General features: G+C 45.2%; 15 protein-coding genes and 1 long non-coding RNA gene across 23 annotated transcripts; 9 read left to right on the top strand and 7 right to left on the bottom strand.

The window, feature by feature from the left end:
* Positions 1–17,498: 17,498 nt before the first annotated feature.
* Positions 17,499–19,082, bottom strand: SIX6 (SIX homeobox 6). Its single transcript, XM_072338598.1, has 2 exons — positions 18,417–19,082; positions 17,499–17,667 (listed from the first exon to the last, which is right to left on the bottom strand). Exons 1-2 carry the CDS (start codon positions 18,986–18,988, stop codon positions 17,499–17,501), a joined length of 741 nt encoding a protein of 246 aa, XP_072194699.1. The 5' UTR covers positions 18,989–19,082.
* A 6,291-nt stretch (positions 19,083–25,373) lies between these two features.
* Positions 25,374–50,940, top strand: C5H14orf39 (chromosome 5 C14orf39 homolog). Its single transcript, XM_072338947.1, has 19 exons — positions 25,374–25,456; positions 26,386–26,424; positions 27,347–27,406; positions 27,696–27,752; positions 30,177–30,303; positions 32,936–33,025; positions 36,380–36,567; positions 37,047–37,089; positions 37,485–37,605; positions 38,280–38,374; positions 42,212–42,351; positions 42,796–42,875; positions 44,902–44,987; positions 45,080–45,144; positions 46,269–46,339; positions 47,426–47,583; positions 48,025–48,160; positions 49,619–49,676; positions 50,373–50,940. The coding sequence occupies exons 3-19, from the start codon at positions 27,355–27,357 to the stop codon at positions 50,573–50,575; spliced, it is 1,770 nt and encodes a 589-aa protein (XP_072195048.1). The 5' UTR covers positions 25,374–25,456; positions 26,386–26,424; positions 27,347–27,354; the 3' UTR covers positions 50,576–50,940.
* Positions 50,941–100,466: 49,526 nt separating this feature from the next.
* PPM1A (protein phosphatase, Mg2+/Mn2+ dependent 1A) lies at positions 100,467–127,085 on the bottom strand. Its single transcript, XM_072336951.1, has 6 exons — positions 126,948–127,085; positions 113,381–114,232; positions 111,583–111,700; positions 106,545–106,653; positions 104,439–104,496; positions 100,467–102,494 (listed from the first exon to the last, which is right to left on the bottom strand). The coding sequence occupies exons 2-6, from the start codon at positions 114,212–114,214 to the stop codon at positions 102,465–102,467; spliced, it is 1,149 nt and encodes a 382-aa protein (XP_072193052.1). The 5' UTR covers positions 114,215–114,232; positions 126,948–127,085; the 3' UTR covers positions 100,467–102,464.
* Positions 127,086–138,727: 11,642 nt separating this feature from the next.
* LOC140253407 (inositol 1,4,5-trisphosphate receptor-interacting protein-like 1) lies at positions 138,728–140,197 on the top strand. The gene has a single exon (XM_072338949.1). It carries the CDS (start codon positions 138,728–138,730, stop codon positions 140,195–140,197), a length of 1,470 nt encoding a protein of 489 aa, XP_072195050.1.
* Positions 140,198–141,980: 1,783 nt separating this feature from the next.
* DHRS7 (dehydrogenase/reductase 7) lies at positions 141,981–157,857 on the top strand. Its single transcript, XM_072338359.1, has 7 exons — positions 141,981–142,243; positions 145,208–145,360; positions 150,104–150,210; positions 150,996–151,235; positions 155,178–155,300; positions 156,729–156,944; positions 157,642–157,857. The coding sequence occupies exons 1-7, from the start codon at positions 142,108–142,110 to the stop codon at positions 157,675–157,677; spliced, it is 1,011 nt and encodes a 336-aa protein (XP_072194460.1). The 5' UTR covers positions 141,981–142,107; the 3' UTR covers positions 157,678–157,857.
* A 1,913-nt stretch (positions 157,858–159,770) lies between these two features.
* On the bottom strand, positions 159,771–174,151 carry PCNX4 (pecanex 4). Its single transcript, XM_072337354.1, has 11 exons — positions 173,979–174,151; positions 170,435–171,161; positions 169,376–169,555; positions 168,770–169,284; positions 167,883–167,983; positions 167,617–167,739; positions 166,995–167,358; positions 164,246–164,349; positions 162,782–163,818; positions 162,100–162,286; positions 159,771–161,680 (listed from the first exon to the last, which is right to left on the bottom strand). Exons 2-11 carry the CDS (start codon positions 171,121–171,123, stop codon positions 161,429–161,431), a joined length of 3,552 nt encoding a protein of 1,183 aa, XP_072193455.1. The 5' UTR covers positions 171,124–171,161; positions 173,979–174,151; the 3' UTR covers positions 159,771–161,428.
* Positions 174,152–174,163: 12 nt separating this feature from the next.
* On the top strand, positions 174,164–227,829 carry LOC140252523 (uncharacterized). The gene is made up of 5 exons (XR_011903665.1): positions 174,164–174,274; positions 180,970–181,107; positions 200,684–200,952; positions 205,430–205,509; positions 227,719–227,829. It is a non-coding gene; the product is annotated as an uncharacterized lncRNA (long non-coding RNA).
* On the bottom strand, positions 195,544–231,669 carry LRRC9 (leucine rich repeat containing 9). Its single transcript, XM_072337355.1, has 31 exons — positions 231,592–231,669; positions 229,945–230,163; positions 229,235–229,375; positions 227,875–227,938; positions 227,247–227,317; positions 226,574–226,756; positions 225,519–225,674; positions 223,771–223,967; positions 222,356–222,487; positions 220,802–220,978; positions 218,361–218,478; positions 216,117–216,252; positions 215,115–215,261; positions 214,239–214,375; positions 213,397–213,603; positions 212,366–212,485; positions 211,123–211,314; positions 209,505–209,630; positions 208,432–208,566; positions 205,949–206,126; positions 205,314–205,534; positions 204,476–204,598; positions 203,836–203,966; positions 203,244–203,352; positions 202,769–202,908; positions 201,023–201,159; positions 200,597–200,814; positions 200,344–200,412; positions 198,688–198,780; positions 196,385–196,562; positions 195,544–195,913 (listed from the first exon to the last, which is right to left on the bottom strand). The coding sequence occupies exons 1-31, from the start codon at positions 231,643–231,645 to the stop codon at positions 195,738–195,740; spliced, it is 4,485 nt and encodes a 1,494-aa protein (XP_072193456.1). The 5' UTR covers positions 231,646–231,669; the 3' UTR covers positions 195,544–195,737.
* A 17,910-nt stretch (positions 231,670–249,579) lies between these two features.
* RTN1 (reticulon 1) lies at positions 249,580–342,038 on the top strand. 2 transcript variants are annotated; one of them, XM_072337352.1, is made up of 9 exons: positions 249,580–249,910; positions 300,961–301,704; positions 303,665–304,447; positions 337,868–338,075; positions 339,082–339,220; positions 340,065–340,134; positions 340,515–340,561; positions 340,645–340,703; positions 341,219–342,038. In XM_072337352.1, exons 1-9 carry the CDS (start codon positions 249,721–249,723, stop codon positions 341,259–341,261), a joined length of 2,283 nt encoding a protein of 760 aa, XP_072193453.1. In that variant the 5' UTR covers positions 249,580–249,720; the 3' UTR covers positions 341,262–342,038. The 2 variants fall into 2 exon arrangements, with proteins under 2 accessions (XP_072193453.1, XP_072193454.1); XM_072337353.1 differs by lacking the exons at positions 249,580–249,910; positions 300,961–301,704; positions 303,665–304,447 and adding an exon at positions 327,432–328,370.
* An 8,087-nt stretch (positions 342,039–350,125) lies between these two features.
* On the top strand, positions 350,126–369,668 carry CCDC175 (coiled-coil domain containing 175). The gene is made up of 20 exons (XM_072337405.1): positions 350,126–350,256; positions 350,860–350,945; positions 352,756–352,867; positions 354,522–354,657; positions 355,636–355,864; positions 356,919–357,041; positions 357,470–357,579; positions 359,341–359,422; positions 361,003–361,139; positions 361,263–361,373; positions 363,256–363,327; positions 364,431–364,560; positions 365,005–365,136; positions 366,227–366,365; positions 366,651–366,730; positions 367,205–367,357; positions 368,272–368,374; positions 368,478–368,521; positions 368,819–368,981; positions 369,566–369,668. Exons 1-20 carry the CDS (start codon positions 350,238–350,240, stop codon positions 369,589–369,591), a joined length of 2,187 nt encoding a protein of 728 aa, XP_072193506.1. The 5' UTR covers positions 350,126–350,237; the 3' UTR covers positions 369,592–369,668.
* Positions 369,634–373,541, bottom strand: JKAMP (JNK1/MAPK8 associated membrane protein). Its single transcript, XM_072338906.1, has 7 exons — positions 373,451–373,541; positions 373,278–373,369; positions 372,741–372,895; positions 371,802–372,008; positions 371,192–371,373; positions 370,464–370,540; positions 369,634–370,187 (listed from the first exon to the last, which is right to left on the bottom strand). The coding sequence occupies exons 1-7, from the start codon at positions 373,461–373,463 to the stop codon at positions 369,969–369,971; spliced, it is 945 nt and encodes a 314-aa protein (XP_072195007.1). The 5' UTR covers positions 373,464–373,541; the 3' UTR covers positions 369,634–369,968.
* Positions 373,542–373,625: 84 nt separating this feature from the next.
* Positions 373,626–375,636, top strand: L3HYPDH (trans-L-3-hydroxyproline dehydratase). The gene is made up of 5 exons (XM_072338398.1): positions 373,626–374,186; positions 374,374–374,543; positions 374,683–374,805; positions 374,948–375,085; positions 375,242–375,636. The coding sequence occupies exons 1-5, from the start codon at positions 373,649–373,651 to the stop codon at positions 375,365–375,367; spliced, it is 1,095 nt and encodes a 364-aa protein (XP_072194499.1). The 5' UTR covers positions 373,626–373,648; the 3' UTR covers positions 375,368–375,636.
* Positions 375,637–376,327: 691 nt separating this feature from the next.
* On the top strand, positions 376,328–377,893 carry GPR135 (G protein-coupled receptor 135). Its single transcript, XM_072338479.1, has one exon. The coding sequence runs from the start codon at positions 376,334–376,336 to the stop codon at positions 377,588–377,590; it is 1,257 nt and encodes a 418-aa protein (XP_072194580.1). The 5' UTR covers positions 376,328–376,333; the 3' UTR covers positions 377,591–377,893.
* A 4,025-nt stretch (positions 377,894–381,918) lies between these two features.
* Positions 381,919–459,450, bottom strand: DAAM1 (dishevelled associated activator of morphogenesis 1). Of its 6 annotated transcripts, XM_072337789.1 has the most exons (28): positions 459,331–459,450; positions 447,626–447,725; positions 438,573–438,659; positions 429,364–429,587; positions 416,148–416,237; positions 407,476–407,547; positions 406,637–406,731; positions 404,790–405,123; positions 404,179–404,289; positions 403,964–404,067; positions 403,404–403,470; positions 402,976–403,093; positions 402,716–402,854; positions 402,181–402,239; positions 401,657–401,844; positions 401,046–401,354; positions 400,847–400,954; positions 396,800–396,829; positions 395,486–395,589; positions 393,108–393,192; positions 392,286–392,392; positions 390,515–390,603; positions 390,216–390,384; positions 389,515–389,622; positions 387,434–387,494; positions 386,684–386,815; positions 384,155–384,325; positions 381,919–383,697 (listed from the first exon to the last, which is right to left on the bottom strand). In XM_072337789.1, the coding sequence occupies exons 4-28, from the start codon at positions 429,544–429,546 to the stop codon at positions 383,488–383,490; spliced, it is 3,243 nt and encodes a 1,080-aa protein (XP_072193890.1). In that variant the 5' UTR covers positions 429,547–429,587; positions 438,573–438,659; positions 447,626–447,725; positions 459,331–459,450; the 3' UTR covers positions 381,919–383,487. The 6 variants fall into 6 exon arrangements, with proteins under 6 accessions (XP_072193890.1, XP_072193889.1, XP_072193892.1 ...); XM_072337788.1 differs by lacking the exon at positions 438,573–438,659; XM_072337791.1 differs by lacking the exon at positions 447,626–447,725 and having other exon boundaries at positions 459,331–459,406.
* Positions 459,451–481,647: 22,197 nt separating this feature from the next.
* LOC140253525 (inositol 1,4,5-trisphosphate receptor-interacting protein-like 1) lies at positions 481,648–483,102 on the bottom strand. The gene has a single exon (XM_072339170.1). The coding sequence runs from the start codon at positions 483,100–483,102 to the stop codon at positions 481,648–481,650; it is 1,455 nt and encodes a 484-aa protein (XP_072195271.1).
* Positions 483,103–488,100: 4,998 nt separating this feature from the next.
* LOC140253200 (potassium channel, subfamily K, member 16-like) lies at positions 488,101–500,763 on the top strand. 2 transcript variants are annotated; one of them, XM_072338666.1, is made up of 5 exons: positions 488,101–488,312; positions 490,334–490,454; positions 491,969–492,135; positions 493,171–493,339; positions 498,640–500,763. In XM_072338666.1, exons 1-5 carry the CDS (start codon positions 488,118–488,120, stop codon positions 498,963–498,965), a joined length of 978 nt encoding a protein of 325 aa, XP_072194767.1. In that variant the 5' UTR covers positions 488,101–488,117; the 3' UTR covers positions 498,966–500,763. The 2 variants fall into 2 exon arrangements, with proteins under 2 accessions (XP_072194767.1, XP_072194768.1); XM_072338667.1 differs by having other exon boundaries at positions 488,106–488,312; positions 493,174–493,339; positions 498,640–500,377.
* The last annotated feature ends 9,871 nt before the right edge of the window (positions 500,764–510,634 follow it).

Here is a 510,634-nt window from a genome sequence, read left to right as displayed (position 1 = left end):
ATAAGAAGAGAGGAACAGAGAGGCTGCTGGGGGGGAAGGAGCAAATGGTGCCGTCACTTTGGGTTCCAGCCCCCAGAGAGGGGGTGAGCTGTGCCAGTGAGGCGACAGCTGCCACCTGCCATGGGAAAATGGTCCCCAAAGCAGGCTGTTTTTTTAGGGAACTACCCAAACTTGTCTGATTTTCATTGTAAACCTTTTATTTTAGGGCTGGTGTGCAGGGTGCGGGAATTGTGTGGGGGATGTTGGAAGCGGCCATCACCGATGGGACACGGGGTGCTTTGAGAGTTACTTGGGTGGAACAGTGCATGATTAAGGTCTGCGCTGGGCAGGAGATGGAGTAGATAAAAATGTCACACCAAGCTATGTCGATGCGTAGAGATAGAGCTGGAAGGACCCATCACGTAAGGCATTCTCATGGGGGAGAAGAGCAGGATTAGGATGAAGTAACATTGTGGGTTTGTGCCTATTGTGGTGCAGAAGGCAGCTGCAGGACATGTGTCTGGGCACAGGGATGGGCAGCTCCCTCTGCTCTGCACATCCATCTGGGCTCCTCTGGAAACAAAAAGCTGGAAAAAGTGGATATTTGGGGGAACTCCCAACAAGGGTCAGGTGATGCTGGAGGAGGAGTCTCCTTCTGTGGAGGTGGCACTCAAAGCACCATTTGTGTCTGCCTGGTGTGCTGAGCTCTGTGCACCATGGGGCTGTGTGGGCACGCAGAGCCCCCTGGGGGAGGCTGGGGGGCACAGGGTGGGGGTCCCAGCCCATACCAGACCCCTAAACCAGGACACAGCCCAGTGAGTGACAGTGAGTTGTAGGCAAGAAGGAGCTCAGCCAGGCTCCAATGGCCCACGGGGACGTGGTGGTGTCACCTCAACAGCTTGGCTTCACTGGGAACAAAGACATCCCTGGGCACGCAGACCCCGAGCACCCAACATGCACACAGAGTCGCTGGGGTGACTGTGACGAGTGACAAATCCTTCTGGCCCTGCCCACGGCCAACGCAGCTCTCAGCAGCCCTTCCTTCTCCAGGGCCTCGGTGCTTCTGGCAAAGCTGAGGCGGAATGAGAACGCCTGTAATTTTCTGCAATTCCTTAATCCTGCTCATTTTCTCCCTTTCCCCGGGAGATCAGCAGCCGCAGTGGTCTCCCCGAGCCCACCCACTAATTACAAGACATGAGCTCAGCCAACTGCTGGCCAGAAACAACATCACGGGGCCACGCAGCTCAGCAGCACCGCTCGTGTCTCTGACTCTGTGCCGCAGCTGCTGGAAGGCGAATCACAACGAGTCCTGCAACGCTCCAGCGGCCGAAGCGAAGGGAGGAAGGCAGAAAACAGCCTTGTCTTCTCCCTCCTGCAGCCGTCCTGGCTTCCCATGTGAGACTGACCCTCAAATGTCTGCATGGCTCCCTTAGGTCTTTCTCTTTCCCTTTTGGCTGCCACTTTTCTCCAAACTTGGATCTATGGGTTGGTGGTTGGACTAGATTGTCCTATTTGTCTGTCCAACCCTAATGATTGCACAAGCACAGAATGGCCTGGGTTGGAAGGGACCTCAAGGATCATGATGAAGCTCCAACCCCCCACCATAGACAGGGCCACCAACCACATTTAATACCACATTGAATACCAGCCCAGGCTGCCCAGGGCCCCATCCAACCTGGCCTTGAACACCTCCAGGGATGGACGGGGCATCCACAGCCTCTCTGGGCAGCTGTTCCAGCACCTCTCCACTCTCATAGTAAAGAACTTCCCCCTGACATCCAACCTAAATCTTCCCTCCCTCAACTTCAAACCATTCCCCCTTGCCCTGCTGATATCTACCCTTTCAAAGAGTTGACTCCCCTCCTAAACGTTTTGTGATCATCCTTCACATCTGCCCCATAAGTCCCCACACTGGGGCAGTGCTGGGAGAATGGGAGCTGGTGGCAGGAAGGTGGCATTGAGCAGAAAGTCTCCTCTCCAGAGGTTATAGGATCACACAGAGCCCCGAGGAAGATGGGCTATAAATAAAAGCTGAGCTCATGGAGAGCTCTGCAATGGTGGTACGTCCCTCAGAGCGTGCTCAGCAGACACAGCTGGAAGCGCTGGTGGGCAGGTCTCTGGCCAGCATAAAGCTGTGCAGTGCATGGAAGGGCGTTTTGGTTTGGTTTAATTCTATGTTCACATTCAGGGATTTACAGTAACTCAGGTTCCTTCCCTGAACTGCCCTGCATTGTGGTGCTGGGTGGCTGCACTCTGCCTGGGCTGCCTTCCTATTGCTATCTGAAAGGGAAAATCCTTAGTGGGGTCAACTGTGATAGGGCAAGGGGAAGTCGTTTCAAACTACAGCAGGGAGATTTAGAATGGATATAAGGATATTTTTACACTGAGGTTGGTGAGGCGATGGCACAGGTTGCCCAGAGAGGTGGTGCCGCTCCATCCCTGCAGACACCCACGGTCAGGCTTGGTGGGCTCTGAGCGCTGTTGGAGCTGTGGGTGCTTCTGCCCACTGCAGAGCGCTGGACCAGATGGCTCCTAAACGTCCCTTTCAGCTCCAACCATCCTACGATTCTACCTCGATTTCCTGAACGCGGCGGTGTTCGCGGGGCTGCAGTGCCACCTGCTGTCACCGCGGCCCTTTGCTGGGGGCCACGCCGGTTCCTCGGCCTCGCAACCCGGACTTGGCCCCTTCCTCGGCTCCGGAATGGGTTTGTCCGCTAGAAAATAGAACGGTTGAAAGGCAGTGGGAAAAGCCGACGTTGGGTCGAAGGGATGGAGAGCAACCCATGGGATGGCCCCACACTGTCACGGCAGCCCGGGACACTGCAGGTATTGGGATGTCGTTTCCTTCTGGACATCCTTCATGGCACAGCTACCCAGGGACACCGTGCCTGGTGGTGTTCCAGAGCCATGGAGATGTGGCACTGAGGGATGTGGGCAGTGGGCATGGTGGGGGTCAGACCAGGTGATCTTAGTGTTCTTTTCCAACCTTATTGACCCTATGATCCCCGTGCCTAAGTGGGTCCTGCAGGGGTTTCAGCTGGTGTTACCATGGTTCTCTCTGCTCCTCGATGCAGGAGCAATCTGGGTTTTGCACCATGTGTATGTGCTGACATACACTGAGCAGGTGACCCACATCCACTTTTCTTCCCCAGGCTATTTTCTGCCTAAAAAGCCCCATATCCTCTCCTGGATCACCCACTGCTGCCGTCAGCCTCTTGTCTAGGAGAGAGCTGCTCTGCCCAAGGGGAATGGGGAGTTCAAGGCCAGTGTTCTCTGCTGGTTCTTCCATTTATGCTGAAAAAAGAATGGAAACCTAAAGGAAAAAAGGAGAGAGAAAAAGAAAACACCACAAACCCAAACCCAAGCCCAGTGGGTAGGGAGGTTATAGCACTGAAAAATAAACATTCAGGGTAAAAGAAATGCAAATGGGAGCCAGCTCCAGGCTGGAGGGGCAGCATGTAGAAACAATAGAAAGCTTGGAGGAAATCTCACCTTGAAAATGAGTGTGATACTCACCATGAGAGTGTGGGACTTGTACTTGAGTGAATGTTGCCATAAAAAAATCATATCCGTGCAGCCCTGTGGCATGAGCTGCCCTGATGCCATGCAGATGGGCACATAATAGCCGGGGGGTGAGCAGGACTGGGGGCTGCCCTCTACCTGAGTGTGTTATTGCATGAATTGTGTTCATATTGGCACGAAAGAGTCTCGGGGAGCTGAGAGCTGCCCACAGAGCAACCCAACCCTTGTTTCCCCAGAGGAGATGTGCAGCATTGGCAGGTCTCCACCGTTTGGCATTTGGGGAATGGTGTTTCCTTACAGCTCGGGTGAGGCTGGTGGGGTTGAACACCCCTCACTGGGCTCAGCCAAAACGAAACAGGGAAAGGGAAACTAAGGGGAAACTTGGCATCGGCTGCTCCTCTTGCTGGGCTGTAAGGAAGCGGCCCATGGAAAAGCAGGCACATTCCCAATCTGTAGCACTGTGTCCTGGAGAGCTGGGGCAATGGGCCAGGGGAGATGGAGCCTGGGATGGGTCATGTGCTGGGAGCTGGGAGTGGGAGAACAACGCGTGGCCCCATCCCTCCTCCTCCTCACCGTCCCTCCAAAGACATAAGTGCCTCTCCATCGTACCCCTCTCCACCGCTGCGTCTCCGCAGGCCAAGCATTCACTGAGTGCCAAGCAGGCAGGCGGCTCACTTTCCTGGCACGTGTCCCCCTTGGCTCCCTGCTCAGACCCACATCTTCCATTATTTGGTTGTTTATTTATTAATTTTCCCCTTCTCTTTAAAATTTGTCGTCTGTTCTGGTCAGTTGGCTGCAGGCTTTGCAGTCCTGGTGCCCATCCAAGAGCAGAAAGCGAAGGTCTGAGCACTGGCACCTGGCATGGGGCAGCCAAAATCACCTCCCCTCCACCCAGAAATGGGCCTCAGAGATATTAAAAGTGTTCTATTTCATAGAACACCTCTGGGTCACCCAACTGCATCTCCATGGAGTGAACCTCCTGAGGTCTCGCTATGGAAATGCCACCTTGGGGGGAGCAGGAGGGGGCAGGATGTGGGGAGCCCCCACTGGGGAATCCCAATACAAGGGAGAATGGGTAGAGAGGGCTGAGCCCCAAACCAGCAGAGCTGAGTCCCCACAGCCCCAGGAGCCCCAGAACCTCCCCCTCCCTCTGCCCCAATGTTGTTCTTTCATTTTATTTTTAGACCCGCTGCTCCCGTTAGCTCTTTTCTATTTGTTTTTGGTTCTTATTATTCCTGGCTTCTCCCACTGTTTTGCTTTCCTTCCTTAGCCCTCGCCCGGATGTTTATTCTCCCCGCTTGTTTTTGGACGTTCCCAAGGTGCCTCCTGGCTGGGAGATGGGGAGGGCTGTCAGCATCACCCCGGAGCTGCAGTGCTGTTCTCCCTGGGGGTCAATGGGGATAAGCTCTCAACCTCTGGGCCCCATTTTGTTCTGGGTTCCCCTGTTAAATTCTTAATTCCAGCACGAGGGCACAGAGTTCCCTTTATTTTCTTCTTTCGGGGTTCATCTGCATTCCTCTTCCCCTGAAATTTGTGTTCGGGACTTTAAAGGGCTGCAGGGAGCTCTGTGTTTCTATATGGGGATTTTTATTGCTCGACTTCAAAGCCATGCAATAACAGAGCGGGCGCTCAGGTAGGGAAAGGCTCTTTCTTCTCTCCATCTGTGGAGGTGTGCCACGGGACACCACAGCATCCCCACACACACACACACAGCGTTATGGGGCCCGGGGGGTGGGGTGGGGGGGTTGAAAACAGAATGGGCTGAGAGCTTTGCATCAAAATATTGTTGGTTTTGGATGGGAAAAGAACAGCATACACAGCCCAAAGGCATTGTCCTTTAGGCTTAGAGGGGAGAAAAATCAGAAGGAAAAGCATTTGGGATGTAAGCATGGTGCATTTGCTGTCCCCCCTGCGTTTGGTTGAGCAGAAAAGAGTAGGAGAGCTCGGCTTTGTGTGAAGCAGGGCATAGCCCTCCCAGCCAAGAGCTTGGCAATAAAGAGTGTAACTGCTGTGCCATCTCCCCCATCCTCTGCCTTCATTAGAAAGAGGAACATGTGGGATTTTTCATAGGATCATAGAGCCATTAAGGTTGGAAAAGACCTCTAAGATCATCCAGTCCAACCCCAACCCACCCCCACCATGCCCACTGCCCTCGTCCCTCAGTGCCACAGCTCCATGGTTCTTGAACACCTCCATGGACACTGACCCCACCGCTCCATGGGCAGCTGTGCCACTGCATCCCCACTCCTTCTGAGAAGAAATGTTTCCCAATATCCAACCTGAACCCTCCTTGGTGCAACTTAAGGCCATTACTTCTCATCCTGTGTCCTCGTGGACCAATATAAAGAGCACTACCTGGAAGGGGAAAGCTGTGGGCAAGATGGGGACACAGTATCTCCATCACAGCAAAATCAATACCCTGGGGTCCCTCCATAGACCCAATCCCCATGTGCCTGCTGGCTCCACTGCTCCCTTAGGGCTTCTCTTAGGGCTGCCAGTGGGTGTGGGATGCTCTGCTCCTCCCTGGGCCACCCTTTACGAAGGAGAAGCACTGTGACTGCACCCCGTGGGGACGTGGTTACACACTGGGATGCTGAGGGCATTCTCCCAAAGAAGCTGGGGGTGTCTCATCCTTGGAGGTGCCCAAAGCCACGGATGGGGCCCTGGGTGGATAGAGCTGGTTCGGGGCAGCCATCCCACGGCAGGGGTGGGGCTGGAGAGGCTGTGAGGTCTCTTCTAACCCAAATTATTCTCTGATTCCACAGTTCTATGATCCCTTGCTCTCACAGTGAGTTCCCAGCTCTGCTCAGATCACCTTCCCCATAGAATCATAGGATCACCAAGGTTGGAAAAGACCTAAAAGATCATCCAGTCCAACCGTTCACCTATTACTAATAGCTCCCAAAGCGTAGCTGAGCCCTGACGGGACACCGGCCCCCTTCCCAGAGCATCCCCTCCCGTCAGCCCCCATCCTGCCGCTCCGTTCTCTCCCCACACGGGGGCGCTGTTGCCCCATTTCTCAGCGTCCGCCCCTCCGAGCGCCTCCCTCCCCCGGCCCCGCCTCTCCCGGCGCTGCCCGGTGCGCTCCCGGCGTGCGGCTCCGTTGGGCGCCGTGCGATGCCGGTTATCCTCTGCGCTGCGTCGTGCTTAATCGATCCGAGCTCCTGGAGCGGGCCCGGAGGAGGCCACGAAGATGCTTAGAGGATGGGGCACCTCTCCTAATAGAGACAGGCTGGGAGCAGGGGGTGCGCGGCATGGAGAAGGAAGGATCCGGGGGATCTCACTGCAGCCTTCCTGGACTCAAAGAGAACTTCTGAACAGGGGGTGGACTGACTTTGTATGCGGTCTGATAGTGATGGGACAAGGGGGAGTGGCTTTAAACTAAAAGAGGGGGGGGCTGAGGTTAGATGCTAGGCAGAAATCCTTTGCTCAGAGGGCGGTGAGGTGCTGGCAGTGCTGCCCAGAGCTGTGGGTGCCCCATCCCTGGAGGTGCCCAAGGCCACGGATGGGGCCCTGGGGAGCCTGAGCTGGAGGGACACTCAGCCCACGGCAGGGAGTGGAGCTGGATGGGCTGTAAGATCCCTTCCAAGCGTTCAGTGATTCTGTGGTTCCGTGATTAATAGTGCACAGTGATGTTCATTGAGAGCAAAGCAACACAACCCTACTGTTCTCCATAGGAAAACCTCACATCATCCCATGCCAAACCTCAATGTTTCCAGCCCTCAATGTTATGTATCCGGACACAGAGCTGCTTTCCAAAGGCCATCCTGCTTGGGACATCAAACACACAGCAAGGAGTCCTGGTGGGCCTGCAGAACCTGAGAGTTCTCACATGTCTTCCATGTTTAGATCATAGAATCACAGAATGGCCTGGGTTGAAAAGGACCACAATGCTCATCCAGTTCCAACCCCCTGCTGTGTTCCAATCCCTGCCTGCAGGGATGGGGCATCCACAACCTCCTTGGGCAACCTGTTCCAGTGTGTCACTGTTCATACCATGCAGAAGATGCTTTTTAGGCTGATTTTCAAGATATCGTCAGTTCATACAGGGAAAACTTGATCATTATTTGCTCCATCCATCAAACTCACCCTCGGCTCTCTGTCCCAATGCAATCCCTTGGTGTTTCCTGGCAAAGCCCCCAGAGAGGAGCTGTGGGATGATGCTGAGCCCAAGCACAGAAGTTTGCACACGTCAGCAGCTTCAGTTCACTACAAGGAGAGCTCTCACCCATGGGGCTGCAGCCAGTGGGTCTTGTATTCAGCCTCCCCTCCCCTTGGGCTTCCAGGTGTGATGCTTCCTGCCAACAGCCCGGGGATTTTCACACCTGCTGGGAAGCAGGAAGGAGAAGAAAAAAACCACAAATTCTCACTGGCAACTCCATATGTTTTCATCGATCCCATCTGCAGCACTGGTCCCTGGGGGCTGGCTCCATGTCTGGGCTGGAAAGCAACTTCAGGTCCCCCAAACCTGTATGGCCAACACTCAGCTCCTGGTGGGGCAGGGGCTGTTTTCCTCCTGCAGGCACCCTTGGGCCCTGGCAGTAATCTTGAAGCATCTGCTCCAAATCATCCAGGATTACAGGAATTAAAGAAAAAACCAATTAGAGACCCGGGGTCCTACAAGCACAAATCCGTTTAACCTTAATCTCATGGGGAACAGAGCTGCTGCCCCTTCCCAAAAGGCAAAGGGACAGTCCCCCCTCCGAATGTTTTTTTGTGTGTCCTCTGGTACCACCCCCTCTCAGCCTAAATATACTCATTGTAACCTATGCAGACTAATGGAGAAAGGGCACACAAGGCTTTGGGGTCTGTCCCGCCCTCTGTCCCACCATGACCACCCTCACAGGCTTTAGTGGCAACTCAATGTAGAAAGGACCCTAGCATCCATTGGGAGGATCTCTCCCTATTTCTTGCAGTGCCGTAGGGTCTCCTCCAGCAGTTGGTTACATCTTTCACTGCTGCATTGCAAGGCATTGTCCATGGAGTGTGTCCATGGAAAACATGCTGTGATCAGCACTGAGGCCCTCCCATGTGTGCTGACCTTTGTATTTGCTTGCATATCTCTCATCAAGAAGATATCAAGGCCGTGATGCCACCAGGCAGCCCGTGTGCCCAGGGACTTCCCATGTGCACTCCCCAAACAGTCACCAGGCTGAGGAAGGGCCGTGAGAAACCTCATAGGAGTGTATGGAGAAGACTGAAGGAAAACTGCAGTTTCAGCCCAGTTCTCATGAGGTGGCAGAACTGGTGTTGGCTGCTGGGAGAGAAGCAGAGCTTTTCATGTAGGGAGCTGGAACCATGTGCAGGATGTGCTGCCCAGTGGGATGTTCAGCTCGGATGCTTTACAGTAATGAACATGAGAGGCAGAATTGAAGAAGTAGCACAGATGCCATCCCATGAGATGCTGAGCTCTTTCGGACGCCAGCTGGACACCATCAGCCCTGCCTTGTGTCAGCGGTGCTCAGTGAAGGATTCTCCTCATGAACGGCCATTTGCAGGGCAACAAATCCCAACAGTGCCCTTTCCAGTTTGGAAATTTCTCTATGTGATAAATAAGGGAAGGGATGTGACCCCTCAGCACCCCCAGGTGGTTCTTCCATCTGCTTCCATCACTCAGAGGTAAGATGGCAGTGGAGAACATTCTCAAACTCCTGCATGACAGCCAGATTTCATTTGGTCTATATACCACGTGGGCTGGGAATTCTGGGCTTGGCATCATTTATGGAGGCAGCTAACAGCCTATCTGCTTGGTGTCCATCAGGACACAACCTCCCTCTGTCTCCCATGGAAAAGCTGCTGCCCACCTCACCCATCTCTGGGGCAGTGAGGGTTCTCTTAGGGATCCTTGGGTTGTCCTGATGCCTGTCAGCACTGCTTTTCTTCTGTCTTTGCAATGGAGATTCACAAGCATGGGCAGAAATGTCTCTCAGGGTCTGTGTATTTTGGTACAAAGTTGTGGGGGTTATTTTTTGTGGGTTGTTTTTTTTTCATGTCTGGCTGATTCATCCCCTGAAAATGGCGATTTCATGTTGTTCTATTAGGATCCGGCTGAACGGCCGCTGCAGTCAGCTGGAACCACTCTGTTCATCATCAGAGTTTGGATCCAGTGTGAAATGATAGCAAGAAGTGACGTAGAGCTCAGCAGCCCTCAGTGCTGGGGGAAAGATCATTTATTTATGCTACAAATAAGCATTACGCTCCTATGAAATAAATAAATGAAGCCATTAATCACACCCACTTTGCAGCGCTACCGAAGAGTCTTTCTGCTCCACAGCAGATTTCTTCTCTAGAAGGTGGCACAGCTGCCCAGGGGGTGGTGGGGTCACCACACCAAGGAGGCGATGAGGGATGAGGGCGGTGGGCATGGTGGGGTGGGTTGATGGTTGGACAAGATGACCTTGGAGGTCTTTTCCCTTCTGATCCTTTGCTGTGGCTCCAAAGGCATTGTGTGGCTGCTCTGAGCCATGCCCCAATGGCTTTGTTGAAGATAAAAGATGCAAATGGGGATGGGTAATGCTGGGCTGAGACACTGGGAGCTCCCTGAGCTCTCAGATGTGTGCACTTGGAAGGTGAAACCCAGACACCTTGTGCTTGCTGAGCCAGGCTCATAATGCAAACAAAACCAAGCAGAGAGACTGTGCATCTGTGTATGTACAGTGACACATAGAGGTGACATGTGAGCAGCAAGTTCCAATGCCTGGAAGGCCAGGAGAGCCTCAGCAAGGTGACTTACCCCTAACAAAGCACGGGGAATGGTTCAGAGTAATAAAGAAAACAGCTGCAAACCACAGTGCAGAGTGGCTAGAACAGCCCTTCAGCTGTCACCCTGCCTCACGTGCTGTGGCTGTGACTGCGCAGCCCCCCCATGACATGGGCAGCCCCCCGAGTCCTTCAGGAGCACAGGGATGCTGAGGAATGCTGCTCGTGGAGGTTACACATTGCAGGATCAGCTCAGTGCCGCTTCTGCAGTGTGAGGGAGCAGCAAAGAAATGGCATTTCTGATGAAACAGCTGAAGCAGCAGGGATTTACTAAAGCAGTGTTACACTGCCCATGCAGCTTGCTCGCTTGGCTGTTGCAAGCAGTTCAGATATTGTCCGAGCTGTCCTGCTCATCAGAGCATGAACTCAGCAAACACTTAGCCACTACCAGCTCTGTGCATTATTTCAGCTGGAAGAACCAGGGTAGGTAAAGTAACGATGATGGATCTAAATGATAATAAAGTCTCCCTGTTGAAAATTTAAAGTGCTACACAACTATTTTTAGTGACCTCTCCAGCTGAGATAATGCGGGAAGCTGACTAGATGTGAACACCCATCTTAGGTGAGCTGATTCTTCGCAAACCAAGGTGGACTGTAGGAGGTTAATGTTCATGCTCCAATACAAGAGACATCAGCCATATAAAGAGACATGTTGTGTGCGTGTAAAGAAATAACGTATTCAGTATCGGATGTGGATGTGATGCTTTCTTCCTTTGTGCACATTTGTTTCTGCAATGGACATTTCTTTCCATCCAAACACTAAGAGCTCCCTCCCTCCTCTCCTCCCCCCACTTCTCCCTACGTGTGTAACTGTGCCTGATGTGTGCTGACTCTTCAGGAAAGCAAAGGCTTCTTGGTTGGGGCGAGAGAAAGGATTTCAATGGGGTGTTCCAAAAGAAAACACACGTTCTAAAATACAATTTTTCCCTCTTTAAAAAACACCCCCAGTCTGAGTCCCCAGGTCCAAGTTATCAGATTCAGAACCTCACACGGAAGCAACAACGTCCAGATTTTGTAGCTTCAGAACTACAAGGGCTGAGCACCCGCAGAGAGACACAGCACGCCGGGTGTCTGTGCAACACTGCAGCACTCTGCAGCAAACTCCTCACTTCCCACAGCTCAGTGGTGTCGGAAAGGCTCCGTGTGCCCTCCCCTCCCAGCCCTCAGATGGCAATTAGCGACATCAATAAGTAAGAGGACAAATACTTGTCTCTACAAAACAAGCCACAGACAGAGCAGCAGCTCTCTCACTTTCCTCTTGGGCTGAGTTACAAACCTTAATGTTTTATATTTCATCTGTTTAAAGCCCCCTGCCTACGCACACTTCGTTTGGAGATGATGCCCTTAAAACCAACGGGCGGTGAAGTCTTGGAGTGGGTGAGACCTGAGGCTGCTGTGTCCATTGAGCCCAATGCACACAAAGGAGGACACCAGCAGGGAGATTTTCAGCTCTGGGGTTCTTGGGGCTCCATTTAGCAAAGAGCTCTTGGAATGAAGAAATGACTCTGTTGAACTCTTGGCTCCTGGAGGCAGTGAGTGTCCAGCAGAAGCTAAGCCAGGAGAAAAGGGCAGAGTGCAGCTAAAACACTTCAGTAGGAACATGTAGGAGCGTTTGCATGGTAATATGTTGAAATACTACTGGGAAAATCAGCTGGAAGGAGATGAGCAGATCTGTGAAGAGCCATGAACTGTGTGCTGACAAGTACCAGCCAGCATTGCTCCGGTATTGCTTCCAGAGCTGCTCCCCATGCAGACACCCCACTGCTGGAGCCCAGGAGTACTTCTGACCCCTGGGTGACCCGCCCAGCAAAGCTGCTGGGAAATACTCCAGTGCCTTAAGTTGGTTAGCATTGCTCCTCCAACACTTGGGATGCCAAAGGATAAAAAGGAGCACGGGATGAGAGGGAACAATACTCACAGAAGCTCAACTTTGGCCTCGGGAGTCTCATCTAGCTCTGCAGTCAATAGGCAGGTAGGAGCTCTCGCAGACGGGGAGCTTGATTAGAGAGCTGATCTCGGTTAACAGTGCTTGTATCTTCTTGCTGGGAAGGATGGAGGGGGAGGAGGTGGAAGCGTCTCTCGGGGCAACAGAGCTGGATTGGCAGGGCTGGATTAGTGCCGTGTGGGATTAGGGGCTGTGCGTCACCCACCCGGGGTGGTCCCTCTCTCACTGCCTGCAATGAGGACCTCAGCCTGGGAGCATCTGTCCCTGGTGGCTGCTGGCTGTGCTGGGAAGCAAAGGGCAACGAGTGCAGGAGAAAGTGCCCAGGAGCCCAGGTGATGTTGTACAATGGCCCTCAGAGCCTTACAGTGGATTTAAAGAACCACTCGGCCTGAAGAGGTGGTTCCGATGTAAATGCTGTTCTCTTGAAGTGTCTGAAAACCCCAGACCTGTGTGTCCCCATGTGTGGCTGGTTTCACTGTTCTTAATGGGAGGTTATTCTCCAGTGTAAGGTTCCAGAAGAAGAGCCATCATTTTGGTCTCACGACTCTTCAGTATTGCAACTGTGCTATGAAAGCACTTCAAGAACTGCTTCTGCAGAAGCACGTGTATTTCAGTAGGTAACCCAGCCAAGTGAAACTGCTAGAAATAGAATCACAGAACCATTAAGGTTGGAAAAGACCTCTAGGATCACCCAGCCCACCCCCACCATGCCCACTGCCCACGTCCCTCAGTGCCACATCTCCATGGTTCTTGAGCACCTTCACAGTGACCCCAGCACTCCCTGGGCAGTTGTGCCATTGCATCACCACCCAGTGGGTCATGGAAAAGAGCAGGGGATGGCAGAACAAAGCTCTGGTGAAGCCTCCAGTAACGTGTCATTGTGGGTTGCTGTGGAGTTACTGAAGAAATGCAGAGGAGCTCGTTCTGCTGATCAGTGTGTCCGTGTGCAGGTATGCAGAGATCAGCTCAGGATGTGCATCTCCTGCAGGAACCCCTCAGAAATCTGCATTCAGACCATGGGAAGTATCTGAAGGGCTGAGCTTCAGAGAAGTATTGGGAGGAACAGCTTTAAGTGGAAATACAGAGCTGCACCTAAACCCTTTAAGTGATTTGGAATATCTCGAGTGGTTTAGTACAGCTGTATGTGTGCTCAGATATTAAAACACATGAGAGATTCATCATTTAACCCATTCAAATAGCAGGAGAGCCCCTGACTCAGGTGGCATCATCCTGCTGTGACAGCAGTGAGCTGAAACTGCTGCAGATGTTTTCCCAGAGGAGCCTGTGTTGGAGGAAGGTGTGTTTGGGCAGAGCCCACCTGAAGGTCAAGAAGGGGCTGTGAGGTGACAGTGCATTGGCACTGCTTTTAGAGCTGAGGTGTCAGTGTGCCTCCAGGGAGGGCTGGAGGGAAAAAATGCATGAGCCCACTTTGCTTTTATAATGTTTCAAGTTGGAAACTGACATCCAGACTGGATTTCTTATGGGGTCTGCGTCACAGATCAGAAAATAGCGGGGTTAAAATGGGCTTCCCAGGGAATTTCTGCATTTTGGAGGGGACTTGGACTTAAAATGTTGAAGAGAGAAGAGCCATTTCTAGGATTCCTACAGGCTGTCCTGAAACAGAAAGGAACAAAAATCCGAGGGCTTTCTCCATCACGCCCATGCTGAGAATGAAGGCAGATTGCAAAGTGCTCCATCCCTCTGGGGACCGAACACTGCCTGTTCCTTCCCTTAATTCCCAGCCAGGTCTCGTCCCTTCCAAGGGAGGCACAGCAAGATCAGCCCAAGGTTCAGGATCCCCTGTGTGTGCCTTGGGGAGGGAAATGGGGAGAGGAGGGGGTCAGGTTTGGCACAGGCGCTCTGTGGCCTCTCACACCTCCATCCTCTGTTTGGATTTCCTGGAAGAGAAATAAATAAGAGTATACAGAAGCCGATGCATTCCTGGGGGGGAGGTATGAGCGTCACTGGAGGTATTATGCTCTCTCATGGTATTACCCCTGCTTCAGCTGGGGGTAACTGGATGTGAGACGCACTCTGATCCTCCCAAGCCTTTAATTGGATGCATTGGAAAAGTCCAAAATGCGAGTGGCTCCCGTGCTTCCCCCGGCTGTGAGACACGCCAGCTCCGTGCCACACAAGGCGTTTGCCAACTAGCCGAGCTGGGGGGAAGCTGGGGGAATACCTCGCACGGCTCCAGACGCCCACCCTTATTTCGTCCTGAAAAACGAATAATGCAGTTGGGCGAGCGGCGAGCAGCGGCGGCGGGGCAGCGAGGGATGCAGCAGGGCAGCACCGTGGTTTCCCGAGACCCCCGCACCCCCCGGCCTCCCTGCTGCCTGCTCTGTAGGGCCGGCGCTGGAACAATGCGTCCCGGCTAAGTGGAGCCTTCTGTCCCCAGCTGCACCGGGGCCGGGCTCGCCCCAACCTGCAAGCCTTTTGCTTTCCTCCTTTTTTTACTCTCGCAAAATCAATTTGCGGACAGCTCCCTCATTTTTTCCCCTTGCGAACTTATTAGCTATTCAGCCCCGGCGAGCTCTCGTAAGCATCCTTTGTCCCAGGGAGGGCCGGAGCTCCCTTCATTAGCAGTGATTACCCTGAGCGGTCTGACAGCCTCCCAGCCCGCTTACAAGACTTTCCCATTCAGCCCCGCTCGGGGCTGCCCCGCTTCTCAAAAGAAACGGAAATATTCCACCATTTCTCCCCCCGCCCTCCCCCCCCTCCCCGGCTGAATAGAGGAAAAGCTGCTCCTCTCCTCCGCCCTCCCCGTTCGCTTCACTTTTGATACAACATTTTCCTTCTTTGTTAAACCGGAGAGAGAAGGGTCAAGGCAGACTTTTAGCGACCCTTTTCTGAGAGCCGTGTTTAATGTCAATACCTCTCCCTCCTTCCTTCCCCCGGTTATTATTATTATTATTATTATTGTCATTTTTTCAAACAGCGGAAACCTCGGGAGGGACGAAGCAAAAAGGAGGAAAAAATAAATAAATAGGAGAAAATGCGCAAATGGAAAGGCGTTGCCTTTCGGTGCGGGGAGGGAAAAGGCAAAGGGGAAAAACATGGATGGTTTTCCTCCGGGGGTCGTAGAGGCGAAGTCGGGCTCCGGAGGGGAAAACCGGGTCCGGGGAGGGGGGAGAATAAACGGTCCCCCCGTGCTCCCATCCGTGGGTTCGGACATCTGAGGGGACCCTCGGAGCGCAGCGTGCAGCTCTGGTGGCATTTCAACCCACTGTAGGAAAATATCTTACAGCCGCCGCTGCCCGGCCCCTAAATCTCGGCTTGTGTAGTTAGGAAGGAGTTGTAACCCAGAGAGGCAGGCTGGGTGGGTTCATCCAATTATCTCCTTCTTTATATGTCTTTTCCAAAGGGTTCATTCCTCGCAACGAGAAGCTACAACCGCTATGCCCGCAGAAGCCAAAGGAGAAACCACAACACGCTGCGCCTATTCCTTCGGAAAAGCATTGACTTTATAGATACATTATAATGAATGAACGGCGCTGTGCTTCAGCCGATTCCATTCTCGGGGTGAAATCAGGATTTTTTTCGCTCTCCCCCAAACTCCCGGCTAAGAAGCCCATCGGTGGCCGCTCCGTTTGGCTCCTATCGGCCAAAAAGAATAAATCCCGAGGAAGGCAAAACGCGATGCCCGGCTCTGGGCACGGCAGGGAGGAACCGAGAACAGCCCCGTGGGCTGCAAGGAGATCCCTACGAGCTTTGGGCCCGCTCACCGAACCGGGATGCGCCGCTCCCGACGCCGCCAATGTCACCCCGCGGGGAAAAAGGGGCTCGGGAAGGGATTTGAAAGCAGCTCGGCAATGCCTGGAGCCTGCCCCGTCCTTGGGAAAAGAGGCTCTCAGGCACGGAGCCGAACGAAGGCGGCTGCGGGGACACGGCGGCACTGCGGTGCGGGCAGCGCGGGCGGAGGGGGAAAGAAACATCGCCTCGAAACGGAGCCGTGAAACGGCGGTGCCCCCCGGGCGGTGCCGGGCTCGGGCTGCGGAAGGCGGCGAGCAATCAGCTTAGCGAGCGGGCGGCTCGGCGAGGACACGGCAGCGAAGGCGACGAGAACGAGCGGACAAAAAAAGCACAGCTCAGGCGATTTAAAGATCAATGTCAAATTGTATAATATAAAATCCTTCTGCTGAGGGTGAAAGCTTTGCCCGCTCCTCGGAGCCGCCGTTTGCTTTCCTGCCGAAAAAAAACAGCCTTCAAACAGAAGGTGGGGACCACACGGCGCTGGGATTTGGGGTCGCTTCGCCCCGATCCGACCCTGCCCGGGCACGGGGCTGCTCATTTCCAGCCTCTTAACACTCACCGAGGAGGAAGCCCGGCGTCCCCGCCTTGGCGCAATTCACCCTTCTTTCTCTCCTCATTTTTCCCTCTCCTTTTCCCCATCCCATTAATTCCCCCGAAATCTCTAACCCGAGAGACAGCAGCGCTGCTTCCTCCCTCCTTTCTCCACGCACCGCATCCTCCTACGGATATTCTCCTCGCCCCTTCCCGACCCGCCCGACCCCTGGACCCCCCCAATACGGACACTTCACCCCGTGCCGGGACGCGGCTCTTTGGTTCCGAAGTGCCCGCGGCTGCCGGAGCTGCGCGTACCGCCGGGCCGTGCGCTGCCATTTGAAAGCAGATCCGAAGGGTCGTTCACCAAATATTTTATTACGGTTTTTAGGCTGCTTCATACAGTTTTCGTCCTGCACATGCTCTACAAGTCACCTGTGCACATAGAGAACAAGCCAAAAGAAAAGAAAAAAAAAAAAAAATAAAAAAATTAATAATAATAATAATAGAAAAAAATCTACTATCGCCATCCCTTAAATAAGTAAATAAACATTATATATATATATAAAAAAACCCCTTTAAAGTAAAGAGAAACCCAGCCACGAGAACTGCGCCTGTTCCTCTCCCTCCCTCCCCCCCCCCCCCTCCGGATAAGGGCGTTCGGGCGTTTTTCAGTTGGCATTTTGTTCTTTTTCTTTTCTATTTTAAAACACTTTCTGTATTTTTCCATTTTTTTTTCCTTTTTTTCCCCTCTTTTTTTTCTTTTTTTTTTTCTTTTTTTCTTTTTATTATTATTTTTTTTTAATTATTTTTTCCAGGCATGAATTCTGCGAATCCTGGGCAATAAAGGCGACAAGGATTTTTGTTGTGTTGTTTTTTGTTTTGTTTTCTCACGGGTTTTAATGCAGTCCTCTGCGGGGCCGGCGGCTCGGGGGGGGCTCCGTACCCCGGCTCCTGGGGTAGCGGTAGGCACTGGGGAGCCCCCCCCGCTTCGTCATGGCGCTCGGTGTCAGATGTCACATTCACTGTCGCTGGATGTGATGGAGATGGCGGAGGTGGCCGCTTTGCTGGAGAGGCTGACGGCTGGGCTGGAGGCCGCCCCCCCCGCCTCCCCGCCGCTCTCCTCCTCCGCTTGCAGCGAGCGCCCCGAGCCCTGCGCTAGGACCTGCTGCTGTAGCCTGCAAGGAAGCGGCACACCGAGCGTCACCGGGGGGCACACGGAGCACCCCCGCCACCCTGCAGCCCCTTCCCCGATGGGCAGCGGCTCCTCCCAGCCCGGCTGCCCCTGCCCGGCCCTACTGCTGAGCCCACTCGGAGGCTTTCGGGCTTTCTTCCCTGGTTTGGGGGTGCTGATAACGCCCCTCTCGTCCCCGGGCTCCTGGAGCATTGAGTACCGGGGGGAGCCTCTCGCTTCACCTCTTGCCTGATTGTGTCAGGTTAAAAAGGTGGGGGGAGAAAAAAGTGAGAAAGAAGGAAAAAGAAACAAACAAACAAACAAACCCAAAAGTGACCCGAGGAACGCTGGTGGGTGGCTCAAAGAATTAGCGCACAGTGGGGATATGGGGCCGGAACGCCGCATCGCTGGCCCTGCTCCGGACAGACAGACGTGAACGAGGTGTCCGTGTGTCCGGACACGGTTCCGGATGAGCTCTGCCCGCCCCGGCGGAGCGCACGGCCCTGCTCGGTGCGGGTCTCTCCGAGCCGCAGAGCACATGGGGGCTGCCGGAGCCGGGATAAAAATAGAAATGAAATAAAGAACGATAATAATCGAATTAAAAAGGAATGGCGATGATGGCGATAATAAAAGAAACGAAGCTGTCGGGTTTCCCCTCGCTGCTTTTCCCCGGCAGGACCGCCCCGAGGCTCTGTAGGGCCGAACCCCTCCCGGCTCCGCGGCCGTCAGCCCTGCGGGGCGGGCAGCACCTACCTGTTCTTGGCGGCCGCCGCCCTGTCCCTTTGCCTGCGGTTTTTGAACCAGTTGCCCACCTGCGTGGGGGTAAGTCCCGTGGCCTGAGCCAGTTCCCTCTTTTTGCTGGGGTTGGGGTAAGGGTCCTGCAGGTACCACTCCCGCAGCAAATGCCTCGTCCGCTCCTTGAAGCAATGCGTCTTCTGCTCGCCGTCCCAGATGGTGCGCGGCAGAGGGAACTTCTTCCTCACCCGGTATTTGTCCACCGGCCCCAAGGGTCGGCCCCGCAGCTTCTCCGCCTCCTGGTAGTGCGCTTCCAGCCAGAGGGCTTGCAGCTTGCCGTGGGACTCCTTGGTGAACTTGTGGTTCTCCAGGATGTGGTAGAGCTCTCTGTAGTTCCCCGTGTGGAAGGCCACGATGGCCCGGGCTCTCAGCACCGACTCGTTCTTGTTGAGCGCTTCGCAAGCCGCCGGGGCCACGGGCAGGGACCAGAGGAAGCGCCCCAGGCGCTCAATGTCCCCGCTTTCCTCCAGGGTCTCGCATACCCCGGCCACCTGCTGCGGGCTGAAATTGAGGATGGGCAGCTGGAACATGGAGGCGGCTCCGGTGCCCCCCGCCGCCGGCTCGCACAGCCCCGCGGCGGGGAAGCGGGCAGCGGCCTCGGCGGCCGCCCCGAGCCCCGCTTCTGCCTCGCCCGGAGCCGGCGGAGAGAGGGAGCTGCGGAGGGAGGGCGGCGCGGGGCGGAGAGGCGATGGGGAGCGCTCGGCGGCGACTGGGGGCGGTGGGTAGGGGCGAGGAGGAGGAGGATGGAGGAAGGGGGGGAGGGCGGGCGTGGGGGGAGGGAGGGAAGGGAAAGGGGAAAAAAAAAAAAGAAAAAAGAAAAACGGGAAAAAAAATAAAAAGGGAAAAAAGAAAAGGCACAACCCCGGCTCCACGCCGCCGTGCTGCTGCGGGAGAGGCTGATTCGCTGCCGGGCTCGGCAGATTGGCTCCGGGTTTCCATGGCGGGGCTGCCACTCACTGTCAGCCGCTGCCAATCACGGCGACAGGCAGCGCTGCTGAGCCCGGGGCACCTCCCCGGCAGCCACAGCTCCCGCTGCCCCGCGCCGGATCCCCGCCCCGCTCCTAGGGGTCCCCATCCTGATCCCGAGGGGTCCCCGACTCTCTCCTGGGGGTCCCCGACCCGTTCCATGGGGTCCCCGTCCAGCCCCGAGGATCCCCGATCAACTCCGGGGATATCCGGCTCGCTCTCGGCGGTCCCAGCGTCACCCTGGGGGGTCCCTATCCCGCCCCTGGGGGTTCCCGTTCAGCTCCCGGGGTCCCCGGCTCGCTCCTGTGCTCTCTGTCTCTGTCCCAGAGGTCTCGGCCCCGCTGCCGGGCCTCCTCTTCCTGCTCCCAGGGGTCCCTGTGCCACTCCCGTGCGTTCTTGTCCAGTGCCGGGAGTCCCTGTCCTTTTCCGAGAGCCCCCATCAAATTCCGGGGGTCCCCATCCCTCTCGCTGGGGTCGCACGGGCAGAGTGGGAAAGAGCTGGGGGGAGAACGGGACCCCGGTGCTGATGGAAAGCCGGAGGGAGGGGGGCACAGGAGGGCGGCACGGGGACCCCTGGCCCGGCGCGGGGCTGCACACCCGGAGCTTGGGGCTCTGCGGGATGAATCAAGGCGGAGGGGTCGCAGAGATCGGCCTCTGCGTTGTAGCAGTGCTGCCGGGAGCGCCGCCGACAATGGATGCAGACAGAGCAGCGTAGGAAGGGCTGAGATTTAGGGAAAAGCTGCCCCTCGTCTCCCCTTATCAATGAGTTCCCGTCTCTGTTACTACGAGGAAATATCTGCAGAGGGCTCAGCGCCCATCTCTGCCCTATTAAAGCTTTATCATTTCCCCTTCCATCCCCGCAACATTTAAAACCGTATTGTTTTCGGCTGAGTGGCCCTGCACAGAAGCAGAGAACAGCGGCGGGGAGTGAGAAGTCATCGCTAGGTCAGGACGGCGACTCGGAGCAGATTTCAGGAATCTTTTGCAATATTGATCACCCCGAGGTAGCCCTTCCCTGCGGCTTCCTCCTCCCCGAGCCCCGACGCGGGGCCGCGCTGCGAGCGGAGCGGGGCCGGCAATAGCGCGGAGCGCGGCTCCGAGCGGAGGCACCAAATCACGGGGCCGCGCTCTTTATTCCGCATCTCGCGGCTCAGCGGCGATGTCTTCCCGGGAACGTGAGGGGCCACGCTCGGAAAGGCAGCATCAATTCGGAAATAAGCTCAATATGTTCTTTGCGAGGCTTTTTTCTTTTTCTTTTTTCTTTCTTTTTTTTTCTTTCTTCCTGGAACACTCGCCAAATGAACGCTTCCATGATTTGATATCTCGTTGACTTTCCTCTCTCCCTTTCCTTTCTATTTTTTTCCCCCCCTTTAATTTAATATTTTATTATTATCACTGTGATGTTTCTCTTTCTCTCCTCCTTTGCCGGTTTGCCCGAAATGAAGCAGATTCCCGTTTCCCCCCATCATCCATGTCCCCTCAGAACGGAGCCGCACCGGGCTCGCCTCCTTTCCTTTAGTATCAAGTACAATTTGTCTTTTGCTCGTGAAGATTTGGTAAATCAGAAGGCAGATAGATAGCGCAGATGGTCGGAGGTGTCGGGTCAGATTATGGTACGCCTCAGTACAGTGCTAAGCTCATTCTGACGGAAAACCCTGATATTATTTTCACAGATCTACACAGTTCACTTGAAAAAAAACCCTCGGAGCCATTTACATCATTTATGTGAGGCTCACAGCTAGCGGGATGGAGCAGCTTTCAATACTGCTCATTTTCATAGAACCCGACAGAGCCGGGGAGACAGAAAAGCACACGCAGAACTCTCGGGTTCAGAGACGCTCCGCAGAAACTTAAAGAATAAACGAGGGAAGCTGAGGCTTCGCTTTGAGGAGCCGGGTTGGGTGTACCGACCCTCCCGGGAAAAGGAAGGGAAAAAACGGGAGAAAGGGAAAATAACATCTGTAAACATTGCTGAGGTTCAAACACTGATGTTTGACTCATCCACGTCAGAGAGAATGGGGGAAAGCTTCGACTGAACAGCTCAGGGAGGGATCCCACATTACCCCGTCGGGAAGGATAAAAAGCCCCGAAGCTGCTCGGGGTGAGAACCGGGCTTCCTTGGAGCATCCCCGGACACGGCTGGTGGGAACAGCCCTGAGTCGTTCTCAGAGATGGCAATGCTGTGCGGATGGGGAGCACATTCAGATCGGCAATATGATGATTAATAATATACCGCAGCTAATTCATTCATTAATTATTTTTTTTTCAGCGTGTGCACGATCTGGTGAAGGAATAATCGGGCTGAATCCTAATGATCGTGGACAGAGTGAGACGGGCTCCGCAATGAAAGCCGGCACTGTAGGCTTAAAGAAATGAATCCTCATTAGGAACAGCGAGAGCCGCTCGCGGGGCTGGGGGCTGCCCCCCAGGTCCCGGCTTTTGTTCCCCACCACGTCTGGGAGGCTGTGGGATTCTGCTGGGGGTGGGAAGAGCAGCCAACACCGGGCAGCACGCAGCTGCCCCACGTTAACCTCTAAGGGGTGACCACCGCCGCAAGCCTTGTGGCACGTCCGGGTCCAGGTCCCGTGTTGGGAACCGAGGGCTTCGGAAGCGTTTTCCCAACTCAAATTATAACTATTACAAGCTTTGCTCGTGCCATTAACAGCCGGCAATGACGGCCACTTTCAGCCGGGCCACGGCTCTGCCCCTCACTACAGGTAGCGTGTAGAATTAGCCCTTCAGGGATGAACCCACTGGAAAAGAAGGAATAAAATTGCACTAAAGAAATAATAAATTGGCAAAAACACTGCCTGCCGTGAGGGCCGTGCCCTGGGGCCCGCGGCCAGAGGAGCCCTCCAGCATCGGCTCCAGCAGCCACCCCGTGCCCGCTCAGCCCCTCCGGCTCCCAGCACCGTCCTCCCCCCGGGATCGTTTATGCAGAAGCAGTTTGGTACTCAGCAGAGGTGCGAATACATTTTTTTTTTTTTAAGCCTTTGATTGGCGTTAAGTATTACATTAACAAATCTCTTCCCGGGAAGGTGAAACCCCATTTTAGAGGTCTCGATAGGATTGAAGGAGATGTTAGAAGTTCATTAAGCGATGCTAAGCGGCGTTGCCTGAGTGCAGGCAGTCCCTGGGGAGGGTCCCTGGGGTGGGTCCCTGGGGTGGGTACCAGCGGAGCTAGCCTGGATTTGGGGGCTCGGACTCGGTGCTGATGCTCCGGGAAGGGAGAATTAGCTGTGGGGGGAGCGGGGATGCTCAGCCCCAGGGCTGGGCGGTGTGAGGGGTGCTGCGGTCGGTAGCTTTCTAATGCTTGTCTTTATACCTATTCCTATTCCTGTTTCTATTCCGACTCCTATCCCTATCGCTACCTCTATCCCCACCCCTATCCCTATCCCGACTTTATGTCCCTGAAACATCGCTTACCACTCTTCCCGTTTCTTCCCCCAAAAGAGCTGTGCTTTAAAGCTGTCATCTGCTCAGCATTAAGCGAGAGAGCTCAGGCTGAGTGCTCACTTAAAGCACCCATAACCACCAGAAGGACCCAAAGGTCCCTAAAAACAAGGTGGGTTTTGGGGCTGTGTGTGGGGGGGAGTCTCGCTGTACGCCTCTGCTCTCCTTCAGCTCTCTGGTTCCCATCGGGGTTTTCTCTGAGAATTCGAGCAAAAGGAAACAAAGCGTTCAAGTAAATACGGGAGTTTCTGCTGGCTCTTGTTCTTTTCTCTCTGCAAAGTTCCTCTTTCACACCTTTTTTTCCCTTAGGAAACGCGAATAGGAGCTCCCTTCCCGAGGGAGGTGGGAACCGAGAGGTGCCGTAGGAAAAACGCATTTCGTGGCTTCGGATGCGCACAAAACAATCCTTCAAATATTACTGATCGTCCCAGGATGGGGAAGAGAGCTCCTTCCAAACCGCTTATTGAACGTAAAGCAGCAACGAGGGGAATTGATGCGTTGGGGTGAAGCAGCGGGATGGGAAGCCCTGAGGAGGTTTAGTGTCTGAGGTGAAAGTGCGGGGCTGGGAGAGCAGCGGGATCAGGGCTGCAATGGGAGCAATGGGAGCGGAGCCGCTCTATCCTTGCGATGAACGTGGCCGGGGTGGCTCTGGAAACGTCCCCCTACTCGTTTCATCGCACGCCGGGAGACGTGGGACATCGATGTGAGCAGAACCCCCGGGGCCGCGCGGCTCTGCCCGCCAGGTGGAGCATCCTCATCGCGTTTCAGCCGCTCCCGAAGCGCCCGGAGAGGCGGTCGGTCTCCCAGCTCCGGCCGCGGGGTTGCTGCGGGGCGAACCGCGCTGAGGGGAGGAGGCGGCGCCCCGCCATTTTCTCGCCTCGCAGCGCAGGGTGCGCGTGTCGCTGTGAAGGAGCCGGTCAAAGAGCCCGAGGAGCTGGGAAGGGCCTTTAGCTGAGTGCGGGGCTCCTCCTGGGGTAGGTGCCGTAGGTCGTCCCTTTTTCCCTTGGGGACGGTGGAAAAGAAGCTGGAGGAGCGTGGCTGTGCCCACACCTCGGCTCCACTCCGCCTAATAGTATCTGTAGCCCTGAACGGCTGTGGTGATTCCCCTCGCCTTTCCCCTTCTGTCAGCGCTTATAACGGGGCAGGGCCGCCTTGCAGGAGCTGGTGTCCCACAGCATGCAGCCCCTCTCACACCCTCACACGGTGAGCGGCCATTTTGTGGTGCTCTGCTGCGGCCCCCGAGGTGTTCCCCGAGGAAGTGTTTACCCCTATGTTGTCAAAATGTCATTGATTGATTGGTTTATATCCAGGAATTTAAGGAGTAATCCACAGCAATATATTTTAACTTGATTTGTCCAACTAAAGAAAGCGTTGCAGTCGAGGGGATATTTAACTTCCTGAAGACTTGACGTTGGGTAACGAAGACCTCCTCACACAGCAATGTGCTTTAAATCCAGTTAGAAACTGGGAATTCAGAAGTGAAGAGCCCTACAGCTCTCAGTTACAGTCACTAGACTTGTGGTTTGTTACCAGTCAGGAGAGGGCTTCCGTGGTGTGGCAAGAAGTGACAACAGCAGCGCTTCTCACTCTGGGGGGGTTCACGTACTTAAATGATGGAGCAGAGGGGTAACAGCACAAAGAGAGATCAACAGAGATGTGTGCCTTGCTTTTAGCAGAGAAATGTGAACTCAGCTGAATTCCAGGAGCTAGGTAACTAGTCCTTTAGGGTGAGTCCTTTAGGATAGCGACTATCACAGGTGAGAGTTCACCATCAGAAGAGCTTTGCTGGAATTAAAATGGTTTCTACGAAGCCAACAGAAATGGATAGCTTTGTGCAGCAGCGTGTAGAGTTGAGTATTATGACATAATTTTAAGGAATAAGAGTCACGTAAATAAAAATAATACACGACCGGTTGTTTTAGGAAGCTATTTGGAGAGGATGCCCGCGTGGTTTGAATTCCATGCAAGTGGTTTTAAGTGTGGAATTTTTCTCTTAGTGTATGGGTATTTATCACCTTGCCAGACTGGATATGAAACCACAGCTGTAAATCTGCAATGAGGAACTGCATTAATGTCAGTGTTGTGAGAGCAGGCAGACGCTCAGCATACGACCAGGCAGTATTTTTCTGGTTTCTGGACTCAGTGCTGTCCTGTGATTCATGAAATTGAGTCCTAAACAGATGAGTTTATTAAGGTGGTATGAATGGGTGAGATGTGTAATTATATATATTTTAGCAGAGTTCCAAATAGCATAGAAAGCATCAAGCTGAGAGGTCCATTAGAAATCACCTGTTACTGTTTGAAGCTGTTTTACTCACTGCTGTGTATTACGTATTTCTCACACGTTAGCATTAAAATACAGAAAAAATGTCGTGAATTGTTACCAAAGCTGTCAGTTTTATTGCATCACCTGTTAAAGGTTGTGATCTATGATTTCTTTTTGAAAAGGACCCTAAAAATGCCTTTTTTTTTTAATTTTATTTTTTTATTTTAGTAGCAGAAGTTGGTGGATTCTGCTCTGTAGTGCTTCTTTCGGACCAGAAAAATAATAGCCCCACGTGAGAACATCTGAATCCCAGGTTGGCAAATGGTTTAATGCTACTTTTCTCTGGTAAAACCAAGGATCAGTCTTTAGTGCAGCCGTACCCTGAACATCTTTTGTTACAGGCTGTTTTTAAATCTACAGCCATCTAACAGATGACCAATGCAGTGAAATCTCAGCCCTTTCTACCAGTGACACACGTCCTTTGAATTTACAAACAGAAATTTGCAGTTTCGTTACTTAATTTAAGCAATATCTAGAACAGCAAATATTTTTATGCATACATGCTTGCATTTTCTGCAATTCTACTCTTGTAAACAACTATGCAAGGAAACAACTCCACTTTTAGTTCAGTTCTTTTTTTACATTAGAATGAACAAAATTCATTATAACTATTTTAAAGGATTAAACGATATGTATCATCTTAATAATAAGCTGTTGTGATCTATATAACGAGAAGCAACTCTTTGCTGTTTTGTGTTCAAAGTAGTGTTTGTGCTCTGTTTTTTCTCCCCTTTTTGTACCTTATTTGTATGCCCCATTTTTGCAGTTTTAATAGGAGCTGTCAGGGATGTAGCTAACAAGCACCATTAAGCTGTTTTCTAGAGAAAGAGTAAACAAACATCAACGTTTTCCACCCGGTGCTTTGCTGTTTGACTCCCATTTAGTTACAATACAGATTTCCAGAGATTCATGTGCCTCCCTTGGGTAGTTAACAACCAGTGTCTGCTTAACTACATGTTAGGGTCAGATAGGCATCATTCAGCATTGAGATGGTCCCATCTCGCAGCCTGCACACGAGGCAGATCTTCAATATCCGCTCCCAACTAATTTTTAGTTCTTAATAAATTACTTGCCATTTTCTTTTATTTGTTGCAAAAGCAGAAATTTTTTGTTTTGGCTTGAATTATTTCTGACATTTTTTTTCCTTTATATTTTCCTGAAAACATTTTTTGCTGTTTCCAGGCACCAGTGACTCGGGTACTGATCTTGTACATACGTATGGTAAATCTGTTCTCTCTTTCTTGGAGCTTTTATCACTGCCTGTTCTAATCTGGTCTCTTGGATTAGTAGCTCTGATCCTCACGTAACTATTAGGCAAATTCATTTCTGTCAAACATCCAGCATTTTAAATGCTTCCCCCCTTCTCCCTCCCTTCTGTTTTCACGGTCTCAGTGCTACACTATGCAATCTTAATGCCACTTTAGTCCAATTCTGAAGTTGTTTTCTATTCCACTTTATCCTGGATTAGGAACTCATCCCCATCACCAATTGGTTGTGGCTTTACTTTTTACACAGCTGAGAGAAGTGTTCATTCACCCATGGGAAAGCCATGGTGGGACGGTCATGTTTCAGTGTGTTTGAGCTAACTGCTGGTGTTCTGGATGTTCTGATTAGGTACTGGTTGCATCCTTTTAAGAAGATGACATGACTACAAGCTGTTTAGAAAAAAAGAGAACTGAATTTCTGCACGTAGCAGCACTATACAAACAGAAGAATCAATTTGCAATAATCTGCTTTCCATTGCATTTTAGTTCTGTCTTTAATCCCACTTATGCATATACTTTCTGATTCAAATGTACTTTGCAATTATTTCTGGAGGGCTGTACAGAATGGATAAGAAGCTTTTCCATTACTGTCTTTGCAGCAGATAGGCTTAGTAAACCAGCTGGAGTAGAGTCTTTGCTTTTTGTATGTGAGCATTTCTTGCTGCATTCTTCCCACCTTCTCAAGTTCTCCAAGACAGAACTTCTGCAGGAACACTTTGCTAAGTTGTGTGCTTCCTTTTTCCCCAGCTTAGACCTCCAGTAAATCCATTACTACAATGGACGAAAAATTTGGTTCCGTTAGAATGGAATTTTGACTTTATTGTATCAATAAAGCTTTGGATTGTTTTTGTAACTCTGTAAAATGCATTTTTCTCCAGAGGTTTACATGATGAGTGACAGACTCTTAAGCAACCTGGATAAACTCCTGCTTGAGTTTGGTAGGTCATTATATCGTATATTTTTAAAGTGAAAAGTACCATTGCACTGCATATAGTGATATTTTTTAACTTTATACAGTTACATTAACTTTAAATAAACATTTAAATATTAAGGTTTTGATGATGTTATGGAGCAGGGTTCTACAAATTACTTAATAGCAAAATTGCTTGTCTGAAGGGGTATTTTTAGATGTCTTGTTAAAATCTTTGCTAATTGATGTGCAATTAATGTTGCACAGTATTTGTTTAATAGTTCATTGTAGATAAATGTCTTCATTTTTCTTTTCAGTTTTCCAGCTAAAACAAACTTCTTATGCAAAGGAACATGTAAATCAACAGATAAACTGTGAGTAGTGATGAGTTATCGTTTTATTAGCTGTTGAATACTCTGTTTCATTAGTCCTGATACATGTCTGAGTTTCAGAGGCGGAAGCAAGCTTAATAATGAAAGCTGTCCAGTGTCCTGCTCTCACCCTATCTCATCTTTTGCCATCAATGCTCGCTCATTCTCCCTATCAGACTTTGCTTTTGCCTTCGACTTTTAGCTAATGCTGCTCAGCTGTCTCATGGACAGCCAGTTTCATGCTGCGCCATTTCCTGCTCTTACTCTGTAGCTCCTCACAGTTGCTGGCAGTTCTTTGGTTCAGCTGTGCTTACTCAATACATCTGCCACTTGTCTGCCCTTCTCTCTTCATGTTTTTTGTTCTTCCCAAATTTGGATCTCTGCCTCATTGCTTCTTCTCTCTTTCTGTCTTCCTACAATAATGAAAGTTCTCTCAGTTGCTGCAACCTACTCAAGCCTGGTTCTTCTTTTCTGTGGTTAAGCAGCTGTTAATTTTATTTGAAATCCCAAACAGTAACATCAATGGGAAAGCCTTGCTCCACATGAAATTCTTTCTTCCTAGGACTAACAGTATAATACTACGGACTTAGATCTTGTCTGATTTATTTATTTTTTAACTACCCTGCCTGTTGTATCACTGAGTTACAGGGATGGATATAGAGAAACTATTCTTTAGACAACCTAAAGAAACCCGTGCTCATCTTTGGCACCTCATAGGTAGAAGCCAAAGTTCAAGTCCTTCAGGAATAAGAGGGTCCCTGGGGGTGTTCAAGGCCTGGTTGGATGGGACCCTGGGCAGCCTGGTCTGGTGTTAAATGTGGAGGTTGGTGGCCCTCTGTGGCAGGGGGTTGGAGTTTCATGATCCTTGAGGTCCCATCCAACCTGGGCCATTCTATGATTTTGCGATTAAGTGATATGTCTAAGGAAGTACTTACACACTGAGAGGGTTATCAATATTAGATTGAAGTATTTTGAACATTAAAGTATGTATTACAAAAGATCTGATACCCATAGAGTTTTGTAATAATCCTTTGGTCTCAGTCTGTAAATTTAGAGCTATTTGTGTCTTAAAATTTGTTGGAGCTTACTGCAAGTTAGCACATTTTAGGTGAAATCCATTGGCTATGTAGAAACATACAACAGTTGTTTGTGTGTTCAGTTGAGAGTGTAAGTGAACTCAAAAGAAACATTTAGACTTCAGGTATTCAAGGTATTAAGATGTTGTACATACTCTGGATTACTGAAGATATTAAAATACATTAGGATTCTGTTGTTTTTTGCTGGCTTAAGTGTATCTCTGACAGGCATTCTTCTCCTGTATCAGCCCAGATGGAACTGCAAGTGAATATGTAGCAAATACTGCAAAAACTGACCCAAACTTCAGGATGATCTAAAGCTATAGAGCAGTAATTCACACAACTCAGGATTTATCTCAACTAAGATGGCCTCCCTAAACAAATGCAGAGGGGCAGAATGTCTGTGATTGAGTGACTTCAGTGGCACCATCTTTGTTGTCAGGGCAGCAGTGCTGACAAGGGAGATTTGGCACAAGTATTTCTGAACCTCTATAGGGAAGAATAAGAAATAAAAATCGCAGGGAAGAAAAACACGCACTTAGTTATGCTCATTGCACTGCAGTGTGAATATGCATGGTAGCTCTCACAACCTGTACCTGTAAAACAGAATGTCAGTAATATCCGTGTTCTTGGGGGTTTGTCATTACAATAGATGCTCCTCATTAACTGGCATCTGTTTCCTGCTCAATCTATTAATCCATCATACAATACAGTTCTCCAACTTGTGTAAATTTATTTTTTATTTGTATTTATTTGTTCCTGATTCCAGCAATCATTTGTGTATATGCTGTTAGAGATGTTTTTAGTTCTCCTTTCTTGAATTCAGCTTTCCTATTCAAAACATTCTTTGTTTGGACTTCTGTAAAAGAAAAGGTATTTAAAGAGACTTTTATCTCAAGCAACTCTTGTGCTCCGATCAGTCTCCCTCCCCACTTGCAAGCATTACCAAAAGAAAAGTGGCTTACACTGTTTTCCTGTATACTACCTCCAGTGTCTGCAGACACTTGTCCTTCTGTGAACTCTGGAGAAGAGAGTTGGCATTAACTATTTATAAGCATTTTAATTTCTACCACTATTAATAGCTTCACTTTTATACAGACTGGGATGCAGAAACAGTACTGATGTTTTCTTCCAAAGCCAATTTCATAATATTAAATGAAAATCAGTGTTCTCACCACACAGCTCTTTTTTTTTCATTCATTTTGTCATTGCTTTGCTTAACTGCAGGCTGTTTGCTCTTCTGCTATTACTGAGACTAAGCACTTGGGAAGAAATGTTGACTCCTTCTGAATGCAGACTTCTTATTTCATGGATATGTTGCAAATACTGAAACATATTTTTACATTTTCAGTGTATTCTTCAAAAATCACGGAAAAAAGGAACGAAATTGCTAGATTGCAGGAAAATATAAATAACTGCAATGATGCAATTGCTGACTTACGCAAGCAAAATGAGAATAGTAAGGACAGCTGTAATGCGTAAGTATAATGTGAACTTAACTTTTAGATAGAATTGGCATTAAGAAAGTCAGTGAGGAAGTAGCATAAGAATCACAGAATCATAGAATCACAGAATGGCTTGGGTTGGAAGGGACCTCAAGGATCGTGAATCTCCAAAGCCCTGCTGCATACAGGGCCACTGTTCTTTACATTTAATGCTAGACCAGGCTGTCCAGGGTCCCACCCAGCCTGGCCTTGAACACCTCCAGGGATGGGGCACCCACTGCCTCTTTGGGCAGCTGTTCCAGCACCTCACCTCACCACTCTCATGGTAAAGAACTTAGCAGTCAGGAAAAGATATGAGCTTAACAATAAAATTTCAGTTTATTTATACTCTATTTTTTGCCTCTAATGCAATATAAAATGAACAGTTTTTTTTACTTGAAACCATTTCATACTGATTCCTTTTTTTTAAAAAAAAAAAAAAAAAAAAAAAAAAGTTGTAAATCAGCTACTATGGAATGCAAACAAGGAAATAAGAAATTAAGGGTAGAATTGAAGATCTGCCCAAATTTCCAACCATTAAATTCAAGGGGCATTGGCTGAGGTCCTAAAAAGAACAATCAGTAGCATTAATGTAAGGTGACTGAAAATAAGAAATGACTCAGTAATGGATACATGTATTCATAGAGACTATGCTTGCAGAAGGATGAGATTTTGTCTTAAATTATTGAAAGTATCATTTACCAACATACTGAAAACTGCACTAAACAAGTCCTAGCTGTGAGATCAGACAAAGAAAGTACTAGAATCATCTCAAACTTCTAATATTTATCCTAGTTGATACTCCTGATACTCTGGACAAGTTTCTAACATTGATCTTGTAAATTCAGATTCTGTATTTGACTGACAATCCTCCTCATAGTTGATTGATTCAGAGATGAGTATCATTACATTTAGTTGCCAGGAACAGTCAATAGAGCTCTTAAAGAAACTGCTTGTTGTCTGGATTGCTAGACATCATATTGAGGCACATTCAAAGACTTTGAACAAAATACTGAATTCTTACATGCAACAAGTCTACCGAAAATACAATACATGAGATGTGTATCAGGATACTATTGGGATTTCTAAAAAAGTCCATAATAGTCTGTTTAACAAGGAACTGAAGAATACATTGATGAGGCAGAAATACATATTCTTAGAAACATAATGACATTTCTCTAATATTTAGTTGCTTGAATGTCTCAGACATGAAATGTTGATCCAAGAACAAGAAGTGGTGAAATACTGTTGGTGATTTCAAATGTTATTATTCCTCTTACAGTGTTTTAATTTGTGTTCATGATGGTGGGGTACCACGGAAATAAAACCAGAAAGCCAGATGAACACAGAATGCTTTTAAGTTAGGAAGTGAACTGCTGTCTTGTCCAGCTGGCTGAAGCACAGGGAATTTATAGTGCTTTCAGATATGTGTGGATAGAGATTTTTCAATACCCTTGCTGATGAAAGGAGGAACAAACAGATATGATAGTTATCAAGAACGTCCAGAAAGACGTGGGGTTTTCTGGAAGAAGATCACAGTGTTTGTGTGCCTGTGCACTTATATATGCACTGTTAGTTTCTGCCTTTTCAAAATCTAACCCCTTAAAGTTGTTGCTTTCTGTTGAATTTTCAGGTGTGGTGAAGAAGCATTTCTTAATGACATTTTTAATCATTAGCAGTGTTAACCAGTTTGTACCAAAGAATGCTAAGTTTCCTGAATGGATGCTGAACTTCCTTACTGAGCTTTTTTTCAGTGACAATCTTAATGCTGTTATAAATGTTGATAATATGTGTGTTTTATCACCTGGAGTGCATCGTTTCTTTGCTCAAGGTTATTGGATTTTAGCAAATTATTTGTCAGATTTTTGTTCTATCTTTATTTCCACAAAGAAAACAGCTTTTACTGCAGCCTCAGTTTTACACCACCTTTGGAGTGCTCGTCCAGATACACATTCATACTTTCAGTGTTTGCATGCTACAAACTCCAGTTTTGAACCATAGGTCATACTCACATCACCAGATGCCCTTTACGTGCCCAACTCATGAATATACAGTGTAAAATGGATCACATGTCCTCAGGGACTTTTACCATTACAGTAGAAAATTGTTTCTTTGCTCAGTTGTGACCTTATTCTGTATTCTCTCCTCATTGATAATTTCCATCCTTTTACAAGTAACTTCTTTTTTTGTAACCTGTCCCAAATTTATGTGGAAGTGCTTGGTTTCAGGTGCTTTTAGGTTTTCTACTTCTGCATCTTTGGTGCTTGATGGGATCTGTGCAAGTGCTCCTAAAGCTGGGATTTGTTTGCATGTCTCCTAGGTCTGATTGTTCCACCCAAAATTCATTCATTATAGGAATTTATGTTGCCCCAGAGTAGCTGTGTTCTGGATGATGCCATAGAGGCAAAAAAGAACATATCTTGGCAGCAATTGAAGTTCAGTTCTCATCTGCTATTAACTTATTTTTAACTGGAGCTTTCTACACTAGAAAAATACGTGTTCGACTTTCAGAATATTGACTTGCTCTAGTTAGCTAGCTGAAGTCAGTTGTTTATGTCTTCTTTTTTAATTGCCTTTTTATTAGGAAGGACCATTTACACACTTATTTTTTGTACTTTCTCTGCAGCTGGAAGCCCACATATGCAATTCTTAGCAAGCATGAAGAATATCTGAAGAATGAACTTGAAGTTTTACAAGAAGCCACAGAAAATGAGAGGTATCAATGATCATATGAGATAAGATTTCTAGAAGCAGTGCTTATTAAAGGCAGTGCTGTCTCAACTGATCAGCAAAGTTATGCAGTTTGCATCAGAAAGTTTTGATAAACATTTCAGTGTGATAAAAGAATATTCACTTTCCATTATTAGGAGTTCATCTGTGACTTTGTAGCTACTAGTGAAATGGGATAAGATATGGCTTTTTCAGATTCAGTTACTTCTCAAATTCCTATTACAGTGTTCAATTAAACACTGTTTAATCACCCACAGTTTCAAGGGAAGTCCTCTGGTGTTTCAGCTTTGACAGAAATACAAGATATCAGAGACATACATGCAGAAACATGTTCTATCTACAGATGTGTTTTTTTAACCATTATCATGACGTCTCTTCACACGTATTGTAGTATCAGTAGTTTCAGATATTCAGATTTGGAAGACTTTTTGGAAAATAAGGAAGTTCTATGTTTGTTAGAAGCATCACATAAATGAACCTGAGCTTTTACTTTCACATATACACTGAATAAGATAACATGCCTTATAATGCACAAATAAGATACATTCAAATAATTTGTGTTTTTCTTTATTTGTGAATAATTCTTCAAAATAACTACAAAGCATGCAAATTCAATATTAGATCATGAAACATAGGGCTAGAAGGATATATCTGCCAGCACTGAATGGGACCTGACAATTTTCACTTACATTTTCAAGGTGGGATGTGACAAGTTAATGCTGTGGAATATTGTTTAACATTCAGGAAAGAAAAAAAAAGGTCTTTAATTTAGAGAGGTTGCTCACCTCTGATCTGCTTGGGAAGAGGAAGAGATTAGTTAGCCATGTGTTAAAAAAATCATGGCAGATCCATCTAGGCATCTAGATAGCAATGCAGGGCTGTTACTGTAGGTAACTGCAATTTAAAATGTTGGCTGTGTTCTTATGCTAGTGTTCTTCTTTCAAGTAGTTCAAGACAGCAGAAGTAGAATGTCTGACAGCCTTTAATTGACTCTGTTTGTAGCTTATCTGTCTTCCTGTTTAGAGCTCTGCATTTGGTGAAAAATAAGGCTAAATTGGCTTTCTATGAGTATATGAGCCATTTTGGCCTTCACTAATTTGAGCTGACAAGCCAAAGAAGCATTACTTTTAAATTGCTTCTTTAGATAACTAGTCTCAATTCCAACATGAGTGTTTGCTTTTTTTTTTCTTTTCTTTTTTTCCCCCTTTTTCCTGAGCTTTTAATTGTAAAACATCATGACTGCAAACCATGGAATAAATTTAATGTATGTATTTTACAAAACTTGTCTTCAGAGAGTTGTTTCAAATACAGTCCCTCTGAACTAAAGCACTGGCTGGTACACTGAAATCAGCAAGGCATGCAGTCAACAAATTCCAAATAGATAAATGAGGAAGAAAAATAAGTGCATTTAAAATGTTATGCGCTGAATGCCCTTCTTAGGCTGATGTTTGTAGGCATTCAGGACATGCTGCTTTACGTGCAAAGATGTTTTGAAAAGATGACTTTAATGTGAGCAGTGCTGAATTCTAAACAGCTGATGTTCAACTACATGAACAGACGAATACGAATTACTTATGAAAAATACTGAAAATAGAGTCAACTCCTCAAGACTTCTATGCTATACTTTATACAGCCATAAATATTTATCTGTGGAAAACAAGTTTTGGGGAAAAAGTGTATTCAGAGTTTGAGGATGACATTCAGAAGTCTGAAATGTGCCATGTGTATGCTTGTGTTGCCCAGTCTAACCGGCCAGAAGTCTGAAGTGTCTGTTTTTCAGTAAATCAGTAACAGCAGTTTGACATATAGTTATTCTTTAAAGAAGAATGCTGTGATTTGGATACAGTGAGAGCTGTTCCTTATTGCAGGCAAATAGGTGTGCATGTGCCTTTAGTTGGTGTTATACATAATAATTTGTTTCACAGAGGAATTTCTGATTAATCAGCAGGTGTACTAATAACAAAATATTTTCACCTTTGGTTCTGTTATTAAGCTCTTACTTTCAAATGTGGAGAGAAATATACCAGGTCTTGGTTGTTATTATTGATAATGTTAAAAACTGTTGATAATTAGCTCTTACTTTCCTGCAGGTTACCTGTGTGTGACATTAACAATTAGAACCTGTTCCTTTGTTAATTACTCAGTGTTAACCACTGTGCTTTCCCTGCAGATACTACCTTTGCATTAGAAATGACCTCTAATGCACGTTAGACTTAGCAGCACTACTGGAGTAATAAGAAATGTTTCCCAGTCACATAGTTGAATATTTGATCTGTTGTTTGCAAGCTGTGCTGCAAATTCCTAGTTTGAATGAGAAGACAGACTAAAGAGTCTTTTCCAGCATAGTCATTGTCATTGATTTAACACAAGACAATTTCTGTGCAATAGTACTTCTTTTTCTCTTCTTTCCAAGGATAACACTGATTAATTTTCAGCTTTATGTGATGAATTACATCTAATTGCTTATCATGGCATTTGTTTTTATAACAGTATTTCAAAAGCTCGTTTAAACTTTAACGATGTCATGAAGATTTATTTAATGGGACCTCTTAATTGATGCTACCAACTTTAATAATCTGTAGCTATGTTCTCAACCAATGTCAGTGAAATTATATCAGTGTGAGATTAATTTAGAGGGCAGTCTTACAAGAAGCTGAGCTCTGGCTATTTTCCAGTTAAGCATTTAAATGTTTGCTTAACCTTAAGTTTGGTAGTCTTGTTATTTTAGTGTGACTGATGTGTGTGTTTAAGGCTTCCCTGAATGAGATTGCTCAGCATTTCTTACTCCAGTACTGCATCAGGCTGTTCTAAATCACAGAATCATAGAATGGCTTGGGTTGGAAGGAACCTCAAGGATCATCAAGCTCCAAACCCCTTGCCACAGGCAGGGCTACCAACCTCCACATTTGATACTAGATATATATGTAAATACTATATGTATATAAATACTGGATGCTAGGCCAAATGATCCTTTACTGTAAGTTTGATAGAGCTCCACTGATACAGGTGGAGATGTGCCAGTAAGCACACGCGCAGAATTTGGTTTGGTGTGAGTTTCATGATAATTACACAAGGAAGAGCCATTTGTCATCTGTCAAGCCACCTTTTGTCATGGTATGGTCTAGATTCCTTTCAGAATAATGACTTACATCATGAATATATTCTTTGCTATGTACAGCATATTTTTTTATGAAAACAAATGGAAGGAAAAAAAAGGAAGTTGAGTGAAAACATACTAAAAAAGTAATCTGACCTTTTCCAGAACAACAGCAAGTCTAACTGAGATAGTTCCATAAAGTAATAGCTTTGTAAATTGTATCTAAATTATATTTTTTTATAGGAAAATGTATCAAGATTACATAATCCAGTATAAAGAGACTCTGAAGCAACACCGTGAAAAATATGCAGAAACTGCCCTTGCACAGGAATACTACAAAAAAAAGAAAGAGCTTGAGGAAATCCGGAACAGAATTCAGAAACGGTCTGAGCAATATAAATTGAAAGAAGATGCTGACTTGGACATTCTTGGTACTATTATTATCAGTGCTTATGCAGTAGTGCCTGGTGCTAGTAGACCGCATATTACAATGCTGTACAGAAATCCCCTTATTGATTTATCAAAGTTTCTCTTAAGCTGATAAAAAAAATCTTAATTTTATTGTACTATTGTTAGGAAAAAAACTGCAGCAAAGTGAGAACAAGAATTTAGTTAGAGTATACAGGCTAATATTCTTTCCTCCAAGCTGTGAGTGTAATGGGGAGAGGTTTGCCACTGGGCTTCTTTGGGTAAGAAATCAACCCAAAATTAGTTTAGAATTAGCTTCTCAAACATTTATTTACTTATTTATTTACTGTGCTATTTTGAATGTCATTACTTTCTGTATTACTGCTGTTTCTTTTAGAAGGACTAAACAATGATAAGTTTTTCATGAACCATTAATTTAAATTGTAATTTGTTGAGAAAATGAGACTTGTTAATGTTCTGAAACAAACTTTTATTTTTACAGAGCCTGCTCCTTTTAAATCCATTAATGACTGGGCTATATATATGTATCCTTGAAGTGTAATGTTAATGTAGTTTACAGGAAGGAAAGTTTATATTTAACTTTCACAGATTTTTATTTATAAACATAATAATTATGTTCAGAGTGGCAGCATAACCATTTCCCCGTGGGCTAATTGTAGGTCAAATAATAGTTTTCAGTTATAATTTACTGGAACATTTTAAGGAAGATAAAAGTATTTCACCTAATGACCTGTAAATCGTGAAGCTTCATTAAAGGGAAGACTAAAGTTGGATTTGGAGACTTGCCTAAGACATGTAGAATTGTCAGGACTTTCTGTAACTCTTGCACTTGCACTTACAGCATAGAACTGTGAGGGACCTGATAATATCTCCTTCTTGAATAAAATAATGTTGCCATGCATATTCCTTAACTTGGAAGTGCTTCTTTGAGGCAAAAAACACAGGAAATGTTAAAGCTTGCTGAAACTGCTACACGAGAATCAGCTGAACTAAAAAAAGAAGCAGACGAATTAGAAATGAAAATTAATTATTTAAAAAAAGTAAGTGTTTTTTTTTAATATATATAGGTATTTATACAAGTGATTTGCTGAAACAAAATAGTAATATATTTTCAAGCACATGAACCAACAGGATGACAGTAGAATTAATAATTATTTGTCTCTATAATATTACCTATGCTTTTTTGGAGAATGAATGCTCAGACTCTTACGGCTTGCTTTCTGTTGACCTCTGTTTACACCATAATTTCCTCAACTCAGTATATCATGATGACTTCTGTGCTAGCTCAGCAGAGTCAGAGCATAGTCATGGACTCATTAGTGTTGGGTTGATGGTTGTACTTGTTGACACTGAAGGTCTTTTCCCACCTCAGTAATTCTGCAGTTCTGTAACCTGGATGTATGTGCCTCTGGACTAGATGATCATTACTGTTCTGTCAGCCTTGTTCACTTCAGCCAGCCTTATGTTGATAGAAGCACAGTGTGCACAGGTGGTAGTTTTTTTCCTATATTTTGTGGTATTGTTTGACATCAGACTGAAGTTCACAATGAACCTTGTTCTCCTTATTTCTGTAGATCATTTTGGCTATAAAAAATAAAAATGCTGCTTGTGCAGATTTATCAGGATGAGAAGCCCTTGGCAGCATGTAGCTGTATCGTTTTCACATTTTCTTTTTAATTAAACTGTGCTGTTTATTTGCTCTTTTTCTTTTAAGACATTTGAGGAGACCACGGAAGAACAAAATAATTCAGGAATGATTGAAGGAAAAGATCTGAAAAGTTTGGAGAAACCGAAGGAATTTAAAGAAAGGTGCGTTTAAAAATGATTTCCTTCTCCTTGCTGTCATCCAGAAAACTATCTCAATATTCAAGCAAAGGCAGCAACAAAACAAATTGTTGCTACGTAGTGATTGGCAAGGTTCTCCAACCCAAGACATGTGATTCAATTACATAACATTAAAGGAGTCGTATTTCTTGGTGTTTAGTGGTGGCAAATTTGTACTGTTGGAAAATAAGTGTTATCTGGAAATAACTATTCAAAAGTATTTTGTATAAAACTTTGCTCCTTGAAGCTTCTGCTAATGGATCTGTGTGGATAATTTTATGGCTTTTAATTACAGTTACAGTGACTGTACAGTCAATAATAGAATACACTAAGTATACTGAACAAATATTTGGTGAAAAGTTCAGGGTTACAGATGTCATTGCCTTCAGCTCTGAACTACTCTTAGAAATTTAACACTTAATTTGGTTCTTAAAAACAAGTGTGAGTGAAAGTTTCATTGACAGGATTAATGGCTTAGTAAATTAGCCAGTGGTCATTTACAACTGGGACTCGCTTTAATTTGAGCTCAATTACTGTGACTGAAGTCACTATCAGGATCATCTTGCACTCATCGGGATTTCTTGTGAGTATTAAGCCATGAAACTTAGAACTGATTTTATTGGACAAAAATCTAGAAGACTTAATCCACGAGATTTTACATCATGGTGTGCTTGATAAGGGTGCTCTTCAGAGTTCTGAACTAGGATTTAATAGGCTATATGTACAGAAAGGTGTCCTTTTAGCTGTCTCCTTCCCACAGGGATACTTGATGTTTTTAATATCTTTTCATAGAACCCTATATTATCCAAATAATGTTTTTTTTATGGTTAAAGGTCTTAAACTAGTCCTACCTTCTTATCTAAGTTTGGTATAATTGGCAAGATCTCAGGAACACAGAGAAACAAGAAATCCATGTAGTTGTAACACTAGGTGAAGAAGATTGGAAACACTCCCTTAGAATTCTAAAGGGCTCCAAGTATGTTCAGTTTGCAGAAAATGCCAATTAAAAAGATACTATAGGAGGAGGAGGAGGAGATCTCTGTATTGGACACAGAGGAGCAGGAAGTACTTGGTGAAGACACTTTTGGAAAGGAATTTGTAGGGTGTCTAGCTAAACTTGATTACCTCTTTCATAAAGTTTTCAGGTGCTTGAACCCTTCACCAGAAACTGTGTCTTGATTGTGCACAAGTAGATCCTTCTGATGCTCTACTGAAGTTCCATGGCTTACATCATGGTTATAAGATCCTGTAAACATTTTAAACTATTCTAACTCACATTGCTCTTTAACCTCCGTATACGTATGTACAACATAAAGGCCTATAGAAAATGGTGTAAAAGTTGTTTTAAAACATCTCTATTTAGTGTATTAAAAGAGAAAGGAAGCACAGAAGTATCTGAGTAACTACTGATGTTAAAAATTGGAATATTATTAATCTGTGATTGTAATAATTGTGGGAAGAAACAGAAAATGTACTAAGACGATGATTCATATGAACTAAAACCTTTGTAGACTCAAGGCAATATAGAAAAACACAATAAAGTAAGGGTACCAAAGGCAGGAGCTGTTTTGCAGTTGCTACAGGGCAATTCCTGAGCAAAGAGATCTTTGTAAAGAAGCAGAAGATATCTTCATCTTCTGCCACAAAGGAAGAACAAAAAAGGAGTTGTCATGACAGTCCATAAACTGATGTAGAACAGCATGGAACCAGCAAATGTCAAACAGAACAATGAAAGCATTGAGCAGAATAATGTACAAATTAATACCCATGAAATACTTTAGAGGAATACAAGACAAGAAACCAACATGAAAGTAAACTAATAGCTGCTGGTATGTATGTTCTTTGGGCAGGAGTATGGCAGTGTAGTCACTTTGTCAGAAGGATTCGAACAGCTGCAAAACATATTAGTCTTCTGATACAACCTATTTTCTTTGAGTAGTGGACATCTGTAGTACTCCAGTTACATGTTTGTTTGTTTGTTTTATTGTAATTATGCATTAATTCCACCTCTGAAAACCAAAAATACCTTGCGCTCCAAATGAGAGGTTTTTGCTAAAACTTCTAGAGGTTATTCTGTAGAGTATGATTTCATTTTTTTTCTGTCTTTGCATTACAAGTGATAAGACTTCAGTGATCAAATAAAAGACTTTGCTATATAATTATTGGAAAAGTACCTTTATGTTTGGTGAGTCCACCACCTCTCTGGGCAGCCCATTCCAGTGCTTGACCACTCTGATGGAAAAGAATTAACCCTGTAATGACCACAACCACAATTACTGCTAAGGAAATAAAATTTTATTTTGTTTTAAGAATATCTTTTTTCTTCTTTGCACTTCAATAAAAACTGAAAATATTACATAATTTGCAACATGGATTGAGATAAAGATCTTTTATTTGTGGGAATACAAGAAGGACTGTACGGAGCAGCAGCTGAGGAGCAAGATAAACAACATTTATCTACTCAGATGTCTACTTACAGTGAAGTAGATAAAGGAAGACAAATGATCTTTCTTGTTACTGCAGTTCAGACTATTTGGACTTTCAGATGCAGTTTGATTTTTTCCCAGGAGTTATGAATGTCAGAGAAGACTTTTTTTTAAATAATCTCTTTGGGGGGGGAGGGCAGCAGATATATTGTATGTTTCAAAGTTTAACCGCAGGCCCTTTTGGAAGTTTTTGTTACTTAAAAAATCAATATCTCAAGAGTTTCTGACTCCTGTTTGCAACTCTACCATCAATCTGTTCTTCTGAACAGAGTCGTATTGTAAAAGGTTTATTTCCTCTATGGCGTTTTTTTAGAAATAAAGGGAGTTGTCTGCTAGACTTTACAAAAGCACACAGAAACTGACTCCAGGAACTTCTAAAAACACAATTTGGTATCTGAAGTAAGTTCTGTAAGAAAATAAATTGGTTATTGGCAATCTAAATCATGACCATCAGCAGCTGCCTTGTCCAGCTCATTTCGTTTTTGAATGACTGTGATAAAGTGGCCAGATAAGCTGTTCTGAACAAGGAAAAGCCATTTCAGCCTGGGTTCTGTGCCTAGCTCTGCTTTAACCATTCCTCGGTCTAAAGTTCTCCACATCTGATCTTAAAGATACTCCGTCATATAAACATCTTATTTCTTGCAGTATGCATTCTTTACTCAAGTAATGCCTGCAGTTGCTGTAAATGAAAAATAAAGATGCTTTTAAATGATTTCTGTTTGATACATATTTTTGTTTGTCTTAGTAGGTGGTGCACTGTTTCCATAATTTGTTAGATCCAAAACCCTAACCAGTGCTTCTAGTTTGGTATGCTTTAGCCAGTAGTATTGCTTATTGTACTCCATGCTACCTTACAAAGTTCATCTTACTTTCTGGCATTCTTGCCTGCCCTCCTTTTTCTCAGGATGCACTGCTTCTGGGCTGGAGGGGACAGTCCTTGAATACTGATCAGCTTTCTTGGGCTCCTCTTCCCTCCAGGGCTTTCTCACGTGTCACTGAAGAGTTCAAAGTCTGCTCTCCTAAAGTCCAGAGTAGCAAGCTTGCTGTGCACCCTCCTTAATGCACTAAGGATCTTGAACTCCATCATTTCCCGGTCATCTTCTTTGGTAGTGACAAAATTCAAGTCAGCAATATTATTATGATCACTTTGGTATTGTTGCATGTCCTCTGCTTTCAGTGATATTCCATGTCTGGTGTTCTTTCAGGAAAAATTAAAGTCTGATTGATAGCTGGAGCTGCAAAGAGTTAGAATCCCCCTGGAAGCATGCATTTCCCTTAAGAACTCCACTTATTTGAAGCTGTTGGGTTTTATGATTTCCAATCTTATTTTTTTTAGGGTATTTGAAGAGAGTGAACATCCTTCTTTGTTACATGAGAAACATCAACTGTACAAACCATTACAGCTCCCATGCATTCCTCGGAAATCACTCCAGTCTTTACAGACTACTAGATTCTCTATGCAGCGAACAGAAACAGGTGCAGTGTGATTCTAACCATCTCTTTATTCATTTATTTATTTATTTTTGTGAGGGTTATTTTTGTGTAAATAAATGGAAACCATGGCAATGGATATACTCAGCTGTTTGTCCTGTGATGGATATAGCTAGGCTTTCAGCAGAAGTTGGGTGCATACCTGTCTTTGTGTTCTGACAACCTGATTTCTCTCTCAACTGTGCATTTAGTAGAGTGACATGGTAGATATACCGAACACATTGCATCAGAAAAAAACCGTGTAGCATACTCCTAGGAATATTTGTAAATATATGGTAAATGTAACTATTATCTGTAGTAATATGCTTGGTGCTTTCATGTTTTAGCTCTTCATTAACAGGAAAATTTGTATTTTTTGTTGACAAGTTCAGTTTAACAATGCAGTGCTTTGGATACTTAATCCTGTTTATATAATGTTTGTTAATTTAGGGAGAGAAGAAAAAGAAAATCCTATGGAACAATCCGTCTCTACTAGCAGTTCTTCCAGCCATGCAGAAAATCCATCACAGGTATGTGTACTTCCACTGGTAAAATGTGAGACTCTTTAATCTGTTTTGTGTGGTTACTTAAGTACAAAATACTTCAAATATACCCACAGCTATTTTATCTTACATAAAACTTTTTAATGTTAGATTCAAGATGCTGAAGACTTCTTAATCATAAAAATCTTTTTTTGGTGCCATTTCTAACTCAACTGAAATTGCTTAAGCATTAAACATTCTAATATTGGTTCCTTGTAGGGAGCCTGCTTTAGCTTGGGGGATGGACTCGGTGACCTCTTGAGGTCCCTTCCAGCCCCTGCGATTCTGTGATTCTGTGTGATTCCTTTTCAAACTTGAAGTGAACTCTGTGTCCAAATAATTTCTGTAAGAGTTTTAAACACATAGAATTTAACTGTGTGCAGCAAAGTTTTGGAATTCAAGAAAGAATATAATCTTCTATTACTGATTAATCATCAGTCGTCTACTCTGTGAGAAGGGATTTCATTAAGGACTAAGGATGTAGGATACTCTGTGGGACTGTCTTCGGTTTAACCAGAAGGAAAAAGGGGCTTAGAGGAGTAAAACCTCATTAGCATTTATTTGTGCACTTAAGAAGTCCATAACTGTTTCCTTCTCTATCCCATAAGCAAATAACTCCAGTGACATTTTTTTTTTAAAGGGGAAGTGTATTGCAGCTAAATATCTTAAAGACACAAACACAGTTAAACAACACAAAAACAAGCTGGAGGAATAACCCGCACAGTCGTGAAACAAAACAAAACATAACCCCTACACTAATAAAATCACATTAGGTGAAAGAAAATTAACAGGGCTGATTGACTGTTGAAGTATAAAAGAAGTACTACAAAAGGTGACATCATCAGAGACAAACAGTTTGCAACTATTTTTGCTGTGCAGCAATTTGGGGAAGCATCCATACTGAAGTTTTCCTTTACAAGGTACATGTCACTGGGCCTATTTCAAACCAAATGTCAGTGAAAATTGCCAAGTAAAAAAGTTAACAGGTGTGATTTTCTTATAACTTTCCAAGGAAATCAAGGTTATTGTGAGTGCAACATTAAATGCTTTAGGATGGAGCCTCTGGGAACAAATTAACTAAATAAGACATTATGAAATGGAAGAGCTAGACTGAATGAAGCAAGACCAAAGTAAACTTCAGGTAGCTGTGATTTGTGATAGGCCTAGAGAGTTGAACGTGATGAAGATGATGGAAGGGTTGTTGCCAGGGTAATCCAGATGCGGATGGTAATCTGGGGTGTAGAATTGCTCTTAAATAGCAGTGGGAAGCAGGAAGTCAAAGTTAAGGAAACTTTCAGAAAGGGTGATGGCAATGGGGAGAAGATGGAGTCAGAAGGAAAATAAAAAGATTGGAGGAAAGGAGGTCTTCATGCTTCTGGAAGCGAGTGTTGTAAACTGAAGGAGATGAGTGGTGGACAGATTCTACATGTCCAGTTCTTTTGTCCCCCCACGCTGATTCAAATTAAAACCAAATAAAAACTAGCAGCTCCCTGTAAAATAAGATGTTATCTCATGCTGAGGCATAGACTCCTATAGTGCCACTCTGTCCTTAGGGAACAAATACATGCTACATATTTGAGTCAGACCTTCTGATCTGGCAAACGTCTGTGAGGGGAGTGTTTCCGTCTTACCCTCAGTTGTTCAGTCAACCTGGCAGGCTTCTGTGCATTCTCACTTTGGCCTTAGGAGATAGATGCCTGGCTGCAGTAGTAGTAATCCTGAATAAAGTTTGTAAATTGTGTCATGTTATTTGTATGACAGACAAGTTAATTATTCACCTCTAGTTGTCAGTGCTGTGAATGCAACTTTATTGGAAAGAACAGATGTGGGTTTGAGTATCATGTACAAAAAATGTTAAACTGTAGGTAAAGATGACAGGAAAAAAAAAAAATTTCGTGATCCCTAAAAAGAGCTTAACTGGCTGGATTTATGCAATCTGAGGACAAACTGGAATGATACTGTCAAAGTCACAATTTCATATGCTGCCTCTTTTGAATTTTTCTTGATGTTTTAGATGGTTAGTGGCGCTGCTGTGACTACTAATCTACAAGTTGCCCAAGTTCCATCAATAGCAAGTTTTCAAAGCCAAACACAGTTCAGGTAACTTTTCTCTAATGAAATAGCTTTCATTTTTGTGATTAAAGTTTATGGAAATAATCCATATTCAAACAAGGGTAATTTCTGTCTTTTAGACTGCTACGGCCTCCAAAGCAAGTGACCACTAATCAACAGTTTGAGAGTGAAAAAAGTGTAATAGGTGAAGTATCAATGCTGTCCTTTGATCAGCTGTTTTGTTATTGTATGATGACCACATAATGATAAAACAGTATTCTAGAAGCCACACTGTCACTCTCATATGAAGTGGACCAACATTTGTTTCCTTCTCCACTTTATTTAGTTTTAACTTGTGAGTACAGCACGGAGTCTTAAGTTTAAATGGAGACTGAAGTTGCCATAATGTGAGATGCATTCTTCATTGACCACTGCTAATAAAGGGAACCCTCCAGAATTTCTAGTAAATCCATGCTCTTAGTTTGGGTAAAGTGAAAACCTGCATGCAAATCTACTGAGAAGGCATGAGAAAATGCAAAGAAAAGGGCTATAAGCAAAAAGATTTAGGAATCTTGAAGCATCAGATTAAGATTATTAAGAATGAAAACTGATATAAGAAATACACGCAGAATGCTTACAGAAACAAAACAGAGAATCTACGAATGCACCTGTAGTTTTGAAAATCCAGGGTGCTGAGGTTTAGTTTAGTTTAAATGCACTTTTCTTACACTGTCCATTTAGTTCCATTTTAAAAATTATAGTCCTATTTTTTTTTTTATTTTTATTATTATTTTTTTTTAATAGGTAGAATCCTAATTATGTGTCTTAAAACACACGATCTTAACTTGCAGTGTGTGAAATATTGCACGGTATGAAGCTTGGAGCAGAAATTTGAGTAACATTCTTCTCATTTCTTATCCTAGCTTTTGCTCAGGTCTTTTAAGATACACTTCATCAGTCTCATGGACATGCTTTGTATATTGTTTCCATGCGGTTCCTGTTGACTGGTACGAGCATTCTCAGAGTGCAACAGAAGGATTAGGCAAAGATAGCACTCTCAGGAATCAACAGCTAAATCTGAAGAACTTACCAGACAATATGAAGCAGCCTTAGTATAGCTTTGACAATAATAAGTGGCAGAATAAGAGGAGACTATTATGAAAGTTGCCACAGAGTGGGTTATTATGAAAACTACAGTCAGAACACCTCCTTATCAATAGCAATGCCAAGATAGTAAATCTTCTTCAAGGATTCTTCCTCACAAAGTAATTTTTATTTATCCATTTAAAATGCTGTTATAATATAAGGAATGCTGTCTTCTTTGCACAGAAGACCAAGAGGCCAAATGTGATGATAAAGAAGCAGGAGATGAGCCTAAGGATTCTTCTTACATACCTCAAGTAAGCAGAGCATTTTAATGTCATAAGTAGTTATTTTATTTACAACAGTCAATCTGACTTGATGTATTTGAATCTTTTGTCAAGAGCTAATTGTAATTATAAGGAATTGGCAAAATGACTCATTATAAGGCAACCAACATTTGAAGCTGTTTCTTGTCTTCTGATTGCTAACAGAGTGATCTTGAGCATATAAGTGTTGTGTTTTTTAAATGCTACCTTGACAATGGGACATTGAGGACAACTGTTCTATGCACATTATGATTTTTAGATACAACTATTGTGTGGTGTTTTTATCTGTGTAAGCTAAGGTGCATTTGAACATTTTTTGCATTTTTGCATTTGAAACTCACTTCTCCCACAGAAGTACAGTATAGAAAATAGGCTCTGTGCTGGCCACAGATTCTGAATGGCTTCATTTACACTGCTTTTATTAGGTGTACTTGAATGGGAGTTTAGGCTCACCATTCCATATTATTGAAGCCAGTTCTGTGTACAGCTTGCATATACAGGTGATACTGAGATCAAATTTGAGACACTAAGCATCCTCTAGCTGGCTTACTACAGGCTGACACCCACAGGCAACTGGTGGAGAACAGTGTCTTTAAAATGATATTGAGTTTGGTGAAAACTGTTCCACAGAATCCAAGTGTAGATTCTCAGTTAACATTTCCTGAGAAAGAGAAAATATTCTTAGTGAGATAATGTATATTCTGATGACTGTGTCCCTTTAATTTGCTAGGGAGTATCAAGAGGATTCCAGTGTGACTTAAAGCATTAGCTAAGAGATACTTTAGAAAGACCAAGGCTTTGTTTTCAACCAACTCAAATGTTTCTTTTGTTTGAATGAAAACTTTCATATATAGTTTCAATTGGAAAAAGTCAATTTTTAATTAGTTAAATTGAGGTTGCAGTTGTAACTATGGTGAATATACAACTGGGAGCGTTTGATTAAATTCTCTTTATTTTTCATGAAAAGAAAAATAACTAACCTTAAAACATACAATGAACATGCTTATAGAAATGGACTAACATTATTTTGAGAAATTATATGTGCCATAAACACTACTGTATATTTCTTTTTAACAGGACATACGTACGTATTTTAAGCCAAACGAGAATAATCCTGACACAGCAGCAGAAGGTGCAGAACATTTTCTGCGAGCACCGAAAACAATGGAGTTTGCTGGAACACCTGACTCAAAGGGGAAGAAAACCCAGTTTCCTAAAACACCTCCATTTGACTTGTACGAATACAGCTTTTCTTTAGGTTTCGTGAGCAAAGTTGTAATGATGCTTTTTGTTTCAGTATTTCCAGAATTTTTGAGAGATGCCATAGAAAGACTTGCATAGAAAGTTCTTCCACAAATAAAGACAACATTTTTCTAAGTTAGATTTTGTTCTTGCAATAGCAGTTCTACTTGAATTGTAGATTGCTTTTCCTTGAACTGTTTTTTTTTAAAAAGCATTTTTTTCTTGGAGCATGAGAGTGAAAGGAAGGGAAATAGTTAAGAGCATCACCTCACTCTGATTTAAAGGGTTGTATCACCTGTTAGCTCTTGCAGGAAGCAATTATTGATGGAAGCTATAGAAAGGTAGGAAAGTTAGAAAGAATAAAAGCCACCTGTGCTCCTTTTTAAAAACCACTGATGCAGTTTCTACCGTTCTGTCTCTTTCTGTCTTTATAGCATTCACAATGTGGGTTGTGAAGAAGCAACATCAAAATCTCCTGCTTTCTTTTCTCTTTTGGGCATCTCCCAGAAGTCACCTGGCTTTAATTTGTTTGATTCTTCTGTATTTGGAGCAGAAAATTCATCTGATGAGGTGAAAATTAGTACTTAAAAATATTAAATTTCCACAAGCCAAAACATGCTGAGGAAGTAGTAATAACTGTGAATATTTTTGTTTGTTTGTTTTCTAAACGAAACTGCTTTTTGGCAAGTGTATTTTAAGAGCTTGCTTAAATTTACACTGGATTTCCTTTGAAAATGCTTATCTCCTTATCTGCTAATACCCATGTGATGACCTTTGATCAAGTGTGGATCTTTCCCATATGGATATGCAGATGCACAGATAACTAGATTTACAAAAAGGTTTTCTGACTCAGCATCGCAATGCGAAACTTTAGATACTACTCATGTGAATATCCTGTATGGCTTTATTTGGCTGTAGCAGTGAATCAGTTACTTAGGTTTTTATCCTCTGTGTTTCACACAGTGTGGAATACTAAGGGAAGGAAGAAAAGTGCATTTACTAGAAATGTTAAAACATAAATATGTACTAGCAGCTATCTATAAATAAAGGCAATAGATAGATAGCTAATTGGAACAGGGCCAGGAATCCTGGTTACGCTTCTTATCCTTTGCCTAATTACAGTGCACTAGAGTTATTTTTTTTCCTTTCTAGGCTAGTAATATGTAATTGGATAATTGAGATAGGTGTATATCAGTGTATAGTGCAGAGGTTATGTACCATTCACTGGTTGTGCATATTCAGTCCTCATTGAGCAAATAAGGGAATGGAATCCAGGTATCTCATATTTCAATGTGTGTGATAAGTCTTGCAATCACTAGGTAAAAGCTGAAGGAGGAAAAACACATTTCTTTTGTCTTCTGTTTGGTGAAGAATGTGTTGTGATACTACCTGGCATCAACAGTGTGTAGGAGAGAATAGGCTGGTGGGTAGTTTCTGAATGGTTTAGGACTGAGATGTGTGTAGATAAAGCAAGGAAAGCGCACAGGTAAGTCACATAATGCTCTCAGAACCCATGTTATATTGTGACAGCTCAGGAATTTAGCAGTGTCTAGCAGTCACTTTAATCTGTGGTTAGATGGGAGTTTTGACCTTATTTATCCATTGTAAATAAAGCTTCAAAGCTCTTCTGAAGTGTAGTAAGTGTTCGTTTTGTCATTCTTTCTGGCAACATCAAGTCCTACTAGGAGGCTGAAACTCTTCTGTTGCTCAGAGGTCTTCTAAAATTTTGCAGAATTAAATAATTTTGAATCTCTTCAGGTTAAAAAACAGCAGAAAATCAGATCAGGTTTTGGCCTGTTTACATTCTGATGTTTTGCTCCAGAAAGACTGAAGGCATGCATTTGTAGATGCAAACAAAACAGGACTCTTATCAAAGAACTTACCTTGTAACTTCAGGGTTTGACATATAAAGTTAAATTTAGGAACTAATACTTGCTGGGAAATATATTTTTCACTTATTATGTATCAAAATTAGAACTTATGTTTTGTCTTCCTCATTTATTAAATAAAATGATTGTTACATTTCAGATAGATGAAAATTATTCTGTGGGAAACTTGAACCCCATGTCACCACATAAAGATTTTGGTAAGTCTAATGGTGGAAAGTATTAGAAAGTGTTTGTGTGTATCAGCTGTGTTTTATTTATGTGGCAGGTGAGCTCACAGTTTTGCTTAACAAGGCGCCTTTGGTTGTCTAAACATATTCATTTCTTATATATTGATCTGTGATAACCCTGCTTAGTGACTTGTTAAGTCAATTTGTATTTTGACTAGTTTAGTTTTATTCTCTAAATACCTGTCCTATGGAATTTGAATATCTGAGATATCCTGAAAGAATAGAGTGCTTCAAACACACCTGATACAATCCCTGGCTCTTCTGAGATGAACAGCAAGAGGAGAGAACAGATTTTAAGTGTCAAAGTTCTATAAGCTTTTTCACTCCTAAAAAGAACTCTGTTCTGTAGATGTAAAAGTTATAGTACTTGGTAAATGCAGTTTTTTAACTTAAAGCTACCAGCTCAGTGTTGAAAGAACAAATCTATCATTTCCCTCTCCCCATGACTGGAATCCAAATAGTTTCCAAATGATGAAAGAAACCTAGATTGTAAGTTAAATCATTGGAGGTGCACGATACAAAAATAGCACAAGGGAGGCAGGAGAATCAGACATCATAAACCATGTTTTCCTCTGACACTCAGCAAGTGTTGGGAGTAAAATATTATTTAAAAACTGTATGCTGAATGCAGTAAAAATCTAACAATAGATTATGTATTCCACATAGGAAGCTTATTTGGGAAATCAGAAGGTGAGGATACATTTGCCTTCCCCTTTCCTTTGGAGTCAACTTCTCATGCTTTTGGAGATGGCAAAGATGACTTCAGTTTTCCATTTGCGTTTGGACAAGATCAGAGATCATCGCAGTCTCCTTCTGTGAAAGGTTTTCATTCTTCCTTGCAAAATGCGAAGCCATCTACATTCTTTTGAATACATTTAACTTCCTTTTAAATTCTTTTCCTACTTAGCCTTGACAGATGTTTCCATTTTCATAAGTTAAAGTACAAAGCATTTCACCTTCTTTCGTTTCACTTAAGAACACATTACTGCAATTGCTGCAAGAGCACGTGTGCATTCATCAAGTGCATGCTTTGAGATGCAGCTTTTATTTTTCTTATTTATTTTCTAAATGTGTTGTTTTCATAAAATGTTATGATATGTTCTACCTAAGCTGTCTCTGAGAAGCAGAAGAAATGCCATTTTAAGACAGCATGAGGAGTAATTATTTCATTATCTGTGAGAGCATCCAAACTTCTAGATTAGTGCTTATAATTTCTGATTTAAGCTTTAGTAAATGTAACGGTTTATTGTTCTGGATGAAGCTGAATATGAATTACTGTTCTTATATTGGTTATCTGTTACAAAGTTCTTGAAATAAACATTAATTTTATGTAAAACCACAGTTCTACATCTTGCTGAATGATTACTTAGAGAAATTGGATAAGCTGGTTGATCATAAGAAAGAGAAAACTACTTCATAAAGGGCAACAGCTCAGTATTTGGGATACTTCTCAGATATTTACAAGTGTTAATGGCTTTTAAACATGCACTGGGATTTTTCATTGTTGTCTGTCAAGTTTTGCCTGAAGATGGTGCCTTGATATCATGCCCATCAAATCAATAGTGGTTATGTTGCTGGATTGTTGAGACTCACATGCTGACTAATTTTGTTTTTTTTTCTGTCCCCTCTGTGAACATGTGATTACACCCATCTCTCACCAAAAGGTGTAGACAGAGATCCTCTTGTAAACGTAGCAAGGGTGATTTGAGGACAAGTGCTTTTTCCTCATTACCGATTGTAATTTGCTATTACTGTCCCTGTTGTGTAGATGAAGTTGAAGGACTGTGTGCCTGTTCCTCATTCCTCAAGGCAGAGTTGGTAGATTTGATGCATATCACTGCTGAAAGTGTGGGAAGCTAACTTAGTTGTTTCTCAATTCCAGTAGATGAGGAACACATGAGTGCAGCTGAGCTAGAGGCCAGTAGGCTCCAGCAGTGGGATAGCAGTGGCAGCTAGGGGGCTGAGATTTCTTAAAGGCAGTGCAGTTTCTCCATAGCAGTAACATGGTCATACTGTGTGCTTGTACTGTGTGCACTTGGAAAAATACTGTCCTGTTCTGCCCTTGTATGGTACCTAATAAAACAGGATTTAGGTTCCTAACTGAGCCCTAAGGCAATAATGATATGAAAACTCACCATCTCTTAAATAAGCAGAGCAGGGCTTTTGACTTTTAATCTTGTACATGTGTTGTAGTCAGAAGGCAAATATTTTGTTGAGTAGTTGTTGTTGTTTTTGTTTTTTTTACCATCTCAGAGAAGTTTATAGTTACATTTTTTGTCAGAAGGCTGTTTCACTTGAAAATTCCTCATAAAAGCTAGCATACCACCCAGCATTAGAAAAGACCTGATCTGAGCACCCAATCAAGCTGTAGGTGTCCCTGTTTGTTGTAAAGGAGTTGCTGAGCTGGAGAAACTGCACTGAAACAAGTGGCACAAAACTGAATTACCACTTGTTTATTGAGTAGAGAACATTAAATGTAAGTAACAGCTCCATGTTTAGCTACCTGTTAAGACTAACTGTAGGATGCAAAAAATATCACCTGGAAATCTAAATAGCAAGAAATTAATTCAAACTGTTTGCAACTCTTTACTGTCCAAATTGCAGCCTTTCCATACAGTTCAATAAGGTCACTGCATTGAACACCAGTGAAATTGTTTTAATGCTTGCCTGCCACATTTGGGGCCTACCTTAAGGAAGAATATTCTATTTTGCTTTTTATTTCAAGACTATGAACACAATTAAGACAATGCTGGATGTCAAGAGGCATCCCTGCATATATACAGGTAAAAACAAACTTTAGGGGCAGTGGTAAAAGAATCATTGCACTGTAAGAAAACAATCTTATACGATAGCATTAATATGCTTAAGCATGTCAAGGAAATAAGCTTTAAGTGCTACTTATTGTAACAGATTGGAATGTGTAGACTTACAGTATTAGATGGTAGTAATCTCCCCAGCGCGAGGCTGATTGCGTGGGCAGCAAGAGTTGGCTAATCCTTTTCGGTCAGTGCCATAAAACAAGGATTAGTTTTTCATTTGCTGCAACTGAGTGGGTCATTAGGATCCAAAGACACTAATGAGCCTGAACGGGCAATTGGATTCTGCTTTCAAAGTTGTGAGCTAGTCTAAAAGGAGATGATTGTGTCTTTTAATGATTTAAAACAGGATGTTTCATTGACTTTCTTCCTGAAAAATAAAAATAAAAAATGAATGAAAGATATATAACCATGGAATGCAAACCTGGAATGTTGACTTTTTGTCTTGGAACTCAAGTTGTTGCCAGATTCATTGCCTTAGAGGCTGAATGGCTCATTTAGGAATGTATCTGTTGCCTTGTTTTTATGTTCTGCTCTTGATGTCTCCAGAGTTGACACAAGTCACATGCAATCAAGTCTGTATCCCTGGTGGACAGGCACTGTCCTAATGTTCTCTGACTCACACCCAGGTTGTTTGCAGCTCAGCAGTTCTGCTTCCAGACACATCACTTTGTGTTCTGATGCTAACATCTTGCTGAGAAATTGCCTCTTGGCACGCTGTTTCTTGAATCCTCTACCTTGCTTGATTTGATGTGAAGATGATGCTCTTTTTAGCACTTGCAACATGTCACCTTTGAAAAGGTAAGTTTCTCCCCCTTACTTTGCTATGTTCCAGATTTTTTTTCTGCTCAATAACTGTGTTCCACAATAATATGTTGTCTAGGTTTGATTTCATTCAAATAACAGATGCTGCCAAAAGGATGTCAAAGAAAACACCAATAGGTGGATATTTCAGTGTTAAGAGAATGTTTAAGTATATACAAAAAGCAAATGTGTTGATCAGCATAACTCCTTAGAGGAAACAAGGTCAAATGTTCAAACAACATGATTTTCAATTGCATACCATCGTTCACAAAGCAGCCACAGAATTATTTCATAGCTCATCTTATTCCATAGTCCACTGAGAACTGGGTTGGGGAAAATCTGGGAAAGAAGAACTGCAGGGTTAAGTACAAAGTTCTTGCTGGTAGGGAACCAGCTGCTATAGCTGGTGGGAAGCGTGGTAGCTGACAGTCCATTCTGAACCTCAGTCTGGAGCTTGCAGTTGTAGCTCACTCCCCCCTGCTGGAGCAGGACCGCCTTTGGCTAAATGTGGGTTCCTGCTGCTTTTTTTCCCTTCTCTTGAGGCATGTTTGGCTAGTTCTATAAAACGCACAGTACCGTGAGCAGTGATATTGCTCATTGCTACAGATAGAAAAGGCTTATGTCCAGAAGCTATGGGTATCAGAAGTTATTAAAAACATTTCTTAACCATTACCTACAAATCCCTTGTAAGCATTGCTTTGCAGGGAGTTGCTGAGTCTTTGGAGCCTTTTTGCCATCACCCAAATGGGAAAGGTGTGCAATTTAAAATAATTTTTGCCTTGAGAATCTCATCCTGGTGCTTTTGGCTCATCGTGTTTCTCACTGCCGCATGTATTGAAGGAGTTATCATGTCTGTTTCTCCATCATAGTTGGTAGAGGTTCTCAAAAATATGCCAACTCATTGCTGGTGTGACCTTAGGGGTGAGATGTTAAACCAAGGCCATGGCCACCAATTCTCACTGCTAAGCCCATTGCTAGTTGCTGCTGTTATTCTGTTAGAAGAAGAGCGGTGCAGAGCACAGCTTAGATTTTTTTCCCCATCTTGAAACAATTCATGTGAATCATCATCAGAGGCCAAGGAGGAGTGAGCGGTGTTTTGATTAAAAAAAGAATGTAAATCACAGAGTATGTGGAAAACCAGTGCTAAGTTTCACAGGTACATTTAAACCCAAACTGGCCATCCATCCAGAGCACTTAAAAGAAATTGGTTCTGAGAAGTAGGTATTGCTTCATGTAAAACTGCCACTTAACCTTGGATTGTGCTCTTGCAGGATTCAAAAAATAGATAGCTCGTTGCTAGCACAGGGGAAGCGTTCTGATTGCAGAAATGGTGCAGGAATAGTTGAGTAGATTTTTCCTCCTTTAGCTGAACTTCATAGGCCTGGGAGCTCTGAAAGGGGCTTTGCACTGAGGGGACTGGGGGGTTGCCACTGTCACTGCATTTGCTTGGTTTGTCAAATAGAAATATGGTGTAGCAGAGACTGAGGTCTGCAGAGACCTGGTGCTACAGGTGGTAAGAATGCAGTGCTATCTCTTGTGCAGAGTTGTATCGAAACAGCTGGTTCATGAGACTTCCTGAAGAGTCATTAAGAAAGCCAGTAATTGGATGCACATAAGAGATCGATTGTTCAAGCTGCTCATTTAAATACTCCTGAGATATTCTTGGTGGTTAGCAATAGGACACTTGGATTACTGTATTGTGTTACACTGGATCTGCCCATCATCACAGGCGGTGAGCATCCCACAGTCCCCAGTAACATATAGAGGAGCTACTTTTGGGGTTGGAACGTTAACACTGAATTGTTGCAGGCTTCCCTCACATCTACAAGGGGATCACAAGCAGGAATATTAGGTCAGAGCTTCTGAATCTGTTGCTACAGTCTGAACAATCTATGGGTATGGAAAGAACATTTATCCCCATGGCTGTCAATATTAACTTTCCCAAGGGTTACACATCTACATAAAGGATTTGGAAACAACGATACAGAACTGTGAAGGTTGAAAAAGGCCTCTATGACCATCAAGTCCAACCACCAACCCATCAGCACCATGGCAGGTGAGAGGTTTATGTGCCAGCATCCAGGGAACATATGAGTTTCTTTTCTGAGAAATCAGAAACGCTGCTTCCAAATGATGAGATGAGGATCAGCTCCCTTTGTATGTGAAGCATCTGTGGGTTTGCCCTAAGCTCGTGGCACTTTGTGCCTTCACAGTAAGCATGGATATGGAAGACCTGCACAGCCTTCAGCTTCAGTCCCTGTGCTGGTTTTGGTTAAGAGGAATTATGGAATCATGGAAAGGAAGATGCAAATGATACAAACCAGAATACATGCACTGCCAAAATCACACCAGCGTTACTGTGAGCATCTCTGAAATACAGAGCAAAAGCAAAACGTTGAGGGTAAGACTTTTCCAGTACGTAAATGAAACATTCAGAGCAGTGTGGGGCTGGCAGCAGCGTGCTGCACTTTGTGTGCTGGTGGCAGCTCACTCGCGTGCTGTGGTGTCAATATTTCAGTGCAGAGTGTTTTACATCACAAAAAGAAAAACAAGATGCTCCAGTGGGTAACGTGTGCATTTCAGTTCCCTGCATTGAGCCTCATCCGAGCTGACACTGTTGGAATAAAGTAGATTGTCAGAGGCTGGGCAGAGCGCTTCTATCATTTGCAAGTATTGGCATAAAGTAAAATAATGATTTGAATTTCTGCTTTCTGTCTTTTGTGGCTTACTTTGTCAGTTATGGTGATGTTTTTGACAAGGGAGTGCTGCTGGGTCAGTGATTTCTTCCAGAGCTTCAGCAATAGTTAAGTTATCTGTTATTAACATCGTATCAAGACTGACAGTTGATGGTCACTGCTTAGATATTGTCTTTGTAAATTAGAAAATGTAATTAGGAGCAGCAAATGCATCCACTTCTATAAGGTTAATTCCATGACATCATTAATCATGCACTTATATACAGGTATGGCCAAATTCTGGATACTTTAAGTTGTATGAAACAACTGCAGTAGTAAAGAAGATAAAAATGCTGAGCACGTCTTTGGAAAACTGGTTTGGGAAGTATTTGTGTCTCTGCAAATTCCTGCACGGAAGAAGGTTTTATAACCATGTTCTTATTTAAACACATGTGCTTCTCCTGTGTTACAGTACAATATAGCTAGCTGAGCACATGGGTAACACTGGACTATACCTCAAGTTTCCGTAGCTGGAGCGCTTGTCTTTCTAGTTAGAAAGTTCTGTTGTTGAGTTATAATATGAATGCAGTTTATGAATATGCCATGATTCAAAGAGTGAGAGAAAGGCAGAGATCAAACTTCGAAGTCATACAGTTAGCTCTTTACTCGTCTGACTGACCATGAATATCCAGACATACGCCTGTTGTGCTGTACTTGCTATTCAGATATGTGGAGTTACAAAGTCTGAGTCGGTGTTGGCCAAAGAAGGCGATGATCTCTGCTACGTCATTCTGATGCTATGGTTGATGTGTCAGGAACTGGATAATACTGGACCCAAACTTACCTGTTTGCAGTCAGCTACTCCTAAAGGAAAAGGTAGCTTGACTTTAGTATTCACTGCATGTGAGAACTGGATATGCTTTGCTGCTGTTATGTGTCAAAAGACTGATTTGGGAGCAATCCTTCCTATCGTCCCTTCATCAGCAAAGGCAAGCGTGTGAATTAATTTGTATTTATAGCTGGGAGGCTTGCATAGCAGTTATCAATATTACAGGAGTACCCAGAGGGCACAGCTTCACTAAGGGCTGCTTGCTGAGAGTCCAGGCTTTGAATGCTTCACAGTTTAAAAGGGCTGAGCAGACAGTGGTGGGCTGCATCATAAATGCTGAGTGCTTCCAACCAGTGCTGAGCACTCTGGTTTCCTCTGGAGCCAATGTGGGTTAAGGCTGTTTAGGATCCCAGTACTGGTCACACTGCTCCACTGAGCCTGTAGGGCTCACTAAAAAGAAAATATCAGTGGAAAAAAAAAACAAAGTTTTTTCTTTTCTCCCCTCTGCTTGTTTCATAGCATTTACAGAGGGGGGAAATCCTCAGAAGAAATACCAAGCATTTGGAATGAAGGTTGTAGGAAATAAATCAGAGTTCCTCTCTCTGGCTGGGTTTTGTATGGTTGTCTCAGGAAGGCATCACTCACCACATTCGAACTGGGCCATTTCCACTAGATCAGCGTTACTGACAAGCCTCGCTCTGAGCAGAGTTGTCATCGAGGACTTCAGCTGGGAGAAATTTATAAAACCTGAAAAACAGCAGCTTTCAAAGTGCCGAATGTCCTTTCCAGTGTATGTCAGTCGAGAAAGATGATGAAAGAGCAAATCTGGTGAGGGGAAGGGAAGCAAACAGCAAGTCACGGAATCATAGAAGTCATGATGTAATCTTTGATATCAGAGAAAGACTGACAATGAGTGTCATGGGTACCATGCATTAATTCCTTCTCACCCCCAGACTGTGTGTAGGGCTGTATGGAATATGAATCAACGTCTCCAAGCCCCAGAGCCCCAAATCTGGGTTTGGGAGGAGCAGGTGAGCTCTATGACACAGCTGCAAAGGGCACAGCAGAATGCAGGCTGGCATCCAGCGTGGCTCATTATATCCCTGCACTGCAGTGTGTGTGTGCAAGCCATCAAGGCATAGCAGCCAACAGCATTTGGCCAGGTGAGTGGCCTGAGAAAGCTGGTCTTATTTTTCCTGTAGTAAATACCCTCTCTTCTGGGCTTTTGTTGTCACTACTGGAATCAGCGTTGCAGCTTCTGGCAGCTGTTGTGGGAGGCAAAAAGAAGGTCGTCCGTGTGGTTGTGTGTGTCATACCCGAAGCACGCTGCATTTGGGAGGATTCTTGCAGATGTCAGTGGTGGGTCATTTAAGGGCTGATTCTGTTTCAGCAAAGTCTGTGGGGATTGTGGCATTTATTAGTGGGAGCAGAAACAAAACCTTAATCCCTGTCAATTCTATTGGCATTACATTATAAGCAGGGTGACACAGATGTGCACAGCATGTATGAAAAATACAGGATCGTGTGCTGCCATCACCTGTTCTCTAAACAACAGCCTCTTTGGTCAGCCTCTTCCTTCCCAAAGCAGTGTGGTGTCAGTGCAGACTCTCATTGAGCTGCTGAAACCATTAGCATTCTTGTATATCAATGCAATGAACATGAAATTAGCCATAAACACAGCGTCACCACTGCTGGGCTTGCCCTGTTCTATTTAGGTCAATGGCCAAGCTGTAAATGCGTTTGTTTCAATACACCTTCAGAAGCAGACCCCTCCACATCCTCCCACCTTGCCCAGCCTGCCTCCTGGCTTTGCCTCTTTCGACTCCCGCTCCCTCTTTCCATGTATTGGCAGCTTCTCCCATTCCATCATGATGGAAGAACCTGCCTTCTGCAAAATTCATCCCTGTGCCCAGCACCCTTTGCCATCAGTCCTTTCTATAGACTACGTACATCAACCTGCCAACACTGTGTCATAGATCAGCTCACCCCTACACGTACAAAGCGAATCAGAGAATCATAGAACCATAGAATGGCCTGGGTTGAAAAGGACCACAATGATCATGTAGTTCCAACCCCCTGCTGTGTGCAGGGTCACCAACCACCAGCCCAGGCTGCCCAGAGCCACATCCAGCCTGGCCTTGATCACGTCCAGGGATGGGGCATCCACAGCCTCCTTGGGCAACCTGTTCCAGTGCATCACCACCTTCTACAAACAAAGCAGACTTGGACCAGCTTTCATGATGTCCCATGAGTGCGCACGTGATGAAATCTAAATGAGCTTATCCTACTCAAAAAGAAGAAAAAACGTTCCTAGCACAGTTTAGGTAAACCAAGCAATTATTCTGTTACAAAGTGTAATTAATGCCTAATGACTTGCTTTGATTAATGGGACAATCAGCATCTGTTCCTACTAATAGGATTAGTAACCCAAGCCATCTCATATATTAGGAGGCAGGGGGATATTCCGTATTAAAATCTATTTTTCCACATTCATCCCAAAGCAGAACAGAGCAGACCTGTGCTATGTCCTAAAAGAAGAAGAAAGGGGAGGTGATCTGTTTCTGAGCAAAGGTGGGAGAAGCTTTAGAATGTCCTCAAGAATTTGTATTACTTAGTGGGGAAAATCCATTATTCTCCATCCTTTGTGAAATCTGAGCTAATTCCCTAAAAACCTTTATAGACAAATGACCAAACCCTTTAAAATCTGCATCTCCTGGGCTGTAGAGGCACCTCCTGGAATAGAAGGTTGAACTGAGCTAGAATCTGCGCTTGGTGTTTCTTAAACATCCCCCTGGTTTGGGAAACAGAGGAATGGCATTTCAGCAATAATCGGTATTGTTTTTCCAGTCTCCCCATTCCTTTTTTATTTCATTACTCTATGGCTGAAGGGTTACAGCACCCAGAGAAGCTACAAGGCTAATCATTCTTTGCCATCTTCTGTTGATCCTAAAGCTAGAGCTGGAGTGCAGTTAGACACAAACACTAATCCGGTCGTATAACAGGCAGCCCCATATGGTTCATCACCGGCTTTGCCATAAGCCAATCAATAATCACTTTGATGAAGAAAAATAAATGTAGCCCTTTTCTTTTTTTGACCAAAAGACCATTTGTGCTCAATGCTGCAACTGCCAAATGGCAGCGAGGCGTCACAGTCTTCTCAGTCACTTCAGTGTCCACTCAAACAGCTCCTGCAACTGATGGTAGATGGCTAAGGAAAGGATTCTCATTTCTGGGATTACAGCAGAGCCAAGAACAGAACTAACTTGAGCCACACACCTCGCTGCTAAAAGCCTTTAGAAGAGACTCAAATGAGCAGCTCTTCCATTGTAATGGAAACAAAACATGGTCCTGTAGAAATGAAGTCAGTATGAAGCACTGGACATTGGAGGCTCCTGATGGAGGCTCAGCTGGAAGCTTTGATTCTTCGCTCCATGGCTGAGCATTGCAAGACTAGAGAGTGAATCCATTGTGAGAACCTGGTAAGTACTCAGTTTATGCTGTTGGTGGAAGCATTCACAGAAATACAGTCATAGAAGTGGCCCTACTTGAGCTCTTCTCTGAGTTTGTTTGGCTGAGGGCTAACTTGTGTTTGGTCACTGGTTGTGTATTTGCCCTCTGTGCCAGGTCTCCTGTGCTCACACAAACTATTTCAATATCTCTTTAACAAGGGACTTGTGCTACAATTGCAGAAGGAGTCCAGACGGGTTTTATTCTGCTTCTGGAATCAAAGCTCCCTTGTCTTCTTTTGTCCTTATGGAGTCCAAGAGACATGGAATGATCTGCCAGTGGATAATGACAAGGAAACAAAGAATGCTCAGAGTGCCTGATGACACATCAGCATTTATAGGTACCTTCCCCCAGCAGGTCTTTAAAATAGGGAATCTCCACACTAGCAGGTACCAAGCACTCCAGATGCCAAAATGTATCGGTTTATTTTTAAGACAGGATGAATGCTGTGTGCGGAGTAGGACCTCAGCAGAAATAACCTGCCTTAAAAGATGCTCAAAATCCAGCCCATGGACGTCTTTCTCAGCACATGCTCTCAAGCTGGAAGATGAGGACCAGGTTGGTCTATGTTCTCTGTTAGGCCCTACATTCCTTGTTGCAAGGTGGTGCATCTTTTTGCCTCTGCTTGTAATTACAGCTGCTTTTTGATTGGTCCTGACAGCAGCTTGAAGTGGTCTTTTTGTTCAGAAATGTGCCCTGGAAGTATATTAATAAAGAGATGCTAAAGGTATTAAAAGCTACAGCATCCCAAGTTACAATGGAGTTATATCTCGTGTATATTCCAGTACAGTCTTTGCAGTATAAAAGCAGAGACAAGACATCTGTGTTTCTTTCCTCCCTTGAATTCCATCTTTCATCACCTCATTCCCTTTGCAGATTGGTGAGCGACAGTTGCTAAATATATGCATAATAATGAAAACCACTACATAATACACTGCATTGAAAAAGAGTCCTGTCAGGCTTCTAGGTCAAGGGAAGGAATATCTCTTTCTTTCCTAGTCAGCTCATCTTCCCATTTGTCTCCTTTCTCTTTATGAAAGAGCTGATGGGAAAGGTCTCCAGTTGAAGGAGCTATTCAGAAAAAGGCCTGACATTTTGAATCAAAATTCAGACTGCCTCCAAACATCCTGTCCCCAGTGCTATTAAACAATAATTGAGCTACAATGAAATTCATATTCGCCCTGAAAACAAAACACATACAGGTACCGGACTTAAGAAAACACAGAAAATTGTCTTATAAAAGAAATAAATGGCAAGTGAGTGCAAAACAGATAATTTAGGTGGGGTGTGAAAAGAGTAATGCCTGAATCCATGGGATGAAGAGATGAGACTGAACAGTGGGCAGAAATGTGCGTGTCCACCTTTGGCAGGAATGATGGAAAAAGTCCTTTCAGACTCTTGAAAATGGTCAGAATTAGCTCTAAAGAGCAGTCAAACGAAGAAGCAGTTTGGCTTTTGGAGCTTAGCACTGACTCTAAATGTTGAAGACCTAAGATGAGAACTGCCCACTGCTGGCATATTCTTGCTCATCTCAAGCTCCAGGTGGTGTAGGAGATGAGTAAAGAAGAGTGAGGACATGGGTACTCAGGTAAGGATGCTCCTTTAGTGGCTTCTGTACTTACAGGTGGAACAGTTTTGCATGATGTGCCAATTTCATCAGCTCCATCAGAAATCCCATAGTCCAGGCCTGGACTCCACTGCAATGAAAACTGTCACCATCCAAAGGCTGTACTCTGCTCTCGAAGACATGTGGCATGGTTTGCATTAATAGCATAAACTTATTGCCTAAAACCAGGACATCCCAGGGTGGTTGAGCACCACAGGAAGCAGCACAATCTTCAGAGGATGGATGAGAAATGCTATGGACCCAAAGAATCACCGAATGGTTTGAGTTGGAAGGGAGCCTTAAAGACCGTCTGGTCCAACTCTCTGCAATGAACAGGGACACTCACAGCCTCACCAGGTGCTCAGAGCCCCATCCAGCCTGACCAGGCTGGAAACAGAGAAGACATCAGCTTTGTTAGAAGGATCCATTGTGCTTCACATTGTACTGAGCTCCATCAGTTCTCACTCCTGCCCTGCCTCCTGCTATAGGAATTAAAATAAAACAACATATGTATCTGAAAAGCCTCCAGGGGCAAAGATTGCCTCTGCAGCCTTCATTGCATCTCTTGAACTCATATTCACAAATACAGAATTCATTGTATTATCCACATCCATTCAGCGCAAAGATCATTCTTTGACATCAGAGGAAAAGATAATGTATGAAGAAACAAAAGAATATGTAATGGAGATTTCCCCAGAGCAGAAAGGAGTGGAGAAATCTGCCATCACGTATCAGGCAGCTCACTAACAGATACATATTCATGATGCTTAAATGTATTCTGGTAGTTCTGAAGTCTTCCTTGTAGCTCCTAACAATTATATCTGATCTCTTTGTTAGGGACAGAAAATGGAGACTTAATAAGATGTCAACAGACAAGGAGTATAAAGTAATTGCCCGTTACACTATAAATGTGTTATAATCATTTGCCAGAGGGAAAAGGAGTCTAATTGAATGAAAACTCTTGATGGTTTCATTATGCTTCTATTAAGAGGCAGTCAGCCCTCTTGATCCAAATAAAGAGCTTGATGCTTCTTGCATTTACATCCACAGAAAATTTGGGGTAACTGAAGTGTTGCCAGTGGGTTTGCAGCAATGCAGGACCAGAGTGAGTGTCAGTCCGGAGCACTTCTGAGCCGGGATGGAATGAAAACATTCATCGTGAATGTCAATGAGGAAGAAAAATTCAATACAAATGAAAGCAAAGCTAATAAAATGCCAGGGCTCTTTCCAGGAACCACGAACAGTATTTGCGTTAGAATGACAAGTCAGAGCTCTATTTCTGCCTTCCAGATGGCACTGCTAAAAATCCAGGGTAATTTTTTGCTTGTTTGTAATGTAATAAAACTTCCTTTTCTGCATCCTCCCCTCCGCCCAGGCAGAACAGGGCTGTAAATCCATCTCTGCTTTTGCCAAGACCAACCCAGCCTTTGTCAATCCCTCACTGACTCCCCCTTCCTCTGCATCTTGTTTCAGCTCCTCGTCCTTGCCTCTGTGCCCTGCATCGCTCCAGCTCTCCCCACTTTGCCTGCTTCCCCCCGCACACCCTCCTTGCCCTACATACCAACTCCAGTATCTGCTTCACGAGAACCTCTTGGCATTTCCCCTGCTGCCACTACTCATCGCCTTCCCAAGGCGCTGCGCAAAGTCAGCCCCTCACCTTCTCTCAATACTTTCTGAAGAACCTTTTCTTCCATGACCTTAAATAAACACAACTCCTGGTGGCTCCATCCACTCGACTACATGACTGCACATGACTGCAGGAACTGTCGCTCCTCCTCTGCATCAGCCTCACTGGATACGCAGCTTCAGCACTGCTGAGCGTTCCCGTGCTTTCTCAGCCCATCCATCCCGTGGCTGCTGTAAAGAAAAAGAAGATTTCCATCTTAGTCCATCTTCTTTTAATTCCTACACATCTATTTTCTTTTCTTGCACTAGGAATAAGCACCATTGCCTTTAGCCTATGACAAAAGGCTGATTTTCCTTAATGCTTTTCACATGCATAATTACATGGGGACCTGCAAGTCAGAGGTGGGCAACTACCGCTTACCTGTTTGCTTCCACTGAGCAGGGAAGTTGTGTGGATTCAAACCATCCCTGATATTTTCTTAAAAGATCATGTTTAAGGCTCAGCAAGATATAAAAACCTGAGTTGCTTACGCAAAAGAAGTCCTGGTTAGATATACCCTACCATGAACCCCATGGTTAGGTTCTACCTATCTTGTCCTATCCCTCTCTGTTAGTTTGTTAAGGAAAACATCCCACCTCTTCACTCAGCTTGGATGGGAGGAGATCATGGTGTGTCTCTCAGCTTCTGATCTCACTATTAAGCCCCAGCACCACTATAGGGAGAAGTCTGGGGAAGAACACTTGGATTCATTGCAGATGAGACCATCCTGCTGCATCCCATACTACTACTGCGGCACTGCATGGCACGCTATCTTGTCTTCATTCATTTGGTTTGTGCACTTTGATGAAAAAGCCATCTCAAAATTCTTGAATCATGAACATTTCACTTGATTTCCTGCCTCTTTTTGGCTCTGTTTGGCTATTTTTACATTCTTCTTCAGCCTCTTGGGAGAAGCTTGCTGTTGAATGCAGCCAATGGGCTCTGCAAGCTGTCCCAGTTGCTCTTTGGAAAGAATCGTAGAATCACATTAACACCGAGGTTGGAAAAGACCTCCATGATCCCCCAGGCCAACCCCAGCCCACCCCCACCATGCCCAGCAACCAGGTCCCTCAGTGCCACATCTCCATGGTCCTGGAACATCTGGGGATGGTGACCCCACCACTCCCTGGCCAGCTGTGCCTCTCCATCCCCATTCTCTCTGAGAATAATTTTTCCCTAGTATCCAACCTGCAAGCTGCTTGCTCATGTTTGCAAAGGTATCTGGTACTCTCGTAGAGATTTATATTCACTGATGCCAATATCCTGAGCTCAAAGAAGATGTTCTTAGCCAATTCAGATTCTATAGGGAAGTCATATGTGGAACTCCATCTGCAGCTGGGAACATACATGCCCGGACAGAGCCTGATCCAAAGCTACCTGGAGTTAATGGATTTCTTTCCCTAAAGCTTCCAAATGTGGATTACACCTAATTGCAATGAACTGGTTTATAAACAGGGGAATTTTCTCTATTTATTGGCCAACTTTCCAGAGCAGATGAGTGGTACTGGGAAAGGACTTATAGTTTCTTGTGCTTCGTTTTACATGAAATATTTGGGATGTAATTGGGATGGATTGAGGTGATAAACAAAAAAGGGATTTTATGTAAAAGAACCTGTGATCACTAATCCCATATGTGGTTTAAGATCAAATAGCAATGCTCTCTGCAACATCACAAACCCAATTGAGTTCAGAAGTGCCCAAATTATTTTATCACTCTTAGCCTATAACTAAAAACCAGCACTTTAAACAATTCATTTTAGTGTAACACAGTTCAAAGCAAGGGACATAAAGGTGTAATAAACAAGAAGTCCTTCTGCTGAAATCTTTAGCCAAAAAAATTGGACATGGAAAAGTAGGATTTTCCTTTGATAAAAATAAATTTCCAGTACAAAATGAACCCTCATTTTTCCTGTTCTTGCAATCATAAAACCATTAAGGTTGGAAAAGACCAGTGGTATCATCGAGTCCAACCACCCAAATCCCTTCCAAGTGAATAGTTGGTTCTGATCTCAAAAACATCCTGTATTTTAGGCGTGCTTCTCTGGCTACCTTTGCAGTGCAGCTTGACTTTTTGACCAATGGGATTGTATTGGTATAAACAACAGCAAAGCATAAAGATCTTCTCCAACATAGACAATCCAAGTCCCACAGAAGCTGCCAAGGATTACCATAAGGCAATAATTAATGGCTGCTGCTGCTGGCGCTCTGACTGATGCAGGGAGAATATTGATATAATCCTATTAGCGCGTTGCTCTCATTAATGTATTTACATCAATTAGCTGAGCATTTTAGCAGAAAGGTGAATTTCTAATTTATTTATTTATTTTTTTTATATCCGACATAGATTTCCAGTGCAAAAAAAATCAATTTTGAACAACCACGAAAGATCAGGGCCCATAAATGAATCTTATCTGACACTAATGTTGTCTAATTACATTAAAATGTCACAACTAATTTCATGGCATCGGGGCTCCCCGCTCCAGAAATAAACACAAGTTTGGTTACATTTCCGAAGATTTTCATTTTCAAACAGGAAAATAAAATAAAATAAAATAAAATAAAATAAAATAAAATAAAATAAAATAAAATAAAATAAAATAAAATAAAATAAAATAAAATAAAATAAAATAAAATAAAATAAAATAAAATAAAATAAAATAAAAAAGGTGGCTGGAAATTTCAGCACTGCTCATTTTCCACATTTTGGTCATCATAATTAATAAGAGTAAGAAAATCCTGGGCTCAACAGAACGCTCAACCAGAACCTCACCTGCAAAACAACAGGGCACTCTGCGGATGCATTTGAATGGCATGGGTTGCAGGGGAGCTTAAAGATCACCGAGTACCAACCCCTGCCATGGGCTGTCCCCCCCCCCCTCCGCCAGCTCAGGCTGCAAAGGGTCCCATCCATGGCCTTGGGCATCTCCAGGGATGGGGCACCCACAGTCTGGGCAGCACTGCTACATGGCTCACCTTTTCTGGTGCTCTTTATCTGTCAGGGCAGTGAATCTCACTGTAATTGGGATGAAAATAGTGGGACTGGGGACTGTGGTGAAGATGCAGCAGGAGTTTTAAGTACTCCACACTCTTGAGCCTTGAAAATGGGTTAAAATAGAACCTGAACCAGCAACTGTACAAATGACTGATAACAAGCAGAGAGAGAAGACTTTAATCCAATTCCCACCGTGTGTTTTTCTTCAACAGAATGAGACAGCAGGCTCTTTCACAGTTGCTGAAGCCTTGGTAAGAGATTATGAGACACGTCGCCAGTAACCAAGTTCAGATACAAAAGCTGTTCTGATTGGTTTCCCACAAGACAAAATTCTGTTACAAAACCTGCAGCTTATTTTCCATTGAAGGAGTAATTTGGGGAGCTGTCTTTCTTTGTGTTCTAAGTAGGCAGCAGATGGTTCCAGACAAGTTTTGCTTGGTTGTATTGATTTCACTGAAAGGATTTAATTTTATTTCTCAGCTGAAGCACAGAAGGACAGAATGGTTGAAGCTCGAAGGGACGTCTGGAGGTCATTGGGTCCAACCTACTCAGATGGGCACAGTTAGATATGTTGCCCAGGTCCATGTCTGGACAGCTTCTGGAAGCAGATTAAAGCATAAAGAGATGCATCATAGGCTTCTGAAGTGGCAGAAACCGGAGCTATAGTGTCTCTCCTGCTGTTGGCCAAGCGGTCACCAAGAGGATCTCTTTGCCCTTTGATAGCTTGGGCCATCCACTTCCTCTTGCAGCAGCAAGTTGTGCCCAGGGAATATCCTTGGCAGAGCCCGTGTGACACACAGACAACACGCAGACAAAGGACAAATGAGTGTCTGTGTGGGAGAGACGCTGTGCAATGTGATTTTTCTTTTACAGCCTGTCCCCAGCGTGGGCTTAATAAATAATTAAACCCCGTTATTTCCCAGCTCGGATCCATTTTCACACAAATGCGCTTTCAACTGCGGTGATAAAAAAAAAGAAAAGGGAGATGCTTTTTTTTGTTGGTTTTTCTTCAGCGAAGCCCTGAAGCAATAAACCAAATTGACTGCTAAATTTAGACACAAACACAGTCTGGCCAAGTCATCTTAGAATCCATAAATTTATTAATAAGAGAGATCAAGACGCGTCAGGAAAGAATCCCTGAGATGCGGAGCTCCTTCCCCTTTTAGTGGGTCAAGGGTAGTCTGGGATTTGAAACATGTTTTGTAAGCTCACATTTCCAGGTCTAAGTCCAGGTTTCTTCTCCTAGCTATGAAAAATACCTTCACCAAGGAGATGGACAGTCCTGCCCAGGACATCCCCGTGCTGAGGGGCTACTGTTCCAGCCCACAGTTTCCACACTGCTTCCTCTGCCTTCCCCTGGCCCCCTGGCTCCCTCATTTTTCCTATCTGCTAATCCTTGTTGAACTCCTTCCCAAACTGGAAGCCATCACCTCTTGTTGTCACCCTGTCTTTTGATCTGTGGAGGTCTTCCCTGCTCACACCATGGTTGGCATCTATTTAGAAGAGAGACTTTGGCAAAGGAACACCCAGCACATATATGTGACAAGGTCAAGGTCTCACAGTGAAAATAAAGGTCCCTTTCAGCCTAAGCCATTCTGTGAGTCTATGATTCTGTGGATGAGCAGAGTAAGAGCTCTTTTATAAGCAGTATTTCCTATGTCTTACCTAGCAAAGGAATCCCTGAGAATCTACCCGAAGCCCAAGCAGCTGTCTGCACATTTTCTGCAAGGTAGCCTCACACAGAAATTAACCTTTAATGCTGGATGTTTTGTGGAGGTGTGAAGGCATTTCCCAGCTTCTTCCAGATAAGAAAACAAATCCATAGCAATAATAAACAGTCTGGTTGCTGTGCTGCACAAACAAGAACACAGCCAAGTAAACGACCCTTTGCACGGCAAGGTAGGAAACAAAACAACATCTTCTTTCATCTTCCAAGGACATGTGGGAGAAAAGGGATCAGATGAGAATGGACACTCGTGATTCAGCAGGAAGTCTCCACTTTTCCTGCTTTGCCTTAACACTGGTGCGCCCATCACCCTTATAAGTCAGGGAGAGAAAGGACAAGAATCGCTCCTGTGTATGCAGCATGAGCCTGAGGCTGGGAGACTGCGGTGGGCTTGACCCTGTCACTGACAGTTCATAAATTAATCATCAAGTTTGCAGTATCAGTCAATGTCTGTGAGAAGTACAACTCAAACTAATGGTTGGAAGCCTAGTCAGTCCTCCAAGTAGAAGAGTCAACCCAACTCACCTTTTCCAGGTGGCTTCAAAGAGACTATTTACCATCATATGAAGAGTGGAACATGATCTATAGCATCACACAAAAGAAGCAATTTTGCTTTACATGGTCAAAATCAGCACAAATGTGGGTAAAATACTGCTGTGAAGAAATTAGGACGTGCTGAAGATCAGTGCAACAAAACCATGTCCCCACAACACACAATTACAAGGATATAATGACACCCTACTTACTAGACCCTATATCTCATCCCGGCCTGCTCTAGACCATAGAATAAAATCATAGAACACCTTGTGTTGGAAGGAGCCCTAAAGATGGCATCTAGTTCCAACTGTTCTGCCGTTGGGTTGTTGCCCCCCACAGGATCAGGCTACTCAGGGCACCATCCAACTCGCCCTTGTGCACCTCCAGGGATGGGGCACCCACAGCTTTGCCAGATCCATATGCCAGATCTATATGCACACAAGAGACTTGTACAAAACGTAAAGAGCAAACTGTTCTCACAGCTGAAGAGCATAAGGCAAAATTGCTTTGTTCAGCACCAACACTGACTTTTGTCTGCACAAGAGAAGGATCTACTGCTGTAAAATACGGCCTTTATCTCTTTTGCTGGCTCCCAGAAAGCTGAGAAGAAAGTAGATAAGATGGACACACCTTGTTTGGGTTGGAAAGCCTTGGGTTCAACTAATTTGAGTCTGTCATTAATTGGTTCTTCATGCTTCTGGACCAGCCACCACAGAATTTTCCATCTCTGATGGAATAAGAAGTTCCTCCAGGCAGGTCCTTGTTCTTTGCTAGCAGAGGAAGGAGAAACACAACACAGCACAATTATGGATGGAAATGTCTCTGCTACTCAGTTTTGGGGATTTCTTTCTTTAAATTCCCCAAGTTCAGCATTTTTGGACCATCCACTTCCCCTTGCAGCAGCAAGTTGTGCCCAGGGAATATCCTTGGCAGTTGATAGTCCCCTAGAAGCACCAACTGCTGCCTGTTTTCACCAGCAGCACTTCTCACGTCTATCTGGCTATTCTTCTTAAATGGCCATCTAATTTTCAGTACCAACACTGTCTCAGGTAGATGCTTTTCCACGACTGCAGCCTTGTCACAAACCCTCAAGAAAAAACAAGAGCTTTCATTGCTACTTTTTAAGTTGATGTGTATTTTCTTGTTGTTTTCTAACTAAAAACAACCAGCAAATGGCCATGGTTGTATTCCTGCAGTGAGTACATCTGCTAATCCCAAGCATTTTGCATAACCTCTTGGAATGCAGGGACTTGCAACCTGATGATCTTTAAGGCCCCTTCCAACCTGAGCCATCCTACGATTCTATGAATGAAAACTGAAATTAAACACGTTTCCAGAGAGATGGATGGAAGGAAACCATTGATGCGATTCTTCACAGCAGATCCATCCTCAGAACAACGCCAAGCTTCATGCTTTGGTCTGATAATAACAGCAAAAATGAGCAGGGAGAACACTGTCGCTTAATTGACTTCTGCCACTACAAATCTCAGCCAGATGCAGCCCTGGGTTTCCAGTCACTTAAGAAAGAACCTCATACAAAGAAAATCTATTTTGCAAAATGCACAAGTGTAAGAGCTTGGAAGGTCACCAAGCCTAAACAGTTAAAAACAATCGCGTTTCAATGAAGTTGAACTGAAACAAACAGGCTTTAGAGGGAATGGTAAACACAGAGATGTTTCAGTGAGCATTGAGATTAGCAAAGGCCATATCTTCTGAAATGTCTTTTAAGAGCCGTCTCATCACAGTGCAGACATGAGACATTGCACCGCACAAACCCCCAACTTCCCCACGCCAAGCCAAGCACAAAAATTAAATAGTTTTCCCTCCGTTCGAGATGAAATAATGGCAATAGAGCCATCCAAAGCACGGTAAAAGGGAAACAAATGGATCCGCAGTATTAAGAGAGTTAATTATAGATGCAGATTAAAAGGCAAGACTGAGGAGTGGAAGAAAAGGAAAGAGTAACCTCCGGCACAGAGATACTGACATGCAGCAGTTGTCAGTCACCTAGCAACAAGTTTCCTATCCCTGCTGTGCTCTTTAATTCAGCAAATCTGCTCAGGATGTTGGGCTGTTCTCCTGACAAAACGCATTATGTAGTAGACTAAAGGATACAAAAATCCACTGTACACAACACTCTGCTCCCTATTGACCACTGATCCTTTCTCTCAACCCACAAAAGAGGCTTGCATAATGCTCTGAAAAGAGAAAAGTCTCAACAGAGAAAACATTTGCTTGTAATTGAGATTGACTACATAATGAAAATGATGTTCTTTTTTAAATTCAGCTTGTTGAGGCCATGCTTTTTGTCTCCTGGCTCTCAAAACCCATCCCTGCTGGGAAAAGGGGCAAACATTGTACAAACTCGAACCTGTGGGTTTTTTCCCTTCTTTTCACTCGCTGGAAACACACACACGCACGCACACATTTTGTAACTAAATGGCCAAGGCTGGCTCCTACAGACTTAACCAAGTTTGAAAAAAGAGAAGGCAAATAGGAAATATGTGGTGCGTTTCTGCATTGGAGGGAAGCTGCCTTACTTCTGAGGGCAAAATGAGGTGTGGGGGACTGAATACGTCCTACAAATGTTGTGACAAACGGGGGCCACTGTCTGAGAAGAAGAGCTGTTTTTTTTTCACAAGTCCATGCAGTAAATTCTAAGCAATCTGCGCACCCACATGAAGTCAGGATTGTGCTTTGAGATAACGGTTAACTAAATACAAAGGATAAAGAGTATACCTAATTCCTGACCCAGCAGACGCCACTCCAGTCCGTGGCAGAAGTCTGGGTGAGTGCTTCTCAAACACAGAGCAGTGCCACTGCTGCCACCACCAGGAGAGCTGGTGACAGCTGGGGTCTTGGCCAATGTCTTAACTCTTGGTTGATCTCTTCTTCAGTGCAGAATCATAGCATCATTAAGGCTGGAAATGACCACCAAGATCATCTCATCCAACCATCCACCCAACCCCACCACACCCACTAAACAAGATAGATGCAAAAGAACAAAAGGAAATGGGAGAGGAATTTCAGCTCCAACCGTCTCACCTCAGTGCCTACAACAAATTCAGGAGAAAAAAAACCCTCTGCAGGTTCAGAGCTTTTACTCTACCTGGAGGTTCATAGAATCATAGCATCACCAGTGTTGGAAAAGACCTCCAAGATCATCTCGTTCAACCATCCACATACCATTCATATTTTCCACTAAACCATCTCTGTTAGTATAACATCTAAAAGTTTCTTGAACACCTCCTGGGACAATAACTCAACCACTTTCCTGGACAGCCTGTGCCAGTGCCTGACCAAGAGTTGATATGACCAAGAGCTGGGACGGAAATGATTCATTTGTTGTCTTCATTTGGTACTCAGGGATATGATTTAGCAGAGGTTTTTTTAGAGATGGGGTACTGGTTAGGCTGCGGTTGGACTTGATGATCTTCAAGGTCTTTTCCAACCTGGGTAATTCTATGATTCTATGATTGGTTTCAGCTGACAAATGTGAACCTAAGGAATAGCTTCACAAGGCTGAGAACAATCTGGTGATAACGAGCAATAGGAGAATCATTGAGTCATTAAATTTGAAGAAGACCTCCAAGGTCCTCAGGCCCAACCCCAGCCCATCCCCAGCCCCATCACTGAGCAACGTCCTCAGAGCCACATCTCCATGGGATTTTAACACCAAAAAAAAAAAAAAAAAAAAAAAAAAAAAAAAAAAAAGTAGAAAAGTGGATTATGTGAAAACTCTGAAGAGATGCTAAAAATGTGAAATAGTAGCAGGTTTATAGGAGTGTAATGGGGGAAAAAAGAAAAAAGAAAGAGCAGAAGACATGAATAATTTTGTTAGGGGAGAAATGCATCTTGGTGTCTCCAGAAGGAGCGCGGTGTTGTTTGTGGTAGAACTTAAGCCCCCCGTCAGTCAGAGAGTGCTGACAGATTCCATAGGGCTTACAAAGAAAATCCCCTGTGAAGGAGTTGGGTCAGTCATGGAATACGTGGGAGTCCAGACTGCTCCAAAAAAAAGAAGGAAAAAAATAGCCATATATTAAGGAGAAAATTAACTCCTGGTACAACAGAATGAAGAGAACACATGAATGTATCTACACCCATTTCTGGAGCTTTGCTAATACGTTTGATAGGGACATCTGTCTGAAATCTACCTACAGTAACAACCTGTGTAAAGCCTGGCCGTGCTTAAACCTTTGCAGCTCCTTTCCTGCGAGCTGTGCACGTTGGCTGTGGAAAGGACCTTGTGTTCAACAGGCAGAATTTCTGCCAGGCGAGATATTAATTTTCAGGCGTAACTTTTGGGGAAGTTTTCTCTTGGAAAAGATAAATTGAAGTGGACGTTGGGGTCAGAGCAGAATGGTTGGATCGGGTCCCACCGCAAATAGGGACGGCGAGGGATTCTCTCGTTGATATTTTAAACTTTTGTTCATGGAAGTTTTAATCAATTAAAATGCATTATCCACCCTCTTAACTTTCTCAGAGAGGATTATCTGACATTTACTATTCACCAGTTTTTGCTGAAAAGGTTAATAGTTCACGGGGCTGAAGTTAGAAGTAAACAGAATTGATCATTCCTAATGCTTTGGCTGCAGTGGAGGGGCTTTGTGTTGACAGGCCAGGAGATGTAATGAGCCTCTAGTACATTCTTAAGGCTTGTTTCATTTGCTCCGTGAATGGGGAAAGTAAAATTATAGTCTATAGGTGTTTTCCATGGTTCTTTCACAAGCGGGCCTCCTGACACCAATTAAAGAGATTATGTCATCAACTGAAAAGAAAGCTATAACCTTGTATGTTAATGCCGTGATTACTTAAGACAGGGTCACTGAACCCAATAGAACAGTGAGTGACCTTGGTGAAATTAACTTCGGAGCTCAATTCCTAATTAACTGTTTTCAATGAAAGAATGTGTGATTTCAGGCTATTGGTCAAAATATTCACTTTTTTCTGTACAAGGACTTTGCCACCAGAAGTTGGTCTCCAATGGCATAAAAAAGCACGGATGAGATTAGGAAATGGCAAACAGCGTGGCCAGAGCTTTATGAAAGCAGATATTGTACCCGGGATATTTTGCTTGAAAAACCTTATTCTCTTGGGACTTCTTTACCCACAGTGTAAAAACTCATAATCCCTGGGAGGAAATGGCACCTTTGAGCACGCATCCAGGACAGCTGAAACTGAAAAAGAACTGGTACCAAAGTACTAATAAACAGCAACATGGAGAAATATGTGAATATACAACTATAAACATTAAAAAATGTACCATTTCTTCTTAACAGAACTGCAGCACATGCAAACATCTGAGCAGGGAGTTTGTATTTTCTAGTGCTGGAGGAGTGGAGAAAGGAGACAGGGAGGTGTTTTTGACCCACTGCTCTCCTGTCTCTGGGCTAAGAGCAGTGGATGCTCCAAAACCAGAGCTCCCTTTGATTTTGCCCTGTGTTGCTGGCAGAGCTCTATCAGAGATGCACGCACAGCCCCAGTGCTGTAGTATTGTCTGGGTCTGTGTTCCCCCTAAGCCCACTGTTCAGCAGTACACCCATCTTGGACCTCTGTGTTAGTCACACTTGTACACTCTTCCCTTTATAAGGGAGCAACGTGTGTCAGAAAACATGTTCAGCACTCACAACCATCTTACCTGGCTGTAAAGTCAGTTAAACTTGTCAGACTTCTTCTGTTTTCCTAAATAGCTCTATTGAAGTGTGGTCCAAGTTGCATTCAGACTGAGTGTCAGTCTTGAAGATGTTGCTAATCTAACATTTAGACAAAGAGCAGATATCCTTCAAAATGATTATAAAGCCAAAGGCACCTTGCTTTGCCCATAACAGGTCTTCTGACCTGAGCTGCTCATGTGAACACATCCTATTAACATGGGGCTGAACTCAGAGGATCAGATGTGATGTTTAGAGCTTCCTGAGGGCTTCATTAAATTAAGAGGTTGTAAAGGAAAGTGGTTAGAGGTTATAATACAAGGTCAGAGGTTGTCTTATAGGGTTTATAGGGTTTATATAGGGATATAAAACCAGGCTTTTTTGTGCTTTTGTAGCTATCCTGCTTCCTTTCTTCAGTCTGCATGGAGGAGTGTGCACATGAGGACATGGGCTGCAGGAGACTGGCTGGTGGCCCCTATTACAGCAGTGCCCAGTGCTACCATAGAATCATAGAATGGCTTGAGTTGAAAGGGATCCCATGGATCATCAAGTTCCCCCTTGCCCTAAGCACTGTCTACCCCGTAAAAAGTTGATTTCCCTCCTATTTATAATCCCCTTTTAAATACTGGAAGGCTGCAATGAGGTCACCCCATGGCCTTCTCTTCTCCATGCTGAACAAGCCTAGCTCCCTCAGCCTGTCTTTTGTCCTCTGATCATCTTTGTGGCCCTCCTCTGGACCCTCTCCAACAGCTCCACATCTTTCCCATACTGGGCGCCCCAGACCTGGATGCAGTCCTGCAGATGGAGCCTCATGAGGGCAGAACAGAGAGGGGAAATCACCCCCCTGTCCCTGTTGGCCACCCCACTTCTGATGGATCCCACATTATCATTGGCCTTCTGAGCTGCAAGAGCACACTGCTGGCTTGTGTTCAGTTTATCATCCACCAGGAGCCCCAGGTCCTTCTCTGCAGGGCTGCTCTCAAGGACTTCTTCTCCCAGTATCTGTATCTGGGACCCAAGTCCAAAACCCTGCACTTTGCTATGTTGAAGACTGAGGCAAAAAACTCATTTTGTACTTCAAAAAACTCAATTGGTACCTGACTGTTGCATGGAGTGACACGGATCTAGAGTGGTCAGAGGTGGGCACTGATGGTTGGATATGATGATTTTTGTGCTCTTTCCAACCTCAATGATTTTATGATTCTGGCTGCTGTGATGGGGTGGGGAATATAAACAATGAAGCAGCTGAAGAAGGGGAGGCAGGGACAACTGCCATCTGCCCACACCCACTTCTACAAGTAGCAGTGAGCAGACTACACATCCCAAAGAAAGCCCCGAGTCCCTGGTGCTCAGAGATAGTGGAGTCCCCATGCACTATGTGCAAAACCCACGGGGAGTCTGCAGCCAAGGCAAGGCGTGAGCCAGCTTTCTGAGCCTCCATCCATCCCTGTTACCAGATCACAGCTGTGCCAGTCACACAGCATCACTAGTTGGCCACTGGGCCATGTGAGAGGAAAATCTGCCTGTGCTGGGACACACACACAGGCATTCACTGTTCATGGGAACACTCTGATAGATCGGAGCGTGCAGAAGCGTTTTCCCACGGTCACCAGGTTATAAAAGAGGGTTTTTAAATGGGAACCCACATCTGGCTCTGGGGGACAGATAGGGAGGCCGAAGGAGGTTCATTGGCAACCAAACTGGTGAAGCTGGGTCACACTGCTGTGTCCTGTCTGGAGCTACGGACGTGGATGGGGAGACACTGATATATTGATCAAACTTTAACTTCAGTGAAACTTATCACTACTTATGGGCAACACACAGCACTCTATGATACAGTGACTCTACGAATCCAGTTTGAATCCAAGCAAATAGGGGCAGCTGCTTTCCCTAAGAGAGAACCCAGAAGACCAAATCTCTGTAGCTTTCTGGCTTTAATTTTAATGTGGGTCACAAATGTTTTGCTTAGGCTGGGCATGGTGCAATCAAACACGCCGAGGGCTGGATATCACCAACCTCACAGTGAGTCCAGCCTCACAAAGCACACTTCAGATCACCACCTTTCACACTTTGGCCCCTGGCTAATAAATGGCAATGGAACAGTTGGTAAATTCGTTGAAAGGTGCAATTAAAAGTGATAGGGACATTCTGCCTGCTGAAAGCAATGTATTCTTTGCTGCTTGTTTGCTGGGGTTGGAAAAGAAAAGGAAAGGCAAAGATTTCTCCCATCCCTGCGGACCACCCATGAAACTTTTTGTCTCTTAATTCTGGCACCATGAAGAAAAGAGGTACTTGTCGCTTAAAGCGATGCCTGGAGCCCTCGTGTGCATCTCTCTCCCCATCCAGTAAGGCTTTGGGAAGCTAATTGCATTAATGTGTTGTCAGAGTAAAGGCAGGTGTTGCAACACCTGCATTTTCTAAAGCTGAATTTCATTAGGGATCTTTGCATTTCAGGAGGGTCAGGCTGTGGGCTTTATAGGAAGGTGATATTTAAGGGGCTGGAGCTGCACAGAACAACCAAACTGGAGAAGTTAATAACTTGTACCACAGAACCCTGCAGACTGTGGGCTATCAGAGCTATACCCTAAGATAGCACCAGGGTGCCCAGAGGAATTCAGCATGGGTGTGACTTTCAGAGAAGTCAGTTTGCAGGATTAACCTTTAGCTTTTGCTGAGACCCAGTTACAGAGCTCAGCAAGCTGCTAAGCACATCCAGGCCCTCCTTTCAGAGATATGACCGCTCCTTCCTTACAAACAATGTATGCTCAAGTCCTGAGAAAACAGCCTGCCTCGTGCCAGCACTGCTTCGTACACTGATCCATGAGGGGAGAACACATCTTGGGTGAGATCCTGCATGCTGTAACGGGCCCTACACCGCTCATCCAAGTTTGGCAGCAGGAAGAAGTTTGCAAAGCTCTGTTGAAGGCAGAGATGAGAAATGGTTCTTGCAGGGGAGACAGTGATGGGCAGCGCAATATCCGCCTTCCAAGGACAAATCCTGGTGCTGAGGGTGTGCAGGACGGAGACCTTCATGAGGCAAACCACTGAGCAGAGCCCAAGCTGACAGGGGATCACTACTGCTGTGAGCTTCAGAGGGGGGCCAGCTCTCACCCTGTGTACCACAGCCAGATGTCATGCAATGCTTCAAATTAATGCCCATCTCTGTTTTCTATTCTCATCACTACTATTACTCACAGGAGCCTGATCACACTGTCACATTTAAGCACAGAGTACCGTGTGGTTTCATCCCAGCTCCCTCCAGCTCTCAGTCGTGCTGCCCATCCCTGGGCTCGGGGACGAGTGCTGACTGCAGCACACAGCGTTGTCCTGCCCGGTTCGGAGCTGTGAGAGGAGGAAAGGAAGAGCGAACGAGGCTGCGGATTGCAGCAGCTGAAGCAAGCAGGGTGAACTCCTCCTGACCTCCCCCTAAGGCCGGCGTCGGAGCACAAAACCTCAGGCTTTCACGCACAACGTGTTTGCATTCATTTTTACAGCTCCATTCCTGCTGTGCTTGTTCCAGGTTCTTCAGTTCCCATCTCCCCCGGGGACCTGCGGGCCAGGCGCACACAGACACCTTCAGCCGGCACCGACTCGCTGCTCTTTGTCACCGCGCTCCAGCGCTGCACCGCAGCGAAGCTGCTGCTCTCAGCCTCACTGCGCTCTTTACAGCAGCCGGGATTTGTCCTGCCGAATGGAACTGGAGCCCTCTTGTGTCGGGTTTTGAAGCGTGCAAAAAATCTCTCCGGAAGAGCAGAGGGACGGCGGGGTTCAGCCTTCCCGGCTTCTGAGAAAGAGCTGCTGTAAAAACCTGCTGGAAGGCTTTCCGTTGTTTCTACTGCTGGCGCATTTCAGGCACATCCCCCCGGAATTGTTGCAGCTGGGCTATAGATCCTACAGACTGCTTCTGGCTGCCTGCAGACAGCCATCCTAGCTCTCTGTCTTCCTCTCGGGGTCATTCTGTTGGAAGCTGTTTGTATTGTTTTATCACTAGGAAAGAAGTAGGTGGGAATGTTGTGCATCTCGCTGCTTCCATTGCACTTGCCCTTCCCTCCTGCTTCTGAGTCCAATTCAAGTCAGTGCATTTCCTATGTGAAAGAAATAACCTAAGCTGCAAATCAAGATCCTCCACAGAGAGCAGAGATTTCTGAGTTCCCAGTTGTAAGACAACAGGAGGATGTTGCCCTTTATGAGCTACTGAGACACCCTCTGAAAAGGCAGGCCTTTGAAAGATGTCCTCGGTTAGAATCACAGAATCATTAAGGCTGGAAAAGACCTCTGAGCTCATCTCGTCCAACCATTCCCCTACCACCTGTACAGCCTGCTGACCACGTACATGGTTTGTTGTTCTGTTGTTCTATTGCAAGAAGAAGTAAGTGTTAGTGAAAACACCCAGCAGCGTGAAGTCACTAAAATCAACCTGCCTACATCTGGTTTGCTGTGTAGATAGATTAAGGTAAAGGTCATGTTTGGTCTGTCTCCATTCTGCTTCCTGGTTCTCACCATATGTCAATGATGGTGATTAGAATCTGACAAGAAGTGCATTCAGCGAGTGCTGTGCTTCCTCTACGTGTGGTTAAACACAACACCTACAGCAAAAAAAAATGTATCTAACGCTTCAAGATCACAGCTGGAAGAGATAACACGTAGGTATTTCTGCTTTACTGCCTGGACCGCACAGCACATGAGAGATTGAAAACCGTAGTGCAGTTGTTGACTTTAACCACAGCACAGTTGAGATGGAAATAACTGCTGCCCACAGCACCTTGCACGGAGACAGGGGTCCCAATACCTGATGCAAACAGCAGCTATGCATCTGAGGGATGAAGAAGTATGAGCATGACAGCAGACATTAAAGTAATGTGCTGTAATGGGACTTGCTGATGTGAGTAAAGTAGCATGTTAAACACTCCACGGTCTCTTTACTGTTTGCCATGGCCCTATTTACAACTCTATACTTTAGATATTTGCGCTTAATACAATTTGAGACAAGCCAACACACCCAAATTACTGTATTTTTCTATTTCAATCTTCTAAATATTTCAAAAAGGGATAGATGGAAGCTTTGTCCCTTGGTGGAACAGGCTTTGGGGCAGCATTACCATTATTCACCTCTTAGATATCAGGTTGGATATTAGGAGAAACAACTCCAAAAGAGCAATAGTGCATTGGAACAGGCTGCCCAGGGGGGTGGTGGGGGTGTTCAAGTGTGTAGATGGGACATAGTCTAGTGGGCAGCACCGGCGGTTGGTGGGTGGTTGGAATAAATGGTTCTAGGGGTCTTTTCCAACCCTAAGGATTCTACGATTCTGTGATTCTATGAAAAACTGGTGTGATGATAATGCATACCACTCATGATCATAGTCGACTACTCCCTTGACCTCTGCAGCACCTCAGGCATGGGTTGGTTTTTAATAGATACCTCACAGACCTGTGGTGGGGGACATTCTGCCACCAGAATGGGATTGGGGGTGTGTGGTTCCTTCTCCATCGCAGAAGGATGTGATTCTTCCCACCATGCCATGAACTGGTCGGCTCAGCGTGGGTGAGATTCTGAAGTCAGCAGCACGACACAGGCAAAGATGAAGAAATAATATGATTAGCAGAAAATATAATGTTGAATGCAATGAGTTATTGCTCTGATTTGGCAGGGCTGGTATCAGATGGGACCGTTAGTGTGATTTCCCAGATATGAACTCCTAGGAACAGTGTTACCGTGAGGATAACCCAACAGAAGAGGCACCAAGATGGAAGGGACCACGATAAGCTGAGGTGGCAGACTGTGTTTATAAACACAATCGCATTCAGTTTAAGCTGTCTTGTTATTTATAAACAGTTTATTGCTGCCTCCATGTCGGTCTGACAGCTTAAGCCCCCCCTGAGGGGTACTTTGCAGTCAGTGCAAAGCAATTGCTGGAGTCGCAGACCTGCTGCCTCCATCCTCTGCTCTGAGGTTACAGCGAGTCCCTCTACTCACAGGGCTTTACTTTTGAGCTGCAGAGGCACCACTGCTTTATCATTTATCACCACATTCTTTGGGTGAGCGGAGGAATCTCATGTCTTGAAAAACTCAGATTGCAACTGAAATGCTGAGGTTTTCTGCTTTGATTCCCCTTGCTCCTATTCCCCCCCACCTCCCCTGAAAAAATAGTCTCTAATAAATCAAATGCATCACCTGCAGACCCACGTTTCACACGTACTTCTCACTGAGTCTTCAGTTTAAGTTGAAACGCCAACTTTTTGCTTACCATCTAATTTCAACCCCCTGCCTTCTTCCTGTCCATCACTCCCTCTGAAGTATCTCAGGTCCAGGCTGAAATCAGTGTGTCTGTGTGTTTCCAGACTACACTATGCTGCTTTATGTGTGGTGAAAAGTCAATTGCTTCACCTGAATGTCATGGTTGAGAGCAATCTCTGGTGCCTCCAAATCAGGAGCTCCTGGCTTAAGGAGATGACAGAAGTGCTGGTGGTGAAACCAACTGGACACGGTGAATGGAGCAGTGTACCACCCAATGTGACCTGAAGCTGCCAGCACTTCAACATCTTGTGGCTTCATGCAGCCACGAGATAGGGCAGGACTGCAGGATCATAACACAGCCTGTGGTGCAGCAGGCCTCAGGCAGCTCACGGCTTTCCTGCTGTGCAAGGAGCCCTCTGCAATGTGCATCAGAGGACAGGGCAGCCAGCAGCATCTGACACGGGGCTTGGGGGCAGCCTGGAAGTCAGAGAGAGCTGTGACACTGCACTGCAATGTCATGAGCTGCTCCTGCTCGTAGGGCTGCAGAGAATACATGAGAACTGACAGTGAGGTCAGGGAGGTAATATGAAGGAGCTAAAGCCGCTGGAAACCTGGAGAGGAAATGACAAGTTCTTTTGCACTTTTTGAAGCTGAATCTTATTTACTTCTGGGGACAGATGATCTGAAGAGCTGATATTATCTAGTGGGTGCATTAGGGATTCCAGGACACTAGGAGAACATCACCCTAGATCCATGTGGGGAATACTTAAAAGAGCATAATTTGGGGTCTAAAATCTGGGAAGAAATTTCCCAATGGAATTTCCTGTTTTGTGTAGGTATATCTGCACAAAATAACTGGACGGTGATAAAAAAAAGGAGACTACATGATCAAATGTATCCATGCTTGACTAGATCTGAATCGTAATGATGTGATGGTCATCGTATTGTTTTTTAGCGTAGACAGGGGGAGGAGGGAGTCAGAAGTCAGCCAGCTAATAGCTCCTAACAAACCACGTCATAGAATCACAATAGAACCACAGCATCGTCATGGTTGGAAGGGACCTCTGGAAATCATCGAGTCCAACCCCTGCTGAAGCCCTTCCCTGCAGCAGGTTGAGCAGGAAAGCATCAAAACACCCCAAGCTGAAGCTCACCATGCTGAGCTCTGCAAATACAAGCTGCCAAACTGGCCGATAAACTTTGGTGAGTCGGACCAGGCATCATGACTGATTTATCAAACCGTTCTAAATACATCATGTAAAATAATGGAAATAATAAAAAATAAGTTATGTAATTCCTCCTTGCCTGAGCTTGGGCCTTGTTTGTAATGGCTGAAACATGAACTGAGTTAGAGCGTGTAAAAAGACAACCAAGAAAAAGCCTTTGTTTATCATCTCCTATGCATCACTTGCATGTCCCAGATAAATGTATTCTAGACCACACTTTTGCTGTCCACAGAAAATTCCTCCATCTATTTATACTTTCAGATCTCTGATCTCATACGTTAATAAATAGTAATGAAGTCCTGAAGTAAATACCAACGTTACGGTTTCACCGGAGATCTTGCTGACATTCGTAAATATCCACAGCTTTCATGGTTCAGGACGCTGGCAAAGCTTGCAGATTCTGTTCGAATATATCACAGTCATGTATTTGTACACGTGGTCTCTCTTTTAAAAGTATAATGCGTGGATTTAATGGAATATTTCTGCTAGGAAGCACTGCCTGTGTTTGCTTTATCAAAAGCCAAGTTTCCGTGGGTGTATCTCAGCTGACCTATAAACCCACCATTTTCCATCTCTGCTTTAACCAGCAAACACACATAGCCTGGACTTCCCCAGACTAGAAATATTGCTGCTTTGTAGTCATTCCCTGCTCTGAATTAGTAATCCTTTTCTATATCTGCCCATCTAACAAGTCCAATGGCCATCTCACTGCTTGTCGAGGCCTACGTCTATCACAGAATCATAGGATGATTTGGGTTGGAAGGGTCCTCAAGGTTCATCAGGTTCCAACCCCTTTACTACAGGCAGGGTCTACCTACAGGATTCCAGATGTGGTTCCCTGTAGTAGGAAGCTGAGCTCAGCAATGCAAGAGCTACCTTCCAGTCAAACAGTATCGCTGCCCTGCTCCAAAAGGTAAGAGAGACACCTTCCACAACACAGCTTGGAACTGAAGTGGGCTTGGGACTGCCCTGGACCAATGATGTTGATGCTGGGGGCCAAGCTGAGGAGATGAAAAACATCAGAGAGAGTTGGTTTGTTTCTGGCTTCTCTCAGAAAAGTTTAAGGGACCAAGAGCAAAAGATGTGGGGAGGAAATTCCTGTCAGCCTGAGATTCACTGTGGTAAAGTGACCTCTGAGCCAGTTTCGTGCTGAAAGCTCCTAATTGTGCAAAAAGACAAATGCCATAACATACATTCCTTCAATAGGCTGAGTCCTAAGTGCTGTTTCTTGCATGTATACCAAAAATGAGGAAGTAGTCGAAGTATTTCTTTGCTCCTCACACCACTGCTTTCCCTTGTTCTCCCATCCAAGCAGGAATCAAACAGTTCAAATGGAATGCATGGAGGACCTTTAGACTCTCTTCCCTGCATGTTTCCAGAGATGTATTTATACTGGCCTAAAATAAATGTAACATAGAGGAAGGGAGAAAGGCTTGCTGCATATGCCACAGTACAGATCAAGTCAAGCGAAAAAGCCAGTGTTGGTGGCACATGAAAAATTAGTTCCCTGGAGCAAAGTAGGCAACAACTTATTTATGCTGACTGGAAAAACTGCTTGTGTTACACACTTGTTCTACTCCTACCTATAGCTCTTCCCATGTAAGATCAGCTCGCCCGGTGGTTTTGCATATCAGATCTTTTTATTAGACATTATAATGTCTACAGATGCTGACTAACGTAATGCATGTGAGTTAAAGGACTTGGCAGAGAATCGTGGGTTTAGACATGTAACTTCATCCCCATTTATCATCATTCTGATGAAGGGAGGAAAAGCCGCGATGAAAGAATCATGTACCTAAAAAAAGGTTGTAAGGTCATGTTCTGATCCATATCTGGCAGTGCTAAATTGCAAAGCAGCACAACAAATCCTGCTTGCTTTCAACAGAAAACTGGAGAAAAGTGCTCGCACCCCAGGAACCTGGGAGGGGTTCTGTACAAGAAACTAAAAACTCATTTTTGGTGTCTGTATCAACAGCAAGAGAGGGCTCAGCAGTGATTTGGGACTAACCTTAAAACAACCGAACTGCTTTCAGCATATACAGTGAATCTGGCTGGGATCTCTGCCACAATCTCTGCTTTACCTTCTCCGTGGCTGAAAATTCATACAACATATGGGTGTGTTGTGCACGAGCCCCCCTGAATGCTTCATGGCACTGTGGTGCAGAGCTCCCATTCCAGACCCAATGTCTGCTCGGAGGCAGAGCTGCAAAGAGCAAACCATAGATTGGTTGGGTTGGAAGGGATCATTGAGCTTCAACCCCCCTGCCTTAGGCTGGGTACCCCCCACCAGTTCAGGCTGCCCAGGGCCCATTCATGGCCTTGAGCACCTCCAGGGATGGGGCACCCACAGCTCTCTTGGCAGCCTGTTAATGGTCAGCTCTAAACCAGCAGAAGAGCAGCACTGGGTAACAGAAGCAGGAGGCAAGGTCAAGGGCAGCCACAAGAGGAGTGCAGTTGGACACGCTGCATGAAAAGGAAGCTAACAGAATGCTGCTAAAAATCACAGAGGGAAAAATGTACTTTGAATGCCTTTATGTGAACTCATCAAATTAGCACGCCGCTTGTTTTGTTGTTTGCAGCATCTAACAACCAAACCATTTCCTGAGCTGTTTTCTTGCTAATGTGTATAATTACTGCCAGCTCGGATCAGACTGAAGGTAACAAAATCATATCCTTACCACGATTTTATTTTGTTTTGCATCTCAAAGGATGAGGTCTTTTAAAGGTCATGTCTTGATAGAATCCCATTTTACCCCCCCCCCCCCCCCCCCCCGTTGCGCTAAAATAGATCAGCATTATTGACCTTGACAACAATGCCTGAAAGGTTTAATGACAATCCATTCTGTATCAATGAGCACATAAAACTACTTCTATGGGCTGGGGCTCTCTCATTGCCTTTGATAGCAGGAAGATCGACTCTTCTTGGCATGGAGTGAAAAGATTTAATGCATCCATCTCAATGTGAACTGGATCGTACCCTCCTGCCATGAGATCCCCAGCCCCAGGGTGAGCCACGCTCAGCGCTGTGTTGCCTCATTAGTGGCTCAGAAGGGCAACACTAAGAAACAGAGCATGACAAGAGCAAAGTCATGTAGTGAGTGGGGAACTGCCCAGGTTTCACCAGCTGCTCTGCTTTCCCGGGTTCTGGCCCAAATGAAGGCAAGATAAATGTGCCAGTAGTGTCAGTGGGGGCAAGACTTCACTTGTTAATTAGGAACAGGTTATGCCAGAATCCTCTTTTCCCTCGAGTTACAGTGATTTCTGGGGGAGAGGGCAGGGGGAGGGAGAGGGAGGAGCTACGACAGATAAATGGGTGAATGAAAATCACGCAGTGGGAATCTGTCCGATGACATTTGCTGTTCTGTTGTTTAATACTGAAACCTGGAAAAACGAAGCGCGTGAAGGAAAAGAGACAAGATGGAAATTGAGAGTTTGGCTTCAGAATTTACATTTCTCTTGTCTAAGGAGCTATAAATAATCCTTGCTGATGGGCTGAGTTACCTCCCATCATTAGTCTTATCATCTCCACAATGCCTGTTCTGTCATGTTGCTCATTTCAGGGTCAAAAATTCAGCTGGAAGAGCAGCAATGCACTGCGGGTTTCCCCACACCGGAGCACAGATGCCTGTACCATCACCTTCACCACTCCACCACTGCACAGTGAGCCGCAGCCTCATGCATTGGCCTCTGGGAGCTCCCTCCTCCTACACTACTGCGCCTGGAAGAGTCGTGGAAGCATCATAGCAGCTCTTTGAGATCTGGAGATGCAGGGTTGCAAGCTGGGCTGGAGTTGTTCAAGGACCAACACTCCCAAGAAAACACATTTCTGTATTTCATATTTTACCCACATCAGCTTTACGGAAGGCACTGGAAATAACCACAAAGAGAAATTACGTTGCAGCAAGCTCAGCTGCTTTCCACATCTCTACGCAAGGACCAGCACCACAACTTAAAACATCCATTGACCACATCATAGTTGCTGCACGTCTAGGAAATTCATTGCAGAGGGCTGGTAAAACCAATTCACCAGTGCTCGGGTTCCTTTCTCAATCATCTAAGGGGCAGTTTGTAGATCAAAGAGGTGCTGGAAGAAACAAAGACCCAGGTGATCTGAAATGCCATCGTGGTTGGAATGTGCCACAGTGGAGTTCCTCTCCTAAGACAGCCCCTGCCTCCAGGTGTTGCTCTGGGAACGAGAACAAAAAGGAGAAGTGGTGGAGGATGAACAAAACCCTAAAAGGAAGGGAAAGAATGAGGAAGAAAAGAGTAATATCTCGCTATCACCACCAGACTCCAGAGCAGGGCATTAGTCCTTCCTTTGCCATCCCAAACAATCACCTAGCATTTAGCTTGCATTCAGCCCTTTCCCCCTGTTGCAAGCATGTAATTATTTACACCAGGTGCATTGCTTCAACCTGTCTCTTATAACAACCCCATTCACAAGGAAAAGATTGTAATTTGCCAGCCTTCACCCAAGTTTCTTTGTCAAAATCCCCTACCCTTGGTGTAACGTTACGTTGACAAGCAGCGTGGCACAATGGAAAGGGAAATAGAATTTACACGGTGAACAAAGGGCAGGAGCGCTCCCTGCCTCAGCCCCAGGATGCTGCACGGAGTGGGCTGCAGGGTTTCTGCTGACACAAGGCCTGGGTCATAGGAAAGCTGTGAGCATGGCAGCACAGCTGGGGGACAGATACACCTGCAGCAGCCCACATAAGCACGGCGCTTTGTGCACTAAATGCTGCTGTGGCTATTTAAAGTTGGAATTAATGAAAGATTTTAGCTGTCAGGGCCCTCAGAGCTGACGTGGGGTGTTCAGCTCGAGTAGTGCTCACCCTCTCCCTTCGCAGACCTTGAACAGAGGATTGCCCCGTTGCTGCTTGACTCAGACTGCACAGCCTGCTTGGAGCTGCCATTGACTTTGCTGATGGCTGCCTACAGGATCAGGTGTGATAAGAGAAGTGTTGTGAAAACTCAGGTCTCGTGGCAGCTGTGACACTGGATTTTGTTTCATTGAAGCTCCTGGAATTTGCCTGTTGCAAGTATGTGGGGCCAGACCTGTGTCCTGGCAGATGCCCCTGGGCACAGCTGTAAAACAAACCAACAGTGACAACAGTAATGAGGGAAAAGTGAGAAACTGGATCATTTCTGTCTGCAGCTCTTGCCCTTTCATTTGATGTTATAGCACATCCAAGCACGGATGAACAGGGTGATGATGGAGTCTAAGTGCTACCTCCTTAGCATAGCTAAATCCCATGTCTGAGAGGAACACCAGCACAGGCTTGGGGGCAACCAGCTGGAAATCAACTTTGTAGAGAAGTACTTGCAGGCCCCAGTAGACACCAGGTTAACCATAAGGTAAGAAGGTGCCTCAATGACACGTAAAGCCAACAGTCTCCTGAGGTACGAGGCAGAGAATGGCCAGCATGTCAGGGGAGATGGTTCTCCTTCTCTCTTCACTTGGGAAGCACATCTGGAGTGCTGTGTCCAGTCCTGGGCTTCCCAGAGCAAGAGGGACATGGATGCACTGGGTTGAGCCCAGTAACAGCCATAAAGATGTAACTGGAGCATCCCTGTGATGAGGGAAGGCTGAGGGAAATGGGACTCTTCAGCCTGAAGATAAAAAGGGTTCTGGAGGAAACTTATCAGTGTTTACCTACCTGGTGGGAAGGAGTAGAAGAGACAGACTCTTCTTAGTGGTGCCCAGTGAAAAGAGTAACAGGCACAAACCAAACTACAGGGAACCTGATGCATAGAAACTAAAGAAAAAGCTCACGTATGGCAAAAGGGATGAAAAACTGGCACACTCTGCTCAGGAAGCTGTGGACATTTCTTCCTCCAGATGTGCCTTCCAGCCTCAGTCACTGTGCTTCTGCCTCATCACCATCCTGTGTTTTCCCTGTTGCCACAGCCTTTCTCTACTCCCACCTTTCAATCAGTGCACACCTCTGCTGCCATCCTCCCCTGGCATTAGGCTTACAGCCTCACCCTGACTGACAAAGCAGCCTTTGCAGCCCTGCCTTGATTCAGCTGGGAGCTGTGTGCTCCCTGCATCACTGTGTGCTCCTGGGACAACACGAGCCCAGGGCAATCTATGCACTCACTGAGACCAGCATCAGTCAGTGAATCCAGGAGCGCTGCCATTTCTCTGGGGCACACACAGGAACTCAAAAGCTTTTCAGAAAGCAGTTTTCTTGAAGGACACTTCTCTTGTAGGGCGTTTGAAATAACAATCTCATTCTTGCTGTTTGAAGCAGCGGATAACTCTTGTATGAACAAGCTCTTTGAAAATGAATAGCGATAGAAAAATGAATCCTACCCATCTCTGAGTTGGTCTGGAACTCAAGTGCTGTATGAAACTGGCCCACCAGTGAAACAAGGGTTTGTGCAGTACTTTAGCCACCACCAGGCTTTTGCTTGCCTGTTTCCCCATGTTTTTCCCAGGTTCCAGAGATCTCCTTTACCTCCAGCTGCTCCAAGGTTAAGAGCCTGTGGGTACAGAGCTGTGCCGCCGTACTTTTGCACTCTGTGGGGTCACTGGAAACTGTGATGTGGACCCCAGACACAAGAACAGCACAGCTGTGCCACCACATCTCCTCCTGTAACCACCTCTCATTGTCTGACTTTTCCAGAAGACAAATTGCTGTTCAACAGACAAATAGCAGCATCCTGCCCTTGGGAAGGCTTTGACATCCCTACATGAAGTTTCCTCCTCAGTAAGAAGCATCATTGTGGGGCACTGGTGTAGGTTTACTGTATTGCAACGTCCATATTTCTGAAGCACACTGCAAATGCAAGTTTCTTATCAGGGAATTGAAACATGGATCAGTAGGAGACCGCTGGCTTCTAGTTTTCTACTGACTTCTCTGGTTCCTCTGCTGCTTTTTTTCACTCACTCCTCCTTACAATCAGTTGAAAAGAACTGACAGTTCTGGCCTCTTCTCATTTATTACATGCGATTGTTTTCCTTTTTTCTAGCTTGCTTTGATCTTTGCTGTGCAAGAGAGGGCAAGTGCGGCATTTTAACTCCCAATTTTTCACCCAAATTTCTACTAGCAGCTCAGAGAAGGGGCAGTGCTGGTGCTGAGATGTCCAGGCCGTGTTTTCACCTCAGCTGAATTCTCTATGGCTCAGTCTGGCAGCAGCCAGGCTTGGTGGCAGCAACCCAGACCCAGCAGCATTCACCACCAACCAGGAGAAAGAGGCCACCCTATTCTAGGACATCACCCTGAGAACAGGCAGACAATTATTTAGAGCATAAGAGGGAAGAGGGTGAGAATGCTTCACTAGCAACAGGCTCTTTTACGAACGTTTACAAGTCTCGCTTATAAGAAAATCACTGCAGGAAAATCCAGTGTTCACAGCTGGATGGAAAACCCCCCTGAAATACAGTTTCCTGTGATTCCATCCTGCAACAGTTGGGACTCTGTCTGAAATTCAAATTAACTTTCATACCCTGCCTACAATTCCATTTTGTGCCCCGAAGCAAAATTTCCTGCATAATTGCGTGTATTTAGGTCAGTTCTCCATTGTTAGCTTCTGCAAAAGAAAACGGATGATTTGCTAGTGGAGAAATTTCCTAGTGCAGTTTTTCAAAGGCGTTTTTGCAATTAGAGACCGTGCTCCTAAATGAGGCTGGAACACAGGCCTGTGTTAACTTGGGTGCTGCCTTGAGACTGTCTGTGAGCCTCTTCTTGAGGGCAGGGTGACTCCATCTGAGCACCGACCACGTCCTACACCCATACAGGAATAAGCCGCTCTGCCAAACTGCATTTTAAGGAGTAGTTGTCCCATTTTTGCACTCCTATCAAACATGAACTTACACGACGCAGTGTGTACAAGTATTAATCTATCCAGCTGATGTTAAATCCAAAGAAACAGCAGACTCATCTTTTCCCATTCTAGGCTTCTTTTCCCGGAAAATTCTCCCTGCACTTGTGTGAAATCTCTTTGTTTCTGCATTTCTGAGGTGAGAAGTCCAGTGTCAGTATCTTCTGTTTATGTTTGACAGCCAAGCACCAGCCACACGCAGGGACAGACCCACATCTTAAAGACCCTCGTCCTGGTCTCATGGCTTCAGACATATTTTCCTGAAGGCACTGCCAGAACAGGTCCAAACAGTTTGAACACACCACGCCAAGGCCTCATCAAGGCAGCAATACCGAAGCTCGGGCAGAGAAAAGACAGCAGCAATTCTACATGTAAATTTCTAGGCATTAATTAAAAAATCAAATCAAATCTCTGCTCCCTCCCTCCCCCCCTCTGATGCTTGTGAGGGACAACAAAGCATCGCAAATCTACCTCGGGATATTGGGAGAGAGGGGAGAAAAGAATCAGGTCAAAGCACACAATATACAAATCCTTGCGTTGCCTCAGGGCACAGAATGCAACGACCTCAGACGGTTCTGAAAATCGATTACAGAAGGCCTTCAGCTGCATGGAGTCAATGACCCTATCCATGCATATCAAGAGGGAAACAGCTAAATCTTCGCTGAGCTAATACTCATAAGGGCTTCTGGTCCAAGATGTGTGTGGAGGCTGGCAGGAGGGGAGCTACAGAAAGTCTCCCAGCTGATCTTACTCAGCCCATGTGAGGAAAACATGGGTTTATGTTCACAAAGATCTGATTTCCATCAGATCAGAATAGATGATCCCTGGTCTTCCCTACAGAAACATCACCAGCTACGCTAGGGGTCACAACGCAACAGACAGAGAACGTGTGTAATTCAGGAACTATAACTGCCTCATGGAATACATGTCAAAAGAGACAGCTGGCCTCAAGGCTTGGGACTGCCCAGTGTCTTTGTCTTCAGGTTTCCTCTGCTGGAAGTGCAGGGGAATTAGGAATGGTGGAAAGGAGGGAGCTTTATCTGGACCCAACGTTTCCTTTTCCTGTAGGTATGTTTGCACCCATCAGGATTTGTAAATGCTTCTCAAGTAAAACTTTTCTGTTTTGATGCAAGAAATCACAACCAGAGCATGAAAATGAAGGGTTTTGTTCCCACTGAGCAGAGCATTCAAACACAACATTGGTTGTGATTTGGATAGCAAATGAATGGCAGTCTTAAGACTTACAATGCCCAAGTAGACACAGCAAAGAGATTCTGGTGAGAGACCGTTTCCAGCTGTTTCAGTTATCTTCAGCAGAGAGGAGCTTCTGAAGTTGTTGGTATGCAGACAAGCATTGAGTTTGCTCTCTCCAACAGTGCTTTAAACACAAATAAGAAGTTCCATTGATCATATACAAACATTTATAAAGAGGTAAAGGTGAAAGAATTGGGAGTGAGGTTGGAGAACATTACTTTCTAAGAACGTGTGAAGTCGGGGCACAGGGATTACATTTCTCAAAGGAATACATTCGTACAACGTGGAGAACACAATACATCAGCATTGGTTCTCTAAGCATGTTCCAGGCAACACTGCAAAGGCTTGAAGTCAAGCAACACTTTAGATTTAATTTAAAAAATAATTACAAATAGGGTAAAAGAGAAGTAGCTCCATTAATTTTCCTTGCCCTCGCTAACGTAGGCTGCACAGTTGTGTTTTTCTTTGTCTCTCTTTCATCTGTAAAAAAAAACCCATAGCAACAGTGGAGGAAATGAACTGCGGGTTCAGCGCCACAAAAACATCTGACTGCGCTTGCTTCTAAGCACGCCAGCATCTCGCCAGCTTCAGCTGGGGTGGAATGTTCAGCAGATGCGGCAGGATGCAGTCAACACAGCCAGCTGCATGCAAAAGGACAAGGGTCCAAGCTTCAGGCTAAAATGAGGTAGTTCTGGAACGCAAACCAGAGGGATGAGGTGTGTGTGAATGTACTTCACTGCACACAAAGCAAGAACCGAGCACAGAGCAAGACCCAAACAGTTTGAGTATGTAGGAGATATCAAAATTAACCTACAGGCTGCAGTCTACCAAGAAGCATGATGATAAACTGGGTATGGACCCTCATCAAAGACACAGGATCATAACTGGAAATCACCTGGCCCAAGCAAACCCAGTCCAAATTCTAATATCAAAGCTTGTTATTTGCTATTGAACAAGAAAAGCTGGGCTGTGGCCTGGAGCAGCTTTCTTCCAGTTGAACTCATGCCCACATCACGGCTTTCAGATGCAGGAAAAGTGAGATCTTCACCCTCACTGTAACATCTGAAATTAGTGCAAGACTCAGCCCTAATTAGGCTGGTCACCTATTAGCGTTTGCTAACAGGAAAACAGCATTCTTATATGGAACTCCTGTAAGTTTCAGAAGCATAAAATCGTTCAGCTAACATGCATCTAAGTTCTGACATTATCTTTATTCATTCTGTATGTTTAATTACTTATATTTTCACTTAAAGTCTTCTAAAGTCAGGACTTTCTTTTCTTTGCTGAAACTGACTTCTGAAATCATGGCGACCTCCAGTTCATTACTGGGAATGAACAACGGTGGACTGGAAGGTGACTGGGGAGACTACGAAATTGGAATAGGCAAGTAAGGTAACTGAAGGTGAGCATTAAAATGCCCCAAATAAACAAAACATTGCAATGACATAAAAAAAAAGTATATCCGAAGGGTCTGCTTCAGACTGATTACAATACGAAGTGAAAAATACTAGAAGTGGGATTATACTGACTGCATTGCTTTATGTTCTTTAAGTAATAGACTCCCTCTCTACCCATGGTAGTGGTGGGTGCTACCAAAGCAACCCCTTACTCGACTGAAGGGGGACTGAGAGGCTTCTGGCCTTTAGAAAGTAGAAAACACAGACAAACAGCACAGCTATGAAAGAGCTGGAGACGAGCCATGTCCAAATATCCTGCTCCTCCTGTTTAGATCATAGCTTAGGGATACCACAGGTTATTTTAAAGACAGACCAAAAAAGATTTAGTTTCCTTAAGTGTCATCATTATCTTTTTTTTTTGCACGCTGGTGACATACTTTGAATAATTTTGTTGAAGCGAATGATACGGAGCTGTTTCATCCTGTACCTTATTATAGTTTATGGGACAGGATTCAAGTTTCAGAGGAAGGTGACTGTTCCCACCAAGTCATACTTGGTATGCATCAGCCAGCAGCAAACTGCCACACTGGTTCAGAGGAAAGGAGAAGAGTCACGATGTAGGTTGGCAAGATGATACTTCCTAAAGAGAAGCAGCGGGATGCCAGGCACTGTCACAGACACTTCTACTGTTAAAGAAAACACACAGAGCAATTTGGATTGAATTCGTATCTGCTCTACCCCACAAACAAGCTTACTGCTTTAAATGTGTGTTCAGAGCTTTTAATTCAGGGCAGGCCTATGTGTTAGGAGATGGCAAGGTCTGCAGTCCTGCCTAACAGGATGAGAAACCCGGCCAGCAAACCTTCTCATAAAGCAGGGGCTGAACACCAGAAAGTTGCTAATGTGGAGAAGAACTTCTTCTCACAAGAACAATAGCTTATAAGCAGGATCTCTGGAAGGATGAGGCTAATTTTAAGTCGCCCCACTTTGACTAATAATGTTGCAAAGTTTCCAATGAAATGCAAGAGAAAATAGTTCAACATATGAATCCCATTTATGCCGATGAACTTCAAGTCCTGCAAGCTCACAAATATGAGCCATGCACCCAACTCACCCAACCCCCACTCTCCAGTGCATGCATATTTGCGGGGTAAATCACCATTATTTCAAACAACTCCAACTGATTTGATTTGCCCCTCCTTGCCAAACTCACCTTCGTTCCTTCAGAATTTCACTGCATTAGAATGGACTCTTGTACTCTTTAAGCCTAAAAAATGCACAGTTAAATGATTTATCTGCACTTCAATGCTTCACCTTTGCAAAATTAGCCCATGTAAATGCTCTCTGATCAAACTCAACCACAACACACAACCAAGGCAGACGAATACGTCTCTCCAAACATCACTAGTGACATTCAAGGCTATGATTATATGCCAGGCATTAAAAAAGCACTTACATGAACCAACAATGTTAGTCAGGGGTGAATTATTCCTTTCGTTTGAGGAAAAATTAAACTAAAACACCCAATTTGATGGGATGAAGCATTTTCCATAAGCTTTCAAGTAGAAAACAAAGGGATGCACTTTGTCTCCCACGTTTGCTTGATTTGTGTGAACCAAAGCTAATCCTCAGTTGTATCACAGCGATTTTAGTTATTAAACACACAGAGAACATCCCCAAATTTTTCTGGACAAGTAGCAAAACCAGTAGGTTTGATTTTTAGTCCTCAGAGAGTTGGAGCTGAACCTTGAGAAAAGACAACCTTGCTCCAGCTCGCAGGTAGAGCAGAATGCCCACCCGTCCCTTCCCTACTGTGACTCATACAGCTCTTCTCAGAACCCCACCAGCTCTCTGCTCAGAGAAAAGACTTCCAAGGAGACAACGTATAAGGCCATTCTCTCTCCAAATCACACAGGCTAAAAACAGTGGATTTATCTTTTCATAGAATGGCCTGGGTTGAAAAGGACCACAATGATCATTTAGTTCCAACCCCCCTGCTATGTGCAGGGTCTCCTACCACCAGACCAGGCTGCCCAGAGCTACATCCAGCCTTTTCCTGTAGCATCCTTATATTCTCCAAATTATAGCAGTCTGCTATTCTATGGTACTGACAGAAGGCTCAAATATATCTTGCTCCAGTGTGAGTCGGTCTTCCAGATGTTGGGCATCCTGATCATCCCCAGCTCTCCTGATGACCCCAGATGAGGTGACATCTGAGGCAGACCAGGTCTGGAGCTGTGCACTGCTTGGTCTTGGAATTTAACATGGAAGAGGGGGGTTGTTACTTCCATAATTAACAAGTGGTGAGAATAAGCACTTCATCTTCTATTTGAAACAGGAAACAGAATGAGGCCTGATAGCCAGCTTGTAATTTAGTGGCAATAAAGCAGACGTGAACATGGTTTAGAGCATACCAAATACACACACACAATGTCATTGCCTGTTTTATTTAGTGGAATCACTTTCGTAGATTAGAAATATTTCCAATTCCCATTCACTCCAAAGCAAGCCTCCACCCTCAACAGGCGTAACGCAGTTCGTTCAACTGATTCCAAACCAAAGGAGGAAAAAAAAAGGTACAATCTCAAAAGTTAAGTTAGAAACTAAGTTCACACATTTTCTTTGGGACCAGGAATCTGTACATAGTACAAAATAGACATTTATTGAACTTTCTGTAAACACACAGTTTGAATTGTGTAAAACTGTAAATATCGGTGAACTACGTGGAGAATAAATTATTATATATTGTTATACATTCTACTTAAGGAAAATAGTTATGCTCTGGTATATTACTCTGTTAAATTTATAAATTCCATAACCAAGCTGTGTATTCCGCAAACATGCTTTTCAAGCTTAAATCTCTCCATTTGTAACACACATTTATACAAGTCATCAATGAAAAAGTTACACTTTCCACAAAATAGATATAAAGAGGTGATGAACTTTCTAAAAAGACAGGCACAGCATGTCACTGCGGACGAGACTTTCATGGTACGACGTGGAGTTAACGCTGTGAGGAGACAGGTGAAAACTCTCTAATTCAGCATGTTGGTACATAGTCTTAGTAACAAGACAGATGCTAAGAACCAAAATCTTTGCTTTGAAACATGAATGAAGCAGCCAGTTCTGGAAATGCTATCGACTCGCACTTCTCAAATACCCAAATCCCCTGGCCAGGAGAACCTAGGCTCGTGTCTCCTATTAACCTCTTGTCATCAGTGGTTCAGTTATCTGAGCACTGAACTGCCTGGCACGATGAGCTACCAACACCTGCAGAACTCAGCACTCGCTCTACAAACTTGATTCCTGGCACCAAAAAGTTAGATCTGGTTAATAAACACAACTTAACTCTTGGTACTTGTGGTCATTGTGAATCACAACACCAGCAACGGACTGTAGGAAATCCCAGTGTCCAGCATCAAGCTGTTCCTATGGCAGCAAGCAACTGAAGGCATGGGAATGGCTCCTCCAGCACCTTGCAGACTGGGGGCCATCGCATAACACCCAGCTTCCCATTTACATGTCTGAAAGTTTCACACTCAGCAGACTTGAGAGTCCAGCATCAAACACTCTGCAAGAACAAAAGCTCCCTAAAATGCCAGCACTGATCTTTTCAGTAGTTCCATTAATGGACATGGAAACGATGCTCTGCATATTCAGCACATTTGTTCCTAGGGGTTTAGGGCCTCTTCGCATTCCCATCTCAGCTAATTCATTCTGGGTTCCATCCTTCTATTCTTAAAGCCAAAAGCAGTACATGAAAGACTGGAACCTCTTAAATTTTGTCCTTCTGATGTTTCAAAAGGAAAAAAAAAATCAAAAATCACAACAAAACCTGCCGACTTGCATACTCAAAGAATTAAGACGTTATTAATTCTAATTAATCTACGGCTCTGCTTTAGGACTGCCACCTTCTTCCCCTTCGGCTTTGAAATCTTTTACAAAACCCAATCCAAGCAATGATTACATTTAGCTCCAACAAAAGTGGGACAGCTTTGGCTGCAACGATACTTGTGCAAGCTCTACGTGCTGGGAGTGACTCTCCACCAGCATCAGCAGGCTGTTGTTAACTTCCACTTTCCTAAGATCACTTAAGATCTATTTTCCCTTGCAGTGGAAACTAACAAGTTGCGCTGCAGCCTGAAAACCCAACAGTGAAAATGAAATTGGCAACCAGTATTCCCATTGCTCAAACCGAGTTGAATTCAGTGATACAAATAAAATCAAACTCCGAAGACCTCAGTCTACAGGCATCAAGAGAAGTTAAAATATGTAACATTTTCTGACCTGCAAGTCTGTTTTCTCATTTTAATTCACAAAGATGCTTCCCAAGAGAAATCACAATGGCAGCTCCTTTGTGTTGGAGGCTCACTCACAATGCATGTCAAGAGTCCTGCCTACTTCAGCCATCAAGAACACAGGTTCCATCAGCTGTTCAGAGCCATACAGTTAATGGAAGCACACGTGAATTGCAGTTTTGGCTCAGTGCTATTGAGCTGAGAAGTGTGGATGCAGTGCTCTTAGGGAAAAATGCAACTGTCTGACACAGCACTCATCCTTGCAAACTGGTTATACAGCAGTAAGGAGCATAGGTTTCCTCCCTCTCATTATTATTATTATTATTGTGTTTTTTTCTTTTTATTTCAACATAAAAGGTATTTTAAAAAGCATTCAGACAGGAACCAGTACCAGTTGAGCACACTAATTTGGTTAGCCATAGAAGCATACATAATCCTGAAGTCTGACCTATCATCCCATCTCACTGAAGTTTGGATATTTCCAGAGTCGACCAGCATCACTAATGCTACAGAAGGCATTCTTTACATGAAGCCCACTTCTCCAAATTCTATGATTGCAAAGGCTCCCTCCTCAGAAGCCCTTTTCCTAAGACACCACGACCACTCCTGGACTCTTAGCTGAGAAGCAAAGATCTCTATTGTAACAGTGCCTACAGGATAAGGAAAAAAAACTGTTTTACTGCTACCCAAAAGGAAAATGAAAAGGATAGCTCCATAGGAAAGCTCCTATGACCAAATGCCACGGCCCAGGTGACTGCTACCTCATTCACAAAGCAACACCAGTATGGAAACAAAACAAGGGTACAAAAAGCTTCCAAAGGCGATGTCTGAGCTGCAGACTGTGCAAGCACTGCAGAGCTCACCAGAAGGCTGCATCCTCTGATCAACACTGCTCTATTCCAAAATACTCAGCCCAGATTGCCACCTGCAAATTTCACTCTATTTTTATGTATTTTAATGGCTCACTCTATGTACTGCATTCATTTTATGCACTATAACATGTGGAACCTCTTCTTGCCACTTAAGGAGTTAAAAATCTATCCAGCCTAGTAGGGACTTTGCACCCTGTAATGTCATATGAAGGTTTGGGTCTTCACCATCTCAAATGGACACAGCTGCAGGAACAAGGAGTGATACCAGTTATCCTGAAGACATTTTTACACCTCCAGAAGCTTGGCACGGAGTAACAATTCCAATTCCTAAGGAAATAGAGCTGTAAAGCACAGCTCCCCAGCTCTACCCAGTTCTGCTGCTTCTTAATCTAAGCCAGGCACGTCAGGTTTTTCTTAAAATCTTGTATTTGCCCAACGATGAGGAAAAAGGGCAACATTTGACTAAAGGTTCACCCGCTGCTGGAATGGCCAAGCTTAAATATGAAGATACTTAAATGTACCAAGTTATTTGGCCATACAGCAGTTCAAGAATGCACGTGTAGAAATTGAAGCAAACATCTTAACATGATGAAATCCTGCTGTACACTGAAATAAGGTCGACTCTAAGAGCCTTTTAATTAACCTAATTGTGACAGCCATGCTACCTCCCTCTTGGGACAGAACTGAATATAAATAGAGACAGTTAACAAAAAGTACATTTGTCAGCATGGAGCTCCCGTACAAGACATTAAACTCAAAGCTTCGTGATTCCAGTTTCAAGAAAAAGAATGCTGACCAGGGTAAAATATACGTCTTAAGCACAGTGTGGAGAAAGATCTGCAAAGGCTTTGATATTTTCCTATGTAGGTCCATCACGTATTTGCACTGGGGCTCTGATTTCCCCAGCTGTGGCAAAAGGAGTGCTGCATCCATTCCTTTGCTCACAGCCCTGCCTTCCCAGCACCAGGTACTTGGAACATCCATTTAGCCAAGCTAAAGGGCACAGGTTTTCTCTTCCTCTTATAACTATTTTGCTGACACAAAGTAGGCAGTAGAAGGAGACTTACAGCAGCAGCTCAGTCTTGATATTAGTTGACCATGAAACCATATCCTTAGTTGATAATTATTAAAAAGCCATAATGCAATAGGAAGCCTCTATTATCCCAGTGTAACAAGTCAAAATGAGGTTCTTATTGGGGTATCAACTACAGAGCAAACTACTCCCCAGTTTTACTAAATCACCCCAAAGTTTCCAATTCTTGAACTAAGCAGAATGGCTCAGATTTTAACCTATACAGCTGAGAGAGCATCAGTTTCATAGTAAACAATTTCATTGTCATTCAAGTCAGTGTCCTAAGCACGCGTTAAGATGAACAACTGGCACGTGCATGAACCACCAAGGTCAGCGCTACAGTTCCTCACCTGCTGCTTAATATTCTGCAGGCATCTTGCTAGCATGAGACAACCTCCACAATTCAGCATAGGTTAATAACTTCCCATCTCCCATTCTGACTTCTGTTGGAGATTGAACTGAGTGCTGGCCATGCAACAGGGGTTCTGCAGAGCTGCTTACAGACTACAGAAGTGCAGGCCAGCTGAAAGGCTGCTGCTTGCTCAGGACCTACTGACCTGTGCCCACTGCGGGTACCAGGATACAACTGATACAACGGATTTACAAAGCCTTGCAAGTCAGGGGCCCTGCATAACATAATCACACTTAGTTAATCCAACACTGGTTTTAAAATACATTTTAGAAGCAGCTTCTGTCTTGAACATATTTCAATGCTGAATTAGTGAGAATTATTTGAAAGAGTTGTCTATAAAACAGTACAGGTATTTTCCCAGAAGGACCAGTGAAACATTGAATCTGACTGTAACAAAACTCACAGAAAACTGAAGCCAGTGAAGCTGTTAAATGTAGGAGAACAAAGTAGCACGAAGCAAAGTAGCTTTACAAATATAATTTCCAAGTTTTTGATTCTGTTTAAAACAGACTACAAGAAAAAAAAAAACAAACAAAACCCCAAGCAAACTGGGACCATCCTATTTGCACATGTATTTAAAAATACATCTTTTAAGCATCACACAGTTTTCATTTTTGTCACACAGGAATCTTTTTCCACGAGGGAAATAAATAGCACACAATACTTCCCAAACAAATTGCTGCCTTGCCCCTGAGGTGCTAACATTTTTAGCATTAAAGAAAAGTTTCTGGTGCAAGAAGGAGATGCACGAACGTGCCAAAGTGCCTTTTACTTTTCAGAGCAGTGAAAAGTACAGCTTGCCTCTTTTCTAGGATGCTTGACATCGTTAGTGTGTTTTGTAATCAAAATCTGTATCTAAAACGGCAGTGTTTGTGCACACATAATAGATTCAGTGCTCTGACCTCCTCAAAACGCTGAACTTAGGCGGGAGGGAGAAAGGCCTGAAACGGGCTTTCTGCCACTGCCCTCAAACCCAGTTACAGCACCTGTCACAACAGCAGAGGTACGTTCTTCCTAACCTTCAGGAGGCCTCACAGGAAGAGGCTTCAACTGTACAAGTCTGTCACTGAGACAGTTTAAACGACTACAAAGTATGGCTTTACACACCACAGTTTTGCTTCCGATTTTTACAAGTTCGAAACTGAAATGGTTTCCACAGTCCAGTTCAAGGTTTTGCAGTTTCCAAAGCTAAGCTTCACTCTATATGAAAAAGGACAGAACCATATCTGCCTAGTCCTAAATTGCGCTTAGCTTTCTGCACTAACACGCCACGTATCATTAAATACGTCTGTTAATTAGGTGCCTGTGAAGCTATCACTTAACGTTATTATAGTTTTGCACTCTACAACAAAATTAGACATTTTAAGCATTTATTCATAGGTTGTTAAGGAACTGGTTCGTTAAGCAAAAATTGCTAGAAATTTATAAATACAAATAGTGCTTATGTTTTCTTCATTCATGCTCCAACAGATTACAAACTGAATACAATGAAGTTACGTTTTAAGCACCCCACACAGACAAGAGGGATAAAAAGAAAACTTTGCTGGTATATACTATACTTAGTTCCAAGACACTATAAGTTACTTTTTCACTGTTCAGTGTTCCCTAACTCTGCATTAGTTTTAAGGCTATATATACAAATATGTATATTTCAAAGTTAGGGAAAGACACATAGCAAAATGCATTGTACTACGTTTTCCTATCGAAATAATTATACACCACGTTTTGATTCTGTTTCACTGCAGTAAATGTTACAGTCTACTTGCTTTACTGATTTTTCCTTTTGGGGAATCTGCCTACTAAATGAGTAAACTACATATTAAACACAATACTCTCAACCAAAAGGACAATACAAGGTGCACAAAACAGCAGTTTTGCAAACACGACTGACTTTAGAACTTAATTTTGCATGTTCAATGGGAGAAAGCTAACCTTAAATCAACGTAGCTGATTCTCTTATAAAACTTTAAATTAGAATTTGCAACAACAAACAGTTAGATATTATCAACATGCTACATCTCTACTCACAAGTACTGTTTAACCACTAGTCTCTCATTGTAAGTAAGTGGGTCAATTAAAAAAAACACACGCCATAAAATGTTAAAGATTGTCAGGCTCTGACAAATGTATTTTTATCAAACAGTAGGCAAATTCAAACCAACTCACATCTTCAGTGGGGAGAAAAGAAGAAGCCTGAAAAAAATCCATACTCGTTAAAAAACAGGGTCACATTAATCCCACTTCATCCTCTAGCATATGGCTATTTCTTGGGCAATCATCAAAACTCTTCCCATCTCAAAAATGGGCTACCAATTAATAAAAATATTCTTCCACGTGTAAAAGATCATTTACAATGGCACTGACATTTTAAAAGGCAGGAAAAAAAAAAGGAATTACACATCTATGGATAAACTTCTTGTTTGTTAAACCAAGCTTTATTGATAAAATGGAATTCAAAGTATTTCACTTGGAACAGCAGCAGATCCAGCCAATTAAGATTGTAAAAATGCTGCAGGCTCCTACGGTATGTAGAAAGCTGCCTGTTTGTGCTCAGTGATTCGTACTTCCAGGTAAGGGTTAATGAAAAGAGGTGCAGAGAATCGAGGCATTCTAATCTCGAGGTTCATATGCTTATGAACGCATGATACTATTAATAGGGCATGATTTAACTCCCACCAAAGCCGAAATCAGAACTCCCTTCAACTCAATGTGAGAGCAGGAGTACCTCTGAGAAAACAAGATCCGCCTGTTGAAGAACGTGCACTACTCTCTTGTTTTCCCATTGCCAAGCAAATTCACTACTGTGATTTTGGGAAAGTCACCCACAAGATCCGCTTTCATAGAAGACAAAACGTAATCTTTACAGTTTTGTGCACCTCTTGAGCACCTAGCTGGCTAGGCTGCTGCTCCTTGCAATCCAAAACCACAACATGAATTTAAAGGGATATATATTGTTGCATCACACAAGTCAAACATTTCTACTAACCTTTGTAGTGATTTAAAGCAGTTCATAATTAAATATGAGCATTTTGTACAAAGACAATTGCACTTTACAAAAAAAAAACAAACAAAAAAACAAACAAAATCATACAACATAAATTGCTGGAGTCTGATTTACAACATGGATTATGGTTTGAAATCACGTTTACAGAAGTCTGCTTTACAAAATAAAAAGATCAGTTCCTGGGCTAGATGTCGTACTGCTGTAGTTTTCTGCTGCAGTCACTCTCACCAACACATGGTACTCCCTTCTTTAATTAGTATTGAGGATGGATGTTAAGAAGGGTCACTGAGGTTGGGCTGCACTTTCATTTGAAGAATGAAACGTGAACTCCACAGCTAGATGAGCAGTTTTACCACATATCATCAGTTGAGGCAGAATCCTTAAAGAAAAAAGAAGGAGCCCTTTAAAGTCTGGAGTGCCCATATTTACAGCAGTTTCTGGATAATCCAGACTGAAAAGGGAAAAAGCTTGAATCATTTTAGGAGCCTGTTTTCTCTCTCCTTTCAGAAATAGCAGAAACAACATTCAAGAGGCATCTAGAAAACATACACAATTAATGAAACACTATGTAGCAAACATTTCAGAATCTCATCAAGTTTTTTCTCAACTGCTTACTGACAATAATATCCTGGGAATAATACTTACAAGCATTCCCAGAACAGTTAGAAGTAATACAAATGCGTATCTTTTCTACACTGGCACATTAAAAGGACAGGATGTGCCTTGTGCTATTATTATTATTTGATATTTCAGTCCTTTTTCACTGCATAGGAAGACAGTCATTAACCAATACCATATTGTTACTCGGATCAATTTTACCTCTTATAATTTAAGGTTAAATAGGGAAGTGTAGTTTCAGTAAGTAATGCTAGAAATCTTAATGTTGAATTGCAATAAGTCTGCAAGGAGAAAAAGAATTCCATAATATAGAATTGGAATCAAAGACATAGTCGGCTCTAAATCATAACATCATGGCCATGCTGCACATCATTACATCCATGCATCCAATATCTGAGTAACCCTTAAATTAGGTCCATTTAGGCCCCCAGACTACAGAGGGTTTTGTATAGCTGAGAAATGGAACCACTCTGAAAAAAAATGTTTAATTAATTCCTGCTATCAGTTAAAAGAAAACACATCTTAACACAAACCAAATGGTGAACTTCTAGTGGTATTTAATCATTTTACTTTGTAACTGTTTCCTCTCCCCTCACTTTGTTTGTTCTACATTTGGCTTAATCTAACTGCCTCATCTGTTCCACTAGGTTGGGTATATATGTTAACATGACTAAGCATGGCCACAGCTTGCTAGCTGAACCAACAGTTAAATCAGTAGCACAGCCAGCAGAGCAAACTGCTTACGTACAGTGGCAATTTGGGGTTGTTTCAGCATTAAGTACTATTTTCCACTCAATAGCAAAGTGACATGATGGGCTTGGACAATGGTCTCAGCTGGTACTTCTACAGCTGCACATCCCTATTGTTACTGAGACTGCAGGAGATAGAAGTATTACTCTTATTTCAAAGTACTGTCTTACTGATTCTTTTGAGAGGGAAGAGGCTAATTAAGTCTTTAGCAATGCCACATACGACAACTTCTTAGCATTCAGTTTCTGTACCCTTCATTCAAACCTGCACACAGAATTCATTACAAACCAAAAGGAAGAACAGTTGGCACGGAGGTGTAGTACAAAAGCCAAGATCACTAAAATTACTCTTTGCAAGAGAACCACCCCCAGATTTTTCTTCAAAACCAGAAGGAGCAAAGGAGAGCCATTATATGAAAGACTAAAATGGTTATGCTATTCCAAGTGTAAGGATGCAGAATAAAAGCAGTAATGAGTAAAAATGCAGGAGCTGCATGCCAACTATTCAGTATGCAGATTCCTGTATCCTAGTTGCCAACATCATCATCATAAAATGAAGACGTTTGACATTGATTTGTGGAACAGTAACTTAAACAGAATGCTTTACATTCAAAATACATCCTTTTTCAGACAGCATTAAGGCACTGTTAGGCTAAAGGTACTGAGAGAGAACTGCCAAACAGTAGCACTCAGTTTCAAAGCCAATGCACAGCTTTATGTTTGAAGGCATTTCACTTCTATGCCAGATTTGCAAGACACAAATCAGGGAATTCCAACACCAACAAGTAAACCACGCTGGAGTTCTACGATCAGCAGAAGGTATCCAAAAACAACCACAAAGGCACAAAATGGCTCTTACTTTTTTTTTGGGAAAGAAGAACTGGAAATACATTTCTTTACAAAATAAGTACAGTGACTGAGGTGGGAGGGAAGAATGCCATAGAAGAGATACTTACAGTATCATCATTCCTGTAGGGGTTCAGTCTGTTATACACAGCTTCAATTACACTCCGTCTAGATCAAAAAGAAAACAAAAAACAAAAAGACAAATACAATGTTTTAAGTCAAACTCCTTGGGTAAAAATGTAACTTAAAAAGCAAGCTTACATCTGCAGAACCAAGTTTACTGCAAGTTAGTCCTAAATGCCATTACACACTGACCATAGTTATTCTAATCCTTTAAAACCCTCAAGTTCAAGAAAAAGAAAGCTAAATAAGCACTTTGCGTTCAAGAGAAGAGAAGCACAATCAAACATTCAGAGGAGGAAAAAAAAGTAAAGGGGGAGGGGTAAATCAGAGAACCTGATACAGGTTGAATGCCATGGCCATCTGTGTGGCCAACCAACACTGCACTAGTACCTACGTATATTATGGCAGGGCTTAAAGAAGAAGTTTTTCATTAAAAGTAATACACACAAAAACAAGGGAGTGAAGGATAAAGGAAGCCTCTGCCTCACCCGACACACAAGAATTTTGGAGGAGGAGCAGGAAGAAAAGAGAGGAGTAAATGAAAGGAAAAACAGACTGGACATCAAAAGCAATTTTCTTCCAGATACCCTAATGTGCAGGACCAAGTATGACAAAACAGCACGCTACAACTCAGATACAACTTCAGAGCCACCTCTTAACTGCTCATGAATACATGCAGGGGAAACACAAAAGAGTGTACTTGAAGTAAAAAAAAGAAAGAAAAAGCAAATGGCAGTCTTTATAATCTTCCTGTAACATCAAAAAGTTGGGTACCACCATAGAGCAGTACAAACTATCATACAGCATGGAAGAAGAGGCTGAATTCAAAGAAATAAAAACAAGCAATTATTCCCCAAGTACAATGCACGTACAAAGTTGTTCTCCTCTTTGAGATAGATATCGCTGATTCTAAATAAAGCCACGCTACTTGAAAAGCATTGTTTTCTTTCCAAATTGTCAGTATCGCTTCAAGTTACACTACAACACAATTCAATCCATACTTCTGTCAATCACTATTCAAGATAATATCACTAAAGCACATAATCCCACCGAAGTCAATTGCTTCAGTGACTCCAGCACTGCCTCACAACCACAAAGCTACTGCTAGCCAAAGAAGCTTGATAAACAACTTGTATGCCATCTTTTATGAGTAACTGACTCATCAATGCTTCAAGATGACTGTAACACATCCTAAATAGACACTACTATTTATATATAATAGCCATCTCTTCTTTTCCTACATCATAAAAGAAGAATTTTGTTATGTAGAAGTCATCCTTACAGCCCACTTATCATTTATTCCTCTACGTGCCCACAGACTTCAAGTTCCTATGTAACAAGACAAAAACTACACACTGAAGTATTAAAAATAAATGGTCCACATCACATGTGCTCAATATACACGGTACAAGTTCATGAATGACCTTCTGAACCAAAAAGCACTTGCTGTGGAAAAAGCTAAGTGCATTTCTTTCTTAAGTGCACCAGTAATTTGAATTTGAGACCACACTGCACCAGCACTGAACTCTTCAAGGACAAAAACTGCCTATTTAAAGTCCTACTTAACTTTTTTGACAGACTTCTATCCTGGTTTTGTGTTTGACACAAGCAGAGAGGTGCATAAGCAAAATTTTAAGCAGTTACCACATTGCCTTAGCTACAGACAAGAAAAGAAAGCTGCCAAGCAAAACATGATATGCATAAAACTTTTTGAAGAGCAGAACCATATGTCCAAGTAGCTACTAAAGGCAGTACATTATTTTTGTACCTTCAAACCATGTCCCCACCCGAAGAAACCCAATTAATTACAGAAACAGAAACACTCAGGCCACCCTTAAAAAAAAACAACCCTCGGTCCTTCTCAAAACTACATTTTGACATGCAATTTTTAACAGTGATTCATAGTTAACTCTGTTCTCGTGCTTTCCCTTTTCATTGAGATAAGTTCAGTAATAACAATTGAAGAACAGATCATATTTGTCCTGCGCCCTTCCTCCCTCCCCGTACTTTTAAGAGTGGCCTTACAGTTAAGTTTTGATTTAAATAATAGTAATAGTAATAATAAAAACACATTTACACTGATGTGAACTCACTTGCTTGCCAATTCACCCCCTGGCGGGAGGTTTGGGATGCTCTCAGTTGCTAACGTACGCATCACGTGGACTAAGTCTGGCACTCCTTCACCCTGCTTCTTTATGATCTCTGGGAATCAGAAGTACTTTTTTTGTAAGTGCAGTCCAAATTTAACTTTAAAAGATTGAAATACTCAGTTTTATAAAAAGGCAGCTTTAAGTTCTGTTAATATAAGAAATAAATGACAGACCGTACTCGACATATTAAGTGTTAATTTGGTTCCGTAACAAAAAAGACCTGTGATGGATCTGACACAAGATACCCTGCTAACTGTTAACATGCACCCTGGTTTCAGAAATACACAGCTAACAGTTACAAGTCTAACGGCTTTCCTGCAATGGCATTATTTTATCTGGGCACGAAGCAAAGATTAACATCAGTTTTACCACTGCAATAGAAGGATAAAGTTTATCACCAACATAGAAAGCAATAGTACTTTCAAAAAACAGAGTTCATTATCTGACACAAAAATAAAACGACCCCCCACTACAAGTATATATGGCTGCAAGTCCGTAGGCCAATACCTGTACCTTACCACATCACTGCAACATGCAAATGTTAGGAACTGTCACATACAAATTGAAAGCCAGGGACACTGGAGTTAAGAGACAGCTCCACCCTTCACTCAACTTGGAATACGTGACTACTAGGCAGATCTTTAAAGCTGAGCTCCTCCAGCTTCTGAGGAGAGAGGCCTTGCACTGCAGTTCTTTTATTCTTAGGCCCGTTTTATTCATAGGCCTATTTAAAGCAGTAAGCACAAGGGAAATCACAAGAGATTTTTGATATAACACCTCTGAAAAGATCCTCTTTTGGTACAAATTTTAATAAATTTTAAACATTCTATTTCTTCAAAATGCATTTCTGCAGTTTGTCTGTAAATACGAGCTTAGAAAATAAGTGATGAGTTATTAAGACTCAGCATTATTGAACTTCAAGTAAATACTGTAGCCCATATACAATAGGTATGTCTACACACACAAACACACACACACATTATTCTTCATGTATTGATACAGCTTGAAGAGCAGTGGGAACTCACCAGTGCCATCCCTGAAAGAAATACTTTAGCATTTAGATTTTACTCTGAAGGGTAATTGCAGATAACATACCAAGTTTCCACTTTGTCATTTAATCAGTGAGATATGACACACTGAAGCTTAAAATCAACACATCTCCAGTCCTTTTTTGTAAGATAGTTCAGATAAGTAAATAAACTGTAAACGACTTTTGTGCAAGTAGTAGTTTTTCAGGGCTATGTGTGTTTACAGAAAGAATCAGCTTTATTTTGCTGGCAGACTGTGCTAATTATTTGCAAGCTACAATGGAAGCACTGTCTAGTCCTCATCAGTGTTGGACTGTAACGAAAAGCTTTAATCTGCTCAAATAAGAACCTACATTTGAGATATCCGACACCACACACCAGATACCTCAGAAACTTACAGTTTCCTCAAGAAAATCTATGGCCAAAATTCATTTTACCATCTAACATTGAGGAAATAATCTAACACTCATAAATCTGAATAAAAAGCAAGATCTCAGATTTGGTTTGCCAAGTTCCTTTATTGTGCAATTTTGAACATCTAGTATATTCTACATTGTGCTAGAGCTAGAGTTCTGCTGTACAAAAATAAGGACTTTGTAGTTTACCTATACTACACAGTAACACAACCTGTAGCTGCAGTACATGTAACATACAGTCTCCACTAAATGAATACATTTATATTTTGATATAACTAAAGATACAGACTGAATGAACACTGATGACACAACAAATGGAGCGGGTCTGCTAGCTGCATTAATTTATTGGAATTACCTTCTTGCAATACATCTTATGAGCCCCACACCTATTCCATTTACTTTAAAACCTTCTAAACATTTTCAAGGCATCAAGCATGGGAAGAACGTACTTATAACCCTACAAAATAAAGGATTCAAAACGTATCTGCTTATTTCTTTTTCTGAATGGGGAATTCCACACAATGATTAAGAAAATTCAAGCTTTCAGTGTTGTGAGAATATGGGAGGGAATGTGTAGCAGCTAACTGAAAATGATTTACCTCTGTGTAGGTAAAAATATTGCTACGGTTATCTATTACTGAACATTAATACGTAAGAAACTGAGAACAGAAAAAGAAGCTCAGACAAGTGTCATTTAAAGTAAACACATCAATAACTCATATATTAGTGCAAATAACAGCAATGCATTTTGGAATGACTGCTTACTTCTACAATGAAGATCACATAACATTTTGTGAGCAACACTTATTTACTGCAAGCAATGGCAAAAAGACACTTCTCTACACTTGCTTCCTCTTCTGTTGCTATCATAACTATGAATCTGGACGACAAACACATTGAGATCGATGGTGGCATAGTAAGTAGAAAGCCTTTTTCCTTTAAATCTGAATAATCTCTGCTTGTTCACAGAATCATTTGGAAGATACCTAAAAGATTCTCTAAGTCCCCTCTTGCTATAGAGGGCCATCAGTAAAAAGCCCCATTCAGTAATAAATCTTGCACTACTTCTTAACAGTGTAAGAATATATCCTAGGCTAGAATATGACTAGGAAGAATGCACATTATTAGCAAGCATCAAATCTCACTACCTGTTCAGACTACACCGAGTACTGAAGTGCATAAAAATATAATTTATGCATTTTCACCAGATTTCCATTTTAATGAATTTTAATTTAAAGCTGGTATTACAAATTAGTAAGAGAATTCTACAAGTCTAGAAGTAGTCCTTACACCTTCTATTTCCTTCAGCTACAGATCGGGCTTTTAAAGTCAAGCATTATGATTCCTAAAGCATCTTAATGAAAAACTGTCACTGTAGTGTTGAACATTTCAGGTAGCACAGTTCTACATTGGGAGCTAATTCTGTATGGTCCATTTCCAGCAAGAAACAATGTAATTGCACCAGAATCATCAAGTTAACTCTAACAACTGTCACCTGCTCTTGAAGCTCTGCCTTAGTTCAGCCTTTCAACTACCCTCCTCAGTCGGAACTAAAAGGGGAAGTTCCGTCTACAGCTGATATAAATCTGTAGGGTTGAATAGTGTTCACTACATATTCATAAGTTTAAATAACAGTTTTGTGCAACAAGAGACAAAAGTTTGAGGACAACACTAAAAAGAAGTAAATACCCTTGAGGGGAAGTACAAATCATTTCCTCAAGTAGCTCAGGCAACTTGTCATTAAATTAGTATTAAAGTGCTTTGTAACTACATACAGAATCTGTTTGCTTCCATCCAAGTATGACACTTCACTCATTACTGAAATTTTCTATTTGTTTAAATGGAAAGAATTGGCAGCCAAATTCACTGTATATACCATAAACACGTGCAGATCCAGTGTTAGATTCTTCATTTACTGAGGTGTCTGTACAAAATGCTAACATTCCCCCCTGTTAATGACCTAGGGGATACAGTGGTACCAGCTGAAGATGCAGCCATAACTTGAAGATACCTTCATACTGCATGTAACAGGTTTGTCTGAGCTAAGGCATGAAGGCAATACTTGCCCAGATTAGAAAGAGTTAGCATGCTGTAAATTAATGTGTGACTTCACAGCATACTTGCTCTTCAGCAGTTCTGTGAGTGGGCCCTACATAATGAGCTCTTCGAATGCCTGCTGCTCACTGCTCTGAAATGGAAAAAGCTATCTGACACTTAACTCATGCAGTTCTGCCATACACAGATACTCCTAATACATGGTCAAATAAATCCACACTATAGCTTGGTGTGCATCAACCTTTCCTATTAGGAAAAAGTTGGATCAAACCAGAAAAAAAAAAGCTCTATCTGGTCAACTGTGTTCAGAGGCACAACGACTATACTTTGCTACAACCTTGGGGACAAGGTCTTTGAAACAGGCAACTCCTCCCTTAAGGAGCACTTACACCAATAGTAAGTGCTTTGATCTTCATGTTAATGTATCTGAACCCACAGTTCCCATGTAGACAAGTCCTCTGTGAAACTTAGGAAGCTGCACTTTGTAATACCTTCGTGCAAGTTAAGGAGGAAAAAAGTGCACAATATATTCCTGTAACATATTAATCACTGATACCATCGTTGCTAAGTACTCTGTGTACTGTGCTGTGTGTGCTGTTAAGGATTCTCGCAGTATATATACATAACTAGACTGGTAGCATACAGGTCTCAAAGAGTCCACTTCAAAAATAGACTTAGCCTATGCAAACAATGCATACAGCAAGTCTTACGTTTCAGAAACAAAATCCAAGCTCTGTTCATCTTTGAAATATCAAAAGGCACGATAAAAGCCAGTTTTAATAAGAAATCTCTGAAATTAAATTGATTTCAAATACCACTTTCAGTTAGTCGATACAAGACACCCACGACTTGCAGTTTCAGCTCAAAGTTTAAATCATCCAGAAATACAAATTTAAACAAAATTCTTTAAGTTATTATCAAGGGTGTGCTCCCAGATTTCGCTCATCAGGACTGCTTAACGATTAACTTCAGCAAACTTCTGATATACTTCCAAATAAATATACACGTCAGCCGGTGCCTTTAATGTAACAGTAATCAAGCTGTAATCACGTAATGAAATATTTTTATGGCTAATTTGCAGACAGAACTACATAGAAAAATGATATGCAAATTACCATCTTCGTAGACATTTTGCAAGATATACTATTTCATTTAACTCCGTGTAACAGGAACAGTGATTTACTGGCCTGTAGTTATTGCTGTCAATGGACTCATGAAGAGCAACTCATGAGCACAACTGAAAATTCTGTCATCCTGAACAATTTTCAGGGCAATGAGCTACTGCACTTGCATAGCAGAATTCTGTCAGGTCATACAGCAGGACTGTAAGAGTGCCTTTTTCAGAGATGTACACTAGATGGCCAACGGCACTTGACGGTCTATTAAAAAGCTTGCATGGATTAAGTTTAGTTGTTGCAAAGGGAAGGGGGCCAAGGGGTCTGTTTAGAAACAAAGTTACTTATTTTTTTTTAAATGATCCACCTTCTACTCTGCTTTCCAGGTACTTGTCCAACTCTGCCTCTCTTTTCACCGCCTCTGGTGAGACCTTTGGTGCATTCGGAAAACAGATCAGTATCACACTCATGTTGTCTCGACTTCCCTGGTAGGAAAAAAAAAAAAAGAAAAGATTTGAGAACACACACGCGCACCGAAACCAAACCAAAGCATTTTACACACACATTCAAATGTTCAACTGTAGTATGGAGAATACAGACATATTATCATTGGCCTTCACTTTCTCTTCCAAAATTCTAGTTGTTCATTCAATAAAAAATGCCATTAAGTCACTTTGGTTTTTTCCATCTCCATGCTCTGAAGACTATCTGGAATCAGCTACAGATAGCCCACTGTCTTTTCAAAATGGTATTACTAATAAGCAATGTACAATTACAGTGTTGGGTTTCCTCTTGTTTTAAGTACTTTCCAATCATTTAAAGAAAAGAGATGAAATATTAGATCAGTAAACAACACATTTACTGCTTAAAAGCAGAACACAGGAAGCTGCTGAAGTCAGACAGCACTTCTACTTAAGAAAACTGCTAATGATCAGGGCTTTTTTTCCCCTTTAAAAACACAAAATAAAGAAATTACAGGTTATAGTATCGATTAAAAGACCAGCTGGATGGAGCTGTAGCCATACAAAAGCACTCTTTGAAATGGAAACATTTAGAACTTTGACTAAACGGTTAAATACAAACACATTTTACTTAAGAAAATGTACTGCTCAGTTTGTTTGCAGTACCCCTGTGCTCTTGTCTACAGACATGCATCTATGCTTAACAATTAAATGCACTAAGGTCAGCGAGATCAAGAACAAACAAGTATTTAAAACAAGTGTCTATAGATATACGAGAAGGTGCTGGCAGCTGGCTACTGCAAAATTGACAGTATCCATAAGACAGTATTTATTCCAAGGCATTTGTTTTCAAGACTAGCAGATAAAGTTGCAAACAAAAACATACGCCTTATCAATCCTCTGCTGTGCTGGAAAGCAAATTTCTTTTTTTCCAAATGGGAACAATGACCTTGTCAGCCACGTGGCATGAGCTGAGACACAGTCTTGCTTTGCAATAGTGTAAGAAAAGCTGTGCATTTTACACTATGACTTACAACCTGTCTTTAGGGAACTAAGCGCTAAGTTCGGAAATTAAATATTTCAAATCTCTTAACTGTGTCATCCTACGGTTTATTAAAACAAGGTGGAAAGTCACTGTGCAGAAAATTGCAGAGATTTGTTTAACAAAACAGTGCTAGTTTCACAGCCATACGACAACAGAGGATGAGAAGTACAGTAATTAAACCAGAACAAAACCTGATTCAGGAAGTCAGATTTTCATTTGTCAAGACAAGACTTTGAACTATAAGATATGAAGCTACGAGTTGAATCACTCTGCATTCATCTTGACATGATTGTGGCAGTAACATTACTGTACGGTCAGGAGAGAAAGGGAAAGCGTATTTTCTACTCTGATTAAAAGTTGAGGTTTTGTAAAGTACATTGTGAACCAATAAAGGACAGTTACGGTCCTCTGCTTTCCCATACGCTTCTAGTTTCTCAGGTATCACAACATATCTGTTTATGATTTTTAACTCTTCAAAGGTACCAAGAAATCCATGCTATTTTTGTTGTGAGCTTATTTACCCATTATTGCCATTTCTCTGGTAATTATAGTAGTTATTTACTAGCATAAAACATAATTATAGAGTGAAATCAAAACATTAACTTGATTATAAACTTCTAATAGCAAAAACACAAACTTCTCCTCTCAAGCCTTGCTACCTTGTACAAGCAGGTGTCAACTATCTCATTGCAAACTTTCTCAAGGTCATCAGTGACTTCAAGTCTGGATCTTACAAAGTCACAGAGCTCTTCATTTCCCATAACATCCCAGATACCATCGCAAGCCAGAATGATGAACTGATCATCTTCTTCTGATCTCTCAATTTCATAAACTTCAGGCTCTGGTGAGACTAGCTGCTCTGTAGGACCCTTCCCATGGACACATTTGTAATCAAAGTCCCCAAGTGCCCTTGAAACAGCAAGAGAGCCATTCACACGCTGAATCATTACGGAGCCGCCTGCATTCTGTATACGCTCTTTCTCCAATGGGTTGCTTGGTTTGTGATCCTGTGTGAAGAAGTGAACCTTCCTGTTTCTACAAAGTAAACCCCTTGAGTCTCCACAGTTGATGAAGTATGTATGCTGGGGAGAAATCATGACACCCACAGCTGTTGACCCACTTCTGTCTGCACCATGTTTCTTCTCAGAGATGACTCTCATGTGTTCATCAATTTGCAGAAAACCTGTTCTGATGCCACTCTTTACACTTTCCACAGATGGTGGCCCATCTGGCCCTTTAAAATCCTGGTTGCTCGTGATGTGATCTAATAAATGCTCACAGCAGTACTTGGCAACCTGTGATCCAGCGTGCCCATCATACACAGCAAAAAATGACCATCCATCAAGTCCATTTGGCAAACCAATCACAGCTGTATGTGCATCCTCCATTTCGACTCGCCATCCTTGCATACTACTCAGCCCATAACGAAGCCCATTCCCTTGCCCTTGGGCATTATGCTTCTCCATCTTTGGCTTGTCTAAAAATGCTCCCATGATGACTTTCCTTCAGGTCTAAAAGGAAAGAGAAAAGGGTTATTAAGATGATCTAGAACTTAAGAAACAAGAAGTAATTACACTGTTAGAAACTTTCCTCCCCCCTCCCCCACAAAGTAAAATTGGCATCGCTTTAGTCTAAATTAAACAAGGACATTACTACAGGCTGATATTTCCAGGACAGCAGCATTGCCTAGGTCCCTACTGCCAGGCCATGAAGTCATCTTCAGCTTCTGGTTTTATAATGGTGGTATGGAAATGAAAGGAAAATTATCAGGTTTTACTCTGGAGGATAAGGTTCTGCTTTTGTTTGGTTAAAACAGGTAAAGTGACCTGATGGTGAATGTGAGCCTGCATAGTGGCATAGTTGCAATAGTGGCAATCTGGACAACTAGGAGCAAGACACAGAAGGAAGAGAGCATCTGTCCCTTCAGGCAGCAGCAAGCCATTAGTATGGCTCAGCCATCTCATAAAAGTTCATCCTTAGATTTCCAGTTAAATCACACAGCAAGCTTCTCAGATGTCTACGCAGCAGATTTACTGAAAACCTCGATGTATGCATGCTTTGGTGAACAACAGCTACCCCTGACAAGTTTAAAGAAACCTGTTTGGAAATAAAATCACATATGCCGTCAGTTCATGCTTCTTTTGTTTTCAAGCCAGGCCAACGAACTGCACACCCTATCCTCCTCCACCTGAAATCACTGGGATGCAACGCAGCAAATATTCATGCTTAAGAGATGAAGAATTACATTTGTAGGCAGCAGAAGTGGACCGGTTGATCTTCATGGCTTTCACACCGTACCCATTCATCCCACCCTTCTAATCCACATCAGTTCATTTGTGCATTCATTACATATTTAAAAAAAAAAAAGGTACATAAAATAGGTTGCAGATTTTACATACTTGCAAATTCAGCAAGCACGGAAGAGTGTGCAAATTGCTGTTACACAACACTAGGTAAGGGAATAACAATAGAAGATTTTCAATTCAAAGATGTCAGATCAATTGCAAGTCAAATCCCAGAGCAAGGTTTTACCCAAGGCTCCAGCTAAGCTGCTGCACTTGCAGAGGTTATTTTCTAGGGATTTTAGGTTTTAATGTGTATGTGAAATATATTAGATCAGTTTCCTACGTGATAACATCATTTTTGATAACATTATTATTCTAACACATCCCCAGCTATATGTGAAACTACATATCTAACAAAGCCTTTCAGCATGTCTCCTCCAACACATCATCAGCCTCTTAGAAACATCTGTATGTGTTAATAAAAACAGTCAAGAAATGTTTACATTTGATCTCTCCACAACAGTAACTGAAATGTGAGGCAAAGGCTCTACATGCACGCTCTTTTTGGTCACATGCACAAAACCAAAAGCCACACATTTCAGCTGTATAGATCAAGTGAACACAATACAATAATGCTCATGCAAACCATAACCAGCCAACAAAATAGGGCCAACAAGAACTGGTTTTGTATCTTAAGCACGTGCAGGAGGTTCACATCGCTGCAACTGCTAGGAAAGATGACTTACACAACTTTATCTTGCCATAAAGTTCTAATGAAGTCAGTGTGATCAAAATAATTACTGACTGCCACCATAAATCAAATGGGGAATTATTTCACAGAATGTGCTTCTCATACAGTGTCAGCAGCAGAATTTGAACGAATGTGTGATACTTTCATTGTTGAACAAATCATAGAACAGAATTCAAATCATTCTCCTTAATTTAGAGCTCAAAAAGCAGAGGGTGCCCAGGCATATACCACATTTTTGAACTATTCTGAATTGTTTTATTACTGTGTTTAAAAAACAACCAAACGCAGAAGTATTAAGAAGAGGATACAGTCAATCTGACCACAAGCACTATTAAACTTGGACTGGGAAAAACAAATTTCCTTCTCATCTCCTGCATTAATAGGAACACAGAGTTGTGCTCTGTAAGCTGCTCGTCACTTTTTGTCATCTACACCATGATTAAAAGTACCCCCAGACACATCATATGCAGTTCCAATAACTCATACAGAACAGCTAGAACTCTTCAAAAATTCACAAGCCCACTCTCCATTTAAAATGAAGAAGCCTTTTCTCTTCCCAGAAGTGTGAGTTGATGCTATTCTTCTAAAATAAGTCTGGTAGATGACTTGCTGACACACATTTCCTCAAGGGTGTGAGCAACCCACCAGATGTGAATACAACCTGGCAGAAGGATAACTACAATATGGTCATGTAACTTTTACTTAGGGAATTATTCAGAGCCCACAGCATAAAGTATTCCCCTCCTGAGAAGGATAGCAAGACACTGCAGTCATATTCCTTGCCATGCTTTAGGTAATTGATTTTCCAACCCTAACACCACCCTGTACCTCTCAGCATGTTTATGAGGGTGGATAGTGATTGGACAAAGGGAAATGGTTTTAAACTGAGACAGGGAGGTTTAGGTTAGATATTAGGAAGAGGTTTTTCACACAGGGTGGTGACGCACTGGAACAGGTTGCCCAAGGAGGCTGTGGATGCCCCATCCCTGCAGGCATTCAAGGCCAGGCTGGAAGTGGCTCTGGGCAGCCTGGGCTGCTGGTTGGTGACCCTGCACATAGCAGGGGGTTGGAACTGGATGATCAGTGTGGTCCTTTTCAACCCAGGCCATTCTGTGATTCTATGAAGGCCAAACTTTCAAAATCCTTGTTACATCTGAATGGAGACAATAGTTTATCTGCAGGTAGAATGAATACAGCAAGCATCTAACTTTTCTGAACAAGAACAGAAATTCTAGAAGAGTGTGAGCATAATATGACCAATACGTGGCTACAACCTGAGTAATTCAGTCTTTAAGCCGTAACATTTATTTTTAGTTTTAAAAAAGGGAGAAAAAAACCACAAAGAAGCTAATTAAGAAAGCTATGTCTCCTTCCTACTAAAACAATCTTTCAGACCAGTTCTCAAGTCTGTATCCACACAGACATCTCTCACACATCACTGCCTACCTGAATCACCACTCTTCTACACATTCCTCCATGAAGATTTTCAAGCACAATACTGCTTGGAGTTGAAATGACACCTTAATTAAGCACATGCAACCCTGTATGCAAATCAGATTAACTTACAGCAGAGCAAGCATCCAAGTTGCAGCATGACTTTGTTATGTAATAACACGAAAGACAGAACTCAAACCTGGAACAGACTGCATGCATGATTTGCAATAAAGCAGCAAATGTGGCTCAACTGAGTCTTCTCTTTCACATTTCTTCAGTCATTTCCATTAATAGGATTGGTTCTTTTTTAAACCCTTCCCCTCATCCTTCTTAACCCAGCTGCAGTTCTATGAACAATCAGCAATAACAGTAGGAAATTAGAGCCTGACAGTGGGATACAGACTCATCCTCTGCTATGGAGCCCTTGATTTTCAGGATGCCTGACTGACGTACAGAATGGAGCCAGCTGGCCTTCCTATCCCTACTGAAGCCAAAGGGGAGAGGAGATGCACTTTAATGCTGCATCTTATGGATGCGTGTACAGGCAAACATACAACACCCATTGTCTTTTCTCAGAGGAGGAGGATCCTGGACAGGGCCTATAGCAGAATGATGTGTAAAACATGAGGTACAAAGTTCTCTTCTGAAGAGGTAAATGAAATACCACCAGATATTGCAACTAGTCAACCAAACTCCATTCTTAGCCTAAATCAGCTTTCAGTTCACCACCTCAGTGTCTATGACTTCCATCAGTTCCTCCTAAAATAAAGAGCTTTCTGCAATCAAAGATCCTAGATTTTAGCACCCAACAATAATTAGACAAACTTCTGAATACATACATATATTTTAACTGAGAATGGATTCTTTGCATAAATAGAAATATGCATGCACGTATCCATGTGCATTTATGACAGCATCCAAAGCATGACCTCTGAAATGCTGACTTTGTAGAGGTCAAACTGAAGGACAGCCTCTATAGCAAGTGCTTGAAAAACCTCCAGCTGTAGTCTGCAGACAGAAAAGTGGGAGTACTGTACAGGCCTAGAAAAGAAAACTAACACAAGTAACAAAACCTTGGAGAAAACACAAGAGTATCCAAATTCAAAGGACTGCAGCATTAGAAACAAAGCTGAAACAATGAATGGAGCATGCTAAAGAGTCAGTAGCTAAAACCTTTGAAAACAGATGCAATTGGAGAACAGAGTGGCAAAGAAAAGGAGGGTAATTAGTATACCAGACCATGGACATCCATGGACAACCACAGATACACCGCTGGAATGCATGAAATCCCTTTGCCCCTTCATTTGTCCCTCAAATTACACTATTCAGTCAGCACAACTATATTGCCTCCTGATACATGAGAAAGTAAATTTCACCTATGCTTATTTTCTTGAGGGTTCAAATGAAGATGTCTTAAACTGTTCAAAAAGGACAGTTGATATAACTCCATATATCCCTGTAAAAACACTATTTTTCCAAAGAACACTGACTGGAGTGTCTTATCCAAGAAACACCAATACCCCACCATCTGAAATTTGTACTTTAACGATATATAATTTAACAATCCTTTTAAAACAATGTTTGAATTGTATTTCTTCCACTTGGATAAGCTGCTTATACGAACCACACTGAAGCTGGAGCTATTTGTTCTAACTAAGCCAAGAAGTGTCCCCACACTACAATTTCCTGGAACAATTCTCCAAGTGACATTATGCCCCGTATTCTGGAATGAGCACACAAAGAAAGATTACAACCTTTACTTAAGCTACACAGAAAGGACACAGAAGAAGTCAGCAAATCATACATACTGCTATTGAATAGAAAAGGGGCATTTCATCCTTTCAGCTCCAACCTGATTTGTGGCACTTCTCCCCTGCATTAAGCAGGCAGGATGCAGTATCCAGTCAGCACGTCATCGGGCAAATATGGAACCATTTCCCAAGTTAGCTCCTGCTGAATGAAAAACGAGTACATACTGGATGCACCAAATCAATTAACATTACCAAATAACATGCCAGAGGATCAGAAGAATGACTAAAATAAAACAGAACACGTGGATGAGGAGACATAATTACACCACAGTCATGGGCTGAATGAAGTCATGAAAAAGCTTTATGCCAATGAAACTATTTCAGAACTACTGAAGGCTGTATGATGAGTTTCTGGCATTCACGGCTCACAAACATCAATAAAGCACTGAAAAATCTGAGCTGATGCTTCTGAATGTGTACTTTCAAATGCAGGAATAGATGGCCAATTCAGAGATGTGAATTGTCTCTGAAAAAGAAGCAGGACAAGAAATAAAATACAGAAATAGGGCTATTTCAGTCAACAAGGAGTAACGCTATTTCCCCATCAGAACACTTTCTCCTCAGAGATGAAACTGTAGACTGTGTCAAATTTTGGTAAGATAACTGCAGATAGGAAGATGTGAGTGGAAACTCCCCATTGAGTTAAGTACATTAATGATTATTTTGTGTTAGGACAGATGTTGTTGCTATGCTATGGCATATGGTGGAAAAGCAGGAGAAGGCAGGCAGCTGGAAAGGTTAATGTGATGAAAAGGAAAGAAAAAAGCCTAACTCCAAAGTTCTCAGAAAAAGGACGTCACAGGACAAGGACATCCAAACATCTTCTGCTGTTATCTACCCTTTCTCCAGACAATGGAGCCCGTTCCAGGGTTCAACTAGGAGCTGTTACGATACCCACGTACCCAAACTCTCTCAGAAGTTGTATGTAATTTGGTTTTCTGCTAAGAAAGTTCTGAACATGGAGAAAGAAAACAAACAAAACCAACAACCCCAAACCATTTTACCTTCCAAATCACTCCTGCATTAATTATGAAAGACTGACATAGCTTCAAGATTTCGTTATGGAGTTATTTTTCACTCTAGTCACTTGCTGAAGAAAATAACTTTTTCTCAGTATCACCTGGACCACTGTTGGGAATAGAACGATCACTGAATTGATTTTAAGAGGATATACAACTTGCAGCCACAAATCCAGGCACACGTCACGATCCAAGCACAACTGCCACTCTCAGAACACAATTAAGGGAATATTTCTTGGCCCAGAGAGAATTCTTACTTCCTTCTAAACGTTTGTGCTACAAAACGGAGATAGGAGAACATGAAAAGCACGAGGTAGCGTTATCAAAGAACAAGCAGAACAATCGCTGTGAAAAATTGCGTAGACAACCAAAATGGCATTTGGAAGTACTCTGAAAAATAAATCAATGAAGCAGTTCTGCATAAACCCACAGGCTGCTGTCTGAACTGCTGGAGGATAAAAACCCCAAGGTTTGAAAACATTAATAAGCAGAAAACACCCCCCGTATGGTGTTTAGCTGCAGCACCTTTATGGTTATTTCTCGTTTTTCAATGAGTTCTTTCTAAAGAAAAGCGTTGGAAGATAAACAAAAGGCACCCATTTAAGGCACAGAGATTAAACAAATGCTTTGTTAATAGCACACAAACTCCTGCAGACCACAGCCAAAATTCAAAGCCCCACTGAGGAAAGCACTGAAGAAAGGAACTGTGAGATCCAAGGAAGCAACATTCTATTTGAGACAGAAGTCAGGAGAAAGAAAAGCCCTAATTCACTTTGTACAGCAATCAACGAAATGCAGCAAGACCCACTGGTTTTAAAGAGCAAAAAAAGTGAAAATAATTCCAACCAAATCAGAGATTTCACAGGAAGAGCACACAGTGTTATGTGGTTACAGCAATAGAACCGTGCACAGCACTGCAGCTTCACAAGAACAAAAACACGTCCAGGGGAGCTGGGGGGAGGGAAGAGAAAAAGGCAGCATGCAGATAGTCAGGCTGTCATACAAGCCAAACTGTAATTTCTCCAGTATTTATAACAGCAACAGAGCATCACCACTGTCACCTACCAGCACCATTAGGAATATTACCCCATTCCTATGCACTGTGGGCCTAACATTCAACTCTTATTAGGGTACAAATAACCCACTGCAAGTCCAAGAATTGAACAGATCTGAACGTATCAAGCACTTCAAGTAACAGCTGAATGAAACTGTTCTTTAAACTTCATTCTTTCGATCTCTCATTCACAGTTTGAAGTCTCAGCATCTTTGTTCCCTGCTAGTATTACCAACTAAACAGTACTTGCTATTTACAGAAAGATATATTGAAGATTTATAGAGGAATGTTTTCTTTGGTGGAAGAACCACACTATTTCACTGCTATTTCTGAGTCAGAAAGAAAACAAAACGCAACAAAAAAGCATTTGTTTTCATCAACTTCAGCTAACCCTATTCAGAACAACCGGAGGGTTTGAGTTCAGCCCATGCCACCATTACCCAAAAGAGGAAAGTGAAATTCTTGGGTAGCTGACCTCTAGAGACCAGAGCAGCTAATCGGAGACTAACAGTAATTGAGAAGACACCACAACACCAAACGCATTCATTGAAGCACTCCTAAAATGCAGCAAAACAAACCTACACACACACGATGAAATGGTTTCCTCCTCAGGAAACCAGCACTTTGTTTTCGTTTACAGTTCACGTCGTGCAGTACTGCCACTTGTGGTTATGTAAATGGAAGGGCAGACAAAACCCTACAGAATCCCACCATTTCTCTGTCATGGATGCTGTTGCCATGTTTAACTGATACCTTCACCACAAAGGACATCGTGTTATCATTGCTGTACACAGCACAAAGAAAAAGATCAAATGCACTGAATCATTACAACATTTCCTCCTGAATTTCCAGCCCTTGTACCTCAAGTTGTACACAATGAGTACTCAGCTCGTGATCAGAAGACGTTTCCATGAGGGCCACAAGTTTTCCTGCAGAGCCAAGTGCTCGATATTACGAAACAATTCAGTGTAAGGTACCATTCTTCAGACTCTTAAATTTTGTGAGAAAGTATTTGTGGTTGTAATCACAGCAACACGACCACTATTGTGGTGAGGATACATGAAAAGCAGCACACGAGACTTAAAACCTGCTGACTACACATGGGAGTAAAACGGGAATAAAATAGGAAATGTTCTGAAGTGCACAGCTGTAACCTGGCTTTGCTTGCAAGGAAATTACATCAAAACGATGCCAGAAGCACATTAAGATCTGGAAGTCAAATCCTCAAAGCTTAGGAAAAGCTGCAGTTTGGTATCTGCACACGCAGAGAGCTTTTATTTGACAAAGCCATTTTGCCCTCACATCCCCAACATTCCTCTCTCATTAAAAGGACAGTAAATGAGTGCTAGAATAAAGACATTTTTTTCCCCCAAGTTTATTTCAAAAAAGAAAAAGAAATCTAAGGAAAAACAAAAGTCAATTGTAGTCTTTCCACGCAGACAAGAACTTCCAGGACAGAAGGCTTTCCTCTGAGAGCCCAGCAGCCTACCAAGCTCACCTCTGGCACTGTCAGTGCAGCCAGAACTAAAGGGTTACCTGTGATGGACAAGGCTCTCCTGAACCCAAACCTAAGCTCGATGCAGTCTGAAATACCCTGGCACTGAACCAGGATGCTGAGGAATTCATCTGCTCTTCAGAAGTTTAAGCAGTGCGAAGACCAGCATTTCCTAAGCTTAGTGGGCCTGGCCTGACAGCCTCAGAACAGCTCTTTACAGACAGAGGCTGTAGTGGATCTATAGGAAGGGCCTATCCAAATCTTACTGTATTTGATTAAGAAACTGATTCTCCCTTAACGCAACGTTCTACAATTTAAAACTTAACCTTTTTACCTCCCTACTTTTCTCTGCATTCTGAATCACTTCCTAAAGGTTGGTTTTATATAACTTCACAGACAAGTGGTGAACTCCTTATAATCATCTCCAAACACAAACAGCTTAGGCACAGATTACACAGCTTCTGTGGCTGCTGATTTTTAGAGTATTTCCTTAATCTAAAGCCAGCGGAGTGCTATGCACAAACAGCCATACTACATGGCCAAGGAGAACTCAGACTGCCACGCAAATTCCATACCAGGAGTACAGACAGTGTAAATGGTAAGCATAGCTACAGAAAATCTTTCAAGTCACAGTTGAGACCCAAACATGAAAGCACATTTCATCCCCTGGGTCACAACCCAGTAAGGCACGTAAGTATGAGTTACATCACACATCCAAGCAGTCCCACATAATTCAGCTGCACATTGCGTATCAGTGTAAGCACATTTAAGTGCTTTGCTTTATTTAAACTGCAGCTATCAGCACACAGTCACATTATACTTGAGTTTCTCAGGCTTACAAGTGATTTTCCTGGAAGATTTAGGACCTTTTTTTTTTTTTTAATCCATTAAAATATTCTCACCTGAACCAAGAACTGAGGTGTTAGCGATCAAGAAAGTAACGCACTTTCTCCTTTATGTGCAAACTTTCAGCATTTCTCCAAATTTCAATACTGAAACCTGATCAGCCAGCTTTGTTTTTCCTTCATATTAGTCCTAACATGCTCTTTTGCTAATACACTGTTCTAAAGTTTACACTCTAAACAGCAGAAGCCTACTTCAGTGGTATATGATTTATAGATGGAGGAAGTGTTTATTCTGTTGTTTTGGTCACATATGAACACCTTTTTAGAAGAGCTGTTAAAAAAAACCCACAGAAACAGAGCAAATGTTTGATATATTTATAAACACACTTTGTTCTGCAGACTCTGGTAGCAAGCTGAAATAACCATTAGTTAATTTTACTGGTATGTGAAAACAGCAACAAAGGCCTGTTCAGCTTAAACACACACAGAGAAACACAAAGACTTGACAGATAACTTTAACTTAGCGTGGCTTAATAAGAGCACAGCTTGGCAGATAGAAGTACAGACAGGCAGACCTTACAGCAGTGGTTTCACACCTACAGCACTCAGCGGGACACCACTTCTATCCAGGAACCAAAACCAGCACACTCCCTCAGTTAGCACAGTATCTCACTCGATCTCCTATCCCAATTTTCTTTCTAGTCTCAAAGATTTAAATGATTTGCTCTAACAGTATTAAGTCTTAATAAATATGAAGTTGTTCCTTCAGAGATGGGAAAGGGAGCAACAACAAGAAGCCCCAAGGAGGTAACGCTGCCCTCCCAGATCCATACCACATCATGGCTCAAATACGTGAATTCTTTCTAAACAGCTCAAATTTTAGAAAACTTCTTATCCTACTACATTTAACTGAAATACGGATCATGACAAACACAAGCGACACCAATTAAGAATCCAACAACAAACCTACATTCAGAAATAGCTTAATTTTCAAAAGAAGAAATCTGACCGCAGGTTTAATCATCTAAGAAGAGCTACAGATTATATAGATCCACCAATGCTTGAGGAAAGGAGTGAGACATGGTTTAAGAGAAAGGAGGAGCAACAGTAGCAATAGCATAGTATGCAATAGTAGCAAGGCATGTTGCATAGCTCAGGTATAGCTCTGCTAAGCTGCTGTTGTCTTGACTTCAAACAATATTATTCAAGCCTTATTAAAATGAGTTGCAGGTCTGCAGAGACAAAACAAATATAGTTATTTTGCAGTACTTCCCATTCCAAAACTTGCTTGTTTGTAAATAACTTGTAATTATGTAAATGCACTTTTACATTAGCGTTGGCTAGTATTTCTACATTAGCATCAGAGCATGTAAAAACAAAACCAATATCAAAGTCGATATTTTAGTATGAAATATGCTATTCTTAAATCATCTACATTTAGGTCATTAAATGAAAGTAGTTCCTTTATATTCCTAGTTCCACTATAAAGGGAAAAGTGCAATCAGATCTCTTATTGACAGCTGCATTCACAAACATACCAGTTACATAAGTTTGCAAATCACACTGTGCCAAAGTATCTAAGCTTTTTAACGACAGTTCTTAAAACGCTCTCTCAGCACGAGTGAGTCAACTTCACCATATAAAACGCACTCCAGATAAGAAGCAACCAGCTTGATTTTATAGAAAAGGCTTTTTTGTATTCTGCTTTAATTCAAATTGCACCAAGTGAGCTCTGCTTGTTTAGACCTGCAAGCTTTGCCATTCCTTTGGCACTTCCATCTCTCCTCCTTGTTTCCAACAAAGTATCTCAAGCTTAGCTCCAGACAGCTAAGTAACTACTTGGAAAACAGGGACAGTTTTCTACTGCACCTCAAGGAGAGTTTACCAGAAGACAACTAAAGGACTAAACGTATTGGCCAGAGCTAAGCTGTGGCTACCTTCTAGAAAAACACCCTTCCATCTGAAGAGAGCGAGAGCACAGACCAGATGTCTCCAGTACAAACTACAGTTATCAGATGGTTTTATCAGATAAATGTGAGTGTGAGGAAATTATTAGTAATTGGCATAATGCATCAGCAAGACTTTTACTTTTAGAGCAGTCCCATGTACAAAACGCACGCCCAGGAAGGCAGGCCTGGAGGGAAAAGCTCTCAGAGCAGCTCTCCCCGCCCTGGTGAAAGATGGCTGGTACACCTATCAGAACTGTTCTTCTTCAGTATCTTTCCTTTGATCACACAGGGAAAGAGTACAACTTCCTTGACCCATGTTTTTCCTCCGCCCCTTCCCTGTCTCTGATCTTATTCATAGAAAACCTATGAATAGTATCAAAAGAAAAGCTGTCAGAGAAGAAACGTGGGTAGAACTCGCACAATTAATGCCTGTTAATTTGGCAATTCGCACAGGGTCGTGAGCACAGCAGTTATCTTTAATTTCACCGGGGCTTCACGAATCCTTCAGCAGCCACCTGGGCACTGAAGCAGTACGTGTAGAGAATGAGCAAAAGGTCACACTGATCCTATCTGGAAAGTGAGTTCCTAGAATCACAAGGGTTAGAAACTTCTCTGCTTTACAAGATGATTCTACTTACTCTGTCATTATCCATCACGATCTATGGAAAATCACCTACCGCTGAAGAGGACAGAGCTAAAGCCTGTTGCTCACAGGATTTCATTTCAGACTGCCATCTGCTTAAAGGGAGGAAAATAGTTCTTCAGTGTGACACACACAGCCTTCTGGTGACCACACAACCACCATTTCCTCATCTGACAAAAGGTACGGCGCACAAATAAGTTCCTCACGAGCGCTAGGTGGTTTTGCAACAGCAGGATTTTGCCATACCCGTGGCACAGCACTGAAACATTTCAACGTGCGCAAAACAAACACGCAGATATCTAAGAGATGCCTACGAAATAGGCTCTGAAACGATGACCCAGCCCTGTGCCTTCCTCACACCAAGGCAAGGCCAGCCGCCGTGGCACAGGGGCTGGATGTAGCTCTGGAGCTGAGGTTCGTAGCACCGCACAACTTTCAGCTGCGAAGGCTTCACCTCCGGTCTCCGCAGCCACGCCGCAACCTTTGCTCACACGACGTCGTTTCCAAAGGCGGTGAAATAAACCTCCCTCAAAGTTTAAAACGCCCGAAAGGCGCTGCCGAGGGGAACCCGCCCGCCGCATCACGGCACTGCTCGGGGAGCGCCCGATGCTCCGACCCTCGCTAGGGTGGGGTGCTTTATAAATAGATGCGTTTTTTTTTCTCTCTATTCCCCTCCCAGAGCCGTGCCTCAAGCGTTTGGGTGGCGATGGGAGAGGAGGAGGCTGTTTATAGCCATTATTAAATGAACTCTGAAGCGGCCCAGGGAGGGGGGAGGAGAGGGCAGCGCGCTACTACCTGCGCCAGGCCGCCGCCTCTGCCCCCCTGCCCAGCGCCGTACCGCCCTCGGGGTCCGCGGGTCGCCCCCCCCCCGCCCGGGATGGCGCCTCGGGGCCCTCCCCGCTCGGCCGTGCCCCCCGCAGCCCGGCCCCGCTCCACTTACCCCCTCCGGGCCGCGGCGAGGACGGCACCGGCTGCGGCGGCGAGGCACGGCCGCGCTCCCGGCGGCGTGTGAGAGCGGGCGGCGGGCCGGGAGGGGGGGGGGAGAGCAGGGGAGGAGGAGGAGGATGAGAAAGGGGGGGGGGGGGGGCGGCCTCGCCTCAGTTCATTCACAGGCGGCGGCTGCCGAGGGCGGCTCGCTGCCCAGGGGGAGCCCAGCGCTCATCTCGCCTCCTGCTCCGCTCCTCTCGGCCGCCGCCGACCCCCCCCTCCTTCTCCCCGGCCCCCTCCCGCCCGCCCGAGCTCCGCGCCCACTCGCGCAGCTCCGCGGAGCGTCTCCCCGCCGCGCTCGCGCACGCACTGCACCGCCGCCGCCTCCTCCTCCTTCTCGCTTCTGCGCAGGCGCCGAAAGCGCGGCAGGGAGGGGAGGGGGAGGCGGGAGCGCGCGCGCAGTGCCCGGATGTCGGGGCTGCGAAGGTGGGGGCAGGGAGGTATTACATCACCCTGCGCGCGCGACCCAAGCGTGCGCATGCGCCGGGCGTGAGCTCCGGGGAGGTGACGTCATCTGTGCTCCGCCCCCCGTGCTGAGGGCAGCGCTGCAGGCCGGGGATGGCGGGGTCTTGTCAGCGCTGCTGCTCGTGGTGCTGGGGGCCGTTCGCTGCCTGCCGAGGAAACTGAGGCCCTGTGGTGAAGGCTGGCTTGCTGTGAAAGGGGCGGTGGGGTGCTCTGCCGGCTAAGCCCACAGCTCGCAAGGAACGCTCCTGGTGTCCGGCGCTGAGGCTGAAATCCCCGCTCCCTTGGGCCTACCTCCCACCACAGCCCGGCCCGTCCTGCTCTGTGGCCGGCGCTGCGTGCGGCTGGTTCTGAGCCCGGGATGAGGGCGCCGGAGGTGGAGTGGGTGTGGGAAGAGCTGCTCGGAAGACGCGGGCTAGGACCAGACTCATTTGAAGCTGCCATAGGATCAGTTGAGTTGGAAGGAGCCCTGGAAGGCTGCCTGGTCCCACTCCATGTTGTAAGCAGGAACACCCACAGCTCCATCAGGTGCTCAGAGCCCCATCCAGCCTCACCGTGGGTGTCTGCAGGGCCAGGGCAACCTGTGCAAGTGCCTTACCTCCCTTATTGTAAACAAACATCTTCCTTATATCCAATTTAAACATCCTCTCTTAGTTTGAAATCATTTCCCCTTGTCCTACCACAAAAGACCCTCCTAAAGAGTCCACCCCCTTCTTTCTTACAGCCCTCCATTAGATACTGAAAGGCTGCACTCAGATCTCACCACAGCCTTTTCCAGCTTGAACAATCCCAGCTCTCTCAGCCTGTCCTCAAAAGGGAAGTATCCCTTGGATCGACAGATCAGTTCCTCTCCTGTACTGAGGACTCCACATCTGGATGCAGTACTCCAGGTGAGGTCTCACAGCACAGAGCAGAGGGGCTGATCCCCTCCCTCACCCTGCTGCTATGGATGCAGCCCAGGATACAGTTGGTTTTCTGTGCTGTGGGGACACACTGCTGGCTCGCATCCAGCTTGCCATCTTCCAGTATCCCCTAGGTCCTTTTCTATAGGGCTGTGCCCTGCCCTTTCATCCCAAAAAAGGAATGGTTGAAGTAGGTACTTAGCTAAAGAATCAGGAAGGTTGTTGAGGTGGTTTCCGTATTTGACAATAATCGGAATTCATAGCTGTGTGTTAAGGTTTCCCTAAACTGAACATTTGAAAAGTGCTCAAATTGCTGGTTGTGTTCCTGCTGCCATTCCTGTAATGATCAGCACAGCTTTAACCTGTGTGTGCCAGCAGCAGAAGGCAGTTAATTGAGGATTCTTGTACAGGCAAAGCCTATAAAAGCAGAGAAGAGGTAGAGTGGGCTAGGAAAGCTGAAATAAATGTAACAAAACTGCATGGTTACAATGCTTCTCCAATAGATGAAGTTATTGTGTTTCAGCATGACTTCAAAATCTGCAGTCCCCATTGCTGACTGTAATGGAATGGTATGTTCAGACTCAGTCTTACAGTATTTGTCCTAGTCATGTTAGTGTGAGCATGAACAACACTCAGCAGCACTCGGTATCGTTTTAACTCTTTCAGGCTCTTAAACTGCAGTTAAATGCAACAAATTCTGTAGTTGGAAGCTGGCCTTTAGGGAAAACCAAATGAAAAATATTCTGAAAATATACTGGAGGTGGAAGCAGATTATATACAGTGTATTTCACAAAGAAATGGGCATTTCTGGGAGGTCACAGACAAATTCCTGTAACGTTAATCAACACTACTTTGAATTATAATCACTTACATTTTTGATGCAGCTCAGATTTGAAAAACTGCTTTTCATTCTTTATTTCTCCTTCTTTTTATTTCAAGTAACATACTTGAAATTACTTTGCAGCCTAAAAATCTAATAGGCTGTGGATTTTTGTTTTGTTTGGAGTAGGATTTGTATTGATAATATTCATCTAAATATCAAACATATTGGTGAACTAATGTCCAGGCTGTCTTGAATCAGTGGAGGAAATCAGGCACGTTCAGATAATCACTTCTTTCATGCTTACAGTGGTGTCTAAAGCAGGTTGAACTGTTTCCCTACTGAAAGTGACTTTTCTCTCCTGCAGTTTCTCTGGATGTAGAAGAAGGTGAGATGACAGCCTAGATGAGATCCTTACATTTTCTGATGGCTCAAATTAATTATTTAGAGGTTGCCTAACGTAAATCTTCATACTCATGTGTAAAGCTTGTAATAATGTTATCTTGAACTTGCCAGATCCTTACGCTCGGCCCTACCTCATCACTTCTCCAGTGGGCTCTGCCTATTTTTAGAATGTAAAAGCCAGCAGGATGACTGTGCTGCAGGCTTTGCGTCTTCTTAGTACTGTTGCTGCAACACCCTGGTGTAATGCTGTCTGTAGGTACCTGCTGAGGCAGCTGTGCCATTGGGAACTCCATAAAATGCCAGTATTGTAGCTATGATTAATAGTCCCATGATGTTTAAGTCATCAAATGCACACCATCCTATATCCAAACTGGATGTATCTGAAAGATGCCACAAAGACTATGAATGTTTGAAGAACACAGTATACGAAAGCCCTGTGCTTTTTAAGTGCAGCAGTTCTGATATGATTTGCTTTCTGCTAGATTCTTGTAGGGGGCTAAACAAGCTGACACGCTTTGCCTCCTCAGAGAAAAAACATACACTCTCTTTACAGGATTTTCTGTTTGTTTTTGTTAATTAAAAAAATCATTTTGCCAAAACAAAAACTTGTATTTTGCAGCCTACAAAACCATTACAGCATCACAGTGTGGTTTTCTGATTCCAGCTTAACAAAAAGAAAGCAGTTCTCACCGATTCTGTTCTTCTACTGAGAATTTACTGATGGGAGTAACATGCTGTTCTGGAAAATCAGCCAAAGTAAAGCACTGTGAGACTCAAATATCAACAGAGGGAAAACCATTTTTACTCTGAAAATTAATATGAAGGTTTATTATAGAATAGTTACTATTTTTCTCTCCTCTTTTTTTTTTTTTTCTCCAAATCTTCATATTCTATTTATAGATTTCTAATTTGTCAGCACTCATCAGATATCACATTTACAATGATATTCCAAATACAAATGAAAAGCGTATTTTTAATATCTTTTCCATTTTAGCTATTGTTTGGTGTCTACTACTCAGTAAGGCAGACCTAGGCTAATAAGTTATGTCACACCTGTGCTGGCTGGGAGGATTGTGCTGAGATATGGAACGTGGTTGGTTTTCCCTGCAAAAGTTGTGTATGAAAAGCTTGGGAGTTACAGCCTTGTGTAGGAAACCTGTATAATAAAGGTTTATTATACAGGAAACCTGAATAATGAAGATTTGCTCTTGAAGATTTTAATTCAGTTGCTCTGTAGAATATTTTCCAGATTTAATAGTAGCATTGGACAGTACTTTGGCAACTGACTGAATATATGAGCTTAAGAAGTCTTGTAACATTCTCTCAATTTTCCTTTCCTTAGAGAAGAATCTTGCTGGATACGTCAGAGTGACAGCTGTGATTCTGAACCCTTGTCCTTAGCTAGTACTAGTTTTCAGTGGACAACACAGCTTTTGAGCTTCCTAAATAATGCTTTTTTTTGTTACATGATGTAAAGACCAGGTTTAAGCCTGACTTAATGCACTGGAGTTGGAAGGGACCCTAAAAGGCCAGTGCGCCAAATTCATGATAGTAGGATGTAAGTGATGGTCTCATTGAGATCATCTGCATTACTCTTCAGCACAGAAACTGTGAAATGGCTTAAAGTGACATTAGTAAGAAAACTTAAAGTGATTTAAAATGTACTAAATTCCCACGTGACAGGACTCCAGCACAAATACTTTTCTCCAGTTCTTTTCAGTCTGAAGGGGTCATGCTTTATTGAATCCCCATTTGTCAGTGTACAAGATATACAAGATGTTTTTGTTAGTTGCTGGAACTTTAATTTTCTTGAGGTAATTTTACTTTTACCTGTGACAAACTGTGAGTTACCAAACAATCAGAATACTTTATCACCCAGGCTTTAGGCCATTTCATATATCAGATAGTTCTGTTTTAAAAATGTAAGGGTACATGTGAGTTGCTGCTCTCGTTTGCTATTAGTAGTCTGTGCATGAAGGCCTGCATCCTCACTGAAGTCAGTACAAAGCTTCCATTGACCTCAGTGTTGCAGGATCAAACCCTTAGTCATTAGCATGTTGTAAAAACGGCTGTTGTCTCAGTCAGTTTCAATGGGCCTGGCTACAGTTATTAGTTGTTTAACCTAAAAATTAGCTTAGCAATTACAGCTGAAGCTACATGTCAGACTGTTGATACATAGGAATACATCATCCTGAGTCATCAGGACTTTAATGATGCTCTTAGACTTCTATAATTGTTAATGTTCAAGCGAGAGATTCTGAAATTCAATAAAGATTGGAATTTCCAGATGTGAAGGAGATTCATATTCTGTGAACTCCAATGTTTGTGTTATTAGTCCTTTTGTTCTATAAACAGCCGTATCTAGTTGCCTTCTTCGCACAACCAAAAAACTTACTTCTTCCTGCTCTCATTCACATAAATCTGTTCAGTCAGTTATCCCTTTCAACAAACAACACAACCTGAGGCACAGCTGAGAAAGTCCTTTTGTGCGTGTTTTAATTAGTTACATCAAACTGCAGTTGATCTAAAACCAACATGTCAAAATCTAATAGCCAAGGTTTGGAGACTGTGAAATCTGATCATTGCTCAGTGTTCTGCAAGATGGGTTTTGTGTAGTACCAGGGATTCTGGAGAATCCAAGGTTTAAATTATAATCTGATTCATGCCACCTAGGCCCTTTTTAATTGATAGCTTAACTGAGGTTTCAATTTAGTTTCATTACGTAAGCGTAGACGTGGCATGTCTATAAGAAGTAAGACATTGTTTCATACTGGCATAAAGGACATTATAAAAATGAACAAGAGATCAAAGATATGTGTGACGATGACTTCTATTAGTATCAGTTTGTAGCATTTTTATGACCACCCCCTCGTGCCAGTGTTATATTTCTTTGAGACAGAGCAGAACAAAATATTAGCAAAGCAATAAAGGCAATTATTAAAAAATATAAACACACAACCCCATGTTGTTCAGTTCAAGCTCAGTTTCAGGAGAACCCCATCAGAAAAAGAAAGGGTGATCTCATAAGCTGGGACACATTCGTTTATGCTTGGGTTTTATTTTTTTGTAAAGCATGAAAGACATCCGTTGCAAATAATGTGGTGCAGTTTCATATCAAAGTATTACTCACAAAATGGATGGTACTTGGAGATGATCCAAATCTCCACCCTGCTGAGATGGGATTCTTCCTTCTCAAGGAATTTCAGTTCATCCAATGGATTAAGAAAGAGTCCGGCTACTTCTTAAGAGATTTGGTCATCTGATTTTTTTTTAGGTGTTTGAAATACGATTGTTTTCTTGCTTGTTTTCATTCATTGCAGTCTGTCATCTATGTATTTATTTAGTATTTTATATTAGTATTTGAATTATATTTGTGTGTATGAAAGATTGTTCTGCGTTTTTACATGTATTGAAAAACTTTTGTAAGGATAATCAAAATAATTGGTTAGTAGCTGACATTTATCATGTTATATTCTAATTCCTCCCTTGTGTTGTCCTACCCTGGTCTGAGTTCAAAATAAATAATATAACCCTTTGTAAGAGACAAGGCACAGAAAAGGCAAAGAGCTTGGTTTATAACGATGAAGAAAAACAGTTAGGTAAAAATGGGAAAGCATTGCTGATGCAAATTTGCAGCAGTCAGCTGAGTACTGGATTGGAATCATTAGCTCACTCTGCAGAGGTCTCAAGATTGCCATTCTGTGACATAAATCTCAATTAATTATGGACACTGTTTCAATATGAATGTAGCAGTTGACCTAAGCTGAACCCAAGTTAGATGAGAGGCTCATTACCAGTAATAGGAATTTTCCTGCAAGTGCAAACTGAAAAATGCAGTAACATACCTTCAGAGCACCAAGCAAACAATTCTCTTACTCATTCTCTAGGTAAAATTTATGAACACTTAAAGATAGTGGTTTTGGAATGTTTCAATCTCATCTAGCTGCAACAGCAACCTACTAAGTAACCCAGAGTGAAAAAACAACACCCTGGTGCAGATTTTGATGCTGTATTCAAAAATCAAACTTAAGATCTTTTCTGAAAAGAAACCTTAAAAGTGTTGAAGTTGATCCAATGCCTTTCAAGTTAAACTAAAGATTCCTACTGACTTCAGTGAGTCTGGATTGAGTTTAAATTTCTTATTTGCCCAGGGAAGCATTAGCACTGTCAAAATGACTTTCATCACTCTCAACTGGATTAACGTTACAGTGGTCATTTAGCATGAAGTCATAGAATAATTGTGCTTGGAAGAGATTTCTGGAGGTTTTCTTGGAGGGAGTCCAATCCCCTCAGCTCAAAGCAGATTCGACAAGATGGGGTTGCTGAGGTCTTTGTCCATCTGAGGTCTGGGTATCCCTGAGGTTAGAAACTCCACCTCTCTAGGTATGTGTTTCAGTGTTTCCAGTCAGAGTTTACTGTGCTGTGATTTTTGTCCATTGTCGCTTGTCTCATCACTTTGTATTTCTGAGAAGAGTCTGGCTTTGTCTTCTCTGTATCCTCCTGTCACATCGTTGAAGACAGCAATAAAATCTGCCCTTTTTTTCTTACAGCTGAACAAAGCTAAATCTGTCTTCATCATGGTGCTCATCCACTGCACTTTCTCCTGCATGCTGAAGAATTTACTTATCCAGGAAGGACAGCAGGAGACTGCTTACATAACTTTTATGTAGGTTAGTATATTGCCCATTGCTCTGACATTTAAAATGCTTTCTGATGTCACTTAGAAACTCAACTACTCAAAAGAAGATGTTGCTGTCTTTTGTGTCTTTTGCTGTCTTTGTTTTGTTTTGTATTTTATTTTATTTTATTTTATTTTATTTTATTTTAATTATTATTTTATTTTTATAAGAGCCACTGTTGTACATGACGACTCTCTGCTATTTTGTGTTTTGCTTTGGGAAGGCCAGCAGAGGGGGCCTGAGTTAGAAAGCAACCCCTATTCCCAGATTTGTCCTGAAATCTGACCATAAGAGAGTGAAAAGAAGATGTAAATTTTAATTTAGTGCTCTATTCAAACCAAGACGTTAATGAAAACAGAAAGAAACTAATTGGCCAGGAAAACTGCACTGTTAAGATGGTATCAAAATAGTAGTACTAATAATTCTGAGAAAAAAAACATATTAATTTTGATTAGGAAAAAGAGCTTTGGTTATCTGATCCAGTCATTGGCTAACACTAAAGGACAGGTTCCCTGTTCTCACGTCTGTTTGTGAGATTTGGGAGACATTCTCACATGCTAACTATGACACACTTTAATGATAAACCAACCATAGCTGCCTCTGTGTGAGGACATAGAGGAAATGTTTCAGTGCAGGACTCAGAGCAGTTTCCTCCTTTATGCTCCCTGGGCACCCACAACAGAGTTTGCTTCTGCTGACTACAGCAGGCTGCTCAGAGAGACTGAGCTCTGCAGAGTCTACCCCTTCACGACACCATGCTTATTTCCTCCTACCATCTCTCAAGTTAAAACAAAGCAAAACATCATTATCAAAAGATATATATATTTTTTTCCATTAACCTGAACATGTTCTGTGTTTCTGGTATTTGTGTAGACACAGACAATTCAGTCACAACCCTCAGTGTTTTAAGAATAGTACATGGATAATACAACGTAAGGACTCTGAGTTCCATTAATGTGCCACCATACTAAACAAATCTTATCTTCATATAAATAGCTCATCTCTTGGAGAAGAGATTGGAGTTTTCCTGGATTTCTCTTTTTATTCCTCTGAGTAAAAGTACTTTTAATGTCAGTAAACAGGAATTCGAAGTATGTGGTCTAAAAGAATGAGCACAGCTGAGGCAGTCAGTCCTGATCTTAAACCCCTGAGTAAAATTCACTGTTATGCAAAGAACCTGCATAACACATCTGGAACACTGAAGTCACATTCAGATATCCAGTTAGAGCAGTGATAGCAACTTGATGTGCAGGAGCTCTTTGTCTGAAGGCAGATGTTCTGTTTAGCAGATATCATTGATACAGGTGTTAGTACAAGCACACCAAACACTTCTCAAACAATCAAAAAAGTCATGGATTTGCAATTTGGAAGAAGGGAAGGGCCAAGTGTCATTGCAGGGACCTGGGATCACTGCATTGTTTTGTAGCTTCAAACAAAAGTGATACGCTGGGTAGAGTGTAGAAAACGTCTCTAGTTTCTTATATTGAGATACTCCTTCTCGGTATGGATGCCGTCTCAGAGGATGCCACAAAAAGTCATTGACCAATAACCAGGAGTCATCTACTTCCATCTGTAGATGTTTCCTGCTTGTTCTAATTGCTATTGTGTGTTTTTATATGACTATTTTGTATTTTTCCAACACTCCGTTGTTCTCAGATGTTTTGTTTGCTACATATTTTTATTTCTGAGAGAGAACCAATGAGGTATAGGGAGAAAAGGAACAAATGATCAACAGTTTCATCAGTTTAAGGTCGGATTTGCTTAAATAAATAGTTGCAAAAACTTCTGTAACCATCTGTGCTGTGTCTGCTATTAAGTAGAACAACCTTTTGACTTTCTGGTCTTGAGGTATTTGGGATGGACCTGGCTGGTGTCTGTAGCTGCTGCCCCTTAGACCCTGGGAGAATGTGCATGGGCTGAGCAAACTGTGAGCCATGATGAAGTTATGGATGGTCATGGGTCAGTGCAGAGCTCATGCTTGATGTAACCATAACTGCTACAGGTAGGAAAAAAAAGTGATTTGTCTAGTTTATTGCTTGCAAATAGGTTGTACTAAACTGTAATGCAAGTAGACTGTATCAACAGTTTGTATTTTTGTTTTAAAAATGAGTGAAAGACCCAGTAGTTCAAGGTGACCTATTCAGAACTTCAAGTTATAAATGGATGTAAGTTTTCTGCACAAAACATAAATTAAACCAACTGAAATGAAGAAGATGAAAGGAATAAGTAAAATTAAGGAGAAATAAGAAGATGGATGTTTGGTTTTTTTTTTCAGGCTCTCAATGAACAGGGCCTATTTCTTTTCATTTTCTGGTATTTTATTGTATGGTGGGGCCTCTTTACACCCCTTCTAGTGATGTTCCAAACTTTTTTCCTTCAGGCCAGTCCATGATCAGTTCTAGGATTACTGGATGGCTGAGGTTCCCCATACGAGCTTGTTGTGTAATCAATGCAATCCCTACTAAGTGAAAGGGGTATTCTGGTAATGGGGGATGCTGAGAAGACAGAGATACTTAACACCTTCTTTGCTTCTGTCTTCAGTGAAAAAACTCTTCCTCAGGAATCCCAGACCCTGGAGGTTAGTGAGAGGATCTGGGGAATGGAAGACTTCCCTTTAGTCAGGGAAGAGGTGATCTGTGAGCATCTAGGCAGCACCAATGTTCATAAATCCATGGGACCTGATGGGGTGCATCCACAGGTGCTGAGGGAGCTGGCAGAGCTGATTGCTGAACCACTCTCTATCATCTTTGAGAGGTCTCAGTGAATGGGGGAGGTGCCAGAAGACTGGAGGCTAGCCAATGTCACTCCAGTCTTCAAAAAGGGCAGGAAGGAAGATCCGGGTAATTACAGGCCAGTCAGTCTCACCTCTGTCCCTGGAAAGGTGATGGAACAGCTTGTGCTGGATGCCATCTCCAGACAATTGGAAGAAAAGGAGGTTACCAGGAGTAGTCAGCATGGGTTCACCAAGGGGAGGTTGTGCACCACCAACCTTGTGGCCTTCTATGATGTTGTCACTGGCTGGGTGGATGGGGGGAGAGCTGTGGATGTAGTCTACCTTGATTTCAGCAAGGCATTTGATACTGTCTACCACAACATCCTTATAACAATGCTGAGGAAGTATGGGATAGATAAGTGGACACTGAGGTGGGTTGAGAACTGGCTGACTGGCAAAGCAAAGAGGGTCGTCATTGGTGGTTTAGAGTCCAGTTGGAGACCTATAACTAGTGGTGTTCCCCTGGGGTCAGTGCTGGGTCCGGTCTTGTTCAACATCTTCATCAGTGACCTTGACGAGGGGATAGTGGCCAAGTTTGCTGATGATAATAAGTTGGCAGGATTGGCTGACACGCCTGAAGGCTGTGCGGCCATTCAGCGAGACCTGGACAGGCTGGAGAGCTGGGCAGCAAGAAACAGGATGAGGTTTAACAAAAGCAAGTGTAGAGTCTCGCCTAGGAAGAAATAATTGCATGCACCAGTACAGGCTGGGGGATGACCTGCTGGACAGGAGATCTGCAGAGAGGGACCTCGGTGTCATCCCCCTCTTCTGCCCTGGTAAGGCCACATCTGGAGTCCAGATTCTGGGCTCCCCAGTACAAAAAAGACAGGGATCTCCTGGAAAGAGTCCAACGGAGGACCACGAAGACGGTGAAGGACCTGGAGCATCTCCCCTGTGAAGAAAGGCTAAGTGAACTGGGTCTGTTTAGCCTTGAGAAAAGAAGACTGAGAGGGGACCTGATCCAGGTCTATAAATACCTTAAGAGATCTTTCAATTTGCTTTCATAATTTGTCATGCAACTTTGTTCTAAGCAGTTGCTGGTTCTGAAGCAACACAAAGAGCCAAAGAGCAAGTGTTACTAGCAGTGCTGAAAGGTGTATTTCCAGAAATCAAAGACAAAACAACCCAGGTCTTCAAGGTAAGACTGGAAGCTGTCAGGCCGAGACTCCCATTGATCTTTCTCCTGTTGTTTTGATGCTGAGAAGAAATGTTGTGGTTGGGCAAGATGTTGTTCACAGGAATCATAGGTAAAATTTTGAGCTGAGGGGGGCCGAAGGGTGGGGCTGGGGTGTCTGTGACGTCACAGTGCGTCACAATGCGGGGTGTCTGTGACGTCACAGCGCGTCACAATGCGGGGCTGGCATCGAGGCCATCAGCAGGCAGCGCTGCTCCACTTTGGCCTGGGCCAGCGGTGAGTGCAGCAGCAGGGGGAAGGCTGTGCTGGGCCGGGCGCAAACAGCGGCCCGCGAGGGCTTTGGGAGCCTGCAGTGCCGGCAGCGAGCGCTCAGGGGAGCCTGTGAGCGGCTCTCGGGGCAGTCAGCAGCAGCGCCGGCCTCAGCCCCCGCTGCCTCCCAGCTCCCTCGGCCCCGCTCCTATCCGACCCCACGCGCTGCGGCTCCCGGACCCACTCCCCCAGCCTTGAGCGAGCTCCCACCCAGCCCCACTGACCTGCCCTCTCATATCTTCGAGATCATGGCTTTGGCGTTTTTCTTCACCTTGTTGGCGCAGAGAGTGGCTTTTGTTGGTGATGTGTTGGATGCAGAAACACTTGAACGCATGCGTCAGCGTGAGGTGTTTCTGCGAGAGCAGATGATCAAGATGCTGCTGCAAATAGAAGAGAAGAACATGAAGGAGAGATGGATGCTCTTTGGTGTGCTGCCTTACTGGAAAATTTGGAATGTCCTTTGTCTTTTCATCCTTCTGTTTTGGTTCATGTGGAAGATGCATAAAGAGTTTGTGGGGGATGAAGACAGAGGTGATGAGGAGAGCTCCAGCAGTGAGGAAGAGCAGCAGCAGGAGCTGGAGGAGGTGGAAGAGGAAATTGAGCAATCACTTTTCCTTCCAGATACTCTCTGGCCAGTCCAACACCATCAAGGAAACTCCAAACACATGCTGTTGCTGTTGAGTGACCTCATCAATTTCTGCCAGTATCTCATAACAGATACTTTCTATCCAGTGCCAGAGAGCCCCATCGGGGTGGGCAGTGCCTATGAAGGCTGGTGTCCCCCTGGGAAAGAACCCATCTTCTGCCTGCTTGTGCCCCTGTCAGCCCCACGTGGGCACGTTTTCCACCTGGATCTGGACACCACAGGGGAGCTGCCAGCAAGGAACTCCCGTATCCGTGTAGATCTGGAATGCACGTGCGGGAGGGAGCAGCAGATGGGTATGCGGTGCTTCCTCCACACCTCCAAGGAAGAGCTGGGAGATCAGCACCCCAACCTCCTACAGGATCTCTGCACTGACTCCTACCTAGATGCAGAGAAGACTGCCCGCTGGTTCCAAGTGCTGATCAAAAATGCCTGGAAATGCATGCCTCAGTCAGCAACATGGAGCATGAATGTGGTGCTGTGCAGGCGCTCCTGCAGGCTTCATCTGACAGATATCTTCAATCGCATTTTCTTCATTAAGGTAGTGTTTGGCGTCCAGCAAGAAAATACAGACATCTTTCTGAGCAGCCAGGAGACAGAGGCTCCTATTACTCCCAGCACAACCTGGCCACAGAGTTGTTCTGTGGCAGAGGCAAAGTTCTGGCAGCATATAACCAACCATGATGAGGATGACAGTTTCCACTTGAGATGTATGCAAGTGTGTGGCCAGATACTGACTGGCCACACCTTCTCTATCTATGAACTGAAGACCGTGCTCATGCACCTCCTGACTGCCATCCCTTTGGAAAGCTGGCATGGGAGCTATTTCCTGCTGCGGGTGGATGACATCTTGTGCTACCTGCGCTGCTGCGTGGAGGAGAAACACCTGAACCATTTCTTCATAGGAAATGAGGACGTGCCTGCGGAGATTATCTTGCCGCAGGAATTCCGAGTGTCCCAACCGCTCAACCTCTTCCAGTACCTGGTGCAGGATCCTGGCAGACATGAGCAGGCGCTGCAGGAGGTGGATGAGCTACAAGATCGGCTCACAAGCCTGCTGATCTATGGGAAATGAGAGACACCCACTTGTCCCACAGATGAGCGTGCTGGACATGGAGAAGACGCCGCTCAGCAGGCAGTGGGAATTGCTCCCAAATTATTTTCTCTACACTGGGACAGCTGGACCCCATGGCGATGAAGACAGTGTTGCATGGAGCAGATCTTCCTTGAAGTTATGTTAAGGCACATACAAGACAAAGAGGCTGCTTGAGAGGAGCTCTGCGGAGAAGGAGTCCTGGTGGACAAGAAGCCTGACATGAGCCAGCAGTGTGTGCTTGCAGCTTGCTTAAGGAGGCTGTGGATGCCCCATCCCTGCAGGCATTCAAGGCCAGGCTGGATGTGGCTCTGGGCAGCCTGGTCTGCTGGCTGGGGACCCTGCACACAGCAGGGGGTTGGAACTGGAGATCATTGTGGTCCTTTTCAACCCAGGCCATTCTATGATTCTCTGATATGATTCTATGGACTCTTGAAACAGAGATTCCTCAAACCATCCACACAGAGAACACCCGGCCTCTCTGAGAGTGTGTTTGCTGTGGGAGCATTTGTCTCTAAAAAAACAATAAATAAATGGTTTGCTAAAACAAATGAGTGTCCAGGCTTCTTCCTGCTTGCAGCCATACATCAGAATGCTGCCAGTTCTTTCCTGATGTGGAAACTGACCAAAGTTCTTCTCAACTTCTCAAGAATCTTTGCAAATTATGTTAAAATTGAGACGAGATGCCCTCCAAGCACCTTCTATACCAGCAGTATGTAAAATATAAAATATAGGGCCCATCCTTACTTTTGCAAAAGCTTGTTTTGCCTCAAAATGGCCACAATAGCACCCCACATGGGCCACATACCAGAGCACTAGCAGATGTACTGCAAGTGTTTTATGCTTAGCAGCCAACTGCACACAGGCTTTACAGATATACTGAGGTCTGTGCAGTTAATCTTGCCTGCAGTAGCTCAGTTTCCTGGGCTACTTTAAAAAGAATGTGGCCAGCAGACTGAGGGAGGTGATCCTCCCCCTCTGCCCTGATAGGGCCACATCTGGAGTACCATCTATAGTTCTGGGCTTGCACTTGGCCTTGATGAACTTCATTAGGCTCTTGTGTTCCCACTTCACAAGCCTATCTATGTCCCTCTGGGTGGCATCCCTTCTGATCTATCAACTGCACTGCTCAGCTTGGTTTCATCAGTGAACTTTCTGGGAGTGCATTCGATCCCTCAGTCTTTGCCATTGATAAAGGTGTTGGAAGAGCACCAGTCCCAAGACAGACCTGAGTGGGACACCACTCGTGACTGCCCTTTGATCACAGCTGTCTGGCTGCAACCTTCTTTATCCACCTAATAACAGTCCAACCTTCCAACCCATCTCTTTCACTATGCAGATGACACCACTTGCCAGGTGCGGGTGGGGATGGCCTCAGTGCTGCACTTGGTGCCGCTGTCTCCTGTGAAGGGGATGCAGCACCACCGGGTAGCCTGAGGAGCAAAGGGACGGTGGTGTCCCCTGGGACGGTGGTGTCCCCTGAGCCTCTCCTCATGGTGAGCTCCGGGTTTTGCTCTCTGGGCATAGAGGTGCTGGGGTTGTGTGTTTACAAGCTCTGTTGCACTCGAGGGCACGTCACGCTGGGGTAAGAAGGGCCCCGCTCCCAGAAAGCAACCTTCACCCCCCGTCACATGCGTGGCCTCTGCCCCACAAACGCAGCGCTTATCGCCGTAGCCTTGACTGCCAACCGGCCCCAACCGGGGTACGCGAGTCACGTCCCAGGGCAGAGCGGAGCGGAGCCGCCCACCGCAGCCCGGCGGGGAAAGTGGGTGGAAAGGGAGGCGAGAGGCGGGCAGGAGGAGGCCGGCGCTGGCTGCGGGCAGCAGGGGCGGCTCCCGCCTGAGCGGGGCCCTCATAAAGGCGGGCGGCGGGCGGTGTCGGCCGTGTCGGCCATGTCGTGGGGCTGCGGGCTGTGCGCGCTGCTGGCGGGCGGCGCCCTGCTGCTCCTGGTGTTTCAGCTGCTGCGCTGGCTGCGCGCCGACGGCGACCTCACGGTGCTGTGGGCGGAATGGCGGGGGAAGAAGCCAGGTAAAGCCGCCTGCCTGCATGCAGCCCCCGCCCGGCAAGAGGGAAGCGGCGGGGTCGGGTGGTTGTGGTGATGGTGGTGGTCCCGGGGGTGGGTTTCGGTGAGGGGAAGGGGCGCGGCGGTGCGTGAGGGTGAGAGGATCCTCGGGAGCTGGGGCTGAAGTTACCGCAGCTCCGTGAAGCTGAACCCCGCCGGTTTGTCTGAAGAACGACAAAAATCCCCCTAAAAACAGGATTCTCAGCCTTTTACCCACGAGCTGTGCGGTGCCCCTCGTACGCACCTCCCTCCTGTGGGACCTGTTGAATAAAGCAGGAATCTGAAGTGACTTTGCGGTGACCGGGCTTGCCTCGAAAACTATTGTTTTGCATCTTTTCCGGTCATACGTCCGGTTCTGGGGTAACAAACTGTTCTGCTGAGCGAGCAGTTTGCTCGGGAGGCTGCACCAAAGGAGGGCCCATAAGGAGAAGGGATGTGATGCTGCCTCTGAGCCTGGCTGCTGTGGAAGGGGCTCCTGGGGAAGGAAGGGAGTAGCCTTTGATACCCGTGGGTATGAAGGCTCCAAAAAGCTATCAGACAGGATTTTCAGCTCTTGCAATACATTCCGATCTGTCTGTGGTTCCACCCGCTTCTAGTCAACTAAAGGTCTGTTGGTGTAGGATGGAGAAGCTGGTCTGAAAGGTAATGGGACAGAAAACATTGTAAGCTGTCCTGTGTGAGGAATGGAACTGGATCGTGGGTTGAGGCAGGGAGATGCAGCATCAAGAAAGTGAGTCTGGGGGAATGGAGGGATGAAGACTTGAGTGTGAGGCAGTTGTTCATCTGAGAATGGTGGTGCAGGTGAAGGCTGGCATTGGGAAGGGACTGAGAGAAGAGCAGGGCAAACTGTGAAAAGTTTGGCTAGAAAACTGTTCGAAATGTGAACGTGGGACTGTTTTTCAAGACCAACCAATGGGATGCACAATGAATTAGGAACAAAGATAGAGGCCATCTCCAGGTTGTATGGAAGAAGTGGGATAATGTGAGGGTTGTTTCCCTGCAGAGTTGGGTTTCAGAGTGTTGAGACTGTTGGTTTGTGGTGTGTCTCATTATCAGATCAGCAGTCACTCTGAATGCTGTGTTTTTCCACAGTCAGTATAGAGTTACCAAGCTACGCTGGATCCTTTTATGTACAAATGTGTATATATGTGAAAACCTACTCCTTAAAGTTTAAGTGTAGTGGTGTAATTCCTTATGGGCGTAGGGAATGTTCTGCTTAGAACTTCTCCATCCCAAATGTTCTCTTGAATGAAATAAAGTGGTAACTTTGTGTGGTAGGAGCTTTAAAACGATGGACAACCTTCCAAATAGAGCTGAACAACAGAAGCATGTCTTGTAAGACACGTGGTACTACTTTGTTCAACCACTTGTTTGTTATGCCTTGTAACACAGTAGTTAAAGGTTAGTAAAAGCGTAATCACCTTCTATTTTTCAATTTGGCACAGTTAATTTTTAAGCCTATTTGCAGTATCAACAGGACATTTATTCCAGAACCATTTAAGTTTTGATGCAGCTCATGAGCTGGATCTTAAATTATGTGATCAACCGCTTTGTTTCTTGTGGTTAATTGAAGGAATTGGGAATATACTGAAATGAAACTGTAGGAAGAGTGTGCAAATAAATAACCAGTACTGCAAACCCAGGTTGAGCTCTGATAGTCTTGAATGCTCTCTGCTCTTCCAGTCAGATGGGAAGATTTTGGTGCTCGTCTCTTCATGGGATTTTCATGATGAAGACTCTGAAAGTAGGAGTTTGAGACAGTTCAGTGCGGAGAGAAGCAGGAACTGATCCTGAGGCAGGAAGTAAAAGTTGTTGCAGTCATTGGCTTTAGTAAAAAAGTTTTTGCTAAACTGAGAGTAATTAAGGTTCACTGAGCTGAAAAATGCTGTTCTGGCTATTTTGAGAGTCAAATAGGCTTTAAGTCTCAGGAAGTGAATTTGGCTCTGCTGTTAGAATTGTGGTGTGAAATCCTTCTTGGTTGGCTAGAAACCGTTTGAATACTCTGTATGTATCTGGTAAAGAGAAGGGAGGGCTCTGCTCAGCAGCCCTCTGTGTACTTGAGTCCGTTTTTCACTAAGGCTGATCTTGAAAAATAGGCAAGTTTTAATCACTATGTGCTGAAGGTGCTCTGGTGTTAGCGCTTATACTGCATTCTAGAATTAAGTGGTTGATTTTGATCTATTTTATTTGATGATTTTGGATGTATCCCTGGAATGCTAAACTTTTTAACAAGGTGCAGGTGTATCTTGGAATGGGGGTGAGGGAATGACTGCAAACAAGGGGGAACAGGCTGTAAGAGGAGCGAGGTTTAACAGATGTACCTGGGCAAGAACTGTGAGCACACAGGAGATGCAAATGTGAGCTTACACTTTAGGAATTCAGTGTGCTGTACTCTGACCAGTGCAAGAATTAACCTGCATCAGATGCAAAACAAGCTGGATGAACAGCATTCGGTTTGTTTTTATCAGCCTTCTATGGTCAGAGGACTTTCTTCTTTAAGCAATTCCTCGGGAACATTTTTGAGGTAGGACGTTTATTAGGAAACGTTTGTTCAGCCCTTTGTTTGGCTTTGCGATATAGTAACAGTTTTCTGTCCTTTCCAAGAATTCCCCTTTTTCCTCTGAAACTCTTTTTGATCAGGTCTGTGGAAATGGTATCCAACAGAAATGCAATCAGATACCTTCCATCAGGTGGATAATCCATGTTTGTTCAGATTAGCCTTGGAACAAAGTTCAAGTGACAGTAGAACAGCATCGAACAATTTCACAACTACGTGTGACCAAAAAAAAATAAAGAAGTCAAGATTTTGTAACAGCCAATAAAGTTGAGCACAGGTCTTACAAACAGTATCAGATTGTATCTCTGCGGTGACTTACATGTTTGTTCTAGCATTAGCAGTGTATGAACTTCTATCCTGGTTCTTTTGGCAGAAAATGAACTGCGTGGCAAGGTTGTCTGGGTGACAGGAGCTTCAAGTGGAATTGGAGAAGAATTGGCTTACCAGCTATCAAAGATAGGAGCTTTGCTTGCTATCTCAGCAAGAAGAGAGGATGAGCTGGAAAGAGTGAAAAAGAAATGCCTTCGTAAGTATAAGTTCTTGCTCCATGTGGCCAGTTCCACTCTTTCTGTGCTGGAGTTGCTACAGAAATAGTAACCCACAAGCATGGGAATAAATTTGGTGATGAAAGTGATCTTTATGCGTAACTCAGGCATGTGGTATGAGTGCCTTCAAGAACTGCTGTTAAGTCAAAACCTCACTATTAATTCCGTGTTATAAGTTTCTAAATAAATACAGTCGGGAAGGAAAGAAACAAATGAAGGGGTATCATTCTGCAAAAGTCACTTCACAAGTAATGCCTCCTATTTACTTCCATGGAAAACACAACATATGCAAAGAGCACAATAACACTATTTGATAGAGCAGGTTCTCAGGTACAAAATGCTATTTTCCACCATTATCTCTGTGTTTTTGTCAGTAATGAACAAGAGCCTGTATGCTGTGCTTGTACAAATCTGAGTTGACACCCCAATTCACAGCTGCTGTGATGGCATTGGGAGTGCATGTTACCCTTGCAGTCTGTCTTTCATCAACACAGACAGACTGAAGATGGAAGTTGTGAAATCTGAACTATGTGGTGGGTGTGGTAGGACAGTCCAAGGAACTGGCACCTTCAGCCTCATATTGGTTCTGTAGGTCCTGACAAACTTGCATACAATTATGGGACTCACTTGGCACAAGTTTTGCAATATTCCAGCATTGCTGCCATCATTTCCAATACACTGGAGCTGACAACTAGTTCCATTCACAGTTCTGATTGTAATCTACTGATTTACATGGATGGGCTGATCGTGATGCAGAAAAGACTATCTCCTGTGTATCGTGAGGAGCAAATGTTGGGCACTTCTGCACTGAAAATCTGACAGCGATCTTTCTGAAGTGCACTACTCCTTATTTCCATTATCTGATGCCTCAAGAAAGCTGTCACTTCAATAGATATATTTAAAAGGAAGCGAGGGGGATCCATGTGGTGAAGTGGTAATAATGGCAACAGTTCATATGCTGTATGGTAGGGTTGGTAGGAATACATGAAACTCCTCAGTAAGAAGTCCCCTTGCACTCTTACCTTCTTTCTAAACTCAACCTTCTGTCCCTTCCCTTAACTTTAACGTATTCTAGCTCTTCTAACCATCTTGTTGGCCCTGTGCTGCAGTTTCCAAGTCTTTATTTGTAGCCCAGTAGCGTTTATTTCTGGCTTACATTCAGCTTGCAGTTGGCTTTTCATCAAGATCTTAAGTCTTGTTTGGAGATCCAATACCCAACCATTTGGATGTTGGTTTGCAGTGCTGCACTATTTGCACCATTCAGTCCCAGGTGCTGAATATATCATTTGATTTTGTTGAGCTTAATGAGGTTTGTCAGTGTATTATTACAGCTTGTTAAGTTGCCTCTGAAAGGCAGTTCTACCCTCCAGCATAACAAGTGCTCCTTTGAACTTGATGTTATCTCAAAATTTGCTGATAACCCATGTTCTGTTCCATCATCTGGGTTATTAATGAAGGAGATAATGAATATTGTCCATAGAGAGATACCTCTTAGAACTGGTCACCAGTTTGAGTGGTTGGTTTCTCCAGCCTGGTGTTCATTTACAGTATATAACAGTGTAACTCCTCTAGACCTCTCATTGTTCTAATATTGCTACAAGGATGCTACAGAAGACAACACTGAAAGCTATTTAGTCAAGATATAAAACATCTGCTGCTCACCCCTTGTCCATAGAGCCAGCTGTGTCATCACAAAAGGCAATTACATTGTTGAGCAGTCTACGTCCATGGTATATCTATGTTGACAGCAGACTCCTTGTCTTTTGTATGTTTAGAGATGGTTTTAGGAGGAATTGCCATATAATTTTCTCCAGGACTGAGGTTAGGTCCTGTGATGTTTGGTTTTTCCCCCACTCACTGACCTCTAAAGATCAGTACCACTGTGGTGATACTAGTTGGTTCTTGTAGCTTTTGGATGCAGGTATCATCAACCTATTGGTGTCTCTAATTTGTCCCTAGCTCGGTCTTCCTCTGTTGCTGGTAGTCTTTCCCCCAGAGGTTTGCCTCAGGAGTGTGGGAGACTGGAGAGATATTGCCAGTAAAATTCAGGCAGAAAAGATGACATGAGCCTCTTGTGTGTTCCTGTGCCCATTATCACTTCTTTCCCATCTCTATACTGAGTGGTGATCTCACTGTCTTTTGGTCTTCCTTTTGTTGCTGCTATACCTGTAGAAGTCCTTTTTGCCTTTTACTTTTCTCACCGGCTTTGGCTGCATCTGAGTTTGAGCCTTCCTGATTCCATCTCTGCATGCTTGGATGGACTCCTTCATGGGCTGCAGTTCTGGCCTGAGGCTGTTCCTGTGGGGGCTCCATGGGCTGCCATTTCCTCCAGGCCACATCCACTGCTGCACCATGGGCTCCTCTGTGGCTGCTGGTGGAGATCTGCTCCACGCTGTGCTCGTGGGCTGCTGGGGGGCAGCATGTTCCATCACAGGCCTCTCCTGGTCTGCAGGGAGCTATGCTCCACACCTGGAGAATCTTCTGCTCTCCTGCCCTGACCTTGGTGCTCACAGGGCTGTTTCTCATTTTCTCACTCTTCTCTTCCAGCTGCAAAGCAGTTTTTTCTTGTCCTAAACCTGCTCTTCCAGAGGTAGAACCTTGTTGCTCATGGCTCAGCCCTGGCCAGCAGCAGGTTGCTTGTGGAGCCAGCTGGCTATGAGCAAACAGCTCCCACTTAACTAACTTCTGGATTCTACTTCCAGAGGCTGCCCCTGCAGCTCCCTTGCTGCCAAAATACTGTGTAAACCAGACCCTCAGGGTAGCTTGTGCCTGCTTCTACCTCCTGTGTATTTTCTTTTTGTGATTGAGTTCAAGGGTGTCCTGTAATGCTTAAATAGCATGAGATGGGTTAAGATTGAGTTGCAGTGTGTAACATCAACTTGAATTTGGCTGAATTATATGGCATAATTGGAGCTAATAGGCTTTAACATGCCTGCAGTAGGTGCTATGCATAGCAGTAACTTAACTAGATAATGTGCTTTGTTCTGACATTAATGTGTCAGTTATCTTGTTCAAAATTCAGACCCCACCCTATGATACGTTTATGCATTCTACACTGCATAAAAGCTGAAGGAAAGTTGTGTAAAGGTTACAGGTAATACCTGTTGTCATGCACATACCAGCTCCACGCTTCATTGCACCTCTGCAGGAGGAAAACAATTTGTGTAACTGGAAGGGTTTTTGTAAGTGGCCTTTGTATTTTCCTGCAGCATTCACTACAAGTTGAATTTCACCTGTACTACTGGAATCTGTTTTCTCTCAAAAACCCTTAAAAGGAGAAACAGGGGCTCAAAACCCCATCCAGCCCAGCCATGTGCACTGCCAGTGTTGGGGCTTCTCTGGGCAGCCTGTTTCAGTGCTTCACCACTTTCATCATGAAGAATTTCATCCTCATGCTTAATCTTTATCTGTGCTCCTTTAGTTTAAAGCCATTCCCCCTCGTCCTGATGCTACGCTCCCTGATGAAGAGTTGTTCCCCAGCTTCTTGCAGCCCCTTTAGGTACCGGAAGGCTGCAATGAGGTTTCCCTGATGCCTTCTCCAAACTAAACAGCCCCAGCTCTCTTGCCCTCTCCATAGGAGAGGTGCACCAGCCCTGTAGCCCATCTCGGTAGTCTTTGCTTGTGTGAATCTGCTTGTGAGGCAGAGGTGTTGTTTAACTTACTAGGGTTTTATTGTTGTCTGTAATGAAAGAAAGATTCATGGAGGGGAGAGGAGAGGTCTTGGAGGGGGCTGTACACTGCGGTACGGTAGCTTTAAACCAGAGAAATGGGTATATTATATCCAGTTGCCTAAATACTACTGACCTTTGAACAGAGGCAAGCTATGGATTTCAGTCACCCCCTCTGTTCTGCACTGTAGAGACAAAGTTCAACCTGACCTATATATGCAAGTAATAGTGAAAAACTGTGTTTAAAGAGCACAGTGGTTAAAGGGGAAAAGGTGTATGTAATTGTGGCTAGGAATCAATTTAGAGACAAAAAATACCACTATTAAACCGGTATAAATAAAGTAATTCTTTAATATTTCTAGTTTTAAAAATGGAAGATTAACACTGAAGATCTTATTTTTTGTGAGTCAAATGCCCCCAAGCCCCAATGTGGCACATCACTGCTCTGCAAATGCTTCCTATGGAAAAGGTCAGTTGTTCTGAAGAGGCAGTGGAGGAAACACTCAGCATAATGACTTGAACTTGATGACAAGTGACTTTTATTCCAGGAGGTGGGTGCTTTGAAGACTCTCAGTTAAACAGAAAACTTCTTAGAGAATACCCCAGGTTAGAAGGGACTCACAAGGATCATTCTCCTTCTTCCCTTTACAGTAAACCAGCTGATGTACTCAGGTTGTGGCTTCAGCCTCTACTGTTCCTGTTATGGGGGTAGACATGGTTGAAGTTTACCCACAAGGAGCATGTCAAGGCTGCCAATAATAATTGCATAATGTGTTGCTTCCAACCTTTGCCATTTATTTGGAGAGTTGCACAGTCTGTATTGTGATACACAAATCTAGTTGAGTTTTTTACAACCAGAAACATAATGGTAAGAAAAAGACTTGATAGGAAAAGATTAAAAATGGATTCTATATGGAGATCAAAATGAAAGCATTCGACTTCCATCGAAATGTTACGTTTCTTGGTGTCGTTTGATTGAAAATGGCTTTTAAAACACACTTCTAGCAGTTGTATTAGCAGCTTTACTGGTTCCATTTACTTTGTGGTTGTTTTTAGAGATCAGCAACTTGAGTGACAAAGATATCCTGGTTCTGCGCCTTGACTTGACTGACAGAAGCTCCCACGAAGCTGCCACCAACAGCGTCCTGAAGCATTTTGGCAAGGTGAGCAATGTTCCTGGGGCTGAACTTCTTCTCCCTGCACGTATGTCTGTATTTCACTTCATTTCCTGATGCTCACATTCACATCTTGCTAAAGTTTCATTATTGTACATTACAAGTAATACCTAAATTCCCATCCCTTCCATTGCTTGATTCTGGGTTTGAGCAGCTTTGCAGTGATGCAGCAAGTAACAAATAATCAATGGTGTTACCAAGAATTAAAAGTTGCTTGATGTCACTGCATTTCCTGATGGAGCAATCAGGAAATACCTCATCTCTATATTCTGGGCTTAAAATTGTGTGTGAAAGTCAAGGCTTTTAATTTGTAATTTTTATAATGTGTGTAATTTGGGCTCAGAGCTTTATGGAACAAAAGAGGACATCGGGCACAAGTACTTGCCTTATTTGGTGTGGTCTTTTTGGACTGCGAATCCAGGCAGTGACAGTCAGATCTGATGTACTCTTTACAGCTGGCAGAGCTTCAAGCTACACCTTAGTCCACTGGTATTTTGGTGTCACAGTGAGGTGTGTGGTACCAGGTTTGTTTCTTCTGTTCTTTAATCTACTTTGTTTCCAGCTGCTGTTATTTCTATACTAGGAGTTAACGTTTGACATCAAACACTGTTCTGTTTTGCTGTCTCTGCTATAAAGCAGCCAGCCAGTCCTCAGTACAAAGGAGTAGTGTCCTGTGGAGGTGGGAGGGATGGAAACGGTCAATTAGCAATTACCTGAAGAAGGAGAAACATCTAAAAAACCATGTATTTATTTATCACTTTATCTTTCCTGAGATTGATGTTTTGGTCAACAATGGTGGACGTTCCCAACGCTCTCTGTTTGTGGATACAAACCTGGATGTCTTCAGCGCCATAATAGAACTGAACTACCTAGGCACAATCTCTTTGACAAAACATGTTCTGAATCACATGATCCAAAGGAGAAGGGGAAAGATCGTGACTGTGAGCAGCGTGATGGGGATCATGGGTGCCCCTCTTGCCTCAGGGTACTGTGCCAGCAAACATGCTCTGCAGGTAAGTCACATTCTGACCTTTAATAAAGTCTTGTTGTGTGAAAGGCCAGTGGATGGACTCCTCTAGTTTCTAGATGCATAGACTCTAAAATACTCTTCCATGGAACTTCAAGCCCTTCTTCAGCTAACAGCACTGAAAGTTCATTGCTAGGGAATCTGATTTTTTTTGCTAAAAAAACCCACACAGAAGCTCACCACACAGAAGTTCACACCAGTTCTTCTGAGCTGCACCCGCAGCTGTGGATGATGTGGGAGAAGGGTTTGCCATGGTTCTCCTCCTCTCCTCCTGACCCATCACACTCACTGTGTGCAAGAATGGGGGCATCATGCTTGGAGACTCAGCTCAGTCAGGGAGGGAAAACTATAGGAGGACTATAGGAAACCTTGAGGACACTGAAGTGAGAGCAGTGGTGGGTAAAGCAGACTAACAAGAGAAAGGGCAATCCCTGATCTTGGAAAGATCTGAAATAATCTTCCCTGTAGCTTTGATTCTTCCTGTGCTGTGAAGAACTGGCAGCTCGTAGTGTCTTAGGGAGGAGGTCCTACTCTCTTCTGCGTAACAGTGAGTTTTCAGTTTTGCTTGGAAAGATTTCTTGAAGCCATTTCATTCATGCAGAAAAACATGGAAGAGCTGAGAAAAATGTCTGCAGGGAAAAGAGGCCGCCTCTATCATTGCGGAATCGTTTGTTTAACTAGCAAATTTATTTAGACATATTTGTCTTTCACCACTGTTTGACTTCCTGCTAATGTCCGCTTTGATCTCAGAAAGCCAAAGTTCAGCTGTACTTGGAGATGATTTTAATAACAAAAAGCTGGCACGTTCCTGCTCCCTGCTGGGTTTGTGCACACGAACAGAGCACAGAACTCCGCTCAGCCCATTGGATCAGTATCTTTTGGACAGTTTGACCACCAACAGCAGACATGGAACAAGTGGCTGACATTGCAAAGCCACGAGGCACTTGTGAGGACGTAGAAGACAGCAACAGGTCTCTGCTTATAGAAAACTTCCAGTTAATGATGGGGCGAGAGCTGCTACTCTTAGTTTCGGTGCCAGCAATGAAATTGCCCATTAGAGGCCAGTCTAGACTTAGGTCTGGTAGATTTAAATTAGAAGAACACAATGTGCATTGAGCATGGGCTCCATTCGCTTACTCTCCATTCTGTGAAGACGTTCTTTCACTTGAATGGTCTTTTGGCTGTGGTGCTGTTGGAATAAGCACAGCCAGTTAGTGGCAGGGGAAATCATGTGGTGCTTTAAAAACTCTCAGAACTTTGAATTTCATCTGGAGACTGAGGATGTGGAAGGAGATTAAAAGGAAATACTTTAGTAAAGCGTCTGGATTAGTTAAAAACAAGGTAACTAAACTGCTTATATTTTTGGTATTCCGACCTCTGTTCAATAACCAAGCCAGACCCCAGGCATCCTGTCCTGTTTCTTTCGCAGTAGTCCTGCAAATACTAATTGCAGGTGGTTTGCAATATAGATTTTGAAGTCAGATGCAGCCTGAGAGTCTGTTACCAGCCTAGAGCTACGGGTAGATGTGGGCATGAGCACCCCAAAGCTATAAAAGCTCTTTTGAAAATCCAACATCACCAATACAGCTCAGATAAAGGAGGTCTGTCAGAGTGAGTCCTCTGCACTTAGCAGAGATACCCATCTCTGATGGCCGAGAGGAAATGACTAGAGAGGAGCTGGGGAAAAATAACACCAAGCAGAAAGTGATGCTTTTCCTGTTGTGTTTACCCAGCATGTATCAACCTGGTGTCTCATTGAACTGCAGATTGCATTTTCTCCAACAGCTGTTCAATATATGCCCATGTCTGACACCTATTACATAGTTAAACAAGCACACCTCGATTCATGCCGGCTGGAACTCTTTAGAGCAAGGAAGAACTGAGGAAGTTGGCCTTGTCTGTAGGTTCTCTCCTGATGTGGTGGAACTGGTGGAGATGATGATGATGTGCCATTCGTCTGGTTGTAACGTGTGTAATTGGTGGCATGTGGAATGGATCAGAAATGGTGATCTTTACAATGTACCTTCATCAGGAACTTGTCTAATGGGCTGTGTGGGCAGCTGAATTCCCCTGAGCAAATGTGCCAGCCACTGTGTGCTCTGGGCAGGCTGCACCTCTTCTGCAGTGTAAAAACTGCACCGGGAGGAAGGGGTCACACCAAGCCTTTTAAACGGAGGGGGATAACAGGGTGGTCACAGTACAAACTGCAACTTGCTGGACTCTCTGGCTACCTGGATTTTGTGTTTGTGGAGCCTGCAGCCCTTGGTTGCAATAAATAGCGCTGACATTGACCCCACCACTCAAACAACACTGAAAAAAGCCTCAGCAGCTTGTGCTTGGCTGATGTCTAGACAGGATCTTCAGGGATAGCTCCAGCTCACTGGACCAATGCTCAGCTTTTGTTACCTTGCAATTTGTTCAAGGCAATAAGGCTCCCTTTGTAAAATGCTTGGAGGGAAGCAGCAGTGTGAGGGTTTGTGCCAGAGTCCTCTGCGGGAAGCTGTCTGAAGTCGTCTGCAGAGCTGACCTCTTCTGTGCCCATTTGTGGGTAGAATTTGTATCCCTGGAGCCCCCCAGTGTCCCAGTCCTGAATCCCCATGGAGTGGTAAGAGATTGAAGGCTGGAAGAGCTCTAATTGCTGCTCCTGCAGCTCAGTATTGATGGAGGAACCGACGACTGTGTATGGCAGGGACTGTGGTTGCATAGCTTAGTGCTTAGGGTGTCTTTGTATGAGAGCCCAGGCCTGTAGTCATTGCTGCAGTAAATAGCATACAAAGCACTCATATGATAGAGCTGGCTGTCCTCACCAATTTGACACACTGCCACCTTCTGCCCTTAAGGTTCAGTGTTCTTTGGCATGTTACTTTCTACTCAGCATGGCTGGCAGCGCAGCTTCTGTGATGGAACTGCACAAATTAAGGATTTAGGTGCTCTGCTAAGAGTCTCCAGGATCCCTTGGGGAAAGGAGGGGGTGTGGAAAGCACAGCTGTGGGCTGCAGCATCAGCCCAGAGCAATGGGTGAAGCCCAGCCAGCAGTGTTGGTGCCGTGGCTGAAGGTGTGTGTAGGGATGGAAGAGCGCTCCAGTCATCTGAATGCCAGGTAGATCTGAGAGGCTTCCAGGTCTGTCCAGAAGCAGACTTCCAGTTATATAAACATCTTTAATGTTAGAATTAGACCTCCAGAAGTACACAGCTTAGGTAACTTGCTTTGAAGATCTAATGTGGGGCCTGCAGGTGCTTATAAGTTAAAAGGAATGTAGCTGCAGAGCCAACATGTGAGCTGAAATCAGCCCCCGTGACTGGGAAATCAGAGCATATGGAAGGTTTTTGGTTGTGAGCGTGCATGGATGTGCAACTCATCGCCTGGCCTTAGTGCTGTGTTTGGTGTCACCATGGGGGGACATCTGATGGATTTTGTCCTACAAAGCATTTTGGATAAGAGCTCAGGTGAGACAGCGCTCTTCCCAAGCTGGATGGCACTGCAAATTACGAATTTATACTGCAGTGGGACATGTTTATCAGCCTGTGTTGGCCCTCTGTCCCTGTTGTGACATGAAACTGTGTTTGAATAAACACGGGGAGATGGAAGATAAGAGGTAGTTATGTTATCTGTTAAATCCTGGCTTAGTAGTGCTTGACCAGCAACTTGGGCAGGCGGCACCTTCCTGAAGGGTCACGGTCCCCATGATAGCAGCTGTCTAAACATGAGCTGCTACAGAGAGTAAGAAAATTTGTATTCTTTTAGCTTGATCCTGTAATTACAGCATAACTTAGTGCATCCCTGAGCTGAAATCAGCTTTATGTCTGCTTGGGTGCTCCCCATCAAGCTCTGTCAGCTCAAACTTTAGAGTAGCCATTGGATGTCGGAATAGTAGGGGTTACAGAAATAGGTTTTAAGCTGTAATCACACAACAGTCTTTTCTTCCAGGGTTTTTTTAACTCTCTTCGGACGGAGCTGACGGACTACCCTGAGATAAGCATTATCAACATATGCCCGGGACCTGTGCAGTCTAAGATTATACACAATGTCTTCACGGAGAAACTTGACAAGGTAAGGGCTCGAAATTCTATTACGGTAAATCCAACTTTAGCTGCAGGTGAAAGCGATTCTTTTGTGATTTCTTTTGCTTCCTCAAGCAAACACCAACCTCCTTTTTCTTCCTTTCTTTGGTTAATGCAAAGCCATGTGTTGTCACGTAATGCTTTGCGCTATCACCTCCGTATCAAATGAGAATAAAGCTGAAGAGTTGTTACGCCTTCTCTCTTCCAACGCACTCAACCCATGCCTTGTAAGTTAACCATGCAGCTGCCCTGCTGCACTTGTGGGGGAAAGGCCTCCATTTCTGCACACCATTGTACAGTGCAGAGCAGCGCTGTTTCAGCACAGGTAGCTTTTTGTTGGCCCTACTCACAACATCCTCTGTTGGGCTGACTCTGGTGCAAGTGTTGGCAAAGCTGCTGGGGTCAGCTGATGCGAGGCATGCATTCTTTTCTTGTTAGTGGTTGCTGAAGGACGAAAAGCCAAACCTCCCAATTGCTCGGTTGTTTTTAATAAAGGCCGTCTCGCAAAATAGCTGGCAGAAATTGTTGCTATGATTTATATTGGTAGTGTCGTAAATTCAGTTGATTCAAAGCTCAGGATAACCCACAAGTAAGAAGGGGGGAAAAAAAGTTCCCTCATTGTTTAAATCAAGTTCTGAAAGGAATTTTGGCTTGCAAAACTTCATACTTTAATGAAAGAAAAGATGTACTTTTCCAGCAATCTGGATATCTTGCAAAACAAATTCCTTCGATTTCAGTGAGGCAAAGGACTTAGGAAGAAGGCCAAATCTAAGCCAGGATTGCTTTTGCTCTGGGAAACAGAAGAACAGAGTGATAGAGCAGTCCGTGACTGCTGGAGTGAGACGTGTATGGATTCACAGAGCTGCAGCTTATTTTCACTATGGGATACCTGCGGAGAAGGCATCAAACAAGACATCGCTGCCACTGAAGAAGCCTATTGCTCTTCTATTGAGATAACTGAACACAGGGCAGAGCTGGCAGGAAGTTTTAAGTTAATGGGGGACACGTCCTCGTACTAATTTGATTGCAGATTAACTTGTAACGTATAATGGGGTAGGCAGCTGGGAACAGGAAGGTTTGCATTTCTCAGAGCCCTCAGCTGCAGAAGGGGTCATTTGTCCTGATGTGTCTCCTTCAGTGTCAGTTCATGCCAAAGCAGAATAGATTTTTGAGGCATTTTTAACCTTCTTTGAACTATCAATGGTGGCATTAATTAAAAAGGTACTTTAGTTCATCATAAGGAATGCAGTAAGTGTTCATACACAGAAAGGCAGTGGATTAGCAGGGAGAGATGGGTTATTCCTCATTTGCACAGTGCAGAAATGAAGAGCATGTCTGCTACGCAGAGCCCGGCCCTTTCTCTCCCTCTGTCAGCCTCATCCAGAAGTCCAGCTTTAATTCCTGCCCTCTCCTCCAGTCGATAGAGAACACTGGTGACCAGTCCCACAAGATGCCAACCGAGCGCTGCGTCCGGCTTACGCTGGTGAGCACAGCCAATGACCTGAAGGAGGCCTGGATCAGCGACCAGCCCTACCTGGCAGTCTGCTACCTCTGGCAGTACGCGCCCACCTGGGCCTGGTGGCTGATGAACAGAATGGGCAAGAGGAGAATACAGAACTTCAAGAGCGGAGTGGTAAGTTTATTCCTCTCTCCTCCACGTGTTGCTTTTTTTTTTACTCTGCTGACAGACTCTTTAGCTGCAGGAATGCTGGGATTGCAAGTTTGGATCCGTTTCTTTTCCTCCTCCTCACTTTGCTGGCAGCTGATGCCAGGCTCGGCTTCATAGCTGCGTGCCCAGTAGTCTAGAATTACTGCAGCACCGTCACATCGCAGAGCAGTCAAGTCGGTACATCTTGTAGTGCCAGGGATCTTCCCTCTGATCTTTGTCACGCAGGCCACGAGTTCACACTCAGCAGCAACACGGGGCTGAGCTGTAAGTCGCCAGCAAGACTTATTTAATGCAGTTTGAAATTCAGACTGTTGACAGACTCTCTGTGGGTCCCATCTATTTTTTTCTATCAGACATACAATCGTAACACCTCCCTGAAGCACATTAAGCAGTGCAGCTCTGCGGCAGGTCTCTTCCCTCTCATTCAGTTCCCAGAAGATGGACGTACAACGCAGTGTTTTGATCTTGCAGCACTGCTTGCTAGATGGTTCCAAACTCAGGAGATGGGAGCACTAACATTGGCACATACATTGCGAAGGCGGGAAGCTTTATGTTGCAGATGCTCATGGTTACAGGCTGGCTCAGGCAAAGTAGTGCTGTGGGTGAGGGACACCAATGCAATCCAAGGAGGGGAAATGCTGACGATGTATTCTCACTCCAGGATGCTGATGCCTCTTATTCAAGAAAGAAGAAATAAGGAGAAACGTACAAGATCCTGCTGTACTCGTGCTAAGGCTGAGAAAGAAGCATTCCCATCATACTGCATGGCTGCAAAGGAGAACTTTTTTTTAATCTCTTGTACCTTTGCCATCATATAACTTGGCAAATCTATCAAGCTGTATACGCACTTGGCTAAATAAAGTTGTTTTTAAATACACCTGGTTTTAAAAATGTTTAAACTTACAGCAACTGAGACAAGAGGGCAAGCACTGTTTTGTTTCTCTGCTGCTATGACACCATCAAATACCTTGTGCGCAGGCTATGAATTATATACCCACAGGATTCCATTTCCTTCACTTTTACTCTTAATGGGCTGTTAGCAGAAGAAAAATGCAGGTAGAAGCTTGAGGTTAAAGGAAGCACAGTCGGTGTTTGAGAATTGTTCCTTTGGGAAAAGGAGATGAGATTTCATCAGCATTTAGAAGTACTTTGTCTTCAGGAGTCCAGGGACAAGCGCAGAGCCCACAGACCTCAGGATTCTGGTTGGTGTGTGAAGTCTGAAAACTGGGCAGTGGGGAAGGAAGAAAGTGATGATATGACTGTAACCTGTGTCATAGCGGGCACTCAGCCTTGCACTAAGCCTGGTACGTGCTAGAGAGTATCATGAAATGAAGAACAAGAGTTCCTGTAGCAGAACAGCGTGTAGCTACAAGCACGGGCACAACATTAACGAGGGACTCGTTAGCTCAGGTTGCTTACAGCCAAGACAACAGCACTTGTGTCAGAGCTGAATTAGGGCAGGCGTTGCACTGGAGGTGACTCAAGCATGAGACCAAGCTCCCAGCCCTGCCAAGAGCAGGCACCTCATACAACACAGAAGCAAATCCCAACATCAGCAGTGGAGAACTGAGGGCTGCAGTTCTAAAGCTTCTACAACTGAATGAATGTTCAGTTCAGCTGTTAACTAGAAATACCTCCGCGGTGGTAATTTCCCTGTGCTTGCAAGCTTGGTGCTCAGGTCCTCAGTAATGTTTGGATGTACCTGAAGCCACGCACTATCCAGGTAAAAGAATAATAATCCTACTTCATATGTATAACTGAGCCATAGTAAATAAAACCCATTTAGACATTGCTGAAACTTTCCAAGTGTAGCAGAATCACAAGTGACATTTTTCACATGATGTTTAATGCAGAAGGAATCTACCGTCTAGAACAAAAATGACTGATCAAATGACAAGCGAGTCTCACACAGCCCTGGAAGAACAGAAGGTTCGTTTCATTCCCTTAAGCTGGTTCCTGTTGCATCACAGTAACAGCAATGAGACAGGCTGTCTCTGGGACTTCATGTTTTTGCTAAAAAAATCCTGCTTATGAGCACTGAACTTTTGTTAGATTGAAGCTGATCTCATTCACTGTTCTTTTTTCCAAGGCCACAGTAGAAATATCTTACACTTACCTTTGTGTGATGAACGTTGCAATCTGTAAAGCAAGCAGGTGTTAGTAAGAATTTACAGCAAAGCTGAAGCATACCAGGTTAGAAAGGTAGAGCAGTTCTCAGTGGCAACCAGATGCTGCATCACATCATTCCTTCAGACCGATGAGAAGTAGCACGTGTGCTTCTGAGAGCTGCAGACAAACCTGAAGGTGCTGTAAATTCCTCACATATCAAAGAAATGCTCCAGAACAAACAGGCGCACAGAGAACGCCGCACATAACAGAGGCACTCAGCCGCATCAACCTGCAGTGCAGGCCAGAGACTTTAACCAGCACTTCTGCCAAAAACTAAGATTCTGAAGGGGGCTACAGAAATTGGTTACCGAGAATCAGTGTCCTGCTGTCACACATCAAACTGCAACGTGTGAATTGGCCCGGTGTATATTCATCAATGAGGGGCTGCAGGACACGCTGCCTGCAGTAGCAGGGGACAGGATGTTACAGAGCACTGGAATCTGTCCGTAAACAGGAATTCTGCACATAACTAATTCTGTTCCTCCATCTGGTACCAATTGAGATCTCTGCTGGAACACCGGGGCCAGTAACACCAGTTACCAGCAATGCTTTTCAAGAAGGCTGGGTACCAGATGGAGAGAACCAGGGAAAGCAAGAGAAAACAAGTGCAGTTCTCTTCACTCTTTTCTCAACAAGTTTATTCTGTTTACAGAAGACAAAGTAGAAAACAAAAGAATGAAATCTGCTGTAAGTCAGTAGGAGGCACACGTGGAGGCAGGGAGGCTTAAATTAGACATAGGAAAGAAAACAACCCAACAATCCCAACCTTTGCAACTGGTGTGAAACGTTTTAAGTTGGATAAAACATTTGCCATTCATGGTCCTTGACCAGGAGCTGAAGCAGGTGCTCTGTAAAAGCCCCCAGCAGATCTCTGTCCTCCACTCTGTGTTTCCAGATACAAGGCAAGCAAGGACTTTGTAGTTATCATCAGCACTTTGCTGTTCATGCTCCTGCAGCACACCAAGACTCCACGAACACTCTGTGAATTACATAGTGTACTGTCAGAGGGTTATACTGGGTTTGATGGGTGTTCTGGTACCACTTCTGAGTTCCATTGCAGGGTTTGCATACTTCATTGGTGAAAACACACAGTTAATAACCACGTAGGTAGCGCACAATCCTGTGACAAATTGGAGGAAAACATCTTAAAGGAGAGGAGTGGAAGTAATACACGTGGCTCCAAGTTATGCAGGACAGGGTTCTCTAAACCAACACCACGCCAGTTACAGAGCAGACATGCTTGATATCGATTCTACAGCTTAAAGACAAGCATTTAATCCTGCTCAACCTACACCAGCAGCTACTACACTGTAACTACAGATCTACAGAGGAAACGCGTTTATGTGCTAGTGACTGGTGGTAACGACCAGGATAAACTGATCGCTGGAGAGATGACCCAGGCCTGTTTTAAAGGAGACCTGTAATGCTACAAAACAATTGCCAATTGCTTTAAGCTCTGCTAAGGTAAAAAATAAAAAGCCATAATAATAGATCTGCCAAAGACAGCACTCACTGCATTTGTGGAAGACTGCTTAATGATGGGGGCACAGGTTACACACAACAGTTTATACGGCTGGATACTGGAAGCAGGAAATAAAATGAACATATTTGGACTTAAATTCCAGCTGTCCCCAGTCACACATGCCCACTTTCTTCAGCAGGCCATACGGGTTATTAACGTGCCAGAATGCAAACTGTTCTCTATGAATGTCTTTGCCCCCCACAACGTGTACTTTGGTAAAAATCCTCCCTTATAACTTCATGAAAGCACATCAGATAACTTAATACAGCTAAGGAAGATCACCCGAAGTCATATATTATGACAAATACCAAAACTGAACTCAGTCCAATATAAAATGGCCAGAATTAAAAGAAAAATAATAAATCATATAAATAGTCATATATACATTTTGGTTACCAACGCTGTGGTTGACGGTTCTACAGGGAGCTGTAACCTGTCAGTGCAAGTCACCTGTCCAGCTACTACAAAGAAGATCAGAATCTTGCTGCTCTTCTCTAACCTGGAGAAGAGAATTTCAGCATCTCCTGGCTTGTCAGCCACACTGGCAACGGTGTCTCAAATGTTCCAGCAGCAAGAAAACTTCCTGCCTGCTGAAGGTTCTGACTAGCACCACTTCTGTGCAAATCACACACACTGGTTTGGCACTGCCACCCAGCGCGATTCTCAGTCTTACTTCTAGTGTATAAATGTGGGCATCTTTCCCAACAGGCAAATGGAAAATAGAAAATAATAACAACAGAGAAGTGCTACAGACAGTCTAGAACAAAGGCAGATGGAGAAGCTCAGAAGAATAAACAGGATAGCCAAGAGGTGGGTCTGCAGCTTGCACAGTGAGGTTCCTCAGAAGAACTGGGTGTGCCTGGATGCTGTAGCGTTCTTCATCATCGTTCGTGGCATACAGCAGCTCCCAGGACAGATTTGCCCACTGACCTCGGACAGCTTCATCATTAAGCTTTCCCACTTGCACTAACAGTTCCTGGAGAGTGAGGACTCGCCCAGTGTAAATTCCCTTCAAAAACAAACATCAAAACGTTCATTATTTTCTGCAAGGAGTCATACAGGCACTTCAGTTACAAAGCACTGAATGAGGCTCTGAAGCACTGGGACATCTCTTGCTATGAGCACTGGCTCTCTAAAATGGCAAAGTGCACCAGCTAGTCTCCTTGATTCAACTCTTCCATTCCTGAACATAACCAGTGAATATCACAGCATTTGAAGAACAATGCCTTGCTATTTTCAACAACGGTGATGTCAGCTCCTGTCTAATACAATTTGGTGGCACAGCCTTCATGTTTTGGAACAGAACAAAAAAAAAAAAAGAAGAAAAGCCAAAAAGCACACACAAAACAAAACAAAACGCCAGGCAAACCACAAGGCAGTGGAAAAGAAAACCAAGCTTTGATATTGCTCGCTACTGATTCTTCTTACCATATTTCGATCGTGCCCCAAAGAGAAAAGGTATGGCTTTTCTTGGAGAACTGCTTGCTGCCACTCAAGATCTGACACCAGCCCGATGTACCAGTCGTTTTCATATTCTTCCAGGTAGTTAATGAGCTCCTTGAAGTCCTCAACTGGACCCAGGCTTGCTTTGTCAACCATGAGCTTAAAAGTGTATCTGAAAGGCACAGAAAGACATACAGTAAGTACTGCTGCAAAGGAGGGGAGGAAGAAAGCCTTTCAGGCAGTACTAATTTTGTCAGTTACTTCTTGACAGCTGAGTAGCTCTCAGTTAGTGGGCATATGCTTTTAGCTCACCCAGACATAAAGCACATTAGCTGAAACATCTTCCATTCACCTCAAACACTGTTACTCCTGCCTGCTAATAGAAAGTGCCAAACATTTCACTCCATAGCAATTCTCCCAGGCGACGTGGACAGGGAAAACGGGTTGAATTTTGAGTGTTGGAGGCAGCTGCAAGCAGGGAATGCATAAAGAAGGAAACTCCATTCCATAGGCTTTGTGGCCTTGGGACACAGGCAATATTTACATAGAAAGAAGCTACAAATGCCTTTAAATGAGATGGTTTTAAAATGAACTACTCTTTGCAACCTTTCAAAGTTCAGTGCTCCCTATGTCATTATTCAAATCTGAGAGAGTATTTTGCATTTACCTGAATGCTTTTAATGCAAGTTGGAACAGCTCTGGTTTGCCAGTTAGCCAGTCCAAGCCTACAGACCAAGGAATACCACCAGTGTACGCTCTGAACACGTGGCTCGGGGCAGGCACCGTGTTATCCAGTCCGAACAGCCCAAAACAACACGACAATACACCATGGACGTATAAGTCTTGTAAAGCCTTATCTTTCATAAGGTCATCAAGTAAATTGGAAGGCTTGTCTTTCAGGTGAAAAAAATCCAGCTGACTCAAAATGAAATGGTACCATTCTTCTGGAAACTTCTGCCTCATTTCACGGACTTTAGAAGGAGGCAGCGGGGCCGTTCTCCATTCTTCAGGGATGCTCAATAGTTCCGAGTAAGAGCAACTAAACTCAACCTGTGGTAAAACTTCCTGCTGTTTTCCTTTGTCTACAGCAGGAAGCCCGAGCACAACAGCTCTGTGTAATTTATCTTCTGGCAACATTTCCTGCAGGACACCTTGGCTTTGTGTATCTACAGATCCTGGAATAGACAGATGCACTTTTGGTGCCATTCCCAAATGCCGAGGTTCTTTTCTGTCTCTCATTCTGCCCCTGGGTTCGAGATCAAAAACATCACTATCATCAGCCCAGTCCTCTACCGTATCAATGCTAAAGCTTTCTTCATCCCTCAGGGGTCTGGGTGCTCCTACCGCACCACTGTGCTGCTTTCCTGCAAGTGATCCTTTCTTGTTCCTGTCTGCACTGTCCAGAGTTTCCCACGCTTTTGATTTTTTATAACAATACTGGACAAGCATCCATACAAGCACTTTAATGAAATCATCTTTTAGATGCTTTAAATTCTCATGGGAGTCGATTATTCCAGATAACACATTCCTGGCATCAGAATACAGTCTCACAGGTAGAACAGTACAAGGAGTCAAAATGTGTCCAAAATGATGATTGAGAGAGAGAATCTTTGCTTGCTCCTGATGTTCAAAGGCCGTTTCAAAAATCTCATCTACCCTGTGAGCTTCAGCAGCATGACAAGATGTTTCCTGCAGCTCCAGTCCCTACAGCAGGAATGAAAACAATCTGCTTTTAGTCTTTACCAGTCCATATCCATATCCTCTGTTTTCTCACAACAGCATTTTTCCCAACAAATGAAGACGTGCTCCATTATCAGTATTTCCAGAGGGGAACTACCTACATATCTAACCAGACACTCGCTACACTGTTAGGCACAGATAAGTGGCTTTAGAAAAAGCCAAGAATTTGCCTCATGCAAATCTCTATCAGCTAATAATAACGTTACAAGACAGAAAATAGATAATTTTACACCTGCTTGGCATGTCAGCTGCAAGACTAGTTAATACAGATGGAACACTCATCTTAAAAAATTGACTGTAACATCAGGTAGTTACATTGTTCAACAGAAATACAGCAAAATCTCTGCGTGATTCCAGAACATTCAGAAGTAAATCCTCAGCATGCAGTTACCTTAATGTTAACACCACAGTAAGTGAAGCCTTTTTCCAGCACCAATATCCACATCAGCCTATCCTGAAAACGGCACAAGTAATGCGATCCAGGTAGAGAGAGACCTAAACAAGAAAAGAAAGAAAAAACCCAAACCACCCATGGTATTACCATAACATTCCATCAGTGAAAGCCTCTTTCACATGCCAGCTAAGGAACTCAATTGCATACACAAAACATCAACATAAAAATTAATTATAACTGGCTAATTAGTAGCCTAGAACCTTAAAGGAGTTAGCTGCAAAACTTGATCTAGAAGTTGTGCTGCTGTCTTTGGAAAGCTGTGGAAAATTGTGAAAGCCTTACAGAACTGCATGACCACAATATTCACACTGAATCAGGGTTAAGCAAACCCACCATCAATTCCCTTCTTAGTCTTTTGTGATTGAAAATCACCTTCTGGATGAGGAGCTGAAAGATGAGGTTTAGTTCTTTGCTGTAAAAGCTACTGGTTAGCTACGGTAGTGAGAGGATAGCTGGACTAGATGATCTTGTCGGTCCTTTCCAACCTTGTGTTTCTGTGATTCTATGACTTAGCTGCATTTCCAAGTGCACAGTTCCCACCAATGTCACATGGAGATATATGAAATTTTTGAGACTGTGGAATACAGCGAAGAATCACCACCTGGCAGATGGGTATCTCAGAGGCGCTGCTTACTGTGGAGTACAAAGTCAAGGGAACAAGAAAATTCTAGCTCAATGGAAGTCAGTCCCTATACTACCAGTTCCTGAATTAATTTGCCTGCATTACAGTGATTAAAAAATACATTATTCAGGAGACAAAACACAGAATTTAAATCATTCTGCTCAGGTTGGGAGTGGCTGTTGATTCCTTTGAGGGCAGAGAATATTTGCAGTGCGATGTGAACAAAGCAGAGAGTTGGGCAATCATCAACTCCATGAGGTTTAACAAGCAAGAAAAGAAAAAGAAAAATGGAATGTCATAAATTTGGCATCACCAAAAGAAATCACAAAAAAATGAACTGAAATTTGCAAATTAAGATCTGAACAACATCAGATCATGGATCAAAGTCAATAATGCTCAAAAAATCCCACAAAGTGCTGATCACTACAAAAATTACAGAGATCTTATGCCCTAAGACAGACGTATTGTTTCTCTCTACGAACCTATTTCAGTAAAAGAGGCAATGCCAAACTTCCTACCAACTGGTGGTTATCATGTATCTAAGGCCAATTCCTCACACTTTGGTGCTGTTTGGAAGTCTGATGAGGTACCTTTGCAGCAGTTTATGACTTGCTTCTGCTCTCACATCCAAGTGATCACTCACTGCCATAGAGAATTTCAGTTTTAGAACGTTGTAAGATGGAATCAGTGAAACCAACCATTAAGCTGCAGTTAAATTTTAAGTAACCTTTTCTATCCCAGTGAGCTAATGAAGTGCATTTTCTTGCTAACATTTCGCAAAGACTTTAATATTTTTCGTACTAGCTGTTAAAGCTACTAAAACTTCTTTACATAGAAAAAAGTATGGCTTTAAATTAAAATAGAGACACACAAAGTGGAACATCTTCATATTTTAACTCATCGGAGAACACAACCTTTTTTCTTGCTTGAAGACATTCGTTCACAGATTCACCCATTAAAGAGAAGACACTTTTTCCATCAAGACTAGTGTTTTCAATTATTTAACCTGAGGTATGTGTGCCACCAAAGTCACAATGGCCAGAGAGAAATATGTAATACGCACACAGAGCTGATGGACTGGACAGTGAAATGTCTCTCTTCTTTAGAGGGAAAAAACTTCCCTTCTGTTATTGTTTTTTTTTAAACAACTCTCTAATAGTATGAAAACTGCAGCAAATATTTCCTAGTAAAGCAGTTGTATTCAGTATTCACAACAGAGTGATTAACTTCCACTCTCTCTAAATACCAGTCCAACTTTTCTAGTTGCAAGCCATTTTCTAAGAGGCTTATGTAAATGTTTGTCTTTTGTCAAAGGGCAACGAGCTTTTGATTATTTATGCTATACAAAGACTGCTCGTCTAGAAAATGAGCTCGCAATTTCAAGTTATTCTGCCTCCAGCTGGGAAAAATGCAGCATTTCTTCCTTTTTATTTATATAGGCCTGTGAAATACCCATCATCATGTTCATCATGTTGTGTTGTTACAACCCTACACGATATGACATTAAGTTTCATCATTCTGGTCTCAACTGCTAACGCTACTAGGTGGCACCATGCACCTTACGGACATTCCATTCATATTCATCCTACCTCACTACCATAACCAAATTAGTAGAACCACCTTCTAGTCCCCAAATAATGGGACTGATGAAGAGAAAGACATGCACATACACAAACACAAAGAGCAGTGTGACATCTCCTTCTCTCCACTGTCAAGAGAATTCAATTTGCTGTCACTATATAGGTGGGATGAATTCGTGCCATCTTTTTTGTTCAGTATAGAAAGATCAAGACTGATGCTGCTTCACTGCCACTTTGTTTCTGCTTATTTGCTTATTTTAAAGGCAACAAAGAGAAGTATTTCCTTAAGAGATCCTAAGAAGCAGAGTGGCACAAGGATGGGAAGTAATCAATTTTTCCTCAGTGAAAAACCTCTGGGTATCAGGATTTAACCTAAGCATTTCAAAAGTATTATCAGCCAGATGCTGATTTTGCTGTGTTCCAGCACAATCACATTTCTCAAAGTATTGATTACATTCCATCAGGGTGTAGCTGCCATACCTACCTAGGCTACCGGCTGCTAATGCAGACTGCAGAGCAAGAGCCAGACTTGGAACCATCTGCTGGTAGTACACCGTGTCAGAGCAAACACACGCTGCAGCACCCACCGGTCCTGGCCAGCTTCGGATCGGCCTAGGAAACCCAATCAGAAAGACTGGTAGTGTGAAGAGAGGCAGCAGTGGAGAAGAAAGAAGTGCAGAGATGGCAATGAAGATCAGCAGGATTGGGAAGAAAATCACATTCAGTGTGATTAAGGTGGCAGCAGATTTACGACGTTGTTTTTTCTCTGTCCATGATGTCAAAAGAATGGCTACAGCAAATTGCAGCTTCGAGGCAAACTGAAGCAGTCGATCCCGTAGGATACCAACCTGCAAGACACACACAACACGCATGTTTATTTGTATTTTCTGTCGCAGCACATTCAGCACTGCTAAAACCGCCTTATCTGGACTAATTTTAAGAAAATGAAGGGTGATTATCATTGACTTCTATTGGAGCTCACGTCTCAGTACGCAGCTTTTTAGTCCCTGCTGGATCCTGGACTCTGTACATTTCTAATAGGGGAGGGAGAGGAAATAAGAGTTTAGATTACAACTAAATGCTAAAATATACATTAGCATAATTACCAGCAATAGTCTGATTCCTGTATCAAGGCTCCTGTTCCACCATAGGTCTGGACTGAACACCAACATTTGCACTATTGACACAACCACGATGTCCAGTAGGGCATTTTCTGTATTCTGCCATACCTAAAATACACACACATTAAAAATACATTTTAAAAGTGTGCTTATTTTTTCTCTGCTTTCTTGACCTGGAATATTTCTTCTGAGTCATCTTAAATAAAGCTAAAGAGAATTTCTTAGGCTAATGTAATTAAAGTTCAAATTACCATCCTAAATATTCTTGTGAATCCAATGGAAACAGACACAGAATGAAGGTTCTGCAGTGATCGGTCAAGTGACAGGAATGCTATCATAGCAAACGGAGACACTGAAACAGAAACAAAAGAACAACTGATTTCCTTTCAAAGACATAAAGTTTACAGAGGTAAGCAGTATTACTGCAGAATAAAGTCTCAGTGTAAGAAGAGAATTCCTTCTTTCATTATGGCAAGCTCCTCTTAGTAATACGCTTCAAGCAACATGTTTGCACTAATGGTAATGCAAACATTTATGTCAGTGCTTGTTTTTTCACTTATTGTTACTTTCTTTGTTTCCCTGAAGAGACAGGAATATTCCTAGGTCAATCAGCTCCCCCAGACTGGAACTTCTTATGAAATCAAAGGAATTGAGGTCAAATTTTGGCTCTCTCAAAGATAACAAATTGTCCCCACCAGAAAGGGGACTGCTCTGTTTGCTAACAAATTCAGTACACCTGAAGACTCTCAAGTCACTTCAGATTCCAAACACTTTAATAAATAAATAAATAAATAAATCAAGAAAAGCCTTTATTATTATTATTATTATTGTTGATATTATTATTAAGTGGATACTGAGTTATAACTACAATCCTTTAGGAAGTCTTACTTCTTGAGCTGGACTTTTAATAATCTCAATTGTTCAAGTTTACCCCTTAGAAAATAAATAAATTGGTAACCACTTGCAAATATTCCGAACCCATATTGCCTCAATGCACAATTCAGCAAGAACAACAAATAATTCCAGCTACTTGTTTTTTCTCAGTTCATTCACAGTCTTGCACATACAATAATTCTAGTGTTGTTTCAGTCTTCCTATAATCATCATCTAACAAACAACAGATAGTACGTATTCCTACCTAGTGTTAGTAAAATCCTCCTGACAACACCAACTTTCATTAGCCTTCTTTGCTTCTCCATGAATACAGTCACAGTCCTGATATCCTTGGGATAAAAGGGGTTTCGGAAGGTTCCAAACAAGTACACTCTCTGAATCTCTCTAAGAATCCACATAGTTACAAGTAATATGAGCAGAATGTAACTCACTACAGCCTGAGGACTGGCCTTGGAAAACGATGAGAAGCCTGCAAGCTGATGCAGCAGACTAGCTTCTGTGAGAGCAAGTGTCAGTACGGTCAAATAAAAAATCAACTCCCTCCACCCAAGCTGCATTCTAAGACCACTATGCATAGCTTTAGATTTGCTGGAGTCTAAACGGCTGCTCATGGTGTGTTTGAAGGCAAAACCAATCTCGCTTAGGTTAAGACTCAGTATGAACCCAAATCCAGTCATGAAGAGGATCACACCGAGAGTGCTGGGAATGAAATACGATGCTATTGCTGTTCCAGCAGAAATGAGAAACATTACTAACAACCTGTGAAGGAGAAAATAAAAAAGATTTGCTTGAAAAGAAAAAGGTTATAAACAATATTGCTATATTTTATCATTATATAAACAAAATTTACTTTGTGTTACTTGACATAGGTGAACCTCCTAGTCCAAACTCCAACAGTTGTTCCATTCCCCATAGAAAAAGTGCGTCGAGCGGGGGCAGAATTCCCATTGCCCACAAGAACGGCAGGCAAAGAAATACGACGTGCAAAACCTGGTTTGCCTGCTCTAGAATGGGTACGTTGACAGCAAACCTGGAAAGAAGAAACGTGTTTGACTTTCGAGAAGGAAAATATAGCTGACATGGGGGAGGGCTTTTTGCTGACAGTACAGTCGATCCAGAAGCATAAACATGACCTGTTCAATCTATTAAACCTCAGCCACCATCTTTTAAAACTGTAAGACTGTAATACTGTAATTTTGTACATAAAAGTATTTAAACCCTTCTGTAAAAACACAAAGATCAGTATTAGAAGTTGACATACATTCTAGGCCATATACAATTCATCAGCAAGCAAACTGACTTACAGGTGGACTGCTAAGATACTGGACTGCTTTATGCCTCCTATTAAATAAATACACATGCCTCAAAGGAATATTCTCAGGAATTTAAAGAACATCTGAATTTTCTGATCATGAGTTTAGAGGGAACTATTTGGGGTCCAAGACTATATGCGTAATTACTGCATTACAACCAAAAAAGCAACCGGGGTAAATTAGATCTTCAAGTGCAAAACTAATAAAGTCAAAATCAAATGTTTTTTTTTCAATAACACATTTGAAGCACCTCTGTCACATGAACACATTTTCTGACTAAGGGACATCACTGTTGCTTGACAAGGAGAAAGACTGCATGAGGTGCAACTATAAGCAAACTGACACTGCAGAAGACAATTGTAACTGTTCCTAAGTTAGAAGCTGCTCAGGGTCTTCCTAATTTACATGACAAACTGCAGCAATTTAAGAACATCCTATTACACAACGTGTAGAGCGTCAATATCTGACATACGCTGCCTTCTTTTGGACATCCTGCAGTTGATCAATTTCCCTCAGAAGAATAATTTCACCTTTCTCATAAAAGTACATATAAAATAACTACTGCTTTAATCAGCAAAATGCTGTGTTCTGTTTACCTGTGTGCAAGATCCACTGCAATAAAGATAAAAATATAGAAAGGTCTCATCAGAGCAGTGATTTCGTAGGTATCCAGTGCTTGGAAAGTAGCAGTCTCGGCAGCTGTATTTACAATTAATGAATACTCTGCTATACATACAGTCACCCATCCAAACACAAAGATCATAACAGTTCCTCCAATGTTGTTATATAGCAAGGTTATTCTGTTTGGCAGCAAATACCAAGTTCCCAGCCCGCACAATACCCCTGCCAGAAGTGAATGGAATACAGTGTTGATTATATACTTCTTGCCAGGAATAATAAATTTTACTGTCTCTGAACCTACACAGCTGGAAAATTCAAACTCATCTTCATCCGTTAGAGCATTCTGGATTTGCATTCTTTCTACTGTCACTGTTTTCTGTTTTGCATATAGATTTGCCATCTGAAGAATAAGCGCAGTGACAAACATCAGTCCTCCTGAAAGTGCAGCAGTATAATAGTCTTTCATAACGTCTAATTGGTACAGAAGTGTTCCTACTCCTCCCAACACCCATGGCATCAAGAAAAGAATGATCTGATTCACATATATGTAAGGAGGGGCACAATAGCCCAATTTAAAGCGGGGACCTCCCAGCACAGTCTGTGGAAAGCGCTTCAAGAAGAACTCCTGCTTGTAATCGTTGAGCAGTGGTACATCTGGACCCATTCTTATGACTCAGGAATGCTGGATGAATATCATTTTTCCTGTAAGAGAGCAGAAAGAAGAAGGAGGAAACATTACTGAATCTTACACAGAACTGAGGCAGGGAGTTCTTTTGTCCTATTTTCATGCAGCAAATTCCAGTGGAATTTTGACGTGTTCGTACCAGAAATTGTCCTAACACATCCAGAGATCCTGCTACTAGGATACAACTGGGAAGCAAACACAAGAATGTCCATAAGACCATTTATGAATTTAAGAACACGTTAACGATCCAAAGCTTTAGCCAGCAGATGATCTAACCTGTTACTGGGAAATGAGAAAGCCACTCGTCCCCACAGCGCAACGTCTGCCTCAAACAGATTTCTTTTTCACCTGGGCTAATTCCAATCACATCTTGCTATGGAGCTCCAGTTTCAACGAATTCTGTTAGAGAGCTCCACGGACAAACAGAAGAGTCTGATTTGGGTGAATAACCACATGAGCGCTAGTGTACATTCACACCTGAGGTCCCTACAAAAAGCAAAGCACTATGAAATGAACTGTAAAAAACTGGTAAAGCCTGTTATTGATAGAACATCAGGATTTTTAGTGCCTTCCCAATGTAGACATAGAACAGCACCTCAGCAAACAGAGCACTACAGGAAAGGGACAAGAAACACTTCACTTTCTGCCTCGATACTTAAAGGAAATAAACACCAATAGTTGCCCACATGCTGATTGTGCACAACTCACATCTTCCTCACAGCAGTGAAAGAAGCTGAAAAAAGGAGAAAACACCTGTAAACCTTTACAGTGGATCACCATATAAAATCCAGTCACAAATACTGAGCACTGTAGAAATAATGAATGTAACTCCATATTCAATTATAATCTTGTACTACTGGTCACAAAAGCAAAACCCCGCTGATGTTCTTAGGAGATGCTAACACGTACAAATACTCGAGGTAAGAACAGCATTCCAGCAGCACAAAGCATGCAATGCAGAAGTAATTCATTAACAAGAATGCTTATGCTTCTTAAAAAGAGATGTCGGATTGCCTTGAGAGATAGGCAAGTATTGAAATTCTGCCTTCCTTCCACTGGACATGTACAACCCGATGAATACCTGCTACATATCACTGTTCATACAGTGAAATACGTCGGCCACCATTGAGTTCTCACCTGCTACGATCCCTTCCTTCAGCAATACTGAATCCTTTTAGGTGCATTTGAGCCCACATCACTCTTTATATTTAAGCACATACTGATGGCCTGAGCAGAGGTAGTTACCCATCATTCTGAAACTAACTTAGAAACAGTGCAAATGAGAGATTCTAAAGGCCATTCCTATGCATTAGCTCAACCAGAAGCTTGCTTGCAGGGAACGCCACCCCAACACACAGCCCAGAGAAACGCAAGGCCCTGCAGGCTTTCTTCAACCACTCTCCACCAACACTGGGGACTATTTGCTCTTCTGAACTGTGGAAATTCCAAACTAGAGGAAAGGAGAAGGCAGAAGTCGGTCATGATGGAAGGGACACGTTGACAATGGAGAGAGGAATTAGTCAGCTCGAGGATCTGAAAACGTAACAGCGAAACACCCGACTCAAAACTATTTTCAAATGTAATTTTAAAAGTTCACAATTCAGCCAATCTTGTTTATAAGAACGCTGCTTAAATGACTCGCACACACAAAACTAAGTAGCTCCAAAGTGAAATACAGCAGATTTATATGTATGTAAAGGACAGAAGATGAGCTTTCAAACAAACATAGAACCAAAAGGTGCATCGTTTTCCTTTAAAAACTGTTTTTTTGGCAGCCGTGATGTTCAGCTCGCTGTAAAAAGGGCTATTTTTGTTTCAAGCCTTCGTTCGCGTCGTGTTGGTTTGTATTGCCAACCAAATGTTAACAAAACATCCCTCTTACAGTTTCTGTGTAAACAATAGACATCTTTGTGTGTGAGACACACAATCTACGCACATAAACAATATAGTTCCATTTGGCCATCCTCCAAAACCTAAGAGGAGCCAGAAAAGGAAGGGAGTTTATTTATAAAGCCCATGACTTAAGCTCAAGAAACACAGCAATGACACCATCAGCGATCCTGCCGGCTCCCACACGGTCAGGTAACACCTCTGCACTTCCACAGGGTGCTCACACGTGTCTCCTTATGTCTGCACAGTGCCCTTAGCAACAGGGCTCCACACACCAGCGAGTGTTTACAGAACCTGGCTCCAGCACACATTCCTAACATACAGGCCTGGCCCAGCGCTGACAACTCGCCTGGTTACCCAAACAGTCCGCAGACAACAGTTGATCATCCCCAGCGGGGACTAAAGCGATGCGGAGTCCACTATACCATGAGTGATACGAGGGCTTCACCACCACCAGACCGCTCAACGCGTTCGACCCCCAGTATCCTCTCCATGTCCGCATGAGGCCCACAAAGGAACCACGCACGGAGGTGCAGGGATGCCCCAACCCACGTGCACCTGTGCTAAAATCCCCGCATTCCTGCGGGTAAAGGCGCAGCTCAATGACAGCCCGCCGTCGCACGGTGGGAGTGGTGAGGAGCTTTTCCCCCAACGCCATCAGGCCGCAGCTGAGCCACGGAGCCGTACGGCGGGGAAAGAGCAGGCAGATCGGCTCCTCCGAGCACCTCGGCGGTGCCACGCAGCGCTCCGGCTGCCGGGCCGGCACGAACCAGCCTCACCTACGAGGAGTAGAAATAAAGCTGCCCCGCATCGCCTCTCCGCGGTGTTTAACGCCGGAGGGGACGAGGAACGGGCTGAGGCGCTCGGGATGGCCGCCCCCCGCTCTTCATCCCGGGCCCGGCGGGAGGCAGCCGTGCTAAGAGCCTCCGCGAGGCGGCACCTACCTCAGGCCCGGGCTCCGAGCAGCTCAAGGAGAAGGGGAGCGGGGCCGAGCCTGCGGCGGGAGGAGGAGGAGGAGGAGGAGGCCGGCAGAGCGCTGCCCCGCACCCCAGGCACACCGCTTCCCTCAGGGGGCGGGAACGGCGCAGGCCGCGGCTCGGCGCTCCTCCCTGCCGGCGGGCGGGAAGAGGAGGAGGAGGTGCTGGATAACGGCTGCGGCGCGGCCTCGCGGCGGCGCCTCTTCCCCTCACGGACACGGCCGCCATTTTGCCGCCTGAGGCGGAGCTCCTTCAGCGTTACTGTGAGTGTCTGCCGCCCTTAGCTGTCCTTGGCCCGCTGTAAAACGAGACGTGAGGGCTTTCTGTAGCCGTGGCCTGCTGGCAGGTTCTCAAAGTGAAGAAAAAAGGGAACAAAACCCCCCAGCCCACACAAGCACTGCAGCAGGTTGCTATTCCTGTGTCCCCTACCAACCTGGGCCCTGCTGACCACATTATGCCCACTGAACGCTGTTTAATAGATGGAGCGTCTTTAATAGAATTTACAACTAACAGTATTATAATGTGTAACTATATACCGTAGGGTAGCAGGGCATGCTGCCGTCTACTTTAATATTCACGTTATAAATTCTTTGAAACGATTGCACCAGTTTGAATCCCTAGCAGCATTTAATGCATTTCTGTGTGCTTAGAATTCTGAGTAGAGTGATGGAATTCCTGTTAACATTTTGAGTCAGAAGCATGTAGTAACTTTTTCTTTGTAGGTTTGTTAGGCTGTGTTCTTCAGATATTACAAAAAGACCAAGTGGGGTATCCAGCATAAAACGTGGGAAACGCTACCAAAAAGCACCGATTGACATTTACAGGGTTTCTATTCTGATGGAGCTCAATAGTGCAAGTGAGAGCAGAGCCCAGCGGGCAGGACGATGCTCATCTCAGGCTGCTTGGTTTCTCCAGCATCCCAGACTTCAGGTTTATTCACACCTTGCCCTTGAAATGTGTCTTTTGCAATCCTATTGAGATACTGTACTGAAATATGTAAATCCTCCAGCAGTTTCAGTGGTAAGCAGGCATAAGCTTTATTTAAAGACAAGCTCTGCAGCTCGTGTTTCAGAACCTAGAGAAAGAGGGATTCTTGCCTGTCCTCATTTCCAGTGATCTTTCTCTTACGCAAGAATAAAACAGAAATGGAGTCAGTGAAAACTCCGGTCTAATTACTGGAAATGAGAACATATCAATTTATTTCTCTAAGAGTTAGAGGAGCTTTCTTGGTCATATAAAATAAAACTTGCAAACTGTTACAGGTTACTGTTACTTTTATATACTAACAGATACAGGTTATACTTTCTATGTTTACTTTCTTAAAAGTGATGAAGCTGTGTATGCTGGATGTATGTTATCCACAACTAGCTTTTCATGGCTCCCTTAGAAGTAATTTCTTTAGACACTGTGACCTTCGGCTGGCAGGAAGCCATGGAATACTTGGGAGTTTGCTTCTTTCTGGATGACTTTATCCCTTTAAAAACAAACCGCCTACTTTACAAAAGAAGTTTAAAATAGTTCCTCTGTGTGAAAGATATCTACGTTCCCCCAGGGCCAAGGGCTTTTAGTGGCATTTCTGAACTACTATTGACCGTGCCGGTGTAACAGTCATCCATTTGGTGAGTTTTATCAAGTCAAGTATTAACTTTCAGTCAGCTACTCGTTTGTCTTGGAAGTCTCTTCCGATTGCTGTGCTTTGATCTTGGAAGTCTCTTCCAATTGCTGTGTCACTGATCTGAGGAGAAGGGGACAGAAAAAGAACTACAGATTGCAAATCTGTGTACTGCTAGAATCGTAAGTGACAACCCAGGATTGACTGCGGGATGTTCTGCATCTGTGGTTTGACAGAGTGTAAGAGTCCTGTGGCCATGCGGACGTCACAGTTGTCATTTATCCCACAGTCCATGGCCACGTAGACGTGGTTGTGAATGGAGGCAGACCATGTGCAAGGCATGTCACTCCAGCAGCACACTGCCCCTTGTTCTTGGAGCTTCAGGACAAGTTGTAGCGCTTGTAGTAGGGCTGAATTTGTATCATCTGCATGCAAGCCAGTGAGTGCACTTCACCCAGTCAAGAATGGTCACCTTCACACCCCCTGTGTATGAGGGCCTGGGTTCCGATTGCCTCCATCAGGATCTCACTGTGGAGACTCTTGTGAAATTCCCATAGTACTGAGGAGTGCATGATTTGTATACACGGTCAGCTGCTCCTATGGTGATACAGACCATTAGGCCTGCAGTGGAATCTCCCACTTTATATGAACAAATGCCTTTTTAGCCTACTGGTTAGAGGCTGGTGATATCCACCCCTCGCATGCTTCACCATGCTAACAGCAAGTAATTAATTCTATCTCTGCTAGAATCACGGTGAGGGGGTGGGAATGAGTTGGGGTGCTTTGGACCTTGGATGAATGTTTTGGAGGAGAGGAGCTTGTGAGCACGCCTGTGTTTAACCCTGTCTGGAGCAGAAAAACAGTATTAATATTGATGCAGATGGTGTAGTTCTGCTCTTTGCTTGTGCTCAGCGTACTGCACTACTGTTAATTAAGCTTTGTTAGTTTGATGTCCAGTTATGGACACACTATGCAAAAACCCCGACATGGGTTTTGATCTTATCTTTCAAAATTCTGGAACTCTGCTTTTTTCCTTTGTACGTGCAAGTACATTTAAAAAGGATTTTCGTAATTTCTTTGTGCCCAGCTTCTCTAATAAGGTTGGACAGATTCTCACAGTTTCTGTTGCTAATATAATTCCTGGCAAATAGAGCAGAAGGTTCGGGAGAACAAAAGAAATGATCTAATTTTAGTAATGGTGCAGACTGGGTCTGTCATTTTTCTCTCTCTTTTATCCTCCTACCCTTTTTGAATGTCAGCCTCTCCCAGCATCGCCTCTTTTCAGTTTGAATCTAATTCTTGTTCTTTGTCAAGGAACTGGGCACGATGAGTTTTTAGATATTCCTCTGAGCAGAAGCTGTAGTATTTGAGCGGCTTATGGGTGAGATTCGGACTTGTCAGAGGTAATTTACTAGGAGTGAACCACTTCCAGTGTAGCTGCTTTTGAAAGTGAAAAAGCCATATATCTGAAATTTCACTTAGTGTGTGTGTCACATTTCTATTATCTGTTTTAAATCTTCAGTCAAAATCTGAGTCTAAGGAGTGCACTGCAGTGTAAGGATAATAAGAGAATTAGTTTGGTTCTGAAAGACAAAGAGGGCTGCGTTTAGTATTGGAGGTCAGGTCTCTGTCTAGTTAAGTTCTTTGGCTTGTGCATAATTTAAATATAAGAATTACTGCTGAAGCCTTAATATTAAAATTGTTCTTCCAAAGACAATACTAGCGTGTTTTAAATTAAGTTTATGCTTACAAACTTTGCTAGATTTGGATCCAGTGACATTGTTCTGTTGAACCACAGTTATGCTCAGCTTACCCAACCTATATTCTTGTGCTCCTGTTTTGGATATGAGAAATAAACAGGCTGAATTGGCAATTTGGATGATGGCAATTATAGCTAGCTGATGTGCAGAACCATGCAAGAAAGCAGACAGTGAAGAGTAATGCGGACTGAAGTGAAAACTGCTGAAGCAGTAACAAGATGCACGGGACATCCTTTCTCATAGCTTAATTTATTGTGCACACAGCAAAAACACCAGCAGGATTAGAAATAAACTATAGCTCAGCATTCACAGACGTAATTATTCAAAGATGAAAAATGAAGCCAGAATAGAAACTTAATTTTGTTCCCAAACAGGTCTATCTAAACAATGAAATTGGCCTTGATTAAAAATGGGCAGTTTTATAAAACACGTAAACTGTGAATATCTAGCTCTTGCTGATTTCATTATGTTTCATGTCATAGAAGAGGGCTCTAAAACCTAAACAATATTCTGTCTAAAACAGCTTCCTCTGATGTAACAGACCATACTGTTAGGCCGTAAGTTGGGCTCTGGGTTGCAGTCAGGGTACTTTTAGAATAGTGTTTTCAAGTGCAAATGCTCAGTAAATAATGAGGCAGACCTCCTGCCTTACTTGTGAGATGGATTTAAAAAGTGAGCTCAGTCTAAGATTGAAAGAGAATTGCTTCTGAATGTTTCGTCTTTAGGAATTGAATTTACATTGCCTTTTTGTTTGTTTATTTATTTATTTCAGTAATCATTAATCCATGAACAGCAACTTCAAAATGCTCTGTGCCAAGTAGGGAAAGTTTGCAGCGAAATGTCTTGACCAAGCAGCTCATCATTTAACCAGGAGATGAAAGGGAAGGACCAGCCTTTCCTTATTTCTCTCCCATTTTTGCATCCCATGCACAGGGTTTGAATGTTTTCACGGAGAAGCTCAGCTAAACGCTGCATTCAGGCTGGGGCAGCCACTCCCTCTCCTTGCTAGCCATGCAGCTCTCATCAGGGTGCTAATATAGTGCCTAATGATGCCCATGTTCTTGAGGCACATTAAGAAAACCCACAGATAGAGATCAAGTTCTGGAACAATAGTTTACACTGGCAGGGCTTTGAACAAAATCTCACTTTCTCTCCAGCTGGCTGGTGTGATTCTAGCAACTAATCTAACTCTTTCAGTGGCAAAGTTTGTTGATACAGCTTGTTGCTCTTCCTGTCACAGAACACATCAATAACCAGGGCAGTCACAGAACCACAGGAGTGTTCAGGTTGGAGAGACCTTTGAAGGTAATCTAGTTCAAGTGCTGCTCAAAGCAGGATCAGCTGGAGTGGATTACTCAGGGCCATGTCTGTCTGGGCTTTGAGTTTTGAGTATCTCCAGGGACTGAGTGCATAACCAGTTCCAGTGTGGGTTGTTTGGGTTTGTTTGTTGCTTTTTTGGTTGCTGGTTTTTTATTTTTCTTTTATTTTTCTTTTTTTCTTTTTATGTTTAAATAGAGTTTCCTGTATTTCACTGTCCATTGTCTGCTCATTGAGTGCCACTTAGAAGAGTCAGGCTCAGTTTCCTTACTCTTTCCCATCCGGTTGTGATGCACATTGGTAAGATACTCCTGAACTTCTCAGGGCTCAGCAGGCTCAGCTCTGTCAGTCTGTCCTCTTACAACAGATGCTCCAACTCCTTCTGCCTCCATTGTACTGAGGAGCAACCTCTGGTTGACTGAACCAAGAAGACCAGATGTGACCTCACTATTGCAGAGGAGAGAAGGATTACCTCCCTTGGCTTGCTGGAGGTGCTCTTCCTAATGTAGCTTTTGCTGCAAGGGCACATTGCTGGCTTATGCTCAGGTTGTTGTCCTCCGGGTCTACCATGGGAGTTCCTGCAGAACTGCTTTCCAGCTCCCACCCTGTTCTGGGTCTTGCGACCATTCTTGCCCAGGGCTTTGCAGTTCCCTTTGTTGGATTTTATGAAGTTGCTGTTTGCCTGCTGTAAGTCTTTACAAAGAACCTCTCAGGATAGAGTTGAAGGGATGGAGATTTAATTACCTCAAGTTCCCACCAAATCCACACATCATTACTTACCCTTTTTGGTCTCATTGTCCTCTATAACACCATGTCATCATCCTGATCTCTCAGCGAATCTGAAATGAAAACAAAAGCAGTCCATAAAGTCTTTTTCTTTGTAAGTTTAGGCAGAAGAAGGAAGGAAGGGTATTTAATTCTCTGTGTTAGATAAATTATCTGAGTCGTACAAATTTTTTATTTATGACATTTCTACTTAAACAACAGGAATCCTGCCCCAAAATAAATGTGTATGGATTGAAGCCTCTTGGTTATGAATGAATCACTTATTTTCTTTATATTTATGCAGCTGAAATTCATAGTTTCCTCTGTGTAATATGCTTTTTCCTCAGGGTTCTTTCCAACAGGGCCTCACCGATTCTGTCCTCAGCTCACCTACAGTGGGAAAGCAGAGCATCTGTGCTGTTTCCTGATTGTATGAAATACAGGGAAATGCTGCTATGAAATGCCACAGTCTGGAATCTCCATCAGATTGCCAGATGTCCTGAATATCCAGAATTCTGTCTTTGCCTTTCTCATTTTACTTCTTGTTCTGGGTTGAGATTTAGAGCCTCATGGAGCAGACTGATTCACAGAATTGCAGGGGTTGGAAGGGACCTCGTGATCATCGAGTCCAGCCCCCCTGCTAAAGCAGGCTCCCTGCAATAGGTCCTACAGGGAGCCATCCAGATGCTCAGCATGGATTGACTCTTGTCTGTGAAGATTTCTTACTTGAGGCTCTTCCTTAGATCTGCAATTTCCGGTCTGTAGTGGATGGCTCAGACAGAGCACAGACTTTGGGACATAATCCTGGTTTCTGGGGACTCAGTACTCAAAATGCCTTTGTGCTGGAGACAGCCTTTGTTTGGAGGTCAGGAGCACCCAGGCCTCTTCTCTCACCTGTACTGAGAAACTTAAGCTCATCCAAAACTCCTTTGTCCCCTTTCTTTGCTTAAACTCAAACAGTATGTTTTAGCATAGGTCAATTCACAAGGTAAACGTGGACTTACTTCTTAAACATATTTGCTTGTTCTATAATTTCTTTGTGCCCCTGGTCTTGCCTTGCTGCCAGCAGTGCCCTGTGTCTCACTGCTGGGAAGCATCAATGCAGAGTGAGTGAGTGAGAATGGACTTGTGTTGGGGCTGAAGTGCTTCCAGGAATGAAAAATGGTCTTTGAACAAATGTGGTTTCATCTGACCTTCAGTATATCTTCTGACTTTAGTTTTCCTCCTGCAAACTAGGTTCTGTCTGGATAAATTTATTGAATATTGGGTGGGAGGAGGGAAAGCATGATTATTGAAAGAAAAAAAACAACCATCAAATCCCGTTTCATAGACAGCTCATTTATTCTAAGTAGGTCAGGGTTGTTACAAAAACATAGCAGCAGTCACACTAGCGATAGGCTTCAGCTTGTTGAGTACCATCCGTTAGCATTTAAGACATCCACCCCCTTTTCATTTTCGATTTTGAAGGCAGGTGACTCACAAAGAACACTTCTTTCCCCCCCAGGCTGACCCAGTGTCAGGCAGCAGAAGTGAGGATCCAGGTCCTCCTGTTGCTGAAACGCCCAGGAACGAGGCTGCAGGATTAAGGAGGAAGCGGAGGTTTTAATGAAGCAGACTCTTTTCTTTGGAGGGGTGAAGGGAGGTAAGGGAAGCTCCTGTTGCTTATGTGATTATTGCTAATTACTGTAATTGAACATCCTCATGACAGGAATATTTGGGGCCTGAGGTAAAGCCTGTTTGCTTCCGTTCCTTTTTTCAACTGTCTCGTGGTGCCCCCTCGAGGTAGGAGAGCGGCTCGTTTCATTCACGACAGTAGAGCTGCTGGGATGCGAACTGCAAGCACAACCCTTGAAGAAGCTGAGAAATCAGTTTGCTTTGGAAAAACAAAACAAAACAAAACAAAAGCATTGCCGTAACTCCACGCAAAGCTGGTGGGTTTTGGATTCCATTTAAAAGCGCACACTGATCCCTTTGCCTCCAACTTTTCTGTGAAAGCCAACATAAGGAAGGACACAAAAAGCACAGGGGATGTTTGTTTGCAGTACCCTGAGGCCAAAGAGGTGTTTTTCCCCTGTGTGAGAGCAGATTACAGCACGACTAAAGGCTGCCTGCTTCCTTGAGGGAAGGGATGCATTCCCCACAATGTGCTCATTTCCCTTGAAGTCTAGGATATGTTTGGGTAATAATGGGATTAGAAACCTCGACATATTAGGAAGGCCAGCCTCTGGCTTCAAGTTAAATAGAGGGCACTGTGCTTGTGGGGAAGTCCTTGCATGGTGTGCCTGACCCTCGTAGCTGGGGGAAGCGGAGCGGAGGGGTGCAGTCACCACTGTTCTGTGAAGGACTGCAAGCTGCAGGCTTCCTGTTAACAGCAATGATTGGGTTGGAAACATTTTTTGCCATGTGACAGTAGATTCTCCTTTCCAATGGCCTCATCTTAAATCCCACAAGAAGTGTGGATTATTGTGCCATAGGTCCTTTAGAGTTGCTGAATGACTTTGGTTTTGGACTGAAGGTGGAAGCTGAGTGCTGGGGACACTGTTTGACAGATAAGTATGCTCTGGGTGCATGCTGTTTTAATGGTAAGCTGCCTTTCTGCTGAGCAGGATAAATTTCACCTCACTGTGTCCACTCTGCTGTCACCTTTTCATGGGACCCTTCTGAGTCATTCTGGGTTACTTCCATCTGATATAGGTTAGACATAGGAGGTATTTTGTTGTATTATTTTGCTGTATTTTGTTGAAGTCCTTTCAGACCTCCTGCCACACCTAATTGTCCCAACAGCAGCAGTCACCGGGCAGTCTGTTATGTTCATTGGACCAAAATCTCTTTGTTTCAGCTGCACCCTTCAGGCCCAATAACCACAGAGGGCCTGAGATGGCCTTGCCTTCAGAACCAGGAAGCAGTGGAAGCTGTGGCAGCCTGAGAGGGCGGCTCACACAAATTAGGTGCAGCAAAGTGGGCTGATGAATGCTGCACCTTAGCAAGTGGCTTGACACCTTTTCTTCCTCCTGATAGCAAGACAGCTGTGCTCTTCAGAAGTACCTGGGGAACAAGATTTCCCAAAGGGTTTTTTTTTTCCTCTGATTTTCTTCTGCTTTTACTATAGAAGGCAGACAAGCATGAACTACAGCACCCCCTCTGTCCCATCCTTTATGTGCAGCTTGGTTTTGGAGACTGGAAGGATTTTCATCCATTGATTTTGTGCCCAACATGGATATATGGATATATCTTTAAAGTATTCTTTTCTTAAAAAGAAAAAAAAAAAAAAAAAAAGAAGAAGGAAGGAAAAAAAAGTGCCAACTTCTCATGGATAAATTTTGCTGGGGGTGGTGGGCAATAAATGTAAACACATGCTGAATGACTTGCTGAATCTGATAGCATAAATCCCCTCCGCAGAGCTGTAAATTGACTCAAATCTCCTGTTGTGTGGAAAAGAACTCTTGGGCGCAACAAGGGGTAAGATGTTAATAAAACCTTTGTTCACTGTTACAATGGGGACCGGCTAAAGTGTGGTTTGGGGTTTCTGCCAAGTTAACCCTGACTTATTCCCATTGTCACAAGTACTGCTAAGAAACCCTTTAATGTGTTATTATGGGTAAAGTATGAAAAATAGTCAGTACTTATAATTTCAAATGCTCTACTTGAAGCAAAAGCATTCATTTTAAGAACATCCTTTATTCCTTTTCCCCACTGCTACACTCGGTGCTATAAAGAAAATTCACATTTTGTGTGGCATTAATTTTATTTTGTTGGAAAAAAAGTTGCTTATGTGGTCTGAAACTGCCACTGTCTTTAATTTTGCCAGAATCTTATTTTCTTTAAGATGAAAGTGCAGGTGTTCTGAGCCCCCCAGACACATGCTAACCTGGCTCACTTGATTCTTCCCTTGCCTGTGTTCTGTTAGTGACTGCCAACCATGGTCTCTTGCCCTGTTAGCTCCTTAGGTCAGGATGCATGTACAGTGCATTCAGATCCACGTGCAGACAGTGTTGCAATGGTATTTGAATAATAATAAATTTGTGAAAAATAAGAGCATGCATTTCAACAAGTTAAATTTTTAGTTCTCCAATGAAGAAAGGTAAAAGAAAGAGCTTCTGTCTACAGTCCTGCCTTTCATTTGTATCTGCGCTGCTAGAGAGGCTACTCAATAAATGGCCATGGGAGCCCTCTGGGTGAGCATGAGGTTGTACAAGGCAGTATTTTAGATGTATCTCCACTAGAAGCCAATAGTGGTATGATGACTGCTGGTATCGTCTTGGCAACCAGGGAGGAAATAAAGGAGGTGTTCGGTCTAACCTGGGTACTCTCTAGTGGAGTCAAAGTATCTTGGGAACTGAGTCCACAGAGGTCCAGTCCTGTCATGTGTGAAAGCAGCCTGGTGTCACAGCCACATTCCTTCCAGCCCTCATACCTTTCCCTGCCCTCTGTGCTGCCCGCTCATCTAAGGAAAGGTGGCATCTAACCAAAGCACACTTTTGGTGGTTTCAGTTATAAATGTTTACTCCCACACTCAGAATGTTTCCACTTGTTTTCTTGCCAGGACCTTGAGGATCTCTCTTGAGAGTTCCTTTCATGTAGATATGCACAAAACGAGCAGTTTATCTCCAGCTCCTGCTGACTTCCATGAATAATTTGTTGTAAAACCAAGTTGGACTCCTGCAGTCTTGAGTAACTTTGGAGTACCGCTTTCTGATATTCCAGCCACAGGCCTAAGCACAGATTTTTCTACTTCTAGAGGCCAAAGCAGCCTCCCTGATCTTGGAAATTTCTACTCCTCTTCACTCCCTTTGGGTTCTCTGTAAAACCAACAGTTCCTAACTGGCAGAACTTCTCTTCTGAGTGAAAACTTAAACAAAGAAGATTTGATGGATCGATGATTTTTACTGTTCCTTTTTCATGTCCCCAAGTGTATGCCAGGAAACGCAGTGCTGACATATGAAGGTGGGCAGCTGTTTTACGGGGTGTATTCATACACCCAGCCTCATTGAAGGCAGACAGAATTGCTTGTCTGAGTAATGTCACACATGTGCCTAAATGATTGCAGAGGACTGAAAGGAGTTGGGAGTAGAAATAATAGCACTACTTCATCTCTCACAGAGCAGCGCCAACAAAATAACGAAGCCACATGAATAAAGAACCAACATAATAATTGAGCTGTAACCATTTTTGGAAAATTAGCACTTCTTCCATAACAGTAACGGCTGCTGGGAAAATGGTACAAAATATTAACTGTCAGGTTAAGCACACCTTAATCAACGTGTGCCGAGTCCCACTGATGTGTCCTCAAAACTGTTACTTAAGGACTTGTTAAAGCCAATTAAATAAACAAAATTTTAAAGCCTAATAGCATAAACCACGTAAATAACATAAAAGAGCCATAATGGCTGAATGGGTGAGTGTTTAGCCCTTCCTGATTTAAAACAGTGGAGTGAAAAATGTTGGAGCCCTTGAAGGTGATTTTGAAGACGAGGAAGTGACTGTGCTACACAAACAGCAATCAGAGACAATTAAGAGAACTGGGACAAGTGCCTCATTCTCTCCACAGACTGCATGGGAAATTGCACTTTACATTTCAGTCTCGTTGCATTTAAAATAAGGCCCCCAGCTATGTCATTTTTCAAGTCCAACTCAAATCAAAAGATATTGCTTAAAATCTTCCTATTACTCCACAAGTGAAAAGAATGATTGTCTATGCTGATGAGCCCAGAAGATTGTCTTGGAAAGACTTTGGCAGTTTTGTCTCCCAGTCCCATTATAATGTTATTACTGCCCCTGAAGAAGACTGACAGAGCCTGAATGCCGGAATAAGTACTGGGGTAGTTTAGGGTAGCTGCAGATTTCATGTTGTTTCCCTGCACAACACAGAAACTGTTGCTGTGCTGTGCATCTGTTTTCTTTTAAATCTTCATCTGATGAAGAATCTTAGAAAGACGGTGCAGTACCAAAACAGCAGAAAACAAAGGCAAGCTAAAAACAGCCCTTAAAAAAATGGAAAGAATTCAAATAGGGAATTTTGGAAGTAATGTAATTAGACGTAGACACCTGCATAATTACAGCTCTATCTCTACTCTGATCCCTAGCACACACAGCCCTTGGGCAATACTTTCTCAAAAGCTTTCCGGTAAGCATGGAAAGATTTCAGTACAAAAAGGAGAAGTGTTCTGAAGCAGTCAAGTTGCCTCACTTTGGCAGTCGGTTTTGTGAAGACAGGAGCACACTGAGCTTTCACAGCTCTAATTGCTGCTCTGATTTGTCATAAAATGTTGTGATGCCTAGAAATGAGCACCTCAGCTTTTAAAGGTGCTTAAATACAGATTAAAGTGACCAGCTTTCCCATGGTGCAAACCAGAGAGGCATCTAAGATGTGAAGGACTCGTAAGATCACCAAGTCAAACTGTCAGCCTGACCTACCAATGTCCATCAGTGCCACATCCACACCTCTTAAATACCTATTCCTAATGGAAAAGGCTCTAAAAATAAATTTTAATTAAAATGATAGTTAATGCCAAATATAAGAAATAGTTAATTAAAAAAAGCTCATTATAATATTTCTTCATTCAGATGCAATCAACTGCATATACCAGGTATTCACGTAAAACAAGAAAACAGGAAACTAAATCAATTATTTTCTGATGAAAGATGTAACTTTTACTTTTCTCAATATAACAATTAAATGAGAGATTGTAGTTGCAGTAATGAGCTGGTGCTCGCTCCCCTCTGTCCAATGGGTAAGTGACCTCAATCTCTGAGAAAAAAGTGATGCTTTGTTGGTCTCTGGGGACTTCAGGGCAAATAATGTTCTTGAAACTAAGACGGGTTTGGGAAGGAAGTCACCTGTAAATTCTAACACACCCAGCAAAGCAGTGGAGTGTCAGGAATCGAGTCCATCTAAACCATCAGTCATACATGGAACAACAGAAAAGAGAAATTCTGAAAGCCACCTGTCCTGCTCCCAAAAGCAGATCCTGGTTCCAAGACTCACAGTGGACTTCCTAGCAGAAACTTCATCCACTTCAGTGGGACTTCCTTGGAGCACTCAGCTAATGATGGAAAAACTGAGTCCTAAACTGTTGCATAAAGCAGCTTTAGGAAAAATATACTTAACGGCAAATGCTGCTCTTGGTAAAATCAGTGGGAGTTTTGTGACTTAAGCTCTGCTGGAGAGAGTGAGAATGAAGAACAGCAATGGATTTCCCCTTTGCTATTCTGTGTTAGTGTCTTACAACATTTCATCACTTCTGTTGGCAAAATCAACAGTGTTTTCCCAGGCAGATACTTTATCCTGGCCACGATGTTCTCTCTTCTACTAGTCAGCCTAATCTGCATGTCAAGCCATAACCTTCAATAAATACTTGCATGTTACACATTTATTTACTTATCTAAAGTTCATAGAGAAAAAATATGTTTCTGTTAGTGCACTTGTTGTTCTTCTCCCAGAGGCTGCCAGCACTTGTTAGTTTGGTGCTGAGATAGATGGGCATGCAGCTGCACTTTATGGGCTTCCACAGATTATGCTTACAAGCTTAATACCTATTATATGCCTACAGTACATCAAATAAAATGATTACGTTAAAAGAATATGAAGGGTATGAGGCTGCCAGCCAAACAGTGGGTTTATAGTTTAAGGTGAAACCCTCATCTGAGTACTGCAGCAGTATCTCTAAACTACCTGAAACAAATGCTTCTGGAGCTGTTTTAGGACAAGACTTCAGTACAAAACTTCCAGATTCTGTCATCCCAATACATAGGTACTGTGCCCAGATGGTGGCTTTGTTGCATTCACAAGGTGTGTCTGATTTGGAACATCACAGGTCTGAGGCTGGCTGTAAGAGCAGACATTACCTAACTGTTGGTATCATCTCAGCTTGCAAAGATCAAGAGCCGACCATTGTGCACCACAGCAGAGAGAAACAAAACATTACCATGACCCCAGCTTTAAGCCAGTGATTGTACAAAGGGGTGAATCTGGGTTTAAGTCTTCCTTGGCTTGTTTAAGGTCAGTGATTCTCTCTAAAGAAACAAAACAAAACACACATGCAATAATTAAAAGAATTAACACTGTTTGTGCTGCAAACCAGGATTCCTGCTAAGTGGAAATTTGCCAGATGCTCTCCAACACCAGACACAAAGATGAGGCGTTTTTCTAACCTAAACCTCAGTTTTGCCGTGGGATTGAAGCGCACGATGCTGTCTGCTGATTGGTTTGTTTCAGAGCGTTAATGTTTGTAGTGCAGGTTGTACATCAGGGTTACTTGGAAGAAGCTGTAGGAAATCCTTTTACTCTCAGGCTGCTGGGCTTTTATTTTGTGGAGAAAGTAATAAGAATGAAAAAAATTCTGGAAGAGCCATTGGGCTTAGTAAAGATTGAGGGGTTTATATGCTTTTTTTTCTTTTTTTTCCCTTCTTTTTTCTCCCTTTTTTTTTTTTTTTTTTTCTTTTTTTCTTTTTTTCTTAATGGTCCAATTATGTACCACATAGCAGCAACTGGGCTAACAACAGCCATATGACGGAATAGCTTGTAATCCGGTTGTGGGTCTAGCTCCATGAGACAGACTCCAAGTAGATGAGTTTTAAATCTCCTTAGAATTAAGAAGGGTTTGGCAACCAAATTAATTGTTTTGGAAAAATCCTCCTTTATGGATTGTGAAGAGGATAAAAAGGGAAAAAACATGTCATCTGTAGTGGTTAGTCAGATGTTCTTTTGGAGTTACAGCGATTTCCTCTCTAATTCCTCTTCTTGTTGACATTCCCGTTAAAAGAATAATGAGTACGATGTCCATTGCCTTAGTGCTGCTCGTCGCTGTGTACGTTACGAAATCTTTGCATTAAGCCACCCAAATGGATTGAATCACATTGTAAGGCAGGCATTAAAAACAATTGCACTCGACTGTAAGCACGCATAAAAGCAAAGCATAACCGATACGCTGCCGTGCGAGTGATGATCACTGCTGGTGCACCGTACGGTAGATTCAGAGGTGGTTGGGCCCAGACAACTGAGAGCACTGGTGTAGCAGGGGTGGATTATTTTAGTCTCTGGATTTTTAATATTGATGTACTTACCCTTTTACCAGAGAGGTTGTGATGCTTCGGAACAATGTATGGTGTGTATTATTAATGCCGTGTTTAAGTAACGGGAGGCAATTAAACAATCACTGTGTAATAGTCTCCCAGGTGTATTGCTTTGGTAGACATTTTGTAGCTGCATGGCCTATTCTCACAGTGGCCGTGTTACTTAATTAGCCAATGCTTTTAAGGTATTTTGGCAAAAATAGATGTGCAAAAAACAAGGCATTATTATTTCACAGGTGGCATAGAAGGAGCTTCATTAAGGCGGCTGGTACTAATAGTCCTTTAATACAGAAAGCCAGAAGATGGTTCTTCACATGGTAAATTAAACAGTGAAATATACCAATTTTTACTTGATTCCTATCAAGCTAAACTACCCCACGTTCATTTGCTTCGGCTTTAAGCCCTTCCATTCTAGTATTCTCTGGCCCCGGTTACAGAATTGCAGCTTGCTTTTCACCTACCTTCTAACAGTTTAACATAGATGTCTGGGTCCAGCCCATTGTTCCAATTGTATATAGTTTAAAAAGCTCTGCAGTATTTTACTCTTTCCATTATATCTTGGCTTCCCCGAGCGCTCTGCTCGCTGCATTTTGCTTGTACTGCCTCTGTTTTCTAAACCCATTTATGCCTTTTTTTCTGTACACACTTGTTCATTGGGGAGCTTAAATTGACTTCTCTCCATTCTGTTTCCTTAACTAAAAACGCACCATTAAGGTTGATTGAAGTCTTTTGAAAACACTTCATAAAAAATGAAAGGCCATAAGAAATTAGGCTACCAGTGTTTGCAAATACCTGTTTTCAGCCAAATTGATGGAAAGGAATAAGAACTGAAATTTAAAAGTGCTACCGATATATATTTGTTCACTACTTAATTTTATGGGAATGGAGACAGCTCGTGTAAAACACGCTGAGGAAGAAAATATCGAGGCACGAACAAAACATGCCCTGCGGTGGGTTTTTATCATGCAGTTCCAAAGAGGGAACGTGGCAGAATTAATTCTTAGGGAGTAATTTTGATTTTCAAGCACTCCTCTTCAGAGAAGGCTGAAAACTGTTTATTCCTAAGAATAACATTTGTGCAATAGGAGTCCTTAAGAAATGGCTTTCCAAATGGGAGAGAACAAAAGGTTGATTAGATCAGCAAAACTTGGAGTCTCCTTTCGGCACAAAAACATCTGTGCGGTGGTTGAGGATATTAAGTATGTTTTACATTATGTCACGCGCACTTAATAAACAAAGCAGCCTCATTTCACACATCAGCCAACAGGAATAAAACACTCCAAAAAGCACGCTGAATCGTCAGGGAAACTTTTATGGACATATGGAAATACATCTGACTTTGAAAAGAGAAATGCCAAGAGGGATTTGCACGAAGTTAAGAGCAAAACGACTGCTTCAGAATCGGGAGAGATCACATTGAAAATGGCAGCTTGCTTGTCAGGGCAGCTGAGATGGCTCCCTCAGCAAGCAAAACAGCCCAGCTGTTTCCAGACTCTCCTAATAGTGCTGCTTATCATTAAAGAGTGCACACTGTAGAAATTTATAGACGTAAAGGAATAATTGATCAACTTTAATGTAGTCTTAGATCATTTCTTTATTTTGAAGATCTATTGCTTCCACGGCTCATCCTCCTTCCAGGAACACTTTCACTCTGACAGTCATCTCACTAACCAGAGATGCCTGAAGTACAGAAGATGTTCAGCATAAATCTTACCTTACAGCTTTAATACATTTCTACCAACAGAAGTCTTAACGTGGGAGAAAACCCACGCCTCTAACCCCAAGGTCAAACTCAGGTTTGAATTCAATATTAAATGAACATGTAAATGAAAGCTGCTTGCAGACTTTGCCCTTAATAGGACGAGCCATTTACAATTTGTCTTCCTTTTCATTCTGTTTTTTAAAGCAACAATATAAAGCCACCAGCCCTGAGATGCAGCAGCATTTCATGGTGCATGTGAACACAAGTTGTAGCATACTGTATCACTTCCTTCAAGAATTCTCCCGCTAATGGAGGAAAAGAGCAGCGAGATCAACAAGAAAAGTAGCTGAGTACAAGGAGGTCATTCAGAAGCTATGAGTTCTGTAGCAGAGGTACAAGAAAACCCTGTCAGCTTCCATCCCATTAAACAAGCTATGAGCTATGTGTGAGACTCGCTGGGATTACCAGCAAACCCCCACCAAGATGTGTGCTAGCTTTTGCTCACGTCCTCTATCAATTATTTAGTTCCTTTTATGCAAATAATGTTTCATAGAAGCGATGGAGATCCATAATGGGAAGAAGAGCAACATCCATTTAGAAGAATTAAATGGTAGATGAAAAGCATGACACTTAGCAGACAATAGCTATTGAAATGGTACAGTAGCATCACTTCTTAACTGTCTGCATTCATATACAGATGGGGAGAGTCAAAGTTTTATTTGCTTTTTTGGTGAACTTTATGCAAAATTAAATAAGAAGACAGTAGACAAAGACTCCTGCAATTGCGGTGCTGCCCAGGGGACTGTTGCAGAAGTGAGGCCTCTGCAGCAGATCGGTGTTCTTCAGCCTCTAAGCTTTCATTTTGTATTTTATAGGGAATGTTTGCAACCAGCCTGGGTACAAACGGTGTTTCAGTGGAAGAGCCTTCACTGTTCTTTAGATCTGAGGGTCAGAAGAGGACTAAGGGCCACTCCTGCATCTTTTTATCAGGAAAATTTGTCCCATTGCTTTCAGTGCAAATATGGGATCAAAACTGCTCTGCTGCAGCACTGCTACAGTTGGTTAGGCCAAACTGACTAAAGGTGCTTGCAGAAGCAATCTGTTCCCATCACTGGGAGTAAGCTTGCTGTGTGAGACTCATCAGAGATGCTCCAGGAAGGCTTTCCTTCTTCTGTACTGGATTCTTCCCACAGAAGAGACTGACAAGTAAATGCTGACAATCCTGGACACATCCATGCAAAGAACTGAGCGTGTCACTACCGAGAGCCCTTAAATCCTCGTCTGGGATTTTACTTGGAAGGTTTATCCCTTTTCTTGTCAGCAACCTAATTATAGCCTTCCTGCTGAACTGTCTGTGGTCTGTGTGACCACTTATGTCTGGATCTGCCCTTGTGAGCATGGTGATGCCCCACTAATGTCTCTCACAGCAAAGGCTGTGGTGGAGCTGCTTGTCCGGAACAGAACTTGTCAGTGGGGGTGAGAAGGGCCTCCATCATTCCGTGTATTCCAGCATCCTTGAGAGAACCTCAGAATAACCTTGAGTTTTACACCAGAAAACCACAGATAAGAATCTTTAAAGCTATAGATGCACAGATATTGGACTGAGGTCTCAGCGCTTTTATCTCCTGCTGCATCCCCTTTGCCACCCTATGCCGTAACTAGAGGTCTTTGCATGCAAAGGAGTATGGATCAAAAGCAAACAAAATGCTGTCAAATGTTACAGTATGGGGAGACAAAGTATAAGCGTTAAAACATTTCTCACTGCTCCAGCCCGGATTTGTCCCATGCAGAGACATCTCTTCTAAAGGTTTTGTAGCATGAGTGCCCTCTACGGTTATGTTGCTTTGGCTTCTCCAAATGTGCTGTTACTCAAAAAGGATATATATATACATTTGCTAAACAGGAGATCTGTAAAGTGTTTTTAAATGGAGAGCAGTTGGCCCCCAAACCAGAATTATGCTTCCATTATAAAATGCTGCACCTAAAAATGCCCTGGCAGAAGACAAAAGTGAAATTTTAAGTCCCTGAAAGACAGTGAAATTTAAAAGAATATTCTGCACATGGATAAGTTCAGACACTGAAATCAAAGTAAAGCTGGAGGGAATACAGCTCTGTTTCTAACTTTATGTTCACCACGTTGTGCTTTCACAGCCTACAGAAAGGAGAGCTGCTCACCTCTAACAGGCTGCCAGAACAACGCTCTCCATCTTGGACGCAGGTGGCAGTGCCAAAGGATGCTTCTGTTCAGGCTGACAAAGGGGGTTTTCTGCATGGTTTGGATTTACATGGAGCACACAAGAGCAAAAAGCTGCACTGAGTGGTCTCTGAAGAGAGCAAGACGGGCTCTTCCTCACCTTTTTCCTCCCCCCTTCTCTCACTTAATGCAAATGTTAGGACTTGCCTTAAGATTTGTTACCTACGTGAGGCTGAGATGGATCTTGTAGAGAGATCAGTAACACAGGGCTATGAGTACCACCACATCTGCATGAGCACCTATGCTTCATTTCCCTTAGCGTAGTACTTTTACCATCAGCTCACTCATGGGAGGCCACCTTCTGTTCCGTGTTGTTCCTCCATCCCCATTAGCTGCACATGTGCTCCTCTCTCCCACTGGCTCACCTTATGGGATGAACTCTTCTGGGTATGAAATGCTTTTCCCTGACGGCACTGCTGTTCCGTCCTCTCAGGCAGTGACTTTTAGATGCAAGGTGGTGCAAACTGCACCAAAAATAAACCAGTTGCTCTCAGATCTATTTCCCAAGAAGTGAGAGCTCCAAATCTAGCAGAGAACAAAAAGTATCTGACTCAGTGGCTGTGCGGCCCTTGCAGGCCCCCGCTGAGCTCTGCAACACTACAGGTAATTTATTATCTCCTCGTAAAATGCAAGGATAGGACCAACAGCTTTGGCTTATTCAGGTGCAAATCTGCCATAATCCAAACGAAGTGAGAGTCTCCGTTGCGCTGAGAACTGGAGGCTGTTAGCAGCCCTGGTCTAGAAAATCACGGTACAACAAAGACACCTTGTGGCTGTGCTGCAAATCACACACGAGACAAAGCAGCAGCCAGACAGTGGATCCAACCACAACCTGAGAGTCCACAGTCTGTTAACAGCCTTCACTCTGATGCCTGCCGTGTACCTGGAAGCACAAATAGCAGTTACTGCTCCTTCAAATCACTGACGTTTGATTTCTGAAGTGAGACAAAATGATGCACAGTAAATTTGCCAGCACAATCCTTGATCTGATACGTACTATTGGGGTTGTTTTTTAGTTTCCCACCTTTTTGAGAAGATTCGTTATAATGTAATCCATGCTGGTTTTCCAGTAGTGTAAATCTGAGCAAGAATCAGGGTCATGAGGCTCTTAGAAGACAACACTACTGCATAGTAAAGATGGAGAGAACAGATCGCATCCCATTATTCCAATGCAAACTTGAAGGAATGCTGCTGAGCTCCGAATTCTTGGCACCTGGATCTAGAAAATGGAATCCTGATTTATACGGGGCTGAGTTCTAACAGGGCAAGACAAAGGGATCTCCGAGTCCCACAGGATCCATATATCCTACATGTGTTTAATTGTTTGCTTCAATGAACTCAATGACTTCATTACTTAATTGCCATTCCGTGTCATTCATTATACATTCACAGTCACAGCCTTAAAATGGAAATACAAAATGCCACTCCTGCGGCACCACTCGAGTCTGTGTAATAATAATGAAGAATTTCCTCTAACTTCTCACGTTTTCTTGGTTATTATTGACCTCTATGGCCATTTTAGCTGTGCTTCCATGAGAACAGTTTTCTTACACTCAACCAGAACTCGGCTGAGTTCCCGTTCAATTTTCAGCTTAGGGTTGTATGCAAGATTTACCAATATTGAAAAAATAAAATTAAAATAGAAGTTCAGCAAACATCAGCAACTTTGCTATGTGAAATGCTAAGAGTAGCTACAGATACCCTCTAGCTATGCTTTATAAAGTTAAGAAATACAGGGAAGATCAGTATTTCAAGGAAATCTAACCACAGCAAGGTAAAGAGTCCTGTTATGATACCTGAACAGCTTTAACTCTGCGTGAAGTGATGCCATGAGGGGAAAGGTGAAAAAGGTGGGAAAAGGCCTGACCTGTTCTAAAGCAGCATTTCACCTAATCTGAGATGACATGAGCAGTGTTGCTGCATCAGAGGCAAACATTTATTATGTCTGGGTGCCTTTGCTGCGTTCTGTGACATGTGAAGAGATGGAAACACAGCTACAGCATTTCATGTACCCTATCTGAGAAGTGCAAAGAGAAGAGCCCGCAGAAGGATCCCAGATAGTACACATTTAATGTAGAATATGGTTATATGGAGGGGCCAGCTTCAAACGAGGCTAAGGGGAAATTTGCATTGTACAGAACAGCCATTGTGAGTAATATTATTTCCTCTGGCCTGCTTTCTCATCTGTAACATCTGAGTCAGCACAGCACTACCTGATTAAATCAAGTTTATTTAAAGTGTTTCCCTCTCGAGGTTTGGTCGTATTGCTCACTGGAAATACATTTTCCTTTGAAATCTACTTCTGTTATGTCTGTGCCCATCCAGAAACCAGTCTCTGGGAACAAGCCCTTAACTAGCTCTCTCAATGGCAAAAAATAGCTAATGAGTTTTGTTTTGTTGTTTTTTTTCTTGCAAGAAGAAACAGGGCTTGTATCATAGTTTTTAGTATAAAAATATATTAAGTATGCCTAAGAAAAATGCTCATTTGAGACTAATATTCCAAAAAAAACCCAAACCAAACAAACCAAAAAACCAAACCAACCAGCTCACACACTGATTGCATGAAGAGTCACCTCATTCATTTACACAGATGACTTCGATGGGATCTCTTCAGGAAGCAAATATTCATCATCAAGATAGAAATGTCTTAGTGCCAGAGCTGCCCACTTTCCTATAGTGGATAAATGTTTGACATATTAATGCTGGCGTAACTCACCTGTCTCATTTCATCAGCTGGCAGCAAGTAATAGCAAGATTCTGCTGTTTACATAACAGTGATCAGACAGAATAAACCACAGTAACAGCTTCACTCTTGCACTTCTGCTTCCATACTTATATTCTCAATAATAATAATATTCTCAATTACTAAACAAAACTGGGCAACAGAAATACAAAACAAAATGAAGTTCTGAGCTCGTGACAGGATTCAACAGGGATTGGGTGGATACAAGTTATTTTCATCAAACAGCTGGCTCCATTTAATAGTCACTGTTTTAACTGCAACACTTTTTATTGTTTCCTAGGATGTTTTCATAGATGCATTGCAAGTTTTTATCAGAAGAAAGAGATGAAACTCATTTTTGGTGGATCTGGAATCAGAGAAAAAATACTTGGCAGCGTTTGTAGCAAAAAGTACTGTTATCTTCACGTCAGTCAAATGACAGAGGAAGAGAGGGGCTTTGGCCCTAACCCTCTCTTAAGAAAGGAAAGAAAAATATACTGTGTTTATAGTTGGTGAGAGTTTTCACCTGCCCGCATTTTCTCTGTTGTTCTTATGCAGTTGGCTGGTTTGAGAAGTAACACTGTGAGGCACCAAACCGCTTCTAAGATTAGTTGTTGCTCCTTTGGCTTGCCGAAAAGCTCTTTCTACATGGCTGCTTCGAAAATTGTGTGTTGTAATTGCTGGATTCGTAGGCGTACCTGTAACACAAAATGCACATGGATATTCTCACTGTGCTATCAGTCATCAAGAACGGCACTCGTTCTTCTGCTTGTAATTTCCCAACCAGATCAGTGAGACATCATTTCCTAGCGTAGTTGAAACTCATTTACTGGCTGAAATTGGTTAATGAATTAAAAGCAATAACATCAAATCTTTTGGAAGCACTGGAAGGCTAATTCTTCTGACATTCATTCAGGCTGAATCTGAAGATCCATGCTAATGTGAAGAACACCCGACAAAGATGCAGTTCTTCAAAAAACACAAGTTCTCCCAGTTCTAACAGGGAAGGTTATCAGAAACTTGGAGAAATTTGCAAGATTCTCAGGAAAGATAAAAGTATCCATGCTAAAAGTGCTCTACATGAGGCATATAAGCTGTAGTATAAGGGAGTATAACCACATTAGATGTTTACGAAAGGGAAACGAGTATCCCTATTTGCTGATGCTTACTTTTGTTTGACTTAAGTAGTAGAGGCTCTTCAACTTTATGACCAAATGTACGATCCAATAAATGGTTGATGCTTTCATTCAGATCCACTGTTGATATCCTGAGCGGAGCGCGTGTTGTAGAGCTGTCTGGCAGTGTGGGAAATACAGAGTCCTTTGTGGAGTTTGCAACTCGGAAATCCTCCATCAGAAAAAGAAAAGAGAGGTTAAATGATTAATTATTTTGGTCTTTACAGTAGAAACCTATCAAGCCCTGAAGTTGTTTTTACTAAGATGGAAAATAATGCATGTTCAAATTTAAACCAATTGCCGGGCAAAAGATAACAAATTACCTCTGGAAGGTTCTATATGGCACTTATAAATATTCAGTAGTTCACAAGTCTTGCTTTGTGGTCAGCAATTCGTATAGCAACTGATTTAAAGTTGTATGCCAGTCTGTGCCAGTGTGTTAATTTTGATGGGACTGTGTGCACCAGAGTGACAACAGCAATTGATTGCCTTCTGCAAATTGTCTGTAATTCAGCAGTGAACGTTTTAAAGGGAGATTTAATCAATAGCTTGAAAAGAAAAAATAATATTATGTACAGAGTGTTCTGGTGTCTACCTCAAATAGCACTAAACAAAGTGCTGGTGTTTCTGCTGGGAAAATCTCTTTTGAAGCTTAAGATCAAAAGCACTTTCTAAGCTTAAACAACACCATACGGTTTCAATTCTTGCTTTCTAACAAGCACTTTAAAAAGCACAACTAAAATGCAACTGACAAACATGAAAAATCTTTTGTGTTGTTCCACTTGAATGATCTAATGAGAAAATGGCTCAGTTCTGTTGCAGCTAATGAGATATAACATCTTCACTGAACCTAAACATAAAACAGAGATTTCTCTAAAGATAGGCTTTACATTGCTCCTATTGCTTTCTCTTGCTTTGCTCATTCTGCCATGTTTTTATTTGAATGATATCCATGGAATAAAAGTGCAGGTCAGTTTTGAAATAAAACATTTACACATGAAATTACTCAATCCAAAAGTGCTTTGAACTCTTGTGTATAAGCACTGTGGCAGTAAGTGGGAAAATGTGTTTCTCTGGGACAAGAAGCTACAAAGGTCCCGAGACTCCAAGCAAAGATGTAAATGTAAGCATTCAAAGATCTGTGGTAACACACTTCTGACTGGTGAAGTTTTCAGACAGAACTGTGTACCGGGATTTTAACCTTCCTGGTTTCAGCAGTGACCTACTACCAATGCTAAGGCTGAGAGTTGGCAAAACAGTGACGATGTGACTAATCTCACTATCAAGTAATAGCTTTTACTCCACTCGTACCTCTAAAGCAATATCATGCTAAAAGATTCTATTGATACAAGGATGTATTAAAGCCAAGAAATTTCCGACAAGAACTAAATAAAGGATAGATGTGGTTGTGTGTGATGAGAGTATTATGGCAGTTAAGAACTGAAGAAGATATTTGCAGTGGAATACTTTTGTGGTGTAGGTGCAGACTGGCAGCGCTTCTGTCTATACATAACTGTGCAAAGAGTTTTGAGGAAAAGCCGGCCAGGGTGATGAGAGTAAATCCAATCTTACTGAAGCTTCTCAGCATTCTTAATAGTTGTGTTTCAAATCTGTAAAAGAATTGTTTCTGTGCTATGTAAGTATGAAATGGATACATGGAGAGAACTGCTTTGCACAACAGAGCGGGGACAGACTTCAGGTCTCATTCGTCTCAGTTGATCCTTCTGTGGAAAGGATGGCTAAAATGAATACTGCAGTTTTTTGAGCTGTTAGGAAAGAGTCTGTGCATCCAACAAATCTCTAGAGAAATTCCATGCTGTGATATAGAAAACACAGATCAGTTGTGGGGACAACAAACTCTTTCAGTGAGCAGAGTCGTAGTGATAAAGAGAACCACAGAGACAATGAACCTTCTGTTTGTAGGAGACACGTGCTGAGCTAGCCTCCTCTCTGACTCCTTGCTGTTGTTATTATCGTGTTTAGGCAACCTAACAGTGAACCCTACTAAAAATCTCTGTTCCAGTGTGTTTGTATTGTAAAAGGAGATGAGGCACACCCAATGAGTGCAGACAGACTGACAGATGGGTGAGCACAAGGAAATAATGAGTAATAACACTGGTCAGTGTGACAGACAATGGTCGCAGCAGATGCCCAACTGTTGTCAAGCCTTCTATTGGTTTCACAGCCAGTGGCATTTTTAGGACAAGATCTGCAGGACAGTAAATGATGTGAATATTGTCCTAAGAATGTAGGTAACATTTACTATAAACTTGCTAAGTGCTGTACTCAGCTTTTACCCTCTCTTCTGCATTTACTGCGGTTCCATCCAACACCTGTAGTGCTGGCAGCTGGATGACAAGCAATGAACGGTAGTTCTTCTTGAGATAAACCTGCACAAAGAAGATATAATGTAACTCAGAAATGGGGTCCTCGTCCAATAAGACAATCTGATAGCACCTCAGCAACGTTACATAGTGTCTGAGCGAAACCTCATACCAATGTTACTCTCCTGGAAACAGAATCCAAACTGAGTGTAAACGTCCATACATCCCTGAACAATGGTTTTCAACTTCAAGCGACCATGAATGACTACACTGACAAAGTTGTGCCCCAGGGGAATGTTTGTATCTTTGCCATCATATTAGCCAGGACTGCAGCAACTATCATAGCCTTCAGAACATACAAGAATTCAAATGCTCTGCACTCCCCGTAAATAAGTTACTGGGAAGCAGCTTTACAGAAGAAGAGGAATTGAGATGCAGGCTGTGCTGGACACAGACAGTGCTAGCAATAGTTTTCTGTTTTAATAAAAAAGGTTATTGGAAAGAAAAGGTGATATGCTGTCTGAAGCATGGTGGCAGATACTGATATTGCTACCTTGTGATGTACTTCTCCTTAACGCCACATTATATAGAAGAGACCTGAGACCACCATTTCTATCTCCATTAGGGGGAAGTCTAGACCTCAGATTGTAAAAAGTAGACTCTGAAACAGCAACTTCCCAAGTGAAATTTGTTTGGGTTTTTTCCTCAGAAGAATATGACTATCCTGGCCATTGCTGGGTGACATTCAGTTTCTACCTTTTCACCTATTGCAAAACCAGTTAATTTAAGACTCTATACAACCCTTTGAAGGTTATCCACTGAAAATTGAATCCATGGCTGCACTATGTGTGTTATTCTCCAGCATATACCCTCACCTTCACTCTCCCATGTGTTTCAAGTTGTTGCTTTAGTCTACAAAGTGCAGATTTATGGTAAAAAATACTTAAGCATTTAGAACTTGAGCATTCAGTCTAATCTTCAAGAGCCTATTTACGAATACAGGCACTGTATTTTCATCTGAAGTTGAAGAACTGAAGAAAGTCACATTTGTTCTCAAGCTAACAATGAAAAATGTATTTTGGTTTCCATTCATGTTTGGCGCTACTGTAAAGCTCAGCAGTGCTCAATACATCAAGCTGAGATCCTACTGACTTTCTTCATTTGGCCCCACTGAGATGTACTTTGGAAATTAAGCCTTTTTACTGTGTGACAGTGTTATCTGTCTTCTGTCCCACAGCTATGTATTCACAACATCAGAAAGGCTGGAGTTTCCTTTACTGTGTTGTAGTCATTTGCTTTCAGAGAGAAAAAAAAAAGGCAAACCAACAGTTCTCCATCAAAGAACAGAAGCACGTCTGGAAAACAAGAAACCTCAAACTTCTTGTCAGGACTTTTTCAAGGGGTGATGTGCGAGACAGCAAAAAAGATTGCGACAGGGCAATTTTAAAAACAAAACCTAAACTTTCAGAGATCCTTTAACATTCTATGACCTTTCTTCACAGAAATAATAGTAGAACGATCTCTTCACAGAAAAAGAAATGGTGGTAGTTTCAGTGATTATAGAGGGTAAAGAGGTTCAAGGTGAAATACAAATCTGCATTACGTATCAGTGACAACCATCATACTCACTGGATTTCCATGCAGTGACAGCACCCTGAGACTAGGAATAACTTGAAGTTTTTCTAGTTCAGATAGTTCCTGTCCAAAAGTTAACAAAAAGTTTAGAAGTTAAAACACTGTTATGTCAGGAGTTCTCAGAAATGTTGCAGCCTCTGTATATATCTGGGGAAAAATCCAGGTGATTTTACTGAGGCAAATCCGTAGAAGAAAATGGGATTTATGTCTGAATGTAGTCAACAGCAATAACAAAAATATACTGTACCCGAATTCTGTTGAACTGAAGAAAGAGTTTCTGTAATTTTGCCAAGGGTTTTAAACCATTCAGTTCTCGTATTTGGTTTTTCTCTAGATGAAGAGTCTGAAGAGCACTCTGTCCAGCAAGAGAGCCTTGTGAAATTCTTCTAATGCGGTTATGGTCCAGCACCAACTCCTGCAGAAACTGGAGACCTTCAAGTCCTTCAATTTGGCTGATAAAATTTCCTAACATACCAAGAGTAAATGTGTGACATTTTCTTGCTCAGTAGTCGAAGGAACTCACAGCCATGGTAAGAATGAAAGTTAGGACATCATTCTCATGGGGCCGAGACCAGAGAAGAGCACCACAAATTCAACACGCAGGTAAGACGGGACATGAGGGCAGTACTGTAAAACTCACAAATTAATGTAAAGAAGAATTATCTTCACTTACCCTGCAAAAATAGAAACTTCAGGTTTTTTAGCCTGCTAAGCTGTAGATAGGCCATGTCAGTGATTCCGTTATGGCCCAGATGAAGAACTACCAAACTCTGCATTATTGGAGGCAGATTTTCTTCAAACCCTTCATCCCTAAACCAAGAAATTAAACAACATGGTTTTTCTTGGAGAAAAATTAATGTTAGCTTTTCCCATTTGAAGAAACAATTATGAAAAGCATGTATGGATGACTGCAGTGTCACTAGAGCAGGTTTCACAAAAATTACACCAGAACACAGAAATCTGATAAGAAATGAGATAGAGGTAGAAATACTGCATTTACTGGGACAAGTTTTCTGGATCAAGACCATGGAAATAAAACAAATACAAAAAGCACTCATTAGTTCACATAAATCTGAGAACAGAGAAAGGAGACAGCTGTAAACTTCAGCTTAATTCATGAAAATATTCATGGTAACCATTGGTGTGTTCTCACAAAGCTGGATGACAGTAGGGCAGGATGAAGGAACACGCTCCATTCCAGTCATTTGTTGTGGATCTTCTTTCCTGTTAGATCTAATGTGTAAGTAGATAGTATGAGCAAACAGATTGGAATAAGAGAAGGAGAAAAGGGGTTCTAATGTTTGTTTTACCACTTCTCTGCAGCCCAGCTAATGACACAATGTGCTTAGCAACCTCAGTTTTCATAAAACTACTGAATATTGATCATTACTGAGGAGCTAACGGTCATTACGTGGTTAAATTCATGCCTCACAAAAAAATAAGATACCCAAACCATAGGTTAATTTGTAAAAAAAATTTGTGTTAATGCACGTAAATATGTAATATGTATATTTCATGTTTTACACAGGCTTATCTAACAAGGCTACAAAAATTAAGCAGGTTGAGGGAGGTGATCCTCCCTCCCTGCTCTGCCCTGGTGGGGCCACATCTGGAGTACTTTGTCCAGTTCTGGGCTCCCAAGTTCAAAAAGACAGGGAACTATTGGAGAGAGTGATGGGCTGCAAAGATGAACAGGGCCTGGAACATCTCTGTTCTGAGGAAAGGCTGAGACCTGGGACTGTTCAGACAGATCTTATCAGTGCTTATAAATGCCTAAAGTGTAGGGAGTCAAATGGCTCCTTTTAGTGGTGCCCAGTGGCAGGATAAGGGGCAATGGAACACCTCCTGGAACACAGGAGGTTCCATATGAACATGACTTCATTTGCACAGGCTGCCAAATGATGTTGTGGAGTCTCCTTCTCTAGAGACATTCAAAGCCCACCCGGATACCTTTCCTTTGCAACCTACTGTGGGGATCCTGCTTTAGCAGGGGTTTGGATTCCTTGTGATTCTATGGTTCTATGACTGTTCCAGATCAAACCAGCAGCCAGAGAAAGGTAGAAGATTCTCTTACTCAAAACAAAATCCATGTAGAAAGGTAATAAATGTTGAGGTGTGCCTCGTTGCCTTTGTGACTGGACCCAAAGGATGGGTGACAAAAGACTGGTGCTGTTAGTTTGGTGAAGGACTGGCCTAACAACTTGTGCCCAAAGAATTTAGGACAGAAAAGCCAACTAGATGATGCCAAAGGTGCCATAAGTGTGCCAAATGAATACAAAAACAAAACAAAATCCACAACACCACAATAAAACACCCAAAATAGAACAGCAAGGATCTCCCAGCTGCTGGCTGAAGACTCCTCTTTCTTTCTCAGTGGACTAAAAATGAGACTCAGTCACGCTTTAAAAGCTTCTGGTACCTTCTTCCTTTGGTATATTCCTGTTGTCCATAACCACTAGAGATCACCTTTCGGTGCAGTTGCTGCCTATTTGTTAACTTGTTTGCAGATTTTGGTCCAGGCAGTATTGATTCAATGTGGTTGTAATTCAGACATAATACCTTACAAAGGAAACACAGTTAATCAAATGAATGAAGACAATAGCAAACCTGCCAATTATGTTTTTCCGACTCAGAAATTTGATGTTTTAGAAACAAAATTGGTCAGTCTGGAGTCCTTAAAAATGTCTGGTGCAATTCACTGATTTTATAGGATCAGTTTAATATAAAAAATAGTGTATGCTTGAAACAGTGTTCAGTGTCAGCTTTTTGCCAATTGATTACCGTTGTTATGGAACCACAAACAGCATATTGAATGAGATTAAAGATGTATTTCAATCTAAGGAAATTAGCTTATTGTTTTTTCTAAAAAGAGGAAGAGGCTGTCACGAACTCACCTTGACATTAGGAAGGAAGATTAACCCACTGAAAGATGTGAGATTGTTGTTCTGCAGATTCACGCTGTTGACACTTCTAAACTGATCTGCTGGCACCAGCTCTACAGCTCTGAATTAAGTAAAGAATATAATAATGGATTTAGAGTACAGGTAATATCAGAAAATAAGATATAAGTGACGTACATAACATGAACAGATCCCTAACATGCTGGCTTTTTGGTAAGAAAGGTAACGTGCTCCTATAAAATAAACAATCTAATCTCAAATAAATCCACAGTTTTCTTTCCCTAGTAGGAAGAAATTGACTTGATTCAGACACCAAAAGCATGGGCTCCTTTTGCCTGTACAGCTCATTACTGGAATACCAGCTCCACACATCTAGGCTGTTTTCATTGCTTTCAGGAAGTGCTGGAGCTGCCATTGCTCAAATGGAGTGTTCCATTCTCCACTTAGCCTTAGGCTGACAGGAGGGAATTATCAGTTGGCACATTTGGTAAATACAAGTTCTAATCTGAGATTTTCACATTCTAACTGCAATATTGGATGCTATATTGGATGTTAACAAACAGCACAATTCTGAAGATCACCGCACCTTATGTTAGAGTTCACCCAATTTAATTCTTGCATTTCTGTGAAGTCTGACTGTCCCAGTCTATCTGCAATCATGTCAGAGGTGAGTTTGCCTCCAAACAAATCTTTTGCACATTCTCCTTCTGCAGGTTCCTGTTAAATACATTTCAGGTGAAGTCTGCTATATTAATGCAGATCTAAAACTATGATAGTAATTTAAGAAACTCAAAAACATTTGCAATTGAAGTAACTTAAAAGGTGTCATTTTGCCTTAAAAATGTGACCATTTTTTCTTACACAGCAGACTGGTCTGGTCTGCCTTCTCTCAGCTGGTTCATAATTTTAAATAATATACACTGATTTTGTGGTTGGAGCTGATCATGCTGATGCCCCACAGTTACAGTTAAAGTCCCTGGAGCTGAAGCAATGTGCGTGAGTGAGGACACTATAGTGGTAGGTACTTCTACAAAAAGAAAAAAATAAATAAAATCCAATTTCTATTTCAAAATGACTAAAAATAGACAGAAACAAACAAAGGAGCATTGCTGAGTACCTGAAAAGATTACACATGTGATGTTAGTAAGTCCAGTCATCTGGAACTTGATTTATAAAAGAATTATTCTAGCAAATTCTAGTAATAATCTGCATACAGTGTGACTTACTACAGAGATGCCATCTAAAGCTTGGAGAAAGGGAAGATGGAATAATACAAACAGTCTGTAGTTATCTTGTTTCCAGACGATCCTATTTCCACTCATGTCCAGAATTATCAGATTAGTTAAACCCTGAGAAGAGCAAAACAAATCTCTTGTTAGTATTAGTGTTAAATAGCCACGGAGTGCTTTCAGGCTACTCTCTCCCTGATAGTTTTCAGCTGTCTCTTCAGGTACCATCTGCAAGAGTCAAAACTAACCGATCACTTAAGAGAGTCCAGATATTTTCATTTAGATTAAAAGCATTTCACACTGCCTAATCTACAAACAGAGCTCTCAAAGCAAGTGGAAACTATATTAACATCCCCCCCAAAAGCCTTTGTCTTCTCACAAAGTCTTAAGAGTCTTAACATAAGTAAGAATTGAGGTCTCAGGCTCTCACTAGTTAGTGCCTGAAACCAGCCAACAAAGTTTGTCATCCATGTGGTAGCTGAAATGAATTGGAACTGCTGCATGTGTGGTTGGTTGTTACTGACATGCAAAATTATCCCATGGTTTATAAGCCTTGAGGCCTAGGCAATTTATGTGACATTTATCTGAAGAAAGTTTTTGAGCCCAATCTAAGTAGAAGGTTTAGTACCTCCTTCTAAGTGTACTAATCAAAAAGATTGCTGTGGGGCTCTTATTGCTTTAGGTCCAACTGCAAAGCTAGATGAATGCAGCACTCAAAGGTGGAACCTCGAATTATGCTCTGAAGTACATCTTCCTTAGTTCCAAGCAGCAAAATACTGTATCTCTAACCTGTTAAAAACCAAATTAACCTTTGAAATAGTGAATTCATATTTACCTTTAAATGATATATCTCTTGGCTCGTAGAAATACAGTTATTACTTATGTATAATTCTATTAGGGAGTATGTTTTCTTTAAACCAACTAAAGACGTGATCCTGTTGTTCTCAACAGAAACGTAATGAAGATGAGACAGATTCTCAAAGATGTGTCGTTTGAGGCTGGTCAGATGGTTATTATTCACACTGAGTCTGGTGAGTTTGGTGAGCTTTGAAATTCCTTGAAAAACAAACAAGATGTGGTTAGTATAGTTAGGTGTAACAGAAAAAGGTGGCTGATACAGATGATAAAACAAGTTATAAGGGACATACTTTGTGTTAATTGGTCCAACTGTGACGGTATCATGACCGTTATATCAATTAAATGTGGATAAATATGCCAAATAAAAAAGAACACCACACTACAACTTGTTTTGCTGTAATGTAACTGCTCTGCTTCAATCCCTAACTTCAGTTCAACTAAATACACACTCAGCTACCAGACATTGGGTTTTTCAGGACTTGAAAAGCTCACGCAGTACCCAGCAAATAAAAACTCACTCTCCATAATATTTCACTATGAGCATTTCTATTGAGTCCTAAGCCTCAGTAGGCTTAAAAGCTTGCATTACCACTACCATGGTAAATATAGTACCATCAAGTGTTGAAATGCAGTTGTCATCTAAAGTGAGTTCTTCAAGGTTAAGACAAGACTCCAGTCCTTCTACTTGTGTGAGATTGTTGTTGCTAAATGATGCCCATCTTAAGTGCTCCAGTTTTTCCAAGTTGGAAATTTTGAAGAGATGTTGGTCATCCAGATTTAAGACAGTGATCTGTAATAAAACTTCTTATTAGAACTGAAAGAAACCAAGCGATCAATCAATTTAATTCCACCTATTTATTCTGTGCTCAGTTTCAATGTGAACGTTTCCTACCAATATCTATGACAATTTATTAGATACAGAATGTGACAGTTCCTCATGATGTGAAAGAAATGTTCGTCATCAATTCTCCCTCAAAATCAAGGACTCCATAACATTATTTTAGTGTCTAGTCTGTTTTACAGGTATTTGTTCTAAACCAGGTCTGTAATGGAAGCAGGATTTCAGCATAACTCCAGGGGACTGATATTTAAACCTGGATATATGGTCTAGCAGATACTGAGTCCTGAATCACAGCATTTATCCTAACTTCATAGTACTTCACCCTATACAAAGTAGTCTCTTTCTTTCCATCCTTGATTATTACCTCCATTAATTTGCTTGAAGTAGTCTTGGATAGAAACAAGTAAATCTACGTAGAAAATACCTATTTTATCTTCAAAGGAAATGGGTGCTGACTTCAGGCATGGCATCAAGGTTCCTGCAGACTGGGCTATCAGGGCTATCCATAACCTGTTTGTGTGACTATGACTCCCCTCCTCTCTGATGATAATGATTGCAAATCATTGTGCAGTGGAGAAACAAAACGACCATAGAGCCCCAATTTTAAAAAATCAGATGGCGTTGCAGGGACCCAAAAAATCCAGTATTGTAAATAAAAGCTGACACGTTCAGTGTCATTAGTTACGTTGTTAATGAGAACAGAGAATTTTGGGCTACATTATTTTCTTTTCCACAATCTGTGTTTTACCCTCTATGAATCCTTTCTCTCCGATGTCACAAAAGATACATGACATGTGATAATGCAGTAACTTTCCTGGCAGTTTCAGTAATTGTGAGCTCCTTAATGCACACAGAATGAAATGCAATGCTTATCAACAGATCTGTGCTTTCCTCTAGCTATTCTACCTTGTATTAACAAATTGAACTGACAGGGGAGCTTTTAACCTTTCAGACTGAGTGGGATTTCAACTGATTTCAACTGATGGGTCACAACAGGTTAGGATGACCTTGGATCTTTCTCCTCTGACTCTTGTGGCTGCCTGTTAGCTCAGTTTCCTAAGGAAAAAAGCCTAGTGTGATTACGGTACCTCTACACCCATCCATTAGCCTTACCACTGGCTTTCAAACATAGCGGTGACTTTTGGCTCAATCTGTCAGACAAGCAGTACACTGAAAGATACCAAATTCCTATAAACTCATAAACAGCCAGATAAGAGACATAAGTTAATGATTCCAGTGAAGGAAAGGCTGCAGTATTGGTTCTGCTACAACACTAGAGAATCCAGGAGAGACTTTTTTCTGAATGGCCTAAGATACTCTGAGAGCTCAGATCTAATTGGGTGCTGGGTAAAACAAAATAGCTCAGTTCCACTGTAAAAGGATCTCTTGTTTAATAGACAAATACTGGTTAGAGAGGATGGATCTCAAAAAGCAAAAAGTGGGATGATTTGGGCTAAATAAGGAAAAGGCTTCTGGTTCTTTAGAACATCTGGGTTTAGCCCTTTACAACAAAACAAGAATTACTTGGTGCAAGTAGCCAGTTCCTTTTTTTTCAGAACATGGTAGAGGTAGGAGAGACCTATTTCAAGTAACACATTCACTGCTACTCAAAATCTTTATACAAACACTGAGAGAGAATTTCCTATCAGAACACCGATATCAGCAATAGAGGCATCTCCATCTCTGATAGCTTGTTAGACTCTCTGCAAGAGGGCAATTCACTTCAGGCTGCAGTGCCCCTCTAAACACTTAGAGGACTCACATCCCACAGCTGTTTTTGTGTCTCCTTTGCCTATGGAAGGAACCTGGGCTTAATCATTCAAATATGGTTATCTGTGCTGCAGCCAACAAATGTTAGGTGAAATTAACCCTAATCTGAATGGCTTTACATAAGACTCGCTGTAGCTCAGGGAGATCATAATGATCTGGATACAGAAATTACCAGATTAAGCTTTGTTTTTGGCCTGCTGTTTGCATGAAGTCACTCCTTGGTCTTAAAAATCTCTTAATGCTAAAAAGAAAATTGCACTATAAAAACTGTGTCTGAAAAGCCCTCTTCAGGACATCTGGAACCTTCTGTGAGATGTCTGGAGGTGGCTATAATCAAAAACAAGGTAAACACTTGTAGGACTTGTAAGGCTTCTGTAATATATTTTAATCAGCATAAAATATTTAAACTAAAATAAGAAATGAAAACAATTACACAGATTAATCTAAGTGTTGATGTAAGTGTATTAAACAGTGCCAGCCTTACCGCTGAATACCAGTTAGGATGCATCTGTAAATCCACCCTGTTCTTGCTGATTTGAGACAGAATTGTAGCACAGGAAAATACACTGAGGACTGGGGGCTTTTCTTCATCAGTCCTTGAATATTCCAACAGTGATGCCTAGAGGAAAAAGAACAAAATACTTTATTGAGTACGTAATAAATTATACTGTATACAGTTCACCAGCATGCAGCAAAGGGCATACAAATTTTCTTTTCCTGTAAGGAAGACATAATCCATCATAGATCTAATGAGTTTATTGGTTTGGAATGCTCCTTTAGGTCTTATATATCACATTTTCAAAGTTTTCAGCACTGACGTGCTTCAGAGCAGAGAAGGTAGACCTCATTAAAACCTTTTGTGTTAATCTTACAGGCTGTTTTCTGGGAAGAGATCGGTCCATTTCTTTGCAGGAGGATCTTAATTAGCTTTCATTATGAGCAGACAGTAGCACTGTGACTGTGCTCTCATCAGATAAACATTGTATCAGCATGATATTGAGTTCCAACTTAGACAGCCCGTGGTCTGTGTTACTTAAGCTCAGCCTAAGGTTCAGGAGTGCTTTGGAATATAGTCCAGAGCTCTTGTGCTCAGGGGTTGGGAGGATGTGCTTCACACTTGTTGTAAAGTACTCTGCAAACTTACCCACTGAAAAGACCTTAAAGCAAGGGATATTTAAAAGAAACATACAGTGCCATTAGCCAGCTATTTTCCTCTCTGTTCCCATTTGGCAAACACTGCAATTTTCTTGCATCCTGAATTAAACAGGAATTGGATGTGCCTGTTTCCAGCACCATGACAAAACAAAATTCTTGGTAGCAACAGAGATCTTTGTAAGACCTATATCTGTAAAGTACTTTAAGATCTTCTTCTAGAAGCAAAGATAAAACACTCATCCTCAGAAAAAACAGCAACAGTAACAACAAAAGTACAATGGAAAACCAAGTGTTCTTTAAAACATCACCTTCCACAACATCAGACACAGCTGTAGAACTATTCACATGGCTTTCCCTTTCGGTAGCACTCACTCTAAGTTATAACAGAACAGAATATTGTACCTGGGTTATCTTTGATCCTGCAATATAGTGTAAGGCTTCTGCAGCTTCTTCGTCAGTAATCAGGACTCCATCTAAGTTAGTGAGATTCTTTAGTTGGCCAATGACACTTAGTCGTATGGAGGTGGGCTTGAGGAGACAAAAATAGGTTACTTTTCTTCTGTCTATTTCTTTCTTTAAATACCAGTACGTACCAGGAAGAGACTTCCATTTCTTTTCTGCTTGTTTTACCGTCAGCTCAGGGATGCTGAGAGGTAGAGCTCCGCAGTGATCTTCAGCAGAGCCACCACATCATCCCTGCTAATGTAGTTTGCCAGAAGCACATGACACAAGTTACCTTTGGGCCAGCTTTTATTATCCTGATTTTACGTGGCACTGATGGAAATAAACCGGTCTGGAGTCACATGGCTTGCTCAGAATGTTACTAGTCTTACAACACTCAATAATAGATGAGCTGCATCAGTATTTATGTTATGTTTTAGGAGTTCCATTTATGAGCTAGAAATATGACAAAGGCAAAGAAAGCTTCAGAGAACATGTGAGTGATGTTTAAGGGATTTGGAAGCGTCACTGGAGCCTCGAGAAATCAACCAGATGTATCCTGCAAATAGGGGCTATGTTAGACTGCCCACTAGTTTAAAACAAGACATGAAATACACATTTATCACGAGATGAATAACTGTATTTGTGGATGTTATAGCAATGTATTCTGACCACTAAATAAGCCATATGCAGTCATTGATGAGCTGGCTGGTAGGATGCATCCTCTGAAAGGTAACAAGGATTTTCTGCTTTGCTCTGAACCAAACACTGCGGTCAGATGTCAAAGCAGGTTTGTGTAATACACAGGATTTACCGCATTGACACAAAGTTGATGACAAAAAAAATTAGCAAAATTTAGAGTTTAATCTGATAAAAGCTTAATTAATCACAACAAAGAAGCACAGACTCTTCTTTCTTTTTATATTTTAACAAGTAGTGAAAAGCACCAGTGAAGCTTAAGGGGACCAGTGGGTGCCTGAATGGAGTTCTGTTTCCTGTTGGTTTGCTATTCAAAGTATTTAAGAGAGGTTTTCTTCTCAGAAAGTATTCTGTTTGCCTGAATTTGGATTACAAAATATTAAACTTAGTATTTACATGATCATTAAATAAAAGACTAAGTGTTGTTCGGTGCCTCAAATGTGTAAGGTTTAACTGAGTTGATTCTGACTAAGCCCTTTAAATAATGTTAAAATGCACTGATTCAAAAGAAATAGAGAGAGAAACATTTGTTTCAGAAGCTGATTGGGCAATATCAATGTGCAAGTGTCAGTAAAAGGGCTGAGTATTGGCTTTCTCTCCAAAGCTCCAGCCAGCACAGCTGTGCTGCTGCTGAGAGATACACACAGTGACAGAGACACTAACTGTACCTTAGCTTACTTACTAGCACTTGTTCAGGATGTGACCACAGAAAAAAATGAAGGCTTTGGGAGAACAAAGATGCCACAAAATGATCACAAAGCTTCTTACACTGGAAGAATCTTGGAATCCATAAGGTGCAGGACCAAATTTTAAGCTTTTATGATATAACCGTGGACCAGGTTAGAATGATTTCCTGGGAACTTCAGGCACTGATATCTACCTTATACCATGGGTTGTGTCTGATGTCCAGGCTCTGTAAATTGGGAGTATGTTTACATAAGATGTTTATAACTTCCTTGGACTTTTTCAGCTGATTCCAGCTCAGGTCAAAGAATTGCAGTTTGCTTAAGCCTTCGATGCCCTCAAGAGTGATCACATGGTTATGGCTTGCATCAAAATACTCCAGGTTGGGCTGCAAAACAGTACAGAAGATCGTTGTGTTGCCAAAGTATTGCAAAGTAAACTTTGGTGAAAGTAATCAGATACACCAAAACTTCAAATAGACTTAATTAGATCCAAGGTCCAGGACTTCTCTTGTTCTGTATTGTCTCTGTTGAGTGAAGTCTAGTATGTTCCAGCCATGTTCCTGTCAAGACTACAGAGGAACCATTACCTGGCATGCCTTCTTGGCATAGAATCATATCATAGAATCATAGGATGGCCTGGGTTGAAAAGGACCATAATGATCATCTAATTTCAGCCCCCCTGCCATATGCAGGGCTGCCAACCACTAGACCAGGCTGCCCAGAGCCACAAAAGGCATGTTATATCTGCATACTGACAGCCAGGAAGGTTTTGAAAGGTCAGGGGGAGTGCATCTGGCATTCATATCAGGATCCTCCTAAATGGCCTGAAGGTAACCTGGGAACTGGATTCCTGATCCCACATTGGCAAGATGGGAAGCCCAGAGGTCCTGGTTAGGACTTAAGTGGGCTTAGTTATACCAGTCTAAAGACTACAAAAGAAGCCACATATTGAGTAGCAATCTAAGGCTGAAAATGAATACCTTCCTCACCACCTTGTTCCAAGACAAGATGTGGTTCTTGCTAATCACCTTTACTTTGATAGTTTTGATAATTATTTCACTTGACTTATTAGGAATGAAGAAGGAGAAAAGCAACATGACAGAAATCATCAAGTAGCCCAGTGGCAAAGCCAGGGGGCTTTCAGGTACTGCACTCAGTGTTACTACTTATTAAACCGAAATGACCACTATGAATGACAGATGTGTGATCAAGTGATGCTGCTGTAATACTGTGATTCAAATTGGAGAAAACTGCTGGCTGATAACAGTATCACAGCACCCATGATCCTAGGTTAGCCCCCATCCTTTTGTGATGTACACTTCCTGCCTCGACCCTGTCTTGTGAGCCTACCCCACGACACAAGAATATTAATGTCAGTAAAAGCATTTTTCTTCTTAAAAAAACAAAAAGAAGTTGAAAAAAACCTGAATTTCTCACCAAGTCATAAATGTCATTTAAAGAAGTAAAGTCATTAAAGCTGATGATAAGCTTCCGAAGTGCTTTAAATCTAGAGATGTTCTTCAGCTTGTTCAGTCTGTTTCCATGCAAATTCAAGACCTAGGCCAAAAGTACATCAGAAATTATGATTTTATCAGACTTGCAGTCAAATTCTCTATAGCCGCCTTAAAAATATAAAGCTTCAGCTATTGGTGTGCAAATATAAGTACTATCCTATTGATAAACCATGATAAGACTGTAAAAGGTGAATGCAAAGTGCCACGTAATACTGAAAGACAACAAAAGGCTCTGAGCAGTCATTTTTCACTTATTTGAAGAATATTTATGTTCCTCTCCACAAAATAAAGGCAACCTGGGTAAGATGGAAATATGATCTATCAGCTTGTGGGAGAAGAGAACAAGAAGAAACTACAGCATTTCCCACTGTGTCATGGATATGATTCTATGATACGCTTTGGACATTAAGGAACCTTTTATTCCTCAATTCTTAAAAAGCAGAATAGGAAGAATGAGGCCAAGCAGACACAAAATGTAGACCCTTAGAAGAAGGCAAATTAAGAGGACAGTTGCTGGTATTACATTGCAATAAAGGTCACTGTACAGTTGGCATTTGGTAGCACAAAACCAGGACTGCTGCTCTCCTTTTTCTTAACATCATCTCTAGACAAGTTTTAGAAAAGAAAAAGTGTGTTTTAAAAATCCTAAAAATGAGATTGAGAATAGAACCAGCAGATAAAAAAGGTTTCATCAGCTCTCAAACTGGGGTTAAAAATGGGACAGTTTGGAAACTATTTCATAATTGGAAGCATCAGGTATTTAGCATTGTTCTTTATAAAGTAGGAAGCAACAGTTTTTCAACATTACATGAAAATGATGAGGAACACAAGTTCTACTGATAACTAAACATCAGAATTGAGCTCAAATGGAAACAGTGATTTTTGATTTACTGCCTTTGGTTTAGGTCTCTATTACACAATGCATTTATTCTACTGAAAATGTGACTACTTCACCTGTAGCTGACTGTAGATATTGGCCTTAGCTACTGAGAGTATCTTTTCTTCATCTAAACATGTAATCTTAGGCCTCACTTCTACTGTTGGTTCCATGTTCAAAACTTCATCATCACGTTGCAAATCATGAGACAGAATAACTTCTGTGCTTCTCTTTCTCCCTTCCATAATTACATTGCATGTCGAAAACAGAGACTTGTCTTTGACCTATGTAGATATATAAAAAAGGCATCTAAGATTTGTAAGCTGTCTGCTTTTTACTTAAGTAATAAATCTAACATTCAGCATCAAACCAGAGAAGTTTGATAAGAGAATTCATAGCAATCAAGTTAGGAAATCATCTTTCAGTGAGGCAGATCTGCTAGAAATTAGGTTTAAGTTGTCTCATGGCACTACCTGATGATTTTTTATGTAGGTCATCGTGTATCATATATATCACTGGTTAGAGCCAGAAGAGGTATAAATATGCACTGAAAGGCAAAGAGTCATGATAGAGCAGCCTACAGCTGAACCTGTTTCCAGGCAGATCTGACACATCAGTGAGTTCTGCTCTACTCCTTCCTTTCCCCAGAGCTGAGTATCCTCACAAACTCTTATCCATACTCTTTTCTTTCTATCAGATGCACTGAGTAGCCCAGAGTCTGAAACGACCCTTTTCACCCTAGCAGCAAGTTATGAAGCTAAATGAGTGAAAGAGCAGCCCTGCAGGGGTTATATGTAAAAACGAACAGAAGCAGCTCTTACTTGAGGAAAACTTGTTAAGGATATCATGAGAATGAGATATATCTCCTTTCTGGTCTCCCAAAACTCTAGTATCACCCCAGGAAAAACAAAGTACACACCAGTGTAATGTACTCAAACTCAGCGATGTATTCTGGCAGGACCAGCTCGTGGTCAAACACAAACCACTCCCGCTGCCATCCATTGCTGTCACGGTTTCTCTGCTCCAAAGAAGCCCACATTTCTAAAGAGGAGGAAACTGAAAAAATGCATTGTTCTTAAGCAGTCATTTTAGAATGTTAATAAGTCAAAGATAATCTCATTCCATACTTCAGATTTATTCCTTCCTGCTATTAGACTTCCTTTGCCCTACAGACTCATAAAAGGCTTTAAATTGGCTATCTAATTGCCCATGCAGAATGAACATGTGCCGAATTCCAGCATGAAGATCACTGACTTAGGTCTGGAGATCAGAGACTGCTCTTCCATAATGCTTCTGTGGCTGCACTGTCCAAAACTCCTTTATTGCAGCATGGTCTGATCATCCTCTTAATGATCTTTCTTTTTCTTCCATTATAAAAAGTCAGAAGCAAACCCAGTTCCTCTATAAAGGGACAGATGCTGCTCCCTTGAAGCATCTGAATGTTTACAGGGCACATCAAACAGAAGATGTAAAGTTATTCCTCAGTGTCCAGTCTGTGTTCTCTTGTAAAGGAACGGTAAAGTGGAATTTACCACTGAGAGGATGCATATCATACAATACAGATCTAAGCTCACTACTCTTAACACTCTATTTCTCAGAAGTAGGCTACTCTCACTGTGGGTTAATGGCTAAAATCAGTGCGGCACAGCTCACTTCCACTCTGTGGACAAAACTAGCACAAACATTTAATCAAAGAAGGATCTTCTGACACTACCCAAAGTGGAAGATGAGTTTAGAAAGCAAGTGTTACTTTAGCCTTAAATTTATGCTAAAACAAATTACTACTAATACATACCATTATCTGAAGGAGATGCATCCCTCTCTAGGCATTTCCATGGCCTGAATACTGAATTAGCTTCTGGGTAATTGACTTGACAGATGGGATTCATTGGACAAACTGGAGCACTGTGGCCAAGGAAAACTTTTGCAATTATCACTGTCCCTAAGTGTGGAGAGAAGACAATGCTTCTAGCTTAGGGAGTGGGGATGGGATAATAAAGCTATGGTGCTTAATGTAATGAGACGACAGTTTTGACTGGTAGATGAATGGTCTAATAAGTGTGTAATAAATATATGTATACACACATGTAAAATAAATATGGAATCATTATGAACATCTATGTTTTCCATGAAATACATATACTTTGGCAAAAAAAACAATGCATTGAAATACAACTTTTCTAGCTGGCTAGTATTCAAAGTAAGTGAAATCTGAATTACAAGAGATTTAATGAACAGTACAACTTGTGAGGCAAGCTAACCTATGTTTAGCTATAATTCTACAAAACTTGTAAATGCTTGATTATCTTTGAGACTAATATCTATATATATATTTTCAGACTTGCTTGAAATTTGTTCATTCGCAAGCCACTGAAATGACAGTCACACTGCATGACTGCCAAAGCCTTGTCTCTTGGAGACCAACCTAAGAAGTATTTTTCCTTTAGGTGCCCCGTCCTGGCCACAAATTAACCCGATGTATTTGTGCCTTTCTTCACTCTGCCCTTTCTTGGAGCTGCTGGATCATGAACAGAATTGATATAGATAATTATTTCTCAGATGAGAACATTTCCCATGGATTCCTCAAACTCCTGTCTGTGAATTACTTGTAGTAGGCCAAGTCCTTTGTGGAGCTTCCTAATATGCAGAAATGCCACTGGCACAGATCTCCACAAAGTTTCAGAGCCCATTTCAAGGTTAAATATACCAACTCGTGGCCTTGGACCTATAACACAAAATACTGCAATTATACAAGATGCCCAACATCAGTTTTACATCCCTCCAAACTTTTAATTACCGTGCCTGAATGACTCCTCAGGATCACTCCTGCTTTTGCCTTCAGCCTTGGCTTGCTGCTTCAGAAACTCTATTCTGGGATATTCACATATGCTCAGGCTGTTACAAAGAAGAACAGCTTCACTCCTCCCAGGCTGCTGCAAGGATTAAAGCAAGGCCCAAGTATCTTTGACTTAGTCCATCTCATAGAAATGTTAACAAATTGAAGCAGCATGAAAATATACATATGAATTACAGTAAGGGATGCCAGGCAGGAAAAGTGAAGAATAAAGAGTAAGAAAATGGTTTATGGTGTTATTTTAACAGAATGAGAGAAACAAACAAGATTGGATTGCTAGTTTTATGTGCAGAGCCTTTCCTCCCCTATGCTTACATACACACAGTGCCACAAATAAGAGTCTCAGTGCAGCCTTTGTGGACTAATATGATGCAAATGATGATAAAGCAAAAGCAGAAAATAGCAAAGAAAAACATTTGAAGGTAAAATCTTGCTGTCCAAAAATCTGATCTTTTCTTGGAGAAAAACAAGAAAGGCGGGCATGCAAAAGGCTGGAAAGAAGAAAAGGAGGGTAAAGCAGAATAATGTTGTGCTGCCATGAATTTGTTTTCCTACTTTATATTTTTCCTTCGTTAGCCAAAAGGAAAACTTCCTTGTTTGAAATATCTCCACCTTTGGATATATTCAGAATCTGCCTGGTCAGGACCATGGGCAGTCTGCTCTTAGCGACTGCTTCAATGGGTGGGTTGGGCAAGATGAGTCCCAGAGGTCCCTCCTCAACCTCAACCGTTCTGTCAGCCTGTGAAAACGCTTCTTCTGATCCTTATTTTTTACTCATCGTGAAATAATGTATTACACTTGTCTGGCCATTTTTTCAGTCTAGTGATGAAAGGGGTCATTGGGACAGGACTGAGATTCAAGGCTTTATGACTGGGATAACAACTAGGACCGTGCCAGCAGGGACCAACAGTTAGGGTTAAGTAGCTGGAAATAGAGAAAATACTAATCTTAACTTTTGTGTGTTTGAGGACGAAAGAGGCGGTGATTTAGTTTTAGGACAAAGCTTGCAAACCAGGATACAGGATGCTGCATTACGGAAATGGAAAGAACTGAAAATCCCTGATACAATTTATAACAGCGCTGGTAGGAAGGAAGAACAAAATAATATTGTGTTGAAACACATAGAAATGAAAATTCTATGGTAAATGACTGCATGTGTGTCACCACAATGTGATCCGCAGGCAGCTAACAGAGGTGCTGCAGCAGTGACTGTGGAGACCTTCAGGCTAGTTCTGCAACTGTACTGGCAACCTAATGGGCACAAATGAGAGGTGGTGAGTGAGAAGAGATGATGTGCAACAGCAAGAGAAAGGGCAAGGAAAGGACAAGAAGATGGTGAGGAAAAATGAGAAAGTGCTAATCATGGCTTTGCCACAGATGGCATAAAGATGTGAAGAATGAAGCAGGAGTAAAATGAAGAAATATGATAAGGACAGGGAAGAAACAGGAAAAGTGAATGAATAGAAAACTGATGAAAGAAGAGGGGAGAAGAGAGCAGCACTTTTCTGACTACTCCCTTCGCTATCCTTTACTTATAGCATTCCTCTGTCTGTTTCATAGCTGTCATGGTTTTGTGCTGTCAATATTCTACATCATGACATCATGTGCGGTATGAACTGTTTTGGTGGTATAAGAAAGTGTAACAGAGGGTATGTGGAAGTGTAACAGAGGGTATGTGGAAGTGTAACAGAGGGTATGTGGAAGTGTAACAGAGGGTATGCGGAAGTGTGGAAGGTTCATGCTCCAGATCTGTGGAATGGCAGCATCCCGAGTACTCAGCCCTTGGAGGAAACTACATATCCCAGGGGACAACGCGGCCAGAGATGAATCACCAGAGGAGGAGGACACACATATAATCTCGCTCCCAGGCTGGAACGTCTCTCTTTTCGCCCTGTCTTTCGCTTTGGAGCGCTCCATCCCTGCCGTCTCGCTCTATCAGCAACGTTCCAGCCTGTCGCCTAGAGATTGCAGTAGGCCCCCGGTTCTCCGGGACTCTTTTTCTCTCTTTCTTTTCTCTGCCTTGTTTGATATAGTAGTTGTAGTTATATTGTATCATATTGTGTCTCGTATTTAGTAAAATAATTTCTTTCCTTAGATTGCTGCCGTTGTTTTTGTTCATTTCTCCCCTTCTAGGGGCAGCAGCCTCTATCACGGATAAATCTAGATAACCCGATTACAATAGCATACCACATGCATTTCCATGTCATGAAAGCCATCCTCCAGTATCTGAAGCAGCTGCTTTTCCTTAACTGACAACTCAGGATTAAATACATAAAAGAGATACTCCATCTTCTCTTTGTAGTTCCTTAAGAAGAAAAGACACAGGGAAAGGCTTCAGGTTTTCATTATGCGGTTACAAAATACAAGTATAGCTACTCTAACCAGGGAAAGTTTATACACATTTAGACAACATTTATAAGATAGCAGACTATAATTAATGCAAGTTCTATAATATTCACTGTAATTTCAAAATCACTTGCAAGAGAAAATGGTCTTTCCTGATTCTTTATAACTGGCACAATTAGCCTCCATTTCCTTTATTATACTTAAAGAAATGTACCTATTTCTTTGCCTCCTGTGATGGTTTCAGCTAGGATGGAGTTACTTTTCTTCATAGAGAAGGGCTGAGGTGGTGCTGACACACCAATGTTTTCAGTAGTTGCTGAAAAGTACTTACACAGAGCCAGGGACTTCTCTGCTTCTTGAGCTTCCCTGCCAGTAAGCAGGCTGGGGATACATGAGAAGCTGTGAGGAAACACAGCCAGAACAGGCAACCCAGACTGATAGAAGGGATACCTCATACCATATGGAGTCAAGCTTAGCAGTAAAAATTGGGGCAAAGAAGTGGGGGACATATGGAATGATGGCATTTGTCTTCCTGAGAAAGTGCTACACATGGTGAGCCCTCCCTTCCTGGATGCAGCTGAACATTTGCCTGCTGATGGGTTAGTAGCAAATGAATTCCTTGTTTCACTTTGCATGTGCATTCATCTTTTGCTTTACATAGAAAACTGCCTTTATCTCAACCCGTGAGTTCTCACACTTCTAATTTTCTCTTTCTCACCTTCCTCCCACTTGAGAGCAAGTGAGAGACTGTGTGCAGGGGTTAAAACACAGTGCTGCTGTAAGAAAAGAAGTCTTTAATTTGCTGAAGATCTCTACCAGGAAGGTAGTTATAGCAGGAGAAGAAAGAAGGTAACACAATCTGTGTTAACAGCAGCAAATACTACATAACTGTTGATCATTATTCCTTCGTTTCCTGACTTCATTGCCCTCCCCTTCCCCATCTTTACCAAAACGAGCAGTAAACTGTAAGCTTGCAATTTAAGAACAGTGTCGAGAAAAAGCATGGGCTGATTCCTTGGGAAGATGCGTAAATTGCCTGGGATCAATTGGAACAGGTTCTTTCTCATATGAACAGATCCATCCTTTGGCTAATCCTTTCTAGGAGCTAACACACTAGGACAGCTTTTCATGCAGCCCGAAGGATATATTGTAATTTCTCAGCACTGCAAAGAAAAGAATGGATGCAAGCATTTGTTCTGTCTCATAGCTACAAGTGGACAGCCATGCATCCTAGGACAATGACGGTGCAGTTTTGAGGCAGGAACTACCAGTGCTTATGATGAAAGCCGTGGTTGCATTGCAAGGCTCAGACTGAGCTGTTAAAGGCAGTGAAATCAGTGAGCACAGTGACATAAATTTCAAGATCAGCACTTGCATAAAAACTGGGCTAATCTGCATGGATACAAATGAACCTTGTGACAGCCTTGACATATCCATATGCTCTCCTGTGGTACAAATGAAACAGAGATACATCCAAGTGGGCTTTGCTTTGCATTGTTCATCTACTGCTCCTTTCAGCTTTCAGGAACCTGGCCATTCATAACAGCATTTACTGTTCCTTCACAGCCACATTAGGAATAGATAAATTAAGACACAGATTCTGACATCATCAATTTGAGGCACGTCTCATGCCTAGTAATTTCTAGTACTGTGTGACCAGCAGGTTGGAGGAGATTATTCTTCTCTTCTACTTTTCTCTCATGGGACCCTGTCAGCATTCCCACAACATAAGAAGAACATGGGCCAGTTGGAGTGACTCCAGAGGAGTCCATGAAGATGATCAGGGACTGGAAGCACTTCTATGGAGAGTGAGAGAGCCAAGGTGTTCAGCTTGGAGAAGGCTCTGTGAAGACCTTATAGCAGCCTCTCTAGCTCCCCAGTAAAGGGGATCTGCAAGAATGCTGGAGAAAGACTTTTTACAAGGACATGTAGTGATAAGAGGTAAGGGCTTCTAAATAAAAGAAGGTAGACTAAATCTAGATATGATGCAAGGAAAATATGTTCATTGTAAGGGTGGTGAGGCAATGGCACAGGCTGCTCAGAGAAGCTGTTTGTGTTTGTCCCTGGAAGTGCTCCAGGCAGTTTGATGTGCCTTTGGGCAGGCTGCTCTGCTGGGAGCAGAGGTCTTTATGTGTCTTTAAGGTCTTTATGTGAAGAAAACTTCTTCATAGTCCTATATTTTTTGATGCTTTACAAAGTCCTTTTATTCTTTGAAATCACAGATGTTAATTTGTTCACACAGCAGTGCTACACCAAGTAGCACTTAAAGCTTATGCACTTACTCTGCTACACGGAAGTTTTCTTTTTCCAGAAACGTTTGGAGCTTCTCTTCGAATTTCAGCCTTAGAATTTCATTGTGCACTTTAAATGCACGGTTTATTTTCACTCCAATGATATCATACGCTCTGAAATCCCTGCTACAAAATCTTGATTGAATTAGATTACAACAGGAACTAAACCTGCATGTGGAAATACACAGAAGAAACAGTGTCAGTATTTTCTTCTTCAGTGCAACCTACATTATTTTATTCTGTTTCCTTTTCAAAAGGAAATCACAAGCAATACATCTGGTCTCATTCATTTCATTACAACTTCATTCTCTCTGATGGAGATGAAGAAATTTACCTAATTTTATTCAAATGCTGCATTCAAAGTTGAGCACCAAACATCAAACGTGATTCACTGTGTTCTTTTTCTCTACTTGCATTCTTGTATTTACAATCTGTTTAAATCTTACTTCATTACACAGATTAGCAGTTCTACGCTGATAAGTGAAGCCATGCATGAAGTGAGCACAGTCTGCAAGAACCTTCAATAGTTTCTAGACTAAACTTGTGAAAGAAGAGGTGGTCCACTCTCTAGCTGGAGTCTGGGGACTGGAGCTCAGAGTTCTGTTCTACCATCTATCCCGTGGTATACAAGTCAGGTCACTTAATAAACACATGGCCCTTGACTCTGTGCCCAAACTGCTAAGACTGGCTTTTGTAATTCCATCTGGTACTATAAAAAGCTTTAACAATTTCCTTGGTAGTCAGACTCCTTAAGAAGAAATTCAGTCCAGAAGTGCAGTATCTTCCAGTTTTTCAGTCAGTGGAAAATTTTCTGAAGAAGATAGGGCAAAGCTTTTATTGTTTGCAGTAATAATTTCGACTGTATTTCTCGAAAGGATTTTGTGCTAAGAATATTCCTTCAAAAAACTTGAGATTCATTTTCCTTCCTGCAAGAACAGTTTGTTAATTTCTAAGCAAAATAAATAAATAAATAAACTATATTTTTAAACCAAAAGCTCCTTGGCTTGAGAAAGTAATGCTAAAAATAAGTAGAATGCTATTGACGAACAACCTCAGATTGAATCTGTAAGTTCAGGGCTACCTGCAGCTCTAACAAACATCCCTGAGAACAATAGGAAGGCAGACCTGAGGTGGACAAGCTTGGAGTATTCAAGCAGAAAACAGCCCTTGAAATACTGCCAACCTAAATTTGAATCTCTCCTCAAATGAGTCTCAAGGTTACTCATACATAGATTATGTAAGCACCTTCTAACGCTCCTTCACAATAGAAACCTCTAGGAACTTGGAATAAACATTAGTGTCACTGTCATTATAAAGTAATTGGGTAACTTGGTCATTTTTTCTTCTTAAAAAAACATCATTCTTTGTGGAGTCAAAGCTTTGGCCCAGTCCATCACTGAGAGAAGATGAGGGAATTAGCTGTCTACAAATGGAGCATAACTGGAACAGTAAAGCTATAGAACAATCCAGATCATCATTTTATTAAAAATGATTAACTTTGAATCAAAAGAAAGATTCTATTTTAGAGTATACTAAGAAGCTTACCAGGGATTACTTGATAAACCTTCTTCAAAGTGGATGTTTCCCATTGACTCCAGTTCCAAAAACAAGAACTGGACTAACAAGTTAAAACTCTTCTTCTTCTTCTTCATTTCCATTTGATAATCTTTTTCAATTCTGCAAAAAAGAAACAAAAAGTTCATCTGGAATAACATACTAAGAATGTGCATAAATTAGTATTGTAAGACAGAGCTTCCCCAAACTACCAGTTATCAAGAAAAAAATCTAACAGTGGTGACATCGCAACTGTGGATGGTAAGGTCCCGTGCTGACCATAACACCACGATTCATCAATTACATTGTGATGTCATTTTATGGGAATTACCTCTTTCAGGGTGAATTCTTAATTTACTCTTTATTGCTCATACTCATATCAGTCCAAATTTCAGTACTAATAAAAAGATGATGGGCTTAGGTTCAGTGTGAGGCACTGGACTGAAATCTGTGTAAGTAAAGGTGATATATTTCATAGTACAAGCTCTCCCACTCCAGTGATTGCTCCATTCTCACAGTCACCAGTTTCTCCCTCTTTATGAGTGAACTTCTAAGCTCTGCTATCTCAATATATTATTTCTACCCAAATGCAAAATCTACATTATTCTAAACTATTCTTCCAGAGCTTGGTGCTCTATAGACTCTACTATTCTTGCCAATAGGAACATTCTTTATTGGTCTTATACACAAAAACAAAGAAAGAACTGGCCACACCGAAGAGCATGGAATGCCTTCAGTATCCTGCAAAACAGCACAGAGAGAACAGACAGCTTTCTGCTCTTCAAAGGAGAGTCATCCGATTCCTCCTTCATGAAAACTGTGTAGAATGAGCTTCAGATCCATGACGGCATTTAACACCATGCCCAAGGGATCACTGATACTCAACACACACCCCTACTGTGAGAGACCTGCTGGTCATTGACTTTAGAGCAACCTGACACATGAAGCACTAAGCCAGAAACTACAGTGACAAGAGAAGGAAATCATTAAAATCACATTGGGATTACAAGCGGAAACAAAAAACCTACAAGAAAATAAACCCCACAGCATTTTGTTAGAACTGTCAACTGTTTAAAGGCCCAGCATTTTTTCCAAGCTCTGGTCCAGTATAGATACATATTCCTGTTATTTTTGTTCAAACCTTTTTAGTCAGTGATAACACCAATAACAGGAGTGGCAACATCGCTCTGCTAGAAATTGGCCTGAATCTAGTAACTGTGAACTGAGAAAGAATTGCCACCTTAATGACATTTGCAATACTGCCAAGTTTGGACCACATCCAAATCGAATGTGAGAGAGGCTTCAAGCCCTGTTGTCAGCTTCCTAACCAGCACCACCAACTATATCCAAATATTAAGATTTAAAACATTACATTTCTTTTCCTAAAAAAAATTTGCTAAACATACTCATCCAGTTTTCTGTTCCAGAATGTTATTCTTTCCTTCATGGCATTTATTTTTCGTACAAATGCCTTTTTAAGGCACGCCTTTTCTGGATCTTCATTATCATGAGCTGAATTTTCAGATGCTGGATTCCTTCTCCTTTGGGATTCACTATTTGTTGTTTTATCCAGCATTTCCATCTTGTCCAGTTCACATTCCAGCTAATAAAAGTGACATATCATGATTCTGAGGCAGGAGATGAAGTTAAAGCATGGCATGAAAATTACCCTCAGTTTTCTCAACACAGAAACACTCTAGATATGTACTAAAATATGTATCTCAAAACATCAAATCAGAAAATTATTTCAATAAATACAAACTCTTGATTAGTGAGTAGAAAAGAAATTACTTGGCCAAAGGGGCAGCTCTAGTTTGAGTCGATGCACACATTTCTTTTTGCATCCTGGTCCTATTCATGTCAATCAAACCACTGTTTTACACAGGCAGGATGGGCTCCTCAGTCTAAGTTCATTAGTATGAGAGTCTCAGGAAGGAAAAGAGGTAGACAGCACAGTTAGAATGGAACTGCAGCTTCTCTTAAACACTTAAAGGCAGGGACTGTTTATCTCTTCATGTCTGTCCACTGTGTGGCACAGTAATTACTCACTGTTGAGTGGAATTAGGATTAATCAAGCCACTACGCAGCTGAAATTATCTACAGCAAGACAATGAACTGCATCTCAATCCTTTGGAATAACATGCAGGGATTTTGGCTTTCCTAAAACAGAAAGCAACTCTGTGCATATATTTATTATAAATAATACTCCCACTGTTCATGCAGAGTGAACTATCTGCAGGCATTTATCCTCCAAAGTGCATTAAAAACCTACTAGGAATGTTTACAAGTTGCTGTACAGATAATCTGTGATATTGTTCTTTTCTTTTAAGAATCACCATGGATGCACTGATGCAACTGGAATCTGATCCACAATGTTACTTATACGCTGCTAATAACAGAAAGGGAACAGACTAATCAGCTGAAAATCAGCAAAACAAAAGCATCAACAAACAAAACCAAAAAACAAACCTACCTTGGGTAAGGGAAAAACAAAAAGCAAACAAAAATACCTTTCCAAAATACTGAAGATATAGCAAGATGAACACAGAGGCTTCATCGGTGTTCACAGTATCAACTAGAATAAGCAATAACTGTAATAATCTAGGAATCTGGAATGTGCTTTGTGAACTTCTGGACTGGATGAGTAAAAACAGGAACTTGAAATTCAGTTTGCCACATTAAGTGTGTATCCTACCTAGTCCGCTGGTCCATCTAGAAAGCACTGGCTAAAGTACTCACTTAAGGTTAGAGACACCACATTTACGTTATTGTGAACCTAGAAGAACTGAACTTAGAAATGGATCCCTTGCAAAGTGTCCCAGACACTTCGTTATCAGCTGCTCTGAAAAAGGACTACCTTTCAGGCAGAAACAAACTCCCAGATTACAAAGATTAGTGCAAGGTGATGCACCTTCATGAAATACTTCATTGAATATCAACGAATATATCCTTAATGGTGAAAACAAAACTGCAAGTTTCGAACTACACTAGTTTAAGGATGTGAAACTCTGACTTTATTTATTTACATTAAGATGCTCTTTTAATTGACTCAATCAGCAAAAATAAAATATAAATAAACAATTCCTCTCAACAGTCACTGATACCTGTTTTAAACAATCCATCTCTGCTGACATTTCAGGCTATATGAACTTACTTGTTTTATGTTGCAGCTGAACAACTTCATTTTACTTTCTGGCAAACTCTGCAGTCTGCTTTTCTTGTCTTTTATCTCCTCCAGCTTGTCGTGGAGCTGTCTCTGAACACTTTTTACACGCATGCGATAGTAGGTTATTTTTTTCATAACTGCAGTCTTTAAAAATCAAAACAAGGAAGTTTGTTATTAATAAGTTTGAACTATTCACACAGCTCATTCCTGAAGAACGTCATGAAAAAAATGGCATCAACCTTGCATAATGTGCTTCACAAATTCCTTTTCCATCTTTAAATATCATTTTAGCATATTTGAATTTGTTTGTATTCGATCATCAGACATTGGACGGTGTCTTGCAATGAACATGTTCCTATCATTCAGTTTTAACTACCAGTAATACTATTTGTATGAGCATCCTGAAAGTTTTGTGTTGTAGCTACAGATCCAACCATGGCTTCATTCCATGTACCTCACTTAGCTCCAGGTCTATATCCAGAAATGTTCTGTAATATCGTTAGGAAAATGCTCCCAGTGTTCTGGATAATCCAACAAACACATTTCTCATTTGACACCAGTTGCTGCCATGAACTCTTCTTCTCATGTGTTACAAGCATTGTTCCCCCAGTAAAATTTTCCAAAGCAAAAGGGTGAAGATTCACACTATGTATTCCACACCCAAATGCATGATAGGACTTCTTTCACTGAGGGGTGGAACCTGGTCACAGCTTTTTTTGTGTACTCGTAAGCATGCAACCTTATTTTCTGTGATTTAAAGATGCTCTACTTGGATAGCAAGACATTTGAAAGTACCTCAATTGCAAGATGGGTGTTTTTTTTCCATAGCAAATTGCATACATTCAGATTTCTGTGAGACAAAATGACTTACTTTAATACAATATCAGTCCAGAAATGTTAAGACCAAGCCAAAACTCAAGATTTTGACAACCTAATCCAGTATTTAGCAGTAAGATAAAGCACTCCCCTTAGCTGGCTGAAACTCAAGAGATGACAGAAAAATGCAACAGCAGTAAAAAAGCCATTCACAAAGACTGAATTACCTCTGCCAGAATCTTGGTATGCTTTTGAGAAACATCATCTGTATCCAACCTTTGAAGCTGCGGTATGTGATACAGCACATGGATGGCATAATTAGAAAGCAGGCAAACAGGGTTGGGTCCATACAGCGGATCATTTAGGGCCAAATCTTTTAAATTAGGTAGTCTTGCCAAATTAGTGAGTTCCTGAGAAACAAGGAAAAAGCTTAATAACAACATAGCACTAGATCTTATTTAAGAAATGGGTATTTTGGTACATTTTAGCACAAAGATCAGGTGGGGCATTAATAACTAAGAGCTTGTACATAGAACTAAGAATGCTCTAGGAAAAGGGACAGCAGAAGAAAAGGAGCACAGATACAGTAGTATTAATGAGGAAGGCCTTGTGCAGTTTTACAGAGCTTTCAAGGTTCACGTGGAGTTGAGAATTCTTTTCTAGGGGTTGCATGGATTTTGGGAATAAACAAATCTATAAATCATGTGTCTGAAGTACAAAGCGACCAGGTACATGTCATGATGGGTGATCTAACATTCTCAATTCCCAGATGTGTTATTGAGCCTTTAATATCACACAGCAAAGTCAGCTCTCTCCAAGCATCGTTTAAAAACACACAAAATTGAACACCCCCCCCCCAAAAAAAAACACATCTACAAGAGCTATGAAGTGTGAACATACCTTGAAGGAAGATATTTTGTTATCAGAGAGGTTTATTTTTTCAATTTTTGTATTGAAGTCCAAGCAACTTCCTAAAATTAAAGAAATACAAACCGCAGTCAAGAAAATTTAGTTGTCTACTAGAACGTCTACATTTTCATCCCTGGGACCAGTTCAATTACATAATGAAATAAGCACTTCTGTGGGTTTGTTTAACACAGACAAAGAAATCACATACACCTATTACATTATTTTCCATTTCGACCCACAGAGAGGAAGTAGCATTTGGAATTTGCTTTAATGCTGAGAAAGAGAAATGAAGAAAAACTTATTTGTTCTCTAATATATGTTTAGAAATGCAGAAATGACTTACGTTGCCATTTACAACCAAGCAGATTTGATTTAAACTAGATGCCTTTTTAATACTAAAAGCAGTGAAAAATACATAAACAACATTGATGCCTGTTTTCTGTCTTCTCTGATACGGTTGCAGCAACAGAAAGGACCTTAGTTCAGATGAAGATGAACGCTAGGGATTTTTGACATGGACTTCAGGATGATCAAGATTGCATATTGGATATCACTCTAAACCATGCAAGTTGGTAAGAATGTTTCTATTAGGATGAGAGGACGATCAAACCATACTTACCTATTTTTGTTATTAAGTTTCCAGCAAAGTTGACCTCTTGCAAATTCTGCAGAGTATGTAAGCCCTGTGAATGTTTTAAACAATACAGTTTTAATCTAATATAGCACTGCAAATGCTGAAGAGCCTGGAGGCTAAGAGGCAGATCATTCAAATGTAAAAATAAATTTGACTGGAGTCTAAACAATGTTAGCCTCTGTTGTAAACTATAGCTTTCTTTTGACATGGAAAGAGAGTATGCATTTTGCCCAGAGGGAAAGAGCTTGGAAAGCCTCTGTAAATGATACTGCAATGGAAATAAATGTGGTCCTCCAGCCTTAGTTTCACAGCTGTGTATGAAAAGTTGAACAGATCATGCCTCATGCCACGAGTACTCATTAGCTTTTGGCTGCAGCCCATGTCTTGGCCTTGGGACATTACAGGAACTGAATCACTGGTGTCAATCATTCGTCTTCATGATGACACTGAAGTTCTTTGCAGAGAGCTGCCACTAATATTTGTAGTGTACTCACTAACAAATCATAATGTCTGCTTTTACACATTCTCTGTCAGCTCTCCTTCCCTTCTCTATCAGCATGCTGAACTTTCATTTCTATTCCTTCCTCATTCTGGCTTTAGAGATTCACAATAACTCGATCCCATCAGCATCTCCTTCTACTCTAACTACTTTCAACTATTTTATCTTGGTATCACTATCTCCTTCTGCCTTGTTTTCATGAACTCTCTCAAGATAAAGCAGACTGGGCTGCAGCATTCTGTCTTCCTGATGTGAGTCAGGTAATTCAAAATGCTACGTTGCCTTTTGCTAGAAATGAGCATTTACGCATCCCTTCTCCTTTTATATGCCAAACCGCAAAACTCTTGCTAGTTCTGGACTGAACTCCAACCCAAAGATCAGAATGAAGAACATTAATTTTAAGGTGGGATGGAAGAAACTATTTTTTTCCTAGGGGGTAATTTGACACGTGCAGGCCTGAGAAAAATACAGGATAGAAATTCTTCTGAATAGGTGTTCATCCTTCCAAGACAAGAAAATACATACAAATTAAATGGCAATCTTCTACATATTGCTGAAATGCAGGCAGGAGTCTGCTGTTGTAAGAATGCCTAAAAAAATTCTTTCCTCATCGGCAGTCACAGAGGTTGGAAAATGGCTCCGTAAGGTAACTCTGCATGTGCAGGAAATCACGACAGTCACTTGATTCTAAATAATATTTCAGCCTTAATTCTTGTATACCGAAGATTAACGTTGCCTTCTGAAAGTTGGCCTTACTTGATGACATACTCAGCTTTCAAACTATTAATATGCCATGCACTGGACAAATGAGAAGACAAGAAACTACAACAAAAAGAGCAGACTCACCTCTATACTTTTGATCTGGTTATTATTCAACCAAAGTACATGCAGCTTTGTTAGGGCTTCCAGATTTTCAATCTTGGAAATTTCATTGCAGTAAAGGTAAAGCCTTTCTAGATGTACACATTTTTGGAGACCGTTTATTCTCTAAAACAGAAGAAGATACATTTGCAGCACCCAATAATGCGTCACTCTTTCTGTCAGTACATCACAGGGCATTGCCAGGTAGTTCTGAACAATCTGAAAGAACACCCTTTGAGAACAATTATACTAATTTAGAAAGATTTCCATTAACCTAACAAAGAAAGAGTAGGAGCAGATACAGTGGCTCATGATAATTATGTGACTTTAAATATAGCATTATTTTCATGGGAATGTTTATTCTAACATGGAACAGGTTACAATATAGTTACTATAGTTTAAAATGGTATCATTCCTAAGGAAAAAATCCAACTGTAGGTTATTAAAAATAACTAAATAGAAAAATTTAACAGATAATTAGCAATTATTTCAAAAGAGGTAAATTGATCTGCACCTAAAACGTGATTTTGCATGCTTAAATTAAAAGTGCCAGATCCAAACCCCTTTTAAAAGGACTTCTGTTTGCTCTGCTTCTAACAAACAGGAGCTTGTGCTTGTGAAACAAACTTACAGTTATTGTAAAGGACTGGAAATTGGTTAAAGTCAGCTAGAAAGAAAATGGATAGCAAACTTACCACTAAGCAACACTCAGCAATCCACAGCTCTCTGAGCAACAGGCAGTGGGTCAGGCCTGTAATGTTTTTAATACGTTGCCCAACAAGAGTGAGAGTAGTTAGATTGGGGAAATATCTCATGCCTACAATTCTAGGGTAACCTGAGAAAAACATCTCCAGTGCTGTTGTTTTCGGTCCCTCTTGATCAATGTTCTCATAAGACAATCCATTACATACGCACTGGAAATGAAATGCAACCATTATTCTCTTTATATCCACAGTGCAAAAGATAAGTTATGAAGCACAAGGTCTTACTGATTGTTACAGCACTGCTTGGCATCAGTTCTCTTAAAGCTTCCCATGCATCAAAGTGTGTTTGCAATTTGGACTGCATTCATTATGAAACATTTAAATAGCTTTCTTCTGTTCACAAGTCTTCAAAGTATTCGGTGAGTTCTTATCTAACCTCAATGTGCACCTTCATTTTAAGACAAAGTAATTTTCAAGTGTGCTAATTTTAGTGAAGATTGAAATCCAGAAACCCACAGATTTATCCATAAGATAGCATATATACTCATACACTCACATACAGGCATATGGATGGTACCTTTATCAGTTTTGTAGCTTTCCACTTCTGAAGTGGTTGTAAATGTAATAACACAAGTTTTTGGCCAAAAAAGTTAGAAGTTTATATGCAGTTTCATTACAGATGAGATTTGGTTTGAATTTAAGGCACGTGTAGGCGTCTACATGTGAAATTCTTATTTTCATGTTAGTCAAGAGAATTAACCAATGTAGCCAAAGCACCCTGAAAAGCTATTCAGATGACCACAGAAAGCTTTCACAATAAATTGATTATTCTGTAGGTTTCCTTTACTATACGTGATTCAGCTGACCATACAGCATATCTAGTGCTGTTTCAGAGGACTTAAATGTATCTGTCAGCTGCTGCTCCAGGTACCTTAGTGCAGATAAAATGACACTAAATGGCTGTACCTATGCAGATGAATCCTACCTTTCTTTCCACTGGCTGTGATGAGCATAGGTACCTTTAGACACTTTAAGTGAATGTGGACTGCAACCTCATTTTAGACTTCTAGCCAGCTCACAGTAGATAAAGTTCCTAATATCTTAATTTATTGGCTGACTCTGCTCATGACAATCTACAATGATGCATAACTTAAGTCAAAACTACCAGATTTTTTGAAGATTTTTTGATATACATCATTTTTTGATGTATATAACAAGATTATTTCTCTCTTTGTATAAAAACATTCCTGTATAGATATATATTCTCAAGAAACAAAGCAAGGAAATGTACCTGAAAAGTAAGTTCTTTGAAGACAGCTTCTTAAGAGAGGTCCCTTCCAACCCCTACAATCCTGTGAGGTTCTTATTTCTGCATCTTGAATATTCATGTTTGTACCACAGTTATGAAATGCTCAGATCACCACAAGCTCTTATTAGGACATACCCCATACAACCTTTGGGGCGTTCTGGAATGGATGCTATGCCACAATATCATCTCTAGAGAAGCAAAACTGTATGTTCCAACAAGAATACTGATAATCACAGAAGTAGAGAGGAAAATAATAAAAATAATAATAAAGAAAAAGAAAAATAAAAGCAACAACACAACAAACCAACAAAAAGGAAGAAATATCTCACCAGCTCTCTAATTATCCCCTCAGGGCTCTGGGTTTCATTATTGCTCTGCATCATTTCTCGAGTTTTCTGTAGTGATGGCTGTTTCTTAGGAAATAAAAGCAATATTATTAGCTGCGTGGACACCCTTGTAATTCATAGAGGCACGGGATTTCCAAGAAGTTTATAAAATAACATTAATAATGAATTAATCTAAAACTCCCAGAAGGTGACATGCCAGAATCTGTATTCCTAGTGAAATCCCAATGGAGATTAGAACAGAAGGAAGCTGAAACTGCCTGGAATATATCTCAACTTACTCTCCAGCATTAACAAACGTTTGTTTGCACATCACAGTGTGGCTGATGAGCTTTTTTGTCGCTGCTGTTTTGCTTTATTTTCTTCTTTTTTTTTCTGGTTTTCCTTTTGTCACATAGCCCAGAATACACCTCCATCTATCACTATGCCAGCACTGCTTTTCTACTTTATGACACACAACCCTTCTGGCGAGTGCTTCAGGACAAGAACCCAGCTGAAACAGCAGAGGAACTTACAGCAGGCCCAGATCAGCCTTAAGAAGCGAAGGGTTTAGTCCCAGCCCTGCTCCTGAGGGCACAGCTCCGCCACCATCACCTGTAGTGCGCGGCCTTCCCAAAGAGCAGGCCGCTTCCCCCATCAGCGCGTCGCCTAGGAGACCGCGTTGCCCCGCCCACCAGCAGGCCAGCAGCCAATGGGAGGCGTGGGAGCGAGAGGAAGGCGGGCTTCGCTCCGCCATGTTGGTTGTTTGAAGGCGCGATGCTCAGCGCCAGTGTCTCCAGCGACACAAGTTGAACAGGTTGTGAGGGTTTGTGGCAAAGCTGCATTTATGTTCCTCACCCTTTTTAGTAGAGGGGAAAAAAATGGCGAGTTGCTTTTTGCTTGCACTGCTTCTCCTTGCCGCCAGGTGGCGCTCCGATGCCACATAAAGGACACTTTCCTTCTAGTACTGCATTATAAAGGATGCTCCTGTAAGGTGTTGGGCTTCCCCGCCTGCAGGGGATGCAGTTCACTTAACCAAAGACGCAGATTTAGTGGCCTTCTTCCAGCAGGAGTCTGTAAGGAAGCAAACCTCTGTCCTCAGTGAGCTCTTCAAAGTGAACGTGCTGGAACAAGCGTGTCGTGGATCAGCTTTAAATGAAAAAGCAGCTGGTAACGCTGTGACAGCTCTGCGCACTTTTCTGTTCCAAAGAAACAAACAACGCTGTCATCCACTTCCTCCAGAGAAACTGCGGTGTCATTTTGCTTAAGGGAGGACGGCCTGTTCCCTTCACACTGGCTCCTGCAAAGAGAGCAGCACCCTGTTCAGCAAGTGACTGCTTTTCTTCCCCATTGGCAGAGAATCTGGAGGCAGTAAATGAGCTGAGGCAGCCAGGCCAGTCGTTACCGTTTTGTGTTCTCTCTAGTGTTATTTTAAATAGCGATCGAATGATGAAGCAGCAAAACTGGGCACTGCATCCAAATCCAGATATTCGTTGGTATTATCAGCAGCAAATGGCAACGGCTTTCATTTTGGAGAGCGTAAGTGAATGACTCATTACTGGCACTGAGGAAAGCCAAGTGATCTAATTTGGGTGCAGGGATTTCTGCTTTACTGGAAGATGCTCCTCTCTTACCAGAAGAGAATAATTAAAGAGAATCAGCATTTTAGTACAACACCTTTTGTCCTTCCTAAGTGACCCAATCACCTCAGGGTGACCTGCTCTGTCTGTGATATCCCTAATCTCTTCAACTGCAGTAGGCGTGCAGGGCAGTGTTCCATTCTTAATCGTGAACATTAAGAACTAGATAACATTGCTGCATTTGTTGCATAAAGATGTTAAAACACATATTTGCATATGGAGTCCTTTAGATCGTCTGGCAGCAGTTGTTAGATTCCTCTTCCAATCTAAAGGGTTTTCAAACCTATCACAGTCTGAATTAATCATTTCAAGTGTGTTAGCCTTCACCTTCCGCTGTGGCACATTCTGCTCCAATTCTGCTAAAGCCCTTCAATATAATTTCAGAGCATAATCAAAGCAAGTGTTTAATTGCTGGTTGGGCCTTGCTGCTGTAAATTTACTGTGGGAATTGTCCTTGTAGTTTTGCTGACCGCCACAGAAACTTTTGGAACTACGTGCAGCTTTTTGGTTGCTTCTGCTTTGTGTCACTGGTGTATTTCTGACTTCGGTCTGTTATTTATTAATCAAAGTGCTTCCAGTGCCCTGCAAACATATTTAGATCAAATGTTAGATTAAGTGCCAAGAGGCAGTGATGATAAACTACATGTAGGCATTTGAAATAGAGAGCCTGTTTCTAAAATATAAGCTGCACCTTATCTCTGAAGAGTTGTACACACTCTAATTAGCTTTGAGTATCAGCTAAGATAAACAAGACAGTTTGGTGTTGGCTTTTTTATATGATTCATTATTTTAGCAATCTAAATATCCTGGTATAAGACTTGCCTGTGTATTTTGAAGTGTTAAAGATAATGGAATCCTCATTAAGCCATTGGGAAGTGTCACCCTTCCAGCTGTAATAGGAGGCAGGCAGGTTAGTAGGATATGTGCTGACGTTACTTGGAAACATGAAGCTAGTGACATTGATGTCTCCACCTCATAATGCAGAGCTGTGATTGCTGCTGGGGCCAGAAGAATGTTGCTGAAACAAGCCTCAGAAAGGCATTGAGGATTTGACACAACACTTGTGATGCAGTCACTGTGTTTGCATCAGTGCTGTGAACCGCGAGCACGAATGTGACAAGGAGGGAAGTGCACTTGCTTTTGGCACTGTCAGAAATAGGCATTACCTGGGGAGTGTGCATCCTGGGCTAGTTACAGGCTATCTACAGGAGCAAATGGGATAAGAGCATGTTGTCTCAAGCATAATGGTGAATATGTATTTCTGTGCTTTGTACCTCTTATGTTTTTACACCACCACATTTTCTCATTGCTTTTTAAGGTAGGTCATGAAAACTGAGGAGTGGGCTCTGATGGGTGCTGTGCATTTGTATGATGTTTCCCTGTGATAGAGGGCAAGCTTCTTTCTTAGGTTAGTAAAGGATAGGGAAAAAAGCAGTTATTTTTGATGTCTTAGACTTGGGGACAGCTGTTGAAAGTCTCCTGCAGGGAAGTGAAAAAATGGAAGCTCAGTAAAACTTCATTAAGAGCGAACAGGAGGTAAGACATTATTTACAGAATGTTTTATTATTGCAGTAACTTCTACAGCCAGCTCTGAATGGGATGTTATGCTTACCAAAGAAGTGAGCTCAGGGCTGATCTACAAAATAGCTGCTGCCTAGTGAGTCATGATCCTGGCACACTTGCTTTATCCAAACAAAAATAGCACTGTGCAGTAGTAGATACATGCTGACTTTTTGGTGGGGTCACTGCTCCAGCATTGATCCCAGTGCAGACCCCTGAGGGGCACTGCTTGTCACTGAACTCCACCGGGACCTTAATCCATCGGGTATGATTTTGCAACCAGTTCTACATCCATTGGATGGCTCACCCATCAAACCCATACATTGCTGATTTAGAGAGAAGAGTGTTACGTGGGACCCTGCCAATAGCCTTACTGAAGTTCAGATGCATGACATTGGTGGCTCTTTGTCCACTGCTGCAGTTACAGCATCACAGGAGGCCACGAGGTTGGTCAGGCAGGACTTGCCGTTGGTGAAGCCATGCTGGCTCTGTCCCTCTGAACAATAAAGCTGTGGCAGTTAACTGGGTGGGCTTTCTCTACCTGGGGACAGGCTGGGCATTGGTTGGCTGATGATGACCAACTCTGTTTTGAATTGCTTTCCCCTCTTTCTTATTAAACAACCTTTATTTCAAACCACAAATTTTCTAAGTTCTCCCCTTCTGATTCTCTTCACCCCATCCTGCTGTAGAGGAAACTGAGCAAGCAGCTTTGTGGTGCTTAGCTGTGTACTGGGGTTAAACAGACATGCTGGGTTCTCACTGTGGAATGTCACTGTATGGGCATGGCAAGAAAGAATGAAAGAAGGGCAAAAAACTCTAGTACGTAATACATGAATACAAGCAACATATAACATTTGCACAGAACTTATTAAATGGATCGTAAATTGGCTTAAAAGCAGATTTCAATATGGGAAAAAGACATTTTAATGTTTATTAATCAATTTTATGAAACTAATCATCTTACTGGTCATCCAGATGTTATTGTAGGTCTCTGCCTGTTATATCTGTAGATGGCACAGACTTGTTGAGTAGTAAATAATGAAATTACACATGCATTCTCTTTTGAATTACCTAATTAAATGGTCACAGTCCAGCAACATGTGCTTTAATACAGCTAAATGCAAGGTGATACACTGAGGCTATGTGGGCTACACTGACAGGAAAGTAAGGAATAACTGAATAGCTATGGCAGCATCCATAGAATGTGCTGTCAGTGCTGAACTGGATTCTTCATCCTTTCTAAAGAGGATCTGCAAATAGAGAAACATGAATGAGCTTCTAATCTCAGTGGTGAATGTTTCCCAGTCCTTATAATGGGGCAGTCTCTGTTTGCATTTATGTTTTTGTTTCCTTGCTCACAGCTGTTGTATTTGAGCAAATCCTCACTTGCTGCAGCCTGGGACTTTGCCACTTTGCTGTGATTGTGCTTTGACTGCAGCTCTGAGGAGCTGAGTGTGTCAGTTGATTCTATAATGGAGCACGTTTAGTGAGAGTCCTGGACAAGAACATTGTACCAGAGTGGTGGAGAACAGCAATGGTTGTATGGTTACAAATGGAGGGAGAACAGAATAGTAGGAATCTGGGAAGGTCTACAGCAACAGGAGAAAAGCATGAGAAAAAGCAAAGATTTAATTACCTCTTGTCCAGTTCCTACTTTAAAGGAAGAAAACAGAATGTTTCTTGGGAAACAGAAAGAAAAAATCTTATGTTTATAAGAAAACTTCCTAAAATATATACATGTGTTGGTACATACCACAGAGGTAATAGAGACAGGCTCGGGCAGCGGCTTTTCTGCTCCAAAGCAAAGCTAGCTCACGTTTCTAGGGAATTACTATGGGGGCAGGAGGAAAAGAATGAGAAAGATGTTGAACTTGGCTGTGGCCATGAAACTGCATATTGAGCTAGCATCGGCTTAAACTGATTCTATTGCCAGGCAGGTTCAATTGCTTTTTTTAATAGAATAAAAAAATGGAATGCAAAGATGGAATCCAAAATCTGCTCACTGCCTGCAGTGAGGATGGGCACTGACAGTAACCTTGGCAAAACCCATTTCTTCTTTCTGCCCTTTCTAACATCTCTAGACCTTCACTTGCTAAAGGAGAGATCACAGCTCCAAGCTGGGGTGGAAGCCAGGCAGAAAGCAACAGCTTCTTCTTGTGTTCGTGTTGTAGATCTTGTTGCAACAGAATATCTTGAATGCTGGAAGCATAAATGGATTAAAAATGTGATTAGACAAATTTATGGATGTACCTCCAGGAAAGGCTGTTAGACAGAAAGATGCAGTTTCAATATCAGACTAGGGAGATTTTTCAGAACAGATCGCAGGTAGTTTGCAGGGATATACTGAGGAAGGAAGGCAGGGCATTTCCAGTCCCTATGGAAGGAGGTGATTTTTTGCTCCTGGTTTCTCTGTGTGTACCTTAATAATCTGCAGCTAGTTGCACTCAGGCAGGATCCTGAACAATCCTTTGACTTGACACACTATGGCTTTTTATAATTGTTACTTTATTTTTCATTTCCCTTTGCTTTCCCTTTATCTGTCTTTGTTTTGATAACAGAACAGTCATGTTAGGTAAGACACCTGACTTGGCTCCTGGCTGACCAGAGCCTTCACAATCCTTTCTGCGTCTTGGGAGTGTTGCACAGTTCACACACCTCTTGTGGCTCCATGCTTGTGAAATGGGGAGACTCTCATTAGCTCCTGGGGGTACCTGAGATGTAGAATTTGTTTTCCCTGACACAGCTTTGAAGATCTGGGACATAATAAACCAGACTTACAGTCCTATTTAGTGGTGATGTGCTCCTGGAAAGGCATTGGTAGGACACAGTGGCAATAATCAGTGAGTGGAGGTAATTTGAAAAATAAACTCTGCTGGAGCTGTTCTTCACGAATGAATTTCCATTATCCAAAAGGACACTTAAAGGCGCCTCTATAAAGTGTAAATGATGCAGCGGGACAGGATTCAAACACCAACTGGGGACAAAATGAGCAACTGGGGAATGGAATCTGGAAATGTGTGTAAAAAATGAGCTCTTCTCTTGTAAGCTGAGACAGCTGAGACCTCCTTCCTCCTCCCCACATTCGTGTTCTGTGGGAGCTAAAATGTTATTGGGTATATTGAAAACAAGAGGATAAAGTGAAGTACAACATGAAACTGAATTAGCATTGAAATGGAACCCAGGATGGTTGATTTGAATTGTGTATGCAGAGGCATTAATTCATGAAACCATAGTAAAAGCTTGTCTAGAATACTGCAGCTGGTTTCAGGAAGCTGTAAATAAGAGCAAAACAAACTGGATGATCTTCAGACCTGCATCTAGATGAAAATAGGGAGCAACTTATGGGAAGCTATGAATATCTCAGCAAAGAAAACACCAGGGAGGGAGAGAAGTTGTGTAAGCTGAAGTACGCTGTTGGCACAAGAGCAAATGGATGTAAAATGTCCATGAATAAATGTAGGCTTGAAGCTAGAATAATTTGTTTAGCCCTAAGAGGAGTGAAGTTTTGGAACAGTTTTCCAGTAGAAGTAAGAGGGGCAGAGCACTGTGTTTTAAAGTGACATTGTGTAGTTTATGTGATATTGTTGCCTAAAGCAGAATAGAACTGTGCCTGGCAAGCCAAGGAGTTAGTTATATGTTTGTATTTCAAGCAATTTTATATTATAAGATGAAAATAAGTTTGAGAACGTAAACATTTGAAGGGCAGAAGGAGAAAAAGCGCTTCCTTGAGAAACATCCTGAGTGTGAAGTGGTTACGTGATATTTACTCAAAAGTACTAATGGGTGATTAATTATTTGGGTTGTCCAAGTTAAAGCTGAATCAGTAAGCTGGGTACTTTCATGCTGTGCCTTATGGTGACAAGTGTAGGGAGCAAGTCTGTCTTCATCTGAAGTCGTGTGACAAGGCTCTGAATGTTCAGACCCTGGAGCCCAGTGAGGAAGAAATGATGCCCAGGAAGATGAATTCTCTTCATCAGGTGCTGAAAAGGAAGAAACAAGTGACTGCAAGTGGTGGCAGCTCCTGCCTCCTCACCTTGAAGGCAAGTCATGTCAGGTTTCCACGTTGCAGGTATTAGTAAGGTCTGCATTCTTGAGAAAATCCCTCAAAGAAGTGCACGTTTCAAGGGGAGCTTCAGGGTGGATGTTTCCAGCCAGATGGTTCAAAATGTCTTGAAAACCTCAGATTACAAAACCAGTTGGCTTCAGCAGAATTCATATAATTAAGGTGCTAATCATGCCAGTCAGTATTTAAGAGATCAAACTTTAGGTAAAAGCATTGTTTAGTGTAAACTGTAACATTTTCTTCTAATTTTACTATTGTCTTTAATCACCTTCTTTTTCTCTGATGATGACTATTAGATACTAAGCTGTCATCTAAGCTTGTGTTTCACTTTGGGTGAAGTGTGGTGTTAGAAATGCTCCATGATCCTTTCCTCTTTCTCAGGCACATGGAGAAACCTATTGTGCAAATGGCAAGAATAGTGGTGCTTTTCTGTTAAGTGCTGCTGGAACACCGTTCCATCCTCCAAACTGCCACTTTCACCACTGAAAATGTGGAAGATACACTATGATGGAAGAGTGGGTCAAAGTATTTTCCTCTTACAAAACAATCACTGGTGCTGAACTTCAGTGTATCTTGAAATAGCAGTCTGCATCCTTTGTAGTGTATCATTCACCAGGCTACATCCATGTTTTAGTGTCATTAATCTACCAAGAGGTAATGGGATTTTTAGTGAGATAGGTCTTTACTGTAAGATGATGATGATGTGAATTCTAACTTCATTGATTTTCTTTTCTGTTCTAGTGGAAAATAACTGTAGGGAAGGCACATATGTTTGGGAATGTAAGCCCTCTGAATGAGTTTTCTGGTTTCAAGTCCAAGTATAGTTGTGAATCCTTACATTTTTAAGAGTTGTTCCTGTGTGTGTCACTGTCGTTTCATTGCTGATGGTCTCATCTACACATTTGATCTTTACATTCCTTTTTACAACAAACAGGCGGTGGGGGATGTTTAGGATCTTGCTGTGTGCACTTAGAAAACAGATTTCAAGCTGTTACCCTCTAGTACCAAATTGCTAAAACCATTGATGTTCTGGGCTCTGTTCAAGACCGATGTTGGAATAATGAAGGTTAAAAATACGAGTTCTCACATTCCCTTTTTGTGATCTGACTTGATATAGTTTTCAGTACTGAGAATACCAGAGCTGGATGAAGCTCTGCCAGCAGTACGCTCCTCCTGAAAACAGAGTTTCAGGATGATGAAAAATCTTGCATTGATTCTGCTGAAGTGTTTTGTAAGTGAGCACAAAGGCAATTAAGGTAGGGAATAGCTGCAGGTACAGAGTGCTTAGAAAGCTCTGAGAAGCTGGAGAGAAAGAAATCACAAATGAGTCCTCCCTGCTTCCACAAGGCAAACCTCAAGCAATCTTTTCACCTTTTAAATTGTGAGGTCTGTATTGAACCATATGGACATCTATTATGTGTTCACGTCATTTTGATTTTACATTCCTGCCTGGAGAGCCCCAAAGTCGTCCCCACACCCCCCAGTCCCTGACACTTTTACAAGAACTGTGTATATTAAACAGAAGAATCAATTGTGCCTTTCAGGTTAATTTAGTTGAGAGTGGTGTTGTGGAGCAATCTCTCTCCTATTTGCTGTATTGATTGAGATCCCAGAACTCAGAAAGCACCTGCTGCTTGTGATAGATGATAGGATGAGGGGAGCGTGCAGTCCTTCCACCACTAGAAGGCCTGGTGATCCTTATGAAGGCTTGGTAAGGCTTCCAAATCTAAAGCGTAGAAAGTATTCAGCTAGTTTTACTTGGCTGAATTTTTCTTCCTAACTCCCCGAACTGTGCAAAGGGCAAAAGCTCTTTTCCTCTTCCAGCATCCTTCACTGGCTCATACACAGGTTTTTGTTTTCTTATCTATTTCTTTACCGTGTTTGTCCGTAAAGAGCTGATTAGAATTCAGATAAGGAAATTACAGTGAATGGGACGTTGGTTTTTTTTTCTGTTTGAGCACAATGAGGGCAGATTCTTTATGAGCTATTCTGGGAAACTCCTTGTAATGTTGCTTTTGAGTGGCAAAATGCACTTTGTAATCACAGAGGTGAGTGGGAACCTGTAGTTCTCTTTACAGCTTTGGCCACCGTTATGTTTTTGTATGCTGATGTGTGTCACTGACTCTTCCAAGCCAGTGATTCACCTCAGCATTTTGGGGCAGGATGCGTTTTCTGCCTAATCCAGCAGAGGGCCCTGGTCATTATTTCAGTGGGGCTGGATTGTTCATGGGAAGCCATTGGAGCCCCTCTTTCCAGTCTGGGTTTTGATTTTTGCAGATGTTGAGTTACGTTAAGAAGAGAGCACGCTACAAGTTCATAAAAACACATATGACTTATTTTCTTCTCTACCCACTCCATTGCAGAATGCTGAGGATAAAATTAAAGGTTTTAAAGGTCGTTTATATTGGGGATTAATCCTGCCTGGTTTTGCTTTTTCAGCACTGACATGGGAATGTAGGTTTGTGTTGACTACAAACATTTCATTCCCAAAATAAAGCCACAAACGAGAAGGCTTGGTAAGAATTTGCAGGTCATTCTGTCCAATTTCAGTGATGAGGTATACAGAATGTAGAATGAACTACAAAGTGATTTTGATATGTAAAGCAATAATGTTCCCTTTGAAGTACTGATATCAAGTGCTAAATGATATATCAATTAGATGCAAAAACAAATCCCAACCCTGCAAATGTTATAGGAAAACAGCTTATTTGAAGTTGATGGGATTAATTACGAATGTAAAATAGAACCAGGCTCTACAACACTTTTCCTAACAGGAGTTTAATTTCATATGTTTAAATAAAAATTACATGAAAGGCCTCAGAATAGCTGTCTCTTGGCTTCATACTGGTAGAATACAGTCTCTGCCTGACTCAGCTGCCTGCATCTCTCGTGCCCAAACACATCAGCACTGTGTTTATCCTTGAGCCACAGGGTGCTGCAGCTCTCCTATCAGCAGTGAGGTGTGTGGGCAGCAGCCAGCAGAGGACTAAATTCAGGATTAAGGCCTAATTGCAGTGCTGTAACACCTGATGTCTAGGCAGGTGGAGCCAGCTCAAAGGGGCAGATAAACATGTTCATTGTTTGCTGTCTGTTTTTGGTCAGAGCAGCCATGCTCGGGGAATGAGACCACGGGTGGACAAGGTAACATTTGGCTCAGATAATTCCTCATAAGAAATATTTAAATGAGTAATGAGGAGTTCTGAGCCTGATTTTGATTTATGGATTGACCCCAGTGGCTGCTGTGAATATGTTCATTGTTCTCATTTGTAAACAAAGCAAGAAAATTAGGTCTGTGCTATAAGAAAAAGTGGAAGCCCAGACAATGATGTTCTTAAATGTAAGACCTAGCCATCAGCGTTTCACTAAGGCAGTTACTTCAGTGTTCTGTTTGATCATAGCTGTCCTCAGACTTCTTACATTAGCCTTGGTCTCTCTATCTATTAGCATCTTACTTATCTGTGAACTGGTGGCTTAGATACTGGCATTGCAAATATTACAAAGTTTTACTGTTTACTAACTGATGACAACTGTTTGGAGGTTATATCTGGGCACAAATCGTTACATCTATTAAGAATGTGTTCCCTTTCACTGCAGTTCCATCAATATCTGCATATTGCAGTAGTTCTGGGTTTTAGGGATGATGGATGTGCCTGTCAGATACACTTGAACGTGAAATCTCTGGTGCTTTGAAAGTGGTTTCAGGTTGTTTTTTTTTTATCCCTTCAGTTGACTCTGTGATACCCTCCATGCTATTCTAAACAAGGTTATCTGGCCATTTCTGTTTCCTCCAGCATGCAAAGTGTTATCTTTAGCCCCTGTGAGTTTCCGGAGACTTTCAGACAGTACATAATCAACACGCAGTCAGATAAATGCATGCGCTGCATCAGCATAAATCAGGACTCGAATGCTAACCTCTAATGGACCTGCTGCAGAGCTGTGTAAATGCACAGAGCACTCTGCACAAATGGCTTCTGATGTAATGCAAGGGAACGAGAATTCATGAAGAAAACTGTTTCTGCTTCCTCGATCACTGGCTGAACCTTTTTGGTACAAATCTAAATGGTCTGTGATGGGTGCAGTTCCTGGATAGACCTAAAGCTCTAGAGACCTTTGCTTCACTTTCTTTTGATTCTCCTAAAAGCAAATACACAGGTATTTTTCTTTTTGCTTTACTTTTGCTGTCTCATACTGAAATCATTGTGCACATGAAGTTTGGGCCACCATATAATCTGTTCAGAACTCGCAGGTTATCTTGTCTGTCTCTCTCCTTTCAGCTGGATCATTAACAGTGACATTAAATAGCATCAGACCCATCAGTGTTAGCCTGGGCACTTTTTTCAGTGATAAGTGCTCTGCTAAGGCAGCCCTGCTCCATGCAGCTGGAAATCTGACAGGACAAATTCTAGTGCTACTTCTTTTAAGAACACTGGCCTAGGATCCCGTGATGTGGGATGAGCGCTGTCGAAAGAGACTTATGCTCTAAAGATGCTTGGGAACAGAACTTGCAAGAGCATGCAGAGATCCTGATGCTACATCGGGATGTGCTTCCAAAAAATCTCACTATTGAAGTTCACAGATTCCAAATCAGACTCTTGGTCCAGTGTCCTCCAGGAAAGGGAATCATTGCAGTAGGTGTGTATTCTAGAGGTGAGAGCAGAGCCTTTCAAAGCTCTTGGATGGCAACTCATCTACCAAGCCATGCTGAAACTAGGGCACTACTGAATGTATCTTGCATATGCAGAGCTCCCCCTCCTACTCACCCGTCTACTCCGCTCAGCTCTCCTTCCCTGCAAAGAGGTTGGAGGTGGGAAGAAAGGGGAGATGGGCTCTGTTAGTCCTCTGCTGGGTTTTCTCCCCTGTGACACCTGATATGTGCACATGACTTGTGTCTGCTTATATGGCCAGCAGCTTTGCTGTTTAAACTCATGCCAATGGATTTCTCTGTACAGCTCTCTTTTTGGTGAAACGGAGGTAATCCTTACTGCTCCCAGAGTGGCTCTTGATGTGGAGATGAAGGACTGAGCAGTCAGTCAGGCTTACCAGCAGAAGGCACCACCTTTAATCACATTTCATTACAGCCAGAGGGCTAGAAATGCCGAAAGCTCTTGCATGGTGTGGGAATTAAAGGGCCAGGCAGGCGTTTACATACTGCTGTGTACAGATATAGCCAGGCAGACATCAGAGAAATGAACTGTCTGCTTTGAACAATATGAACTAAAAATGCTGCTGTTCAGAGTCTGGTATCTTTGACAGTGCACTTACTAGAAGTCCAGCTGAACCAATCTCCTCATTTCACAGCATGTGGTAATAAATGGCTCTGTCCAGCTGCAGATTTGGGCTGCATACCTGTCTCATCTCTGCAGCTGTTCATTACAAGTGAGAGCATACTGTGTGCAGCAGTTTGTTCAGAAAGGCTGATGGTGTTATATCAGTACGTGCATTTCTGTCTTTCCTGGGCTTAACCAGATTTGCTTCTGCCTTGCTGGCACTGGGATGTTTGTGCTTTCAGGAGCCAAACCGCATCTAACATCTAACACCCACTGGCTGATGCAGGAGCTTAATCCAGGTTACAAAGCAGAGCAGAGATATGAACCTGTGTGGTTGGTCTCAGGAGTGCTGTGGTGATGTGGGTGATAATTTGAAGATCTTCAGGAGGCTGCCATTTCCAAATGAGCCTGAAGCATTGGCCTTGGCCTCTGTAGCAATGGTAGGAGCATGTGAAAAGATCCCTGAAGATGCTGCCTGGTCCTGCCTTGTTTCCAGAGCTTGCAGAGATAGAGAAGGTATGAAGACAAAAGATCCAAGGGGCACCACAGGGAGCACTGTGCAAGGGCTGCTTGGTGCACTGAAGCCTGACAGGTGGTCTTTGTGATGGAGAATGCTATTGCTGCAGATCAGCTTTTTCTCTCCGGCCATTTGACTCTTCGTAATGGCAATCTTCAGTAGGTTGGCTTGCCCAGCAGCAGTTTGTCCTCATCCTGAAAGGATCATCTTGTGATTTCCAGCCTTATGTTGGGAGTCCCAATAGCTCTCTGTCTCTTGTAAGACAGGATTGTATGCTGGGGAGGGCAATCCATGTGTGCTGGCCAGGACAGCGTTGTTGTATATTCCTAGTGCTATGCCTGTTTGGGGGACAGGATATGGAACATACCTGAAATCTGGGCAGTCTGCAGTGCAGATGTGTTGAATTTAAAACCATATGTCAAGTGCTACAGTGCCAGAATCTTTTATATGGAGTAGAAGGAGATTGTCTTATTTATCTTTTTTTTCCCTTATTCATTTGAAAAGCCTTTTTTCTTTCTTGTTTTGCTTTTTTCCATTGCAATTCATTTATTAACCTCAAGAATAATCCTCAAGGAAGGGAAGATGATCTTTTCTGTTACCGCATCAGTTGATATACCCTGCCAGGTCCTATACTCTATGGTGGTAATGTTACATCTGAGGCCAAAAATCCCCTCAAGGTTTAAAGTCACTTTGGCCAAGCAGTGTACATCGGCCCTATAGCACAAAGGGCTGTAATGGAAAGAGAAGCAATTTGTGCGTATGTGTTTGCATACTTCATATATTCGAAGAGAGATATAATGTTGAAAGGCAAGAGCAAGAGAATTCAATATCAGTGAGCAGACACAGATGAGCCCCGTGCATGTCATTTTTCAACACAGTACAAAACAAACTACCAGGAGCTTTTGTAAATTCACTGGAAACAAAAAGGAATCGGCTTTGTTCATTTGTGCCAAGTGTTACTGAACTCACACTTCGGTTAAGCACACAATCGATCTTCCTGGGAGATCTTAAAAGAAACAACTCTTTGAAATCTGCAGTGACTTCACCTTACACAAGACATCCCGAGTTGGGCTGAGTTCAGGCATGCAGAATGGATCAATCAAGCTTGCAGAATGTCTGTTCAGTTGTTCCTGTTCGTTTCTTTTTCATTTATTCTGGCAAAGCAGAACTTTGCCATCGGAAATTTATGTACCACATGTGGAACAGTCAGTGGGAGCCCGGGGTTTTTTTTTATCCAAGATCTAAAATTGGACTTGTAGATTCCCACCCAATGTTATGTGGTGTTGAGCAGGGCTGGTCGTATTGCTTGAGACTGTTCCAAGTCACCTGTGGGTCTGTATGTGAATTGGTGCAATGAAGTCCTGGGTTGCACTACAGTTGGGATCCCTGAAGCAGAAGCCACTTTCTGATTTATTCATGTGCTTTTTCCTTCTTGTCCCTGCTTCTCTTCAATAAGCAGAGCATGCTGTCCACACTCTTGCCTCCACATCTCCTCCTATAGCAATATTGTGTTCATGGTGGCAGCCTGCACATCATGATAACCTTTTTGGTCTGTAGCAATGAATCATTCTGAGTGTGTGTGTGTGCAGCTCTAGTGATGCTGGCTTCTCAGAAGACCTTTATGGCCACAGATTGCTCACACAGCAACACAACTGGGGCTCAGTGCTTCTCCTGAGCTCTCCAGTCCACTGCCAACTCCCACAGAAAGCATCATCAGAACACCCCAGGAAGTGATGAACGCAAAAGAGAACCAGAGAGTCTGAACAAGGACATACATTAAGCTTCACCACAAGACATTTCTGTATATGTACTGCATATTGTTAACACTATTAATAATTAATATCACCAGAATCTTGTCAGAGTCATAACCAGACACTATAACAGGTATGATAGGGTGTATGTCAAAGGAGAAACAAGGAATTAGTTAAATTTATCCCTGTTGCTCAAGTGGTGAGCTTTAGTTGGGGAATTTGGCAGTAAGAACGTGATGACTAAAATCATGCTACTAAAGTGCAGCAAACACAGCCTTATCTTAACGTAAACAAATAAAGAAACTCCAATAAGTCTGTGCATGTAAGGTATCTAGAGCACGGTGGTGGTGTTGCTGTTCCATGAAGGTGTTGGCAATGATAAGTGCTGTGCATGTGGGTTACAGGTGAATCAGTGCTCCTAATGAGGGGTTTGGGAAGCTGCATGGCAATCACTTTGGTGGAAGTCAGTAAGGGTGTTGCTGAGTACTGCAGGAGCACAGGCAACAGTGAAACTTTGTCTATGTTGTCATCTGTTTCATTAAAAAAACCCTGAAACTGTCATCAAAGGTGCATTTTCTATCTCAGGTGATTTTAGAGAATGGGTTTTGTGATGGGCAACCCTGCCCATGGCAGGGGAATTGGATCTTTGAGGCCCTTTCCAACCCAAGGCATTCTGTGATTACCAGGAACTAACTCAAAGTAAAACTGAATTTGGTAGACTGTGCTGTGTTGCATCCTTCTGTAAGTGCTTTAACGAGGCAGTGGCTCAGGAGGAGATTTGCTGATTGCCTTTACCCTCTGGATAGCCATATTTCAGCCAAGGGGTTTGGAGCAGTTTTCTTCTTGTAGCCCAGATGGTGCTGCATGTTGTGTTAAGACATATGCTGCCCTGAAAAGTAAAGTGACCTATATAATAATCACTGATCTAGAAATAGCACATAAAGCAGACCAAGACAAGTGGGTTTGATGTTGTCACTTATCAGTAACTCATTGGACTAGGGAGCTCAAAATGAGAGAGAAATACCCATTCCATAAGTTTCCAGGGCAGGCAGAGTCTGGAGAACCCCCAGGATCCCCAGGTGAATGGGTGCAATTGGCAATGGTGTGTTGGCACAAGCTGTCCCACAAGGCACCAGTGCTATCAGGGAAGCTCTGAGACAATAAACTCAGTTTATGGCTGCTTCAGAGGTGGGGTTGGTTGGTTGGTTGTGTTGTGGTTTTTTTTTCAGGGCAATATCACAGTAACATTGTGATTTCCTTTTCTGAAGCCAAATTGAACTGATCTTAGTCTTCAGTAGCTCCACACTAGAACTATACCATGCAACCCTACCTACAGTAGCACCCTATTACTTACAACCACGCTTAGCACTCAGAGCTTGAGACCACAGAGTTTATCTGAAGTCACAGCAGTCACCTGGCTTGTGTGGTTTGGCTGATGCTCAATATGTTGCTCACACTGGCACCTCATTGCTTTGGTTCCCAGCCTCCCCAAAGGCTGAGGAGCCCATCTGTGGAGGGCGCAGGGGAGCTGGCACTGAATAGCACTGATTCAAGCAGCAGCATGACTACTCCCAGAAATAGATCCTGGACTGGAGTCAGGAGATTTAGTTTGGATACAAGGAGAAAGTTGTTTACAATAAGGGCTGGCAAAACATCAGCACAGGTTGCCCAGAGAGGTGGTGGATGCCCCGTTCCTGGGGACAGCCAAGGTCAAGCTGGACAGGGGTCTCAGCACCTGAGGAAGCTGTATGTGTCCGTGTTCGTTGCAGGGGGGGTTGGACCAGATGGCCTTTGAAGGTTCCTTCTAAGACAATTCTGATTCCTTGAGATTCTTTGAGAAGATAATACAGAAGATGGAGGCTGCTTCTAAGGCTCTTCATCTGGCAGTATGAGCTTACCCTAAATTTCCTCCCCCTTCACATGGAGAGAGTAGAAGTGACTTAAGTTTCCAAATCCAGGTGCAAGCATGGCTTCCTTAAGCTGGAGAGGATCTGAAGTGTGGCTGGGGAGGCTGGGACATGAACACAGCAGGACTGTTGCTGCAACAAGGCAAAGAGCTGGTGTAAGGTGAAGTTGTATGGCTGGAGCAACAGCTCCCTGCCTCACAGCCTGACTTTGCACATTGTAAGGGTCAGATCCTGAGAATCCCATTTACAAAATACCACCTGTTTTTTGACCTGTCAGTGCCAGAGCTCTGTGCAGTGCAGGGATGGTCTGATACCACCTGGCTGAATTACAGAATTGTTTGAGTGGGAAGGGACCATTGAAGGCCAATTGGTCCCAATCCCCTGCAATGAACAGGGACATCCACAGCTCCGTCAGGTGCTCAGAGCCCCTCTCAGTCTGAACCTGGGTGTTCCCAGAGATGAGGCACTCACTGCCTCTCTAGGCAACCTGTGCCTCACTGCCCTTACCCTCCTGTTCCTTAGATCCAACCTAAATCTCCACTCGTTTGGTCTGAGACCACCCCCCTTGTACTGTCACAACAGACTGGACTTTGTTTGCTCTGTACAATGACAGCATGGGTACTGGTTCCCAGAGCACCTGAGAAGTGGCACAGATCCTACCCCTCCTGCGTTTCTTACCAATGCTTCTCTCCTTAATTGCAGGGGTTCCCTGCACCACCTCTGCTAGCACAGCTTGCTTAGGAGAACCGGTAAGAATGAAAATACAATAAAGAAAAAAAGAAGAAGTAAGGCATGCAGACACCTGCTGTGAGTTTATTCTGACAAGTGTCATTTAGATGCAAGAAGCTGTGATCGTCTCTCCCTGACGTGCAGGCAGCACGGAGCCAACTGCACAAAGCCGAGCGGAGCGTGGCTTTTGCTGCTTGGCCGTTGGAGATCGGGGGGCAGCTGGGAGCTCGTGGGATGCGCGTGGCCGTGGGGCTGTCTTTCCCCTGGCGGTGTAAGGGAAACCAGCGCCATCCCCACAGTGGCTGCGCTGTTTGAGCGTGCTCTGCGGGACGCTGTCGCGGGAAGAGATTTAGAGGCGGGGGATGCGCTTGCCTGGAAGGGTGCGTGTTCCCCCCCGCGCGCAGTCCGTGCCTACCCTGCCGAAGCGGTTAAGTGGGGGAGAGCAGCAGCTAGGCTGGCAGATTCCTGCCCTGTGATATGCCAGCCACAGGGTGACGCAAGGGCTGGAAGGCTCCAACTGAACAAGCCATTTTCACCTGCGTAATACGCGCTAGTGGAGATACGAGCAACAGCAGCGGCGGCTCCGAGTCCCGCAGCCGGCCAGACCCAGCGCGGCCGCGCAGCAGCCAGCCCTCGGCGGCCACTTTCGGTGGCTCCCGCCGCAGCCCGAGAGCCGGAGCCAGCGGCCGCCTGGCAGCAGCATGTCAGCCCCGCCGGACCCCCAGGACCTGCTGCTGGCGGGCACCGCGGAGCGCTGGGCTGCGGCCGGGGCGGAGCAGTACGCGGCTGGGGCTGCGCTGCGGGATGGAGACGGGGCTCAGCAGCGGGAGCAGCTGGCGTTCGGCTCCGCCAGGGAGCACCCGCCCGTTGCTATGGCGACTGCATCCCCAGGTAAGAGGCGAGGGGTATCCGCTGATGCTCAACAAAGGGGCCTGGCGGCAGCAGCATCCCCTGCCTCTGTCCCCGTCCCTCCCCCTGCTCTTCGCCCAGCCCTGCTGCTTGAAAACATCGCTAGCGAGTTAGCGAGCGCATAGAAAAGAGCGAGCAATCGCGGCCTTTGCAAATTATTATCTGCTATGGTGGGGGAGGGGATGCGGGACCCAGCCAAGTTCCCCAAAGCTTTTTACGATTTGCTGGGCAAAGGCAGTCCAGTTTTCAGTCGGATCTGGCAAGGCATTCGGTTGCAGTTCAACTTGGTGGTGCTCCGTCCTCATTTGTCTTGCACCTGTACACATCCAGAGCGATAGAAGGCAAAGGGGTTACTTCACATATTCCTTACGCACCTGAAATTCCTGCGTGGCCCCGTGATGTTATTTCAGCACACAGATTTTAATGGAGTGACTGTTCTGAAGTGTTGTTATCTTTTCTGCGTGCTTTTGGAGATAGCATTGTAATCACAGACTTTTGGATTGCTGTGTTTTAGGTGTACCTAACTTAAGGTGCATTTAGTTGAGCCAGGCTGTGTGAGTTCATATATTTTTTCAATTTATTTTAGAGATGTATTTGATTTCCCTTGGTTTGGGGTTCGTTTCTTCAGTGGGTGTGCCAGCAGCAAGCGTGCATGGATTAATGAAGCTCAGAGGGCTTTAGCTTCCAGTACGTCCTGATATAAATGCCTTGGGGAAAGCGGCTCTATTTCCTTCTTGGTGATACTTGCCCACTTCCTCTCCCTCTACTGCCTGCCCGGGAACTCAGATAACAAATAACCCAGCCCTTGGGAACCTGGTGGGTCCCATATAGATTCCACTTCACTGGGAAGCAGGTGTTTCCATTATACAACCTGACAGCGTTAAACTTGTGTTGAGTAAGTTGAGGGTCAGGGCTTGGGACGGGAATTGGTCTTGTTATGCAATAGCTGCAGGAGCATTAGGAACTGCGTTTTTGGGCTGAGTCCTTCGTAATCCCCTTCAGTTAATCAGCACAAAGAGTAGCTGGCCAGAATAATCAAGAGTCAGCGTGGCTATATTATTCTGCTCGTACTCATCCGTGTGTTTTTTTCAGGATGTGATTGTGCATCTGTGCATGTGTGTTCTCTTGACATGGATGTTTCCCTGCTGCTTTTCTGTCTGCTTAATGCTACCGAGTTCAGTAGTCAAATGGGATCTAATGCCCATTGGCTTCTGTGGGAAATGTTTTGCTGTTTTGTAGCTTTGGGCAGGCAGAAAATCTACTGATGTGCTGCTCGTTCACTGATCTGAGCCGTAGGTCGTGGAACGTGACTTCTTGCTGGCAAGGGAGGCAGATGGTATTATAAGGTTGCTCGGGGCACGAGGCATGTGCATGGAGCAGAGCAGCATTGGGGTCCTGAGGTTGGGCTGCTCAATGGTGCAACGACACGAGGAAGGAGGAAGAGATCACGTGAGCTTTTGTTGCTCACTGATGGATAAAAATATGGCCATGCTGAATCTCAGCATACAGAACCAAACAGGCTGATCTCTGAAATAGCGTAAGTCCCAATAGACTGAAAACCTTTTAACATTTAATGGAAGCTTCTTCAAGCCTTGTTTGTAGATTCAGGCTTAGAGAATGCAGAATAGAAAGAATGGTAGGATAAAAGAAAAAGAAGAGAAAGGGGGAAAAAAAAAGGAAAAAGAAAGATAAAGACGAGGTGAAAGGAGAAAAGAAAAAGAGGAAAAAAATGCCTGCTTTTGGAATCATCTGCAAAGGGACTTTGCATATATTTGTTAGCGTTTGTCGAATGGTGGCAAGGTAGAGATGAAGTGAGCAATGCAGACCTTTCCTGATGTTTGCTAGCAGTCAGTCTGATTAGCAATATCTTGAGAGCAGGAATGTGTTTTACATGTTCTTCATTTTGTTTTCCCTGTTTAATAGGTATCTGGTATGTGTTTGTGCATGTGTGTGTGAAGTGTGTATGTGTGCCAGACACAGCAGCAACCCAATCAGTGGAGCCCTGTGCCTGCAGTCTCTATTTGTGGCTGCAGTGCCTACATTTCTGTTCTACATTACCTACACAGGGAGAAGCACAGCATTTCACGATTCTCTGTGTGACTAAATGTCCTCAAGTTGCTGAGTAAGAGTTCTGTCATATTGCTGAACATCTGAAACTGTGAAGTATTTCAGAAAACTCTGTAATTCTGCTGCTTAGAGTGGACTGCTGCATGTTCCTAAATGTAGCAATGAACCCATTAAGGATACCTGGCTCCATAAAGTGCTATAAACTTAGAACTCTTGCTACGTAATGGAGCACCTGGGGACAATTCAGGCAAGGAATAAGGCATCCAAACAGGAGCCAGCCTGGCCTGTTTGCTTTCCAAACAACACCCAGCACATCCTATATCTTTCTGTCCAGCTCTAATACAAGCCCTTTTTGTAAAGACCACTGTTAGGCTCTGTGAGGCAAGAGAAGGATACGGAGACTGGGAGATTCTCCCAGCATGAGAACAGATGATGGGAATTTATCCCAAGATGTTCAGAAATTTTCTTACACAACCTAAACATTTGCAAACTTTCCCCGACCTGGGCTTTTGTTTTAAGTTTGAAAACCAGCCAGGGATTGTTGAAAGGTTCGGGAATATTTTCAAGCTGGCCTCGGGCCCAGCCTTGAGCCAAGCTGGCTTTGTGTCAAAACCTTGTGAGTGGTTTCTGAATGATGAAAAGCAATGGGTTTCACTGCGTGTTCTCTGGATCAACCAAAATCTGCAGTGATTGGAATTACTGAAGAATATTTCCCACAAAGAGCGGAAAGCTCAGAGATTTCTCAAGCAAAGTTGGGGTGATAAGGAGCCGCAGATCCCACAGCTGCTCCTCCTCCAGCAGTAAGGATCGACTCCAGTAGATTCTGGGCATGGGCAAAGCAGAGCTCCTGCTTTTACACTTGGCCTCTAGATTTTGCTGAGAATATTTCACTCCTTCAAATTGCTCCTTCCTGAAGATGAATTTGGTTTAGGGTGAGAGGAGCTGGCAGGCAGCTCTTGCAAGGCCTGGGGAGCTGTTTTGTGTTGATGAAGAAGAGCCCCATATCACCCAACACACCATCTGGTCACAGATTCTGTTATTTATTTTTATACATCAACAGTGATTAAAATTCCTTGAAAAGCATTATTTCCAAAAATGTGACACAAGCTGCCAGGCATCTCCCAGAATAAATAAATAAGTAAACGTGGTTTCCTTCAGAGAGATGGATAAAGGTAAGAAGGGACTCTACCGCCATGGTGCAGGTACAGGGCAGTGGTGGAGTCTCTGTCCCTGCAGGTATCCAAGGACTGTGGAGATGTGGCACTGAGGGACATGGGCAGTGAGCATGGTGAGGGTGGGTTGACAGTTGGATTTTGGTGATCTTAGAGGCCTTTTCCAACCTTAATGATTCTATGACTGTGTGAGTCTTTGAGTTTATCCATGGGATGATTTCCAGGCTGTGGTGGCAGTCACTTTATCCATGTAGCTGAGGTTAGGAGCCGCCAGTGGACCTTGCTTGCTGTTACTCACACAGGGATGCTCTTTGCCTTCAGCCTGGCACAGTGGTCAGGACTTTCCTGGCCATCCTGTCCCATTCCTCCTGCTTAGAGAAGCCACAGATGGGGTGTGAGCATGAGATCTGCACTTTTGTGGTTAGGCAGTGTTGCTGTTGGGGTATGTCAGATGACAACCAAATGCTGAGCAGGTTGCTTTTGCTAGCTTCTTTGCTTTCCTGGCCTCCCAAGTATTGCCCTCCAAGATCTGCCCTGTCAGACATCCAAGGAAACGTACCATACAAGGCTGTGTGCACTGTACAGCCTGAGATCCCTGAGAACCCATTGTTTTTTAAAGTTGTTGTAGAAAGAGTTTTCATAGGGTGGATTCACTGACCTAAGCATTTGCTGCAGGGGAGCCTGAGGAGTTGTTCACAAATCTGTCCCCAACTGCCAGGCAGTCTTGCTGTGATTTAGCCAGCTGAAGACAGTTTTAATCTCACTGAGGAAGGATATATATCCATGACAATTTTATCTTTGAAATTTTAGTCCTTCTTGTTTCAGATCATTGAATTTCTTGTTTTTTTTTACTCTCCTCCCTGGACTGAAACGATGCTGGACTGAGAGTGATGGAGATCGTTTGGTGGAAGTCTCTGTGTGGCCCCTGGTGTTGTGTGAGTGGAAGTAATACCTTGCAGAGAGACAGAAACACTGTGGGTTTCTTCTTGGCTCTTCCTGTCATTCTCATAAAGTTTGACAGGGTGGCCATTTCGTCACAGCTCACAGTCAGTCATCTAGAAGAAATCCTTATTGAAATACCACCTTGGTGAAGCAGGAGTGAGAGATCCTCTTGGGCTCTCTAGCACAAGCTCTGCATCTGGGTCTGAAAAGTGCAATTGGAGGAGCATAAGATCTCCAGGCTTGAAATCCCTACAGGGATGTAGGTGACTCAATCCCTGTTTGACTTCAGAGCTGCAAATGTGTTGAGGAAGAGGATGAGGCAGATGAAAGAGAGATGTAAAACCAGAGAGGGTGACTCACCTGCTTCTTTTATTCTTTTTCGCTGGGTAATGAAACGTTTTATTTATAGGCAAGGACAGAGGAGGAGAGGCTGGGGAGGAGAAGAGCAGCAACGGGGAGGCTGTGGATGTTCCAGTTGAATTTTGTATGTTGTGCCTTCCCTGGGCTGCATGGCACAGGGTCTCAATGGTATAATGCTCCTTGAACTCTGGCAGCTTGGGGCCCTTGGGAACGTGTTCCATGCCATCACCCTGTGGTGCAGAACCTTTTCCTAACACTTGGCCTGACCCTTCCGTGATGCAGTTCCATGCCATCCCTTTGGGTTATGCTGCCTTTGGCTCAGCACTCTTCAAAAAGTTAGGCAGATCCCACAGATCTGCCCATCTTTTCCTCACAGCGTGTCCCATGGAGGGTCACTGGCCCAAGATGTGGACAGGACTGACCCCATGATGCTCAGGAGTAGTGTGTGGCTCTGCATCAGGCCCAGAGACCAAATAACTTTGTGCACACGTGTTTTACCTCACCGTTGCCGAAATAGCTAAGGAGTTGTGGTTTCACATCATTAACTGGGAATGGAGTTTTTAAAATTGATGTCATAAGAGTTTGCCTCACTTTCCCTTCTGAGCAGTCATACCTCCAAAATGAGCCAAGAATGCAGAGAGCCTTTTCCTTCTTAATATGGCATTTATATCCTTCTCTCTGTTTTTCATATTCTGTTCTTACTGTCAGATTGGGGCTGCTTGCAGATTTCTGGGGTTTCTTTGTTTTTAGCCTGTCTTAGCAAACTGCAGCTTCAAGCAATGAAGCATTATTTATAATTAGTTTTCCAATTTAAGGGGGGGGTAACGTGCTGCAGCAGACTGTGCATGATTCAGCACCGAGGAACAGAATCTGCGTTCAGTATTCATGGTTCTGAAGTCACATCTGCTTTTTGGTCAGTGCTCTCAGAAAATGCACATCTCCAGCAGTGAGAAAATTCATGGCATTCACCTGCAAAAGCAAACTTGAAATAGTAATAATTGCACATCTCAGTCCTTGTTTCAGTAAAGTACTTAAAACCCTTATAAGATAAGGTAGCTGGTTCTTCAGAGACTATTTTGACACCCCTGCCACTAACAGCTACAGCTTTGCCACCATCTCCTTCTTACAGTAGTGACTCTGTGACTCTTAAGGTTCCACGATCCTATTCTATGAATCCCAGCCTGGACGTGTTGCCACAGCAAGGAGTTCCCCTGGGTACTGCTTAGGATGGAGCCCAGGAGGCTGCACACTGAAGGGCGCTTTGTATGCTGGGGGGTGTCTGAAGGTCTGCTGAGCTATGCCAGCTGCAGGCTTTGCTGTGCCACTCAGGACATGAGTTACATTCGGTTTTTCAGCAGTGCTGAATTTATGAACTGCATCTGATTTATTGTTAGGAGCTTTGAAGTGCTTGTTAATCACAGCCAGTAAAAAACAAATGTAAGGGACAGCCTTGTCAGGCAGGGAGCCTTCCCAGTGCCAGCTGCTGGGAATCTTGTGTTTCTTTCTCTTGACCCATAGGGATTTTTTCCATGCAAATGTGGGTCGATGTCTTAGTGACACATGCAGGTACCATTCTTGCAGAGGGGCTGTGGGCAGCTTGATCTGTTGGAGTTCACACTGATATTCTTCTGTTGTGCCCTGACCTCTTGCATGCTGCTCCTGAATGGGGTACCATTAAAGGAATCAATGGAGGAAAACACTGCAATCATGCCTTGCAATCAGCAATGGACTTTGACCATTTGCAGGTTTTTATCCTGCCTCCCAGCTTGGAGGTAGCAGGGCTGAAGGAAGGAGTATGTGTGAACCAGCAGAGACAGCATTGTGCATATTAGGGAGGTGGGGAGACCTTCACCCCACATACATCCTGGCATGCACATAGCCTGCACAGCAGTTCAGCTTGGCAATGCTATTATAAAAGCCATCTGCATCTTGGGCTGCATGAAAAGGATCATGGCCAGCAGGGCAAAGAGGGGATCCTGCCCCTCTGTGCTGTGAGATCTACCTTGGAATACTACATCCAGATGGGGAGTCCTCAGTGCAGGAGAGGCATGGACCTGTTGGAGTGTGTCCAGAGGAGGGCCACAAAAATGATCCCAGGGATGGAACACCTCCCTGTGAGGACAGGCTGAGAGAGCTGGGGCTGTGCAGCCTCGAGAAGGGAAGGCTCCAGGGAGAGCTGGGAGCAGCACCCTGAAGGGGCTTTAAGGAAGAAGGGGACAGACTCTTTAGGAGGGTCTGCTGTGATAGGGCATGGGTAAGTGGTTTCAAACTAAAAGAGAGGAGATTTAGGTTGGGTATAAAGAAGGTGTTTTTTACAACAAGGGTTAACTGCGCCATCGCTGGGATGGGAAATGAAAACCCAAGGCATGCAGATGTAGGGAGCACAACACCTCGTATCAGCTCCCCTCTGCTTAGCAGCACCCTTTGTGTGGCATGGGAGGGTTTGGTGAGGCCTTATGGGTATTGTCTCTTATCTCACTACTTATGTGTGAGGGGAGGACTGAGTTTCCATAAGCCTTAATTACATCTTTCCTTTCATGTCCTTAATGCAGAGGCTAAAGAGATGCACTTTGTACTCGTGTAGGAAAAGCTTTGAGTATCACAGTATCTTCATTCCTATAGACTTCAGCAATGAGGTGTAGCACAATGCGCTGGGAACGCAGTGTGCACATTGGCTGAACCTCTCTGTGCAGGTGTAGCTGTGGGATGCACACTGTAACCAGACATACCGCAGACTTACAGCAATACAAGGAACATGTGTTCTCCAGCCCTTTGACAAAAGTTACAGAAATGTAGATCCCAATTTTGCTCATCATGTTTTCCTCTAATAGTCGATTTCTCGGGTCATCCATGTTATGCCGACACAAATAATCCGTGATTCTCAGACAGGGATTAATTTGCAGGAGGGATGTTTTGCCTTCAGGAAAAGCTCCAAGGAGATGTGTGAGAGCTGGGAGAAGTCCCAGAGGAGTCAATCTTTTCTGAACATGTTGTTTGTGAAAGAAACAGGATATGGAGCCTCCATGCAGTAGCTCTGTTTATCATTTTCACTCATCAGAAGCCATTGTGTCAAAATGGCTGGCAAATGGAATCTCAGTAAAACGGATGAGATAGGATTTTTACATCATTAAACAGCGTTGAGTGGATCTTCAGGAGGTGGCAGCTGATCCTCTACTTAGAAAGTTTTATGTGCATTCAGTGTGGGTACGTAGCGTGCAGCACTGAGAAGTCAAACGAGCATCTTGTTTGCGTGCACAAATGTGGGGCCATTGCCTGAACACTGGGTAATTTTTACCTGGATGAATGAGAATGAAACGTACAACAGCCTCTGCTGATGCCAGGAAAAAGGGAGTGAAATTCCTGAAAGTTATTTTTTTTTTTATAACCCACCATCCAGCAAAAGATCATCCTGCGAGGGATGCGTGGATCAAAATGATGATAAATACAAATGAGTCAAGTCTTAGAAATCAAATGCATTCGTTTGCAAATTCAACCCCAGTCAACTGTTTGTGTTTGACACGATATGGCTACCAACAGGGCTCGGAAATGTATCTTGCTTTTGTTTGGTTTTATAGCAGGGTGGTTCCTCCAAATAAACCTATATTATATTTTAAATGGACTAATTCTGCCCTGAAGAATTCTCTGCTCTACTTCAGAATTGCTGAGTTATGCGCTTTTTTCTTTTCCTACCTTAGAAATTAACATTATGGGTTACAGAGGATGTTCTGATTAGCTGTCACTGTCAGAGCCACTTGCTGTTTTGGGATCTTTTATTCTTCGATGTCTCTCCGACATTGGCCTCTGTAATTCATTTACTGTGTTGTAGAAGTTCAGGTCGGAGCTAAGGAGACAGGCGCGGGGATTTACGCTGTGTGAAATGTGTGCAATCTGCTTTTTACTTTGAGCTTGCTAAGCAGACCATGCATAATCCCTGGAATATTTAGTAGATCTGCCAGGCCGTGAAGATGGCATTTGTAATATCCAACTAGTTACATGCACTGTAACATGGTTGTCCATTTCTGTGCATCCATACCATTCAAAAATGGCCTGAGGATGGAAGGCTGAATTACACGTGCAAGCAAAATTCTTCCCAGTTGGAGATTTTGGAGTTTGGACTTCTTCCTGTTATACCATTCTTCTAACCTACTTCATAGCATTTAGCATACTGCATTTTGTGCAGGTGAATCGTAGTGTGCAAGGCACTTATGCATTTCTGCTGTGCAAGTACATGGTCAGCTCATATTTGATAACCTACCAGCAAACAGGGGTGTTTTCCTGGAAGCTTGGGATCCTAGCATCGTTTTCCAAGTGAGAATAATGCACCCACTGTTAATAAATCAAGCTGGGTCTGAGGATGCCTCACCACTTTCACTGCCTCCTTGATGAGCGTTATCCTCAGAGGTATAAATTAAAGAGGAAACTATATAATCTGGGAATCTTTCCAACATCGTCTTTGAAAATCTGAGCTGTGCTTTGCTGAGATGTCTTTGGTGGAGGAACGCTAATGGCAGCGCTGGAGATGTGTGCTGATTGCACCCAGAAGAGCAGGAAAATGCACAGAATAGCTTCCTTTCTTTTCCCTTTGTCATCAGGGTAATTTCTAATGCTGTCTGCACAGGATGAATCTCGGGCTGTTTCTACACAGTGCTGATCCCAGAAATATGGCTTTAGTCGCTCCTTCTCTACTGTTCGTTCCATTATTCTGACATCCGCATAAAATATGTTACATTTTTTTCCATCTCAGCCTCCAGATAATTGCCTGCAGTTGCCAGCACTGAGTGCCCGCAGTCCCTCTGCTCTATTGGTCAGAGCCCGAGCTTCAGCAAGAAGGATTTGGGGGATTTCTTCCAACTTTTCTGTGATCATCCATGACCAGTTCCCACGAGGCGTCAGCACAGCCAGGCAGTGCTCACAGTGCTTCCATCGCCACCAAGGGAAGGGAAAAGAAACATGCTGCAGAATGTGCTGATGGGCAAAAAAAATCTTCACAGGGAGGGTGTGATTCTAGCAGAGTTCCAGCTGTTCTGGATGGGTTGCAAAGGGATTTTGCAGCATATCAGCAGCATTTTGGAAATGGAAATGACGCATCTTCCAGTACTTATTCAGGAGTTGGTTTTCAGCTTACCCTCACTGTAACCCGCTTGGGTCTGTAGTATTTACTGAAACTAAGAGTTTAGCACTGTAGCACTTGGAGCTCTGCTTCAGAATGTCTGTGTTTCTGTTTGCTTTCTCTCTGCCAGCTCTCTGCCAACATCATCCTTTGCTTTCCAGGAGACGGTGAAAGCACAGACAGGCAAAAGACTGAGCTAGTGTTCCCCATCCTGGGGAGGTGTGAAGAGGTGAATAGCTTTACTGCTGATTTGCGGGTGGGGAAACTGGTGCACGGTGGAGAGAATGGTCTTACAGATAGATCCCAGCAGCTCCACCTGAAGTAGCTGTGGGTCTGCTGAGCCCCAGGCAGTGCCAGGCTGCTCCACGAGGGTTCTGCTTCACCATCAGTGACTCGGTTTGTGGGGCCTCTCAGGTTGAGTCTCCAAAAAGTCATTCCTGTCTCCTAAAAAATGTAGGGCAGCTATTTTTACTTAGTTGCACAAAGGTTGTTGGTTTTTTCTTTCCTGCCTTTTAAATTCATGTTAAGGTTTCTTATGCTTTGCAAAGGCATTCATCCTTCCCGCTGAACAGCACAGAGGGAATCCTGTAAGTGCCATGCATTATTTGCTACCTATACCGACGCTGCTAAATTAGCTGAAGCAACGTGTTTCAGCTGTTCCAGACATTTTTCCTCTGGAGCTTTCTTTTCCACAGAAAGGTTTGCTGTTTCCCCTTCATTTGAGATGAAAAGAAAATTGAAAATAATATGAAATTTTCCCACAGGACAGAATTTGTTTTTCAGTAACTCCACATCCAGATAATGTCAGGAAAAAACACAAACAAGCACAGTCAGTGTGTTTGATTTCAGCCCTGAATTTATGACTTATTCTTTGCCATCACTGTCTGAAAAGCAGCAGCACTGACACACTTTACTCTCAGCTTGAAAATGCCAGTTAAATCTGAGAGCAAATGCTGTACCAACTAGGATTTATTAGGACCTGTTTAATGCTCTTAACAGGAGTGTGCCTTTGGTTGTCTCTTGCTGGAGACAGAGAAGTCGCCTTCTGGCCCAGCCCATCTAATGGCTGCTGAACTATAATCATGTAATCATAGAATCATTAAAGTCAGAAAAGACCTCTGAGATCACCAAGTCCAACCCCAAATCACCCTCTCCATTCCCACTTAGCCGTGTCCATCAGAGCTACATCTCCACGGTTCTTGAACACCTCCAGGGATGGTGACCCCACCACCATGCAGGTTCTTCTCTCTTTATGCCAGATGTCTTTGCCACCATATGGTGCAGAAGATACGATGCCATCAGCATTCGCCAGCCCAGCAGCTGCCCAGCGTCCTCAGATTCAAAGTGCTTCCTCCCTTACTTGCTTACAAGTGTGAACTTGCATGCTGGTGCCAAGCAATGGAAGGAAAGTCAGTGCCATCAGGTTCCTTTCCCGACCTACCATGTGGTGTTGCAAAGACAAATGCTTCCTCAGCTTTGCTGCGCTGTATGTTTTAATCAGTGGTCTTAGGAAAAAAAAACAAACACACAAAACCAAAACCACAACAAACTGCTGCAGAAATTTTCACCTAATTCCAGCCCCATTTTCCATCAGTGGTTTGAGGTCTCTCTGCTGTACTACATACGGTTTATGAGAAGATGTTTTAGATGTTGGTTTATGACCCCATCCAGCAGAAAGTTAAGAAGGAAAGGGATGTTTGCTCCTGGCACTTGGGGTGAACAGCCAGAAGGAACAAGCAGTGCTGAAAGTCAGTGTGAGCATAAGGACAGAATTGTATAAATTGACCAGGAGGTTTGGAGGGAGGAGAGGACATTAGAACGGAGAGAAAAAGAAATGGCAAGAGGAAGAAATCCAAACTGCTTTCAAACTTGAGGTTTGTGGAGGAAATTAGGTAATGTGATGCTTGCATCAGTGAGGAGTAAAGCTTAGAAACTCAGCAGGTGCCTTCTGCTCTACTTCTCCCTCATTCACGAGCTCTGGAGACTTTCCTGGCCACCCCCACCCTAATACACACCCCATTGTTTGCTTGGACCTATTAGCATAATTTCCCTTAAAAAAAATAACCATAAACTTTTGAATTAATTTTACTTTTCCTGTTATTTCCTTTACTCAACTGGAAAGGCATTGAGTCCCTATTATTTAACAGGGATTTAATGAGAAGTTTGTACAGCCTTTGGCCATGGAAGTCCCACCCAGACAAGTGCTGTGTTGCAGCAGGACCTGGTCTCACCAAATGCTTGGAAACTGGCTGGCTTCTCCCCACAACTACAGCTTGCACTGGAAAACTACAAAAAGACCACGAAGACTTGGTGTGGTCTTTGCTAGTTGTATAAGGGGGCTGAATAAATATGAAGAAGTTAGGCAGGCACAATGTCATGTTGACACATAGGGCTTCACAGTAGGATAAACACAGAACAGGAAGCCACAGATATCAGAAGGACTGAGGGTGCTGAGGGTCACAGGTGTTGTAGGAAGTGATGCCTGGGCCAATAGTGGATCTTGGTAGTGTCATTCAGGTGCACACCAGCCACGAAAATGGGAACTGCTGATGTTTCTGTATTTTGGTGCCTTTTGATGCTTTTTCTTTTTTGCTGTAAACGTAGTTTTTAGCCCTGCTTTCCTCGGGGAGTGAAGCGACTCCTGCAGACAAATGTAGCAATCAGTGTTTTAGGTTGGATAAGCTGAGCAATTTTTGGCTTGAAATAGTGGTAACAGAGATTTTTAATAAATGTAAGCTTGGTGGGGAGAAACTGTAGAGAGTGAAGCATGCAGCGATAGCTGGAAATTAGCAGCGTAGTGCCTGCATCCAAGGCAGCAAGAATGGGAAAAAGATACAGCACATTAATTTGATCTGATTAGTATTGTTAAATACATGAAGGTAGATGGAAAATGTAAAGGATGAATCACTGATTTGTAAATGAGGACTGTGTGTCAAGCCTGATGGCTTAGTTCAATAAGATGCCCATTGTTCTATGATGGGATTACAGTGAAATGTAGAACCCTGTGCTATGCAGGAATCTGCTGGCCGAGGTGGAGTTGGGCAGTGCAGTCATGGCACACTGGTTGTTATCTACAGAACAGAGAGCTTGATTGGAAGGAAAATGCCCAGGAAGCATAAGAGCTGCTGGTGGGGCTCTTTGGTTAGTCCTGGGATACGACTTATTGAACTGCTTTTTAGAATGCTTGGCACCAAAAGCCAGAGCAGCCCATGGGAATATGCTTGGAGTCGGGGTGAGAGGCGGATGGAGCATCTGATGAAGGAGATGGCAGAACTGGGCAGTTGTGAGTGATAGAAAGTCACTCTCAACGCTCTACAAGTATGAAAGGAGCTGTCCTGTCATGTGCTGGAGCCACCGCTGCCCTCTGAAGAAATGGTGAATACAAGAACAGTGGCAGCAGAGAAAAAAAATAACAAAGTGTGAAATATTGGACTGTTAGTTTCAGTGTTTTCCAAAATAAACCCCAACATTTGCTTGGAAAGGATGTTAATTTGACAAAAACAGAAACAAAGTTCAGTTTTACTGAAAATGACTTTTCCCAGCCACTTCCTTAAAGGAAAGTTACCCAGACCCTTCGAAGGATGAGGAAACAGTCAATGAAAGCAGTTATGAGAAATGTGGCACCTCTTCCCAGCGGTGTTAATACCTGTAAGGAAGCAGCATCTCCTCAGAGCGACTTGCTCACCAAATCTGGAAGTGTGTGGTTCCATTTCTATTTGGGCTCTGTGGCCTGATGATGAATATTTGAAAAGTGAGCTGTACCGTGTAATTGGAGCCTCTTACATGAGCCACATGATTATTTAATGAGGATCCTTGATTGGAAGAATGAGCAAACACATCTTTTATACATGATTGTGCCAATTTTGGTCCTTATTTTCTCTTGATGCTGATACATACATGTTTTTCATCGGCCTCGGCAGACCTTTCTTTGCTAAAAAGAAGGAAAATGAGGAGTGGATTTAAGTAGTATAAAGTCAAACGTGGATAATATCCACTGATTAATGCTTGTATAATCCTCTCTGTACCAAAATTTGGAAGATAACACTAAAATTCACTTTTGAGTCAAAACTGAGTGGCTGCTTTGTACATGTCCAGTTGTGGAGGTGCTGTTAATTGAAGTCAGCTTCTGGAAAGACCAATTACTTTCCTAGGCCTGCTGTAGGCTACAGGTCGGGGGTTTGTGTTCCTTGCATGTTTAGGCTTCTCCTGGATGTTAGTGTGGCCATAATTTTCTCAGTGCAAGAGTGGATGTTGTGGCTGTGATACAGCCACTCCAGCATCACATCTCTGCCAGCCTCTGGGTCTTTTTCTGTATGCAGCTTTAATGTGAGACAGCAAGGTCCACCAAACATCAGCATGTAAGGAGACTAATAGTTCTGCCATTTGTGGTACAGTGCTTGTTATGAGTTGCTCACTGAAACATTTTTCATTAAATTTGGGGGGGGAAAAAAAAGCCTCTTTTCCTGAAGAACTAATTAAAGAATTTGGTTACAACAAAGTGCATAAGAGCTTTCTCTGAAGGATGTTTTCAATTAATTTTAAGCTACACTTTATGAATACAGGACATGACATATGTCATCTTCCTCTTGTTCAGCAGTGAAGGTTGCTGCTGATGTAAAACACAGTCAGCAAGCAGTCAGATTGAGAAATAATCCCTATTTTTCACACCACAAAGGCCACTACAGCTGCAGCAATCCAAGGTACCCCATCTACTCGATCCCTGCCATTGAAGAGTTTTTCTAATGTGGTTCAAATGTGAGAGTTTATAATCTGCTTTGTCTGATTGGGTAATGACTCCACCGGTATAACACACTTGTCTTCTGTCCTGGCAGGGATTCCACCAATCGTTGGTGATTATTTTCCAGTTTAAATACATTTTGTACACTCATCTTGGTGGCAAGATAGTATTTCCAATAATATTTCCAGAATCCCCCAGCCTTTGTGTTTATTTAAATTATTAACAAGCTTTCAAATGCTTTTGCCAAACCAGCATCAACCCCTTGAGCCACAAGCATCATGAAAGGCAAATTCTTTCATGATACACAATACTCTTGAAAACACAATGCTGTGTTCACTCACTGACCTATTAAGTAAGAAAAAAAAGGAAAGAAATAATGGGCATGGAAGCTCATCTGAAGCTGAACATTGATGTGAGAGAAAGGATTGTGGCAGCCCGTTGAGCATACAAATAGCAGACATTTGGTGGGTAAAAAAAAAGAGAATATTTAGGAGAACATCTGGAAGGAGTGGTGCCAGATGGCTTTTGGCTCTTTGATAGGACTAGTATTTTTTTTTGGTGGAGTATGAAGACCCAATTTTCATGTTTGCCAATATTTACAGATCTCAGTCTCGATGTGAGGAGGAAAATAAGGTCTCAAATAGCAATCTGCGTGCTTAAAATAAGCCTGATACTTGGCGTTTTGCTGACTCAACCCAAATAGCCTGAGATGCTGAAGTGCTGGGAACACTCAACTCCTCCAGTTGATGGCATCAGAGAATGCTACAGCACTACTCCAGAAAGGATTTTTTGTACAGGAGCAAACTCCAGGCACCCTCAGTGTGAAAATTGTGGTGTAGCAAAGTCTTGCTGAGCTGGTAACAGGATGAAATTGCTAAGATTGCCACAGATTTGGGACCTGGTTCGATATTGCAGGCTGGGGAGAAGCTGAGAGTAATAGAAGTGAGCAAAGGGGAGGAAAAGGGATGAAAGTTGGTCTGTGCCAAACGTGTCATTATGAAATGGTTGTGACTGCAAATGTACTATGATAAGCCCAAGACAAAGTTCATTTATTTGAAAAGCTCCCTATGTCTTTGTTATGTAGCTTTGGGGGAACATTGTTTTCCACATTTGTAAGAGAATATATCCATTGATGTATTGATATATATACATTGATATAACCTTGAAAAAGCACAGTTAGCAATGTTAGGTGTTTTCTGCTCGATGTTTGGGTTTTCTTTCACAAATCAATAATTTTAAACTATTAAAAGCACTCATAGGCGTTCCATTGAACCGGGGTTGAGCAGCGGGTATTTTTCATTTCATTTTCTGCAAGATGGAAAAAGAACTTCTGTTCAAATGGAAATTTAAACGATGGGACCTGTGTGGGACTAATGATTAACGCTGTTATCCTGTAGGGCAGAAATCTGATTCCTGAGAAATCTGCTTAAGTTCTTTTGCCGTTTTCTACCTGAGTCCTTTCCCTGAGGTTGCTTCTGAGGATGCTGCAGCCAAAGCAGCACCAGGCGATGCTTCCACTTTTGCAGTGCAAGGTACTCCCACATGTCAGTGACCCTTAGGTGCAGCAATGTGTGTTGGCAGCTGCCTGTGTTCTGCTCGTAGTGTGTCCCTGGGGTGCCACACAGTCACTAAAAGAAGGCCAAAAATCTGTTATGTGGTGCTGAAAGTAGATCTTAGACAGAGCACAAACAGCAAAAGAATATTATTGGAGTCTGAGGGCTTTAGCATGGCTTGGGTTGGAGGCCTCTTGGGGTCCTTCCAGCTTGAAATTTTCTGTGATTTTGTGACTCTTAAGGTCTGGATATTACTTTTTTCTCCATTTTGCTACTATTCCGGACCACTTCCACCTCTTCTCCCATTATAAATTTAAGATAATTAAGGCTATTTTAAAAGTTAGTTGCTGGCACTCCAGGCACTACTGCAATAAGGAGAGGCTTGAGTTGCTTCTCAAGCTCAGCTGGGTGTCTTATAGCTCTGCTGGGAAGGTCTCACCTCTCTTAATGGTCTACAGGCTGAACTAATGGATTTTTAACATGCATATTTTTGCAGATTAGCCTGATATTGCAGTGGGGCAGCTGTCCACCATGCTGAGTGCTAACAAGTTAAGAGCTATCTACACCTCTAAAATTAGGATTTGTCCCATCTTTTTCCCTCTTTATCCTCCAGCATAACTGGTTGTCAAGATATCTAGTTGGCATTCTGCTAGCACCATTTTGCACGGATGCGCGTTGCTAACAGGAGAAAGGCAAGGTAGTGGGAAAAGTGCCGATGTTTTCTCACATGCTGTGCCATCAGCTCACGGATGGAAAAACTCCATTAACACTTGGGAAAGCTTGATTTCTCCAGGGGAAAAGGTGCCTGGCTGCTTATCTGCCTTCTCCAAGGGTTCCTTCAGTTGCACAGTGGTTTGCTCCAAGTCCTCAGGGGTGCCGCGTCTCTCCTGCTGTGGGTTGGCTTGTTGCTTTTTTTCAGCTTAATTTCCATGAGCGTTGCTCACTTGTCCTGCAGTTCTGCTCACTGTGGGGTTGTTACAACATTTTAGCAAGACAGAAGCGAGATGAAAAGCAATGTTATTTACCTGAGCTGGAAGCTGCTTATGTGGGGGGATCTTCACAGGGGTGTGGGCCCCCAAATGTGCAGTGTGGGAATGGTGCAGTGCTGGCTGTCTTTCCTTGCTGCTATGATGATGCAGTGTGTTCCTGGGCAATGCAGATGTGTCCCAAGGACAAGCAGGACATTTTCCACCATCCACTTTGCAAAGGATGACGACATCTGAGAAGGAAGCCAGCCTCCAGCTTATGACAGCAGCTGGTCTGAAGAAGGCTTGGGGAATAAGGGAAGGCTTCTCAGTAGGTCCTATTATGGAGGACTGCATGGGAGACTGTGGGTCAATTGGATAATGGGAATTGCATAAAAGTATAGGACCTGGGGATGAAAGCATGGCAGGAATCACTGCAGTGCTTTGCTACTGGTTTATTAGACACTACAAGACGTACAGTCCTGCCTGTAGCATGAGTACAGTTGTCCAGAAGTCAAGCTGTGCTCCTGAGCCTTAATTTCCTATGTAACCTAACACAGTCTGCCCTAAGCATCATATGCTGTGGCGTTTGCCTGCATAAAATCGAGCATTTTCTAATGACAAAAAATTTGGGTGGAGTGGAAACAAAACCTATATTTGAATCCTGAGCAGAGTATGAAGCCTATCGTTAATCCCCAAACATGTTCTGAAAGAGGGTTTAAATAAAGCAGAAAGAGTTGCCACAGATATTTATAACCATTATTGTTGTTTCTCCTCTGGAACTCCAGTAAGACCAAGAAACGAGTCACATCTCTGCCACCCCAGCATGTGGATGATGTGGGTGTCAGCCCCGGACCCTCACTCCATTAAGCCGTTAACATTGTTTATTTGAGCTTTCCTATCGGGGTTGCTCCCTGAGGTCTCTTCTCTGGTTCTTGGAGTTCAAGCTGGCCATGGAATACCCCTCAGGAGTCACCAGAGGCCTTCTGTGCTCCCTAGCCTGTCCTTGGGAAGGGTACATCTGTTGACTTTTCCCTCCTACATTCCTACTTTGATTTTTCCAGGAATTTATTTGGCATTGCTTAGATTGCTTTTAGTCCCCCCTTTCTATTTCCTTTGGCATACAGGCAGGGAAGCCTGCGTTCACAATATGTGAAATGCTGTTATTAATTTCATACTGTTTATGAGTTACTTTGTCTACTGACCTGTCACAGCAGCAGATTAAGCTGGGGTTGACCTTTCTCTAATCTGCAAATTGAAAAACTTGTCTGATGTATCCCTTCGTTATGAAACCAGGATTATTCCAGCAAGGATAAAATGTGAAGGCCAGCAGCTGCTTTGGCTGAGATCCTCACCAGCTGGGAGGAAGAATATGTAAAATTAGGTGGATGCATTGTGGAATGTTCACCCTCTTCTCACTTCTAAGTGCTTTGCTTAAAGCCAGGATGTTCTTTGTTTATAACTTTATGAGGAAAATAAAGCCCGTAGCACTGTGCTCTGTTACTGTAGGAGTTAATATGTAGTTTTGTATCCAGCCCATTTCCAAGGAGATGTGATGTTCACAAGTCATTCTTAGCATCCAAGCTTGTCTTACTTGCAAGCAACCCTGCAGTTCTGTTTTTGTGCCTAGGGTCTGTCTGTCCCTTCATCAGGCTTGGTTTTCACTCTCTTTCCTATGCATCAACTGGAGACTGCTTCATTTGCTCCTGTAACACCCTGTGCATGCAATGATGAACTGCAGCTGGCAGAGCTCCGGTGCCAGACAGCCCTCTTGTCCTCCACCAGCACATCACACCCAGCCCCTTCTGACACCGTGGCAGTGTGTCTGACATGCCTCCCTCTTCACTCCTTTCCATCTGTCTCCTGGGGAATAGCACACGGAGCATCGTTACCCACTGTGACAGGCCAGGGTTATATAGAGGAGAACTCCTTCCATAAAGCAGATGGGACAAAGAGAGTGAATAAGTTACCCTAAAGAGATGTGGATCAGGCAGTGGTGGAGAGGGTGTGTACCAGGATGAAAAAGTAGCCACCATCCACAGGCTTGATTCTCAACTCTTATAAATGAGTAAAGCTCCCATGCAGGAGACCTGGGAACTCAGGAACGTTGCGCTATGCTTTCTTATCTGAGTGATAAGATATCCCACCCAGATCATGCCATATAATGCTGTTTCTCCTGTGGGAGTGGATTGAACTGATAGCACATGCTGTTGTGTAGGATGTTGGGGTTGCTCTGCAAAGCATGGTTTGTGTGGAACAGGCTGCCCAGAGAGCTGTGGGTGCTCTATTCCTGGAGGTACTCAAGGCCAGGCTGGATGGTGCCCTGGGCAGCCTGAGCTGGTGGGGGGTGAGCAGCCCACATCAGGGGGTTAGACCTACATAATCTTTAAGATCCCTTCCAACCTCAGCCGTTCTGTGATCATTCCATGATTCTAGATACTGAATTGTGCAAAGGGATCACGTTTAATATGGGAGCAGAAGCCCACTGCATCTTGGAGAAGGATGTCCCTGACCCTCTCCCCTGCTCCTGCTCTTACACAGAGCCAAGGAGAGTTGCAGTTCAGTGCATGGCCACACCTCGTAGCATGCATGGAGTCACCGGCCCAGCTGTTGCTATAAGCATCCAAAACATCCTGGTAGAAACAGCAATAGAGGACGTTCCCTGCCCATAGTGGAAGAGCTCCTGGCAGGGTTTGAAAAACGCGCTGTGTTTGTTCTAACTGTGTTGACATGTTTCACAATATTTTTCTTGTTGTTTGCTCATAAAAGCTCAAATCTCCAGATATTTCTTGCTCGGAAATTGGAAATTGTTTGATCTCAGGCTGTTGAAATCACAAGCAGAGACAGAGAAGAAAAAGGGAGGCTACAAACCCCTGGAGGAAGGGGGGACAGACTTCCCAAGACAATTTCCATTTCATCAGATTGCAGTTTTTTTGTGCTTAGAAGGAAAAAAAGCTGCTGTCTGCTAACATATATTCCCTGTGAGCTGCTCCTGTAAAGTTAATGGGAAGCTGCTCTTAAGGAAATTTTTGGAATACCTTTCTAAAGGGAAACAATGTTAGAGCTGCTGTTTTTCATTGTCCTTTGGGCTGGTTTCCTGCCATTCAGTGTAATGGGGTGTAGATAGGAAGGGATGTGTCCCCACGGGCTTATAAACCTGATGACTTTAAAACATGCCCATTGTATAGTTTGCACGGAGCGGGGATTTATAGGAGAATAGGACCCCATGAAGGTCCGTATCAGAAGAGCTGATCATGAAACAAGGGGAGGAATTTTTCTCCCCATTGTTTTTAATTGAAGAATTATATTTTCCAGCAGCAGTTCTGCCAGATCCTCTGCCACTTGCAACAAACTGAGCTGCTGTACTAAAAAAAGACATCAGTGGAAATACGTCTTGTGTTGTGTTGTGTCGTGCACTGTGCATTTTGACCACCATTCCTGTTGTGATGGCACTTGCATTGCAGCTTTGTGGTGCTGGCACTGCTCTCCTCCACACTCTTCACTGCACCCTGCACCTTTGCAGGTGGCAGAGCCTGGCCCTGTGCAGGCTGAGAGCTTCCAGAAATAGCTGAAATATGTCGCTAGCAGCTCCTGCCACTTAGACATCTAGGAAATGGTTTTTGCTCTGTGTAGGTATATGAATGCTCCTCAGCTCGCTCAGCCCCAGACCAGAGGTCTCTGCAGCTGCCCATGGAGAGAGTACTGAGCATCATTTCCCAAGCCCTGTGCATGTTAGGTAGGCTGCAAAGAGCTCTCACACAAATAACTGCTGGTTTGGGAGCACACAAGTTAGCAGTGCTGCTGATTGATAAAACCTGCTTGGGCAAAGAGAGACAAACAGCAGCTGAAATTGCACAAACTATTTAACAGCCAACGTAAAGGAAGCACCTGAGAATGGAGGAAAGCACATCTCCATAAGGTCCTTTGTTGCCCCTGCAAAGCGCCTTTCCCTTCCCCTTTGCCATGTTGCACAGAAACCTCGGTTACATGCTAATGCTTAGTGCCAGGCTGCTTTCTGCATTGCCATCAGCAGGAAATTAATCCCTGCTCTGTGCCAACAGCGCATGTGTGGAAGAACCCCCTGATTTGTTTACTGGGCAGAGACCAAACTGTTAATTGGGAGTCCAGGCTGTCAGGGCCACCCAGAAAGTGATCTGGAGGTATGCCTTGTGTTAATTCTGGGGCTGATAGAACCAGTGGTGTTACCTGAGCTTAGCACAGGAGTCAGGTTGGATATTAGGAATTTCTTTTCTCAGAAAGAGTGATTAGACATTGGCACAGGCTGCCCAGGGAGGAGGTGGTGGATTCACCATCCCTGGAGGTGTTCAGGAACTGACTGTGGAGATGTGGCACTGAGGGACATGGCTTAGTGGTCACGGTGGGGGTGGCCTGGCTTTTGGACTTGGTGATCTTGGTGACCTCTATAAAACCAGCTCTCCATCCACAGAGCAGCTCCTGAATTTATTTGGTGATGAACAAAGTGACTGCCAGACACCATGGCCCTCCAAATGGTGCCTTTGCCTGAAGGGGAGTGCAATGAAGCATGCTGGGTTTTCACTTCTGTTTATTGCTGTCCACCCAGGCAAAGAGCAACCATGGGTCACAAACCAGTTACGTGCATAGCATTTTCCTGGTTTTTGCAGCCTAGTTACTCTCAACTGCTATAATGCAGATAATACTGCTGCAGTAACACATTTTTTGCATTCAGAACTGTGTTGGTAGCGAGTAACATCCTCGGGCAGAGGGAAGAGCCACTCATCAGCAGCACATAGAGAAAGGAGGTTGAGTTTGTGTCCAGTGAGCAGAGCCCCTCAAACCAGAACCCTTCCGCAATTATGTGAGGGTAGCTTGGTTTATTTTTTCTTAACTTGAAATCCTAAGAAAATGTCTCTTGAATAGGATGTTTCGTGCTGGCTCATTCGTCTGTGCATCTCCCTGGCAGGTAGCGTATAAATAGCTCCGAGGCACACGCGATTCACGAGTTCTTTTCAAAATACATTATTGAGTCATCTTAAAGCCTCCTACTGGAGCTCTTTTAAAGATGCACTCGTTATTTGAAGTGGAAGATTTATGCCCAAGAAAGAACGGCAAAATTCTGGCTAAAGTTTGTCCTTCCACCAAAGTGCTTTGTTTACAAAGCAATAAGGAATGAAATTGCATGCGATCCTGCTGGTGAAGTAGGCAGGCAGCATCTGCACATCCCTGCCTTGGGGATACAGCCAGGAATAGAAAGCAGGGTTCCCTGCTCCCTTGCCTTTTGCCACATAGGGCAGAGCAATCCAGCCAAACCTCCTGACTGTTCTCTCCACCTGACCCCAGACACCATTCAGCTCTCAGTAGTTAGGGCAGAATTAGGGCAAGATCCCCAGGGATGGCAGCTGCTGTAGCAGAGCTGGCTCAGAGGGTAGAGCTCATCTAAATATTGAGCTGCGTGTCCTTTCTCACCTGGAAATGTGGTCTGAAGGGAACCAGGGGATTCGATAGACATAAACATGTGGAAGCCTGCAGGTTGTGACAACAGCTCTGCCATGGCACTGGGGGAATCAGATTTGTCTGCAGTGTGTGTTCAGATAAACACGCACTGCCACTGATACCAAAGTAAGCAGAAGAACCAAAAAGGCCGTTTGTCTGTTCCACTGCTGTGGAGTTCAGTGTTGGCTGCCTGAGGAACAATACAACTGAGCTACAACCGTGCATTGGAGAAATAGCATAATTCCTTCAAACAGTGGGAGAGCTCTAAACAGACCAAGCTGTAGTTACCTGCACTGGGAGCCACCTGAGACACTTCTTCCTTCATCTAAAATATCTCTATGCTCCTCATGTTCGTGGTTCTGCTGCCATGAGCTGTGAGTGCATCCTGAGTGAGTCACAGATGTCAGCAGCACCCTGCTGCTTCCCAGCACACTTTTGGCTGTCCTTGGGGCGCTCTTCTCACTGCTCTGTCACTGTCAGGGGCTGAGCTGGGGCCACAGAGCATCAGGATGCAGCAGTGATGTCTGCAGCTCTTGGGCTGGGCTGATGTCATAAGTGGGATTGATCTGCTGTAAAACAGACAACCCGTTCTATGTTGTAGGTGGACAATGACATACTGACATCTGTTGTCTTGATGGCTGCTGGTGTTATGATAAAGTAAAACAGCGTTCCTCCTTAAGAACAAAGTGAATAGGTTTGAATCAACCTCTCAGGTTGGACATTAGGACTTTTTTTTTTTCCTGGAAAGAGTAGCAATGCGTTGGAATAGGCAGCTCAGTGACATGGTGGTCACCATCCCTGGAGGTGTTCAAGAACTGTGGAGATGTGGCACTGAGGGATGTGGTCATTGGGCATGGCGGGGGTGGGCTGGGGTTGGGCTGGGTGATTTTAGTGGTGTGTTCCAACCTTAATGATTCCATGACTGTTACTGAGAAGGCCATAACCAATATGCTGTGGCAGGTCTCCTACTGAGATGCCCTAATTCATTAATGTACTGTGCCTTGGCTCAGAATCACTTTCCTGGTGAGTTACAGTGTCCAGGATGGATGAAAACACACAGTGAATTTCTACCCGTGACTGTGGGGGCTCGGGGTGCAGCAGAGATGAGATGCTGATGGCCTTTTCCAGTCATCACAGCAGCTGGGAAAAAAGAAGATGGAGCTAAAGAAGTGTATTTTGTGGATGGAAAGTTAGTTGTGGAAGGAAATGCTCCTTCATGGATTTTTGTCAGAAGAAATATTAGCTTATCTCATATGGCATCCTGCAGAACCTGTGCTTAAAGATTTTACCTTAAGGTATCAGATGAGGTTTAGACTGGACATAAGAAGGAATTTTTTTTTCTCAGAGAGTGGTCAGGCACTGGAATGGCTGCCCAGGGAGGTGGTGGAGTCGCCATCCCTGGCAGTGTTCAAGAGGCATCTGGATAAGAAGCTAGGAGATCTGGTTTAGGGGTTTTTCTGTAGGTATGGTAAAGGGAGGACAGTTGGACTAGATAATCATAAGGTCCTTTCCAACCTTGTGATTCTATGATTTTGTATGGTTCTTTGGCAATGATCTGGAAGGTCTTTTCCAGCTTAGTGATTCTATGATTCATTCTGACCAACTTAATGAACAGATGTAGAAGTTAAGTGGGGTGCTCTGAGCTACACACCTCTCCCAAAACCAGGCACAGTATGAACAGCCCAGGCAGCCTGACCCTATACCTCTCCTGTACCTTGCACAAGAACAAAAGCTCATAAAAACTCTTCTTTATTCCCATCTGCACTCTGGCTCAAAGCTGGAAATGATTTCACTGCTCTCCTTTCCATCTTCTTTGACAGCTTCTGTGTTTAAAAATGAATTCTTTAGGACAGTGGGATAAACCAGCACTTGCAAAGGCTTGATTGAGTTCCAGCTGAGTGCTGGGTGGACCATCCTTGTGTGCTAGTAAGAGAGCAGAGCTTCTCTTCATTTGTACAGGGACAGGCCCTGTAATAGAGATGTTTGTTATTCATAATCTGCCATTGGTTATTCTCATCATCAGTTGAAGGAGATTACACCATGTGAGTTAATTGTTCTGTTCCACAGCAGCTAATGAATAGTGTACGTATTCCCAACTAACAATTTGCCGTAGCTCCATGGGGGAGAGAGTATTAAGTGCTCAGTGACAGCATGCAAATAATGAACTTATTTATAGAAAGCAGAACTGGGGGACAACAAATAGGCCCACATGTCTGGATAGTTTATTCTGAATGATAGTAAAGGAGATCCAGATTAAAAATGTACACATGCTGTTTGGGAACTCTTGTGAAATTCCCTGCTTGTCAAAAGTTCAAGCCTTTTGTAGGTTCTATTGCAAACAGTGGGAGTACATCCCCTGTGGGGGCTGTGGCTGTTCAATATCTGGTTAAAAGCAACCCATCCAGCATGGGTGATGCGGCCCCCTCCTAAGCAAATCAATTGCTAACAGGTTTCCAGCAAGGCAATGCTTGATTCTTTTGTCTACACCTCAGAAAGACACAGGTGCCAGTTGAGCTTGTTCAGAAGATTTCTGTCTTATTATTATCATAACAAGAGTATAACATCAGTCAAAGTCAAGGCAGAGTTGAGCTTACAACAGAGACACAATAAGAGAGATCCTTCCTTTATGGTGCAGACAACTGAAATAGCAAATGGACCCAATTACACTGGCATGGCTTCTTTGAGTTCCCCATTTCTCCTCTGTGTCTGACTCTTGTCTTTGGGGTAAGACCATAGTTTGCTCAGCATTCGGTACATAAGACACCACTGAGACCCCTAGAGTTAACCGCAATTCACATAACTAGGAGTAATATTATGTGTGCTAAAATTAATGGGTAGTATGCTTATGTGCCAGTGCGTGTGTTTTCATACACTTCAGGTACAAGATGTGCACGAGAGTAGCAGATTACATTTTTAAGAGCATTTGTCTTTGGAAGCTGTGGCTTGAGAATCAGACTCATCTGTTTGACAAAACAAAACAGTCTGAATGTGTTTTGAACGCTGCACACTTTAAAACCTTACTAAGAACATTGTGTTATGGAGATAGATGAAGCTTTCATGTCACTGCAGGCAGAGTAAAATGAGGTGTAATTGTATCTCACCTGGATCAGCAACAATTGCTACTGCTCCATCTCTCCTTCTAATAAGAGCAGAAGAGCCTTAGTAGTGCACTTGAAGTTCCCACCTCGCTTTTTAGGACATGGGCAAGTCTTTCCATGCTGATCAAGATACATTCACCAAGAGTAGCTGACGGAGAATGGCAGCTATTGACTTGAAGGATAAATGAATTCATTTTATGATTGTTTCTTTCTTTCTTTCTAACACCCAAGCCAGAAACATTCCTTGTAGTGACAAATCTTAGTGTGCTCAGTTCCCTTGGCATTACTAACTCACTTCTTTCCGTATCCTTAAAAAAAACCTGGAGCAGATATAGCTAATGCTGTGTTGCATCCCACGCACTCATGTTGCTCCTGCAGTCTGTTGCTTTTTCAGATTCACACACATACATTTGCATTTGCAAGCACCACTATTGCTTTGCAGTAAACACTGCTCTTGCCTCTCTCCCAAGAGGATCCAGATTTCTTGTTTCTCAGGATGGTGCATTTATTTTTAGGTTTCTGTGCTCTTTGCTTGGTACACTGGATGTTCTGCATACAGCTGCTGGTCCTCATCACAGACATTGCATCATGGTGTGAGAACAGCAATGGGGAATGACGGATATTTGTCTTCTAAAAAATAAGTTTTGTTTTTATTCTCCAGATTCCATGAGTTCCCCATGGGCAGGTCTAAGCTGTAATCTCTTTTCCCATATGGCCAACTCTGCCTCTATCAGCTCAGGTTGCACGTGGTATGTTGTGGGGATTTGCTGGTATTTGGAAGCTGAATAAGAAAAGGATTTTAGTTGTGCAGTAGCTGAAATTTGGAAAATATATATATATATTTGATCACTTTTATTTAGCAAATGAAGGCACAGGGAGGAAGAAAAATGAGCTGAAAACCCCACTGTTGGGAAAGAGATGGGGACATGGCTTAGTGAACGCGGTGGTGAGGGGTTGATGGGCTAGATGATCGTAGTGGTCTGTCCCAACCTTAATGACTCCATGATTCTGTAAGTGGTGTGTGAGTTTCAATCAGACCAAAGACTGGTGAAGGTTTTCCACTGAGTGACACAATCAGAATAGCATCCTGTGATGTTTTACAGCGAGTTCGGCAAGGACTGAAAAATCATGCGCAGATGAGGAAATGCTTTTATTCTTCCTTCCCCTCCAGCACAATCTTGATGTCATTATTAACACCTCATGTGTACAAACTTGGCTGTCAGAGCTATTTGCCAGAGTCATAGCAGCATTACAGCTGTGCTGGCCTGAGGACACATGAGGCAGAACTGGTAAGTAAAGATAACAACTTATAATCGACCAGCTAATATTGACAGGGAAAACAGACATGCTCCCAGGCACAAATGCCTCCTCATGTCTCCTTCTGTTTGCCAGGGGCCTGACTCCAGCATCTTGGGCATTCAGAATGAGGATTTGCAACTTCAGGGCACAAAGTTCCTGCCGACCAGAATAAAAGACCAACTCCTCCAGTTCAGCAAATGCAGAGAGTGAATGTTACAAGTGAGAGGTGCTGTTGCATTCCTTGGAAGTAATCATTTTTCATGATTTCTCAAATCTGGAGCCTGCTTGGGTTCAAATGCCTACTAGAAGCAGACTCATATGCAGCCTTTTCCTCCTATTTTGCTTTAGTAAAGGAAAGGACAATATTTTGGCAGTCCCTAGACTTTTCTTAGTCCTGCTAGGAGTGTTGTATGCATCTTCCATAGCCCCACAGGTATGAGTTTTCATGGAGGTCAGGGATTGTCACAACATATCAGAAGATCTAGCAAAAGAGACAGCATTATAAAAAATAAAAATAAAAAAATGCCAGTTGAATGGTGGCATTGTGTATAGTCTGATGTATACATCAACAGAGTTATAAATACACTTTATGAATGTACTAGCACAATGCCTGCTAAATGAGAGACATGAGTAAGGAGAAAATCAGGCCAAAACATGATTGCACAGTGGAGGCAATCAAGGACATTGGTTTCAAACACAAGACAACTTCACAAAGGGAGAGAGGCAGAAAAATGCAGTGTCTCACCCTTCCTATATGGCTTCTTCTGAGTGCAGGTGATCACACGTGTCTCAATGCTGGCCACGGGTTGGTCATGCCATCAGTGCCTTGCTCAGACCTTTCTTCTCCTCTACCTCCCTCCATGACTTCTCGTAGGAAGGAAGTCATATACTAGATCTTGTTTTTTTGTATTTTTGGATGTGGGTAGAGAAGGAAAGCAAGAAGGTGATTGAGGGGTCTTTCACCCCTCTGTCTGTTTTATAATGTCAACCTTCAGAAGAGGATTTCTAGTTGGAGCAGAATCATAAAATGATAAAGGTTGGAAAAGGCCTTTCAGATCATCTAGTGCAACCATCAACCCATCCCACCACTCCCACTAAACCATGTCCCTCAGTGCCACATCTCTGTGGTTCTTGAACACCTCCAGGAATGGTGACTCCACCGCTGCCCTAAGCAGCTTGTTCTACTATTTGGTCACTCTTTTGCAGAGGAAATTTTTCCTAATACACAGCATGGACCACCCTGGGCACAGCTTAAGGCCAGGAGGACTGAGATTTTCTCAGGAATTTATCAGGGAAAGTGGGATTAGCCTGCAACACAGCAAGATTTTATTTGGAAAATATTTAATGTCATTACCCAAAGTCACTGTTTTCCCTCCTGTACAGATGGTGACTCATCTGGTCTTGGCATGTTGGAGATCAGGGTCTAATTGGAGATTGGATGTAGCATGTCCTGCCGTATCATCTGTCAGCTGGTATTCATGGCTTCTGTAAGCTCACATCTTATCAAAGCACATGCTTGGAGGTGGGCAGAGTGCTCCTATCTGAGCCACCACTGGTTTGGTAGGCTTCAGATAGGGCTGGCTTTGAGATTGCATGGCATCAGATGAAGATTTTAACAGGACAAGTGCCAAAGCCACCAAAAAGAGCTAGCTGACGTTTTCGATGCACTATCTGCGGATTTGTGCTGATAGCCAAATACTTTAGCAAACATACTTGTCCCCTTCACCACCTGGTTTGTGGTAATAAAAACAGGACTCTGGGCTGGCCCAAGCCCTGCAAAGTTGTGCTGCCTTCTGCACTTATCAGAAGGAGCTGCTCCCTTGATACCTGAAACGTCTGACTGCAAAGCTTGTTATTTCCCCACACCACTTATAGTGCACTGAAGTTTCAAAGCTAAAAATTTGGAAACCATAAAGAGCATCTTAGATCCATTTTTTTCTCCCTAAGTAATTTGCAACATGTAATTTGGTTTCATAATAGTTTCTCTCAGCCTGAGCTTTTTAGTAGTTAATTAGTGAGGGATTTGGGGGAAAGGCTGGCTAAACTGTTGAATATATGCTTCCTGGCCCACAAATTGTTCTATCATGTTGTAGCTGCTGTTTTTGAAAGTCTCAAGAAAGAAAGAAGAAAAACTCTTAAAATACTGGCAAAATAAATGATAATGATTTAGGCTTCAATTTTCTGTACATTTATTTGGTGACAGAAGGCAGGGAGGGCATGAAAGGCTAATGTGGGTCTGTGAGGAACAGGGCAGGGCTGGAGGCAACCCACTCTGCAAAGCCTCTTCCATCCAGCCAGAGGGTTCTCTTGGCTCAGAGGGGAAACCCAACTGACAACAGAGGACGTGCTTTGACATTACAACTGTCTATAGACACATCTTTCAAGGGAGAGCTGCAGTTTTTTTCAGCCTATCACGTACTCTGAGTATCTCCCTGTCCTTTGTAAGGTACCTTTAATTCTTCCCCCACCCTTCTCTATGCTAAAAGGAGCTATAGAGCATCTTTATCCCTAATACAGATATCACCCAAAGAGCACTTTCAACTTTCAGGCTTCCCTTCTTATTTTTGCCTTCAGACACCAGCTCACGGTGGCATGATGAGTGGGTGCTAATTATGGAGAACTGCATTTCAACAACAGACTTACTGCTGGTGAATACAGAAAAATTGCTCATTAGAGCAGCATGATATTTAGTCAGATTGGCTTCCCTAGATATTAACACTCTAGCGTTAATGCAGACTGGCATTAAACTACTTGAACAGAATGATTTTGAAACAAAGCACACAGGAGGACTTGTACAACTGCTGTCCATCCTTGAGGGATTTCTAGGCATGGTCCTGTACCTCCATAGCTACATGAGATGACACTGCAGCAGCCATAACCATTAAGGTTCCCTCTGTCCTATACATCCTAGCTGCTTCCTAGTTCCTCCATCTGGCTAACCTAAGTAATATAAGCAGCTACAGAAATGGTGTAACTGCTCAAAACAGCAGCACCCATCAATCTGCAGCAATACCAGGATTTCCTCTTCTGCAACCCTCTGGGCTCCCCTTTGACTTGAACATCAGCTTTTGCTAATTAGCTCAGCTTTATCTAATTAGCACCAGAGTGGGAGCACCTCACTTGGTTCCCCCTGGGGATGCTGTAGGAGAGTAGGGAAGAGTTTTCCCTTACTTGCTTGGGGCTTTGCATGGTATGTCCCTTTGTGTCCTGAGTGTGCCTGTGTGCTGGTGAACAGTGCCTGCATCAGGTCTTGTTTTGCCCCTGGTGTCTTTAACCTGCTTCTCTTCCTTTCAGTTTACTATGCATCTATGTATTTTAATATTGGTCATGGTATTTCGCGCCTGGTTTGCCTTGGGAAATAGAATGTGTCCTACATTTGTGTCTATTTTAAGGCTTTGTCTGTGGTTGCTCCTAGCTGGGGACGTGCCTGAAAGAAACACTGTTTTCATGGGCACAGTTGTTGTAAGAGGAAATGCTGGCTGTTACTGGGAGCTTGTAGCTGTGGAATACCTGAGAGGTGTGTGTGTGTGCAAACATGTTTCTAACCCAGGTTACTGTTCTGTCAGAAGTTGTACTCATCTCATCTGAGCTGAGTAGTTAAATGTAATTGAAGGTCTATTTACAGACAATGGAGAAAACAAATTATTGTGTCTTCAATTTCTCTTTCAAGTTGCAGGGAATATTGTTCTCTCCTTGTTGCTTCTGTTTGCTTATTTGGGTCTTTGGGGACCAAGAGACTTTTCTACTTATTAATTACAAGAAAAAAATCTGTTTACAGCAAAGCCATGAAAGGGAATTGGAATTTATCCCTCCAGGTGTTTTGGGTGCTCTTCATAATGCTGCAGAATCTAACAGAGCAGTGTTGTCTGCACGTTGGTGGATGCTTATATTTATGGGTAGCAAACACTGCTGCTTCAATTCAAACTTCATCTGTGCAGTTTCCATTTTACTGACTGTATGCTCTGTGCAGTGGATCTGTCCTTGTTTTATTTAGTGCTGTGTCCTGGGTGATGAGAGGGATTGGAGGATGTAAATGAGAGGTTTTTTTGCCCAGGAGATGGGCAGCTACTTGATAAACCAGGCATAATCATGAAGGGTCTCTTTGTTTTGGATGACTTTCCTCTGAAATGCTTCTCTTGGTCAAAAGTTCATGGCTTTCCAAGAGTTGGCTGCTTAGTGCTTCAAACCTGCTGAGGAAACGTGCTGTGAGGTTGTTCCAGAGCCAGATTTGAAGGCCAGTATAAATGCACCTGGTGACCTAATGGTTCCTGTGTCCAAACTGATGCACAAACCTGTCCTGGGTTTAAGCCAAAGCCCTGGAAATGGTGGGGAAGGATGATGCTGGTTGTAGCAAGCTTATTCTAGAGGGTGACCAGGCAAACCCCTTGCTCTGAGTTGCACCTTGCCATACTCAGCTGTTCTTAGCTGAGAGGTCCCAATCCCAGTGCTTGTGAAAGTGAAGCTTGAGAAAGGGAGGAGTGTTCTCAGTGAAACTGAATTTCCCATTCGCTTTCATGTAATATTTAAGATTCAGCCAAAGAGTTGTAGTTTATGCAGTAGTACCAGGGAGTGAATTTTGTATTGATTTAAGAATTAGACATTTTTAGCTTACTATTTTATTCATCAGAATATGGACTTAGCTGCAGTTGGAATGCTGTATATTACTCATTTACAGTGCTGTACTTGTTAATTTATTCTTGGCATCAGGCTGGTGAAAGCACTTAATTCATGTCCTGTTTACTCTTTGTGCCCTTAAATGAGACATCTTAATAGAAGTGTGATGGGGAGCAAAGCTGTGCTCCTCACATCCCTCTTCCTCTGGGGCTGGTGGCATTTCCAGTTGGGTCAGTACTGTGGTGGTAGCTCTGGAGGTCTTGCACTTGCTGACTGGGAGTTAGGGGGTCCGATTTTTGCTACTGAGATGAAAAGTGTGAAGTTGAGTGAAACCAGTGCTTCAGGCAGGCCTGTGAGCCGTATTTCAGTTCTCTTCTCATGCTGGTTTATTTATAAGCCATTAAAGATGTATGAAGTGATTTTTGGAGCAGGCAGTGTAGCCGTGTCTCCACTTCCAAGGTTGCAGTCTGACTAGCTGGCTACAGATTCTGCTGGCTTTCCTGCCTACCTTTTTTTTAACTGTTGCAGCTTCCCCTGTTGGATGCTGTCCTTGTTCCAGTGACATCAGAATTGAGCCTTCATAGAGCACCAGAACGTAGGTTTTGCTTTGCCCTAGTCTTAGTTGTCAGAAAGGAAGTGCACCATGATAAGCTTCCACTGATCCTGTGCTGAGCGTTCTGCATGTCACCTTGCACCAGCATTGCTGGTAGCTCTGCTCACAGTAGAGGTGGCTCAGTCTCCCCTGCCAGCCTTGCCCATGGCCTTGTTTGAATGGCTTGAGCAATACACTGCATGCAGCACTGATGAGCCCTGAACCTTCACGAGGCTCTTTGCAAACTGGCCTTTTGCAAGGTCCTTCTCACCACTCACAGCTGGATGTATGGCATTGGAGAATTGCTGAGAGACACCGCAGGGAACAACCGGCAGTGGGTCATTTTACCCTCTTAAATATATGAGAATGTGTGTAGCAATTGAAGCACATAAGGCTCAGTCTGTGTTGCAAAGCCATTGTAGTAAAAGCTAGGCAGTGTGAAGCATACTGCTGCAAAGCCCCTTGAAGTCTGTGTAATGGCTCTGTTGAATTTCAGCAGGCTTTTAATGTTGTTTCCCATTGTAGAACGCTACTGATCAAAACCTGGTGTTCCAAAGCTACCTTCAGCAATTGCTTTTCTTCTGTTCTCATGGTGGTTGTGAACACAGACACAAACAGTGTTTAAGTTTCCTTGGATCTGATGTAATGCGTAAGAGCTGATATTATTCCATTGTCCTAGATCAGGTTAGTGGGTTATGTGGCTTGTGCTGCAGTAAGGCTGCTGCCCTGGATGTCTGCATGAGCCCATTCACTCCCACTTTTAAGCTAATGTGACAGAGCTTTCCTTTCTGGAGGAAAAAAACTGTTTTAATGACTCGTGGACCAAGCTCAAGGAATTGCTTTCTGTTGATTTGTCTCAATAAAAGAGCAAAGCACTAAAAGAATTCTTTTAGTTTTAAATCTTGCCTTTCTGAAGCCTTAGAATAGATGCAAACCCCCTACAGTGCTTGCTCTGTGGCTGCAGGAAGTCCTCCCTATATAAGTGAGCTTAGGAAAAGGGGACTCAGTCCTGCTCCACTGCCTTGTAGAGCGAGACAGCGGGATCGAGTGTACGCTCTGACTTTCTCACTGGTGTTACCACGAACTTCATGACACCTGCAAATGTATTTGCTAGTTTTGTTATTCAGACAAAGCCCATTGCAGGCTGATAAGAGTGCTTCTGTCCTGCATTGAGCAGGGATGCAACGTTGATCCAGTGCAGATCTTCCCAAGCTGAATTGAAAGAACAATGCCTTGCTGTTGCTCACAAGTGGTGCCTCCTTTAATAATGTCCATGGGAAAACTTCCAAATGTCGAGCGCAGGCTGCCTGCCTGCCTGTGGGCTGCACGGATCATCCCAGAGGGTTCTGTAGTTAGGATGTCTTTGATCCATTTTGAGGATCATTCCTGTAGAAACCTATTAATTTCTGCCCTGATTTGATCCTGTAGGGGATGGTGGTGACCTGATGGAAGCTTTAGTTAAATGGAAGCTTCTCCATCTGGCTTCAGTGACTTTTCTGCTAGGTCTCAAATAGGTGAGTCCTTGCAAAACTGTGATCTCCTTAAAAGTCATTTCAGCTAAAATTAAATCTCACAGTGGACCACTGAAAGCAAAGCAAAGGCTGCAAAGGTTGCTTTGGAGGGTGGTGTGAATGAGACAGTGCTGTGACTACTTTATTTACTGCTGCTCAGTCACAGCAGACAGCATGTAATTAGAGCAATTGGCTCTGAGAGAGGGAGAGGAAAACTTTGTCGATCAGCGTGCTGGAAAGGCACGAAAGGATGTGTCTGATGGGATCTAGAGAGCGGAGGTGATGCTTTTAGGAAGGGAAGCAGGATGTGTTTGCATCTTGCTGTCATTATGGTTGGAGGAGAAAATATTGCATTACTGGGAATGTATTGAGCAGCTGCTAACTAAAGCCCAACTGGGTAACTTGGAAGGATGAGGAAGTGAATCAGTCAGAGTCTTTTGGGAATGAAAAAGGCTGAATTTGAGCTGCTGTGAAACACAAGAAGTGGAAGGGACTAAGGAATGAAGCAAATATGGTGGTGATGCTTGTGAACAACGTGAGCATCACAGGATTAGCTTACAGCCAAATGGAGGGAGTGCTCTGGCAAGCTATGGAGGTCAGAGCTTACTCTGAATCTCTTCAGGTTATCCTTATCTCAGCGTTATAGAATTATGCTGTCATTCAGATTGGTAAAGACCACTAAGGCCATCTAGTCCAACTGTCAGCCTTTCACCACCATGTCCACGACGTCTTTCTTTTTCTCATCAAAGAAAAGAAGGGTTGCCTTGGATCTGGAGGCAGATTTCTCAATCTCTGTAGTGGTTGCATAGATGGTTTCTCAGCTTCTATCAGGTCTGTAGTGGGCTGTTTCTGCTTTTTGCCAGAGGTGGAGGTCAGCACAGACCCATAAATGCCTTGGAGTGTTGAGGTCCACAGAGAACAAAATTCAGTGATCTCTGGAATAAAAGGGCAGTGAAAACTCAGAGGGAAACACTTTTATTGAGGATTGCTGGATGAAGAAACAGTCAGAGGTCCCCTTAGAGTGAGTGTTCCCCTTCAAACCCTGCAGTCTCTGGCCCAAAAGCCAGCAAAGGGAGCTCCTCTGCACACTTGGGGTTGTGATGCTGGGGTTGTTGGGCCCTTTCCCTGAAAATCAGGCTTGTGGCTTTGCCACATCATTTGTTAGGCAGATTTCTTCATTAGGAAGCTTTCTAATCTCAAACACGAGCAACTCAGAAACCCTCTGCACCACCTGAGCACTGAGAAAACTGAGCTTCACTGCGAGTCTCTGCAGTACGCTGTGTTTCTTTATCATTCATGGCATCGTGGTTGTTTTTTTCTTTGACAAATGAACCTAATCACAGTCTTCGTGATGGAATACACAGGAAAATACTCAGGGTAACTATAGCTGCAGGTATAGAAAACCAAACTTAATTTAGAAAGAATATACAGGAGCACTCTAACCAGCTGAAGAATTGAGTTAATATAATAAAATGATGAAGCTATATATAATTTTTCATGCTGGCACTGTAGTCCCATGAGATAGGATGGTGTTCAGAATCTGCATTAAACTCTTGTTGTGTGCTTAATTCTGAACCAAATCATTATCATTATTTGTTGCTGAAAAGTGCATTCTGTTGTTGGGAATAATTTCCTTTCCCTGATGTTGCAAAGTGGAGGAGGGTAGGAACTGCAGATCATTTATTAATGCTCTGCTCCATTGTGTCTCTAATCTTTAACAGATGGCTCTGGATGCTCTGGCTAAAATTCAGTATGAGCATGCTGGCTTGCACGGAGCTTCCCATTTCTGTACAGCAGGGCAAGGTCTGGGCAAGGGCACTGAGTGTGGTGGGCATCATCCAGCAATGAGGTTCCAGAAACTTCAGAGGATGAGAGTTGATTGCTCCAGCTTGGGAGAGAAAGGGCTGTGCATACACAGATGTAGATGTGCTTTGGGGCTTTGATTCTTTCATGTGGCATTTGTTGTGCAGCAGTGTTTGCTGGGAAAACCCACAACTTGCTTGACCGTGACAGTGCTGTGATTTTTGTGTCTCTTTGGTGTCACTATTTTCTTTCTAATACTAGAACATGAATTATGATGTTTGAATCAAGAGTCATAGATTCGTTGAGGCTGGAAAAAGACCCTTAAGATCAACCGGTCCAACTGCTAATATCCAACCTGGACCTCCCCTGGTGAAACTTAAAGCCATTACTTCTTGTCCTATCACTGTTATCTGAGAGGCTGATGCCCATCTTGCTACAGCCTCACTTCAGGGAGCTGTAGGTTGCGATAAAGTCTCCCCTGATGATCCTTTTCTCCAAACTGGAAAATCCAATTTCCCTTAGCTGCTCACTGTTAAGTCTTGTGCTCCAAACTCTTGACAACTTGGTTGCCCTTAGTTGGATCCATTCCAGGGCCTCAGTATCTTTCTTGCAGCGAGGCACCTGAAACTGAACAAAGTAGTTGGGGTATGGCCTCACTTGGGCTGAGTATGGAGGGTTGATGACCTCTCTGCTTCTGCTGGCTGTGCTTTTTTCAGTATAAGCCAGGATGCCATTGGCCTGCTGGCCACCTGGACACACTGCTGGCTCATGTTCAACCAAATCTTGACCAATACCCCCAGGTCCTTTTCTTCCACACACCTTTTCAGCCATTCTGTCCTGAGTCTGTAGAGAATGTTGTCGCCAAAGTGCAGGATCCAATGCTTTGTCTTGTTAAATGCTTTACAATTGGTCCGGGCCTGTTGATCTGACCTATCTAGATCCCTCCTGTGAGGCCTTCCTACCCACAGGGAGATTAACACTTCCTCCCAGCTTGGTGTCATCTGCAAAAAATTATGGTGGATGCATTCAGTTTCTTCATCCAGATCATCAAGGAAGATATTTAATAGAGATGGGTCCAATACTGACCCCCGGGGATCACCACTAGAAACTGGTTGCCAGCTAGATTTAACTCCGTGCACAAAAATGAACCTACTGCTGTAATTGTATTTTCACACACTCCCAGCCAAATGAAATAATGATCCAATTAGTCTGCTTTGTGTTGAAGTGCATCATGTATTCTAAACCACCGTAATGCTGTTTCAAAGGAAAAAATCAGAACAGAGAAGACTCTTCCCTGAGTGTGGCACCAGACATCCTAGGCTCTCTGAGAGCTTTCCTGAGACAGTCATTTGTCTGCCTCACTAAATGTGAGCTGCAAGGGAGTGATTGCTTCCTATGAATATTTTCAAAGGTCGAAGAACAGTGCTGACAGAAGAATTAACAGATGCAGGTTGGTGACAGATCAATGTAGGCTGGAAATGTAGGAGACTCCTGAACATCATGGCATGGCAGAGTTTTCTGGTGAATGCAAGAAGTCAGGTATCCCTTTAAGGTAGAATTCAGTGTTCTGAAAAGGGCCCTGCAACAAAATGTTCCCCTCTGAGAGTAGGAAGGGCTCCGATCAATGGTCCAAATATTCCCCTCTTAGAGCTTTACATTCTGTTGAAAACTGGCTCCTTTGCCCATGAGGCATCTTTAAAATGCATTGTAAACAGCAGACTGCCTTGTGACTGAGCAGTGTGGCTTCAGAAGGATCACTCTTTGATTGGAAGGTGATGAGATAAATGGCGTGGCCTTTTGGCATTTGGTGACCCCACAAAGTGAAGCTGAGAAGCAAGGTTTAGCTTAGGCCATGGAGATGTATGTCACAGTGGGGCCAGAGAAAGCAAGAGCTTACGGCATGCCACCTTTTTCAGTGCGAACCTCACCTGACACATCTGAAAAGCCTTTTCCCTACTTTCACTGACCTTTCCACCAACATGGGGGACTCTGGTCTCCTGCTGAACCAAGGCAAGAAATAGATTAATTTTCAAGAGTGGGTAGAAGAGACCCTCAGCTATTCCCAAGGCTGACAGCAAACCTCGTCTGAGATACCCAGGTTTCTCTTGCAGGTGTGGTATCAAGGCAGAATGTTAGAAATTCTGCAACAGAGACCTTGTTACTGAATTGGAGTTCAGCTTGAATTAGATGACATTCTAACTCCTGAAATCCCCCTGAGTCTCTGGTGCGCTTCTTTGGCAATGGCACACAGCCCAGCCTGGTGACTTCATTAAAGCATCTCTGCTGCAGTCAGACTCTGAGCTCTGATTCTGGAGGCTTTGGGAATGAACAGGACTGACTTGAGAAACCTTTTCTTAAGTGAGAATCTCCATCTACTGATAGAGTAGTGAAGGGATTTGGGAGCCTCGTGTCACTTTAATGAGTATCAGCTATTCAGGCACTCAGATGTTGGTGCACGACTGATATTTTTTGTGTCAGGACTCTTAGGAGGATGCATCCTTGTCAGTCCAGCTGCTGTGAAAGCCGGTTGGGTGAGGTCAGATTGCAGATGGATAAAAGTCTTCACCTCTCAGGAAAGTGAAGCCCCCTGTGACAACTTATAAACTATAAAGATATACTTCATATGCTTTCAGACGATTAGGGCTACGTGATATGACATCAGTAAAGCAGGGCAGCCAAAGGGAAGGACGGAGGTGTGGGTAAACATATTCAAACGATGCTGGCATGAAGTTGTGGACCAGGTTGTTCCTCTGCCTTTTGCTTCCGTGTTGCCCCTCATGCTCTTTGCTGGTCCAGAATGGAAAAGCTTCCTATCCGTCCCAGGTAAAGTGCCTGCAGCTATGCAGGGTTTGAGGCTAACACATCCTTGTTAATTTCTAAACATTCTCTCTTTTGGGGGCTGTGCACGCATCTGAGAATAGCTCCTCACCATAACTTCCTCCACAGGAGCAGAGTTATTTATTCAGTGGGTTTGCTCTGGTAGTCTTTTAGTATTTAATCTAAACGGAGGTTTTCTTTGTGCCTGGGAAGTGCCTGGCCCTTCCTCTGAAGGCTCTTCATGTGGTTTTATAGATGCTTAAAAATAGTAACCCAGAAGCGCATGATGGATAAATATGAATGAGGGAAATGCAGATTAAATGTAGTAACATTCAGACTACATACAGACAGGGTATGTGTGTGTCTCTGAGCACTCTTAAAGCTTATCTTTCCCACTTATGCTTCTTTCTCTGCCTTTCTCATCCTTTGTTCCCATTGCTTTTTGTTTTCCTTCCTTTGCATTAATTCTTAATTCTCATTCTGCTCTGCTTATCTCACCACATCTTTGCCCTTTCCACCCTGCTCCCACACAGTTCTGCCTTTTCCCTCTGTCCTGGTTCTTCTCTTCAGTTCTTAGCTCTGTGCTCTTCTCTCAGCTTCCTTCTGCTTCCCTTCTTGGCTGTTTCACCACAAACTATAGTCCGTACCGGGATGTTCTGCTGTAGTTTAGCTGCCTGATGCAAAGATGACCCAAACCTACATGAGAGCAAGCTGAAAGATGTAGAGACTGAGTAAACTGTGCTGGGGGGGCAGAATGTTATATCCAGGTGATGTCCCATGGTTAAAATGGAAAAGACATTTCTGCTGTCCTCTTTGAAGAACTTGGTTGACTTCACCTGAGGATGCCCAAAAAGGGACAGGAAGGGATTGGGATCTGATCCCCTCAAAGGTGAGGGCCTGATTTGGGGTTCCAGCCTAGCCAGAAATCTCATTGTGATTTCTACTTATGCTTGTCTTGGTCTGAAGTAGGCACTGAGTCCTCAAGCCTCTAGCTGATGTATTTAAGTGGGTAAAAACCATGAAAATGAAGAGTCTGCCCATATGCTGTGAATGCCTTAGTGACAGACCTGAATATTTATCCACCTGAAGGCCCTTTTACACTGCCGAACAGTGTGAAAAGGCCTCAGGGTAAGTAAAAGCTGAGCCAGCAGTGGTATAAGTAGATAATTGGAAATACTATCCATGCAGTTTCTTGTCTCAGACTTGCCTCATCCCTTCTGCTTCTAATTTGGAAAGGAACAAAACACTGTTCGTTGTCTTTGGACTATTTCAGGTCAAGCTGGGAGCTGTGCAACCCTCAGAAACCCTTTTAATGTTACATCCCACTGGTGGCTGTGTGGCTGTCCTGCTGGCCTTAGAGCAGGAGGAGATGTACCTGAGGCCTGTGGCATTAGGATAAAAAGATGTTTATGAAGGGTTGTGGTGTTGTATTTTGTCTTTGTACGAAATGGAGTTTAGTGGATAAATGTGGTGATGGTGACTTGTCCCAGAATGAAGTACAGCCTTCTTCCTCACTGCAGTCCTCTTCATCCATCCTCAGCTCCGTAATGACTTAATTTCGCTTTCTCTAAGGAATGTGCACTGTTCTGATCTTTAATGGCAGAAGTGTTGATGGTTCTTGTTGCTGCATGGGAAATATTCAGCAATTATTAATTTCTGCAAGGTCATACTGCAAACTCTTGTGGACAGCAGCAGAAAGGCACAGATTTTCCTTGTTTGCTTGGGCTAATAAAACTACCCATTGTCTGTGTTTAAATTGGAGCACATTTCCTTCATTCATTTGTAGATATGTAAACAATTTTCTACGGGGAACCAGGGCTTGTTAGAAGTGGGGAGCATGCTGCTTTTTGTACCCCACAGCTCAGAGCGATGGGAAGGAAGCAGCCTAGATCAGCTGGTGTTGGGAGCAGGGGAATGGAAAGCAGTGCAAGAGAAGATGGCTCACCCCTGCCGTGCATCTTCTTCTAATATATGGGATCCGGGGACAGTGATTTCTAATAATACTCAATACAGTGTTACTATAGCAACTATATGGGGTGGTGAATAATTGAATGGGCTCAAATCCAAAATGCTGGGAGCTAAAAGAGCTCTGAGCATGATTTAGGACTGCCTGCAAACTTGGGTTGCTTGAGTTGTACATCTAAATGGCTGGACTTGGGAAGAAGCTAGAGGGAGAAGCAAAGAGCTGCTTCTCTGCTGGCTCTGAGGAGAGCTGCAGCCTGTAATGTCTGGCTGGTGGTAGGTGGGGAAGATGTCAGCCCCCCACAGCATCCCCCTGTGCTCACTGTTTTGCGTGCGCTTTCATCAGGTTCCCCAGTCCACAGTTCTTCCCTTTGGTGTTCAAAGTGGGTGTGATGTAAACTGGATCTATGACATGTAGCTTCAGGTCAGATTACATTGATTTGACCTAGGGTGATTTTTATTGGTTTGTTTTCTTGTTTCACTGAAAATAAATAAATAAATAAAAATCATTGAAACAAACAAACAAAACCAACTCTGTTACAGCTTGGTTCCAAGCAGAATGACTTCCCTGTAATTTTCTCCCTTGCCAAACTGAAGTCTCTTATTTAGTCAACTTTCAATTGGAGTGCTGCTGTGCAAGAGACAGACCTCAGTAGCAGCAGTGCTGGGAGGATGCTGGGGACCTGCTGGCAGGGCAGAGCTGTATGTGCTCCCACTGACATCCATCCATCCCTGCTCCTCTCTGCCAAGAAACACGCCTTAACACATAGCTTGATTTTATGTCTCATGCTCAAGCCATTGTTTTTTTTTCCCATCCCCTAAGACTGTGACTAATTCCCTCTCTTCACTTCATGCTGGTACCTGGAGAGTATTTATAGCTTAATCTTGCTCTGCCCATCCCTTCCCCCATTCCATACAATATACATTTATCTCCTTTATTCCCTCCTCCAGGTGGGTCCCAGGGCTCCTGCCCCCAAGTTCTTATGTCACCAGCTTTTTTTTTTCTTCTTACCTGTGTGTTCTCAGTATCCTTCTGTGCTTTTCCTTAATGAAGAAAACCACAAAATAACCCAGTTGTGGTCACTCATAGGTTGATGGTTGGACTAGATGATCTTAGTGGTCTTCCAGCCTTAATGATTCTATGTTGTGTGCCCTAGGACAAGCTATAGACAAGGAATGGGAATCCCTTCTTGCCCTGCCAATCCCTGTGTGGGACCTTCTCTCCTTTATGTTGTCCCATTAGTCCATCAGCTCTTACTTTCTTTTGCTGTTGGTTCCTGGGCTGCCTCTCTCCTTCTCTGCATTGATTCCCACATTAACACTTCATCTATTTGACACCAGCTTTCCATGTATGTGTTATGAGTTGACTACCAGAGAGGAATGAGTGCTGAGAACGCAATGGAAAGTGAACTATCCCACAATCACTGCTTTTCCGTTGCTTCTTAACACCAAGCTTGTGGGCAAGGTCAATAGAAATTCTTTTAGCACCACCTGCAGCAGAATCTTAGCTGGTGACCATGTGCTTCTCTTCCAGATGCCCTTTGGCTCACTCGCTGTGGTAGACTCTCAGAATGGGCTTTTCCCAGAAGATGCATAGTGCTTCATTTGCCCTAAAGTCTTCTGGCTTTCCCCTTCTATCTCTTTGAAAACACAGCAAGAGGGGGGGAAAAAAAGAAGCCTTCTTACTGTACCAGCTATTTCTGTTTATCACTGCTTGTAACTGTGACACAAATCTGCAGGTGAATCAGCAATATCTGCAGAGCAGTCCTGTCCAGCATTTGATATAAAGCTGCTTTCTTCTCAGATGAATCATTTTACCAGGTGTATCTACTAGAGTGAAAAGGCTCTTCTTTATGATAGCTGTGCATCTTGTGTAATTGTCTTCCAAAAGCTGCTGCTTCTACAGATGGAAGCAGGAGGACTGCTGTGGAGGTCACACATTCATCCTGTGTCATAGAATGGCTTCGGTTGGAACTAAGACAGGGAAGGTTTAGGTTATATATTAGGAGGAAGTTTTTCACCCAGAGGGTGGTGACGCACTGGAACAGGTTGCCCAAGGAGGCTGTGGATGCCCCATCCCTGCAGGCGTTCAAGGCCAGGCTGGATGTGGCTCTGGTCAGCCTGGTCTGCTGGTTGGTGACCCTGCACACAGCAGGGGGTTGGAACTGGATGATCATTGTGGTCCTTTTCAACCCAGGCCATTCTATGATTAAAATGGACCTTAAAGTTTATTGAGCTTCAACACTCTGCTGTGGTCTGTTTGCCCCCCAGCAGATTAGGCTGCCCAGGAACTCATCTGACCTGGCCTTGGACACCTCCAGAGATGGAGCACCCACAGCTCTCTGGCAGCCTGTGCCCAGGGCCTCATCACTTTCTGAGTAAAGAATTTCTTCCTAACACCTAACATCAGTTTTCCCTCTTCTAGTTTAAAGCCATTCCCCTTTATTCTGTCACTATCAAACCATGTAAGAAGTTGGTCCCCATGCAGGAACACCTGGACTTGTAGTATCCAAGAATTTTTAGTGTAGCTTCTCTTAACCCCCCAAATAGAACAGGATCTGAACGTTTCTCTGCACAGGAAACTACTCCAGGTCAGGATGGAGGCCAAGTGGGGCATTCTCAGGTTTGGTATCTTGGACCCTCTAATGGAGGAAGGGGATCTTTGGAGGAAAACAGACTTCCCCATGGCTGACAAAGGCAAATTTTTGTTGTGGTTTTCAGTAGAAAATTTGCAGTTGAGGTGTGCAATAACCACAGGAGCTGCTTCAGGATGAACGTGTTGTTCAGAGATAGAGCCACAGAGGAGAGCAAGGGGAAAAGCCTCTGCCCCTGCCATCCCCTGCAGCTTCTTATGACGGCAGTTCCAAGACCAACATTTCCATTGAACTTTTGCCTCCTTCCTGCTTTAGCAGCTCACATCCCTGCGAATAGATGGTTTGAATCGAGGTTGCTCCATCACAACCTCAGGAGCTTTCACTCGTGCAGCCTCCACTCTGAATCTGCAGAAGACTGTGATTTAGCTACTAACCCTGACTGCAGGGAGCTGGCTCTCCTTGCAGACAGCACAGGCATGACTTTGCAAAAGAGATGAAGCTGCCACATAAAGAAGGAGCAGAATCTTAACCTTGGCCTTCAGGGAGGTGTTCAGTCCCACTTCACAGTGCTCCCAGTAACACCTCTGCTTATGTACGAACTTCAAGCTTGCTGGCTGTTCTCCTGGGCGAGCAGATATTTTTGATGTCTCCAGGTGTCATGTATCCACAGGCAGGATATGGAGGGGGTTTGTAGCTGTATCTGCTGCTCCTGAAGTAGAACAGCGGATGGAATGAGTCTCTGAAAATGTCCTTCAGGGAACCGAGATGTCTGGGGAACAGTTCTCCTGCCTCGACTTGGCATGAACTCATCATTTGCAGGAGAAGAGACATGGTGGCAGGTAAATAAAGAAGAGACCTTGAAGACAAGGACATTCGTAGCATTAGTTATAGCACATCTGGCCCGATCCTCGTTAAGCAGGAGCTGGAGCCAGCAGGTTGATGCTGATTTATGACTACGGTGGCTCTGTCCCATATTCTGCGCTATTGTGAGAGCTTTAACTTTTAATATGCTTTTGAAAACTCTTTGATTGACTTTGAGGTGCACTCTCGGTGCCCTCACCTTCTAGAATTAGAGGGGAATCACTTAATGTACAAGGAAACCACATTAGTGCTTGGATCAGATCCTGCTGCCTTACCTGCCTCAGCAGAACCTCTGCAATCTGAAGCTGCTCATATGTCTTCACTCCTTGATGTTATGTGTTCTGTGTCCTACTTGAAGCTATACTGTGTCTTTTCTCTTAATACTTCTGTCACTCTGTCACTGCCAAAACCAGGATCTACCAAAACATTCTGGCCCTTCCATATTGGCATAGGTCAAGTTGCAATCGGAAATCTTTGGGTGGAAAGCCAAAGATGGGGATTCTGGAGCTTCAGCTCTTTGCCTTCATCAACCTCATGCTTTCATGTCCTCTGACATGAATTTCCCTGCTTTTCCTTGGGCGTTAGACTTGATCATAAGTTGTGGCCAGTACCACATTATCTCTGCGTGGATGACCCATCCCTGGAGGTGTTCAGGGCCTGCTTGAATGGGGCTCTGGGCAGCCTATAATAGTGATTTGCACCAGGGGGTTGTAGCTTGATGATATTTGACTGAAATCTCTTCCAGCATGAGCCATCCCATCATTCTATTTGCTGGTTCCTAAGGCCTTGTAAAAGAATGACGTTCTCCAACCATACAATTACACACTCAGAGTGTACCTTGGTTATAGCAGATAGAAGGCCCATTGTCGCCAGCAGCTGCCAGCCTCTTTGGTTCTTCACAAACAAAGGGTGCAAGAATCATTTTAGCTGGAGGCTGAAGAAAGCTTCCTATTAAGCTGCCCTTTGATTCAGAATCCACAGCTCTTCCATTGCTTCTTCATGTAGGTACTGCCTTTGTGGAGTTATTCCTGCCCTGCCCCAGCCCTCAGTGGCTGGCAGCTGTTTTTCTCCCTGACTTTCTGCACCTGACTCATCGCTGTAGGTATTCTGCATTGTCACAGAATTAATTTTCCCCTTGAGAGCCCTCAGTGATTTCAGCTGAATGCTGCTGCAGTTGTCTCCCTATCTCACTGTAGGATTCACACTGCTGGGGTGCTCCAGGCCCGGTGCACAGCGAGCCAAGCTCAAGTGCAAGCTAATCCTCTCTTCCTTTTCTCTTTTCTTCATTTTTAATAGCTGAATTTCCACGAGATGTTGCAGTCAGGCATGTGTGGCACAGAGAAAACTCAGCAATCCTCAAAATGCGTGTATCCCTCTTCCTTCAGGACTGACATTTCAGCACCATTCCTTCTCCAGCAGCAGCTCTTACCTCCTTGCCATCAATCCCTTCCCACACATGAAAGAGCCTGGAGCTGTAGGGCAGCGGTTTCTGTCCCAGTTTTATCAGAGTGTCAAAAGCAGCCAGAGTTGGTATTTCTCCCTTTTCCAGGCTGAGTCTCAACCTGCAGCCACAGCACTGCAGATTGCTTTGCAGCAAGCAAGGGAAGCGGAGTTTGTGGGTGTCCAGGAGCTGGCCAAAGTGAAGCTTGGGGTACAGGGGGGCTCAAAGCAGAGAGGAGGCTGGCCAGGGCAAGAAGGATTCTGCAGGGATACTGAAGGACAGCTTGGACCGGGCTTGGGGAGCCAACGACTGCTCTGGTTTTTGGGTAGCCCTGTGAGGAGCCAGGAGTTGGATATGATGATCCATACAGTTCCCTTCCAACTCAGGATATTCTATGACTCTGTGACTGTGATGTTGCAGGCTGGGGATGCAAGCATTGAACAGCTTGAGTTTCTCAGTCATGTTTGAAGTGGAATTTAAATATCTGAGAATCTGAAGAGAAAAGGGACTTAGCCAAACACATCCAGATTTTGAGCAACTCCTGTGGGAAGGGCTTGAAACAGAGTTGGGCTTCATTTCACATCATTTGGAAAGTGTGATTTAGGTGCTATGTCATTTAGGGCTTGGAAGATTTATCTATTGGACTCAGTAAAGTTCGATCTTTCCAGGAGAAATGTGAGTCTGGTGAAATGAGAATGGATATTTTCGTAAATGGGGCTTAATAAACCTTAGCAAAGCACATCTGATAGTGTTCTAGGCAGTACTTCAGTATCACTGAACCCTACTAACCATTACGTTACGCTTGCTGATACTGCCACAGCAACTCACTTTTTATTTCCCTGAAACTGGTTTTTCTTAAAAACTAAGAAGTGATGTTTGTATTCTTTTCTGCTGATGATGGAGATCTGGTGCAGCTGTACTTCTAACAGGAGCATGTGAAACTTTATGTAAGTTTTTAATGGTTTTTATGCTACCCTGAAAGTTCATTTTTTGGAGCCTGTGATATTTCACGCTGCCCAGATTACAGGGGAAGGTTGTCATGGACCTGATACTGGGTTTTGCTGCCTGGTCAAATTGGAACTCTCTGAAGCAGGGAAGCACATGGGGATGGGAACTGCTGACTCACTGTGAGTTCACAGTGCAGTCCTGCCTGTTGGTTTGGGGGCACCCATCAGACCCAGTGCGCTCTGGGGATGCTTTTGGGGACTAAGGATATTCAGCATCACCAAACCAAGCCCTGCTCCTCAGCAGTAATGTTGGGCTTGGCTTGGTCTGGGGTGCACTGGGGCACCTACAGCAGCAATTCACCAACGTGTGAGATGAGCTCTTGTGGTTTTTTTTGGAGCAGTGCTGACAGGGAGATGCTTGCTGCTGCAGTGCAGAGTCCTCAGCAACAAAAGATACTCTTAATGGCCTGCCAGGATAATGGGGCTGCAGCACAGCATGTCCTGCATTCCCCAGGGTGGATCTGGTTAATGTTATTAAGAGCTCATCAATGTTTTTCCTACGTGTTCTTCCCACAGACAGGGCTGTAGCACTCAGCAGCTGAGCCAGGGCCTGATCCTCACTCCCCTCTTCTTTATAGAAGTCAGAGATCTGCTGGGGCAGCCAGAGGAGCCCCAGGGCAGGATCTGGGGAAGCTGTGCAGCAGGGCTGTGTATCTGTACAGTGGGGACCTGATGGTGGCAGTAGAGAGGAGCATCTCAACTGGGCATCCCCCAGCCCAATGCTCTCCAAAATGCTGGAGGCTCCAGGGGTAGGATCCTGAAAGCAACTTGCCCTCATCCCCAGCCATTGTGCTTAGTGGATGGTGAGTCAGTAAAGGGTGCTCATCCTCAGCAGCAAAATCTTTCTGGGAACTGGGGTCCCAGCATAGAGGGGAGGCTTGGAACTGCTGGCTGGGATGATGGCTTCCCAGACAGCCAAGGCACTGGCGCTGGAGGCTGCTGGGTCTCAAATTGACTGACAGGAAGGGTTTTACATGCATCAAAGTGCATCACTAATTTGTCTGAGGCAGTGCTAGCAGCCCTCTTGCTGCCTATGAGTTTCCATAGCACATTCAGGACTCATACATTGAACCAGGGGAAACAGAACAGGAGTGAGTATCCTTTTGGCACACACAGAGTTTTTTTTAGCATCTGTTGTGCAAATGAGTCCCAGAATGACTTTGAGAGGCTGGCCATTCCTGCTTGCAAATGCTGTGCCCTGCAGAGCTGTATTCTTCCTGCAGTCAACATTAGGAAGAGTTGGAGGAAAAGAAGTTGCCAGCCTATGAACTGGCTTTGAAAATCCTGAGCTAACAGAAAGAGCACCATCTCCTGGCAGCTGGAAAGAGCTGGCCCTGCTGCCAGGGCTGCAAGATTAGAGAAGCCGAGTTGCAAACAGCCTGCTGCTCTGTGCATCAAATATGCAGCATCTGGATGCAGGATAGCCCGGTGCATCAGACCTACAACATCTGGAGCTAGGAGAGCTCAGGGCTGACAGCTGGCTTTGGCTACTGAAAAAGGCTAATCCAGGGGAGTTTAAGAGCTGACTTAATGGAGTTAAATCAGCACAGCATGATAATGCTGCACTGACAGGTAGATAGAAGAGCTCTGAGAAGTTTGGGTTTCACTTGCCATTTAAATTTTCACTCGAGTGTTCAAGCAGTTGTGAGGTTTGCCTGGACACTGGGTTAGAAGTCTTGTGTTAGAAGTTCAGGGAGAAGGGCCTGGTGAAATTGAGCGTGTGGCTCCCAAGTAGTGCATTCAGATATCCCCGGGGTACCCATGACATTCATTATCAGGCTGGACAGGACTTTGAGCAGTATGACTTATCTGTAGATATCCTTGTTCATTGCAGGGGGTTTGGACCAGATGGCCTTTAAAGGTCCCTTCCAACTCAAACAATTCTGTGATTCTACCCAGCTGGTTTCAAGGTTTTGGATGATTTGGTATGAGGCTGGGAGATGTCTGCCTCTTCTGCAAGCTACATTCACTCCTGCTGGGAGCAGTACCAGCCAAGGATGTCTGGAATTCTTTGCAGCTTTCCCAAGGTTTGAGGTTGGACTTGTAACCAAGCTTGTTACTTGTGGCTGATGTCCAAATTGCAGGGTTGGTACAGAAAAGGCAGGACTGCTTAATAGCTACTTTTATTGTATATGTGGAAGCAAGCAGAAAGGCTGTAGAATCATAGCATCATTAAAGGTTGGAAAAGATCTCTAAAGGACACCGAGTCCAACCATCAACCCATCCCCATCATGCCCACTGACCGAGTTCCTCAATGCCACATCTCCATGGCTCTTGAGCTCCTCCAGGGATGGTGGCTCCTCAACTCCTCAACTAACCTAATCCCAGCTCCTCTTCCAATGTGCTGGAGCACTGCAGCTTTCAATGATCCAAGTTGGTCTTCAGCTGCTTGTCTTAAACTAAGAGTTATTCTGTACGAACCCATCATTTCTAAGTTACTGTGCTGTGTCAGTTGCTAAACTCCAGCGCTGCAGGGAAGGATCTCTGAAGCGCTAAGTTACTTATTCTAAGGAAACAAAGCAATCGTTTTCCAAACAAAAAGGAAAGGGAAATTCTTTACAGTTGATGAAATTGCATGTGACTTAGTGAGCCCTCAGCTGTGCTCAGAATGCTGGAATCAGACCCATTCCTTCTTCGGTGGTTGCAGGAAGTGCAGTGATTTCCCGAGGGTTCATGTTACAAGCAAACACGACTGCTGCTCCCAGCACTGAATGGCTTGGCTTTACCTGAACTGGCAGGCAGGTTTTTGGGCACATTTGAGAGACATCCAGTTTTTAAAAACAGCCTTTGTGACAAGGGTAACTTCAGAGCTGATCCTGCCGTCCATTACCAGAGCTATTCAAGGCTTCTCCTTCCCACGGATATTGAACTAAACAAACTTAAAATTAGGGAAGGCATTGCTTAATCACCAGGCTCTGAATGCGCCATTCTTCAGCAAAAATCGGCTCAGCTTCTGCAGGTTTCCATGTCTTTAATAGCCAGCCTAATAGCAATGCATTCATGTTTGTCCACTAAGAGGCACTTTTAGCAATGGCTTTCATTCATTCTCTGTGGAAATACAGAGTTGCATTAAATCCCAGTAATTAAGCAATTTCAGCCGTCTTTGAGCTTTTGGTTCTACAGTTGCCTTGTGAGTTAGGATCCCTCTGTCCTGCTGCTGCAAACACTGCCTGCTCGTGTGCACCTGGACTCCAAGGAGAAACGTATGTACCGTTTCACCATTATCTGCGAAAGCACTGCAAAGAAAAAAGAGGAGGCTCATGATCAACGAGTCCATTCTAAGTCTGCTCTTGTGGTTTCTGCTTGCTGCTGCTGCTGCATTTTTTGTGAGTACCCAAAGCAGCAAAGGCTGCTCCGTCATCCTGAGCTGATCCGTGGCCACTCGATATAGTGGGATTTTTTCCTAGTGAATTCACTGGGCTTTGGATCAGACCCAGGGAGGCACCTGGGAATCAGCTAATGAAAGGGCAGCTCCAGAACTCCGTGATTTCGATAGCCACTCACCCAGCACAAACAGTGAATTACAAACAACAGGCAGTGGCAGAAACAGGCGTAAGTTGTCTTTAATCAGCAGTTCAACAGCCTGAAACGTGTTGGCATAAACAGCACATCAGGTAATTTCAGCTAACCAACACATTGTGCAATACAAACCTGTTTATGAATAATTCTCACAAAGTCAGCTCAGCAAGAAAAGATTTGCAGGAAAATAACGTGTCCCTTTTTCACTTGCTGATCATTTTAGAATTTGCTTTTTTATATATATATACTGCAACCAGGCTTGGGTTCTGAGCACAAGAAAGATGTGGGGTTGTTGGAGTGAGTCCAGAGGAGAGTCAGGACAATGCTTAGAGGGCTGGAGCACTTCTCCTATGAAGGCAGACTGAGAGAGCCTGGAGGAGGCTGCAGTGAGGTCTCCTGGAGCTTGAAAAGAGTTTATAAGCAAGAGGGGAAGTGACTTATCAGACATAGCACTTTCAGGATGCTTCTTCTCTATGCTACCAGGTTTCCCTTTGTGAAGGAGCGAGCGTCCCATTCCAGTCTGGGGAAGAGAAATGATGTGCTGCATGCAGCGAGCAATACAAAAATATGCACGAGGGAGCTGGTGGTCTGCCTTTGTGCAGGGCTGTGTGTGTGAAATCCAGCCAGTCTATGTGGTAAAACAAAGCCTGTGGTTAGATGCTGAGGAGTGCTGAGAGGAAAAATATATTGTTCACAGCTTGCTCTACAAGCTGCATATACCTCATGGCAATTGGACAAAAGTAACTGTGACTGCTCTTTAAGGTGGTATTGTGTATGTGCAAAGCAGAAAGAAAGTAAATGCAAGCAGCTCGGGGGCATTTCCATGGATACCTTGCAGCTTCTGACATTGCAGCTGCAGCAATGTCCCTTTAGTTTGCCTTGTGATTGGTAGCCCAGGACACTGCACATGTGGAACAGTGTGTATCTCTTGCAGAGTGATGAGCAGAGGTTGGAGAAAGCCAGCTGGCCTCTCCAGTGCTGTGTGCACCAGCATGTAAGCAGTAACAGTTAGGCAGTGGATCCTATAGACATCAACTTTGTTCCTTCATGTCCCGATCCAGCAGACCCTATGAACACTTTTCTCCCCTCCTCCAGCTTCCACTGAAGGAATCTTGCAGTTCAGTTGCTGAACTATGCTCTCTTTTGATGCTGCAGAGTAGCTGCCCTTTATAATTCATTTAGCCACGTCCCCAGGAACTTAAAGCACGATAAGGAAATCAAAGGCAGTACATGGGAATGATGCAGGGGTGTGTGTAAAGGTTTCACTGCTTTTTTGCTGCTGTGCGATGTAGGTAATGAATGTGGTGTGGTTTTCTGGTTTTATGATTTCTGATCAGTATTCCACATCACAGCACCATGAAGTCTACTGGGAGTTAAAGAGTTATCACTGCACTTCTGTGCATTGTCAGTGTTTCTGGTCTCTTGGTCTCAGAAGAGTAGAATGAACTACAACTCCCAGAAGCTTTTTCTTTCACAAAGGCTGGCACATGCTGGTACTTGTCTTCTCACAGTGCTGTTTTATGCTTTTGCTGCAGGTGTCACGGCATCATCACACCTCTTTGACTATGGCTCCAGCTCAGCCAATGGGGCTGACAGCTCCTTCTACACCTCCCTGATCTCGGATGTCCACTACACCACTCCCCGGGACAGCACCTACTTCACAGGCATTTACCAGCAGGAGAACAGCCCCATTCCCTGCTCAGGCAGCACGGAAGGCTTTAATGCACTGGGGCATCCCGTTCAAGATGTGACTGGGTTGGAGTCCCGTGGCTTGTTTAGCTTGGATTCGGGAATTGAGATGACACCTGCAGAGTCTGCTGAGGTTGACAAAACCTTAGCAGATCCCATGAAAGTGGAAGGTTATAAATACATGGACATAAGTAGACCAGAAGAAATAAAGTACCAAGAAAAACACAATCCAGACTTGGAAGATGAGAGCCCAGACCTTATTGATGAGTACCAAGGAACACCCATCGGATCTGGCCATGCTGCTGAACCTCAGAGGACAACGGCTTCAGAGTCCATAAAAGCTCCCAAAGAGCAAGACCCACTTGAAGACAAAAGGTTTAGAGACCAGCACAACACCTCTATGGTAACAGACCCCGTCAAGATCACACTCACCGAGACCCCTGGTGCCAGAGAGGCCCCCAGCAAAGAGGCAAGTCTTACACAGCCCAAATCTGGTCTGAAGCCGAACCCTGAGGTGGTACCCACAGTGATGGTGTCAGAGCCAGAAGATGACAGCCCAGGATCTGTCACACCACCATCCTCTGGCACAGGTAATGCTGTCACCATCACCTTTTTTGCTGTTCAGTGAGAGGTTGCATTGTTAGCTCTGCATTTGTGGAATCACTGATGGTAACAGGCCTTCATGGTGGAGGTGTTTCTGCTCTGCTCTTGTAGCTTTTCACGTTGCTGGTGGCCAGCAGGATGCCATCAGGTGCATTGTCAGTGATTTTGGGGTTTCTTGGTGATCCCAGCTGACCACGCTGCCCAGAGGGATGCGGGACCAGGGTGCTGTGAAGGGCTGGGTTATTTTGTTAGATTTCAATGGCTGTTTAATGCCTTTTTGCCCTTGCTGAGCATTGGGTTGAACTGTTAAAAATGAGCACTGTTTTCAGGTGAAAGTGCTGCGGTTGGAAAAATGCTGATGAGAGGAATGCTGTCATCTCATTTACAGGGGGACAAAGGGCCAATTTCTGATAAAGACTGCTGATTGCTTGGCTTCTGCTATGGGGTGGCAGGCACCAAATCCCTCACGTTTTCCTGTCATCTGATTACTGCAGCATTGTATGATGTCTGTTCCTCATTTCCTATATTATACAACTGCTGCTCACCGTTAAAACATGGAAGCAGTGTAGCATTTTAAAAAGAAATGAGATTCGCTGTCAGGAAACAGAACTTTGAAACTTGAAATTAAATATCAGCATCCTGGATCGATGCCCTGCTAATTGAAAATGAGTGTCCTCGTGCCAGAACGTTCATTCCTTTGATGAATCCTTGGAGCATGTAAAAGTCCAGAGGAATTCCCATAAAATGGCAGTTTGGGATTTCCACCCTTGCAGACACAGAGTGAAACTCTTCCAGAACTGTGCATGCTTTTGTGCACCTTCAAAAAGGAAGAAAAAGGAGTCCCCGTCAACTCTAACAGCCTGTGTTAGTTAGAGGCTTTAGGAAAGAAATTAGCTTTATAGCATCCCATTTTTCTTCTTTTGTTTGACTGGGTGATATCACACACTACATCTGCAGCAGTTTTTATCGATTTACACTTTTTGCACTAAGAGGTAATTAAGAACTTCAGGCACTAATTATTATTTATGCCATCCTTGGCAGCTGTGAAAGGACTGAATGGCACTGGGTAACTGAATCTCATTGCAGCAGGTGAACAGTGTGTGGCTGAGCCTTGTAGTGGCTGAGCCTTGTAGTGGCTGACCCTTGTACTGGCTGACCCTTGTACTGGCTGCTTGTGGCTACAGGGGACTCCCCCTTAGCAAGGCAAATGTCAAGGCTAAGGGTGTTCTGAGAGAGCTGTTTTGTTAGAGGAGGTGCAGACACACCATTGATGTGTGTTCACGACTGCTGTTGAGATATGATTTGGCAGATGTACAAAACAAAGCTGCTTAGGGAGAAGAGAAGGGGTTGTAATTCTTGCCCATCTCTCAGCAGGACACAGTAGAATTCTAGAATCATAGAACCCCCAAGGCTGGAATAAACCTCCAAGGTCATCCAGTCCAACCATCCACCTACCACCAGAATCCCCTTGCTAAACCATGTCCCTTTGTAGAACATTAAAGGTCAGGCTGGATGGGGCTCTGAGCACCTGCTCAAGCTGTAGGCATCCCTATTCATTGAAAGGGAGTTGGACAGGATGGCCTTTAAAGGGCCATCGCAACTCAAACAATTCTATGATTCTCTGGTCTCTGCATCAGTCCTGTGAAATGAGAAGGGGAAAACACTGGCCAAGCTCAGATCACCATCACCTTTGTGCCTCAGCTTTTCCCTTGCTAACTGATGATAGTGATACTCTTTTTATGAAATAGGGAATAATGTATGAGGACAAGCTGTGATTACTGTCTGTCACTCCAGATGAGATGACTTTCTGCCTGTGTTACCAGCTCTTCTGAAGGGTTCTATGCTAGTGTCAGATCTATTGTTTGTTGCCTAAGCAGACAGAAAATACCACTTTTTATTAATTTTGTTTGTTTGTTTGTTTGTTTCTCCCTTTCTTTCTGTGCACAGAACCGTCAGGCTCAGAATCACAGGGCAAAGGCAGCCTGTCAGAGGACGAGCTCATCAGTGCCATTAAGGAAGCGAAAGGCTTCTCCTTTGAAACCTCCGAGGTGCAGCAGTCAGCAGCCGTTTCTGCAGAGAAACAAGAGCAGAAGATAAAGCCTGGGCACCCAGCTGTCCCCCCACCCATGGATAATGAAGCCAGCAGTGCTGAGTCTGGGGACTCAGAGATTGAACTGGTCTCGGAGGACCCACTGGCTGCCGAGGAGGTGCTGCACTCCAACTACATGACCTTCAGCCACATTGGAGGGCCCCCTCCCTCACCTGCCTCCCCATCCATCCAGTACAGCATCCTGCGGGAGGAGCGGGAGGCTGAGCTTGATAGCGAGCTCATAATTGAATCCTGTGATGCCTCATCGGCCTCTGAAGAGAGCCCGAAGAGGGAGCAGGACTCCCCTCTCATGAAGCCCATGGTGATGGACATTATCAAGGAAGAGAATAGCTCACGTACCAGCGCCTTGGACTATGAAGCTAGTAAAACAACAGAGAGCAGGATGAACAGGGAGAACCTGGCAGACTCTGCATCCTACCTGAAATGCTCCTTTGTTGCCCCAAAAGTAAGCTCTGAGCCTCCAACATCTGCTGTCAGTACTGAGGAGCTGAAGGAAAGAATAATCCTGAAGAAACCCATTGAAGAAACTGTTGTTAACCAAAGTAAAGTGTCTTCCAAGGACTCTGGGAAAAAAAGCCCCTTGGCTTCCCCTCTGCTGCCGTTTTTAAATAAGCAGAAAGGTAAATGTATATGTTTTTGTTGATTTTTGCAATGCTACTGTGAATTATAGGTTGGAAAAGACCTTTAAGATCACCAAATCCAACCCCTCTCCTTTCCCACCATGCCCGCTGACCATGTCTCTCAGTACCACATCTCCCCTTTTCCTGAACACCTCCAGGGACAGTGACTCCACCCCATCCCTGGGCAGCCTTCTAACGCATTACCACTCTTTCTGAGAAGAAACTTTTCCTAATATCCAACCCGAACCTTCCCTGACGCAGCTTAGTGCCATTACCTCTTGTCCTATGACTGTTAACTGGGAAGAAGGGGGAGGAGAGGGAAGCATCTGCTCCTTGCAGGGGAGATGTTTGCATTGTTGACCAGGGGATGCTACTGGCACTGGGTAACCACAGCTCAGAGCTGGGTATGCCCATGACAAAGCAGATGTCCTCAAATTTGCAGCAGAAAGGAACATTTGGGCTGCTCAAGCCTGCTGTGCCCCTGGCAGAGGCTGGCATGCAGAGAGCTGCTGCTTCCCTACAGAAAACTGGATAGAGTTCAGGCAATCCTCACCTCTGCTGATCAGTGAGCATCTTTTTTGTCTGTCCATATTTGTGCAGACCACTGACCACATGATGGCCTGGAAATGTGATAGGCATATTTGTGGCACACTTATATCTGATTTATCTAGCACTGCGAACCCAAGCATGCAGGTATGTAAGGAAGCAGCCTGAACATGTGCAATGTGCTGAGGAGCCTACTGCAAGATCTGCAGTGCAATTAGATATGTTAATACTGATATTCTTAGAGGTAATGAGTTAATAGAATTAATAGGCTGAATAACAAACATCATTATTTCTCCTTAGTATATTTTCCTGCCAGATCACAGAGCACACAACATCGCACCTTGTCTCTCTTAGTTCTTATACAGGTGGGTGAGCTCTGTCTTTTCTCTCCCCATTCTCAGATTCCCCTTTTGCAAGGCCTTGCCCAGACCCTTCCCAAGCTCTCAAAACTGCAGAGCTGATTGAATTTCCCTTGCACAGCCTTCCTGCAGTATGTAGGTTGGGTTTGGCTCCTGCAAGGTTGCTGATTCCTGCAACTACATTTAATGCTGAAGTTGCAACTAGGCAGACAACTCGAGATCTTAGATTTGGGAAGTACCTGGGCAATAGCAGAAGGGCAGCTAATTTCACTGTACTGTGATTTTGAGGTTTCAGGCCCCAGTACAACTTGCAGGGACACGCACCCTTGTCAACAGATCAGCTTTCCTGGAAAATCCCTCATGCTTCCTTGCAACCCCTCTTTAGAAGAGGTCTGTTTCCTCAGAGAGATTTTCTTCTTCCAGGCTATACAAGTGTCTTTGAACTCATAGCATAACCCAACACAAAATCCAAAGTGCCAGACTTCATCTGGATGTAGCTCTGCTGAACTCAGTGCAACTACATACAGCACAAATCCAGTTTCTCTTGATCTTATTTGGAGTTCTTTGGCCTAACTTTTCCCTGTACTTACTGCCATTGTTTAAGCTGATGCTAGCAGGGGCTCGTTCCCACATGGCAGTTATAGAAGACCCCTGTGTGCGTGACTTTCTACCTGTATCACAGCATGTCCATGTTTCATATCTACACTCCCATAGGTCTGTAGTGGCAGGAAGGTTTCCTCCAGGGCAGGTATGAAACAGCTAATTACTGCTTGGTGATGCGCAAGTACTGTATTTCAGTCTCTGCTTTTCTCCCTTAAGATGCTCCAGTGCCAGAGAACAAAACCAGAATGTAATGCCAAGAAGATTATTGCTAAATCTTGTGTTATTTTTTAAAGCAGGTTTCAGGGTAGGGAAAGGTGGGCTCAAGGTGTGAAAAGTGAACAGTAGTGATGTCCAGTTCACTCTGCCTTCCTATCATGGGTATTTGCTATTTCTGGGCACCAATTACATTTATGGGTTGAATATAGAGTATTCCTGACCTGGGAAAGAAGAATTTACCCCCTCACTGACTGACATAAATTCACATGAAACACTTAAGCTGTTTTTCAGAGGTGAACTGAAGGGGCACATTAAATGGCCTGGTGGAACCAGCGCATTCCCCTTGTTTCTCCCCAGGCTGCATGATCTTGAAGTAGGACTGGCTGGCAGAAAAATGGCAAGGCAGAGCACATCCAAGGGGACAGTGGCTGCCCTTGACTTGAGGTCTCAGCAGAGCTTTTCAGCAGAGCCATTAAATATGTGCTGTATGCCAACTTGGGTTCACGTGCCAGGCGTTTGGCGTGGATCACATTCAGCCTAGTGGTAAGAACAGAGGGGTATGGCACAGTGCCACTCAATGGAAACGCAGCAAAATGATGTCATCCAAATCGTTAAGAGAATTATCTTAATTATAAGTGTCTGTCATAAAGGGGGTACCAACATACAAGACTGTTTAAACAGAAGAGAAAACCTTGAAGAGTTTGTTACCTCCTTGTTACATGTCACCTTGGTAGTGCTGGTCCACCACCACACACCATCATTAAGGCAGAATGATCTTTGTATTGTACATGGAATCCATGTGGGGACTGACTTTGCTGTGCCCACTACAAAGTCCCACCTGAGCTCAAGTCAGTGCACGCTCAGCATTTCTGAACCTTTATGGAAAATCAGTGGATCAAATGAAGCTGTTCGACTCACATAGCTGTGCTTTTGACACCCAATTGTAGGTATTTCAGTTGCCTTTGGCCAGCTCACAGCCAGCTATGTGAAATGTAAAAGTAGTCAGCCACCAGCTTCGTGTCTAAGTTTGAACAGTTTTGTGTTGTGATCCTTTAATTCCATCAAGGCAGAGAACAGCAAATGGATGTGAGGTTTGCGCAGTGGTAACTCAGCATCTCTGCTTAACGTCTGTTGCCATCCAGTGGCAATAACAAAAATGGGCATTGACTTCCTACCTCCTTTTTACTGGAGCTGAGTATCTCAGGTTGTAATAGCAAAGCTATCCAATGCTGTTAGCTACTAGTCAGACTCACTTGCTTTTTTGCATGGTCAGAAATGATGCACTGCTGGACACAGCTCATTCCATCAGGATTTGGAGCCCTTCTGGATGTAGTTTTGGGGGGAGGAGGTTGCCAGCTCAGTTCCATTTTTATTTTAAATATTCAAACACAGAGAAGGAAGATGAGATGTATTTGTGTTACTCAGTAGCCAGAGCAAAGTGTGTGGGTGCTCTACGTTCATTTTCCTTTTTCATTTTATAACAATTTATTGCAGGAAAATGGGAACTCCAGCCCGGGGCTGCTGTCATGCTGCGGCCCACACACTAGATGGCACAGCTGGTAGGACCCAGGCTCCATGCAAGAACCTCAGCCAAGGAACAGTCTGATAAAATTCAGTGTCTAAAATGCTGTCTTCTGCACTGCAGCTGGTACCACCCTATGCATCCTGATTTCTCTGCCTTTTGAAAGACCACTGTAATGTTAATCTGGTTAGTCACCTGCAAGGGTGGCCTCTCTGTTGTCCAGAGCTGTCCCACCGTGGATACGCACAAAGCCACATGTTTCTTTTCCCCTTAGTCTCTGTGTCCACCTCTGCTTCTTGCTGCAGAGGGGCTGGTTTGGCAGTTTCTCAACGGATTGTTTCCCAGCAGAGATCTGCAAGAGTCCTCAAGTTATTGTGAATGGTTTTTGTTTCATCAGGATGTAGTCTGCATTGTGTTAGCACATCTCTGCTGTTGAGAGTTGCTGGTGAGGCATTTTCCTATGGGAAGGGGATGCTTGGTAGGGTGATTTAGTAATATGAGTCTTGTTTCTCATCTGCCTGCTTCACTAGGCTGGCTCTGCAATCAGCAGCAATGCAGGCCGCGGTTTAAGCATACGGTAATGTTAGTTTAATATTGTAGTGCCATCTGCTGTAAGTGCCTCCACACTCCATCCCATCTGTTTTGCCTGTTACAGTTTGCTTTGTATGGGACTCTCTTAGCTTTGCATCCTTTGTAAAGTCCCCACTTGGAAAAGGTATGGAAAGAGGGGTGTCCTGCCTTTAAGCCAGAGCATTTTCACATGTAAAACCACCTGGGGAGGTGAAGACATGAATCCAGGTCTGGCTTTGCCTCAAAATCTTGGGTTACATTGGTGAACCTGTTTGCTCTTGCTTCCTACATAATTTAGGTGGGAAGGGCACTGTGGAGGTCTCTACTCCAATCTCTTGCTTGAAGCAGCTTGGTCACATTGCTCAGGGTCTTGTCTATCAGCCCTTCCAGGCAAAGGCAGATATTTGGGATTAGATGAGATCTATGATCTCATGATCTATGAGATCAATTTAGGTTGGTCCTGGGACACTGCCTGGGCTCCAGCAGCTCTGAGCACGATGCAGCGTGGGGTCGAGGGGAGATACCATGGCACACGGCTTCATGCAGGGGCTTCACTGGGCCCTCAGCCCAGATCAGCATTGGAGCTCCTGGCAGATGCTTGCGGCTCATTTGGAGAGGACTCTGTTGGCAGATGCTCCACCTGCTCCCAGGCATCTGCTGAAAACAGTTGTCATTCCTTCTTCATCCTTCTTTACTTCAGGCTAAACAATTCCAACTTTTCCAGGCTTATCTCTCCAGTCATGTCTTTGAGCCATGGGAGCCACTTTGTTGTTCTCTTGGCCCTTTTTTGCCAAAAGGCAGATCCTTCTGGAAGCAAACTAAAGACTTATTCTGCCGTGTATAGTCTCAGTTACAGCTTGGTGAAATAGCTAAGTGCAGAGGTTCTTTGAGGAAGAAATGACATGTGCGTGGCTAAACACCATGCTAGGGCTGCACATGGAGAGCAGTCAGGCTGCTGCCCAGGCCAGTCTTCTGCTTCCATACATGTACTTGGCTGGTCTGATGTGAGATCAGGGGTGAATTTACTCAGGAAGCGAGCAGCAGAAAATGCTGCTAAGGCGTCCTGCAGCCTGATCTTGTCTCTCTGTTGTGATGCTTTGCTGTTTCTTGCCTTTGCAGTTAGCTGTCCACAGCTCTGTTAAAAATAGAATCACAGAATCACAGAATTATCAAGGTTGGAAAAGACCTAGAAGATCATCCAGTCCAACCATCACCAATACTTCTCAGATAAATCATATCCCTCAACGCAACATCCAAATGCTTCTTGAACACTCCCATGGTTGGTGACTCCACCACCTCACCACTGACCCCTGGGGGGACACCACCTCATGACTGGTCTCCAACTGGATTTAACTCCATTTACCACCACTCTCTGGGCTCGGCCCTCCAGCCAGCTCCTTACCCAGCCGAGAGTGTACCCATCCAAGTCATGGGCTGCCAGCTTCTGCAGGAGAATAGTATGGGAGACAGTGTCAAAGGCTTTGCTGAAGTCTAGGTAGACCACATCAACAGCCTTTCCCTCATCCAACAGATGGGTCACTAGATCATAGAAGGAGATCAGGTTGGTCAAACAGGACCTGCCCTTCATGAACCCATGCTGGCTAGGCCTGATCCCCCGGCCATCCCGCACATGGTGCATGATCTCCCTCAAGATTATCTGTTCCATTACCTTCCCTGGCACTGAGGTCAGGTTAACAGGCCTGTAGTTCCCCGGATCCTCCTTACAACCTTTCTTGTAAATGGGAGTCACGTCGGCAAGCCTCCAGTCCTCTGGGACCTCACCAGTCAACAAGGAGAGCTGGTAGATGATGGAAAGCGGCTCGGCTACCACCTCTGCCAGTTCCCTCAGCACTCTCGGGTGGATCTCATCCGGCCCCATGGACTTGTGGCAGTCCAGCTGGAATAGTAAGTCTCTGACCGTTTCTTCCAGAATCACAGGGGGGTCAGCGTGCTCCCCAGCTGAGACTACCAGGTCAGAGAGAGGAGTACCCTGAGGATAAGTGATCTGACTTATAAAGACAGACGTAAAGAAGGCATTCAGAACCTCCGCCTTTTCCTTATCCTCAGTGGTCACATTCCAGCATCATCCAGCAAAGAGTGGGTATTCTCCTTTGTCCTCCTCTTACTGTTAATGTACTTATAAAAGAGTTTCTTATTCCTTTTCACCCCAGCGGCCAGGTTAAATTCAAGCTGGGCTTTTGCCTTTCTGATTTCACCTCTACACATCCTAACGACTTCCTTGTATTCATTCTCAGTTGCCCATCCCTCCTTCCGCAGGCGGTAGATTCTCTGGAGCCTCAAGAATAGCTCCCTATTCATCCATGCCGGCTCATTTTGCGGCTCAGGGGGACCGCCTGCTCCTGCGCCCTTAAGACTTCCTTCTTGAAGAGCAACCAGCTCTCTTGGACCCCTTTGTTCGCTAAGATTGAATGCCAGGGGATTCCCCCTGCTAGTCACTTGAACAAATCAAAGTCCACCCTCCCTGTGGCGGCCGCGCCCCAGCTGCCCTTTCTACACCGCCCCAGCCCCGAGCTCTCACTATCCATTCAGAGCCATGTCTGACAACGGAGAACTGGAAGACAAGCCCCCAGCTCCTCCTGTGTGGATGAGCAGTTATGGGGGAAAGGATCCATTGTCTGCCAACCACAGCTTGAAACCTCTTGCCTCTGTACTGGAAAAGAAAAAACGTAGGGATAAAATCATCTCCATATTATTTAACACTGAAAAAGGAAGCAAAAAGAAGGAAAAGGAACGACCAGAAATCTCCCTACTGTCAGACTTTGAGCATGCCATCCACGCTGGCTTTGATGCTGTCACTGGAGATTTCACTGAAATGCCAAAGCAATGGGCTCGGTTGCTACAGACCTCATATAACACCAAACAGCCACAGACAGGTTTGTGTTGCACGTGATTTCTCTTCCACTCCTCTCAGTCCTGTGTTGTTGGTTTTTTTTTTCCTCAGGGAAAGGAGTGAGTTTAGCTCTGAGCACCTTTGAGAGTGTTTGTGGGGCTTGCATACCGCATTCAGACAGTTCGTAGATGGTAAGACACTGGCTCTGGGCTCTCCTTGGAGTCCTGCTTTGGTGGGAGCATAGCAGGGAGGAGCAGTCAGTTAAAGGAGATGGCTGATCCCTGGGGAGAGTCCGAGCCAAGCAAAGAACAGAGGAGTTTTTCTACTCTCCTCTAATGATGGTTTGCATGAGCATTACCTGGGATCAGTAACCACCAAGGACAAAAGTGTCTTCTCACGCTGAGCACAATGCACATACACTGCAGCTTGACCTTTGAAATGTCTCAGTAAATCTCATATCCTTCAGATCTCAACCTTTGTCATCCATATCTTGAGCATTTTAAGCCATTGCATCTCTGGCATCTGTTCTCGACTTTTGGCTGTGCTCCCTGTATGTTGGGTAAGGCCAATCTTATAATGAGTGTCAAAGCTTAAACACAGTGGCTGGATGCTCAGAGGTGCTTTTAAAATTAGATGCAGTTTAATGTAAGCGGATCATACATCTTCTCCTGGCACTGCCATCCACTCCACTGCCCATCTGTGAGCTAAATAGAGAGCTATAAAAATTTGTAGACCTCATCCTTCTGTTTTCATATAGCTTCTCTTGAAGACTGCCTCTGAAGAGTCACTGAAAGACAAAGTGCTCGAACAGAGCTCTCCAGTAGCTACAGCACAGGATTGTGTTTAGAAATGTTTCTTGCCAGCCCAAGATTACAAGATTAGCAGTAAAGAAATATGAAAAAGAGCTACTTGTATGACTGTGCACAGGTGCCTAATTGTTGCATGAAGCGTTTCTGTATCAAAGACATGCATGGCAATATCTAAGCCAAGAGCAGAGAGCTGCTGGGTATCTTTATACAAACAGGAACCCACCAAGGACAGATCCAAAGGGTAAAGATGTTTAACAAGTGTAGACTTCTTTGTCTGCAGGCACAAGTTCATGGCTTGCTCTGCCTGTATCCTTGTCCAAGTCTGTGTCCATGCAACACCAAGCCAAGCACCCAACGATGGCTCAGTCCTGCTCCTGGGAAAGGCTGCAAGGAGACAGTAACCCTGCTCGCAGGTGATTTTCCATTGCTATGAGCAAAGCTCAGTTGCAGAGTTGATGACAGCTGAAGCAAATTTTGTAAGCTCAAATCTTGACATGGTGCCCCTTTCTGTGTCTCTTGGCATCAACAATGATTCAGCTTTCAGATGAGGTGATGTTTTTAAGGCCAAGCTGCTTGTTTGTTGTGACTGTAGCACTGAGGATCTGATCACAGTGACAGTTCCCCAGATGTCTTGGTACAGCAATGTTTTGCTTATTTTGGGCTTAATCCTGTAATTCTTCAGATATTAGGCCTAGTAAGGATTTCCCCAGATGATGTTATTCAGCTGGCAGATAGCATGGAGTTGAAATTAAAGTATTTGAGTGTACTGACGTTCTGGAAAGGGTGAGTGTGATGGAAGCTCTCCTTCACTGAGAATAGAAGCTGTAGCTGGATATTGATTTTACTGCTGTTTTTCCTTAGCTCCTGAGAGTACATTTCTGATTGGGATGTGGTAACAATATCAACTGAAACAGGGATTTTATTTTCTTGGGAAGCTGTTGTGGTCGCATGAATTAGGACTGCACAGGAGATCTCTTGAGGTTCCTTCCAACTGAAGCTGTGCTGTGATTCTGTGATGCTTTCCTGTATTTCCCTGCAACCTCTGGAAAAGAAGTGCAAGCTGTTTCACAGGTCACATGGACATAATCCACAACTCAGTTCATGTCAGTGCAAAGTGCTGAGAGGTGACCTCAGGAGTCCTTAAAGCTTGGGTAACTTGAGAAGAACAAAAGGGATACAGATAAGCAGTATTACCTTTGCAAAAAGCCATGTCTCAGAGGAAGAAGGCTTTCAAGACAATACATTTAACCTGCAATATGGGTTTTTCATTAGGTCATCCAGATTACCAGATAAAGTAGGAATATCAGTAAAGACTGTCCCCTTCCAAATTGCATCCTAAGGAATAATCTGTCAGGGAAACAGCTCTTGGTGTTGCTGCATCATCTGGCTGGATGTAGACACTGCTGGGGCTTCACATTTCATATAAAAGAGCAATATGGAATCATTTGAAATGGCTTCTTATCTTCTGACTAGCAGGTGCAATGAGGCTGCAGAATTTAAGGAAAAGAACAGCTGCAGGTTTCCGAGGCCTGATAGTACCCACAGCCTGGCTGCTATAAACCTCTGCCTCATGTGGAGTTACTTGGGATTCACAGCAGTGTGAGATCTACAGTCTGGCAGTCCCAGAGGCACTGTTTTCACAGCAGCTCATTTCTAAGCAGCCACACTCACTGCAGCGCTGTCATCAGAGGCAGGCACTGCACAGACAGTGTTTCCTGTTATTCTGGGGGATAGAGACCCCTCCTTACAGATGCAGAGGGAGATACTGCATAAGTCCTGATGAAATGCTGATAGCATCCATGGAACACAGCCTGCATCTGGGCAGCTGGAAGAGAGCAGGGCATGAGAGCTCATAGAAAAGCCAGCAGAGATTAATAGCCACCATTTCTAAAGATTACTTTGTCAGCTAATGTACCATTGACACAAGAGCAGCTATGCTCACTGCTTAGGTTAAGTGCAGAAGCTTTTCCAGGATATGCAAGTCACTTCCAAATAGAAAGGGATGCATTCACTGCTTGTTTCAGATGCCTGAACTGGAGCTTTGCTGCTGCAGGAAGAGCACACCCATGTGTAACCTCACACAAAAGAACAAGGTTTTCTCCAGCCAGGGAGTTGTAAAGAATAAAATGTAATAAAAGCTATAGTAGCAATTGTGTTTTCTGAAACAAGCAGTCACCTGTACGCTTTATTTGTACAGGCAGTTATTGCAGCTGGATGTTATGTGCTGACTGTGCTGCCTGGTGCTCCCAGACACAGTAATTGCTCAGACAAATTAGGTCAGAATTGCGTGGGCAATAATGTTTAGTGTTCCAGAGAAACAGCCCTTGCTCCTCTCAGGGAAAAGTGCTGCAATTTTTGGGAAGGAAAGATGGTTCAGTCCCAGCAATAGCACTATTAGGAGCAGCATGCCTACAGGTTTTGGCCATATTTAGAACATTGCTTTTCTTAGAGCTGCAGATTGGCAGTGAGGGGCAGTGAAACAGATTTCTAGACAAAGCAAGAAAGGAGATGATCACATCCTCATTTTACAGATGGCTGCTGAAATACATGCACACTCATCTTAAAGCCCTTTTGCCTGGGAAAGCTGTTGAAAAAGGGATTGTGGTTGACTAATTTATTATGTTATTAATGGATTTGTTGAGTGAGATGAATTGATTTCAGTGCAGCAGCACCAGGTATATGCCACAGAACTGGAAAATGGCTCCACTTTATTTCTGAGTTCTGGTTTGCAAGACCATCTCTATAGCCTGGTTGTTGACCCTTACATCTGCTAGATGTCTGTAAGAAATTAGTGTGTGTCCCCATCATTCCAAGTGGCAATAAGCAGGGGCAGCAAGGTAGGAAGAGTTTTGAGTAGCACTCCATTTCTATCTAATGGATAATTTCCATGTGTACAGATGTACATCCATGTAACTGTGGCAATGTGCTTTCTACTTGTAGATTTTGCTCCTCTTGAAGCAGTGAAGGGGAGATTATGCTGGAATGAAGCTTAAAAGAAGAAAAAAGCTAAAGAGCAGCTTTGTGCTTAGTGGTGCTGAATTATTCATCAATCTGACTGGCCAAACGAACACTGCAAAGGGAAACAAATGAAGGTGCTGGAGAGAAAATGTCAGATGATGTGTCAACCAAATGCATGAGTGTCACAGGTTGCATGGAGAATCTGGCCTGGGTTCCCAACTCCTAAGTTCTGGGTTGCTGCCTGCCCTTTATAAGGGAGAGTGATCATGTTGGCCATGAATTCTGGTGTGACTTTGGTGGTGCCTGTGGGCCTTCGTTAGCTCAATTTGTGACCTTTTCTTCCAGGGAAACCTTTCCTTTGAAGGGAGTAGCAGTGAATGGGGAATAGTCAGCATACAGCTGTCTAGGACCACAGCTGTCCAAGGCCAGAGGCACTGATCTGCAATGCAGCAGGTAGAACCACAAATTCTGAACAGTTAATTCCTGTGCAACAGAATGGCTGGGTCACAGCCTGAACCTATGGTCAAGTACCAGCTGAGAACACGTAGCTAACCCAGGGAGCTCAGGTGCAATCAGTGCACCTGAGTAATCAGAGGGGTGGACTCTGGATCCGCCCCCCTCACTCTCATTTAAGGGTTAGCAGCCAACGGAGGAGTGTCTCTTTGGGTAGAGATTGTCTTCCTCTTGAGTTGTCACTGGTCATCAGAAGGGGGTGAGCTAATTTTTCTTTTTTGTCATCTTTTATTGCTCATAGTGCTTGTACTGCAGTAGAAGGTGCTGTCATTGCCTTCTTTTACTGTGCATTCCGTCAGTCACACCTCTCCAAAGAATGTGCCGTCTCCCTTTGTCCTGTTTGAAAGAGTTGCTTTCAGCTCTTCCTGTCCTCCTGGTTAAAAATCAACTATGATTTTTTTTCAATGTCTTTTCTCTGTGCTTCATCTGCAGATGAAATCTCTCAGAGTCACAGATTGGCTTGGAATGGTTGGAAGGGACCTTAAGGATCCTCCACTTCCAATCCCTGTGCTGTGCTTAGGGTTGCCAGCCACTAGATCAAGCACTAGATGAGGTTCCAGGGCCCTATCCAACCTAGCGTCCATCCTTCCTGTTCATTGCCCTGCAACTCACAGCAGCAGCTAACAGGTGTGTCTGGAGTGAGCAAAAACCATCCGACCCACACCTGGTGCTTCCATGGGGAAGCAGAAAAGATCAGTGTGATAATGGTGAGCTCAGAAGTGTGGCTATGCAGAAATTTGAGCCCTGCTTGAGGAGCAGAATTTTTCCCTGGTGTTTCTCTGGTTGCTAAGACATAGAAATCTTCCCTCAATCACCATGCAAATGGCTCTGCTACATATAGCTGAGCTCTCCTGGGTACTCCCGAAGAAAATATTCAGTGCACTTGGCTTCACTCCTGTTGTTGCTCTGATTTGGAAATTCCAGCAACTGAGATTTTCTGCTGCTAGTCAGGAGATATTCAGATGCAGGCTTTACCTGTGGGCAAGAGTGGAGTTAAAATGTGCAGTTAACAGATCTAAATCAGACATGCATATATATATATATATGTATACATGCACATATAGGTATCTTCAGTGTCCCTTCTCATGGCTGTTTCTCCCCAGAGACTGGGAGAGGCCATCGTTGTTAGCTCACTGTAGTTGATCCCCACTGAAGAGAAAGGAGACTGGAAAAATGGAATCACTGCAGAAGGATCTGCCAGGCTTTGGGTCTGTGGTTTGTTTGTTGTTGTTTTCTTTTTAAGCAGGGTTTAATTATCATAGTTGTATCCTCTCCAGGAAGGGTAGATACAACATGCTCTCAGCTGTGGAAAATCCTGCAGGATTTCACTTTTGCAGACCAAACTGAAAGGTCTCTAAAATGTTGAGGTATCCGTTGTCTATCGTTTTGTCAAGCCAATATAGGAAGGGAGAGGGTGTAAATATTTGCTGGAATTGCGTGTTGGAGAGCACCTAGGGATCTACATTTGGTTAATCTGCATTGCAAGTGAAGTCAGAGGAATAGCAGGTGGCTTTGGAAGGCTATAGTGCTAGACGCCTTTCATAACACACATAGATCTCGCCCTGGCTTCATAAGGAGAAAGAAAGGTCTCTGCTGATTATTGTTTTCGGATCTTATTCCAGTTGTAGTGTCTGGAGCCACTATCAGGATCTTGTGTTGGCCAAGATGGACATGTGCAGTAAGATTCTCTCCTGGGAGAGTCTACAGAATAACTTTTGGTCTAAGGAGGATTGCTAAAGGCACAAAACCAGGGAACTACCCCATTTTGTACTGGCTGAGGTCAGCCCTGCCTTTGATGTTGCCCGTTCTCCTTTTCACTTGGGACACAATAGCTCTGGTTGGAGATGAAGCACAGCCATCCCATGTCAGCAGACGATACCTCCTGCTGCGTACTAAAAATGCTCCTTCTGCTGTATGTTAGAGGAGCAGAAGTACGTAAGGGCTGGAGGACCAAATGGTCTGTTTAAATTATTCATCATTTGCAGTAGCTATTATTATTTAAGATATGCCCTTCTTTGTTTGAAATATTGTCTGCTGACCTGTTTCTTTCCTTGGTTGCTACCTCCTGACATCCTGCTGCACTCTCCCTGCAAGCAGGCCAGGCCTACAGTCTTGTCCATCAAGTCCCAACCTGTTGCCGTCCTTGCAGGAACTGCAGTGACCCCTGTGACCACCTGGGCCATCCCTTAGGCTGTCCCTGGCTGCAGTTCTACCAGGCTAGCCAACGCTTTGCTCCTTGTGCTGATCCCAAATGGCTGCTGGGCTTCCCTTGCTCCGCTCCATCGCTTCTCCCCAAGACCAGAACAGCCAGAGTGTGTGCAATGTTCAGAGGAAGAGTCTCTGTGGCTGTGCCCACACACCCACTGTCATCCCTATTCCTGTTTGAGAGCTGCAGGCCTTCTTTACTCTGCTTTTTAATAACACAGATGCTTTTAACAGTTGACTGGCTTCACCCTCAGTTCCATCTCCTTGTCTTTAGTCTGTTTAATGCTTCCTTCTAAATGATGGCTTTGTCACTTAATCTCATTAAAACTTCTTTTCATTGAACTCCATGTGCTGCTTATCAGACTGTAAGCCTAGTCTCCCATTTGTAATTAATTTGTTCTGTGCCTCCTACAATTTGGCATTGTTAGATAATGGCATCAGTCTCAAGGTCATTGATACGCAGCATGAGGAAAGCACCAGCAGTAACTGCCCTGTGAGCCTCCATCCTCCTGCCTCCTCCCTTTGCCATGCTGTTTGATTTTATTGACAGCTTTCCCCCTCTCCCTCAGCCAGTTTCTAATGTGTTTCAGCTGTCTCCTGTCTGGCTTGTGCTGCTCTGTGACTATATGAATCAATCTCTTGCATTGCCTAGAGGGGAATGCTCTCCTGATATCTTCCAGGCTCATCTACAGCACTTTGCCCTCTTGCCTTTCGGTTCATTCTTGTTTGGTCCAGTAATTCAGGTGCTCTGCTCTTCCTCTGCTGAGTTATGTGTAAAACTGGAAGAGATTAATCTTTGTGGACTCACGGTTGGAGGTGGGATACAGGAGTCTTTTACCTTTGGGCCATAGAGCCAAGTGGACGCTCAGTGTCTTACCCAGTGTAGAAATCAATCAGTGCTATAATTAGACATCTGTATTTAAATAGATTAATAAATTCTGGATCCCCATGGTGGCACAGCATGCTACCACCTGCCAGTTCCTGGTGGGTGAAAAGCAAGCACTGATCAAAGGTGAATAATGGCCCCAACTGCTTCCTGCATATGGGATGTGGGTGCTTAGTGCCAGCCCATGTAGAGCAGAGTTGGTGGGGTCCTGCCCTGGCTGTCTCTGCTGACTTGAAACCTGCTTCTAGCAATAAATTTCAAGGCTAGAAAAGGCAAGAATGAGACCTCTAGTGGTACTGCCATTTTCTCATCAGCAATTGCTGATACAGTTGTCTGGGACCTTTGTGGGCTCTTGGAATAGGGTTAGTTTGGGCCAAGGTAAAGCACTTCATTTTCCCTGATAGATTTATCTTCATCTCACATATTTCCCTGTTTGGAGATAGAATCCAACAGACATGAGCTGATTTAGCTCATTCTTAACAGTTCTGTATGTCCTGGAAGTCATCTACTAAATTTAAGTAACAGATCCACGCAAAGCTGTCGTTGGGCCACAAGTATCAGCATTCAGTGCAGCATTGATCACAGTATTCAGGCAGCTACACGGAGCAGCTCCAAACCCATTACCCAGAGTGGGGTGGAGGAAAATCTCCGTGGAGTCAGTGGAAGGCAAGTAGTCAGATCTGCAATGCTGTAGTAACAGACAGCTCATAGGCAAGGTTCAGCTCCATACTTGAGGATACATGATAATTGCTCCCAGTGAAAGGTGCCTAGCTCAGAAGCAAAAGGCATGTTTGCAGTGTGCTTGTCAGCTGTTAGGAATTGTGTGTTTTGTCTGAATGCAGTTATGCTTAAGGATGCTAGCTAAGAGCTGTAGTCACATACTCAGTGTTGTCAGTGGTTTCTGCTCAGTGACCATGTTGATGAGACTAACAGAGTGACAGCTTCAGGAGACTGAGTCCTGTGGTCTGAACCAGGTCTGCACCAGCAGGTATAAACTGTTCCATCCTAAACCATCCTCATTTTGGGCTATCTCTGTTATACACTTCTCCAAACCGTGTTGAAAACATCTTTATAATCCATTTATATAACTCCTTTTGTGCGCTGTGCTGCCATTCTCTGGGCTCACACAATCTCTACACCGATGTGATCAACAAAAGAACAAAAATCATTTTATTCAGCACATACTCCTTTCCCTCTGAGAACAAGACAAAGCTCAGCTTTGTTTGGCTGGAATGCGCTTGAACCCCAGACCCCAGAAGCACCACTGTAGCACTAAATATCACCTATTTACTCTCAAAAGTGCTTTTTTAGATCTTGATTTTTGTTTCATTTTTAATGATCCATTTGTCTCTTCAGACACAGGAGCAGTGAATTAACAGCGATTTGCAGCCACAGGCTGCCCGCTCCATCCTCTGCTTCCATGGAAACACATGTTGGATGAGACAGAATCAGGCTTAAAGCAGATGATTTCCAAGTTGTTTGCTTTCCCCTGCAAGGAGTAACAGATCTCTTGTTTGTATCGAGCTCTAGGCAAGGAGGAACCACCTTTGGAGGGATAACTTTCAGAGGTGCTAGGCTGGTGGTATTGCCAGGGTTAGAATCATTTTCCTGTGCATGTGGACTTGCTGCTTTTCTGCTCAGGTGCTCGAAAGAGAGTGGAGAGGGTGGGTTTGAAGCAGGTGTTCTTATAGGCAAGGTTATAAGATGTAATTCCTTTGCATTACCTTCATTTCCCCCCTCAATAGGTGGAGATCGTGCTGTTCTCTGCACTTACGCACCTCAGAGGGGCCCAAATGGCTCACCTCATACCTCTGTTCACGTACTGGGCAGCCTCTTCCCTCCGTGGGTCATAGTGAAAAACAGATTATTTGCAATTTGAGGGCAAAATAAGAGAGGAACGGGGAAAGGCAGCGGCACAGGACAGCTCCCCTCTCAGCCCCAGGAAACCCATCCATCCTTGTCCTGTTAACAAAACCCCACCCTCAGATGTCAGGAGGTAAAAATAAACGTCACCATGTGCTGCCTGCTGCTTCCACGAGATTCCCACTAATCAGAGCCCGTCATGAATCATTTAGCATCAGAGAAATGTGACAGAAGGATTCTGGCACTTCAGATGTGCAAAATAATGGCTGCTTTTACTTCCCAGCTAATTGGGAAGCCAAAATATATTGTGTTATATGGGCTTGTGTGTCTTGGGGTTGGGATCCTCCTGCCCTACCCACGGACGGCTCAGGGTTGTTCCCCTGTGTGTTGGTGTGGCCTTGGGAGTGTTATGAGTATTTGGTTGTGGGCACTTCCATTTTGTCCCCTCTGTGCCTCCCTGTGAGCAACCTGTCCCTGTGCATTGTGCCTTGCCTTGCTTTCTGCATGCCTCCCTCCCAGATAAGTAGGTCTCGACTGTGGGTTTGCAACCTGGGAAAAACAAGCAGATGCAGAACAGTGTGTCTATATTTATCTGGAACTCAGAAGCTGCGGTTTGCTGGGATCTTTGATCACTTTGAGTGTCAGACTACCTGGAGGGGGGGGAGGAAAGAGGGAAATAAAACAACTGAAAAGCAAGTCTTTTGGAAAAGGAAGCAGCTGCTCCTTACGAAGTGAAGCCTCAGCAGCATCAGACCATATCCACCATGCTGTGATAGATGAGGTTCATCCAGAACCAAGCACTTGAGTTTGGGATTTGCTTGTCTTCCTTTGAATATACAAAGATCGTGGTTTTCTTGAATGTAATTGTCTAGTGAACTTGCATATTGTTTATTAATTGACACAGAAGGGAAAATAATTCCATTTTGCTCTTAAATATATTCACATTCAGTCTATAGTTCCTGTCGCATATTCACACTCAACTCAGGGGGTTATCTTTCCTTTGCAGAAGCAATCAGGAAAATCTGGCTTAAAATGTTTAAGAGTATCATCAAGTGAATCTCAGTTCCTTAACCCTTTCAGTTGCATTTTCTAAATGTGAAATCGCCTTTGCTGATCTATCTTTAATCTTTCAGCCTTGAGAATAGAAAATGAAATTGTCTTTCTTCAGATACTCGACATGAGCATCCATGTCAAGGCTTTCTCATTGTGTGCTGAGAGACTGAGGATGTGCGTTATTCAAGGACTCAGAGATGGAGTCTGTTTTTCTGAAAGAAGCCCACTTCTACCAGTTCAAGGGAATTATCTGGGCTCTGCATTTCTTCCCTTTTCCCTCATTTCACACCTCCGTGTACAAAATACCTGCTCTTAGGGATGACTGATGCTAAGTCCCTGATGAACTGGCTCCAGGGTGTGATTTTTCATTGTCTGTTTTGCTGGTGTGTTGCTAGAAGCTTGTTTCACCTTGCTTATGGGATCTGCTGACCCTGTGCCCCATGTGGGAGATGTATAGAGCAAGGCCAGCACCCCAGTACTCAGCCATGGCTGCTTTCCTCTGTAGCTGCTCTTCCAGATGATATCCTAAATTGTCCCATAAAGACATTTTCCCTGTGCTTTTCCCCAGCAAACACAAACCTGACCACTTTCTAGACAGCACATCTGGCACATCATTTCCTGATCTAATTCTTCTGGTTACCTTGGAGGCCTGGAGCAGCATTTGAAAATCAGAGGGCTGCTCCACTGGCAAAATATTTCTCCAGCCATTGCTCTACTGGCTCTTACCAGAGCCCCACCATGTTCTCTCTTTGTTTCTCTCATCCCACAGCCTTATCCTTTCAATTCCTGTAATACCTCTCTCTATTTTTACGTCCTCTCTCTTTTGCTCTCTTTCTTTCTTTTCCTAGCACACTACTTCTGCATATATCATTCATCAGCCTTTGGCCCCGTGATCCATCTCCAAATCCTCTGCAGCCTCAGCCAAGTGTTATTCTGTATTAACAGCTGATCCCCCCCTCCCTGTATCCCTGATGGTTTTGAGCAGCAGCAGCAGCTGGGTGAGCACCATCCCTCCCTCTCCTCTGCAGGGTGCCATCTGGTACCCAGGTGGTCACATCCACAGAGTGGGCAGCAGCAGGGCTGGGGGACAAGCTGCAGTGGTGAACATGCATCCAGCAGCGTATCGGTGGCCTGCTGCTGTTTTCCAGGGAAAGCTGGGGTTGCCATGACAATGATGTGTTGGTTGAGCTGGTGCTTGCATGGCCACAGCAGCTGCACACCTCTGTCTCTAATGCCTGGATGATTCCTTTCCCCAAAGAAAATGGCTTTTTTGGGGGAATGTGTGAGGATTTGAGTTGTGTCAGTCTGTACCTTCGCCCACTGACCAGAGTCAGGTTCATAGGAGGGATGTTGGCAACAGGAGCCAACAGAAACTCTGCAAACCCATTCACCAGCACCCCTGGGTGCCCGCAAGGATGCCAGCCTGATTTAGAGGCTGAATCTCTGACCTCAAGTTGTTGGTTTAATTTGCAGTTGTGTCTGCACAGTTTGTAGTTGTATGTGCACTTGGATAGAGCATCCCAGGCCCTGATACCCTGGGGGAGAGCCACATGGATGTACTGTGCCGTGGCCACCCCTCTGTCACCAGCCCCAGTTCTGTGGGGAGTATGACCATGCCATACAGCCCTGAACCTGAAACAACACTATTTCACCTTTAAATCACGATGGAGAGACCCCTGGGACAGGCAGAGATTGAGCCTAAGGGAAGGGAATTGTGTCCCCTGTGTGAGAGCACGTAACTTGAAAATTGGAGACAGTTAAGCTTTGGGAGTACCAGTGGAGCTTTTGGAATGCCACCCATAGGGTAAAGGACCTGCAGCTCAGTCAGACCTTGCTTCAAGAATTTACTACAAGTATGTCCTCCCCTTGTCTCCTGAGCCTGCTTGGCTGAAGGCTCCTCTGCTCCCCTCAGCTCTACCCAGCACCAGGCAGGATTTCACCATTTCCACAAGCAGTGCAATCCAAGATAGTCTTCACAACCATGCTTGACCTCAGTTGGTCCAAAAAATAGCAGTAACACTTGTCTGCAACTTGTTTACAAAAATGCATGCGGTTCCTCTGCTAGAGAACAGATGTTGTGCCAGGTGTTGCAGAAAGAAAGCTTAAAAAGCAGATGCTGCCCCAAATTTAAATGGACCCAGAGACCCAAGAGAGAGGATTCCCGAGGTCACACTGGAAGCCTGTGGCAGACATGAGGGCTGAACGCAGATCTCCTGAGGCCCAGCCAACGCTGCGGTCTCAGGACTGTCTTTTCTTTTGTCTTCCAGTCCATTAAGACAATCAATTAATGAAATGGAATTAATAATGCCAGCTGCAGCACCAGCAGTGCTGTAAGGGAGACAAATTTAGAAGCACAGGCTTACAGGCAGCAGGCTTGGGAGCAGGGGCAGTCTGTGAGTGGTGGATGAAACTGCTCCAGTGGGGGGATGCAGGTCAGCTGTGGTTTTAGGGGCTTGTCAGCTTCATAATCGAGGCTTAAAGAGAAGTGAAGACATACAACTGCCTCCCCAGCAGGAGAGAAATGCTTAATTGTAAGGTTTCAAGCACTTGAAAAATGTAACCCCTCTGGAAAGAAATGAAGACTTTTCTAGGTCAGTGGCAGGAATAGAGCCTTCATTCTTATGATCCTTGTGGTTCAAAAACATCGTTAAATAACCTAGAGAAATTATCCATTTCTGACAAGCCAGGAGAAAAGTGCAACTGATTCATACACGTCAGACGTGCTGCCTCCCACGTCAATCAGTCAGCTCCTGCAGAGCATCCCTGGGATGGTCAGTGAATGGGATCTACTCACTGCGGGACTGTAGATCAGTAGTTCAGATTCCTAAATGGAAAACTGCTTCAAGAAATCATAGAATCATTAAGGTTGGAGAAGACCTCGAAGATCCCCTACTCCAAACATTGACCCATCAGCACCATGCCCACTAAACCATGTCATGCTTCTTCAGAGTAAACCTGAATTGAAGGGTATCCCTGCAAATGCCTCTTGCACTAGGGTTAAAGGAAGGCAACAAGTGCAAAGTGGATTCCCCCTGCTTCTTTCACTCACTCATTTGACTCATGTCATACACCTAATGCCTGAGTCCTTACAAAAAGCACAGATTTGGAGGGGGGGAAAATGGTATAAAAAACAATTGTGCTGAGCAGAGAGTGAAACAGAAGTTAGAATATTATGTGATGTGCTGGGACACAGTGCTTCTTTTGTTATGAGTATTCAGCTCTAGATGTACATCGCACCAGTTTGAGACCATGTTGCCTTTTTTACCTGCGTACTGATTTCTTTTTGTGATATGGAGAGCTGAGAAAAACAGGTAATTAATTGCTACATTACATGCCCTAAGAGAAAACATCAAAGCCTTGGGCATGAGACACAAGGACAAAGCTGTCTAAGGCACCTAGACTGTGAATAGCAATGGTCCTTCAATAGCCATCAGCATCTCAGTGACCCTTATGGGTCCCTTTCATCTCAGGATATATCTCTAAGCTCCTGCCCTTTTCATCTGAGCTGCCTCCGAGCAATTCTGCAGCCCAGAAATGTGTTGAGCAAGAATGAATGCAAGACAGCAGAGCCAGGATCTGGCCCATGCCATGCTATTGACAGACTCATCACTAAAATGTAATTGCTGGCTGCCCTTGGCTTGGAATGCTCAGGCAAAAAATCCCCGTTGCTCTTGAGAGCTTCAAGACATATTAATGCGACTTTTAAAATAGCATCCCCTCTATTTTTGTTGCTAATGCTGAGAACAAATGAGCTAAGGAAAAAAAAAGAAGTCCAACAGGCAGTGATCTCCCTTAATGCTATTGTTCCCCTAAGTGCCAAGTGTTGGGATCTCACAGCACCACGCTGCAGATCTGGCTGCCCTCAATGTGTCCTGCGCTGCGTTGATGTGGGGTGATGCAGAGCTCTGTTCTGCAGAACAGAATCAGTCCAAAGTGTCTTCAAAGTCACTGCACTTAGAGCAGAACCGGTGATAATTTTAGCTCTATCTTCGAATGTGTCATCATGGACTGTTCTTTGAAACCAATGCTGGTTTCCACCCCTGTCTGTCCAGCAGGGTGCTTAGGGACAGCCCTGCAGTTTGGGGTTGTACCTGATCCTTCCCATGGAAGAACATTGCAGGTGCTTCTGAGCTACGATGGACTGCACTGCTCTGACCTCACCAGAGGTGATGCAGGCAGGCTGGGTCCTGGTGGAAGTGGGGGGAGAACAAGGCAGGGTTGGAGAACAGTTCTGATGTAAGGCTGGTTGCATCAATGCTGGCTGAGGCTGGATGGCAGGAGATGAGGGAAGCGGCAGTTACCTACTCGTGGATTACTTGAGAAGGTTATGAGGAGCTGGAAGCAAAGAGCTGACTTTATTCTGAGTCCTTACCCTACACGCCCTACATGGGATCATCATCTCATCTCCAGCAGAGCTACATAATAGGCAAATGCTGCTGAACCCACTTGGCTTGTGGACCTCTCACCTGTTGTAGATCCAGGCAGGGCCATGTTATTTGTGCCTTCCACTCCGCTCTGCTCCACAAACACTCAGTCAGTGGCCCTGGTTTCATTCTGCTGCAAGAAAATAGTCCTCACCCTCAGGCTGTTGATGGCCAGCTGCTTAGTCCTAGTGCTGGCTCGCATTCTTGGATGCATAATTTAAATTCTCATTGTAGAAATGCTTTTTTAATCAGTTGCTATTTTAGCCATTGCCATTTTGTTAAGCTTGATGTTCACGCCTGGGTTGACACATGTACAGTGTAACATTGGTGCTCGTGACGTGGGACAGTCCAACTACATACAACAGCTCTGAAGAGATGCTTTCCCAAAAGGAGGCAGAAATTGAAGCAGGAAAACTGAGGATATGGTTTATTTTGGTGGCCTGGGCAAGGAGGTCAGGACCTGAATTTTGGGATGAGGAAAATCTCTGCCAGTGGAGATCATCATGAGAACAGAATGTTAAGTGCACATGTCCAGGGGAAATTACTTTATTATAGCTAATGAAGAACCATGGGGTACAGTGAGATTTTGTGTCTTCTCACTGCTGATGGTTCAGGTGCAATAGCTGTTAAGTTTCTGTGATGTGCTATTTGAGGTCTCTTGGGCTTTTTTCAGGGACTGCAGGATTTGGGAATCTCCTATGTCTGATCTTTTATATAAGTTGCTTGTAAACAGCTCATGTAACATGTTGGTGCAGAGCTGCGCTCAGTGTGCAGGGCTAAAAGCAACCAGAGAGGTACTTTCTGTTTTTGCAAGGGGTCTAAACCAACCAGGCCGTGGTGCGAAGCCATCCTTTGCCAAGCTGTTCCTTCTTTTCTAAGGCAGGAAGTACACAAAATCAAGGCTTGGACATTATTGAACATTACTGTATGCAATGATAATTAAAGCCAGTTCTACACCAATTAGTTAATTATTTCCCTGTTAGGGCACTGCAGATACTGGATGTAAGCTGAGGACAAGTCTGTCAGTGGATTTCAGTGATGATTTAGAAGCACAAACAATAGCTGCTGGCCATGTAACCCCAGCAGAGCTTCCTAGGTAAAGGCTGAGATCTGACTGTGGTGAACTGCTCTGTAAATTCTGGCTTTCTTTTGTGAGATGAGTTACGTGAGGGAGGGATGAGTGACCTACTACTGCCAGCTGGGGAGATCTGTTAACTCGGGCGTTAAAGATTTGAGGGTTTGGAGCCAAAAAAGCAGAGAGAGGTTCAGATTCATTTCCCTGTGCTGATGTGTGTATGACCTGCTGTCTGTGTGCTGCTGGCTGTTGTCATGTTAAAAAAAAGAAAATTAAAAAGAAAAAAAGAAGAGCACTCAATATAAAATTGCTGAAGGAAAAATATTTAATCAGCAATCATGATCTGGAAGGTGATACAGCTGAGTGGTCCCCATCTGGGTTCAGCTGACGTGCTGCACCGTGGGTTACTGTTCAGTCAAACAGGGTGGATTTTGGGCAAGGTTTTTAAGCATAATAAAACCTGAAACAGACTGGGTGAAGGCAAAGCACTTCATTTAGTATTTTCCATGTACCACGTGGCCATGGCTTGCTATGACATCACTGCAGTGAGGAAACTGAGGCAGGGGGCAGCGTGGTCCCTGGGGCAGGAATGTCCGGGCTGGTGTTGCAATCCAGCCATTGGTGCACTGAGTTACTGCTGGGAGCTTTTTCACAAATTATCTCATCAACCTGCTGTCCATACACGGTGTGTGCAGCATTTTGGGCAGTGAGGAGCTACTACTTGGACCTGCACACCCCAGCAAGGGAGCAGCAGGGGTTGGTGGGAGGGGTGTGGGTGCTCTGCTGTTTTCTGCTGTTTCTAGAATAGTTTTGATGGGGGCTGAAGGGGGGGGGGGGTAGGGGATTGCTTTGAAGGGACCTGATTCTGCCCTTGTTTTTCCCCTGCCTCATCCAGGCAGGCAGAGGGGAGGGAGGCATCGGCATCAGGGGGTGGATAGGGAAATTTGTCTTTCAACCCCAAAAAACCCCAATAAGGCACCCAATTTCATCACTGTCAAGAAATTTCTGGAACACGGGTAGTCACAACCGTGCAGCCACATAGGAAACAGTGCTCCCCGTCTCCACCCGCCCCAAATTTGCTTTTATTTCTTTTGCCATCAGGTTGCTTTAACCATTTCAGTAGCTCGGAGCCGCCGAGCGCAAAAGCTTTTGATTTGAAAGGGGACCGCATCCCCTTTTGAAAGGAGCCTGCTCCCTAGGGCAACCACATCACACTGCTGATTTGCTGCAGTGGAGACTGCAGCGCGTACAATATGCCCTCCCCCCTCCTCCCGTGCTGCTTACAGCATCAGTCCGGAGCTGAGCGGGGAGACGGGCGCGATACCCCATAACCCACCCATGCTCGGGAATGCCTGAGTGCTAACGCAGCGCCTCCGAACGCAGCACCGGCCACCCCTCCGCACGCCGAGATGCAAGCCAGTGCCGACTCCACCAAGATGGACTGTCTTTGGAGCAACTGGAAATGTCAGGGTATTATGTCTGTTCGAGTGTTGCATGCTAGAAGGACTGCATGGTAAAGGCAGGATCCGTCCATTTTCGCATTGTTCACCTGCGGGCCTTTGCATGCTTTTTTATCTCCCTTCCTGCAGAGCTTTTATTTGGGGGTTACATTAAGAAAGGAAGGAAGAACCTTTCATTGTGCTGTTTGAATGCATTTCTCCCATCTCCAGCTGCCTCGCCCTGTGAGCACCCGGGATGCAGCACCTTCATCCTGCCTCCCAACCCATTCCCAAGCATCCCTTAGCAGATCATCCTCATCCCAGCATGATTTCTTCCCCGTGGGGGCTGTAGGCGAGCCGGGCGATTGGGAATCCGTGCTGACCCGGGAAAGTGGGGCTGGAGGTGGCGGTGATGTGTGCTGGGTGCATCCTGCCCTGGGCACACCCATGGCCAGGGCTGAGCTGAGTGTCGGCACAAAGAAAACGCAGCTCCGGCGGCAGTTCTTTGCTGTAGACTTGCTGTTTTTGTGTGTTTTGTTGAGCTTCCCAGCACTCCACCGAGCTGTTTGGGGGGAAATACTGTGGGGGTATGTGTAGGGGAACAATAGCATCTTCGTTTGGGGCTGATTTTCAGTGATATGGAGCGGGTTGCTGCCTGCGCTGGGTGGGGCTGGCACCTTCTGGGGCGCCTCGGCCGGCTCTGCAGCCATTTTTTGCTGGTTTCACCCTTCCCAGCCAGCATCCAGCCTTTGTTTTGCTAAAGGCAAAGCCTCTGTGAAGCTACGAGCTGGGCAGATAGGGAGAAAAGCATGTGGCAGTCCTGCGGGCAGGCAGGACACATGCGGATTGAATGTGGATTTTAATTTTTAGGTGCGTGTTTACATTGAATAGAGCGTACATGGTGCTCACGGCGGGGTCCTGGGAGAGAGATTAGAGCATCATCTTGTTAAAGGGACCGGGATGCAGGCAGACAGAGCTCTGTGAAGGGAGCTGCATGTAGCAGGAGCCGGGAGTCCATCCTGAAATGCTTTTGGGGAGGGCAGGAGGAGGCAGGCAGACATACAGACTCTGGTTTTCAGGGCTATTTCTGCAGTCTTAATCCGGCACCTAATTGTACTGTGGTGTGAGGGGTTTTTTTTCAGCAGGAATCTGGGAAGTAAACAGATGCACCTGTTCATTGCCAGCCTGCAGCAGCTAGGGCTTTCCATTCCTTAACCCAGGCTTTTCTATAGGATTGTTTGATCCATTCGGCTCTTATGGGAGAGCCCCACCTAAACCTGAGTCTTTCCATACGAGATTGAAACGCGAGCATCCTTGTGAGGTAGGGCTGTGGTTTGTGTTCGTTTCATTTCCTAAAAGGTGAAGGATTCTGCTGATATTCCTAAAAAGGCTGATGTGCTGAGTCAGGTTGTTGAACCACCTGTATTCAGAGGCAGCTGAATTTTTAACCCTTTTTTTATTAGAAAAAAAATAAAAATAAAAAATAAAAAAAGAAAGAATATTTATTCATGAAGCTAAAAAAAAAAGAGGTTGACAACAAAAGGCACGCTGCTGTTGTTTAATAATTGATCATCGGTAACAACTGCAGGCTTTCTCTGTTTCTGTGCTTTCCTTTTTGAAATCAAAGGGGCAGAAAATGAAATGGCACAACACGACCCACGCTGCTCTGAGACAAAAAGGGTCGGAACAAAATTGACGCAGCTGAAATAAATCACTTGCCTCGGTTGCCACATCATCTGCACATCTTTCTTGTTCTTGGTCGGCGCTCTCTGCTTTAGAAAGGATCCTGCAGGAAAACACGAAGCACGGAGCGTTATTTCTGCCAACAAAATTCTTTGATCGCTCTCAGATAAAATAAAGGGAATTTAAAATTCAGAGGAACGAAGGCTAAAGATTGATTCGACTATTCTTCTGGTATCTATTATTCATGTCCCCCCCCTCCGTCTCAACCCAGAATATCAGCTTCATGAAAATCTGGGATTGTATCATTTTGCCAAGTTCGTTCTCCACAGAATGATGGCTGCTCCTGAAAACTCTGGAATATGGCCGTGAACGTGACAGATGCAGTCACAGACCTCAGTCAGTTCTGAGCATATTTTTACTGAAATTATGGAAACGAAATGCTGAAGTTAAGCTAAGTTTTAATGAATAAAGAGTCAAGCAGCTGTATCATCGGTTTGCCCTTACAGAGCTTTAAATTAATGTAAAATTTCACAGGGCTCTGGAGGAGCTGCAGGGATGCTTGGAGAAGCTTTGGCTTTGCCCCACTGAATCTACGTACTGTTCCTTTCCTTTAGAGAACTGCTGCTAACCACGTTTAGAAATACTGCAGTGAGTTTTACCCACCTATCCTGCTGGTCATGCTTGTGTCAATGGTGGATCCTGATAGAGCCTTTGGAGAGCACATCAACCCCGCTAGGTACCTGCTTCTTGCAAAGTATTGTCATGGGTAGGTGGTGCATTGGAAGCAGGCTGAGATTGAGCCATCCATAATGCATGAGTGTGTGGAGAAAGATCTCCAACCGGGCATGCTGGTGGCTGGAGCTGGTGTCCATGCTGGGGACTCATCCCCACGCCTCTCTGCACAGGTTTCTGTGGGTTAGGAAGGTCTTGGCACCTCAACCTGTTGGGCTCCTTGGTGGTAGCACACCGGTTCCCATGTCGCTGTTTCTTCTTCATGCCAGCTCCCAGCTGGCTATAAGTGACATGCCTGTTCACTATAAACTAATGTGGAAAAGGACTGCAGATTTCATCAAATCTGTCCAGCTGCCACAACTCCACTGGAACTGGAGTTACTGGAGAGTGGTTTCTCGACAGCTGTTTCCAGAGGACCAGCTTCCTTTCTTGACTAATACGTCAGCTGGTTTGGTAAGGGTGCTGAGAAGCTGCACCAGCCATTCATGGCAACATTCCCCACTTTAAGAGGGATAAAGGAATTCAATGACAGTTATAAGGATGCATGCTATTAACAGACAGTCTTACTGACAGTTCTGAGGTCTGTCCAGTTACCTCTATTACCATGAAAGCCCATTTCAGCCTATCAGTTCATTCAGTGCTTTCCTGAAAATATGCATGTGGACCAGCTGGAATCACCTTGCCTGGCTCAAATGAGCTCTCCACCTTTGCAACAGCTACAGATCTGTCCCAGATGCTGGTTTTTACATTGGACCTTGTTAGAGCCAAAATCCTGGAACAAAGTCATCGTCTGATGTAACTTGTTTAGCTAATATCTTCAAGAAACTCTACTAACTGATGGAGAATTGGCATCCTGATTTTGCAGCTGATTTCCTGTGAGATATGAATTAGATTTGTCAAGATATTTTTCCACTTCCAGATTTGTTTTCATTTTTTGTTGCTGCTACATAAATCCAATCAATCCTCCTTCAGGCACATCCCTGTTGATGGCAATAGGACTGCAAGATCAAGAGTTTAAAATCAGAGGACCAGCTGTCTTAGACATGAGCTTTGTACTGTTGGGTTGCCAGCTTTCTCAACAAACACAGTGATCCAGGTGGTATCTAAAGGGAGATTTCAATAGCTCTACCAAAATGTGCTCTGTACACCTCCTGTTTCATGTCTGAATCTTTCTTTTATACTTTTGAGAACAGATAATATATATATATATGTGGTTATATATATATATATATAACCAGCACAAAGAACAAATTCCCCCAAATTAAGGTATTCTTTATGGTGTAATTTAATCTCCAGCAAGAGGGTGATGATGTGGCAGTAGCTGAAGGCAACAATGGAGGACTTTCATCAGGTCTCTGAGAAAATTAACTGAGTTTGAAGGGGCTGTTTCGATATCAAAGGGGTAACCTCTCCATGTTACATTCCCATAACTAAAATAGATCTGAGCCTTCATTTTGAACATCTGCAGACTTTAGGGTGTTTGGATAGAGTTAGGAAGGGTCTGGGTCTGTTAGTTCGGTCCAGGAGCATCTCAGAACAGTCTATACATTTCCATAGCTTTGTGTGTATTCAGGGACTGCACTCAGGGACTCTGCTTGGTCCCTTTGTTCTCTGCTTTCTTAAGATCAACAGCACCTTCATAGAAGCTGAAAAGCAGAGAGTGATGTGGTTAGATGAGCAGGGGGATGTGTGGAAGGATGCTTTTTTTTTTACCTTTAGATCAAATATTGGTCTCTGCTCTCATGTGAGAATAATAATAACAACAGAAATAGCAACAACCACAGGAGGCTGATTTCTTTATTGCCAACCCTGTTGTGCTTCTGTCTACCCAAGCCCAGACTGGAGTCTTACATAAAGCTATCAGCCCTTTTTGAGCTCACATAAGGCAGTCCTGATGTTGCAATGGAGGAGGAGGTGGGCTGAAGAGCATTCCATATCTTTTTCCCTGGTTCTATTCCTGCTCCAGGTTTCTTCTCCTTAGGGTTCAGGTTGAGCACTGATTGTTGCTGAGAGATGATAAAGATGTGAAGTTATACTGAGGACAGGAATGTCATGGACTAGGTGTGTACAATAGGGATAAGTATGGAGAGAATCCTCAAGACTGGAGCTGAAGAACAAGGAGAGATACCTTGTATAAACAACGCAAATGCTCTGCCTTGGCTCTGCTGTTGATCACAGCAGTCTTCTGAAGGCACCAGGCTGCTCACTAAATGTTGCATCCATCTGTATTCTGTTAATCAGATCTGTTGTGGGAAGGGGAGCAAAGGCTATGGATCCTCCCCTGGAGAGAAGGAGGAAATCACGTCCCCAGAGCCTGTGGTTAAAACTGAGAGGTGGCATTTGTTTGAGCACAAGCAGTATTTACTTCTCTTTGAGGACTCATCTCTAGTAGTCATATTTGTTGACAGATATTGTTGCAGCAATGCTATAAACAAGACTTCCCTTCTTAAATTGGATTTCCTAAGCCTTTCACTGCCACTAGGCCTGGGAAATGTATTATGAAGTCTCTATTGTATTGCACTGTATACAGAATAAAAGACTTTTTCTCAGTTCTCATTAATACTAATATTACACAGGGAATGAAGCTCTACAACCCATTGATTTCACATCCTAAAGAGGCCCAATGGGACCTCCACTGTTAGGAGGACAGCTTGATCACGTCCACGGGTTTATTAGTATGCTGAAAACATATAACCTTTATTTGATCCTCAAGGTCCATGGCTCTCATCTGAAGGCTGCACACAAGGTTTTTGTGCACGTTTGTTGTGCTAACTGAATTCTGCGTGATGGATGCTCATTTTTCATACTGTTGTTGCAGCAGAGGAAAACCTTGCAATATCAGGAGAGAACAGAGATCTTCAGAGGGAGGCAGGGAGAACCTGTGGGAGATGTGAATTGATCAGACTGTGCACAGCTGATCTCCATTAATTTTCATATTAAAATGCTTGCTTTAAGGCATGGAATGGGAATATAGTCATGCTACGAGATATGGTTTAGTGGTTTGCTGTAGCTACGGTAATGGGAGGACTGTTGGACTAGATGGTCTTGTTGGTCCTTTCCAACCTTGTGATCCTACGATTCTATGAGAAACTACCAGAGCGCAGTTCTCATGATTTCCACCTGGACTTGAGGAAAAGGGAACCAGGAGCATCACTTCTTGGGCCACCTCAACCATCTTGAACTTTTCACCCTCTTGTACTGCTCTTTCCAGCCCCGGGTCTGCCTTCTGGCTTTTGTGATGCCAAAGGAGAAGAAACATTTTCTGCTGAAAGGTGTGAGCTGAGTGAGCTTTCAGGCACTGTGCTCAGGAGCAGTTCGTTGCTGTCATTGCGTTCTGCTGCTGTTATTCATATTTGGGAGATTACTTTTAATTTACTTTGCAAATATTGGTATTTCCTGACTGCTGATATCGACAGGTAATTGCTTAAATCAGAGATTGTACCTTTGTACATCATCAGTCTGGTGGATGGCCCCAGACAAAGAACTCATATCTAGTTAATAAGATGAAATTATACTATGAATTGTAGCCGAGTGCTTGGCACCGCTGGAAGCTTTTTCTTTCCAATTCATGCTACTTGAGTAGAATTTTACAAGTTCCTGTTGTGAGTTAAAAAACACAGACAGGCAACTCTTTCAGATAAATAGCTCATCAAATGTGCTTCTGCAGAAAAAAACTCTTCAGAGACAGTAGCAGTGACCTGCAGCAGTCTGCAAACTGCTTTCTTATAGATTGCTGGCAAGAGTCCCCCATAATAAATACGAAGTCTTTGGAGACTGAGAGTGTGCTGGCAAAACGCAGAGCCCTTTTGTAACTCCACAACTGAGCCAGAGCTCTGCTGTGCTGTACTGGAAAGGCCACAAAGTGACTGAGGGAGGGACTCTGCTTGCTCCTTCCAGGAGGCTGAAGGGAGATCATGAAAAGCTGCAGCTGAACTGCTGCTGCATGTTAATGGGCATGGTCAGGACTTAAGAGTTGGGGTTTTCAACACAGAAGGTTTTGAATGAAACTGAGGCAGAATTCAGTGCCTGTTCTCCAGAACTGTGTTTGCAAATTCTCTCTGAAAAACGTCAGTGCTCTGAAGTTAACATTTCAGCACTCACAAATATATGTTCCTCAGCCAGATGGATTGACTTGCTGTCCGGCTGCATGCACATCACATAGCAACAGGCTCACGTGGCACCAGCCTTCTGCTTCATGCATATTCAGCATGCGTTGCACAGAATCATGCCATTGTCGTGGGTCTGGACACTATCACATGTACCCACACAGCCTACAACAAGCCCAGGTCTTGCAGGACCCTTGTCTGCACCAGGATCCTATGGTGTGGTTTTTCACTGAGACCTGACCAAAGCATCTAATGGTGTTGTCAGGTGTACAGTTTTAGCTCAGCTTGTGCTCACTGTATTCCTGTGCGCTGGGGATGCTGGTCTGAGCCTGTTGTTTGCAGGGTTGGACAGGCAGGGCAGTAAAGTGATGGGGCCAGCAGGTGCTGGAGCAAGCCATGAGGTTCACCTCCCTACACCACTCCCTGTGTATTCCTTTGGAGACAGGAGTGATGGCTGCTGGACATGGGCACCATGCAAGGACCTCCACCTGCCTTGCTCAGATTTTCCACCTTACAGCTGGCACATATTTTTTCCATGCACATGGGAGTATTTGTGTCAAGTCTAAAAGACACAGGATCCCTCCCTCCAAGGTCTCATTTGGCTGGTGAAAGAGGCCAGCTGCCTCTCATCTCCTTTCTCACGCATGCACACAGCCCCAGAACTGTGTCATTTGGTCTCTCTCCATCTCATGGCTGCGGCAAGGCTTTCCTTACCTGATACACCTTCATAAACACCACAGCCATCTCAGTGAGGGGAGGTTTGCAGGATATGCACACAAAAACAAATCTCTCTTCAGCCGTTCAGCATCTTCCTTATTGAGAGGAATCGGAAGGCAGTTTGGCAAATCAACATCTATGCAGCCACCTTCCGTCTTGCAGGAATTGAGGCAGGATGTCATAGAAAGAAGGGGCTGCTGCATTTTCGTCTTATCAGCAATTTGTATGAATCCAGGGATCTCCACAGAAATGGGCTGCTGTGCCTTTTGCTCAGCTCTCACTTGTTTGCCTGTCTACTGCCTGCCTCCTAGGTAACATTTTTCACTGGTACGTGGCCTTTTTGTTTCACCTGCAGGCGATAATCCACTTACAGCACCCTTAGCCAGCTTACCTATCCGTTTAATATCAAGATAGTTTATAACACAGAATTGAAGTATCTCAGAAACTGAGATTTACATAAAGTTCCAAAAGTGTCCTTTGACGGACCAGTTTTTAAGCAGAAAAAGGATGGAGCTGTGAATAATACAGCCTGTCCAATGCTCACTGGTAAAAGCACACCAGTTCCTGTGCTGTGCTGCAGAATTTTGCAGTGCCTTCACTGAAAAAGAGAATGAAAAGCAGTAAACACCACAAACTTATCTTCTGGATGCCATTTCGTAAGGATGCATTGCAAGATGCACATTCCAGCTCTGAGACACTGCAAGCAGCCTGTGGAGTTCCAGCTGTGTGGACACAGCTGTGTCTGCCACCAGCCTCCCTGATGGGAGTGCATGCCCTATGCTCCAAAAGCATCTTCAGAGTATCCACCAGTCCATGCCCTGGGGTTCCTGCAGGAAGAAGACGTGGCCATACAACTGGAGAGCCTCTGCCAGGTCCCCAGTTTACATGCTCACACTCAGCATGTGCCACTGAGTTCCCTGGTCCCTTGATGCAGTCCTGGATCTCATCATATACTCTTCCAGTCACAGGTCCAGTGCTGGCACTTAGAAATATGAAAGAGTCATTATGCTGTGTATGTTGACGGAGATGATAGTAGGATGGGAATGTTGCATTCAGTAATCCAATAGCAATTTTGCACTCAAGCCCATTACTTTGAAAAGCAACGCTAATGTGTGTAATAGTAATGAGTAATGGCTCATTGACTCAAGGGAAACATGCAGTGGTGACTCACAGTGTTTTGAGATGAGATGCTAAGAACTCCTATGTTGGATTAATATGGTTTCTTTTTGTGTTTGCGAATTTTCTTTTGACAGATTGCGTTTTCCCAGAATTTACTCTTTGTTCAGATTGTTTGACAAGCAGCATCTAAGAAATACGCTTGGCTTGTGTTGTGCTCAAGCTGTTCATGAGGACAGCGTGTGAAATCAGAGCTGCTTTGTTTAGATTGCCATGAGCCTGTCCTTTGGCTGGAAAGGGAGTCCTCTTCGAAACAGATTCTCAGTGTAAAGAAATTAAATTCATCGTGGACTGAATTCAGTGATCGTTTCTTAAATTTTTGATCCTATATTGTCTATTTCTGCTGGTAAGATTGCCTGCTGGAGTGCCTCGGATAAATGATACAAGCTGAGTGAAAAGCACTGTGCAAAATGGACTCCTTTAACGTATTGTTGGCAAATGTCTTTTTCCCCACTGTTTTATCTTAATACCTCCCATGTATCCAGGCAAGGAGAGAAAAAGAAAGGTTTTTGGTTTTTTTCAATAGCCCTGAGATGATCAAATTTGTAGTAGCAAGAGGAGTTACTCTGCATTTTCAGGTTCCATTTGTTTCCTACCCATGTAAGTGAATGGTTTCCTACCCATGTACTCATTAAGCAGTGGCAAAAGCAGGAGTTTTGTTACTTCAGAGGTAACAAAAGGATACTGTCAAAACTTTGCATAGTTGAATATTGGTTTATTGTGGCTAACCCCAGATTTTCTCATTTGTTTATCAACAGCCAAAACTTGAAGGCGTTTTGATCCAGAAGTGGAAACACATTAGCATTTGGACTAGTGACCAAAAATATAATAATCCAGAGTTTCAATGTAAAATAGGAACATTCATCAGCTTTTTTTCCCTTAACCTTTCTCTGCAAAGCCACACAAAGTGCAAGGATTCCAGCTAGGTCATCAGTTCTCCTTTCCTCCACCTCTGAAGTCACTGAGCTGCTTTCAGCCAAGGAAATTCCTGATGACGTTGGTGTGAGGAAGAGCACCTCATCGCCCATCATCCTCCAGTGAAGGCCCCAAGCATGGCATTGGTCTTGAGGCCCTCCCAGCTCCTGCCACTAACACTCTGTTCTTCTCTCCCCAGCTATCAACCTGTTGTACTGGCGCGACATCAAGCAGACAGGGATCGTGTTTGGCAGCCTCCTGTTGCTGCTCTTCTCCCTGACCCAGTTCAGCGTCGTCAGTGTTGTGGCCTACCTGGCCCTCGCCGGCCTCTCGGCCACCATTAGCTTCAGAATCTACAAATCAGTCCTACAGGCTGTGCAGAAGACTGACGAGGGCCATCCCTTCAAGTGAGTGTGTTGCGGTCACGGCTGGGGATCAGGTGTCTTGTTGAAGATCCATTCCTAGTGGAAAGTCACGTTTCTTTCAGCTGCTGCTCTATAAAATCCTTGCTCATAACAGGGCTTTCCATTGTCCAGAGTCTCAAGATTCATATTGGCTCAGATTCTAAGGGGGGGAGGGAATAAAAGTGAAAGCAATTGTCATCTGAGACATGGACATTTCTTTCCTGAAATTCTAGAGATCATGGAATTTAGAAGCAGATGCAGAAACGGGGCTTCACCAAAAACAATGATGACACGGTACTTCAATATGTAGGAAAAGTGTCACTTCTGGGCACGCTCTGTTGGGTGTAGTGGGGATACTGGTGTCTTCTCTCCAACACTGCTGGGCTGTGGCAGGGCAATGCATCACCTCTGGGGCTGGTGCTTGTTAAGCTCTCCCCTCTCTACTGAAGGCCTGGGCTGTTTGTTCCAGCTGATGAGGGGTCCTTCATTCTCTGCTGTGCCAACAAGCCAGTTTAGGGACTGATGTGGCTTCCCAGCACACAATGAAAAATGTTAGTTGAGTTGCTGCTCCCTTGTTTTAACTTGGGACTCAAGATCTGAGCATATCTCAGTGGGAGTTATAGGGCAGGCAGAGGATTGGAAGAGCAAGGCTCTGATTCCGCCTTAGGCAGCATTGGTCCCAAAGATGATACATGGCTAGGCAGCAGCACTTGTTCCTCCAGAAGCTGCTAGCTGGAGAAGTCCCCTTCTGCAAAGGCAGCGTTGTGCAGAAGTTTGTGGGTAACCCTGCCAGTCAGGATTTGCATCCTACTTTGGGAATAGTAAGGAGAGCCCATCCAGACCAGGAACAGGCAGTGTGTGCTGGTGGCTGTGTGCCTGCAGGAAGGGGTTACATTGCTCCTGCTACAGATAAGCGAGGGTTGGGGAAGAGGGGGTGATGGGGAGACAGGCATGAACATGCACGGTGGTGAGCCTTGCTGGGTTTGTAACTGCCCTGTGTTTCTGGCAGAGCCTACTTGGATATGGAAATGAATCTCTCACAGGACCAGATTCAGAAATACACAGACTGTCTCCAGCTATACGTCAACAGCACAGTCAAAGAGCTGAGGAGACTCTTTCTCGTTCAGGACCTTGTGGATTCTTTAAAAGTAGGATTGCTTCAAGTATTTTTAACCCCTCTCTAGAGGACCAATTTACATTTCAAAGTGCTGTTTCCCATGTCGACACTGTCCTTATAAAACCGAGTTTTGTGTAGCTCCAGATATCAAAGTTGCTCTCCTATTTGATTTCCAATCTGCTTGCTTCCAGTAGCTTAGTTAGGCAGTCTGCACTTGAAGTTGTTTATCCACAATACAGGAGTTACAAAAGATGAGGACCAGCTTAACTCCTGCAGGTCTGGAAGCATCTCTCGTGCTCTCTGAGTCCTTGCCACAGAACAGTGTCTTTCCCTTTAATCCCTCTGGTGATCAGGTTTTCCTAACTCTGGACTTTCCTTCTGTGGAGGATTGTCCCCTTCCCTGCCCAGACAAATACTTACTTTCAACCTTCACCCAAGTTGATGCTCTCTAGAGCAAAGGGAAGACCATTAAGGGAGCAGGCATTTTTCTAAGAACGAACCCTTCTCCCTGTTCTCAGTAGTTCTCAGTCATTGGAATTGTCACTGTGGTGTTAGCCACAGGCACTGGTTTGAATGATCCCCACCTTCATCAAAACTGGATGCAGAAATCTACCTGCTCAACACAGGGATGCAAATGAATGCAATTAAGCATATGCATGAAAGTTCAGCTAGGAGTGTGAGAAGCAGCAAACTGCAGAATGGAAAATAGGTTTATAGACCCAGTTCCTGATGTACCCAGTTCCTGATGTGCCTTACTTAACAAGTCCTTCTACACATTAAAAAAAGGCTAACGTGCCATTATATTAGCTACTTAAGTGAACTCGTTTCTTCTTCGCTGACACTGGAGATGATGTAACGATCTGTTTTTCATTTAGTTTGCAGTACTAATGTGGCTGCTGACTTACGTGGGAGCCCTCTTCAATGGCCTGACTCTTCTGATAATGGGTAAAAATCATCATTTCTTTTCAAACCTGTTTTTAATTTCAATTCCCCGGTGATTTCGACTTAGGCAAAACAGCCTCTCCTCATTGTGCCTTCTCCATAGTTAAAGCACCGACTTTTTGGTGGCATGTTCATTATTCCTATTCCATCACCCGTACTGATAGAAACAAAGTGTGTTTTACAGCTTTGCAGCTGCTAGGCCCAAAGCTCTGGGAAAACCCATATTTGGGAGATTTGAGCAAAGTTCATTTTTCACATGAAGATCCCTTGTTGGATCAGCTGACCAAGTGGCACGATACACGCTTGTCGCTGTTTGAAGTAGGTCTCTTCTCTGGAGGCATCTGATCAGCAGGAATTTAACACTGTGCTCTTTTTCTCCTCAGCTGTGGTGTCTATGTTTACTCTCCCTGTTGTATATGACAAGTATCAGGTACGTCTGTGCAGCTCTGCCATGCCTGTCCGGTTCTGCCTTGTTGATGCCCCACTGACTTTGTCTCCTCTTGGTCTTTGCAGGCACAGATTGATCAATACTTGGGACTTGTGCGGACCCACATAAACACTGTTGTGGCAAAGTGAGTTCAGCAGCACGCTTAACCTTGCTGTGGGGTTGTGATATTCTGGGGTGGCTGAGAGCTGGGTGCTCCCAGGGACAACGTGCCCCGTCAGTGATGCCCTACCCAGATGATAGCATGCAGGCCTGCAGTCCTTCCCAGATGAGCGCAGGCTGAGGCAGTGCTGTGATCCTGCATCCTCCTCTCCTTGATGCACTAAAAGTCTGTACTTAATATTTTTTTTTGTTTAAGCTTCATTCCTGACTCCCAGTACACAATAGCCCACAGTAGGATAACAAAGGGCAGGAGAATATCACTGAGCATGTCCTGTGGTTACATAACCATAGACAACCGGGACATTCACAACGTGGGGCCTGTAGGAGAGCATGGGCAGGAATCACCGCTATTTCATTGTTTGACTGTAGCCCACCCATCCCAACACACTGATCACAATTACCCCTTGCTAAGACACCAACTGAGGATCCGCGGGAATGGAGCTACTGCCTGAACGTGCAATTCTTTTTCTCTGTTTCTAGGATTCAGGCTAAAATCCCAGGTGCTAAGAGAAAGGCAGAGTAAAGCAGACAGCGAGAATCCATCGACTACAGTAACAAATAACGGGGGAATCTGGAGTGAAGCAGCTCTGTTCTTACACTGCAAATTTATCGTCCTTTTATTTCTCAACACCATGATATTAGAAACATGAAACTCGGAAGCAGTGCTTTTCCCCTGCTGCTTCTGCACTTAGAATACTTGCAATCACTTGTGTCAAGCACTAAAGTATAGCAAAGAGAAAAGTGTACTAGATGTGGTTTTTTGTGTTGCTTATAAAGTGCATGATGGTGAGCGCCTAAATAATCTTGACCTTTTTTATTTGATCTTTCTTTTTTATTTTATTTTAGTGTTTTTCCTTCTTCTATTGGCATTGCTTCTATAACTTTCAATGTTACATGTGGCTAGGGGCTTTCCTGCTTAGCGCACTGATGCAATAGTTAAAATTGCTTCTACGTCACTGGGTTGCTGGTTGGATTCATCTTTATTAACTATATAGAATTGTAGACTGATGTTTTAGTGTTTTCCAGCACAAATAAAATGAACAGTAATCGGTACTTATGGTAATCAGTTTTGTATAACTCCAAAAGAAAAAACCCACGAAAACAAAACCCAGTACTTTTGTCATAAGGGATCGACAGGCTGATTTACATGTATGGCAACTGGAAAGTTCCAGCTTGTTCAATTTATTACAGTTTGTATTACATTCTCTGTAGTTCCTAATGGACTTAATTATGGACTCTGAATATTTGCACTTATGTACTTGATACCGAATGCAGAAATAAATGTTACTAAATGTAAAAAGCCCCCCCTCTCATTGGAATTACTCTGACATCTGCAGCCTGGACAGATACATCCCCTCACCCCTTCCCTTGTGATCCACACGTGCTTCACTTGTGCAGTCCCACACAACCACCTGCAGTCTGTCACCTGTCCGGCAGCCTCTCATTTAAAAATACTGGAGCATTTTTCATTGTCACCTGCATAGAGGCACAAACATCTTTTCTCAGTGACAAAACCAAACTGCTCCGTGTGACCCGTGTTGCTTTTTGATCCAGTATGTTTATTTCAGCACATGTGTTTTGCAGCCAGGTGTTAAAATTCAACCCCTGTACCCAGCTTTAGCTGCCCCTTAGGCTTTCCTACAAGTGCATTCAAATGGCCAGTGCATGTCCTGTGTTTTTCAGGAGAGTAATATTGACGATGACCACATTTACTGTCCCATCCCACTGGTCCAACAACCATGTTCTCTCCAGGCACCAACAGCATAGTTACACCTATCAGGCTAACTGCTTGTAGCACTGAACTCTAAGTAGGATTTAAAGGCTACAGCTTCTGTAAGTTTGGAAATAATAGAGACTAAATATTCTTAAGATCCCAAACCAAGAAAGCCCAAGACCCCCATTCTTGTCCCATCCAGCATCACCCTATCTCCAGGCCCTATCAACCCAACTGTACCCCTGCAAGCCACCTCTCCCACCCACACTTTACTTTTCTCTCATCCCACACTGGGCCTTTCCAAACCAGCACACGAGCTTCCTTGAAGCCCCCCAGCTTCAATATATGTGACAGTATCAGTCTGCCTATTGCCAAGTTCCTGCCTATGAAGGAGGTGTTTAATATCTACAGAAGTGCTCTTTTGGTGCTTTACATCATCTGAATGCCTGTCTATGTACTTCAAAATGAATACTCCATTGGTGGTTTCACACAGAACAGGAATGCTCTTGCCTTCAGAATCATGGAATAGCAGAATATCCCAAGTTGGAAGGGGACCATAAAGATGACCAAGTCCAACTCCAGGCTCTACACAGCACCACCCCTGCTTCTCAGTGCTCCAGCAGTATTTTACTCTTCCCCTAGCCTATGTATTTACCTCTGAGCTGCTGCTGATCTCTTTTATGCCTCCTCTGCTCTTTAATATTAATCTAGTTGGACTAAGATCCTAAACACATTAGTGCCAGGAAAGCCCTGTGATTTGGAGGGGAGAAGAAAGATCCAGTATTCTGTGAGCAGCTAATCCAGATAAAGCGAGGCTGTCTTCTTCCACACAGCTTTTGCCATCTCCCTGCACACGTTCAGATGGCAGCTGGCTCCCATCCCCATCCTGGCGGGTTACAAGCAGGTCGGCTCTAAGCCTGTAAGCTTTTCCTATGGGCACAGGGAAATGTGTGGCAAGCTCCTGTGTTTACCCAGGGCAGCTTTGCAAACAGCAAGTGCTCTGTGTCTCTTAATATTGTCTTTTCTCAGGCAGAGAATGAAAAGCTGCTTCATCAGTAATTGTGCAAATGAGCTTCCTGGGAAGGAGGGAATGAGTGGAGCAAGGCTGCTGGCATGGAGGAAGCTGGTGAGACCGGCTGCTACTGTGGGACATATGGCATTCGGGTAAGGGAGAGATGTTTGCTGGTAAGAGTCAATAGCTGCAATGCCTCACAAAGTAGGGGAGCAGCCTCTTTCTGCTGGGCTTTCTTGCTGCTCAGCACCTTTACAGGAGAGAGGGCAAAACCCTGCCCTGCACCAGGACAGGGGAAGAATACCGAGGCTCTGTGGGGTGGCAGGCCTGATAACACAGATAACACTGATGGAGATCTGCTCATTTCTGCAGTGCCCATCAGCTCGTTGTCCCTTTCATTCCTGCTCTGCCTCAGCCCAAATGCTTGTGGATGCAGGAGAGACCATGAAAATAAGAGGACAGGAAAGAACTGCGGATCCACAGAAGCGAAAAGATGAAGCCTGCCTAACATCCTTCTAGTGCTTTACCCTCCTGTCTGCAGCTGAAATAGCAGCTCAGGCTCATTTCTTGCGTTCACTGAATATCAAACTGATTCACCCTCAAGGCTGCAATTTATGCAGCCTCACGGCCCTCTTTGTTTAAGCTGCGAAATAATTCAGACCAGCGAAGCTAATCGCTGCTGGCTGTAAGGCCATTTTGCACATATTTTCCTTTATGAGGGAGATGTGGAGATTAGTTCTGTTTTTATTCTTTTTACAGCCCTGTAATTTAGCCAAAGTGATGTCAAGTACCCCATAACAATCCAAAAATGCTTATGTATTATAGATGTGATTCTTACTGATAAAGGGAAGGAGAAGTGGGGAGGGAAGGGGAAGAAATAGGAAAAGGAAGAGGAGAATGAAGAGGAACATGGCAGGCAGTGCAGTGACTTGAACAGCAGATGTCTTCATGCAAAATATCCTTTGCTTGCCAAGTTAGACGTGAGGTCCAGTTTCATTCCTCCTAATTCCACTGATGCTTGTTGGGGAAGGAACATCCACAGCTCTATCAGCTTTTGCAGCTGAAATACAGATCTGCCACGAACCGGGGAAATCAAAACTACCAAGAATTGCACTTCAGGTTTTCACTTCAGCTTAAAAAAATGTAAGGAGTACAAAAACCTGATGGCTGTAGGGTCACTTCTGGACACTTTCAGATCCATTTATATACTGACATCACGATAAGACCAAGATTCTCCCGTCGTCTCAAGTGTTTTACCTCGCCCACCTTGGCAATCACAAGTCTATGACTCACTTACTGTATCAATAGTGCAAATGAAAAGAAAATATTGTTCCTACTGCCATTTAGCCAGAGGTACTCCCACAGCTCCCCAGTCACAAGAGACCTGAGTAAATCTTCCTTCCCTACAGTGCAATGCTGTGGACTCTGTTGTGCAGGTTGAGCCAAGCTGTTGTAACCCATGTTATGTGAAAGAAATAAACACGAGAGCGCACTATAGCTGTGTGCCAGGAGTCTCTGATACGGTGCTGTGCAACAGATTACGAGCAAATCAGATTAAATGATGATTAATAGAAGAGTTTAAGATTTTCTGGAGCTGATGGCAATTCATAGTTGCAGAGATCAGCAGTGAAGTTTCCCAAATATGAGCAATGTTTCGACTGAAATGACTGAAAAACAAATAAAATACCCTAGATGCAAAGGCTGCTAATGAGCATTAAAAGTAGCGAAGTATCAGAGGGGACGAATGGGATTCCATGTGGAAGGACCTCAGTAGCCTTGAAGCCCAGTAAAAATTGGGTGGTGTTTTGCATCACAAGTGCAAGAATACGACCTTGGTTGACAATAGGCAATTCTCTTGTTGGCTAGAAGGTCACCGGTTAGAAACTGGTGAGAAAACCCTAAGTGGCCTAACAGAGGGCTGAGCAGAGGATGGCTGCAGGGGGGCAGAGAAATGCTACTGGATACCCAAGGGAATGTAGGGCCCATCACAGGAAAGGAGGCTGGAAGAATTTGTTTTTGTTAAATAGGCAAAATGAAGGCTGGGAAGTGGGATGTGTGCACTCTTTGCATGGTCACTGAGGATAAACACTAGGAAAAGTCTTCCAGGCTCAGCAGAGACATCCGCATCAGTGAAGTAATCATTGGGTTTGTGGCAAAAGAGTTAAAGGCAGGTTGGGCTTTGTGTCTCTTCTTTCCTGGGAGTCAGGAAAACACTATTAGGACACTCTGATTCACGCTTCCACATACGAATCCTATTTGCTATAATACTTCAGTGTGCAGGGAAAAGGGTACAGAGATTAGGGTATATTCTGTTTGTGGTGGGTAGGTTAATAGAAATGAGGGGAGAAGGGCACTACAGAGAGACCTGGATAGACTTGATCGATGGGCCAAGGTTAATGGAATGAGTTTCAACAGGGCCAAGTGTCGGGTCCTGCATTTTGGTCATAACAACCCCAGGCAATCCTACAGGCTTGGGGAGGTGTGGCTGGAAAGCTCCCAGACGGAAAGGGACCTTGGTGTGCTGATGGACAGTCGGCTGAATATGAGCCAGCAGTGTGCCCAGGTGGCCAAGAAGGCCAATGGCATCCTGGCTTGTATCAGGAATGGTGTGGTGAGCAGGACTAAGGAAGTCATCCTGCCCCTGTACTCAGCATTGGTGAGGCCTCACCTCGAGTACTGTGTCCAGTTTTGGGCACCTCAGCACAAGAAGGACATGGAGGTACTGGAGCAGGTCCAGAGAAGGGCAACGAGGCTTGTTAAGGGCTTGGAGAATCAGCCCTATGAGGAGAGACTAAGGAAGCTGGGGCTGTTTAGTCTGAGGAAGAGGAGGCTGAGGGGAGACCTTATTGCTGTCTTCCAGTACCTGAAAGGTTCTTACAGTGAGAGTGGGGCAGGTCTATTCTCACTACTGACTTGTGACAGGACGAGGGGAAATGGCCTCAAGTTGCGCCAGGGCAAGTTTAGGTTGGATATTAGAAAGAACTTCTTTACAGAAAGGGTGGTTAGGTACTGGAATGGGCTCCCCAAGGAGGTGGTTGAATCGCCATCCCTGGATGTGTTTAAGAGCCGCTTGGATGTGGTACTCAGGGATATGATTTAGCAGAGGTTTGTTGTTGTGGTATTGTTTTGTGGTTGTTTTTTAAGAGATAGGCTACTGGTTAGGCTGCGGTTGGACTTGATGATCTTCAAGGTCTTTTCCAACCTGAGTAATTCTATGATTCTATGATTCTATGATTCTATGATCATAAGACAGAGATTTCTGAGATATGTAAAATTTCAGTTATGTCAAGCATGTCTGTGACTTGTAGTAAAATGAAGAAGGGAAAAGATTCTCCAGCACTACCCTTATTCTGCTTATTCAGACCTGGTAGCTTTTGCAAGTTGGTGCTGCATTGTCTGGCTCCTCTTACCAAAGGGCTGCTCAGGGATTTGACTTTCTCCATTCGACACAAGAGCTGAATTTATTGCCAACACCAGGCAGCAATAAGTTCATAGGAATCTAGGGCTAGAAATCAAAGTATCTCGTAGTTTAAATACCCAGCTGCAGTTGTAAAACCACCCTAGTTTATGACCTGTCCTTTGCTCACGCTTGTGCTTTTTATGTCCATGTTTAGCTCCCTAGTCTTTATTAGGAGTTTATCTGCAACATCTGTGGATAGAGTCTTACTGGACTAATACCAACCAAACAGAAAGAATGGCTTAAATAATCTAGAAGTGCATAATCGCCTGAAAAGAAATTAATTTCTAGCTTCTCCTCAAGTATAATTTCCAGTTCATGGGCTAAATTCACTGAGAAAATGGAAAACTTGCCCCCAGGGCTTTGGCATTGAAGTAATCAATTTGTGTACTTGGCCCAGAATTGCCTGAATTTCAACTGCCGGCCACGTACCAAACTGCCTACTCTCTGGAACCAGTAGGTTCATTGAAGCCTGATTCCTGCCCAAAGACTACAAATGATTTCCAGAAAAAGAAGGCCCTTCCTTTCTTTCTCATGAGGCCTTATCTTGCAATTAGCAATCATAAATCACAGATGGCTTCTTATTAAGACAGATAGCATAGGTCTTCTAGAAGCCCAAGTCTATAGATAGGAGTTCTACTAGTCCAGGGGCCACTAAACTCACCCAGATACTGTTGTATTTTGTAGGTAATTAAGGAGTGATGTTGTCCTGCTGATTATTTATATTTTTGAGCTCAGTTAGTTTAGAACTAATATAAGAATCATAGAATAGAATCACAGGATCATTGATGTTGTAAAAGATCTCTAAGTTCATCTCAGCTAAGCATCCACCTACCACCAATTTTGCCCACATCCCTCAGCACCACATCTCAGTTCTTGAACACCTCCAGGGATACATCAGTAGTTCTACCTGATATTCCCACATTCAATCATAACTTTATCACGAATTTTGAATAGAAAGATATTTGTTCTTAGAGCCCCCATTTTTAAGGTGATAAGGCCAACACAAGTGATTGCATTTAGAAGATAGATGTTCGCTGCCGCAGCTGCATGGGAAAGCTTCAAAATGTAACTCAGCTGTAACCTGCAGGCTCAGAACAGCAAATAAGGAATCTACAGTTCATTACTATTACTTCTAAACCTTGCAAGTTTTGAAAGGTTGGGGTAGCAGCATAGCTTCCAAGGCCAGAAATTATCATGTTTAACTGCTAGCATCTAGGAGCACTTTATGTGCTGTGCTTGCAAGAATGCCATGTAATACGTGGTCCTAGACACTTGTAGGTTATAGCAATATTTTGGCCTCGCTGGAGGCAGACACAGTGTGATCTCCTTGGAGCCAAGGTGACAGAGCTGTTGGCCTGCAATGCCCAGTGTCCTAGCAACAGCTTGGCCTGGCCCAGCCGCCATGTTGAGGCCTGAGCCAGGCGCTGTGGCATTGCCACCCTCTGCGGTAGCTCTGGCTGCCATCCATCGCCTGCAGAGCCTGGGTGAGCGTGCGTGGGCCTGGGGGGCTGCTGAGGCACCCCATGGCAGGATGAGGCTGTGCCATGTGTGGGAGGGAAGGCTGCTCTCCCTTGGATGTGGCCCCACAGCCTGGTGTGAACGGGAGCAGGGAAAGCCCTGAACCTGGAGCTGTGCTACCTTTAGTACTGTGTGTTTTGTACTGTAAAGATAAGAGGTCACAGCTTCATAGGGAAAATAAGTACTTTTTAGCCTCAGCATTGTTTGTCATAAATATCCTCAGAAAACACTGCTGATGTTATTCCTATGGCTGCTCTGGCCATCGGCTGTTCCTTCCTGCAGCCTGGTTTGGGGTTAATATGGGAGACATAAAATCCAAAGGAAAGAGGCGCTGCAAGTGCTTGGTGGAGACGAGCTGTGTGTAGGCCGCGTTTTTCGAAATGAGATGGCTGCCATGGTTATTAATGCATTTCCTCCTTGTCTTTTTGGTTTTGTTACCACATATGTGGCCATCTGGTTCCTCTGTGGGACTCTCGAGGCTTTTTGGCAAGCACACAAGTGAAGATGTCTAGGGCTTTTTCTTCAAGGCTTTGGTCATGGCAGGTGATGTGAGGCAGGTGCTTGCGGTCCCCACAGCTTCTGAAGTGAGCACATGGCATGGTGTGCGAAGGAAGGACATTTAAAATAGGCTGAAAGCACAGATTCAGTCCTTCTAGGCATTGAGAAGTTACAAGCTCTTGAATTATCTTTAATGCTTTTTTTTTTTTGTTGTTTTTCCTGGGCTGTATCAGACAAAAATCAGCTTATGGAGCTTTTGGGCCTTCTTGGAAGATAAATGGGACCAATAGAATCACATTTATCACTCTGCCTCCTGTGAAAAATGCAGTTTGTTTCTAGGGTAACTAAGTGGATTACAGAGATGCAAAATGGGAACAATTCAGCAATCAGCAATTTGGTGCAAAGGCCTTTATGAAGGAGATGGAACAATGACTAAAAGCAGAATAAATTTGCTTTAAAATTAATCATCTTGCTCCAAGTGTAAGCAAGGAAATTGAGCTGAGAGTAATAAAGTTTTCTAGAGAAAAAGCACTAAATAATCGAAATAGCAAGAGACAAATTTCAAACAAGCTTTATCTAGCTCTGGACTATTCCTTTGAGAAGCAGAGGCAGACAAGTATTAAGGCTGAGCAGTCCCAAAGGATGGATTGCACACACAGGGACGTTGCCTCTGGTAATCATTGCAATTTTTTTCCAATTTCAGAACATTCAAAACTCTCCACTGCTGTCAAATCTGTTTAACTGTGATGGAGAGTTATTCTTGTCTAACAAAACTGGTTTCTTATACAGAACCAGGATTGGGCACAGCCCGTGGTTATAGATATGTGTCGCAAAACATTCACTTCTGAAGGCCTCAGCTGTCAAACGAAGGACTGCATGGAACAAGGATCTGAGCTTCCCCATTCCTTCTGAGATCTGTTGCAGGGCATCATCTCAACAGCTTCGTTTCAAAGACTGTACAAACATAAAGTCCCTAATAGAGCTTAAAGCCTAGAGGTTAGAAAAAAGCACTCACGGGTAAGCTGAATGTCTCGGGGTGACATAAACTGTAGTATGAGATCTGATTTGATGTAGAAATACCCCACCAAGTTAATGCCTGTGGCCTGCCCTGCTGGTCACTGCCAGGTGCAGTGCATCACGTGCCATAAGGACCAAGTGGTTTGGAGGAGGGATTGCAGGTGTGAGAAAGCACTGGCTTTAGTAGGCTTTAAGAATGTGGAACGCAAATGATGTTCTGCTGTGTGTGGGGGGGGATAAACTGTGACTGGTGCTGCTTTGGAGCATAAAGTTTGTGCTTATGGCTCTGAATGGGAGAGGTCAGAAAGTGGATAGCTGATGTGTTTTGCATGTTGCTTTGATTTCAGTGCTGCTTTTAATAAGCTCAAGGGTTTGATAAAGAGAAGGGTTTTGACAGTGATGGGGGTGGCATCAGACAGTGACTCTTGGAGCATAGAGTAAGAAAAAAACAGAAAGGTTTTTAAGAAGGATCAGACACATGAAGAAATTGAGAGGGGCTCTGAAATGGAGATGACTTAAAGGACTGCAAAAATAAGGCTTCACAAGCAGAACTTAGATTTTAACATGGATTTTAGCTTTTACTTCAGCTAATAACCTCTCTCAAGGACTGTTTTAAAAGATGGTTTCCACAGAATTTAACTTGGAGCCATTTTAGGGCTGAGAACTCTATCAGGTCCCATGGACCTCATGTGCCCCCCCATGCATCTGCCTTTTCCATGCACCACGAGGAGTGCGGAAGATGCTGACCTACTTTAGAACAAGGCAAAAGAGATTTGGCACATAATTTTTGTGCAAGTCTTTCTCTTTCGGAACTATTTCTGCAGAGCAATAAAGCAGTATTTGAAGCTTAAAAATGATCCATTTTTATTTTACTGTCTTTTGGTGGTGCTATTTTCTTTCAGAAAAACATGTGAAAAGTGAAGACTGTGTGCTCAATGGGGAAATTGTGCAGCATCTTGAAGACACCATTGCAGCTATTGAGAAATTGGTAAGAAAAAAGCAGTACTTAGTTTGAGGTGATATAGCAGAAAGTAGCTGGTAACCACAAAATCAGTCTCCAACAGTTGTAATTTTACATGTGTTCTCCTGTGTACATTATATTCTACCTGAGAGAGAGGCAGGTTGGGTGAAGCTGGAGGATGTTTGCATGCCTGCAGAGGTTTGGCTGTGATGGCACAAACCAACCTGAGTAGACCACAGAGCTGATCCAAGCCTCAGCTTATCTGCTGTTGTTCTGCTGTGGGAGCAGTGGCTGCCTTTTCTCACTGCAGGTCAGTGCAGCTTGGGGAGTGCTCACACTTCTGATGAGCCAAGAAAGGAAGAGCCTTATGTTAGCAAATTGGAACTGAGGGTGTAAGCTCTGTTCCTAACTCTGTCTTATCTCTATAGTTTGCTTTTTCCCAAGAGATGTCAGCTCCAGCCCTACAGTGACTCAGTGGTAGCATCACAGAAACCACCAGAAGGCAGCAACCTATACTTGCCTGGGACCTTTTTTCATCAGAGGGGCCTTAACACCCTTTAAGCAAGGGAGAAACATAAACTCATAGAATGGCTTAAGTTGGAGGGGATCTTAAAGATCATCCAGCTCCAACCTCTGCTGTGGGCTGACTGCCTCCACCTCATGAAGCTTCCCAGGGCCCCATCCTGCCTGGCCTTGGGCACCACCAGGGATGGGACAGCGTGGGTGCAGAAAACACATTCTTCTCTCTTGGGGTTACAGGGAGGAAGCTCCAGTAATGTCAGTGAGTACAACAGGTGGTACAGAGTTCAGCAAGTAGGTGCTTTGCCCTTCAGCTCAGTGCAATGGGGTTGCTTTGGAATAATTTGTCTTTTATTTGCAACAACTGTATTGTATGCAGTGATGGAAGGTAACACCTCAGCTACTGGCTGAGAAGGGCTGTTCATAGCTCACTTTTCTTCTGAGACCTCAGAGGTCATTGAAGTCAGAATGGCTTCAAGCAGATGGCACTTTAACAAGTGTCTCCATTGGGTATATCCATCAGTAGGCTTTTGAATCAACTATTCAGACCAGCTCTGCTCTAGCCTTATGAGATGAGTATTTTATATAACATGAACATAAAGCATGTTTTCTTTTTCAGTGCTTCAGCTAATTGAGGATGTAATTCATATGAAATTAAGAACCTCTTGCACATTTATTTTACATATCTACATATTTCATCTTCTCAAGGAAAGGCAATTAATTTATATTCGTGCGTATAGAATTTGCTCCGTACACAGCAAAATTTAAGTGTCTTATCCTGCATTGTCTTTGCTGATGACTGTAACAGCCAGCAAAAATGAAGGAGCAAAATAGGTTTGGTTTCATGCATACATTGCGATATCAGCATCCATTTAGGAACTGATTTCTTTCCCCATAGACAGGGGGCTGAGGGTGGGGGCTCTGTCAGTCCACCTGAAATTCTCAGTCACATGAATTTTGGGATTCAGTTGCTTGAGGGCTCCTCCCATCATTGGTTACCACCACTGGTTACCTCCATTTTCTCTTGCTCTACCATCACCTTTTCATACCACCAGCTGTGAACCAGAAGATGACCTTCTGGTGTATCTGAAGGCCAGCTATGTGCTCTGTTCTTCAGTGCAGCTTTGGGCCATGAGGAAATGAGGCTTTTCTGTTGCTCAAGTGACACCCTGTAAAACAAGTTATTGTTACTTTGAAGACTGAAAGAAAGAAAGAAAGAGAACAAGTATGAGCAAGGAGGATAAAAAAATGGTCTGTAAGAAAGAAGTGCTTTTTCACCTGTTATTCTTGTTCTCACTTGTGGATTTTTAATTGACAGGAAGAAATGCGAAGGATTACCATTGAATGCCTAGAAGAAGAGACTATAAAGAACAGCAAGCTTCGCTTCAGAATGCATAATCTTCCAGGAGAGATTGCTGCAGAGATGACAGGTAGTACCAACCTCACTAGCTCTGGGAGGAAAAGAAAATTGAGTCTTCTATGCATGTAAATGATGTGAAGAATCCTGTGAAATAGAAAATAGAACTGGCAAAAAATGGCTGTCCATAACTTATTAATGAGTGAAGATGGGTATTTGCTGAGGTGTGACTCTGTAAGGGATTATTCTCTTGTGTAACAGTGAGTGACGTCTTCACTGAATACCATGCACAAGCACTAGAAGAACAGGAGAACTGCAGCATTCATTCCAACTGCAGCAGTGCCACAGCTGCTCTCTGATGCTTGTGATGGGGCACTTGAGTGCTCCGTGCTGCAAGTTCCTTTCTTGTAAAGTAGGATTAATAATGATGTAATAGGAAACATTACTTTGGGTGGGGTTCATCTGACCAAATGCCAATCAAGTGCCTCCTACAGCTGATGAAGAGAAAGGAGCACTTAGCCATGATTCATCTCATGTGGAATGGGTGTTTAAAGCAAGCTAGAAGAATCACAGACTTGAAGTACCTCGATCTTGGGCTAAGAAGGGATGAAAATAGATGAGAATAAAGACTGAGATTTCTTATTTTCTATTTTCACCTTTAAGATGCCCGAGGCATACTCTGCTATATCTCATCTCCCTTGATTTAGTGGGTATGAGTGGTGGGTTGATGGTTGGAATACATGATTTTGGTGATCTTTTCCAACCTTAATGATGCTATGATTCTAACTGCACTGTAACCACAATGGACAGTGGTCAAGTAGCTGATCTAGATGAGAACTGGGATATTTCTATTTACAGGAGAAGTAGTGGAGTTGGGTTTGTTTATCAGGGTAACCATGAGGCTGTGTGATTCTAAGTGTGGGGCTCAGAGGAATGCAGCACTGCAGGGAGACCAATGGAGCAGGGCTTCACCTGGAGTACAATGGAATAAGATCAGCTTTAGGCTCACTGGGAAACAGCAGAGAGTTTTAGTGGAGTTACTGGAGTTTTCTTTTCCAGCTGCATTTTCTGTTTGTTGATTCATTCCCTCACCTTCTCTCTGCCTTATAGCATGGTTGCTGTGCAGCAAGCTGCCTGTTTATACCAGCTGCTTCCATTCTGCACAAAGTGTTTTTGGGTGGGTGGTTGTACACTCATGTGACTGTTATCTCAGAAGCTGGAAAGGTGCTCTAGTGCAATGCCCATGCACAGAAGAGCTTTATCCACACAGCCTCTTCGCGTGGGCTCTTCAGTTTCACACAGCTATGGCTCTTCAGGGAGAAGTGCTATTGAATTCAAGCAAGGTGATCCTGCTCCTTCTCCGTGGCTTCCAGAGCTGCTGGTGCAGATGTTTTTCAGTGAATATTTATCATTTTGCTGTATGCCCAGGGAATTTTGTAGGCATATAGTATGAAAAAGAGCAATGGCTCTCTAAGAACACAGCAGGCTTTTTTCTCATTGATAAATGATGATGACTCAGGAAAACTGTGATGAGACTGAAATGCTGAAATAAAACCTGATTTAGGGGATGTTATTTAGTTAGTGCCTTGGAATCACGGCTATTCCTTGCCAAGTGACAGTGCTTAGAGCTGTGGGTCCAAGATTATGAATCAATCCCTTTATGCATTATCTCAGCCATGCCTTTTTGCAGCTAAGAGGCTTCTGTGTGTTTTGTATTTATTTTGTAGCTCTTGTTGCTGCGGCACGTGAGTCTGGTGCTGCTAAGATGAATCAGCTGCAGTCTGCATTGAAAAACATTGCTTATGAAATTGAATTATTGGATAAGAAGCAAGCCCTTTGTGAAAGGCAGAATGCTGCACTGTGGTACGTATTTATCTGAGCAAGGAAAAACGTACTGGCAAGGTGATTAAGGCGAACAGAAATGTTATGAAAACATGGTGAGCAGGGCTTGTCTCTCACCCCTGCAGCTCGCTGCAGTGTTTCTAGGCAACTCTGTGCTGCTGCAGCACCAAGCCTGCTTCTCCAGATCTGGTTTCTTGAATATCAGAGCCTGCTTGCTGCTGTTGCCTGCATCCCTGAAACCCTGATAAGCTTGGCTGGGGACAGCTGGCTGCTGCCTGGCTTCTCACTTTGGCAGAGGAGAGTTTTCTGTTTCAGTGATTGATGTTAAGGAACGACTACAAAGATCATAATTCTCAGTTTAGGAAAAGAAATTAAAAATGGAAGGAACCCTCAAACTGGATGATCATTATCAACCCAGATTACTCTATGATCCTATGAATCAGTAACTGTGATAGTTCCCTCTTCTTATTCAAGAGTTACCCAAAGCTAACGGAGACTTGGTAGATGATTCTTGTTTTCTCCCCAACAGATTTCATGTTACTGTCACCCCCTGGCAAGCTGCTATGGAGCTGTTCAAAAATAAACCACAGCACATTTTCTTAGGGGAAGTCTTCTGTCTCCTTTCGTTTGGTGCTTGAAGGCAGACCTTCCATTTTTAATGAACCTTTTGGAAAATAATCCCACTGGAGCGCCAGGCTGGATGGGCTGTGAGCAACCTGCTTTAGAGGGAGGTGTCCCTGCCTATAGCAGGGGGTTGGAATTGGATGATCTTAAAGGTCCTTTCCAACCCAAACCATTCTGCGGTTCTATGAAAGAGGGAATAATATAAAGAACAGAAAGCTGTTCCATTAGAGTGAAAGGTCTTAGATGGTCTTAATAACACGTGCTGGTGAATGTTGTGACTTACAGAGACTGAGTTGTCAATATACAGATAAGCAATGAACATTTGAAGCAGTGATCAGTAACAGAAGACATTAATGGTCTGGGTTTTTTGTTCAGTGAGGAACAAAAGCGCCTGCAGAAACAGCATAAAGAAAGAGTGGAGTTACTGAATGAAAGGATGGCAACGAAAATTAGCACAAGTGTGCTCTTACTTGAGATTGATCGTAAAACAAGAGCTACCGAAAGAGAAGTAATCAGAGCAAAAGCAGCGTTAGAAGAACTACAAGAAAAAACAGCTGAAAGAATGAGTCAGCTTGAGAAAGAGCTGGAAGAATGTGATGGAAAGGTAAAGGTTTTGAAATGCCCTGAGAAACTGTGCTTGGTTTCCTATTTGCAGCTAACTTAAGTCTACACAGCAGCCAAATACAGAACTGACTTGTTGCAGATGCATGTGCTTTGTCTATGTGTGTGTGGGAGGTTCTTATGTGCACACACAAACATAAACACATCAAAACTGCACGGTATATAAAATCTATTTTACATCAGCTCATCTCATAATGTGTCTGTATGGGTCCTTCTTGCTGCTTGTGGAACAAATGATTGCTGGGATTGCATCCCTCCAGACACACTGCTTAAAATAAAAGTGCCTATATTTACCACCAAACTGTGAGATAAGGTTTTACTGGTTTTTATATCCTGACCTACTTTCAGTTGCATACATTTGGTATCCTTGCTGAATGGTAACATTAAAAACAAGCAAATAGATTAAATGAAAACTTGCTCATGGAAAATATGTCTCTGCAGAACGGGATTGTAACGGTGTTCCTGGGATGGTATAATCAGGTTCCTACACTAAAATAAAATCCCATGAACTCTTGAAAGATCATAGAATCATAGAATGGCCTGGGTTGAAAAGGCCCACAGTGCTCATCCAGTTCCAACCCCCTGCTGTGTGCAGGGTCGCCATCCAGCTGCCCAGAGCCACATCCAGCCTGGCCTTGAATGCCTGCAGGGATGGGGCATCCACAGCCTCCTTGGGCAACCTGTTCCAGTGCGTCACCACCCTCTGGGTGAAAAACTTCCTCCTAAGATCCAACCAAAACCTCCCCGTCTCAGTTTCAAACCATTCCCATCTCGTTCTATCACTGTCCACCCTCATGAACAGTCATATTCCCTCCTGTTCAGATCCTCATTTGCATCATCTATTAATTATCATTTCTTTTTCATCTAGGATTTATTCCTTTGGTACGTAGCTGTGGTTTTTGCAGAAGGTTATTTTCTGCCAGCGTAGCTGTTGTGCTCATTTAATTTTGAAAGGCTCCAGATGCTTTCATATAAATTTTTAAGCAACGCGTCGTGTGTTACTCAGAATGAATTAATTGTGCCATTTTTTAATGCAGAACAGAGAAATGAAAAAAGTCCTTGACGCTCAGAAGGAAAAAACTTCAGCAAAAAAGCGCACGTTTGAAAACCTGAATGTTAAACTGTCGGACCTGCAACGTCTGATCAGTCTGAATTCTACAGTAAGTTCAATGCAGGATTGTTGTGGATCAGTTGAAAGATCAACATTCAGTTTCATAATCAGTCAAAGCGAGGGGAATTTAGAGTAAAATGCAGGGTACCTTTTAAGAAGGATAATAAGCTTATGTGTTAGCTCACTGAATGGCACTGCTGACTAATTGCTGAATTGTGAGTCTCTTTTGAGAACAGAGATATTGCAGATATCTGTAGATAGATGTAATAAATACGGCCGTATCCTCTGTTTCTTCAGTGGACAGTTGTCATTTTGAGTGGGAAATCTCAGACTTTCTAGGAAACATTAGAAGAAAATCCCATTCAGATGTTACCAAAACTTAAAGATCAGTGGCAGGAAAGGCGTTTGTTGTCTGGTGGTTAATTGTTGTTGTTTTAATGTATTTTACTTTGGCACAACCTGTTTTATTTTTTATAGGCTATACGTAACGAGGAAATTCTCATCGCAGAACTGAAAGAAAAGAGGGAACACTTGGAAAAAAAGATGGATGTTGAAAAGGCAGACATGGCGGCAGCCTTGGAAAAGAAGTAAGAATTCGTAAATCCTTTGGTCTGATCTTTCTGCTGAACCTGCATCAGCGTTTTCACTGGAAAAGATGACACCAATATTTATGACGAAGCAGCCAAATTCCATGGAGCCTGTGAATTGTTTAATGCTGTAAATATTCCCTTTATAAATGGGAGTCTTTATCTTGGCTTCAATGCGCATACAGTGAAGACATGAAGGATAGCTGGGCTTAATCTGAATTAGCTATCAGTAGCGGTGCCTTTTGGACTAGAGCGGTACCCAGTTAAACAGCACGGGGTGGTTCTATCAGCTGCTACTCTCTGCACTTGCTACCGCCATCCTGTCACCCAGAACAGTTATTTGCTATGACACAGAGACTGTTGTGGGTTTTTTTTCTGTATATTCCCCGAGGTACAAAATGTAGCAAGTAACGGGAATAAGCAAAAAAAATCTGATGTATGTGAATCTGGGGGTTTGTTTGCTACACACAATAGAGCTCAACATGGAGATCCTCAATGTAGCGTCACCCAGGGTGGCTCCGCAGCTCTGATTCTGCCACTGGTTGTGTGAAGGTTTTATATGAGTGAAGGGGATGGGGAAAAATGAGACTTTCTGATGGTTCAGTTTTGCTGTTTGAACTCCTTTTGCTCTCCAGGATGAGCTAAGAGCCCATACAAAGAAGAAAACAGGAGCTGTGTGAAACATGGGGAAAATTATCATTCAGAACTTTAACTGATGTTTTTTCTTGATGGCAGCACAAATCCATTAATGACTTCATGCAATGAATACTGCCATTAATTAACAGTGTAATTACTGTAAAGAAATGAGCTGCAGCCACCATCTGGTCTTGGCTTTTGCTTCTGCAGCCAGTTATAAATTGCTTATCTTTACACTCTGGAGTACCAGTAGGAGGATCTGTGCTAGGGAGCTCATCCATGCTCATGTTTAAAGGGCCTAAAAGTAGTTGTAACTTGGTGAATGACACCCTTGTGATGCCTGCTCTTCCTTTGCATCAGATTTCTTTCCTGAAGCACTTCTTTAGGTTGACTCCTGTTTCTTCCATGTCCCCCAGTTTGTTTAGGAGATAGTCAAAGGAAATGAGTATCTCTTTTTGCTGACCGAATCCTGTAAAGCATACAATTGTGCAATGTCCATCAGAACAAGAAGGATAAATCCATGCTCAAAGTTTACCATTTCAACCAGTAGACCTCCTGCTGATAGGATTTATTTACCTGAAGGCCTGTTTGCTTGCTGTTCGAGTAATTATTCTATCAATTTGCCTATAGAAAATACCACCCCCCAGCCTTCTTTGACTTGTATTTTAAGATCTAGCAATAGGAAGCCTGGTAGTTCTGTATGTCATTAACTTTTTTGCAGGTTTTATTATAACCAGATATATTAGGGAGAATAATATAATAATATAATAATATAATAATAATGAATATCTGAATGAATCTCAGATGCATGTAGACATTCACATACCTTACGTTTATATCAAAGGGCCTGAGAAGAATGCATTTCACTGGGAGGGTGGTGAGGTGCTGGAGCAGCTGCCCAGGGATCTTGTGGATGTCCCATCCCTGGATGTGTTCAAGGCCAGGTTGGATGGGGCCCTGGGCAGCCTTGTTTACTTGATACAGGGTTGGCAGCCCTGCCTGCAGCAGGGGGGTTGAAACTTGATGATCATTGAGTTCCCTTCCAACCCAAGCTACTCTATCATAGCTTTTAATAATCTGGTGTTAATACTCATCTAATAGGTCCAAATTGTTTTTGTTTGATAGAAATCAGATTGATTCTGAGTTACTGCTTTTACAATCACAAACTGCACAAGAAAAAGAGGATTTTGATCGGGAACTTGGAAAGGTAAGAGATTTTTATTCTGGATCAGAACTTTTACTAAGCCAGGTCTTGAAACAGTCAATCAGACCTGCCCAGAGTGGGACATGATTTGTTTTAAGTGCTTTGATTTGCCCATGTGCGTACATTGGGTGGGAACAACCATGTAGAAGATGCACAGACATTTGCCTTCTCCTCTGCTTAGGCTCTGAAGGCAGTGGTGAGATCTCCTCTTTAATGAAGACCATGAGCAAGTGTTATGATACTTCAGGGGGCACTGAGAGGTGATGTAAAACTGAGGCTGTGGTCTTGTGAGCTGGGATGCAAGAAAGCAGGGGGCTGTGAGACTAGGGTGTTGATTTGGGAGAGAGTCAATTTGCAATAAGAGAATGGGACAGACTGATGAATATATAAGGACTGTGGTGAGATTTGTTTACAAGGATGAGATTGATATCCTGACTTGGAAATCTGGGTGTGGAATTTTCGTAGTGATTCTTGATGATTTGCTGCATGTTTCTTTATGTTATTAATTTATATCACCTGTGTGGAAGAGATAACTAGCTGTGGCACTCCTTCTGCTGTTTCTGTGAAGGAAGTCCTACTACCTGAGATTATTGTCATGCAGACTACATCCATCCATCTGGGGGTGGCTTCTAAATTAAGTTCACGACCTGTCCATATATATGTATATCAAACAAGGGGTCCACCCATTAAAAAGCTGGGGCTCTTAGCCTGGAGAAGAGAAGGCTCTGGGGGCACCTTATACCAGCTTCCAGTACCTGAAGGGAGCCTACAGGAAAGCTGGGGAGGGACTTTCTATGAGGGCAAGTAGTGACAGGATGGGAGGAAATGGCTTTAATCTGGAAGAGGGTAGATTTAGACTAGATTTAGGAAGAAATTCTTTATCGTGAGGGTGGTGAGGCACTGGAACTGGTTGCCCAGTGAGGGATGCCCCCTCCATGGAGGCATTCAAGGCAAGGCTGGATGGGACTGTGAACAACCTGCTCTAGAGGGAGGTGTCCCTGCCTGTAGCAAGGGGTTGGAACTGGATGATCTTTGTGGTCCTTTCCAACCCAAACCATTCTGTGATTCTATGACACTAAAAACTCAGATGCACTGGCATTAGGAACTATCCAGTTCTCCCCATCAAATGCACACTTCACCTGCAGTTCTACTGTACTCCCACAATCACAAGCCAGGACCCCATTCATCTGCTTCCTACTTCCTTTATCTCTTCCATCTTCCTGCCCCTTTCTCCCTCAGCCATGACATGACTTCACTTTAACACTGCATGCCCACCTTCCCCATTCCTGCTCCATCTCTCTTGTAGTTCACACAAGGCACATGTGTCTGGGAGCAGCACACAGTCTGCAGGTTGTTTCAGACCGACTGGTTTGAAGGGGGAACATGGAAATGAAGATCCAGAGATGTCATCTTGATGTGCCATTTGTGTATGTCGATTACATATATGAAGTCAAACTCTATTTATTTTGAAAGTTCTCTGAGATTTTTTAGATGAAAAGCACCATAGCAGCATAGAACATTATTGCAAGGTAAAACAGAGACAGAAAGAATATTCAGCTAACATCTGCAGTCCTTATTTGTAGGCTAATGAATATCTACAAAATGCTGAACACCTGTATAATAAAGTTAAATTGGAAAACAAAGCTGTGCACCAAAAGTTTGAGCAAGCACTGGAAGAAGAAAAACAGTGGGCCAGAAGAAGAGATGAGATGGACGCAAAGTAGGTTCTACCTGTCAGCTTTGGGATCCAGATATTTTGTCATTTTACAACTAATGCTTTTCTTGCCATGCACTGAGACCACGTTTCTACCAAAGGATCTGACATTTTTTTCTCTTCTGCTAGATTGCGGAATTTATCTGTTCTGTTCAATGAAAAGCTTGGATTTCTAAAAAATCTCGTGATGGAAACGAATAACCTGGAGAAGGAAACCCAACGTCTTAAAGGCAGCCTGTTGTACGTAATCTTTCGGTACCAACAATAGTAAAAAATTTCAGTCCCCTTCTTGCTGGTTTGAGTTATTATGGAGTGGAACATCTGATGAGGAACTTAGAAGGGTTTATGATCACTGCTAGTAGGCTGGAATTAAACCTCATACACTGAAGAGGGCAGCTGCCCATTACCCTAACTCAGTCTGCAGTTTCTTATCACCAGATGAGGAATATTCAGATAAGGAAGAATGTTGTAGCAGTGCAAAATGTAAAGATTCACAAACATTGATTCTGACTGCCAGCTCATGCTTGTAGTAGACTACATGCAGTAGTACCACGCCTTGGACCAAACCATTATCCTTTTATGGTGGTACCTGAGAAAATCTACTTTTATTCAGATAAAGCAAAGCAAACACAGGTCAGCCTTGTGCACAAAAAATGCCCTAAAGATACCAAATCTTTGGGCTGTGTAGTCAGCATGGTGTGGGTGGGAGGAGCGTGGCCGAGGCAATGCAGCTCTTTCTGAGCCTGCAGCTAGTGGAAGAGATTTGGGATTTTGTTGCCATAGATGAGGAACTACCCGTGTGCACTGACCCCAGATATCCTGCTGCAAACCCAGTTTGCCTGTTTACTAGAGAATCAGGACAGGAATGCTGATAATAAAATTATCTCAAGTAAGGAAGGTAATCCTGGCAAGGGGAAGAGCTTTTTCTTTCTGTTGGAGAGTCATCCTTTGCAAGAGAAAGTGAAAAGGATCAGCCAGTTATGTCCTCCAGACCCAGCAGAGCCAAATATTTGCATGCATTCTGAGTTTTATTTGCCACCAATTGCCTCACTCAGCACAGTTTTCTTGCAGTGTGGTCCCAAGGGGCTGTTAATGTGGTTTCCTTGCTCTCTCTCTAAATCCTACCGAGGAACATTGTGTTAATGCGGTGCTGTCCAGCTTATGTATATAATTATAGATAAAATGTAAGAAAATATTCGCTTGCCTCCCTTTTCACACTGAACATGAAAATTATGTTCATCCTGCTTTGTAGGGAAAGAAGTACATTTCTTTCCAATAGGACAAAAGAAATACTGTTGCCATGTAAATATGGAGTGCAAATAAATTGCTAACGAGGAGGTCAACTTGTAGAGCAATGTAAACAAAATCTACAGTATAAAACTAAATGAACAAGATAGAGAGGTGAAATAGTCATCAGATAGTATCTTGACACTAGTTCAGTATCTGAAGTAATGAGAGGAAAGGAAGAGGTGTTGGCGCTTTCTCTCAGCTATTAGGCTATTATTAGGCTTTTGAACCAGACCACATTAAAGACTGCAAAACCTCTTAGAAAAAGATCACCCTTTGCCAGAAATTATCATTCTACTTCTTTTTATTTTGTTTGTACATGGTGACCTTGTTCTTTGGATCTTCGCTGGTCTCCTGGGAAGCAGCATCCCTGTCCATTTAGCCCAAATCATTTAATTTTGGGGAATGATGAACTGACATTCCCATCAATTTAGGGTTTTTCCTTGTTTTGAAAGAATTACTTAGGACTACAGTGCGCTACTACTGAAATGTCTTAGAGTGCTGCTTTGATAAAACATGCATTTGGAGCAATGAAACCTTTGGAGGAAACCCCCATCCTACCTCTTTGTGAATCCTTCTGGATTTGAAGCAGGTGCTTCCTATCGCCTTTGAGTCTTGAAGGAGTCAGAATCGCTCGTCTCACACCACTATCCTTTTTTCCTTGTATTGAGCTCCCTTAGAATACACCGATTGCACGTAAGAATCATGCACTTGGATATTAACTCTCTTAATTTTAAACGGGTATTTTGAAAAGCTCTGCTAATGAAGGAAAGTGCTTGCAAATACTCAACGTTGTCTCTGAAAGCTTCTCGCTCATTTTTTTATTCTTCCACAGAATATCCAAGGAAAATAATGCAAAGGAACTGGCATCTCTAGAGCAAAATCTGAAGGCAGAAAATAAGATGAGGTAAGATGAGAGACTGCGTGTATTGTGTCCTTAAAAACAAAGCAGTAAATTAATGCATTACTGCCCATAGCTGCTATTATATCAGAGAGATAAAACCAAGGCCTCCCTATGTAAATATCCACTGATAGAATGGCAGTAGAAGAACATTTCCTCAAATATATGCATGGTTTCACTTGAACAGTACCACGATGCTGCCAAGTGGTGAGAAGCATTGAACTTACCATGTAAGTTGGTCTTCATCATTATGGCAGCAAATATTCTCCAAAATTCCATAAGCTTTTTTATATTTACCAGGATAGAAAGCTGTGACACTATTGGTTATTATTTTTTATTAATTTTAAATGTAATTAACATCCATTGGTCACTGAACTGAATACTTACATCATGCTTTTATCTCCATGATGCAGTCGTGCTCAGTCCAATAAGCTGTTTTTGCTTTTCCCCTCATTAAAATGTCATTCTAAATTCTTACTCTTTTGGTAAATAAGAATCTTTTATCTGACTTCCAGTATGCACTTTCATGTCAACAGCTGTTCTTGTATCAGTGCTATACTCTGTCTTTCTTGTAGTTTACAAGCCCCAGGGATTTACAAACACAAAATCACGTCCCTTCTAGCTTTTCAGTTTGCTAAGATAAATTAACCAAATTATTTAGTCTGGACTTAACAGAAGGCTGGTTGCTTCTAGATTCCTTCTCTTTGTTCAGTACAGGGACACTTTGAAATAAAAACTCATAGGGGATTTTGTGTCTTTCTATGCATCTCTTCTAGATTCTGTCAGGATCCCAGGCTTCCATCTGAACCCCTTTGATTGTAGTCCTTCCCCCTGCCCCAGCTCAGGCTGCCCAGGGCCCATGCATGGCCTTGGGCACCTCCAGGGATGGGGCACCCACAGCTCTGGGCAGCAGTGCCAGCACCTCACCATCTCTTGAGTAAAAAATTTCTTCCTAACATCCAACCCAATTCTCCCCTCAGTAATATAAGTGAATATTCCAAGTTCTCAAATTAGACTTGCTCCAGTAATGCTGTGTCCAATCTTGTTGTGTCCGTCTTCACTGGTTTTTCTCCAGTTTCAACTTATTTCTGTTTATGATCTGTCACTAGAGTGATGCTTCAGTGGAAGCTACTGTACTTAGCAAAGCAAAGCAAACTCTTGGAAGAGGAGAATATAAGCAGAAAACCGAATGAAAGGATAGAGACTGGTGAGAAAAGGCAAGCTGAGCTACTTCAGAAGGTATGTTAAACAGCAGGTATTATAAGTGATCACATTCAGTGATACAATATGCTGATGCTATACACTCAGAGCAAATTGGTAACTCAGTAGCCTCCAAGGGCAAGTGAATAAGCATGTTATCAGGCCTAAAGACTTTCAGTATCTAAATGTCTTAATCTCTCCATCCTTAGAGGGATTCAGTAGCCATTCGGACATAGTCCTGGGCAGCTGGCTTTAGGTGGCCCTGCTTGAGTAGATGGGATTGGACAAGATGACCTCCAGAGGTCCCTCCCCATGTCAATGAATCCATGATTCATGATCCGTGCTTTAAAAGCAATTCTTTATCTCAGCAGATGTATTTTCAGTGCAGATTACTCTCCTTTTGTTCTGATTGCTTATTAATGGTTCAGATAGACACTGTGTATTTCAGAAATCCCTGTCCTTTGTTTTGTTTTCCATTATGAGACCGAAGAGCTTGAAAAAGAACTTCTTCAGTCTGAAAACCAAATCAAAGTGCTGACTGAAGAAGAGATTAAGAGAAAAAATGATTACAGGAGTTATAATGAAGATCTTACTAATAAAATAAAACATCTGGAGGTAAGCTTTGTGTTTCTTTTGATGCTTTGTTTTGCTGTTGTTTTTAATTAATACCAGGCCAATTTCTGGTGGATGAATTGATCCCATACAGAACTGGCAGTATTTGCTGCATCGTGATGGAGCTGGGCTCAGTAGTTATTTCAAGGCATTTCTCTCTCTCTGTCTGAGTATGAACCATGCAGAGCTTCGGGAAATTTCAAGCTCTTCAGCAGTCTTTGGTACACAGCGTATGCTCCGTTCCCAGTTCTCTTTAGTTCTTGGTCAACGTTCTGATTGGAAATGGGATAAATCAGATGCCAGGACTGTAGGAAGTGTCTATATTTATCACCTTAGAAAGGTATATTTAGAGAAGGCCTTGAGGATCCTCCTAATTTTTCTGGTGAAGAGGTTATGTATTGAAGATTCAATGCCCAAAACAGCCCCATGGGATAAGGCACAGAGCTGATCCTCCCAGGAGCCTGTCTCCTGCAGTGATCAGATCAATAATCCTGCTTGGAAAACCAGTGTAAGAACAGTCAGTTAAAGAACCAAGACAAGCACAGAACTGCCCTTCTTTATTGTCTCTATGATAAATGACAAGTCAGAAACTTCTTTGGATGGAGACAGCGTGTACATTAAGTAGCTCTTGATGGAATTTTATGCTACGCTGGATAGAAGAATAGAAATTCTTTTACTACTGATTAATAACTCTGGTTCACACATACATTTATCCTTTGTAATCGCTGACCAAATAGAACAGAGCTCCCCAATGGCTTGAGAGAGGCCTGCTCTCAGCTTGAAATTAATGTGTATTTTCTTTACTGTCTCAGGTGGTAGAACAGTGTGAGTGCTGATCACATATGCAGAAGACAGACACAATAAGGGTGGGAGCACCCTCTACAGTGCAGAACTGGAATCCCAAATGTTTTTCTTTAACAAATTGGAAGAATAATTGAGGGGGAAGAAAAGAATTCCTTTGGCTTATTTGTGGGTGTGGGTACAAATCACTCCTAGTATTGTTTCCTCTGTTTTTTCCCCCCTTCTGGTTATGTTATTTATGCATGAGATGCTGCTTAGATGGATTATCAATTAACATTTCTTTTCATTAAAGGATGACATCAAAACTGCAAGTGAAAATCTTCTTCAAGTAGAACAGAAGTTAAAGGTGAGCAGTCTGAGCTTGGAAGAAACCCAGAAGGAAAGGGATGAGAAGTATACAGAATGTGAGGAACTGAGGACATCATATTTAAGTAAGTGTGAAGTACCTCCTCAACACAGTAGGACTTCCTCTTGCTGTTACTGAAAGCAGTGTGCCATAGCGCTTTGTCTGCCTGCAGCTCAGGTGAGCTTTGAAACAAGTTTCAGCTGAGCTCTTTCCAACAACTGGAATCCATAGCTATAGCATAAATATGGAGTGTCTTTAAATGCCAGACCAGTTAAACAGCTCACTTACTGATAGAACCTAGTTTTCTTAGCAGCTTTACCTTAAAATTCAGTCATTGCACTGCCTTAAAAACCCTTTCTCTGCTTTGCAGAAAAGAAAGATGAAGAGTTACAAATCCAAAGAGCCATTCAGAAATCAATCAAGACTACTGGGATGCTCAAGGAGGAAATAGTAAAAGTTTAAGACTTAATCGTACCACTTCTGTAACGTTTCCATCACCAGCTCTACTTTCTCACAGGGGTTGGAGAAAATGAGCTGGGCTCAGGGTTGCCATCATCTCTGTTGCTGTGTTTCTGCCTGGTGGGGCACCTCAGCTTATTGCCCAGCTCATACTGAATTGCCTTTAGGCTTGATTTTGTATTGCCTCGGCACATGGGCAGGCCAAAAAGAGACTGGTGAACTAAGGCTGTTGTGAACCTGCTCTTATTCAGATGCTTGCTACTGCGAGGGCAATGTCCTGTAAGAGAGCAGCCCTCTCTGTATTTCTTCCTCTTTCCTGGTGAGAAGGCACAGATACCCACCTCAGCTGCTCCTTAGAAATTACTGAACAAAAGGTGTCGTGTTGTAAAAATCTCTTTTCACTTTGTTTGGGTACAAAACTCCTGTATAAAGGTCAGCTAACAGCGAAGAGTTTGTTATTTACAGCCGGAGCTACGGAAGCAATTGCACATCAAGCGTGATGCTGCTGTCAGCCAGCTGAAGCATCAGACCGAGAGTATGAAGTTGCTGGAAAGAGACATCTATGAGATCAACAGGAAACTTGACATCGTGAACACCGAGAACTGCAGATTCAAACTGGTGAGTGTATTGATGCTTGATAGTGCTCGTTCTCAATCAGAAGGTATCTGTTCATTTCTGAGGGAGCTAGCCATGGAAACGCAGAAACACAACCACCACCACAGGGCAGACTTTGTCTTTTAAAGGAATGTGTGAATCTGTGTTTTCTTTAGAGGGGAGCAAAGAGGAATATCCAAGCGCTGTGCATCTGCTTAAGGCATGTTAACACACACCTGCTGCATTTAGTGAGGGACTGTAGCAAAAGGCCTTCCTGCTACGTGAAGGGGGCTGAAGTGAGATGTCAAGTATGCCTCTGCAGTTTGGAATAGGTGCTTTTGGGCATACTCTGTGTATCTTTCAGGCCCTGGACTATCAGAGTAGTAGAGCCTCCTTCCCCACAAAGGATCGTGGAAGCGGTTTTATTGCCAGCTGCTTTCAGGCTGCCATCCAGACCTGAACTCAAATTAGTGCAGCCGTGTGCATGCAGCTTCTCAGCACTGTTGGTGCCTTCAAACAGAATGCTCCACTGCTGCAAGTTGGGACTGTGTGCCTGCTGGTACTGTAGACACAAGGTACTAGCTGCTCTGCAGCTCCTCATGGACACAAAGGCTTCCCTTGGCTGCAGGGAGTTGGAGCTCAATGATCTCTAAGGTCCCTTCCAACCTAAGCCATTCTATAATCCTATGATCCTATTTTGAGGGAGAGAAGGAAGATTCTGTTTGGATATGCTGCTGTGTTCCCAGTGCCCTTCCCCGTTTTACCTGGTACCTATAGCAGGGGGTTGGACAGGATGATCTTTGTGGTCCCTTCCAACCCAAACCATTCTAAGATTCTTCTTGCTGATATCTTCAGAAACATTGAAACTGCTTGAAATTCATTTGGAAAAGTAACAAACTGTGGCAAATATTCAGTCACGTTTAATTTTTTTCTCCCAGTGCAACGCGCAGATGCAAGGAGCCATCCTGGCAATGAATGCTGAAGCAGAAGGCCACCAGTCAGCGATAGTGAAAATACAGAATGACCTGGCGGTGCTTCGTGGTAACGTTAATTACAGCTTCCCAACGAGAAGTGATAGTTCACGGAGTATCTTTCAGTCCTTACAGAACAACCTACCATAGTTTAACTGTTGACTCTGATGCAGGTCTTCTTCTGGAGAGATGGTCAGAGGACAGCTCTATTCAGAAGGTGAAATTCAACTCTATATTGGGCAGTTATGCATAAATATTTCACTTAGGATGAAAGATAACATTTCGTATTACAAACAGGGCACTGCCTTTTGTTTTAATTTCATAGTGGGGCACAGTATTAAACCCGTGTTTTCCAATGATCTGAACCTTCCTGTTTTTAATGCAAGGATTGGGTCATCAATGGAAAACAGGGCTATTAGTCGGGCGGCTGATGGAGCTGTAGGAAAACAAGATGATAAAAGCTTTCTCAGCATAATTTTGAGGGAAAGAACCGTTGTATCTCGTGTCATTGCAGGAATTCCTGGAGGGCGAGCAGGAAATTCTGAACGCACTGACAGCCCTGATAAGAAAAATCCAGCATCGAGAGGCAAAGATTGGGGACATTAACAGCAGGCTGCGGGATAGTCTGGAAGGACTGGATTCTCTGTTTGAAAAGAAAGCCAGAATGGACGATGATGGTAAGATGCACCAAAGCTTTTCTACTCTTTGTTTTTCAGTCCTAGAGGAGTTTCATTCAGTTTGTTCTTCTTTAGTTTCCACTTTGTAAAGGCTTGTTGTCACACAGGGGCCTTAGATGCACACAAGCCAAACTACTTGCTTCGGTTCCATTCTTTAGGTCTAAGCCTATAGATTTCTGCTTTCCTTCTTGGTTCACAGGGACCTTGTTTGTAATGACTCACAGGTTTGGTCGCTGCATGACTGCTCGTTACAGAAAGTAGTTTCTAATTGTGTTGTGGGGCTGATAAAGGCCGTGGATATTGAGGCTGCTTTGAAATCATTGGGTCTGGGTTATATGCCAGGAAGAGGGAATGAACAGAGGAAGGGAATTGTCCCAAGGAGGAAGCCAGGCAGATGAAGGGAGGATGGTGAACATGTAGCAGAAGAGCAGGTCAGCTTTATGAATGCTATTTTAGCACATGGGGTTTAAGGCCATACTTTTAGAACTCTGTATTCATGTGTCTGCAAATGGCATTTTCTGCACAGAAGATGACAGAACACAAACTCCAGAACCTTACAATGCATTTCCTCTCCTTTCTCCTAGAATCAGATGCAGTTAAGAATAAATGAGGAAATGCTCAAGATATTTTCTGGAAGACAGAAGCCAGCGTATGGGATGAGGAAACCAATGCTATGTTTTATTCAAGCCCCCCTCATTGAAATTCTATTCCAAAGGTTGTCTTGTTTTATTCAACCACCACCTGAAATCTTACATTAGAAAATAAATAAATACAAGCAAAACACTGTATGAGGATGTGTCTGAGGCTTTTATGCAGATGCACGATGATAAATACAGACAGTTCCTTTCATCTATACTAGATACTGTCTTCTTCATAGAAGCAAAGGTTTTTAATACGACAGGCTCATTCAGAAGTGTTTCACCTGTAAACCCTGTACACAAATAACTTCTTTCTCAAGCTGGACAGCACTGTTGGCACAAAATCCTTTTAATGTCCATTTCCTCCTTCTGAGAGTATGCGTGATGGCTCGGTGTACTTTGCTGTCATCAAGTAGAAGATGGCAGGTGCAGGTACCAAGGCAAGCAATGGGAGGTCTTGCTCAAGATTGTCCAGTTTGGGAATGGAGATGATTCCATAGGCATGAAGCAACCAGTGGCTGAAGAGGACAACGAGCCTTTTCTTCCTGACAAGAAGATCCTTGAAAGACTGGCAAAATACACACAATATCCTGTTAGCATGATGTACCTGATATTAAAGACACATCACAGGTCACACACAGAGACACTTCATGAAGCCTTCAAGGCCTTCTAGCACAAAGCAGTTTCTTAGTGCACCACAAGAGGGAACTCTCATAGTAACCTCTTCCAGCTAAGTCACAGGAAGAAGCTTCTAACACACCACTGAGCAAATCCAAGAGACAGTCATCTTTAATCCTTCAAGTATGTCATGATGAGTTTCAATATAGAAAACACGTTTACCTACCTCCACTTCAGAGGCAGACAAGTACACAGCCAATGTAACCAGAGACAACACCAGTATGATGTATGGAAAGGCATAATCTAAAGGCAAACAGTAACCAGTTAGTTAATAGGATAAAAAAAATGCAACATGATGCATTTTAGCAGAGGTTCCTCCATATAATCAGAGCACACTAAGCTCACCTACCACCACCACATCCAACACCTACAGCAATAGGAATTAGCTGGGCACAACTATTCAGTGCTTCCACCTAATGTTTTCAAATGTAACTTTTGTCAAATGCAGCAGACACTGATATTTCCAGGTGAAGGGACTGTACACATCAATCACTAACTGGTTAAGAAAGGTAAAGAGAAAAGCAGTCAGGCTAAGTGGGGATTTTGTTACACAGTTCCCTCCTTATGAGGAGCGTGCTTGGAGCTAAACCAGCGAGTAACTGAGCTCCACAGACTTACACTTAAACCCACTTCTGGAATCAGATGTGCCCTCATTCTGAATTAACTTCCTCTTGCACCCCACTCTGTGCCTCTAGCAACACAGGTTTGAAGGCAAAGTAGTGTTGGGCTACTAACAAGGAACTCATTCACATGGCACTTCTCATAAACAACAAAAACTTAAGCAACATCCTCATCTGTGAAGCAAAAAGAATCACGTTCCTCCCCCCTCTGCCACGCGTCATTTGTTAGAGTGCTTATAGGTTGGTTTCTTAGTGTTAGCAGGAGAGAACTCACAAAGCAGGCCTCCTCCAACTGCCTGGAGCCCAGTCAGGACTGGGAAGAAGTAAAGTGCCGCATAAATGCTTTTAAATCGGTCGGACTTTCCTAAGCCACAGGCGATTTTCTTAACCAGAAAAGGTCGAAGTAGCATCATTAGCACAAGGCAGAAGGCGTAATATATAAACACAATTGTGTACCTGCAAACGAGAGAGAGATTCCTTAAAACCTGCACTCTTGTTTGTCCTGCAGACTCAACTGAGAACCGAGAGGTTTGGTGTTAGCCAAAGCCAGCTGTAATGTATGGTTGTCAGGAGGGGGATATAGAGACACACAACAGTGGAGTGACTTCTCCTACAGGAAATGGTCAAGATTCAGCAAATGGGAATAAAGAAGGAAGTCTTACATGCTCCATCCTATCTATCCTCACCAACTCAGGAAACATCATGAGGTGTAACGTGTTTGACACAAAGAACAGCTCAGTACATGAAAAGTCTTGAGGGGATTTGATACTAATGGGTACAAACCAGGTATACAGGAACATGTTCTACAGCGTGGAGAAGAGACACCGACAGAAACAAACACATACAAAAGCGAGAGCTCTGAGCACAGAAGCATTTACACTCACAGGGGATAAACTGCCTCCTGAGTGCAGTGCACTGTAGTGATGTAATCAGGACTTGGGTTGTAGAGCATCGTGTACCAGTCTGAAAGCTTCTTCACCTTGCAGGAACGGATGTGCAGGGAGCCAGCAGGGTCACTCACCAGCAGAGTAACAACTGCTGCAATGCTGCACTCAAACAAGGCAGTGATGTGCTGCAACAGGGCACTGGAACTGCAGAAGAGAAAGACATTTACTCCTGTTGTGCTATCACTAAAGTAAGTCTAAATGCTGACCATAAAGCATAAGTCCGGAGAGGACAAAACCTTCTGCAGTTATGATTCATTGTGACCAAGGGTAAGACAAAGCCATATGAGTAAATGAATTAAAAATATTAAGTGTTTTGAGCTGAATGTGAAAATTCATTTTCTTTATCTCAAATGATGTAGTATAAAAGTAACTGGAAATCATTCCAGTTTTTAAAATGAATGCTTGCTTTGGTACAGACAGAATAAAACAGTATCAAACCATCACAAGAAGCATCCTCCTAGGTATGTGATGCAGGAACGCTGCATGCAAGCATTGCTTTCTAGGAAGGCACAGGCAGTTGCTTCCAACTGGAAGCATAAAAAGCAAATCTCCACAGTCAGAATAAAGCACCGCTTTCTTCATTGCGCCCAGTACTTCACAGAGCTCAACTACCTCCTGCTGGAGCAGCACAGCTCCTCGGTGCTCACAAGTAAATACAGCACAAGCACAAACACCCCATCGGGTGAAGCCTAACAGTGCTCACACTGTTGCCGTTTCAAAGGAAGCAGGAGCGATAACAGCACATCTGAGAGCTGAGATGGGCAAGAAGGAAATAGAAACCCCATCCAGCTGCCCTCCCTTCTCTATTGGCTCAAGCAACAGGTGCTGTGCAGGAAGGCTCAGTGCATTACACTCATTGCAGGAGGAAACACCGACCTCTTTTTGCCTGAATACCACTCAATGAAGAACCAGTGCAGCACGAGGGGCAGCATGGCCATGAAGCCGAGGTACAGCCAGTCATAGCGATCCGGGGATCCCACGCACTCCCGACAGATTTTGTTGTCATCAGTTCGTTGTCCTCTGGGGCACACCTACAGAACGCATGGATGGACAGAGCCACCGGGATCCAGCAGGAACCCTCCACAGACCACCGGGCTCCAGGGAGACCCAATAGTGGCCCTTCAGTATCTAAAGGGAGGAGGTAAGAAAGAAAGGGGGGGGATTCCTCAGCAGGGCCTGCTGTGCGAGGACGAGGGGGAACGGTTTGAAAGTAGAAGTGAGATTTAGGCTGTAGGTAAGGAAATAAAACACAAAGCTTTAAGTCTGAACAGGACTGAAAGTCCATCGTGTGTTTAAAGCTCAGACAGCAGCTCAGCGATACCTGCCTGCCCCCCTCGCGCTCTCTCCATCCTCACTGTTGAACACGGGATGGAAACGAGGCCGGAGCGGGGCCGCCCGCCGCGCCGCACTTACCCCGCAGTCCCCGTAGACCTCCACGGAGCCGTTGACAGCCAGGACGGCCCTGCCGCAGTACAGCCCCAGGCAGGAGGGCTGCATGGCTACAGCTGCGGGCACAGAGCAGCCTCGTTACCGCGGCGCTCCGGCCCGACCCCACCGCCGAACGGAACCCCGGCCCCGCGGCCTACCGGAGCGGGTCATCCCGGTACCGGGCACACAGCCCCTCACTGCTGGGAGACACTTCCGCTTCCGTCACTTCCTCCTCCCGGTGGGCGGGGCCTGGCGCGGGGGGCGGGGCTTGAAGGCCACGGGCGCGGCGCGCCTCCCGGTGGGCGTGGCCTGTCGGGGGCGTGGTCAGCGTTGGCCCCGCCCCCCAGGCCGCGGGCATGGCGGCGCTGTCGGCTGGTGGCGGTGACGGCGAGGCCCGGCTGCTGCCGCCCCGCTCGCTCGCCGAGCCGACGCTGCACACCGTGGAGATGCACACGGGCGGAGAACCGCTGCGCGTCGTCCCGCGGCTGGAGGCGATGGAAGAAGCGGCGGCGGCCGGGCTGTCGCTGCTGGAGCTGCGGCGGCACATGGCGGCCACGCAGGATCACGTGCGGCGGGCGCTGATGCACGAGCCGCGGGGCCACGGCGGCATGTACGGGGCCGTGGTGCTGCGCGGCGGGGCGGCCGCCGACGGTGCCGACCTGGCCGTGCTCTTCCTGCACGGCTCCGGGTACAGCGCCATGTGCGGACACGCCGTGCTGGCCCTCGGCCGCTTCGCCCTCGACTATGGGCTGGTGGCGGCCCCGCAACGCCCCGAGACCGCCGTGCGTCTGCGCTGCCCCTGCGGGCCCGTCACCGCCTTCGTGCCCTGGGACGGCCGCCGCAGCGGGAATCCCGTCCGCTTCCACAGCGTGCCCGCCTTCGCCGCTGCCACCGGTACCGAGTGCTGTTGGGGTCGGAGAGGGGCTGCCGGGGTGCTGGGCAAAGCTCCCCCCGATTGCCGTATCCCTCGGGAGGGGCTGGTGCTGTGTGGGGAACGGGAGCGCTCGTGGAGTTCATGGCTCCTGTCAGCTCCGTGCTGTGCTCCCTGCTCACCGCCCTCTCTTTCTCTGTCCCCTCTCAGACGTGGCCATCGATGTCCCGGGTCACGGCAGGGTGCTGGTTGACATCAGCTACGGTGGCACTTTCTACGCCTTTCTCAGCGCTGAGCAGCTGGGCCTCAACGTGTGCTCCTCAAAGACCAGAGAGCTCGTCAGCGCAGCCAGCGCCGTGACGGAGGCGGTGAAGGAGCAGGTACGGCCCCGTGCCTTCCATTCAGGGTAGGGGGCACTGAGGCCCTTCATCACCCACAGCGCTCAGATCCCCAGGCTGAATGTTGCTGCTGATGGCCCAAGTGCAGCTCCTGCCCTGAACCCGCTGTGTGCTCTCCCAGTTCAAGCTGCATCACCCTGAGAGCGAAGACCTGGCTTTCCTCTATGGCACCATTCTGACAGATGGGAAGGACGCCTTCAGCGAGGAGCCCACCAGCAACATCTGTGTGTTTGCAGATGAACAGGTACAGAACGGGCTGCTGTGCAGTCCTGGAGTCACACAACAGCCCTGGGCTGGGGGCTCTATCCCCAAGCAGGGAGCATTCAGGGGAGCGGTATTCATTTCTATTTCAAACCATGCTGGTCTGGCTTCTCTTCTGATTATAGGTGGACCGAAGCCCAACAGGCTCCGGCGTGACGGCTCGCATCGCCCTGCAGTACCATAAGGGACTCATCCAGCTGAACCAGAGCAGAACCTTTCGGAGCAGCACCACGGGGTCCTTGTTCACAGGGAAGGCAGTGAAGGCAAGGCCTGTGCTGGAGCTTCTCTCTGTTGAGGAGTGCTGGGAAAGAGTGCTGGGAAGGCGTCCTTGCTTTCCCACAAGCCTCATGCACGGCTTATTGCAGCTGGGGGGTGGAGAACATCCCATCAGCTCTCTCCTGATCCATATTCCTCTGCAGGAAGCCAGCTTTGGGGACTACAAGGCCGTTGTGGTGGAAGTCTCAGGAGAAGCCTTTTACACCGGCACGGCCGCCTTCACTGTGGAAGAGGAGGACCCTCTGAAGTACGGCTTCTCCTTCAAGTGATGCACTGCGCTGTGGCAGCCATTGCTGCTCCTCCTGCCCACACGCTGCTCTGCTTTCCTTGTGGCCTGTTGCAGTGTGCAGAGCAGCAGGACCGGCCTCGGCTGCTGCCATAACAGCTGCTGCTATAAGAGCTGCTGCAGTGCTTTGAGCTGGCAGGTGCTGCTCTGCAGTGCTTGCTGGGGGCTCGCTTAGAAGAGCTGCCCAGATCCCTGTGCCTTCCTTACCTTTGCACGTGATTCAGATTCCTATTAAATGCCAGCTGAAAAACACTGCTGTGCTCTTCTTCTCACCTCCCAGGTGCTGCCCTGTGTCATTGCACTGCTTCCCAAGCCCTCCTCTCTCGCTTCTCTCAGACCATGGGCCAACTTTGGGTTAACTTTGGGTTAACTTTCAGCAGCAGGAACTGAACTGGAAGGTTGGAACCGCTCTGACCTTTGATTTCAAACTCGTTTGCTCCTGGACAAAATGGCATTTGCTTACTGGGGGCACTCATGGGAATTGGCCTCGTGTTCTGGGAGCGCTCGTCTCCGGGTGGCTCATGGGGGGAGCAACGTGGGAGGAACTAATGCAGCCAGGGGGCAGTTTAGCGGGGTCTTCTGTGACGGGACGAGGGGAAATGGTAAGGAAAGGGTTTGTTTCAGTGAGGGGATGGGGATGTGATGGTGTGGGGATGTGAGGGGACGGAGGAAATAGGCTGTTCTGGTGGAGGGGAGAGGAAAGAGCCGTGAGGATCTGATTGGGGATGGGGGCTGTGAGGAGAGCGGGGCCGTGGGGGAGGCGAGGTCGCGGCAGAAGCTGTGTGAGCTGAAAGGCGACGGGCCGGCGGAGCGGACACGGAGCGCTGAGCAGCGCCGCGCTGCGGCTGTGCCCGCCCCGTGGGTCGGCGGGGCGGATCCCGGGCGACGGCGGCGGGGCGACGTCAGCGGCGGCGGCGGGGGCGGTGCGTGCCGAGCCGTGGGGCCGCGCATGGAGCCGGCGGCGGCCGGGCCGGGAAACCTCTCCGGCGGCGGCAACGAGAGCGGCGCGGCGGCGGCGGCGGGGCCGGGCTGGTCGGCGGCGGCTCTGGCCTCGCAGGCGCTGGCCCTGCTGCTCATCTTCGCCCTGTCAGCGCTGGGCAACGGCGCGGTGGTGCTGGTGATCGCCCGGCACCGGCAGCTCCGCACGGTCACCAACGCCTTCGTGCTGTCGCTGTCGCTGTCGGAGCTGCTGGGCGCGCTGCTCTGCCTGCCCCTGGCCTTCCTCAGCCTGCTGGGCCGCCCGCCCGGCGCGTGGCTCTTCGGCCATCGCCTGTGCCTGGCCAGCGCCGCGCTGCACGCCGGGCTGGGCATCGCCGCCACCCTCACCATGGCCCTGCTCTCCTTCGACCGCTACTGCGCCATCGTCCGCCAGCCCCGGCGCAAGATGGGCCGCCGTCGCGCCGCGCAGCTGCTGGCCGCCGTCTGGCTGGCGGCGCTGGGCCTGGCCGGGCCCTGGTACGGACTGGCGGGCGAAGGGCGGCGGGAGGCCCGGCCCGGAGCGTACCGCTGCGTCTACGTGCTGCCGTGGGGCTCGTCGCGGCTGGGCCCGCCGTACGGCGCGGCGCTCATCGTGCTCTGCTACCTCCTGCCCTTCGCGCTCATGTGCTTCTGCCACTACAACATCTGCCGGGCCGTGCGGTTGGCCGAGAGCCGCGTGAGGCCCCTGGCCACCTACGGGAACCTGCTGCGGGCCTACGGGGAGATGCGCACGGCCACCACCGTCCTCATCATGATCGTCTCCATCATCTGCTGCTGGGGGCCTTACTGCATCCTGGGGCTGGCCGCCGCCGCCGGTCGCCTGCCCTTCTCACCCACCATGGATGCGGTGGCCAGCGGAATGGCCTGGGCCAACGGGGCCATCAACCCGCTCATTTACGCCGCCCGCAACCCCAACATCTCTGTGCTGCTGCGACGCAGCCGTGAGGGCGGCTATAGGACTAGGAACAACGTGGCCGCCTACCTCTCGGCTCCAGGCTGCAGGTCGGAGCCCCGCAGTCGAGCCGAGCGTGTGCGGGAACGCTACGTCAACCGGCACAGCGGGCCTTCGGGGAGCGCCCCGTCCTCATCCAGCCCGGCAAGCGGAGGAGAGGTGGCCATGTGGGCCTGCAAGAACCCAGCTGTGCTCTTCTGTCGGGATGGGCAGCCAGACACCGTCTCGGAGGCTGTTTTGCAGGGCAAAGTAGACACCGTCAACACCAGCCTCTGATGGGGTTGAGGGCTGGGATAGCAGCATGGGGCCCTGGGGCCATCTCCCTGAGGAACCAGGGATAGCCACGGATCTCTTGGAAATCGGGGAGACGAGCCTGAATGAGCCATAGTGTGATTTCTTCTGCATCGTGCAAGCTCTGGTTTGGCAGCCGGCTCTGCGAGCAGAGAGAGATCCCAAGGGAAGGGTGCGCCCCTTTCATCAGGCTTGGGGGAGTGTTGATGGCCACTGAGCATCAAGAGTTTGATTGCATGAGTGATTGCTCCAGGCCTGCAGAAAGCATCAAACCGGTGCTGCAGAGCAAACACAACTGTGAGAGCTGTCTGCTAAGTGCCAACGCAGCCACCAGGAGCTGAGAGCTGGCAGCTGGAGGACGCTCAGAGAACACCACACTGTGAAAACCGCATCACGGCAGGAAAATGTTGCTTTAACCCATTGTGTGTGGCGGTACAGAACGTCGTCGGGTTTGGGACAGGCTAAAAAGTGATCTGCGAGGATGATGATGATCTAAATTTCTAAGCTAAACAGAGCAGTGATTGTTGTGACAGATGCCTGCGGAGAAGGAAGATGCGTGATGCTGGGAGGGAGGGAAAGCAAGATGAAATGTGTCAGAATTTCAGCAGCCTTTTATTTACAGGTGCAGCCAGTATTAAATACTTTGAGTGCGGGGAACTGAGAGCTCTGCAGACAGAGGAAAAGGAGTGGGTGTAGTGTGTTGGGTCACATGGGCACAAGGTGTACTCTGAGCTCGGCAGACGTGTCTCACATCTCCAATGATTTAACTGCACTTAGAGGAGCCGTGTGAGAGCGGTGAGTGTCTGAAAGGAGAGGCACAGCAGTGCCGTTTTCTTGCTGTGCTTAAGCATATGAAGATGTGCATGTGCAGAGAACAGATACCGTAGTATCCACAGCAAGAGTCTGTTAATGGAATGTAATATTCAAAAGCCGGCTCTGTTTGTTTGCTACCGGATAAAATGAAGGTAACACCAGGCAATGGAAGTGCAATTGCAAAGCGCAAATCCCTTTGAGTTTATCTGACTGATATTTTGGCCCGCAGGCTCAGAGTCCTAACGCCTTAATCAGTATTCAGACTCAGAAACTGAGACTGTCTTAAATGTGAGAGGCGGGCAGTATTGTTCTTGTATGGTCTCCAAGAATCTAGTGCTACTGTTGTACAGCTTTTTCACCTGGTTGTGACTCAAGTGAATGTACCATCGTTATTTTGCAAGCCGGGCAAGAAATAAATGATCTTTTATGCAGGAGATGACAAGGTCTCAGCCTGGCATCACTCACAGCACAGCCCTGAGAAGGGAACTAATGGAAAAATATTGCCACTGAGTGGTTGTAGATGGGGACTGAAATGTGAAGTTGGGTGTTTTGTTGTCAATGGCTGGACAAGGTGATCAGATGTGACCCTTGGATAGAATCATAGAATCGTTTGAGTTGGAAGGGATCCTTACAGGCCATCAGGAAATCTGTCCAGACTCCATAGTCATCAGCCTTAGGTGTCATTCAGTGTTATAGCTGCATTGATCTCACTGGTAAAAGCCCTGCAAAAGGTGGTCCCAGCCACCTCCCCAGCCTATTCCAGCACCAATCTCTACTTGTTTTTATCAAGTACTTGCCAGTGGCTGTGCATTAAGGATGCACAGAGCTGAATGGGGGCAGCTGGCTGTGCTCTTTGAGCTTCCCAAACAGCCCTTTTCTGTTAAACACTAACTTGGCACGCAGCAAGGGAAGAGTCTTGACCAGACCCGTTCTGCATTGGACCTGCCGCAGCTCTGCTAGATCAGGGCCCGCTCTGTGCCAGCCATTCAACTACATGTGTCTCTAACAGCCCCTTTTTTCAAAGCGTGCTTTAAAAAACACAACTGAAGGCAAAGTATCTTAAACCACAAACAGCAGAGAGCAAGAGAAACACGGAAGGCACACGCCAAGCTTGCAGGCTGCTGGCCAGAGCGTGCCGCAGGCTCCCAGCTGTGCTGTGGGTCGCTGCCTCTCAGCAGCAGGGCAGCGGAAGCTCCGATCCCCCTTTGCTGAGATGAAGCCTTGGTTCAGAATGACTGCTTTGTGTGTAATTTACAAACTGCAATTTGAAAGTGGCAGCCTGATGGGCTTCAACAGTTGACAACGAGCAGCAGAACAAGAGCGAGATCCATCAGCTCCACTTCTTTCACACTGGTGTTAGTGTGTGGCTCCAGCAGATGCCAGCAGAGATCTGAGCAGCTAGCACAGCCCTGCTAACAAGCAGCAGGATTGCTTCTGCTCATGAGATCAAGAGCTCTGCCTGGCACTGGATTCCACCAGGCATTGGAAGAAACCCACAAAACATTGGGGAGTGACTTCCAAATACTGAGGATACTTCATTTTATGATCCTGTTGCTTTTATAAACCACGGGAAAGCAGGGAGCTGCAGCCAGAAAGTGTGATTTTGGGGAGGTCACTGGGGAGATGATGCTCAACTTGCTGAGTGCAGAGCAGGAGGGGGAATGTCCAGCTCTGTGGGCATATTCCTTTTCCTTATACAGAGCAAACCTTAGTTAAGTCAGCAGGGTGAGCGTCACAGAATCATAAAGGTTGGAAAAGACCATCCATCAAGTCTAACAGTCAGCCCATCACCTATGCTCTCCAACCATGTCCCACCACTGCTCCTGCATACAGGGAGCTGCCTGTGCTATGAGAAGCAGAGCCCTCAGCTCAGTCCCACAGGTTAAAACCCCTCAGTGTGATGGATGCTCACAAAATCACTCAGTAGATTACTCTTAAATCCTTCACCAGCCATTCCCTCCCGAACACCCAGGTGGAATTTGCTTACCTGACTCAGTGACACAGCACTGGGGGAAACGCGCTGGAGTAACCAGGTCACATTTCTCTGTGCTCCCCAACACAGCCTTGCACAGAATACTGGGTGATGTGCTGCCCTGAGGCTCACCATGTCCCAAGTGGTGGAGGTGCACTTACAGCAGCTGATCACCCACAGAAGCGTTTTGAACTCACTGCTATCCTGCTCATGCACTGCCCACGTGTGCGTGCCCTGTGCACCAACCTGATGCTCAGGCAGAGCAGGACACTGCGAGGAAGCCCCACGTCACCACTTGTGGCTGTTTGATTCTATAACGATAGATAGGATTAAAATTATCCCTCTTCCACTACACAGGAGGGAATTAAAGCATACCATTTTTGACTGCTCCGAGCCTAGAGAATGCTGTACTTCTCAGCACAGGGTAGAAAGGTGCCCATTTAGCCCCCAAATCCAAATATCCCATTTTCCTCCCACCCACAGAGCCACCCCAACAGCTGCTGTGTGAGCTGCGTTGCACAGTGACTCGTGGCCCCACGTGCTGCGTTGCACAATGACTCGTGGCCCCGCGCTGCACACTCACCGGAATCGCTTTTCTTTATTGCATATTGCCATCTTAGAAAATGTACAGTCTCATGACATTACACAGCATTTCCTGCTAGCTAACGACTAATAACATTCTTACACCTAACACACTACCTTGGTCACTACGAAGCTAATAAAGTCCAAGACATATACTTCAGTTTACAAATTGTTATGGATGTTTTTTTTTTTCTTTCCTTTTTTTTTTTTGGCATTATTAAAAAAGAAAACCAAACCGTCTTTAAAATACACACCCAAGAGAAAAGAGTGGCTACTTACACCAGCACCGATCTAAAAGTAGTTTTCGACAATGGCACATGGAATTACCTGCATGCAGCCTTTGCAGTTATTTATATAGACATCTTCTGTTCTTTTTTTTTTTGGGGGGGGGGAAAGAAAAACAAAGACATGGAAAAAACTCAGCTCAACCGTGAGGCTGCCTTAAAACCAAACAACAAAAGCCAGGTCTGGAAAGGCAGGAGGGAATGTGTCAGGAAAGGTCCTGATGTGGCACTGAGGCCCTGCAGGAGGCCGCCCCTTCCCATCCAACTGCCATGCAGATCCGACGTGAGCAACCATTCCTTAAACCATCAGAGGCCATAGGTTTCTATTTTCAACCTTTTAAATCTTGTTTTTGTTTTAAATCCCACCCCCCCGAAGTCCATTCCCTCAATTGTATCAGCCCCATTATTTGCTTTTCTTTTCTTTTTCAGCCATAAATAAAAAATATAAACAGAGGCACTTTAGTTAAGGAATAGCGTTATCATCACCTTTTTGCCTTTATTTCCCTCTCCTTCTGAAAGCAAAGTGCTCGACTCCACCTATGAACAGAACGCGCAGGTTGCACAGCCGCTTGGATACGAGGTGCTGGGATCTCAGCTGGCGCTTACCTGCTTTATGCTACTCGGAAAGTCTTTTTTTTTTTGTCTTTCTTTTTCTATTTTTAAATCTACAGTGAGTCCAAAGTTGCAATGAAGAAAAGAACAACATGGTAAAACCACAGCTCTTGGCGACTCCGTTCAGAGTGATATTTCACAGCTTTCACACAGCACGCAGACCCGGCGGCCTTCAGGTGCTTAGAACCGTATCTTTATACAAATCAGTTTAAACAGCACTTTTTGCTATACAGTACATCTCGTTAAACTGACATCCCACACCCCATCAGCAATACCGATTAATCTGACCAAAAAAGAGAAAACGACCTCAGTTCAAATAGCGTTCGCGTGTAGTGCAACAGGGACAAACTCATCTCTCCACAGGAAAAAGGAACAAACGAACAAAAGATCGCAAAAGTGTTGGTGGTATCAAAAGGTTTCGCCTCGTTTCCTTAAAAAACAAACATACCACAAATAAATAAGAGCAAAAAGTAACAGTCCTTTATATACTCAGCATAATTTAAGAAAAGAAATGTTAATGCGTTCACTTTTTATTCTCCAATTTCTTAATTTTCTAAACCATTAAATTATTACTCCCTGAGAGCTTTGAATTCTTTTTATTTTTTTTTTCTTTTTTTTTTTTTTTCTATTTTTCTTTTTTTTTTGTTTTTTCTTTTTTTTTTCCGGGCCGACATTTTACAGGTAGTTCTGCTTACAAATTGGCAGGGACGTAGTAGAACAGCAAAGCATTGCTCACAGACAGCACTTCGTCACGTTGTTGCTTCTGCGTGCCCATTAAAAGAAAAAAACAACAAACCCAAACCGGACAAGAAGGTGGGTGCAGGTTTGGCCCCAGCCCCGCTGCACACTGAGTGAGTGACCTTCTGTCTGGACCGACATCTATGGAGGATACAGTTTGTCCCATTGAACAGAAAGTGAGAATAAAAATTACAACCTTTGTCGCCTCCCAGAACCGACCCTTCCCGTCGCCTTGGGCCAGGAAGTGTTATAAAAGTATAAATACATCTGGGTGCCACGTGAACAAGAAGCACACTCGGGTAAACTCTTCCCTTAGCAAGGCAAGAGGAACAAAAGAGCATTTCCCAAAAGCAATGGGAAGAAGAGCATTGCCAGGAGTGCTTGTGGCACCGAGCCTGGGGACCAGCACACAAGTGCACATCTGGGGAAAAACCACGACAACAAAAAGAACGCATCAAGTTCAGTCCACTTGGTTTTCTCCTCTTTGCTTTTTTGCCTTCCAGCAATTGGCTCTGCGCGGCGCCCAGGGTCGGGAGAGCGATGCCAAGCAGCTCTCCATCACCAATGTGGGTCATGTCTCTGCGCCCAAGTCCTCTCTTTCTCCATGGACATGACATTGTGCTTATGCATCGGGAGAGCCACTTGTCAAGGGGACGGTGGGGAGGGGACGAGCACCCACAGGACGCACAGCTCCACCCGGCCTGGCCACGCTCATGGCACATACACACACGCTTGCCCGCGGGGAGAAAGAATGTGCCACTGTTTCGCTTGGAATCACAAGGCAGTATAATGAAAAAAAACAACAACCCTATCCACTTTGAAAAAAGACCACTAACCGGGTTTCGAAACGTGCGATTCTCACCGCTGTCCTGTCTCACTGCTCAGAAGTTAAGCTTGGTGATGGGCCTCTCGCGGCCACTGTCGGCCAGCTGGTTGGCGATGCGCTTGCGGTTGCGCTTCAGCTTGGAGAGGTCCTTGTCAAAGACCTCGCCTGAGCGCAGGGCCGAGACAAGGTCGTCGAATTCACCGCCTTCCTCACCGCTCTCCTTCGCCTTCCTCGCCTTGCGCTCCCGCTCCCGCTGCTCCTTCAGCTGGTGGAAGGGGAACATCTCACTGTCACACAGGCACCCGTAGCCCCAAACTGTGAACAGCAGCAGCTTCCTACCCCTCACTGGGCAAGAGCTGGTCGGGGTAACTGACAGAACCACAGCCCCAGGAAGTGTTGGCCACCCACAGAAAATCACCCCAAGGAGGGGCATGGGGTGAGCAGCCTTTAGGGCTAGGAAGCCTGAGGGCATCTGCTAATGCAGCCAGAGAACACCAGAAGAGCTGGGAAAGCAAAGCCCAACTCTTTTCTTCCAATGCAGTTATATATCATTACATATATCTAGTGTCTTAGATATAAGATCTCACCAGCCCCTAAGTGATTAGCTAAGCAGGCAATCAACAGTGAAAAGCAGGGGGATCTAATTGCAGAAGCACCTTGACTGGCCTACATGTGCTTCCCCCCCGAACAAGATGCTGACAGACCTGTAGGTGCCTGCTCACCTGGGCCTCCATGCGCGCCCGACGCTCCTCCTCCTCCTTCCTTCTCCTCATGTTCTCGTTCTCCTGCTTGGCCTCCGTCACAGCCTGAAGGAACTGATCAAAGATGCCGAAGAACTCATCGGGCTGCATTTTGTCTGTGTCTTCTCCGAAGTATTTTACAGCCTTGGAAAACTAGGAGGGAATTGCAGAATTATAGGAGTTGGAAGAAACCTCTAGAGATTATCCAGTCCAACCCCCTGCTAATGAAGGTTCCCTACAGTAAGTTCCAAAGGAAAGCATCCACATGTGTTTTGAACAGCTCCAGAGAAGGAGATTCCACAACCCACAACCAACTTGAGCAGCCTCTTCAAGCGCTCTGTCACCCTCTCAAAGTGAAAAAGCTTTTTGCCACGTTCACGTGGAACTTTGGAGAGAGAGCAGACAGGAGGTTGTCAGGTTGTGGGGACACCGCGCTGCTGAGACCCCAGTGGAAAGCCTTAGGCCTGACGGAGCGGCAGTGGTGGAGAACAGAGTTAACAGCAGGGCTTTGATTAGCCAGGCCTTGTCTTAAACATGACATAAATCGTCTGCCATCTGATTTTCTGAGCATTAGCTGCCCTGTAAGCCTTCCAGGAGAGGTCCTGTAGGCCCCTCTCCCAGAACACCCCACCAACCCTTTGCACCTCTGGCCCTGCTCAGCCTCCAGCTCGACTTCATTAAACCAAGGAGTAGTAAAAACAAGGAAGCAAAATATTGTGGGACTGAAGACTGAAGACATAAAACTAATAGTAAACACGGCAGGGGAAGGGAAACTCGCACTTTTAAGTTTTCTTTGAAGTATTTTTGGGGTATTATTTATCATTGCCACATGCTCTGCTATTGAAACCAAATGTGTTGGTGAGACTTCTAAAAGATGTTTCTGCCTGGGCTCAGGCACAGCACTGAGTAGGGAAATGGGAAGTTTTCCATTCTTTCGTGCTATTTGCACACCATTAGTGTGAGTGAGTCCAATAAGGCTGTAGCAAAGGTCAGGACAGGACACCCACTCTCTGCTGATGCATCCTGGTCCCCAAGGAGCCACAAGATTTATTAGTTGCTTTGATTTTGCTCTGTGGAGTGAGAGGAACATTTTTAAAGCCTGCCAATACAATTAAGTAAGTCTTATTTTCTGGGGTGTCTCAGCCTCTTCAAAAGACATTTAGAGCACTTTTCTTTCTTTCTTTATTTATGAGACTTAGCATTTCAGGATGCAGAGGGAGATCTGAAAAGTGCCACTGTATCAATTAAAAACATCGAGGTTATTCTTGTTGATTTTCATGAAGATACTGACATTTCTTCAGGAGATTCAGGTGGATGAAAAGGCTAAAAATGTTATACCCACAGAATAAGAAGTTTGTAAGGTATTTATGTTTCCGCTTTCTTAAGAGAAAAGGGTGATGTGATTTGAACACGTGCTTAAAAATTGAAGAGCTTGTGCACTTTCCGCAGCCTACTCCATCCAATAACCATGGGAAGCATTTGCTTCAAAGTAAGCTTTAATGGGTTGTGAGGACTACAGTGAGAGCTCCTCCAGATCCAGCTGTGGGCACATCACTGTCTCCAAAGTCTGCACTCACCGCAGGCAAGATCTGTACTGAGGGTTTCAAAGGTTTAGGCATGACTTCGGGAGGACTATGGTCACTCATAACGCCCCAGCACAGGTGGATGGACAAGGACAGTGTCAGACTGACATCAGTATAACCAGGGAGAAGGAGGTGGTGGCATTTGGTAACTTGAGCCTTTGGAGAGGTTGCTTATGCAATGGGATAAGGATGGGACTGCTGTGTGTTCGATTCTGATCTGAACTATCTCCTTGCTGGTTCAAGTCAGAGAGGAGATACTGGAAGATAGTTCTGGCAAGATACAGAAACCAGCTGTATGTGCCTTTGCTGAAAGAAGGGAAGCAAAGAGCTTGGGTATCACAGATGTCAGCCAATGGCTACTGATTTGCTCAGATTTAAGCCAGTCTGTTGGGAAGAGAGGACGATAACACAAGAAGTCACGTGGCTGTAGAGCACTCAATTAAAGCACTGCTCTGGGGAAACTGAGCCTTTAAAGCAGCATCTCTAAGCAGGTCTGAAGCTGGCTTCAGTCTCTGTCCCCTCCTCTGATGGATACAACTCTCCCAAGGCTAGCCCCTCCCATGCCCTTCCAACAGACAGACAGGTATCTCAAGGTGCTGTACACCATGTCTCGTGTCTGCTGGCCTGACCTGTGATCCTGTGGCACATTGGGTTGTGGAGCAGGAATAAAGCCCTGGGGACAGACAGGGATGTGCCATCCATCTACCACCCACTCTGAATAAAACACAAGGAGCAGTGCAGTTTTCCTCATGTCAGGGTCTCAGCAGGACACTCACCCTACCTCACATCTGTGTGACCTCCTGGGGGATATTTGAGATGTCACACAAAGCAAATGCTCTGGGAAGGTCAGGGCTGTTCCTCCTCTGCTGGCTGGAGGAGGGGATGAAACACTGCCCAGGTCAGATCTCAAGGGCATTGATGACCTTACCAGTTCTTTTGCTTCTGCCAGAAGATCTTCAACATCTGAGAAGCTGAAGCTGGCTAGAGTGATGAACTGGCTGACAACAGACACAAACTTGTCTCCCGTTTGCTGAACTTGAGACTTCTGGAAGTCCAGCTCCTTTGGGAAACAAACAATAAACAAACAAAAACATAAATCCAGTCAGAATTCAATGAGGGACACAAACATCACTGGTCCCTGTCAGTGCTGCTGGGTTTGTGCCCATGTCAGTGTTGCACTGCACCACTGCTCCCTCTTGCAATGCAGGAGACCTTGGATTACCCCATTTTATGATATCATAGCCACGCTATGCTTCTGAGACCAAATCCTCTGGGAAAGATGCTGAAAGCAGCAATTAGCAAGACAGAGAGTCCTTAAGGATACCTTCACTTCTTCACCACTCCAGATGAGCTGCCCAACCTGAGCCCTTGTCCTCTGAGGTTTTACAGCCAAGGACAAACCGCAGCACATTACAGGTCCTGCTCCATGGGCACTACACTTAACTTCCTCCGGTGTGTCAGATATAACCCATGCATGTGCCCAACCAACATACAGTAGATTAAGTGCCCCAACAGCCCTAGGAGGACAGGTGCATGTACAGGACAGGAAGGGAAGAGCAGAAGATCTCCAGAAAATACAGTAAGGCAGCTTTGTTTGCTCCCTCGCCTCCATCCCTGCAGAGGGATGCCCTGGTGCTGGAAGCCAGGCTGGACTACGTTTGATTTAAATAATACTTACAGTCTCCACTGCTCTCAGGCCACTCCTCAGTGTGTTGATTTCTTTCTCCAGCTCAGTCATGCTGTTGGAAATGGCAGGATGTCAGTTTTCAACTTCTCCAGCACATTTTCCAGCTCTCCCACCAACACAACTGTGCTTTTCCACTGAACAGACCCCAGTGCTGCACACACTGCCTCCTGTTTGCAGGCTGGCATGTGCTGAACAGCAAATCATCCTGACAGCCTCTAAGCAAAGGCAGCTGCCTATCTGAAAGCGGCTGCTGATGCTTGCTTGAAAGCAGAGCACTTCTCTGTGCTTGTAATCAAAGGGAATGCGCTAAAAATCCCAGAGCAGGCAGCAGTGGGATGGAGGAAGGAGCACTCCTCATCCCTGTCCTTAGTGATGGTAAGGCTGCTGTCCTTGCCTGCTCCCAGCTCTCTGTATCAGCAGAATATAACTGTCCTATTGCACAGTGGACAGTTGTTTGCAGCAATAATGATGAGGTGAATTCCACACAAGGCATCCTTCCCACCCAAAGGACTGGAGCAGCACTCCTTAACAGAAAAAGCTTTTCCTAAGGGGAGGCAACCCAAATATAGAGAAATAAAAATAAATGATCATGACTGGCGCTGAGGCTGTTTACACAAGACTCGAGTCCCCAGTGTGCCGAGATTGAGCACTTATGGGCTTCTCCCATAGAACTGATCAGGAGCTTTCTCACAAAGACTCGATGACCACAGGCTTGAAGCCTTTCCAGGGGTGCCTTCCCTGTGTCATGGGGCAAGCGTTCCTGGCAGGTCTAAGTCTGGGAAAATGAAGTTCTGGGAGCCCCGTGCTCTAGCAGTTCATTAGTAGTGGTGGGGTTGACAGAGGCGGCAATTTTCCTTCACAGCTGCAGGGCTGGGGGGAATGTTGGGTTTCCCAGAGATTCAGAAACTTTTTGGTTTTGCTCTAGATTGGACTGAACCCAACCATGACACGTGGTGTCCAGTTTAGCACAAAACTGATAAAGTTCAGGGAAAAAGGTCTCTCTGTAGACGCTTTCTTTCCCATACGTGTATCTGTACAACAGCTGCAGAGCATGAGAAAGCAGCCTGCAGGCAGCAGGCAGGGAGCGATGCCTGCATCACAGCAGCCACCCACTCCTCCCTGCCCAGGTGTTCGGCCCAACCCCTGCAACGGAAAATTATTGTGTGCTTTAAATGCGAGGATGCTCATCACCCCAAATGCTTTGTACCTGCTTCTATAGAGAATCCACCCTTAAGAGCACTGAAACTTAAAAAGACCTGCGAGCTCCATGTGTTATTTGCTGTCTCATCTCTAAAAAGGGGCAGTTTAAGGCCTTCTCTGTGTCCACAGATTATGTAGGCGAATGCTCTCAGGCACACGAGTGCTGCTCGCAGAAATGTATAATCTCTGACTCCCTGTCACAGGCTCAGATCCCCACAGCAGCACAGTACGTAAGCTCCTGCTCAACTTTAAGACCAAAACAGAGCCCCATTGATTTCAGAGGGACTTAAGCGCATACTTGAGGGCTTTGCAGAGCAACAGCAGATTCCTCCTGCACTTAACGCTAAGCACGTGCTTAAGGGGCTTTGCTGGATGGGGCCTCTCCAGACTGCAGCAGCCCACTCCATGAGTGTGCAGGCTCCCCATGTGCATTATAGGCATCAAAAGCTCCATGATGGAGGCAGTTGTGCTGGACCCAGAGGGTACCAAGCCCCTCTAGCTGGTGCCCCACACAGCAAAGCCTCCCCGCTGCACCCAGATAAAGAGCTGCCTTTTATCTGCAGCCACACCGCAACCGCTTCCTACCAGATTACTTGACGTACCATTAGAAATTAATTAAATGCTTCTGCGGTGAGATAACAGCAGGAAACGGCTGCCGTAAGCAGCTCTCCTCCCTCGCAGCCAGAGGCTCACCACCCTTTAGCTGCAGGGACTGGGATTTAAAGCCACAAGGTGATGCTTGCTGCAGCACCGACTTTGTGCTTCTGTCCCTGTGGGTGCAGGGCTGTGGGAGTGTGATACAGAAAAGCAGGCCGAAGCATGAGGAGGTGCAACCCCACAGCCCCATGTAACCCACTCTAATCCCTGCTTACTTGACTTTGGCTGCCTGCGGGATGTCTCGCAGCTCCTCGTGCAGACGGAGGACTTTGGGATATTTCTTTTCAACAATAGTGATGAGATAGTGCAGGAGAGTAATGTTCCTAGGAGAAAGGAACAGCGAGGTTAGCGTGGTGCTGGTGAAATCCCAATCCTCACAACTGCTTTGGAATCCCTGCAACAACGCCGCCCACTGTCTGGATCGCAGAGCAGGGGATGTGGGCCGGGTCTGTCCCACCATAGCCATGGTGCAGAGCAGCCTGGTCCCTGCATCAAGAGGGAGGGATCCACTGGAGGTGCCTGAATGTCACCGCCCCTTCCTCCATCATCTCTGCTGCCTGGTAAAGGCTGGGCAGGTTTGGGATCTGACCCAGCTCCTCTCTCCCTGTACACAAAGCTCAGAGGGTGAATGAACACCGCAAGGGCTGCCTCAGCTTGGGGTGGCTGCACAGGAGTTTCCCACAGAGACCAGCATAAAGATCCCTCCTCTGGCTTCTCTTGGAGAATGATGCTCCACACCAGCCTTGACTGGCATTGAGTAGCCTAGAAAAGAAAGCCCCCACCCATCTCCATGCTGACTGCAGCTCGGTTCCCTCTAAACTTTCTGTGATCCAGAATGCTTGTGCTGGGGGATGTGCCATTCCAGCAATGCTGGAGCCCATAGGAACTACTGAGGAAGAGGGCAGGGGATGCTCACTTGTCAATGCTGGACTTTGTGTCCGCGATCTTGTTCAGGCTGGAGATCTTAAACCCGAAGGCGTTTCCCCTCTGTCCTTTGTTCATGTAGTTCCCGAAGGCCAGGACCACCTCCAGCAGCTGCTGCAGGCTGCTGCTCTGCAGCACTGCCTTGGAGCCAGCACGGATGGCTGCAAGGAGAGAGGTGCAGGATGTCACCTGCAAGCCACAGCACCTGCACCGCATCAGTCCCCTGCCCTGCAGTGCTCCCTCCATCCCTGCCATCTCCACCAGAAGCAGTCAGCGGATGCAGTCACTTGCCTTCCACCTTGGGTTTGACTTCTGCAACTCTCTCTGCAAACTTCTTCTTGAAGTAGAGGGACTGCAGCCTTTGCTGATAATGGTTTATCCTGCCAGGAAAAAGAAAGAAAGAGAGGTGCAGGCTGAGCTTTGCTTGCTCCAGGCAGAGCTCTGCTGCCCAGCTGTTCACAGCCGGGCTTACAAAGCACGCCTGAGCCACGGTGATTAAAAAGCAATGACTGCATTTCCCCCGGAACCTATGCTGGTTGGAAAAAGAAATGACAACTGAAGCTACAGCCATCATTGGGCAGATGCTGATGGGTTCTTAAGCACATGTGTAAGCTATCCTGAACACAGCAGGTTCAACAAGTGCATTTGTACATTCTATTGCTATGAATAATCAGTTAATTTATGACCACTCCTGGGCAGACATGCTGATGAGATGTGGGCTCCCAGCGGCTTTGCAGTGAGCTGTGGCTGGAGACAGACGCATCAGCTACCAGTGCTAATGAGATCTGACCTTCAGATGCCCCAAGTGACAGTGTCCCCCTGGACCTGGGCAGCACAGCCACCAATACATCCCAACCCAACCCTTTCCTGGGCAATTTGGGAATGGCTCTGCCCATGTCAGTTGTGTTTAGGCTAAACAAGATCTCACTTGTATGCAAATGGCAGCCTGATTTGAGTCACTCAGACCAGGACCCATGGGAGATGTGTTCACAGCCAAGGCCACAGGGTAGGCTGACGTACTGATCAGAAGTGACACAGACATCACACTTGGTTACAGACCGCAGGGCAAATTAAAGAGCTATGCATGAAATCAAGGAAAATATTTGCATCAGTACATTGTGCTTCCAAGAGATGAAGGCATAGGAGCAACATTTTAGCAGGAGAAAGAAAGGTAACCCGCAAAAGGAAGGCTAATTCCATCTTTCAGCCCCGAGGGCTTGGTTCTGAACAGCTCTGTCCTGTCTGCTTTTGACACTCAGCAACCCCACAGTGCATTGCCGTGGTGTTCTTCAGTGCATTTCTCAGGGAGAACAGGAGCGTTTCTATTTTTGATCTGCTGGAATGAAGTCGCATTTTGCAAAACTCTCTGACTTTTCAAACAAGTGGCTCGAAGTGCAGCTAAGAAACTCCTCGGAGAAGATTTCAAAGAGCTCAGTACTCAGTTGGAGTTAAATAACGAGCTTCAGGATTTTAAACCAGAACCCCTGGAGGATGTGCATGCAAAAGATAAGGTCCCTGAAGACCTGTAAGGCATAAATGATTGCTGCCAGGATCAGGAAGAAATGACATTTCCTCTCTGTCTCATTTATTCTCAGGAGCCTTGGGGACGAGTCATTCCTGAAGGTAACGAGTGGAACTTATCTATACAGCAGGGCAAAATTTACATATATCAGTCCTCTGTATTCACTAGGATAGTGCAGGGGGGGAAGGAGCATTGCAATGGCACTGTTGTCGTTCAAGCAGCACTTCCCACCTGGAGCATGATGCAGACAATGGACCCTTCTGCACAGCTGTGCCAGACTGAGCTTTTCTTCCCCAGGCAGGAGGGTAAGTGTGTTGGGAGATGCTCAGTGAGACTCATCTCCCCATCCCCTGCTCTGTCTGCTGCTGCTTTCTGGGATGCACAGCCCTGATCTGGAACATGCAGCATCGTGAGTGATCCTTATGGATAGGAGCACCTCGCCTGCCCTCCCATCCATCTACCCATGTTCCTTGATGTGATAAACAGCAAGCAGGGCCTATTGCCCATCCAGGCTCCATAACATCCCATGGGTCAGCTCACCTGCTCATTTCGAAGAGGAACCGGTCAGCCTTGGCCATGCGGTCCAGTTCGTGCTTATGTTCTTCCAGCAGGTCAATGTCACCCTTTTCTGGAACAAACTTCAGGAGCTACGGGGAAGCACAGTTGTAGACATGAGATCCATGCACAGCTCTGAAGTTTTTCATGAACAAAGCAATGATTTAGTCACTTGAATCTCCTGCCTTTTTGATCTGCATGGTGATCTATGAAATAAGTACATTCCAGCTGTCCCTTTGTCCTTCCTCCCTCTGCCACATCACATTGGCATCTCTTGCTTCTGCCCTGCCACCACTCTGACTTTACAACAGATATGCTAGGTCTACATCAAGGTTTCCACATCAGATCTGCCAAACTAGATATGTGAGGCTCTCACTGAAACTCCACATTACTGCAGGCAGAAAGTTTGGACAGGTGAATAAAATGCTTCTAAAGGTACCCAGAGGGGGTGAAAAGCTGAATTCCTTTTTTTGAGTACCACTAAAATGCTCAGAAAGCTTTCAGAAATAACCCCCATCAAAGCACAAACTTCAATCTTTGGCCACCAAATAGCTCAGCACTGGGTCCCAGTCAGACCCAGGTACCAGCACATAACAGAAGGGCTATTCTGCCCTCAGTGCCAATGCTACAACCTAGCTGCCTTCATTCCTGATTTTCCAACAACCCTTTGGATGGTTCTCAACACGAAGCTGTCAAATCATTTGGGGCCTAACACGTCTCAGAGCTACAGCTTGATCCCAAACTCTATATACGGCCTCATTATAAGGCATGATGCCAACCAGGAGGAGTGCGGGATGCACTGCCCACCTGCTCCAACATGTCTTTTGGGAGGTCCTCCTGCTCGTCCATCGTCAAAATGGCTCGTTTGATCTCCTCATTCGAAAGCTTCAGCCTAGGGGAAAAGAGGGAGAAGGAGGATTAATAATGGGACAGATTGAGGAGTGTGTCCTCAGCCACCCATCAGCATGGCCAGGTTCATGTGGTCCACCACCCCTCCCAACCTCTTTCACATGGAGTCTCCCTCTAAGAAGAAAGAGAAAGGAACCTAAAATCTGGGGAAGCAAGCTGAGGCAATTGATAGAAGGACACCCACACTTCCTCCTGAGCTGAGCATCCATCAATCACAGTTCAATAGATCTGCAGCAATCTGTGTGACCACTCCCTGTGAGGACTGGGATTGCAATAGCACCAATATTTTTCCTCATGTTTTTGCAATGCAGTTGATTAAACAATCTCAGTGCAAAAGAAGGTGAGCCCCTTCTTCCCTCTGACCTCTGCAGGAGCTTTGGGCCAAGCACTGCCGTCACAGACCCGGCTATCTTCTGAGTCTCTGGGTATGTGCCGAACGGCGAGCGTGCCTTTTTAAGCCCTGCTCATTAAAAGCAAACCCAATAATAACGCAGAGACACACAATAAAAGGGCTGAGCAAACTTTTCTCAGAAATCATCAAAACACCACGCCAAGAACAAGAGGCTGCTTCAGGATCGGCAGAGAGCAATCACAGGGCGCCAGAAGAGAACAGCTTCTCAGACAACGTGATGGGAAAGGGGCCAGGGAAAGCTAGAAGCTTATCTATAACCACAATAATTATCATTGTTGGCAGCAGCTGTCGAACGCGAGCCGTCTGAGAGGAACGGGGTCACGGTGCTTGCTGTCACAGGGATTTAAGGCCAGCAGCTCGGCGATGCAAAGTGACAGCCCGCCGGCCCGAGCTTGCTTGCGTGGCTTTTGTAGGGTCCGGCGAAGGATGTAATAAGTGTGAAGGGGAAAAACAAATTCGGCCTGGAAGGGGACGCGCCTTCCTGAAAAGCCACATTCATTTGAGAAAAATGCTCCACACTGCCTCGCTGGGGAGAGGAATCAGACGAGCCATTCACCGCCAGCACGCTCAGAAAGGGATGGAGCAAAGCCCTGATTTGCATCTTGCAGAAGGCAGCACACTAAAAATACACACGTGTACACCCAGAGCAAAAGCAAAGGCAGGGTTTCACTGAGCAAGATGCTGCAATGCACCGATGTCGGCATTGCTGGAGTGTTCTTAAAAAAGAGGGAAAAAGCAAATGTTAAAAATATTCTTGTGCTGCATTACAAGCTGAAGGAAAATGCAGTGATCTCACTGTGCAGTAATTTCTCCCAAAGCAAGGGAAGCAGGCAAAAAAATAAATCTACAGAGAGAGATAAAGTATCTCACTGGCCGTAATCTTTCCACGCTGCAAGCCAGACAATAGCTGTTTAGCTTACAAATGTCTGGGTTAAACAAGGGGCCAAGCCTGCAGGTCCTTTCACATGTGAAAGGCGGCTCGCTTCTACAACACCCAGCCTTCTGCAGCAGCAGAGCACAGATCTGCTGCTCTGTCTTGCTCAGATGGTCACAGGGCTTGCTAGACAGTCTGCTGGAGATGCAGGGGCTGAGCTGAGCCTGCAGAGGTCCCTGGGTGCAGGCAGCACAGGATGGACCCCACAGCATCTCCAGGGCTGAGGAGCCCAGATGGTTGCAAACTGCTGGAGGAGAGCAGGTCTAGATCAGCTGAAAGCCCACTCCTCCTTGGCATGTTATGTATTTATGTTGCTAAATATATCAGTGCTTAGAAATCATGATGCTGGGAAAAATCATACAGCCCCACACCCTGCTTGCTGGTCTTCCAAGGAGGGACCCAAAGGGCAGGGCAGACAGGCAGTGCTCATTCCTGTTGGATGAATTAATGACAACTCATTTCCAGCCATCACTAGAAGATAAAGACGGGCTGGTGATGGCATACGAAGACCTTTACTCAGAGAGGTGTCTCCAATGCCCCTGCAGTTAAGTGCTTGAGTAGCTCCCCTTCATGCCAAGGGGGCTGTTTGTGTGTTTGTGTGCACAAACATTTGCTGAATTAACCTGAACCTGTTCTGATTGCATGCAATGCAGGGGAGCAACCCTGGTCCTGCTGCTTTGCTCTCTAGTATATTGCTGATATGGATGCACTCATCCACATGCTGCTCTAAGCTCCACTTTCACTGTAATCCCTGTTGTTCTGACTACTGCATTTGAGGAAATAAGGAAATCCCTAGAAGCAATGCTAATCTTCCTGTCTCATGCTCCCCTGCAATGGAAGGTGTATGGCTACAGCTGCAGCTGCCCCCCCATGGATGTGTAGCACCCCCAGGCTGGAGCACGACACCCCTGGCCTCCACATCAGCCATACCTGGAGAGAAGGATGTTGCAGTTCTGAGCTCTCCGTCCATCTATGACTGAGAGCTCCTTGACTTTGTGCCGGGAACTCAACGTGTCATCAATAGCATCTTCCTTCTGCGAAAATAATAGGGAGAAAAAAGAAAAAAAAAAAAAGCATGGAGAAGGCATTTAGTACTCTCAGCACATAGCACTGCAATGCACAGCGGGCCCCCATTAATCAAGAGTGTCACCATGGGTTACGGGTAAAACCCATAGCCTGCAACTGAAATACAGTAAGTCGCTTCATAAAGCAGCGCGGGCTTTGAAGCCACTGGTTAGAAATGTAAATATTTTCTCAGACAGGGAAGATTTAAGAATCTGCAAACGCAAAAGCGCTGCTGAATAAATAAAGCAGGGCTTTCTTAGCATACATATTTGTGATACTTTGTTCAGCCCTCGCATGAAATACTTCATTACGGGCGGCTGCACACAGTCATGACCGCTGCTGTCCTGTTCTCCGGCCATTTGCAGCCACCCTTCGCACACCAGACCCAACAGCAGATCTTCCAACAAAAGCTACCAGACTTCCAAATGCAACCTGCAGCATTTCAGGCTCTTTCAGGGAAATGCTTCCAAAACAAGGGATTTGAAAGCACAAATCCCTGCGGTATGAGCACCTGAATTTCCTCAGCGGCTGTTACCTTCCAACGACCAGCAATGCACAGTGCTGTGGCTGCACACGGATGGGCAGATAAAGCTAACAGAGATCTCACAGGGTTGACTGAGGAGCTCAGGTTGAGCACAGTTTTAATTGACCGCGTGACATGTTTAGTAAGGTTAAGAAATTAAAACCTGGCTATTCAACCCTGCTGGGACAACATAACCCAGAGCTGCGAGGTGCCACGTGCTGCAGATGAGCACTGAATGTTTCAGAGATAGAACAACCGCTCTCTGGGTAGAAAACAAGCAAAGAAAACTTCACTTTTTACTCTTTTTTCTTGCATGAATTAAAAGAACACCTATAAAGAACAGGAAACTGCTGGGGTAAGTGGTGCAGAGCCCTGCTGAGCTCCTCCTGTAGGTACAAGCTTCTTCATCTCAATCTTTAAGGGAGCCTCTGGGCAGGGCCTCCCAGCAATGCTTGGTTTCCCTGCATAAAGGTCAGGCTGGATGGGGCTCTGAGCACCTGATGGAGCTGTAGGTGCTACTGTTCATGGCCATGGAACAGATGGTCTTTAAAGGTCCCTTCCAACTCCAATGACTCCATGACTCTACGATACAACTGTGACCCACAGCATGCATGTTCCCAGCCCTCACCGCTCTGACACTGCAGATGCTCACTTACCTGCCGGGAGTTACTGCTCACAAAGAAGTCCTACAGCCATAGCAGAAGCATGGAAAAAGGCAGTAAAAAACACATGCAATTCAGTGATCTTGGCAAAACCCAAAGGAATCAAAGCACGGTCAAGGGAAGGGTGTCACACAGAGGGATGGGCAGAAAGGGGGAAAGCGCTTGGGGTCGGCCAGTGCCAAAAAAGGGAGGGTGGGAGAGTGGTGGGGATGAAGGGATGCAGAGGAGGAGGAGGAGGGAAGGAAGGGGGGATGTTGCATGGATGGGTCACACCAAGGTGCTTTGGCGCTAGGATGCTGGGGACACGCAGCCAAGCCCTGCCACCAGTGCCGGCCCCACGCAGCACCGCTCAGCTCGCCGTGCCAGGGAAGAAAATTGCTGGTTTTTGTGAATCTGAGAGGATGAAATGTCATCACGACTGCCAGGAAAAACAGGGCTTTCAAGTGGAAATAACGAGATTCTCATCCCGGAGCAAATCTTGCCGCAGCAAAACTTTACCATTCGCCATGGCAACACGTTTCCCCTCGACTTGTCCTCCTGCAGGGATGCTCCCCCAGTGCCCAGCCTGCACTTCGCCCTTCCCAGGACCCTACAGCCCCGCTCAGCAGGCTGGAAGCACGTGCAGCAAAGCCGCTACCATGAGACCACACACACACACACAAGGGAGTTTCCCCTCCTGGTTTGCTGGGCTGCATCCTTTTTTTGTACGTGTGTGTGTGTGTGTTGTTGTTTTTTCTTTTGGCTTGGCTCAAGGTCCAGCAGAACTGCGATGGGGAGGGAGACTGCAAAGGTGCGTAAGTAGTTTGTTGCGTGTGTTGAGTGCTGTTGGTTTATCTCTAAAAAGAAGGCACGCAGTGGCCAGAGGTCAGCTGCAGGGAGGGAGGGAGGCTCCCAATGCAGTTCATTTACAAGAGCTCTTCCTCCCACCCCTCCAGTCGGAGGTGACGCAGGTTTTTCCTTGACCAGCTGCCAGCACTTTATCAGCCCAGGAACTGTGCGTGGGTTTGGTTTGGTGGGAGAATGGGAAATGGCTCTGTTGACAACACAAAACATCCCAGGTTTGACCACGGGTGCCTGGCAGGAGGTTGAGCCCGAGTCTGAGCCCTCTCTCCCCGTGGTTTACAGTATGCAAATGGTTCCCAGCAAAGGTTCGAGACATACAACAACAACGTGTGAAGCTTTCCTGGAGCGTGAAAAAATAACGCTGCAGCCGAGAAGCAGAACAAAACGTGCTGGGAGACAAGGAAACATCAGCCAAGAAAAGAAGGAACCAACCCTTTGCTGAGCATCCCAGCCACTCAGCGGAGGTGCCAGGGCTTCCTTCGGCAGCGGCTTTGCAAGGAAAGGGGGACCGACAGCCCTAAATAAAGATACCCAAGCTGCTATTGCTGTATTTCAAAGAGACGTGATGAAAAATGCAGCCCTATGACTGAGCCAGACCTGAGGCTGCTGCTAAGGCAGAATTGGACTCCATGGATCAGCAGGGGTAGTAAAGGTGTTCGACACAACGATCTGTGATGGCCCTGTGTGTTTTCCTTCTGTATCTTTCAAGGTTGGTAAGTGCTGATACACAGTCCTAGGGGCAGGGGATGCTTCCAGAGCCCCACAACAGGAGGATGCAGGCTGGTGGCTGCCACGGAGCTGGGAGGGAGCTGCCCTCCTGGTAGCCCTGGACAACTGACCCTGGTCTGCCAGCATAGGGTGGGGATGCTCCCAGGGGTGGATCCCAGGGTACTTGGTGGGGAAGGGCCCTTTTCCAAGAGCTGCAGAGTTCCCTGCAGAGCCTTTTTGTATGTCCCAGCCTGGGACGTGGGAAAAGCATTCAAGGAGATGCTTAAAACTAAGAACGTAATTAAGTCTGTGTGCTACTCAGATGGGGATTTCTAGTCACTACAGCAACACAAGTAGCCAAGTCTCATCTGTAACAGAGCCACCTCTCCTACAACAAAGGGTAAGCTGTGAGCTATCAGGACATCAGTTTTTATCATCCTTGCCCAACAGTTCAGGTAGTTCTCACTGCACTTATTGGCCATAGTGATGAGGCACAATCACAGCTCCTATCCATAGAATCACAGAATGCCTTGGATTAGAAAGGACCTTAAAGTTCATATAGTTCTGACCCCCTTCTGTGGGCTGGTTGCCCCCCGCCAGATAGAGTGAGCTGCCCAGGGCCCCATCCATGGCCTTGGGAACCTCCAGAGATGGAGGCACTCACAGTTCCCTGGGCAACCAGTTCCAGTGCCAACAAGCAGAGACCCTCCAGATACCAAAACTTTGTAGTGGTGGTAAAAAGTAAGAAGCATTTACAAAATTTTTGGCCACCATTCCCAGGTACACAATCCAATAAGAGAAGAATGAAACTGCCTCAGAGAGCTGCATTTTTCATCTCAACAGCACAGCTTCGCATGCTCAGGAGGTGTTGGAGTGAACAAGGCCCTGTCATTGTGGGAAAACTGGGCACTTCCATGGGCCCCACCTACCCCATGAGCACCCTGGGGACTCACAGGTGGGTGAGGACACGTTTGGTACTGGGGACATTGTCACAGAGATCCACTTGCACAGGACAGTGCTACTAAGAGGCTTTATTTGGCCACCAAGAATTTATGTGTCGTGCTCCCATGGATGGGACTGGCAGCAGCTGGATTCTAGCCACAGCAGCACCTCACAGGTAACACTTCCCCTCTCTTTCCCCATTTCCCTTCCAGATACTGTCACACATGAGAACATCTGCCAGTTCTATCCTATCTCTGGCTCCCATGTTCAGCTCCTTTTCAGTGCTTATCCCATCTGGGACACAAACCCATGCCACAGATCTCCCTGCAGCATCAGCCCGAACTAACCGGCCACCTCACTCAGCAGGACCTCAGTCAAGTCAAATAATGTTCAGATTTCTGCCAGGCAGTAATTGGCAGCACATCAGGTAACTCTCTGACCCTGGCCAAAGGGCAGGCCATCCACTGACATGCTAGGTTTCTATTCTCACTTCCTTTGAATTTCCATCTCATCTTTTCCACCTTCAGGAGGCACTGGTCAATCAAGCTCCAAAAACATGGGGGGCAATAGCCAGTACTGTATCACCTATTCCCAAAACACACCAGGGCAGCACCTACTCCTAGTTTGTTACTCTTGATCTCTGTCCTGCTTTAATCCACTCTGATCTTGCCCTCCATTAGCCTCTAGAAGAGAATAAGCTTTCACACTGTCTAAGAAGATTATGTTTGGGTCTGCTCCTTCCCAGCCCCATCCCTGTGTCTAAGCCTGGCCACTGCAGGACAGCCTGGCCTCTCCTGCCCACCCTGCAGCCAGGTGAGCATAACATTTTCAGCCTCTCTCTCTCACACTTTTTTCTTGCATTCCTGCAAAACCTCACAGCTTGTCAGCACTAATGCTCCTGTCGGGGGTGAAACAAGTGTCTCACTTTCTTCATGTGCTATGATGCCTTCCAAACTGGTGCCTTATTGCTTGAGAAGGAGACTAAAAAGCAGAGACTTTTGTCTGCAGCATCATTCTTTTGGTTTGGGACTTGCATTTTATTCAAAGCTCACATACTGCTCTGGGCTCACTACAAAAATAAAAGAAGAGATCCACCCATGGTAGATGTGGGTAAAGCTTAGTCCTTCTTGGCCAGAGAGGGATATAAATTTTCCACCCAATACAGAGACATGAAGCAGTGGCTGTTAAGAGTGATCCAAAAACATTACCCAACCGTGGCCACATCTGGGGGCTATTTTCATACACTCCCTGTCATTTTTGTTTGTTTTGTGATCCATCATCCTGACACAGGCATTCCCATGCCATGGCACACGCGGTCAGGTACATGGGCAGGGGTAAAGTCAGTCACATCTAGCTGTAAGCTACCATTTCAAGGCAAAGGCGTCAGCAGGCAAATGAGAGGATAAACCAGATCGAGTCAAATCTGGCAATCAAAGCACTAGAATGAAATAATGGCAGGAGTGTTCTGAGACCACACGTGACATCAAGCAACTTCATAATCACAATGTCTGTCCCAGATGCCTGCGCACAGCCCTGGCCAGACATTACCTGCTGTCTTTGGTAGGCAGAGAACGTCCTTTCCAGGTCTTCAAGATCCAGGATTTTAAATACTTTTGCATCATCTATATCGGTCCACACAGTGCCTGCCAGCTTGTTCTGAAAGACAGAGGGAGCGCTGCATGTTGGAGTGTCCTACTGCAGAGCAACAAGGCCCTCTGAAAGGGCAGATGAAGAACCTCTGGCTTACCTCTGGCAGCTTGGACCAGTTGAAGGACTTGAGGGCGTTCGTTGGCTGTGGGATGTTCTTCTTCTTGAGAGCAAAGCCCAGTGGTGCTCCTGGGGGGGGCATCACTCCATCCAGGGGTGGGGGACCAGGAGGTGGCGGGGGCCCACCTGGAGGAGGTGGTGGTGGAGGTGGTGGTGGGGGACATCCCCCTGGTGGCGGGGGTGGCGGTGGAGGGGGAAGGAGGGATCCTGGAGCTGGAGAAGGTAAAGGGCCACCAGGAGCTCCTGGTGGCAAAGGAGGTCCTCCAGGGCCAGCAGCACAGATCGCCCTCTGAGAGAGAAAGAGGGGAGGGACTGGTCACATAGAGGGAGGGCACCATTTAAAAAACACCTCTGTTTTTGGCCAAAATTTGAGCAACAAAGGGAGCACACAGAGCCTTCAGCACTCTTGGCTGAGGACAAATGCAGACAAAGAGGTGAGACAGCCCCATCCCCAGGGATTGTCATCTTGGTGGCCCTAAAAACAAGCACCTTTCTCAGCCCCCTGTGCAGCTTGGCCTCCTGAAATCACTCCTCAGCAACTCTGGGGTATTTGGGATGAGGCAGCAATGGGGAGGAAGTCTGGGGTCTCACCCTGCTCATCTCATGGAGCTGCGCTGTGAGATCTGCCACCTGCTGCTTGACCTGCTTGTGCTCACTGGACTCCTTTTCCAGCTTCTCCTTCATCTTGTTCAGCGTCTGCATCATTTCTTCCTTCTCCTGGGCCTTCGCGTCACACTCCCGCTCCTTCTTCTCCAACTTCTGCTGAAGCTCGGTGTGCTCTGAAACAGCCCCCCACACCAGCCCATGAATCCATTTGAATGTGATGAACACTCCAGTGTGGCAACCAGCAGCGTGTGAAGTTATAAAACCCACAGTGCACACTTTCCTCATATGTAGCTGAGGGAAGGGAGCGTGTGCCATACCCTGACCAGAGCTGCCTCTGTGCTGCAGACCCCATGAAGAAACAAGAATCTACTCCCTTGGTAAACCCTATAGCACAATACAGACTCAGCACTCACACAGAGCCCATTCAGTGCAATATGTAAATGCTGTTTGCCTAGCTTACTTTGCATGCTCAGTTTAGAGTTAATGCCTTTCATTTTTCCATCACTCACCTTTCCGCATTTTTTCCGCTTGCTCTTTCCACTGTTTAACTTCATTTTCATTGACTAACCTAAAAGCAGGAGACAAGCAGTGCTGTGAGACATCCCTCATGCGGACAGCAAACATTGCCAGTAAAAAATGTGACTGAGAAGCACTGTGCAGAGGAGCTGGGGCTGTGAGGGGTGCAGCTCTCATGCTGGTATCTCAGACACCTCATCTGTGCCTTCCCATGGCTCCTGGCTGCGAGGTTTGCACACTGGCATGTCTTGCTCCCCTCCAGGGACTGTGGCTTGTCCAGTCAAGGAGCAGAAACATCACAGTGAGAGCAGTGAGCGATGAGTAAGGCATAGTGACAGTGACAGTCAAGGGAAACAGCTCACTGAGGACACAGTGCTTGAGCTTAATTCACATGCACGTCTTGTTGAGTAAGTCTAAATGATCCAACTCTGCCAGGGATGAATCCCAAACCTTGCCATCCTGCCCGCTGTCCCTCTTGAACAAGTGAACTCATGCAGCAAACCCAAAGAGTGGTGGATGAGCACTTACATCCGGACTACATTTTTGATATTGAAGTTTTCCAGGGGAGTGGCGTCGGGGTCCTGCCCTTTGTCACTCTGAATGACAATCTGCTGTATGATCCTGTCCAGCAGCAGCCAGTACTGGACGGTGTTGCCACTTCTTTTATCTGGATAGGAGGAAGGGGAAAGGCTGAGAGAAGCAGCAGGGATGTGGCTGCCCCCTGGGCAGGGGAGCTGTGCTGTGAAGCCCCTGATAGCACGTGTGTTTGCCCCTCACACCGTACTCACAAGGCATTTGGAGACAGTGGTGCAGGATGGACATAAAGTGCGGGTATGCCTCTGTGTGAGTCAGCCTCTTCCTCGTCAGCTCAAACATCTGAGTTGCACTTTTGGTGTCTATGTGAACCTGTAGAAGAGAGCAAAGCGTGGTCTGGCCTCCGGATCAAAGTGAGCAAGCAACCCTACAAGCCATCTGCTCCCAGTGCAAAGAAAAGCCACAAGAGCCCAGTGAAGGTCAAACAGCACTGGACCGCAGCCAGGAGAGAAGAGAGATGAAGCAATAGAGCAGGGCAACAGGAGGCAGGTTTACAGCCACCAAACTTGATCCAAAAGCCAGAACTTTGTTCCGGTCTATATAGGTGCCTTTAAAATGGACTGCAATGTCAAGGTGCCTTTAAAATGAACTGCCAGTCTGCACCAGTAACGTTCACACTCACCAGCTCAAATCTTTTGGCAAATTCCAGTTCATCTTCATTTCTAAGCATTTCAAAAAAATCTAAATGCCTGAGGAAAGAAAGAGAAAAAGCCTATTAAAAGTGGATATGTGCATGACAGTAAATAAAAGGCAGCCAGTTTGGAACAGCTCGCTAGCAGGCAGTGGTCCAGAGACAAGTAGGACATGAAACACCAATGAGAACTTCAATCTAGAGCTACCAGGGCCCCACATGTTTGCCTTCACTCTTGCCAGCTTGAAAAACCAATTCAGAAAGACAGAGGGCAAAGTAATTACAGACTTTCCTAGGAGTCTCTTGGAAGAGAAGAGGAGGAGGACAACTGACAGCATCCTACCAGGGTGGCAGATCCTTCCCAGCTCAGCTCTGTGTGGGAGTGCAGCAGAGATGGGGTTTTTCCTACTCTCAATTTGATGACACCAAAGCATTTCCTAAACAGGAGCCAGGATCCATGTGGTTTTCCCCAAAGGCCAAGTCCAAAAACCAGAAATCATGCATGTAAAGAAAGGCGGAAAATAACAGTGGGCTGCGTGTCCCCCACTCACCGGTCTAGGGTTGAGTTTTCATGCTCTCTTAGTTTGTCAATGACTGGCTGGATTCCAAGCATGAGAAATTCATATCTCAGGTGGAGTCTGAAATCCAGACTTTCCTGTGAGGGACAGTTGTAGGGTCAACACAGCAAGGTGCATTTCCTCAAAAAGCTTCTTGAAAGCCCCAAGCCCACCAAAAGACCACCCCGTGCAAGAGCCCCAGAGCTCACCACGCCTGCCCCCTGGCTCAGGACCGCGTTGATGAAGGACATGATTGCTGTCTTGAGGCTTACTTCATCCCGATACCGTCCTGTGCTCTTGTCCAGGTCATTGATGAGCGTCTGTCAAACGTACAGTGTAAGTTAACAGCCCAGGGGCAGCAGCATCTACTCCTGGTGGTCCCAAAGCTCCCGCAGCAGTTCACTGGTGACACTTTCTGAAGCAACAGCTGCTGCTTGCTGTAGTACAGCCCATCCAGAACCTGTGCCTGCAAACATCTGCCCACCCAGATGTACTGCAGCTTTACTTTCACTCCTGACAACTCTATGAAAGCAAGCATTCTTGGGGGGAACTGCCTTAAATTACTTTTCCCGTTCTGTGCTCAGCTGTGGCTCTCATCAGATACAGCACCGGTCTGGGGTAATTCCCAGGCTATCAAAATTCACACGGCCATAGCAAATCATGCATACGTGGCATTCAGATACCCAGGAGAAGAAAAGGACAAGAATGCTGATTCGGGCTCTCTGAGGAGGCTCCCTCTTCCCCCAGCGCTGGGTGATGGTTTGCCCAGACCCAGATCCAAATTTTGTGTGAGTGAAAAAGCGATTTGAGAGGCACTCACCTGAAAACGAGTCCGTTCACTGGCGTATTTCTGGTAATGCAGCATAGCCTCCAGTACCTTTTTGTGGCCGCCGGGAACCAGGCACACAGCGCCCATGATTTCCAGCACTGCCACCTTTGTCTTAATATTCTCTGTGCTCAGACTCTGAGCGATTACGTTAATGCTCTCCGAATGGGCCAGGACGTGAGCCCGGCCCAGGGAGTTGTTCATTAGTGCTTTTATACATCCAATGAGCGAGGTATGTATTCGAGACTCTGCTGTCTCATAGTCCATGCTTTTGAGAAAGTTCAGAATACATGACAAGCCATCCAGGTCGATGAATCGGGTTACAAACCTGTCAGGAAGAGGGATGTTTTAAAATCAAATGCTAAACGACTGCTTCACTCACCAATAGGGCTGACTTGTCTGTTCTTGTAAATCCAGAATGCCTTTCTGTATATTTTCTTGCAATGGTCTTTGGGTAGCAGAAAGCCTGCAGGACTCCTACAGTCCAGAGCACAGCAACAGGGTTGCAAAATGCCATCGTTCCAATCAGAAGCAATGAACTTAGCATGGTTCAGCCACGCTGCTGCAAAGCCTCCCCTATACCCAACATGAGATTTAGATCCGGCTCCTTCAGGACCAGTTTTGGAGAGAACAGGAAGAAGTTTCCCAACAGTGTAGCTGTCTTCTCACCAGCTGCAGCCAACCCACAGAAAGCCCAACAACAGCCAAGCCCGCTCCCTCCCTCAACGCCTGCCGGACCTTCTGCCTCCTGCTGCTTCTCCATCCACATCCTCCTCAGCTGTGCACATCTCACACATTTTTAAGCAGAGATTTTAGATTTTGGTGATGACTTCTAACGCTGCTAAACAGCAAGCAGACTGCAAATGCATGCTGTGCCCAAGGCAGACTCAACAATGTATGTAGACATAACCCACCCTCCTTCACTGCACACTGCACATGTGTTTCCAAAATGCCTCTTTGCCTGATGCCACTGTGGCCGGGTACATTCTGTTTTGGCAAAAGGAGTGGGTTTGCACAGCAAGTGAGCCAAAAAACATCCCGGCACTGGGATGAGTTTAATTTATAACCACTAGGGTTCATATGCAGCAACAAGAGGGGTAATTACAGTCTGAGTGAAAGCTGATTGCTCTGCTTGAAAGGCCGATCTTATTCCAGGAAAGTCAATAGGAAATTTGTTGTTCACTTCTCTGAAAGCCAAAATATGTCCAGCAGGTGAAGTTTTCTACATAGCTTGCTGCATCCCTCTGAGTTTCACAGAATCATTCAAGATGGGAAAGACCACTAAGATCATCTAGTCCAACCACCAACCCGTGATTTCAGTGTGATGGACTCACAAAGCACTTCTAAGCACTCTCAGAAGTTTCACTGCAGACTACAAAAGCTGGGTGCCACCTGGGAATGGCAGAAGCCAGCACCCACAAGTACTGGGCTTCATGGAAACCAGCTGCTTACTGCCAACCCTGGGAGCTCCTTGCCAATTACTACCACCAGAACCACTGCAGAATAGAAATGGAAATGGAGTGTAATGCATTTGCAAACAAGAGCTGTGTCTTCTACGACCGCAATGGGCAGTGCAGTTATAATGAAACACTTCCCCATCAGAATTCAACCTTAGGCATCTGAAAGATTCTGAGCTGATGCAACTAAAAAGACCGAAGAAAAGGAGCAAAACGATGAGGTGATTCAAAAAGGCAAATGCAATTTCAGAGCCCTTGTGTCCCAAGTCTCCTCCCCATCCTGCACTAGTCCCATTTCTATTTCTATTATAAAACTCCTCTGCCGGAGAACACAAATCAAAAGCCATAACCAGAGCTATAAAGCAAGGAAATGAAGATAATTGCCTCATTGGTTTCGTCCTCAGTGCAGTCTTCAGACTTTCTATTGTTTTATTTCTCTCCTCCTCATCTTCTTTTTCCAAAGCAATCAGCGATTTCCTCTGCAAAAGGAAAGATGTGAAGTTGAAACGAGGTGCAGACACAAGAAAAGGGACCATAAACCACCCCAATGTGCCAAACCACAGTGCAGGAGATGGAGCTGGGACCTGAAACCAACTCTGAAAGATGTAAAGCAGAGACACTTATGGGGCTGGGAGGATGCAGGGGAATAAGGCAATGTGAACAGGGACTCCACAAGGGAAAGGTGCTAAATTGAGGTGCGGGGTGTGAGAGTGGGGTCTTTTAGCCTCCCCTGGTAATTGTGCATCCCATGCGCACCTGTGTAGGTGGGGAGGAGGAGGGAGCGGGACAGGGGGCTGTAGGGATGCCCTGCAGCCCAAATGGGACAGGATCTTGTGGTCACATCTGGGGTCAATGGGGTATCTCCCCATGCAGCCTTGCCTTACGGGAACTGCATTTCCCACAGTTCTATTTCATTTTCACCCAGCACAACCACCACCCAGATCAGCAGCAAACAGGGCAGCAGCAGAGATCTCACTTTCCTTGCAGCAGCAGCTTGGTGCCTCACTGCCAATAAACAATCAGACAGCTTCCTTAAAAAACAGCCTGAAAATCCCTGTTTGCCCTCAGACCTGCAGCCTTCTGGCTTGGAGCTAAATGGAAGACCCCTGTGCCTTGGAGAACGTTTTACTTCAGAGCTGCATCCAATGAACAACAAAACCTCTCCCTTCATTTCTCCTGGCTTAAATCTGCCATCAGTGCTGTAGCACTGCAGATATACTTACAGCAGCCATTGAGTTCAGCTGATCAATGTAAAACTCAGGCCAGCTAGTGGCCCCTTTATTTTCTTCCTGGTCCTGCAGAGAGAGGAGAAAAGCAAGACAAAGATCAGAAAAAAACATGGCATTCATGTCTCCTGCCCTTTAGAACCAACCATCTGTGACGTCCCCTCGTGCTCTCACATTACTCGATACCAATATCTGTTCAATTTTCTGTATTCCAAACTCACTGCTGATAGTTCCAGAACATTACCTGATCTATTGAATATGCACTTAATTATATACAATGTACTTCATGCCATCTGTCTGTGACTGAGCTCTGCCCCAGTGATGCTGCAATAGCCTGGAAATCTTACACCCAGATTTCTCTTGTACTATCTCTACTGTGCCCTTGAGGTTTTAGTTGTACAGCCCCAGTGAATGTGCTTTGTGGGGAAAAAAGGAGTTTTTACAAGCTGCGAAGGCTACATAAATGTGACATGAGCAAGACTCCACTCTTGGAGGAGGGTTGTGACACACCAATAGGAGAATCTCTCAGCACAAAACAGACAGCTCCCCTGGGGGGTCATTAGTTATTAGGAGGGAACAAGCACATGGCAATGTCCCCAGTCAAAGGACACCCCCCTGAGCCCATGATCTATGACAGTGATTGATGCAGAGCCTTGTGTGGTCATCCCAGTTACAAAGCTTTGCACCTGGTGAGACCCACCAAAGGTTTTGAGGGTCTGACATGTTCTTGTTGGACATCACCAACAGACTGCTGAGCCGTGCTCAGGTTAATAACACCGCAGATGTGTACAGATATTCTGAAGGAACAGTTCAAGACCAACTTTTTTCCCCACTGCATTTTCCCAAACAAAAAAAGGATAAAAAATAAATAAATCTCCTTCAGGTTGGACCAGAAGAAACAATCCATCCCTAACTTTGAGATGGAGCTGGAGGTGTCTACGAGGGTTAACCCACACTGCAATTCCTTGCTAGGGAAGGAACTGGACAAGGCACTCTTGTGCTCCCACATCCGTGCGTGCAGACGACTACTGATAGTCCAGTTGATTTCTGCAAGTCAATGGAGTCCAAAATATTTACTCTGGTTCAAGAGGCATAAATGGGAAATGTTTGTGCATCTGAATGTCTCAAGGTACAGCTTGCCAAGAGGACACAAGAGAGAATTAGTGAGCTTTGCAGTGTGTGGTTTTGGGATGGGGACGGGGGAAGTTTAGGAGCGAGCAGGTGGCAGCCCCTCCGGCATCTCCCCCACTGTGCCAAGGGTGAGAAAAAAGCTGCTTATCCACAGATCTGGTCAAGTTTAAAGCAAATGAAAAGATTTTTTTTCTGAACAAGAAGACTGTATTTACGCCTCCGTGCCCTCTGCTTTATTAGTTTGGGCAGCTCGCCCTTCCTTCTCCTGCCAAAACCACAAGTTTTGAATGAAACACTCCATTCACCTTCTCTAAACTTTTTCTTCTTTTTTTAAATCCAAGTGGGAATCAGCAGAATTTATATTTTATTTTATTTTTTTTCCAAAGATGTCAGAAAAACAACCAAAGAATGTGTCCTACCCACTGGCTCATGCCAAGCCTAATAAGCCTGCAGGAGGTCCCAGCGCCCGCCTCTGTGTTGGTGGGAGAACCATTAAGATCTGTGCTCTGCCAACAAGTTTTTGCCAGCTACGAGTGCTTGAAAATCCCCATGAAGTCCCACAGGACATGTCACCTGCCAACGCATCCCCAGCCATTGTGGGGACCAGCGTGGTGCCCAAACCCAGTAGAGGAGAAAATCATTCCCATCTTATCCAAATACTGCAGACAACACAAAAAATGCTCATCTGGTGGTTGAGAGAGAAACACTGAAGGGGAGAGATAGGTATGCTCTGCTTTTTTCACAAGCAGGGAAAATGGGAGGCATGAGCTTCTCTCTGCTTTCCCCTGCTTGCAAAAGTCACAGTTACCCTACAGCTGCTCAGGATCATGGAGAAGGCACTCAGGTGCTAAGAGATGGGTGTAATTTATGTTTATAACAGAACAACAAGAAGTCATGTTGCAAATTCCCCTGCACAGCTGGGAAAAACCACAGAGCATCCCTTGTGCTCTGCCTGCAGCCAAAGGACAACTTGCCTCTGCTGTCCCTATGTAGTGTCCCCCTGTGCTGCTGTAGGACCCACATCCCTATGCACTAAGCCTTGCTGCATAGTGCAGGAGCAAGGAGCAAACCAAGGCTCCTTCCAGTTTCTCAGTTCACCTGGATGAGCTAATGGGTGCCAACATATCCTAGCCCACAGCTCCAAACCTGCCTTGAGCCATTGCACGGGAACACAGGCACCAGTCTGGGACCACAAAACCCCACCAGCTTTGACACAGCTGCTACAGGATGCAGAGGGTGAGCCCCCAGCACCTTCTGGTGCACATCTGCATGCAGCAGACATGGGAGAGAACATGTACTTGTGCCTAAGGCAATTACAAAGAGGGAAGGGGGCCAAAGATGCTGCAAGCCTGTGCACTTCTGTCAGCCCACCCCTCCAAGCTGTCCTGCTGTGTGAAGGCTCAGCAAGAACCCTGCAAAGCCTATGGGTAAAGATTTCCTTTATGCCAGCTTTCTTCCTCCCTTTAGAGGTTGGCACGCTCACTTTGTCCCAGGGGATGGTGCAGCCGGAGAGCACACATGTGCCTCAAATGCTGCTCACAGTGGGATCAGTTCCTATTCCCTCCCGGAGGCATCACTAACGGTTCCATCAGCAGTACCACCAGCCCCTTCCAGAAGCAGCACCAAACCTTGGGAAGGGGGTGGGATCCCACCACAGCTCGGCATGGAACCATGAGATGACTGCTGCCCCAGTGTGAACACAGACCTGCTGCTGCCTTAGGACTGAAAGGAAGCGGTGGAGCACAAAACACCAAAGTCTCCAGGGGGTGGGAAAGAGGCTGAACAACAAAATTGGCTAAACTGCTCATTTATAATTAACTTGCTGCATTATAAATATTTCCTTTGGCTTCGGCTCCCTCGGGCTCTTGCATTTCCTCCCTGAAACCCCCAATTTAAAGAGCGCTCTCAATTAAGTGTGGCAGAACCTCATTAATTCACATGAGCAGCCGGGCAGGCTCTTCGGAAGGCAGCCTCTCATGCAAAAGGGGAAAGCACAATAAAGCAGCCAAAGATCAGGGCAGGGGCTTCCTTTGGCTCACTGCAGGATGCTGCGCAGTGGTAATTATTGTGGCTAATGGTCTACAGCACACCAATAAGTGTCCTTCAGCGCATTTGGTGGCAATAAAGGAGCCTCCTGACAAAGTGAGGAGCCCGGAGGGAAGTGACTCACATGGCTTTGCTTGGAGGCAGGATGAGGGAGGAAGCTTTCCAGGCACCAAGGTTTGATGGGGTGAATTCATCCAGGCAGGTTTTTGGGGGCACGTGGGATGTAACAAATTCAGCTCTCCAGGATGGTCCATCACATCCCTCCCCACGGGAACCAGGGGCAGAAACAATCCTCAATTTCTTCTTCTAGGCACCAAAGCCTTCTGTTTCCTCTCTCATTGGGAAGCACGGCCAGGGAGGGGAAAGTGGTGTGAGCGGGTAGGAAGTCATTATGGAAGGAGGGAAGCATCTGCAGACCCTTTGTGGTTGCCACATTTTCCTTCCTCCTTTCTCCATGTATGGGTCTGAATACCTATCAGGGCAGCTCTGCACATGGAATTGCTAAGAACAGCCACCAATGAGCCCGATGGCCTTAGGAGAAGCAAAAACCCCCAAAGCCCAGCTCTGCAGCCTTCCCAACAACACTGTTGTTACAAACCATCACTACCAGCTTGTTAGGCAAGGACACATCAGGCAAGCCCAGGCTTTGGGGGAAACCTCCAAATGTGTTTCCTTTGTTTGCTGACTCCTTAAGAAGCACCAAAGTGGGGGCTGATAGTCAGCTCCATTTCAACCCCAGAGATCTGACCACTAGAAACTCTGGTAGTCACCTCCCTCTTGGGACAGGCTGCTGAGCTGGCTTGCCCCAGGACTTCCCACAAGGATAGCCACAAGAAAGGTTAAGAAGAAACCTAAAAGAGGCAGGAGCCAGATTATCAGACGTCTGGGATAAGCAGGTAGCCTCTGTTTGACCTGGAGATCTGCATGGGAATACAGCTGCCAGACTCACCAGGGCTGAATCTTCCTTCTCATGTTGCAAAAATGGAAGCAAATGCATTTGTTTTTATGCAAGCTCCAAGGAAGAGCAACATAAAGCTCAGAACTGCCAGCAGCCCACCCAGTTTTGGCATCTCCAAGGCTAAGAGAGAGCAGTCCAGGGCAATCAAGCTGGGTGCTGTTTGCAAGGTGGAAAAAAGAAGCAGGCAGTAGCACAAGTAGGTGTAAGCTGCCAGGATTGCAGTTTCAAGCCAGCACAGCTCTGCCAACATGGATGAACCCTTGCCAGGTGTGCACAAGCAGAGGCATCCATACACCAAAAAAAGAAATACTGCAAATAATGTCATTTCCCTGCACTCTGCCAAATGCTCGCACAGTGACCCTACCAGCCTCACAGCTGCTGAGAAGGGCTGTTATTTAATAGGAATCTCCCAACGTTGCTATCTCAGGTCTGAACCATCCCATTATACCACAGGCTACGCAGTTCTTCTATGACACTTCCTACGCTCTCTCCTCTACAAATGCACACAGGCCCTTGTACGCTTTTCCCAGGCTTTAAAAATTATGCTAACAATAAGCAAATATAGCATGACCAGATGCCTTTCATAGTCAGATGGTTCATTGTTTAAAAAGCTTCAGTTTAAAATCCACAAAAGATTGCTAACAGATGCATTTTTTGGCCGGAGACAGAGAGAAAATCCTCACTTTAACAAAAGTGTGTTGTGATTGGAACTAAAAAGGGAATTACCTTGAAAGATAAAAAACCATAAACATTTCCTATTGAGAAATACCCCCAGCCATGTACACACAGCCGTGTTCCCCGCTGTCCAGAGGGAAGGGGAGGAACGTCAGCCAGGAGAATTACACCCGAGATGGTGCTCAACCTGCTGCAGCCACAACTGCAAGTACTGCCCGGCTGCAGCACTTCTCATTCAACCCAGGTGGCTGAGCAGGCAAAGTGCCGGGCTATTTTTTTTCCTCTTCTTCTCTGTCTCCTCTCTTACAGCTTTGCTGTAAGCTACTGCAGCAAAAATAAATAGGAAAACAAATAAAGGAAAAGGGAAAAATGGCTTTAAATGGAGGAAACTGATATCAACACAAGCCCTGTGGTCAAGCTGCAGGACAAAGATGCACGTGGAGCAGAAAGCTGGAAAGCAGAGCTCTCTGGAGGGACGGGTGGAAGGCACAGTCAGACAGGAAAGAGACCATCTGGTTGGGAAAAACAATATCATTGGAGAGTCATCACTCACTTCCCTATTTATCATGTTTTTTCCCCACTCTCCCTGCAAACACGCCATTGTTGCCTTTTCCTAACGCAAAGGGACCCCGATGTTACATCTGACAGCCGAGGAAATGTTAGATGTAAAGGTAACTCTTGCTTGCCCGAGGACAGCTTTGTACTGAAAAGAGCTATGCGCCCAGCATCACCACACTAACAGATCCTCAGCACAGGCTTAAAGCACGCAGCACTGTTTGTCATCTTCACAGGTCATTTGCCATCCCCATACAACCTCTGCTCGGGTTCTACAGATGCTGTAGAGAGATAGATTTAAATGAAAGGGAGGGGTCAGAGCCAGAACCCATATATTTTTTAACTGATTTTAGCTACCAATCCCTTCCGTGCACCTATTTCTGTTACATTTCTGCCTGAATACCCCTGAATCTATATTTATTCCAAGGATTTAAGCATGACCCAGTGACTTGCTCCAGCAGCGTGACCGCTGGGGCTGGCAGAAGTCGACCCTCCTGCAAGGAAGAGGTGCTGCAGAGTAAGAGCAAAGTGTTATTTATTAGCTCCCTTTGGAGCCTGGCCTCTCTGCTTGAGAAAGGCCATCCCGAGTCCCTCTTTGTTTTCACTGCCTCAAACCCACAGCCAAAGAAACGTTAAACCTGGAAACCCTCCGGCTTCCTCCCTGTGCTTCCGAGCAATATCCTCTCCTGGAGAGCAGGACCAGCAGGGAAGAAAATGCTTTGAGATGAGGTATGAAACGAGTCATCATCCAGAAATACCACTTCTAAAATCAGAACTTCTCCCGCTGTTAACACACCTCCACTTTCACATTTCCTTGCTTCATCTCGGCTGAAGAAAGAGCTGACAACTTCAAAGGGGGTCCAGTACTCTTTAAATCCTCCCTCCTGATTTGAGTGTGGATTTAATGCAGATTTCAGCTCCTGCCTGTGTGGCTGCCTCCAGACTCAATCACAAGCTGCTTTTTCTCTCCCTGCACTCAGAGCATCAGAGGGCTGTGAGGCCCTGGAGCTCTGAGTGCCCCATCCCTGGAGGTGTTCAGGGCCAGGCTGGATGGGGTCCTGGGCATCCTGATCTATTATGAGATCCAGTGTCTGACTTAGTGGTTGGCAACCCTGCACATGGCAGGGGGGTTGGAACCTTTAAGGCCTCTTCCAACCCAAGCCATTCCATGATTATATGGTCCCAGGGATGGGACCTTAGGCAGCCCAATATGGGTCTTTTTAACTCAAAGTCCAGCTGAAATCTTCAGCTTCCTTTTAATGGGAGCCAAAACTGGCAGTGGAGGAATGAGCAGAAACTGCTCAAGGGAAAGTTCTGGACCCTTGGAAAGTCACTCAACTGCCTATGACTGATGTCAGCCTTCGCCAGCTCCCCCAGGACCCATCAGGAGTTACAAGTTCTCATGTATTTCAAGCAGTGACTTGCTATTCACCAGGGACAGGCCAAAATATTTCACTGTGTCCTGAATTTCCCAATCACAGCCACTGGGGCTGTGGTTGAAGCAGCCAGGTAGGACCCCAGCCTCATCTCCAGCTCCATCACTGCTGCCCAATCCCAGTAATTACTCTCAGTTGGAGAAGTCCAACCCTCAGTGCCACACATTACAAGCTACCCTGCAGGTACAGCTAATTAAAAAAAAAGAGGTACACCAGTATGAGTTCAATAAGGACAAATGTGTTCCTGCTGTCCTCAAGCCACGTTCATCACAGGAGAGCAGGACTGCCTAGAGCGTGCCACGCACAGGGCAATGTTCTCCAGCACACCTGATTCCTGGCTCCCTGCGCTTCCCACCTGCTGAAGGCTCTGCTGATATGGTTCTGCTCATTTTTAATTAAAAAGCATGACAAAAGCATTTGTCTCTCTCGCAAACCAGCCACCAGCACACCTCCTGCATAAGCCCTGCAGGATGCCCAGATGGTTTCTCGAGCAGGGCAGCGCTCTGGAGGGATGGCACAGGGCACTTGTGCAGCTCTTTCCTTCACATCCATCAGGGAGCAGTGACTTTCTTCAGCACCGTTTCCAAAAAGCATTGCTGTGCCTGCGTGAGTGCTGGAATGGGGGAACATCGGTCCCATCTAAACCCTACCCAGGAGATTAGATAGCACGTAATCTCCACACTCAATATTAATTACGTGGAGCTGCTTGATTTAAGTTCCTATTGTCTCTGATTATCCAGACACACTGGACTACGGCTACCTTTATCCTAGAGGCAGTGACAAGTGAGCATCCTCTGCTCATTTTCTTGTTGATTAGGAACAGTGCCTGTAATTTGTTAACGTCTCCTCTCCTCCGGTTTAAATCTCGGGTATGCCAGACCTCTGTATAACAATAATACATGGATTTCAGGGGGTATTTATGAGAGGCTTAAAACTTAATCCTACATGAGCCAGGTAAGCCATCTCTTGGCCTGAAATGGTGGAAAATCTGGTGCCATTGCTAGAGCTGAAGAAAACATGCATTAACAGTGACAAGTGCCATTTGAGCACAGCCAGGCCACCATGAGCATTTCAGAGCCAACTTCTGCAGCGAAGTGGAAACGTTATGGGATGTGGTAGCAAATTTGGGAATAATGGGAACTCTCCTCCCACTGAGAGACGGTGCTGCAAAGCTGAGCTCCTGGAATCACCTTGTCCTTAACATGCTTCCATCAGTTCCTGAAATTTAACATTTTTCATAGGATCATAGAATGGCCTGGGCTGAAAGGGTCTTAAAGAACACCTGGCTCCAACCCTCTGCTGTAGGCAGGGTTTCCACCCTCTAAATCAGGCAGCAGATCAGGCCCAGGGCCCTAATCTGGTCAAGGATGGGGGACCCACAGCTCTGGGCAGCAGTGCCAGGGCCTCACCACCCTCTGAGTGAAAAATTTCTCCCTAACATCTAATCTAAATCTCCCCTCTTTTAGTTGAAAGCCATTTCCACTTGTTGTCACTATCAATCTACATCAAAAATTGGTCTCCCTCCTAATTATAAACACCTTCTAAGTACATGGAAGGACTTTTTGCCTCATTTCTCCCCAGTGCAGTAATTCCTGCAGGATCTCTACTTTGGGCAACAAAGGGAAAGAACTGAATCCCAACACAGTCAGCAGGCACAAAGAGGAAGTGTTCTGCATTTTGATGTGGGTCTGAGGGCCCTGCTGGCCACCTCACTTTCCCAGGACCATCTCAGAGAACAGATGGGTTTCTGTGATGCCCCAAATGCTACTTTGCACAAAGAGAACACAAAGTTGTTGCTTCTCCTTCCACATGCCCTCCCTCCCAGGTACACAAAAGGACAGCACTCAGCACGCGGACATGTCTCTTACTTTTTTCTTGCTGCAGTAGATCTGCCATTTCTTCTCTGCCGGCAGGGCAAACATAGCTTCTCTGTGCTTGTCGGTGAGGTCAAGTTCATCCTGCCAAGGGGAAAAAACAAACCACATGAGTACACAGCACAGTGATCACACACACAACCCCCCAGGCGAGCGATGCTGAGCAGTGGCAGTCCTACCGCATCATCCCCTGTCCTGCACCTATTTACTTACCAGGTCAATACGTTAATTATCGTCCCTGTGATTGCTGACCTCTCTGTGACTCCTGGGTGGCAGCCGGCTGATGGGAGGAAGGAGCTGTAAAACTCTGCCTGGCTCCTTCCAGACATCACCTAAATTGCTTCTAAGGCAGCAGTGGCTCAGAAAGGACATCAATACACCAAGAGCCCGGCGGTTACATCTTCACACACAGAGCTGAAGCTCCAAGGGACTTGGGTTGAAAGGTTTTTTTGGCTTTTGGTATGTTTGCTAATAATTCTGAAAAGCGCTTTTTCCTAATAACTATACGCTTCATAAAGAGATACACCCCCTCCATCAAAAGTGCATATGTACTACATAATGCCTTGTGAAGATCAAGCCATCTTCTGACTGAGATCTTGGTTTTATTTTAAAGGGCACATCCATTTTTGACTTTGAGGCCTCAGTTAGCAGCGTGCCCTCCACTGGGATGCCCGAGTATTATCAAAGCCTCGTCGCTTCCTGCTGCTAGATGTAGGTCAGAGCTTTTATCAGAGAACAAACTAAATAAAGCATTCCGGCAGGGCTGCAAGGCTCATTTCTAAAGCCAACATTGATCCTACAGCTGTGGATGTCTCTGAAAGCCACCCCTGTCGATGACAAGCCTTTTGCTGGAGGGGTGCTGGTGCAGCAGTGGGAGCACTAGAGATGCTGCACAAGGTCACAGGAGAGGCACACTGTGGCCTGCAGCCAACCCATCCCACCCAGTCTGTGGATTTAACTAAGAGGATCCCCATTAAAATTACACTCTTAATTCCTACACACTTAATTCCAGCAACTAAAAAGCAATGGGGGAAAAAAAAAAAAAGACCCTTAAATTGCTCCTGCTTGAATAATAACACTTACAAACTAATTGTTTTCTCCATGCTGGTAGACTCTGGTACCCCAACCAAAGGTAAAAGCTCCATTGGGTGAAGGCTGAACAGGAAGCCTAAGGGTAGAAATGATCCCTACATGAGCAAGCCCACAGGCCATGAAGAAATCCAGCTGATTTAATTAAAGCTTACATTGCATCCAGTATTTGAGGAAGGGAGACTTCAGCTATCTTGTAACCCAAACAATACAACATGCCACAGCCTGAGCATCTCTGAGAGGAGGGACAGCTGCAGTTTCACCTACATATCCACTGCAGGTAATGATTTCACTTCCCAATAAATTGCTCCTCAAAACGAAATGTATGATGGAGCTTCACTGATCATACATGCATGGAAGAGCTTTGACTTTCTCTTCCATGTCAATTGATCCTTCAAACCAATGATCAAGTGGGAATCCCCCCACTGAGCCCAGCTGATGCACAAGGAGATCTGAAAGCAGGCTTGCAAGATGCCCTTACAAGGGAAACACCTAACAGCAATTCATCCTGTTCAAATACAACTCTTTGAATAAGGATGTTGGGGCAGGTGAGAGAAGATGAGGGTTCTGTGATGGATATCCACCTCTGTGGTGAGGGTCACCCCAGCGTGACCCAACACCTCCCTGCCACCTGAACCCCAGGCACAGCTGTGCTGAGAAAATGTTCATTGAAACATTTTACATACCCAAACCCTAAAAACAAGACTTGTGCAAACACAAAGATTTACTAACCAAGAGAAAATATAAACTGAGCTGAAGCTTTAAGAAGCAACAAAGCGGAAGAACATTTAAGGTGCTGGCATTTAACAATATCCAAACACATCCAAATAAGGTGCAGAAATACTTCTAAGCCTCACACAGCGCATTCCATTGTGCCCAAGCTCTAACAGTAATCTAACGAGTTATCACAGCCCTGCATCCCTCAGAATCACCTACCTAATGATGTCTTGAAGGATGCTTGGGAGAGGTGTTTAAATAAATAATGAGTGGCAAGCAGTGAATACAAAACCCCTCATAATCACACAGTGACTAATAACTTATTCTGAGCTGTAACAACGACTTAACCATGAGGAACGAGATCTCTGCTGTTAGGATATGCATGGGAATCCCTGCACCTGCCCCCAGCCTTGCAGGGTCTGATGCATCGCAGTGCTCACAGATGAGTATCTCAGGACTCCTTGGCCCCAAGCAGGCTGCTCAGAAACCAGCCTTTAGACTCGAGATGATCAACAGAGGAGACAAAACCCAATCATTTTCCAGTTGTTCACAGGCAACCGTACCAACTCTAGGCTGAGAAAATCATCTGCAACTGCACTGCTGAGTTACGACAGAGTAGTTGGGCACAACCTCAAACCCATCCACACCTTCCAATTAATAAGCATGAACTCAATAATTAGACGCTTCTAACCAGCAATTAATTTTATAGGGCATTTGCAAACCATACACTGCAACTCTAGCACGTGATGTTGGCAATGGTCGAAGAAGACAGCCCGGGGTTAGTGTCCATCCCCATCCACCACTTCCAGCTCTTCACCAGCTCTGCCCCTTTGCACCTGGCAGTCTCCCACAGCCAGAGCTGCCAACTTTGCTATTTTAAAGATTCATTTGGAATCAGGTCAAAGGCACGTAAAATAACAGCCTCATTTTGCTACCAAAAGGAAGTCTCTGCCCAGAGTGTTTTTACTGGAAAGAGATACGCTGCTTTTAAATATTTATCCCGTACAGCTAAACTCTTAACCTTTAGAGCAGGAAACATGCTTCCACATTAAATCTTCATTTGAATATGATTTAAAAAACAACAACAACAAAGACCTCATAGGGGAGATGTGACTCTGAGTTTATGCTATTTCTAGGATGTAAAATACAGCCATACTGCTTGCCTTGCTAATGGCTCAGGGCTTCCTTCTCACACCAAGCAAACCTTCTCTCTCTGTGCACGAGTGCATGGCAAAAGCAGGTCCGTGCTGTTCTCCTAAAGCTACCTTAGGTACATACGGACCAAACTGGAGTTTTCATCCTTCCTTCCCTCCCTCCACCTGACCCTTGGAGGTTGCACAGTGATGCTAAAGGTAGAGCTGCCCACAGTCCTGACATCACCAAGCCAGCAATTGGGCAGTATTGGGAACCCAGGCAGTAAGGATGCACCCATGGATGGAAGTATGATGGATTAAATTGCACCCATGGATGGAAGTATGAGGGCTGAGGATTAAATACCAAACAAGAGTCCTGCTGAGTGGTGCAGGGACAGGAAAAGCTGTGAAGTTTCAAGTTGTCTGTGGTGGGAAGGGAGATCTGGGTCCATCTGTTCCAATGCCCTGCTCAAGCAGGGACACTGAGCTGTTGCTCAGTACCATGTCCACACGTCTTTTGACTATCTCCAAGGTGAGAGACACCTCAGCCTCTCTGTTTTGCAGTCAGTCCCTGAACATGGCTTAAATGCAAACCCAGATCAGAGCAAAGGAAAGCATTGCTGCTGAAATAACTAGCTAACCCTCCAAGAGGACAGGTCATTAAAGTGCAGCCCCGGGCTGCTGCAGACACTTGTGCCACACTGGAAATTTTAATGAGCATCTTCCAAGGGCTGTTGGCTTTCACTGGGGAGGCAGCAGGAAGTGAGGAGGTGGCTGGGACTACCAGCTCTGTGACACGAGGTCAGCAGAGGGAGGGGAAGGCACGGTGGAATGGCTTTAGATCACACTGGAGCACCGGAGATACATATAAAGAGTGGTTTGAATGCTAAGATTAGGAAGGACAGCCCAGGCGTGAAACTGCAGAGCTGGAGACCCAAGCACCCGTGTTCCTTCCCTTTGCTATTCTCTACTCCATGGGGGGCAGAAATGGGACACAATGCTGTGTGCACCATCTGCTATGTCAGAGAGGACCATGCAGCCACCATTGGGTTGTCCTTTACAGCCCATGAACTCCACATCCAAAAAAAAAAACCTCTGCAAAAAGTAGGGAGGATAGATTAAATAACAGATAGTTAAATAAGCAGAGAGGGTTTGCCACTCCCGGAATATTTTCAGAGGTAGTAGGAAACATGATGAAAAATTTATTATCAGTCTAACGTACCTTTCAGGCTGATTAATTGTGCAACAGCAACATGTGGAGGGGATGGAAAGGAAGTTATTTGGTGTCAGAGTTGAAATAAAAATTCATGAAAAGGATGCTGGTTTGTTTGGGGTTGATATATACAAGTGTGCATACATATAGATGCATTTATAAGAGGAAGTTTTTCACCCAGAGGGTGGTGACGCACTGGAATAGACTGCCCAAAGAGGCTGTGGATGCCCCATCCCTGCAGGCATTCAAGGCCAGGCTGGATGTGGCTCTGGGCAGCCTGGTCTGGTGGCTGGTGATCCTGCTCATAGCAGGGGATTGGAACTGGATGAGCCGTGTGGTCCTTTTCAACCCAGGCCATTCTAGGATTCTATGATATAGAAAGCCATCCTAGACCCGTAAAAGAACAACGTAACAAACAAGAGAATGAATCCTGATGGATGAGCACACACAGTTTGGAAGCTTCTGTGTAAGGCTGCAAGGACACCAGTGAGACTGCAGCGCACAGCCAAGATCTCTGTCCTTAAATATATACAGAGAGATCCAAGATTGCCTAAAGAATAACAACAAAAACCAAGAGAAAAAAGAAACAAGTGGAACTTGTGGTGCTAACTGGTACAGCATGGGAAATAAAGACAAAAAATGGCCTGCTGAAGTCTGCATCGGCTTCCTTTCTCAGGGGTCATATCGCTTTCTCACCCTCTTCCAGGCATTCTTCTCCAAGTTCATCAATGTGATTTATCCAAGAATGTTGCAGTGTCAAGGGAAACAGCAATCAGCATTTTTCCTCCCGTACCTCATCTAATCTTCTTCCTCCGAACAAACGCGCTGCCTCTCTGGGAGGCTGCTGCACTCACTGCTGCTCCTGGCCATGATTTACAATGGCACATAGCAAATTTTCCAGTTGTTCTCTTCAAGAAACAGACGTATTAATCAGCGGCCGCTACAGCTGTATGCAAACAAAACACCTTCAAACACAGACTGAAGGTAACGCATCCTGCTGCGCCGCTCCTCTGTCTTTCTAACACTTCTTTAAGCAATTACAGCTCTCAATGTAGGCAGGTTTAGCTTAGCTTTTTATTTAAAACACGGAGCTCTTTCCTTTTTAGTACAAGTAATAAAAATACCTCCTCTCTAACACACATTTTTCCAGCCACAGTGCTCCGAGGACTTAAACCAGCCCCCAGACATGCTGACCTGAGCCACTGTTATCATATACCTTTCCAATTCATTCTCAGCAACTGGCACCTGGAAATATGGGCCATGACCAAAAACCAACTGTTTATGTTTATTAATGAATAAGCATAAGGGATGGAAGATTCGTATTCGTTTTGCCTTTATCATTTAATGAATGCTTTGAAGAACGGAAATTGCCTACAGCAAAGCAACGAGCAGCAACAAGGCCTCCTCCCACATTTAATTTGGAGTCCTAGATTAGAAAGGAGAGACCCCAATCCATCCTGCTTTGCAGCTTTCCGTTACTGACCTGAATGCATTGGACCGACATAAACAAAATATATATTCCTCTCCTCTCCTGCAGGAAAGATTATGGCCAACAATATCTGATTTAGCCCTTCAATAAACTGCAGCCCCTTTGTGTTCCATCACTTCAGACACCTAACTGAGGCAGACTGCTTTAGCATTATTTCATCTAATTAACTACTTTAATAGTCCGTAAGTTCAGATTTTAAAGGTGTTCACGTTCCAACACTGATGCATTTTAAAAAAGAATTATCAGGGTGGGTTTCTCCATCATTTTGTAGTCATGTGAAACCACGTATATGCATATTCTTAATTTACTGAGCTCAGCCTTCCGTGACCTTTCCACTGACATCATCTGGGAAACCTTTCTCCCATTTTAATTAAACACATCTGACTTACTGTGCAGAGCACCCTAAAGCAAGGACTGTGTTGATCTAAAGCAGTTCTCCCAGATGGGCTCTTCTAGACCTAAAGCCCTGCAGGTGGATGGTCAGGGAGCTTCTTCCACACAATTAGACCTCAACCCTGAAAGCAACAGAATAAGATGTATTGGCCCATTATTTGTTATTGAGATTGCTAGAATGGATTAAATTGAAGCGAACCTCGGCTGAACATGACTTGCCCTTCATCTGGTGCAGCTCACAGCATAATGAAGAGTGGTGCTGGCAAATAAACAACAAAAAGGTTTCAGATGTGCCTTTCCTGACTACTTCCAGGAAGCAGCTCCCTTTTCAATCACTTTTTAGATACCCCTTCTGTTGATGAAATCTGTCAGACTACTGAAGTTGGAAGACAAGCCAATGGGTCAACCATCCCGTACCCAAAACAGATGCTCAGAATCATAGAACTCTTAAGAGATGGAAGGGACCTTTAAAGGCCATCTGGTCCAGCTCCTCTGCAATAGGCAGAGACCTCTGCAGCTCAAGCAGGGTGCTCAGAGCACCATGCATGGTTTGTCCAAGACTAAACCACCCCAGGACTCCCTCAGCCTGTGGAAGGGCATGAAAAAGGGGTTGGGAGGGAATTAATGGCCGCAGAGCCCCACACTATCTCGGTCCTGAAAGCTCACCAAGCACTATGCATGCAGGGCCTGAAGGGTACTGCTGAGGAAAGCAGGACTCAGCTACAGCCAGATGCTGACAGGCACTGTAAGGTGGAAATAGGCTCACAGATTACACAAACAAACAAATAAATGAACAAATATGCACATATACGTACATCTGCACAAGGTGGATCCCATCAGCAGACTGGCTCAGACACCTGCCCTGCCCAGTGGCTGCCCCTAGATCCCAAACCATATAATTACTGGTACAGGGATATGCAAGTTCCTTCCTGCCACTGTGCCTCTCAGCTCCTGCCAATAGAGCTGTGATGGGCTGGTGTTGGGCCCAGTGTTATTTGGGACCCCCTTCCCAACACTGTCCCTCTGAACCTCTCTGCAGGTATGTGGATGAGCTTTAAAACACAACCTAACAATAAACCTACTCATTTTTCTCTCACTTAACCAATACCTTTTGTAAGTTAAGCTCCAAGCCAAGCTGGGATGCTTCATAGGAAAGAAGTGCTGTCACTTCACTTTGTACTGCAGATGCACTATTTGCCTTCCCTGCAAAGCACTGCTTGCAAGGAACCAAACGGAAAGACAGCAGCTAAAACCACCTGGTTTTAGGTGCTCTTAAGGAAGCTAAACCCCTCAAACACAGGTATTGTTTCACATGTTGGGAAGCCTCAAAGGCACAACCTGACCTTGGCCACGGCTGTGCACCAGGGAAGGAAGAGATCCTGCTTTCAGCAGATACGCAGCAGCACCGACAGCTTTCCTGCTGCTTCCCACTGAGGATGGCAACAAAGTAAAATCCACACAGAGTTCAATCCTGCCCTTGACTCTTGCAACACCACAGTGTGAGCAAGGGGGGAGCAAAACAGGGCTGGAACAGATGCCTGACTAACTAGGCAGGTACCTCTGTGGTGACTCCTATGGGGCGCTGGTGCAAGCTGAAACCTGGAATGCCCCAGTAAACATCACCGAAGCATTACCAAACGAGCTACACAGTCATCTCTCAGTGATGTGACCTCCTCTTTTATGAAGTGCAAAGAGGAAAGCACTTAGCAGGTAGAACATGTAATTTTTCCACTTCGGCTGTACTTCTCACTGAAACAAAGGGCTTTTCTTATACGCGCTGTGGGTTCACGTTGTGCTGTAACACAGCTCCTTCCTAACGTCACTGCTGGGGAACAGCGAGCCCTTCAGAGCCAGGTGAGCCCCCCCATGCTGGTTTGTAGCTGTAGCAGACTTTGCAGTCACATGGATGCTTCAGTCAGAACGCAGCACTCCTTGCTGGATTATTTTATTCAAGTGCATAAGGCACTTGTGAGCAGAAAATCCTTATTTCCTCACTGAGGAGGTGTGCAACACCTGTAGCAGACTCTCACCTGCCAAAACACATCTGAAGGCATTGAGCCCAAATACATCTTGCCACAGGGCACCACGAGCCAGCGGGTGTCCTGAGGCCTCCTGGAAGATAGAAGATGCAACAGAAGATGGCTTCAGCACTGCAGAGCAGTTCTCAAGATCCTGAAGTTCCTAGCCAAGTCAAAAGGCAGCGGAAAAGGACAGCTGACCTGCAAGCATGAAATGCAAAGCCATGCTTTGCAGTTGATCCCTCAGCTGTTCCTTAAAAGCCATGTTGTTTTGCAAGGACAAAAACCTCATGCATTCTCCTTACTGGATTAGAAGCTGGGAGAAAAGCACATTACTGAAGTTCCTGAGTAAAACCTAGTGATGAACTCACAGAATCAAAGGGGCTGGAAGGGATGAAGGGGATCATCCAGTCCAACTCCTGCTCATGCAGCTCCCTACAGTAGGTTGCACAGAAAAGGTTCAGGTGGGCTTTGAACTTCTCCGGAGAAGGGAACTACACAACCTCTCTAGGTCACCTATTCGAGTGCTCTGCCACTAACACAGTAAAGTTCATTCTCATCTTCACATGGAACTTCCTATCTTCTAGTTTTTGCCCTTGTCCTCTTGCTAGGCAACACCTAACTCTCACCCTTTAGATATTTATAAAGAGCAATGAGATCCTCTCTCAGGCCCCTCCAGGCTGAACAGCCCCAGGTTTCTCAGCCTTTCCTCAGAAAGGAGATGCTCCAGGCTCCTATTCATCTTTGCAGCCCTTCGCTACAATGAAGAAGTACCACACTTGTGAAAGCATTTGACCTCCACACTATTTCTACTCAAGATGTATTTATAGGCTCATACAGGTACTATTTCTCAAGCTGTGCCAGTGCCCATCTTCAATACAAAGAACATACACGTGCTTCCACTGAAAGAAGCAATAAAACTACACCCAGAACATCTCAGCCAAGCGCACAACATCTTCAGCCACAGACCAATCCCTCATCTTGAAACATTTCAAAGGCAATGCAGAGTTAGTCGTGTGCCCAGGGATGCTGCTGCACCCAAAGAGCAGCTCTGTCACCTCCGATGAAACGCATCAGTGGCCAAGAGTACAGCTGAATGCTGTAAAAAATATTGTACATTAACCAACTTTTGCTTTCTTCCTCAGTCTCCCAAATTTCTAACACTTCACTAAATGGCAGAGAGCGATGCAGTGAACCTCCACATCTCTATGTGCATCACAGCACATCGACCCTCTAGAGATCCCTGTGATGGATGTCACAAATACCCTACAGCATCAACCACCCGATGGATGCATCCCAGGGGATGGGATCACTGCACAGCCACTCACCTCCCTGATGTCATATCCACCAGTCTCTGAAACCCGCTGGCTGTTGGAAGTGGGGAGGAGGGACCTGGGGAAGGATACGTGCTCTGGTTTTATAGGCAATGTCTGAAAACGGGGCAGCTGTGCATCATGGATGGGATGCAGGGCTAGATGAAGGCTGCATGAATTTATTCTGCATTGCTAAAAATGAGTACAAAAGTGAAAAGGTTGGGGATCAGTCACTGGAATTTCCTAATAGCCCAGGTGTTTGGGAGGACGAGTCTCCAGGGATGGCCAAAGCAGCATTTTCTATGAGCCCTTCCCTCCACCCGCAGAGATGCCAGGTGGGAGAGAGGTATAAGACCTGCCTTGTGCTCCAGGGGCAAGCAGAACTCTGATCTGAGGAGCCACCAGAGCACTGCTGGGATGATGACACCACCACAACCTGCCCTACCAGGCTACGGGGTGGGGAGATGAGACACAGTAATGGGCAACTCAATGTTGAAACTGCTTACAAACCAGCTGCCTTGCCCAACAAGAGTAATGGAAAGCGTATGTACAAAGGCGCCCTGCTCTTCCCACCCCCTCAATCCACTCCAAACACACCCCAGGGGTTCTGGGCCCAGCTGGGGACTGCCCACACTCATGTTGACCTTCCTTGCCTGAGCTGTTCAGCCCTCCACCCAGCCATGAAGCTCACATCCCGCAGGGCCGAAGCACACCACCACACACAGCGCTTCATTAAAAGCCTCAGAGTGACAAGGAGTGTTAAGCAGATATAAAGGACATCAGTCATTTACCCATCTGGTGGAAAGTCTAGTTGCTGGCAGAAAATAGACAAGATTGTTACGGTGAGATCCACCATATGGCATCATTATGCAGAGCTTTGCAAGTGCTTTCTCTGAGCGTGCAAGCAAGATTTTAGCCTTTGAAGAAACGCCGTATTGTTAGCCCAGATACACAGGAGCCTTTTGAAAGAAGCTGCGGCAGATGGCTCAGCTTTGTTCCCTGTGTTCGAAGGCAGCTCGTCAGGACGTGGACATCCCCCCCTCATGGGCACAAGGGATGGGCAGAGTCAGCATTGCCTCCCGGGACTGGTGTTGGTGTCACTTTGAGGACACACGCATGCCACCACACGCCATGGCACACTAAACATCATGATGGAGGACCAGAGGATGCTGGAAGTGTAGAAACAGCCTAAATCCAATGGGTGCTGCCGGAGGTACCACACTCTGCAAGCTCTGCCCAACCTTGATGGGATGCAGTGGTGGCAATGCAAGAAGAGCTGCACAAAACCATCAAGATTCATCCCAGCAAAGAGAGCTGCAAAACACTAAATGTTGCTGGAATACTCTGCTTTTGTCAGTGACTCCATACCAGCACCTGCTCCTCCCTGGGTGGCTGAGCCTGGCCGGAGCCCCAGCAGGACACAGGACAAAGGGAAGCCTTTCAAATGGGGCCGACGCTGGCTTGAGCGACATCCCAACAATACCCCAACGAAAGCCCATTCAACTCTGGTGAGGGGGAAGGAAGGGAAAGGGGAAAAGTTGCTCCCGGAGGAAATAGTAATCATTCACTGACCACAGCGACAGCATTTCCATGTGCTCAGAAACAGAGCACTGCCTGCTCCTGTTGCTAGTTGGGATGGGATGCATCGTACCCACGGTCCAGGCTGCAAATGGTGCATGTTCCTTGCTGGAAAAGCACCTGCACAGCCACAGCATGAAAATAAAACTATTCTGCAGCAGTTAAAATTCAGTGTCTACATACAGGGCAGGCCATAAAACACATGGCAGGAAAGCAAAACAAGCTTCTGGCTAACCATGGGGATACAACTGCTGGCTTAAACTTCTCAGCAGCACAAGCCCTCATGTTTTGCTGCTGGCCCAGCACAATCGCAGCTTCTCTCTGAAGGTTATTGGACTCAGATGAGCAGGCACACTTAAAAACACCCAGAGTCTTAAGGATTTTTGGCAGGGCTGCTCCAAAAAGAAAGGTTTTGCCCTTTGATGCTCAAAGCAGCTCAGGGTCTGCAGAGCGGGGACCTTGTGCATTATTTGGTTTTGTGGGAGGACTGTCCCCAAGGGAGACCAAATCCAGGACCAAAATCCTCCCTGTGTACCACTCCAAGCGTGGGCTAAAGGGAACAAGTGGTGCAGAAAAGTCGCCATGAAGCCACAAGAGAAGAGTTGGCAGAGCACCAACCTGAGCTGGCAAAGCCTCCAGGTCCCCTCCAGCCCCTCTGACTGCTTTCAACCCAATGATCAAGAACACTGAGCCCTTTGGAGGCAGCCCTGGTCCCACAGAGTGAACACATGCTGCCCCGTGTCAGACACTCAAGTGTGACCCGGCAGCACTAGGGCCATGGTGCTGAGCTGCAACACGGGGCTCGGCAGGAATAAAGTTCAACCTGGAGCCTCTGAGCATTTTCTCTGTCTCTCTTCCAAATGTTACACAGTGGGTTTATACAGAAACAGTGGGATAGTTTCCAAACCATTTAGCTAATGCTGAAATTTAATACCCAGCACCAACAGGTTATGGAGAATAAGAAGGAGCTAGTTGTAACTGGGGCGGGGGAGTGGAGGGAGCTGCGTCTTTACTCCTCAAAATGCCTTTTGGGGGAATCTGCCCTCATGCACCCATAGGGATCAGATCAGCCCTCCTTTCCTTTCGGGCTCAGGTAAATCACATTTTTTGGGACAAACCAAGGGGTTGCAGCTGATTGGATAGGAGCACAGCGGGGACATGCTGCCTGTCCTTCCCAAATGGCTCCAAGCCTCAAGGGAGCCAGCACGGCTCCCGCTGACCCCACTCCTGCTGCAGCAGCTGCCTCCCAGCTTTCTTCTCAGCAGCAGCTGGGGAAAAAATAGCTAAACTTTGGCAGCACGGAGCAAGGGAAACACCAGAGGATGCCTGGGTCCAGCTGGTCCCCAGCAGCTCCCACCTTGTTGCACGTGCAACAATCTCCACGGTGAGTCCTGTGCTGGAAGCATCCACCCAGATCTGGGGGGAGATGCTCTGAAAATCACTGGGCTGCAGAATGTGCTGTGGCTGCAGGGATGTCCTGTCCCCATCGTGGTATACTGTGCATCCCAGCCCACTCTGTCCTATTGCTCATAGAGAAAGTCCTTTGGGATAAACATGTTCTGGAGTAGCCTGGATCACCAAATCCATGCTGCCAGTGACTGATGGGACATGCTTATCATAAGGTGGAACCAGCCAGCACCACAGCATGATCTTCTAGCTCCTGCCATACAGCAAAACACCGCAAAGAAATTCCATTTCATTGTCAAACCAGCTCAGAGGAGCATTTCTGGTCCATCTAACAAGCCATAGAGAAATGTGAGAGGAAATTAAAGCTTCTTTTCGCTGATGTCTTTTATTCTTCTTCTTGATCCATCTTATTCAGAGTTTGAGTACCAAGGGACAAAGTAACAGTATCTTGACTCTCTGAACATCAATTTAGACTGTCACCAAGGAATCCTGCAAAGCAGAGTGCCAGGCAAGGAAAACTGCTTTGCAACTACAGGGGATGAGCAGCTTTTCCAGCTCTGACACCACTGTATCACCCCAGACTCCAGGGGTGTGCAAAGCAAGATATGACCCCTGCTGCTACCTGCCCTCAGAAATCAGTGCTTTCCAACAAGAAAGGGAAACCACCCCCAAGTGGCAGTACTGCATGGAGGAGCAGAGCTCAAGGTTCAGCCCTAAACCACTCACAAGAGCAGCCCCTGATGCACCCTTCACATCAAAGCCTGCCTGAAAACACAATTCCAAGCATGTCCTCACTGGACAGACTAGAAGGAGGGAGGGGGAAGAAAAGGAAAAGAAAATATACACAGCACTCGACTTACCACCAGCTCGGTGAACATGACATCCAGCTCCTCCACTGGCGGCATGGGCAGCGCGGGCTCCATGGTCTGCAGGGCGAAGCTGCTGTCATTGCGCAGCCGGTACGTGATCTCGGGGTGATCGCTGCTGCGAAAGCAGCAGAAGATGAAGGAGATCCCCCGACTGCTCCTCTTCCTCGGGGCCATGGCCGAAACACTCCACGTTCCTCCCTGCTGGGCGCTAGATCCTGCGGAGAGAGGATAGAGAAGGCTCTGGCAGCCGCCCTGCAGCACTGCGCTCCCGTCCTGCAGAGAGGAGGAATCAGAGCCACCCACGCGCTCGGCTCGGAGGGGAAGAAAGGAGACCGTTTACATGCCAAATATTTCTGCTCAGATTTGACATTTATGGTCCGGGCAACCTTGAGGACCGTGCTAATTCAGAAGATGCCTTTGCTTGCCTTGTGTGGATGCCATCAGAGCAGGAGGACATGCTGGTGACCCCACGCTTGCAGCTCCGCAGTGGAACAGGTCCTGACCCCCTGCCATCACTGCAAATCCCAACACAAACCCTGCTGACGTCCCCAGCAGCCAGACCAGCCCGGTGACAGCGTGTGGTATATTTGGGATGCTGTGGCCAGGAGCAGCTGGATGCACACTGCATCCCCAGCACATCAATACCTCATACAGATCAAGAAGCCCTGAGCTGTCGAGCACAGAAATATCCCATGTAACTCCACCGCACTCTTAAACGTTCTCCTAAACATCCACCAGCAGCCGCCAGTTGGGAGGCTCTTTTTCACGGAAAGTTTTACTTGGTTCTAATTAGATAAACCCTACTTGGAATTCCAGTAAATATTTACAAGACGTGAATTCAGCTGATAAAAAATCACACGGTGCCGGTAGCTCAGACTTTCCTACGCAGTGCTTACGTGGGGCATTACTCAGTGCGTTTGGTTTTGCTGATTTCTCAAGCTCACATCAGGAGTGATGCCTGCGGCAGAAGGGTAAACACACAGCATTCAGCATGATAGAAATGCCACTCGGTGCCTGGCCCAACAGATTATGGCAAGGACCAGCCAAACACTGCACAAAAGTGTGGCTGACAAGGGTAAGAGTCAGCGCCACAAGGGGAGAGCTTGCTAAGAGGAGTGAGGATAGCGAAGGAGCACCCCAATGAGAAAAGTCAGCTAGCACAGAGCAGATTTTCTATAAAGTTTAAGCTTTTGAATTCTAAATGCACATTAATTGAATGTCCACTTGTTTAATCTCTCCAAAACACAACACTGAGATGCTCAGAGAAAGGGCAAGTAGCCACACAGTACCAAGGTTAATGCCGAAGGGTGAAATATTGATTACTTGGATTTACCAACAAAGTTAAGAGGGGACTTGGAGAAAAGGTCAACACTTGGACAGAAGTCTGATTTCCCCGGAGCCAGCCATTGCCATCTGACCATGTGTTTGTATGCCCAAAAAAGCCAGCTGTTGGGCACCATAGAGAGTCAGCAGTGGAGGTGCATTGGTGGCAGATCTGCAGTGGGACCCTGCACCATCACTTGCTTGTCCTGAGCAGCAAACACTGCCTTCCCGAAAGAGAGACCTTGCAGCAAACTCAGTCTTACTCAGATAGCCTTAACTGAGGATCTGATCCTTGAAATTCTTTTCGACTGCATACTTTCAGCACACAGTGTAAACATCTGCCGCACCAAGAGCCATGGGAAACAGTTACTCGGTCTTCATACAAAATAATCCCTAACTGCGCAACTGCTCTATGCCCAATCTGGATGACGCCCCTCTCCAAGAGCCCCAAATCTCATTTCACATTTAGCACCTTGGGTTTGGAAAAATGCAGCCACTGGAGGAATTTCAGCTGCTGCCGAATCTCTCATCACAGTTCCCAGACAGCTTGTGCCGGAGCAAATCCATTAGCAGCCTGCTGGCACCCATCAGGCTTTAGGAGGGTTTGAGACCCACTGGACAGCTTCTTTTCTAAGGCTAATGGGGCTGCAAACAAAAAACAACACACAAACCTGTTTCCTTCAACACACAGAAAACAAGCAACTCATTGCAGGCTTGGTTTTGCAGGAGCATGTTACACTGGGAAATGAAGGCAGGGGAGATGGTAGTGATATCCCAATTCCATGTGGGGTGATATCCCAATTCCATGTGGGGTGACTCCCCAGTTCCAAGGCACAACAGCTCACGCCTTGCACGGAAGCTTGGTTCCAATCCACACACACTCAGCTGTGCAAAGTTTGGCCATTTGGTCTTCCTACTGAATCAGGGCATGATCCTGCTCCCATAGCCAGCATGCTTCACAGACAAACAACCACATTACTGGAGCAAACCAAGTTGCTTTCCTCTTCCACAGATGCTCACCAGCCCCTTTTCAACACTGCATTGACTTTGTCCTTGAAACCTGCTGCTACATACGAGCTCTGAGGCAGGATTTTATACCAAGACAAGGTATTTTTGAGTTGTTTCCAGCTCAGGAACTATTGAGGTTACTCATTTTCATTTATAAACAATTAAACAAAGGAAACACCTTATAGTGCAGGCTGAGTGGGCTGTGGGGTTATTAGCAACAAAGGCTAAAAATGGTTAGAGAAAGAATATGTTAGCTACCAGGCAAATAGCATTAAGCCTTGAGAACACCGATGAATATGCATTAACGTGATGGATAAAAATCAAAACACTGCTTCCTGGCAGGTCATGGGGAGTGCTGCAGACAACACAGACTGCCTTGTTGGAATGCAGACCAGATACACAGCCTCCTCTTTTCCCTGTAAATTGTACAGAAATTCATGGAGGAAAAAACAAAACCCAACTACTTGCAATCCAGCAGCTTGCACTAAGGAAAATGAAAGGGACCGGTTTCATGCAGCGTCACTCATTAAAAGTCCTGCTCCCACCTCCCATCTACACATTGGAGCACTAATTACATCAATAAATTCAAGTCAGATTGTGATCTAATGGTGCCTTCTGGCCTTTACTATTGAGCGGGCCAGAATAAATTAAATTTAATTGCCACTGTATATACTGAGCCAAGGAAGATAGGCTGGGAAGGGTCATGGAGGGAACTTCTCGCCAAACCCCCTAATCCCAAGCCAGGACTGATGGGGCTGAGTCATTTCCAAAGCTGCTCTGATTTCACAGAAAAAGGGGTAGAAATGTGCATGGGATGAGCTCAGCCGGGACAAACCAGGAGCAGAGAACACGGCATGGAGACCCGGCGTGTGACCTGGCTCTCACACATCGCATCTGGCCAAGGTCTTCTCTGCTGACTTGTGTCAGGTGGGCCCTTGTGTAGGTTTACAAAAGGTAAGCCCTATTTCTATTGCAAATCCACAAGTGATGGCCATCACCGTGGCTCAGGAGCTCCAAAGGACTTCTATTACAGTAACATGGCAAAACAGGAGAAATGATGGCCACTGCTCTCAGGCATGACTCTCCATCTCTCACCTGTGCACATTCTGAGTCATCTCAACTACAGCCTTTCCCAGTATGTGGGAATTAAAGAGTAGCTGTGCTTGTGAGCTCCCAGGGCTGACAGCAGTGCTTGCATGCCACAGCTGAAGCTGGCTTTCTGCAAACTCCTGCCTTCCACGGGAACCACCCGATGCATTCCTGCTGCCTGCTCAGTCAGTCACATATCCATGTCTGGTTTTGTTCCCCAAGGGAAGTCAGATGAGGATTGGGAATGATACAGATAGGACCTAATTAATTCTGAGACATTTGCTCTTGGCAAGCTGGACGAGATAAAGGGAAATTGTCTTCTCTGAGCTACAATAATGAACAACTCAAGCAGGAGGCAACGCATGGTCCAGGACAAGAGCCACAGGACAGCAGAGGAGACCAGAAGGTGTCCAGTCCTTCAGCAGGTATTACCCACGTGAAAATATAACACACTGCAAGGGAGCAGCTGCCAAAAGCTGAATTTGAAGCTGATGCTGGACAAAAGGAGATGTTTTGCTGTGCAGGCTACACAATAGAGATGCTTCGAGCTGAGACTTCTTTAAATGAAGACAGCTTTTGGCTGTGGGGTTGTAAAGCACTGATTACTATAAGAATCTGATCCATGGAGTCTTAAAGCAACCCAATAAAATGACAGCTTCAGAAGCATCTCCCTCTGGTTTGTAGCATCCCCATTAACTGGTTACCTCTCATTTAGTAAGGGTAGGGGTCTCTGAGCCCAAGTAGGCTGTCAAAGGGTCTGCAACTATCAGAGGTCCCGGCAAGGCTCCCTGCAGGTGGGCTGGGAGGCACTGCACCACCACAGCCGCATCCTGCAGCAACAGGGCAGATACGGCAATGGCTTCCACCTGCCCTGTGCAGGTTTTCTGCTTGTGCCTGCTGCTCAGGACCCACATCCCTGAAGGACTAGGAGAGAGCAGGGCAGGGCACTTCCTGGCAGCTGGCACTTTATCCTGGTGAACCATGCCAAAACCCTGCACGAGTGTTATGACGGCATTTCAACTGCGATAACAGCTTATGGCAAGCAGGGCAGCAGGGTCATGTCCCTGACTGCGACCCATCCCAGCCCTCCTCCTTTGACCCTTGCTATGTCCTGTACCCCCCAGCAGTGGCCTTGTCCATTCCCCTGCACTGCCCTGTTACCACTGAGTGGTACAAAGCAACAGAGAGGTGCTTTAATCTCAACACCTTCCCCTCCTGTCTGTGTTGTTCAGCTGGATTTTTGCAGCTTGTTCTAAAAAAAGGGAGAAATGAAGCTTTGGGTAGGAGTTAATCCAAGCAATCCACGCAGCCACTCCCTGCTTTGCCAAACAGCCATAAAACACAAATGAGGGAGGGTGCGGGGAGGCGATGCTCCCTTGGAAATACAGTGCAAAACCAAATCAAATACAATCAAAAGTAAAAATAAGCCCAGCTGGGATGGGACGATGCGTTCACATCTCCACAGCTCCTTGAAGCCCATGTTTGGGGCCTGGCTCCCCAATGTGAGAGCCACCATAACCAACCAGGGACTCCACAAGGGCTGCAGAGAAAGGATGCAGGGAGAAAAGTAAGCCCAAATTTGGCCCCACCCCCCTAAAAATAACCACCGACCCAACATCGCCCAGAGCAGTGCTTAAATGAAATCAGTCATTAGGAGAAAATTGGACCCTGGTGTCGCTTCCGCCTTTGCTTTAAGGAAAGGAGAGCAGCAATTACTGCTTACATATTCAGCAGCCTCCTTGGCAAGCTGAACTAGGCTGCATGGAGCAACGTGCCCGAGACTGATACCCCAGTGAACTGGTTTGGAGCCAGCGCTGGTATTGCTGCGGTCTGCAACATGAAAATACACAGAGAGAGCACAAATGCATGCAAAGGAGTGTGCATGCTGCTCTTCACACCCACCTCCAAACCCACACAGGAGCTAGGAGCTAAATCATCAAATATGAATATTAGCTTGTTGTTTTTCTGGCTCCTCTCCCATCCCCTCCCCAGACAAGAATACAAGATCCCGAGCAAGCTCTTTCCCAACAGGGAGCTTTATTTCAGTGTGTTTCACAAGGTGAAACTGTTTTTGTGCAAGTGTGGTGACACTCGCTGACCAGCTCCGCCAAACCCTGACCGATTTCAGCATTTCTGCCATGCCAAGCCCTGGAGTTTCGATGCAATGTGGGATGCTCTGACATTTCCCCATTGCTGCAAAGCAGACTTGCTTGCTGCCAGCGGTCAGGAGGGGCCCTCAGGGCGTCCTCAACCCTGTACCACTTGTGACAGCACATCCGAGGCAGAAGTTAGGCACCTAGAACATTGCTCCTGTAGATTAACCCATCCCAATGCTAAGCAATGCAGCAGCCTTCCTCGCTGCACTTCCCCATGCATGCATAGCATGGGGTGTCCAGCTGATCAAACAGCACAAGTGTTATGTTTCATTTATTGGCTTTCTTTCTTTAAACTTCGGGATCAAGCCCTTCTTTGGATGAGCAACTCAAGAAACAAGACTGCATCGGTGGGAGCCACCTCTGCTCCCAGCCCAGCGGACCACAACCCATCCCCAGGACGCAGCCTGGCACTGCCTCAGTGCTTTCTATTAAAAGCAACCAGGCAGACTCCTTGGCCACAAACTCCCACGCAGACCCCTTTCTCAGACATAAAGCTGTTTCCACGCACAGACCACATAGGAGACGAATGTTTATGTTTGGCTGAAATACGTGCGCATCGGCAGGACCGCAGTTTTGACGTTGGAAGAGGGAGAATGAAAGGGGGTGGGGGGGAGAAAACCCAACAACCACAAAACATTTGGCCGAAAAGCCCTGAACCGTTTGATGATGGGCTTTTCCCATGAACCCCCACCTGTGAAATGCAACAGGGCAGAGCTTGGGAGCTCCCCTGTCTTATTGTGCCACTGCAACACCTCTGGGGGCCTTACTGTATTGTTGCAGTGGGCCAGCTGTGCATCAAGCAGGACGTGACCTTAACACCATGAGGGAACACCAGCTGCCAGCCTGACTCATGGCAGAAATCACAAGAGCTGTAATTCCCAGCACAAGCAAATCTCAAATTCTTCAGTTTCATAGATTTATATACGTATATACAGCTGCCAAATCCTAAACTACCCCAGATCTTCCTCCCTCTTTCCAGAGATCCTCTTGTACTCCACAAACCTTAAAACAAGAAAAAAAGAGGGTTTTGCATCTCTGAATTTCACTCTTGCTGCACAACCCCAATGTGATAGCTGTGCCATGCCCTGATTTTGGCAGGAGCCTGCTGCACTGCACGCCCCATCCACCAGCACCACTGAAATGACAGCACTCACATAAAACTGCTTTCTGTATTCTTCCCTCTTATTGTGGCACTCATCATAAAGCGAGGCACACCTCTGGGCCTTGCAAGATGTTTTATTCTGCTCCTGGCCAAGTGAGTTTGCAGAGGCATCTTGGAGACTTGATGGTGAGATTCAGATTGCAGCATGAAATATTAAAGCAGTTTTTTCACTAAGCTGGTACACAGTTGTGTACGGGGATTTATAATACGACCAAAAAAAGCCTGCTTTATTCTGGCTGTACATAACTTGACAATGCTATTCACAGAAGAGAAAAGCAGCTCCCATGCAAGCACTCGCCCAGCAACAACACAGCACAGATTGCAAGTCCTTTCTCCAGTACATGAGCAAGGAGGAGCACCCAGCCCGGGGAAGCACAGTGCTGTAAATCCGCTTTTCTTGGAGAAAGCATCCACATGGCAGAGCGAGACATGATCTGTCTTAAAACTCTCCATCCTCAGAGCAGCATCATCTGCTTTGACAGCCCAGCAGAAATGCAGAGCAGGGGGTGGATACTGGCTCTTGTGGGGCCACCTCTGCCCAAGAAGCAAGGTTGGGTGCAAGGAGAAGATGCCTGCTGGGTGCTCACACAGCCCCTCACCCCACCACCACTGCAGGGATTGATGCTGCTCAGTGCACAGATGCATTAAACTGGGGGAGGTGCTGCTGGAGCAAAACTTTGCTTAATTTTGGAGGATTAAAACCAAACCTTGTTGAGACTTTCCCAGCCAACAAGACAGCAAGCAGTGCAGCAACACCAACAGTTCACCATTAAAAGGTTAAATCTAACCGGCGGTGAGCTCAGCATCAATGCCAGATCTCAGTGGATCACAGATCACCTCCCACTGAAGCTCCATCAGATCAGCTTGGGCAAATGCCACTTATTTCAGGAACAAGGACAACAGACAGGTAACCACAGACAAGACCCAGTTTGGGAACCTAAATAAATACATATGTACATTTCCTAATACTCACTAGGGTGCTAAGTGACCCGATTCTAGAAAGCACACGCATGCCTTTTCCCAGCAGGTGGGCAGATCTGTGGTCCTTCTTTTGCAAAAACAAACACTAAAACACATGGGCTGCTGGTGGGAGGAAGACATATTTTTCCCACTACAACTCCACGGAGTGTTCTGGGGCAAGAGGAAGCCTCACCTCCTCTTCTTCCTCCATCCCAGCTCCACTCTTAGCACCCAACACTGCCACAAGCTGATATCCAGTTCTGTTCCATTTCCATCCCTGGTTTTGTTCAAATAGGGAAGAAATACACACACTAAGCTAAAAACCACCACCACAAGGCTGACAACACGCAGACACGAAGCCCACCTCAGCGTACCACCATTTCAGAAGCCTCCCAACACAGCAGGACTGCCTTCCAGCGAGCAAAGGCACTGCCACAAGGAAAGCTCCTATCTCAGTATTGCTCTGTTTACCCCAAAGGATGTGGATTTAAGTCGCTGCATTTCTGAGATCACTGCAGGCTCCAAGCACTTACTTTGATGATGCAAAGCTTTTGTCAATAAAAGCTCAGCAAACCTGGCAAGCAGAGAGAGAGAGTGGAGCGGCATTTCCCACTGTTGGAGGATATTTGTTTGCCAATTAGCCTTTTCCTGGAGAACAACAGCTCAATACAAGCTTTGCTTTATTTTAATTTCTCCCCTCACCCCTCCTCCACCCTCCTGCTTCTCCAACGAGTATCTGGACTCTGACTTTGATTTATCATATGCAAAGCCTCACTGCTGAACGTTCCATTTCACTGCTCCCCATTTCAGTGGTAATCCTCGGGGTGAGATGGGCTCTCCCGCTGTAGAACCAGGGAGGAAGGAAGGCAGGTTTTTCCTCTCTTAAGCTCCTTAATTAATCTGACATCGCACACAGTGCTTTTGAAGCCGTTCAGCAGCAAACACCTGCAGTACAGCAGCTCAGCAACGTCTGGGGCCACCACCACGGCATGGAATCGAGGAGCTACCAGCTGAATCCCCAATGGCCAATCTAGGGTCATGTTTGGGGATTTTCGGATTATCCATGCTTAAGGTAAGGCTACTAGAGCTGCTGGTATTTACACAACTCGTGGCGTGCAGCAAGCTTGTGTTTATTCTTTCCAAATGGAACTGGTTGAAGCTGCCATAAAAAGGAGACCATACTGAAAGGGGCCCTGAAGGGCTGATCTCTGAGTAGATTATTAAACTTCTGGTCCAGAAAGTGCCCAAAGCCAACGAAACAGATTCATTGGGTCTATCAATAGCCCTACACGCCACAAGCCATGTGAAATGCTTATTTGCCTTTAAACATTATAAAACACTGATATTAATCCAGAACGATTTTTGCACCCGAAGTATGAATTTGGGGTTGAGAATTCCTTGATCAAAATGTCTGATAGCAGAAATTCCCCACCGGCAACTCACAGCACAAATACCTCCCACTGCTTCAGCAGACAAAGGCTGGGAAATATACGTGAACTCACATCGACGCGACGTGATGCTGCACAACTGCACCAAGATGGCTCGGGGAAATGAGAAGAGCTCCAGCACTGCGTCTGCTCCTCGCCAGGCTGGTAAAAGCAGCAGTTTTTATCACATTAGACTGTTATGTATCACATAAAGACTGTTTGCATTGGAACATAAGAAAAAAAAAAATAAAAGCAGGCAACCATAGCGGATGAATCTAATTGGAAGGCTTGGGTGTATTTTTTCAGCACAATATGATATAGATGATGGCAAAACCTCCGCTTTGAAGAGGATGGATGCAGGCTTTCCATTAGAGATGCTCAAGCCCGCTTCCTTATAATTCAGCACTGGCCCAATCAAGGCACACCACATTCATTGACTATCCTCCCACTGACTGGGAAGTGCAAAGTCTCGCTTTAAGCCTGGCCAACCCATCTGCTGCCAGGGATGGGTCGAGCACTGGCCCTTCCTTAACACAGCACACAGACAGAAGCATCCACCCAGTGAAAATCCCAAGGGGATGCATTTAAAAAATCAATATAGGCCATTTAGGTGCTTAATCCAGGAAAGTATCAGCATCAGCAGCATCGATATAAACCAAATTTAAGCACAGCAAGTACACACACAGGCTTTGTTTCCTTGTGCATTGATTGAGCCTAATCTGTCTTTTCCCTCAACATTTTCAAGTCCAAATGGAGTATTAGTCGCGCTGCTGATGCTTCAGGCACCCTGTCTGCCTCATCTCTGCAGCCTCTTTGATGCAGTGCTGCTGTTTAAAATCAGACCTCTTCCCTCCATGATCAAATACTCCCGGTAAGGAAACCCCCCATGAAGGTGCAAAATCGCAGTGACAGCAGCCATCTCCCCACCAAGGTGACATAGAAAAGTGTTGGGTTTGTTTTTGCAGGTATGGGGTTGCACTCACTGTAAGTCACAACACTAAAGTTCCCATTCCCTGTTGATATTTACGTAACGATCTCCCTTTTCATTAAAACTGGGAAACAAGCAGCCTTACAATTACAGGGAAATGCCTGAAAAGGGTACCCTTAAGAGGCTCAGACACTCCAAGAGAAGATAAAATTAAAAGCTTCAAACGCAGTTATCTCATCTTTTGAAGATAAGATAGCAGAATTTGGCATTCCTCTGTTTGGGTCCTGACACCCCACAAGCACAGACACCTCCCCAGCCATGGCTACAGGCACAAGAAAGCCACAACATCACTGGTTTCTGCAGGGATACGGCACTGAGCTCTGCCCTCCCCCATCACCCAGTCTTCAGCTCTATGGAGACACCTCAACATCACCACTTTGTTCACCTCCACACATCCTCAAGCCACTCTTGAACGCTCTCTGCCTTTTCCAGACTCCTAGTGCAGATACCTTAACACTTGGGATGGGAGGCCAACACTTCTCTCCATCAACACCAGCTCAATCAGCTCATAATAGAAAGAAAACAAAGCCTTCAGCTATGGTGTCCCTGTTCATTGCAAGGAGCTGGACTGGAGGATCTTTAAAGGTCCCTTCCAACTCAAATGATTCTGTATTCTATGATTCTCTGTGAGGGTTTCCAAGCCCTGGTGGCAGAAGAGGCCTTCACTTCTGCTCTCATACAGCCTCATGCTACTACTGGTGACCAGTAGTCTGGTGACATTCCCTGAAAGCTGACCTTTCCTCTTGGCTTCAGGGTGACTTACTGACTGCTCCCCAGTGTAAAAAGTGAAAAAGACACCCCCAAACACTCCTTACATATTTCTTCTGCAGCACTTGCAGAGAAGTCCATCACCAAGTTTCTGGCTGCAGCTTTCCGTTGGCCCCAAGACAACACAAAGCTCAGCAGGTCTAACCAAGCCTGAAACCCAGCGAACTGAGCTTTATTCCTCAATTTTGTGCTTCATCATACACATGATAGGAGGGTCAGGAGCCGGCCAAGCAAATGCCGCAAGCATGGAGAGCGGCATTCACTCAGCTCACAAAGCGGTTAATGGCCGTAATAATAATAAGAAATAAATAAATAAAACAGCAAAGCGAGCGGAGACGCTGACTTCTGGCTCGGGGGCTGCAATGGAGACAGATCATCTGTGCTCGGATGCCCACCAGGAACGTTTTCAACACTCAGCCATGAGACGGAGGTGCCACAAGGGCTGGCTGGGGGAGGCTGCTCTGGGCCTGGCTCCCACCACCAGGCTCTGCTGGGGAGACCCACAGGGCCACCCTCTGCTGCCAAACAGGCCGGCATCCACCTCCGTCTCAAAGGGTTTTCCTCTGTGTCCAGCCTCGGTAGTCCACTGTTCCGCATGAACGCCATGGTTTGGATGCCCTGCACATATACACGGAGAGGGAATTACGCTGAGATCATTTGTGAATTTGTGGCTGACCAAGAGGGAAGGAAATTTAATGGCTCTGGGATAACAGCACGTTCCAGCACAAGAGCTGTAATGTCACCACAGGAGCTTACAGAAGCTTCACACTAGGTTTGGGTACCTGTAAGCTCTCAGTTTGCTTCCGCACAGCCAGAGTTCACTACAGGAACACAACACACCCTGCAATAATTGTCCCTAATGACAAAATCTCACAAAATTAGCGCATTTTTGAGCAGATTTTTTGAGCTAGCAAGAGCTACCCATCCCCATCAACTGCAACACTGCAGCTGCAAGAGTGGGGAGAAGAGGAAAAAGCACCTTCCAGACAAACACAGGCAACTCTACGGAGTTGAGTGACCCGTGGGGGGAACAACCCCTCATCACCAGAAGCACACAACCAGATTCCAGTAGTCCTACCAACGTGTCACATGGGTGAGGAATGCATGCTATGCAAATCCAGCCTGAGACTGTTCCCTGTCTAATCTAGCTTTAGATTCAAATGCTTATTACCATGGTGTCTAATTGGGTAACACATAACAGCGAGTTTTAGTTTGGGCTCCCAGTCCTTCATCTCTCTTCTTATTAGGGAAAATAAGGCACCATATTTCAAATGGAAAGAGAATAAATGTAAAAACATATTGACATCTACCAGTAACAACCAAGCAGATATGCAAACATTTGGCAGCTCACCAATAGCACAACGAGCACTGATTCCTGTTCACACCTCAGTGCATCCCCCTGGCTGGTCTTAAGGGTTTCTCCCTTTCCCCTATGAGGTCTCACACATCCATGGAGGACTTATCTGCTAGCAGACTGCTCCCAGAAGTACCAAGCTTTGCTGGTTCCAGGTAAGCAAAGCACCTTACAGATTCTCTGGGCACCCATGCCAGAGCCACCAGAGGCTAGGTAACATGCTCCAGTCTGGAGACATATGCTGGTTTGGAGAGGGTGGGGGTGCTTTGCTGCATTGGGGTATGCAGCAGGATGCAGGGACCACACATCATTCCCAGAGGTCATATCTGTCTGTTTGCTGGCAGCAGCCACATAGCAGGGTTCACGCCATGACAAACAACCTCTTCGTCCCTACCTGCACCGAGCATGGTGATACACTTCATTTCCAAGTCTGTTGAATACAGCTGGTCTGTCCAAGCTGTATGACATCTTCAGTACCTGCAGGATACAACCAATACCCCAACTCTCTTCCCCACTATGTAGCCATGACTCAGCCACCATGAAACAACAGCTGTTCAGCCTGCCATGACAAACAGCACACCGACATGCAACTAGCTCCAGCACAGACTCAAGAAATGCAAATATTGTTACCAGCCTCTGAAGTCATATACAGGACTGCACTGACCTTGCTACGTTAAAGAAATCGCACCTGGCGGGGGAAGCAGCACCATGAATATCTGAACTAACAAAGAGGAGGTTTGTGCCGGTGAACCTATGCCATATAAACTATATTTATATTAAGGCTGCAAGATGAACTTACATTTATTAGACAGCAGAGAATACACGTGGGCAAGCATTTTCCCCCTGCAACACCTATGTGTCTGCGCAGAGTCCTGCAGCGTGGGCTCTCCGGTGTAATGTAATGCATTAAACCCAACTAAAGCACTCTTTATGGCTTGGGTGTTCATAACATTTATGCCTGTTCCCTGGCGTCTAGTACAGACTGAGTTTTCATTGCATCCCTTCCCTTAATAGAAGCCTCCACAGCACCCTTCTAACACGATGCCTGTTTTGACAAAACTTGTGGCAGCTCCCCATATTGGAGATGAAAATCAGCCTGGAAGGAAGGACAAAATCAGCCGATGGAGATAACAAATTGTCAGCGGAGGGGGAGGAGAAACATCATTAAGGCTTCCTCTCATTAGGAAACTGCTAAAAACCATAGGTTAACTTTAAAAGATGCACGTTATTACTGTGAAAAGCAAGGCAGCTGACATTCTACCTCTCAGGCACATGTGCTCCATGCTTCATAACCCACTGATCAAACATTCTAATGCTTTGGAAAGAGAAGAAAAACAAACCCAAAGGAATATAAGGCTGCAGCTTGGAGTGTTTTCACAAGCCTTTTCAGAGACCAAGCTGGATGGTGAGGGCTGACGGGGCTGTCCCTCTGTGTCTGTGTCTCATCACCTCCTCCAGCTCAAAGCAGCATCTAGAGCAAATCTGGGGGACTTTTCCTCCATGCTCCTGCAGCTGAGGTGACAGCAGGGAAGGTTGGATGTAGTGGAAAGATCTCCTTCTTTGTCAGACTCCCCATCCAAGGACATGGATGGAGGTGCTAGTAGGGATTCCTTCCCAAATGAACCAGAGAAATATATTTGCTTGGCCTTCAGGCCTGAGCACCCCAACAAAGTCACACTCATTTGTGAGCCTAAAAAGAAAGAGTTGACATTCCCATATTGACAGTCATTATCACTTCTCAATCCAATTCCTTCCCCAAGATGGCTGCCTCAGAGAGGGTCCTTCATCCCACTACAGCACAGGAAACCACGGACAGTCCACATACACATACATTTCCAAGGGGAAAGAAAAAACATTGTTCATAGCCTCCAGTGCTGCATTTTTGATCATTGACTGTGACGCTGTGGATAACACACATGTTACATGCACACACTGCTCACAGAGAAACAGAACAGCAACCTATTTGAGACGTAAAAATAATTTAATGAATAAGTATATTTAGATTTATAACCCCACAGCAGCTTTATTTATAGGGATGCCAATCACTTTTACACAGATATAAAACAGGCTGGCAGAATGCCTTCCTCTATATCCAGAAACCCATCTGTAACAAATCTAAGCCGTGATATCTCTGCATACATTTGGCCAAACAATAACGCTGCCTGCCATCTTGACATCAAATGTGCAGATGGGCTGGGGGAGCTCTCCAAACCTGCCACACAGCCATAGATGGATGCTTTTCACTTTTACCTATTATAAACCAGTTGGAGAAAGTAGGAGATGAAGGAAAACCAGTCCCCATCTGGGCTGTGAGAATGCTAATATTAATGCAATGCCAACTGGAGAGCAAGCCAGTCTCCATCTGGGGACAGGTGAACTGCCTTCAGAACCTCTCACCAGTGAAACTAGAAGCAATTCTGCAACAAGAAAAAGACCCACTGGAGCTTTGCAGCACCTTTGAAAGGTGAGGTATTAAGCTAGGGCTCTTCTGTACAGCCTTCTCAATCCACACATGAGAAACAAAGCTAGGACTGAGGATGATGCAGGAGAAATTAATTGAAAGTCATCACTTGGCTCTCAGTCTTAAAGCACACAAGACTTCTGCTACTCTACCACCACTGCCCAGCATCCTGCAGCCTCATCTACAGCCTGCAGACATCAAGGAGAAAGGTTGCCATTTACTTCTATGGGTTTAGCGTTGCAGCCAGCTGAGGATGCAAGCCCAGCACACACCAGTCACACGTGTTGTCAGATGGGTTTGGGGGATTTGGTTCTTTTCATCATCTGGAGAAGAGCTCTCATTCTGAAAATACAAGTCTACTTCACCAGAAACAAAGCAAAACCACACTGCATCCCAGCAGGGCTTTGGGGGTTTGGTCATCTCAGGCATTGGGTGACATGGGGACAACACCACATCAGACACAGGCTGTGGGTAAAAGCACCCTCATCCATAGAAGTCACCCCACTCTGGCAAATGCCAAGGCTGAAAATGTTACTCTGGAATATCACTTTGAGTGGCTCTGGGCACAAACCCAGCATTCATTTTCAACACTTATTCAGCAAATGATTTGAATAAACTGAGAAGGGCTCTCTCACACAGCCCGACGGCATTATTTGATAGATTTCTGCCCTTGCTCCTTACATTATTTATGAGAAAACAACCCTCAACAAATGCGATCGCCTTCCAGTTCAGTGAGTAGATTTACCTGTCCCTGCGCCTCGGGGACAAAGCAACACCTCAGGGTCCATTCTGTTCTGATTCCACTGCAGTGTTATGCTACAAACTGTTTACAGGCTGACATTCGCTCTGATTCATGCTCGGAAATAAATATGTCTAAAAAAGTAATTGATGGCAAGGAAAAACAGAAACACAACAGCAGTTTTCTCGCTCTCACAAAGCAAAAGCAAGGGAAAACAACCAGATATGGAGCCACGGCATCCTCGGTTCAAATGTTTTCCAAAACATTTCCAAATGTTTTCCAAAATTTCCAGTTGAAGCTTTTCACAGCCAAGCTGTAACACCATCGGAGCTTGTTTGCAGCTCGGGATGTATTTCAGCATAGTGCTGCAGTGCTTCGGGGCCATGCACTGGGATGGCTGGCAATACCTTTCTGGCAACACACTCGCCAAAAAACACCCAAAACTCTTGTGTAGAAAACACAAGGCTGAGTCGGATGGGGTGCCAGGAAACCTGATCTAGAGATCAATTTAGTGGCTGGTGATCCTGCCCGCAGCAGGGGAGCTGAAACTATATGGTCTTCAAGGTCCTTTCCAACCCAAACCATTCCATGATTGTATGATGAAAACACAGCATTTCAAAGGAAAATTGTCACAGCTTTCTCAGTAGGGCATCTTCCAGCATGACAGAGCTTGACTGCCACATGGATATTCAAGAAGTCAATGAATGTACCTCTTTCAACTTGCTTCTGGACACAATCAAGCCCCAGAGCAGGCTGCTTTACAAAGGAACCCTATCAACTGTACTTGGGCTTTGGATTAGACCTTCCACAGAACAGAAAAAAGCTTTGCTCGAGGATGATAAAGTCTAGACACCACAATATATTTTCCATCTGATGCAGCAAACCTAAAAAGCCCTCCCTTGATCTCAGACTGCCACGATCAAAGCCATTATCCCATTCGGAGCCCTTCTGAAACTTTAGCTTCCAAATGTGCAAGTTATTTTTAAAATCTAAACCAGGCCAAGCCTCTTGTTTGGAGTTTTATGAGGAAAATGGGGTGTGCGTGTCCCAATCCTTCCCCCCACATCTGGGAGTGGCTGGCGGTCAGCCTGCACATGGGGAGGCTACATGGGAGGACGTGGTCTGTTCTCCCAATGATGGCCAGCAGGCATCACGGATATTCCCCATCCTTGATTGAGATGAAGGATTTTGGAAGGCAAACATCCTCTGCATCCTCACCCTGCAATCTGTGTTTGCCTGCAGCATCCTTCATCACATCTTCCATTCTCCCCAGTGAGTGTTTCACTCAACTAAGCAGCTTCTACAGCAGCAACACATGATAAGTTGCCTCTTTTTGATCCCAGTATCAGCCTGACCTCTTCCCAAATGCCATCAGAGCAGCCCTGGGTTAGCCATAGGCAAGGATGAAGAGGACAGTGGTCAAAGACTCTTCATCCTCACTGGCTTCTGGAGAGCCAAAAGCAGCACTACACATTGAACATCACAGGTGCTCTGGGAGGTGTCATCTGAAATCACAGAATGGTTTGGGTAGGAAGGGAACTTAAAGTCCACTTAGACCCATCCAACCTGGCTGTGAGCATTGCCAGGTATGGGGCACTCACAGCTTCTCTGGGCAGCAGTGCCAGTGTCTCACCACTCCTAACTGTGATGATTTTCTTCTTTATATTCAAAGGACATATAGTTAGCATGGAAATGAGATGGATTTCAAGCTCTGCTCCCATCCATGTACAAGTTTTGCTTGACCTCCTGAAGCTGGGCAGATGCTGATGGCCCCACTTCACACTCGCATCAGCTCCTTCCTTTCATGGGAAGGCAGTGAGCAAAGCCACGCCGCACATCCATAATGCCTGACAGGAGCTAATTAAAGCACAGTTACTGACCTCAGGACAGAAGCCAGACAGAGAAAATTTATGGTGTGCATCACACAGGCAAACGGAGGAGCTGATCGTAATGGCAGCTCCTGGCTTTAGAAGGCTGCAGGAGCACATCTATCACCAGCACCAGCGTGCCCACCCCCCAAAGGCTCACACACGGGCTATCTGACGCGATAAATTACATGGCCGACAAGACAGCACTGCAACTGCTGGCACAGTTTCCCAAGGAAGTAAAACCAAGAGTAAAATGATTGAGCCCCATACGTTGTCCTCTGGGCCGCTGCCAGCCCTGCTTGCCCCATGTTGCTATGACCCCTCTGCACAAGCTGCGCTTGGGACCGTAGTGATAAACATTAAAGGAAAAAAGTCACGTTATTGATTTAGGTTCCATGTGTGAATGAGGTGAGGCTCCAGCACCACACCTGTCACACAGCCAGGTTTTTCTTGCCCTCTTTTCCTGTTCAGCAATGTTTTTCTGTGCCCCTCTTGCATTATGGAGGGGGGAAATTGATACACTGTCCTCCCTTCCAAAACCCAACATGCAAAGAAAAACCAACCTTACTACGAGGCCTGGCAAACTTAGAGCAGTAATTTACGTCCAAGTAGAACTCTGTTTTTTATAAGGAATACCACTGAATTAAGGAGTCAAAGGTGGAACTGTACAAGGCAAAGCAAAAGCCCTTTATTTCACCAAAACGACACCGAGTAACAGATCCTGCCAGTTAACTGGGGTATACGCGAAGGCTTGGCTGAAAGCAAGCTCATTAAGCTGGCTGGTTCGTTAAGTGCCAACCAAAACAGGCAGTGCTCTGATCATTGCACGAGGGGCTGGGAAGCAAACACAGCACTCACTTAAACCAGTGATAACCAAGGAAAATCCTTCCAGCTCACCCTCCCCCCAACAGTGCAGCATCCACCCCCAATATGTTTTATGATTTACTTACACAAGCAGCATGACAGATAACTTGGAGGAAATCAGATGCTTAATGATTAAGCGACACTTAGGCAGCGCTCAGAAACACATAAATACGCCCTTTGGAAACCCTGCAACAAAAACAGAAGGTATAAACAGACAGTAACTAATTATTCTGATTAAATCTTGGAAGACCTGAAATAACCGACCCAGCCAGACTGCGGCAGAACAAAGCCGGTGTGTGCCCGGCCTGCTGGTGAAAATAAGTCACACCCAAACAAAAGAATTCACCAAAATAAAAACAAGTGTTTTCTGTTTGTACGTGTGTATCTTAAAGTCCACGCCGATAGGAAACCTCTACGGTACCCTGGAGGGATCCGTCACCATCAGCTAAAATTAGACATCAATGAAAGCAAAGAGGGTAAACACGGGTTGCTCCAATGCGTGCTTGCACAACGACACTCCCACTACTCGCTTTGGAGTGGCACATTGGGTTTTTTATCCCCTAAAGGCCACAGAAACTGAAAACAGAGCTTTTCTGAATTAAAAGAAATTAGAGAGTAATAACTAAGGAGTGTTGCTGGGAAAAATGGGAGGCGGTGGGAGTTCCGTCTTGCTGCAGAGCTGCCCGGATGGGATGCGGTGTGATAAGGTGCAATGGGATGCTCAATGCAACCGTGGGAAGAAGCAGCACATCCCACCAACAGATTCTCTGCCACCACGGGCTTGATTTATCCTGGTCCCAGGTGCTGGAAGCCTCTGTTACAGCAGATATCGCACCCAGAACAAGACAAGGGGATGCTCACAGCAGATGCTGCTCTGCTCTCCTCGCCTTGGTGGAAAAACATTGCTTTCCTCCTCCCTTCCTCTCTGCCCTCCTCCTACCGCATTAAATACCAGCAGGCCTCAGGGGAATATTTAATCTCAAACCTCAGTAATCAATCAGTTCACCCTAACACATGAGAAAGAGCCACAGCAGTAAGCATCAAATCCCATTTCTACCCAGCAATAGCACATTTTAATTACACACATAAAATGAGCCTTTTAACATAAATCCCGATCTGACGCCCCCCGGCCCTGGGCTGGTGGGTGGGGAGGGACACAGTGCCAGGGGAAGAACATGAGGACAGGGAGAGGAAGGGGAGGAGAAACCACTCTGGCATCTATTTGGAATGACAGTTTCATAGGGCTGCTCTGGTTTGCGGGGTGCACAGTAATGCTTCGCCCCTACCCAGCAATGCTGGGCCGCATCCCAAGTGGCACAGCTCACAAACAGCGATGCGAAGCACACATCTATTTTAAATATAAACACACGCACAGACTTTTCTAATATGGAGGAACAAAAGAGGGGACGTCCTGCTGAAACATCGTGTGTCGCTCAGCTGCTCTCTGTGGCAATGAAGGAAATCAGAACCAGAGCCCACGCACATGCCTGCTCGCCACGGTGAGCTTTGGCTCTGGAAACATCTCGGGATCACTAACACCAGTACCAAGCAGTCCAAACCACCACGAGGATCGGGCAGAAAACACCTCCTTGGGGATCTTGGAGGTCTTTTCCAACCTCAGTGATTCCACAGCTCTAACCGCTGCTCCATTCCTGCTGGATCACGATGCTCAGATAACGCCAAGCACGCTCAGGTTTGGAGATGGCGGTGATATCTTTGACTTCTTCACATGCAGCAAAGCTGTGTTTTCAAACCCTCTTTTTCCAGGCAGGTCCCACATGGCAGGCTCCTTACGCACACATGCACGTATCGCATTCAAAAGACGCACGCTCCCCGATTTGCAGGAGCGGTTTTCAGAAGGGGATGTGGTGTGGGGCAACAGGAATTTTCCAATTCCTCCCAACAGGAAATGCCAAGTTGAGATCCGAAAGGCGGATTTACCTGTAACTGAGATTCCTGCAAAAAGCAACCGCTCCCTCCCTCCTTTATTTTTGGCATCGCTTTCCCCGAGACTTGTAACATCAGGAATTGCTTGGCATGGGGACAAATTCCTCAAGCTCCACACGCATACCTAGAGCAGCTATTTCACCCTGAAAAGCAGGGCTCTGTAGGGACGTTTGGGATGGAGATGCTCAGATGCTCGGTATCTAGAGCAAAGCAAACCTCCCAGGCACAGAAGCAAAGATGGATTTATTGATTCGTGGAAAACGTCCTTATGAATTACTTCATTCAGATCAACAGGACAAAACAAAATCAGAGCTATCTGACAGCGGCACTGCAAGAGCTTCAGTCCCAATTTCAGTCCACTCCTGCAGGGGAAAACATGCTTTAAAACAAGATGCTGCTATCAGGGTTTCATGAACAGCCAGGCTAGATCAAGGGCATCAACATGAGTATGAGGTAGGTGCAGGAAGGTGAAGCTGCCTTTTGTAGGAGCGAGAGCAGCTTGTTAGGATTCAAACTGCTGTCCATGGCTCCAAATCACCTTCTGAAACCATTTACCAAGCTCCCCGTTTTCTGATCATCTGCCAGTTTTTAAATCAGCATCCACTTGAGATCTATTTTTGAAACAAGCAGCGAAAAGGGGAAGGAATGATGGATGTCACCCTGCAGGATCGTACCTCCACAAGTGCTGCAGGAACGCCTTTTCCTCTAACAAATTCCCCTGCTGGGGATATTAAAATTGCAATTATCTGTGCGCATTTAACACGGGGCAGTGAATTCTGCAGTGAAGCATCCTGCATGCACAGGAGACTAGTTCTGGGATGCCCACACCATCCTGCCCATATACCAGCCAGCACAGGGTGACAAGGGTGTGGGGACAACCCCCCACCTCATGGCACCTTGGCTACAAGCTGCTCTACTCTCAAGGCACCTGCAAGGCACAAACCATGCTGCACTCAGAAAGCTGTTCTCTGGTGATGGTGAAGTTGGACCAATGGGTTCTCCACACCTCGGGCATGGCATAACCTCATGAGGGTCTGTGGCACCCTTCTGGACACTGGGATGATGTACATTGACCTCCACAGCTCTTCAGCCTTGAGGAAGAAAGAGCAGGGGCCAGGACAGCAGGATAACACACAGATAAGGCTGAAGACAGGCTTGTTTTTACATCTTCCTCCCAGGAACTCACATCACTTGTCACATCACATCACGTCACCATGCAGCACCAGCAAGGTCCCACCTCACACCCTATCAGACAGCACCTAAGAAACAAAACCACCCTACATCTTACACTTTACGTTGGTTCTTTTCATGAGGTTTTTGGGTTTTGGTCACAATGAGAGTAACACACCAAAAATGACACGTGTCCCCTCATTAAGACAATTGTCCTCTTCGATAAGGCACCAGGGGCTTCGGTATGCCAGGCTGGCAATGTTGTTGGGTTGCAATCAGGAGGGTTGTGATGGGGAAAAATTAATCAAAGGGAGCACAGTTTACACTAAGTTTTAGTTCCCTCCTTCCCTCTGGGCAGTGCTTCTTAATGTTTGAGCACATCAGAGAAACCTGGTGGTCACCAGAGAAGATACTGGGTTTCACGCTGCTTCTCTGCAGTTGCTTTACAAATAAACAAAGAAAGAATGAATGCCTGCACCCTGAAAACACCCCACAGCCCTTCATCCAAGCAGAGCACAGATCCAGCTGCTCCACAATCTTATCTCAATGCAGAAACAGTCTGGGATGAGATACAAGGGTTCCCTGAAGGCATGGTTTATTAAAGGCATCTTTAGCACGTTTTCTTCAAAAACAATGCAATAAAGCACCATTCCTGGATGGGTTTTCACTGCAGCAGCTTAGGAAAACCCAATGAAGGCAGGGCTGTGGGGACACATCAGCCACCACCCATAACTGGAAAGCCAATGTGATTCTTCCTAGGCTAAAACAGCAACCCAGGGACCAAGGGGCACCAAAGCACCTGCAGGGACCTGAAGGCAGCAGTGACCCTACAGAGCCTCGTCCCCACTCAGAGCCACCCAGAGTGATGGGGACACGCACCAATGGGCATTATGGAGAGCACAGAAAGCTTCCTATTTATTCACCACGCATCTGCCCCTGCACCACGTATCCTACCACCAGGCTCTGCACGCCCGTAGCCAGATGTACTTGAGGCCAGGTTTCGACAAGCGGAGCTACAAAAGCACAGAACAAAGAGGCACCAGTTTGCACACATCCCCGGGAACTTCCCTGCAACCAACGCTTTTTGTTTATCCAACACGCGATCTCTACACGTTCAGCTATTTTAATCCCACCCGCTATTAATGGATGTTAAAGGCGGTTGGGTAAGATGTTCAACAGAAATCTCATTTAGAGATCAAGACAAGCTTAATTGGTTTCTAGCCAGACCTGCACAAAGATGGGTTACTCCACAAATACAGTTGCTAATCTGCGCATTATACTCCATAAGCCCCCACTGACAAAGAAAAAGGGGGGAAAAAAAAAAAAGACAAGATGCACAAAGGAATGCGGGATTTGGGGCACTGCTTCTAACAAGGAGCAAATTAGAAGCTATGAATTCCGCAGGAACAAGGGCTTTGCTCTCCTTTGAAGCAAAGGAATAACCAAGCAGTAAACAAGACAACAAATAAAGGCGTAATGCAGATCAAATACGGGTTCTCCCTCTTGCTGCACACAGCAGCACCATCCAGTTCAATTTCTTGAAGAGCGTTTCCAGGCGCTATTGTTTCTGCAGGTCTGCAGCAGCAAGGGGAAAAGCAGCTGAGGACACGTCATTTCAAGTGTGATGGAGTCGGAAGAACGAAGGAACCTCGTGATTAAAAAGCACAGGACTGAAACCCTGGAGAGCTGAATTCACTTCCTAACCCTGGAAAAAAAAAAGAAGGAAAAAAAGGAGGTTTCCTGTGTGATCACATCCTCGATGATTTATTCAAGTATCTGGTGTTGAAAACCAAGAGAAGGGGGGGAAAGGAAGCGGGAGGAGGAAGGGGAAGAGTCGATCCCATGGGCTTTCAGTAGGCTTGGGGTGAGCCGAGCAGCATTGGCAGCAGTGCAGGTAGCGATGTGCTGAAAGGATCTGTGCTGAAAGCCTTCCCTCGTGCAGCAGCCCAGCATAGGAGGCCTGTTTGGTTTTTGGGATCCCGGCCAGTTCTGCTGGGTGGGCAGAGCTGTACCCAAGGCTGACGGGAGGTCACAACGCTGTGGTGCACTGGGGCTTAGCACACACCAGGAAAGTGTTTGAAGACTTTTTCTCCCCCTGGAAAAAACAAGCACCCATTTTTTCACAGATCCATCTCCCTGCTCATGACACCCCATGACAGCTGCAGCCAAAGCTCAGCCCTTTGGGTCCCCAGTGCCCCAGTTGCACTGATACCCCATGGCATGGGGAATGCAGACCCCACAGATGCGTTATCTCTCACCAAGTTCACAGTGAGATGAAACAGAAACAGAACGCGAGGCAACCAAGTTACACAGGTTAAGGCCCTCCGTCCTCTTTTTCTCATGCTGAAACCTGTCAGGCTGTAGGATGGCTTCAAAAACAGGCAGTCTGTATTTCATGGACCCCTCCTTTAAAAGGGAACCACACAGTCCATGTCGCTGCAGCCTGAACTGTCACCACGATGAAGAACTGTCAGAACGTTGACCTCGGTGAGCAGAAGAGCAGCACTTAATACAAAAGTAAACGTGAGAAAAGCACGAGCATAAAGGCTCCTTTCCAACTCCAGGACCCAAAGTAAAATGTCTGTAGGAATAACGACATTTAGCACGCTCCAAAAATTTTCCTTGACATCTTTTTTTTGCTCTGTGTGATGGGTAGAGACTTCCTGGGGCTCCGGAGCCAGCGGCGATTTCACGTGCAATGTGCCAGACAGCGGTCTCCATGGGAGATAAAAGGAGCTGGAGTCTGAAAATGGAACTGAGGTGTCCCCAGAGAACCTCCAGCCGCTCTGCAGGATGCGTCCATAACAAGGGGATGGTGAGGAAGGAGCACAGTGTCAGATCTCCCAGCCAACCTCCTGCAGCCACGGAGTTTCACTAAGCAAACGAGTGACGTACAGCCGTCAGGACAGGGGTCAGAAGCACCGCCTCTTGTAAGCAGGGTTGCTCTGGAGGCACTGGGGATTACAGCAGTTCAAACAGTCCTTGGCGTGACTTACCGGAACGGATTTGCAAGTTCAGCTTTTCTACTGCCCGGCTGGCACCACCAAGCGTCATACGGGATCACACCCTGAGAGCCTGGCCACATCGACACCCCCCCTGCACAAGCATGGATGGTGATGGGAGAAGTCCCAAAGCCAGCTGCATAACCCAAGTCCAGCCAACCTCAAGCAGTACAGGGGAACAGCAGCCGGGCACTGTGCAGGGAGCACGGGGCCAACCCCACAGGGCAGCCAAATTGCCAAATATCCAAAGGGCTCTCAACAGGGAAAGAGCTTTACACAAACAGCTTCACAGCCACTTATGGGCGTCCTCAAAGGAAACAGCTGCACCGGACCTCAGCTGCCATGGCTCTCCAGGACAGCACGCGAGAGCCCATAGCTGAGTTCACTTAGAAGATGCTGAGGCTAAGCAAGGAAAACAAAAAGCTAAAAAGCACATGTCCGTGCTGCATTGGGAGCCCAGCTCATGGTGCTGCTTTGTGGTACAGCAAACTGACTCCTGCATGCCCTGACCTCATTCTGCAGCTTTTTAGGACAAGCACTGTCCCACCCTCCCAACCCAAGCAGTGCAAAGATGGGTGCAGAGCACAGCCCCAGAGCTCTGGCAGTGCCAGCTCCCCAGGCCTGAGGCGTGCAGCCAAGGGAGGTTGTAGCTTTGCTGCTCTCCAAGAAGTGTGTGGGCATTTTTCCTGCTTGTTGACAGCCCACTCCCTAAAGCTCAGCGCTGGGGATGCCCCATGTGCCCACAGGACCTCCCCTGGGCCAGCAATCCCATCTCCTCTAATGCACTGAAGGAATCCACCCCCTACAGCGCCTTCCTAAAAACTGTCAAACGTAGCTCAGCTCTGCATACAGGTAAGAACAGCTGCTAATATTCCATGCAAAACCCCCTGACATCAGCCTGTGAACAGCGCAGCTCCAAGCTGCCCTGGCAGACGTACCCCAAACCCACCCCATGCTGTGAGGACAGGAAAGTAGCACTGGGAGCACCCAGAGGTCCCACTGTGCCTTGCACATCCCCAGCGGTGGGCACACATCTAGGGAGTTAATTGGGTCTCTTTCTGCTCTCTTCATGTCACTGCCATGCATGTACATACACACATGGGTTTGGAGCTTTGCATGACAAATTTCCAGCTGGGGCTCTGCCTGTGCAATGAGGAACAAGGAGTCCCAGTCTGGGACATCCCAAGCCCTGGGGAATGGGTGGCTCGGACCAGCTCTTGCAGATGAATCTGAAGGCAAGATGTCAGCCTGAGAGCTCAGAAGCAGCCCCTGCACCGAGGCACTGCTGCTGCTCTCCCACCATGCCCTTAGAGCAATATCTCATTCACCCCCTTGTAAAAATGCCTGAACTTGACCAGAGCCGCCCAGAGAGGTACGACCCAGGCTTTTGGGTGGTGAAGCTGTGCACACACATGAAGACATGATTCAGGTGAGCAGCACGTAGCTGGGAGTGCATAGCTGAGCAATGCTCACCAAAGGAATGCAGGAGGAGCAACATGAAGCCACTTGTCTGGCACGGCGAGGAGCCCTGCAGTGACATGCACGGCCCTGGTGCTCAGCAGGATGCTGCCGTGGTGAGGGCAGGCTCAGGGAGATGAAGATGCCTCCAACCAACAACACATCACCCCTTGTTCAGCATTCTATAGATGCAGTACTGCGTGTCCTCAGAGCCAGGTTGGGAAGGGTTCAGAATGAGAGCTCCAAAATGACTTAAAACCATCCAAATGGCAGCAAACCAACCAAGCCAGCCTTCAGGAAGACACAAGTGAGCACCAGAACTGAGCTTCGATGGGCTAACTAATGCTTGCCACCAGCTCTGTCACAGTGACAGACCTGTGACAGGGTCCACGCCACTCCACCTCCAGCAGCAACGTTCTGCACTGTCAATGCAACTCGGTCAAAGACAGTAATTTATGGAGTAATTAAGTGACTCACAACAGTGACTCATCAGCGAGCACCACCAGGTTGGGCCACCCCATCCACTTTGCTGATGTAGGAAGTGACTTTCTGGTGCAGGTGCTCCCGGCGGCACAGAGCTCTTCCATTTTGCAAATAGGGAACAAAAGGCGGAGGCTGTGGGCCCAGCACTGGAGGAAGCATTAACAAAGCATGGAGATGGGTGATTCATGTGGGATTGGGGCATCGCAGAGGACAGCCCCAACTGGCTTCACCAATGGGAAAGCACTCATAATGTTCATTTGCTTTGCCGTAATTTCAGGGGCTGGTTTTCAGGCCACGCCACTCAGAACAAACCCTGTCAGCTCACATCACCAAAGTCTCCACTCAACCAAGTAGGTAACTATGGGGTGTCAAGCTGCTCCTCATCCCCACCTCCTTTGCTTTTGGTTTTTGTTTTTCTTTATTTCCTCAGAGGCCACACAGAGATCTGAAAGTTGTATGACTCACTGAGTTGACATTTTCTACGCCACCCCAGAACTTCTGGTTCTTCAACATATTCCAGAGCGCTGCAATGCACAGTGACAGGAGGGACTGAGCACAGCTCATCTCCCAATGGGACAGGAGCAAGGCAGCACCAGCACGGCTTCCTTCCCAGCCTGGCTCAGACAGAGGGCAGCAAGGGGAAAAAAAAGAACCAAGGGTAAATCACAGCAGGCTAAAAACTTGCTATTTCCAACTTCCTATTTAATGCAAGAAATAAGTCATTTGGGGCCAACATGCAGAGCAGAGCTCATGCAATAGGCAAAAAAAAGCCACTGCTGGCACATGGAACTGTTTTCCAAACCTTCATCAGTTGTTTCTCCCATCACCTAGTATGGGAAGCATGAAGAGTAAGTGATCTACTACACTACTACTACTGCTACATCATATAGATTTAACCAGTGCAGAAGTTAGGGTCAGACGCTCGGTATTTCTTCTCTAACTTCCAGGTCTCCATTCAGATCAGCTCTTTTTCAGCGCAACACCAACATTTGTCTTTGTGCAGAGGTGAAAAGTACACACACTGTTAACTCAAAGGGGAGGAAAAAGAAATCAGTGCCGACATCATTTGAATGTTACAGCGCTCCACCATCACAACTTGCAACAGAACAGCTGGCCCAGCAGGTCGATGCAAGCTTGATAGGACAGCAGCAGAACGCAAGGGGGGTTTTTGCCCCTTATTTAAAGAATTACTGATAGAAAGATGTGCATTTCAAACAAAAAGAAGATGCAGGCTGAAGCGTCAACACCGAGTCCCACTCAGTTACAGCAGAACAAGCACGCCCTGCTCTGCACGAGCCTCACCACTCAATCCAAAGCAGCCTTCTGAAGCCAAGCTGAGATATTTGATCAGCAGCATCAAGTCAGAAACCAAAGCACCCAACAAAATCCTCATTTGTGAGAGAAGCCTGCAGAAATCCCGTTGAGCAGGCTTTGGCAATCTCTGAAGCTGACAGCTGGATGCCCTTGCTTATCTACTGCTGAAGCATGCACAAAAAAGCCCCGAATGCTTGCAGTGCCACGCGAGCCTTCCAGGCAGCCCCGCCAGGCTCTTAAAAAGACCCATATAAATAGCGAGCCTCGTTTATTAATACTTCAGAGATAAAAGCAGCCGTGCAGCAGCAGCTCGGCACATATTGACACAGAAGACCACCCGCCCTACGTGGTGCATCTGCCCGCATCACCGGCAGCTACCTTTGGGTTGTAAATGCAGTAGGTGTGTCGCTTTTTGTGCCACTATAAACCCAGCAAGCAGGGTCAGTGCAAGGGCTGCAACACCAGCTGCTAATATTCCAATCATTCCAGTTGAAAATGAGGTCCCCATGCACACCCCCACCATGCCCACTGACCACGTCTCTCAGTACCACATCGTTATGGTTGTTAAGCCCTCCAAGGACAGTGACCCCACCACCTCCCTGGGCAGCCTGAGATCAAGTGGGATCCCCAACTCTGCTACTAAAAGAAAGCTGGTGGCTGCTGCTTAGCTAAAGGCATTGTTGCACTGACATTTGCCTGGCGCAGGGCTGCCTGCCCCCTGCACTGGATTTCAGTGGCACTGAGGCTGGCAGAATAGCAGTGCCGATGGCAGAGGTGTGGAGACCATGGAATGGAACGAGGGGACCTGGGGACAGCAGGTACATGACACCCACACAGGAGTGCATGACGCAGCTCAGAAGGAGACGGGCAAGAAGCCAAAACAAAGAACAGAAGCAGGAGGAGATAACCATGACCCGGTCCTAGTGGCCGTCCCATCTACAGAGCCCTTCCTGCTGTCTCCCAAAAACAAAGGGTCAGATAAGGCGCTGGCTCAGGTCAGGACTGGTCTGACTCCACTTCCAGCCCAGGGCAGCAGATTTGGCACTGCTCTTACACCTCATCCATCCTGTTTTCCTGCTCGGAGCGGAGGCCAGGCAGCGAAGCAGCCAGCCCCAAACACCACAGGGCCGCATGCAGTGACCCGGCTGGAGGATGATGAGAAGAAAGAGGAGGATGAGGAGGAGGAAGCCTCCCTGTTTCCTGCTGCTCTGTGTTCTCACCTTGCTCTCCATCAGAGATCCTGGACTTTGGCTCTTGCTCCCTGCACACAGGAGGCTGTAGGCCACACTGGGCTGGCCCCAAGGACCTGAGTCACTCATTAACCAAGGGGGTGTCAGCAGGGAAAGGAGGCCAATGGCAAAGGGGCCTGCAGGACCCTACGAACTGGGGACACTGAGTGCCTCAGGATGCCCATGGCTGGGTTGAGGGAGTTAAACGAGGCGGTGTCACAGCTCACAGAGGTGGCCTCAGCAGGGAACGCCGCCGGGTTCTGTGTGCAGTATCAGGACCAGCCTCTAGAGAGGGAAGAAAGCCTCATCCGTGCAGCAGAGAGAAGCTGGCTGGTGGCACGGCATGGAGATCTGCAGCAACCAGCCTGCATGAACCCAGCAGGGCGCTGGCACCGGGACCCAGCACGTCCACGTCCCATAGCATTGGGACAGGCCCACACTGCTCGGCTTTAGCTAGGAGCACTCCAGCATGGCTTTGCCTTCCATTAACCTTGATGCAAAAGAGATGCAAAAAGCCCCTTCCACACGAGCACGCGAGGCAGCGCAGCCCCCACGGGTGGAACCCAGCACAAACACCGATGCAGCTGGCTGTCCCCACAGGGAGGCCGGGGAGGGCATCGTCCTCATCCACCGCACCAACGACCACCGACCCCATTCTCGCAAACCCTCCGCCCGGCAAAGACGGTGCCAGCGCCAACCTGCTGCTCTACGGCTGGAGCCCCAAAGCCGCACCCCACCCTCCGACACAGCCATCCCCACCACGAGACACCCCACCACCCCGCTCCCACATCGCGGCGCGGACTCTCACCCCGCCACAGCCCGGCACGGCGGGGCAGGGACCCCCAGCACTCCCATCCCCCACCGGGTTGCGGGGCTCGCCCCCCGCCGGGCTCCATCCAACCGAACAGGGCGGCGTTGCCATGGCGAAGGCAGCGCCGCATCCCGCAGCCCCCCCCGCCCCGCTCCCACCGCCGCGGCCCCGCCCGAGCCCCGCAGCCCGGAGCCCCGCAGCGCCAATGCGGGACCCCACAGCCGGAGCGCCTCAGGGGGAGGGCTGGGGTGGGGGGGGGGGGGTGGGGAGCACGGTACGGCCCCGAGGAGCGCCGGGATAGGTGGGAGGCTCAACCCCCGCGGAACCGAGACAGCCACCCCGATCCCCCGCCGAGCAGCACGACGCGGCTCACTCACCGAGCGGGAGCCGACACCGACCCGGTACCTGCCGGCGCTGCGCCGAGCGGAGCCCGCCCGGCCCCTGCCCACAATGGGCCGCGGCCGCCCCGCCCCGCTCCGCCGCACGGCACCGCCCCCCGCGCCATGACGTCACGCAGCCGTGACCCCCCCCCCCCCCACGGCACGGAGCCGCCGGGAGTTGTAGTCTGTGCAGGGAGAGGATCGGAAAGGGGTGATGGAGAAATGTCTCAGCCCATCTCACCTCACCCCATCCCATCCTGTCCCATTTCATCCAATTCTATCACGTTTCTGTTCCATCCCATACCATCCCGCTCTATCCCATGCCATCCCACTCTGTTCCACCCCGTGCCATTTCATCCCATTCAGCTCCATCCATCTCATTTCATCCCATTCTGTCCTATCCTACCCTATCCTTCTTCTCCCATCTCACCCCATCCCATCCCATCCCATCCCATCCCACTCTGTTCCATCCCATCCCACTTCATCCCATTCTGCCCTGTCCCATTCCATCCCATCCCATTCCATCCCATCTCATTTCACCCTACCCATTTCATCCAATTATATCCCACTCTGTTCCAACCCATACCATCCCACTCCATTCCACTCCACTTAATACCTTCTTTGCCTCGGTCTTCAATAGTTATGCTTGTAACTCCCTGGGAACGCAGCCCCCTACACTGGTAGACGGGAAGGGGGAACCAAAAGAGCCTTGCGTGATCCGTGATGAGATGGTTCTGGATCTACTTAGAAAGCTGAATGTTTATAAGTCCATGGGGCCGGATGGGTTGCACCCTAGAGTGCTGAGGGAGTTGGCGGATGTGGTCACCAAACCACTGTCCATAATTTTTCAGCAGTCTTGGCTGACTGGGGATGTCCCGGTGGATTGGAGACTGGCAAATGTGACGCCTATCTTCAAAAAGGGCCGGAAAGATGATCCTGGCAGCTACAGGCCCATCAGTCTCACCTCGGTGCCTGGGAAGGTTATGGAAAGGATAATCTCAGGTATCATCATGGACGAACTAAAGGTCAGCCATGGGATCGGGCCTAGTCAGCATGGGTTTATGAATGGTAGATCCTGCCTGACTAACCTGATTTCATTCTATGACAAGGTGACCCGCTTAGTAGATGAGGGAAAGGCTGTCGACGTGGTCTACCTGGACTTCAGTAAGGCCTTTGACACTGTCCCCCATAACATTCTGGTAGAGAAGCTGGCTGCCCGTGGTTTGGATGGGTGCACGCTCCGCTGGGTGAAGAACTGGTTGGATGGCCGGGCCCAGAGAGTTGTGGTCAATGGAGTGGAATCCAGTTGGCGGCCGGTCACAAGTGGCGTCCCCCAGGGCTCGGTGCTTGGGCCGCTTCTGTTTAACATCTTCATTGATGATTTGGATGAGGGGATTGAGTGCACCCTCAGTAAGTTCGCAGACGACACTAAGCTGGGAGGGAGTGTTGATCTGCCTGAGGGGAGAAGGGCACTACAGAGAGACCTTGATAGACTTGATCGATGGGCCAAGGTTAATGGAATGAGTTTCAACAGGGCCAAGTGTCGGGTCCTGCATTTTGGTCATAACAACCCCAGGCAATCCTACAGGCTTGGGGAGGTGTGGCTGGAAAGCTCCCAGACGGAAAGGGACCTTGGTGTGCTGATGGACAGTCGGCTGAATATGAGCCAGCAGTGTGCCCAGGTGGCCAAGAAGGCCAATGGCATCCTGGCTTGTATCAGGAATGGTGTGGTGAGCAGGACTAAGGAAGTCATCCTGCCCCTGTACTCAGCATTGGTGAGGCCTCACCTCGAGTACTGTGTCCAGTTTTGGGCACCTCAGCACAAGAAGGACATGGAGGTACTGGAGCAGGTCCAGAGAAGGGCAACGAGGCTTGTTAAGGGCTTGGAGAATCAGCCCTATGAGGAGAGACTAAGGAAGCTGGGGCTGTTTAGTCTGAGGAAGAGGAGGCTGAGGGGAGACCTTATTGCTGTCTTCCAGTACCTGAAAGGTTCTTACAGTGAGAGTGGGGCAGGTCTATTCTCACTACTGACTTGTGACAGGACGAGGGGAAATGGCCTCAAGTTGCGCCAGGGCAAGTTTAGGTTGGATATTAGAAAGAACTTCTTTACAGAAAGGGTGGTTAGGTACTGGAATGGGCTCCCCAAGGAGGTGGTTGAATCGCCATCCCTGGATGTGTTTAAGAGCCGCTTGGATGTGGTACTCAGGGATATGATTTAGCAGAGGTTTGTTGTTGAGGTATTGTTTTGTGGTTGTTTTTTAAGAGATAGGCTACTGGTTAGGCTGCGGTTGGACTTGATGATCTTCAAGGTCTTTTCCAACCTGAGTGATTCTATGATTCTATGATTCATCTTATCCCATGCCATCCCACACTGTTCCATCCTCTCCTGTTTCATCCCATTCGGTCCCATCCCATCCTATTTCATCCCATATCATTCCATCCTATCCTATCCTATCCTAGTCTATCCTATCCTATCCTATCCTATCCTATCCTATCCTATCCTATCCTATCCTATCCTATCCTATCCTATCCTATTTCATCCCACCCCACACTGTTCCATCCCATCCCATCTCACTTCACTCCATTCCATTCCACTGCATCCTGTTCCATCCCATCTTATCCCACTCCATCCCTTCCCTTCTCCTTCCCCACCAGCAGACGAGCACTGCAGATAACGTGCCACCAGGCTGGTGACGCAGGTGAGGACAGGCACACAAGATCCATATCCCAGCTGCTTTCACAATGCATGATAACATCCTCTCAAGCAGTGCAACCCTCTGCCTGCCAGCTGGGAAGTCATAAATCACTTTCCCAGAGGTTCCTGTTTCCCTGACGGCTGTGCATGGCACTGCCATCTCTTCTCTGCAGGATCATGCTGTGCATTCCCACTGCCTTCATGCCAAGGGATTTGCTATTGCTTTTAGTGCAGATCAAAACTCCAGATTGAATTAACGGTGTGTAACATTATAGCTCAAGTCAATATTTCTTTTCTGGATAAGAAGTCAAACTATTTCTACATCGTATTATTATTTTTTCTTAGCAACAACCCTTTAGATCAATGGGAAGGTCTGAAGGTCACGAGGGATAACAGAGGTTGGTTGGGCCCTAATAGACATAAATACAAAGGAAGGGCCAATGAGGGGAACGTATAGGAAGAGCATAATTAGGGGCTGCCACCAAAGTGCAGAGCAGAATGCTTTTGCCACCAGCAGCTTGCTTTTGCACAAGGCTGTTGAAGGAACCCAAAGTGCTAATGCTGATGTGCTCATCGCAGCATGTTGGGGCTCTCTGACCTCCAACTCTTGGTGCTGGAGCGATGGGAGGTTGCAATTCTCGGGGTGTTTTAGGGGAAAGGTGTCAAGGACTATTGGGAGCAGCAAGGCTGATGGTAGTGCTGGGAGGCTGGGTAAATCTCTGAGTGCATTGGGGAAAAGCCTGCACTGTTTTTGGAGAGGGAAATTATGGCTCACAAATCTATTGCCGTCCTCAGAAGCAGCCAGAAGGACAGCAGAGATCTGGAGATGGATATAATGGATATGGATTTCCTAATGGCTCCTTCAAAACCTTTCGTCCAATGCTCTTGAGGAGGGTAAGGAGCCATGAAAAATTAAGTTAAGGACAGAAATCATAAGGAACAGACAGAGCTGAAGGGGTACCCAGGGGAACAGATATCTGTGCAGGATCTGTGCTGCTCCACATCTCTACACATGCTGGGGACACCTCGGGACACAGGGAGGAAACGGCAGCTGACATTCAGGAGAGATAGATGTGAGTGATGTGCTGTGGGGGAAGCAGTCCTAAGCTCATGCTCATAACAGTGGGCTCTGAGTCACCACCACCTTGTGGCAGCGGGGTCTGGTGGTTCGGTATAGGCAACCCGGTGAAAGCAATGAACTCTTTGCTCAGCAGCAGATGAGAAAGCAAATGAGTTAATGAGAAAAGAGGGAAAACGACCACACAAGTTCCTGGTTTGAATAAGATGAACAGTTCTGATCTCTGTTCTCATCACAGAGCTAACTGTAGAACCATTGAGAGCTCTAAGATCCCCAACCTCAGCCCACCCCCACCATTCCCACTGCCCACATCCCTCAGTGCCACATCTGCATGGCTCTCAAACACCTCCAAGGGACAGCGACCCCACCACCTCCCTGGGCAGCTGTGCCACTGCAGCCCCACTCCTTCTGAGAAGAAATCCTCCCTAATATCTGATCTATTCGCCCAGTGCTTGCCCCTGCCCACCCACCTCCTCCAGGACACACACTAACCACACGGTGCTGGTGGTGGAGCAAACAGCCAGGGTTTGCCAGCCTGGGTGTGCAGCTGTGGGACAGCCAGCACCTGGAGGTACTTCCACATGGCAGCAGCTCGGCCATTTTCCTGTAATTGCCTCCTCAGAGCCTGTTTGGAGGCTGCTTATCAAGCCCCATTGTGTTGCTTTCTTGCTTGTTTTTCCAACAGCCGCCTATTAAATTAAGCTCCTATATTCAGACATGAAGCCCAATCAGCAGCTGCCCGCAGCCTTGCTGGGTATGTAGGACACTAGCAGCAGCAAGGCAGATGGGCATCCAGCCATCAAAAAGGGACACCGTGGGCTTGGAGGATAACCCTGCAATGCCTGGTAACAGGAGGTTCTCAGTGCAGGTTGTTCCTTGGGTGCAAAACATAATGAGAACATTCAGCTGAGAGAGTGTGAGTTCCTTGTCCTAAATATGGTATTGTTTGGACTAACTGTTCACTGAACCTATAAATGTTCTCAGAGCTCAGTCTGTGTGAGATCGATCCCATATTGTCCGCGGGGGAGAGCTGCTGTCTGTCTGCACCAGTGAAACTTGGAAGGACATCCTTGTCTCTGTTGGCAGCAGTGGAATGTGGAACCTACCCCACCATAAAAGTGAAATAGAATCATAGAATCAGAGTCATTAAAGCTGGAAAAGACCTCCAAGGTCCCCAACCCACCCCCACCGTACCCACTGCCCACATCCCTCAGTGCCACATCCCCACCGTTCCGGAGCACCTCTGAAGATGGTGACCCCACCACTTCCTGGGCAGCCAACAGCTAACATCAACCTGAACCTCCCCCTGCACAACTTGAGGCAATTCCACCTTGTCCTATTGCTGTTACCAGGCAGAAGAGACTGACCCCCATGCCACCACCATCACCTTCTTTCAGGGAGTTGCAGAGAGCAGTAATGTCTCCCCTGAGCCTCCCCTTCTCCAGACCCAACAATTCCATAAACAATATTGATCTTGGATGAAAATAGGCCATCTCTCCTCGAGGTTATAACTTTTCATGTTGTACAGATGACCCACTCAGCAGAATAATCACTATTCTGGTCCCAGCAGAAGGCTAGCACTGAGCGTGCAGAGCCTTACAGGAAGGTTCCCATCAGCTGCAGCCAGGGCTGGCTTCAACTCAGAGATAGGAGACAGCGCTGTGCTTTGGCTCTCTTTGATCTGAGGCTTTTAGAGCACATAGAGGCCCTTTTGTGGCTTGGTATTGGCACGGGGAGGTTCTGCTTGAAGACCTTATCTCCAGCTGCACCAAGGAGATGGCTCAGCCCAGGCTCCCAGTAGCTGCTGGCTGCTGGCAGGGGAGGCACAGCTCTGACATGATGCTCTGCAGCCTCCAGAAGGAAAATAAACGCATTCCCAAGGCAGGGCTGGGGCTGTGCTGCTGCTGGGATTTAGCTCTGATTCTGCAAAGTCCTTAAGCTTGTAAAGAATTTGTAATTTGCTTGTAAGCGAATTCCCCTTTGCGTCAATGACCACGTGCATGCACGTGCTGTATGGAGTACAAGGAGGTCCCACCTTGGGGATGCAGCTCCACAGCCCCCACCACCCACAAGCCCTGTCCTTGGAAGTTACTTTTCTTGCACTGAACTGCTGCGAAAGATGCCAGACCAAAAACAAATCCCCGTTTCAAAGCAGGCAGGGAAAATATAATAGGAGCTGAAATTGTTGCCTTTGCAGAGGGGGCTGATGATCCATCACCTGACTGGGGCACAAGGCAGCTCCCTCCCAGGTCTCCATCAAGTGGGGAAAGGAGCTTGTTGGACAGGAATTAAGAGCCTTCATCAAGGGCACAGCTGCACTAGAAATATTTAACTACCCCCCAATTTTCAATATGATTCAGCCTTCTAAGTGCCTATGTTATTTTGCCAAATGAGGAGCTGGCTGGCTAAGCCAACTCTTGGAAGTCTGTCCTCAGTGATCCAGACAGGGTCACCCAGAGCCTGCGGCACCCCGAGATCTGGCTGGGCGCTCTGCATCATGAGACCACGCTGGCTATTTTGGTCCCCCTGATTTCTCCTGCATCATTACATTTTTGCAGTGCCTGACTCCAGACAACTTCAAGTTTGTCTCCGGTAAGTGCAGAGCTAAGAGGTTTTGTTCCTCAGAGCTGGAATGTGAAGACTCAGCGACCAGCACCAGCAGGAACATTTCCCTGCCCCGTGACAGCTGTGTAAACGGACTGAGTGCTCCCAGTATCTTTCAAAATATCTCCGTGGCTTCCTCAGGTCCACGTAATGGATTTCTGTACGAGAACATGACTTGGGATGGATCTGATATGTCGATACAGCATCACCCCTGGCATGGAGGGATGTTATGGGATTGGTACCAGGGCTCTGTCCTCATCCTGGTGGTACCAGGGAGTCTCCATGCCAGCTGATAGGGAAATCCTGGCCACGTTGGCAGCAGCGGGGACCTTCCCAGTTGCATTCTCCTTAGTCACAGCAGCATTACTAACCCCATTCTTAGATTTTCCACGGAGGCAGCATGAGTAAGAGCTGACTCTTAGGGCTGGTTGTTGCCTCCAGAAGCCCTGAAGGAGAGAAGCCCTGATGGGACTATCGGGCTGTTTAAGTTTCGGGACAAATCATGGTTGTGCAAGGAGTGGGACAGGGACAGGGACTCTGGCATGGATCAGTGGGAGACGCAGCATACCCCAGGCTGGTGTCACTCCATGAGGTCACCTTCTCTGCCATCTCTGACACACCTCCATCTCTCCAAAGGACGTATTCAAGGCATGCTCTGCCCCCCCGGAGAAGAACCCCCAGCTCCCTCTTGGCAACTTCCCTCCCTGTGCAGGGCTGGGAAGGGTGGGCAGGGGGAACAGGAACTTTCCCATTTGGGTGAGGCGATGGGAACCGAAGGCGCTCCCCCGGCACCAACCGCCCAGGCGGTGGGAACGTGAGCTCAGCCCCGAGGCGACTTAATGGGCTTTAAAAAAACCCCTTTGTATCCGACCCATTCTTCTTCCCAAAGCCGGCTGGCAATGCTCCAAGGGGAAATCTTTGCGTCTGCTAAAGCAACACAGCGATCACCCCGAGGAGGATCGGCTATCGGGCTCCCCCCGGCCCCTCTGGAAGATCAGCTGGATGCCGGAGAGGTGCTCAAATCACTGCACCCGAAAAAAAAGCCGTAGGCTGCAGCAGCCCCCTCGCTGCTCAAACAACACCCCCCACCCCCCGTTCCTCCCCACGGTGCTGGAGGCAGGGCTGGGAGCCGTGCTGGGGCTCGTGGGGGTTTACAAGCTCACAAGAATCTCACCACCGATTTATCTCCCCATCCCCGCTTTTTATGGCCATGCAGATAGGGATTCAGCAACAGGGCTCAGCAAGCTCAGTTTGTTTGTCAGCTGCAAATAGTTCTCCCCAGAGCTGTCCAGGTCTGTACACATACATTGCAGACACCCAGACACCCACACGGAGCAGCTCACCCTGACCCCAGTACCCCCAAAAGCACAGTACCAAAGGCCCACCAAGCAGAACACCCTCTGCCTGCTCCCATCACTCACTCACACATCCCCAACTCCATCCCCATCTCCATAAGGTTGGGTTTGATTGCTTTTAAATCGCTGGCAATATATTTTTCTTTTTCCAGAGATATTTTTTATTTTCTTTAGGCTGTACAAATCCTCCTCTTCTGCAATGCTCTCCAGTTCAAGGCCGGGATTATCTACATGGATTTAGGGCAGTGATGTGCAGCACTTCTCTCCTCAAAATCCCACTTTCAAGCAGGTCACCAGAATTTCTGAGTAGCTGTTTTCTTAGCAGTCCAAATAAAGCATTCAAGTTACAGTTTATTGGTGCAAGGCCAGATTCAGAGGCTGTGAGCTCCTTTGTGTATCCTCGGTGTGTCTGGGGGTGTTTGGTTTTATCTGGGGATCACTGGCTGTTCCTGGGGGTGGCTGCAAAGCTGTGCATTTAGCAGTCCCCTCCTGCCAGTGGTGTGAACTGGCAGCACTGACAAATCCAGACCCTTTAGTGACACACAGCCATTGCCACAGCTCAGCTTGTCCAGCAGAGGCTGGAATGGCTCAGCATTCCCGTCTCCATTTCCATTCCCACCCCTATCCCTATCCCTATCCCTATCCCTACCCCTATCCCTACCCCTATCCCCATTCCTCTCCCTACCCCCTCCCTATCCCTATCTCTATCCCCATCCCCACCCCTATCACATCCATACCCCTACCTCTACCCTATCCCCACACCCATGCCCACCCCTAGCCCCATCCCCATCCTTATCACACTGGTGCAGCCAAGCTGGATGGTTCCCAGATCATCTCAAGGTGAAGGTGATGAGAACATGAGGCTGAGCCAGCTCTGCTGGTGACCCACACTGTAGGGACACAATGCTCCCCAGAGACCTATAGGCAAACAGTAGGGTCCCAGCAAAAATCTGCTGCTATCCTTTATCAAAACCACTACCACTTAGTTTGGATGCTCCGGGCATGATTCAACACTCATTATCTTCATTGCACTGGAGATTAAGCTGCAATCTTCCCAGATAATAGCTTTATTAGCTCAATATTATTCTTTCTACATTATTTATTTACTCTAAGTCCAGAACACTCAAAGCTTCCACTAGAACAGTAATACTGGTTCAGCAGACAATATACATCATTTTTAGCCCTGGCAAAGATTCTGTGTGAGAACAATCTCAGATCAAATGTGTTCCTGCTGATGGTTCCTGCAGGAAGGTGCGTGTCTCTATGGTCACCTCCTCAGGTGTTGATAGTGAGAGACAGTGGTCTTCAGGCTTTGACATGGGGTTGTTGAGCTCTAGAGTTGTGAATAGGAATGAGGCTGAGGATGCAGATGATGTTGGGAATGGGGATAGGAAAGAAGATAGGGATAGGGATGAGGATGGAGATGGGAATAGGGATAGGTAGGGGTTGGGTTTGGGGATGCTGAGCCATTCCAGCCTCCAGTGGGCAAACTGTTCTTCTCCTGGCCAAGTGGCAGCCAGCACCTAGGGCACAGCTCTCCACATTAAAAATAAATTAGACTCCACTAATTACTCATTTAACGATAATTGCCAGGACTCCTGACTTCGGCTTTGCTCATCAACAAGTACAGGGAGCCCTTGGCCACAATGGGGCATGGGGTGTAACAACACTCTGGCAGCCCAGCAAACCAGGCCGGTTACAAGAGCTGATTTGTGTCAGCCTCACAAGGGCTGCCCAAGAGTATCTCTGATAAAATCACTTAGCCGTGACTTTCCTCTGAGTTGGCATCATGGCAGAGGATGGTTGTGAATGAGTTCTTTTTCCTTGATGACCTTGACGTGCAAGCCAGGAGCTGAACCTCCCTACATCCAGCTCCTCTCAGCAAATGCAGTGGTGTCTTTCCTCTATGGCACAGGGATCTCCACTCCCTCTGCTCCCTCCACATTCTCCTTGGCTATCAGACATCCACAATGCAATCAGCACACATCCAAGTTGGGACTGGAGGCACCAACATGGGGCTGGCTCTTTTGGCTCACTCTGCTCATGGGCTCCTAGAACCCATGGCTTCTGGCAGTGAGCACCTCCCTGTGTTACCCCCTGATGCTCCAGGAATAGGAGAGAAGCCCCAAGCAGCCCCAAACAGGAGAGGTTCCTGCTCCAGGAACAGCACCTGTGATGTGCCTGCAACACTCCAACAACACAAGCAGATGCTGTGGGCTACCTTTGATGTGTGTTTCTTTACTGTTCAAAAGAGCCTCCCTTGGAAGGGCTAGGGCTGGAGGCTGTTTATAAACACTGGTGCTGTTGTTAGGTTCTGTCCATCTGTTTGAAATGGGGGTGCCCACCATTCTGCAGGTGGGAAGCAGAAGTTGGAGACTCCTTTGGTTGTGCTCAGAAATGTTCCCCATGTCCAGGCCTGGATGTTCACAACCATCCATCTTCCAAGACTCTCAAAGCACAGCCTCATCCCTGGGGTCTGGTATAAACACTGGGCTTTGGAGACAGAGGGAGCGATCTGGCAGTGCCATCATGAGCTGCCCTGTGTCAGCAGTGCTGCAATCTGCAGCTGCCTGGAAAAACCCCAGCGGAGAAGCCATGTGTCTGGTCATGTATCTCAACACGCCCAGCCCAGCCCAGGACCAGCCAGGGATTGAGTACATCAGAGAATGTGCACCTTTGTGCCTGCTTGCTGTCTGTGTTCACATCAAGCAGAGATGCCTGGAAACAGGCTCTGGAAACACTTCCTGGACTGCCGCACTTAAGACAGCCCAGCTCCAGCTTTCTGGAGCTGCCAGCAGCCTGCCATCCAGCACTGCACCTAGTGATGCTCTGGTGATCCAAGGAGGGGCAAGCTGCCTGACACCAACCACACACTCGCAGCTCCTATTGACCCCAGAAGGGGCATCCCCATTTCTCTCCTCTCCTGTGGTACACTCCCTCATATCCTACCTGGGCTCTGCCATCCAAGAGTTGGCTGTCACCACCCAACTTGGTGGTCTGGGAATTTGGCTCCAGCTTTGCCACTGAGATATCTATGGAGAACACAACAGCACAAAACTCTCCCGGGACTCAGGCTGCATCCCAATGACTTGCCCCAGACCAGAGTGTGGATCTGTGGTGGAGCAGGGAAGTGTGCTCAGCCTTCGTCTGTATGAAAAGCAGCCAGACTGGCCATGCAGCTCACCCTGCTTGAGGCTGCCCACAGCTGGAGCTGCCAGGATGCTATCAACTGCTCCTGTAGCTCTACAGAGAAGCCATGAGTCTAAGTGCAGGGTTTGCTGACTGCATCTTGGCCCCGGGGAGCTGTGCTGGACGAATTGCTGTATAATCACAGCAGAGCCCAGCCTGCAGAACAGCATTGTAATACTTTTTTTCCTCTTATCATCATGCAGTTTTGCAGGCTCTCATTTGATCTTCTTTAAGCGTGTGAACGTGGCCAAGAACAGAGCAGCCTCTGCCTGCAGAACAGCTCCTTTTGTTCCCTTTGTTCGGGGGCTCCAGACTGCTCCTCTGTCTTCTCTCTCCATTTCTGGTAGCTGCATGGGAAAAAAAGCACCTTTCCAGCTCGATCTCAGTATGAGCTTGGCCATAGAAAAGGGCAAAATGTCCTGAATGTTACAGATATTCTGTGAGCTGGAGCTCTGGTAAAGAGCACCCTGAGCTAAAGAGGGGCTGTAAGTAAGAAGGGGATGGACTCTTCAGCAGGGTGTGTTGTGACAGGACAAGGGGAAATGGCTTCCAACTGAAAGAGAGGAGATTTAGATTGGATATAAGGAAGAAGTTTTTTATACTAAGGGCGGTGAGGCACTGACACAGGTTGCCCATAGAGGTGGTGGGTTTCCTGTCCCTGCAGACACCCAAGGTCAGGGGATGGGCTCTGGGCACCTGATGGAGCTGTGAGCGTCCCTGTTCATTGCAGGGGGTTTGGACCAGATGGCCTTTAAAGGTCCCTTCCAACTCAAATCACTCTATGATTCTATAATACTCGTGGGGCAGATCTTTCACCCAGGATCTGCCTGCCACTGCCCACAGTGAGCTGCCCTGAGCCAATGCTGAAAACCGGCAGTGCTGGCTCATTTTGGCTGATCTATCTGCTCCTTCTGAAGAGCTGACCCTTTTTGTTGGAATAAATCCATAGCAAATCAGCTTGGAAGAGAAACAAAGAATGTGAGGGACGTGAGAAATACAGCTCCATGTTTCACTCTGCTGCTGCTCCTGATGTGAAAGCTTCCACATGACTTCAGGCTGAAGGCGGGTTGCAGTCAACTTAGATATTTAATTCAGAGGTGTTGTGAGCATGGAAGAGAACTCAGTGCTGTTCTGAGCCAGGCATCCTGCCTTGCACATTGCCTCTGTGCAGCAGACGAACCCATTTCTAGCCCAGCCCTTCCCACTTCTGGTTTCGGACAGGTGTGCAGCAATCATTCCTAATGCGATTTGTACACCCTTTTACACCCAGCTGGCTGAGTACTTTCAAAACAAACCCCAGACGGATCTCAGTTCCCTTCTCATCATCTCCCTTGAGGAGAACCCATAGGAAGACGTGGCATTACCTAAATGAGGACTTCAGCAGAGCTGGGGCACAGCAGGCTGTGTTACTCATCATAGCTCCAGCTGCAGGCTGGTGATCCGCTGGTGATTTGCAAGAGAATTATTTTTGTTCTGTGTTTACAAAATAAGAGAAGGAGGTTACTGGGGAGGCCTTGGGGCAGAATGCATCACTGGTGGTGGTAAAACTGAGATGACACAGCTCGCTTGCACCAGATGAAGGTGTGCTCCCTCATTAAGCCTGACTCATCAGAGGGCGCGGGGGCTTCGCATGGCCTCAAGCTGCTGCTGCTGCTGCCAGGGGCTGGCAGAGCCCTGATCCCCACTGCAGGGCTCCGGTGCCACACACAAAACTGGTGTGACTGGTTGGGAATGGTTGGCTTTGGCTTTCCCATCTTCCTTGCTGGGAATTGCTCTTTACACTGAGCTTGTGTGGGCTGGAAGATGGGGATATTTTTTTAACAAGGTCTTCTTACTTCTTTTTTTTTTATACTAAATTAAGAGCAGGAATAATTTACTGCTATTTGAGACTCCTGGATACGCAGCACTGTTAATCTCAGACTACTCAAATTGTAAATTAAGCCTCCCCAAATCATGAGCTTGTTTTCTTTTTATAGGTCACTCCAAAAGTAATGCCTCCCACGTATTTCCATAGAAACTACAGCAGATACAAACAGCACAATAACACTATTAGAGCAAATCTTACCTACAAACACTGCTTTCCAACATAGTTACTACCATTAGCTTTGCATCTTTGCCAGCCATGAACAAAAGCCATGCATGCTGTGATCATTGAAATCTGCACCAGAGGTGGTGACCCACTGTTGTTGTCACCATTGCTGAAACCTACCATGCAGACTGAGATGAGACATGGGGGAATGGCTTTAAACTAAGAGATGAGACTGAAGTTAGATGTTAGGCAGAAATCCTTTACTCAGAGGGTGGTGAGGCACTGGCAGTGCTGCCCAGAGCTGTGGATGCCCCATCCCTGGAAGTGCCCAAGGCCACAGATGGGGCCCTACACAGCCTGAGCTGGGGGGACACAGTCCTCAGTAGTGGTTGAGGCTGGATGGGCTTTATGATCCCCTCCTACCCAAGCCATTCTAAGATCCTATGATTCACCAAAATGGCTACTTGAGTGGGATGAAGGAGCAAATGACCATCACCCTGTCAAGGCCCAAGTGACTCTTTCCTCTGCTCAACTCGCAAAGCAAGAGAGAGGAAGAAACCTCCTTCCTCGTCCCTCCTGCTTCCCCAGTTCCCTCATCATAAGGGAATGAAAAAAGTCAATATTGAACGTGTTGAAATGAAGCACAAGGAACGAAACGCCTCTCTGGCTTGCCAGAGGGTGCTGAAAGAGCCACGTGTGAATCTACATTTTCCAGAGCCTCGATCAGCTCGGGGTGACTATTTTAGCTGGCCAATATGCAGTGAAGGAGCCTGATTTCAGGAAGTAATTTGAAATTGAAAGGGGAAAAAGCACCTTCAAGTGCCTCATAGCTTGGCCTCCCCTGACAGAGCTTCAGAAAGCGCCTGGCCATTTGGGAAATTCAAGAGGTGGGAATAAAGTGAATTTCCCATGTGGGAAATTGAAGAACAAGGGCCAAGGGACACAAACTGGAACACAGGAAGTTCCATGTGAACGTGAGAAAAAATTTCTTTGCCGTGTGGGTGGCAGAGTGATGGAACACGTTACCCACGGAGGTGGTAGAGTTCCCTTCTCTAGAGACATTCAAAGCCCACCTGCATGCTTTCTCTGCAACATTTGATCTGGTTCAGAAATAACCTTTTCGTTTTTAATTCAATTAAGACAGGCATAATCGATATACAAGCACTCCTTTCTTGTGTACCAACAACGCAAGGCAGTTACCTTGGTCTACCGGGTACAGTGGTGCCTGAGGGAGGCTGAATTAAGTCCTAGTGATGAGTTATGGTGCATAACGCCTCCCAAACACAACCACTGTGATTTATGACCACTGAGATTACAAAGATTTTGTTAGGTAGTGAAGAGTGATGGTTGATGTCCCTTTAAATGCTTATCATCTCTGGCAGCTTAATTGAATCCTGTTAACAGATGCAATGGAACAGAGAAACATTTCTCTTGCTAGCGGTCCTCAGTGAAGCAGAGAAGCCCGGCCTTGCTGTTATTTCCCTGTTTTCAACTCAAGTATTTACCTTTGAAGTCAGAGGGAGCAGAAATGACCTTCCTGAAAGAAATACACTACAAAAGGAGCATACGATTCAGGCATTTGATGGTTGCACTGTGCACAGGAAGAGAATCTTTAACAGGGTTCATCTCCAGCAGCTACAGATGCCCATGGCCTGGAGTGACTTTTAGGAACGATTAAGGCACACATGCAGCAGCAGGTCCTCTCGTAGCAGCTGAGCTGGGTTAGTCCCTCATCAAGCTCCACGGTGTTATCTTTTTCTTGGGAAAGCCACAGTGCTGGGTAGAACTTAAATTATACCCCATGGAAGCTGGCTTGCTCCTGTGATGGAGGTTGTAATGAGGGAGTTGGGATTCCAGTTATAGCTCGGCACAGCAGATGCAGCTGGGTTTGCAGATGATAAAAACACAGCCTTGTCTCAGGAATGCTGCAGAAGTGAGGCACGCAGGCAGTTGTTTTTTTTTTTCCTTCAGAGCAGTCCTTTAACTCTGGCTGTACTGTGCAACAGTTGTTCCCATTGGGAAATCAATATTTACAGAGCAAACAGTGAGGGGACGTGGGCTGGGTGCCATCCCAGCAGGTAACAGGACCTGCTCTGTTCACTCCTGCACCTCAGTCCCTGGAAAATGTTACTCTTCTCTCCTCTGGGGTTGCAGTAGTTTTTCATTACCACTGATGAATACTAATTTATACATACTCTGCTCTGTATGTTTCTCAAGGGCTGGTTGTGAGGAAGGAGGCAGCTATTGGAATATAGGATGTTATAGTATATACGTTCCAATAGTACTCACAGCTCACCTCTTCCAATCAGAATGAATGGCCTCATGCACAGAATTAGCCATTCCCTTAAACAGAACAAGTTATCATAGAAAGTAATCATAGAATCATAGATCATTAAGGCTGAAAAAGACCACCAAGAACATTTAGTCCAACCCATCCCCAACATAATCAGAGCCAGCACTTCATATAGACCAAGCTTCCAATGCATGCCAGGGACCTCTCCAGGCTCCTGCAACCCTGCTGCTTGAAGAGACCTTCATATAAGAGACAAATGCAAGAAGCTGCAGCCCAGCAGGGAGCAGCACGAACCCAGCCAGAAAGCACCGTGCTCACCAGGCACTGCTGATGGAGACTGCTGTGTGTGCAGCAGGACTCCCTGCTCTCCTTTGCCAGAGTCCACCTCTGGTTTTGCAGCAACACTCAGCGTTGGCTGTGCAACATTGCACAGCACTGTGCTCCCTCTCATTTGCAGAGGCAACTTGCAGCTGTAAGAAAAATGTTTTCTCTCTAATCTGTATTTACACAGGATGGAGATAAAGACATTCCTCAACAATCACTTAATCTCTCTTTGTGCTGACACCACCAGCTTCGCTCAGCCCAGCTCCCAAGCAGCCATACGTGCTGCGTTTGCAAACAACCCCCAACATAGGCGGATGAAGGGCAGCCCCTTCTGGAAGCTTTGGAAGTTTCTGGCATGTGATGTGAAGCACGAAGCCTGCTCTCAGCTCGGCTCCTGTTCCCAAAGCAGCCGCGTGCAGACATGCCATCCCTGCTGCAAGCTCAACTCATGCAAGCAAGCTCCCAGCAAGCTCCGAGCCCACGCCTGGCCCTAAAGGGTTGGAAAAACAGGAAACCCTTTCAAAGGTGTCTGAGGATTTGATGTTGACGTTTGAATTTCCCTTTCGTATCACTGTAACTTTTTTGTTTGAGCACTTTATCCCCGCGCTGTGAAAGCTGATGGTTATTTCTAGTTGGAGATGTTGTGCTTTTGGAAGTAAAGCCAAGGACGGGAAATAAAAATGTTTGAAGGCACTTCAGTGCATTAGACAAGCATTCCGCATGAGAAGCTGAGCCCTGAGGGGAAAACATATCTCATGTACCAATAGATAGCAAAGGCAAAGCTGTTCTGCCTAGTGACAGTTTTGCAGTTGCAGGAAATAATATAATGTACTCATCAGTAGAAGTAGAGTTCTAATGCTGTGACAATGATCTAGAAGTAGTTGGAAGGGACGGAGGACAAAACAGACCGCATTGCTGGGCATCCAGCACCCCTGCTCAGCCAGGCCTAGCAGTAAGCAGAGGGGTTGCCCAGCATGGCTGCAGGGGTTGCAGAAGCAGGATGAGAACATCCCGTAGGTGGGGAGCAGCCCTTGGAAAAGCAACTGGCAATGAGTTTGTCAACAATGCTGCATCTGGAGCTGGATGCTGGAAGAACTAACCACATGTAGTCTACTAATGTGATACAGGTGAAACTACATCCTAGAGGGCTCGAATCCCGGGAGTTGGACTCAATGATCTCTAAGGTCCCTTCCAACTCGCACGATACTATGATACTATGATATGATGATACATGTCAGTGCCCTGTCCCTGCATTCACATTCCCATCAGAACCAGCTTCCTGAGACAATGGCATGCCTTGCCCTGATGGACACATAAAGGAGGCATTTCCTCAGGGGAAGTTTATTTGGATTTTTAGACACACACAAAAAAGAAGAAAGAGTGGGAAACCTTTCCAGTAATCTGGGAAAGTATTATTGGGCAAGACCTGTTCTGCTGCAGGGAGGCACTTTCCCCAGGCTGTTATGCTGCATTTGTTTGGCCAGAGCTCTGCATGCAGAGGCAATGAGGGAGTCAGGACTGGATCTCTGGAGGTCTCCTTTTTCAGAGGGTCTAGAGTCTGGGAAATGAACGTTACAGTTTGTTAGAAAACCACCAGTGTTTCTACAGCACATATTTAATAAAGATAACTTATGTCTGGCTGCAAGTTAAATACCTTATAACTCTGCACTTAGCGTTTAGTGCAATATATTGCGTGGTCTGTGCCTAACCTACACCTGAATTAACAATGTGCCTACAAAGACTTGTGACTCTGAGACACGGAGAAGCATGAGGCAATCAGAGGAGCAAATTCCTGGTGTTGTAGCTTGGCAGGCACCCCACGAAACCATCAAACCCAGCTTAGGCTAATGGGAATTAGCTGTTGTATAGTTCAGGGGTTAACTAACATTTTTGTAAAGGGCAGAGTAAGAAGCAAATGCTGAACTCAGGTAGTGGTGCTTCAGACCACTGCTGCTGTTCAAAGATTGCCCTGTCCTCAGGAAGGGATTTCTCCATGGAAACACTGCACAGAGCACTTGTACCCCAGCTCTGAAGCTGCAATGCCAACATGGCGCAGAAAGGGGAGGGAGGGAGACAGAATCAGAGCAAGGCAGAATTAAGTCAGGGGCACCTCATCAAGAAGGCTTTCTGTAGAAAGTGTAGGCCACTCATCACAGAGAATGGGAAGGTGATGTGCTTGGGCTACTTGACCCCTGCAAAACGGGGAGGAAGATTCAGGTTGACAAGAAGCGTTTCCGAGCTTTTCAGTAAACACAAGAAATGCAGGAATCCATCAGAATAAAAGCAGAAGAAAAATGTGAATTTTCCTTGTACAGGATTTTAGGGTTTGGCATGAAAGGAAATACTGGGTTGTCCCAGGATATCAGTATAAATTCTGCCAACTGAGCAGGTGACATCCCTCCATCTAAATACTCTCCAGTTGCTCTTTCTCCTCCATGGGACTACCAACTGCCATTACAAGTGAGAGCCCTTCTCTGGCCTTTGCTTTCAGCAAGGACCCAGCCTGGGCACACCTTGATTTCCCTATCTAAGTATGTTAGATTTACACAGGCACAAACAGTGATGGCTGGCAAGCTCAATGAGCCGCTGATGCATTACAGCTTAGGTTTCAGCTTTCCTCCTTTGTATCATCAGAGCCCTCCAGTGGAAGCTTGGCTCACAAGTGGGGAAGACTGACTTTCATCAGCTAAATACTAACAGGCTGCCCAAAAGGCCTTTTGCCCCACCTAGTGTCTCCGTGTGGACAAGAGACTAAATACAGAAGCAGTTTTCCCATTTGTGGTATGAGAACATGGACCAGAGCAGTGCCAGCAGAAGCAGCCATGAACAGCAATGGATGCTGAGGCCTGGTGACAAATTTAACCTGAGTGCCTGTGAGAGGTGACGATATGAGATCCTCACAACCACCCTGCTGTGTAGATTTGCCCCCTAGGCCTTCTCTCTGGCCTCAACATGCCCATTTTCTCAGCTGAGTGTCACCCAGAGGAGAAGTCCTCCTCCAGGCGACCTCCTCCCAGAGGAGGACTTCTCACCTGGGTGACCCAAGAAGGCCCACAGCCGAACAAACCATAAACCTTCACCCAAATCTTACACTCAGGCACCACCAAACAGCTCTGAAAGCACTCAGCAGCGAACAGACCTCTGTGTGAGAAACAGTGATTACTGAGACACATCAGAGCAACAGCAACGTGCAATGTGTGCTGCGGGACCAGCTCAGACCTGCAGCTGGGGAGGCAAGAGAAATGATAGGGAGATTATTTATTGGGGACGGAGCCAAAAAAAAACATCCTCCAGGCCTAAGTGTTTCATTTGTTCCACTGCTAAAGAGAAGTCACCACTAATGACAGGATGAACAGCTCCACAAAGCATATGCTATGGAGCCAAAGGTCCTCATTACAGTGAAAGCTGTAATTGCAGAGCAGGGCCTGAACAACCATTACCTGTGCTGCTGTGGGTGCTGCATGCATTCCCCAGGCAGTCTGGACACACCGAGGTGCAGCCATGGTCACCACACGGCGGGGAGCTGCTTCTAATAGGGACGTGGAGATTCAGACTGAAAGCATGAATGTCCATGCTGCAGTTCAAGCCTCAGGCTGCAGGGAATGCCTGGCCCTGTCACTGCTGCAGGAGGGCAGCCCCAGCAGAAGTAGTGGAGCAGGGAAGGCAGGCGACCGTTATGGCTGTCTGAGGACCTGCAGCTTGAACTGAGGGGAAAGAGGGAAATGTACAGCAGCTGTTTCTTTGATTGTAGAATCACAAGGTTGGAAAGGACTTAGAAGATCATCTAGTTCAACCGTCCTCCCAGCCACTTTGCCCCAAGCCTATAGTGCTGCATGGGGTTATTGTGGCCCAAGTGCCAGACCCAGCACTTGGCCTTGGTGAACCTCATTCCATTCACCTCAGTCCAGCCATCCAGCTTATCTAGATCTCTCTGAAGGGCCTCCCTACCCTCAGGCAGATCCACACTACCTCTCAGCTTGGTGTCATCTGCAAATTTACTGAGGGTGCACTCAATCCCCTCATCTTGGTCATCAATGAAGATATTAAACAAGATGGGCCCCAGTACCAACCCCTGGGAGACACCACATGTAACAGGTCACCAGCTGGACATAGTTCTACTAACTACTACTAGCCATTGGGCACGACCCTCTAGCCAGTTCCTCACCCAACGAAGAGTATACCTGTCTAGGCCATGGGCAGCCAGTTTCCCCAGCAGAACACTGCGAGAGACAGTGTTAAAGACTTTGCTGAAGTCTATTTATACTATTTCAACAGCCTTTCCCTCATCTACCAGCCTGGTCACCCAGTCATAGAAGGAGATGAGGTTGGTCATGCATGACCAGCCTTCCATAAACCTGTGCTGGTTGGGCCTGATCCCCTGGATGCCACGCACGTGCCGTGTGATTTCACCCAAGATGATTTGCTCTGTAGTTTCCCCCAGTACTGAGGTCAGGCTGACCTCCCATTGGCAAGCCTCCAATCCTCCTGGACCTCTTCAGATAACTAGGAGCGATGGTAGATGGCAGAGAGCCGCATGATATGGTGATCCCTTCTGTTGATACAAAATGCAAGAAAACAAGTGGAGCCATCACTTGGGCTACAAGTTAGGTCACTGCAAAGATAAGGGGTTAATCCATTAATGCATTGCAAAAGACAGGGTTGAGTGAAACACAGCCATGGAGTGAAAGACCTGGCTGGCTGAGGGTGCACTCGATGTCATTGTCTGTCATTGATGAAGATGTTGAAGAGCACCGGTCCCAGCACTGACCCCTGAGGACAGCACTTGTGACCAGCCTCCACCCTGACACAGATCCATTAATCACAACCCTCTGGTTGCGTCCAGCCAACCAATTCCTGATGCATCAAACAGTCCGTCCTTCAAATCCACACCTCTCCATTTTAGAGAGAAGTATGTGGTGAGGGACCATGTCAGAGGCTTTTCAGAAGTCCAGGTAGATGACATCCATCAGCCTTCCCCGTCCTCTGAAGCCATCACTCCATCTTAAAAGTCCACCAGATTGGTCAGGCAAGATCTGCCCGTGGTGAAGCCATGTTGGCTGTCTCGAATCACCTCTTTGTCTCAAATGTCCCTTAACACAAGCTTCTAGGAGGATCTGCTCCATGATCTTCCCAGGCTCAAACGTGAGGCTCACAAGCCTGTAGTTCCCCGGGTCTTCCTTTCTCCCTTTCTTAAAAATGGGAGTCATGTTTCCCTTTTTCCAGTCACTGGGTACTTTACCAAACAGCCATGATTTTTCTAATATGATGAAGAGCGGCTCAGCAACCACATCAGCCACTTCTTTCAGAACCCTAGGATGGATATCATCTGGCCCCATGGACTTATACATGTTCAGTTTCACGAGGAGGTCTTGGACTCGTTCCACTGTTACAGTGGGACAGAACCCACTCCCCACACCCTCACCTCATGGTCCTGGCAGACATGGGAAACTGGACCACCCATGAAGACTGAGGCAAAGCACTCATTGAGTACCTCAGCTTTTTCTGTGTCAGGAAACCAGCTCTCTGTTACATTTCACCAGAGGGGGAACACTCTCCTTGGCCTTGAATGCCTCCAGGGATGGGGCATCCACAACCTCCTTGGGCAACCCCTTCCAGTGCATTACCACCTGGGTGAAAATCTTCTGTGTGAAAAAGATGGCAAAACACTGCTGTGGAAGATGTGTGGAGAGCACCTGACCCCAGTTTCAAGAGGATTTTGCCAAGCTGCTGGCGTAGGCAAACGGGACTCTGGTCAGTTTTCATGTCATGGAAGAAATGGCCTTTAGTTCCACCAAAAGAAGGGCACTCGTACTGCTGCTTTTGTTTGTTTTTAAATGTTTATTAAATTCTATTAAAACATATTAAATATAAAATAATAAAATAATAAATAATAAAATAATAAAAATAAATAAATAAATAAATAAAATAATAAATAATAAAATAAAAAATAATAAAGTAATAAATAATAATAAAAAAAAAAATTTCTATCTACATTAACCATATTTTCAGTGTGGCCGGAGACAATTCCTCTTCACTCCATGTGGCCCCGGCATCTAAAAGTCCGGACTAACATGTCATATGTAGAAATGCCGGTGGCTACCAGGATAGGGGTCTCTGTCTCCTGGCTGCTCGGATAGATGTCTTCATGGTCTTGCTATACTCCAAATGCTGCCTTAAGTAAGCAGCTTCTTTTGAAGTCCATCAGACATAGCCTGCTATAGCGGCTATTTCCCAAAGAAGTATGTCTCTGCTGCAGCACATCTCTGTGGCCTCCTCGTGCTGCTGATAATGACAGCCCCAGCCTACTCAAAGGACAGAAATGTGTCCAAGTCCTCATGCTGTACCCCGAGCCTGAGCTCAATCCAGATGACTCTGCAAGAGGTGGTTGTCAGCCGGAGCTTGCAGAAGCAGACGGAGGGCTGCAACTCGTGCTGCACTGTTGACAGTTGAGGCATGGCTATCCAGACTTCTCTCACCAGTTCCTGGAATCAGGTTGCAGTTTTCTCCATATCCTGGAGTTTGTAGGAGGCTGAGCATCTCCTCTCTCCCCAGATGGTCCTCAGGGTGGTGGAGGAAGGACAGCATTGTTTCACACCAGCTGCTCCCTCATGCATATTCATCTCAGCACTCTGGCTACTGCACTGTTGGTTTGTTCTGGAGAAAACATTTGGGAGCAATTCCCACTGCCTGCTGAGTGGTGTCTTCTCCACGTCCAGAGTGCTCGTCTGTGGGACAAGTGGGTGTCTCTCATTTCCCATAGATCAGCAGGCTTGCGAGCCGATCTTGCAGCTCATCCACCTCCTCCAGCGCCTGTTCATGACTGTCTGGATCCTGCGACAGGTACTGGAAGAGGTTGAGCGGTTGGGATGCTCGGAATTCCTGCGGCAAGATAATCTCTGCAGGCACGTCCTCATTTCCTATGAAGAAATGGTTCAGACATTTCTCCTCCACGCAGCCTCGCAGGTAGTGCAAGATGTCATCCATCCGCTGCAGAAAATACCTCCCATGCCAGCTTTCCAAAGGGATGGCAGTCAGGAGCTGCATGAGCACGGTCTTCAGTTCATAGGTAGAAAAGTTGAGGCCCGCCAGGATATAGGCACCCACTTGCATATATCTGACATAGAAATTGCTCTCCTTGGCATGGGCGGCTACGTGCTGGAAGAACTTCACCTCTGCCACCGCACAACACTGTGGCCAGGTCGTGCTGGGAATTTCACCAGCCTCTATCTCCTGGCTGCTCAGAAAGATGTCTGTATTGTCTTGTTGGACGCCAAACAATATGTTAACGAGGAAGACTTGTTTGTGAAAATCTCTCACATGAAGCCTGCAGGAGCGGCCGGTCTCCTCCACATAAAGTCTGCACTCTTCTGGCAAACGCATGCGATCCCAGGCATCTTTGATCAGTGCCTGGAACCAGTGGGCTGTCTTCTCCGCATCTAGGTAGGAGTCAGTGCAGAGCTCCTGTAGGAGGCTGGGGCTCTGATTTCCCAGCTCTTCCTTGGAGGTGTGGAGGAAGCACCGCATACCCATCTGCTGCTCCCTCCCACACGTGCATTCCAGATCTACACGGATACGGGAGTTCCCTGCTGGCAGCTCTTCTGTGGTGCCCAGATCCAGGTGGAAAACGTGCCCATGGGGAGCCATCAGTGGCACAAGCAGGCAGAAGACAGGTATGTTCTCAGCAGGATACCAGCCTTCATAGACACTGCCCACCCCAATGGGGCGCTCCGGTACTGGATAAAAAGTATCTACCAAGATGTGTTGGCAGATATCGATGAGGCCACTGAACAGCAAATGTACTTGCCTGCAGTTGGTTTGATGGGTTCCTATTGGCCAGAGCAAATCAGCAAAGAGAACATCCTCCTGCTGCTGCTCTGGCTCCTGCTGCTCCATCTTACTCTCCTCGTCAATGCTACTTTGAGCGTCCTGGAACTTTTTATGGATAATCTGTGCGAACCACAACAGAAGAACGAAAAGTAAAAGGACATTCCAAATTTTCCAATAGGATAATGGAGAGAACAGCAGGGCTCGAAAGCCCATCCTGCTCTTCTCCAAGTTCTCAATGTACAGCAACTGCTGTGTCATCTGCTCTCGCAGAAACACCTCACGCTGACGCATGCGTTCAAGTGTTTCTGCATCCAATACATCGCCAACAAAAGCCACTCTCTGCGCCAACAAGGCGAAGAAAAACGCCAAAGCCATGATCTGAAAGAGAGGAGAGAGGGGAGGTCAGTGGGGCTGGGTGGGAGCTTGCGCACGGCTGGGGGAGCGGGGCCGGGAGCCGGAGCCCCTGGGCTCAGTTAGGAGAGGGGCTGAGGGAGCTGGGAGGCAGCGGGGGCTGAGGCCGGCGCTGCTGCTGACTGCCCCGAGAGCCGCTCACAGGCTCCCCTGAGCGCTCGCTGCCGGCACTGCAGGCTCCCAAAGCCCTCGCGGGCCGCTGTTTGCGCCCGGCCCAGCACAGCCTTCCCCCTGCTGCTGCACTCACCGCTGGCCCAGGCCAAAGTGGAGCAGCGCTGCCTGCTGATGGCCTCGATGCCAGCCCCGCATTGTGACGCACGGTGACGTCACAGACGCCTCGCATTGTGACGCACTGTGACGTCACCGGCGCCCCAGCCCCACCCTTCGGCCCCCCTCAGCTGCCCTGGGCCTCCATGGCCGCGGCTGCTCTGAGGCACGTGGCCGGACTGAGCTCCCAAGGAGACAGCGATCTCTGTGTGTACATCTCTGTTAAACCCCGTGGGATCTCAGAAGCTGATGCATTAGTTCCAGCAAAAGAAGGGCATTTATACTGCTGTTTTTGTTTGTTTGTAAATGTTTACTAAAATTTATTAAAACATATACATCGATGCAATCGTTTTTTTCTGATCTACATTAATTATATTTTCATTGTGGCCGAAGACAATTCCTCTTCACTGTGTGTTGCTCACACAAGCCAGAAGTTCTTGCTGGCAACCCATTTTAAACCGTGTCCCCCAAGGGTCGGTACTGGGATTGTCACAGTGTTACCTCTAGATGTCAGTCCGTGATGGGGGCACAGGACTCGGGATTAAAGCGAAAAAAAGGAGTGACACAAGAGGGAAGGAAAAAAAAAAGACGGGATTTGCTGCAGGGCCCGGCCGGCCCAGGGCCACGCACTCCGGGAGTGGGGGAAGGGCAGAGAGCGAGCAGATCGTTCTAACAAAGAGAAAACACAACGGCAGCGATCTGAGGAGGAACGGGAATTTACTAACTGTAACCAAATCAAACAAAACGAGAGAGTACCTCTAAGTACGAGTCAAACCACGACAGAGCAATGCAAGCACGTGCTTTGCTCCGCGACGAGCTGAGATGACCCGAGGCACAGAGCGGCTGCGGTCCGACCCCGAGTAGCCCCTCCTCTATCCTCCGGGAAGCCAAAATGCCCAAAAAGGTTATAACGCGGAACCAGAACTTGAGTTCTGTAACTGCCAGTGCTGTGCGTGATGTTCTGATGTGGAATACTGACAGCAGAAATCACAAAACCACAACAGGCCAGCAGGAGCAGGGAGGTGATCATCCCCCTGTACTCAGCTCTGGTGAGGCCTCACCTTGAGTACTGTGTTCAGTTTTGGGTCCCTCACTACAAGAAAGACATTGAGGCTCTGGAATGTGTACAGAGAAAGGCAACAAAACTGGTGAGGGGTCTGGAGCACGAGTCTAATGAGGTAAAATAGAGGTACTGTTAGTTGCCCAGCCCCATCACCAGCTTTCACCAGAACTAGGTGATCTTAGTGGTCTTTTCCAACCTTTATGATTCTGTGATTCTATGATATTGATAACGTTCTTGGTAAGAGAGATTAACGATGAAAAATCTGTCTCAAACTGGAAGAACTGATAGCAGATACCTGGTTCAGCTGCTGAGGGCCAATTGAACATGTGCTTAGAAACAAATAGTGAACAACTCAAGAGCTCTTTGAGACCGCAAAGCAGCAAGCTGCAGGACAGGATCTCCCTTTAAGGGAGAGTTGCCTCTCGATGTTATGCCTGTGCTGAGATCCCTCACACCTTGACATCAAGATGCTTTTCCAATCCGGATCGGTGGGAAGTGACTCATGGTTTGTTTTAGGCTTTGTTAGTTTTGCTAACTAGATGCATACTCTTAGATGATTATGCACATGTGATCCCTTACACAAGGAGTGGGTTCAGCCCCACCTGGGCTCTGTACCTCCATGGTTCAAGGAGTTTAGAAAGCAAGGGTGTCCATTCTGAACCTTGTGACTCAATGGGAGAACATCCTGTATGAGTGTGTTTAACCCTACCCTCTACACAGTAGATAACCATGTGTATCCAGTCATCTCATACCTTGTGAAGCTGCTGTTAAACCACTACATTATGTCCTCATTAAACCAATGAAAACATTCCCGATTCTCTCTTATGTATGAAATGCATAGTAGAGTTGCCTCCATCCATGATGTTTTCTTCATTCGTGGAAATCCTTGACAGTTGATAGTTATCCACAGGAATTTGGCTTTGCAATCCTAAACAGCAAACAAGGAAATCTGAAGGGCTCTGCTGAAGAAAGCTTTCGCGTAAGTGTGTAATAAGCTGGCAGAAGATCACAGAATGAAAAACAAAGAGTCGTGCCAGGGGACTGAATGTACTGACCACAGATATGAGCACAGATATTTATAGAAGAATGGTAAGAAAGTGTAAAAATTAGGGTCATGTAATAGTTTTAGTTCTAAGCACAATAGGAAGTACAACTGCTGTCCCATGACAGTGTACTTCTGTGGCAACTGATAGCATTTTCCATTAATCTGGAGTTCATTTCAGGCTATAATCAGCCTGAGGACACTGAATGCATGAGGTTGTAGCAAGAGAACTAATGCCATATGTAGAAAAAGGGTATGGCTGCACAGTGGGTATGATGGGATCAGAAGGGAGCAAGAGCAGATCTGCAATTGGGCTGTACCAGCACGTTGTGTCCCAGACAGGAAATGCTCCCTGCCCTCCATTAGCACCGGATCTCACTGCATGGATTTCCCTGCAATGGATTGTGTAAATAATGCAGTTGTGAGAAGTCGGCATCACTTCTCTTTCCCTGGTCCCATAACTGCGTCACTGCTCTGTCCTGGTACTGGAACAAAAAATATTAACTACCTTACCAGACATGCAACCTTCATAATTACCAGGGTCCTGGCCAGTCCCTCCAAGGCTTCCGCTCACCCTGCCAATAGCCCAAGAGCCCATTTCAGCCTAAGTGTACTTAAGCTCAATCCAGGGCTGTCAGTCAGCCTGCACTAATAGTAAACATTCTATATTCTCCAAGTCTCAATTGGAGCCTGGGACCCAGGTAGAAGGAGGAGAACAGATCAGTTGAATGACTGGTGTGTTGGTGGTGTCACACTCAAAGTTTTAGGTTCCGTGATTGAGGAGATGGAAGCCAAAGGGCAATTAGAAAATTGTGACATGATTGTTATCATGAAAACACGGTGGGGCAAATTACACAACCGGGACACTAAAATGGAGGGTTAAAAGCTTTTTAGATGAGATAGGCAGGGCAGAGGGGCAGAGAGTTGCCCTCTATGCTAGGAAGTGGGTAGATTGTGAAGAGCTGTCTCTAAAAAACAGCCATGATCATATTGAGAATCCAAGATAAAAATGAGGAACTACCAAACCAATAAAGGGGAGGGAGCATGAGAACATGGCTCCCTTACCCGCCCTGATTAAACAACTGCAACTGAATTCAGAACTCTCAGTATCTTCTATGAGATTCATGTTTTTCCTTCTATCGTACTGAGGAAAGAATCCTTCTCTGCTATCTGCATGTCTGCAGTCTGTAGAGGAGGAAAGACTGTGTTTGCATATGTAATGGTGTTTCACTGATCTCACAGAGCTGGGAGTCTGAGAGACATGAAAAGGTAAAGCTGCAGGTGCTCTTATTTATATAGAAGCAGATGAGATCTGAGGAAGAAACACACCTTCAACACTCTGTAGATTCAAAAGAAATGAAAGGAAGTGCGACGTATCCGGTTTCTCCAAAGGCTTTTCCAGTAACTTCAATGAAAATCCTTTCATTTTTAAGGTGTTGCAGAGCTACTTGCTTTCATTCATAGTTTTCCTGTTTTCCTCTGAGGTAAAACAGATTTATGTGTGAAAGGACAACCTGCACTTGACAGAGTGGAGCCATCTGCCGCTTCTTGTTTACATCAGCTCCATGAAACCAGCCTCCAAGCCTCTCCATTTTCTTCTATGTGCTGATCCCAGTATGACTATTCTGTAATGAATTCTTCCCTGACATTGCAGGGTCACAGAAGTGACCTCAGCAGGTCCAACCCTTTTGCTCAACACTACATCAGCTCCGTGGTCAGACCAGGTTGCTCAGGATTTTATCCAACTGGGTCATAGAAAACACAGAAATGGAGGTTGCACAGCCCCTCTGGATCCTCATGTTGTTTTCCTCAGAGCTGCTCCTCAGTTAGTCAGTCCTGTATCCTTGCAAGGGGTTCCACTTGGGACACGACTTTGCACTGATCTTTGCTGAATTTAATGAAAGGGGGTGTAAGAAAGAAGGAATCAGACTCTTCATCAGGGTCTGTTATGACAGGGCAAAGAGAAATGGTTTCAATCTAAAAGAGAGGAGATTTAGATTGGATGTAAGGAATACATTTTTTACAATAAGCATGGTGAGGCACTGGCACAGGTTGCCCAGAGAAGTGGGGGATGCCTCGTCCATGGAGACACTCCAGATCAAACTGGAGGGGGCTCTGAGCATCTGATGGAGCTGTAGGTGTTCCCGTTCATTGCACAGAGTGGGACCTGATGGCCTTTTAGGGCCCCTTCCAACTCTGTGGACAGTCTTCACCTGTTCCCAGAGCCTCTGGTGAGTGTTCCTGGAGCAGGAGGAGATGATGGCCACCTGCCAGCTCCTCACATCCTGACTCATTTTTCCTGAGAACTCAGCAAGTCAGAATTTCACAGACAAGAGGAAATCCCTGAGCAGCATGCAGCCCAGAGAGTGGAAAGTTGGTAGGTTTTTTTGGTCTTTGTTTTGTTTATTTGCATTTATTTTTTTTAAATTTTCTTTTTTTATCTCCCAGCCTCCCCAAGAGTGTATTTGGCAGCTCCTTGTCCCTGTCAGCTCAAGATCCCAGTGGAAATAGCAGCTGGGAGGGCTCTTCCTGCCTAGGGGAGGCTCCGCAGGAGTTTGTGGGATTTACCAATCTCCACCTCTCTGTCCGTGTCCTTCACCAAGGGCCATGTGCAGTGGCAAGCTGCAGACAGGTTTGCTGGTGGGCAGCTACTTTGTCTATTTGCTGGTGGGTGCAGCCGTGTTCCAGGCTCTGGAGAGGACCGCCGAACAGCAGCAGAAAATGGCGGCTGCCCAGATGAAGGAGGCTTTTCTGCAGAATTTCACTCACCTGACAGTGGCAGAGATGGAGCAGTTTATGAAGGTGGGTGCCGGCCCCCGTGGAAGCCTTTTCTTCTGCCCATTTCCCCATCAGATGTTATTTCCTATTCAGCCTTGCTGCAAAGATAACTCTCTCTGTGTTCCTGCTGCTGTGTTCACGTGGATTATTTTTGCAAACCCCAAACCCGTTCCCTGGTTTAAGGAGGCAGATCATACTGATCTGTACACAAATACAAGTTGCTGTGGTGCGATCAAATGCTGTGTGTCAGCTATTAACACCCCCTGCTCCAAGATGGCCCAGCTCTTTGGGTTTGTGCCTCCTGCTGGTACTTTCAGTGGGGCTATGGTGGCACAGCAGGAGAAATGAGGCTGTCTGAAAACAATGGAGATGGTTGCCACACACAGTGGTACCAAAGGCAGCAGAAGAGAACAGCATAGCGAGGTCTGAAATAATCTGTTGGAGGAAAAGAAAGATGCTTAAATTACTACAAGCAGCATAATATAGTCAGGGTTTACTTCTAGAAGACGCTGGGGGTTGGAACTTGATGATATTTAAGGTCCCTTCCAACTCAAGCCATTCTGTGATTCTGAGCTGCAGAAGTTAAACAGGGAGCACAGTCAGGAGAAAGGAGTTTGTGGTCACAGCACGGGAAACTGAGATTGACTACATTTCTCACTCCATCATAGGTATTTCCTAGATGCATTTGCTACAGTGCAAAGTAAACAGGGATTGTAAATAGCCTTGCAGGAAGCATGTCTGCATGGGAAAGTAATGGAGCTCTTAGTGAGCATGTTTTGAGGATAAGGAGAGAACGGGGAGAACCCCTGTTTTTAGAAATGCAAGCAGTGACTCAGCCCAGAGTTCATGTGTGCATGGATCCCCTTCATCGTGGGTTTTATTTTTGGAGGGGGAAATGGGTGGGAGAGAAGAATAAATAGATAAAAGAACTTCTTCAAGACAATGAAATCCTTGTGCAAGGGCTGCCAAATGATTTATGTTAGCCTTGACTTCCTGGGACTGTCGTAAAATGGTGAGGGAGGAGGAGTTAAAACCTTCGTGGTGCAGTTTATTCCATCTAATGCCTTGTCTTTGCTGGGGCTCAGCCTTGGATTTTGTTTCTGCTGTTTCTGTAGAAACCAGTCTGCATTCCAGATATCCGGATCAATGTCCTCTGCTTGCTGAGGCAGGGCCACTCGGATACTGGGGTTTTTCTTGTTTTTATTCTTGTTTTTTTTAAGCCTCGGAAAAATCAGCATCATTTTGATTGAAATCCACAGAAAGAAGGGGAATAAAAATGCACAGAGTTATAGGTGATAGGGCTTGAAGGGCTTGGGATATAATGCCTTGCCCCAGGACAGTCTCAACTCAACCCAAGCCTTCTCTAACAGGTGTTCATTGAACCTCATCTCAAAGGCTGCATTGTCAATATTGTGCATGTGGTTCATGCATGCCCCTTGCAGAACGGTGTATGTGTCAGGCTGGATTCTGACTGTAGTTCCATGAGCATTAATGCTTTGCAAACCAGTGACTTTATAAATATGTAGCTGCAATGAGACTACAGCCTTAAAATCACATTTTGTCTCACGTATCCAGTCGTAACTCACTGATGCCTACACGCAGGTGAGCAATTAGATCCCAGCTGCACCACTAAAATCTCAAGGGCAAGCTCAAAATCAGGCACCCCATCAGTTCAACCAGTGGGCTGCTTTGTTCTACTCTATCTTCTGCACATCGTTTTTATTTCCCCGTCAAGTACTCAGCCTGCAAGAATCGAGGTATTTAGGGGTGAACTTCAAGTCAAAGCAAACAAGTTCTCCTAAAAGCCATAAGAGCACTCAACATAACCACAGGGCAAAAAACAAACTTTCAAAACCACTGGCTGACTGCCACCTTAACCTTGGCAGCAAAGGTGTGAATGGTGTTAGAGCATTAATGAAAACAAAGTGAGTGGCATTTATATGAAAGGAGCAGCAGTTGTCTTAATCTGTAATATTCGTTCAGCAAAGGCTTGAGAAAAGCAGTTGTGTTGATTAAAGTAATAATAATAATACCTTCCCTTCCAGAACCTGACCAAAGCAATTCAGAATGGAGTATACCCTATTGGAAATGAATCACAGACTGAAAACAGCAACTGGGATTTCAGTAACTCCTTCTTCTTTGCAGGCACAGTGGTCTCCACAATAGGTCTGTTCTGTGATTTCCATACGTGTGTGTGTGATGCTTATCTCTGCTTACTAGGACCTAAGCTTTCAACTATAGAAAGTGCAGTCCCTTATTGGCTTGGATGGGAAGCAGCTACTGACATGGTCCTGAGACCTCACTGATGCCCAGATCTTTGTGTTTTACTTTGAGTTTTAAAATACCAATAGTCTTTCATTTTGTGTTGTTTGTTTTTTTTTCCTGTCACGGGTTACCTAGATTTACCTGTACCACTTGTTTCTCCTTTTCAAGCCACTCATTAAAATCTTGTTCTGCTGCCAGTTGGGGGTAGAAGATTCAACTTTCCAACATCTGACTTTTATTCTATGGTCAAACAGGCTTTACATCTGGGAGTGGTGTAAAGCATAAAAGAACAGTAGGAAATAAATAAATGAACTTTGCTGGGAAGGAAGAAATGAGAAGAGGGAAGGCAGTTCCTAAGACTTTTAGACTGCTCCTTCAAGCTGTTCTGACCGTCCCTGTGGCTGCTTGCCCCTACCTGTCTCTTTCTTTCCCTCAAATATGTATCCCCAAAAGTAAAGTCCTGCAGAGGTCTGTTAGTGAGGGGCTTCTACCCATCTTCACCCATCTTGGCTTTGCTGTCATGAAAATGCAGTATTTGTGCAACAGGAAGCACAAAACAGCTCAAGCATCTGAGTCTTAGCAGCCAATAAATCACTCAGTTGTTTTATTTGTCTTCTCCCCGAAGGAAAACATGCAGTTTTCCAAGTAATGGATTTCTTGAGTTGAACTGTGCTCTGGAAAGTGCTTTTTCTCATGGTAAGGATAAAATAAGGACATACACAAAGTACGGAACTCTTGCACTTAAAGATATACCTCATGGGGTCTAAGAGTAGCAAAGGCTACAGTCCATTAAAGGACATGTTTGGAGTTCTGCAGCTGTTGTTCCATTACTTATCTAAATCCTCTTTTAATAGAATTTGAAGAAAATTATCTCTCTGGCATGAATGAATTGACTACCAGTAAGGTCTGGGTTAATTAGTGCAAGCTACTGCAATGCACCCTACACTGTCTCCAGGGCTGGAGCCAGTATCTGGACATACCAACCTATTGGCATTCAGCCATGGAGGTCACTAACGCACAGGCATATCTATAAGAAGGCAGATAGTTTGATTCTGGCAAGAGAAACAGCCTGAGACTTTAGACCTGACATCTTCCAGGTGCCCAGCCTTCTGGTTTTTGTCTTCCCATGTATTTGTCACAGGAAATGCGTATTTTCCATAACTGCTTTTAGGTTATGCTTTCATTCCCATTAAGGCTCGGTTGTGAGAACAGCGCTCTGCAGCCCACAGAACATGCAGGATGAATCACTTTTGCTTACTGGTTTTGTCAGAGAAAAGTGAGAGTATGTGGGCTAGGAAGTGCTAGCCACATCTTCTGGAATCAAAGGCAGGCCAGGCATGGCTGTGTGTGTGTGTGACCATAGATTGCTTCAGCTCTCTGGGACATCCCCTCTGACACATCTCTTTTTTTCATAGGTTATGGCACATTATGTCCTAAAACTGCTGGGGGCCAGATCTTCTGTGTCTTTTTTGCTCTCTTTGGAATCCCTCTCAATATTGTTTTTCTGCACCGTGTTGGTAAGATCCTCTCACTGCTGTGTAAAAAGCTGGGGAAGTTCCTGTACGGAAAAGGAATGAGACAGGTAATTGGATTTACTTAGGCACAGTGACATGCTGGTTTCTAGGCTTTTTTTCAAGATACATCCTGGCATTATCCTCTGTTATGTTTGTCCTCATGCTGTGTTGGGCACCGTGCTGGGAAAGGGTAAGAAATATTCTTCCCCTGCAGAGCGAAGCAGACAACACAACTAGAGGAGGTTTTCAGAGAGTGGGATGCATTTTGCCTGTTCATCTAAATAGGGTTTTTAAGCCCAATTCAGCAATCAATGGAGACTGGGAGAGAGAAGGGGAGCTTCCTTACACTTCTTTGGATGCTCATCTCAGGAGCTAATGCTCTAGGGAAGAACCTGCCTCTGTTTCTTGGCACTTCTGAGGTAGATGATCAAACATCTTGAGAGAAGATGTGTTGCAAAGTAGCTGAGCTGTAGGAGTTTCAGTACATGCTGGCTCAGTGCCTAACATGTCACCCCTCCTTATTCATTATGCAGTCCTTTAATCCCTTTCTACCTTTGACTTTTACAGCAAGGAAAATTCAGGCTCAAGTTGCCCATTTGAGCCCAGTTGCTGAAAGGTGAGGAGGCACTTGTAGGGGGCTAGAGGCATGATATCTCTTGTCTGGTTATGCCCCCAGGTTACTTGGAGCTTCTCACATTCTCTCAGTGCTTCTGATGAAGTGAAAATAGCTTTTTTGTGTCTCCTGCTGTGACACTCTTCATTAGGATAAGGCATGAATGCTACAGACAACCCTGATCAAACTGTTAAATATCTTCCTTTGTCTGGCAAACTTAAGTAGAATGCAAGGCTAGACTAGACATAGATTTAGCACAAGCACAAAATATGAAGGCACGAGAAAATACACAACAGCTGCCATTCATTTCCAGACAATGGATACTATTGGATATGGAACACCTGTAATGCATAACTTCCCCATGCTTCAGGGCAAGGCACCATTATTATAGTAGGTATTCCTAGGTGGTCGCCCATTTTGAATGCCAAACATTAAATGTGGCCTGTTAGTGTGTCAGATCATGGTTATAATTTAGTTGTTTCTTTTTCAGAAGAAGATCAAATGTCTGACCCTTCTCTTCTTCCTGGTGACTGGGATCCTAGTGTTTCTGTGCTTGCCATCACTCTTCTTCCAGATAACAGAGGGTTGGTCCTACAGTGAAGGAATTTACTTTGCGTTTATCACCCTCAGCACCATTGGCTTTGGAGATTACGTCGTAGGTAAGGTTGATTTCAGAGAGGAGGTGCAGCAAAGCAGCAGGGTTGCAACTTTAGTTACTGTGGGTTGACTGCACAGGTCACCAATGTACTATAGAGACAAATCAAGTCTGGTCTAATCTTTGACCAGTCTTTGTTTTGTAGGGTTTTGGGGGTAATACTTGACTCTCCAGGACTGTGTGAACTGATGAAAGAATCATAGAATCATAGAATTACTCAGGTTGGAAAAGACCTTGAAGATCATCAAGTCCAACCGCAGCCTAACCAGTAGCCTATCTCTTAAAAAACAACCACAAAACAATACCACAACAACAAACCTCTTCTAAGTCATATCCCTGAGTACCACATCCAAGCGGCTCTTAAACACATCCAGGGATGGCGATTCAACCACCTCCTTGGGGAGCCCATTCCAGTACCTAACCACCCTTTCTGTAAAGAAGTTCTTTCTAATATCCAACCTAAACTTGCCCTGGCGCAACTTGAGGCCATTTCCCCTCGTCCTGTCACAAGTCAGTAGTGAGAATAGACCTGCCCCACTCTCACTGTAAGAACCTTTCAGGTACTGGAAGACAGCAATAAGGTCTCCCCTCAGCCTCCTCTTCCTCAGACTAAACAGCCCCAGCTTCCTTAGTCTCTCCTCATAGGGCTGATTCTCCAAGCCCTTCACGAGCCTCGTTGCCCTTCTCTGGACCTGCTCCAGTACCTCCATGTCCTTCTTGTGCTGAGGTGCCCAAAACTGGACACAGTACTCGAGGTGAGGCCTCACCAATGCTGAGTACAGGGGCAGGATGACTTCCTTAGTCCTGCTCACCACACCATTCCTGATACAAGCCAGGATGCCATTGGCCTTCTTGGCCACCTGGGCACACTGCTGGCTCATATTCAGCCGACTGTCCATCAGCACACCAAGGTCCCTTTCCGTCTGGGAGCTTTCCAGCCACACCTCCCCAAGCCTGTAGGATTGCCTGGGGTTGTTATGACCAAAATGCAGGACCCGACACTTGGCCCTGTTGAAACTCATTCCATTAACCTTGGCCCATCGATCAAGTCTATCCAGGTCTCTCTGTAGTGCCCTTCTCCCCTCAGGCAGATCAACACTCCCTCCCAGCTTAGTGTCGTCTGCGAACTTACTGAGGGTGCACTCAATCCCCTCATCCAAATCATCAATGAAGATGTTAAACAGAAGCGGCCCAAGCACCGAGCCCTGGGGGACGCCACTTGTGACCGGCCGCCAACTGGATTCCACTCCATTGACCACAACTCTCTGGGCCCGGCCATCCAACCAGTTCTTCACCCAGCGGAGCGTGCACCCATCCAAACCACGGGCAGCCAGCTTCTCTACCAGAATGTTATGGGGGACAGTGTCAAAGGCCTTACTGAAGTCCAGGTAGACCACGTCGACAGCCTTTCCCTCATCTACTAAGCGGGTCACCTTGTCATAGAATGAAATCAGGTTAGTCAGGCAGGATCTACCATTCATAAACCCATGCTGACTAGGCCCGATCCCATGGCTGACCTTTAGTTCGTCCATGATGATACCTGAGATTATCCTTTCCATAACCTTCCCAGGCACCGAGGTGAGACTGATGGGCCTGTAGCTGCCAGGATCATCTTTCCGGCCCTTTTTGAAGATAGGCGTCACATTTGCCAGTCTCCAATCCACCGGGACATCCCCAGTCAGCCAAGACTGCTGAAAAATTATGGATAGTGGTTTGGCGACCACATCCGCCAACTCCCTCAGAACTCTAGGGTGCAACCCATCCGGCCCCATGGACTTATAAACATTCAGCTTTCTAAGTAGATCCAGGACCATCTCATCACGGATCACGCAAGGCTCTTTTGGTTCCCCCTTCCCGTCTACCAGTGTAGGGGGCTGCGTTCCCAGGGAGTTACAAGCATAACTATTGAAGACCGAGGCAAAGAAGGTATTAAGTACCTCAGCCTTGTCCCGATCCTCAGTGACCAAGTTGCCCTCAGAATCCAACAAGGGATGGGGATTTTCCTTAGCCTTCCTCTTGGTATTGATGTGTTTATAAAAACATTTACTATTCTCCTTAACCTTAGAAGCCAAGCTCAGTTCTAGCTGCGCCTTGGCCTTCCTAATTTTCTCCCTGCACAGCCTCACTACAAACCTGTAATCCTCATAAGTAGCTCCCCCATTCTTCCAGAGACCGTAAACTCTCTTTTTGTTCTTTAGATCAAGCCAAAGGTCTCTGGTCAGCCAGCCCGGCCTCCTCACCCGTCGGCTCATCTTTCGCGATTTTGGGACAGTCAGCTCCTGCGCCTTTAGGACAATTTCCTTAAAGTATTCCCAACCTTCCTGGGCTCCCACACTCTCCAAAGATACTCCCCAGGGGGCCCTCTCAACCATAGTCCTGAGGAGGTTGAAGTCCGCCCTCCGGAAGTCCAAGGTGGCAGTTCTGCTGACTCCCCTCCGCGGTTCGACAAGGATCGAGAAATCTAGCATTTCATGATCACTTTGTCCCAGACGGCCTCCAACCTTTACATCCCTCACCAGACCATCTCTGTTAACAAACAGCAGGTCCAGAGTTTTGTTTCCCCTCGTCGGCTCCTTCACCAACTGTGTCAGGAAGTTATCTCCCACACACTCTAGGAACCTCCGAGACTGTTCCCTGTCTGCTGTATTGTAATCCCAGCAGATGTCTGGGAAGTTGAAATCCCCCACCAGAATGAGGGGGAGTGACCTAGCGCAGAGTTGTCTAAATGTAATGAAATGGGGTGCTTTGTGGAGCCTAGGAATTTGCACATACAAAACGAAAACAGTTGTGACTGCCATATAAGACACATATCCCTGCTTTAGCCACCTAAGACTTGAGTTCCAGCGCATACAGTAAAGAAATAAATAGTTGTGTTTCAGAAGACAGGGTTTTACACAAGTCCAAAAAGTAGCAACTGTAGTCTCAGGGCAGTGGGAAAATCTACTCATGAAAATCTATGACAAGTGGATCTTAAATAGATACATCACTTTAAGAGCAGCCTTCTTTAGTATCCTCATGCACCACTGGATGCGCTCTGTCTTCCCAAGTTGGGACTTAAGAGCTCCTTTGATGTTAGACTGTTTAAGCTGCACTCCAGCTTGTTGGAGTGCTTCTCAAAACACTTCTGTGACTGCTGGTCAAAATATACTCTGAATGGAATCAGCTTCTAGAGGAAATCCACAGTGAAAACCAGGAGTCAATTGAGTGCCCATGGGAGAAGCAACTGAACACCTGGATTCCTTGAAGAATCAAAGATATCTTCTACAACAACCTGTCCGGCCAGCATCTCTTCAGTACAGGCTTTTCCTCAGCAATGGTACAAAAAGGAAGCTTTGGAGCTAATACTTGAGTGTGTTTTGCAATTACAAGAGCAAGTCATAGCCCCAGAATAACTACTTTAACAGCACTTTCCTCATCTGTAAACATGTTATTGTACAGACACAGTTAGAAGAATTAGATGAGCCTCCCGGCTCTGTGATTTCATCTTCTTTAAGATGACTTAACTGGAGCTGCAATATTTTTTTCCTGCAGTAGTTACCTCAATTGGTGTCAAACAGTGGTGATAAAATGCCTCAAGTTGTGCCAGGGGAGCATTAGGTTGGATATCAGGAAAAATGTCTTTACAGAAAGGATTGTTAAGAACAAGAACAGGCTCCCCAGGGGGGTGGTTGAGTCACCATCCCTGGATGTGTTTAAAAACCTTTTGGATGTGGTGCTCATGGACATGATTTAGCGGAGGGTTGTTATTTAGGGTAGTACGGTTAGGTTGTGGTTGGACTCAATGTTCTTTAAGGTCTTTTCCAACCTGAGCAATTCTATGGTTCTATGATAAGTTTTAATGACACACATCTTCCAAACAAAACAATCAGAATGAATGTTCCTAACAAAACAATCAGAATGAATGTTCCTAATGTTATGTATTTAGAATTGATTACAAATGACAAATGGTTTTGTGCTGGCCTAGTGGAAGAGAACAGGCATGAGTTTATATGCATTGTAGTCATTCTAATTTTTGTAGCTGCTCTACTTCAAGGATGAGATGAAGCCTGTTTTGTATGGGGTAAAAACCTAGGAAGATGACAGTCTTGATTCAGTGTTCACAGCACATGTACACATGGGTGACATTTCTAGGGTGAAACTCCCCTTGGTTTGTGAACCAGCTTCATGCCTTACTGAAGTTCAGCTTTGAGTTAATGCAACGTAGATATTACTAGCTGCTTTGCCAACAGTGTTGAAGTCCTAACCCCACACAATCAGCTTCAGATAAGAGCAGGAAAAGAAATGTTTTACAAGAAGTGTGGCAGCTTCTATACCAACTCAGCCCCAGCAAAAGAAGTAAAACCAGCTCTTGGTTATCTATCCACGAGGACAAATGCTGCCCCATTTCCAAAACTTTGCACGATGAAATCCCAATAGTTGATTTATTTAATGCAAAGCGCTGCAGGACATGAAATAAGATGCCAGCATCCTGATTTCTTCGGGTCAGCTTCAGAATGTGAAATGCTCCACCAAAGTTGTGGTGGCCTCCTTGTCTGTGCATGTTGCCATTATCTCTACTATGTGGATTCACCCTTGACAGTGGCTTGCAACACTCATTAAGCAGCATTACCAAGTTTTCATGCTGATGCCAGGACTGCATCATTTCAACATCATGAGACTAGATGCAGCAGGAATAAATGCTCTCTGAACATTGCTTGTGGACTGATGACATCTGAGCAAACTAATTAAGTGACCCATGCAGAAAAGTGGATGTGTAAGGCTAGGAGATGCTAAGTGGTATCGGCTGCATAAAATAAGCTCCAGTCCACTAGTTTCCAACACAGAAACTTGCCTTTTTGCCAAGTAGTGAGTTCTCATCAGTCATCTACTTTTTTAATGGAGGACGCTCCCAAATCCATTCGGAAGTAAAGTAGGAATTGCAATTTCAATTAAGCATATCTATAATTTAGAGCAATTATCTATCAGGTTATAATCACATTATACAGAATCACAATAACTTGCTTGGAGGCTAATCCACAGCAATCACAGTATATCTTTTTGAGAGACCATCATGTGTGCTAACATATATAAATCTGAAGCCACAAGAGACTGACTCAGCCTGAACCTAAAGCACGTTTTCCTCTGACCTGGAGTACTGCTGTAGTATTTTACATACTGCATGTTGTAGTATCCCATCACAATGAAAGTCACCTTGAAGCATTCAGTGTAAAATACATTAATGAGCCCATTAGGCTTGCCTGCTTTAAACTGCAAGGCCAGTTTAACCTGTTCATTTTCTTTTCCTTTCTCTCCCCCTACCTGCAGGTAAACAACCTGGCAGGATTTATTTTGCCTACTACCGAACGCTTGTGGCCATTTGGATTCTTTTTGGACTTGCCTGGATTGCCCTCCTATTTAATTTATTGACAACGGTTCTAGAAGATACTGAGAAAATAATTGTCAAGGATCTTCATCAGATTGGAAAGGTGGGCGAGGATAATGCAGCAAGCCAACCAAGAAGGTGCTGGCCTGTTCAGTTTATTCCAGAGGAAGAACTAATATCACCACGTGCTGAAGGGGATGCCCAGAAAATGGAGTCATTGGCAGCAGAGGGTGCACAGGAAAATGGAGTTAGTAGCAGCAGGTTCTGAACAAACAAAAAAATGGGGGGAAAAAAATGAATGAGTTTTCTGATAGCCAAAAATACTGGCTACATACTATAACGTGGACGTGTAATTTGTCATTGGAAATTTTCTAGTGCATTATTCTAAAGAAGCTCCCAGGAAATTTAACTTATCCCACCTTTTGCTGAAGTGTGATTGTTCAGAACTCGGGACCTTTAGCTGTACAGAAACACGACATTAATGATGTGAAATTTGTTCCATAGTTGGCAGCTACATTGTGCTAAAACATTACGAGTGCACCCATTTTGTCAGGCTTTTTTAAGGTGCTTCCATGAAAACACAAAGGAGAGGCGTGGTAGAGCTTGCTTCCTGTATTTGGATTTTGCTGCTTGTAAAGAAAAATCACCTCTCGTCTTGGAACTGGCACGTACAAGCTTTTCTGAGTCACTGCACAGTACCAGCACCTTTGGAAGAAGAAGAAATAAGGGTATATAACATAATAGATGCCCTATTTGAGATGTCATATAGGATGAACTGGCATGATCTGAAAGATGTGTTTGAAGGACAAGACATTGGGCTCGGTTTGGAGATGGATGAGCAAGGTTAGAAGAAGGATAGCTGTATTAGAAATGATTAATTCTGCCTGTTCCTGATTTATGCTAAGATGAATAAAGGAAACTTCAGTTCTTATCCCTGCGGCTTTGAAAAACCTTTCTGGTGAACATACAAACTCAACTTTTATAATGATTACATTTCATAAGGATTTTACAAGATCAGAAACTTGTTTGAATGGAAGAGTCCTCACTGCGTCAGAGCCTTGCTTCTGTGTTTGTGTTCCACGGGTGCTATGATGTCATTTAAAAGCAATCCTACTGTGCTGTGCTAAAGTAGCTTTCCAAGTGCTGGTGTTGTCTCGACACTGCCATCTTGCCTTCGACCAGGGAGAAAAGGATGACAAACCTGAGAATGGTGTTTTAGATGTACTGCCATTCAGGCTATCCCTAGGTGAAGATCCCTGCATTCAGATGGGTTGATCGATACTTCAGGTGCCTTGTGTATGTCAAGAGTACAGGAAGACCTTACCATGAATTTCTTGCAGTCCAGAAGCTGGTGGCTCCCATGATGTCCAAGCAAGAGATGGGGTAATGTCTACTTCAGAGTGTGCAAACCTGTCCAAATGCCAAACTCACATCAGCACCCATAAGACCCTCCTGAGGCAGTCCATACATGGAGTGCTGCCTTTTGCTTGGTGCTGAACCTGTCGCTTCACAGGTTTTCACGATGCTGAGTTTGTTTTGTCAGGCAGTGAATAACTGTACGTGGCTAACCATCTGGGTGTTAGTTACAGCAAAACCGACTCTTGCCAGAGCTATTCCTGTACAAAAGGGAGAATAAATTACAGCTGTAAAGCAATTTTAGGCCATAAAGATGCAATCAGCCTTGAACTCGTATCTTATTCAGTCAAACAAAACCACAGTTCTTGCCAAAAGGCCCTGCTGGTTCAAGATCTGGCATGTAGACCCGACCAAATATGTACTTTCTTTCCCTCCACAGATTATTTCCCAGTGTTAGCCTCAAGGCTAACTTCTAATCTAACATCTCTCCTTCTCAGGAAGCCCTTCTGAGGCAGCAGGAATATGAAATGCCCCAAATCAGGGCAGGGTGTCATAGCATGCAGTAGTCCCTCTGCATGTCCCTTGCAATCCCTATGGAAGCTGTTGCTGTCACAGCACAACACCCTGTTCAGGCAGAGAAAACAGACAGATGCTCCCAGACAGAGATCTTGTCACCTCCCCATGTTCTCTCAACAAGCCTTGGCTCATATTATTATTTTCAAAGTGTGTTTTCTTCTTCTAACTGTCTTTTCCCAGTCCTTCCCATGGGGACCATTAGCCCCATCCTCAGTCTAACAGAGATACTATGAGGGCTGGTTTAGAGAGAGGTGATCCTGTATGGAGCTGTGATGGCCACATTGCATGGCCTCTTGTCCCTTCCAGGATGGGTTCCTGGTGTTTGATGTCCCCCAACCTCAAGGTGTGTGCGTCTGTTTCATAGAATCACTCCATAGAATCACTGGATGGTCGCTCCAGTGGGTCTGTGTATGGAGAAAACACAAACACAAGCATTAAGGGAAAAAAAAAGGCACAAAAGCTTTCCCTCGGGAGAGATTCAGGTGGCTGCTCTAAGAAAGCACTCTGCTCCCTCCCGAATCCTCCCAGGTACCGAAAGGCCTTTTGAGGGTTTCAGCTTGGTTTCTTGTGCCCTCTCGTGGCTGTGTGCTGCAAACCCATTTCTCCCTGCTGGGGAAGGAAAAGAGAGAAGCCCAAGCAAGATGCAAGCCAGGGTGGGAGCAGAACATTTTCCTATACGGTGTTGTTTCTCCCTCGTGTTTCTGCTGAACAATAAAGTCGTTTCCAGAGGGTTTAGGCTCAGCAGCAAACCTCTCTGTGCTGGAGCACGCAGCCTCCTCCCTTCCAGCATTATCACCCTTCAAACACCACACAAACACGGCAGATCTTGTCCTCACATCACCCCAGGAAGAGGGAACTGTTGCTTTCTGTGCAAACAGTAAGGCCCTCCGAGAAAATCAAGTGTGTTGCCCAAGCTCAGACACAAAGCCTTTAACAAACACCTGGGCTGGTGCCCCCTCAGCCCCAGCTGCCCTGGGATTGCCTACTAATAAATCGGACCCAGACAGTGTTCCTGTAGTTGCTAGGATTAAGATAATCTTCAGCTGACAGCAAAGTTAGAACAGAGTTTCTCCTCCACAGCCAGAGATTTAAAATGATGGCAAGGCTTTTGAGTACAAGCCAAGCTCTGGCTCTTGTGCATGTTGCCCATGCCCAAAGCAGAGAAAGCAGGAGTCAAATCCTGCCCCAACTCCTTCTGTGCTAGCAGCCACCCTCCAGAGGAACTTTTCCCTCAACACTCTGTGCAGCCTGGAGCTTTTCCTGGCTGTAAAAGAGCCCTTGCAGCCACCCAGCCCTGCTGTGCCACGTGGGGGAATCCAGCTTTCACAGACCACCACTGCCAGCTCTCCCACTGCAGCTCTTTTTCAAAGCGGGGAACGTTTCCAAGGCAGGCCAACTGCCTTCCCATGCATTTAACAAGTTGCTGAAAAAATTCCACTGGTAGAATTGTGAAATATATTATCTTGGATTAAATAACAGCAGCATGTTCCTGCGTTCAGGCTGAGCTGCTCCTCATACATCACCCACGGCTTTGCTGCCAGCTAGCAAACAGTGTGCATTTCGGCACTTGAAACTGAGGAAAATGCCATGAAAAATTACCTTTCCCTCAGAAAGAAACCCCTGAGAAATCCGTTTGCCTCCAGAGAGAATAAGAGAAACTGCACTTTGATCTGTCTTTAATTAGTATATGGGATTGTTTAGGGAACTTCTGAGGTCTCCTTCAATTAATAGCCTGTTCATTTGGAGAGATTAGTTGTGTTGGGGTTTTCTTTATTTTTCTGGAAGCAGAGAGACTAGTCGAATGGAACTGCTTGGCTAATGTAATATCATATAGCCAGCGGGATCCTTTCTTTTTTACAGAAATCACTAAAATTGGGCCACACACATATTGTTTTCCATTCCGTCATACTTGGAGACATGCATTCTCTCCTGACTTGAGCCCAAAAGGCTCCGCATTCAGCTCAGAAATGGTTCAACAAACAGAATTCCTTGCTCTCCAGAGGCCTGTTCTCCATGCCTTGTGACTGCACCCGAGGAAACAACAACAACAAACAACAACCACAAAAGCCAGAGTTCTTGGCATCAGCCAAATCTCCTTGTACCATTGCAGAAGGATTTAAAGTGGTCTTGAAAAATCACAGAACAAGATGGGTTGGAAAGGATGATCTTAAAGATCATCTAGTTTTGCTGCCCCTGCAGTGGGCTGGCTGCTCCCCCCAGCTCAGGATACCCAGGACCCATCCATGGTCTTGGGCACCTCCAGGGTTGGGGCACCCACAGCCCTGGGCAGCAGTGCCAGGGCCTCACCACCCTCTGAACGAAGAATTTGCCCCTGACATCTACTATAAATCTCCCTTCTTTTTGTTTAAAGCCATTCCCACTGCCCTATCACTACCTGCACATATAAAAAGTCACTCTCTCTTCTGTTTCAAAGGACCCCTGAAATGCTGAAAGGCCACAATGAGGTCTCCCCAGAGCTGTGTCGTCTGCAGGCTGAACACTCCGAGCCCTCAGACTTTCTTTTTGGTACAGATGCTCCAGCTGTCTGACTGTATCTGTGGCTTTTTCTGGACCACTTCAACAGCAGGTCCAACATAACGTCCTGCAAGGTTCTATACCAGCTCTCATACTGTAAGGAAAGGGGAACACATGAAGGCTTCAGCATCTGTGGCTGAGGACTGGCCCAGGGCAGCACTGCTGGTTCAATGCTAGCAAAGCCAACACTGGGTTATTCTTGGGATAACAAGTTTTGGGGATAGCCAGAGCACCCAACCGTGCCTCTGCTGACCTGCAGCCAGCCTCACCTCCACTGTGGGACATGAGCTTCAGCAGCACCAAAGCTGCTAAGAAAATACAGTCATTTCTATCATGAGGGGTTCTGGTCTTGATTAGGATAATTCTCCACCAGAGGTTTGGAAAAGCTCATTTTGCTGAGTTAAAGTTAGGGCAATTATCGAATCCATTTAATTGCTGGTTCAACATGATTTAGGAGACATGTCTCCTGAACAAATACTTTCCCAGTTTCTCTTTCAATTATTCTCACATATGTGGTTGGAAACGATAGCTGTATTTTTGTGGTAAGATGCCAAAGCATGAAATAATACATCCCCAGTAAGAGAAATATGCTGATAAGCAGAAGGATAATAATAACAACCACACGTCATTGAAAAATGAAGGGAGGTAACAATTTAAGTTAATGGCTTCCTTGAGAGGCACTAGCCAGAAAGACACTGCTATTCTCAAAGAACAAATGTGATCTGAGTTAAATCCAGTTTCTCAAAGACAATTGTCTATCATAGCAAGGCACGGAGAAAATCATGCATCAAAACCAGACAAGAACTTGTCAGAGCTTTTGCTGAAAATCCTTCGATTCATTATTCCTATCCATTCCAATGACTCATCGAGTGCCTTAAAGACAAGGCAGAGGTCTTAAACTTAAAAGTGCATCAGACATCAGCTAGAAATCAAGGATGAAACCCGAGTAGAGAGACCTGTCTATTCTTAACTTTGAAAGTCCAGGCGTTTGTTTCCAAGTGCAGTACATGCTATCCCAGAACAAGACAGCTGCAGGAAGAGAAGTGCAGGCACCTTCCTCGGTGTCTCCTGCTGGATGGTGACTTCCCCTATTCAAGAAGTCAATCTGTCTCCTCACAAAACAGGATGCTTCGTTCAGCATCTCTACCGTGAAAGTTTGCTGCAGTACAAATGCTGGGGTCACTGTATGTTGCCTAAAAGTAGATAGAAATTAATAAGAGGTTATTTTCCTGCGCCTGTAGAACTTTGGCCAGTTTCCCAACGTTTGTTTGCTTTATGGATCTTTTTTCTCTCTTCCTTTCTTTCCTCCCAGCCACCAAATTGGTGATGGGACAAAGAGAGAGTAAATCAGAGCTCACCACTATTACCAGAATGTGTGGGCAGCTCCTAGAGAACCCCTGCCCAGTAGCAAGGCCTACGCAGAGCTGAAGAGGTGAGTGCAGTAGCAGTGGTGGTAGCACAGTTTGGTGATGCCAAACAGCCGGAAATAGCCCAGAGGAAACAAAAAAAACCCAGGATTATGCAATTATGAAAGTACAACTTTGCTTGCAAAAACCCAAGTATAAGCAGTCTGGACTCTGTGCTCTAACATAGCTCAGTTGTAGGGCTGGTGTTTGGCAATGACAACTTTGATCATCCCATGGCCCTTTGGGACCTCAGTCAGCAAAGGTGGGAAACCTCTTCAGCGGAAGAAAATGCTCATGTTAAGGGAGAAGCATTGCTTCTGGTGCATGACAATTTGCATGCTGGTATTTGCAGTAATGAGCAGAGATAAACCATACCAAAGCAGGCATGACTTTGATGTAGTGGCCAGGGTGCCTTTCAGCTATATTTCTGGGAAGTTAAAAGCATGGCTGCAAATTTCCATACGAAAAGCCTTGCTTTGGCAGACAGTTTCCTCAGAGTTCATGAGCAAAAGGAAGGGAAAGTGGCCTTATGCTATAAACCCCAAAGCTCAGGGATGCTAAAAAGTAAAGAAGTGAGTTGCAGAAACGTCGTCATTCCACGGTCAGGGCCATCCATCACACAGTGACAGCACAGCACAGAGGGGTGGAGCAGAAGAAAGACAAACAGAGCGCTCTTCCCTAGGGGATTACTGGTATAGGCTCATTTTTTGGAGTCAGCAGTGTAAGACAGTCTGCACTATAGGTGAACCATCCCTGTGGACTTCAGTAATGCTCCCAATGTCCATCAGCTGAAGCAGTAAGTTCTTTTTCCATCACAGAAATCCTGCTTCAGTTCTCCCTAACTCTTTAACTTGGTCAGATCAAGGCTTGCTTTGTATTCAGACTTGCCTTATTCGAGTTCAGGCTTGTGTTTGCTGTCCAGGTCATGAGCAGATGTTAATGAACAGGGAACCAGTACAAACATGCTAAACTTTACCCAAATACTTCCAAATGCCAGGCATGCCCAGGGTCAAGTCACCCCGGCATGGCAAGATAGATGAACAGTGCTTCTTACAAAGCATGTCCATGAAAAAGAGCAAAAATCCACATAGCAAGAACTACACACGGCTGCAAGCCAGAAATCAACGTGCACACGCTACTGCAGCACAGCCTCCAGATGTCAGCATCAACCCAAGCAAGAGAGAGGCACAATGTCAGAAGGGCAGAAAAAAACCCAATCCCAGGCTTTGACTTCCAGAAATACTCTCCTACAGCTCCTCCTGTCTGGGACAGCCAGGCAGGCAAGAGGAAGGCTTTCTGATTCACCCAGAAAAAGTGCTCCATTCCCAGATATAGAAAAGGAGGTAGCACGTGCGTGTAGCCATGCATGCAAACATTTTACACCTGCCTTATGCTAATGTAAGAGCACATGTGCTTATGTGCATGTAGGTTGAAGCTCATCACATAGACTTACATTTATATATATATATATATATATAGTTACATCTTTGCAGCATTTAGGAATAACAGATCCTTTGCCAAGAGCTGTACGTGAAGGCAAAAGCAAGGCATGTCCTCCACTACTTCATCTACCAATATGTGTATTCATTTCTGCAGCATACAAATGCATGTGCAGTCTGCCTGCTGAACTGAGGAATGCAGTAGTAAGCTCTGGAGAAGGGATCTGAGCAGACAAGCCTTGAGCGGACGCCTGTGTGGTGTAAGGCAGCATAGCCTTCAGTCCTGTGCAATAAGGTCAGTGTTATCTGATCAAGAAATTCCTCTCCTCTTTTCCCCTTGGGCTAGCAAGTTCACTTCCAGTCTTTTAGCAACGCACATTTGCCTAGCAGGAAAACACACAGATTCTGCACAAAGCAGGTATTTACATCACCTCTATCCCAGAGTAGCTATGACACAGAATAAAGTCACCAGTGCTGCAGCTCTGCCCTAATGCTGAGCCCTGGCGAGTCATCCTGGGCAGGCTGCAGAGGTGCCAGGTTCCCCGGATCCTTTAGGCACAGGGATGGTGTTTTTGCACATAAAGATGCTCAAGAACCTCCCGCATCCCAGTGCTCATCCTGATAAGTGCACAGAGCCAAACTGAAGCAAGGTGGGGGTATGACACGGAGGATTAATGGATCTCTTCCAACCAGAGGTTGACAGTTCAGTCAAGCGCTGCTAATGCAGGATGCTGTCCTGAGACCTGCCTTAGCCCAGTGACGAAGCTTTTTTTAAGTCCTCTGTGTAAAAAGTGTAATCCTCGTATGCCAATGGATCATATCCTGGAGATCCCTGGAGAGCAGGGCAAATGCGGAAAGAAAAGGGAAAGGAAATCCCTTATTTCATAATGGTGCAAACAGACGTGTCAGGAGAATTACATCAACATGCAGCACATGTGAAATTTAATACTCCTCCTAATGCATTTAGATGAGGCAAAATGCAAAGTCTATACTGCCTCTGGGAATAATTCTGGTAGGAAGCTTTCACCACCAGGAACCAAGGACTTTCTGCTCACTCTGGAATGTGAGTTTTTGTTTGCAAAGCCTTCCTGAGAGGCTTCAAAATCAAGTTTGTGAAGCGTGCATTCCCCTTTGAAGATGTCTTCCAGAATGAAACACCAGTGCTCTTCCCAGCAAAGTTGGTGTAAGTTGGGAGTAACATGCTTAGAAACCAGCAAGTATTTGAAGACGAGAGAGGAGATCCTGATCCTTCACACTGCAGAAAGACAAGATATGCACAGACTCACCCCTCACCCCTTGCCTAGCATTGCTGCAGGGGTGCATCGGAACTGCATGGGCTTCTATGAGGTTTGAGGCCCTCGTTTATAAACCCCATCAGTATTTCCACTGGAGTCTTTGCAGCCAGGAGGAGCCTGAGGTCTTCCGGCTGTTTTATTTTTCTCCTATCAGACAACAGAGATAAGATTCACCAAATGATAGAGCTCAGATGTGGCTTGAATTCAGACAAGTGACTTGAAGTGATGATTTCCCCACCACCACGCTGCAGATGATCGATGTATTATGCATGAAAATAGTGCCAGGCACAGATGGGATGGGAGTAGAAGGTGTGAGCTGAAAATGACAGCAGCCAAGCTCTGCTAGAAAATGCTCTACAACATGCTTGCATACTCGGCAGAAAAATAGGATGTAACGTGCACGAGAGACTCACCATTGTTTAAAGGGCCAAACAGTTTAATTACCACCAAAACTGAGGTTTATGCAAGGATTTGAGTGGCATGGTTGCCAGAGGGAGCAGAGGATTAGCCTTGAGGATTTGAGGAAGTGTCTTCCCATCCAGTATTGAATAAGTGAGGAGATGAGAGAAATAGTTATTGCTTGTTTCCCTGAGGACAGGGAATCCAACGTGGTGACACAGTGCTGCATTGGACACTGCTTCCAGTAGGATCCTGGCTCATACCCAGTGCAGCACTAAGAACCTGGCACCAAACCCAAAGCTGAAACAAACATGGATTTCTCCATGGACAGCAGACATGACAGCCCTGGTCCTCAATGCAATAAAATGTTGACCTTGAACTGACAATGCACTGACATTGTCCCTAAATCACATCATCCCTCCCTTTAGGAGGACCTAAAGGGCTTCAGCAGAGCCTGCTTCACTAGCTTTAAAGCCAGCGCCAACTCCCTCCAGACCAGTAAGTGTTCCTTCATTCCCACTCAAGGTATCTCCAAAGTCAGGTTTTGTGCTGCTACCTGTATTGAGACTGTGCAGTAATCAGGATCCGGCCCCAGCTGAACCTGCACAGTTCGTCTCATGCATTTTCAAGGAGCTCCACAGCAATTTATAGTTCAAATCAATAATACCAGAGTCCTCTCACCATACTGCTTTCACTAAATTACTGCATCCCTTAAAAAAAAAGAAAAGAAATTGTAGGAGCACAATGCCAGACAGACTGTCACTACCAAATTATGTTTATTTATTCTCTCCCTGGCTCTTGGCTGGCCCCATTACCAACATATCTCAGTGTCTCTCAGCCATCAGCATATTTGCCTTCCTCCCTCCCCCTCCCCATGGTACGTGTCTCCTCTCAAGTACAAAGCGGACTGACACGGCAAGTTTTTGAGCCTATTTAACACCAGCTTTATCTGAGGAGAACTAGATCCAGTGACAGAACGTCAGAATTAATTACACGAAGGTGAATTCCTGTTGCAGAGCCCAGTGCAGTGTCACCCAATAACAGCCAGGCTCTGGTCCTGGGCTGCCCTTGTGTAGTGTAAAGCAATTATTTGTACCTGCTTGCAAGGACTGGTGCCATTGGTGAGCAGGGCAAAGAAAAGGGCGCATGGTTCAGGTGGAAATCTGCATAACAAATTTGCCCAGAGATGAGCAAGACCACCCCATGAGGTTCAAAGGACACGATCATGTGAGAGCAGGAGAGCAGAGAGTGGAAACCAGCAAAGCTGCATTTCATCACAAAGCAAGGAAAGGAAACCATGACCATTCCTGCTATGGCTTACCACAACTCAGCTGCAATGTGCAGCGCTCCTTCAGATTAAAATCATGGAATCATTTGAGTTGGAAGGGACCCTCTTAAAGGCCATCTAGTCCAACTCCCTTGCAGTGAACAGGGACACCCACAGCTCCATCAGGTGCTCAGAGCTCTGTCCAGCCTCACCTTGAGTGTCTCCAAGGGTGGTGCACCCACCACCTCTCTGATCTTCCTCAACAGCTACCAGGTCTTGGACAAGGAGAAAGGGACACAAGTTGAATACAGTGGAGAGTGAAGAGAGCTGAGGAATATGGCACTAATGACCATAGTTTAATGATGGGACTCAGTAGGTTGATGTTTGGATTTGGTGACCTCAAAGGTCTCTTCCAATCAAGATGATTCGATGACTCTAAGCAGTACCAGGGCGGTCAACAAGCAGTGGTGGAGACATATTTGCATTTCCTGGAGGAAAAGAGCTTCCTTCAGGTCCTAACCTCTCCCTCCACTGGGGCAGCTGGGGCTGTAAGGCTCTTTAAAGAAATTCTAGATGCAGATCAGATTAACCCACAAGCTTTGGGGCTCAGTCAGAGCTCGTAGACCTCCCTGAATGGACTGCCAGCTGTGAGAGACCTCAGGGTCACCAGGAGAAGTGCTAAAGAGACCAAGCTGTTCTCATGCAGAAAGACCCATAGGCTGGCATGCAGGGTCTGAGCTATTGGCCAGAGGAGCTCAGGAGAGCCCTAAGGGAGGAAGTTTTCCAGTGCATTGGCAGGAAAAAGGGGCAATTCTCCATGAACTCAGCCCCAGTGAAAAAACAACGTCCTTCCTCATTAGGGAAGAATTCAACAGGCCTCGCTGGGATATCGGGTGCCACGGCACACGAAAGGTCAGGTCTCGCTCTCAAAGCCTTTCCTCATTTTCTGTCAGCAGGAAAAATCATTGTTTTAAAAATGCCCCAAGAAGCCCTACCTGCCCCAATTCCCCTCTCACTCCCTCCTGGACAAATACAAAAGAAAAAGGAAATCATCTTAACATGGGGAAGGTGCTACAGTGGAGATGGCCAACATCACTACCCAGCCTACTAGCCCGAAGATCCCTTTGTACCTGACAGTCTCATCGTTAAAAGCCCACATTTAAGTAGGAGGGGAAGGAACAATGAGTCCATCCTGTTCCCGCAATGTCATGCTGCAGAGATCTCAGGGTCTGAGGAGACCCAAAGCAAGATTAACCATCAACACATCTCACACTGTATATAGGATCATCTTAGAGGAAAATCAGAAGAATCAGATTCACCCTGATGAGAATCAAAGCATCACAGAATTCTTAGAGTTGGAAGGGACCTTTACAGCTCACCTAGTCCAACTCCCCTGCAATGAGCAAGGACATCATAGCTCCATCAGGTTGCCCAGGGCCTGATCCAGCCAGGTCTCCATGTACAGAAGCATCCACTCCATTACTGGGCAACCCATGCCAGTGCCTTGCCACCCTTCCCATCCCATAGTACAGCACATCTAAAACTTTCTCTAAACCATTTTATGTCCTTGATAATTTATTGTTATACAGAATTCAGCATATTTAGGCATCCCTCTTATGTCCTCTGCTACTTCCATGGATTTTAGAATGGATTTGTAGTGGTCA

The sequence above is a fragment of the Excalfactoria chinensis genome, chromosome 5 (assembly GCF_039878825.1).
Source record: "Excalfactoria chinensis isolate bCotChi1 chromosome 5, bCotChi1.hap2, whole genome shotgun sequence".
NCBI lineage: Eukaryota > Metazoa > Chordata > Aves > Galliformes > Phasianidae > Excalfactoria > Excalfactoria chinensis.
This window is presented reverse-complemented; position numbering and strand designations above follow the sequence as displayed.

Excerpts from the sequence above, each read along its gene's own strand:
- SIX6 (XM_072338598.1), bottom strand. The coding sequence starts at position 18,988 with ATGTTCCAGCTGCCCATCCTCAATTTCAGCCCGCAGCAGGTGGCCGGG. Across the intron at positions 17,668-18,416 it reads GCGGCGGCCGCCAAGAACAG|GCTACAGCAGCAGGTCCTAG; the intron begins GTAGGTGCTGCC and ends GCTTCCTTGCAG.
- C5H14orf39 (XM_072338947.1), top strand. The coding sequence starts at position 27,355 with ATGATGAGTGACAGACTCTTAAGCAACCTGGATAAACTCCTGCTTGAG. Across the intron at positions 45,145-46,268 it reads GAGTGAAAAAAGTGTAATAG|AAGACCAAGAGGCCAAATGT; the intron begins GTGAAGTATCAA and ends TTCTTTGCACAG. Across the intron at positions 49,677-50,372 it reads GTCACCACATAAAGATTTTG|GAAGCTTATTTGGGAAATCA; the intron begins GTAAGTCTAATG and ends TATTCCACATAG.
- PPM1A (XM_072336951.1), bottom strand. The coding sequence starts at position 114,214 with ATGGGAGCATTTTTAGACAAGCCAAAGATGGAGAAGCATAATGCCCAA. Across the intron at positions 111,701-113,380 it reads TTGACACCTGCTTGTACAAG|GGAAGTCGAGACAACATGAG; the intron begins GTAGCAAGGCTT and ends TTTTCCTACCAG. Across the intron at positions 106,654-111,582 it reads CCTGGAAAGCAGAGTAGAAG|AGATCATAAAGAAGCAGGGT; the intron begins GTGGATCATTTA and ends TCTGATTCCCAG.
- LOC140253407 (XM_072338949.1), top strand. The coding sequence starts at position 138,728 with ATGGCTTTGGCGTTTTTCTTCACCTTGTTGGCGCAGAGAGTGGCTTTT.
- DHRS7 (XM_072338359.1), top strand. The coding sequence starts at position 142,108 with ATGTCGTGGGGCTGCGGGCTGTGCGCGCTGCTGGCGGGCGGCGCCCTG. Across the intron at positions 145,361-150,103 it reads AGTGAAAAAGAAATGCCTTC|AGATCAGCAACTTGAGTGAC; the intron begins GTAAGTATAAGT and ends GGTTGTTTTTAG. Across the intron at positions 155,301-156,728 it reads TCACGGAGAAACTTGACAAG|TCGATAGAGAACACTGGTGA; the intron begins GTAAGGGCTCGA and ends CCTCTCCTCCAG.
- PCNX4 (XM_072337354.1), bottom strand. The coding sequence starts at position 171,123 with ATGGGTCCAGATGTACCACTGCTCAACGATTACAAGCAGGAGTTCTTC. Across the intron at positions 169,556-170,434 it reads GCAGTGGATCTTGCACACAG|GTTTGCTGTCAACGTACCCA; the intron begins GTAAACAGAACA and ends TCTTCTTTCCAG. Across the intron at positions 163,819-164,245 it reads ACTGTGGTGTTAACATTAAG|GGACTGGAGCTGCAGGAAAC; the intron begins GTAACTGCATGC and ends TTCCTGCTGTAG.
- LRRC9 (XM_072337355.1), bottom strand. The coding sequence starts at position 231,645 with ATGATGCAGAGCAATAATGAAACCCAGAGCCCTGAGGGGATAATTAGA. Across the intron at positions 222,488-223,770 it reads TGGAACAGAAAACTGGATGA|AATTGAAAAAGATTATCAAA; the intron begins GTATGTTTAGCA and ends TCTTTTTTGCAG. Across the intron at positions 205,535-205,948 it reads CTGCATTTCAACACTTGATG|GAATTTCAAAGCTCACCAAA; the intron begins GTACTATATTTA and ends TTGTTTTTCAAG.
- RTN1 (XM_072337352.1), top strand. The coding sequence starts at position 249,721 with ATGTCAGCCCCGCCGGACCCCCAGGACCTGCTGCTGGCGGGCACCGCG. Across the intron at positions 304,448-337,867 it reads GTTTTTAAATAAGCAGAAAG|CTATCAACCTGTTGTACTGG; the intron begins GTAAATGTATAT and ends TTCTCTCCCCAG. Across the intron at positions 340,562-340,644 it reads TTGTATATGACAAGTATCAG|GCACAGATTGATCAATACTT; the intron begins GTACGTCTGTGC and ends TGGTCTTTGCAG.
- CCDC175 (XM_072337405.1), top strand. Across the intron at positions 357,042-357,469 it reads TGATCAGTCTGAATTCTACA|GCTATACGTAACGAGGAAAT; the intron begins GTAAGTTCAATG and ends TATTTTTTATAG. Across the intron at positions 361,374-363,255 it reads CGTCTTAAAGGCAGCCTGTT|AATATCCAAGGAAAATAATG; the intron begins GTACGTAATCTT and ends ATTCTTCCACAG.
- JKAMP (XM_072338906.1), bottom strand. Across the intron at positions 372,896-373,277 it reads AGGTCTACGGGGACTGCGGG|GTGTGCCCCAGAGGACAACG; the intron begins GTAAGTGCGGCG and ends TGCGTTCTGTAG. Across the intron at positions 371,374-371,801 it reads CAGGAGGCAGTTTATCCCCT|GTACACAATTGTGTTTATAT; the intron begins GTGAGTGTAAAT and ends TCTCGTTTGCAG.
- L3HYPDH (XM_072338398.1), top strand. The coding sequence starts at position 373,649 with ATGGCGGCGCTGTCGGCTGGTGGCGGTGACGGCGAGGCCCGGCTGCTG. Across the intron at positions 374,187-374,373 it reads CGCCTTCGCCGCTGCCACCG|ACGTGGCCATCGATGTCCCG; the intron begins GTACCGAGTGCT and ends GTCCCCTCTCAG. Across the intron at positions 374,806-374,947 it reads GTGTGTTTGCAGATGAACAG|GTGGACCGAAGCCCAACAGG; the intron begins GTACAGAACGGG and ends TTCTGATTATAG.
- GPR135 (XM_072338479.1), top strand. The coding sequence starts at position 376,334 with ATGGAGCCGGCGGCGGCCGGGCCGGGAAACCTCTCCGGCGGCGGCAAC.
- DAAM1 (XM_072337789.1), bottom strand. The coding sequence starts at position 429,546 with ATGGCCCCGAGGAAGAGGAGCAGTCGGGGGATCTCCTTCATCTTCTGC. Across the intron at positions 389,623-390,215 it reads ACAAAGTCCAGCATTGACAA|GAACATTACTCTCCTGCACT; the intron begins GTGAGCATCCCC and ends CCTTTCTCCTAG. Across the intron at positions 383,698-384,154 it reads GGGCGCGCATGGAGGCCCAG|CTGAAGGAGCAGCGGGAGCG; the intron begins GTGAGCAGGCAC and ends CCCTTCCACCAG.
- LOC140253525 (XM_072339170.1), bottom strand. The coding sequence starts at position 483,102 with ATGGCTTTGGCGTTTTTCTTCGCCTTGTTGGCGCAGAGAGTGGCTTTT.
- LOC140253200 (XM_072338666.1), top strand. The coding sequence starts at position 488,118 with ATGTGCAGTGGCAAGCTGCAGACAGGTTTGCTGGTGGGCAGCTACTTT. Across the intron at positions 492,136-493,170 it reads ACGGAAAAGGAATGAGACAG|AAGAAGATCAAATGTCTGAC; the intron begins GTAATTGGATTT and ends TTTCTTTTTCAG. Across the intron at positions 493,340-498,639 it reads CTTTGGAGATTACGTCGTAG|GTAAACAACCTGGCAGGATT; the intron begins GTAAGGTTGATT and ends CCCTACCTGCAG.